Here is a 551,087-nt window from a genome sequence, read left to right on the forward strand (position 1 = left end):
AGCAAGGTGGGATCTTTGAAGGCAGTGAGGAAGCACAGATTGGGTTTTGAGGCCCAGTCCTTGTTGCTCATTCTGCACAAGGGGGAAAATAAACCCACTGCAAAACAATGAGTCCCCAGAAGGTCACCTGGTTCACATAACAGTATTAGTAGAGATAAGGCAGTCTTAAGCACCACTGCCCCAGCTCTCCTCTCACCCTGAGGCACATGGGGCCCACCCTTAACTCTTCTCCCAGTGATCTAGTCCGGCAGCTGACAGTAATCTGGCTCCACCATAACACTGCATAGATCTCGGCTTTCCCCTTTCATCTATCAAGCCCAGAAAAAGAGCAGGGCTCTCCCACATTTGTTATGACAGGCTCTCGATGCTAGATCCACAGAGTGCTTTTGGCACCTGATGGGCACCTCAAGTGGCAAAGTCCAACATTTAGGCACCTCCATGCAGCTGTTACCTCACCCTGGAGGTGCCTAAATTCCCTAGGACCCAAAGACTCCTCTGATGCCAGGAGGAAGAGTTCTAGCACAATAGATGCTTGAGTTTGGCAACAGAGCTGGCATAGAAGCAGCAGAATCACTTCCACCAGCACAGATTCTACCTACAAAGGGGAAATTCTCCAGTTCAAATCTCTAGCTACTTTAAGCTGACTTTGCACCATGTAAGTGCCATGTACGTGACATAAAACGAACTTTGTGAACTGAGAATAAATCTAACAGGTGTTGGAAATGCAGTCAGGTGCACTACAATAAATCCTTGGGGAACTGGAGTATGAAAAAATGATGTTTGGAGAGCTGTATTTCATACTTTATTACTTCTGTGGACAGCAGAAGTGCAAGCTGACCCAGAAGTTGGGTTAGTGGGGCAGGTACTGAATCAGAGAGTTTGGAGAGATGAAAATAAAGAATAAACTGCCAAAATATGAGAGAAACGGTCACAAAAAACTTGATAGTTCTGTTGAGGTTCCTATTCTTCACCAACCATTGTGGTATCTGATTTTGAAGGTATCTCTGGTATCTTACAACTCCTAGGTGCTCAGAGCATCTGAACTTGTTCTCAGTCACCGTGATATTTAGGCCCCCGTTCAGCAATGCACCTAAACACATGCTTAAGTCCCGTGGAAGTCAACAGAACTTAAGCACATGCTTAAGTGCTTTGCCGAATAGAGATGGGATTACTCATGTCCTTAAAGTAAAATATACACTTCAGTACTTTGATGAATTGAGGTTTATCGGAATAATATGTAACATTCAACAGCCTCAGCCCATCCTCAAACATTGATTCTAATGGATTCTAGTAAGCAGTATTGACCTTTTTATCATTGGCTGTATGTATTTGTAGCACAAAATGACTAGAAGATATGGATCCAATTCTGCAACATTAATTTCCATGAATAATTCTATTGACTTGAGCAGATCTGACATTCCATCCAGTAGGCAGCAGAGAAGAACAAATACATTAGCCAGTGTGTCACATATGCAAAGTTTAAATTAGCACTCACACTCTCAAAGATTTAAGAAAGGATTCAGTGCCAAAGAGAAATTCATTCCTATGCAGAGAGACTGTGTAAGTCTCACATACAACCTAAATTCCACTTAATTAATTTCTCCCCATGGGAACTGGATATAGGAAGCAGACTGATCATATCGTGTGTATAAAAGTGAATTGGGAGGTGGACAATTAGCTAATAACATGCTCACAACCAAACCAAACCTTTTATTTATGAAAACTTTCACATAATATAATATCCTAGGAATCATAATTATATTGTTATTGTCAGAGCAGCAACATTGTTATTCATAAATGCTGATAATTTCATGAGTAGATTTTTTTAAATGAATGGTGTCTAACCCCATTGGGTTACTTTTGCTTTGTTTAGTTCACACCTCTTAGCCTACTTCAGTACGTTACTTCATTGGTACAAAATACTGAGGGACTTATTGGCCCTTAAACATTGTTCTTGATAAGAGCATCTTAAACTGTGCCTGAAAGGGTAATATGAATGATTTGTTTATCTGTCATGGTTGAAGAGCAGTATTTTTATCTATGTGTAGACTGGACAATAGTAGATACAAAGCTGAAAATTTTCCTCAAGTTGGATTGCAAAATGTACTCAGTACGATCAATAGAGTCATTCTATTTGGTCCCATGTAGATGGGAGATTTCAGCCTTCATACCACCTTCAAATACTGCTGTATGTTCCTGTTATCACTTCATAATTCAAAGAGGACATCCTTTAGTCTCTTGAGACCTTCATGATGACAATAGGCGTTAGTTAGCGAGGGTTCTGTATGTTTTATTACAAAAGTCAAAAGCTGCTTTCGCCGTAATTTTCTAAGACTCATTAATGATTGTTCCGTATTCCAAATAGGATAAAGTAGCACTTTAAATTTGTAAACCTATTTCCACTGCTACATGGAATCTATTGCCATCTGTACTTACAATATATGACAAAGGAATACCTTGGGGTTGAGTCTGTTCAAATGCAGATAAGGTGTCCTGCAGTGAATCACTGTCCTTCATATGTGACTTGCTTGTTAATAAAAGGTCAAAGATCATAGCATCACTATTTCTCTAACAAAGATAGAAGCAGTTGCTGGATTCCTCTCCTTCCCCCTGCCCCCCAGTGTAAGCACTGAATTCTCAGGGGTCTACTCTTGTTCCTGCTGTATCTCATTTGTAGATGGGCACTGTGTTAGCCTTTGTTTTTTAAGCACCACAGTCACCTAGATTATTCTTAACAAACTAGGATAGCTGAAGCACTGAACTGTATAAAGTTCAGATTCTTCAGCAGAATGTGTTTCAGTTTAACTTTCATTGTTAAGAACATACATCCCGTACTTACCTGGCAACACCCTTTTAAAAATTAAGCTAATCCTGAAAGGAGCTCTGTGGAGCTCATTTCTAATCGGGAATTATCCTGCAGGCTTGGCACTAAAAGGAGGTTCATTTCTCCTAATTCCCCCTGAGTTTTCTGAATGCAAATAAAGAGAATGAAAATTTCTATATAACTTACCAGTTTATATGCGGCAATCAAAGTTATGTTTCCATTTGAAACTTTTTCCATCTTGGGCCCCAATTCAGCAGAGCACTTAAGCACACAGCTTTAAGTGCATGCATCAGTGCGATGCAAAACTGGGGCCTGGTGCGTGCATCTTGAAGCAGCAGCATTTTTAGAGGCTGAATTCACAGAGAGCATTAGTGAGAACCAGGTTTTTGCTTCCAAATAGGTTTATATTTGGGCAGAAGTCTGGGAGCTGGCTCCAAATCCCCAGATGCATTTGTATCTGGAGTACTTCACCTAATGAAGTCTGGAGTTTAAAACTCTAGGAAAGAATTTGTCCCATAACTAGATCTCAATTGGTGGGAGACTAAGGCCCCTGAATATGTTTTGTGAATTAAAAGGCCAGTCTCAGCTTAAAAACCATGGGCCCAATTCTCCATTCTTGTACAGCCACATCGCACCAATAAATCTACATTATACAAACATATACATACAAACCTCCAACCATAACTGCAGCTCCTGGGAATTCTCTGGGGAGGGGGAGATCCTGTGTGGCCTACAGCAGGCACAGTTTACTCTCCCGTTAGTCATACCTGCAAGGGGAGATTTTGGTCCCAGATATTTTAAAAACACAAACGGACATTTTCACTAATTGATCTACAAGCAACTTGTCTGTCATTCAACAGAAAGAGGGAGATCTAGAAATATTGGTATTCTGAGTAAAGCTGCTGCTCAGTGTTTAATGGATTGCATCAAGAGTGAAGGATTGGGTTTCATTAACCCACACAGAAGCAGCCAGAGCTATTTACCTGAGCACACCAATACATTTTACACTGCAACCGGGCTTGTATAATTTGTGGCTGTTTCAACAATAGCCATAGGAGTTTTGAAACGTTGCACAGATCTAGTCCACATCTGCATTTTATTGTGAAAAGGGAAGTGACAAAAGGAAAATCTTGAAAGGTCACTTCTCCCACTTGCCTTTCAGTGTCCTTGTCAGAAATTTTCATTCTATCCCCAGCTTCTCTGACCTCAGCAAATCCCCGGAGAGCTCCTTTGATTTTAAAATGTAGCTCTCTGAGATAGTCATATTTATTATGTAAGCTGAGAACATCCTCTGCATGGTATTCAACATTTTTGATGCTTAAGAACTGCTGCCACAGAAGGCCAGCTGTTCATTCAAAGGGGAATGTACAAGAAGAACTCTTATAAAAGCAGCTTTCAAACCTCCCCACCACTCAGCCTGGTGCTATGAATTGATTCTGCCAATGTGATAGTCAATGGCCCTTTTGATAGTTTTGCAGACACAAACATGCAACCATAACTGCAGCTCCGAGTGGGAAAGGATGCATTTTCTACTAGAAGAATCATCAGTACTCACGCAGACGGGGACACCAACAAAATACAAAATGTCATGACCTGCAAGGATAGATATAATTTTGGAGTTAATGAGGGATATTATTAGACTCAGTGATCAAAGTTAAGAAAATGCATTTTAAAAATTCTAAAACTTTCTATGGCTGCATCACTTTGCAAACCATTGGAACAAAATGATCAAAGCCTCCTTATCCTATGAAACAAAGGCATCTTTTGGTCTCAACATGTGAGAGCATTCTTAGAGTCATCCTGAGGTTGAGACATTCCCAGGGTTTAGCCACAAACCCTTTTGACAGAATTCCAGGGATCACAGAACTCAAGCGACAGATGACTACAGAACAGATGATTGAAGTTATGACATACAGGAACTCCTCACTTAAAGTCGTCTCAGTTAACGTTTCGTTGTTACGTTGCTCATCAGTTAGGAAACATGCTCATTTAAAGTTGTGCAATGCTCCCTTCTAACATCGTTTGGCAGCCGCCTGCTTTGTCCACTGCTTGCAGGAAGAGCAGCCTGGTGGAGCTAGCTGGTGGGGGCTTGGAACTAGGGTGGACCGCAACCCCCCCTAGCAGTTCCCCCTAAGTTCCCTGTGCAGCAGCGGCCCAGCAGGCTATCAGTTGCCAGCAGTTCAGCTGTCCCTCCCCCACTGCCATGTGCTGCTCCTGCCCTCTGCCTTGGAGCTGCTCCCCGAGCCTCCTGCTTGCTGTGCGGGGGTAAAGCAGGGGGCTAATGTCAGGGTGTCCCCCTCCCCTCTACACCCCGCTTACCCCATCTTCCAGAGAGCAGGGGGGACACACAACAGTCCCAGAGGCAGCAGCTGAGGTGGGTCTCAGCTTGCTGATCTAATTAATAAGGCAGTGTACTTAAGACAGGGATCAGCATACTTAAAGGGGAAATGCACATCTGTCTCTCTCTCTCTCTCTCTCACACACACACACACAGGTATCTCTGTCTGCTATGCTATCTCCCTTCCCTTCATTCCTTCTGCCTTGTAGAGTGTGAGGCTGCATTAACAACAATGAGTTAACCTGAGGGCTCAGCCAATTGCTAGTTCGTCATTTAGCAGTAAGGCATTGCCTGGGAAATATCCCACCCTCTGACTTCACCACCTCAACCAAGCTTCACAATCATCATTCCTGTGTCCCAGGATTGTTTGCTTAAAACTTATACTGTGTGTGTATATATATACTTTTGTCTGGTGAAAAAAATTTCCCTGGAACCTAACCCCCCACTATTTACATTTCTTATAGGGAAAGTGGATTCGCTTAACATCGTTTCGCTTGAAGTCGCATTTTTCAGGAACATAACTACAACGTTAAGTGAGGAGCTCTTGTACATGGAAGCTGTGCAAGGAAGGCCTGATTTATCAGTTTGGTGCCCAATTCTGCTCTCATTTATAATTCTTTTTAATTTCAGTGGCAATGCACAGATATAAGTGAGGGTGGATTTCTGTCTCAGATATTTTGCAAGAGGAGAAGGTTTAACTTGCCTGGTTGTGATGTTTCTTTTTGCTTACGAGCTGCTCAGTTCTTTCCAGGATCTGCGACTTTCCACTGAACTGATTTACATCTTGCATGATCCCACTGGTGTCAATGGGTCTGATTCTCCTTGAGCAGCCACTTACACACGGACCAAGTGGGTAGTATAAAATGCTAGCATTCCAATTTAGTAGTATTCCACAAAAGCTTTCACAAGTTTCTATGACTGCATGAGGTGCAAGGAAGTGGAAATAGTGTCCAATTGGTTTACGTGAGATGTAAAGCAGAACAGAATTTAACCCTACAGATCCATACATCTTCCATGGAGTTGTGAAATATCCCTTCCCCTTTCTGCTTGAAGTTTTATTATGAATTTGGAACTGAGAGGAACCTACAATTGGCTCAATATTGAGCCTGATTCTCAATTATATCAAGCCTTGTTTATTCTACTGTGCCAGCTTAAAGGGTCCTAAAAGATGGAGTAACTGCAGTTACACATACTTTAGGGCCCTGTTACTCTGCCAGCATGGTATAAGGAGGCCTTGGTATAAGTGAGAATCAGGCTTATTTATTTTTTAATACAGCAACTTTAATATGGCTGTATTTTGTCTTCACTTACATTTATGCATCTCAGGCTTTTGTGTTTTAATGTATTATTTCTATTGCTTGATACTGCACTCTTTCTTCCTGTGCAACAGCATTGTCTTTTCAATAATATATGAGAATGTAAAGGGTGAGGAGGAGCTGTTAATTCAAGTCACAGACTGAGTACAGGGTAGAAGAATGGGGGCCTGTGTGTTTTAAACATAGGCCTTTTTCATTCTTCAAATGCGTCTGTGGCTCTGCACTGACAACAGGCCTGTTTCTATGACTTTTATTCATGACCAGCTATTGCCAGCTCAGGGCAGAGCAAAACTGTTAACTTAGCCCCTGTGACTTTGTTGTTTCAGACTTATTTGGGGTTGGGTTTTTTGAGGATATTATTTTCTGCTTTCACAGCCACTAGACAAAAATCATTTCATTGACCTTACAAATAATGGGTGTCCCAGCATTTTGTCTTGCACTTTGTGAAATCTTTGCATTTGTTTAAGTTGTTATTCATTCCTCTTCACTGCATTTTTGTAGGCTTCCAAATAGGTAAGTACCTAGCTTGTCTCATCTGTTTCATTCCTTCCCAGTTACATTTTTAATTTATTACTACTAATAATTTATATTGTGGTAACACTTCTGAGCCCCAGTCGTGGCCCATTGTGCTACACCCTATACAAACATAGAACAGAAAGTCATTCCCTGCTCCAGAAAGTTGAATATTTCTCAAGCCCACTCTCCACCCCTCAGTCTTTTAACTCTGCTTCATGTCTCACAATTCTATTTCTCATATATTTTCCTGTGGAATATTCTTGTTTTATCAACAATTTCTCTAGACTATCTCATAAAAATAATTCAATAAATAACCATTTTGGAAGGGATAATAAACATCTTGCTTCAGAGCTTGAGCAAATCTTTTAGAAACCAACATGAAACTTAATGTGGGGAAGAGATTATCCCACATCTGCCTACTGTAGGATTCTTCCACCTTCCTGGCCACTGCCAGAGACAGAATACTGGAGTAGATGGACTGTGGGTCTGATTCAGTGTCCTCCATCCTATGATTCTCACTTTCTGAACGTCAGTTCTCTCTAGAAAACTCACACCTTCAGGATTCTCCTCAGTATTAGGGGTGGCTTAGGGGTACCTAATAAGTTCAGAGCTCCATCAGTTACAGCAGGGATTCTCAAACTTCCTTGTGCCACGACCCCCTCCTGACAAAAATTACTACATGACCCCAGGGTGGGGGGCAAAGCCTGAGTCTACCTGAGCCCTGCTACCCTGGGCGGGGGAGCCAAAGATGAACCCCAAGAACTGAACCCAAAGCCCAGGGGGAGGCTGTAACCTGAGCCCTACCCCCCTGGGGCTGAAGCCAAAGCCTGAACCCTGCTACCCAGGCTCAGTCTTCAGCCCAGGACCCCAGCAAGCCTAACACCAGCCTTGGCAAACCCATTAAAATGGGGTCCCAACCCAAAGGTTGAGGATTGCTAAGTTACAGGCATGGTTTCATCCCTCCATTTGGCCAGCTCCATCTCCAATATATCACTCTAAAACCCTTCTCTCAGTAACAGAGCTTCAGTGGCCACCATCATGATTTTCATAAAGCTGACAACCTTCAGACATAACATTGCTGAAAATTTGAATAGCCTCCATTATAATCTTTCAGTTGGTTTCTATTCGTTTCTACAGACCTCTTTTTTTCATTTGGGGGTCCAGCCGTCTCATGAAATGAACTCAATAACCAGTGTTGTTTGTTCCAACACCTAGTTGCTAACAAGAACTCATAGGAGTCAGCTGAAACTTTTCAACTGGAATTTCCATTAAGAAATACAAGTTTGCAAGAACAGAGAAAGTCATCATGGACAAAGTGCATGCATGTACTGGGGGCAAACACAGGCTTAAGAAGATTTTTGTTCTGTTATAACTGTCCTTTTAGGGTGTGATGGTTTTTTAAAACCTAAATAGTCATAGTGGTACAGCCCTCCTAATGTAGATAGAGTTATATCACTATAAAGGTGCCTTATACTAGTATAGCTTATTCCCCTTCTCTGTATCCACATTAGGACGACTGTACAGTATAACTATGCCTTGAATGGTTTAAACCATTCAACTTTTGCATTTAGACAAGGCCATGGGCGCTACCTAAGACCTGAAAATAAAGCTGAAGTGGGACGTGAATACATAGACCTTGTGCTGTGGGGTGAATTTCACTGCAACTCCACATCTCTGCTCAGTATAATTTTTGTTTTTCCTTCACTCATGGTTTCAGAGGTGGGGTATTCTGCCAACAAAGGCAAGATATTGTCAATGTTGGAGTTTTTGAACAACGTCAGTGTCACCCGTAATGCAACATTTGAGGGGGAGATGCTTCCTGTTCTTGACGCTAATAGGGTTACTCCCCCCAACCCCATAGGTACTGTAAAACTAAGTGTACTGGACACATACCAAGCTGCTACCTGGAGGGGAACTATCAAATACCTATTTTTTGCAAGACAGAACTAATAAATCTCTCGATATGTTCTTTTGCATGAAAAAGGAGAGAAGGGGAGCAAATCCCTTTATTTGAACAGCATTCAAGAAAACACCAGTGTACCATGATCCCTTGAAACATTTTACCAAGTGGGGGAAGTGGAATACAATTTGATATAAGTATTTCCTTTAATGTCAAGATGATTTTGCTTTGCTTTTCATAATGGCATTAATCCAGGAAGATTTTAGCCAGTTCTAAATGTACATTGGATTGCCTCAACCTGTTTAATGTGGTTGACTGTGGTGAGCACTCCTTACCATTAGCATAAATCTTCTTTATTCTGGTTCATGGGAGGATTCTTTGGAAAGTGACAGCTGGAGACATATAATGTTGATGTGCCCCACCACAGTGATAACTGTAGACATTTGTTTAAAGGGCTGGGTCCTGTGTTTGTTGAAATCTGTAGCAAAACTCCGATTGACTTAAATGGTGCAAACTGATTTTCATGACAGGCCTTCCCTGAAGAAGATCCCAAAGCACTGCATATACTTTGGAAGCCACAGACGTACTATAGGTCAGATTCTGCCCTTTGGACATGTTTGTGGAGCTCCTACTGAAGCCAGTTACGCAACCTAGGTGTTGCTGCTGGATGGGAAGAAGGGAACTGTTGAAGTTATGTGCCCACAAAGTCCCTATCTCATATTAGGTGTGGGATATAGGGAGCCTTAGCTAAGAATCACTTGGCTTTTTGGGGGAGGGATAGCTCAGTGGTTTGAGTATGGGCCTGCTAAACCCCTGGTTGTGAGTTCAATCCTTGAGGGGGCCATTTAGGGATCTAGGGCAAAAATTGGGGATTGGTCCTGCTTTGAGCAGGGGGATGACCTCCTGAGGTCCCTTCCAACCCTGATAGTCTATGATAAGGTGTGACTAGTTCTCCCACCTTTGATACAGTGACACAGCTGCTGCTGAATTTCTCCCTCCTAGAGAATGAGGGGATGTTTCCTCCCAAGTGCATGCCCTAAACCATTCTAAACTGCTGCACCCCTCCTCTAGTCTCATACTAAAGAGTTCTCCCCAATATCCACCCCCACCACATACTGAGCTGAATCCTCACTTACACTAATGCCTCTTTACATCAGTTTGTTAGTGTAAAGAAGCCTGAAAGTGGGTCTAACTATAATTTACAAAACACTTAAAGGCCCTTTCAGTCTACCAGACAGTACAAAGTGACCTTAGAGTAACTGGGAATCAGACCCAATGCCTTTATTTGTGAAAATGATAAGCAATCAGCTGTTACTACTAGCTCTATTAGATTACCTCTGCTCATAAACTCCACTGACTATCCTTTTTTTCCCCTATAAAAAGAAGACCAAGAAAAACTTCCTTAGCCATAATAACAGCTGGAGATATGTAACAGATGATCGGCCAGGCCCGTGAAACTGTGGGGCACCCCCACTCCAGGGGGCCACAGAGAAATGCTCTGGAGGTTACACAGCAGGTCCCTGGCCAGCCCAACCCTACTCCGCCCCCAACCCATCTCCAATCCCAGCCACAGCTCCGCTCCACTCCACTCCACCCCCAGCCCAGATCCAGCTCCAGTCCGCCCCATGCTCTTCCCCCGGCCGCAGCTACACACTGCTGCCTGCTCCATTCCCAGCCCAGCTCTGCCTTTATTCCCTCTCTGTCCCCAGACCAGCTCTGCCTTCATTCCCTCTCCGCCTCCAGACCCAGGTCTTCCCCATCCCCAGTTCTGTCCCCATCTCCAGCCCAAGCTCCTCTGCTGAGCCACCTGTGCAGTAAAGGAGGGGAGGTGTGGACGGATTCCATTACTGGTAAGGGGTGGGGGGGCGCGGTGCACGAGAGGAAAAGTTTGGACACCACTGCTCCAGGGTCTTCTGGAGGAGTCTACCTGCAGTTCTTTCTCACCTGTGCTGCTTTTTATCGTCGCACCCCCTTGGAAATAGCTGAAGAGTCAGAGGTGGCAGCTAAGCCCAACTCTTTAAAAGGCCAGCCTACCCTATGACAAAGTGGTTCTTAACCTTTTCCCTACTGTGCCCCCAGCACTGCAGCAGAAAGAGGGGCTAGGTTCTCCCACACCCTCTAACCCTTAGAAAATGGAGGGAATCCTTAAAAGGGAGCCTAAGAACTAAGAGACCTTTGCTGGCCAGGGACTGTTTACAATTCTATAACTTCATCTTGAGAATAAAGATTCCTCTAGAGGAACAGAGCACCACATATGACTTGTACATGTCAGGAGCCAGGTCATAGGCTGTCATGCCTAGTAGTTTAAGCAGGAGTCAGGCCTGTGGTCAGAATTTAAATACCAGCGTCAAGGGTCACAATAGCATCAGAGCCAAGGGTCAGAACCAGATTACCTGGAATCAGGGAAGGCCGATTTCAAGGCAGAAGCAAGGCTGGTACAGGACTAGAATAAGGACAGGTACAAGAAAGGGTCTAGGCTGGAGCAAGGCAAGCACAGGGAGGCAGAGAATCCACAAACACGTATATCCAGCATCCACTGATAAGCCCAGTAAAAGCAAGCCCCTGACTGCCTTAGCCCGACTACAATCAGCTGGTGGTTCTGCTGTGGTCCAGCTGTGCTCATTGGCTGTCTGACTGGGCAGGCACAGCTGCAAGTCCTCATTCCAGACAGTACATACCATACAAAACAGTCCTCTTAACTTCAACACCCCGCTTGGGAATGAATGGGTTAGAAAAACCAGTGAAATACACTGTAGTTCAGTGGGCTGGCTCAAGAATGAAGCATTTATGCAGATGTCTTAAGTAGGACTTAAAGAGTGCTTAGAGCAGTGCTCATTTCTTCATAGGGGATGGTTTTCACTCTATGTTCTCATCAGTGGGAGTCCATCCTGCAGCCCTGAAACTAGCATCTAGTGCTGTATTTGGTACTGGTACTCAAATGAACATCCCCCATATCTTTCTCTGTTTTAATCTGGTTTCTCTTTCATGCACTTTGCTCAGGTCTCAGATTGTTCCTCTTACTTTTATTTCCTATTATTAGGTTTTAGCATCCTGCCAAGAACTCCTTTTAGGAGTGGAAGGATATCTTGAAAACAACTTTTAAAATATAAGAATATTAAAAATTTACTAAGCCATCTTATAAGATCAATAACACTCTCCAGTCCACCTAGCCCAAAAGATGGAGATTTTTCTTTCGGGTAATGAAAGCACTCAGTCTTTGGCCTAATTTCTTCCAATTGATTTTAAGTTCCTTCCATTTGTGAAATAAGCAAAAAGATTAAACAGACATTGTGTTTCTGACCATAGCGTACTCTGGGGGGTAGAAGGCAGGATGCAAAAGGCCAATGGGAACATTTTCAAAGTGGTGGGCTTTGGAGTTAGATGCATGTCTCCTCTGGGTTTTAATGGGAGTAGAAGTCCCTGTGCACTGCTGAAAAAATTTGCTCAGAGTTTCTCACCTAGCCCATAAATGCAATATTCAGTTAAAAGGTATTGACTAAAGCATTTTATGCTATTGCACCATAACACTTACCCATAAAAAAAGATAGTCTGATCATGCACCACCTAGAGCGAAATTCACTCTTGTGCACAAAGTCTACACAAAGCCCATGCAGGCCGATATACCACTTAAGTTCTCAAAACAGGGCTTAAGTGGTGCATGAGCATTGTGTCGGGCTCTCTGAACATAGTGATTTTCACCCTAGTGAACGCTGTTCATGTTATGACATAACTGATAGCACAGCAGATACTTCCAGTCATGCTCAGAGTTCAACGCCATAGATATTATTTCATAAAACTTAGGGTGAGTAAGAGAACAAATAAATTTTGAAATATATTCCATATAGTGTTAAAATTTATCACAAGCAATCAAAGTTATGAACTTTTGCCAAGAATAGGTTTACCTCTTCTGTGTCTTCCATCCGTACATGGCATCATGCATCTAAAAAGGTGACAACCGTATATGTACTTTCCATTGCTCCAATCATTCCATGGACCAGATTTAAAGTGTCCCTACCCTTGAGAAAGGTAATGCCAAGTAATGCTACTACTAGCGTAGGTTTTTTTTTTTTTTAAAAAAAGTAACATTCCATGCAAGTTGGTTGCCTTCAAATATAAACCGTCACCTTTGGCTTTGATTGTCTCATACAGTATGTGCTTCCTACAACTGTTGTGATCTCATTTAGTCTGGATCTTTTTCATCATTCAGATCAAACGCATAAATCATCGAGGGCTCTTATATTTTGCCAGTTAAGAGTTGCGCTCACTGCTTGCTCTGCTGGTACCTTTGTAAGTGCTCTGTGTCAGAGAGGGGAAATGATAATATGAATGTCTGTGATCACGGAGTGAAAATGTTTGACATTTATCTAAAAACTCCAAATAATCCATTACTTCTCGGTGACTCTTTCTGATAAAAACTCTAATTACTATTTGATTACTAAATTGACTAGAAAACTTCAGATATCTATAAAAAGGTCTTTGATTCAGGACATTTTATCTAAAACACAGGGTTGCCGCTTTGGCCATTCTGACTCAGCTACTTTTAATGGAGTGCAGCATCACCGAATAGTATTTGATGTTAAATGTCCTGTTTTTCCTGCAGATTTTGTGATTACAGGCTCTCACTTCAGTGCAGTCCTATCTATACATTATACTTTTAGCCACATTTATATCTCCAAAGTCTGCATTTATTTCTTCTTCCTGCTATTCCTTCCATCTGTCTTACGACCAGCTGTGGAACATATTCAGTAAAGAAAGCAAGCTACATGCAGGATCAGAGAAGTTATTGGAAATACTGAGGCATTTAAATTGTTCAGAGATTTGGGAGGAGGCAGTCTATTTATTATAATCACAGCAGTTTATACTTCCATTGCACCTTTCAGCCAAAGATCTCAAAATGCTTTCAAAACATTATTTCATACCCCAAACACCCTGGCCTTGTCATATCTATTTTAGAGATGAGTGAACTATGACAGACGTTAAATGATTTTCTGTGGTTCACAGAGCCAAAAGTAGAGCACAGGAGTCTGAGTTCCAGTCCCCTACTCTAACCACAGACTGCAATCCCTTCCATTTAAATAGCAGCTCTCCTCATTGCTTAGGCGGTGAGCCTGGGTGCAGCTAACTTTGTGACTTCTGTCTTGTAATGTTATACTCTACTGTTTGAGTATTTTGCATACAGAGATATTAGTAATCACTACTTAATGGGTTTTAGGTCTACATTATATCATACGTATTCTATCTGGTTAAGAATTGCAGCCTGAAGAATAGTCATTCAGTTAAATATTCGTGCTCTGATTTGTGGAAGTGGCCTCCAATTTTTCAGTCACTATGGGTCAGATTTGGATACGCTCGTTGAATCATAGAATATCAGGGTTGGAAGGGACCTCAGGAGGTCATCTAGTCCAACCCCCTGCTCAAAGCAGGACCAATCCCCAATTAAATCATCCCAGCCAGGGCTTTGTCAAGCCTGACCTTAAAAACTTCTAAGGAAGGAGATTCTACCACCTCCCTAGGTAACACATTCCAGTGTTTCACCACCCTCCTAGTGAAAAAGTTTTTCCTAATATCCAACCTAAACCTCCCCCACTGCAACTTGAGACCATTACTCCTTGTCCTGTCCTCTTCTATCACTGAGGATAGCCTAGAACCATCCTCTCTGGAACCACCTCTCAGGTAGTTGAAAGCAGCTATCAAATCCCCCCTCATTCTTCTCTTCTGCAGACTAAACAATTCCAGTTCCCTCAGCCTCTCCTCAAAAGTCATGTGTTCCAGACCCCTAACCATTTTTGTTGCCCTTCGCTGGACTCTCTCCAATTTATCCACATCCTTCTTGTAGTGTGGGGCCCAAAACTGGACACAGTACTCCAAATGAGGCCTCACCAATGTCGAATAGAGGGGGACGATCACGTCCCTCGATCTGCTCGCTATGCCCCTACTTATACATCCCAAAATGCCATTGGCCTTCCTGGCAACAAGGGCACACTGCTGACTCATATCCAGCTTCTCGTCCACTGTCACCCCTAGGTCCTTTTCCGCAGAACTGCTGCCTAGCCATTCGGTCCCTAGTCTGTAGCTGTGCATTGGGTTCTTCCGTCCTAAGTGCAGGACCCTGCACTTATCCTTATTGAACCTCATCAGATTTCTTTTGGCCCAATCCTCCAATTTGTCTAGGTCCCTCTGTATCCTATCCCTGCCCTCCAGCGTATCTACCACTCCTCCCAGTTTAGCATCATCCGCAAATTTGCTCAGAGTGCAATCCACACCATCCTCCAGATCATTTATGAAGATATTGAACAAACCGGCCCCAGGACCGACCCCTGGGGCACTCCATTTGACACTGGCTGACATGGAGCCATTGATCACTACCCCTTGAGCCCGACAATCTAGCCAACTTTCTACCCACCTTATAATGCATTCATCCAACCCATACTTCTTTAACTTGCTGACAAGAATACTGTGGGAGACCGTGTCAAACGCTTTGCTAAAGTCAAGAAGCAATACATCCACTGCTTTCCCTTCATCCACAGAAGCAGTTATCTCGTCTTAGAAGGCGATTAGATTAGTCAGGCATGACCTTCCCTTGGTGAATCCATGCTGACTGTTCCTGATCACTTTCCTCTCATGTAAGTGCTTCAGGATTGAGGTTGAGTTGTACCTCACTCCTTATATATTCCCATTGAGCTCCAGCTGACTACCTGCAATGCAAGATACAACTTATTGTGAATGTGAATGGCAGAATCAGGCCCAAAATAACCAAAGCTGTAATTCTGCATACACAAATCATTGTGGGAGCACTTATTTAGTAATTTAAGGACTCATGATAAGGTCTTTGGTGAAAGCACCATCCTTTACTATAGGTTTGTACAGAATCTAGCACAATGGGGCCCTTACCTTGTTGAGAACTCTGTACAACCACAATATAAATGAGAAATAATACTAATAAACTAGGTAGACAGACATTTAACTGCTACAAAATACACTTCCATTTATTCGTGTCACCTACAGTTACCTGTGGGTGCATATTTGGAGACCAGTCTAGAAAACCTGGACGAAGAGATTCAAAATTTCCCCAAGAATCAGATTTTTGAGCTGTCAGTTGCATGCAGTGCTATTTTGCAGGGGTGGGATGAGAAGAGTGATGGTTTGGGACAGTTCCTTTCACAGTCCCACAGTCACTCAGTGAGCTATCACGCACACTGATGGGTTCTGGGAGAATCAGGGTAGCAATAAAGCAGCGGTATTAAAATTGGAAATGGGGCCTCTCAAGGTCCATTTCTAAATCTTGAGTCTTGAGCTCAAATTCAGAGGAGCTCAGATCCAGGCATTTGTGATTGATTGGGGTTGTTTGTTTTATTTTCTTCCAGTATTATAATGATATAAGTCATTTGTAACTCTGGGATTGAGACTTGAATCTAAAACTCTCCAAAGTTTCTGTCTCGTGTTTTGACTCAGGCCAATTTCAATTCTGATTCAATTCAGAAATAAGGAAGAGCTCTAGAACTGAGGAAAATCTTGGTTTGGAAGGAAAGAGGAACAAAAGAAAATGGCCATGCAGAAGAAACATCAGGACCTGGAGCAAAATTGTAGAGAATCTGCTGAGGGAGTGAACAATGAATGGAGGTATAGTGATGAAGGGAAACAGTGAGCAGGGACAGAGCTCCAGGGTTTATCCTTGGGGCTTGATGCAGAAATTATGGGGTGAGGTTCTTCAGCTGTGTTTTGTTGGAGGTCAGACTAGATGATCAAAATGGTCCCGCCTGGCCTTAAAAATCTATGACTGCAGAAGAACCTAAAAGATAGAATGACCCAGGAGGTCAGCGGATTATTTAGATCCCAGATGCTACGGTCAAATGCATGATAAAAGTACCCTCATAGTCATGTCTGTGCTGGCAATAGAAAGGAATGGATTTGAGGGTTAATCTGAAAATTCAGGCAGAAAGTCAGACATGAGTATTGCAAGTATTAGTTGGATTTCTGAAGGCCACGATGAAGATAAGCTAATGGAAACTGAACTTGTGAATAGTGTATACTGTTTAATAGGATACTATTATGTTCCATGTATATGTTTTATCTAAAGAAGTATTTTTACGTGCAGCGAAATCAGAAAGTGGACGTAAAGCATTAGGAGTGGCCTTGAGGCTTTCAAAAGTAGTGCTCAATAGTTGCTTTGTAAATATGCTTATTAGTTTGGGGGGGGTTAAGAATACTTAAATAGAACTATTTGTCTACATGTGACTTCTGATGTACATATTTCATACATACAAACAAATATAAAGAAAAAACCATCTAGCAGCTTCTCACAGGGCAAGCAGACCGATGAGGTGGGTTGGGGCTCAGCCTCACTTGTGCCAGGCTTAGACCATCTCTCCAAGGGCAGGGAATGAATACTAGGGTCAGATGATAGGAGCATGGATCTCAGACCCAGGCTTGCTGTGAGGTAAGAACAGCCTGATGTCTGTGAAGGAGAGTCTCAGGTTCAGGAGGGCAGTGAGGAGGACACCATGCAGGAGGGCTGGGTAAGTGGTGTAGTAGCCTTCTAGAATGAAAGTCTCAGCAGAGGTAAGAGAGACTGAGAACTCTGCTCCGAGAGACTGAGCCAGTTTCATGGGGCTGAGTAGAAGATTTGGGTTGTTCTGAACTTTATCTTAATAAACCTGATTCCCGGAAGGACTTCTGCACTCATCAGGAGCCCCACTGACCCCAATTTTGCTCTTTACAGGTGATTGGGTCTGCCTGTGCAGATCATCTTTTGCAAGATTGGGGCCTTTGGAGGCCCAAGGCAAAACTCCAAAGTACTGTCTATACAACCATTTTCAGAGCACTAGTATGAGCTCCACTAGCCCAGGCTTGGAGACTTGCTCCAAAATGCCATGTAGACATACCCTATGATGCTCCTGGTGAAAGGTTCCACGTAAGGAAACAGCGGGCTTGATTCTCTGTTTCCCGTCCCAGTGCCAAGTAAGCATAATGCTACCAGATCTGAAATGGAACAATTTTACACTCACTGTGCATTGGTGAAATGACCACCCAATGCGCAGGCCACCAGCGAACTAAGTTGCCTGTCTCCATTAGCTATCTGCACCAGTGCAGCTGCTAGTAAGGAAGACGTGGACCATGAAAGGGAGTGAAAGAAGAACAATATAATCAATCAAAACATCTTGTTACGCAAGTAAAAGTCTCAACATAGTACGGGGCTGGGGAGTAGAACATCCTGTCTAATGAGCCTCTGAGGGCGACAACATTTTTTCTGTTGTGATGGGTGCAGATAGCTAAAATAATTCTCAAGTGTTTTACAGTCAGAGCTCAGATTTATATCTGGAATTAATTTCTGCATTCAGTAAAGGACATTATGGGTTCTCTTCCTACCACTTTAAATAATGAATTAATATAATGCATTGTGAACGTAGCTTGGAAAGAAGAGATGCAGAGGGATCAGCTAGATCTGTTCACAAATCTTCTATGCCTTTTACTAGCTTAATTATTAACATTTATTGATACAAGACATTTTAAAAACTAAAACAAAGCTTGTATATGCCTCCAAATGCAGCCGTGGGGATTCGCCAACCCAAACTGGCAGCGATAGTATGGAAGGACCAGTGGGGCATTGTGTATTGGTGCAACTTTTGGCTGTAGGATCACCACAATTTTCAAGTGAGGATTGCACAAGCAGAGTCTACAAATAGTGTATTCTTCATGGCCCTATATTTTCCAGGTAGTGGAGAATTACAAAAAAAGAGAAACCTCTCCCACATTCCTTAGCTTGGCCATGTATCTTAGGTTATACCTTAAGGGCAAAATGCTGGGCAGAGTGACCACATTTGAACCACAGAGCAGATAAAAGGAATCAGATGTGCAACTTGAAAAGTTGCACTAAAGTGACCTATTAGTTAAAGCCTTCTTCACGTTGAGGTCAGACTCAAAGGGTGAAATTATTCAAGGGCCTGTGATGAGGAGGATGTTGGAATAGATCTAATGGTCCCTTCTGACCTTAAACTCTGGGGAAAAAACAACCCCAAAATGTTTTAGCTACAACTATGCTTCCCAGAATCCCTCTTCTTCCCTACCATAGAAGCCATTTTGCAAGGGTTCTGCCGAGTTAAAGTTTGATGGTGTGTTAACTTGGGCCATGATCCGGTCTGAACTGTGGAAACCCGCCCTTTAGAGGCAGTTCTGGATCAGTCCCAGTAGTGGAAGCCCATAGGACCACCATTCTTTTTCATCCCGTCAGCGGGAGTTAATGAGGCCAGGAGCAAAAGCAAAGTACATCTGACCAGATGCCAACTGCCACCTGCACATATCTGAGATCTCTAGTAGTTGTCAGAGACTTGCAAGCTAAAGGAGTGAAACCCTAAATTCATTGGTGGAAGTAGTATTTATTATTATTTATCAGGTTTATTATGGTACTACCTAGGGGCCAAGCAAAAGTAGGACGCTGCTGTGCTAGACACTGTACAAACAAAGTCATTCCCTGCCCTAAAGAGCTTAGGTCCAGATCCACAAAGGTATTTAGGCTCCTAACTTCCATTCAGCTCAATGAGTGTTTGGAGTCTAATTACCAGTGATGTGCCGTGTGTGTGCGCGCAACACATGCATTGCATGCCCCAGGACTGGCTGTGCCCACAAGACAATTCCATCCAGCCCCTGAACATGCATGGAGGGTGCCATTTTGTAAAACAAAATGGCGTCCTCAACACAGCAAGACCTCACACGCACCACATGCATAGGATCACACTACGCAGAGGATTCCATTTTACATGCAAGTGTAGAATTGCATGCCTGACTGAAAATATCACAGCACACTACTGCTAATTACTTTTGTGGACCTGGGCCTTACAGTCAAAACAGAGGGACAAAGGGAAGGAGAGAGGAATGTCACATACAAGCATAGTGAACAATGAGAGGGCAGTAAAAGTCAGTTTTGTGAGTACTAGGGGCAAATCCCTGTTATTCAGAGGAAACTCATTATTCCCTCTCCCTGAGGTGTTATTCCTTTTCGAGGAGAATAGGATTCTGTGCTAGAAGCCTGCTAGCAACAACCATGCTGAAATGTAACTGTAGTTAACATTTGATGCCTGTATGGGCAGGGCATGAATCAACCAAGGAAATTAATCACTAACATTTTTTATTATGTAAATACAATAGCTCCTTAAAAGCCTCACTCTCTATAGCATCTTAGGCCTCTTGTCTGACAAGTCTCTAAAGAACCAGGTAACTGTAAAATATATCTGAATGGTCCCTCTCTTTTGAAGTATCTTTACATGGGGAGTTCCAGCTTTGTACTCCTACCACTATGACAATGGTTTCCAAAATTGTAATGGAGATCCAAGCTTAAAGCCTGCGGCAAATTGCTGGCACGACTTCAATGGGTCTTGCGCTTTCTTTTCTTGGGGAGGGTTCAGGGCACCGTTTCTTGCCCCTGAACTGGGGTATTAACTGCCCCACTAGTGGCCTAGGGGAGGGGAATGGAGAGAGGGGGACCTGGGCCCACCCTCTACTCCAGGTCCCAGCCCAGGGGCCCTCAGGATAGCGGTAAACCGCTTGAACTAGCAGTTCCTTCCCCTGGGCTACTTCCCTCTCCTGCCCTTCAGCTTGTGGGGCTTCCTGCTGTCCCTCTGCACAAACCAGGTGTCCCTTTACCTAGGGTCTTGGTCTTCTTAGCCCACCGCAGCACTTCTCCAAACTCTCCTCTGCTTCCCTTCAAACTGCTCTCTGCTCCAACACCAATCCACTCTGCTTCAACTCCTTCCCTTGTCTGATTGAAGCAGGGGGGTTTTATCAGGTGACTGGCTTCAGGTGCTCTAATTGATCGATAGCAAACTTTCTTCCTCTGCAGGGAATAAGGTTTCCTTCTAACACTCTTCTGGTGCATCAAGCCTTAGGGGAAACATTTTGTTGAGGGGGGCCAGAGTTTAGAATAGTCTTCAGGGTAAACTGGAGTATAAATAGAAAGCACATAAATACTAGCACAGAGCAAATATCCTTACTGTTTCCTGGTTCACTGAGTATCCTTTTCCAAAGCTTTGCTTTTAATATTCTGCTAACAAATTTGCCCCACTCTCGTGATTTATTTCCCCTTAGATGTAGCTGCCCACACAACTATATCTAAAAAGCCAACTCACTTCACCGAGAGATTACCAGCAACCAGTAAGATATAAGATTGATGACATTTATACCATTTTAGGAGTAGAAAGATCAGACCTCAGGGTGTGCAGCCTCACAGAAATCTCTGTTTTTCAGGTGCTGGTGTTTTTTCATCCTAATTGGCCTTGTGACTCACAGTGCATTGAAAGCATCCATATGCTATAGGACTTTACATGCCAATATTCTAATAATACACCCTCCATGAAGCATGTTCAGGCAATCATCTAGTGAGGCACAATTGGCAAAAAATAAAAAAAATAAAAATAAAAAAATCTGAAAAAGAATAACTCTTCCAATTTAACTCTATTCAAGTCAGTTTCAATTTGGCCATATTTTTGAGATGAAAGAAAAGATTTATGTGAGATACATAATGGTACAGATTACCAGCCATCCTCCACTTTTGTACACCCATTTTTGTATGCCCAAGTCTTGTAGTTGTATGCGCAAAGTGAGTTATAACAACAGTGTATAATAATGGTGCTGATACAGCTACTGAAACAGCTCCTTCCAGCCAAGGACCTTAAAGTGCTTTATAAAGCTGGATATGTATTATTTTATATCTGAGTAAAATTAGGCACAAGGAGGTTAAGTGACTTGTGACTTGCCCAAGCACACAGGATGAGTCAGTGGCAGAGTGGGGAAATGCAACCCAGATCTCCTACTTCGCAGGCCCTATTCTAATTATTAGGCTGTACAGACTTCCATATGTGTCTACATTTGCGGAATCAGTTAATTACGACACAAAACTGAAGGACTGAGCTGAAAATCTTGCCTTGGGGTCTTCTGCCTACTGCATAAATATTGGCCTTTATAGTTCTTTCTTAGAGTTTCAGTAGAGGGGCAAACAGTGGATCATTATTTCCAAGTGTTTTTGATTATAATACTCTATTTTGCAACAGAAAGATGGTAGATTGCTTTTGTACAATATACTTTTATTTCTGGAAATCTGGGTTCAGCTCACAGGTCAAAAGTGGAAATTAGTTTAGTAGTTACATGGGCCTAGATCCTCAAAAGGTATTTAGGTGCCTAACTCCCTTTGAAATCAAGAGAAGTTAGGCATCAGATACCTTTGTGGATCTGGGCCATAGCACATAGAGGACATTGTCCAACTCATTAAACCACTTCTCAGCATAGAAGACTTGAAACTGACAGTGCCAAACTCCAGTGAAGTAACTTCCCAGGTAAACCTGAAATAATTTTAAGTAATATCCATCATTTTGCCAGCAGAGAAGTCTAAGATGGAAAGACATTGCAGACCAAGAAGTCCATAATCAGGACATAGGTCCCCATCTGGCATTTTTATGCCTGCAAACTCCCCCTGAAATCAATGGGAGCTTGGGCTGTGCAAACAGTACAGGGTCAAGCCCATCATTCCTAGCAAGGGAAAGAACATGAAATGTGATACTATTCGTGATCACAGACAACAGTACTATTGGGGTCTATTCCTTGTTAAGGAAAAATTCCCACTGATGCTAATGAGAATTTTGTCTGAGACTCAAGTCTTTTAATTGTAGAGTTTGTTGGTCCAAGAAAGAGGTCTGTCACCATAACCTGTCCATTTCCCGGTAAACGACTTAGCCTGTGAATCAAGGATTTTGCTATCCGAGATTTTTATGCCAGTGGTCATAAGTTCGGACGTAGTCAGAAAGAGTTGCTCTATTTGGCTCAACTCTCTAAATACAAATTTAGCAATGAAAATGTGCCACCAGTTCTCTTTTTTCAATCAAAAGAGAATAATCTGAGGATGACTCCTAGATTTACTGAGCCACTGCATCTGCTAGACGTTCAATGCCAAGAGTATAGAATGAAGATAGGACTGCTGAGTCAGAAAGAAAGGATTTGAATGCATGAATGTTATTGACAAAAATTGCTTCCATTATGGATACTAAATCCACTACCGGTTGTGATTTTGGTGTGTGTTTCCTTTTTTGAACAGGCTAAATAGAGTTAGTGTTTTAACTTACTGCAGTGCTGTTAACGTGCACAACTTGAATAGGAACATGCTATGCCTCTTCTTAGCTTCGTGTTTGTCCTTTTTCTTGCCAGTTTTTGTTATTACAGCTCAGTTCAATTTTTACAGCGCCTACCCCTGGAATATTATGATTTCAATACAATAATGTCTGACTCCAATTTTAAATTACCAAAACACTGTACCGCATGCTGCCAGATCTCAGGGGAGAATTAACTGGTGAGACTATATAATAAGGCTTTGCACATGGGAAAATGACTAAGCAAACAGAGGCAACCTAGACTTCTTGGTCAAGTCTGTTTTGTTTTCTGGGTCTGAACTGTTGAGTTCAGCTTGGGACAGCGCTCTGCAGAGAACTTTCAGAAGACTTGAACTACTGGATGTCCTTATAAATTATCTTTTCCTGCCCTTCAAGTTTTTTTTTCTTTTTTGCTTGTTTATTGATAAAGTGACTTGCCTTGGTGATTAAGAGCCTCAAATGGATAACTATTGTGCGATTTGCAAGCAGTGCAGGGTATAGTATTTCATGAAGTGATATTGCCATAAAAACATAACCTGTGTGCTGTGTCAGCTTATTGAGCACCTTGAGAGCAATATTCCTGTTCGTTTTATGGCACACTAAGTCTCTTTTTGGAATAAATTGGGTTTATACAAGTGGGACTGGTTACATCCAGATAAAAGAGTAAACAAAACTTGATAGCTGAAAAGATATAAAATGAAGAGTAGGGGATGGGAATTTAAGATTTTAAACTAATGGAGATGAGGTGACAGAACAAGAGGTGCCCTACATAAGCCAGGGAAAGTATCTGTAATAAATAAATTTAGACAGAGCACAAAATAATATTCAGCTGTACAGCAGCAAGGCTTTAAAAAAGAAAAAGGCACGAAAGAAAGGAGGGCCCCGTTCAGAAAAGCATCAATATTCAGGCTGGTACTGAAGCATGTGCTTGAATTTCACTGAAATCCATGGGACATTACCACATGTTTAAAATTAAACATGTGCTTAAGTACTGTTCTGCATAAGGAGAGTGATATATGCACATAGTTAAGTAGTTTCCTGAATAGTCTCAGGAGGAGGGAAAGAATTCCAGACAACAAAATGGTCAGTCGGAGGAAATTTCTAAAGGGCGTATAGTAAACACAAACGAGACACATGGGAAAAAACAGAGAAGTGCCAAGTATATGCAAACACAGGGTTATCACAGTGATAATGGCTTGAATAAAAAGAAAAGGAGTACTTGTGGCACCTTAGAGACTAACACATTTATTTGAGCATAAGCTTTCGTGAGCTACAGCTCACTTCATCGGATGCAAATACAGACTAACACGGCTGCTACTCTGAAATGGCTTGAATGAAATGCAAGGGAAAATGAAAATCATCAGGAGATAAAGACTGAACCTTGCAGCTGTTCAGGAGACAACTATGAGTTATAAATCAGGAAGTGGGGGAGTACCGTTATAGATAAGGGAGAGTCTGAGTCACAGCATGGATTCCAGAAGACCCACGGATGAGGGAAAGATGTTTCCTTGGACATTGTTTGAAGACACACACAAAAAAAAACAAAAAACAAGTAAGTGTGTCAGCAGCTGAATTCACCATGGGCAGAACAAGACGAAAAGATGGTAGTGGAAAGCAACAAAGGGTTATGCAGACTGGTTTTCGTAAAGAAATCGGTGATCTCCTTCCAGTTCCTACTGAACAGGCAAACTGATTTTTTTTCACACAATAAAGAAATTAAGAGATACTGCATATCATTTGAATAGAATAAAAGGTAACATCCCACTTTTTCCAAAAAACATGCTGAAAATATTTTTAAACCAACAAAATCAATTGGGCTTTCAGGAATACAAAAATAGAAGTGCAGGGTAGCAATTTAGTAATCCCAGATAAAACCAATTTTAAGACTCATTAGCTGCTGGATGGGGGGACGTTAAACTTTCAGCATTAAACTTTCAGCGTTAAACTATCAGACACCTGTTAATACAAGTTTACAAAGATAGAGCCAGCTTCTGCTGTCAGTTAATGCCAGTGTAAATCCACTGAGCATCAGTGGAGTTACATCATATCTAGCCCACCTTTTTCAGATGAGTAGCATCAGTGAAGTCCCGCTGCAGTCTTCATTAAAGCAACATTTCTAATGGGAGTTTTGCCTGAACAAGGATCGCAGGAGCCATGGATTCCCAGAACTTAATCAAAGCATTAATTCTGGGGGGGGGAGGGAAAAATCGTCATATTAAAATCTGTAATCCAAATAAATTAAAAGATCATTCAAAAATTACAGACTGGTGTGTAGCCTGACTAAATTGTTGAAGTCTAGTCTAAAAATTGCAAGTCATTAATAATTAGTATTACAGAACCTATTACAACCTAGATTGGGGGGAAATGGACTAAGGCTAGTATTATTCAGTTAAATCCAATTCCATTTGCTATATATAATACTTTATTTTAAATTTAATCAGTAAAACAATCATGGTAGGATCAGTCTAAAATGTCAGTTAATCTGTATATAGTGCAAATAGCACATGTAATGATTAATCATATGTGGTGGCTCTGCTGATTGACAGAAGTGCTGCAAGACTCACAATGGTTAATTAGATTTCTTTATGCATTGTACAGCAGTGTTACAGAGTTATGTATAGATAACATTATAAGTACCCATGACATTCATATAATGAAAGACTGTAAAACCCTGTTGCTTAAATGTATGTGTTCTCACCTTTGTATGCTTTGAGTGCATCTTCACTAAGAAAAAAGTTGTGTTCTTCAGTTAACTAACATGAGGTAAAATCCAAGAAAAGACAAAACAGTTTGTAGTTTTCACACTTGTTAGATCAAGTTTAAGGGCATGTCTACACTTTCCATTTAAAGAAGAAAAAGTCCTTTTCTTTGAGCAAAAACCATGGGAGCGTCTACACTTGCCAATGACTTAGACTTCAACCTGACTAGCTAACTGATGTAAAAAACTACAAACTGCCTTGGATTTTACTTTGTGTTATAGTTAACTTGAGTTAAGAACACATCTTTTTCCTCTTGTAAAGACAGCCATGGGGTGAGATTATCTGGTCTGCTGCACTTATGCAGTGATTTACAGCCGTGCAAATGTACAGCTTGTCTACACTTGAAAGTTAATTTGGATGAAAATGGGGTGTAAAATAGAAGCACAATAGGTATTCCTGATAAACTCCGTGTGTGGACGCTTTTATTCTGGAACAAGAATGGGTTGTTCCTGTTTATGTTAACCCACTTTCAAAGAATAGCTATAGCAATCCCAGAATAACTCCAGGTGTAGACAAGCCTTTAGTATGAAGTAGGTGGAAAACACTGCTATATTGGAATGGTGACATTTTATACCTACTTTGCACAGCTGTGCATGACTAAATGAGGTACAGGGCAATGGAGAAGCTAATTCCAAATTTTCTCTAATGAAGTAATAGCTGCCCAGTCTGTGCAAAAAAAGGTTTATAAGAAAATATTGTGGATTTACGTAATACACAAATTGATGGGGAATAGGAATAGGAATGTAGAGAAGGAAAAGGGAACTACAGAGAAATATGGGGGTAGGAGAAGAGATGCAAAGCTTCCTCCAGCAATGGTCCAGATCCTCAGCTGGTTTCAATCAACAAAGTCACAGCTACAGTGCAGCTGATTAAGAACTTGACCAGTGGAGGATAATGGTGTTATGCCAATTTACACCAGCTGAGGACCAAGTTTAGGTCCTGATCTAGTGTCTGTTTAAGTCAATGGCAAGACTCATTGATTTCAGATGGTGCTGGATAGGGACCTTTTTCCCCCCCCAAAGTCCACACACTTCTCTTTTCTTCTACTGTGAGATAGTAGGTTAGTTGTTACTCACCTGAAAAAGGTGGGCTTGATCTGATGCAACTTCACTGATGTTCAGTGGTGTTAGTCTACAGAGATAGGGCCAGATTCTGCAGTCAGTTACGCTAGTGTAAATCCAGACTAACAGATACTTGTTAATACCATGCTTAAGATTTAACGTAGCTCTAGGTACTATGCAATAGCTAATTGCTTTTAAAATTGGTTTTACTGGGGATTACTAAATTGCTATCCTGCATCTCATTTTTTCTCATTCCTGAAACCCAAAGTGATTTTTTTCTTCCTGTGTTTTTTGGGGGAAAAAATGTTATTGCATATCATTTAATAGAATAAACGCAGGTCCTACTTTCTCCAGTGTGTGGGAAAAAAATGAATTTGCACACAATATTTCTTATCACAGTTAGTACTTATTACTCAAAACATATCCTGCAAAATGTTCTCTTGCATTGGGCAAAAGTCCTGCTTGCCAGAGGCTTTTCTAAATAGTCCATTTGCTTTCCATGAATAGTTGCATTTAAAGTCATCAGGATTTGGCCTGAAACATAAACACCCTTTTTATTTTTAATGGAAAAGGCAGCATATCAAATCTTGAGATAAGGTATAATATCTGTGGGGATTTTGGTGGCAAATTTAGATTGAGCCCAAATGATAAAGCAGTCACTACACACAAAAAATTAGTTAGCCCTCAATTCAGCAAGGTATGTGTCCAGTTTAAACCACATGATTAGTCCTCTTAACTTCAGTAAACTGATCAGTTGGGTACATCCTTAACTCAGATTAAAAACATTGATCTTGGGACCATTTTTCTTCCTGTTTGGACAGCCCCTAGCACAACAGGATGCAGGTCCATGACGGAGGTTCCTAAGTTCCACTGCAAGGCAATTAACTCTCCAACAGCAGGCTCAAATCCGGTAATCAGAGTAATTACAGTCACAGATTCAAAGCCAAGAAAGGACCACTGTGATCATCTAGTCTGACCTCCTGCCCAATGCAGGCACACAGCAGGTCTCTGAATGCATTCCTGCTTCAAGTAAAATGGTTGAATTAGAGTTCATCATTCAGAAAAAAAAAATCCAATCTTTATTTTAAAATATCAAACCACGGTGAATCACCACAGCCCTTAGTAAGTTGTAGCAATGGTTGATTATCCTCACTTAAAACATTGCGCCTTATTTCTAGTATGAATTTGCCTCGTTTCAACTTCCAATCATTGGGTCTTGTCATACCTTTTGTCTACTAGATTGAGGAGCCCTCTACTACCACATTTCTGTTCCATATGTAGGTATGTATGTGTAACCAAGTTGCAGGTAAATGTTACACCCACACAAAAAGGGGAAGAAAAATCTCAACCCACTTGAAAATGTTTACCCCAATAGGTCTTCTTTTAGCCTGCTCTTGCTTCCATTGGGCTTTTTAATGATCTTGTGGATACCTACAAGGGGTGATAAGAGCAGGGGAGACAAAGAGAAAGCATTCCCAAACCATGCTACAAGATTAAGACCGTATTTAAAATAAATAAAATAAATAAATAAAGGCCCTGATCCTGCAAACACTTGTGCATGTGCTTACCTTTGCTATTACAAGTAATCCCATGGATTTTAGCAGGACTACTCCGAGTAATAGTTAAACATATCCATAAGAGTTTTCAGGATCAGGCCCTAAGCTGCCAAATCCTATCCTGATGCACATTCTATGCAAACTCACTGATTTTAACAGTGTTGCAAAAGAGCACAGCTTTTATTCAGCAGAGCGCATAGACACAAGCTTAATTTTGTCTCCAGTGGGACCTAAGCATATGCTATGGTGATGGGCTAACTATGGCTGGATTTAAGCACATGCCTAAGAGCACTCTTTGTTGAATCAGGGCCTAAACAGGGGCAGAATTTAGTCCTTGGATCTCAGTGAATTCACAACAAATAGTTTAGCACACCATTTATTTATATATTAAATATAGCTGAAGATTTCACAGCTGGTAAAATTATCTATGAAAATTATAAATGGATTGTGCAGTGTTTCAAACACCTTCTTAGTTGCGTTTGTCTCTACAGAGCATGGCTAAATTTTTAGACCCTATAGGTGACCGAATGACATTAAATGTGATTTTTGTCAGTGATTCTAGATACATGGACAGAAATCAAGCATTTGGGGCGAGTTAAAACAATCAACAGGAGTACTGAGAAAGGACAGAAAGTTGTGATCCATTACTTAGCTGTAGGTTTATGTGACATTTAAAACAACTGTGTACTTTTGAGATAGTTGACTGACATCTTTATGTCTTTGTTATCAAAGCTTCCATCTTACAACCCCCTTTAGTCCCAGGTATTGTTAACATTTGAGGGTTACAGTTTTTAAGTGGTACAATGTGCAGAGAAGAGCTAAGTTTTGATTCCTTCAAAGTATTTGAAACCAACACTAAATGACGTTTATAAAGATTTCTAAAAGTAACAGCTGAATTTTCTGCCGGAAGGTTTTGTTCACACTTTCAGTTGTGCTAGATACCAACTCCACACTCTTTTTCTAGAAAGATACATCATTTAAGTTTCACTGGTCCTGTAATTCTACTGATAACACTTACTGACTGTCTGGCACAAATTTCTTTTTTTGAGTAACAGCAATTCTTAGCAGTTAAGTAGTGCTTCATGTCTTCAGGGAACTTTGCAAACATTTACGGATTTAGTCTTCTGTCCCCATGAGAAGCAATTAGCTAAGTATTATCCCCATTTTGCAGAGGAAATCTAAGGGAAAAAGGGCCAGCGCCCATTTAAAACCCAAGCCTCCACTTTAAGTAACTCTGTGCTTGGGAAGCATGTAGGAGAAAGAAGGACAGGAATCTTTTCTCAGCTGTTGTGTGGGAGAGGAGATTCTGTGCTCCTTTGTAATTGTAAGGTTGTGATTGGATTTAGCTGGGGAAAGAAAGAATGGATCTAAGTACTCCAACAGCCACAAACAACCATGTTGCCTCTATACCATGAGTGGTACAAGATACTAAACTGCCGGTCATCTCCTGGGCCCTGATCCAGCAGAACACTTGTGAACACACTTAATGTTAAGTACGTAATTCCACTGACTTGAATAAACTTCAAGCATGTGTAATTCCAACAGGTGTATAAGTGCTCTGCTGGATAGGGACCCTATTCTATTGAAGTCAAAAGGCATAATTTCCATTGATTCAATGGTAGCAGGTTCAGGTCCCTGATCAGCACTCTATGGACTTTTTGCATGAGAAAAGTCGAAGGAAACATTTTCTAAATGCTGAGAACAAGCTCCTTAATCACGGCTAGGTTCGGATTCAGTTTCTGTGGGCTGACTTTGCCTAAATAACTGTATGAGCGAAGGATCTGCCTGGCTAAGTCACTATGGTTAAAGAAAGCCTCGAGTGCAAAATGTTTAAAAAAAAAAAACCTGAAGAAAACCAGGAATGATGCTACTCAGCAAACCAATTTCCTTCTTTTTAAATTATATTAATCACTTCAGAAAAATGGCAATAAATTCCCTAGAGAGGATGAGAGAATGTTTCATTTCAGTATTATCAAATCAATTTTACATTGTCTTTATCGTCCTAAAAAAAACAGAAATAGAAAGCATAAAGGATTGTCCTTTGCCCTACTGGTGCACATAGGGAAGTTGGAGGGCATGAGCACCTCTTTCTCCTAGATTGGCCAGGTATCTGGCAGGTCCCAGTAGAGAACTGGCAATGGCAACCTCTGAAGCAGTTACTCTCCCTATATACATGGGCATGCAGGTGTCAGGAATGGACAGACCTGGCATCCACTCCTCACCCCAACCAATGCACAGACAGTACACCATAGCCAGCACACAGGGAGGAGTAACCTGCTACTGGATACATGACTTCTCCCCTGGAGCATGGGATTACATCGCAGAGAAGTGTCAATCACAATGCTCACCCTGATCTGAAATTTAGTATATAGTCCCTAACAATCACATAAGTATAATACTAATTTCTATATCAGATTAATATTACTCTAACTGCCACAGGAAGCTATGTTAAATAGTCACCAGGTGACAACTGACAGTCAAACTGGAATAAGGAATCAGTTAGATCCCCATCAGAACCATTTTAAAGATTAGCAGCATGATCTCCTCTGCTTTTAAATATGAGATGTTAAGAAATCATTGCACTCAAAATTGTATACTGCTTTTGATCTTTAATTAATATCATCTTGGAAGGGGAAAGGATGGAGGCAGAAAAAAACAAGAGCAGCAAGTTCTGTTTTGAGTAAAAGCAGTTTCTTGGAAATGGCCAGATCCTGGGATGCAATAGGGCAGCTTCATGCCTCTCTTCATGCACAAAGTTGCTGTGAATGTAGCTAAAGCGAGGATACCTGGGTGAGTCAGAAGTGCTGAAGCGTCTCCTAGACAATCCCATTCTCCATAGCTGGCGCCAATGTGCAACGAGAGGAAAGAAGGCATGGAAGAAGCATCAGCATGCCCCATCAATCTCTGGTAGCTGAAATGTCTCCTTCCAGTCATTGGCAGCTGGTGTAACTTAGAGCAGCCCTCAGGGTGCTCTAAATTGCACAAGACGATCAGCTTTGTCTGGACTCTTGATCACAGGAATGGAAAAGTTTCATAAAGCCCTCTTTGTTTCCCCTCTCCTTACCCCAAGCACACTTCAACTCTAGCTCAGGCCAGAATATTTCAATTTTTCTTTTTACAGGAAAATTGTTGGATACATTCCCTATCTCACAGAGATGTAAATCCAAATTTATCTGGACACTGATACTAACCGCAAACCAGTTTTCCCTCTCCATATGTCCTATTCAGTAAGGTCTCCTCCCACAGTCTGTAAGCAGCCAAAACTCCATCCAAGTCAGAGAGTTTTCCCTGCATAGGGACTGCAGGACAATGAAATGCTTTAAATACATTTTGACTCTCTAATATCTCGCTTCTGGAAACGTCTAAATGACACTAGTTTACTTCTGTCTTTTTGAATTTAAGGAATGTTATTTCACAGATAAATTTGATGTCTGAACATTATTTATTGGTCTTCAGACATGAAAGAGTAAATTGGACTGACAATATATCTTTACAATAATAACTTGCAGACTAACTCACAGGGAAAACAAAAACAACATTGATTGATTGACAACTGCTAAGCTAATCAGCTTCCTTGTTCCCTTAATTTGAGCAATGTTTTAACTTGTAAATAAATTGCATTATTGTTTACCAGTAAAATATAAATTCCATCTCAGTTTTGATAAAGACCACCAACAGAGGAAGAGAATTGTCTTAACGTACTTTGTATTGATGGATTCTTAGAAGCTGCTTTTTTTATGATGTTGATTTTTTTTTAAATCAGTTATTCTCAGAAAACTGAATGGCCCATATTTACAGCCATTCAGCATTACATAACCAAACTCCAGTGGAGCTGTGCCATTTATGGCAGGAGCCAATGTGGCAGAAATGACTTCAAAACCAGCCTTTAAGGCTCAGTAGCGGTCAGCAGAGTTGTAGCAGGGTAAATAAGGGCAGATTGTGGCCCGGAACGCGTTTATCTAGATGAAATGACAACATATCCCATTTCTTTTGTCCTTTCTTGAAATCACAGAAGAGGCAACTCCCCATTTTCCTGTATATTGTCATAAATCTGCTTAAGGAATAAAATGTAGTTATCATTCTGTGTCAAATTATTTCCTTCTGGTTAGGCCACTGTGAATTAAAGCATAAAAGGTGTGCAAGGAAGGAAAACAGTTTTACGATCACGTTCCACAAAAAAAAAATGCAGGAGGAAAAATATAAATCAAATTTGGGGCATGTGGCCATATGCAGTAGCCATCTAAATTTTTCCTGTGTTGCTTAAATAAAGCAATTATTTTTCTGAAAAGGTAGAAACTTCATAATGATTTAATTTTCAGCTGGGCCTAACACATCTTCTAATTTTTAAGAAGAATAAAATTCATTATGCAAACCTTGAAATCATCAATTAGGCCTTGATTTGGCAAAGCTCTTAAGCATGCGCCTAAAATTAAACACATAATCCTACTGCCATCAATTGGATTTAAGCACGTGCTTGCTGCATTGGAGCAGATTTAAGCCCATGGTTAAATGCTTTGCTGATCTGGGGCATTTTCCCTGTCCGTTAATCCAGCAGGGAGCTGAATTAGTGACAGCACATCCTTTCAGCAACAGATTACTTCTGATAATAAAGTCAGGCTAGCCATCCGGAGGAACTCTTCCTCATATTTGCTAATAGATCCTGCAGACCTGTTACTTGAATAGTCCCTTTTCCTGCAAACACTCCCATTAATGTCATTGGGACCAGTCACTGGAGTAAGGACTACTTCTGTGAATACAAGTGGGCAGGATAAGGAATTATTTTTAATACCCTCCGTAATCTTACTCCTACCATCCTCTTGGCCCTTCTTTCCCTCCCCACTCTTTGGTCATTTTGCACTGACCTCCTCACTATCCTGTTGTACTAGTATACAAGTCTTCTCCTGTCTATTGCAGAAACATAGAAATTGCCACAGTGCATCAGAGGAACACTGATCCATCTAGTCTAGTATGCTGTGTCTGACAGAGGACAGTGCCACCTGTCATCCATAGTTGTACCTGCATGCATCTGTCTCATCTGCTCTTCATCTGAAAATCCTTGTCAAGCTTATATATGCCTCTTCATGTCTCTCTTTCTCTGCAATTATTTTTATACTTACCTTTGTAGCTCCATTTAACTCAACAATGCAGATTACATGAAAGACACTATAATAAGTAAAATTGTATTGGCCTAACTAGAAAATCCACCCTTGATGCCCTTAATCTATACATGCATACTGTCCCACTCCCATGGCTAGAGTTGGCCGGAAAATGGTTTAAACTTTTAGTGGAAAAATCAACCACCTCTATTCATAGCTTACAGTTCAGGTGGCAACGAATGATTACTAAATAACACGTATATTGTGGTAGTGCCAAAAGGCCACAAGCTAGGCTGAGTCCCTAGGCAGTCTATTAACATCTAAATTGCAATCCCTGTCCCAATGTGCATGTCCATCATCCATTGCACCATTTTGGACATTTCTGGTTCTGAGAATCATAGAATATTAGGATTGGAAGAGACCTCAGGAAGTCATCTAGTCCAATCCCCTGCTCAAAGCAGGACCATCATCAACTAAATCATCCCAGCCAAGGCTTGTCAAGCCGGGCCTTAAAACCTCTAAGGATGGAGATTCTACCACCTCTCTAGGGAACCCATTCCAGTGCTTCACCACACTCCCAGTGAAATAGTGTTTCCTGATATCCAACCTAGACCTCCCCCACTGCAACTTGAGACCATTGCTTCTTGTTCTGTCATCTGCCACCACTGAGAACAGCCAAGCTCCATCCTCTTTGGAACCCTGCTTGAGGTAGTTGAAGGCTGCTATAAAATTCCTCCTCACTCTTCTCTTCTGCAGATTAAATAACCCCAGTTCCCTCAGCCTCTCCTCGTAAGGCAGCCTTCTGCAAGAAGTCCTGCTTCCCTGCTAGCATGAAACACTATGCCCCCTGTTTCCCTTCAACTCTTCCCAGCTGGTGATCCAAACAATAAGACAAAATGATGGCTCAGTTGTTGAGCTAAGGGGATAAGGAAACTTCAGGCCATTTCTCCTAGCCCAACAATTAGCTTGATCCTGACGTTCTTACTCAGGAAAAATTCCTGAATGGATATTTTGCATGAGCATAAGGTGCAGGCTAAGGTCTTTAATATTTATATTCTAATGTGCCTTAGAAAACACATTGCAACTACTTGATATTCCAACTATAGCAACTCATGTGATTCAATTGGGCAGCAGTGACATTTTCTGTCATGGTATTGTGTTCACAAAGGGCAGTGATGGAGATTTTCTGTGGCAGCTAGGTAGAGGGAAATGGGAGGGAAGATGTTTACTGTGGGGAAAGGGAGAGGGACTGAGGAGAAATGACAACTTAGAAGATCTTTTTGTTTGACTGTTTGCTTATTTGTCATCTGCCGTCTGTGTTTGTCCTTCTTTTGTATTGTCTAGTAAGTTCTTTAGGGCAGGGAGAGTCTTCCATTTAGTTGGTTTAGTGACTAGTACAGTAGGGGCTCAAAGCTGGTTAGGGATTTGAGGCACTACTGGAATACCACCACCATTTTAAAAACAAACCCATGCAGTAAACCAAAAATTTGAGATTCCTTGCCTGGCTGCTTCAGTTAAGAAGAGACAGCTAGAGATGTTCACTCTGCAGGCTATCACTCCAATATAGGGTGACTTCCCAAATGTGGGACTCTATCCTCCCTGCACAATAGAGAAGTGCTAACATTCCCATTTTACAGTTGGGAAGCGGAGGCACAGAAAGATGAAAAGACTCACCTGAGCTCACACAGGAAGTGTGTGGCAGAGGCAGGAACTGAATCCAGCCCTACCACATCCAAAGCCTTAAACACAAGTGAATAGAAGTAGCCAATGCCTTGTTTTTGAGGGGAGTCAACAAGTGACAGTAGAGAAGAAGGATAGTGCAGTGGTCAGGGCACAAGCCTATGAAATGGGAGACCTGGATTCAAGTCCCTGCTGTTCTATAGGCTTCCTGTATAACTTTGGGCAAGTCACTTAACCACTCAGGGGCTCAGTTCCCCAATCTTTAAAAGGGGTCTTGGCTTGAGGTGGTAGGGAGTCTAAGTACCAAGCCAAGAAACTGGCTGTGCTAGACTGTCTCTGACTCCTATGCTATGCAAGTTAATGTCCTGTTTAAGGATCTTCTGATAAGTCAACCTATTGTAATCCTTGTGGATCTTCATCCACAGAAAGCTGTGACTTATTTCAGAAAGTCTGACTTTGAACACTGGGGCATGTTCCAAGCAATTATTTTGTTCTGAACTTTGATGACATTGTAAGAAATGATCCAGGAAAGCCCAAAAGGAGGTTAACGGCCAAATCTAAAGAAGATGAACATCGATCTGAATGAACCTTCATATTAGAGGACTGTGGAAACACCTCTGAACAAATGTTCATAGCAGAGACGGGAAATGTTTGCTGAGTTTCTCTTAAGGCATTCATAAACATGACCAGCATAGTAAAATAGACAGACAGAATATGGTACTTTCCCTCTACAATTCAACTTGAAGTGATTTTTTCCTGCTAGGAAAAAAAAAAAAAAACATTGAAAAACCAGAACTTTAAATAGGATGCAACATTTCCTGGTGTTCTGAAGAGAGAACACACACACACACACACCACAAAATATTTTGCAAACTCAGGTTCAAAACCCCATAATAATTCTTATTTGTTCCTGATGTGTCTTCAGCAAAGTAATACTAGAAGGATGAATCTGAAAGGCTTCTGCCTTCTTTAAAAAGGCATGAGCCATATCCAGAGTAATTGTTCTTACTCTGGAAAGAGTCTAGATCAGTTTTTTTTCCCCCAATGTTTGTGGGTATTACAAACCTCTTAACACATTAAGACATAGTGACACAAACTATTTGTGTTTTCACATGATGCCTCACTTTGCCAGATCCTGGAAATTTTCAAACTGACAAAAAAGAAAAATAATTTAATTCTTGACTTTTTTTTTTATAAGATACATGTTCAACGTACATCCAGTCTTTGTCAATCACCTTAAAGAGAAAAATGGCCCCTTTTTACACAGCTGCACCACTTCCTGAAAATCCACTACTAAGCGACTGGAATTCCTTTAAATCCACTCATGACTCTCTAATGACATGAGCAAGATCCTATGCATCCACACAGAGCAGTTTTTAAAGAACAGATGTTGGCAACTAACTTGTTGGTGTATACAGCTCATAGTTTTAACATCAGCAAAGGCTGCTGCAATCTTAGGAACAGTAAGACTCCCATAAGAACTAACAAAATGAATGCAAACAATAAAGTTGACTCCTAGACACCTGATTAATTCCTTCTAATATTTCCAATTTGTCCTATCTATTTCTTTTTGAGCAAAGAATCCAGAGAACTGCACGCAGTAAGCCAGCTTTATCGCTATTGAACGCAGACACAGTGATTCTGAATTGATCAGTCCTGTCCATGCAAATAACCACCTGTCTGAGGTTTGAAAGCTCTTACCCAAAGACTCCCTACTATCTCAGTCTGCTATCGAGACATGCTTCATTTGCTACTAAAAGGCGAGCAAAGATCCATTTAACAACGCCAGCCTATGCTTGGAGCTTTATTTATAACCCCCAACCCTATACTCAATCCATTATGCATGGCGCCTCATCTGAAATATCTGCAATATCACCTCTGCACACCTGCCCCAATTTAGGATTTCTAACTCAATGCTGCCTGTCTCTTCTCTTTCCCTCGCCCTTTGTATGATCAATTATCTCTATATAAGTATCCTCAGCTGGAGCATTTGCAATATCACCTCTGCGCACCTGCCCTGAGCTGGGATTTTCTGTTTATCACCCAAAGCCCACTTCCTTCTCTCATCCTATGGATCAATCCATCGTGCGTGCATCAAAGGTAGGCGGAAGCCTAATGCAATATCACTCCTGCACACCTGCCCTTCGTTTGCCGCTTCATCTATAACCCAAACAGCGCCTCATGCATCCTCGGTCTCCCAGAATCTGTTAAATTACTCTCCCCCCCCCGGGCTTTTTAACCTTGCCGCCATTTCCCGCCCTACCCCTCCCCAATAAAACAACACGGTGACCCTATTATTCGTGTATTTATTTATTTGGCAACACCAACTAGTCCATATTTTAAAATAAAGCGGGAAGAAGCTTTCGGACTGTGTCGTACGCAGAGCCGAGGTTACAGCAGTAGTGATGATCTCCTACCGCCTTTCTCCTCCCTCCCCTGTCCGGTCTTGCCCCCCCACCAAGGCAGCTGAGCTAGTCCAGCCCTGGCTGCTAACCTGGGGCGGCCTCTTTCGCAGCTGCGGCCGCTTTCTCGCGCGCCGCCTCCCCGGCGGAACGCTGCCTGCCTCGCCCGCCGGCTCGCGCCTGTGCGCGCGCTTGTGCCTCGCCAAGCGCCTGTGAGCTCGGCCGAGAGCGGCGCGGGCGGCGAGCACCCTGCAGCCCCCAGCGAAAAGGTTCCCTTCCGCGAGAAGGCGTCCCAGTCCTCGGCACAGCGCGGTTGTGCTGTAAGCTCTCCATAGGAGTCTGGGGGGCTGCAGCAAGCTGCGTGACCTCTGTTATGGTGGGGACTGCAGGCAGGAGTTCCCCATCCCACATGAGCTGAGTGGGGGGGAAAGGACGGACGTTTTTGCGGGGGTAAGTAAATGGTTGTATTAAAATAGTGTGTGTGTGTGTGTTTGAGGGAGGGGGCGGGCCAATTGCGTAGAAGTAATGGGGGTTCAGGAAAGCAATTATCTACCCGCTGCAATAGAACTACTTTTTGCTAACTCCTGGCCGTATTCGCCCCCCAACTTGTGCAAACTTGCTTGTTTTTGTTTTAAATAAGTTTTAAAATACAGTCGCATATTTCCCTCTGCACGTTTGCACCCCATCAACCTAACCTCATGGCGCTCAGCTGCACCCCACCGCTGCCTGCCCTTTCGCCGCGGAGACCTAAAGGGGCAGCTTTTCATTTGGGGGCGCGCCTGTGTGTTTAAAATAAAACGAACCCCCCTCCCCCGCCACGTTGTTTTTTTCGCTTGGTGCTTTGGAGGCTTTATTAACCTGAGCAAACTGGTAGATGCAAATCAGAGATTGGAGGCGAACCCCACCGGTCTGTTGTTTCTGCCCCCGGTGTGATTCCCCCTCTAACTTGGAAACAAGGCGAGGGGAAATCCGTAGACGTGGGAAGAACGACCCCTGCAGTTGCATTGCGGAAGATCTCGTTTGCTGGAAGGGGAATTACGGGAGCCAAAGCGTTTTGGAAGGAGAAGCGGGCTATGATGTTGTGTTCTCTAGTCCGTGTTATGTACGTGAAATAAAACGCATGGGGGGGGTTGTCTCATGCGTAGCAACGTGTATTAATCTCCTTCTGATCACTTTGTAGAAGCAAGAGAGGAAACCCACCTTCCTCCCCCGGCATGGGGCTTTGTGGCTTTGCCCCGGTGAGTCGTGCAGAGTTTGGGGGTAACTTGCAGCTGGCTGCCCTGGAATAGAGACTCTCCGGACCGGATCAGCTGGCGTTGGTTGTCTATGTCTTGTTGGGAGATCTGGTGGATTTTTGTCTCACTCCTGGAGGAAGAGCCCAGGGCTGGCGGTTACCTTCTTCTTGGTCTTTTTTGGAGGGCGAAGGAAGGGAAGGGATCTCACTTGAGCCGTGCAGAGAGAGAGCTCGGACATGTGTTGTCAGCACATCTGGGGAATACAGTCTGGAAGTCCGAAAGGAGATTTGCTGGGATCCTTCAAACTGCGATATTGATCTTTGTTATTTCTTTTCGCCGAGGGATGCACTTGGCATGAGAATCGGAGGATGGAAATTGTTTGGGAGGTGCTTTTTCTTCTGCAAGCCAATTTCATCGTCTGCATTTCAGGTACGCAGCGAACATGTGGGGTGAAATACCAGGCCTTGTATTCGGGTTTCATCGTCCGTAAATGTGCGAGAAATACAATTAAAAAATAGCAGCGCTAATCGTGGCTAAATTAGTTGGAGCGATTTGTTAGGTGCCTTTTGCCCCACTCTTTACTCTGATAGCAGTGCATTAATTACGGTGCATTAGTTGCAGTAATTAATTGCAGTGTTTGGTAGCACGCTGGTAGTCATTCCTAACACACAGTGATAGCAATAATTAATTGCTACATTGCAGTAATCCCAGCATGTCGTGGCTTTTACAGAGCTAAAACTCGGTTGATCTGGGGGTTTTAAAAGGATTGCAGTTCACTGGTACAGTTTTCATGTTTTGGTGTGCTACGTTTTTTAGGGGTTGCAAAAGAAGGAATGGTAGTGACCAGTGTATGTAATAAAGGTTTACAGCGTGTGTGTGTTTGTGTGTGCTGTAAAAGGATTTTAAAAAATCTCCAACAGTATGGCTGGGAATCCTGTTTCAGACTCTTTAGTTTCAAGATTGCAAAGATCTCTACCATTCTGCAGAAGTCAGGTAATTTCGGTTGTCACCAGAGCCTGTCCAATTAATGAATAGGCATGGCAGGGGATCTAGTGTTAAGGATTAGAGCAATTTATTCTTGGGGAAAACAGGCTTTTCTACTTCAGAAGTCCTGGTTAGCTCGTTAATTTGTCAGGTCAGTCATGCTGGAATAATTATATTGCAGGAGCAACTGTGGGGGAGCCAGCCAGTTTTCTAGTTTGGGATGGCACCAGGGGGATCCAAGCTGCCTGATCTGCTTCTCTTCCCTGCAGGCTGCCTCTACCCTGGAGTCATTGCATAAGCCTTTGAATGGGAACTCTGACAGCATCGGCTATTCCATTGCAGGGAGGGAGAGCCACCTGGGCCTTAGATCAGAGCCAGGAGCGCTTAGCAAAACTTGTAGCTCCTCAGCGACCATCAGCATCTGTACCAACCGGCACTCCTTGCACCAGTCCCTGGTCTAATTCAGCTTCTCAACTGCTGGATTGACATCACCTGCACTAACCTCCTTCCCTCCCCACATTGGCAAGATCTACTTTATTTTGCATGATCTGCACCTGCCTCATCTCTCATATTGCCCCTGGACTGGTAGTGCCTGCATCAGCCCCCTGAGTAATCCAGCCCCCTGAGTAATCCAGCCCCCTTTCCCTGCATTGGTACTGCTGGCATTCAGATTGGCACCCTCTGCATCTGGGTGATATGTCCTCTCATACTGGCAGCATCTCGGGTTGCCCTTGTGTTAATCCACTCTCATATGTGCCACCTGGGTAATCCACCTTCTCACTCCTTAGAATGGCATGACCCCCCACCCCCCACTGCCTCTTTCATCCCAGCCTCACACTTTGCTGTCTAACCCAGTGTGATTCGCCAGCTGTCTAGCACTTTTCAAATTAGACGTCATCCTTTAAAATAACAGCAATGGAATAATGAACTCTGTGGTGTGAGCATGGGAAAGAGGAATATTCTTGTCACTTTGAAGATTAACATCTTGAGATGGTCACAGGATAGTATCCCCTGATCTCCTCTGTGTCACCCGCTGCCACCCAAATCAAAACCCTGCTTCTGAAACGGAGTGGGATAAGTCCTGCAGGGGCTCTCTTGGCTCTCCATCTCCCTCTAGCACTGAGAACAGTCTGATATCCATCCTTTATTTTTTAAGGAATACAGTGAACTACAGGCTGCTTTTTGCTGTGTGGCCTCAGATAGTTTGCTTTAACCTCATACAGGATGTTTACATACCTTTTAGCCTTCAGTTCCATATATTTCTTCCCCCTTTCCCCCCCCCCCCCCCAGGAATCCTCCTTTTTCATGGATTCTTAGTACTTGTCATCTCAGAAAGAGGGATTAAGATCTGCAGATATCTGCTTGGCACTAATGCTTCATTTCCCCCCCCCCCCCCGCTGCCCTTTTTTGCACTATGCTCTGTAGCATATTAGGGAAACATATACAGTGATCATTTGATAATGCTTGAGGTTCAAGAAGGAAACTAACCAAGGAAAGTGCTCTAGAAATACATTTCTTGGAAATTACAAAAGTTAAATTATTTTTAAATTAACTATAGCATTTTTTCTTTGTCAATTATTTTAGTGATGGAGTATGACTGCTTTTTCTGTTGGTGCTGTATGCAGCACCATCTTTCACTTGCACTTATTGAGGGCCTGATTCAAAGTCCATTTAAGTCTGTGTGAGTCTTTCCATTAACTTCAATGAGTGTTGGATTGGTCCCTGTTTAACATAGTCCATACGTCACCAGAGAATACAATTCAAAATGACATTGTTGGTTATCAGCTGAATATGGAAAGCTAGGTTTCCTTACCCCATCTGTTGACTGGTTATATTAATAAACATAATAAAAATTTTTGGCTAGAAATATATGAAACTTTATTTCAGGCAGTCTTTTGTATGCATATCAAAATATAAATTGTACTGAATATAGCTTCTTACCCAGTTATGCACTTCTATTTCATGTATAGCATGAAGATTGCAGTCTTAACACATGCTTGCCACTTTCTGATGTCATAACCTCCTCCCTCCCATGTGACAGCTTGTGTAGATTGGGAAAGGAAGACTAATAGAAAAGATAATTTATATCTCAAATATTATGACAGGCAGCTTTAATTTTGGTAGCATGTTAGTGATGTTCCAGGTAAGGAAGCAGAGTTTTGTTTACTAAAAGAAGTACTGACACATTTTTTTAAAAGAATGAATTCATCAGTCACCTTCCACCTGATGTTCCTCTTTCATCAGTTAACTATCTGTGCCTCAATTAATGATCTGTTAGATTGGTCTGGGAGGAATGGGACTGGAATGCAGAAGTAAAACAATTGTGTATTTATATACATTTGATTTAGTGACATTTATTTCAAAACAAGTATTTTTGTTTGTATATTTGTTTGCACGTGTTCTTAAGCTAGATATCTTTTATTTTCTCTGAACACTGAATTAGGATTTTTGATGCTTGAAGATCTTTAAAAAGAGAACTGAGCTTTGATTGTGTGAATGATAAATCATTTTAATGCTATAGAAAGGAATGAAAACCCTCTTTAAAAAAATATACTGATGCATTTCTAATGCTTTTGTAAATAGTGTCTCCGTCTGATTCAGATATAGATTCATGTCCTTTAATGATGCTATAGCGTGGCATTGACAGAATATTGTGCCAATGGAGATGTCGTCCTTTAGACAGGATGTTAAAAAAAGATCCGTTCTGGCTGCTATTTCAAGGGAGTTGCAGATAATCCTGACACTGAGTAAAAGGCAAGGGGATTATGGTCTGTGCTATCACGGCCAAAATTCCTTTCCTGTGTAATACCACCATAGATTAATTAACTGCAATGTTCACAGCTATGGGTGGGATGTTGCTGCTCACATAATGGCTGCCACATTTGCTTCTACAGTCACTTACATAAACCTTGTGTAATGTTCTCATGATCTTAGACATTTGTCCACCAAGTGTAATAGAAGATGCTCTCTTCAAACCTTTGCAGTATGTTACATGTAAAAAAAATAAGTTTTCATGTGCATTCATATTCAGGTTTCTGCTTAAACAAGTGCTCTTTGGATCCATTCAATAGAAAAGTTCGTGGAACTTGGATACTCAGGTTCTTTGTGGCATACAGTAATTGTGATACAGTACTGCGTAATGTCCTTCGTCAATAAGAAGCTCATGTAAATGAAATGCGTGCAGTCCCCCAGATCTCTTATCTGAGAATAGTCTCATCCTTGCTAGGAGTTGGCTGTTGTCCAGACACGTATGGCCCCTTACCTTTGCACCAATTCAGCAGGCAGCTAAGGCTTCCCACATGGAGGAATTCCTTGGTAGTCTAAAACTGTTATAGCCTCCCCTGGTATTGAGGGTGTGGCTGGAGGTGAGAGAGGGTGTGTTGGAGCACTGCTGCATGACATCTGATCTTTAACTGGTGTTATGGTCTCTTGGGGGCGGTTACCAGCTGGCATAATGCAGAATAGCTCTTAAGGTGCTCTGAATTGTGCTGGGGGTTGAACTAGCTCCTGGATGGCCCCAGGATTTGGGAAGCACAAAGAGAACACAAAGCCTACTTGGCTCACCCCCTTTCCAGGCCTATATATGAGCACCTAAAATTGTAGGGCCTGACACTACTGTCCCACACCAGTATACTACAGAAGTAAGTCAGTTGTAGTCAGTGGAATTTCAATGTTGTAGAAGTAAGGTAGGCGAGAGTTCCATCTATTAGTTGCTATTGCTGTGCTGTACATCAGTAGTTCAGGACCAAAAACTATGGAAATTTAATTACTCAGATATTTCTACAAAAGTGGTTTTTTCTTATGATTTTGGTGAAGGTAGAAGGCTACTGATAAGTAAACAGTGTAAGCTTCCAGGGGAAAGAACTATGCATACATGGGAGTACATGCAACTGATGTGCCATCATTAGACATAATGATATATGGGAATATACAGACACTAGTTTGGTATGTTAAATGGCTTAGAGCTTCTGGCATCCTGTGTATGATGGTCTCTTGGGTCCCAGTCCTGTAAACTAAAGTGCGTGGGCAGGCCCTTAGCCTTGCATGGAGTCCATTGAAGTTAGTCGGAAATCTGCATTGACTTGGGGCCTTCAGTTCGTATCAGACCGAAGGATTGAGGCCAGATGTTTGCAGGGATTAGGAAGGACTTTCGGTTCCTAAGACTTTCAGGTTGGAACTAGTTGTATGATTTGACCGCTCTGCCTCTGGAGCTCTAAATGCTTTGAATGCCTCCTCATGTTGGAAGTACCACAGATGTTTCATCTCTTTCAAAGGGTGTTAAGTTGCTCCTGTTTTTTTTAAATGCTACTGAAATGACCTTGTAGTCTGTTATAAATATTTTCATATCCTTTTTATATTTTCAACTATCCTATTCGTTTCATTAGCTTGCCAGCTAGAACACATGACCAGATAGGCGGTAAAACTATGTACTTATTTTTTGCTGCTGTGAGTATATGGGAAAGGGAAGTTTATGAATAATCTTGCAGATGTTATAACAAACTGTTTTTTCTGTCCGACAAATAAACCTAAAGGGGGAGAGCTGTAATCTCTGCTATTGTTCTCAAACAGCTATGATTAAAATCTGCTGTTCCTAAAGCTATCTTTTGGCCTTGCTATTCAGTCTCATTGTTAATGAAACTGAACTAGACACCAAGCCTACTAGACAACATTAAAATAATAATGAGTACTTCCCAGTTGGAGGGGCTAAGAGTGATCATAGATGTAGAAGACCTTCTTGACTCTAAGATACAGTTGTTTTCAAATTCAACTAATGCTAGTTTCTCTGGTTTTGCTCTTGAGATTCCACAAGCGGTTTGTCATTATATCTTTAGCAAACAACCTAGATGTTAAATCAAGGGTTTAAATGGTGGATAGCTTTGCTTTTGCATCATGAATATTCCCTGTACACCAATGAACAAGGAGTACCTGCTTACCATAAAACTAGTGCTTTGAATGCTCCTGTATGATTGGCAAAGTGTTACTGTACATTACTGCTGCTTATAGGTTGGAGAACTGATGCTTTTTGTAGCTTAAGCTATGCATCATTGCTGACCTGTTGATGACTAACATTCTTTTGGCAGGAAGTGAACCTCTTTCATGGTGTAAATGGAAATAGCAGGCCACAGTGTTAGTTCTTGTCCAGAAAGGGAAAAAATCTACTGAAAGTCCTTTTTGTTTGTCAGGATCCTAATAATCTAAATAAATTCTTCTCTTTGGATATCACAAATTAAGCCTGCTTGGCATTTTTGTCTTGTAATCAGAGCTGTGCTTCTATTGGCTTTTTGGATCCCATGCTAATAGGTTTTTAGATGGCCTTGCAATTGCTGTAGTGTCCAGGCCTTACAGTACCTTTGAAACATGACTGCTGATAGAAAAGTTCATATATTTGTTTTATTGTATGCTTGCAACAACCTTGTGCCATGGTCAGAGCTGGGTAAGAGTCATAGTTATGGCGACCCTTTGACACATGGGGATAAATTGATTATCTTGCCCCAATCCCTTTTTTATTCTATTTATAGTCCATGTTTGGAGGAGTAGAAAGTAGAAGTAAAGGATTTAAATGGACTGTTGAGAGTCATTGTTTCTGTTTTTAGTGTGGTTATGTTTGCATTGCTTGATGGCATTACAGTGCAAACATAACCATACTAAAAAAAGTGGTTGTCAACAACTGAGAATTCCAGCTAGCAAACAAAAGTCTATTATGGTAGACGAACTGTAATGGTAACAATAAATAGGAAATAAAAAAGGAATGATGTTCCTTATAAATACTGGCAGTGGCATTTTCCAGTGGGATTTACTGTTTAGAAACCAACCCAAAGTAAGAGACCATCTAATTCAAATGTAATGACACAGATAATACCATTCTTGCTGATTTAGCCATCTTGCAGGGATGTTGTGAGATTTAATTAATGATTATGAAGTAGTTTGCGGTCCTCCAGTGGAGTGTGCTAAAGGCAGATATTAATTATTATAGGAACCGCTATATCATGTTAAACTAGTCAATCTAATCTAGTATCCTGTCTGTGACCTGTGGCCAGTACTGGATGCTTCAGAGACAAGTGTAAGTCCCCCACACTTATTAACTGGGCAGTAACATGCCCATGGGGAAAATTTCTTCTTAAATCCAGGTGCTTAATTGTTGACAGTTAGAGGAAGCTTGAGGCGATATAGAATAACATTCACACCCACTTTATAAAGCCCTTTGGCACTGCTATAATGATGGAAAGTGGTTTTGGGGTAAATGAGAATCTGGCCCTGATCTGGCAAACTGCTGTGCATGGCAGATCCCTGTGCTGCCTCTAACTTCAGTGAGGCTCCATCTAGTTATAAAGGGGTCCACCAACATATTCTTGGGGCACTACAAGACTTTGCGCTACTGGTTTAGTATTTGCCTTTTACTCAGCTTGAAAAATGGAAAGAGACTAGCAGTTTATGGTTTCCGCGCTCTAACACAATGGTTCAGTGATAGACTAAGGAGAAAGCTGCAAACAAAATTATACCAAGTACCTGTTGTCATTGGCTTCCCCCTTTAAATTCCATACAAAAATACATTTTCTGTTTATAGAGGTCTTGTAAATCTTTGTTTTTATAATAAAATAAATGTTGAACCTAAATTCCCAAGCAGTATCACTTGTTGTAACGTAAATATTTGACAGTAAAATACCATTATAGTTTTATTTTGCAAATAACTCACTAAAAGATGGTAAAACCTTTTGAGAAATAGAGGATGAAAATAGACATCATAGTGTTACATCATAGTGTAACAAATAATGTTCATACCTGTCTGACCCTGCTAGGTGGGGAGCACCCTGAACAATCATTGTCCATTTGCACTTCTTCCATGGGAGTTCAAGGTGATCAGCACTTTGCAAGAAGTGTCAGCAGATTACATGATCAGCCCTTGGTGTGCAGTATATTTATCCTGATATGAGGTCATGTTGTCAAACTTTTAGAATTGGAGTGGATGAAAAGGTGTGCAGTTATTGGCCCAAAGTGCCCATTAAGCACATGCAGGAAGAAAGAGGAAACTAATCAGCATTATTATTCCTTTCCTCTGAAGCCACCTTGTATCAGTAGCTTTTAGGAGCAGTATCTGTCCATGGGGATAGATTGAGCCACCTTATGCGACATCTTCCTCCTTGCAGATTTGCAGGCAATTTCTTGCTGAAGTTACTGCTGACCCTTCCCACTATGAACTTTCACAGTGTCCTGCTCTGCTCCAGCAAACCTTTGCTCCAGTCATGTGTTGAGAAACTAGGATAGCAGGGCTTCTGTAGCACCTGTCATACCATTGCGGGGGGAGAGGCCTAGGGAGTAGTACAGGATACCTAATGCCCTGGGTGCATGGGTGTATGGACAGCTGTGTGATTTGAAACAGAGGTGGAATGGGCATGCCTTTTGGCAAACCCTACCGCCTTCCTGCACTCCCAACAGGTTATTTAGGTGGGTAACTGCAGGAATTTCCCCACGTAGAGTCACTCCTTTGGCGAGGTGGCACGAGCTGGCCACTGGAGAGAGCATTGATCTGTGCTTGCTACACGTGGTGGCAAAAGGAAATACATTGTCCTCTGCGCGCTCTGAAGAGCAAGGGTGTGTTTACGCCCACTTGTTGAATAGGAAAAATACATTTTATCATAGAGCCACCTGAAAATGAGGTTTAGCGGACAGCGAGTCATTTGTCCTTACGTGAGAGGAAATCCGTCTCCTTTGCAGGTGAATTATATTTATTTATTACATGGGAAACTGCAGTTTTCAATTACAGAAGGGAGAAGTGTAGTTGCCGGGAGAAGTGTAGTTGCCAGGAGAAAGAGATTCTGAATGACTGAAGTCTCGAAACATATGAGTCCTAATTCTGCCTTGAATAGGGAAGTCTGAAGAACTCTCTGTGATTTCTACATGAGTTTTGTCTGAGCGAGGACCGTAGGATATGGGTCCATCAACACAGTGTTATTTTAGGTAAGTTATGAACAAAAGAAGCCTTTTATTAATAAATACTTAGCTCTCGTGTAAACTTTTCTTCTTAGATTTCACAGTACTAAACAAGGAAGGTAAGGATCAGTTTCCCCATCTGCAGAATGGGGGACAATAAGGCCCAAAGGTATAATGACTTCCCCAAGATCACCCAACAGGGATGTTAAGCGTTAATCCTTAAATGTTGTTAAACTGTTCTCCATTTTCTCTCTCCTCAGCTTCTCCCAACCCTTCCATTTATTGGGTTAGCCTCAGGCCCTGATTCTGACTGTGCACAGACATGGCCCTGTTGAATTCAGTGGTTCTTCACACAGGTGGCGCGAGTTGGCCCAGCCACTGTCAGGGTCAGAATTTGGGCCTAAGACCAAACTGATATATTAACTCTTTAAAACATCCTAATAAAAATGGCTTCGGAGAATTACAGGCCCTAGTCTTTAGTTTTGTATTTCTAATGCCCCAGTGTTGCCCTTTGTTTCTGTGAGTGGAAGGAAGTCTGCACTCCAGCAACTGATTGGCAATGGCATGGAATCTGGGAGAGCTTTACCATTGTGGGGTGAAAAGGGGCAAGGCAAGGGTGGAGGTGCAATCTGCAGGGAAAAACCATGCTAGTTACTGCAGACTGACCCTGCAGGAATTTGTGCAGCTTCCTGTTCCACTCTATGAAATAGCCCTCCACCTCCATAGCTAAAGAGCTATTCTGTCAAGAGGACTTGGAAAGCCAAGGGGCCTGGCCTGTGCTGAGGCAAAAAGCCCTCATCTTCTGGTGGATTCCCTGAAATCTGCAGGTTAGCCAACTTAATTTTGGCCTCTGTAGCATGAGGCAAACTGCATGCCCATGGTGGAAGGATTCTAGGGCCACTGCCCTGTGTAGGGACAGCTTACATAGAAGAGCAGAAGGCCCTGAGCTCCTTGGCCTTGCTGCTTGCCAAAACATGTTACCTTTAAAGCTTTCAGCACTTGAGGCCTTGCAGGGCAATTTGAATATGTGATCACATTCTCTTCTCTTGTTCTTAGCCTCTGGCCTCTCCATAGGTTTACTGGAGCTTGACTTATTACTCAAGCCTTATTACTCGCTAAATATCATTTGCTTTCTTTTATTTGTGCCTTGTGTTAAACTACAAATTCCAAAGGCTTTTGAGAACCTGGAACAGATCAAATAGAGGATAAATCTAACGCTTACTAGGTTAACCTTCAAATTGGTGCCTGTTTGCTAGAACTCATCCCTTTGTCTTGTGCACCACATAGTTGGGTTAAGCGCTCTCATTATATTGGGCTTGGTGAAGGGACAGGCTCTCTGTCTGGTGGTGAGGAGACTAACGAGCTCTTCTGGGCCAGTTCAGCACCGATGAGGCGCACCTGCAAGGCTTGTTCTGCGGGGGCAGAGCGGGGGGAGCTTAAAAAGGGAAAACCTGCCACAGGAAGGGTTCGTGAAAAGGAGCAGGACTGCTCCACCTCAGAGACTGCTGACAGCAGACACAGGTCAGCCAAGAGGAAGACCATCGCAGGCCTCACCTGCTCCTGAAGCTGCACAGACCAGCTGCAAAGCAGCACACCCCCAGAGGAGGGCCTGGAGTTAGACCCCACTAGAAGACAATGGTCCCATTGATAGACTGGGCCCAAAAGGCCGAATCCAGAAAGACTGCCTGAGACACCGGCCACCTTTGTCTTTCTTTGTTTTCGCTCTCATTTTCCACTCTCGTAAGGGGATGAGAGGATCTTTCATTTGTCTGTTTTACTCCGAGAATCCCACATATGCTAGGAACTGTGGGGGAGGACACGATAAATGACTAGAAATGGGGTCTGGAGGGGACTCGGGGAAACAGTCCTGAAGGTCGCTCTCACGTTGGGCCTGAATTTCCACTGTCTTGTACCTAGGTGGTATAGTGCCAAGTGGGTATAAAATGCTCCCAGAACAGAAGCAGGTTGCTCTGTTTTGTACAGGTGTGAATGGCTGCACAAGGTGCATGGTAATGGGGAGTGAGGGCTATTCTCTTCTATCCCAGATCTAGTTCCCATCCCCCTTCCCTTCCTCGGCACCAAAATGTACATTTTGTCTATTACAGCTGAATGGATCTGTCCATTCTGCTGGGTGAAAAGTAATACCTGAGCTTCTCGAAAACCATTTGGAAAAATTCCTGGTCAGAATGCATTATAGAAATCATGAGGGATTATGACTGTCTCTAGGCCGAGGTGGGCAAACTACGGCCCGTGGGCCACATCCAGCCCGTGGGGCTGTCCTGCCTGGCCCCTGAGCTCTCGGCCGGGGAAGCTAGCCCCGGCCCCTCCCGCGCCATTCCCCCTTCCCTGCAGTTATGCCGCTGCGTGGGCAGCACGGATTGCGCCCTCCCACCTCCCAGGTTTTCCAATAAGCCTGTCCTGCAGCTCTGAGTGGCATGGTAAGAGGGCGGGGGAGAGGGGTTGGATAAGGGGCAGGAGGTCCTGGGGGCCAGTCAGGGGAAGGTTGGATGGGGCGGAGATTCGGGAGTGTGAGTGGTCAGGAGACAGGGAGCGGGGGGATGGATAGGGGGTGGGGTTCTGGGGGAGCGGTTAGGGGTGGCGGCTCCCGGGAGGGGGCGGTCAGGGGACAAGGAGCGGTGGGGTTGAATGTGTTGGAGGTTCTTAGGGCGGCAGTCAGGGGGCGGGAAGTGGGAGGGAGCAGATAGGGGGTGGGGGCCAGGATGTTGGGGGAGACACAGCCTTCCCTACCCAGCCATCCACACCGTTTTGCAACCCCGATGAGGCCCTCGGGCCAAAAAGTTTGCCCACCCCTGCTATAGGGTATGGAAAACCCCAACAGTAAAGCAGGGCTCATATCACACAAATATAATTGCAGTCATTAGAGCTTGATTCTCTGTTACACCAGTTTATACGGACATCAATTAAGTTGTCCTAATGTAGGGCTGAAGTATCAGAATTGTGAATTAGGCCCATTAATATTTCATTACATTAGGCTTATCTTGATTTCGATTCTCCTGATTGGTGGAGGCTGTAGCTGGGGAAATCAGGCCCAGATGTATACTCATGTAGGCAGAGCTGCCCAGATGGGGGAAGGGGAGGGGGACAAAAGGTGCACTTTGCCCCCAGGTGGGCTCATAAAATGATGCTGGGGCACTGTGGGAAGCCTCAAGCTAGCTGGGTGTGGGAAGCAGCACTCGTGTTGAGAGGGAGTGCCAAGCGTGGTCAGCACCCTGGTCCTGCTCCATCTGCTGGAACCAGGGCAGCTATTCTGGGGACCACTGCAAAGCCTTGAGCCAGCAAGGAGGGGTAATGATCGGGGGTCGGGCAAGCTGGGCTGGTCTCCTCGTCCGGTGTGACGGGGCAGGGAGCTGGGGTGCGAGTGAACGGACAGGTTGAGGGGGAGCCTGTGCTGCTGGGGCGGGGCAGGGCAGCCCAGCCCGGTCTGTGTGCTCTTGCCCGCTCCAGGTTGCAATCTCCTTCCCAGGGACTCAGAGAGTGGGTGTGGGACAGAGAGGGGAGCAGGGCTGGATGTGGGATGGAGATGGAAAGACCCTAAAATCCTTTTCCCCTTCCGATAGGAAGAGGGAAAGAATGGGATGAGGGGAAGAAGTGTGGGGTCAGTGCACCCATTGAATTGGGAGGCTACATCTGCCCCTGCCCCCGATGTAGACCAAGAGCTATTAAGGTGAAATTCACTCCTGTTGGGTGGGGAGGGAGCATGTACAAAGTTTATGCATCATTTAAAATTCCATTTAAGCCATTATCATTCAGATTTGGTAGTGCTTGACTCCTCCTTTGCACTGGTGTAAATGACAGCAGAATGTACAGAATTATAGAGAATCAGGGCCTAAATTAGTCTCTTCCAGTCTTAGTTCCATTAACATTGTACTTGCTGACCAACAGATTCCCTTAGATATCAATATAATCACAGGATGTTCCATGCACATGAATGTGAATTAATATTCTGCGGTGAAATGCTTATCACCTTGAAGCCTATGGCATTTGGAGTTTTGCCCATTAACTTCATTATGGCCTGGATTTCACCCAAGATATCTCTAGTTCCTAGTAGCCAGTTTGCAGTATATTCATCTAATTTTCCCTTTGAATAACTCGTACTATAATCTTCTCACTTTTTAAGGGCAATTTCTCATTGTTTTAATGTTATCATTCCTGATGGAAAACAGAGTGATCTATAAAGACTCCATGGACTTCTCCACTCTGCTCAGATCAACCTGAGGGTGCCATGTGGCACTTAGTAATTGCAGACAGAATTTAAGTTACCTGCAGGTACATATTTTTTATCCTCAGTACCCTTCTGGCACTCGCCTTGCTAGTTGTTAGGAATACATCTTTGCCAGTCTAGACTTCTCATGTAATTGTGCCTTTGCCCTAGAGTCACAGGTATTTAACTTGGTGAAGAATGGGATGCAAAATAGAGTAATAATGTGCTTTATTTTTAATAGGTAGCCTTGAGTGAGTTTTTTATGCTAGCATCCTAAAAATAGTTATCTTCATCTACCTTTTATTGTGCCTGCACTAACTCCCAGAAACAGAAGAACACTTAAGCATATGCTTAATTCACATTGAGGTTGATGGTACTTAAGCATGTGCTTAAGTGCTGTGCTGGATCGAGGCGTAAGAAGAAACATAATTATAAATAATATAAATTCTTTTGAAGTGCTCATTCAGGGAAGACACAAGAAGTAATTCTTGCACTCTATTCCATGCTATTAAGGCCTCAGCTGGAGTATTGTGTCCAGTTCTGGGTGCCACATTTCAGGAAAGATGTGGATAAATTGGAGAAAGTCCATCAGAGAGCAATAAAAATATGACCTATGAGTAAAGATTGAAAAAACTGGCTTTGATTAAACTGGAGTAGAGAAAACGGAGGGGGGCGTTCAACAGTTTTCAAGTACATAAAAGATTGTTACAAGGAGGAGAGTGAAAACTTGTTCTCCTTAACCTCTGAGGATAGGACAAGAAGCAATGGACTTAAATTGCAGCAAGGGAAGTTTAGGCTAGACATTAGGAAAAACTTTCTAACTGTCAGGGTAGTTAAGCACTGGAACAAATTGCCTAGGGAGGTTGTGGGATCTCTGTCATTGGAAGTTTTTAAGAACAAGTTAGACAAACACCTATCAGGAATTGTCTAGTTATTACATAGTCCTACCTTGAGTGCAGGGGGTTGGACTAGATGACCTATTGAGGTCCCTTCCAGTTCTACACTTCTCTGATTTGATGTGAGAAGGAATTTGCACCATCCTTGATCAAACTACTGAAGTTCTGCAGAAACTGTACTTTGTTTAATCAAAGTAAAATCTGGATTCCATATCGGGTGAAGATCTAGACTGTTCTAGTGTCGCTAATGTGACAGGAGCAGGTGTGCATTCAAAATTTTAAAACAAATGTATTAACTGTAGTTTAACTCTGACTTGATAGAGGCCGCCAGTGAAATACGTACCATTTTTCTCTTGACTGTACCAGAAGCAAAAAATTATAATGCAGAGAAATGACCGGCAACATAGTAGTGGTTAATATGAACAAAATTGTAATCTCAATTTTTACCTTTTTTTTTTTTTAAATAAAACATTTATAGGCCAGATTGTCAAAACTGTGAGCCTGCAAAATTTGCACTTGCCTCACTTGACATTGCTGGCCAAACATGCATTTGTGCATTTAGTTACAGTTCTGTATTCTATGTGTAAAAACCACCTGCCAGTTTTATGCAAGGGTAGATTTTGCAAGCATAGTTCAGGCAGAGTTATTCTCAGCATTCCCATTTTTATCTCCCTCACGCCTTTGCTTATAACTAGGGCAATGTCTTCATGTTTGAAAAGTTAAAATAGATCTTTTTGCTTGAATATGACAAAAAAGGCATCTTTAACACTATCATTAACATCATTTGTTTGTTTTTAAAAAATGCCCCTGAGAAAATAAAACTATGGCTCAGATTTGAGACCCAAGTAACTTACAATTGAATATAGCGCCTCCGCCCCTTTAAAAGGTCTGCCGTTCAGTGATTGGTTTACCTCTTTCCAGATAATTCCATTGGGAGCCAGTGAGTGCAGTATGTCTTAGATGACCTTACATCAGTCATCAGATAAAATGAGATCACATGACTGTATCAGGAACCAGGATATCCTAAGTCTATAAGAACCTACAAGGGGAACAAACATTTGATGATGGGCTATTCACATTATAGCAGGAAAAGGTATAATGCAATCCAGTGGCTGGAATTTGAAGCTAGACAAATTCGGGCTGGAAATGAGGCTAATATTTTTAACAGTGAGGGGAAATTAACCATTGGAACGGTTTACCAAGTGGTGGCCGTGGATTCTCTATCACTGGCTATTTTTAAATCAGGATAGGATGTTTTTCTAAAAGATCTGCTCTAGGAATTATTTTGGGGAAGTTCTAGGGTCTGTGTGATATAGGAGGCCAGACTAGATGATCACAATGGTCCCTTCTGGCCTTGAAATCTGTGTCTAGAAACAGGAGAGAGATTCTTCTCTCTTCAGCTGGATACCAAGCACTTGATTCTGTTCCTGGGAGGTTCCAGGATGTAAGACCAAGGACATATGTTTAAAAAATCTTCCAGGAAAGTTTAAGGGGTTTTAAAAACATATTTTTTATTTTTTCTCTCCCTCCGTTGCCCGTGCAATGGTTTCATGGTAACAAAGGGGGCATAGCTTTCTAGATAAGGTATACGTAACACAGTATCTTTTGCTTTTTTAAAAAAACTCTACCCTATTTCGAATACATCTGTACTGCAGCTGGGAGGTTTCATTGCACCACCTGTAGACATGCTAGCCCTGCCCACCAGGGACTGAGGGTACATAGTGGAAAAGCTGCTGCCCATGTTGAGCTTTAGCTGCTACTGTTGTTCGAACTAGCTTTGATCTCGCTGCATGTGCTGCAATCACACCTTCTGACGGCAATGTAGACCTGCCCATAGCTTTTGTGTACACTGTGATATGTGCAGAATACCTGATGTTAGATTTATAGGCACTTGTTTGGAAAGACACACGTATACATTGATGTACATTTATTTCGAATCCTGTCTGCATTTTCTGTGTAACGCTATGGATTCATTTTCCCTAAATGACATGTGTGGTGGGTTTTCAGTCGGGGAAACAAAGCAAGCTTTGTGAACAGAAACTGAAATGAAATTTAAAATAACAACCCTCCAAAATCAGACCTTAGTTGACAGCGATAGGATTAAAACTAGGCAAGACAATACTCTGTCAGACCTTCTTGGCCCCAGGTTTGCTAGGTAGTAGGCAGAAAAGGAAGATGGGCTTTCTGTGAACAGTGTCACTAAACTGTGACCTCACAGCAGGGATTCAGGTAGGTTAGAGAACACTGCTTAGGAGCTTTTTCTGGTCACGTGGTTAGAATGATTTTCAATCAGTTTGCTCGTGGCTGGATTAAAATTGAGGATGCAGAGATTAATGGCCTGTTCTGACTAATCCACTAAACCACAGCTCCCAGTTCTCTGAAACTGACCGAACCTAGAGATCGTTAAGAAGCACTAGGCAAGTTGATACCACGTCTCAGTGACTTTACAATCTGTGTTAATATTTGATATGGCCAATAGCTTACTATGCACAACTCTTTTTGTACTCCTGCTCTGCTGAGACGTCTTTGTGTGCAAGTGAAACTTATTTTTACGTTTTTCCCTTTGATACTCTTCTATGGCAGAGTCAAAGTGGGTATTATTTTGAACAAACCATGGAGGGGGAAAAAAGGCATACAGCATTTTGAACCTAACAAACTGCATTTGGACACCGTGAGGAAGGGATCAGAAGCTGAGTACACCATGTTTTCTGTTGGCTTATGGCTGGGTTGAGTTGTGATGGTAGTTAACTAGTCAGAGGAGAGGGATTTATAGTAGCCAACCAAGTGTCAGAGCCGTCATATAGGTATTGCAATAGGTGCTGGTAGCATCCACTGTGTTTAAGGTTGCAAACCAGGAACCACTGCTTTTAGATGCTTATTTTGTGAAACATTTACCTTTTGGGCAGAAATTTGCCATGCTTGGTCTCTAACCTCAAGTGGTTATTTTTTTCCTTTCCAAAAGTTTGATGATCAGTTTCTCTCTACAGTTTTTTGGGTTAGAGGAGATGTTGCCAAAGCAATGTTAAACAACAGCTGAGACATGAAAGTTGCAGTTTTGATGAATATTGTTGTTAAAGGTAGGCAACTTTCTTTTCTGCTTGTGAATTCACCGTAGGAAATCCAGAACCCTTCAATGTATAGGTGAGAGGGAGCTTTCACTTTCAACTTGCTACAGTTGTCTATATGTGTGCTTTGCATTACTCTGGTCAGCAAAACGGAAACATCATTAACCTACATGTTAGTGACTCTCAAAAGAATGTCCTTAGAAAAATGCACATTCTTGAAAGCATGTCAAAATCATGCATGAAATTATAGGATTATTAGCCTAAAGCTTGTTTAATAAATACTACCCTCTTGTTTAACTTTCAGCATAGTGACAGGTTTCAAAGTAGCAGCTGTGTTAGTCTATAGCCGCAAAAAGAAAAGGAGGACTTGTGGCACCTTAGAGACTAACAAATTTATTTGAGCATAAGCTTTCGTGAGCTACAGCTCACTTCATCACATCAAACGTCAGCATAGTGACGTTTATGGGGTAACCTTATAATTTGCTGCTTATTCCATTAATGGGTTCTAGTAACATAAACCAGTAGAATAAATAAACCTTTTTTATTATGTAGCCATTTCTGTTTCTGACCTTCAGTGACTTGGCCAATTCTTTGCCTGCTGGTTATCTTAATGATAGTACGTGTGATTAACGATGCAGACAGTGTTCACAGCTCTCCTTGTTGTAGAGGTGCCTAGGCTAAACTGTTGCCAAAGATAATTTAACCTACATCTCTCATGCTGGCCAGCTATGGGCCTCCAGTTACTTGTTTCTCATGGGATTTAATTGTGCATTCCAGTGAGAACTAGGTCTCAAAAAATCTTTTTTTTTTAGGGCAAAAGCAAAGAATTTAAACAAGTTTTTCCACAATATCTCAAAACATGTTGGGGAGAACAAGAACAGTTATTTAAGACTGCAATATATGTGACCCAGTGTGGCTGAGGAAGGTAGGGTCTTGCCCTAAGGGATTATTACACTGCCAGCTCTTAGGAAATGTAATCCTCCCCCTCTGGGAAAACAGAGGTTGCTACATGGGCAGAAACAACAATTTCAGTTACTGAGGTGGGTAATTTTAAGAAGACAGTTGAGAAAAGCTGCAATCTGGGAGGAAAGTGACCGCTTTCCCCTTAAACACTGTTGATACCAGGTATCAACCGGACTGAAATCGTAGCACCACAGGGACTGTCCTGAGGCTGTTTTATACATAAAAACTTTTCTGTGAAAGCCATGGAATCATTAAAAACCTCACTCCAACGTAAGGAGTTAAGTGTGAGATTCAAGTTTCTAAAACTGCAAACATACTGCAGTTGCATGTGGCCACATTTTTGAGAGAGCACTCTTGTGGGTGCCAGCAACAGACCTTCAAGTATCTGATTTGTGTGAGTAATCAGTTCATTAGTTGTCTGAACTTGTTTATTTGCACCTACAAGCGGTTTGTGCTTGTGAAGTAGTGAGTGCATATAAACAGAGGTGTCCAGTAATTGGCATGGCTTTAGAGACCAGATCGGGTCAAATTTGACCCGATGTGGCTCAAAGTAAGGGTACGTCAGCACGGCAGTTGGGAGGTGTGATTCCCAGCGTGGTTAGACATACAGATGCTGTCTGTGCTCAAACTAGTATGCTATAAATAGCAGTGTGGATATGGTGGCACAGGCCAGCCACCCAAGTACAATTCCATCTGAGGTCCTAGCTATGTACTCTGGTAGCTAGCCCAAGCTGCTGTGAAGAACCCTTGGATAAGAGGCATTCAGTGAACAAAAATAAAAAAACAAAAACTCTAGCCATTTCACTAACTTAGATACTCTGTAGCCCCTATCACTGTGCTATCTGAGCACTTCACAGTCTTTAATGTGTTTATCTTGGCAACATGCTCATGAAGTAGGGAATTGTTGTCAATTTTACAGATTGGTAACTCAGAGAGACTAAGTGACTTGTCCATGTTCACAGAGGAAGTCTGTGGCAGAGGAGGGAATTGAACCCATGTCCTTAGCTAGCACCTTTCTAATCAGCCTGAGCCAGTGAGGCAGGGTCACATGGCATATCAACAATCCATCCATTTGATGGAGTGGTACTGAGTACTGTCTGGAGAGCTACTTCTTGGTTTGTTAGTGTTGCTAACCCTTTATCGAAGAGTTTTATTCAGTGAACATTGCTTCATCATTGCCAGCATTTTATCGCTTTTAATGCTGCCAGATTTAGAATCTTCTCTGTTTAACCAAGGGCCTGTATCTCTACTGCCCTGCATCTAGAGTAGTCATTTACACCTGTGTAATGTAAGTGAGAAATGTTGCCAGATCAGAAGGGTGATGGTTTACACCCACTTAATACAGTACTACACAAGGGCCAGATCCTCAGCTGGTGCAAATTGGCGAAGCTCCACTGAAGTCCATGGATGTAGCCCTAGGTATAATTGAATGATTAATCAGATTCTGTGATTTGTCACTTTGATGAGCCTGCCTTTCAGCACAGTGGCTTTATTAGCCCAAATGCATAAACTGGTACAACTATTCTAATTCAGTTTTAAGACTCACTTAAATATCATAATAGTTGCCAAATAAAATAGTTGCGGTGCGGAGGAAGCAGGCAACTGCCTTGATATCTGCAAAAACATTCTCTCGCTGGTCCATTTTTAAAGCGTCTGCCATCTCCTGCACTGTGGGTATTGCAGTTGTGGGTAGTTGCTCTTAAAGGCATCATTAACGGATGGTATGCACTGCTTATTAAATCCAAAACTACACCTCTCCAATGACTGTTGGGAAACCGACCTTTTCACTGCAGTAAGCACCTAGAAACACAGAGCTTATTGTGCTCTGTGTGTGTGTGTGTGTGTTTCTAGTGCCATGGGAGCAAGACTATAGACTTTTCAGTGCAATGTTTCTAATGCAGTCCATATCCAGGTACCTGCTATTTGTTAGGAAATTGCTTAAGCTGTTTTTTCACCCTCAGACTTTCTTTTCCATAGCATTAAAGTAGATAGCCCCTCATTTTAACACATCCTGATGTTAGTGCTGAGAATAATGCCATGGTTCTTTATGTAAATAACAATAAAATACCCAATACTCTCAAAAATGATAATTAGTATGTCTACACTGCAATGAAACACCCAGGGCTGGTCTGTGTCAGCTGACTCAGACTTGTAAAGCTTGGGGTGCTGGGCTATAAAATTTCAGTGAAGGTGTTTGGGCTCAGGGATCCTACGAGAGGGCAGTGTCCCAGAGCCCAGGTTCAGCCCGAGCCCAAATGTCTACACTGCAATTTTATAATCCGCAGCCTGAGCCCTGTGAGTCTGAGTTAGCTACATGGGCCGGCTGCGGATGTTTTGTTGCAGTGTAGATGTACCCTTGGAGAGCTGCCCTTTCATATCATTTATTTTCTTTGAAGGGAAATGAAAACTTTCCCAGTTTTGGCAACCTCAGTTGTGCTGCTTGGGGGTTTTTCATAGAATCATAGATAGTAAGGTCAGAAGGGACCATTATGATCATCTAGTCTGACCTCCTGCACAACACAGGCCACAGAATCTCACCCACCCACTCCTGCGAAAAACCTCTCACCTATGTCTGAGCTATTGAAGTCCTCAAATCATGGTTTAAAGATTTCAAGGAGCAGAGAATCCTCCAGCAAGTGACCCGTGCCCCATGCTACAGAGGAAGGCAAAAAATCCCCAGGGCCCCTTCCAATCTGCCCTGGAGGAAAATTCCTTCCCGACCCCAAATGTGGCAATCAGCTGAACCCTGAGCATATGGGCAAGATTCACCAGCCAGATACCCAGGAAAGAATTCTCCGTAGTAACTCAGATCCCACCCCATCGAACATCCCATCACAGGCCATTGGGCCTATTTACCATGAGTATTTAAAGATCAATTAATTGCCAAAATCATGTTATCCCATCATACCATCTCCTCCATAAACTTATCGAGTTTAATCTTGAAGCCAGATAGATCTTTTGCCCCCACTGTTTCCCTTGGAAGGCTATTCCAGGAACCTTCATCTAATTTAGAAACCTTCATCTAATTTGATAGACTTGGGCAGGTTTGTACCTTCTCTTTCCACTAAGAAGCAGCAGTATTATGCCTGTCTGGGCCATGGCTTCTTTTTCTCAGTTTCTTTTTCCTTTCCCAAGTCACAGAAGCAGCAGTTTCTCCCTCTGGTTTCATTTTTACACTGACTTTCACGGTAACCCAAATGCCTGGGAAGACTGAAAAATACCTGCAGTACAAAATGCCTGCCTGTGTCTAATGCCCCAGTCCTTCCTTGTAAAGTGCATAGGATAACTAGGTCTTCGTGGTACTAATGCAATGTAAATTAATAATAAACCTGAAGTTGCTAAATCCATTTATTTTTGAGAAACTTCAGAAAGGAGTCATCAGTCATCCATGATTCAGGTTTTTGGGCCCTTTGGATTTTATTATTAAAACTTATATTATGACAGCATGGACCAGGACCCTATAGTGTTGTACAAACACCGAACAAAAAGATGGTCCCTGCCCTAAAGAACTTAGATTCAAAGTATTTTAGTATGGCTATTGTGATATTGTGGACCTCCACAATGCCTGTTTTCGTGTGCCCATATACATGGCACCAGCAACACCTTTGTTTTTCCTTGAGACCCCTTCATCTACAGTCCTGTGCCTTTCCCTTTGCCTGACTACAATAAACCAGAGCTCCTGCACACACACACACCTCTTTAGATAGATTAGATATATAGACATTACTGCTAGGCACTCTAAACTGAATATGTTTGCCTCTGCCGATGCAGCCTTTTGACGTGTGAGTCCAAATGTCATTCTGCTAAAGTGGAATTTAGATTCTGGGTGTTTCAGATTGGTGGTGAGAGATGCAGAAATCCAACTAGTGGATAAGAATTCTCATTTCAGCTCCTTTATTACTGTGATTTGTAACTGATGGGATCTGAGTAGCAATCCCAAGCACATCAATACAACCAGATACAAGGTGCTCCTAACTTATTTCTCTTAAGTCTCTATTTTTAGTCAGCATTAGATCAGAAAGGTTTAGTTGCTGTTGGTTTTACAGTTCATGGAAGGTTTAGGATTTAACTTGCATTTCTTTTACTGACACCTGCTGGGGATACGCTGATAGGGATAAAGAGGTCACAGCAAAGATGGTACACACAGTGGGAATGATTGGTGCTCCTGCCAGTTGTGATGGAAAGTGGCATTTCAACCCTTTCCATGTTTGAGCTGCTTCAGATTGAGGTAACAAGAAATGGAAATTCAATAATTGTGCTAATATCTCACATTTATGTTTACTATTATGGATTGGCTAGAGTGCTAGGGATCTCTCACGTTCCAAGGGCTGGTCTACATGCAAAGTTGTACAAGTGCTTAGTTAAACAGGTGCAAAAGGCCATGTGGACACTCTCAATTGATGTAAATCTGGTGTATATCAATTTAGATTAAGTTGATTAGGACCAGTGTTAAACTAAACCACAATAAGCTACTCAAACTGAAATAAGTGTGTCTACACAGGCTTGTGCACCAGTTTAACTCAATATGTTTAAAAATACAGTTAAATTAAACGGGGTCTATTTACTGAAGAGTGCCACTTACCTCACTTCTACATTCTGCCCTTTTTGGTATTCTGTTTTAACATCATCTCTCCTATGTTCTCCCCATCTTCCTTCCCACTGATTGGATTTTAAGATCTAAAAAACCTCTCATCTCTCTTTTTAAATGATCATTAAGAAAAATCAACATGATTCCTGTAGGTCCTGTTTCACAGGCTTTGAAAGGCAATAGATCCCTGCTGGTGACTCATGGGAGAAAAGGATTCTTCTAGTGGATTTGCACAATGAAGGGGCCATGTAAAGTAGCATGAGCAAGGTCGGAGACTCTTGAAATCCATTGCTTGATTAAAAAGGACTGTAATGCAATAGGGTGAGTGGGACAAGATTTTTTTTCACTATGTGCAATGGATAGAACAGGGCCTCTAATGATGCAAATACTTTATTGTGTTATGTTAATTATATTGTGATAATCAGCGGCCTATGTGAGACTATTGGACCCTTAAATAATACTTCTGAAAGCACCCAGATACCACAGTGATAGGCCCTATATAAGAATAGTAGGCTAGATGAGTAGGCTAGACCATTGTAAGGGATTAGGGCAGGTGGTCTGGCCTACTGGTCACTGCTGGGCTGGTGTCAGTGAGTCAAGGATGGCCACAAGCAGGAGTCAATAGGCAAGGGTCAGGGTCAGAGCTGGGTGGGAGTCAGAGACTGGAGATCAGGAATAGTTACCCGGATGAAGTCAGGAGGGAAGAGTCAGGATCAGAGTGGGGCTGGGGTTGAAGACTAGAGATTGGAAAGCGAGGCCAGGCCTAGAGCCATGACAATCCAGAAGTCTGTGTGGTTGCCTGGTGCACCCTCCAGGGTTAAATAGTAAGTGTGAGCCAGTCAAAGGGCTGTAATGCTGTCTCTCTGGCCCCTTAGGGTGGTACTTCCTGTGGCATCTACCCTCCATAGTGCTTCTTGGAGGTTCTGCATGGCCTCCAGGTGGTGATGTGGGGACATCAGCTGCCCCAGGCACCACAACCATAAGTGTCACACACATTCATACAGCCACGGCTGATTTTTCTGAATGGAGTAAGTTTAATTGAATTAAAGGCAATTAAGCAGGAGAGACTCCTCTGTTACGAACTGCTGAGTATCTTGATCAGGTTAGCATGTCTCCCACAGATCTAAGATGCCCTTTGTGTTTTAAAATATTGCTTAAAGGGAAGATGAGGAATGTTGTTTACCAGCAGTTACTAAGGAAGTTGCATTCCCAGTATTGAATATAATTTTCTTCTTCTATAGGAAAGTGCAAAAGTGGCAAAAAATTTCTTTTTTTCTAAAACATTTGTAATAACATGGAGTTGGTAAACAAATCCCAGTGTATTTTTCATCTAAAGATTTCAGGCTAGTTTTTAAACAGTAATTTAATTTAACAAGGTGTTTTACAATGCTCACATATTCTGTAAATCTCTATCTGTAATAGTGAATCCTCTTTTGCTAGAACTCTAAAATTGCTGTTTGTGTGTTTATTTTCTATTTGCTTTTGGACTAGGAAGCAAATTCTATGGGAAGGTTTCAGAGTAGCAGCTGTGTTAGTCCTGTATTCACAGAAAGAAAAGGAGTACTTGTGGCACCTTAGAGATTAACAAATTTATTTGAGCATAAGCTTTCATGAGCTACAGCTCACTTACGAACGCTGACGCTCAAATAAATTTGTTAGTCTCTAAGGTGCCACAAGTACTCCTTTTCTTTCTATAGGAAGATAATCCTTGAGGACTGAAGCTCCCAAATTCAGAGGCAGATTCATGAGTTGCGTTTTTTCGTTCTTGGTGGGGACAGATTTTCAGAGACATATGTTCCATAGTAGTTAATCCAGTTTAGGGAAGCTTGTTGGGCTGTTGAGTAACACTGGGAAGTGAGCCACCAGCTAACAAATGGCTTGCCATTCCGCTTCCCGTATTCCTGTAAAATACATGTTTTTAAGAATTATGGACTTGTTTTTGAAGGCTGCTGAAAGATTTGCAGAGAGCCAAACACCACTTCTCTGTGCCTATGTATAGAGATTTCCGCATAGTACAGAGAAATGTGCACACAGCTCAGCAGTGTGATCAGACCTACACCATGCACTGACTTTTGTGAGCAAGGAGGTGGATATTAAAGAAGTTAGACAGGACATTGGTGCATAAATGCTATCCAGATGAATACAAACAATAGGGCAGATTCTGAACTCATTTATACTGGTGCAAAAAGTTGCAGTAACCCCATTAAGTTACTACAGATTTAGACCAGAACAAATGAGATCTATATTGACTATCCTGTGCATGGTAACGGTTTTAAAAGTAAAGGAGTATTTGTGGCACCTTAGAGACTAGCAAATTTATTTGAGCATAAGCTTTTGTGAGCTACAACTCTACTCTGAAACCTGGTTTTAAAAGTGTCTGTTATTCCTAGTTCCAGCCAGAGATCTGATCTTGTTCCCATTAAAGTCGCTGGGAATTCTGCCATTGACATCTATGGGAGCAGAATTGCATCGTAGGCTCCATGAGTGTGTTTGAGTTTTACCTAGCAAAATGTGAAAGCAGCGGTGTGTGCACCCCTCTCTCACACTCGCTCTGAAAGTCATGAAGTGTGTGTTTCGAATGGTAAAGGAGAAAAGGGTGGGAAAATGAGAGGAAGATAGTGAGTGGTGGTGAGGAAGTGATAAGGAATGCGGGGTTTGGAATGAATTAGGAGGGAGGGAATGAATGAAGGGGTTAATAGATTGAGGGGGCGGGGATAGAGGGAGGGGATGGAACTGGGCGAGACTGCTGAACTGGTTTCAAATATGGGCAGCTGGAAAAGAAACATTAGCAATAATCTCACTTCACTAATTCTCTTGGATTCACTCGTGCTCCTGTCAGGCTCGTCTACACTACCGCCGTAAATCGATCTAACTTACGCAACTTCAGTTACATGAATAACGTAACTGAAGTCGACTTAGTTAGATCCACTTACCGCAGTGGCTACACTGTGCTATGTTGACGGGAGAGCATCTCCCATTGACTTCCCTTACGCTTCTCGGGGATGGGAGTGCTCTCCCGTCGATTTAGCGTGTCTTCACCAGACCCGCTAAATCAACACTCACAGGAATTTGCAATCAGAAGGAAGAAGTCTTGAGATCCTTGTATGAACTGCTGGGGAGTCAGGGCTGTTAGAGAGTGTTATAGAGTGACAGGTCAGAATCTTAGCCCGCAAATCTCAGGTTGGCTGCAGAGGCCTTTAACCGAAAAACAAAGTTTTTTTTAATAACTAAAGTTCTTCACTACATAGTTGCTCGCCTTTGGGGAGGTCATTGTTTACTTGGATTATTGCATTTGGGTTTGCATAGTGCCTTCCTGCCAAAAAGTCAGTCAGCTTTTCCTTTGCATGGTTTTGATCGTTCTGAAAGTCTCCAGCTGTGGAATAAAATCCATTTATAGCAGGGAGTTGGTGAAGTTGGAAGCTTTCCAATCACACTCTTTCCAGATTAAACGGATGCTGAAGCATAACAATTGGCCTGCTACACCCAGGGTTGTGAGTTCAATCCTTGAGGGGGCCATTTAGGGATCTGGGGCAAAAATAGGGGGTTGGACTAGATGACCTCCTGAGGTCCCTTCCAACTCTGATATTCGAAGTGTTTTTACCCAGTCTCCTCCCCCTGTGCTTTACCTAACAAAGCTGTTCCTGAAGGAGGGGAACAAAGAGCTGTATTTTTCATGACCCTCAAAAAGTCATTGTGTGTGTTGTTTATAAGATGATGGAATTTCTACATCATTTGAACTTGGAAGCTGACTTGTCTTTCTTTGGTCACTCTTTGAATGATTTTTGTTGACACTTTTGATAGTCAGTGACCGCTTTTGTAGTGCTGAGCAGAGTTCTTACATGAAGGATGGTGCAAGTCACTGGTGCTGTTATTAAGGGCATGGGCTTTCAATGATAAGAATTCAGAAGATGAATCCATTATTGGGTAAGTGCCTCAGACTATACCAGACAGACTGGCCTGTGTGTTAAAGATCTAGGAAACCTGCAATGTTGAGATTACATCTTTCTAGCAGTGTTATGCTGTGTGTTTATTACAATAACTTGTTAATAGTGATTTGGAAGACTGTGTTTATCTGTCAAAATAGAACTTACTTTCCCTCTTCTCCCATTTATTCCTTCTGCTCTCAATTCTTTTGTATGTAATTTCTAAAGAATTGATTTATTGAGGTAATAGTGTGTTAGTTGCACTGTTCATCTTTTGTTGACAGTATTTTTCTTTGAACACTGAGGCAGGATCTGTGTTTTTTAATGTAATTTCTAGACATGAAGGGTGGCACTGTAGCAGCTTAAACGCTTGATTTCTAATTCACAGAAGACACTCAAATACTGTAGTGACGGGGCCTATCGAGAGCACAAGCAACCTGTATTCTACTATCAACAGACAAGTCAGGTGTACTCTTCTATTTAGTAACATAATGATGTAGCTTACACACACACATCTTTCTTTAGGTCTCCAGTCACATACTCTGAATTGTGTAGGACACAGTCTTTCTTAATATAAATAATAAGATTGATTTAACACCTTTTAAAAATGTTTACTCCAGAGTTAATATTTTTAAGGCATGGTGGGTAAAAGGTTCAAAAACACCAAAGTGACCTAGGAGTGTAAGTTCCATTTTCAAAAGTAAATTGGGCATTAACAATCAAAGCATCTTATGCCTGATGGGGGGGGGGGAATGAACATAATACAGAAGAAAAGCTATCTAGAACAGATACACAGCAAGATAAGCAAATCTGGCATACCAATAAGCACTAGGTCACCTGCAAAAGACTTCTCAGATGTTACTGGGAGGGGAGAGGAAGGAGAAGATAACAGATGTACAATACATCCCTGACTCTAACCCACCCCCAAAAAAGGGAGCAAAGTACGGAGGGTCTAACAAGTCATCCAAAATAGATAGATGGAGCTTGCAGCAGTTCTAAAGGCAGTGAAAGGTCCCTGTGCTCTGAAAGGGTTCGCTGAACTGAGAGAGAGATTTGCTCTGGTGGACTGCAACTGACAAGCCTATCGAGTATTTAGGGGCTAGATGATGAAGGTATGTATTATATACTAATATTTGACTTTGAATTATATCCTTTGATATATTGGCTGCTACTGCACTTCACAGGCGGTGGGAATAACTATCTCCCTTGCTCCAGACTGATGGAGCAAACAAACAGCTGCATTCTGCAAATGTTGCAGATTCTGGATCCGTTTCAAGGAAAGACCAATTAGAAGCATATGAAAGTAGCCTAGTGTGGATCTTTAGGATGGACTGCGTGACCTTAGGTGTTCATGCAGCACCTGGCAGTACAGAATTCTGATCCTAATTAGGGTTCACCGGTGCTACCATAATGTAAATATTAAATGCTATGATGACCTGACAAAGCCATGGGGTTACATCCTCAGCTGGTGTAAATCAGCATAGCTTCAATGACTTAAATAGAGTGAGATTGATTTACACTAGCTGATGATCTGGAGCCATGAGCTGTAACTTCCTCAATGGTAGGCCCAGGGCCTGATTCTTGTCTACATTTAATCACTGAGGTTACAGTAGTCTGAGTGTGTCCAGGCCCCATGTCTTGCTTCTCTCTGTAAACTACACATACCTCATTTGCACCGATGTGGCTGCAGGGACTGTGTATATATGTAGTAAAAATGGATAGTAGTGAAAGATTGGTAGAGTCAGCATTTGAGAGGACAGGCAGACTTTCTGGATAAGCTTGAAAGACTATGTCCTAATAAAGTAAAATGCTTTGGGCTGGATCCTGGTTTAGTTACGTTCGTTATAAATCCAGAGTAACTCCATTTATCTTGGAGTAATTGAGACTAGAATTTGGCCCTTGAAATTGTTCTGTCCATTGCATTCCCTTTTGCTGCAAGTTGCCTCTTGGAATGTTTCATATTGTAGGCATGGCTGCTAGCACCACCTATTGTTAAGGTTGGTTAATGGGCACTTCCCGTTGTAAGACTCCATTCCCAGTTGAGTATGAGCGTTACCTATATGGGCTGAAATCTTCCATCCTGTGCACGTGCATCAGGCTGAAATTTACTGGAAAATTTCAATGAAAACAGTTGAGTTGTTTCTGAAAATGAGGCTAAGGAAAAATGTATTGTACTCTTGGTAAAAAAAAAATATTGGTGATCTTCTATTTGAACACCCCCATATTTTGGAGCAGGGACTTAAAATTTGGCAGGGGTGAGGGAGTGGCCTGTGTCAGGAATGTACCTTTTGCCATCCCCAAGAAAATCTGCCCAAATAATGACTGAGTTATGAGGCTTTGAACAATTGTAATTTACCCATGCTCACCAGAGATGACTTAGACTTTAGCACTCAAATTTCCCAAAGATTCTGTTCCCACTGGGCATGCTCCATCCTGGGGCCGAGCAGGACTTTGCCTGCAATTGCTACTCTGACCTGCTATTGGCCATGTTGGATCTGAGTCTGGGCACATGGACTGAAAGCATAATTTTTTTTAATTGGTTTCCTCTTTCAAGATCCCCCCCTTGAAGACTTAAGTGGGTGGTTTTGCACTATTTTTAAAAAATTATTTATTGGAATAATTAGGTGTGGTCTGATGCAATGCATGTAGTAAAGAAGACAACAAACAAATCTACTTTAAATGTTTATTTTGGGAGAGGTGCAGTTGGTCAAAAATAGCCAAACAAGTCATGTCTTCTACATGACTGGTGAAACTTTTTTTTTAAGGATATTTTGACATAGTATCAAAGGTAGTCTGTGTGTAGCTACCCCACCAGATTTCTGAGCTTTGCATTGTTAGATATTTATCTACACAGACTGCTTTTTTCCTTGCGGCACACTGTTTCCAACGTTATTTATGCATATGATTCTGCAGACACTTATGCACAGGAGTAACTTTGCATACATGAGTGCTGTCCGTGAGTTCCATGGGACTACTTGCAACAGTACCCCTTGGTAGATTGCTTGCAGGAATTGACCTCTGGACCTCTGCATCTAAATGCACATGCCTCTACTGCTTGAAATAAATTGGTAGTTTTCAGGCAGGAGCAGATTCATTAGTCTCTATACAGGGTCTAGACACTAGCGGGGGGACTGAGTACAACCCATTTATAGATGCTTGAAGAATTGGGGCCTAGTTTTGTTTATAAAGTATGAACCTGATCCTCCCCTCAGAACATGTAAATCAGGAGTCATTTTGCTCAAGTCAATGAAGTTAGATTGTTGTGTATAAAAGCACAAATAGGCCCTAGATTTAAAATGCATACAGACCTTTCCCAGTGATTTCAAGTCAGTAAAGAGACAGATTTTTTTCATTTAGCTTGCTGTATGTGTAGTTAGCATGTACCTAATCTGTACAGTAGAACCACCCTTCTTAGGAACTTGTGATGTTAAAATTCCTGTTTACAGTGTCTCATCAAAAATGTATTTATAGATAAGCTAACCTGAATGACTATGGGAGAGAACATTAGGATGTACTTGCCAGATATTTGTCATCTCATTGTAGCCTTGGTAGGAAACTGGTAATGATAAAGTATATAATATACTCCCACATATTTTTTGTGTGTGTGTGTGAGAGAAAACATAAATTTCTAATTTACTATAGGATGTGTAGAACAGATGGCATTAAAGTCAGTATATGTTAACAGTAATCAGTATTTGGTGACTAATTGCATATTTGGTGGTAGTAAATTAGAGACCAGGTCTACTGGGAGTCTGTTTCAGCAGGTTGTTGAGTCATTGTCAGGTGAGCACTTGTGGCTAAATTCTGCTCCATTGAAGTCAATTTAAATTTCTCCATTAACTTCAATGGGAGCAGGACTCAGCCTTTGAAAAGCAGGTGCTTTTGATATCTGTAGAACAAGCACAGCTTTGCATCAGTAGCAGTCTTCCTGTCCTCTACGGTGTAGGATATATGATGATAATCATAGGAATGTCTATTGTGATGTATGAAGGAGTGTTATAAGAAATTATAAATTAGCTTGCAGCAAAGACACAGTTGTATAGATGCTGCAGGGAAAAGAGCTGGTGTTCTAATCCATTTTAGCAGTGTTTGCAGGTTTGATTTTAAATGCTGCTGAAACACAATAAATGAAGAAAACCACCACCACCACCAAAACATTTTTATATTTTATAGTACCTTTTTATATAAGGATCTCAGAGCATTTTACAATAATTGTTGTATAGAAGAAAAGATACTGTAGCTGCTCTACGCACACAACTCCCATCGTGTATGTGAGGAGTGCTTCTTTTTCTGTAAAGAACCCTGCCAAATCTGAATGGTAGTATTTTGTTCTCGCTTTGCACAGAGATAATAAATGACTATGCAATGTGCAAGGCAATGGATGTCTTACAGGATCCAGGTCTAAATTTCACATCATCCTTATTGGTGAGACTTCTAAGACTGCATGCATGCGATAAGGCTATTCAGGCCTGGTCTACACTCAGTTTAATCAGGATAATTTTTTTTTCTCGTGATTTGGTTAAGCCAGTGTGGACAGTTGTATCACAGTTTAAACCTGGCTTATATTGATTTAACTGGCATCTGTAAAATTATAGGTGCAAGCTAAACTGACCAGTTTTTAAACCAATACAAGAGAGTCCACACGCAAAATTGCATTGATTTAACTGAACCAGTGCAACTTCTCTGTGTGTAGACAAGCCCTCAGCTGCAGGATTAGTGTTACATCTGCAGCATCTAGTATCGAGAGAGAGAGTTATTAAAAGGTGGAGAAGCAGCCTTAACCCTGTGTCAGTAGGGGGTCGTGATTATCCCTATGCATTGGGACAGCAAAAATTCTGGTTTTCATCCTATATTCTTAGGCCCCAATTCAGCACAGCATTTAGTCACATCCTTAAGTCCCATTAACTTCAAGTACTTTGCTGAGCAGGCTTGGATTTTACCATGTGCTTAAATGCTTTGCTGAGTTGTGGTCTTAATATTACTCTAGCATACTCATTGACTTCCTTTTTGGTGTGTTTGTTTTTTCTTTTTAAAAAATGATGAAAATCTTCAGTTGAGGTCAGAGGCAGTATGACTTAAGAAATTTTATGGTTTTCTTTTGAGACTGCTAAAATTTACGAAGCCTTTGGATCACCTCGATGCTTTCTCAAAGCATAGCAGCATTATCTGTGAGTGGCTGCCATGTTTAAAAGTAACAGAGCCATTATGGTCTATCATTTTAATGTATCCTTAGCCTTTGATCTATGATGGGCCAGTTCTGTAACTGTGTTTTAAAAATGTTTTAGAAATTGATGATGAAAAGTGATTGCTGATCATACTGCAAATGTAATTTCCAAAATGAAATATGTAGCCTTCTGTTTTTTGGTTTAAATGCCAAATAATGTGATTTGATGATCCACAATGTTTACTTTTTTAAAGGTTTTTTTTTTCTTTCTTTTTAAGTTACAAGAGCTCCAAAAGCACTCGGAACCACAAAAATGTTTAAATTTTTTAAATCGTATTTAAAGTTCGTGTCGAGACTTCTGTATGTGATGAAGAGGTGATGAGCTAAGTCACCAGTCTCACAAGTACTTAAGCACATATGTAACTTAACTCACAGGAGTAGTCCCATTGATGTGTATACAGCAGCTTACATGAGTAGTGTTATGCATGTGTTTCAGTGTTTGCCGGGTTATGGCTGCAACCAGCTTCATCATAAAATCCTATTTTAGCCTCACTATAGCTTTGGCATGGAAAATAGGTGTGGCCCAAAAATGACCATATAGACGATAAAACCAAAAGAGTACAAGGCCTGCTTTCCTTAATGTCAGTGAAAGTTTTTTTGCCATTGACTTCAGTGGGAGCAAGAGCAGCTACATTGGGCTGAATTCACCACTGCCCTTGGGCTGCTTTCCAAGGACAAGAATAGTAAAATGTTTAAGACATTGTGATTATTTGAAAACTAGAAATCATTCACAGCCAATGAAAGCTGCTTGTGTCACAGTCACCCACCCAGCTGTCTGACTTGGTGTTCTCAGAACTGTGCAGTACCAGTATGTGTCCAATTCAGTGTACCTGTACAAAATAGGAGATGATTGTGCCCTCAGCCTGCAATGGGAAATCTTGATTTAAAAAAATAGAAATTCCATAAACAAACGTAAGAACAAAGGTCAGACCAAGGGTCCATTTAGCCCAGTATCTTGTCTTCTGACAGTGGCCAGTGCCAGGTGCCCCAGAGAGAATGAACAGAACAGGTAAACAGGTGATCCGTCCCCCGTCACTCATTCCCAGCTTCTGGCAAACAGAGGCTAGGGACGCCACTCCTGCCCATCCTGGCTAATAGCTATTGATGGATCTATCCTCCATGAATTTACCTAGTTCTTTTTTGAAACTTGTTATGGTCTTGGCCTTCACAACATCCTCTGGCAAGGAGTTCCACAGGTTGACCCTACATTTTGTGAAGAAATACTTTTTTATTTGTTTTAAACCTGCTGCCTGTTAATTTCATTTGGTGACCTCTAGTTCTTGTGTTATGAGGGGGAGTAAATAACACTTCCTTATTTACTTTCTCCACACCAGTCATGATTTTATAGACCTCAATCATATCTCCCCTTGGCCGTCTCTGTTCCAAGCTGAAAAGTCCCAGTCTTATCTCTCCTCATATAGAAGCTGTTCCATACCCCTAATAATTTTTGTTGCCCTTTTCTGAACCTTTTCCAATTACAATATATCTTTTTTGAGATGGGATGACCACATCTGCACACAGTATTCAAGATGTGGACGTACCATGGATTTATATAGAGGCAACATGATATTTTCTGTCCTATTATCTATCCCTTTCTTAATTATTCCCAGCATTCTGTTTGCTTTTTTGACTGCCGCTGCACATTGAGTGGATGTTTTCAGAGAACTATCAACAATGACTCCAAGATCTTTCTTGAGTGCTAACAGCTAATTTAGACCCCATCATTTTATATGTATAGTTGGGATTATGTTTTCCAATGTACGTTACTTTGCATTTATCAACATTAAATGTCATCTGCCATTTTGTTGCCCAGTCACCCAGTTTTGAGAGATCCTTTTGTCGCTCTTCACAGTCTGCCTGGGTCTTAACTATCTTTAGTAATTTTGTAACATCTGCAAATTTTGCCACCTCACTGTTTACTCCTTTTTCCAGATCATTTATGAATATGTTGAATAGGGCTGGTCCCAGAACAGATCCCTAGGGGACACTACTATTTACCTCTCTCCATTCCGAGAACTTTCTCTTTATTCCTACCCTTTGTTTCCTATCTGTTAACCAGTTACGATTCCATGAGATCACCTTCCCTCTTAACCCATGGCAGCTTACTTTGCATAAGAGCCTTTGGTGAGAGACCTGGTCAAAGGCTTTCTGAAAATCTAAGTACACTATATCCACTGGATCCCCTTGGTCCATATGCTTGTTGAGAAAATAATACATATTACATGTAGGACCTGGACAAACACAGTAGTTTGTGTTCTACGGTCTGATCCAAAGCCCATTGAGGTCAATGGAATGATTTCCATTGACTTAAAGGGGATTTGGATCATAAATCTTTATGCATAAGGAGACTGTACAGTCCTCATTGAATTCTGCATGCCTTTCATGTAGTCGTGTAAATTCCTATTAATCCTTGCTCATACAAGAAGTCTCACTAACATCAGTTGGACTGCTTGCATGGTTAAGGGTTGTAGGATCAAGCTCCTTATTGATGTTGTCAGTATACAAATAAGTAAACAAAGTCATGTTAATTTGAAAATAATTCAAGTTGTGACATGGAAATAGAAATAGACACGTTTGCGTAGGAAAGTGTTGATTTCTGAGAGGTTACTAGGGCACGTAAAATGGATGGAATGAAAAAATTTGATACAGTGTCTCTAAAAGTAACAATGATTATTGTAAACTCTTTGAGGCAGGGACCATCTGTTTGGTTTGTCTAGCATCTAGTGCAGTGGGGTTCTGGCCTATGACTGGGGCTCTTAGGTGCTACTACATTACAAATAATCATGTTGCTAACATTTATTTTTTTCAGGAACCTATTCAGATTTTCAGGGGGAATAGAGTGTGATCTAGAGTTTGTATTCATCATATAAAGAGAAACATTTTTTAAAAAAAAAACACATCTCATACCATCAGCATAAGGTTTTATGAAATTTATGCATATTCCAGGCAAGCATGGGTAGATGAAGATCAGTTTGACTAAATGTAAAATAAATAGGCATCATCATATAGTGTAAGTCCATTTACAGTGCAGCAGAAATGAAATCCCTTATTTGTTTCAATGCATTGCAATGTACCAGTTGCAATTGCAGTGAGCCTCTGCTTACCATGAAGTTGAGAGATGAACAGTGCCTCCACTTTGAGATGTTTCCCGTGTAACCAGTTTTGACCCATAATACCTGTGTAGCAAGGCTCAAAATCAAATTTACAGAATGAGTGGCCTCTGTTCACTGTATAATTATATAGCCACCCAGCCAGATATTATGAACTTACCATATATACTCTTTCATAAGTCGAATATTTTTGGTAAAAAAGTGACACATCAAAGAGTTGGGGTCGGCTTATAAACGGGTCTACAACAAAATGTGGTGTTTTTAAACTCTATGGAATCATTTAATTGAAGATCTAATACGGTGTTGTTTTGTTTACCTGTAGCATCTACAGGCATGGAGCCCCTCAGCTCCCTATGGCCGCAGTTTGCTGTTCCCAGCCAATGAGAGCTGTGGGAAGTGGCTCCACTTCTCCCAGCTCCCATGGGCTGGGAACGGCAAACCGTGGCCACTGGGAGTTGAAGGGCTCCATGTCTGTGAACGCTCCAGGTAAACAAAACGTCCAGGCCCGCCCGCTAGCGGCTTACCCTAATGGGCCAGGAGCCAAAGTTTGCCAACCCCTGAAATATAGGGTCGGCTTATGAAAGGGTCATACAGTTTTTGCTGTTTTTACCTATCCATCTTGGGGGACTGGCTTATAAATGAATGGGTTAATGAACAAGTATATACGGTAGATTCTTATTTGTTCATGAACATTTTTGATGCTTCTCTAATGGGATAGTATAGCTCTTCATGAGCAAGATATATGAATTTGCATGAAGGTGAGAACAGAAATGTGTAATATTTAATCAATTTCTACTGGTTGGTGTGGCATCTTAGCTTCAAAAATAAAAGATTCCAAGTTATTTTTCCTTTAGTCACACACTGTTAAAGATTAGTCTCATCATTTCCAATACTTTTTTAAATAAGCCTGTTATTTCCCTCATGTGTTTGAGGTTCAGGAAGTTATTTCCAGTGAGTCTGAGGTTTTGTAAATGAATGAGTGGGTGTGGTGCTATGTATAAAATTCAGTGCACTCCAGTGGATAGAGCAAAAGACTGGATGGACACCAAGGTTCTGTTCTTGTCCCTGCCGCTGACTCTTTGTGTCTGTGAGTGATTTGTGCTCAAGGGAATTTTCAAAGGGCCCCCATCTGGGTGGTCTGCAGAGGATTTGGGAACTTGGTTTTAGGCACTTGGACAACAGAATTTCCAAACCAAATGTTGGTGGTGCTTTTGGAAATTCCATTCCCGGTATTGGGTGTCCAAACATTCTGGATGTTTCCCGCTCAGAGTGCCATACACTGTGACTTTCACAAGTTCACTGTGATGTGCTGTGCTCTGCATCCCAGCTGACCTCCCCTTTTAGATATGAGTGCTTCCCTTCACTCCCCAAGGTCATTGAAAAATCTGTATTAATCCTCCCCTGTGACACCTGTAGCCTGCTTAGAGAAAAAGATGGAGGCGTGGTGGGGGGAAGATATTAAAACCGCTTTTCACAGTCTCTGCTCTGAGACCCTCTCTGAGCACATGAAGTAGAGACTATAGGCTTTGGCTGTGAGTCAGGTAAATGCTGAAGGGGTAGGGAAGAGGGGCAGTTGTAGGACATAAGGATCTTGTTACGGTTCTTGACACCACTGTTGTGAAAATCATCTGTACATCCCATACAACCATCATGTTCATGGAATAGCAGTTTCCTGTTTCTATAGGCTTCATTGTCTATCCTTGTTGCCATCAGCAAATCCCAGTACAAATGGACAGTTCAACAGGGCATTTGTTTGCGCACTAGTGCGTGTGGGGTGTGCCTGTCCTAGCATTTAGGAATTCCTACACAGTGGCCAAGGACTGATGCTGCCAGTGATCTTCCCAATAGTTCTTTGAAAGAACCCAGTGGCAAGGATGCTGAATGTAGTGATGACCGTGGTTGAGAAGGAGAGAACAAAGCTGCTCTGAGTTGGCCCAGATTTGAGGATCCTTTTTTTTAACCTCAGGCATTTGAAAAGGGGGCGGGCGGGGTTGGGAATTACATGAAGGGGATTTAAGCATGTGAGTTGTCTGTTTTACTGGCAGTAGTTTATATAGCATAGTTTTGCTACATTTCATTTGTGTTTGGGTAGTAATTTTGTTGAATGGCCAAGTTGAGAGGGCTTTAGAGTGCATGGACAGAGGTGCTGTTTGTTAGCATTTGTATAAATCTAAATACATAGGCAATAAGTATTATTTTGGCTGGACAGCGTTTTCTGTATTGGGGTCACATTCAGCAGTGCACACAACAGCTGGTACTACGACAGTCTTAAGATCTGTCCGTCACGGACTAAGCCTATGGAAAGAACCCGTCCGTTCCTTGGCAGTCAAAGTTCTTCTCCCATGGAGTGTGCAATAGGCGGGGGCTTTCAGAGCTCCTGATGTTCTGTGGAGATAATTTCCGCTTGAAGTCACTGTCTGTGGCTTCAGTGTGTAAGTACAGTCTATCGGTTGTAAGTACTATCATTTATTTGGCTTTGGGGGGGAAGTGCTTTAACAGCTTTTCAAATTTCCCTCAGTGTCTGCTCCAGTATGCTTGGCTTCTTGATTGGCAGCATCAAAAATGGCTGAAAGAGCGAAGAAAACAGGCATAAATTCAAGAGGATGTTTTACTTGACATGCTCTGCTGCCATCCCTATAGCAAAGGGGAGGAATACTTTATTTGCAGACAGGGAGATGTAGAGGCAGGTAAGCATAAATACTGCAAAATGAGACATCCGGGGAGCAGCGATGTCTAAGGCCAGGCTCCCTGTAATGGAACATTGTAACAAGGCTTCTGCCATGGCATAGAAGCAAGCACGAATAAAAGCTGGAGGTGAAGCACAGCAAGCTGTCACCTTCAATAACAAGTGCAATATGCCCTGTTCTATTTATAATCCATGTCCAGTTTTCAAAGGGGATTGAAAAGTACCATAGGTCTTTGCGATAGGTATTACCTAGCAGTTAAGAGCAAATCTGGAACATGGAAATAATATATAATACACATTTAAATTCTGCAATTGCAGTTTCCGTTCCAGAGTCAGTTTTACCCTCACTGACGGCAGTTCTTTTCTTCCCTTCATCTCCCCACAACAGCTGCAGCCTCCGATGTGAGAGCGATCTAGCTGTCCCAAAACTTCAGTGGATTTTGATATAAATGGAGCACTGGGACCACATACATAAAAGGAGGGAAAATCTTTGCAGAGGCATATTGCTTCATCTAGCTCCCTGGAGCCCACTCAAAAAAAAAAAAAAATCTAAGCAGCACAAAATAATAAAATATTCTTTTTTAAAAAAAAAAAAGGCAACGTAAAGAATTGACCTCAAAGAGAGAGCTCTGAACAATCGGGGAAGAATATCCAGGTTAGGCTTTTTCCACTGGGAAATTTTGGACCAATTATTAAGAATGCGATTAAGATCCTAGAACAGCAAATTGGAACCGTCAGAGCCAATGCAGCAAATGGTAAATACTCTCCAGCTTGTTTTTTAAAAAAAAAAAAGGAGAGAGAGAGATTGAAAAGGAGCCTGTCATTGCCTTGAATAATGGCTGCAGAAGGGGCTGTATGAGAGGAGAATGGGCACACCTTTGCAAATGCTGCAGGGAAACAGGCAAGCCAAGAAATAGAATAAGGTTCAGAAGAATAAGCTGCTCTCTATTCAATCTCCCAAGGTAGTCAGAACTGTGTCAGTTTTAGCCAAGGATGCTGTTGACCCATCAGTAGGGGATGATTTTTTTTAAATTTTGGGGTGCATGGAAAATGCCCCTCAAATAGCAGAATAGCTGCAGAGCACCAGAATAACATTGCCATCTCAGGAACTGGTCCAGATAGGGGGAAGGGTATCCATTGTTCAAGCCCAGTGGATAAACGCAACTATGGACAGATGGATGATTGAAATAATCTCTGAGGGATATTCAACAGAACTGCGGGAAGGAGGGGGGAGTGTTTTATCCCTTCGCCAACTGCACAGGAACCATGAAAGCAGAGGACTGCTACTCCCCGTCTTTTTGAGACAAATGAGATAAATCAAGAGCTCTCCCAGATCAGGAGAACTTTTAGGGAGTGCTCCCCCTTTAAAAAACAAAACAGAACAGCATTAATTTCTCTTTTATGGTATCTATATGGCCCTCATCATCACAGTATCTACACACTAATAATTAATGAATTTTATCCTCAATACACCTGTGAGACAGATAAATATTATCCCCATTTTACAGATGGGGAATTGAGGAACAGCATAAACTGGGCGAGTCACTTTAATTTAATACAGGAAGGCTGTGGCTGACTAGGAAATTTGAATCCAAGTCTCTTGAGTTGCAATTTAGCTCCCTATCCACTAGACCTTCCTTTCTATTTAGAACGAAGAACAGTTTGGCTGGCTTAGACTCATTTAGAAGAGCATCTTTTACATCAGCATCTCCTGAACTGACAATCCATCCTACAGCTGCTAATGTGACTGACCTGGAGGCAAAAGAAATTCTATCTCAGATCAGATGTTTCATGTTTTTTCATCTGACAGGCAGGCAAATGGTGGCTGATCTAGACAGAACTATTTCCCCTCTTTCTGCTGCTCCTGTCTTCCCCAGCTGTCTCCTTTCCTGAGTGTCATCCTTCCTCATTAGCTTTAGATCTGCCTTTTCTGAAGAGAGATGGGCCATCATCCCCTCCATATTTCTCCCCCCAGCTCCACTATGATTTACAGTCATTTATATAGTGGTGAAATGCATTGTTTAGTACTTGGGACTCGATCTTGCATTATTCAAGTCAGTGGGAGTTTTTCTATCAACTTGAATGGGAACAGAATCAAGCCCTTGATGGGAATATTTGCCTTGATTCTCCACTGCCCTGCTCTTTTTATCCCCGCTTACAGATAAATTACATTGATGAAAAGTGTGTGTAAACTGCTAATGAAGCAGAATGTATTCATATTTTTCATGTGGTCTGTGTAAGTTTTATGGTGTCCTTAACTATTTGCTTCCTACTACTTGGACTTAGTGATGTGACTTGTAAGTACATTGTTACTGCTTTGCAACCCTAACTCATTTTGGAGACCCAGGGCCAGAATCTTTGCTGGTTTCCGCTTCTGCTCAGGGCTGTCTGGGAGTCATTTACTCTGGAGGGTTGTTCTAACCTGCCTCAGCTGGCTGTGATCTCCATGGGGACCGTTTGCAAATCGGAGATAGTCCGAGCACAATGTACTCTGTTCACTCTTCTTCCCCACCCTCAATAATATACCTCTGTTCTCCTCAATTCTTGAAATGTTTGGAGCAAAGGAAACGAGTGTGATTTTGATAGCACCAAATTGGCCACATGGGCCTTCAGTTTGAGTCCTAGAAGAATTGTTAGCCAGGCCACCAACCACATAGTTCCATGGTCCATTTATCGCACTTAAATCCTGTAGTGCTAAAACCCAATGGGCCTCATTCTCATTTACGTTGAGGGCCCTTTATACCACACAGGCAATGTAAAGGGGGCCTTAAATTGAGTAACTATAATTTATTTCCACTTTAAGGCCCGTTCACACTACCAGAATGGTATAAAGGTCCCTCAGTCTTAGTGAGAATCCAGGACCAACATCTTGGCTTTTGAAAGGTCATCACAACATTAGAAATGTTATTTTGGCCCACTTGAGCTCTATCCTTAGTATTGAAGGTGTTTCTAGTAACAGTGGTGCTGGTTTCCTGGATAGGCTCTTTGAAAGGACCATATGGTTGATACCCTTACTCACACAGAGTAGTACTTCACTCCACAGACAGTCCGATTACACTAGTTTTTCCAGTGTATTGAAGTCACGTCCAGCAGCCCTTTCAACAAGGGAGTGATTAACACTAAAACTACAATAAGGGAGGACAAAGAGCTACTGCAGCTATGTTGATGACATTCTCTTCACAAATTTTGATGATTCTAATTTTCTGTCTCTACACCAGCACCTGAACTAATTCCATATCTTGGCTTCTTTGCTGAAATTAGGTTCCTTTATGAAGTTAGCAAGGCTGGTATTACTTGGTCAGAATAACATTTTTTTGATTTTTTGTTCTTAAAAAAAGCCAGGACATAAGGTTTAAGTGCTGGAGGATTTAGGCAGTCTGTTGGACTGTGAGATGATTTGGATTGGTGCCATGAGTGTCAGCTGTATTATGACTAAAAATCAAGGCCTATCTAACTAATTCAGTATGATCAAAGTACTTTTCCCATCTCTGCTCTTACCTTTGATGGGATTTTTGTTGTTATATGGTTTTGTTGGCATATAGTAGATGACTTTTCCTATTCTGAGACAGCACATCTTTTTGCATTAGTCACAGTTAGTAAAACATAGACAATAATTGCCCTCTGCTCTTTAAAGTTGTCAGTAGTTCGTGTATCAGGTATGCTGCTACTATTACTATTTAAAAGTGTTTCTAGTAACATTACCTAAATATTATTTTTACAGTGCTAGGTAGGTCTTTTCTGTAGAGTCAGCACATAAGTAGTTCTTAAGAATGCTTGCTTATGAGTAAAGCCCTGCAAATCTGCGGATATCTGCTTTATATCCAAAGAGTATATTTGTGGACCATGAATGGATGCGGACCCAAATTTTATATCTAGAGCCTTGCAAATCTGCGGATATCTGCATCCACGGACCACATCTGCAGATTGTGGATCAGATGTGGATACAAATTTTATATCCGTGCGGGGCTCTACTTATGAGCTAAGCTGGTCCACATGGGTGGACGTGCTATTGACCTTCTGTGGGTTTTGAGGGCACTTGGTACCTTTTGTGAGGCACTCAGCTCTTCATAGGATTGGGTGCCTAATTTTGATGCCATAGTATTGATATTAATCCTAAAACGTGTTTTTTTTTCCCCAAAATTTACCCAAGTAGCGATGGATGCATGGATTCTATGTACAAGATTATAGGACAGCTGAAGAAACCATCTGCATTCACTGTGGTTGACGAGATTGAAAAAGATGAGGGACGCTTCTGCTTGTATGGAAGGCTGCAATAGGCTGTTGATAATTTTCCCGCTGAAAAAGATATTCTCTGTCAAGGAAAGAACTAAAGCAGAGCGGAACTCTGACAAGATGTCAATAGCTCATGTGCCCTCTCAGGCAGGAATTCAAAATGGTTTCCTTGTAAAGGAAGTCCTATTAATTAGCATTAATAATTTATTGAACTATGAAGGCTCAAGGATATTGAGGCCATTTCTTTGAAGTGCTGAGTGCTCCCAGGCCTCATTGAAATGAATGAGAATTGAGGGCGCTCAGCACCCTGTAAGGTCAGGCCTGTTGCGAAGTTGATACCAAAACATGCCTGGCTTCCTTTTATAGCATCATGTTACAAAGCTTTTCAGACATTAACTCTAGGCAGGATTGAATAAATGCTCATTCGTTAGGCATTACCCCTCCTTACACAACACAGGGTGGGCTATTGTAGCGATGTATTCAGGTACTGCTACCACAGATAGGAGGGGTACAGCTATGTGTCCCGCAGAAACCTGTGGAAGTGAATCTCAGAGCCTGAATCTACCGAGTCAGGCTCACATGACTCATGCTATGGCGCTAAAAATGGCTGTATAGACGTTCAGGCTTGGGCTGAAGCTCAGGCTCTGAAGCCTAGGTTGAAGCTGGTTAAAGTACTTGGCTAAAATTTAAAAAATATCTGCAAGTGACCTTTACAAAAACACTTTTATATCATCACCATGTTACCCAAATACTATTATTTGGAGTGGAGAGAACTGCTGTTTTCTGTGCCGTCACATGTATTTGTGAACCTCGTTAAAAGGAAAGTGGCTTTATGGCAATGTTTGATGTTTTATAGATGGACTTACTAATGGTATGCAAGATTCCTTGTTAAATTGGGTGCAGTGACATAAAATAGTGCACCCCGCCATGCAATCCGTCCTTTACTTCAGTGGTATGCTTCAGTACTCGGAGAATTGAGTCCAAAGCATTTTCAGCTTTCTCCAGCTAAAAGCTTGATTTAAGAATTTTGGCTTTATTTGTTGTTAATAGTACTAACACAGAATTTACGTGATGTGGCACATACCGTATCTTTTAAACATGAGTAAAGTGCTTATTACCAGTTGTGACCGACCAGACCAAAAAAAGTATATGTGTGCAATTTCTAGTAATAAGAAGGCAGTGCTGTACAATTCTATAGAACTTTCCCTCTGAGGATCTCCAACTCTTTATTAGCATTAATGGGCATGATTTTCATTTACACTAAGGCCCATTTAACACACACTGGCAGTGTAAAGCAACCTGAAATCAGGCGCAGGTGTAATTGACACTCATTTTAAAGACCGCTTGCATTCTGCCTGGGTGGTGTAAAGGGACATGAGTGTAAATAAGAATAAGGCTCCAAAGACTAGCCTCACAGCCCCTGTGTAAGATAAAGTATGATTATGGCCATATCAGGTGGTCATGGGAAAATCTAATTTTACAAATTATAACAGGTTCACAGCTTTGGTTGAACATCTACCACAAGAGCATAGGGAGCAATTCCATTTCATCAAATCATGGGGCCAACTGATGGCCAGAACTGCTCTTCAAGCATCCTTAAATGCAGCAGACACTACTGACTGGTTCATCTGCCCGGCAGTGGTTACATGCAGGGCATCATGGCAACATCTTTTGGGATTTCGGAGAGAAGTACAGCATGCCATGGAGGACCTTCCCTTGAACAGTCGTTTACTGTTCTCGGAAACCATGGGATGAATCTTTGCACACTCTAAAGGACTCTAGGGCTACTTTATGGTCTCGGGGCATATGTACACCTACAAATGAGAAAAGGTTTAGTACGTCACAGACTGCCCAGAGATTTCATCCTGCTCAGTTTTCTGGATTCCATAGATCCACTGAACCTTCCCAGAAAGAGACATAGATTTCAGAGAAAGAAGGTTGTCCAACCATCCTCCATGATCACCCAGCCACCTTCAAAGTAACAGTTGTGATGGGTTGGTCCAGGGTTTGAATTCTGCCACATCTCTGGATTTACAGCTGTTTTCATTAGCTCTCCTATTCTCCTTGGAAAGCCACCTTGCCTATTTCCAACATTCTCAGAGATGGAGTGCTACAGACAAGTGGGTCATGGAGATGACGACATCGGGCTATGGCATCCATTTTATGTCAGTCCCTCCCTTCCACTCCCTTCCCCTATCCCTCTTCAGGGATCTCTCATATGCTTTTATTAAGAAGTGAACTCTCATTTAGTTAAAAGCTTTAGAGCCAGTTGCTCCTCCTCACAAGGGCAAGGGATTTTACTCAAAGTATTTCCTTGTCTCAAAGGAAGATGGAGGTTGGAGTTTGATCTTGGATCTAAGACTTGTAAGCAAGTTTGTAAAATCTCAAAAGTTCAGGATGCTAACTCTGGCAGCTATAATTCCTTCACTGGAGAAAGGAGGTAGAAGAGTCTGTTCTGTGAGTCTCCTCTAACACTGCTGCTGCTAAGGGTGATAACTCTGGCTCTGGCCTGTCCGATCTTTTCCTTATAGTTCTGACTTGGGTGAGACAAACTTGGTACTCTTATCTACTTCACCTCTCTGTCTAACCATCGTCCAAACACCCCACCATTCCTCATCTTCTGACACAGAATGCAGGTCATGTGCTTCATCCCAACCTAGTAGTTCTCCACCTCAGGGCATGGTTCCTCTTTGGTTCACAGGGTTAGAATCTTCCTGCTCCACAGAAGTACAAAAGGTGTTACTGAATAGTAAGGGATCAACCCGCACTACTTACCTGCAAAAATGGAAGAGATTCTTCCTTTCGTGGTGGTGGTCACTGCCTCGTGCTTGAGTCAGTGCCACTTTCAGTCATTCTGGATTATCTGTTGGACCTAAAGAAATCAGGGTTATCAGTTAGTTCAAGTAAAGTCCGTTTGGCTGCAGTAGCAGCCTTTTATATTCCGGTAGAAGGATTCTCCATATTTGATCACCTGGTATCATCTAGGTTTTTTAAAGGTTTGGGGAATCTCTATCCACAGTTCGGAAACCCATCTCTGACCTGGGACCTCAACCTGATACTCAGTTACCTTATGAGATCTCCACTCAGATGAAACCGGGAACAGGTTCCCATTGGTTTATCTATGAAGACAGCCTTTTTAGTAGCTACGACATTGGCCCATAGGGTCAGGGAGATTGAAGCCTTGAAGGCAGATTCCCCCCCATTTTATGGTGTTCTTTAAAGAAAATGGCTCTTTACATCCACACCGTAAATTCTTACCTAAGGTTCTTCTGGAGTTCCACCTCAATCAGTCCCATCATCTATCAGTGTTTTTTCTAAAACCACATAGTTCTCTACAGGAATCCTGTTTACATACTGTGTGTGTTAGAATGTTGTTGGCCTTTTACTTAGATAGGGCCAAGCCATTTAAGAAGTCGTCTAGGCTCTTCATTTCCTTCATTTCTACTCAGAAACTATCAAGATGAATATCTGGATGTATTATCAGTTGTTATAATGCTGCAGACATTCATTCTCCCCCTGCCCCCAAGGGTGATAGTACATTCAACCAGATCACAGGCTACATCTGTGGCGTTACTGAAGAATGTACCAGCGTCTGAAATATATAGGGCTGCTACGTGGGTTTCACCACGTTTTTGAAACGTTCTGCCCTGATTCATGCTGTCAGACCTGATGGAGCACTTGGTTCTGTAGTATTCAGTTCTGGACTCTATTCTGAAGCTCCCTCCTGCTTGGGTACTGCTTGGAAGTCACCTAAAGGGAATACCACAGGGACACTACTTGAAGAAGAAGAAGAAGAAGAGGAGGTTACTTTTCGCTTTGTGTGGTAGCTGCGGCTCTTTGAGATGCGTCCCCTTACGGGTGCTCCACTACCTACCCTCCTTCCCCTCTGCTTTGGACTGTTCCTTAGGGAATGTATGGGTGGAGAAGTAACTGGTGTGGGGTTGCCCATGCAACATATCTTTTTACTCCAAAATGAGATGCATCTGCAGTAGTCTGATGAATAAAAGCCACAGGTATGTCCTATCTCTTCTGTATAAATAGCCTACTTCTTCTACACTGCTATGTTGAAAGAGGTCTGATGTAATGGCAGTATACCAACACAGGTACTTACATTCAGAGACCACTATGTCAACACTGAGAAAGAGAGGGAGCTTTGTGGCAAATGGAGATCATTGCAACATTCTGTCACCCTTAAAGGGAAACAGGAATGTAGCACTTTGGATTGCGTCTGCAAATGGCATTTACAGACGACAGTAAGGATGCTAGCAGCGCTCTTGGGAAAATACTTCTGTGTGTTATCTGTTCCTAGGGGCAGACGGTCTCTCCTAATTGCCGGTAGCTTTTATGGTGGACCCACAGATTCAGTGATGCTTCCTAGGATGGGGGGGAAGTCTAAAGGTTCTGTACAATATACTGATTTAGGTATTTTGAAATTGCTCACAGATCTAATCTGATGACTCATCAGAAATGAAAACTTGTGGATTCTTAATTTTCCTCACAAATACATCATCTCCTTCTAAACTTTTTCTCCTCCATCATGTTTATAGTGTAGGTAATGCCACAAAGCAGCAGCTATTCTCAGAAGTGTGTGATACAATCCTACAACGGATAAAACCGACACCACCATTAATTACAGTAATCTGAAATTTAGTTGGGAAATAAATTTAAATATGGCTTTCATCAGTGAGCACTGAGGAGGAATTCTACAAACACCTTATGACATGGCTTCAGCTAGCTCAATATGCTACATCAAATGCACTGGGCTTCAAGCAGACAACTCAAACATGACCTCATCTAATTCTTAAATTGGGCACATGCTATGGAGTTGTCGAATGATAGGGTCTATATGGCTTGAAGAACTCAGTGTAATGAACTAATGTTGGGAAAGGGGAGTAACTTGGTCCATAATTTTAGTACTTCTATATAACTTAATAAAACGGAGCATTTATTATGTAAGTACGAGAAATGGATTGCACAAGGAATATTTTGGGTGAAGACATTATTGCTACGTTGGTGGTCACATCCATATTCCCTGCTGTTAAGATGGCTTTTTTTTTTTTTTTGAGGGGTTGGAGAGTTGATTGATGTTTTGACCAAAGTAAGACTGACTAATAATTAACAATTAGGGTGGATGGAGGAATTCCTGGAAATATAGATATGGCAGAAATATAAACTAGTGGCCAGAATTGTGCCAAGCTTTGTCATTCCAGACAGTCTCATCTTCTTTCATCTCCTTCCTTTATTCTTAAACCCATCTTGGACTTGTATGTTAATTTCATGTACCCATAATTTGAATGTGTGGATTGATTCCTTTGAACTGTGCAGTTTTGGATGTTTCCACATATTGTGTATGTATGCAGGATGTATGTGCGGTGCATGAGTGTGTGTGTGTGTGTGTGTGTGTAGATATATAAAAATTTATGTAATTGTATAGAGTCTTTCAATAAATTAAATAGTGCAAAACATTGAATGCAAGTGGGGGATGGAATCTGGGACCATCAGTGGCAAAATCTGAGCTTTAAAGGAGTGACTCGTTTAATTTTAAGTAAGTAGCAGTCCTTTATCATTTATAAGGGCCAGCCACTCGGGCGAGACATGATCATGTGCATTTAAGCAGTGTATGAAATGAAGTGTCTTAATTACCATGGCAATGGAAACCTAGAAATACCTAAATAAATAAACAAACCCAGGGGTCTCATTTATGTGACACAGCAGTGTAGGAGTTGTGATAAAGTATGGGGGGGTCATACATTTCCATTTTTCTTTCGAGTGGATTAAATGAGGCACACTGAGGGAATTATGCTATTTGCAGCATCATGTATGCTACAGATGTAAAAAGCCTCATTCCTTGGCAGTAATCCCTAAACTATAAAGTCAAATCTATTTCTGAGCGGCGCAAGGCCATCATGTCAGATGGGCATGACTATAGGTAGCATAGAGACCACATACTGGATGTGCATCAGGTGTAAGTATCACAGATAGGATTCCCAGCTTGGAGTGTCCATATGCCTGTTCATCTTTATTTTACAATGCTGTGTTTACGGCACAGTTGCATTACTAATCCAGTTTTGGGTGTGATTAAGTTTCAAAAATAAAGAACAGATTCCTCGCTTATCAAATAAGACCTTTTGCTTCATGCTAATTGGCATGTTGCGTTAGGAGGGAAGGGTTTTGGAACACTCTCACTCTTCTTTTATTTTTTTCTCCTTCACTCTGAAATGAAGGCTTCATGAGTCTGGTTTTTTCCATTCCATTGCAAGTCCCTGTAGGATCTGTCAAAACAGGTCTCTGGCACCAGGGCTTACTTCAGCTGTGCTGCGGAGTGCAAAGTCATGTTCAGTGACTCTCTGCATAATTTTTGAATGATGTTTTGCCTGAACTGGTATTAAATGTTGAGGTTTCAGGGTTCTAGGAAGAACATGGCGCTGGGGATTGTCTCTCTAGCTGCCCTCTGACAGCAGCACCACTGCCTTCCTCTTGATTTCCTTGGTGGCTACAGACTGCCATAATACAACAATGGCCCCAGCAATGCTCTTGCCTTATCTCGGATGTTTTAAATGTCTGTGATACGGTATCTCAACATACTTGCTTCCTAAATTACTTTTTATACGTGTAATTTTCATGTGTGCTGAACTGATAAAGATCTGATATCTGTGGAATGCACAGAGTGATGCCAGGTCATGCCCTTCTGCTGTAGCTGAAACAGCTGCACAGACATCCAGTTATTTAGTACAAAGCCTTGATAACCTAGTTTTCTTGTTCATTTCACACAGCTGAGAATGATGGCTTTCCATGCTAATGCAGAAAAGTTTAAAAGGAGGGCAAATATCTTACCTTTCTGGTATTAGCTTTATTAAATGGAAGGGAGGGAACGTCACAACAGAATCAGTGTGGTTTTGGTACATTAGTTTTATGGTATTGATGATTCTATTAAACAATTATTCTTTTTTTTCCCCCCCTTCTGGATGGTCTGAAATGGATCACTGCATACAACTTTAGGGTTGGCTATAAAATGGGTAAGATTGGTGGTTTCTCTGCTCTGTGTACCTATATTGGTTATAATAAAAAATTTGCATTTATATAGTGCCCTTCATCCCCAAGATCTTTATAAGGTGTGTCTGTGTATATATTACTTCATCCATTACTGAAATGCAACCTCCTATGGGAAACTGTTCAGCTGTGTATAACAATGCTATGGTGACGCTTCAGCGTAATTTTAAACTGCAGTGGGATTTTAAATAGGCGGAATAATTCCTAGATTTGGTTTGGAACTCCCTCTACTCTTGCTGAAGCATCATGGAATTTTTAATAATGGTCAATAGCGTGGTATTAGATCTTCTCTGAAAGGCATTACCAACAGCAGCTCTCAGAACCTCTTAGCACCAGTGGGGAGAACTGTTCTGTGCTGACTTGGAGGCAAGAACATCTTCTGATGGACAGTGTCTCTAGCTTCTTGTAGCTGCTGTGAATTTATGGAGGTCTTCATCCAAATAGTGACATAGCTTGACCCTACTGAGGCATCTGTCCTGCAATCTGATATACGTAGGTCGGAACCCTCTGCCTGTATGGACCGCCACTCCAGATCTTCTGGAATACACAGGCATGGGGTCTTCCTGTACATTATCTGCAGGATCGGGGATAATGTTTATGATCTGAATACTTGATATCCAGATAGTGTCTGCCCCAGTGAGCTAACAATTGTTGTACTGTCTTTGTCTATATGTTTATACAGTGCCTAACACAATGAAGCCCCACCTGGTTTGAGGTTTCTAGACTCCAATAGCAATGTTGAATGATGATGATCTATAAAATGTAAAGAGTGCACAGTGGAACAGCAATTCCAGTTAAATGTTTCCTGTCGTACTGACACAGCCCCAATACTGCAAGAACCCTGGGTACCCACACAGTTCCGATGCTATGATGGCTGTGGTTTGGTTTCTCATAACCAGAAGATTTCTGTCTTTGTCCATATCATTAACTGAGTTTGGTTTTACTCTTGTTTCTGCTGTTTGCAGTCAGTCACTCAAATTGTCAAGAGAAACCAAACAAATACCGCTTATGACTGACCGAACAGTGTGTAACGATCCTCATGTTCTATACTTTTTAGTCAGATTGTTATGACCTCTTTGTAATTTTTAATCAACAAATGTACTGTCATTAGATTCTTGGAATTTTCTCAGGGGTGATTGAGTCTCTTGTATAAAATACCTGAACTCCAGATGAAATTATAACAGAAAGCTGCTAACTCCAGCATTTCTTTGTGACTGCGTGTTTGCTTTCAGAAGTTGTCGCTCACAGTGCAAGGGCTTCAGAATAAACTATCTACAGCAAAATATAAGCTACTGGTACACTGAATAGCTGAGGTTTCCATAATACTCTGAGTCTATGAAAATACTTGAGGTCAGGAACATTTAAGTGTTAGGCTTCATCTTTCGGAATACCTATTGAAATGAAATACAGGTTTGTTTTTTGTACCTGTCCATGCAGTTTGAACATTTTCTTTTTTAGTTGACAGAGTTCACACTGTGGTGATAAACTTCAGTGCAATTCTAATTTGCTTGCTAAGAGGAGTAATGGTCTTGTGGATAAGACACTGACCTAGGACTCAGGAGGTTTCAGTTCCTGGCTTTGCTACTCATTTCCTCTGTGACTTAAGACCAGTCACTAATGCCAGAGTTTTCACACATGGGTGCCTCAATTTCAGCTCCTAAATGCATACTTTAGACAGCTAATTAGAAGTGGCCTGACTTTCAGAAGTGCCGAACATGCATAAATCCCACTGAACTCCATGGGATCGGCAAGTGTTCAGCATTTTTGAAAATCAAACCAGTTTTATTTAGGAGCATAACCTTTTGCATCCAGGTTTGAAAACTTTGGCCATTATAGCTCTGTCTTTTGGTTTAACTATGTATAAAATTAATATTGTTGTTGTCTAAGGGCTCTAGTCGTAGATCAGGGCTGCATTATGCTAGGCGCTGTACAAATGCATAGCAAAAAGACAGTCTGTGCCCCCAAAGTGCTTACAGTCTAAGTAATAGGAGTAATGAAACTCCTGTGCTGTAATTAATGTTTGTGATGCTATCAGATACCATGGTGTTGTGGGTATGTAGACATCCCTATGACGGCAGTACCTTGATTGAATTCAACGAGAGACGGGGCTGCTCCTCACCTCACAGATGAAGGCCCAGGACAATCAAACCAAAAGTTATTTGTCTTTTCCTCATGTACCTCTTACTAGTTTAACTAAATCTTATATGTTAAAATTGGTTCCAGCTAAAGAATCACATTGGTTAAAAACTGTTGCTATCTGGGTAGTATTTGTTCTCAATTTTTGATAAATAGGGTAAGTACTATCAAGCATTAAAGCAAATTAAAAACAAAGGGTGGGGGCTAGTACAAATAAGAAAACTGGAGTGCATTTGTGCATGCTGACAGAGTGCATAGTATTGAAGAGCTCGTAGGATATTGCTTTTACTGTACGACTCCTCCCTCACCTCCTTTGGCACAAAGCCATCCTCCCAGTGATACTGGATCTGTTGCAGACCTTGTCTCTACCTGATAAAGAGCTTTGAACTAGTTCTTCAGAGACCGCTTCCGTAGATAAGGATTTATGGAATCTGTTGTCCCCGCCTCATGTTCGACAGAATCTGAAGCAAACTGTGACAAGGATCTTTGCATCTATTACAGTCCCTCCCGCCCCCCAAAAAGGAGGGGCAATGCGTAGGAATCTCTTGCAACCACTGCTAACAAAGCTGAAGCAACTTGGACAAATATACATGGACTGAAATATCCAATGACTGCAGATGATGAACGATGCTCCTTTACTAATTCGATGGAGGAGATTTAGGCCCAGTCCTGCCAAAGAGTTATGCATGTTGTCATAAATATAAAGGGAAGGGTAAACCCCTTTGAAATCCCTCCTGGCCAGGGGAAAGCTCCTCTCACCTGTAAAGGGTTAAGAAGCTAAAGGTAACCTCGCTGGCACCTGACCAAAATGACCAATGAGGAGACAAGATACTTTCAAAAGCTGGGAGGAGGGAGAGAAACAAAGGGGTCTGTGTCTGTCTGTAGTCGTCTTGGCCGGGGACAGAACAGGAATGGAGTCTTAGAACTTTTAGTAAGTAATCTAGCTAGGTATGTGTTAGATTATGATTTCTTTAAATGGCTGAGAAAAGAATTGTGCTGAATAGAATAACTATTTCTGTCTGTGTATCTTTTTTGTAACTTAAGGTTTTGCCTAGAGGGGTTCTCTATGTTTTTGAATCTAATTACCCTGTAAGATATATACCATCCTGATTTTACAGGGGGGATTTCTTTATTTCTATTTACTTCTATTTTTTATTAAAAGTCTTCTTGTAAAACACTGAATGCTTTTTCATTGTTCTCAGATCCAAGGGTTTGGGTTTGTGGTCACCTATGCAAATTGGTGAGGCTTTTTATCCAACATTTCCCAGGAAAGGGGAGGGTGCAAGTGTTGGGAGGATTGTTCATTGTTCTTAAGATCCAAGGGTCTGGGTCTGTAGTCACCTAGACAAATTGGTGAGGCTTTTTACCAAACCTTGTCCAGGAAGTGGGGTGCAAGGTTTTGGGAAGTATTTTGGGGGGAAGGACGCGTCCAAACAGCTCTTCCCCAGTAACCAGTATTAGTTTGGTGGTGGTAGCGGCCTGTCCAAGGTGTAATATTTTGTACCTTGGGGAAGTTTTGACCTAAGCTGGTAAAGATAAGCTTAGGAGGTTTTTCATGCAGGTCCCCACATCTGTACCCTAGAGTTCAGAGTGGGGGAGGAACCTTGACACATGTGCTTAACTTTATTCACATAAGTAGTCCTATTGGCTTTGGTGGGTCTACTCCATATGCTTGAGTCAAGTATAGATGTAAGTGTTGGCAGGGTTGGGGCCTATGTTAGGAAGAGAGGGTGGGACACTTTAAAAAAAAATGATCATGCTTATGACTTGGTGTGGTTAATTATCTGGGTGGAGGGGGTCTGTACATTTCTAGCTATTCTAGACTGATTAATATGTTTTGAACTGTATTTTCATTTGTACGTGTGATAAGAGCCAGTGATGGGGTGCATCATTATACTTGTGTGTGACAGCCTATAGGACCAGAAGCAGCCAAAGACGGGACGGCTGCACTGGGCCAGGGTTGAGAGCGGTGTAGAGTTGGGCACAGTTGGGGCCACCCCTCCCCCCCAGCACCCAGAACTGTGTAGGGGAGACCCCTCATGCACACTCTGGCAGTACAATGACCCAGCTGCTGCCTTCCCTCCTCCCCCCCCTGTGGCTTTGTGGACCACAGCAAACAGAAGCCAGGCAGAGGCGTGAGCCAGTAGGCCCCACAAGCAGCTAAAGAAGGTACCTTGGGCCCTCAGGACATTCCAGTCAAAACAGTAAAATGTTCTCTGACTTCCTCTGCCCTGTGCTGATTGATCGTTTGCTCCAACCTTCCCTCTTCCTCTCCCTCACCTCAGTCTTTTCACTTCAGTATCACTTCACACCTGCCGCTCTTCCTCTGCCCTGTTCTTCTTACCCTTCTTCCCTTTTCTTTCCGTTTAGCTAATCTCCCCTCCCTGCCCCCAACTGGCCCCCCCACCTTGCAAAATAATGGAACAAACATGACGTTTGCTGCCATCCCATCGTTTTAAATTAAAACTGGATGTTTGATACGAATTACTTTTTGGTGCTATGAACATGTGAAAACTGTGTTTCAAATGGTATAATGCTTCTCAGAATGATTAACTGAAAAGTCCCGGAAGATTCTGAACATAACAGACATAGCTATACAGAGAAAATGGGCCATTCTTTAATAATTTTTCTTGACCCATAGTTGTCCATTGTGCAATGCAGTGTTCCGTTCCCTTCCACACGTTGCTTCCCTCCAGCCCAGAAGAGGCTGAATTTTGGTGGTTCTGTATGAAGCAATACACGTGTGTGAAGTACTTTCAAATTCTTTAAGATGTAATATTGTCATGAACTAAATACAGTAGTGTGGATGTGTGTGTATATATAAAATTCAGTCACGCCAATGTTCTCTGGTGGATGTGGATTCAGAACTGCTCAGTTGTGTCTGACAGACTCAATATTGCTAACAGAGGTCCTCTGTTAGCTGAGGCAGTAGGGATCTGCACAGGACAATCGGAGTTTCAGCTCCATTGCTGCCAGGAAGTTCTGAGTGTCCATCGTATGCAGCGTAATGACTGCTGTGACGTCTTAGGTCATGATAGATTTGTTGTTTTTTAGAGTTTTGAAATTGCTTGTATTATTGAAAACAGAAAAGGAGTACTTGTGGCACCTTAGAGACTAACTAATTAATTGATTGGCCTCTAAGGTGCCACAAGTACTCCTTTTCTTTCTGCAAATACAGACTAACACGGCTGCTACTCTGAAACCTTGTAGCATTGAGGTTTTCTTAATGTTTTATGGTTTCTTTGGTTGTTTCCTTCCAGCTCAACAGAATTCACCAAAAATCCATGAGGGCTGGTGGGCCTATAAAGAGGTGGTCCAGGGAAGCTTTGTTCCAGGTAAGTGCAGTTTTACAGTCCTAGCTTTTAATATATGGTTTTGTTTTTACATTGCACTGTGGACAAATACATCTGTACACACCAACGCATTAGAGTGAATGATGTAAAGGTTTTATTGGTGCATCTGCTGAAGAACATTGCTCTCTTCTTCAGCAGAAGATGCACAGTTACTGATGCCATTGTTATCTCTTTCTGGTGTCTGTTCTCATGTTACTGTTCCAAAACTTCACATTCAGTTACTTGTGAAGAAAAGAGGGGACTGGTAAGTCTGACTGTAAATTGGTTGAATTTAGCTTATGGATACAAGACTCTGTTAGGCAAAGCAATTTCTACACACCTAATAATAAACTAACAAAGGCAAAGTGAGGAAAACATCACCCTAACATGTAAGCGTCCAGTATTTTATTATGCAAGTGTCGTTTATTTCAGTAAAAAAAGAACAATGTGGAAAAGGAATGTGGAGCTGCAGCCCTTACTGGAGTAAGGCAGTTCTGCCAAGTGATTACATTAGTTATTAAACAATCAATGTGAGTGTAGAACAGGCTAGATGGATATAAGCAAGTAGCACCTTGGGAATATAGACAAAAGTAAAATTCAAAACAGCTGAGTCCAGGTATAAGCAAAACATAAAAGTAACCCAGAAACACAAAGGTGCAGTGTAGTCAGAATAATGGGATAAGGCTTCAGTGGAGGCTCCAGTGGTAAGATACTGTAAGTAGTTTAAGCTTAAAGATGAGAATTTTTCTTTCTCCTAACTTTGTTATATATGTAGAAATACAAATGACATGTTGTGGGCTGTTCAGTGGTTGACGTGTGCATGATAACTGGGTGGGAAGAGTGAAAATTGCAGGATTTATCTCTGTTAGCAAGTGTGACCATTTTAACCTGTATTTGATGCAACAACCTCGGGCAATGTTTACCTCGAAACAGCTAAAACTCCTTGTAATGACTGGCACTTAACTAATGATGCTACTGATGGAACAGTCTGATATATGTGCTGCTTCTGTAATTGTTAATTCAGCAGGACTGGAGACTTAATAGTAGGGTAAGATAAATGGTTCATGGAGTAGGGGTGTTCATTATGGTTCAGTTCTTTAATCTCCTGCTATCACTGTGGACGAAGGTATGAGGTAGGTGGCTAAAATGCGAGCTGTTACCATTATTGTTACTTATTTATTTTAAGTGTCGGTCTGTCTGTCTCTTTTTTTAAAATATGATTGAAATATATGTCTGCCCACATTTTTCTGACGGAATCAGGTCACAGCAGGGACAGTGTTTTATGACACCATCATAGTATCAAAACTTCCACCTACAGCTTTTTCTCAGAGAGCTAGAAAATCTCACGTAGTGCAAGGTGGGTTTTTTTTCTTTTTTTCTTCTTGATCAGGCATCAGATTTCTCCATTGTTATGGCAACAGCTATGGTTTGAGGATCAGATTAGAAATAACATCCCAAGGGTGCTAAGTTATCTTGATATAAGTGATAGTATAAATGAAACCAAACCTATTAAACCAGGGATTTCTGGTTATGAAATCCATGCACCCCACAAAGAGCAGCATCTGCGGACTTTAAACCTAATTATATACTGATGTGGTGTAAAGCAACTTCTCGGAGTTCTTGGAAGTTTTTTCTGGACTGTCAAGTACCTTGAACTATATTGTTATGCATACTCAGATGCTAAGGTCAGTAGTGGAAAACAACTTGGAAGTTATAACAACCTGTATTCAGCAGGGAATGTCAACTTGGCGTTCCCTACAATGCAGATTGCCTACCAGGTCCATAATAGATTGTAGGATGGTTCTCTTCCCAATATGTATGTGGAAATTGTTAAGAATGAGACTCTGCCATTCTGTACTTTCTAAGCATTCCAGTTTAGCTTCTCTGAGTTGAAATAGTTTAATTGCTAATAAACTAATTCATGTAAAGAAACCAGTTTGTTCTGAAGCCAAATAATGCTGTTACATACTGGTGAGGTTTCAGTCTTTAAGAGCTCAAAATATCTAATCCAGAGAGCCTTCCAAATACCCAGAGCCGAATCAGAAGGAGATGGTCATAGCTGGAGACATAAAGAGGTAAGAGCTGCCAGAACAGCATGGAGAGAGACCTCCGTCTGGAGGTCTTGGCCTATTTAACAAATCCCCTAAATATTCAAAAAATGTTGAATATTGAACTTAACCAAGAATGTGTCATCAGAAAAAATAAATGTGGCCTAGAGAGACAAATATGAACTGTTACGTTTAATGGCTCATAGAAATAGCACACGGGAAAGTAAAGCAGCACAGATCACTTAAGTGCACTGGTTATGGAAAGACTGCCAGGTTTCTTCCTGAAACTTGACACCTCAACGCTGCAAAATCTTATTGGGGGTTCCAGAAAAAATCAAAATTTCAAAAGTGTCCAAGTTCCATTTTTCCAAGTGACTCGAGAGCTTAAATCCCATGGATTTTCAGTGGGATTGAGGCTCATAAGTGTCTAAATGGCTTTTGAACATGGGGGATTTAGGCTGCTCTGTGACTTAGTATCTCTTTAAAATGTTACCATGGATCATACTTTGTCACATACTGTATTTATTATCAGCCAGCTAATGAGGACATCAGTCAGAGAGCTCCAAATAATTATGTCCATGATTTCAAATGTTGATGTCTAAAGATGGGCTTTTTAAACGCATATTTAGGTGCCTGAATTGAAATTAGAGGCCTGATTTTCAGACGTGCTCAGCACTGAAAAATTTTGCCTCTGATATCTGTTCAGGGACCTAAATGTGCGTTTAGGAGACTAACATAAAACACCCAAGTTAGAATATTCTGGTCATAAATCTTTCAGTGTGATTATTCTGTTTCAGATGTGTTAAAATAGGGCCCTGTTTTAGTACAGTAGATAGTCCGCATTCGTGCTCCAGCTCTTACGCAGTTTTATCTTTGGTGAGTACTTCTTAAAATTGAACCATATTTTATAGTCCATTTTTGGTGTTGCTTCAGAGGGTTACAGACCATCCCACAGAAAGCGCCTCTTTTTTCCTCCACCCCTTTCTAAAAACTAAAAATCTGTTATCTGTTTAAAATAAAGCAAACAAAATAGAAAGCAAGAAATGTTCTGAAATTTAACTTAATTCAAGAACGAACGTACATTCAACTTTAAAGAAGGTGCAAGAATGGAAAAGGGGAGGAAACATTTTTTCTTTATGCCTGGGGTATTTGCATCATAATCCACGTTACGCATTTTTGATTGATGTTACATGCTGGAAAGAGTCAGGAATGCAAAGAAAACTTTGTAACATAAGTTTTCTGTAAACACACACATGATAATAAATATTATTTGATGTGGACAGTTTGTTTTGGTTTTGCTGCCATTATGAACTAGTTCCACAGCACTAAAATAGCACCAGCAATTTTGGTTTAGCAGAAACTCTAATGAATATCTTTGAAGCAAATCCTGCCTCACCTCCTTCATTCCAGCTCCAGAAGGCCCTAAGCACAGCAGAACCTTTATGCTACCCTATGTGTGTGGTGTATGGGTTCTGCTCACTTTGGTCTCCACTGCAGCTTTCTCACAGCACTGTGTGAAAGGGTTTGTGGAAGGACGAGCCACAGCTTCAGTGACTATGGGTTGTGATTGTGATGATCCACTTGCCAAAATCCCTGCCTTGTGTTGCAGCTTCTATTAGATTATGAGGGCTGTACTAATAGCACTAGTGCTGTTCCTCCAGTAGGAGGATTCTCTGCAGAGTTATGTTGCATAGTGGTTAGGGAACTAGTCTAGCACAAGGGAGACCTGGGTTCAAGACCCTGCTCTGCCACAGTCTTCCTCTGTGACCTAGGGCAAGTCACTTAATCTCTCCACGCCTCAACTTCTCCATCTGTGCAATGGGGAGAATAGCACTCCTACCTCACAGAGGTGTTGTGAGGATAAATGCACTTATGACTATAAGGAACTCAGATAATACAGAAATGGGGGTCATATAAATATATTAGATATCTAGAAGACAGATGGACATGGACTTTGCTTGGGAATCCAGGATCTAGTCCCTTCTGGAAAAGAGGGTAATGCATTCAAATAAGTCAGAAAGTTTGTCAGTTTTTTTTTTCCTTTTTAAAGGACCTAGATCCATAAAAAAATATTATCTCCTTCAGTTGCCAGTTTCTCCATTGCTTCCTCTCTAGAGTTACACTCTGCTTGAACGCACTGTTCAGGACCACTGTTACCTATATATATATGTATGTATGTATATAGGGAAAAGTCCACATAACTGCCTACCAGTGAGCTTTGCTTACACTTTTCCTTTCTTATACTGTACTACAGTTTGGGGGGCAACACGGGTTTATGAATGTGTGCCATTACATTTAACACCAAACTGCGCCAAGTCTGTTGCTATTATACTGTGTGTGTCAAATGACATCTTTAGGAAAAGCTAGTTAATTTGTTTGTGTGAGTCTTGAAGACTTCACTTCAGATCACTTGGTAATGAGACACTTTTTTTCCCCCCTCTTGATTTGAAAGGAAAATTTGGTCAACAAGCAACCTTTTCAGAGAAGGGGCATCTGTAGAGGTGAGAATGAGAGTAACTGTTCTTGTGCTCATGAAAGTGCAGCTGCTCTTCAAAATATCGGTGAAAGCAAATACACTATGGGCAGATACCTGTTGCCAGTGCACACGCTTAGTCATAGTCTAGAATTATATCATCTGATTTTTTTGTTTTTTTCAGGAATAAATTCATGTTAAAGAAAAATAGCAAAACAAAAATCTGGGCATTTCTAATTGGTCCTGGTGACAGGGGATACGTTCTCTGGTTTGGAGTTGAGACGTGTAAAAATTGTGGATTTCTCCATAGTGCATTCATTTAAAAACACTATCTGTTTGAGCCAACACATATCAACAGTTGTGTCTACAACTTTAGTTGCTTCATTCATAAATTGATATTCGTTTGTAAACAGTATTTATATAACACTGGGTTAGGACTATGAGCTCACACATCTCCTTTATATGATGGTGATAGTGGGAAAACCTGAAAGCCTGTTTGTTTATAGAGCTGTTCTGATGGTTAGTTTTGAAAATTTGAGCTACAGGTCATTTACTACTCAGTAGCACCATCATTAAATAAACAGTGCTCACCATCAGCAAACAGGCCAGGTGGGATTGTAATTGGCCATGTGGGGAAACTTTAAAGTGGAATTTTGGGGTGTTACCCCTAATTTGAAAATTGGATTTGGGAGTATTCTGGATTTTACTAAGAACGGATTTCCTACATGTAACACCTCATTCAAGTGCAATGACTGCCATTAAAAAAGCCAGTGGCTGTACAGAGAGATCTGAAACACCACTGTTTTCCTCTGGAATTACAATATGGAGCAACCATCATTTCTTAGGTTCCACTTCATGGTCACTAATAAAGTGTTGACTTTTTAATAGCAACCAATATATCTGGTCTCTTTTGTGAGAATTATGCTAAATTGGGGGTAGGGGGGAATTCTGTGGGAGTTTTTGTTGTACAAGGGCTGCAAAATAAGGCCCTGGGGCTTTTTCTTTGTAATAGGGTTGATGGATGCAGTAGAGTCAGAGTGGTTTTTTGAGCCACTTCAAGATACCTTGTTCTTCATTGAATTATTGGAGAATTAATTTTCTTTATTTACAAGACAGCACAGAAGGCAGTGCAGACTGCAGTTCTTTTTTCAGACTTCTCCAAGAAGCAATCAGACCAGACTATCATTCTTGATTGGAATTTCTAGCTGCAATAACTTAAGTAGAAATATCAACCAGATATCTGTAGGTTACATGTGATTAGGATAGTCCACAAAGAGGGAAAAAGAAAAGGAGGACTTGTGGCACCTTAGAGACTAACCAATTTATTAGAGCATAAGCTTTCGTGAGCTACAGCTCACTTCTTCAGATGCATATCGTGGAAACTGCAGCAGGCTTTATATATACACAGAGAATATGAAACAATACCTATTCCCACCCCACTGTCCTGCTGGTAATAGCTTATCTAAAGTGATTTCCAGCACAAATCCAGGTTTTCTCACCCTCCACCCCCCCACACAAATTCACTCTCCTCCCTTTATTAATTATTTCTAGAGATCAGAGGCTATTTTTTTGGCTCTCTGTCTCCTGGTGCAAGCATAAAACCCAGACTGGTTCACCATTGGTTGGGATGTTAATTCAGTATACGACCTCACACAGGCTTCAGAAGGTATCCAGCTAAAGAAGGTATCCATTCATGTTGATTACTGATGGTAGAAATAACTTGAGCAAACTTACTTTTGACCTTTGCTTTACTATAGAAGGGAGTGAGGACTGCTCAAGGGTAATGCCAGCACTGGTACTAGATTCCCGAAAGGTGGTAGAACTATGGCCTGTTGCTTCTCTGCACCAGTCAGCAAAGCTACTCCCAATCCAAATGTGGAACATTGGGCATGTGTCTTGTTGGCTCTTGGTGGCATTGTGCTTGCCTGAGGTATAGTGTCCCATTGGAGCCCTTATTGGAGCGTTGGGACTCCCGACTGTTCTCTGCTATGGACTCTGGCATTGCACAACAATTGAGCCTTGCATATTCTTCTGCAAATAGAATGTTCATCAACCCTTATTCTTGAGTCATTTCTGCATAGAGCAAACATCTGGTGGTTAAAACACAAGACAGGGAGTTGGAAGGTCTGGGTCTTTCTCTTCACTGTGCCACTGACTTACTCTGTTTCTCTTGGAGAAGTTTTCTTCATGCTTCAGCTTCCCATCTGTGAAAGGGATATTGGTTACCTGTCTTGCGGTGGAAATGGTGAGATTTAAATCACTAATGTTTGTGAAGCACTTTGAGATACTCAGAGAGGACGAGGTGCATAAGCACAAAGTTGGTAGCTATTTCCCAGGAGAAGATTAAAAATGGTTAGTCCTGGGCGAAGTTTCCAAAGCCTGACCTATAACCTTCCTGGTACATCCATGTGTTCTGCGTTGAGACAGTCAGTCCAAGAGTTCCTGATTTCACCTTTGGAAACTTTATTTTATGGTATTCTTGAGTTGCCAGTGAATGTCTTTATAGAGATGTGTGAAACCCTGTATCAAAGTCTAACTTGAGGCCCATGTCACACTTAAGTCTTGTCTTCACTAATTGAACCAAAATGCTAATTGAACTAATTGAACATCCCACACACTTTCTGAAAGGGTGAACATGGTGCTTATGCCTTGTGCTGGCCTGTTCTCTGAAGGCTGCATTTCATTGCCAGAAGCAACCATTAGATCATCTAGTTTGACCACCTGCATAACGCAGGCCATAGAATTCCATCTGTTTGTCATGTGATGAGCCTGCTTGTGTTTGGCGATAGCATATCTGCCAGAAAGACATCCAGTCTTGAATTGAAGCCTTCAAGAAGTGGAGAGTGTTGCACTTTCTCATGCATTTGTTGTCAGTACAAACACGTGCTCTCTGATCAACAGTGGTGTTTGAAATAATCTGCACATGCTCTTGAGAATTAACAAGACTGAGAAGTTTGGAAGAATTAATCATCCTGACTGCTACTTTATATATATAATTCTTTAGTGGAACACTAATAGCCCTATTTTTTTAGAAGCTGGTGTAATGGAACACTGTGTGATGCAGTACAATTTCTGGAAATCATTCACTTATTGATCGGTGCTTTGGGTAATATGTATAAATAATCTTTCAGTTTTGCTTGTCGCTTAAAGGCAGTTTGGAGGAAGTGAATTTTATAGCAAAAGTTTGTGGGGTTTTTTGTAACTAATTCTTCAGACACAAACAGGACTGGGGAGGAAATCCAAGCTCATTTGTTTTAAAAAGAAAATAATTCACACAGAGATAATTGCACACTTGTAATAAGTGAAAAATCAGCCACCCATTTTCAAAAGAATTATGAGCACAATTGCTTATTTCAGAGCAATATGGAACAGGAGACTTTTGAAGGGGAATGGAAATTAGGTGTGAGGGGGCATGTTACAGGTTTAGATATGAAGGTACCTGTGTTATATCTTCCTAGAAAGCTGAACCAAAAATTCAGATCTTAATCAAGGATGCCAAAATGCAGTCCTCTTTGTGTGAGCCATCCCATTGCCCTTTGTGAGACTCAAGTGATAAGATCCTGCAGGATTGGGAACTGGGAACAAACCTTTCATAAAATGTCCAGACAGAGATTTTATTCGACCTGCACACAGATGAGGGTCCCCTACAAACGTCAGATTCACACCTAAACTTTCCCAAATTTGGGAGCTGTTTGGATCTGAGGGTTTGTTCAAGGCCTGTTTCTCATTTTAAATTCACTTTTGTACATGCATGAGAAAGTGCTGTTGTATGGGATGCATTTCGGGCCACATACATGGTTAATACATCATCTAACTAAACTGAGTTGTATGCGGGTCAGTGAACTAATTCTGAATCAGATGGTGGTATTTTTCACATAGCAAGGACTATAGGTTTTGACCTTTTCTGTCTAAGCCCCACAATACTGTTATGAGGGAGGTATACCCATTTCAGAGATGGATACCTAAGGCACAGAGAGGTTAAGTGACTTACCCAACATCACATAGCAAACTGGTGATAGACCTGGTAACCACAGTACACTGCAATACAGAGAGAAGTATATTTTAATATTAACTCTGTCCATTGCTTTCAGCACACCACATAAAGGATTTTGAACATATGTGACTATTTGAAGTTGTTTTCTATATTTATGTCTTTAAAATATAAATCTAAATGTGTGATTTAACAAACAGATGGGAATATAACTCAATAATAGGAGAACATTTTTTATAATGAGCCTGACCTTTTGAGGTATCCCCAAAGTAATCTGCTGCCTACTATTTGTGCTATCTGTGTTTTATTTCAATTGACAATGAAGTCGGACTCAGTGTTACAGTTATTAGGCAGATCTCCTACTGAAGACCATAAAGAATGCAAGATCATGTCTGGAAAAAACAGACAATTATATTGAAAAGATATATCTGTAAGTCTTATTCCTTATCAGTCCCCCCCCCCCCTTTTTAAAAGCAATCAGATACAGACAATTCTAAGTTTTAGCCTATATTCAAGCCTCTCATCAGTGTTTTAAGATTTAAAAGTGGAGCTAAATATTCATTGCTGAGAAGTGAGCCTGAAATGAGAATAATTTTACTCTGAGTTGAGTGATTTCTTAATTAAAGCCTAAAGCAATCAACATAGTGCATTTTTCTTTCTTGTAGACTGTCAACAGAAACCCACTGGGATGCTTTGCAGAGTGAAGAGGTCTGGAGGAGATTTGCTAGAAATGAACCTACAAAATGGAGTGAATATTTAAAATAAAACACGCTTAATTTTTCCTTAAAAAGTCGCAAATTCAGGCTATAGTAGACAGCTGGCAGGGGTGGGGGAGAATGAGTGCTATAACCCAGGGACCCTCATCAAGAGCCCTACTTGCTGTTGTCAAGGATTCAAATGCAGTAGAAAAGTCTCACCTGATCTGAGCAATCACAATAGTACATGGGATCAGAAAGGCAATTTCTCTGGTAGCAAGATTAGCTTCCTGACTTGCAGACAGATTCTGAGCTACTAGGGCCTGATCCTGGTAGATTAATTTAACTGGCTCGGTGGGAGTTAAAGGTGCTCAGCAGTTTGCAGATGTAAATCAGTGATTTACTTTGATGTAGTTTAATTTAGCGTTTACACAGACTTAGAATGAAGTTGCTGGTGTAAACCCAGAATGTTTGGGATCAGAATCACAATAGTTTTTTCTGCTTTAGGACTCTTCTCTGCTGAGCTAATAAAAAGAAAGTCCATGTCAAAATTTCCTCCTATTTTATTGTGACATAATGCTTTACGCCATAGTCCGCTTGATTGCTTTGTATGACTGCAAAAGTATTGATTTGGTAGGAAACCATAAATGCCATATTAAATGTTGAAAGAGTTACTGAGGATTCTCCTTTCACTTGTCTGAAAAGCTGCTTGTCCTATAGCACCTTTACCCAAAAGTGGAGTAAAGTTCAATATTTGCATAAATATAAAGGAAGCTGGCTTCTCTGGTGAGTGATTATTACATGCAAAGAACATGCTGTTGTAATGCATGATATGATCTTTGCAAGCTGTGTAGCTAGTACAGCAGACCTCCTTTACTGCGCAGGTTTGTAATCTCTTCACATGTGTTGATGTAGATCAGCTGGTAGGGGGAGCTGTGGGAAAGGAGCAGCTGCTTTTATTCCTTTAAAGACTTATTGGATCACATTTTTAGAGCACAGAGGCCTAGCTGTGGGCTTGAAAATTTTGCCTTCACTATGATGAACTTCTGTTTTGTAGCCGTAGGACAGCAACCCTTGATATTTTTTTTCTATAATATTGTCTAGCAATTACAGTAGTGGTGGAAACAGCAATGTCAGAACTGATTTTTAAAAGGGAAATCACACTTGTAAGAAATAGGATTTGTATGTTTAAAAAACCACTCAGAAGACAAAACCCGGTCTAACTGCAAGTCGCTGCCAAACACAGTAGCACTACGGGCATTTCAACCATCTCACAAGCATGTTGTCACTGACTACTGTGTAAACGAGCCCTGCATGGTAGAAGATATATTTTATATCAGACTGTAGCTGGCTGTTTGGGTTATTTTTTGCTAGTCAGCAATACTTAAAACTTCAGCAAAATTTATAATCCAGCCCTTTTTATCTTAAATGCTTGTGTAACACTCCTCACCATGGATTGTCAGCAGCACTGAACCCCCAACTTTCATGCACATTATTAAAATTTAGAAGCACAGACCACTTGGATAAAGGGATAGTCCTGTTAGCTGCCAGGATTACTCGGCTGTTTCCTTTTATATTGACTACCCACTAGAGAGAGAGGGCAGCACAGACTTTACTAGTGTGTTATATAGTGCTACTTTTTGATTCAGTGCTAGCTATTAGGATACTAATTTTTCTTCCCCTGCTTCTCTACCTCTGCAATGGCTTCCAGCTCCTCCCTTAGTACGGTGGATCTTCTTGCTCCCGCTACTCAGTGTCCAGCTAGCTTTATACTACCGTGAAAGAGTCCCCCACGCAACTTTTTCAGAGCATCAATCCCTGCATTAGCTCTGTAGTCTCCCCCCGGCCATTGTACGGAGGCGGCTGCCAATAGTGGGATGCCTATGGCAGCTGTGGCCTCCTATGCACCTGGCATCAGTTTTTAGAATAAGGCGGCTTCCTAGCTGAGCTCCCAGCTGGACTCTTTTGGGGTACACTATTATGCTGCAGTTGCTCTCGCTGCTTTAGAGTGGTGTCCTAACCCCAGAGGTGCAGGGGGTAGAGAGGAGAAAGTTTTGTATAAAAGGGGAGTAATAACAGGAAGTGTAGATGACGCACAAAAAGATTGTGTGTGTGTTCATGGGGGAATGCAGGTGCGTGGTCACATTATCTCAGTCAAATGGCTGTTACATGTTGTAAATATCTCACTATGCACCATCCTTTCAGCAGAATCTTTTGATCATTGTAAGCTTCCCCATTGTTTGGCACGTGCACCTTTGAGGATCCCGTGGTGTTCCAGGCTGAGGACTCGTATTTATAGGCAGGGTCACAGAACTGATCTTCTCTGGATGTTCTGTACTTTTTAAACAGTGTGTGTGAAATGATTATAATGGTGAATAAGGTTCATATTTAGAAAGAAGTGATTCTTACTCTTCTCACCCCACATTGCTGATAAACTAGCTCCATTTAGCACTAAAAGAGGGTATAGTGTAGCTGTAAAAGGCAAAGTTGAGGGGATGCAGCAGACCTGTGGATACCGCACCTGTGCAACAGTTCCGGAAGGGATTCTGCTTGCAGAGGGCGTCTGCAGGTACAATGCCTGCAGGGAGTGCATTGGTGACTCTGACAGGACTCGTATGTTCTGGCAGGTAACATGGTACAGAATGTTCTCCCCCATTCACTGTCTCCAAACCACTAGCTTGTGCAGGAGGGGGAGACTGAGGCTGGGGCCTCAGCCCCTTTAGGTTGTCTAATTCCATGAGTAGCAAAGGGACTGTTCGTCCATCCACTCACCACTTGATCAAGGAATGCAGGATTCTGGATGTCCCCTCTGCAGCTGCTGTGGATGGAGATGTGGGAGTGGAGCAGTTGGGATCTAACCTGCAAAGTGACCTTGCTGACTGCAAGCATTTGTTGGCCATTATGCATGTCTCAGCTCTGCCTCTGGGACAGAAGCATTTTCTTCAGTCATCCTAAACATTTCTTTCTCTAGCCGTGACCCTTTCAAATATCGTGTTCTCCAAATATAGCTACACTTTTTATTTCTTAAATGTTATGCCATCTCTGTTGGAACTCACAGGTAAGAGTAAAAGGCCAACAAGCCCTGCTGTATGGTCTTTAAAAGGGTCATCATGTCAAGACGAATGCATCCCCTTAAGTTTTCATTTAAAGGCCAGGATCACTTATACATTTCTGTGTGCAGGTAGTGACCTCATGATTATTATCACTGATATCACCTGCAACTGTAAAGGTCTGGTTTGTGTTAAAATAAATAAATTAAATAAATCTGTATTGCTGGGAATCTTTTGGTGTTTTTTTCTGTAGCCTTTATTTTAGGTTATGATGATGAAGCAGTTCTTATGCATGTAACTGGAAAAATGCAAGAAAATCTCTCTCCTGCTTCATCAGGCTATTACAGATAAAAAGAAGTTGAAATGTCGGCTCTGGATTGAGTCATTAATAATTAGGAATTGGCTAATGTATACAGTGTTGGCAGGATTACTGGGGGATCGCATATTAGGCAGACAGCATTGTTGGTGGGAGAGGGGGGGACAGGAAGTGAAATGGAACAGAATCTTCTTAGGTGGAGCAAGTCCCAGTCCATCCCTTGCTACCTCTATATTATCTGAGGACTTCACAGCAGCTCTTGAAGGTAGAGACATGTTGTTATCCATATCGTACACATATAGAACAGAAACACCGAGAAATCAAGTGATTTGCTGAGGTTAGACAAGGATGTCTGTGGTGGAGCCACAAACCGAACTCGGGTCCCCTGAGCCCCACTCCACTGTCTTAACCACCAGACCACCTCCTTCTTTGAGCTCAGTTACACCAGCATAAGTCTAGAGAGACTGCTCCAATGTATTAGCATTGTAATGATACTGATAGTATGAGATGAACAATGTGATTTGTGGAGTTACAGTGCAGAACAAATTCACCGCCTTAACAAAAGCATGAAGATTAACTGAATTTTTAAAACTTGGCCAAAGTAGATTTTGACTGGAATTTGAACACTGCTGAGCAGAGTATGCAGCTTGCCTTCTGTTATTGAGCTACTTGTACTGACAAATTACTCACGAGGGAATGCTACATAGATCGGTGTGTCTCGCTTTGATTCAGCTGTTTTGTCTCCGAGGCCCAACGAGCTTTTCTATGCTAATAACCCAAAATGAACTTCAGTCACGGCATCTGCCATAGTTCTCCATGTGGGATGGAACTTTATTGGAATATTGGCTCTTACATTAATTATCTGAGATCAGTGCTCTGCTGTGGCACCTCTATCCTTTTGATTCAGAGTTTTGTGTGGGAGATGGATGGCTGCAGTAATTGCTTCCCCAGTGCTATAACATGCTGTGCCATAAAGTGAGTTTGCATTTCAGACTGTAATTTGAGTCTCAATTCCCCCACAGTGCTGGATGAAACAATGGACAAATAGTACCAAGGACTAGCATTCTTATTTTCCAGTAACATCCTACTGCAAGGCCCATGAATTTGTGGTTTGGGTAGCTCTTAGCAACAACACCAAAAAGCCCATTCTGATTTCTACATCTAGAACAGCTTGAACAAATCAAATGGTGTTCCTATAAGATTGACGAGGATTGAGGATGCAGCCTGTTCTGAGCACTCTCCTGACCACCATTCAAGGGGTGATCTGACTGCGTAGGAAAAGGGGTACTAAGCTTCAGCTTCAATATGCTCTGATAAAATTGATGGGGCAGTCATATGTTCTTCTCCCAGAGAGAGAGGGAGCTCTTGTGCCGTGAAGTATAGGCGTGGTCTAGTGGTTGGAGCACTGATCTGGGACTCAGGGACCTAAGTTCTGTTCCCAGTTCTGCCACTGGCTTGCTGGGTAACCTTGCGCAAGTCACTTCAGTGCTCTCTGCCTCCATTTCCCTATCTATAAATAGTGACAATACTGACTTCCAGTTGGGATCTGCTGATGAAAAGCACTGTATAAGTGTTAGGGATTATTATTATGCCTGCCACATACCGTTTAATGTCATTGGAGTTGAGTTTGGTGGGGGTTATGCAGAGGAGCAGACCAAACAGAAAAGAAAATTAGACTGTTGCGTAAATGAAGACAAAATGACACATTATGCTCATACTCTTGTAAGAGCCCATTATGGTTTCTTTTGCAAATATGGAGCACTAGATTTTTTTACATATAAATATAAAACTAGCCTGAAAATGCTATTACTGAATATGTACCTTTGGAGAATGATAGATACATGTTGTGTTTATATTAAGTTAAGTATGAGATATTTTGGAGGTAAAATATGTGGATGGGAGTGAGAGAGGAGTTTGAAACCAAGGACTCCACGAGGATCCATTATGTTGCTACCCTAGAACGTTCATTTTATAGTAGTTGGAGGAGGAGGACTGCTGGAGGAGAGAGTGGAGAGTTGGTAACTATAGGTGATTTGCGCCAGGCTTGCTGCAGTGACCAAGATAGGTTCCTCTAGGAACTGGTCCATCAGCTGTGATAAAGGCCCAGGCTGCTGAGAGAGTGGTGATGAGACCAGATGGGAGAGCATCGGACTGTGTGGTTTATGAGATGGGGCTTGAAAAGGATGGTGGGCTCTTTCAGATAATCATATCAGAGTTCGTTCATGGGTTTTAATTTCAAATAGTAAATGATAAATTCAGTAATTGAGTCTGGAGTGGAGCAGCCTTTGAAGAGCATTTACCATGTCTATCTAGGGTCTCTGCTTCTGGGGTCAGGCTCCTTGTAACAAGGGATCAGACGACAGTGGGACAGGAGCTAATATTTCCAAGTGAGAAGCTTAGTGGTGGCAGCAGGTATCTGAAACCTGGCCATAGGAAAACCAGGCTTGTGACAGATTTGTGACCGTACTTAATTATGGTTTATCACCATATAGCTTACTTAGATTCCTTCATAATTGGATCTCTATTGACCTGACAGCCTGAAATTTCTCAGTGTAACTTTTGAAAATCTTCCTGTAAGAGGACGCACCTGTCTAAAAGGTCAATTTTGAATTCAAATATAATTAAATATGATGATCATTAGTTAGTTAGAAAAGCTCTGTCAAAGTTTTTTGTTGGAAGTTGCTGATTCTATAGTGCTGGTAGCTGAAAATACAGTCCAGCTTGAGAGAGTGCTTAAAGAACTGAATGCGAAAAATAGTCAAGTTGTATTAAAATGAACTGGTCGAAAATGAAATAGATGAGATCAGATATTCTGCAAAGAACCCAAATAACTCTTGGGGGAGAGCAGATCCAAGAGATTGATAAGTATGTTTATTTGGACCAGGAAGTCAACATGCACCACGATCAGAAAGGTAAACTGTCACGCAGAAAAAAAAGCTGGATGGTGCGCATTCAATGACATCAAGGACATTCTCCAAGGAAAGATCAGCAAAACAACTTGTGTGAATCTTTTTAACTTGACGGTGCTTCCAGCGATGTTACATGGCAGCGAAACATGGTCGCTGACAAAGATTGAAGAACATCAACTGTCTGTCACACAGAGGGCGATGGAACGAACGTTTTTGGGCATTTCGCTCCACGATCACATCCCCAATGAAATAATTAGACAGCAGTCTGGAGTGCGAGACGTTGTTGTTGAAAGCAGGCTCAGCAAAATGCGGTGGGTGGGACATGCGGCCCCACTCAGTGACAACAGATGGACCGCAGCTATATCTGAGTGGTATCCGCGAGAACAGAAACAGCCACACAGTCGGCCTCCAAAGAGGTGGGATAACTTCCTAACAAGCAGATATGGACAAGCATGATGAAGGATGGCCACAGCGAGAGAAGATTGGAAGACGTGTTGTGATTGGCTCAGTCTCAACTGATGAAGGACCGACAGTCTAAGCGTCTACACTGATTCTAAAACGAAACATTCCTTGGAGATGGTTCAGTTTTGATGAAGTTCCTTTTGAAAAATAGACAGGATTATGGCAGAATCAAGCCTGTCAGGCAGGTTTCAAAATCTCTCGTTTCCTACCAGCTCGCTTGCCTGGCTCTTTAGTACCTTGGGCTTCTCAAGAGTCTGGCTCCAGGGCAGCCTGCCCGGTGGACTGTCCTAGGGCTTGAGGACTCCAGGGGCTGGGGTGACCTTCCAGGTAGACTTGCCTCACAGTTGGGGACCCAAGTTGGGTCCAAGGCTCCAAGGTAGCATGCCTGGTGGGCTGATGAGGAGCCAGGTGCTTAAAGCACCAGTTATGAGGCTCCTCATTCAGTTGGGGCTTCCAGTTCCCAACTCTTCAGTCCACAAGGTGGAATTTTGGTTTGAAATGATCAAAACAAAATGTTTTTCCCCCTTAAACTCTTCTTTTTTTCCTTTTATATTTCTGTTTCACAGAGAATTTCATCATTTATATTTCTGATCGGGTACAAAAACAGATCCTCAATGAAATGGAAATTACCTTCTCCGCTCAGCTCTAATAATTGTATTGGGACAAAATGGATGCTCAGCATTTACTATGCTTCTTTATGCTTAAAAGTAAATGGAATTGTTGTTTAGGAGAAGCTTTATTGCATCTGCATACTGACCTGTGATTGAAATACTCTGGTAATTTTAGCTATCATCTCTGCCCTGTCACTGCATTATGCTACTTATGGCCACCTGCTGTTTGCAGTGATCTGGTGAGAAGAGCCAGCACAATCACAGTCCGTGAGAGATTTAATATCTCCTGCAAAGAAACCCTCACTGTTGAGTGCAGCCACCTGCTGACCTGACCAGTGGTGTAAATTACATTGCAGTCAAACTATCAACTTGACCGGAAGGGATAGCTCCCTGCATATTGGTTGTTTTTTCTAGTGACAAGAATATTTAGCTGAAATTGTCACTTTTTCGGTTTTGAATAGAGAATGTGGGTTTATTTGTTCATATTTTTCATTTTTGTATTTATAAAACCAACAGTTCCATAAGTATTTCCAAACCAAGCAGTCATCAGCTTTATAGCGAGGACAGAAAGCCCTGAAAATAACTGTGTAAAATCATAATGGGAAATGTGACAGATCGTTAACTACAGCTGTCCAAATAATTCACAAGCGCATGTACATAACACAGCCTACAAGATAGCGAGAGCCAGTGAAGAGACACAAATGTTGAAATGTGCACAAAACTGTACCAGATCGCACCGCAAGTTGTTCAATGCTGACCCAGAATGCAGAAATCTTTCTTTAGAATGACCATCTGCTGGGCCCACTGATTTGCAGAACGGCATCCCTTTGCTCTCCCTTTGTCTGCGCGAACATTTAATTTGTAGCAAGCTGGGGTGCAAATTTATCCTGTGCTAGCCCCTGCTATACACCAAGTTACCTAAGGCGCTTTTGATCTATTCCCATTTTAAAGTGGGGTACATCAAAGCATACTAGGAAACTGTTAACACAGAACACAGACCATCCCTGCCTCAAAAAGCTTATGTTCTAAGTACAAATATACACAAAGATATAGGAACACAAGGAGAAAAGGAAACAATATTGGGTGGCATGATAGGCAGTGGTCTTAGCACAACACCTGCCTCTCCGTTAAGTTCTTTTGATAGGTGTGACTGGCCCCTTCAAGTGGCAGTGGGTCCCATGCCCCGGTGTCTTGTCAGCTGCTTCCTAATTGGGTTTTAAGAGTGGGCACCCTAGGCTGTATCCATAATCAGTCGGGAGATTATTAGGTGAGACCTGCCAGAGATGAGGGGAATAGAGGAGGTCTCTGGGGGAAGCCGCTGAGAGCAGAAAGCTTTGTAGGCCTTTCCTGGGAATAGGGAGGAATTGTCAGGAAACCAGTGGAGGGGCTGACCTCCTGAGCCACAGAGCCACTGCTGGGAGACTGAGGAGGTAGCCTGCTGACATTCCTGAGCAAGAGAGCTATGGACAAGAAAAGGCTGGAGAGGGCTAAAGATAGAGAGCAGCAGTGTAGGATGGCTTCTGGCTCTTTGAGCTGGAGAGGCCTGAGAGTAGGGGGGTGAAGTGTGGTGAGACATGCTGGAGAGTTGAGCGTAGAGACATGGGGAGTCTGAGCATGGTGAGAGATACTGGTGCTGTGTCTGGTGTGTTGATGGACTTAAAGATTGAATGTACTGTTTGGACTTGTGGGGGAATTCTGCATTATGGTTGTGGGACCTTTGCTGTTTATGTGCACAGGGTTGTCTTTTGTATTAAATTGTCCCCACAAAGGAACATATATACTTGGAAAGTCTTTGTGGACTATTTTCCATGGGCCAACAGAATGGGAAACTGAGGCAGGCACCCCGATCATTCAACAGCTTGCTGTTGAAGGGTGCTCCAGGAAGGGCTGCATTGTGCCAATAGGCTTCACAGCAAAGGACTGTTTTAAATAGGGATTTGAAGCCTTGGAAAGATGCTTGTTTGAAAATGTAACATAAGGTCATGGATGTCTGTGAACTTTTTAGCTCCTTTTATACAATGTTTCATATATAGTGTGTGTTGATGTGCGTGCAGAAAAAATTAAAGTGGTGTTAAGATTCTGAGTGAAATTTCAGCATTATCCTGATAACTAGGTAATAAAAGATCAATGATATTTGAGAGGGAGGAGAGAGAGGCTGCATATCTGCAAGCCCTAAACAGACAAGTGCAAGGCACACTCCTTTGACCTTGCCTTTCTTTCATAAATCCATAGCAGCTCACAATTAAAAAAAAAACAAAACCCCAAATAACCACCCTACCAAAACAAAACATTTCACATACAGCTCTTCCTCTGGGGAGCAGATGAGAGAAATAATGAACCACACATGGCAAATATTACTCATGTTTCTTAATGTACTGCTGGAAGCCACAAAGCTACTGTGGTGAAGAGAAGAATGTATGAACCTGAATAGAACAGACAATGTTAAAAGCTTGTCTCCCAACCTTCTGGGTTGCTTTGGAAGTGATTGCTCCCAAGGGTGAACTGACTGTTGGGGGCAGGAATTACGCCCCCAAAACGAGTGTCCGTCTTCTTTCCAAAGACTTGAGTCTAGCCGTAAGGGACTGTGGTGGTGAAGGCTGCGTCCAGCTATGACACGTGACTGGGAAACGAGATTTACATCATTTTAAAATATGATGCCAAGCATGGATTTAGTCCATAAAACGTTGTGCTTTCTTCTTAGCACTGTAACTAGAATTGATACAAAGGCAGAATTCTTTTCCAAAACTAGTGAGAGACAAGGACAAACATAGTCCTTCTGGAGAATCGGCCTTCGTTTTTTGACTGTACATTCACTTCTCAAAGAAAACAAGTCCATGCAAGCTAAAATGGATGAACTTGACTGTGTAGCAAGAATGTGACAACTCAGAATTGTGGGAATATTTGAAAATGTCAGAGGGGAAATTGGATAGCTCAATAGTAAATGATTCATTAATGCAGAAGGAGAAATGGCGGAGGTCAAGCTCACTCATTTCTGATAGGTTAGCTGTATGGAGGGAAAGAAATGACTGACTCCAGTCTTTGTAGGTTGGGAATCCGTAGCAGTTTGGTGTAGTATTTTAATTGGTTAGACTGTGTCTAGATTGGACTTACCTGAATTACTCTGTAACTTTATGATGGGGCTGGCCAAGGTTTGCTGATTTAAAACAATAGTGAGATCTAAGTCTTAAATTCAGAACATTTAATCTAACAAAGGTGAGAGTTCTTTTCATCTTATAGATTTTTGTTGTCAAAGTCTGCAGGACATGGAGATCTTCATTAAGCCGAAAAAACTGAGCGTCTTACTCAGGGACTCAGAGCCAGTTCATGACAAATCCATATTGAACACACATTGACTCAGTTTTCATATATAGGAGACATTGCATAGTAGTTCTAAATGACTGTTACTGACTCTTCCGGGTATTCTGTTTAGATTTCCGATGGTTTGTTAGGTCTGTTCTTTCTCATTCATGGGGGTTATAAAAGAGAGAGGACCTTTCCTGGACATAATATGGCATGCAACTGGAGGGCCGATTAGATGCAAATGGAAAAACTCTTAGTACAGAAGAACAAAGGAGAATGTTTTCCGGTTGTTTTAAATAGACCATGCCTGAGCAAAATATTAGAAATATGTGATGAAGACCTACCACTAAAGATTGATATTTCCAGGGCAGATTGGAAGGCCCTGGAGGTTTTTCGCCTTCCTCTGTAGCATGGGGCACGGGTCACTTGCTGGAGGATTCTCTGCTCCTTGAGGTCTTCAAACTACAATTTGAGGACTTCAATAGCACAGATATAGGTGTGAGGTCTTTTTTAGGAGTGGTGGGTGAAATTCTGTGGCCTGCATTGTGCAGGAGGTCAGACTAGATGATCATAATGGTCCCTTCTGACCTAAATATCTATGAATCTATATTGATTTAGGAGATATTACAATGGAAGAAGTTAGAAAAGTCAGCAGTAAATTTAAAAAATGGGAAAGCAGCTGAAGAGGATAATGTTACTGGTGACCTGCTTAAAGCAAGTGATGAAACAGCCCTTCAGACTTCCTTTTCTTTTTGCATAGAATATGGAATGAAGAAAAGAAGTCAACCCAGTGTAAGAAAGGCCTTATAGTAAAATCACAAAAGGATGACCTTACCAACTGCAGTAAGTAGAGAGGAATCAGTGCCGGGGAAATATATGTGGAAAATCCTGGAATGTATCAAGAAACAAATAGATCTTCAATTTAGAGAGGAACAAGCAGGTTTTAGGCCACTAAGTTATGTTCAGACCATATTATTCTCAGACATCTAGAACAGACTGTGGAGTGGCAAGCACCTCTTCTGTTAACTTCTTTAGATTTCTAGAAGGCTTTTGACAGTGTGCACAGAGACCGTCTTTGGGAAATTATGGCATAGTACAGAAAGAAGCAAGAATATTTAGAGTAATCAAGGATCTGTGTTAATGCCAAATGTGCAGTCAGAGATGGTGACATCACCACCCAATGGTTTACAGAAACAATTGGAGTCAGGAAAGGGTATGTTATGTCTCCACTGTTTGCACAGGTCTTTGACTGTGTTATGAGACGACCACAGAAGGCAACTGAGGAATTTTATGGACAAATGATAAGGCACAATTGGATCACTTCATTTTTACTGGTGACATTGTGCTGTTTAGTTCACCACGTTGCTTAAAGGAAGAAAAGACTGAGCTTTTGACCGATAACAGCAAAACAGTAGGTTTGTTCATCAACAAAGGGAAGACAAAATATATGGTTGTGTCCCGAAGGTAGCCATTACAATACATGGGGTTAGTCTGAATTTACATTGGTGTAATTGAAATTTGGCCCACCAGATCCTTGTAAGAAAAGTCCAGGTTCTGCCACTCTTACACATCTGTATGTATAAGAGGATGTCGGTGGGAACAAGCCCATAAAGGGGAGGGTTTTAAATATCTGAGGAGCAGTCTTGAAATGGTTTCTGAAATCAGTGGAGAGCCAGTGGAGTTGTTTAAGGATGTGCTGTGGCTGTAATTCTTTGTACATTTGTGGTTTAAAAAAAAAAGTGCAGGAGTATTCTGTGTGTATGGTAGAGTCTGCAGAACTCGATGAGTAATTTACAGCCGCTTCAGAGCACAGGCTTTATAATGTCATGATGCAAATGGAAACCGTTAATTCAGGATCAGCTTTGTAAACAGGACTTTTTTCCTGCCTCAGCAAATTCATTTAAAGTGATTTGAGGTCAGACTTTCAAAAGTGCTCGAGTCCCATTTTCAAAACTGACTTAGGAACCTGGGTCCCATTGACTTTCAGTGAGATTTAGGAATAGATTTACAAAGGTGCCTAAATGGAGATATAGGCACTTTTGTAAATCCCAGTGAGCACCTATCTGCATGTTTAGGCACCTAAAATCCTTTGTAAATCTGGTCCTAAGTCTCGCTGAAAGTCTTCAAATATGTTAGTCTGTTATAAAGAGGAGACAGATTTCAGAGGAACAGCCGTGTTAGGTGGAGGGTGAGAAAACCTGGATTTGTGCTGGAAATGGCCCACCTGTTGATCACTTTAGATAAGCTATTACCAGCAGGACAGTGGGGTGGGAGGAGGTATTGTTTCATGATTTCTGTGTGTATATAAAGTCTGCTGCAGTTTCCACGGTAAACATCTGATGAAGTGAGCTGTAGCTCACGAAAGCTCATGCTCAAATAAATTGGTTAGTCTCTAAGGTGCCACAAGTCCTCCTTTTCTTTTTATAAAGAGGAGAGTATTCTATTGTTTTCTATATCCACTGAAGGTAGAAAAAGAAGGAATAGAGTTAATCTGCTGCATGGGAGATTTAGGTTAGATATCAGAAAGGACTTTCTAGCTATAAGGCCCTGGGAACAGAGCTGCAGCAGCCAGAGCCAGAGGGACCAGAAAAGCAGCCCAGGAAGCAGGTCAGGGCTGGGAGCAGAGTCACAGAAGCAGCCTGCAGAGCAGACCCTGTCCTGGGAGCAGAGCTGCAGCAACCAGAGCCAGAGGGGCCAGAGAAGCAGCCCAGGGAGCTGGAGGCAGAGCAGCAGCAGCAGTGCTGAGACCGAGTGGTGGAGCTGGGGCTGGAGCAGTCCAGAGCTGGGTGCGTGAGCAGCTGGGGAGAGCGAGGGGGATCCTGGGCAGCGGGCCCAGCACAGGGAGACGCCTCAGCCACGAGGCTCTGCAGGCCAGGCTTGGATCGTAATCCCGACAGGGCGGGGGCGACACTGGGAAGAAGGGTCCTACCACTTAGAGCCTGAGAGCGTGTGGCCACCACCAGAGCGAGTGTCTAGCCCACAGCATCCCTGCAGCCCAGCCAGGGCCTGAGAAGGCAGCCTGGGACTTACAAGGAACAGACTGTGAACTGCCCTCACGTTCCAGGGACACTGTGAAGTTCCCTGCCACAGAGCGGGGTGATGTTTCCTTTAACCTTTCCCATTTTTCCTTATTCTTTTTAAAAATAATGGTTGATTAAATAACTTGCATTTGCTTTAACTTGTATGTAATGGTCAGAGAAGTGCCCAGTGCAGAGAGAGTACCCCCGAGTGGGGACACCCTAGCCCCTGTCCTAGATGACCACAGCAGGGTTGGGGGTTGAGCCCCCCAGGAATCCTGGGCCCAGCCTTGTTGGGGTTACAAGGACTCTGCCAGACAGGAGTCCTCAAGGGCAGGGAGGCCACTGGGTAAAGGAAGTGGGAGCGAGGACTCGGATCCTTTCACTAGCCCACTTCACCGGGGTAGTGCAGAAGCCAGGAAAATTCCCCACAATAGCAGGACTAATCCCTCGCTTACATTAGCATGGGGGGGGGGCGGGACTTGATGACTTTTCAAGGCCCCTTCCAGCCCTACATTTCTATGATTCAATGATAGTCCATTGACCAATGTAGTTTGTGGGAGAAATACTACATTTCAGGGGAAATAGAAATATTCCTTGGGTATTTTAAAAAAGAAAATGGCAGCAGTTTCAAGTTGCGGAGAGGTTTGGTAACTTAGAATAAATCCTGGGGCAAATAGGCTGGCAGGCACAGTGCAGATAATATGTTTATAGGTTAATCATACATGCAGCTTATTACATGGCTTGGCAATTTTTGACATGAATGTTGATACCATATATAATTTGTATTTAAACATTTTGTTTTTTAATCTATAAAGCATATTTATCAGTAACTTTCATTTTGTGAAACTTGCAGCTAAGGGATAATACAGGGGAAATGATATACCTATGATTGGAATTTAGTTGTTGAAAAACAAGAGATGTAAATTATAGTACAAGAGGAAGCATAACTCAATGAATTTATATGATGTTTGGAGATGGGTATATTGCATTGTGAATGATAAATGATACGTCTGCATTTAGATGTTCAAATAAATCAACATAAGGAGATTCTCTGATTTATTTATTTAAGAAAGGAAGGGACCCTTGAAATGCACATCTTATTTCCTGCATTGTCCTGGCAAGAGACTGTCAACTTGTTTGCATTTTGTTTTATGTTTTTCCATGAGTAACTACTGTGAGTATCTTTCTTAAAGGATTTAGGCTTTCAGAAATGAGTTTCCTAGAAATAAGCGGCAGGAAAATGGAAAATAAGATAATGTGATGAGTTTATACAAGGCTATGTTAATGTCAGCCAACAAATCATCAACAAAAACGTAATGTCCTAATGTTTTTTATTTGCATTGCGGGGCAGGGATTGTACTTTGTACTTCATTTCTTCTTATGCATTTCAGAATAACTCCTTGTGTTCAAATAAATTTGTTAGTCTCTGAGGGACACAAGTACTCCTTTTCTTCTTCCTATGCCAGATTAACTCATTCTTTTCAGTTTCTTCATCCCTCAGTGTGGGGCTGTGTGAGTGGTACATGACTGGAATTAATCTATCAGTGTTTACATGGCTCATGAGATGGCCATGCAGCATCAGATACAAGGTTGCTTCTGCCTTTCTGTGCATATGCAACCCCATCCACAGTCCAAGGATGGTGCCTTAGAAACTGAATAGATCTTCCAGTTAAATATTTCCCTCATGTGGATCTTTTTGTAGGGCAGAATGATTGGGACCAGTGTGTCCAACTGAGAGAGCATTGTGTCATGCAGTTTTTTTGTGTTGATGGATACAGAAGGTCAAATTCCCCTCTCGGTTCCAGTCAGTGGAGTTACTCAACATGTGCATTCTTCTATATCAAATGGCATTTGGTCCAATAACTCCAAATTTTCATTCTTTAAGATTGAGAAACTTTTGCTGTAAGTGAGCAAAGTATTAGAGATCACTAAAATTTCATTTTTACACTCTAAATTGTGGGACTTCAGCATTTTGCCAATAATTTAAAAAAAGACTTCAAGCTGAGAACTTGTAACTCTAGAAATACATTTTAATATTACTTTTCCACATAAGCAATTGTTGTAACTGCCAATGGGATGCTATGTTATTGTGTACAGGAAGGGAAGTGGTCTATGCACATATCATTGGGATGGTGGTGGCCATGGTGTCTGTTATGGTTACATGGTTCAACTTCTACAAAAATGTGATCTAGAGTGTTGTGTTGAAATAACAAAATTTGGAATTTTTATGGTAAAACCAAGTGACATTTGAGCGTTTTGAGAATTTGTGTTAATGAGGAATTTGAAACTCAAAGCAAAACTCTGAACCCTCACAGATTGGAACCAAAGAGAAAACATTCCCATGAGTGCCTATGAACCAAAACCACCACAAGTCTAGATATGTGTGCATTCTTCTTTCCTATGGGGACTTGAAAAGCAACATTAAAGGTCAACATCCAGGTTTGTCATCTACCTTACAATGGTGGAATGATTCGCTACATGTTCGTGGTTTGGATGTCTTTTCCTTATTCACATATCAGTCTCTCCTTCATCTTCCATTCTTGTAGTAGGGAACTGCAACGTCCATGTGAGGTTCTGATGCTGTTTTCTGTGATCTGTATCTTATATGACACTGTGAAGCCAGGTGGTTGGTCCGTAGGATCTGTGATCAGGTCTTGATTCTTGATCTCGCTGTTCTACCACAGCCTCTGCCACTTGCCTTTTGGTGATGGTCCCCAGGTTTTGAGTTTTGGCTGTGAACCAGAAAGTGTTCCTGGACTTGAGGTGGTATCTTGGGATGAGGGGAGGGCTTGGAGATCTTCATTACAGGTACAGTAGAAGAAAGAGTCAGTACATTGCTAGTGAAGGAAGAGAGATCAAAGAGATGTACATGCTTGCAGTCAACTTGCTGGCTAGCTCACAGGCCATGGAGGAAGCATAATAATTCTATTCTGTAACTGAAGTAAGTTGATTAAAAATTAATACTTTTCACCTTGCTAAAATTAAATGACTCCTTATGATTTTTAAAAACAGAATGTTCCAATGGAGTGGTTTAAATAAAGGCTTATTGAAAGATATTTTATTGAGGAAATACAAATATTCTATGTAGCAAGCAAGAAGTGGCCTCAAGGAAATTCTCAGTGAAGATGATAGTGACATAGATGAAAAGATTTTAATTGATGATGAAAATAAATGGGGAAGAAGAAAAGATCACAGGAGCGAGGAAGATGGAGTATATTTTAATTTTTTAAAAGTTATCCTCTTTGAGTTTTGTGGTATAAGGAATTCACAGGGACAGACATTAAAAGAAAGTGGTGTTGAATCTACTGAAGATTATTCATTTGATAAAAGATCATAGGAAGTTGAATATTTGTATCTCTTGTTTAAAACGAAACTGGCAGTACACAGCATTCCTGTGCAGGCAGAATGAAGAGCAGTGGTGCTGATCAAAAGGAGGAGTTCGAGGTCTCAGCAGGTATAGGAGCAGCATATCCATATTGTGCAGAAGATGGCAAGGGACAGGAGAAAAGTTGCACATGTTGCACGTGCCTATCCTTAAGCATATAAGTTAGTCTCTTTTAGCTATCGCACATAAAATTAGGTGTATGCTTAATTAGTTTGCTAAATCAGAGCCTTTGTAAGGCGGGATAGTGTCCCACACAGCAGTGTAGGAAGGTCAACAGTAGAAGGATTTCCAGTTGCTGTTCATCTGGGGGCAGCGGGGAGCTTAGTCCAAGGAAAATGCAGTTTTCTGCAAACTGCTTTTTGCTTTCACAGAACTAATGGAAAATTCGTTCTGGTTAATTAAAGCAAAAACCACAGAAATCTTGAACTCTCACAAAACTAGCATATAGATCCAGGAGCATATGCCTGATTTGCTATGCAGGCAAGACATTTCTGTACATCTCTAAAAAATAAATTGTGTTGTGTATGGTTTCAGAAGGTGGAAGGAACCTTTTAGAGATATCTGAGCTTTCGGAAATATAATTCTGGAGTAGGAAATGAATCAGCTATTGCAACCTACGTTGGTCTCTAGATATTCCTTCCGCTAAATGTAGGGTCTGTGGGCCTGATTCTCCTCTCACATCAGTTTTAAAGTGGCATAACTCCAGTGCTTTCAATGGAGTTACTCCAGATTAACACGGAGGTAAATGAGAGGAGAATCAGGGCCTGTGTTTGGAAAGTCCTCAGTGTGTTTTGGATACTGCAACACTCTAAATATATTTAATAATAATAAATGCAAAGATAAAAGTGATTTCCATTGTGATCTCCCTTTCCATCAGATCCTAAATGTCTCAGAAAAAAAACAAAAACAAAAAATCACCTTTGTGACTGAAAAGGTCCACACTTTGTCTCAGCCCAAAGGTAAATTTATATTTAAACATTTGAACTAATTAGTTTCCTTTGTCTGTAACATCTTCTAATCATTTTGGTTCAATGGCTTTAGTGAAGACAAAACTTAGTACTGTAGCAATTTAAACTACCACTAACTTAAGCATGTAAGCACTTCTCCAGATAGTTGCTGGCTTAGTAATCAAGTTCACAGTAATATTACAGCACTGTCAGCAACCCTACTTCAAAAGGCATTAGAGTTCTTGACTTGTAGTTTTCCAGTGTAAAAAGAAAAGGAGTACTTGTGGCACCTTAGAGACTAACCAATTTATTTGAGCATGAGCTTTCGTGAGCTACAGCTCACTTCATCAGATGTTTACCGTGGAAACTGCAGCAGACTTTATATACACACAGAAATCATGAAACAATACCTCCTCCCACCCCACTGTCCTGCTGGTAATAGCTTATCTAAAGTGATCAACAGGTGGGACATTTCCAGCACAAATCCAGGTTTTCTCACCCTCCACCCCCCCACACAAATTCACTCTCCTGCTGGTGCTAGCCCATCCAAAGTGACAACTCTTTACATAATCAAGTCGGGCTATTTCCTGCATAGATCAAGGTTTTCTCACATCCCCCCCACCCCCATACACACACAAACTCACTCTCCTGCTGGTAATAGCTCATCTAAACTGACCATTCTCCAGGTTTAAATCCAAGTTAAACCAGAACATCTGGGGGGGGGGGGGGTAGGAAAAAACAAGAGGAAACAGGCTACCTTGCATAATGACTTAGCCACTAGTTACTATTTGTCCTTTAGACTCTTGGATAGACTATTCTAATTGATTTGCAGATAACTGCAGCTATTTAGAGGTCTGTCTGCTGCATAACTGCTTGCATCAGGGCCTTCTGCTGGTTTAGCCTAACAAATCTATTCTCTTCTAGTGCGTGTTTCTCTTCGCTGGTTCATGAGTGGAGAAGGGGGGAGAGCCAAAGTTAGTCCTGGTCAGCAGGCATCGTTTATTTCGGTGAAGATGCATCCGGTCCGAATTTGACTACAAGCCTAGATAATAAAGTGGGGTTTTATTTAATATCAAGACCATAGAGGAAGGGATTTAAAACTCAATCAAGTGTCTTAAAAAGAACAGAACATCCCTAGAACAAACCTTAAATTTTATTTTAAAGGAAAAAATTAACCACATGGAAATCAGACTCCAGAATTTGAAGTAAACACTGTGACTATATTAAGTTCAGCATCAAATACAGCAGCTATTAAATTTCATGTGTTACAGCATGGCTGTTTTGTCACTTAGATCCTCAGTTTTCTATGCATCTCCTGACCAAAGAGGCTGTCTGCTTAATACTTCACTGCACGTTTTATGATAAATATGGTAGGATTTTCTTTAAACTGTGTGACAAATTTTAGGTGCTGTGGGAAGCAGTCTAAGTCATTTCCTGTCTTTCTTTCTGAATGGTCTGTGAACACCAGGGTGGAATGCACCCCTTTGGTATCTTATTCAATGACAATAGCTGAAATGGCCCCATGCTACTTCACAAGAGTAATTGTTCTCTAGCAGACACGGATAAGGTGAGAGAGATCTGCTGATCACATGGGTTTCCAAGGAAATGTGCTGTTTTCATCTCTCTCTCACCCACCCATTCTTATGTTCCCCTAATCCGATGTGGTGTTGCTGCAGTTGGGGTAGGAGTTGGCCGCTATTTTAATGAGGTGCACAAACTATGTATTGGTTCCATTTATAATCTATTTCTGGATTGCTCTCCTGGATATGTTTTCCATTTGGTGTGCAGGAGCCAGTGTGTGTGTGCAGCTCAAACTCTATTAGCACAATATGGGATTTTTGTATGTATCTCCTGTGAATGCTTCTGGAAATGTTTTTCATTAAGCCAAAACAGGTTAGTAAGTACGTACGAGCCCATGCTGTAGCTTATTTCTTTGTTCTCTAGACACTTGTCCATCAGCCTTATATTTTTAAGTTGTAATCATCAGGGTCTATAAAAAAGTTGCTTAAAAGAAGTGTAGTACTATGGAGGGATGAGTTAAGGCCTTCCAGCTTCTGTCCCTCTGCATCCCTGTTCATGGGATATTTGTTTTAATGGTTTATGAATATTCACTATAAGTTGAAATAAGAAAAATACCGAGCATGGCATTTTCCATGTCGTATTAGGACGTGATTTAATTACTACTAATAAATAATGCTTTTATAGAGTAAAAGGTGTCATTACAGCTCAAAAAGACCGGCATATTTCCACGGTCTGGTTAGAAGACTGCAAGACCGCTCTCCTGCCCTCTCACTGACTCCTTTCAAGGCCTTAGGCAAGTCACTTACTTTCCCCACTGTAAAATGAGGAAATACTTGTCTAACTCAGGCAGGGGAGATGTAAGGAGTAATTAGTGCTTGTGAAGCAATATCAAAATGAAATAGGTTGGAATTAAAAAGGATGATAAAGTGATTTTTTTCTGATATGCTTGATTGTGAGAGTATATAGGTCACTCTTGTATTATTGCTTTCCTGAAGAGATTCCAGTAAAAATGAAATACTAAAAGGAAACTGGAAAAGCTGATTTCATGAATGCACGTGCCATTTGAGACCTAGATTTCAGTGCTAAAATAGTCTTCTCCCAATTTTGGACTGACATTTAATGTTTATTGATTAGATATGCACAATCATGTCTCTCCCTATGGTGGAAGGTGTTGCAAAAATGTATGAAAACTGTGTGGAAAATGATTAGTCTGCTATTTGTTTCTTTTGGAAGTTTTATAGTAGTTTTTAATAAGGAAATCTGTACTGGACAGTGGCTTTAGCATGCTGACCGAGTCTTACACATAGGAAAGAGTCTCTGCACTGAAGAGTTTAAGATCTAAATTGAAATGACATCCAAAATATGGAGGAGGGGGGAGGAAGAGATGAGTAATTTGCTCAAGGTCACTCAGTACATCAGTGGCAGAGCTGGGAATAGAATCCAGATCTCTGGACTCCTAGTGCAGTCCCTTATCCACTATGCTGCCTCTCTAGGATGCATGTTACTTGTGTATGGGTCATTAACTTGCCTTTCTTTTGGAACTGATCTTATTTAATATATGTTTGTCTCAAAGCAGGGTCAAAAATGCATTGTTTGGGCTCCTGCCAGTTCTCTCTCCCAAAACATTTTAATTATTAGAGCACCAAGGGAAAGACAGTGTCAACGCAATTAATAACATTCATTAAAGGTCTTTTTTTCCTCTATAACCCCAACAGTATTCTTGCTGTTTGGATTAAGAAATGTCTGATTCAACGAAATTGAACAATTGTTCAATAAATGCTTCCCTCTCTGCCTGCCAATCATAGCCCTTATTCAATTGTGTGGTTTATATAAATTACACAGGCTGGTTCTTTTGTGGGCCCAGTGTGTAATTAAAATGAAAAGAAAGTACAGATACTGGGTGTCATTGCTGTGGGTTTCCTGTTCTATAAAGTCATTGTGTAAGGACAGTGTTGCTCCTTTATCATTCTGCAGTACATGGAAGATACTATATTGTGGCGTACTCATCATACTTGATACTTTCTACCAATTTATTTATAAGCATTGTGTGCATCCTTTCTCTGTCACTTGTGCATTGCAGTGTTTAGCATATATTTGATTTCACTAGAAAAAAAAATCATATAGGCCCTAATCCTGCTTCTGCTGAAGACACTGGGAGATTTATTATTGATCACTGTAGGCAGGAGCAGACCCAAAACCAGAAAGCTCATCCCAGGAATATTCCTGTTGAACAAGAGTCAGTTATAGCAAGAACAATAAGAGGCCAATACTGCAAAGTGCTGAGTGCCCTCAATGCCCATTGAATTTGGTGTTCCCCACACACTAATGGCACGTCTACACTTACTTCCGGAGCGATCGATCCAGCGGGGGTTAATTTATCGCGTCTAGTGAGGACACGATAAATCGACCGCCAAGCGCTCTCCCGTTCTCTCCCACTGGAAAGAGAAGCGTACACGGGGTCGACAGGGGAGCGGCAGCAATTGACCTAAGGCAGTGAAGACTCCGCAGTAAGTAGCTCTAAGTACGTTGTCTTCAGCTACGCTATTTTTGTAGCTGAAGTTGCGTAACTTAGCCCGACTTAGCTTGTTCCCCGGTGTAGACCAGGCCTAACAGAAAGTGATGAAAAGGTTTGCTCAGTATTCCACCAAACAAGAGATGAGTTTGTTCAGCTCCTAGTGTAGTTTTAGCAATGGTTGTTGCTAGTCACCTTCTGCAGCTTGTATATTACCATTCATGATTCTGTAGTATGTTTGTTGTGCTATATTTTATACTAAGGATATTTCTGTTGCCATGCACCTGACTTTGACTTGTTTTAAAAATTCATAGCAACCCTTTGTGAAGGATCAAAGGCCATGTTCAATGTCCGAATCTGACCATGTGCCAGTATAGATCAGTAATATCTCCACTGAAGTCAATGGAGTTACACTGATGTAAGTAGGATCAGAATCAACCCCATGCCTTGAAATTAAGAATGTATATAACCTTTTAAAAGACAAGTTAACTTCAGGGATCAGAGTTCTTTTGAATCATTCACAAAGATCTGCCAACATAGGTTGCAGAAGATAGGTGGTCCTTCTGGTGAAGACATGGGACAAGTGTTTGAGAGATCCGGGTTTATTTTCTGTGTGTGCTACAAACTTCCTGTGTGACCTCAGATAACTGAATTCCTCTGGGCCTCAGTTTCCCAAGAATACTTCTTCCTTTCTCTCACTGTCTGTCTTGTCTGCTTAACCTGTAAGCAATCTCTTCATGGCGCCATGTGTCTGAACAACATCTAGCACAGCGAGCTGTCAAACTGTACTAAAACAAGAGTTAAAATTAACAACAAATGCATTCTCAAAGGCTGTTACACTTTATTCCTAAGATGACACCCATCCGAAATGTGCTAGTCTGTACTATTTACCTCCTCCTTTTACATCGAGTGGGAAAATGTTCTGTGTTGGAAAGTTCCATTACACATTTCTGTAAAGCGTATGCAGAATACTCTGGGGGGGGAATAAACGGTTTCCTGGCGTCGCGCGTGCGTGCGGGAGCGATAGCAGGAGTTCTCCAAAGCCAGCGAGTGCCAGCACCGCACGGCAGGAGCGACAAGTGGAACATAGGTGGCGAGGGTGGTTGAACAGACGGTAAAAATCAAAGGGCAGGGTTGAGAAAAGGTCCCTCTGACACTCCGTGTTGGGGACAACGGCGGCTGTTAATAAAGCAGAGCTAATTCTAGAGCAAGAAGTGAAAAATTATTTAATCAGCAGTACTTCATACATAATTGAATTAACTGCCTTCACTCATCAGTATTAATGAGAGCTGGAGCTTGGATTAATGTGCTAGAGCTTCGTAAAGGAGCTCCCAGCCCACAAAAATGCTGCCAAAACTTAATAAAACACTGCCAATCAAATTACAGTATCTGGGCCCAGTGCGTCAACACGCTGATGTTACAAATGACCCCATGCTCTCATCATTGTTTGCTAATTCTTTAATTATGCTGATCTCTGCACTAAATGTTAAATTAGTGTACAATGGTGCAGCAAGTAAGCTTGCCTACTGCTTTCTTGACTATCTGTATTTAGCATCAAGTAGGCAAAAGAGTTTTAGTGCAAATAATTTTAAAAGATGAATTCAGCTCTTTTTATGAATAATTTAGATCTGGACATTAATTAGAAGGTTTGCATTGAATTAGGACTGCCACAAGGGGATTTCTGTAAGTGGGGTAAGTGAGGCCGCCACATTCATTTACTTGTGTTCTCTAAGACATTTTCAGCCGGGCTTGTGCTTTCCTACTTGGATATGGCTTAATTCAGAGTGCAGGGCTCTCAGCCGCAGAAGGGGAGAGGGGATGAAAGTTCCACAGAAGGATTGCAACCTCACCACTGCCATGGGGGCATCTATGCTGTTAGTGGAATCCCACCAGTAGATGTTGCTGACCAAACAGTGGTCAAGGCTGGGGAATATGTCAGTTCAGTACATCCCCTGCTCAGCTTCCTTTGTGGGGCTTCTGTGGAGTGCAGCTACAACCTAACAGAAGTGCTAAGGGGTGACAGCTGTCTATAATGTAAAACTTGCCTGCCCTTCCTTCTACTGGAGTAAATCTTCACTGCTGTGCAGGGACATGCAAATGGTATCTCCCTTTTTAGGTTAGGGTAAATTAAGCCCAGGGATTTGAGGTGCCCTTGGCTACATTTTCCTGGAGAGTAAAATGCAGTGCTGGAAAGTCCTTTGAACAGATATTCTCTGGAAGCGTTAAGTCTGTCAAGAGACTGAGGATGATATAAACGGCTTCATAATTCCTCACGGGAAACGTAAGGAAATCGCAGAGATTGTATAGTCCTGTTTATTCCAAGGACAAGGCAAGGGGGGAAGGAGAAGTCAAAAGAATCTCCTGTTGCTACACTCAAAAGCCAGGATCCCAAATGCTGGTTTGAGGAGAAGGTATTGGAAAATGAATCCAGGACTATAGATAATTTAGTATCATGCATGTTAGGGAATGCCCTGTGTGAGGCATACTTGACTGGAGCTGAGCCTTTAGTTACTGACTACTTTTATTGGACTTGTATGCAATCCAAGGAAAGGAAGGGATGCCAAAACCCAGGACAAAGGAGCAATAGCTCCCTCATTCAGAGGAGAAAACATCAGCCGGGGCTGAATTTATACACCGATGTAACTCATCCACAACAATGGATGAGCTTGGCCTTGTTTCTGAGGAGGACAGGTGAGGATTGTGAAATACTGGACAATTTCTAAAGGCAAAGAGGCAGACAACAGAATTTTGGCTCTGCTACCATATATAGTCTCATCAAATGTCAAGAAGAATTGACAAACTTGACCTCGAAGTTATTGAATCAGAAAGAAAGGTATTTGTTCTACAGGAGGAGCAAAAGGGTGCATTTCATTATCTTGGAGCTCAGCCAGAATGTAAGGTGTGCGTAAGGCTAAATTTGATACATTTGAAAAACCAGTGAGAAGATTAAAAAGTGGTAGGACCAGATCCTTATCCGATGTAAAACAGCACAGCTCCATTAACTTCAATAGAGCCTACTACTACACTACAGCAATTTAGAATTTGGCCCACAATGTTAGTTTTCCTTCTTTACTATACTGAGTCTTGTTAAGAAATGGCTCCCTGAAGTTTGTGGAGCAGAAAATAGAACCTAAAATGAGCATAAGAATGTTCTGATTTGCTAAGAAGTACTTTTAGTTTATTTTCACTATTGAAACCCCAAAGCATTAAAAGCTTGAGTAAGCCCCTTCCTCATGTCCCATTCTCCCAAAAACCCATGAGATTTTCTTAAGAGTCATATGTTGTTTGCAATGTTGTTATAGCCATCTTGGTCCCAGGATATTAGAGAGACAAGGTGGGTCAGGTAGTATCATTTATTGGACAAACTTCTGTTGACGAAAGAGACTGGCTTTCGAGCTACACAGAACTCTTGCACCAACAGAAGTTGGTCCAAAAAAACAATATTACCTCACTCACCCTGTCCTTTAAAAGTCATAAGCATATAAATAATTATCAGTCATGCTCAGCACCCACAACTGGGGCAGATGTTTCTAAAGAGCTAAACTTCAATCTAGAGCCTCAAATGAAATTGCCAGATTTTCAAAAGCAGGTCCCACTCTTCTCAATGGGGAGTTGTTTGGTGCTAAGCTTTTTAGGAAAGGTGTCTAGGTGCTAAGCACTTTTGAAAATCTGACTCATCTTGAGTGATGTACATCTAGAGTTTGAATCTTGCTCTTTTTTGTCTTTTACATAAGATTTAAAAATCAATTAAATATAAATAAACATAAGAGAAGAAAATGTACAGTGTTGTGAATAACACTAGGCTTAGATTCATGTAAAAGGATTGTTCAAATAGGTTTTGAGTTACTTAAGCAGAGTACATTATTGAATTCAATAGAGAAAGAAGAAACCTTCCAGCAAATATAATGTATCTGGGTTTCAGAAACTTTTAATAATGTACAACATAAAAAATTGATCAACAAAATCCGCAGGCGTGGTCCAAGAGAGAGCATGTGTTAAATTTAATTCAAACTTTGCCTGATGACAGAAGGAAAAAGGTGTCAGTAGGGAAAGCAGTATTTTAGAGTGAAAACAGAAGGTTTAGCTATGGATGCCCTCATTCAGAATGCTTTCAAGAGTGGTTACGTTTGCTGTTGACATGAAAACTGGCAGCAAAGACAGATGCTCAGATTACAAATCATCTAGATAATTTTGATTTAAAAGGTGGATAAATGACTCATACAGTTCAGCATAGCAAAATAGGACATAACACTTGGAATGAAGGGGAGAATAGGAGGTTATTTCTAAAAGAGTGCAAAACACAGACAGGGAGATGAGACAATGCTACAAAAAAAAAACCCTCCAAAACATGAGCATTCTGGTTACTATCTAGAGAATAAAGGAACTGATCATACTGGGGATATTGGCACCAACCTTTCCTTTTAAAGGGGAAACAATGTGGGCCTGATACTGGAGCCTTAATCAGTCAAAACTTTTACTGCAGGTATAGAGTCAGAGATGTCAAGGCCAGACATTTAGTCTAACCTCCTGTGTCACGCAGTCCTGTATCATGCAGATTTTCACCCAGTTATCCCTGTCTTGACTAAACCCTATCTTCCAGAAAGCCATCAGGTCTTGATTTGAAGAGATCAAGAAGTGAAGAATTCACTGGTTCCTTGATAGTTTGTTCCAATGGTGAATCACTATCTCTGTTTAAAAAACAAACAAACAAAAAAACTTCATTTCTCATATGAATTTGTCTGGCTTTAACTTCCAGGCATTGACTCTAGTTACACCTTTCTCTGCTAGATTAGAGAGCCATTTAGAAACTGGTATTTTTCTCTCTGTGAAGGTACTTACTTATTACACCGTAATCAAATAATCTCTCGATCAGTGGAAGCAGAGTTTGAATGCAAGGACTGTAGGATTGGTTTGTCTGTCTGCATTTATGTTGAAATGTGTGTTGTACTCCAGTAGGATGTATATCACATTTTCCTCTAAAGTGTGAATTTTTCTAATCTCCTAATTGCTGAGAAGTTAAAATAATTTAATTGTATATTTACCTGACACTTTTCTGGATCTGAAGTAGAGCCCTGTACAGCTCAAAAGTTTGTGTCTCTCTCTCTCACCATCAGAAGCTTGTACAATAAAAGATATTACCTCACCCACCTTGTCTCTAGTTAAAGGAACAGCAGTTACAGGTTTGTGTGTTTGAGTATTATAGAATATGTTAGAAAGGGTTTTTAATAGATTAGAGCTGTGTATAAAGGAAATAACAAGCAGATGTGAATTATTGTGCTTGGAAGGGTGGGTTGGGGGATTCTGGTAATATCAGAAGCCATGTGAAGTAACTTCTAATGCTTATATAATTATCCAAGTTTAGAGATGCAGCTATATACTTCTAATTCTGTTTCATATTTTTTAAAGATTCATTTACTTTCCTCCTCTAATGAGATGAGACAGAGGAAAATCATGATGAAGTATAAAAAATAACCAATTACCAGTTCTCTGTGTATTAGGAGCCCAGTCCTGAAGTCAGCAAGTGTTTTTTGCTTTGGTAAAAACCAAGCAACCTGCTGCATTTAGCTTCAAGGAGCTTAGCTGTGTTGGTAAACGTTCAACTTTGTAATCAAAACAGAAGGTGTCTTAATTTCACGTCTATTCTAATGTTCAGTCAGAGACTGAACTGTTATCTTTACATTATAAATGAGTGAAAAGGAGATTACAGAATGCATGGTCTATTTACTGTGCCTGGTGCCACCTGCCCCCATCCATGCAGTGGCTGGAACAATAGCTGACAAATTCAGATCCCTGTGGAATTTGCCCCCAGATGCAGAATTTAAAAATAAGATTTTCTTAGATTTAAAAAAAAAATACAGTGGTTATGTAGAAATGATAACAAGAACCAGGAAAAGGACAAAATGGAGAAAGTGGGAGAAGGACGATGAAGATTTATGAAGAAACCCATTTTGGCAATCTTGAGGCATTTAGTTATTTTCATTGGTTAGATTCATTCATCACAAAATGCGGGGAGTGCGAGTAGGATGAGAAGTTAAATAAAGTCATGAATTTCAACACTTTTATCTTGAGAGAGTTTTCTTTTTGTGGTGATATTATTAAATATTATCCACAGAACAGTGTGTCCTGTACTACTTAAACTAAAGCAACACCAAAGATCAACAAAGATAATCTTGAGAGGGTGTAGATAGAACAGCTTAGAGACAGGGAAGGGAGAGTTACAAGCTATTTATCAGCATTCAGTTGCCTAATCAGTGTCATGCATCAAAAAGCTGAAATTGCCTGTTACGTTTTGATGGATCTGTCATAAGGGAAATGGGGACTTAGGGGGCCTTAGCTGTCTTAAAATAGGACTAAATATAGTTGATTCCTGGATATCATGTACTGTTATGGATTTTGTATGGACCCTGGACAGTCCCAGGGAGAGTGCTGTCCATAGTGCTGAACGGCTGCTTCATAGGTGCCTCATGAGACAGTTGTAACAGGAGGTTGTCGAAGTATCACATGCAGAGGGTAATTTCCTATCCCAGGATTCACCACTGTATGCGTACCCACTTCCCTCCTGCTGCTCTTGAAATTACCATCCATAGTTCAGTTTTGTTTGTGGCTGGCCTTGAGAGAGGTATACAAAGGAGTGGGGGTAGAGGACTTCAGGAGAACAACTCCTTTCACCTCTGCTCAGGGGCAGCAACAATGCCAGTGGAGAATACAGGCCCAGGCTAACCATCAGAGCTCATCAGGCGTGGGGGAGTAATGCACACTTGCCCCTTTCCTAGGGTGAGGGGGCTGCCTCTGCAACATGAATACAATAACCCTGTGAAGGAGTTCAGCCTCAGTCCACTGGAATTCTGCCTGTGAGCTTTCAATGTGCCATCCACACCCACTTCTAGTGTTGGCTGTGGCTTAAGTGCCGCAGTGTAACTCTTGGAGAAATTCTGTTTCTGCTGGGGACAGACTTTTCCTGTTCAGACTGATGAAAACAAGGTTAATCTTCTTAATGAAGTACAGAGTGACTGCAAGCAATATGTGGGAAATGACCTCTAAAGCATTTAAGGAAAACTTCCAGGTGTTAACATAAGAAATTACTTAATGAAACTGAACTGTCAAAACGTTGTTCTTCCTATTAGTCAGAGGAATTTTTAGAGTTAGAGATTTTGTAATCACTAGGAACTGCAGAAAATTAGAGGATGTCTAGTGGTAACTATTGTGGCCTTATACATTAGGTAATCCATGAGAACTGCTTTATCCAGAAACATTTCATAAGGACTTGTGATTTGAAATGTATCCCAAAAGCCCTAGGCCACCGATAACAGCAATAAGCAACCTCAGATCATTCCAGAGAGTAAAACATTTCTCAGAGGTTAGAGCTTGACAAGTTTTTAGGCCTCTAGTTTAAAGCATATTCTTAGGGGAGGGAAAATGCAGAAGGACAATAATTGGAAGGTGAAAGGAAAATTCCAGGAATAGTAGAAGTAACAAACTAGGAAAACTTAGCATTCCATTTACTGGCCCAGTATTTCTCAGATTTTGTTTAAATCAGAAACTTAATATAATTTATAGTATTTTTATTGCAACTTTTTTCTTGTTTTTAAAAAGTCGTGTAGAGTATGTTTACACTGCATTTATGGGAGGAGCCTCCCAGCCCAGGTCCACAAGCTTGTGTTTGTGTGGCTCACTTTAGCATGCTAAAAAAAGCTGTATAAAAGTTGCTTTGACATTGCATCTCAGGCTAGAGCTCAGGCCGCCATACCAAGCAGAGGCTAGCGTGAGTCCCACTTGCACAAATTAGTGGACCTGCGCTGGGAGGCTCACTCCCCAGTACAGTGTAGATGTACCCGTAGGTTCATAATGTTGCCTTTCGAAGTTGCTGTGTTCTTCAGTGGAAGACCAAGAAATGCTGCCATTGAAATCACAGTGGCATGACAATAGAATGAGTGTGATTCGTCCATTTAATACCCTAGCAGATCATTGGTATAACAACAATTTACTGCACTGGGCGAGTAGCCACTTTCTATGGTATTTAAGTATCTTCTCTGCTTAAATGAAAAAGGCAATAAAAGCAGTTAATCCAAATTATGGGATAAGAGTGTGAAGAAAATCACTGGGCCAAGTCCTGGAAGATGATTGGGGAGCCCATTTGCTTAAGAAATTGGCTGAAGTTATGCTACAAAAATACATTAACTGCCCTTCGTACACTTGCGATAAGTGTCCAGGAGTTGTCATTTTATCAGCTCTGCTTGCTTCCTTCAGTAGTGTAATAAGATATATCAACCACTGCAGTTGACAACTAATACTGTAGAACAAAGGAAAGACATAATTTTCAATGAAGGTGAAGCTACCCATTGACAACTCCCTAAGTAGGAGACTCAAAGGGGTGGCATGTTTCTCATGGAATGCAGTTTAAATGGCCAGATGTAAGAGTGCCAATCTTAATAGGGTAGAACAGATTTGGTTTGATTACTCTGGACAGTAAAAGTACAGAACACAGGAGATGGGGTTACTAATGATAGCCACAGGATTTTTATGGTTATGTTCTTAGCCTCATTAAACCACAAAAATTAATTTTCTTTTTTCCTTCTTTTTCACTTCATTCTCCTGTTCACTTCTGTTTAGCTTTATAAAAAAAAGTCACATGGACAGGCATGAGTTTAGCCACTGCACATGGCTGAGGTCACTAAACCACTATTGACATTTTTCCTGAAGTTAAATCTAAACTCAGTTTCAGAAACAAGTAAGGTTTTCCACACACCTGCAGTACAAACAATTTTCCATGTCTCTTTTGAACAGTAGGATAAGGACTGAATTGTTTTGATTACTGAATTGTTCTCCTTAAAGCTCAGACACACAGTTATTGCATGCATTGCTGTGATAGATCAAGATAGAACCTTTTGATTATTTTTATTAAGCTTTGTATTCACCCTTGAGTTATAAAAATTCATTCCATTCTGTGTACGTTGAAAAAAGGGAAAAAAAAGACTTATTTCTGTAAAGAGGGAATAAAACAAGATTTTTGCTGGTGTTTTCTTTCCTTTATTCAGACAATGCATATACTGCAGAAACTAATTGGGAATAAAACTTTTTAGATACTGTGAAGAGGTATTTGTAGCGATTGTTATTTTAATGGGATTTAATATGATTACTGATTTAGCTTTGACAGCTTTGTATTAAAGAAAGTTTAAATAGAGACAACACTAATCATAGCTAATCTTTACTTAATAAGCCGTCTGAAAGCTGTTTGTACAAAAGTGCTTAAGTAATACTAAGGCACGTTACCATATATCTAACAATATATTGGGCTTTTTATTCCTTTGTATAATGAATCAGTTAGTTTTAATGTGAACATTTTTTGATAAACTTTTTGTTCTGTATCGAGCACATATAAGATAGCTTTATTTAACTAATAAAAAAATTTAAAATGCTGTTTTTATGCATTTTTATTTTAATTCCAATTTCCAACCAAATGCAGCTTGACACACATTGAGTCCATTCTTTAGAAAATAAGAAATGCATCATTTGCCATTTTGGAACATAAAGTAAAAATTAAGAATCTGAATAACTGTATGTTAAGCTATATATAATTGCTTAAATAAATGTGTATAGCTAGAGTGTATCTTCCTGGTTAGCAAAAAGAAGTACCAAATTAAACCAACTAATTGGAACTATCCTTCCTTTAGGAAAATAGCTAAAAAGTACAAATGCAAAACTAGATTAAAATTGATTATTTAAATAGTGATTTAAGTAGTGATTAAAATTGCTTTGATTTCAATCAGTCCATCCTGGCACATTGTGTGTGGCCACCTCTGTTTCTCAATGGCCACTTGCTGCTTAATAGTGGTATTTTTGTGCACTAATTGTGTATTCTGGACCGGACTCACCGTATATCTCTTGTTGGAGCATAGAGCTAAATTTTTTGAATTTCTCTTTTTCATTTGATGTGGTCTGTTGCTCTCACATGGGCCTCTCCAGAAAGCAGTGAAAAGTCAAAGGTAAAATGACTTGAAGAAATTAAGGGAGCGAACTAAAAAGCCCATTGAAATTGATCAGACTCTGAAAGAAACAGTTTTTAGAAAACTGATGCTTCCCAAGGTACAAAGGACTGGTATTTAATATCTTCTTTTCTTGCTTAGATGTGCTTTTTGGTCAACACTGTCCTGTGTTTTTGATACCAATACATATTATTTTGTGTGCTTCATACTAGTTTCTTTTTATAGAAAACCCTAAGGAAATGTAATATTTTGGGGTAAATCTTCCACCAAGCACATTGGGAGAAATGCTCATAACTTCTGTTGTTGTTGTAGGGAATTGGGAGTGCAGCCTTCTATTCAGAATGTGGAGAACTGAAATCTTTTTATTTGAACTCCAGCAGTAAACAAACTCAATCGGTCATATTTTATAATTACAACATCTCTTTTCCTCCTCTGTTAAAATTGTAATTATTTAATACATTTTTTAATATTAAGTAAATATCTTTAAAAGAGGAATTATTAAATGTTTCTCCTGTAAACTGTATGTCACAAATACAGAAAAAGCATTATCAGCTGCTTGCACATCTTCCACTGTGCAGGTTATCCTTATAGGAACAACAACCGGGTTGATTTTCACAGTTATATCATGTCACCGTGCACTGGTATAAATATGCAGAGTGCGCCAAAAGATTCCCTTTACGCTGTATCTGCTGTTGTGGCTGCAGCAAGATAAACTGTATCTGTTCTTCCTAAGTTTAGTAGTTACAATATTTATTATTTTTCCAGTGCTTTCCGTCTTTTTAAAACACTTCATAAATATTAGTTTCTTAGATATCCCTTCACCGTTGAGAGTTGGACACTTTCATTCTCGTTTTACAGATAGGCAGATTGAGGCAGAGAGCTTATGTGGCCCAGACAAGGCCAGAGAGTTCCAAGTGTTAGAACCAAAAGGTGAATTGGGGAATTTCACAAATTCCACTCACGCAGCCTGGCAAACTATTAAGAAGCTGAGTGGAGATTCTAGTCAGGGCAAGAGAAAATACCTAGTCACAGCAAACTCCATCACATCTCAGTTGGTGGCTACTGGCAGAGCTCCTAATCAAGACAGAGCTTTCAGCCGAGCATTTAAAAGGGTGGTTGCTGAGAGATGACAGACTCCAAGTGTAGACACGAATCTGATTGCTGTTTTCACTAATTAAGAACTTGACCTGGCTATACATTAGCTGCAGCTTAACAGGGCTCCTGGATAATAACAAGTTCATCTTTGACTTTGGTTCAATCACCAAATACTGGATGCTTCGATCTCTGAATCATTGTAACCAGGATTGCTGCATCCCCCAAAACCTGGTGAAGAAGCAAAGTTCGTAGCTGTTAACAAGCCAGGGAAACCACTGACAGACTCAAAGAGCTACCGACAGATTTCTCTGTTACCTATAAATTGATAGACTAATTCTGAAACAGATTAATAAAACAGTTGAATCTCAGTTGCCTTGCCTTCAGGCTCAATTCAGGAGGGGATGATGTACCCAAGATCAACTTCTTCGCCTGACTCAAAACAGAGGAAACACATTTGAGTCAGGAAAGAAAATTGGCACGGTCCTTATTGATCTGATGGCAACCTCCATAATTGTGTGGCATGTTGGGGCTGACTGCCAAGTTGCTACAATTTACTTTTAGGCAGATGGTGCAGTTAGTCCAAAAAATGACCAGTCCTATGATTCTGTGATGAGAAACTAAAGTTTCATCCTGCAAGTCAGGGAGAAAATCAGTTTCTTTAAACGGCTTTGCAATGGCGTTCCACAGGTTCTCTTTTGTTTAATATATACACATACAACCTACTTGAAATGCAGGCCAAGAAATATGTGTAAGCTGATGACCTCTGTACTGGACATCTATGTCCTGGAAATGACTTCCACAGTATTGAACAGACTCTCAACCAAGACATGGAAACTTTGACTACTTCCAGGATTGGAGATGACTGCCCAATAAAACCAAGAAAGTGGCAACTATTTTCCATTTAAACAGTCATCTTGCCAATCAATCCATCTTCATCCATGTTCAAGGACGGCTACTGCTATTCCATCCAGTTGTCTCATACTTGGGAGTAAAACTCGACCAGGGAATAACATGCTGCGCCAACTCAAAGGTCTGTTCGTATTCACGGGAGGAATCCTATTCTGTGGTCCAGAATGACACACCATGGCTAATCTCTCATCACCCGTTTGCTATGACAGCTAATGCACTCTTGGAGAAGTGTGCTGCTTGTTTTTTACCACGCAGGGATGATCAGCACAACCAGGGAGCTGAAAATTATGTCCTGACAGAGTGGATGCATCAGTGAGAAAGAGGAGCCAACACACTAAGTAAATTCAGGAGTCCATCGCTGCATCTGCTGTCCGCTTGATCATAGAGCCTGGTCCCGGCTCAACAGGCTACTTTCTGGGTTGACCAGAGTTGTTGCAATCATTTACCTCATTGGCCTGGTTTTCTACCCATGCTGTGACTGCGGGGAAACATTGCAGAAAACAAATGTGGTGGAAGAGTGCCCAGCCTGACATCTGGACAGCAGTCTACAAAGTCTTGCCTCCCTTGATACAGAGTCCATCCTCTGGTTATGGAACCTGCGCATCGAGTGCTGATGTTTGCCTGCAAGAGTTTGAGTCCAGTGCTCAGACCACCTGTCTTCGTTTCTTTAGTGATGGTTAAAGGCTGTTCAGACTTGTTTCTGATTAAAAGTAAATGCAGGAAAGAGAGATTTCTCATGGGTATTTGTTTCTATTTCTTTTCTCCTTGCTTCCTGTCTGTAGCCACTGGATGGACTGAAGAGCAAGAACCTGTATTATAGTTGTCATTGAAGCTCTCCTTCGTAAACTTATCATACAGGAACATGAGCTACAGCATAAAGGAATCCATACAAGGCTAAAAGGAATGGGACATTTTTGTTAGGGTTACAGTATAAAAGACACGCCCTTTTTCTCCTGCCTTCCTCCTCCCTCCCCCCCCCCCCCAATGAGCTTACTCCCTCTTCTGACGTGCAACAGCAGCAACTTAGAAATTTATTTTGCATTATGTCAAAAATTTTGGACATTTCAGAAAGTGATTATTTTGTATGAAGAAATTAAAGAGAAAAATTCTTGAAGTCACTTTTCTTTTGCAGTTTTGTAGAAACACTGAAAATTCAGAAGTGAATTTTTATTTCTTTGTGAATTTTTTGACTGTAGAACGGTCCAGAATATAAATTTATTTGATGCCATTGTGAGTAGGACTCAGCCCATTTCTCAGTTCCTGTATTTTATATGTGATCTGTCCCTAATGCACCTAGCACTATCATACCTAAGAACAAACATTCGGTAACAAAGGCCATGCCTACACGATGACTTTTATCGGTATAACTTATGTCGCTAAGGGGTGTGAAAAAACACTCCCCTGAGCAACATAAGTTACATTGACAGAAGTGCTGGTGTGGACAGCGCTATGTTGGTGGGAGAGCTTCTCCCACCAGCATAGCTACTGCCGCTCGTGGAGGTGGTTTTATTATGCTGACAGAAAAGCTCTCTCTCTTCATCTTAGAGTGGCTACTTGAGCGATCTTATAGTGGCACAGCTGCATCAGTACAGCTGTGTCGCTGTTAGCTAGCTAGTGTAGATGTGGCCGTTCCCAGGTTACTCTTTGCTGTCATCTCCCTCCTCCCTTCCCTGCAAGTGTAAAGACAAAACCAGAGCCAGCAAGACCTCTTGAGGAGTTGGAAGCTCCTGTCTTCTGTCTTTTTTACATCCGTTCTCTCTGGATTTGGTCAGGCTCACTAACAGAGAAGAGACAGTTTGCCTCACAGTTAAAATTTCAGCTACATTAGTTGTTAAAAAGCACAAATGCCCTTCTGACCTCCACTAGATCCTGAAGAACTTCTTACTCCAGAGATGAAGACCTCCAATAGATTTTCTGTAAGGTTATACATCCGTTACAAATAAATTTTACCAAGAACAACCCACATTCAGCTAGATGTCGTATTCCACTGTCTGGAACTTGTCTCTTCCAGGAACACTTGTGGCTGTGACATCTCTTATGACAAAAGAGGTATATTGCAATTACACCTTTTTGGTTTATGGATTTATACTGCCTCCTATATTTGCTACTAGCTAGAGAGGCATGGCGAACTAAGAAAAACTATACTGAAAGCATCTTGATTGCATTATGCTGGCTTCACAAACCACAATCGTATTTGTTGGTTGTGTTTATCAGCCACCCATGGCAAATCCCCATCAAACGGGAATTTAGCTATTCAGATCTGAGTAGACCAAGATTAACTTCAATTAGGATAATTTGCTAATGTTTGCTAATGCTTTTGAACATGAAGCATGCTATGAAAGTGTCTGAGTGGTAGCAGCATTTATAAGATACATGGTGCCAGAATCAAGCTGGAGTCTATCAGTGTTTGTAGAAAACCCTGTTTCAATGGTGTAATTATTTTAACAAAGACCAGTGAAGTTTTTTCCAGATGTATTTACTTAAGACCACCTTCTTGCATAATAGACCTCATAGTCCGAGGGCACAGGTTTCTGCAGTGGATGCTTCAGCTGTCACAATTCCAGGATTTTCTAGGTTCATATCCTTCCATATCTCTCTTCCTAGAAGCAGTGACAAAGCTATGATACAGAGGGCAGTTGAAAATATTGACCACTTTTGAGACCGTTTGGCTTTTAGGTGATGTATTGCTGCATAGCTACATTATCCAGTTAATCTTTTTAATCTTCAGAATATCTGCCAAAGAATTTTTTACGAGTTAGGAGTCTGGATGCATTAGGGGAAGCTTTATTCCATTTTTCCACATTGAAGTCGTCTTGAAATCTTTTCTCTATATGTAGCCATAAATTTCCCATTCCCTCTGGACTAAATCATTTCATTCTTCCCCCCCAATCCTTTCTTTCCCAAGGAGTGTACTACATTTTTTATTCTCAGGGTATAAGGAAGGCCATCAAATGCTATATTCACAGGCTAGAATAATTCAAAAATAAGATGTATTCTGTTCTGTTTGAAGGTCACAAGTAATAAAGCCTCCCAGGCACTATCTGCTGGTGAATCTTTGCTGCCAAAAAGGTAACATACATTATCTTTTACATGTCTCCCCTGGAGGCAATTGATGTTCATTCCATCTGAGCTGTAATAGTCTCAGACAGAGAGAAATGGGCTGTCGTGAGAGTTCTTGAGCTACAAGCCCTCCGTTCACTCTGTGACAAACCACTATGAAGTAGTGACTATATGCATAGTATGGACTATATGCATGTGAGATGTTGTGAATGTGTATACTGTGCATTGCATCTTCAAATGCAAGGAGCCCCTCTGCAACTTGGCTGATGGTAGGAAGGTGTTGCTGTGTCACCATTCCAGGTGGAGCAGAGAGATCTTGCCAGGAGTGACATATACACTCTGCTTTCATTTTTTGCAGAGATAGCATATTTGTTCTCTTTTTTGTTACTTTCCTTAAACTAGAATAAGTCATTTTGCCTAGGGAACATAGTGTAGGTGTTGCCCTATCAACTTGTTTCATCCTGACTTGTTGGGTCAGACGAACTGCAGTATATATTTTGGAAATTTTGTGTTGTGCTGGGTGAAGGGGTGAGCAGTGCAGGAAATGCGAACTTATCTATAATTAAAAAATTAGTGAGCTCAGGAATACTTCTGGGTTTCATTTGATCTCATGCAACATCATCTGTTGCAGTGATTGACCCTGACACATCAGTCAGAAGAAATATGATCTTGTGATTAAGGCACTGGACTAAGACTTAAGAGATCTGGGTATGGTTGTTGGCTCTGCCACGTGCTTCCTGAGTGATCCTGGAAAGTCACCCAGTCTTTATGTGCATCTGAACTGTGCATTCAGGTACTACCAGAATACAAATAACAACAGCATGTCAGAATGACAAAAAAGAGAGACACCTGAATGCTGCTTGCATTGTTCACCTCCATAACACTACAAGCAAAATTTAAAAACATGCCATCATCTATCCCATAGTGGCTGATTTTTATATGAAGATTCAGAGTAGCTAACTTGACGGTCTTTGATTTAGTCACTAGTTCTAGTGTTGAAGGACCTTCCTCCTCTTTTTATAATAAAATGAAAAAAACATTGGCATGTAAAAGAAACAATCTAGATACATAGCCCTATATCGTTTAATACCTTGGCATCAAATTTCAGATTTTTAATTTTTTTATATTTACTTATTGTCTGTTAATGGCATTGAAAACAACAGAGGATGAAAATAACATGACAATGGAGTTCAAATTCTGTGCTCTGTGTCGCGCTCCTTCTAAAAACAGAGGTGCAGGGTTTTTCTCTGAGACTTAAAGGAGACGGAGCACTCCCGTCACTACACCCCGCCCCCAATCTATAGCTGCTATCCCAGCTTCAGAGCTGAGCTAGCACTCCTGAGTTACATGCAGTGTGAAGGGTGGACAAGAGACTCTTGTCTGCCGGCCTCCCTGTTCCGTACCCAAGCACTATACTTGCACGCTCTGCTACTGGATTGCTTTTGCGGGCTCCAGCCATTCTGTGTGCCCCTGTGCCATAAAATGCATAAGTTCTATGTCCAGCATGCTACATGCCCACCAAGGAAGTGGGGGAAGGATTCCCCACTAGGATTTTCCACAGGTTTAAGCAAGAAAAAAAAGGAATATTTGGTAGTTTGTTGGTATATTTTCTGTTTTGTTGAGCTTTGCTGTACACAGAAGAGGCAGTCTTAGAAACTTACCAATTACTCTTTCTTCCTTGAATTTCAGAGAACATATTTCAGTGTTTTGACTAGCTGCTCTGGAATCTTCAAATGAGAGAACGCTTACTCATACCATTAAACATAGCAGTAGAAGGGTATTTTAAAAATTGCACTATGGTCATGAGAGAGCCAATATATTTGCAGAATGTTTCCTTATTGGCAGAAGAACTCAGCAGTTTCTATTGCTGTTTCTCTCTCCAAAAGCAGCCTCAGCAACGTCAGCAAGGTTGTTCTGAAGCTCAGATTCACATCTGGGTACAAAACCTGCTCCTCAGAGCACAGTCCCTTTGGTGGATTGGAACAAATATAAACGTGTGAAATATAATCCTGTTAGGTGTCAGTTCTCTGGTATATTTGAGAAAGATACACATGGAAATTAAAATAGAAAAGGTCTGGAGGGGGCAGGGGAGACTTCCTTGCAGTGGCCACAATAAGTTTGATAAAGATGAGGAAAACCAAGAAACCTGCTTGACTGATGAGTAAAAACGTGTTTGTGCCAACAGGTGGCAGTTTCACTTGCATTAAAAACTATCCATATATGGTGCAAAAGTCATCAAGACTTTGGAGTATTCTGCTGAATAAGAGTCCAAGCACACAAACTGACACAGCCTTGCTTTAACCTATCCATGTGCCATATGAAAAAAACATTTTCCACAGTATGTTGCTTTTTTTTTCTTTTGAGGTTTGTTTGGGGAGTTCAGGCATAATTTGCTAATGGTGTATAATCTTATTTTCAGTACTTTTGGGATTTGCAGACTGATTTGCACCAGTTCAATTCCTCTGCATTTTGAATAGTGCATTACTGATCAATATGAATGCCATTTACGGTAGAATAGTTTATGGTTTATCGCACTTGGGCCTTTAGTCCATAATATTCAGATGAGGGTACCTGAAATGAGGCACCTACATAAATGGTCTACTCATCAGAGAAGCTGAGCTTGCGTCTCTCCCATTGTAATCTGTTGCTAATATTTCTGAAAATTGGGCCATTTATTTAAGTATGTAGCTTAACTATTCCCTCAGATACACAAAGTGGTGGACTATTCCTTGGAATATATCAGTTGATCTGAATCAGGCAGGACAAAAATACAAAGAGCAAAGTGGTCTTTTAATCATGTAGGTTTTCATAAATATCTTTAAATGTGAGCCGAACAGGAAAGGTAGCTCCTGCTACTGCAGTCTTCAGAGCACAGCTCTAAAGCATGCGCTAAGCATGAAATGTTTCCGCAATAAAGGTGGTCAGCCCTGCTCCAGACAGGAAAGGTAGCAGCCTTTTTTAAATTACAGAGCCTTCAAGCAAATGAACTGTTGCTCAGCACCTCAATATGGGACCTCTCTGAGAAGAAACCTACTCAAACAATTTTTCTCAATCCTATCAGGGTCTATGAATGAGCCAACAATACCTTTTAGTCAATTGTACTAAAAAGCTACTGATGCACTTGCAGGAATGACCTTCGTCAATCACAAGGATTTGATCACCTTCCTGGGGACACCAATGCAGGCCCTGTCCCCTACCCAACTCTAAAACCCAATGGAAAAGGGTCAAGAAAATCTGAATACTCCAGAAAATACTAGCATACAGAACTTCAGGGCTGCCATTTTGAACGGGCAGGTCCTATGATTACAGAAGCTAACATCAGTACTCAGTGATGACCTAATAGCTCTGTGTGCTCTCTTATCCGTACCTTCTAAGAGAGAGATGGCAAGTCAGCAGAGCCAGGAAACTTATGCGTTGCTTGATGTTAGTAGCCCTTAGAGTCTCTTGGGAAACTAAAATAATGTATAGCTACCAGTGATTCTCATGAGAACTCTATTGTAAATTTTTGTACAAATTGTTCTGGAGCACAAGACTGATTAACACATACTGTTTCATATAATCCTTCACTGCTATTTGGAGAGAATCCTCACCCAATTATGCTAAAACCAATGATCCAGCAGTGCCTGCCTTCTGCGTTTTGAATCCTTCTAAACTCCTACAGTTTCATAAGTGAGAGGTTCATGCTGTTAATGCGAATGGAAAGATACATCAGTAAATTCAGTTTGGGCTACGAACAGTTAATTTCCTATTTTAAACCTCTCAGGAAGGGCTTTTTATATTACTAACACAGTTGTTGCTCTGAGAAGCTTTGATATCAGAACATAGTAGTTTAATAAGTGTGTTTAGCAGAATAAATTCACTCCTTTCATTTGTATTCTTCAGCTAAAGGAACAATAGTATCCCAAATACATCAGAATAAAGCTGAACCTACAGAACACTGAATGAGCTGTCTGCCAAATGAGCAATCTTCCTCATTTCCTTAAACAACAAAAGGCTCATGTTACTCCTGTCTCTATAGCTCCTCTTTATTTATTCTTGATTTCTCTCCTCTATCCAGATTTTTTTCTGTGCACACAGCCCAGGCCTCTTTTACAAAAATTTACTCATTTACTTTGCCACATGTTTCTATTGTTGTTCCTGTTGTAGAAATGACCAGATGCCCCTACTGAGACTTCCTCCCCCCCCCCCCCAAGAATTTACAGTGTAATCAGAGAAAGGGTGAAAGGGGAAATAAAGCAGTGAAATGATTTCCTAAAACTCACATTGGAAGTCCGTGGAAGAGCTGGAAATAGAAACCAGGTCTCCTGAGTCCTAATCCAGTGCTTTATTCACCCGACCATGCTGTCTCCCCATGCCTTTTCCACGTCTTCGCCTTCCCTTCCCAATCTACTTTTTATGCCAACTACCTCTTCACACCCTCTCTCCTCCCCTCTCCTTAAATTGAATGGCAGGCAAGTGTATTCTGTGTGATTGTCAGCTTGTTGTTTGGAGATTCTGTTGATCTGCCAAATCAATTATTTGCTCATTCTGATCTCAGTCAGTGATCGATGGCGGAGTGGTTGACCATACTTGTTTAGAAACTGCTAACTGAGTGGCAAGTCATTGATCTGGCTAGTTATTAGTTCAAGCATCCTAGGCACTGGCAGACATACTAAGGGAGCCTGATGTGTGACTGGCTAGAGAATTGAGATATGGTCCAGATTTTTTTTTCTGTTGAACCTAGAGGGTTTTTCCACCAGTGATGGACTCTCTGATGAACGGTCTGTGCTAGCTGCACTGAACATCTCAGTTGCTTTTTAATTTTTAAATCAAATTCTTTCTTAATCTTTTCCCATCAAGAGCTGGCATTTTCCTACTGGGATTTCACTATCAGCAATGAGTATAAGAAGACTCCCCAAAGAGAGACTTTCATTTGCACTCCGATTAATATTTTGTTTTTAATTGGAGTGAGAGAGAAGTACATTACAAATATCAAAGCACTAGCAATGGCAGCCCTAAAAGAGAGATTCTTAGCAAAGCTATTTAAGACTGGATCTGATCATGACTCCATTCCCTCACCACCTGGCATTATCAGGCAGTAGTGTACAGAGAAAATGTATAATAGATGGCTCTTCTATGTAGCTGTTTTGACAAGCTCCTCTGAATAAAATGCAAGTAAATTTGAATCAATTGCCCTAAATTGTTGGAATTCACTAAAGTAATCTTTCTACGTTAAGGTTTGTATTTGTGTTAAATCTAATCATATTGAGGCACAGGCAATCTAATTACATGCAATTGTGTAACTGCTTTTTTTCTTCTATGATTAACACAATTTATAAAGGGGAATTAGTCTTTTTCAATCAATGTAATGGAAGAAGTGCTTCTTTCTGTGATCTACATTGGTAGTCTCAATGTGTAGATGAAAATAAACACTTTGCCAAGGCCAAAGATCACTAATTGTGATTATTAAATATTTTTCCCAGGTAATACTCTTAATTGAAAAATACTTAATTAATGCTACTATTTCTGTATAATTAAAAGTTAAAGTCAAGAGGACATTCCGTTGTGTGTGTATTCCATACACAGCAGAGAATAAGCATACTTTTTTGTGTACAACTCTAGCCTGTTGGTTGGAAAATGTTTCCCCTTTCTGTTTTCTCCACTCTTTCCCCCCCTATTTTCCCCTTTCTGATTTCCCCTCCTCTTTCTGATTTAGAGAAACATAGTCGTAGATCTATATCTTGCGCTAAGACTTCCTTGTAGTAAAGAATTGGAGAGAGTGGCTTAGAGCAGAGGACACTGAATCAGGAAACTTATGAATTGCATAAATTCTGAATTTGGATCCTGGTTTCTGTTCCTGACTTTAACACTGATCTGTTGTATGATATTGGTCAAACTCCTCCTTTCTCTGTTTACATTCATTTCTTACCTATCTCCTATAGGTATTTGTAACTTTGTAAATCTCCTCAAAATTCTTGGATAAACAGTACCATAGATTAGCAAAGTTTTATTACAATATAATATGATTAAATGGCATTTTGAATCAAACCTAGACCTCTTCTTTTCTTTACGTGCTAAGTAACTGTTCTACACAGGGATTCACATTCCTTTGCCAGTCGCCTAGCAGCACTCCCCAACACGGTTTTATCTCTGCAAGGTATTTCTCTCTCTTTCACAAACTGGCCCCACTGCCATCTCTTAAAGTGCAATGTTAATTTTGTTCCTCATATTTAAAAAAAATGATTAAAATTGTTTCTCCTCCTATTCTGCACATCTTGCCCAGCTCACCCCAAAAAAATTAAACTACTTTTTTGCACAAATTTGAACTTTAAATATTTTTACCAGGCTGATTGAAAGCAAAATCGAAACAGATAGGATTATGAAAGCAACAATATACAACGAGGTGCAGCTGTAGTGGTACGGATACTCCCCCTTTGGGTTTGTTACCAGATATACAAGTGAGAAAGGGCCAGTAGTTTTAATCACCTTTGAGTAGCGATAGTTCACGTTATTGTTATACTTTCTGGGCTGTTTCATCTTATCAGTTCTTGGACTGTTACAAAGGAATCAGAATACCTTCTCTTAGTTCTCTGATTTCCTAGTTACTGTGACTACTGTCTAGTCTTGTCGTACACTGGAGATTTCTATAACCAATTACTTCCACGAATGCCATTCCACAGTCTGTCATTTCTTTGGTGCCCCAATTTAAGGCTGTCTTGACTTTACATTTAGCTTTTATGTAAAAGCAGAGCAGGTCATGTGCTTATCCAAAGGCATTAGCATGGTAATTTTCTTCAAGTTGAGTAGGTGGAAATAATTAATGGACTGCTTTATTGATATACATACCTTCTTCTCTCTCTGGTTTCAATTCCCGGCTTCAATAAACTAGTTTGAGATTTTATCTAAGGGACCAATAATTACACCGGGCAAGAATAATTGCTGCACAAATACAATCTGATTGTGTTTTGTACCATTCCTAGGGCCAATTTTAGAGTTTAAATATACAAACAAGGATCTGCTGCATGAATAAGTTGACTGGTTTTTATTTCAAGTCATACACTCCAAAAAGGGTTACTTACCATTGGGGGGAAAAAAAGTGTTCTTGAAAGTTAAGTAACAAATTTCCATTAAGAATTATAGAATATTAGGGTTGGAAGAGAACTCAGGAGGTCATCCAGTCCAATCCCCTGCTCAAAGCAGGACCAACACCAACTAAATCATCCCAGCCAGGGCTTTGTCAAGCTGGGCCTTAAAAACCTGAAAGGATGGAGATTCCATCACCTCATAAGGTAACCCATTCCAGTGCTTCACCAGCCCTCTAGTGAAATAGTGTTTCCTAATATCCAACTTAGACCTCCTCACTGCAACTTGAGACCATTGCTTCTTGTTCTGTCATCTGCTACCACTGAGAACAGCCTAGCTCCATCTTCGTTGAACCCCACTTCAGGTAGTTGAAGGCTGCTATCAGATCCCCCTTCACTCTTCTCTTTTGCAGACTAAATAACCTCAGTTCCCTCAGCCTCGCCTCGTAAGTCACGTGCCCCAGCCCCCTAATAATTTTTGTTGCCCTCCACTGGACTCTCTCCAATTTATCCACATCCCTTCTGTAGTGGGGGGACCAAAACTGGATGCAGTACTCCAGGTGTGGCCTCACCAATGCTGAATAGAGGGGAATAATCACTTCCCTCAGTCTGCTGGCAATGCTCCTACTAAAGCAGCCCAATATGCCGTTGGCCTTCTTGGCAGCAAGGGCACACTGTGGACTCATATCCAGCTTCTCGTCCACTGTAATCCCCAGGTCCTTTTCTGCAGAACTACTGCTTAGCCAGTCGGTCCCCAGCCTGTAACGATGCATGGAATTCTTCCTTTCTAAGTGCAGGACTCTGCACTTGTCCTTGTTGAACCTCATCAGATTTCTTTTGGCCTAATCCTCCAATTTGTCTAGGTCAGTCTGCACCCTATGCCTACTCTCCAGCATATCTACCTCTCACCCCAGGTTAGTGTCATCTGCAAACTTGCTGAGGGTGCAATTCATCTCATCATCCAGATCATTAATAAAGATGCTGAACAAAACCGGTCCCAGGACTTACTCCTGGGGCACTCCGCTTGATACCGGCTGCCAACTAGACATAGAGCCGTTGAGCCCGACAATCTAGCCAGCTTTCTATCCACCTTATAGTCCATTCATCCAATCCATACTACTTTTAACTTGCTGGTAAGAATACTGTGGGAGACCATATCAAAAGCTTTGCTAAAGTCAAGATATATATGAAGTCAAGACAGATTGATAACTTCAGTGCATGTCAGTTTTGCTTTCACAAACTGTTTTATTGTTTCTGTCAGTCCTATTCTACAGTGGTCCTTATTAAAAAGTCATCAGTTAGCAACAGTTACCCCACAGTGGTAAATAAGATACTGCAGTCATTTCCTATTCTTTGTATAGTCCTAGAGCCTTAAATCCTGCATGTCTTTTCTACAGGAAGTAAATGTTGTTAAATGGAATTTCATCTGTAGGGGCAGCATGGGTGGAATGGAATGGTCTAGCGCTGTAGAGCTGAATAACGCAGTATATCAGTTATCACTGTGTAGTAACTGTTGGCAGATATTGACGACTTAATGCCAGCTATGTACTTTAAAACTTTCGATACACTAAAAAATACTAAGCCAGGAAAATACATTACTATATATTGTTCTCCAGCAAGTGCTAAATTTTGCAGTCGGATGTATGCATGTAACTCGTACAGATTTCATTGCTGGGGTCAGAATTTGGCCAATTGTAAATAAGACAGCTAAACCCCTGTGTCAGGTAGTGAAGTTATAAGCCTGTGCTCAACATTTCCCTTGAAAAAGTTAATCTCACACTTCTCCTTTCAACCTTTGCCTTACCTTCTCTTTCTGATTTCTGTTCCTTCTCTTCTCTGTGTCTCCATTCCAAGCCTCCACATAGTTTGTGCCCTGGCATTGGCACACTGCTATTACCTGTCACACTGACAGCTGCAGATCAACCTCATCAAGCTCCTATACTGAAACCATTCTGTATGTTGCAGTCCCTGGAATGTAATTAATTGTAGCCATCATGGAACCTATCTCCCTTCCCTCCCTTGAGTTGGGTCTCTCTTCTCCCTTCCCTTGCTGCAGTTTTGGTTTGTAGAATTAGGGAGAAGGGGAGAAGTTGATGCTGCATTCAAACCAGGCAGTAATTGCAGTCTGGAGAAGTCAAACTTGGAGCAAATGGCCTGATTCCAGAAGTAGGCTAGATAGTTGCTGCTGGGAGTTCACAACTGCAATAAAACATAGGTGTATGCTGCATTGGCAGCAGGGTGGGAAACACACCAAGACCTGTAGTCCAAATTCATCCCCTTTTAAGAGGGTTGCCTTTATGTAACAATGCCCAGAGGTTGGACTGTATTTATAAACACAAATCTTAGGCTGAGCTGTCTGTCCCTAGGCTTGCTCCAAACTGAGCTTTCTTGTTCATCCAGTGTCAGAGTTACTCTTGGCTGTTTATACTCCTGAGGTGTAGCTAGTGAGACCCCTTTGGTTTGCCTTCCAGGGTGAGTCAGCATAATAGTTCTGAGTCTCTCTGAAACCTATAGTTCTGAGGACCTATAGCCTGACACCTGGTCACAGATGAGGACAAATAAAATTTAGGCTGTTGATCCAAGGGGTTTCTCTAATTCAGAAAGCATCTCATCGAGGGTTTGACAGAATATCTTGTGAGATCATTAGAGGTAATAAGCCAAATCCTACCGTCTCTCACAGTGCTCTTGGTGCCTTCAGTGCATGAGTAAGAACTGCAAAATGTAGCCCAAAAATGTGCACTTGTTTATTTGAGAACAGCAAGAAACCTGAGAATACCAAGACGACAGATGAAGCCTTGGTAATGCACTATGTACATTTCCACTTTTCTACCTGGTAAGGTTGAGAGAGAGCCTGCTGTACTATCTTCCAAAAACCTCAGTCCTCCTACAGCAGCAAACTAGCAGAGACAAGAGAAGACACAACACATCACTTTGTTGAGGAATTCAATATTAGTGCTCTGTGTTCAGTTTTCGTGTTGCTTTGCTGTGCACATGGCAACACTGGTCTGTTCGTAGTAACGATGGAAGGTTCATTTATCTCACATCCGCAAGGCAGGCTAGAAGGCAGCACCTCCCACTGAAATTCAGATGCCTCTGGAGCGACATTAAGAGAAAGTTTTGGACAGGAAGAGGAAGGATGATCCAGTGTTTATGGTATTAGCCTGGGACTCAAAAGACCTGAGCTCATTTCCCTGCTGTGCCACAGATGTCCTGTGTGACATTGGGCAAGTAATTTAATCCTTCTGTGCCTTGGTTCCCCACCTGTAAAATGGGGATAATAGCACTTCCCTAACTCTCAAGAAGAATGTTACCATCTAATTATTCTTTCAAGACTCCATGCATGCGTACCAGTGCTGAGGGTGCTAGGTATTGATCCTCTGTATTCACGCTGAAGAGTGCAGTGCCACAACAGAAGCCTATCTATCAAAACAAGAATGGGTCTGTTTCAGAATAACTAGTATCCTTAAACTCTCTTTAGGCTTAGAAATTGAGAACTTGAGCCACTTGGTCCCTCCCATGAGCAGAGAGGAGCCCAGAACCACAGATCTATGTCAGAGGAGAATGGGAGAGAGACTGGTCCTACTTATGCAGTAAAACTTCACAAAATGAAAACTGGCAATTTTGTATTACTCCAATTGGAGAGCGACCTCCCATATTCTTGCTGTGAACCCCAAAATTCACTTTCTTTTTAGCACTCTGACACAGGGAGATGGAAGTGTCTGATCAATGGGTTACACAGGATTTCCGTACAGAGATGAATGACAACACAGACTCTGTCCCAACGTGGGCACTTTAGGTGCAAGGGCCTTCTCCTCTGTAGCTGTCACCGTACTGAACAGTCTTCCTGTATCTTTCCACCTTACAGAATGTTCCATCCACATCCATCTGTCTAATGGGTTGTCTTCTCTGCAGAGTAACCCTGGGGTTCTATCTTGATCGTTGTCCCTAACTTGAGTCCTGTCCACATACAAAAACCCTCAATGTGAGCATAGGGCTGCTTTTACCTCAGAGTGGCTGGCTTGTCGGGGAGTACATAGGCTGGAGTTTGAGGCAGTCTAACTAGTCAGCTACTGAATCACTCTGCTGCCCATGTGGTCACTCTGCAGCTCATGTTCTTTCACAGTGTGACCACTCTCACTGAAGCTAGGTTGATGCGAGAGGAGTCAACTGGAGTTAACTTTGCAGTGAAGACATAGCTCTAAGCGATAGCGCCTCACAATTGGCATGTACTTAACTTCACCAACACCCTTGTGAAATAGGGCAGTGCTATTATTCCAGCTTTTTTACAGGTAGGAAACAGAGGCACAGAGAAACTAAGTGACTTGCCTAGCGTCACTCAGGAAGCTTGCGGTGGAAAAGGGACTCAAAACCAGGTCTCCAAGTCCTATGCTAGCTCCTTAACGAATGGACCACCCTTCATCTCACAGCCTCATATCCTATCTCACTTCCAAGTTTCTTTTTTCTCACTATAAACTTCCCTTTCCCTGTGCTATTCTTTACCTCACTAGCTCTCTCACTGAAATCTGTAAAGCACTGTGAAAAGCAGTCTTCATGAAATATGCTATTTTATCTCACACAAAATTATGTTGAACTTTGAGTTTGGCAGCAACATTGCAAGATTTTGTGGTATTTTGTAGATATTATGTAATTGTTCTGTACTGGGAACGAGACATCATTTGCACGGCCTGCATTATTATGATTTATAATGCCTTACTGCTTCCTTGCTGGCTAATGTACCCCTCTCTTTTGCTATCACATGTACAAGATTCATCACTTCTGAAATGTTGATATTGAGAGAGTTGTGGGAGTTGTAAAAGAGGTCAGTAGCAGAGCAAGGGTGAAAGGGTTAATAAAATTGTAAACTGAAGTGGGGCTGAAAACAGGAAGGGCTGTGAATCTGTGAGCAGTGAGATGGAACATTAAGGGAGGGAACGTTAGGGTTCTTTTTAGACTTTAAACATATTAATAATGTCTCCTAAGAGGTATTAATCATGGCTGAGAACTGAGAATGGGGCCGTAAATCAGCAGATGGGAGGGGAAGAGAGATGAGATTTTAATTTTAAATAAAGACTTGTATGTTTTATGGCTCAGAAGTGAAGATTACATTGTTGGTGCAGAATCCCCGCAGAGCCGCATCTCGCCAACTGTAGGCATATTTCAAAGTAACTGCAAGTATATTTAAGCTCTCCATAGTTTGTGAAGTTGAGAGCTTTGTGTTTGCAAGGTGATGGGGTGATGCTTTCTTATCAGGTATAGTACATCCTTCCAGGCTGTCACAGCAAGTGCAGACTATGAACACGTAATAAGAAACTTTATTTTTAGGGCCTGAATATAGCAGACAGATGTAGCACTAGCAGAGTAGCAATCCATCCTTTATTTAGTATTCTGGACATTGATATATCACTCTCGATATGTTCAAATTTGGTAAAAGGCATCAGAATTCTTAATTTTATTGTGGGATGCTGATACCAAAGTGTTTCATTATATCTCATTGTAATATGTTATCCACAAATTGATCAAAAAGGCAGCTGTCGTGTGACACAGGCCACAAGTAAGTGTCTCAAGCATCTTTGCATATACCTAATAAAAATGATTCCCCCTTTCATCCAGTATTCAGATAAGGTTGTCAAAATCATCAGCAGTTGCCTTTGATGTGCCAGTGTTAAACTCTTATCTTCTCCATTTTATTCCCCTGATTCTGAGAAATGGATATACTTTGAGCTGGCTAGTGTCCTGCATTGGAAAAGTGAATAACATATTATGCATGCCTGGCATGTTTCTGTGGCAAACTGGATCCTTAGCAAAGGGAATTTACTGGGATTTATAGCTGATGGCAGGGCTGACATGACTGGTATGCTGAAACTTTTGGCAGAATGACCAGTATCTGGAAAACCTTGTTTAAATGAGATTGCAGTGTCTGTGTAGACTGCATGCAAATTAGCTTGAGAGAGTAGCTTTTGCAAAATAGGGTGGTGTGTGCTCCAAGGAGTTGAGCATAATAGATTTAAAATATTCTCATATAAAGATGGTCAAGTAAATTGGTTTACTTGGGCTATGCAATTTTTTTGTCCATTACATACTGTTGACAAACTAAGAAATTAGTTCATTAGTGAAACATGATAATTGGTTTGTGTGCAAAACCTACCTGTCTGTCAGTAATTTTATTGGCTTATGTTTTTCCATATTGTATATATCCTGATAAATCCTGTCAATCATTCTAATTTTTTTCGACTACAGTAATGTGAGTGATGGATTGATTAAAGTTTTGTTGCTACTGTAAGAATCCGATGACCACCTTGGACATTGCTGTCATGGTGCTGAATGTAGTGTGAATCAACTGCCTCTCCAGCACCTTCTTACTGCTGTATGGTATTCTGCTGTCCACAAACCTGATTCTCCTGCATCAAACCTGTAAATATTTTATGTGAGCCTAAACTGGTACGATGACTGGTACCAGCAAAGGACAGACAACCAGCCCATGCATTGTCAGTACCAACGTATGCTTCTGAGCCAACGTAGGAAGATTTACAGGAAGAAAACGCCTCATAACCCCACAAATATGCCACTTTGGAGGACATTACCATCCTGCCAGATCTGGACTCTCCCATCCTATCAGAACACATTCTTACAAAGGTGTTCAGGACTCCATGAACATTATGAAAGAAGCCAGTCTCCTATTCCCTCTACTAATCAGGTTATTTCCTCATTGACAGTTCTGACAGTTCTGAGGGCACCAACTTTGGAGAGGGAGTCCACATTTTCTTCATAGGGTGATTCTGATATGGGAGAAGGATGGTTGTCATCTCCTCCAAAAGCCATCAGTACTGATAGATGTTCTAGGATCTTCTGGGGCCTGACATGACCATGTAAGATGGGGTACCCCTCTCCCTGGGACTCGTGGTACCCTATGCCTTGGGGTCCACCTAAACCCCTACTGGACCCTTCTCACTGTTTATACTGGGCACTGTGGAACCCATACAGGCATTACCCTGAGTCTGCATGATCTCATTGAGCCGCTTACCATCCCTTTCCATTGAGGGACCAGCCTGAACTGTTTCTGGAGCCCACAGGGGAAGAAGAAAAAGAGGCAGATCTAGTGGTAAATGCTGATACCATCAAGCATATAGTCTTCCATTCCTGATAAGGCAGTTGCTACAGAATTACATTTGCTGCTGGACAATCACAAACAGTTTCAGGGGTTGTTAAGAAAGATTGTTAAAGCCCCCCAGATTCCCCTGGAAGAAATCAAAGAATTATTCCAAAAACTCCTGGACATTTTGCGGAATAAAGGGCCAACTAGAATAGTGCTCCCAGTCAACGAGGCTATCCTAGAGCGAGCCAAAGTGGTGTGGCATGCCTCAGGATCAAGTTCACCCACTCCTTACTGGGTGGAAAAAAGAACTTAGACTAATGCCTTGGGAGGAACATTCTTCACACAACTGTTCCCAACTGCCTGCTTGTTCAGGCTGCTACAGAAAGAGGTAGACAACAACATACAAGATCTACACCTTCATAGGAAGAGGCCAAATGCCTGGGCCACAGAGAGAAAAATTTTACATATTTACATGTAGCAGCCTACAATTCTGAACAGCCAGTTTATCAGGTGCTACTTGCAAAGTATGACTTCATCAGCTACTCTAAGTTTTTGGAATTTAGGGACAAACTCCCTCAGGAGGAAAGAGTACAGTTCTAAGCCCTTATCGATGAAGGTAGTCTAATAATCTCTTCAAGTTGCAGTAGACACAGAAAATACAGCCTCTAGATCAGTGGTTTTCAACCTGTGGTCTGCAGAGCCTTGGGGGTCCACAAACTAAAATTTCCAAAGGGGTCTGCACTTCCTTTCAAAAATTTTTAGCGGTCAACAAGTGAAAAACGATTGAAAACCACTACTGTAGATTGAAGGCAACTGCTGTCAGTATGTACGCGGATTCCCGGCTCCATCCTCATGTTTATCCTGTGAAGTACAGACCAGTGTGGAGGACTTGCCCTTTGAGGAGGATTACTTGTTCAATCAAAAGACTCTGTCATTGTACTCATTAAAGGACTCAAGGGTAACCCTCCATTCACTGAGAATATACATAAAGAAGACACTGCAATGGTAAATGAAATAAACAGAGGAAGCTATATACATACACCAGTGTGGCTCTTAGAAGTGAACTATCTTGGCAGTTAAAAAAAAAATATAAAAGATTGCAGGACAAATTTAATGTCATGGTGACCCACACAGTCTTTCCTGAGCACCATCCTAATGTGAAGACTAACTTCGTGAAAATCATAGTGTGCTTTTGTGACAGGCAGCATGCAAGATACAAGGTTGCCCTGTCAAAATCAGAAAGAACATAATAAAACAAGCACTTACGGCAGCCATTTTCAAAGAGCCTCCATGCTTTTTTTTCCCCCTGGATGTTCCTTGTTTCATCATTTAATTCTTGAAATAATTGGCCATCGTGAAAGTCACCACTTCTGTACTTTGCTTGGTATTCTTTACTGCATTATCCATCATCATCTGTAAAATGTATTTTTGTAAAGCTTGCAAAAAAATTGTACAGTATTCATTGTGTATTCTTTATTCCCTTTAGCAAATGCATTTCTCCCATCAGAAATCTCAGTAACTCTGAGAAGCCATTCACATAGCTACAGCCTCCTAATGAATATTCCACCTCTTCGAAGTTATAGGTCTGAAGTTCCACCATTGGCACTAGTGCGTTTTGCATTAGCACATGGTAATGCAAAAAGTCTTATTTTAGTTGCTATAGTGTTAGAATATATCAAGGAGAATTTGGCTAAACTTGAATACCTATTACCTATAACATGAAAAAGCAGGAGTTTTCTCCCAGACAACATTAAACAGAATAGTGAGGTCTTGTGGTACTAAAACGTCACTTTTTAGAAAATATGCTACAGTGCATTTAGTTGGAAATGAGGAAGTACTGCTACAATTGACAAAATACATGTGCAACAGTACATCTTGTTCCTGATGTGCTATTTTGTAAAATTCACTCATTTGCAGCAGCCCCCTCGATCATTAGTGTAATTTGGAGAAGTTCTTGGCAGTATTTGACTGTCAGTATCATGTCATTAACAAAAGCTTTTCAAGCATGATGGAAATAACATGTCAAGTGGGATATACATGTTACAGGGACTTCACCCAGTCATTTTGTTGGGGATGGAGTGAAGCATGAGGTTTATCCTGGTGTACCTGTTTGCATGGGTTACCAGGTGTTGTGTGTCAGAAGGAAGGACAGGAACTCTGCTTTTAACAGCGTCCTGCCACAAAACCTTCTGAAATCAGACTGTTTGATGGTGTCAGATGCCACAGGTCTCAAGTCCAGGCCTGTGGAGTTGCCAAGCGAGAACCTTACCCTCTGCACCACCACACCGCAAGGTCAGATGAGGGAGCTGCAGCTAACACTCCATTGCCAGAGGCTACATCCACAGACTCCGCTGCATCAGGTGGCTGGCAGCAGCCTACTGATTAGACACCACCAGGCATAAATCTTTCTGTTCCTGTCCCATCCTTTGTCAGAGCAATGAGTCATTAGATCTTCTGCTTACCAGACCAAGTTTGTCTCCCTGCTTGGCTCCTGCTCCTTGCTCCAGTTATAACGCCTTGATCCTTGTTCCCATTTCCTGCCTCTTCACCTGGTTTCCGCTCCTTGTTCCTGCTTCCTCACTCTAATTCCAGTGACTGACTCAGGCTTGACCCTTGGCATGACTTCTGACTCTGATTCCAGCTTAATTGTGGGCATGGCTACTGACTCCAACCATCCCAGTTTGGGAGATTTTAGTCAGTTAAAAGTCGAGTCACGCAGCGGGGCTAAGACAGGCTCCCTACTTGTACTGGCTCCACACCGCTCCCGGAAACTACGACATGTCTGGCAGCAGCTCCTCGGAGGAGGTGAGGCCAGGGGGTCTCCGCACACTGCCCTCACCCCCAGCTCTGATCCAGCAGCTCTCATTGGCAGGGAACGGGGAACCGCAACCAATGGGAGCTGCAGGGGCTGTTCTTGTAGGCAGGGGCAGCATGCAGAGCCGCCTGGCTGCCCATGAGCCTAGGAGCCACTGCCGGACATGCTGCTGCTTCCGGGAGTCACCCAAGGTAAGCACCGCCTGGCTGGAGCCTGAACCCGAAATCCCCTCCCACACACCAACCCCTGCCCCTGCCCCCTCCCGCACCCAAACTCCCTCCCAGAGCCCGTATCCCCTCCCACATCCCAATCCCTTGCCCCAGCCCTGATCCCCCTTCTGCACCCAAATTCCCTCCCAGAGCCTGCACCCCAAATCCTCTTCTGCACCCCAACCCCTTCCCCCAGGGTCAGCCTCTGGAGCCCCCTCCCACAGTCTGAACCCCTCTGTCCCACCCTGCAGCCCAGAGCCTACACCCCATCCTGCACCCCAACCCTCTGCCCCAGCCCAGTGAAAGTGAGTGAGGGTAGGGGAGAGCGAGTGACTGAGGGAGCGGGGCTGGAGTGAGTGCGGGCGGGGTCTCAGAAAAGGGTGAGGGCAGGGGTGTGGCCTTGGGGCAGGGCAAGGGTATTAGACAGTTGGCAACCCAACCCTGGCACTGACCCTTGGTGTGGCTTCTGACTCTAACTCTGGATTGAGCCTTCACATGGCTTTGGACTCTGACCGTTAGTGTGACTTCTGACTGCGAACCTGACTCTGCCCGATCTCTGATGACGAGGTTAGACCACCTCATTATGGGCCCGGATGGGTATCTATTAAATTGGAAATCAGTGTACTAGGAAGAGATCCATGTTCGTTACAGCTGTTCTGCTACTTCAATCTCTTCCTGATGATTTCTGAGCTCACCCACCTCTTATATCATGAGATCAAAGAGTTAACAGAAGGAGACCCTGGAAACTGAATTTTCAGTTATTGCAGGAAAAAGAGGAGCTGAGAATATCTGTGGCTGATATATTTCATCACACTGCAGAAATGAGAAAATACTCAACAGCTGTAAAACGTTTTCCCCTCATGTTCTGTGTATATTTGTTTGGTCTGTGCTGCACAAAAAAGTGAGTCATTCTAGTTTTGTATAAAGTTTTCTTAGTGAAATCAAATATTGGGGCTCAAACCAAAATCCTTCATCTAAACCACCCTAAACGTTGGAGTTGTTTGTAGCTCTGAAATAGCTGTGTAGGGTTTGTGGCTGGTATAAATATAAACGCAGTCTAGAGCAACAATGAACAGGGTAGCATTATTATCAACATCTATGAAAACTCAACATAGTATGTTATTGGCACAGAAAAAAACTCATACAAATGTTACAGTTGCATGGTTAAATGCTCTGGATATGGAGTACCACAGCTTAGGCTGGAAACACAAACTTAACTCTGTCCCTTTCCATGCATTATGATACATTCTTTAATTACGGGGGCACATACTATTTGTCAAATAAAATACAATATCATGCACGTTTTCTTTCAGCAACTGTACAGGGGCAGAGTTAAGGTCGAGCATCATCTCCCAACTTCCTTCCAATCCAGGTTAGCTACGCAGTGTGGCCCATGTGTTACATGAGGGGTATTATATATTGCTGCCCATCAGACACACTTTTCTTCCACCTCCTTATGAGGCCATACCACCCTCAAGAGTAACTCAACACCGGGTCTGAGTACTAGTCACAAATCAATGATTTCTCTTAATCCACTGAATGGAATAAAAACTCTGCCTGTCTCTCTGATAAGTCTCAAAATGTAATTGTAAGCGGGGAATTCTCATTGAGTGTGTGTGTTTCCAATGGAATTCTGCAGGGATTGGTTCTTGGCCCTTCTGCTATTTAACATTTTTATAAAGGGGGTGTGCGTGTGTGTGTATGAGAGAATTGTGTGAATCAAAAAGAGACAAATAGATCTTGTCTACGGAACATGAATATTTTGTGGAATAGTGACATATCCATGTCTTTTCTAATACATTATTCTTATTGTCAATGTGTACCAAATATTGCAACTTGTTTTAGTTTTTTTTTGAGTGGCTACATGTTGGCCTCAGTCCAAGGAATAAGTGCAGTGTATACATGTAAAATGAGCATGAGGATATGAGATATTCAAGTGCCTGTTGAGAAAAAGCAAACATTCTATACCAGTAATAGCAGATGAGCTAGTTACAGCTAAATCCGGAATGATTAAGTCCAGAGAGCTTAAGAGGGGCCAAAAAAAAAATCTCCTTTGTTGATATTAAAATATCTCATCTCAGATTTGGGTGTCTGTGTATCATGCATTAAAATTCAGTTACTTGATTAATTTTCTTGAGTTGATTATATTGTGAGCACAGACAATACAAGAAGCAGTTTAATTGTTTCCACATCTGTTTTGTGTGGATTTTTCTTCCTCCCTCCAGATTCTTCCTTAAATTTGTATCTTTTTTTTTTTCCCCACTTATAGTTCCTTCCTTTTGGGGATTGGTGAACTCAGCCTGGAATCTTTGCTCTGTTGGGAAAAGGCAATCACCTGTCAATATAGAAACCAGCCATATGATCTTTGACCCTTTCCTAACTCCACTTCGCATAAACACAGGAGGCAGAAAGGTAAGTTTTCTGACATGTCTTGGTATAAAAACCAAGAGTTAACAGATGAAAAATATGTGCCACTTTCAGTATTTATGAAGTATTTTCACCTTGTAATGCCAATAAGCTCTTAGGCAGAATAATAATAATTGTAGAGCTGTGAAAATTACACATTGTTACCTCCCCTGCAGTGATCAGAACTGTACACTTTTAGGTATCCGGAAGCACTTCTTAATTGCTATACAGTACTGGTTCCTTTAAACTCACCTGTGAGTAGAATGTGTTCATTTATAAAAACTCACAGCTAATAAGTGGTGTTTGTCCTACCAGACAAGTAGGATTGTAAAGCCTCAGGAATGCAAATATTGTCTCAGTAGGCTAGATTCTTCTCTTTTGCTGGTATAAATCAGGAGTAACCTCACTGAAATCAGTGCAGTAACATTGCTGTAAACAGAGAGGAAAGAAGATTCGGGTCCAGAATGTTATGAAATAGAGGATTTAATTGGCTCACTCTGGAAGCTGGGGAGAGAGAGGCAGGCTCATAAAAATCTGTTCAGAAAACAGTTTAGTCTCCTAATTACTCTAGAGATTATCAATACTTGTGCTCCGAAAACCAAGTTACACTGAAGCAAAGCGCCTCTGCCATGCATTAATTAGAAAGCATACAAAATATTTATAATAAATCAATATATCTTTGGGCACATTAGATCAGATAGAAATGATGGGTCAAAGACGATTTACCTTACTTCAGCTGAAGAAGACTACACTCATGAGTAAGGTGAACAAGATTTGGCCCATTGGCATATTTGCAGTGTAATTACTAGAACTGCTTGGTTTTCTAACCTAAATCTGCAAATCTCAATTAATTTAATATTTTTCTGAAAACAAAACAAAAACCAAACAATTACATGGAAAAATCAGTTGCCTTCTGAAATATTATTGTGCCAATTTGGAGGCTACATCCTATTTTACTGAAGTATGAAACAGGAGGGATTTTAGTCCTGTTTTAAGTGCATATTTCAATGTAACCTTAACTATAGCGTTTCTACCAACAATTCCATAACAAGAGCTGTGTGTTCTAGTAATGTGGGTCACCTTCTGACCTTTTTTATTGTTGCCTTTTAGTCTTCTGTATTACCTTTTGATTTATTTTGCATGATTAGATTGCATATTATGGAAAGGGCAGAGCCATGAGAAAATTCTATTTACAAATTATTTAAATGCTGTGAATTTAAGAGGATTTAAAAGGATTTACCATACTCATAAGAATATATTGTTAAAATTACTTCCCCCTCAATTTAAATATAAAAAAGTGAAGGGAAACATGTTTTGTCAGAGGCAATTGGTAAATAACAATATCAGGGTATTTCATTGTGTTTGCTAACATCTGTGAAGAGTAGTTACACACTCTATTATTCATAAACTGCCGCTTTTACGTGGCACACATTTTAAAAAGTATAGACCTTATTCTGCATTCAAACCCTATATGCTTAACTGAGAAATTGTTGAATTGTCTTTTATTATTATTAGTTTTGTTGAAAGTTATCAGATTGGTTTGTCTTTTTACCTGTGATTAACTTAATTTGGTTGAGTTTTCAATAGAACTAACAAGCGATTCTTCCTTTTCTGCTCTGGGTTTTTGTCAGTGACTGAGGTGTTAACGGACCTGTTAAGGTGTCAATTACATATACAGGTACAGAAACAAATAGTGAAGCTGTGCTGGGCAATGTTCTGCCCTCAGAAATCTTCAGTAAATTGTTCCACCATTAGGCCTTTCTTTGACTAGTATCCTTGTGGGTGCTCCACTTCAGGTGTGCATGCACCTTCAAACAGAGATTTTAGGCCGATTTGGCCCACGCATGTGCCCTACATGTCCTTGTGCACTGTGCTTAGGCTGTATAGGGCTTGTGGGCGAACCACTCTCACTCAGTTTCTTCTCAGTCACCTCTGCCTGAGATGGAGTGTTCAGCATGCCTGCTTCAATTGGTTGAGCTTGGCTGGGCTAGCATTTGGTTAGTTGTTAGAATTGAGTTGAGTTCATTGTTTAGTATAGTTCAGTTTGTTTTTCCTAAAGAGGCTCATTATTCCTTGTGCTCTTTATTCCCCTCCCCCTCACATTTGGGGAGGTTCTTCCTCCGTTGAGGAGGTATGCTAGGGTCACTGGGATTCAAAGTTGTCTCACTTGCCAAGAGGCTATTCCAATCTGCAACAGTCATTCCTGATGCACCCGTTGCCTGGGGCGCACGCACATCTCTCAGAAGTGCAGTTTTCATTCAACCCTTAAGAGCAGGGCCAGCAAGACCCAGAAGATTAGGGTCAAACACCTTATGTTGGAGAGATCTCTTTGCCAGGCCTCAGACCCAGGTCAGGAGGACTTCCTTTATACATCAATCTCTGACTGAGCATAGTGCACTGCCTACCTGGGCACTGCATTCACCCAGACTTTGAGGGAAAAGTTGGAAAGTACTCAGTCTCCAAGAAGAGGCTTTCTAGTTTTCCTCACAAAAAGCCTTTCTGGGCTTGGACTCTATATGAACTTTAAGTATGTGAGTCGTTCATTGAAGTTCCTAACTTAAGTACGTAAATTAACTTTAAACATATGCTTAAGGGCCTTGCTGAATTGAGGCCTATCTCTTCATAAAAATAAACCTGAAATTATTTAATTGTGCAGGATATTAGGAAAATATCAGGTATAGTACATAAATATTTGTGTTTTAGCAAACAAAAGATCTTATAAATACAGATCCTTAGGTTTATATATGGCCCCAAATTTGTTTTTACTGAACCAAGGATCAGTAGATATGTTTCCAGTTTCTTTAATTAAAAATTGCACTGGAAAGTTTCATGTTAAGAAATGTTTCTCTGCGTTGTTTGCAACACAAAAATGATAGCATTATACTAATGCTGTAAAACTTAAAAGTAAAATTGTCCAGAAATTATTTATGGTTTTAGTTCAGCAAAATACTTGAGCATGTATATAAGTGCTTTGCTGAGCCCAGTCCTTTAAGCAGAAATGAAACTGTTTTATATACAAAGTACAAAATGAGAGAAATGCAAAAAGTGAAAAGAAAATTATACTTCAAGCATCATTTCCAAGGACTTCTTAATTACATGATTTTAAAGTAATAGTGTTCCTTTAGTTCTAGGCAGAGCTCATTCATTATCTCATTCTTTCCATTTATAGTTGTTAAAAGAATAATAACAAATATACATGGATTTACAAAAAACAAAACAAAAAAACACCAAACCCTGCAAATGGGAACAGACACATTTAAAAATGCATAGACAAGGTCTGAGTCATATTAAACTCATTTCTAAAAATGTCATTTTATCAAAATTGCCATTCAAATGGAAGTAGTTAGTTGAAAGCATATTTCAAGCAGGAACTGGTCCTAATGATTACTTTGAATTATTGCTCCTAAGAAATGTGTATTCAACATAAAGATTTAAGAAAAACACAGGAAGTAACCAGAGGTTTCAACTGTATTTATTCAAATGCAGGCATGGTATTTTTCAACCCTAAGATTAATTTTAAAATAAAATGTATTGATCTGGTGAAACCTCTTAGAAATAATTTATTCTTTCATAACATTTTATCTGTTAACAGGGGAGTGCTTAAAATGGTATTTTAATATTTCATGACTTACATCTATATAGCAGTTCTCTTGTTTTATTCAGTCCTTTAGTGACATGGAATAATATGGATGAACAGATAATGTGAGGTAACAGGATAATTAAAATCATAGAGGACAGAGTCTCTTTTACAAAAGGTGTAGATATTCCAAAGTGATTTATCTTCACCTGTTGTCTCGAGCAATGAGCTTTCTTTTGTGCATTGCTGTTGGAAACAATATGGGACATGTGAAATTTGTCCTTAATATATTTCCATAGCAACTCTGAATGTTTATACAAACAGAATTGAGAATCGATTTAATCTGTGGCACAGAATTTGAGAAAATGCATTACTCAATTATGTTAATTCTATTAATTAGAGCTGGTCAGAAATTTCACTTTGGAACACTTTTTCCATTGAAAAATGCTGATTTAACAAAAGTGAGCGTTTCACAGAATGTATTGATTTCATCAAAATTTTCTATGGTAAATTATTTATTTTTTTCATTTGTTAGAGTGAAAACATTTCATGTTTACTTTATTGTCCTGACTTTTATAATTTGTTACAATTTGTAACATAACAGTCAAAACAATTAAGTCTAAATTAAATGGTTTGATGATGCTGAAGAAAAATATTTCATTTAACAAAACACTAAGATTTCTACTTTTCATCCTGATTCACGACAATACAAAATTTGGAAATCTCAAAAGTTCCCACAGGATGGGAATTCCATTTTTTGACCAACTCTTCTACTAAAAAACCACTGTCTGGGAAGGAGTGCTATGGAGATGTAATATCAGTGGGCCAAATCCTGCTTGACTCATGCAAACGAGAACATGTGCTCCTCCCCTGGATGAGATGATCAGCCTTTGGCCTGTGTGTGTGTGTTAGCCCCCTATACAAAAGATTTCTAAAACTGATCAATAAGGGTCAAATGATAAAGGTAGAAAAGAAACTCCAGTCTCGGGGCCAGATTGTGACTATCTGTGTGTGTGTGTGTGTGTGGCTGGCTGGCTGCCTGGGGGGAGCTGTCAAGTCCCATGGTATGGAAGTCCTCTCACATGGGGCAGGAAGGAAGTGGGGCAATAGACCCACACCCATGAACTGATCAACAGAGCAAAGCTACATATCTGGGGGAGGAAGCATGCGGCAGTGGGCACGTTTGTCTGACTCTGCATTGCCCAGCTCATTATCGTGTGAAGTGCTGAGGGCAGCTTGAGTACAAAAGGTGATTCACAGAATACATCATTTCATCTCATGACATCAGATATACCAATCCAATACAGTTTCACATTTTGGGGAACTTGATTACTTTCAAGAAGTTGCCTTGGGAATTACAGCACTTCCTTAGCGTAACTGCTACTTTAGCAGTGCTGCAGTTGATATCTAGGGAAGTAGGTCAGGCCTTTGAATTTGAGAATTAGCTCTTGAAGTATGTTAGATCAAGGGGGATTGTGGAGTTCTACTACTGAAATTCTACAAAGGGATTTGATCCTTGTCAGAAGCATTCATTTTTTTCCTGTGTATTGGCTTGGGTTACTGTTTCTGGAGCTTGGAGCGATGTCTGTTCTTAACCATTGATATGTTTTGCATTAATTGTTCTTGCTTGTGGGAACCCCGATTGATCTAAGTGTTGAGGAAGTGGAATGACAAATAGCCCTTTTTGATTCAGATATTAAGCTTGGGAAAAAATCCAGACTTTTTCCTGAACATCTCTTCACTTTGCTCACTGAATTGAGTGTCATTGCTCTAAGCTGAGTGGTGGTGGTGTATATTTCAACAGATTTTCTTACATTCTCTGTTTGTTGCTAAGCCTTGTTGGTCCTCTTACACTGAGGATTTGGTTTAGCAGGAGCTATATTTATATTTTTTTTTCATGTTGGATGTGGCTTTCATATGGGTTGAGGCACTTGGGGTTTTCAGGGATGTTAACCAATTGATATAGCAGCCAGGGAATTGCTTTGACAACACTTAACTGTGGTTATCACATTGTACAGTAAGGGATTTTTTGGAATTAATACTAAGATGATTTAGTGCAAATAACAAGAGACTGTAAATTGGTTGAAACTATAAGAAATCCTAGAGTTAAGATAAAGAAGCACAAGCCTAGATATACAATAGTGAGCCAGAAAACCTACTAGTTGTGCAGTGAAATGAAAATCTTCATTAAATACATCTTTTAAAACTGATTTGATTGCTGTACATGAGTGCAGATGGGGAGGGGAAGGTTCAGTTGAAGTTATCAATTCTTGTAACAGGAACATAGCAGGTGAACCCGGGTGTTGTGCAGATGTCCTGATTTTATAGAGACAGTCCCGATATTTGGGGCTTTTTCTTATATAGGCTCATATTACCCCCCACCCCATCCTGATTTTTCACACTTGCTGTCTGGGTACCCTATGTGCAGGTATGTAAAGGGGGAACTGATTTTCTTGTACTTCGATTTTAAAAGTAACATTTTTAATATGACCTTTTTTAATTCAGTGCAACTATCCTAGGCCTAAAAACTCTATAGGCGGGCTGTGCTGTTCAAGGGAGGTTTAAGCAGGTGACTTTCAGGAAGGGGCTGCTGCTTGGTGGTGCATATCCCCGCCATGTCATTCTGTCAGTTTTGCCCTTTTTGAGCTGGGCCTTGATCCTGCAACATGCTGAGCGCCCTCCATTTCTGCTGACTTCAGTAGGAGTTGAAGATATTCAGCACCTCATGGGTCTGAGCTTTTAGTGCCAATGTTGAATTAAAAAGCCAATTGCTTGATATCACACTGCTGAAATCAGCTGGGGATTTGCCTCAGATCCAAGTCCCACTTTTGCAGCAATACCAGTAACATATTTGACCATCCTGTTACTATTTCCTCAAGTCTTCCGTTGTTAATTGCAAATTCAGTTTGTTCATGCAGCCATCTAAACTACATGCCTGTTGATCTCTGATTCAGCAGCATGAAACCATATGGCTCTAAAATATTTCCATGAAATTCTCTTTAGGACTACAGGCTTGTTTAGATGAACAGTTAGTGCATGGCAAGCTGAGGTGTAAAGCTATAGTGTACTAGTGTGCTGCATATTAACTGTCTGTATGGCCCCTGCTACTGCACGTTAGGAAGCCTTCAGCACGCAGTAGCATGGTCCACGCAGATAATTACTGTGTGGCCTGCTAGTGCGCTGTTGTAGCTTTTACACCCCAGCTTGCCAGTCGCTAGCTGTTCATCTAGGCATGCCTAAGAAACTCGCCTTTACACAAAATAGTTCCACTCCCAGTCTTCTCCTAACAGTCTCTGTCCTTTCAATATTAATGGAAGAACTCAAGGAATTGTAGGCTTCGAAAACTTTGTTTCAGACTTTTTCAAGAACTTTTCTAGAGCTTTTGAACAAACCCATTGAGCTAAGTTCCTCCCAGGAATAACTCCCCTGAAGTCAGTGGAAGAATCTGTTCCATTGTTTGTCTGGAGTACAATACAATCACTTTTTAGCTACAATTCTGATCTATTTATTTTGTAACTGGAAAATCATTAGGAGGCTAAAAATGTTGGAGATGTGTAGCCCCTAATTGAATGTTATGAGCCAAAATGCATAAGATTTCTTGCTCCAGGACCTCCGCCTGTTACAATTTTTCTGTCCTTTCAGTGCTTTGTTGACTTAGGCTTTGTAATGGAGCTGGTCAAAATGTTTCCATATTTTTAACCAAAAAAAGTGTGAAAATATTTCTGAAACATTTCATAAAAAAATTCTCACCATTTTTCAACCCTCTCTGCTGTGTATATGTCCAGACATTTCCCTCTGCCCCGGACACACTCTGCGCTTCAGATTTTTCTCCTATCCTAGTGGGGAAAGTGGGTTGGAGGTGACATGGGGGCACAAGGGAAAGAGTTTTGGGACAAGGGCTGCAGGGGGGGGTCAGGCATGGTAGTGCTCCGCCTGCATGGCTACGAGCGTCTGGATCAAGTCCGCTTGGCGCTCCGTTATGCTTATCAGCCAATCTGTGCTTTGCTGCCAGAGCACCACGCTTTTGTGCCGGTGCTCCTCATTCTGCTGGCGGATCTTCCTTTCACTGTCCCGCCTCTTCTGCACTTCTCAATTTTCATTACTTGAATGCTGCATTACTTCATGCAACGTCTTCCTTGCTTCTATGTGGCCTCTTTCTGATTCTTTGGAGTCTTTCGGCCAGTGATAACATGGACGACTGAGGTCTCAAGGTTGCATCGGTAAAGGCAAAATGCAACACTTCACAGAGGCAATGATTCCCCATACTTAAGGGCAAGCACAGTCTACATAATGGCATAATTTGCCCATCCCAAAGTGAGCGCACATAACGCACGGGTTATGGTGAGTAAGCACAGGGTCAAGCGTGACTGATTGTTTCACTCTGTACTGTCCTCTGGGTTTCTGTGCCTTGGGGAGAGCCAACAGCGGTAGGGGGCCCTTATACTGAACACTGTCCCCACATTTTCCACAGGAGTTCGTCCTGGAAGATATCTCGCTGCTGAGGGTGACCTGGGAAGCAAGGGAGGGTCTTCTACTGCAATGCAGCTTCCACCCTGGCCCATATGCAGCTTGCCTGTGTGCACTAATGGTCCCCCCATCCCTCATGGCACAGTGGCGCTGACAAGTTAACCTTACTGGGACAAGGACCACAGTGGCTCTCCCGAGAAACCTGCGGAAGCGCATTGCCCAGCTTCTGGATGAGACCTTTAAAGAGATCACTAAGGCCGATTACCGTGATGTGAGAGCACATCAACGCCCTATTCTGCATCGAGGCATGCATTCAGCCCTAACCCTCCTCACCCCAAGAGCCCACTCCGAATAACTTACTTCCCAAAATAAAAGCCACTTATTGGGAACCTCCTCTGGTGTTTGGGGAAGGACAAACACTGGCCGCCGTGACTGGCTACCTTCCTCTTGGTTCGAGAACAGCTCCTGGCTACATGCATCTAGGGATTCCGGGGTATCTTCCTCTCCCTCAGCACCCTCCCTTCTGCTTCGCTCCTCCTCCTGCCTTGTTAAACTGGGCTCTGAAGTGTCCACGGTGGTACTCGGAGTGAAGGTGGGGTCGCCCCCAAGTATCGCGTCCAGCTCTTTGTAGAAATAGCAGGTTGCGGGGGCAGCACTGGAGTGGCTGTTTGGTTCGCGGGCTTTGCGGTAGGCATTCTGCAGCTCCTTCACTTTAATCCTGCACTGCAGCACATCCTGATCATGACCCCTTTCCATCATGTCCCTTGATATCTGCCCGAAGGTATCTTAATTCCTACGGCTGGAGCACAGCTGGGACTAGACAGCTTCCTCCCCTCAAACACTGATGAGGTCCAGCACCTCGCCATTGCTCCCTACTGGGGATCACCTGGCGCGTGGAGGCATGGTCACCTGGAAAGATTCACTTAGAGCACTCCATGCCTGGCTGAGCAAACAGGAAGGGGATTTTCAAAATTCCCAGAAAATTTAAAGGGTGGGTCTGACGGTTGGTCATCTGAGGGCAGGGTAGTAGAGTTCAAAGTGATGACCAGAGTGGCTGGAACAGGCATTGTGGGACACTTCTGGAGGCTGATCAGAGTGCACTGACAGACCAGGGCGTCCACACTGGTGCCGCGGTGCTCCAGCGGGGGCACACAAAACGTTATTCCACTCGCCAAGGTGGAGTGCCAGGAGCGCTGTAGCTGTGTAGTCAGAGCGCTCTACGTGCCTTGCCAGTGTGGATGGGTAGTGAGCTAGTGCGCCCGGGGCTGCTTTAATGTGCTGTAACTCGCAAGTGTAGCCAAGCCCACACTGTTCATGAGCCACAAAAGAACCATTATGGGGTGTCATAGAATCATAGAAGATTACGGTTGGAAGAGACCTCAGGAGGTCCTCTAGTCCAACCTCCTGCACAAAGCAGAACCAACACCAACTAAATCATCCCAGCCAGGGCTTTGTCAAGCCGAGCCTTAAAAACCTCTAAGGATGGAGATTCCACCACCTCCGTGGGTAACCCATTCCAGTGCTTCACCACCCTCCTAGTGAAATAGTGTTTCGTAATATCCAATCTAGACCCCCACCCCCCTCTGCAACTTGAGACTATTGCACCTTGTTCTGTCATCTGTCACCACTGAAAACAGCCGAGCTCCATCCGCTTTGGAACCCCCCTTCAGGTAGTTGAAGGTTGCTATCAAATCCCACCTCACTCTTCTTTTCTGCAGACTAAACAAGCCCAGTTCCCTCCATGTCCTGCCATTGCAGTGCAGTGTTGCAGGAGTCCATGAGGACACTGTTTCATGACCATGTAAGTCATGATGTGGACACCTCAAGGTGGTGTTACAGCATCACTCTTGTAGTTATTCTGTGTCTCTCTGCTGCTCCATTTCATGGCAAGGTGGGTCTCCATCTCCACAAGGCTGCATATCACTGGTACAGATAACTGGATTCCAAGATCCGGAATTTCAGCTTGAGTTGCTTAATGTGTTTACATGCGGATTAATTCCCCAGTAAGAATGCTGCTGTTGAGAACACTCCACATGATGCAATTCTTTCGCAGCCCTGGCTTTGTCTCTTGATTATCAATTTTAGTAAATTTAACAGGCAGCCCTTCGGAGGTCTAAAAAAAAAAATCAGTTTTAATAGACCATCCAAACCCTTATTAAATACACGGCACACTCCTCCCCTTGCCTGCAAACAAATATATGATTTCACTTGTTTCTCTTTGTCACTCCACATAAGCACCGCAGCAATCGGCAAAAGAACAAAATAATTTTACTGAGAGGCTAGTGTAGTGTGGTGTCACTCATGCAACAGGCACTGTGGACCCCAATCTCTAAAGCAACCACAAAATCCCATTAAAACAGAATGACACACTGTAACAGGCTGGCAGCCTGGCTGAACCACCCACTGCTGTTAACAGGAAATGAGATGGCGTAACAGTGAGTGGGAGTAGTCTGCAAGAGGGGTGACATTTTCTAATCTATGTTATGCAGCAGGTTCGACTACATAATCATAATGGTTCCTTCTGGCCTTAAAAATCCATAAATCTCAATTCTGTTGAGAGGGTTTGGTCTGTTGCTATCAGTGGAACCCTGCCAGAGGAGAAGGCATTGGGGTGCTTGGACATATTTTGTAGTGTTAAACCTGACCCTTGAGGAGCTCAGGTTTTTTGGAATGGGATGGGGAAATAGTTCTCGCTCACGCCAACTAAATCAAAAAATTTTGATCTTTCTGAAACTAGGAAGTGGTGGCCAATTTTACACCAGCAGTAGTTTTCCCTCCTTTCTTAAATGGTTTCTTAAATTGAAAATGTATTCCTTTTATTAAAAAGTGTTTCTCATAGCATTGCCCCCCAAAGTTAACAAATGGTGGAGTTCAAAAGAAAAGGCTGCTGCTGCTTATAGCAGTTTGGGAGTCAAATCTCAAAGAAGTGCCTACGAAACCTTCACACAACCATACACCATCATCTCTTTTGTTTAGCCCATTTTTAGAGAGAGGTTACTTTAGAATATTGTTCTGAGGCTTACTTGTATTTTGTCCTGCTTGTTAAATCAAAGCCATTGTTGCTCTGTATAGATCTTCAAGTGAAAGAAAAAATACTATTAGTGGAATTTCAATTATCTAGATAACTTTTCACTAAATCAGAGTTGCCTGTATTTTAAGACATAGTATCTTGCAACTTGCCAGGACTAGAAATAAGTGCACAGTTGCCCATACCAAGAGAAATGAGTCGAAAGAATAGTAAATATGGCAGGCGACCAGCTTGGCTTAATGGTGAAATCCTAGCGGATCTTAAACATAAAAAAGAAGCTTACAAGAAGTGGAAGGTTGGACATATGACCAGGGAAGAGTATAAAAATATTGCTCGGGCATGTAGGAATGTTATCAGGAGGGCCAAATCGCACCTGGAGCTGCAGCTAGCCAGAGATGTCAAGAGTAACAAGAAGGGTTTCTTCAGGTATGTTGGCAACAAGAAGAAAGCCAAGGAATGTGTGGGCCCCTTAATGAATGAGGGAGGCAACCTAGTGACAGAGGATGTGGAAAAAGCTAATGTACTCAATGCTTTTTTTGCCTCTGTTTTCACTAACAAGGTCAGCTCCCAGACTGCTGCGCTGGGCATCACAAAATGCGGAACAGATGGCCAGCCCTCTGTGGAGATAGAGGCGGTTAGGGACTATTTAGAAAAGCTGGACGTGCACAAGTCCATGGGGCCGGACGAGTTGCATCCGAGAGTGCTGAAGGAATTGGCGGCTGTGATTGCAGAGCCACTGGCCATTATCTTTGAAAACTCGTGGCGAACCGGGGAAGTCCCGGATGACTGGAAAAAGGCTAATGTAGTGCCAATCTTTAAAAAAGGGAAGAAGGAAGATCCTGGGAACTACAGGCCAGTCAGCCTCACCTCAGTCCCTGGAAAAATCATGGAGCAGGTCCTCAAAGAATCAGTCCTGAAGCACTTGCATGAGAGGAAAGTGATCAGGAACAGCCAGCATGGATTCACCAAGGGAAGGTCATGCCTGACTAATCTAATCGCCTTTTATGATGAGATTACTGGTTCTGTGGATGAAGGGAAAGCAGTGGATGTATTGTTTCTTGACTTTAGCAAAGCTTTTGACACGGTCTCCCATAGTATTCTTGTCAGCAAGTTAAAGAAGTATGGGCTGGATGAATGCACTATAAGGTGGGTAGAAAGCTGGCTAGATTGTCGGGCTCAACGGGTAGTGATCAATGGCTCCATGTCTAGTTGGCAGCCGGTATCAAGTGGAGTGCCCCAAGGGTCGGTCCTGGGGCCGGTTTTATTCAATATCTTCATAAATGATCTGGAGGATGGTGTGGATTGCACTCTCAGCAAATTTGCGGATGATACTAAACTGGGAGGAGTGGTAGATACGCTGGAGGGGAGGGATAGGATACAGAAGGACCTAGACCAATTGGAAGATTGGGCCAAAAGGAATCTGATGAGGTTCAATAAGGATAAGTGCAGGGTCCTGCACTTAGGACGGAAGAACCCAATGCACAGCTACAGACTAGGGACCGAATGGCTAGGCAGCAGTTCTGCGGAAAAGGACCTAGGGGTGACAGTGGACGAGAAGCTGGATATGAGTCAGCAGTGTGCCCTTGTTGCCAAGAAGGCCAATGGCATTTTGGGATGTATAAGTAGGGGCATAGCGAGCAGATCGAGGGACGTGATCGTTCCCCTCTATTCGACATTGGTGAGGCCTCATCTGGAGTACTGTGTCCAGTTTTGGGCCCCACACTTCAAGAAGGATGTGGATAAATTGGAGAGAGTCCAGCGAAGGGCAACAAAAATGATTAGGGGACTGGAACACATGAGTTACGAGGAGAGGCTGAGGGAGCTGGGATTGTTTAGCCTGCAGAAGAGAAGAATGAGGGGGGATTTGATAGCTGCTTTCAACTACCTGAAAGGGGGTTCCAAAGAGGATGGCTCTAGACTGTTCTCAATGGTAGCAGATGACAGAACGAGGAGTAATGGTCTCAAGTTGCAGTGGGGGAGGTTTAGATTGGATATTAGGAAAAACTTTTTCACTAAGAGGGTGGTGAAACACTGGAATGCGTTACCTAGGGAGGTGGTAGAATCTCCTTCCTTAGAGGTTTTTAAGGTCAGGCTTGACAAAGCCCTGGCTGGGATGATTTAACTGGGAATTGGTCCTGCTTTGAGCAGGGGGTTGGACTAGATGACCTTCTGGGGTCCCTTCCAACCCTGATATTCTATGATTCTATGAAATACAAACAGAGCTTGATCTGTAGCTGGTTAAACCAGCTGAGCTCTGTTGAAGCCAATGGAGCCAGATTGATTTACACCATCTGAGAATCTGGCTCCAAATGGATATCTAATCTATGTAATCTTCAAGTTAGCAGCAAATTGTTGTCATTGTGAAATGATAGACCCCAATCCTGCAAACACTTACAACATTTATCCATGTGAGTAAATTTGCACTTGCGAGTCCCTTTTTTTCAGGATCAGGGTCTTAAATAGTTTTTAAAACATGGTTTATACCACAGATTATGTCCAATGCCTTCTCAGATGCCATGGGCATGCAATTGTATAACAACAGGGTGTGTCTTATCTCTCTACTTAAGTTCTTTTCCTAGTTTGCCTTTTCCTCCTTACTAAAAGGACACCTTTATTTTAAAAAAACCATGGTTTTCTAGATCTTGTGCATTTCCATACATGAAGATAAATTTCATGTTTTATTTTGTTGGAATAATTCAAAGTTCACAATTTGAGATACTACTGCAATCACCACTTCTTAGGACTGGCGGAGGAGCCAGGTGTTGCTTAATATGGTAATAAAAAAATTCCAAAACATTTTTTGTGATATTTAAAAAAAAACAGTATGAGAATGAGATTCTCTCTCCTGTCTTTGTAAGTCTTTCTTTTGGAGATACCTGCTTGCTGCTCCGAAGTTAAATATCATAGGATTTCTGTTCTAAGAAGTCACACTGAGGGATTTAAGACACCGATTGTTTTACTAGTTTTTATTTGACTGTGTAGGTGGTTGGAACATTGATGGTAATTTGCCTCTTGTTCCCCAAATGGCATTTTGACAATAGTTTAGCAAGCCAGCATGTCAGTGTCACTCCTGAGCCATCTACACTACAATCAGTTGCAATTTGCCTTGACCTTGAATGTTAGACTTCTGAAATGGAAGTTCTGTGTTCTGCATATTGTAGTTCGTAGAGGGCTGGGTTTTCAAAAGTGCCTTCAGGATTTCGGTGCAGAGGTCCCATAGAAAATCACTGGGACTTGGGTTTCTAAATCCCTACCTAAAATCTTTAATACTTCAGCATGGATTTGGCAGCAGAAATACAGTTCTCTGCAATATGAACAAGCATGATTAAAAAGATAAAACTGCTGTACTGGTAAGGCTGGGGCAAAATCCTGACTCAGGGTTACACATGTCCCGTCCCCCCCCCCCCCCCCAAACTGTGACTGTGCTAAGTAGAACCATGGGCAAAACGGTTGCGCTCCAGTTCTGGTTCCCTGAAAAACACAGGCCATGTCCACATTAGGATAAACCATGTTAGCTTAAACATTCGAACTAATATGTAGAGCTGATTTTAAAAAATCTTTTGCTGCAAAAAATGTCAATGATTTTCATCCAAATCTTCACTCCGTTTTTAGGGGCGTGGGCTCAGAACCTGGGTTCCAGTGCAAATTCAAACATCTACAATGCTATTTTATAGCCCCACAGCCCGAGCTCTGTGAGCTTGTGTCAGCTGACCCAAGCTCTGACTCGGTGCCATGGAATTTTTATCACTGTAGATATATCCTGAGTCCACAAGCCAGTCCCACAGATACCAGTTTACAATGCAGACATACCCACTAGGATTAACATGTTTTAAAATTGTACCTTTTTTCCCCTAGTTTTTGCAGTGCCAGGCTGAGCAGCAAATGACCATTGTGTGATGGGGTTTAAGATTTATTATTATGATTGTTACTATAACACCTAGGAGCCCAAGTCATGGACCAGACCGCACTGTGCAAAGTGCTATACCAGCACAGAATAAAAAGACTGTCTCTACCCCAAGGAGATTACACTCTAAGTACAAATCGAGGTTATGGATTGTTCATCCCTGTCTGGCTGTATCTATGAGACAGTACTGGGGATAGACAGTGGTCACACTAGCAACCTAAGCATTGAGTTAGAGGGGTCCATACGTTGGTCCATACATTGTAACACACACCTTCAAAGTGCTTCTGGTCCCTATTCTCACTCCTCCACTCCAGTTTATTTCCTAGCATTTAAAATTGTGTGGGTATTTTGTCCTTCATAGTGCTAATAGTGGCCATTTTCAAGAACTCTTTGTTACCCTGATGTGCTTTTAATTTTGGATTAAATTCATAATGCTATAGAACATCAATATTGCGTTTTGCCAAGTATTGAAATTACTACTTGCCATCCTTCCTTTTTTTCCCCCTAATAAGTTAGAATAATGGTAATAACATGATAGAGTAACTGTATTTACAGTACTTTAGACACACAGTGAATCCTGACCAATTAATTAAACCTTGTGTGACAGGGTCGGGCCAGATGGCTACAGGAGCATAATAGAAGATAGATATGTTAGCCCCAGGTTAAGTAGGTCCCTTTTCCCTGGGTAAGGTAACAAGGAAGGTTGCAGAACAATCAGGAACCTTCTGGGAACAATTAAGACAGACAGGCTGATTAGAACACCTGCAGCCAATCAAGAAGCTGTTAGAATCAATTAAGGCAGGCTAATCGGGGCACCTGGATTTAAAAAGGAGCTCACTTCAGTTTGTGATGCATGTGTGAGGAGCTGGGAGCAAGAGGCACTAGGAGCTGAGAGTGAGAACACGGACTGTTGGAGGACTGAGGAGTACAAGCATTATCAGACACCAGGAGGAAGGTCCTATGGTGAGAATAAAGAAGTTGTTGGAGGAGGCCATGGGGAAGTAGCCCAGGGAGTTGTAGCTGTCGCACAGCTGTTCCAGGAGGCGCTCTAGACAGCTGCATTCCACAGGGCCTTGGGCTGGAACCCGGAGTAGAGGGCAGGCCCGGGTTGCCTCCAAACCTCCCAACTCCTGGTCAGACACAGCAGGAGTCGATCTCGACTGTGGGTTCAGAAAAACGGCCAAGCTGAGGGCTGCCGTGAAGCTCCAAGGCAAGCAAATCCACCAATAAGCACAAGACCCACCAAGGTGGAGGAGGAACTTTGTCGCACTTGTCAGTTTGGTGATGCCATATGGTAGTCATTTTAGGTCATGCTTAAAGACTTAATTTGCTTTCAAAGGCACATAACAGTCTGTTGCAAATTACCTTCTTTTTATGATCACTAAAAATGACTCTACCTGATTTTGATCTATTGGGAATGAACAAGTCAGTGTACGCTGGCCAAGGACTGTTACATAAACTCTGTAGTGGAATGTGTGCAAATGAAAATTATTTGGTTGGATCCCTTATATCTTTCCTTTCATATGGAACATTGATAAATTCATTTGTATATTATTTAAATTAATGCCTTTATAAATAATTGGTTCATTTGGCACATGCTACAAAATAACGATATTACTTAGCAGTTTTCTAACCTAAAATAGGGTGGGGAAGAGAGAGAAACTGACTAGAAATCAGTGAAATGGTTTCTCTGCCAGCTCGTTCCAATTCCATGCTGTTCAATCAATTCTGAGTATTACTAGCATTTTCCTCAAGAGTGTAATATATGGCAACTGCCAAGTTTTGCTTTGGTGATTACTAAAAGGACAGATTCTGTTGTGAACCATATTTCAGCACTGCAGAAATATAAAAAATGAACTGTTAGAAATGGTCCAGGAGGAATGAATAGCAATAAGACATCAATGTCATCTGTAAACTGATTTCTGTGAATTTTAGAGGACTTAATAATATGATGCTTTGATGTATAGTGTGATCGGAACGCTAATAAGTCTGATACAACTGTCAGAAAGTTTAATGAATAAAAAATGTAAATTATATACTATCACTAGTTAAAATAAGAATGTATCTTCCCTAATACTCCTCTGGCACTCTATGCACTCTATTAGTAAGAGAGTATAAAATGCATTTGGCAAGTTAAAATAAATTTTGCATGTCAGTCTGTCATTTGCTATTTACAGGAGAGTAAGACATTTTTAAACTCACTGCTACTTGTATATTCTGCTATTTGTAAAATATATATGAAAATGTGAAAAATGCACATTCAAGGAATATTTGTGAGCATACACTCCGGGTTCTATTTTCTTATCACTTAAATGATCCTTAACTGAGATTTAAGTGAGTTGGAGGATTTGTGTAAGTTTGCCATACACACAAACACAAATCCTTTTCTGGAAATGCCAGGAATCTCTGAGAATTTGTCAGCTTCAGGAGAATTTGTGAAACCTAGAAAAGGGAAGGTGACCTGATGAAGCCCATTTAAAAGTAAAGAAACCTGGTCCTGAGAGTTTTGCCTGCCTAAGAGCTTGCAGGATCAGGTTTCATACACATACAGGATGTTTAGATACACAGTCTTCCTTGGGATTAGTGCCTGCATAAGAAGCCGCATCATTCTCTTTGAAGTAAATACAAGGATATATATAGCATATTTACCTTATAGTGTGTAACATGCTCCAGTTACTTGTCTTATTACTCCACAATTACAGCCTCATGGCATATACACTATACCAGTTTTGCTCCCTTAACTGAATGACCTCCTAAATATAAATGAATGTATGGAAGGAAACAAGGTATACATTGCATCATGTTAAGTGGGAGAGAGGTGAAGTTCAAGAGACTCGAAGAGAGAGGGAGCTGTGTTTGGCTCCTATAGTTATCTAGTTCCTTAACCCTTCAGATCGCTGCTCCAAACCCATGATCCTCTGTGTAAATCCAGAGATACCCAGTGATGCTAAATGGCAGCTGAACAGTCTCACATTACTGTTTTGTTTTACCTTCAGATTCCACAGAAAATATTTTCTTATATGACATACTTTTAACAAGTGTCTTGGCTGCTACATTGGAGGAATTAAAAGTGCCATGAGACTTCTTGGAAAAAGTTGGTATATTCATCCTGATGCCATATTCAAAATGGAGTAATTAAAATTTCGCCTGAATAATATGCTCTGAGTTTCAATTGGAGAAAATATTTCCACATTCTTTCCTGAAACGTGCAGTGTTGCTGTGTGCAGTTAAACAGTTTATCTCACTAACTCGTTATCTCAGTGATGGAAAAAAGCTATCATCATGTCCTCACATCCAGGTTATCTCTAAATCTTGCAGATTCTTTCTGCATAACATCTCTAAAATACTGCCTTTCCTATCTATCCACACAGATAAAACTCTCTCATTCAGGCTCTCATCATCTCACGTTTTCATTACTATAACATTCTTTCTCTGACCTTGGCAAAGGCAATTTTGCCCCACTCGTATCCATTCAGAATATTGCAGCAAAGATCATTTTCCTAGCCTGTTACTTTGACCATTTCACCTTTCTTTGAATCTCTTCACTGGCTCCCTCTTCTCTGTTGTATCAGATATAAGCTACTTGTCTTAAGTTTCAAGGTCCTTCATGACCTGTCCCTGCTCTATCTTCTTTCATTCAGTATCAGAAAGTCAACTCCCATGTTGCTGGCCTCCATTGGCCACTTGTTAAATTTTGAAAAAAGCACCTTCTTGCTTTCTCCTATGCTGCCTCTTGCTCTTGAGAGAAGCTCCCCATAAACACACACAAAACTAACTCATTATCCTCCTTCAAAACTCTCCTCTACCGTGAGGTCTATTTTAAAAACACAGCTTGGCAGTACTTACACAGCTTGTGTACTGAGACCAGAGCCTATCATGGTGACCAGTACTGTCCCATTATTTCCTTATGCTCCCCTATCAGTCAGTCTGTATCTGTTGTTAATCTCTTGTCTTGCACTTAAATTGTAAATTCTTTGGGGCAGCAACTGTCTGTGTGTACAGCACCTAACACAATGGGGTCCTGGTCCATGACTGCGGCTTTTAGGTGCTATGATAATACAAATAACAAATATTAATCATTTATGTGCATGCGCCAGTTCAGGGCCAAATCTGTACTAAATGTTAAAGTCTCAGTAGCTCTATTGAAGTGACTTTTACTAGTGGGCAGAAGTTTTGCCCATATGTACTAATCAGTTTCAAAAATTCTATGAAAGTTGCAAACTGTTGGGTGAAAGCTACCTATAAAATGTCAGTCATTCGATCATTTGAAACGAGGGCGATGTGTTACTGTGTGGTTTGGGCAAGGGATCCATTGGAAGATGAGGAAGCCCATATCAACTTTAGAATATCATGTCTCCTCCTAAACTGGTGTAAATCAGCATAGCCCTATTGACTTCAATGAAGCAGTGCTGATTCACATCAGCTGTGGATCAACCCCCTTTTTTTCTGGTCCTTGGTTGTTCCTCTGTTTGTCATGATGCTGTTTTGCTGCACGTGATGAAGATGTTACTCTAGCAGTCATTCTAATACCAATGAGAGAAAATTGAGGTACAATTCCATGCCGTCATGTTTGGGTTACTTAACAAAAAAAGATCAGTGACTGCTCTCATTTCTGAGGACTGAATTGTTTGAAATATTCAGATGAGTATAAAAAAAGATCTGGTGAGTGATTTTTTTATGCCCTTTTTCTGTTTAGCAACACACATGGTGCAGTATTTTGATAATATGCTTTTTGGGTTTATTCCATCCTGCTTTAAATCTGTGCACAAATCCAGAATTTTATTTTAACACACACACTCAGATGTAAAACCTGTTTGTTTTTATTTTCATTTGATTTGGTGTGAGTGACTGTGGCTGATGACGGGAGAAGATTGAGGATTTTTTCTTTCTCATAGATTCTGATCTCACAATAAGGGTGAATAGGTCTCTAGCAGTGTATGGTTCAAATAGAATTACAATTTGTATTTCAGATTCATTAAAATACACTTCATGGGTTTCATCCCTTGATGGATATTTCATCCCTTACTCTTTCGTTACAAAGGATGAAATTATACTATGCTGTATGGGAGTATAGTAGAGCTTAGTAAAATATGATGATTTTTTTTTCGGCATGCTGATCTCTTGGGCTCAATATTGAGGAAATATTTTATATTGATGCTTGCCATAACAGATGAAAATATTCTGTCGTTTCATACAGGGCAGCAGTAGGCAAAAGGCTGACTTGAAAAGCAAATTTAAGATTTAAAACAGACTTTTTTCTGATCGTTGACTGAATTTTGGGGAAACGTTTTATTTAAAGAAGGCAAATCTCAGATAGCTATTATTTTCAAATATCCGTGACATTGCAGTGATTGGAATGAAGCAGTTGTCCTTTACAGACGATGACATATTGCGGACAGTAAATATGAAAATAGCTGACTCCATAACTGTTAGAAGCCAACCTTTTAACAGCTTCACAAACATTTAGGAATAATAATTCTTGTGTCCTTTTCACCGCAGTCTTAGTTTATTGCGATTACTCAGCTGTTTGAATTGATGTGTGCAGTGTCCTTGTTAGCAGGTGAGGGCGCAGCATACTGCCTGTAATAGTATATAGACTTGATCCACTGATGAAACTCCCATTGACTTCAGTGGTAGAGAATCAGGCCTTATGGCCCCAGTTGTGCCAACAGTTGTGCACATGCTTATCTTTACACACAGGATTAGTGGAGCTACTTGTGTGTGAAATCAAGCATGTGGAACTGGGACCTAAGAGGCGAGGTGGATATTGGGTCTCCCGCTCTACATATTGCTGTTCTCTTGGTCAGGGCTCCTACTATTATTTTTCTCTGTTTGCGACCAGAAATCACATTGTATTTGTCAGGACTCTCTGCCTGTTCTGCAACTAGAATGCTTTACTTGATAATGAGCGTGTATCAATTCTGCTAGACCTAGCTGGGGATAAATCCCACAGTTGGCAGTGTGGAATACAAATTGCTGTAGCAGTGGGATGTGCCATTCAATATTCTGAATAACATCTCGGTATTAGAAAGAACTGCAAGTCTGTTGCCTTTCTCCCTGTCCTGTTAATCACAGGTTGCAGAGTAGAGAGACAGAGCATGTTTATAGACAGAATTAAACTATGTATTTGGGATTAAAAACTAGAAAGGAGCTTAAGGATAAAACTGAAGAGGTGGTCAATGTACTGCTTCTAATAGGCAAAAACAAATCCCAGATCTGTGGATCAGCAGCTACTCATCAAGTCTGAGATCCTGGTGGCAAAATGATGCTGTATTTGAGCTCACTGTCACTCCAAAATCGAAGAGGGAACTTCAATAGATAACAAAAATGGGAAGAAAGTGAGCATAATTTGGGGATGACAAATGATCCTAGTGAGAGGGATGGTGTATCCTGCAGTAAGGCTGCAGGAGTAAGAATTACAAGGAGATCACAAGTTGAATTTCTAACCTATTCTGAAGTTTTGCTTTTTTATTGTGGGTATATTCTTGCTATACAAATAATGTAACAGAAAACCATGTATCATCCTCATATTGATTAGTTGTATGCCAGCCGTCTCTGTCAGGTGCATGAGTGCCTGATTTATAACTGTTCGTTGTGGATAACTTTCAACTGACAATTATGTTTTCAACCCCCTGCCACAATGCTTGCTGGTTTCAGTGGGGCTCCGTGTCTGTGTGTGTGTGTGCAGGAGACTGCCCGCCTGAAGCGGGTTGCAGGATCGGGACCTAATCATTTGCATCCTATAAACACAAGCAGTTCTAGGGCCCGATCTGTCACTTGCCACTTAGACAAAAACCTCTTATTGGATGTCCTGCCACAGGCTTCCTCATTGTGGCTGCTCGCTGCCTCGCCTCTCAGAAAAGCCATTGATCAGGAGTGAACATTGCATTGAACACCACTATCTTACATGGTATCATGCCACAAAACTTAGGTTAGTTTGCATGGGAGCTTGCTTCTTATAGTGACTGCTCCATACCTCTCCTTAACCCCACCCCCATAATAGATGCAATCTAAATCAGGTGAGGTTCCTGCAGAGAAGGGTCTTTTAGCTGCTAAGTGAGGTGGCTGGTGCATGGACACACTTTAAAGTCCATTTTGTAGCCTCCTGCCCAGTCCCCAATTTCAATGGGCTTCACATACATTGCTCCCCTCCATATGTGGTTGCAGAAGTGAGCGTCTAACCTTACGGCCTTTCTTTAGATGGATTCTTCTCATTAGAGTAATGGAGGCAAAAATACCGGGTGAAATATTCATCAGTTGCTAGAAAAGAGAAGTTATAGGATAGCCACCTCGGCATGTAAAGACGCACTCAGAAAGTGGGCAGCCTTATAAGGGAACCCAAGTAGTAAAAAGCTGATGCCTATGCTAACCTCAATAGCAGGATATCCAAAGAATACTTTTAGAAGCCTCCCTTTAGAAGTGTATGTTCTTTCTTGACGGTATTAGAAAATTATATGCTCCATCTCTTCTCTGCACTATAATTTTGTTCTTGCAAAAATATGTACTGTTTTTCTCCAGATTCTATTGGCTGTTGACATAAGTAGGATAAATAGACAGAAATAGTGTGCCGTCAAGCTTTCCTCCAGTTCTGATTAGAGCTCTTTATGCTTTCCCTTGCTTTCACTGAATAATCTGCCTTCAAAAATATAGTAAAAACTACATATAACGGTTGTAAATGTTGCAGATGATAAATGTGCTCTGTTGCAGATGCTTGAAAAAAGATAATTTACTGTTTTTGGTAAAACCAACTTGATCTGAATATACCAAACATGGATTAATACTTTGTGGATAAATAAATATTTAAAGAGCAAAGGAAGAAGGTTAAACATTATTTTCAAGATTTTCTTAGGCAGAAGTGAGGAATAAATACATAAAGTCACGTAAATTCAAAACTGATGCTGGGACTGCATGTGGATTATTGTTAACATGAACCAGAGATACCAAAACTATTGAATTTATATTTTATCTGAGCTGCCTGTTTGAAAATAGCTTCACGTTTATTACATATGCCCATGAGATAACAAAGCTAGCAAATAATACTGGGCCAAATAACCCTTTATCCATACCAATAGTCCCACTGAAGCATGAATAAAGATTGCAGTATTGATATTCTGTGGCGTGTAACTTAATAATGATCTCCTGTGTATAAAATGAGATAAAGCCAAGGCATTCATAGAACATACGGTTTGAGGTGAAGCCAAGACATTTATTTTGGGAAGCTAGAGAACTGTATCCAATTAAAATGTTTTATTCTAGTGAAATTAGTACAGAAAATTAACAGGATCGCAGCTTCATTCTCTCCCCTTCAGGATAAATGTCTAATACTGTATACTGTGTCAAATGATTTTTGTTAATTGACTAAGCAGGTTGATGGAAGAATGAAGCTTCCTGAATCATTATTGAAAAACAGTCTTCTGGTCAGCGTTTAAGGCCAGAATGGATGACTAGCTCAACCAGTCTGACCTCCTGTGTCAACACCACCACCACCCAGTGCCCGCACACTAAACCCAACAACCAGAATTAGACGGAAGTATTATAGCCCACAAGAGACTAGATTATATGTGCCACAGGGAGAGAACAGGAGGGGCCGAGGTGCACTAGTGCCTGAGGCCCTCTCGGTGGCAGGGAAATAAGCCCAAAGCACAGACGTAGCCCATCTGAAAAGGGCTTAATTTACAGCGTGTGGATTTAAATCCAAATGAAACTCCAAATCAGAGGATATCTCCCAGGGCTCTGGACACCCTGGACATACATTCAAAGATTGAGTAGCATAGGAACTATAATAAAGAGGGTGAAGCTCAGGAGCATGTTGAGATTGCAGCATGGCATGGGGGAAGAGATGTGATCTCAAATAGGTAAGTCCTAAGCCCTCTAGGGCTTTATTGGTCAAAACCAACACCTTAAACTCCATCCAGAAACTAAGCGACTGATGGTGCAGATCATGGAGCACCGGCAAGATGTGTTCCTACAGGGAGGCTCTGCTTAATTGTAGTAGTAGTAGTTGGGGAAAAAAAAATCAAGCTTCTTTTTTTTTTTTTTTTTTTTTAAGACCTGGCACCTCTTGGGTATTGTGCCTGCTGTCTTTTATGGATTGCCCAGCTTGCTGTACTGTACAGCGCTTACCAAACGATACAGCCTAATAATTCTGTAGCTAAGCTAGCTCTCTTTGTTGAAGTTGAGTACAAGTTTACTTAATATTATTAAGGCTTTGAATATTGCCAGCACTTTGGTCGTACTCCAGCGCAAGGGTAAGTAGAGGCTGTGAGAGAGTGCAGGTGAGCTTAAGCAAGCAGCAGAATCCTTTGCACTGAGAGTACGTCCGCACTTCGAGCAGGAGGTGTCATTTCCAGCTCGAAGAGACATACTCACGCTAGCTCTGATCAAGCTGGTACCCTAAAAATAGAAGGTGTAGCCTCTGCAGTAGGAAGGGTTACATGCCTTGGATCTCAGATGGGATCGTATTCGGAGTGGTGATCCTCTCCTGGCACTGGTGCTGCTGTGGCTCAATTTCTGTTTTTAGTGTGCTAGGTCAGTCAGAACTAGTGTGGTATGTCTACTCGAGACGGAAATTACACCTCCAACTCTAAGTGTAGACGTAAACCGAGTGGCAGTAACTCTGAAGCCCCTTGTGTGCCTACTCCTTTACTCTGAAGGTTTCAGAGGATGTGGGTGTGCGCACACACGTGTGTGTTTATATTTACATATAAAAAGGTGTGGACAGAGAAACATGGTGTTACGTTACCATAATGAAGATTGCATTTATCGTGTTAGCTGCCTTCTCCACTCTTCGGCCCCCTGCTTGATATTGAACAGAAGTAAATTTGCACTCTTACTAGGTTCTCCTGCTTTCTCTGTCCTACTCTCTAACTTTTTCCATTTCATCTCCCTGTGTGACACTCCTTCCTTCCACTGTACAAGATCAAACTGCAAATATAGGGTAGCCCTCCAGCAATCTGATAGACCAATGCCAATTCCAGGTGGTGCAATGGAAGAGAGGATTGAGAAGCGTCTGAAATACAAATGAAGGATAAGGAGAGATGACGCTTATCAGTAAGTTTCAGAGGGGACCACAAACTTCAGAACTAAATCTATTCTAGCAGCCAGGAGCTGTCAGGATGATAAATAGACTAGTCTGTAATATCAGTTTCCATACTAGGGCAGCGGAGAAAAAGAAATAATTCACACTCCAAAATCTGTTAAAATAACATTATTTGATTTAAAACCGCGACAATCTGGAGGTAAAACAGAAACACAAACCTTGATTCATCTAATATTGCAGATACTGTAGGCAAATCAATGGCTTTTCTGAAGCCCCTAAGTCAGTGCTGATACATGATAATTATCCACTTCCCTGTTAGAGCTCCTAAGCTTTTCCCCACATTTTGCTATAGCATTATTTTGTCAGACGGAAACAGTTGTCTCCATCATCTCACATTATTTCATTATAACTCCCATAATAATTATACTCTGACTAGGCGTGAAAAGCATCAAGGAAATAACTATTTAATAATATTTTGCACTTATTGTATCTTTATCTGAGCATCTCAAAGTACTTTGCAAACTGTGCATGTCCAAGAGATTTTGATATGCATCATATGTCAAATATCCATGTTGTTCAATATAAATCCTCTTGACTAGCCCACAGCCATATACTTGCAGGATGGTGTGTCCTTTATGTGTAACCTTTGGTGCTCTTATTTCAGTTCTCTCCTCTTTTGATTGTGGTACACAGAGGCCACTAGTAGCAAAGTTTCAGTCGAGGTCCAAACACACTTAAAGTTTAAGGATGTTCCTGTCCATGGGGCTTGATTCAGCCCATTATAGAGGTAAGCATCCCAAACTGCAGATTCTAGATCTGGAGTTTCACATGTGAATATCTCCAAAACTGGGGGATTTCCAGATCCAGAGTTTTGATTCAGGACCCTCTGTCAATATTAAACTTTACTTGAACACTTTTTGTGTCAAAGGTGCAGAAAGAAAGAGGGTGCATGTATAAGGATAATGCATGCCCATTTACTCCCCTTGCTTTCTCCAGGGAAGGTGGAAGGGAGGACTGGACAGAGCTTTGTGCTCCATCTCCCAGTAGTGTACCCCCCAGCACAGCAGTGCCACATACACACATGCGCGTGCACACACACACACTAGAGCAGGAATCCTGCCTCAGAGTTGCATCTGTGTGCTGGAGTCGCACAGTTTACACACAGCGCCTTGCTGAGGGCTGTGCGCCAAAGGCATCAGTTAGCCATGAATAAGAATTTTGCCCAGCATTCTGATTATTAGTGTAAATCTGTGTTTGCCCAGTGTTCTCTTTTAGTCTATCATGCAACTACTTGTTTAAACAGAATTTTAAAATGTACACTTGTCTCATCGCACAGATGTCCTGACTCCTTCAGACTCCATCACAACTCTTCTGTGTAAATATGTTTGTATCTGGTTTCTTAAGGCATATTATAGCTTTGATGGACACTAATAGCTCCTTCTGAGCCATTACAGCTTTTGATATGAATACACAGTTATGATCTTTATAAAAAATATGTATCATTAAAAATGATAGACTGTTAGGACTTGATCAGCACCATGACAGACTGTCAGGTAAATCCCCATTTAACCAGTTTAGAGCTGTCACTAGTTTTGGTGTCAGTTAGAAGTATAGAAATGTTGTTTAATGGATCTCTTGACACGATGGCACCTTATGGCTCTTGGTGCTGGGCAAAGATTTTTTCAGCACTTTATTCTTCTGATGTAATTTACCAGTTAGCTTGTAGATGGTGCCCTATTGGTCTAAGCCTTAGGTTTACAGTATCTAGACTGCCTGGAGCTGCGGGTTCAAGTGTCATAGTCAACTCAGCCCTTTATATCCTCTGTCTATATTCTGGTCAATGCAGTCTGTCCCCTGCTCATCAGCAGGATATCTGTTGCATCCTTGTCTAAGGTACATATACTGAATTCTTCTGCATGGGCATTAATAAAAAAAAACCCACAGTATATTTCTGAAAGAGCAGGAGTGTGCACCAGCATGCTTGGTCATCATTCAAACGCACCAATCCTAAAATGTTATGCAGCGTACTGTGCAAAACTCCTCCCTGTTTATCACCCAGATTTGCCTCAGTCCCAGAGGTGGCTGCATTTCAGTGGTAAGTGATTCCTTTGTGACACTTTTGAGGAACCTTTGGAATGGAAAATTCTGTATTAACAAAAGTGACTATTACTATTGTGAATGTTAATTATTTGTAGTATTTTTTATCATGGGCATCTGTTACCTCAAGTAATGAGTTCCTAGAGAAGCAGGAGCCTTAGTGGAGAGGGTTTGATGTACAGAACGTGGAATTGTATAGGTAGATATATGTTAAAGATTAAGGTTGCTATTACAGAAAGGAAATTGCTGTGCTTACAGTGCAATTGTGTCCTGTAGGTTGCAACAGTACCATGGTTCTGTATTTGAATGTTTGTCTGCGCCTTCCTCCAGCAGAAATTTACCATTTTTAGTATATTTGGGGGAGAGGAATACTGAAAATTCAATATCATAAGCAAAGAGTTCTGTAAAAACTGATAAGCATGTTAAAATGCTGTCTCAAAAACCAAACAGAATATAAAACCCGCGTGTCTGCAAATGAGATTTTTTTAGCTTGTGGAAATGCTGGCAAGATTTGAACATAAATATACTGCTATTATGTGAAATGTGTGATGAACTCAAATTGGAAAATGTGCATTGTGAAATCTCCTGATCTGCATTGCAAACTGCAGTGTGAGGACACATGTAAGGATTAATATAATATAAAGTGTAATATAGAGCCTTATTTTGAGGTAGGCTGTAGCTAAGCTTCTCTTACAACAGTGGAGTAAGTGTCCTGTATAGTCTCAGGGCATTTCAGTAGACTCATATTTTTCAAAAGCAATATTCTTTAAACTGTTTAAAGTGAGGTTTCACTTCATGCCTCTTGGAATACATCAGCTGCCATCTAGCACCTCTGTAGTCCAAGTAGATTATCACTTTCCTTTCCTACTTTACTCTGAGCAATGCAATGGAAGAGGAGAAATTACACAGCAGGCCTGTCTTGCTGCAGGTGCTCCTCACTGGACGTGAGGGCATGAATCTTGACATGGAGAAACCACCCATTTGGGTGAGGAGGGTACTTCTGTGCATTTGACACAGGGTCACCCATTTTCTAGTGCTGTGTACATTTATGGCCTTATATAAATATAAATAATCGTTCTCACTAAAGGTGGGAATATTCTAAGATACATACTGAAAGAAAGAAGGATTACGGGGGAAGAGTAAAAGGAAATTTACATTTCTTTATGCCTCTGACTGATACAATCTGTTGTCCTTAGCATGTTTGTTGTAAATAATATTGTGAATAATATTGAGGTTATTGCTGGAGAGGGGTCTGCATTTTTGAATCACATGCCAGTTCCACATTACATGAAAGTATGTGGCAGCCTTTAACTGAACACTCCATATATAAATTAGGAACAATATTATGGCATCTGTTGTATGTAATGGGGGAATATAACAGTTGTGCAATATGAAATAGTGAATCTATCAAATGATTACAACAAATTTTATAAATATTCCTGTTAGCTTGGCTGCAATCATTGTTGGATAAGATGAGAAGGTGGTGGTGGGGAGAGGTTTGGCATATCAAAAATGTTACAATAAGAAGTGTGAATTAATGCAGCCGGGTTTTGTCTAGCAGCTAGATCTCTGGAAGTAGCAGAGATTGCCCCATCCAACCAAAAGATCAGCCTAGGTGAGGTACCTTGCCTGTCAGTAATTGTAAAGCTATCAGGCACTTTACTTCTGAGATTTCTTTGATTACTCTGAATGGTGTGATGATGGATAAAGTCTTTGCAATATAAAAATCCTTCATTTTACTCTGTCATGCACACCTTACAGAGCCTTTGGTATCAGTTCTGCAAAGGTTCTTTGAGAAGGCTGGGAGAAGAGAAAATTATCTAAATGTTGGTGTAGCAAAGTGAAATATGCAATTACTGGAACATTTACATATGCGTAGAACTCAGCAATAGAATAGTAGTAGTAATAATCATAATAATACATCATGTTTATATAACAATTTTCGTCCCAAAATGCTTTACAAGATGAGAGACCAACGATACACTAGGATTACTTCTTCCATCTCTACAATATGTTTCACCCTCGAGGTGGCTGCAAGAGGTTGTAGAGAGTTTAGATTATGAGTGTTTTGGGGGGAGAGGAATACTGAAAATACCGGAGAGGGAGAGGAATTATTTAAGCTCAGTACCAATGTGGACACACAAACAAATGGATATAAGCTGGCCACCAGGAAGTTTAGACTTGAAATTAGACAAAGGTTTCTAACTATCAGAGAAGTGAAGTTCTGGAACAGCCTTCCAAGGGTAGCAGTGGGGGCAAAAGATCTATCTGGCTTTAAGATTAAACTCGATAAGTTTATGGAAGAGATGGTATGATGGAATAACATGATTTTGGTAATTAATTGATCTTTAAATATTCATGGTAAATAGGCCTGTGATGGGATGTTAGGTGGGGTGGGATCTGAGTTACCCAGGAAAGAATTTTCTGTAGTATCCGGCAGGTGAATCTTGCCCATATGCTCGGGGTTTACCTGATCACCATATTTGGGGTCGGGAAGGAATTTTCCTCCAGTGCAGATTGGAAGAGGCCTTGGAGGTTTTTCACCTTCCTCTGTAGCATGGGGCACGGGTCACTTGCTGGAGGATTCTCTACTCCTTGAAGTCTTTAAACCACGATTTGAGGACTTCAATAGCTCAGACATAGGTGAAGTTTTTCGCAGGAGTGGGTGGGTGAGATTCTGTGGCCTGCGTTGTGCAGGAGGTCAGACTAGATGATCATAATGGTCCCTTCTGACCTTAGTATCTATGTCTGTGAGACCAGAGACTTGGTGTATATATTGCTCGTGATCTCTCATTTATTTAAGAGGGGCAAGGTATAATCTTATATTTTATTCAGATATAAGAATGTCCATACACAAACTCTCCCCCCTCCCCAGTTTAACTAAATTAGTGCAGCATCGCACCTTTAGGCAACTAGTCCAATGTTGTGTGCAGACCAGGCCTTAAAGTTAAACTGAGCATGGGACTGTCCCATTCAGCTTTTACTTTACCAAGCTCCATTTGCTCTTAAGGCTTTTAGGCAGCCAATCCTTTTGAAAAGAGGACAAATCCTTTGCCCTGTTGGTCTGTATATCAGTTTAGCATTTTACATCTTCCTTTGTTTTCCAGCAACCATCCATCACCCACTCCAAGGGGCAACCTGGGGAGTGGCCCATCGGGGGCAGAAACTGCAAGGTTCTCCTTGTGCATTTCCCAAATTATCCCACTGGGGGGAAAATAGGGGGGGGTAAGTGGGTGCAGGTAGTCCCTGCAGAAAAAACAGCAGGGTTAGTTGTGGATCAGCCAAGGTCCACCAAGATGTGTCCACTGCAAGGCCCTGTTCTTCATACTTGGGGACCTGCTGTCCCCACTTCCGGTTCCCCTAACATCTTGACTCCTCTTCCCATGCTAACAACGTGTGTGTGTGTGTGTGTCTCTCTCTCTCTTCCTATGGCTGATGGGGTGGGGCGTGGGGGGTGTTGTTGTTCATCAGAGTGGAGAGGGCATTGTGCATTAACTTTCTGGAGATTTTGTAACTGACGTTGGGGGATGATACCTTCCCACCACTTCCACATGAGCCATAGGGATCACAACATGATGAAAGCAGCAAATCCTAGGGGATGATCTCCCCCTAGCTGCAGATCAACAGCTTATTTTATCAGCTTTTCTTCTTCCTTAAACTTTTAAAGGGGCACTACCAGATGTGTATTGGTAGAAACAAGCTTTTTGTTTTGTAAAATCAGAACCTGAGTAAATGGAAATATTGCTGTTAATTGTTTTTTAAACATTCCCACATTTGTGGGTTTTTTTAAACATTGCCGTGTAGTCTTTGCAACCCAGACATTACAGTATTGTACATGAGAACCAGAAAATGAGACCCAACACAAACTGAAGGTGAAACTGAAAAACAACAAACAACAACATAAAGAATGAGAAGTAGACATGGCCCCGTTCTTCCCTGCCCTCACCCCCCACCCCATGGAGATATTAAAGGCAACTGCAGAGTAGCACAAGGACTACGACTGTGTCCTGCCTTTATACTGGTGACATAAGTTCCAGGGGCAATGCTCCTTGCACTCCCACACAGCAGCTAGACATAAATCTTGTGCTTGAAATGGAATGTGTCTGTTCAGTGGAGGCAGGAGGGCTCTTGTGCCCTTGTAGGACAGAGGTTTATGTAGAGATATTTAATAAGGCATTAAGTGTTTGTTACATTTCGTTAGCTTTTTCTGATATTATTTTGATTCCAATCAATAAGTTTTTTACAACTCTATACCTCCACTGGCTCATTGCAGGTAAGTTAGCTATCTGCTCTGTGTCATGATATGCTATAGTTGGACAATTACTGTATTTAGTGACTAGAATGTGACTCCTTGTGTGAAAACTGATCCTTTTATGTGAGATGTAATTGTTTCCAGGTTATTCAGTGCCTATTGAATTAGTATTGAAAAGATAATTTCATGCTTAGTTAAATGATGAATTCAGTTCATTTCTAGTGAGGCAAAGTAACAAATGTGACTTTAACAGTATTAATTATATGCAAAGAAGAAAGTAAATACTGTACAGCTAACGAGCAAAGGTAAATTAACCAGGCATTTCTGTTTGTCAGCTGCCTATTCTTTTATCACTGCTGATGGATTTTAAAAGGGCAGGCAAAATCCCTTGAATCCAGATGAGGTCAGTTCTGATGAAGGGCTGTAGCTGGCTGGAAACTGTTCTGTGATCTGTGTGAAATGAATCTTGTGGCCAAGTCCTTATCCTAATAGACAAGATTTAGTGCCACAGAAACCACTACACAATTGGTCCAACATTTTGGCAGTCTGAGTATAGGGGCCAGGGGTCATGCAAGCCCCAGAAGACTGATTGGCCTCCCCCAAAACATGCCTCCAGTGAGGTGATCTCTCCAGCTCTTGGCTGAGGCACTCTGGCATGCAGTGTGTGAGAAACGGGGGCATTGCCACTGGTCATGCTCTGCCTGGCTTGTGGCTAATCATAGGACGTCAATCCTTAGGGCCGTCACTCTGGCACCTCACTCGAGCTTTAACTTTATGCACCTGTGTGCAATATTGTTAGAACTACAACCAAAAGGCCACATCAGTAAGGTCCTTGCTCCATCCTTAGTCAGAATGAAATCAGTGGGAGTTTGCCTGAATAAAGATGGAGTAAAGGGCAGCTGGGGCTGTTTCCCATCGCCCTCTCGCCAGGTGGTGCACAGAAACTCTGTGAGCAGCATTAAAAAATATCACTCACTCTACAGTTGCATCCTCTGCAGGGAACCAGCAGGGGGGCTGCTTTCATCAACACCCTGCCCACCTGAGGTCTCCAGGACAGAGAGAGCAGGGTTACAAGTCATGTTATGCCTCACAGTTGTGGCCAGAAATTGAGTCATTCGTTCTTCTCCCTTAGTACTCTCCATGATCATCTCTGCCTGCATTAGAAGGCATTACCTTAACTGAGCAGAATTCTGATTTTTGTTCTTTGCTGCATTCCACTCCTGACTTCTCAATTGAGATGACGTTTCTCTGCAGTCGAAACACTTCAGACCGTTGGACATATTTGAATCAGAATTAGACTGTTTCAAATAAAACTGTGTTTAAGAACAATGTACAACAGATGGAGATAAAAATTCAGTGAGTTTGATAAGATTAAGGATTCCTCCACAAAGAACAGTAGCAATTCCGGATCTGACTGGAGCTCTCCTCACCACAGAGTAGGATTTATGGAAAACCTTATTTAATCTGGAGTTACTCAGACTTTGAGTATTTCTGACACTGATAGTCAAAGGTCCATTGTTAGCTTGCTGATTGCAACTGATATTCTTGTAAACATAGCAAAACTGTATTATAGACCCTTAAAAATTGTTTTACAAAATACTTCTATTTTAACTACAACTATTAAGTATGTTTTTGTAACATCACACAAGAAAGATTCAAGGATAAGGGAGGTCTGGAAATGACCAGTTAAACCACAGCTTATTAAAAATAAACTTTCTGCTTTTCCTGGTGTCTCAAAAATAATTCATAGTTGATACAAAAAATTAACTGGTTTTAGAGTAGCAACCGTGTTGGTCTGTATCCGCAAAAAGAAAAGGAGGACTTGTGGCACCTTAGAGACTAACAAATTTGTTTGAGCATAAGCTTTTGTGAGCTACAGCTCACTTCATCGGATGCATGCAGTGGAAAATACAGTGGGAAGATTTCTGTACACAGAGAACATGAAACAATGGGTGTTACCATACACACTGTAAGGAGAGTGATCAGGTAAGGTGAGCTATTACCGGTGGGGGTGGGGGGAAGACACCTTTTGTAGTGATAATCAAGGTGAGCCATTTCCAGCAGTTGACAAGAAAGTCTGAGGAACAGCGGGGGCGGGCGGGAATAAACTTGGGGAAATAGTTTTACTTTGTGTAATGACCCATCCACTCCCAGTCTTTATTCAAGCCTAAGTTAATTGTATCCAGTTTGCAAATTAATTCCAATTCAGCAGTCTCTCATTGGAGTCTGTTTTTGAAGTTTTTTTGTTGAAGAATTGCCACTTTTAGATCTGTATCGAGTGACCAAAGAGATTGAAGTGTTCTCCGACTGGTTTTTGAACGTTATAATTCTTGATGTCTGATTTGTGTCCATTTATTCTTTTACGTAGAGACTGTCCAGTTTACCTAATGTACATGGCAGAGGGGCATTGCTGGCACATGGTGGCATATATCACATTGGTAGATATGCAGTTGAACAAGCCTCTGATAGCGTGACTGATGTGATTAGGCCCTATGATGGTGTCCCCTGAATAGATATGTGGACACAGTTGGCAACGGGCTTTGTTGCAAGGATAGGTTCCTGGGTTAGTGGTTCTGTTGTATGGTGTGTGGTTGCTGGTGAGTATTCGCTTCAAGTTGGGGGGCTGTCTGTAAGCAAGGACTGGCCTGTCTCCCAAGATCTGTGAGAGTGATGGGTCGTCCTTCAGAATAGGTTGTAGATCCTTGATGATGCGTTGGAGAGGTTTCAGTTGGGGGCTGAAGGTGATGGCTAGTGGCATTCTGCTATTTTCTTTGTTGGGCCTGTCCTGTAGTAGGTAACTTCTGGGTACTCTTGTGGCTCTGTCAATCTGTTTCTTCACTTCAGCAGGTGGGGATTGTAGTTGTAAGAACACTTGATAGAGATCTTGTAGGTGTTTGTCTCTGTCTGAGGGGTTGGAGCAAATGCAGTTGTATGGTAGAGCTTGGCTGTAGACAATGGATCATGTGGTGTGGTCTGGATGAAAGCTGGAGGCATGTAGGTAAGCATAGCGGTCAGTAGGTTTCCGGTATAGGGTGGTGTTTATGTGACCATTGCTTATTAGCACCGTAGTGTCCAGGAAGTGGATCTCTTTGTTAGTCTCTAAGGTGCCACAAGTCCTCCTTTTCTTTTTGAGAAAATTGACTGTCATCTGAATTCCATTCTCTGCATTTCTAGACTCTCTCAATATTATTTCTGGATAAATTTTGTTTAATTGAATTTTCATATTTCTATATAGAGATCTATATCATTTGTAACCTCAAAGTCCTCTGTTACTGGGATTTATTGTTTTTTACTTTTTTGTGGTGGGTTATTTTTTTAAATTTAAAAGCCTTAAGGCATTTTATGTAAATGAAGAACTGGGATCAGATGGTGAAATCCCTGTTACATCCTAGAATATCAGTAATACATTTTGATGCTTTATTTTCTTATGCCAAGACTGTCTACATTACAGTCCTCTTGATAAGCACAAGCTAAAAATATGCTCAACGCTTTTTTGACACTTAACTGTCTCTACAGGCATGTCTGCACTGCACATTTTCAGTGGCATTCCCATATAGCTCCCCTTGCATGTGAATAAATAGCATTGTAGCTGGGGAGATACAGCTTATGTGAGTAGAGTAAAACGTGCCCAAAAGGTGCAGGTACATTTGCCAGTATACACCCTATGTGTTCTCTTTTTTCCCAAGGCAAGCCTCCTTGCTTACACTGCCATTTTTAGCAGTGTAGTGTCCCACTGCGTTCCCACTGTACAGTTTTTCCCATCTGCAGGAAGACTCTGTAAGTCGGGAAAGGCTTGGGTGGGGGCAGCAAGGAAAGGCTTGGGCCACTTTCCACTGTGGAGCTTTTCCCTGCTGCCGGGAAAGGCTCTGGCAATGGGGAAAGGCTGCCAGTGTCCCCCCATCTGGAGCCCTTCCCTGGGTTCAACCTTTCCCTGCCATCTCCCCCAAGCCAGATCCTTTCCTCACTGTAGTGAAAGACTCCAGCAGCCGGGAGGTAACAGGGAAATGATGAAGCTTTTCCTTGCTGTCTCCCCCTGCCAGACTTGTCACTGACGTGTACACCTGTAGAGCAGGCTTTTCACTGCAGCGTGTAGCTACACATACCCTATGTGCTGCTGCCAGAGGAGCACAGTAGACGTAGCCTATGGTGATAACCTTTGTAGACTTTCCATTAGGACTGACTATAAACTCCTTTTTTTTTCTTCTCCGTTGGCATGGGCCCCTGGGTCCTTATTGCATCCCACTGAAGCCAATGAGTAAATCTACCATGCAGCTGGGGAGGTGCCCCTCAGTCTGAGTAGGCAGCACACGCTGTGCGAGCGAGCACACTAAAAATAGCAGTATGGGTTTCGTGGCGGGGGCTCGCCACCCAAGCTTGAACCCAAGGGGTCAGGTGGGCATGTAATTTGGCAGCTAGCCCATGCCAAATCATCCCCGCTGCTGTTTTTAGCTCACTAGCTCAAGCAGAGCTAGATATCTCTGTCTACCTGGGCTGGGAGGCATGCTCCCAGCTGCACTGTAGACATTCCCAGTGGGACTCTGACTCTATCCAGAGCCAGGAGTCTGTGTCAGCAAATTATGATGCTTGATTGAGAAGTAAGGTCAATTTGCAAGGTTTAGAGTATCCTCAACTTCTAGTGAAGTTCCATTAAATTGAGGAAGCTGAATACCTTCTAGGATGAGACCTTAATTTAGTCTCATCAGCCAAACCCTCCTTGATTTACTCTCATGTATAATCCATTGAAGTCAATGTGATTGCTATTGGAAATGAAAGGGGGGTCTGTTTGCATGAGGAAGACAGGTGCTCTTTGGCCCCAAATGAGATACAAGTTCACATAGAAAGCAGTGGAGACATCTGTGGTGAGGAAATCAGGGCTGGAAAATCCATTCTGCACAATAAGTGCCTTTGAAGAGGAAAGAGAGGGGGCTTGGTTCATGAAAGGCGAGTGTCCTGGGTGGATTTCAAAACATAAGAGGTGACATAAAACCCGTGCTACTACAGCTTTTAGCCATTGAAATTATGGTTCTGTGGCACCCTCAGCTTTAGCTCACAGCAGAGTTACGGAACAGTTGGCCAGTTAGGAAGGAAACCATGGTTTAAATAAAAATGTCTGATGATTAGCAAAAACAATGAGAACTTGAGAAGAGTAACTGGAAAGTGTGCAAATATTTATTAAATAGGGTATAGATTAGAGTTTAGGGTGTAGAGTTTCTTTGGCCTAGATGCTCTACTTGGAAGGCAGAGTGATAAATGAAAGCTACTGGTTTGATGGTGTTGTGAAGCATCTCTGCTTGGGAACTTTGCAATACGCAGGACACTAGGAAAGACCATTTGGTCCAGCAATCTTGTCCCAATCCCACCTTCCATCTTTCTCACCACACTTATTCTGTACCCTTCCTCTAAAAATATGGCCAGATCTTGACCCCAGTGAAGTCAGTCAATTTGACTAGAATTTAATAGAGCTGGGATTTAGACACATGTATGTGACTGCATGTAGATCTCAGTGGCCTTCTCTGCCATTATACTCATCACTCTTTTTATTTCTTATTTAACTGGATTATTCTAGCATTTTGGGGCCCAGTCATGCTTCCATTGAAGTCAATGACTATATTTTCATTAACTTTAGTGGGAGTCAGATCATGCTGTTAGTCAACATTCCCCTTCATTTTTCTTTTTTCTTTCTTACCCAGAGCCATCAACATTCCTTAACCAAATTAATCTGCTTTGTAACTTTGAAAACACTGAGTTGACTCCAACAATCATTTCCCTCCCCCCTCCCCTTCCACCATGAAGGGATTAAGCCCTACTTCTTTAGCCTTTACTTAGAACAGGGAACTGTCTTTTTGTTCTGTGTTTGTATAGTGTCTGACACAATAGGGTGGTGTTATCCTCCTTAGGATAGGGTTCCTATAGCTGCACACAGTACTCCTCGGTGGATCAGTGTTCTGTATAGTATCACCCTTTTAGATTTATATTCTCTCTCTCTGCTCCAGCATCTTTGTGCCACTGCGTGTGTGCATAATTAATGAGCCATGCATATTTTTAATTTTTTGCCTGGAAAAAGCTGCTGCTGAAAAGTTGCTGCAGTTTTTCCTTTTGCCCACCAGAGGGCACTGTGGTGATAGAACACAGCAGCTACTCCCAGACAGCTAGGGAAGAGAGAGAGCCTGCCTTCTTTGCAGCGTGTGTCAGGCCAGGTCAGGAGACAAGCTATGGGGAGACAGACAGCGTGGGGTGCTGGGGGAGTCAGATGGGCGCTCCATAAGGGTTAGTGGGGGAGGACAGACTGGGGCAGGCGCTGACTGTGAGTGGAGGCACAGGGCTGCAAAGGGGATGGAGATGTAGGGCCACATGGTGATGGGGGAGGGGTGTGTGGCCACATAGGGACGGGGAAGTGGCTGAGTGGGGGCACATAGACATATGGAGATGGGGGGCGAAAGGACACATGGGGATGGAGCGAGTGGGTGTCTGACTGGGGGTGGAAGGACACATGTGCCTGACTGAATGGGAGAGGCTAGGGATCAGCCAGGGTCTGCATGGGAGAAGCTCCCTAACAGTCCCTTCCCACCCCTGCAAAAAACCTGTTCCATATTTTTGCCACCAACACCCAACAACATTCCAAGTTCAGACCCAGTCTCCTTCCCAGCAATTATTCCCTCTCCCTCAGCTCCTCTGTTGCCACTGACTCCCCCAGCCTTTGCACTGCTTCTGGGAGGTGCAGGAAATATGGTTCTGTATTGTAGTTTAAATGAATTATAACCGGAATTCTGTATTAATATGCCTAGTAAGGAATCTATTTGTCAAAAAAACATTTCCTGAGTGTTTTTTGTTGTCTGTATTGTTACAGACATACTTGCTGACAGGTACTTTGAAATCAATGTCTCAAAAAAATTGAAACTGGTGTGATTATATTGCGTTATTTTGACAAATAAATATGCAGAATTTTGCAGAATTTAAAAATATTGTGCACAGAATTTTTAATTTTTGGCGCAGAATTCCCCCAGGAGTATTGTTTGCAGTTGTTGATTTAAACACTGCTGAGCTGAAGGTTTCAACCTTTTTTTCCCCTCCCCCCATGCTAACTTTTCTAGATCTATCTTTCATGAGCCTTTATGACTCTCTCCTTGAACATATACTTCCTATTTTGATTGTTTGATCTGAAGTTGTCACGGTCTTTCATCAAACAAACTGGTGTGTATTTTAATGGCTAAGCAGAATATGAGAGCAGCGTGCCTGGGAAAACACTCCATTTTATTACTGTTGCTTATCTTTCTACTTCCATGAGAAATAGGGAATGCGTTTTATGATCTGTAGTCCTAGGATAGGTATCTTACATTTGTGCTTGCACATAGATGCAGTGGTTCCTGGTACCCGTGTACATCATTTGGCCCACCTTTGCCCAGGCTTAAGGGATAATGCTCACAGTGGTGGAATACATAAGGCAGTGAACAGCTTTTGCAGGCCATTAAACACACTGAAGCAAAGCCCAGGCATTTGAGAAACCCCAAAACTGTTTGTTGTAAGTATAGCCCAGTGTCACAAAGAGAAGCCTCGGACAACAAGACCAGCATTAAATAAAAAGCTTTTCCTTTGCTTGGCCTTGCGAGGGCTGGAAAGTTCTGCAGTGCTGCCTTCTAATACATTCCTTCAATTGACTGAATACATCTTTCCTTCTTTTTTTGTAATAGAGTGGGTGTTTTACACAGTGTCACTTCTGGTGGAGCAGGAGATAGTTCCAGTGTAATTGCTCTGGATAAAAGCCGTGAAACCTCTTTCTTTACATCGATATGGAGGTTCATGACAGTCATTTTTTTCCTTCCACAAGTGGCCCCTTTATTCCCAACTTTTTTCTGTTCTTGCTACAATTCTCTCTCCTTCATACTTTTCTCTTTCTTATAGTATCTTTGCGACTACTTTTTTCAGCACTTCAAAGTTTTATTATCAAGAATGCTCGAGGCTGAGGCATTCAGATATTACATGAATAAGTTGGACACGGGAATGGTTATGAATCACAACACTTTTCTTATTGTGAGACCTTTGTTTATACAAGTTCCACTGCTTTTGTAACTTCACTCATCTCTGACCTAAGAGTAACCTTTTCTTTTTCTTCAGTTTGTCATTATGAACTGATTACTGAAATAGGATGTTTTTAAGGGCGTTGTCTTTTAAATGTGGTCATTTTTTCCTTGAATGTACAGACTAAGGATCCGTACAGACTGTTTAACTCCCAATGAAATCAGTTGATAAACTGTTGTTGATTTTCAGTGAGAGGTGGAAATGAAAAGTGGTCTCTGTGTCTATGGGTGCAGTGTTGTGCTCTCATTTGTGGGTGCAAATACTAGCACTCAGGTGTCGGCACAATTATTCCTGCAAGTCAGATAGTTCAGACACTAAAGTGATATTATCTGTGCCCACAATTAGTGGCTAGTACAAAACTGGGTCTGTAAAAATAGATACCAGATTAGGGCCCTATACAAAATCAGGTCCTAATTTTCTGTTGATGTGAATGGAAGTTTTACAACCAGGGAAAAGAGAGAATCCTTAATATTTCATAGAGCTTCAGAAATACAAAGCATTTCTGCTGCATAGCTCTTTGAACTATAGTAAAGCGCTTCTTGTTTATAGATCAGTCATTGGGATTATATCTTCTATCAAAAGCAAATACGAAAGGAGTAATAGAATTTTCTCAGCTTGAGTGGATGGATATCTTCAAACCATATGTTGTAAAACACCTTTCATCAGATCAAGTTATCGTCTGAATAAAACACTGGTTGGAGATTCAAAATGGTGTTCAGCTGAATTACTTTTTCATCTTGTCTTTTTATTTATTATTGTTGTTGTTGTTTTTATGGCAGCAATATATTTTGCATAGACTAATATACAACAATGCATATGTAAGCCTCTCTAATAGAAACACTAAAACATTGTAGGTCATTCCTGTCTCAGTTTAGCTGGTGTAAATCTGGTGCCTGGGTATGTTTATAATTATCCATTATGCCTGGTTAACCTCAGCTATTAAGCCCGATCCAGAACTGTTGGAATCAAGCTGAAAGGTGTATATACAAAGACTAAGGATATTCCTACACCTCAGCAGGAAGGTGTTATGCCCAGCTCAGGTAGACATATGAGCACTGGCTCACGCTAGGTTGCTAAAAATAGCAGTTTGGCCACTGTGGTATGGGCAGCAGCTCAAACTAGTCACCCGAGTGCGTATCTATGGGGGTCAGGCAGGGTTATACTCGGGGGCTAGTCTAAACTGCCGCCCATGCCATTGCAGCCACACTGCTAGTTTTAGGTGCTAGCTTGAACAGAGCTAACATGTATCTATCTACTTGTGCTTGGAATTACCTCACGATTGCGGTGTAGATGAACCCTGAGTTGGTAGGCCTAAGCAATGTCGGTTTATACTAGCTGAGGATCTGGCCCTCTGCTCAATGTATTTTAATTGGCTCCCTGGGTGTTGAGGACAGAAGTGTACAGCTCTCTGTGCATTTCAACAACATACTGTGCTTTTGTGGATGAAGCTGGTACTTGTACTTTTGCCCACCCTCAGCCATTTCTCACTCTCTGTTATGATCAGAGATGTTTCCCTCAAGAGGGTTGCACAGATTCTGGCGCAGAAGTTCCATTTTCATGAGTAGTTTCACCTGCTGATAGAAATGTGGGGAAAAGTCGGAAGAAAATGGCACTTTACACAAATATTTCCAGGATGATACTTTTTTCATTATATGGAACCGTGGGTTCAGCTTTGACGAAGTGATTGGCCATTGTGACCAATGCACTCTTTGGCCTGTTGTGCATTTCATTTATTCTAGAAACGACAGACAACTTGCCAACTGCACGGTTCTGTGTATCTTTATAAAAGTATGTGTTTTATGGATCTCGTGAGTAGGTAATAGAACCTGGCTTAAACATGTAGAGAGTACTCTTCTTTGTCTTCCTTGTGATCCCTTTCATTGACTATTCGGCGTGTTCGGTGGACCATCTCTAAAAGTGTGTGGAAAGGATAACCTAGCTAATATAGGTTAGGATATGTCTTTAAGAAATGTCACACTGTAGCACTCCCTACGGGTCATTTTAGGAATAACGGTGCAAGTCTATAGCCTTGCCTGCCTTTTCAGCTGCCAGGTAGCATGTGACCCAAAGGGAAGGGTAGGTATGAGATCTTATGACCCACAAAAACCTCAGCCCAGAATGTGAAGATGAAGTGAACCCTTCTAAATGTGAATTGTGCTAGCTGAAATCCCAACATTACTTTCTCTTGAGGTCATTGTTCCACTAGAGTGAGGAGAGTAGTGCTTCCTAAATACTTCCCTTTTCCTCTCCCCCACTACATAACTACAGAGTGAAAAATAAAATATGAACCAAAATGGCTTTGGGGTTTTTGTTTTGTTTTGCTGTTTCTCTGTAGTGGAGGTAAGGTTTATTTCTGGTATCACTGGAAAGTCTGATTGTGTCCCAAGATTTTATTAGGATTTTGAACAGGATTACGCATAGAAGGAAGAGTTCTTGTTATGAAAATATGGGCCTCAGCATAGCAAATTGTGTTATGCTGGCAGACAAAGGTCTTATATTAAATTCTGTTCCTTTGGTTTCTTTACCCCTGTGTTCCTAGTTTAGTAGTGACCCTCCTAGCTTAAATGCCACCTCTGACACACTTCCAGTCTTCCACATTTAACCTTTGTATAGCTATACCAGCATGGTCTAATGCATGTAGATATTGTCTGCATACTGGTAGTCCACCCTTATCTCCCTTCCTTTCTTGGCTGACACTTGTAGAGAATAGAAGATGTGAAATGCATTTTCTTGTTTAATGTCAAATAGCTGCAACATTGCTGAGGTGTTTCTTTGTTATTCCTCACCTTGCCAACAGCTGCTCTGGGAGAATGATACTGGCTGAGAGAGGTGTTTTTAATTGCAGGTACAATATTAATGTGTGGCCTGTTGCTTTTGAGTATATTCTCATGTTGTCTGCCTCTACCTCCTTCTCTCCTCCTGTCTTGGACTCTTGATCACTTGGTACAACTGACCAAAATACCGCTGCTTAGACAGCAGTGGTGATTGCAAAAAGACCTCGTCCTATTTGCTTTCTCATTGGCAGCCTCTCTTACGCTGAACTGCAAAATCATAGAACTGGAAGGGACCCTGAGAGGTCATCTAGTCTAGTCCCCTCCGTGCAAGGCAGGACTAAGTATTATCTAGACCATCCCCGACAGGTGTTTGTCCAACCTGCTCTTTAAAATCCCCAATGATGGAGATTCCACAACCTCCCTAGGCAATTTATTCCAGTGCATAACCACTCTGACAATTAGGAGGTTTTTCCTAATGTCCAACCTAAACCGCCCTTGCTGCAATTTAAGCCCATTTGGTTTTAGCTTGCCATGGACCAGTGCTGTAAAGTTTGGATCTTAATCCAAAGTTTGGTAGCATTCAGCTATGGGGGTTTGGTCTAGGCCTGTTTAGATAGAAACATAGGCTGCATAATGCTACAAGTGAGAGATCTTTTTGAAAGAAGTCCTTGTATTGTGAGAATTCTAATGTACAGGAGCCAGATGCCTATTGTCCCTTGCCCACATTTGTTGATATTTATGTGCCAAAATAAAGTGCTTGGTCCCTAGAGAGAAGGAACACATGGAGTTCTTATCAGCCTTCTGGGAAAAAAAATTAAGGACCAGGGAAGGTTGAATTGCATGTACAGACTATGATGACTCTTTGAGAAGGCAAATAAATGGCAGATAGTGGCACTGCAGGGCAGGAGCACATAGCAAAGAGCGAGATAATTTCACTTGTAGCCATTGGTACCCATTCAAAAGTAACTGCTCAGCCACGAACTCCTCAGCACCCTATCAGGATAAATTCAAGGAGACCATGCATATGTTTGTTCTGTGTATGAAGTCCTTGGACGTGTAGGATAGAGAGATTGGAGTGCAGAACAAGGAGACAAATTTAAAGTCACTGACTGTGGATGGAAGCGAACTGACAAAGAGTGGTGTGTGGGATAACGTCAGTGGGGTTGGGTTTTTACTCATACACTCTGAAACAGGAATTAATAGTAAAAGGGGAAAGTACTACTGTGGATTTTAATTAACATTTGACATACTAGTTCTCCTTTAGGAAAAAGATGGATCTTCAGTTTATTCCTGCCTCGGGTTCTAAAAGACATTCCTACAGATTGGTCTACATTTTTTCCTTTCTAAGGTTCACCTTCAGACTTTATACTGCTGCTCTGAAGTGATTTTGCTAGAGCACTGAACTGAGCATGTAACAAACACATTTAGACAGCTTTAGTAAATGTAATCCTTAAAAATCTTAAAATAATGTGGACTACTGATTTTAGGGAGTGGGGGGACTCTGTAATGTCTTGAATTATCCAGTTTTATATTATGTAAATCACTTTGTTGGTTTTATGCCAGCGATGTAGCATTTTCCATGCCTAGGTGCTGCTTTTAAGAGGTACTTTAATGCCCATCACTTTTAAGTCAGTTTGTACTGTTTTTTCTACATCATGGAATCCTACCAATGCAGAAACGATGTTAAAAGATTACTAATTAGTATATTACTATTATTATTAGAATCTTGCCACAATGGCTAGCATAGTTCTTTTTCCCTGATCTTAAATGAAAATAAAATTAACATTGTGGTAATTTTATTTTTACTAGTGAGCAATTTGGCATGGGAAGCAAAAATGCAACAAAAGAGTAACACTGTCTCCAACATACTTCATTATTAGGAGGAGGGAAACAGTAATCAGATTTATTAATAGGGGATCATATATAAAGGGCTTCAAAGAGCTGATGTGAATGGAAATAGAGTTCGGTAAGGAGATTTGATTAACAACTGCTCTAATCAGCTACACCTACCTTCTAACGTTATAATCACGAGAACAATTGTGTTCATGTAACCGCTTGAAAGAGGATTTAAATAAAAAAACAGGGGGAGAATAATTAAATTTGACAATTTCACTAAATATGCCTGCATAGATGACCCTAGAAAAAGTATTAAAGTGATGACAGCAGCAGCTGGAGACCCTGCACCAAATGTGGAAATAGAGAGTCTAACACAGTACTGAAGAGCAAAGGGAATAATTCTAAATGTCTCATCACAGTTAATCCAAAACACATTTTTATGCTTCCGGATTGATTATTAATGGAAGGCCCCTGGTACATTTATGTGGACCCTTGATTTGCTGAACTGCAATGTGTGTTTGTTCAGTTGGGTATCCGCCCAATAACTTGCTCTTTGAAGGGCTTTCCTAAAATTGTATTTACACAGACCTTACCTAAGAATGGGCATCCTGCATCAGACCACCAAAGGTCCATCTATCCCAGTATCCTGTCTTCCAATAGTAGCCAGTGCGAGATGCTTCAGAGGGAACGAATAAAACAGGCATTCATCAAGCGATCTATCTGCTGTTGTCCACTCCCAGCTTCTGGCAATCAGAGGCTACGGACACCCAGAGCATGGGGTTATATCCTGACCGTCTTGGGTAATAGCCATTGATGGACCTATGTCCCATGAACTTATCTAGTTCTTTCTTGAACCCCATTATAGTTTTGGCCTTCACAACATCTTCAATCAAAAAATGTTATATCCAAAAGCCGTGCTAGGAGCTGTGTATGCTACCCCTTCCCTTGCCCAAGCGCCACCTGTGAGTGCTTTATATACAGTACCAGTTGTTAGTGATGTCACAATGATCTCGTGATAGCCCAGAAAGGAAAATAACTATACTAAGGTTTACATGCACTCAAAATCTCTAAAGAGGGAGAAGGGGTTGGAAAACTGAAGAACCCCTTTTCAAAACATGTACTGAAGATTCCTGAATGCAGATCTCATTTTCATCTTACTCTCCCTAACACAAACTTTCACTGCCTTTATTAGTTTACTAAGAAAAATAGATAATAGAAAAATATCTATGCAAAAAGTACAGGAGATCTAGAACCCAACATATACAAAACAAATGAACTACCTTGGAGTCGAGAATACATTTCATAGCAAGCTGACAAAAAGCAGAGAAATAGTTGTGGAGCATGAGCCCAATTCTTTTCTTTTACACCAGTGTATGGAGCTAATCCAAACTTATACTGGTGCAAGTGTCTCCATAATGCCAAAGAAATGTAAAGGATCTTGTTGCCATTTTAATCACAGAGGACAAAGCAATGAAATATAGCATATGTGCAGCTGAAAATAAACTCTGCACCCAAAATAATCAAGTTGTAGACATACCATAAGATGTTGGAAAGAAGAATCCAACTTTTTTTAAAAAATGGTCTCTCGGTCCTCAGACATAGATAACAGTTTACTATGTGTCAAAATGTTTTCCAATCGCAGCAAGAAAGAACAATTTAAACAATAAAGAGGTAGAACGTTGTGTTTGAACTTTGGAAACAAAGACTTGAGTAATGGTGGTGACACAAAAATAATACTGTTCCCATGAAATTTGAGACCACCTATTCCCAGATACAAGCAAAGGTAGTGTGGATACTATCCACCTAATATGTGTGGAGTACGATATATACAGGTGACTTTTTCGAGAACTCTTGGTCTCTGAGAAGCTACTTCCAAAGTTCCACAAACTCCAGCTTGTTCAACTGAAATCCTAGACATACCTCTCACCCCTCCAAGGTTGGATGTGATATGTATCAAAGACCCAAAGTTAGGAACAGACAAAACTGCTCATGTAGGAAACTCAAAATGCTGTGAGATCAAACCTTTAGTGTAAGTAACTTTCTTTAACCTCTGGGTTTTTTTTATTTCTAGTGATTCTTTTTTTCTAATCTAAATAATTTTCAGCAGTACAAGTGTGGAACATTGGTGACTTTGGGTCTAAAATGAATAATGCCCTTTGAAATGAGAGATATTTGAGAGAGATGTCATAGGGTAATATATATCTAACAGAAAGTCTGTAATACGGGTAATTGAAAAATGCATATCAGTCTTCTACAGTTGAGGCAATCTGCCTAGTCATCTATGCATTCCTCCCACTTATACGGCCCCATCAGTTCCAGATAATGTCAGACAACATGGTGACCCGTTTCTTTTATACACAAACAAGGCAGGGTGAAATCTCTTCCTTTATGCATAGAAGTGATCAATGTATGGAACCGATGCATCAGGAACCATATCACGCTCTCAGGAATATACCTATCAGATGTACAGAACTATCTGGCAGACAATCTCAGTAGTCTCTTCTTCACAAAGTTACACAAATTTCATCCTAGTCGCCATCATAACCACCAGAAGAGTGAGTGAACTAGGAGCACTCCTGGCTGACCCACCATATACCATGTTTCATAAGGAGAAGGTTTCCCTGAGCTTCCCCTGAAATTCATCCCGAAGGTGATTTCCGAGTTTCACTTAAATCAGCCTATTCGCTTACCGGTATTCTTTCAAAAAACCTCATGCTTCCGAAGAAGAAGAGACTTAGCTCTCTTGACATCAGATGAATGGTAGCCTTCTATCTGCAAAGAACGAAATCTGTGAGGAAAAGACTTGTTTGTTACTGTGACAGGGAACAAGCATTATCTGCTCAGGGACACTCTAAGTGGCTCTCCGACTGTATCCTCCTTTGTTATCAGCTGGTGTGTATCACTTCCTTGGACAAAGTGCAGGCCCCTTCCACTAGCGCACAGGCAATCTCTCTCTAGCATCTTTGAGAATTACCTGCACTGAATATTTGTAAAGCAGCTAACTGGAACTCTAGTCATACCTTCATGAAAAATTATGCCTGGGTCCAGGGTTTTTCTGCAGATGTTGTCGGGACAGCAGTATTACAGACATCTATACCTATTACAACCTTGCCTTCCTCTCCTCCCCCACATTGAATCCTGCTTGCCAATCACCCACATGTGAAAAACACAAAGGGACCAGAAGTCAAAGAAAAAATAGACATTACTTACTTGTAACTAACTGGAGGTTCTTCAAGATGTGTGGTCCTTATCTCTATTCCATTACTCACCTTCTTCCCTTCTGCTTCAGATCTTTCTGATTTGCAGTAAGATAGAAACTGGAGAGATGTCTGTCTGTGCCACCCCATATACCTTCGGAGGGGAGCAACTGCACAAGTGCACACCAGTAGATGCTACTTGCTAGAAATCTCTGGTCTCAGGTGCATGAAGCATGTGACTACCCAGGTGTGGTATACAGATAGGGACCACACATCTCAAAGAACTTCCAGTTACAGGTAAGTAATCTCCATTTCCTGCAAAAATCATTCTTTTGGGGAAACAAGCCCATTTTCCATCAAAAATGTTTTGAAAAGAAAATTTTTCATTAGTTCTAGTCTTTTGTGAAGTAATTTATCATTGATGGCAGTTTTATCCTCTGCTAAATTATATAGCATACTTTTATTACAGTAAATATTTTCATCATTTTCTTCCCTTGTATTTTCACCTGTGCTGTACTCACCACAGTTAATATGAAATGCACAGTGGTTTGAAATTGATGCATGAAAGGAAGATTGATTTATTTCATATAGTGTACAGTCTATTTTAGTATTCACATCAAGCACTCCTCTGTTCCCTCCACATCCATATTTTACAGCATTTTAACTGATTGATTTGATTTGACCCATCACTTTGATGGAACCCTTGCCACAGAGGGCACATGTGCATACCCCACAAATCATTTACTTGATTTGTTTCAAAACTGTTTAGCTTACCCTTAGGTTATTGTTGTGAACTTCCGGCCCTTTGATTTTGATCAGATTAACCAATCACGTGTGTTGCTGTCTGAGAGTCCCAACTCCGCATAGATGAAAGCTTAGTGTACTAACTCACTGCTCCCATCTTTTTTACAGCATTTATACGGTCTGGGTCAAATCCTTCTATCCTTATTCAGGTCAAATTCATATAGAGTGAGTAAGAACTGCAGGGTTCAGTCCTATACACACACAATGAACCTTGTACAGATGCTTCTAAATCGGATGAAGTGTCATCTCCTGTGTCAATTGCAGAGGCAAATGGTGTTGATACTGGTGGGTGAGTTGGTACTGAGGCCCAGAAGGTGTCCTGTACTTGCACGGGTACCTGAGGTTGGTAAGGATGTTGAGTTGGTACTGACTGGAAGTGTATCTGTGTACCTCAAAGAGTAAAGAGGAGCAAGAGCTACCTGCAGAAGAAGAAACACCACCTTATCTTTTGCTGATGATTTCAAAGCCTTTCAGGACCTTATGAAACATACAGCTGAGACCCTGTATATTCTGCTGGAGGAGATATCAGGATGGTTAAAGTCACGCATGAGAACCAGAGTGTGCGATCTAGTAGCTTCTGCGAGTTGCCGGAAGAAAGCCTCATCCACCTCATCCCCCTGGTCCGGTGGTCTATAGCAGACTCCCACCACTACATCACTCTTGTTGCTCACACTTCTAAACTTAATCCAGAGACACTCAGGTTTTTCTGCAGTTTCATACTGGAGCTCTGAGCAGTCATACTGCTCCCTTACATACAGTGCTACTCCCCCACCTTTTCTGCCCTGCCTCTCCTTCCTGAACAGTTTATAACCATCCATGACAGTACTCCAGTCATGTGAGTTATCCCACCAAGACTCTGTTATTCCAATCACGTCATACTTCCTTGCCTTCACCAGGACCTCCAGTTCTCCCTGCTTGTTTCCAAGGCTTTGTGCATTTGTATATAGGCACTTGAGATAACCTGCTGATCGCCCCTCATTCTCAGTATGAGGTAGGAGCCCTCCCCTCACAGACGTTCCTGCCTGTGCTTCCTCCCGGTATCCTGCTTGCCCACTTACCTCAGGGCTTTGGTCTCCTTCCCCCGGTGAACCTAGTTTAAAGCCCTCCTCTCTAGGTTAGCCAGCCTGCTCGCAAAGATGCTCTTCCCTTTCTTCATTAGGTGGAGCCCGTCTCTGCCGATCACTCCTCTTTCATGGAACACCATCCCATGGTCAAAGAATCCAAAGCCTTCTCTCCGACACTACCTGCGTAGCCATTCATTGACTTCCATGATTCGACGGTTCCTACCCCGGCCTTTTCTTTCCACAGGGACGATGGACAAGAACACCACTTGCGCCTCAAACTCCTTTATCCTTCTTCCCAGAGCCACGTAGTCCGCAGTGATCCGCTCAAGGTCATTCTTGGCAGTATAATTGGTGCCCACGTGGAGAAGCAGGAAGGGGTAGCGATCCGAGGGCTTGATGAGTCTCGGCAGTCTCTCTGTCACATCGTGAATCTTAGCCCCTGGCAAGCAGCAGACTTCTCTGTTTTCCCAGTCAGGGTGGCAGATAGATGACTCAGTCCCCCTGAGGAGAGAGTCCCCGACCACCACCACCCGCCTCCGTCTCTTGGGAGTGGTGGTCGTGGAACCCCCAACCTCAGGACATCACATCTCATGCCTTCCAACCAGCGGAGTCTCCTTCTCCTTTCTCCCCCGAGACGTATCATCTGGTCCACTCTCCGCAATGGTAGCTGTGGAGAGAACATGAAAACGGTTACTTACCTGTGTCTGTGTTGCTGGTACCCGGACATTCCCCCTTCTCTTCTGGAGGTCACACGTTGCCAAGCTTCTTCGCTGGCCTCTTGGCTCTGCTGTGCAACCTGCTCTAAATCTTTAGAGCTTTGTGCCTGTAGAAGCATATCCTGACTTTTGTCCAGGAAATCCTCAGATTCTCATATGCAACGCAGGGTCGATAACTGCTCTGCTGTTCCCCACTGCTCATCCCTCCACTCACAGGAGTCTCTTGAGGCAGAAGGTACAATCCCTTCCATCAATGGAAATGATCAAATGTATCCCATCAGACTTCATTGGGAAAGGATTCTATACCAGGTATTTCCTGGTCTCAAAGAAAACCTGTAGGGGAGAGACCAATTCTGGACCTCAGGACGCTAAAAACCTTTGGCTGCATTCAGTGATTCTAAATGGTAACCCAAGCAGCTGTAATCACCCACCCAGACCTCTCAGTGCATCGCCTCAAGGTGTGGCTACTCGGTGGTTCTCTGGTATAGAACTAGACTGCTCCCTAGAGGTACAGACAGGGCTGTTGCATAGCAAGAAACCTGCAATGAGAAAAATTTACCTGCTTCCAGACTTAGTGCAGTCACTGATCTGTGCTTCCTCTCAAGTCTCACATAACACATACACCCAATTACCTATTCAGTTTTAAAAATCACAGATGATCCCTGAGTTCAGTTAAAGTTCACCTAGCTACTAGCACTGCCTTTCATTCCCACATTGAGTGGTTTTCCATCTTTACCCACCCAACTCTGACAAGGTTTCTCAAAGGCCTCTTGCCTCCAGCTAAAGAACCAGTTCCACTGTGGGACTCCAACTCGTCCTCAATGTGCTGAGAGAACCACCGTTTGAACCTATGGTGAACTGTTCCTTCCTCCATCTATCTCTTAAAACCTCATTCCTTTTAGCCATTCCCTGGGCCAGGAAGGGAGGGGAGCAGAGATTGGAGCATTGATGGCTCACCTGCCATACGGAGTGTTCTATGGTGCCGAGATGACACTTTGCCACACCCTCTCTTCCTTCCTAAGGTTTCCTCAGAATTCCCCATCAACCAAAAGAGTCACCTGCTTGTATTTTATTCCAAGCCTCACTCTTCAAGAGAAGAAAAGAGCCTTCATAGTCCATACCTGCATCAAATTTCTATTCACTTCAAAGTGTGTCTCCCCTGATACTTATTTTCCATTCTCAAGCTAGGATCTGACAAAAAGTAAACATTAGAAAAACTGTGGTGGCTACTATTATTTTTAAGTGTCTCAATTTACAACCAACTTGTCAGAGTAACTTTAGTTTTGGTGGAAAAACTGCTTCTGTTGGCAAGCCTCACTATTGTAAGAAGAGCTCTTGCCTAGGCAGAACTGGGTCCATTAAGGGCTTTACCCAAACTTTTTATTTGAATTGCAGAATGCGTACTCCACTTAGGAAGGAAGGAACAATCCGTTGCATACATACAAAATGGGAAATGACTGCTTAGGAAGCAGTATGGCTGAAAGGGATCTGGGGGGTCATAGTGGATCACAAGCTAAATATGAGTCAGGTAAGGTAGTGCAACTAACCCCACTTTACAGATGGAGAACTGAGGCACAGAGACTAATTCATTTGCCTAGGGTATCTGTGGGGGAGCAGGAATTCAACCCAGATCTTTCACCCCCCAGGGTAGTTCTGTAACCATTGGACGACCCTTGGTCTGTATGTAAATGTGAAATAAAATGTTTGATTTTTTAATTTAAAAAATGCCGGTACAAATGCAGAGGAGTGGTCACAGGGGTGGGGCTGGAAAGTAAGCCTGTCCTGCATTCACTTAGCGCAGCAGCTCCTGTGGCTCCTGTCCTGTGGGGCAGCATCCAGGTTCCAGCTCCAGGCATTATGACTTGTTGTCATGAAAGACGGGCCAAACCTGAGCGACACTGCAACCCCGTGCACCAGGTTGCAATAATACTCAAATTTGGCCTGGCTGCTCTTCCCACCCCTGGTCACAATGGAGGGAAGTTGGGTCAAACCTGAGTCGTATTGCCACCCTATGTTCCAGGTGGCGATGCCCTGACGGGGGAAGCAGGCTTGCAAGGTGGGAGCAGCTTCTGTGGGGTGAGTTTATATCAGTCAGGGACAGAGACAAGTCAGACAAACAGAAGAATCATGGTACCCAGGACTTTTTTCCCACCATGAGAAACCTGCAGCGCTACTTACAGCCATGTTATGAAGGTATACACTCCCCACTAGAGCACCTCCTTGTGGCCCAGCGTGAAGGGAGAAGTTCTCTCCCATTGGCTTAGAGCGTCTTCATTAAACTGCGTTTTAAGTGTAGACCTGCCCATCTGGCCACACTTTGGGTATTGTGTATGCTATCAACCTTAGCTTCATTTGCTTTTTGTCATCTTTGTCCCCAGTACTGCAAACCCTTTAGCGTATGAATGGAGAGTGGGAGTGTTTACATGAAAAACACTACAGGGTTTGGCCCTGGAACAGTCCCGGAGTTTTTGCTGCTTTCTAGGGTTTTAGACCTCTCCCCTAGTTGGAAGAATTGCTTCCAGAAAGCTTTTTGCATGTCAGTTAGTCTTGCTGCTGTGGGGTGGGTCTCTCTCAAACTGCATCCTAGGTGCTTCTTCCATCAGAATGGCCAACCGCTGTGCCTTCTAAGCTATTTTTACAATAACTCATGGTACAACTAACTCTGAAGTGACACTTTTGCAGGTCAGCAGAACTGTCCCATTGAGCATCAAAACCACTATTCCGTGCTCTTTCATTTTGGGGACTAACTCCCATAGTCCATACCTGCGTCAAATTTCTATTCACTTCAAAGTGTGTCTCACCTGATACTTATTTTCCATTCTCAAGCTAGGATCTGACAAAAAGTAAACATTAGAAAAACTGTGGTGGCTACTATTATTTTTAAGTGTCTCAATTTACAACCAACTTGTCAGAGTAACTTTAGTTTTGGTGGAAAAACTGCTTCTGTTGGCAAGCCTCGCTATTGATCAGATTACATGTTGAGTTCTGGCTATGCAAGGAAAGGGGCAAGAAGTTTAGTCTGTTAATAATGGAAGTTTAGTCAGTCATTTGACACTTAATATTAAACCCGCTGGAGCTGATGTTCCGTATTTACATTACTATTTAAATTCCTGATAACTTCGCATTAGAATTTAGAGTTTAATTAACTAATCTTTGATTCTGGGCATGAGATTTCAACCAGGAGAAAAGAGCAAATTAAATTTAATCTCTTTTTTTAAGAAAGTAGCAAAAAAAAAAAGTGAGCCGCCTTGAATTCTGGTGAATACCTCTAATTTTAGGGTGTCATAATTCAGAACCCCTAGTCCAAATTCATTTCAAATTTGGGAGAAAAGTTATTTCTCGGTACCAGAGCTCACTTATCAGTTTTGAGGCCAATATCCTTTGCTTTGTGGATTCTAGGATGAGGGCAAAAATTGATCTTATAATGGAAATTCAGATAAAATCTTAGTCCCTGATTCATGTAAGTACTTAAGTGTGTGTTTAAATCCATCCTTGTTCAGGACAGAATTTACGCACATGTTTAACTTCAAGTCAACAGGTACTAGTGGGAAAACTTCCCCGAATTGGAACCTTAGCTATAGAATGGGTATCATATCCCAGACTCTTACTATTTCTCTTTCTCTAAATGGAGATATATTTTTCTTTAATTTAAATATTTAAACAATTTCTCCACTCAGTTGCTATAAATCTCAAGACTCGGAAGCCATTTATAACTTTCTGACAACTTTCTGAATTCCCTTTTCATACTTCCATTTACTTTTAACATTTCATTTCACTTTGTGTTTACAGATAGACTGAAATTATTTTAAACCTCCTTAGAGGGTAATATAAAGATCTTAAATAACAGATTGCAATTTGTTCACCTTTTGTGCTGGACGTATTAATGGTTAATGACTTATTTGCTGTTTTACATGGGTGCTTCCAACTTCTTTTTCTTACAACAACAGAGGTCTTTGCTGAAATGGTCATACCTGGGTTATGATGGAAGCTATTCTGCCATTATGTTTACGGTACAGTGTATGTCAAATAGCAGTCAAAGTAATTTGGGCATCACGGGAAATAATATGAGAGATTCTAGTGCTTTCTGTAGAAACCTTCAAATTCCCATTTCATTAAAAATTCCACTCTGCAGCTGGTAGCAGAGATTACTGTGTTTCACCATCTGTGCAGATTAATGTTGACTAAAAGAGAGTGGGTGCAACAGATGAGATGGCTGGCTTTGCAGATAAAACAAAAAAACTCGAAGTAGAATATCTTTTCTCGACTTTTGCATCTTACACCTGTTTCATTTTAATCGCATGACTAAATTGTTTAAGGCAAACAATTCCAGCTTTATAAAAAGCTGATTAATTTAGAAATTTCAGATCATCAAGCTGTTTTTGGACTTGTAATTGAACACTGTTAGTAATGGGAATATTTGGACTTCATTAGGAATTAGTTGAACACCTTGCATTATACCTTCTGCTAATCTCTGAATATGATTTCTTTACCCAAGCACCCACAATGGCACCAATTCGTGATACTGGAGAATAACACCAGATGTGCTATAGACTGGATTACCAATGAACAGCTAGCATTTGGAAACTCAATTGATTAAAACCCATGCTACTGTTGTTTTTATTTCCATGCCCTTCTTCTCTGGGAGCCTTTACTAATCATTCCCGAGGGCAGCCACCTTGTTTACGGAAACTGCATTTTTAATCAATTTGATGTCACTACACATCCTACCGTGTTACAATTTTCAAATTACATTAGCCTAATTTTTATCCAAATGCATAACAGAGAACAAAGGAAATATAGTGCTGCCTTCTTGCTGCACATCAAATAATGAAACAAATTGTTGGCAATGATCATTGTACTGGGTTTCATCACTAAAATTAATGGATTTGCCAGGAAATGGGATAATAACTTTGATTATTTCTTGAGAGCAAGTGGAAAGCAAAAACGGCAATTAAGGTAACCTTGAACCTCAGCGTTGCACTGCACCTCGGACCAGATGGTCATTTTATGCTTTTATGGCATGTGGGAGGAAAAGTGCATCCATTTAGGGCTTCTCCCCACCAGGGTAAAAGGTATTTTGTTGTGTTTTTAAGCTCATTAGCGAACACATTTTAACCCTCTAGTGGAGACAGGGCAAGTTGTTTTGTAATCAGAGCTTCTGATTTTCAGTTTTACCAGATAAACACTGATAAAACACCCCCAATACAAAATAAACAAATGAAATAATAAAAAATGAAATAGGTAGTGGTCCAATAAACTCCAGAAATTGTTACTGGTAGGTAAGGGCTTGTCTACACAGAGCTGTAATGCAGACTACGAGGCTGTGATTTCTTAAGATTAAACTTCAAACTAAAATGTGGTGCATTAGTTGATCCGCGTAGACGTTGCTGGGGTACGCTAAAGGTTCCTTAATGCACATTAACATTGGGCTGTTTGAAACAGTACAATTTTAAAGCGCACTAGGTTACTCATCACAGTATATACAAAGAGAGAGCCTGGAAAACCCCCAATGTTTGGACATCTACATAAAACTCAAAAATTGATTAAAAAAACAAACAAACCCAGAAAAACTAAATTAATAAATCCGCCAAGCCAGACGACCTAATTTTAATACATGTTGGCTGGTCAAAGGTGAAACTAAAGAGGGGAGCCTAGGAATCTTTTTGTTTTCATTTCCATTCATTGCACCCCTTGGTTCAGGCTGTTATCACTGCTCTATTGTTAGCTGTAATTTGTGCAGTTCTTCCAGTAGTTTATCTTAATTATTCCTAAGGAGTAACAAACAAGCCAGCAAATAGTTTGGGGCTGTTATTTCAGTAATATGTAATAAACACACATTGCTGGGAGCTTCAAAGCTTCTGTTTCCCCTTGTGATGGAGGATGCCTCTTCAGAGTCATTACTCTCTAGATTATATTTCAGATAGTCAGTTTCAGCTGGTGCATAAGTGTAAGAAATATAAATATTGTCTCTACTTTCTCTATTGACTGCATAGTATTTTGTAATTTTACCAGCTTGAGGAGCGCATAACTCTAATTGTTCTTCTAGTCTCTTATTGTGTTTTCTCACTTCCATCTCTTGATTTATTTGAATGTTTTCCTGAAGGAAAGAAAGCTTTCACTTAGGAAGCAAAATAAAATATCTTAACTGAGAGTCAGTCCTTTTGTAGTGCATCTTGCATATTTGTGTTGCTTTTTTGTATCTTAAAATATTTGGAACGACAACACAAGTAGAATAGTCTCCATGGTTTTAGATCTGACTAATAATATTTATTAGGTTTCAGAGTAGCAGCCATCTTAGTCTGTATCCACAAAAAGAAAAGGAGGACCTTAGAGACTAACAAATTTATTTTGAGCATAAGCTTTCCTGAGCTACAGCTCACTTCGTTGGATGCATGCAGTGAAGTGAGCTGTAGCTCACGAAAGCTTATACTCCAATAAATTTGTTAGTTTGTAAGGGGCCACAAGTACTAATATTTATTAGTGTTATGATGAGTTAGATGCTCTAGAAACATTGTTAAGATAGGAACAATTTAGAATGAAAGGGATTAAAATATATTGCTGATAGAAAGGTGCAATTTGTGTAGCTGTGTGGGAATTGAATTTTCATCTCATGGAAAATTCCGATGTTTTTACTTTTATTTTCGTCCTAAAATTAAATGACCATTCAAAATAGATCAAAAAAAATTTGCAGAAAGAAAAATTCTGAAAAATTTATATTCAGAAATATATATATAAACCTGCTATTTCTAATAGAAACAAAACACTTTATTTCAAACTTTCCTATCAAAAATTTGAAAAATGTCTTTGAAAAATTCCCACAATTTTTTTTTAATTTGACCAAATTTTGGGGCAAAATTTTCAGTTTTTTGAAAATTTTCCTCCCACTCTAATGATTTGCATTTTCTTCTTAGCTGAGACATTGTATCATGCACGTTTCACTTTAAAGTGGAACAGGTGGGAGCTCAGCTAAAAGGGTTGGGGAGCAGCCCTTCACCTCCCTGCATTTGCTGAACAGCACTTCCCAATAATGCCATCTTTTGCCCGGCTGGTGTAGTGAGAGCTCCTCCTCCTCTTTCAGTCTGCTTAAACCACCGATCCTGTCCTGTGGAGATGGTTGACTGCTCTTTGGCTTTGAAGGTAACAAGTTACCTCTTGAAGATAATGGGACTTTAACCTGCAAGGACATATGTCCCATGTGTCATGAAAATGACAAGGAGGAATGTTCTTCTACAATGAAAATATTGGAGAGAAGTTTGTACTATTAGCATAATGTGTTATGAAATCCAGAGGGGTTGCATGGTCAGTAGCCATGACTGGTTGAAATTTGTTTCCTTACCTGGAAGTTACTGTATCTCTGTGTTTATCTAAGTGACACAAAACTGTAGGAAAGATTAAACTTCAAACTCCAAAAATTAATGGGACGGGGTAGTGATGGCTAGTGGATGCACGGGGAAAAAGCCATTATCCAAGAAAATAATACCCTAACTCTTAGCACAATACTTGTTTTCAAGACAGACAAATGCTCTCCAAACACCCTGTGTGGTAGGTAAATACAATATCACTATTTTACAGAACAGGTTGCTGAAAAGGAAGCTAAATGAGTTGCCCAAGGCCCCAAAGTGAGTCATTGGCAGAGTTCGGGTTATACCCCTGAGGTTCCTGATGCACAGCTCAGAGCACAATCCACTAGACCATGCTGTCTCTTAGCATGGAGTTTATAATGGAAACTCAGCACTGTGGTGCCAGCAGCCCGTTAAAATTATAGCAGGAACTTTTTGAGGAGTAGCGGGTCTGTTCAGTCTTTGCAAACCAAATTTTTTTTTTTTTGTGTAGTCCACAGTTCATTTTAATATAACTTTCTGCCAAGTAAATAATTTATGGAGCTCATTAAAGCACTTTTGAAGGAATAAAAGTCAGATTTTCATGGAAAAGCAGAAGAAAAATCAGTTCTTTTCGTAGAATCATAGAATATCAGGGTTGGAAGGGACCTCGGGAGGTCATCTAGTCCAACCCCCTGCTCAAAGCAGGACCAATCCCCAACTAAATCATCCCAGACAAGGCTTTGTCAAGCCTGACCTTAAAAATATCTAAGGAAGGAGATTCTACCACCTCCCTAGGTAATGCATTCCAGTGTTTCACCACCCTTCTAGTGAAAAAGTTTTTCCTAATATCCAACCTAAACCTCCCCCACTGCAACTTGAGACCATTACTCCTCGTTCTGTCATCAGCTACCACTGAGAACAGTCTAGATCCATCCTCTTTGGAACCCCCTTTCAGGTAGTTGAAAGCAGCTATTAAATCCCCCCTCATTCTTCTCTTCCGCAGACTAAACAATCCCAGTTCCCTCAGCCTCTCCTCATAAGTCATGTGTTCCAATCCCCTAATCATTTTTGTTTTAATGTGAAATTTTTGGTGATTGATCTTTCACTTCTTCTGTATATGACTTTGAAGTGGTTAGCAGTATACGGTATGGCTAAAAACCATAAGTAATTTTTATTCTGCTTTTTATTTTACTTGTATGTGTCCATTGTTCATTTTAAATTTGTTTTATGTAAATTGGGTCTCCTGACATGAACCAAATAAAACAAAGTTAGATTAATTGGCTAATTTTCAAAGACTCATTCTGTGTTGATGGCAATCTTTTCATGAATTTTTTATTATTCTCTTGTTTAGTGTGCCAGTGATTTTCTCTGAAAAGATGGGGAGTGAGTTTCTTATGAATATTTTGGGTGGTGGACTAAATTCAGCTTTGACATAAGCAGGCGTAACTCCCATTGATGTGAACTGGAATTTCACCTGCTTTATATATTTTTTTAACTTTAAGTGTAGTGTAATCCAGATTTTCTCCCACAATGTTTGGAAAATGGGGGCGCTAGCAAAGAACAGTGCAAGCTGCTCGGTTCTGACCACTTCTGAAAAGCTGGCTGTTTATTTAGGTAACTAGGAGATGCAGGGGCTTTTGCAAATCTGGTCAGTGATTAGTACGAAGAAGGTTGCTCCATGCTAGTGGAGTTTCTGCTGTTACTCAATATTTGTAACTGTTTTTTTTTTTTAATTTACTTCTGTGGGACTTTGTGAGCATAAAGCTTTGCACAGTTGGGCTCTCAATTAATATAAATTTGATTGATCAATTGTACCATGTATTTTCATTTGCAGAAAGTGAGTGAACATATGTTGTTAGGCCCAAATCCTGTTTGTCTTATTCATGCAAGTAGTCACACTGGCTTCAGTGGACTTCTCAAATGAGTAACCAGGTCAGAACTTGGCATTTAGTGGTACCTAAATATCTTGTAAGAAGCCATGAATAATGTTCAAGTACCCTTCTGATGCTCAATAGCATGATTTTTTGCTGTGCTACTCTCTTGGATAATCTGATTCAAATTAAGTGTCTTCACTGGATCTTGATACAAGCTGTTTCTGCAGATCATGCCCTCAGCTGTTACTATCTCTTTTTTAGTATGAGTAAAGAAATCAGTCATTGTGCTGTCAGTGGAGGGTGAATATAAATTAAATACTTGAGAAGAAATTATGGGCTACTGCTTGATGCTTCATAAATTAAAGAGCTGAGTCTTTCTTACTTGCTGATCATCTTCCAGATTCACAGTCAATTTCACGTGTCTAAAATTCAGGGAGATGGTTATTTGAAATAGGGTGCCTGTGTATTTTAGAGGAATTTGTCCCAGTACAACTACATAAATATAGTTACCCATTGTGACAAAGTTCCTCCTCTGCCTCGGTGGGTCCCGCGCTTATTGGCGGATTTGCTCGCCTCAGAGATTCCCAGCAGCCCACAGTTTGGCCACTTTTGCTAGTGGCTCAAACCTGCCGTCCACTCAGCTAACCTCATCACTAGCCAGCATGGGGGAAATGGAGAACAATGTCTCTGTGTCCCACCTAGTGGGTCGGGAACAGGCCAGATCCCTTTCCAATTTAGACCTTCCCTTCTGGTGTTTCTCACAGACCAGGTCAACTCCTCTTGTGTCCGATCAGGAGTTGGAGGGATGGGGGGAACCCAGATTCACCCTCTACACTGGGTTCCAGCCCAGGGCCCTGTGGATAGCAGCTGTCTACAACGTTCCCTGTATCAGCTGCATGACCGCTACAACTCCCTGGGCTACTTCCCCATGGCCTTCCTCCAGCACCTTCTTTATCCTCACTGTAGGATCTTCCTCCTGAAACCTGATCACGCTTGAACTCTTCAGTCCTCCTGCAACATGCCTTCTCACTCCCTGCTCCTTGCGCACCCCCCTGCTAACTGATGGGAGATCCTTTTTAAACCAGGTGTCCTGATTAGCCTGCCTGCCATAACTGATTCTAGGAAGGTCTTAATTGGCTCCAGGTGTCTTGATTAGCTTGCCTGTCTTAATTGGTTCTAGCAGGTTCCTGATTGCTCTAGGGCAGCCCCTGCTCTGGTCATTCAGGGAACAGAAAACTATTCATCCAGTGGCCAATATATTTGTCTTCTACCAGACTCCTGTACCCCACTGGTCTGGGTCTGTCACACCATGTTAAACCCCTAATGTAAGTGCACTCTCCTGATATAAAGCAGTGATTACCTGGATAAATTTTACTCTGACAACTTGCATTAGCAGTTTGTATCATTAGCTACACAGGTGCAAGTCTCAATCATTTTCCTACTATAGACAGGCTCAGAGCAGTGAGGACAGTTCTGGTGGCTCACAGTGCCGTTATTCTGGTGAATTAGCATACTCCAGCTTTTGACAAATGTTCACTAAACCAAACCTTCATTAAAGATCCTTCTTTAATACCAGAAACGCTTCCTCTTCCAATGCACTGCCGTTGAAATATTATTTCCTGTTACAATTCTGCTTCCCACTGCTTGGGTTGTCTCAGCATTTTTAGCAAATAACTCACTAACTAGCTCCCTGAATCAGAGAAATTCTTCTAACTATGGCTTCTAGAAACGGCAGGCATTAATAAAGTAGCGCATTCAGTAAAGTTTCTGGTTTAAAAAGTGCAATCCTGATAGTTGAGGTCTGTGACAGATCATCCATTAAAATTAAGCATGCTGTTTAGGAAGATGCTACCCATCCAGATGTGGAACTTCTTGGAGTGTCCAGTGGAAATACTCTAGAATAGAGGAGAAAAAGCAGAGGTGAGAGGGAGGAATCCATGGCCTAGTTTACAGCACATCTGGGCAGATTAAGGGGAAAAGGACAGAAGAAATGCAGAAAGAAAAAGGAGAGTATAGATGGTCATCAAATACAGAGAAACATGTTTTAATTTGGCACACTAACATAAAAATAATTTCTTAATGGAGCTGATCTGCTCACCTAAATGAAGAAGAATTAGGGCCATCTCTTAAGAGAGGAGATTGGCTGATAAAGGTGGTTTCTTGTATAGCTTTTATGCATATATATCTGTTCTGTCTGCCTATACTTGTATAGGTGGAACAGAATATGTATGTATTTAGCCTTTACAAGAGACCATCCTTATAAGCCAAAATCCTATTACCTTCAGTAAGTGCAAGTTTACACTAATCAAGTCAGTTGAGGCTTGGCAAATGTAACTCCATTGTAGTGAAACCACAGTTGAAGATGGCAATAAAATACATTTAATAGCTCACTGCAGGGGCCTGCTATACAACTGTGGCTTTGATTCTTTTGCCATCCTCTCCACCTTGAATCAAGGCCAGAAAAGCAATGCCACTCCATAAAAGTCATACCATTCTGTTATTGGCAATGTAATCTTTAAAACTGTTGGCTTGCAAGTAGGAAAATGTAAAGAGGATTTCTTGAAAAATGGCACACCTCTGTGAAAATACCGAGAGTTAGGAAAACCAATGAGCAAAGTTGTGTTCCCTTCCTTTCTCCCACCTCCCCCGAAACTAACACCCTTCACCCCCCTCCCGCCCCGTGAACCTCAGATACCCAGCACTTTCCGTAAAGATTAATTGGAAGAATATTTCCTGCCACTGCCTTCTGGGGGATCTCCCTCTCAAAATGTCCCAGCATTATAGTCATTGATGACAATGTCAATAGTGTTAATTTAGACTATTAGAAGATATGTACAAAATATCAGGCTCTGATGGGACCTGTTCAGTTCCAAGATTTGCAGTCCCATGCAGGCTACCTTGCCAATCCAACACTCTTTGGCACAGAAATAGGATTGTTTTTAATTCGCAGGAAAGGGCCTTCTCCCCATCTCTTGTCCTTTTCAGGGATGGGACACTCAACTGTTATCCTGTAATTAAACTATCACTACAAATAGGACTCTACTCCCAGCTGCAAAGACAGACCACCTCAGGTGCTGCTAGCTTGGAGCTGAGCTACCATGTCCTGCCTGCAAACCTTGCTGTCAGTTCTCACTCTCCAATATTATGTCTAAATAGAGGATTATTGGCTCCCACATCTGAGAAGTGGGCACCATCCAAATGAGAGTCCTCTTGTGCTACTCCTAGCTGAAAGGGTGGAAGTTCTCTTTGCTCAGATAAAGTCCTTCCATGTCCTCTCTGCTGCTGTTGGTCTGTGAGTGCTTCCCCAACCCCAACCCTAAGACCATACCAGCATGGTCAACTGAAAAAGCTGCCCTGTGGCAGCACACAATTCCTCGTGATTCAGTTGAGCAGCTCCATGCCTTTCTTCCCAACCAAACTGTTGAACCACCTCAAGATTATATCTGCGGGAAGGATGCTGTTGCCACAACACATGAATCAGAGCATCCCATGATGGCTGGGCCCCAAGAAACATACCTGATTCCACACAAAGCCTTAACGGAGATCCTTGCGGATGACTCACTGCCCCTGTGTAGGCCTGGCACATAATGAAATGGCAGGTTCCTGGATTGAGAAGGATCTGCCACTTCAGTCTTGTCCTGTCACACCCATGGGAAAAGCTATAAAATCAAAGCCATGAGGTTACATATAAACAAGTGCCCCGTCACAAGGGAGGAGGATAGGTGAGTACTGGGAAGGAAGAGAGAGCTCAGGATCATTGGATACTTTACAGAGTGCAGCGGAAAGAGGCCTGCTTCTACCAATCACCACCTTTTAGGGGTGGCACTGCAGTCCACTGGTCTTAGGGTATATCTACACCGCACCATTAAACCAGGCTCATACTCAGATTTTAACCTTAATTCTCCGGCTGTTCACACAGAAAAAACTCTAACGTGTTTGGATGTGTTTCAAGCTTTGGCTAGCTGGCCCAGCTGTGGGGGAGGAGGGTGTGCTAGACCCTGCACTCTGGTTTAACTTTGGCTAGAACCCACCCCTTTTGCAATGAGGATTCAGAAAAAATCACTCAAGTGCTAATAGCCCCCCCAGTTCTCTTACTACAGTTTCCCCTGAAGGACAGACAAGTTCTCCTGTATTTCATACAGTTGACTGGGAAAGGATCCATAAAGTGCCTGTGCACAAAACCATGGGGTAGGCCCCCAGACACATGAGCAATTGCAGAATCAGTGGGGACACAGTAGCATGGTGTGGCTTTGCAGTGGGGATGCTCACACCTGGTCTAGGCTAACCTGGTGCCAATTACCTGGATTAACTGTGTGGCATAGACATAGCCTCAGAGGCACTGGGCTACATGTATGGGGTGCTGCTATTGGCTGAGGGTCATTGCTGTGCCATCCAGAGCTTCGCCCACCCTTCTGGCCCTTCCCCCCAATCCAACAGTAGCTGAACCCTCACTTTTGTATATTTTGGGAGCTAATTCCCTCTCCCTTAATGAACAACAGAATTCATTGGATTGCTGCATGTGTTGGAAGGGAGATTGTCAACAGCCTGATTCATCCATCAGCCTGCTATACAAATCGTGGTATTTTCTGAATGAAGCAGGAGGTGTGAAATCTTTAGCTACTGCTGCCCTTGCAGTTATATCTGAAAATGTGTCAGCCCTTTCATGATGTGTTCTCCAAATATCTGAAGAGGTGTTTACAGAGGGACACTGCATTTCAAAACAGCGGTTTGAAGAGCTACTTGCCATTCCTTGCCATACCTGCGGCATCCGTTATATATTTCTTTATCACTGCATCCTCAGAAATGTAATATATTCAGCCAAAATTATTATGCAGCATATGCTTATACTGGGATGTTGTGCTCTAGGTTTGTACAGGCGGAATATTTGTGTATATTCAGAGATTAAGTATTAAATATAAAAGCCATAAAAAACCCCAACAATTATTGGTCTAAATTATTATCTTGGTTACTGCATTGCTGTAAATCCATGGTAGCTTAATTGGCAGTGATCTGATGGGTTTAAAAACAAAAAGAGAGTGGCATAGTTATGTCTCCAAAGCATTACGCGAAGGGTTAAATCCTGTTCTAATTCACATTAGTGTTAATCTGGAGTAAATCCAGTGAAAACAAAGGATTTACTCCCTGTTTTATATTGCTGTAAGTAAAAGCAGAATTTTGCCCTGTGATGAAGCCCCACAACCCAAACCCCGTGAGCCCAAGTTCGTTGACCTGGGCTCTGAGACTCAGTGCCGTGGGTTTTTCTTTGCAGTGTAGACATACCCTAAGTGGTCAGCTAAGGGTCGGGTTGCCCTGTTCTGAGCACACGTGACTGGCTAGGCGTGGTGAAGCAAGAGGAGAAGCCAGCAAAGGTTCTCTTCATGGAGTTTTCCTTGGTCCGTCTGTCATGGAATACCCAGGAGGGCTTGACCCCCAAGCTCTGTGGAATTGCAAAGGTTGGGAGTGGGTAGGTCTGAGGTTTTATTTCAGGGCCATCTGTAATGGGAACTGCATTTCCAGCCAGTTGGAATTACCTTCATGGTCTAATCATCTTCAACACGTGCCCCATGCCCCAAGTCCCTGGAATTGAAGGTGTTTCAGTTTCCTGCAAAGGTTTAAATAGAGCCAAATAATTCCCACCTTTGCCACCACCTCCTCCTCATCCCAAAAATGCAAAGCCAACCAGATGAGGAAGCCCAGCAAAGCAACAGCAGCTCTGCCTTTCCAAAATAAATAAAGCTGCATTATTTTCAGGCGGCTCTCACTCTGCTGTATTGTAAGCTCAGTGGTTTGAGCATTGGCCTGCTAAACCTTGGGTTATGAGCTCAATCCTTGAGGAGGCCATTTAGGGATCAGGGGCAAAAATTCGGGATTGGTCCTGCTTTGAGCAGGGGGTTGGACTAGATGACCTCCTGAGGTCCCTTCCAACCCTGAGATTCTGTGATGAGCATCCAAGCAGTAATACGGTCACCTTGGCTTTGCTACGGTGAACAATGCCAGTGCCTGATGCCAGCTCTTCTTGTAGCCCACAAAAGGGAGGTGGCGGGGAAAGCATATGTAAGAGTGTGTACTGAGTGTGTTTGTGGCTTGCAGACTTACTGATATACTTGGAGTCAGAATTCACTGTACAGTTTCATGGGGAGGAGAAAAACTCTAGTGTTGGGAAGTTTTGTTTGGAAATAAATTGTTGATGAGGCAGGAAAATTAATTAGTAATTAAACTAAATTAATTAGTAATTAAACTAATTACAGTTTGATAGATAGCTAAGAGCGTTTTGTCTTCCTGAATCCATCATTTTTGTCTGTGAGGCATGTACCATGGTTTAGAAAATGGCCCAAATCAAAATTCTAGATCTAAATACCCCAAAACTCTGGAGGAGTTTGGATAATAATAATAGTACCTAGTTCTTTTATATAGCACTTTTTTATCAGTAGATAAAATCTCAAAGTGCTTTTCAAAGGAGGTCAGTATTGTTATCCCCAACTTACAGATGGGGAAACCGAGGCGTAGAACAGGAAGTGACTTGGCCATGGGCCACCCAGCAAACCAGTAGCAGAGCCAGAAATGGAACCCAGGTCTCCTGAGACTTAGTCCAGTGCCCTAGGCCACAGAATTAAACTATGTAGCATTACTTAATACAAAATTTTTGTTGGCTTCTAGTTTAACAAGACTTCTTTTTCTTTCTGATGGTTGGGTTTTATTTCTTTGTTTTGCTTCATTTTCATTCTTGGGGTTTTTTCTTCAACCGTGTCCAAGTAAAGAAAGCTTGAATCCTTCAGTGGAAGGAGGTTCAAATTCAGTGAATAAAGTGCTAGAATTCCATCACAAGTTTCATACTAGATCAAAAATTTTAGGCCTGAGAACAGCAGACCAGATTTCGATTTTTATTTACTAATATAGAGATGTGCAATAATAATTAATCTAGTATTCTACTAGGAAATAATCCATTATACAAGAAAAGAATAAAAATGCGAGTGTTTTGTGAGGGTCAGTGTGACAGATGTGACACTATAAAATCGCTTTATCTACCAGTGAAACCAGCCAGTGGAAGCATGTGCCTGGCAGTGCAGAAATTCCACAGCAGTATATTAGCTTTGCAAAAGAATCTTTTCTGCCATTTGTTTATTTTTAATGCCTGACTAGTAAACCTCACTGGCAGAATGAATAATTACTACCATTCTGGTTTTGTGTTTCTTTCTTTACAATCCCAATCTATTCTGCATCATCAGTATGAGATTCAAGCACATATAATAAATTAGACTAGCTGCCACAGCAGTGTTCTTACTGCTACAGATTTGCATCAGTTGACAGTAGATAAATTGCAAAAAAAAACATGGAGGAAAAATACATACATTAAAACCATGGAGTGTTTTAAAAACTTTCTGAGGCCCAGGAGTTTGATTCAAATGCTGATTCAGACCCCAAGTCAAATTAAAATGTGAACTGTCTACATTATGCTGTCAGAATGCCTCCAAGCACCACTGTTCAGTTTCTGTGGTTCTGCCATGCTTCCCAGCAGCTCTGCAAAGGGGAGTGAGACGGGTTTGGTCACAGAGACCCCCTTGGGACTGCACCTGATGTACTGAAACTACCTCTGAGCCTGGTTTCCCTGCCAGCTTGGGACTTCAGAACCCTGTTTTGTTGAGCCAGACATGCCAGCCGGCTGCAACATAGACCCAGAGTCTGAACCATGCCCCCAAAGCTGCAGACTTAACTGAAAATGGCTTAGTAAGTACTCCTGTCTCCAGCACCTAGCTCCCAGTGGTATCCAAACCTCAAATAAATCCGTTTTACTCTGTACAGGGTAAACGTATATGGGTAAACTCATAAATTGTCCGCCTTCTATAATACTGATAGAGATGCACATGCAAAACAAAACACGCAGTTCTAAGCCTAACATGTGAAGAAACTGATGACAGATGAAATCTTACCCTCAGAGATGTTCCAATAAGCTTCTTTTACAGACTGGACTCCTTCCCAGTCTGGGCCCAATCCTTTCCCCGGTACAATCCTGATTAGTTCCAGCTCAGGTGGTAAGAAGGGGATTTCTTCATGACTGGCCCCCTTTGTTCTGTTCCACCCCCTTTTTATAGCTTTGGCACAAGGCGGGAATCATTTGTCTCTCTCTGGGTTCCCACCCCTCCTTCTAAATGGAAAAGCACCAGGTTAAAGATGGATTCCAGTTCAGGAGACATGATCACATGTCCTGTGAGCTCCCTTCTAGTCCTCCTGGACTGGTCTGTAGGTATGCAGGGGAGACTTGCAGGTAAACAGAGTAATCTACGGTCAGTTGTCCTAGACAATGGGAGCCATCAAGATTCTAAACCACCATTAATGGCCCACACTTTGCATAATTACAATAGGACCTCAGAGTTATGCTACATATTCCTAGTTTCAGATACAAGAATGATACATTCATACGGATAGGATGAACACACTCAGTAGATTATAAGCTTTGTAAGGATACCTTACAAGAGACCTTTTGCATAAAGCATATTCCAGTTACATCATATCCACACTTATAAACATATTTTTATACAGCATTATGGAATGCAACATCACAAGGAGCTGGGGTGTCATTTTGCCCTGAATGTGTGTTGCAACATAAAGTTCAAGCTACCCATGGGCAAAGTTATGGAGACAAGATGGCAGATCCTGTGCCCAGCAGTATATCCTTACTCAAAGGAGTAATATAGAAAAGGTTATCCTGCCTCACATAACAATCCCAGCAAATAGAAATGTCTTCTCTTTTTGGGTAGGCAACCTGAGTATTTCCTTGGGTGAATTCTGCAGGCTGTTAATTATGACACACAATTTTACTGCCTTAAGGGAAGACCAGAGCTATGATCCCGCATTGCACTATGGGGGTATAAGTGCCATATAACCAGAAGTTATGGGAAGATATTAAAAGAAAATTGAGGCTGAATATCTGGAAAAACTTTCTGATAGTGAGATCTACTAGACTGTGAAAGAGTTCCCCAAGGGGGAGTAGTGGAAACTCTATCACCTGATATACTTAAAACATGAGTGGACAAATCAATTGCTATAGAGTATACTAAGGAACAGCCCTGTGTTGGCTTAATCCTGATCCTGCTATCCTTGTGTATCCAAAACTCTCTTCTTCAGTGGGAGTATTAAATGTACGAAGAGTACAGGATTGGGGCCTTGATACGCGACCCCTGTTTTCCACCACCCCCTTCCCCCCCCCCCCATGAAAATATTTTACACGTTTTTAAATAAATAAAATCCTAGAGTTTGATCAATTAGAATGATTACTTGCTTTGTCCTCATGTCAGATTATTACTAATTAAAGCAAGTGCCCATAGCTAGGCTGGTACATGTGGGTGCCCTATATACAGCACATTTATTTGTCAGTCAGAAATTTCCTTTCTGCTCCTTTATTCACAGTCCATGGTAAGCAGAACATGGACCTGCTAACATATGTGATTAACTTTTGAACCCAGGATTTTTGAGTGGGTTTTAAATTAGGCAAGCTAACCCATCCCCAGTATTACTTATTATTATATTATTACATATATTTGTTTTTACTAGCAACGTTCTGAAAAGTGCATATTTCCATCCTGATGTGCATACATTTCTTTAAAGTCCATTTCTTGTAGATCTAGTCTACATATCATATGATGTGACAGTTCCTACTGTGGCTTTATTTTTATTGCCAAATACAAATGTTTGTCTGTTTGTGGGTATTACTGCTGTAGGTTTTTGGTTTGGTTTTGTTTTTATCCCACTGTCTTTTTAATGATTCCATGTATCTTTCCTCTAAATGCTGCTTCTGCTTTTTGCTAGGGCGCTCTCTCTTTCCAAGTGAAGTGCTCACTGTCTTCCTGAGTGGGGACCAGTGCATAAGGGGGAAACAAGATTTGATTATTTAAATCATATGGACATATATATGATACTATTACGCAGTCAAATCAGGAAAACATGCACAGCTAGATTCTCCCACTGGTACAAATTATAAGTAGCTCCATGGAAATCAGTGAAATTATACAAGTGCAAACCCCAGTGTAAGTGACAGCAAAATCAGATGTATTGATTCTATACTAAAAAGAGACACTGGCAATTTAAAAATCACATTCCAGTCTGAAAAATGTCTACCTATAATTGTTTCAAGTATAGCCAAAGGTAACTACAACTGAAAAAGGGATGACAATTTTTTTCTAATTTGTTTTCTTTACGCCTTTGACAACATTTTGCTTGTAATCAATTTCACTCTTTCCCCTGTACATTGTTAGCTTCCTGTTTAGTTTGTGTGGGTCTTTCCCACAGCAACAAGAGAGAAAAGCAATTGTAAAAATAGGGCAATGTGAGTATAATACTACACAATTTGGTGGGGGACTCGAGAGATGTTTCAATACCTGAAACTGTTTTAAAACTTACCTTATGAAACGTCAACTTTCAAGGTGGTGATGCTACTTTACCGACTAGACTCTGCTTTTCAAACCAGCACCAATCTGGGGTAACTCTACTGACGTTGTAGATTTACACCACTATAACTGAGATCATGATCTGACCCCTGTATCTTAAATGAACCATGAAAACAATTGAAACAGAACAAATTTTGTGAGTACTGTTTACAAGTCCATGCTTTTCTTCACCCATATTTGACTTCTAAACTTTATTATTCTGTTATTTATCTAACTCCAGAAATGTGCACAGTGCTGTTCAGTAGGATGATTGTTCCAAACAGATAACAAGCTCCTGCTTTCAGAGCTCATTGTATGCGCATGACTGGAAACAATACAGTGCAGAACGAATCCAGCATGACACGTGCTCATTTTAGCAGAGTGCTGTGCAGATAGTGTTTTTCTGAGCCTTACTTGTTGGCTGGTGGGTGCTTGTTACTATACCAATTCTATTTTTAAATCTTGACACAGAAACATCTCTGATGGCATTATGGAACCGGGTGAAAGGTGGTTGTTTTGTTCTGTTTATTAATAATTTTATGTTACTGCTGAATAATAATGCAACCCAGATGAGGATACACTGTTTCCTTTAGTTTCCTCGGGGATATCCCAAGAAAAAGGAGGTTGGCAACGGGATTCATCTGATTATATTTGTGTGGTTTAAGGGATTTTTCAATTTTATCTATTTATAAAATTACTTGGAGCTGAGGATTAAAGAGGAAGGTTTAATGCAGGAAAGCTGATTTAAGACTGAGGATCTTTCTTAGCAGCATCCATTTAAAGTTAATCTTTGATCATCTGTGAAGCTGATTACCTAACATGTAAAACCTATAAAAAAAATCCTCTTTTATTGTGCAACAGAAATATTTTTTGTTCTTCCAAGTTCCGTTGATCACACCAGCAAATTCATTAAATCTGTTAATGAAGTACAGTCCTAAATGTAACACTGAAATATTGCCAGCCTTGGGGGAAAGCAAAAAAGAGAGAGAGATTGTGGGATTGCATCATTGTTGCTTTCAATAGTGAAATAGGATCATAGGATCTTAGGGTGAGAGATGGAAGGGGAACTGTAAGATCATCTAGTCCATCCCCTTGCAACAGAGGATATATCCAACAGAGGATATATCAGTGAATACGCTTGATCTTAGCCAAAAGACTTATTTAAATGTGCTTGGAACAGAGCATGCTAGTGCTCCCCTTGGTTCCAGGCTGGCTTATATAGCACTGCCAGAGATTCATTGCTATCAGTACCGGAGCCAGCTACATTAAAGCTAGCGTGGGTATGTCTGCAGGAACTAAAGTCACACCACACGATTGCAATGCACTCTCTGTGCAATCTTTAAAAAGCACAGCTGCTATAGGTGCAGTTTGGGGTCTTTTCTGGTGTGGTTTTCTTGACCATTACTGCCACTTGGAATTGTACTCCGCTTGAGGGGTTCTGCAGCAGGCAGAGAAACCCTCACAGATTACACACTCAGACTGGATGGAAATTGAGTTAATATAATCCATGGATCTGGCAGGAAGAATTCAGGAGGCAGTGTCCCAGAGTCTCACCCTTGGTCCATCTGTCTTCTCTCCTTCATAGATCTGGATCCTCACTAGACTCCTGCACAAGGGCTTCCATGAGTTTAAGGGGGAGGGAAGGAGAGAGAGAGAGAGAGAAAATTAGGTGATGGTAGCTCTCCTGTCCACCCAGTCCTCTTGCAAGCTAGTTCTACAGGTTTTGGCTCACTTCGTCTCACACAGAGTGGGGGGGAGCACTGAGGTCCCAAATACTGTGTGGTGGAGGACAAGTTGTGACTACCTGTACACATTAGTGTTTATGGAGGAAGTACCATTGTTGCCATTTTAGAGAGGGGCACGGAGATGTTAAGAGACTTGCCCAAAGCTATGCGGCCACTCTGTAAATTAGTTGCGAGGTAGGAATAGAACCCATATCCCAAGCAATGGCCTGTACCTCTCAACTTTTAATATTCGCATACTAAAGAGAAACTACACTTCACTTCAGCTAAGCCAAGTTGTATAAAAATCCCAGAATCCTTGGCAGGGCCCCACCTGTCGCACTGCAGGAACACATTAGACAACCACCATCCTTTTTATAACAGCAGCCAACAAGCATCTCAGTCAAGTAGGTGACCTAAAGATTGTTCAGTAAAATATTAGGCTGCTTCCTTAACTTGCAGCAAACTGACACTTTCCCTGGCTAACTGGGTGGGAGGTGGGATGTTGTTCATGATCGTAACTTATTTTCCTTTGGAAAACACTCTTCTCCAAAGTAAAATGACTGATAGTTTGTAATCAGTGGAAAATAGGCCACGGGGGAACATGTTGCTTTGGTGTCAAGATGGATCTTCCTAGCACTGACCTTTTCATTTTCCACCTGATAGCAACTGTTTTTTGTGGCTGAAGGGACAAATCCTCAGCCACCCGGTAGCCCAACTGGGTTGGACACTGAGGAGCTCTGCAGGGGACAGACAAGGAGGAATCCTCACACCACCCCCAGCCCACTGAGGCTGCTGATTAGTTTTATCTGGTTTATCTCAGACTAACAGAAGCCCAAAATGCCCATAACATAGCCCTGTTGTGTGGGAAGGAGCAAAGGGTCCATAGGTACTAGTTGGCTCAAACTCTGGCCTTGTAGGCTGCCAGCAGGGTTTTGTACATGTGTACTCTTCCCCACCCACACACACACACACGCATGTACGTATGCCTAGCTCCTCCCCTTACGCAATAGAGTCACAATATTTCCACTCTCAAGGGACAATTGCCACAGCCAAAGTGGTTGGAGGTGGATTTGCCCCATAATGATTAATATGATTGGAAATTCCTCCTTACACACAGCAATCTTGCTCTTGCTTGATACCTGCAGTCAATCATGTGTTCGTGTGAGCTCATCTTGCTTATCTGCCTATGTATTCAATGCTTCCTTATGAAATACCCGCACTGTACATGGTGCTGCTATGTAAGAGAATCATGACAAAAACCTCTTTCCCTGAATAAATCTCCATTAGCGATTTGCTCTGTCAGGTTGTCATTTCACATGTCCTCATAATATCTTGGCAGGGATCCACATCAAGAATTCACTTTTGGCAGAGATTTATAATCAGACGGATTTATTTATGAAAAATGGATAGAGCTCTAAAAAGGGGAGACTGTGATGAGGGGCATGGTGCTTAGTTACAATCAAGTACTTTGCTGTTAAGAGTTACCTCTCTGGGGACAGGCAGCAGATGCAATCTGCTGTGTAGAGGAGATGTAGCGATACCAGTTGAAGAAAATGGTGATAACTTGCTGAAAGAAAACATTTTCAAAGCCTGACAAATCCATCTAGAACTTAAACAATGATTTAAAAAATCATCACCTAAAGGCAATGCCAATAGTTTACCCTTATACTGTCATGTTTCATCTGAAGGCACTTTACTAACATTAATGACACCTCCCATCATCTATGTGAAGTAGGTATTATCCCCATTTTACAGAGGAATAAACTGAGTCATGTAAAAGTTAAATGACTTGCTTGTTCCTGGATCTGAATGCTACACCAACTCTTCTTCCTGTTTTATTTACTCTGAGTTTTCCCATGGGAAAAACCATAAACACATCTTTTTAATTGAAGAGTAAAAGAAAACAGTGCTGTCCATTGTCCTTGTAATCATAGTTATTTCCAACCAGTATTCGATCTGTAGTGAGGGGCTTGATTTTTAGCAATCCTGCTGTGTCCTTCTTCAGTCAATACACATACTGTCGTCAGTGGGAATTTTGATGGGTGATGGAGCAAGGACTTAGCTTTCAGCAGGAAATGCAATTTCTGTCATGATAATGGGGAGAGACTAGTCTGTAAATTAACCCAAAGCAGATCAGCAAATTGCAATGACTCGGAGCCAGGTCCTGACATCCTTATTTCTTACATTCATTAATTTGTCTGATTAAGGACCAAACAAGAACTGGGTCCCAATGCTGCTCTCCACTTCCTGGAGTAGGAGGTAACAAAAGCCCATGGCTCTGGCAAGGGGAAGCATGGGAAGGGAAAGAACTTGTGCAACATTTCAGCACAGCCCTGCAGACACCCCTTTGCAGATATCCACATCTCCGGGTGGGGAGGAGTAGGCTAAAGGCCCAGATTATGGATGTGCAGCGTCTGCAGGAACTTGTGTATATTTTCTTCCCTTTCCATGGACCTTTTAAGCCACTCTGTTTTTTAATTCTCTTGCCATACCTTCATCCCTCCCCTCAAAAAAAAAAAAAGATTAACTGTTCAAAGTGCCATCTGGAAGTGAATTTGGAAAGGTCTTGGGTTGTTAGGAAAGCTGATGGCACGTCCTCTCTTTATACCTTCAAAGCCCTTTATCTGTGGTTTTTACATTCAAATGAGACATAATACACAAAATCCCAGGCTTATACTTACTTTAGCTGAAAAAAATCTTGCTTCTCACAAATCAAGACTTCACATTATCTAGACATGAAACCTTTTCAGCTGATTACGAGCGTATCTGTATTAAACTGTAGTAAGGGGTTTGTTATGCCTTCTGCCACACAGGCCTATTGCACATGAGATTTATGTTTCACGTCTGTACTATAAGCCCTCCTGGTTGAAATGAAGGGGCAGGTCTAGTTACTTTTATCTTGGGGGAGGCAGAGCAAACCTCACATGAAGAAAATAAAGTATTTTTGGGATATAAAAATGACCCTAGGTTTGAGGTGCTCCTGGTTAGAAATGTGTCATGGGCAGATCTGTATCACTACTGGCAAAAGGTTTTCTTGTTGTCTGTGATGTAGCTGTTCAGACAATTAAAGATTTAGAAGCACTTTGCTTACTGGGCGCATATTTGGTGGCACAGAGAATCTTTTTTAAGGACAGGGATCCACCCACACAGAGCCTTGGTGAAATTACTAGGGCTCTGTGTTGATTTAAGGTTCCAGCCAGGCCCAATCCAATCTCAGGATTGGGCCTCCGTGTGCCGTATATAGTACATAATCCATGGTAAACCCAGAAAGGAAGCAGCTTCCACATGGAAGCTTAGTGTCATATCTTCAGAACATGAATGCTTTGGTTCAGTAAGTGACTGATGCTGTTTGTTCTTTGTTTCTGTACAATTTAGGCGGCTTGACTTTGGTAAGCATTAAATTGAATTTCAGTGGCTTTGTAAGAATTATTTTTTGTCACAAAAATGCTACTGAATACACCAAGTCACTGGCACATCTGTAGCTATAATATATAGTCACTAAAAATAAGGGATTTTTATGTTTTCAAAATGATTTGGACTGTTTAAAAGCTCACATTTTAAACAGCCCAAATAATACAATTTTAGTACCTTAAAGCAATAAAATAATCTCATTTACAGTAATTAAAACACATTAGGCTGATTAAAAATGCTCCACTGTATTTTTATTTAATGGCTAGCAGCTTTATAGCTTTGTCGGTATCAGTGCAAATTGAGAAGGTTGTGCTCTGTGACAGTCAAATAGGCACATTATTTGAATAGGAAGTTGGAAATGAAAAAGGTGCATTATAATTTATTTTTATGATTGATACTTCTTTCACTGTTGTATTTGTTTGGAGAGCCAAGCAGACTTTCAAGAATGGAAGTAACATGCTCTTTTGAGCCTCAGAATACTGGCAGTGTAAGTGTCCTGTATGCCACAGCTCAAGAAAGACTCCCAACAATGGTACCTAACCTGAAACAATCTAATAAAGTACTTTAGGATCTGTCTAGAGGAAAGATGGCAAAAGTAAGGTTTTTTAATTACATAGGTGTTCGCTATTATCTGTACTATTTATTCTCTCCTGTGTCTCAAAGCCATTTATCAGATGAACAAAGTTGTTCATCATGAGTGATTTCAAAATTCATTAGTAACAACCAATATGATGTTTTCCTAGGTTTGGTGTGTAGTTGTTCTTCACTGTCACAAATACTGTCTTAAAAGCTAAACATCTTACAGTATAGGGAACTGGTTGCTTTAGGCTTGTGTTTACATTGAGGACAAAGGAAAGCACTGTATACCATTTTTTACCTTATGAATTTGAAGTATATTGAATATAAATCATTCTCATGCATCATATGCTACTTTTAAAAACCAAAATATGCATTAAAAAGATTTATTCAATCTTAAGCCTGCCTTCTAGCATCAAAGATCAATGTGTAGTCTGATTAAGTTGTGCTCTATAGATTTCTGCAGTCAAGTTCATCAAAGAACCCATTTCTCTTCCTCTAATGATGCTGAACCTAAAGTTCTTCTCTGAAGTACTTTAATTTTCACTTGGTCATTACAAGAAGACAGTGACTTAATGAACTGCAAATAGAAGAAGAAAGTAACATAAATCATTTTTGCATCTTTTTTTGTGGTATTAGCATAGCTGTTCGTTCATCATTATAATGCCTCCAGTGATTTCTTCCTATATGATAGTGAAAATTAAATTATGCTGCATTTTCTGTAATTCAGTGCACCAATAAAAATAAAAAAACATTAGAATAAATAATCAAGACAAATTAATGTCAGGAAAGTATAATACTATTTTACACTGTGCTAAAATAACTGTTGCACAGATGATTGCTTTTAGGATAATAGTCACTAGACATTTATCATAAATAATCAGTCTGAAATTTGTAAACTCTTCTCCTATGAAAGGGCTTTTTCTTGTCATTCTTTCATGGTTTTTTCCCCATCCTCCATAAAACAATTGCCTTAAAAATATAAGCTAATGGTTTCATGCTTTAAACACTTATCTGCTCCATGTAATTGAAGGTAACATTGGATACTAATTTAAGACAATTTTTCTCTAGTTATTTTTTTGCTAAGCATTATGGTTCATTTTGTATAACTATTAAAAAACATACTGTCACAGTTCAAGGCAACTGCATCTATATTTCCCCTCTATGATGCACTAAGTCTCCCCAGAGATCAACTCTTTTGGCTGAAGGCACGCATCTTTCTCCCCCTCCTGACAGGGGTATTTCCAGGCTACTCAGTTCCCTCCCTACATTGTGAATTCCCCAGCAAGTGAGACTGCCTAAGCAGGCCAGATTTTCCTTTGCCTCAGAGGCTATAATAGGGTCCTCAGTTAAGATACCACACAGCTCTTCCTAAGCAAGCACATTTATTCTTAAGATAAAAGCTTTACAGAGAAAACACATTAAAAATAATGAGAACCTATACACATGCTAATTAGCTTACCAGAGATTACCCCATCTCCACACGGGCTCTTGTTGGTATCAGTCCTTCCAACCCTTCCCTAATAATTGGGGCCGTCCCCTTGGACAGAAGGTCCTGTCCATTGTTTGGATCAGAAAGCAGGTCCTGGATCAGTTTAAACTTGGACTATGTATCCAATAGACCGTTCTTAGTCTGTTGGCCTCTGGAGAATCCAGTTGAACTTGTATAGGTGAATTTCTCCAGGTGCTGGCACCTGTTGCCTAATCACCTTTCAATTTGTGCGATCACTCCCCAATGTTCTTAGTTCCTGTAGGGGCTGTGGTCATCTTCTCCCCCTCTTCCCCCCCTTCCCCCCTGGAATTAAATACGATCACTAGCCCACAATGGTACATAAACTTAGTACAGTAAGATCTCCCAAAGATATTTTTGGACATTGCCCTACCTGTCACACATGCTACTAGTATATTTTAACCATACGTAGAATGGTAAATCAGCTGTGAGAAGAGTAAAACTCCTAAAGATTTTTTTTTAAAAAAAAAAGTACTGTACATCAAATGACTGTTGCAAAGTAAACTGATGGGGCCAAATTCATCCCTAGTATAATTGCATTGAGTTTTGTGCACTTGCATCAAATTTAGTTCATCACGTATATAATTTGAGAACAAGAAGTGAGAATAGTAAATGATTTTGTCTGTTTTTCACCATGACGAACTGTGGACAGTCTGATACGCTGTCAGAGCAGATATAGATAGATATAATGTAGGAAACAGACTTCCAGAATTAATGTTTGAACTTACTTTTCTAAATAGTTATCTATGTGACTTTGGGTGAAAAAAACAATTGAAAATTGAAATGACTTAGGAGCCCAAGTCCCATTTTCAAATGTAACTTAGGCACCTAACTCGCATTGGCCTTCAGTGAGACTTCAGACCAGATCCTCAGAGGTGTTAGGTGCCTAACTCCCATTTATTTCGATAGGAATAAGGCACCTAAATACTTATGCTCCTAAATGAGTTAGATGTAGCAACATCTCAGAATCTTTAAAAGTCGGGGCCTTAGGCACTTTTGAAAATTCTACTTGGCACCTATTTGCATCTTTAGGTGCCTAAATACCTTTAAAAATCTGACCCTACAGTGCTTTTGTAATGGGGCTTATTCTTCTAAGTCCCTGAGACGCTTCTTAAATTTTTACCCTTGAGTTTTATGGGGCTTGCTTTGCTCTTGATAAGTGCAGGCAATCCACATTAATGCAGATGCGGAAAGGAAAAAAGGTGACTATTTTACAGTTGTGCTACCATTCAAATTTACATTGCTGCCAAATAATCTTGAAGAATGCTCTCACCTAAAGGAATATTGTCGAGATTGGTACAGCAGATCTAAGTCTTGGCCTAGACATACCATGACTGTGACCTCACTTTGAAAATCTATACTTTCACCTGTACCTCTTATGATTCGGAATGGTACTGGACTTACTAAGAATAAACACACTGGTGCTTGGGCTCTCTGAAGGAGTGTGCATAAAATATAGTTTTTGTCCTACCATTGTCATACTGTATTTACTGTTTAAAATGTATGTATATACTTTAGACAGTGGTTCCCAAACTGGGGTTCGCAAAATGTTACAGGGAGTTCTCGGGGAAAAAATTCCCTAATGGTAGACAGAGCTGTCCCTAGGAACCCTGGTCAGCAGCCCGGAGCCCCTAGACTTCCAAGAGCTACGCAGATCAAAGCAAGCATATCTATCACACAGAGGAGATTTAAACTTAAAGACTCCTTATAAGAAATGGAAAGGGAGGTGGATTTTTTTTGCTGTTTTTAAAATTAAATAGGCAGCTAGTATTGTTTTTAAAATGATGACAAAGAACAAGTTTAAGCTTTGTTGTAACGCGTGTTGTTTGCCTGGACTGCTCAAGACCTGAATGCTTGAGTAGGAGGAACGATGAGTTGGTTTCTTAAATATGTTCATGCTGTTTCACATCTGATACCCCTTGATGAAACATAGAGGCCTTCTCTTATAACAGGCTTATTCAAAGTGATACAAGCTACAAAAGTGAGATCTTGGAAGAGTGTTGCTGTTTTCATAATGTAATAAAAATACTGTAATTATAAATAATAATTAATAATAGTGTGTAATAAGCATGTCATAAAAACAAATTTTATATTTCCAAGATCACTGCTTTTATAATTTATACTCAGGTAAAGGAGAAAATCCCTGGAAATATTCATTTTTAGGAGGGGGTTCGTGAGACTTGACATTTTAACGAAAGGGGTTCACAGGTTGTTAAAATTTGGGAACCACTGCTTTAGAGGGTAACAACCTCCAGATACTGCTCTATTTGTTTTTAGGTCTGCCAGTCTTAATGTCCTTTGGAATTTCCTTCTTCCTCACCTTAAAATTTGTAGTTGCAGCTTTCACTTATGCCAGCAGTTAGGGGCCAAGTCCTGTTTGCCTTACTCACATGAGTAATGCCATGTCCTGCAAGCAGAGCGGGACTTAGTTTGAGGGTTGCATTAAGAACCTAATCTAAATATACTTCTGTATTAAAAATTGTATTTGATTTTAAGAGTTATTTTTCTATTTACATATTAAGCTATATGGATGGACTGGACTCCTCACTAAGTCCTTAGTTAGGCAGAACTTTCACTGACTTTAAATGGAGCTGTGACTGAGTGACAGCTTCAAGATTTGATCCTATGAAATCATATTTTAAGAAACAAAATCTTGAGTCCCCAGGATACTTAGATTTCCAATGTCTGCTCCAACCTGCGTTGTTACTTGGAGCTTCCACTGAGCATATTTGTAGTCATTGAAAAACCCATATCTCCAATAAAGCTGCTCAGCTCAAAAACCAGGACTTGGGAAAGGAAAATGTATATTTTCTGGTCACACCCAGGTTTTGAAGAAGATGGGGTTTGGAAGACCTCAAAAAAAAAAAAAACCCTTTCGTTTATGGCTTTGAAACACAATTTGGTCTACAGAGGTGAAAAGCTGGTTCAGTTAACCCTCTGTACCAACTAGTCCTCTCAGTTTGGAACTTGATTAGTTTTGCAGCTGACGTTGGGGGAAACTGGTAGATTATCTAGGATCAGCACAGGGGATCCTTGAAAACTGATCTTGTTGAAGGCAGGACACATTTTAGACAGCGAACATCAGCAAAGTCCCTTTAATTTCCAAATGCCGACTGGAGTTTAGAGTTTCTAGCAAGAGTCACTTCTGGGATGCTCATCAAGGGTTTATTCTGCTGAGTTTGAGACCAGTAGCAAAACAACCCCTTCAATAGTGCAGGATCATGTCTCAGAACAAGGGGGGAAAAGAGAGAGAGAGGCCAATAATTACTATTTGAAAGTATGTGGTTAGTAACAGTAGAAGTTGTGACTGTATAAACTTTCCAAAAACAGTGGTTTCCAGTAATACACTGTATTTAAAAGTAATGAACAAATACAGTGGTCACCCTTTAAACTCTTCCTGTTTTGTCTTGGATAATTGGATAGTGTTACTAAATTTTAGGTCTTGTCCTTACACTGAAATCAGTAAGAGCCTTTTCTTGACTTCAAGTGTCAGGGGGAAGCTGTGTTAGTCTGTATCCACAAAAACAACAAGGAGTCTGGTGGCACCTTAAAGACTAACAGATTTATTTGAGCATAAGCTTTCGTGGGTAAAAACCTCACAGAACTGAAGAAGTGAAGTTTTTACCCACAAAAACTTATGCTCAAATAAATCTGTTAGTCTTTAAGGTGCCACCAGACTCCTTGTTGTTTTCTTGACTTCCGTGACACTGAATCAGGTCCTATTTGCAATGTTCCCTACGGTTAGGGCATGGAGTACTTGCACATTCTGAGGTAACGTTATCAAGTTATCTAAGATAATTGAAAAGTTTTTATGAGGGATCCCTGTATGCAGAAAAGAAACACAAAGTAACAGATAGCGAATTATCCCATCAAAGGAATAAACACACATTCATGGTCATTCCTGACTATAGTAGATTTTTTTTATCATTGATGATAGTGCAACACTGTAAATCTCAGCATGAAGATATAGTATATTTTCTTGTTCATATGACTGTATAATTTAACATCTATGTATTGTAACATAATAGGCCAGATTCTCAGGTCCAGTTCTATTATTCCTATTTATTAATTGCATTGTCATATAGCCTAGGGAGCCCCATTTGTGGATCAGGACTCCCTTGTGCCAGGTGAGGCACAAACACAGACAAACAAAAAAAAAAAAAAGACAGTCCCCATCCCAAAGAGTTTACAGCCTAAGTTCTGTGTCCTTCGCATTCCTTGGGCAGTGCAAAGCAGGTAGTCTGGCCACAGCTGACCAGTTGAGAATCCCATCATGGAAATGAGTTTTAATCCAGCATAAAGCTGGCAGAGTTGACTCCTTCACCAATCTCACACTGGGGTGATGGTATGACAGAAGTGGGGAGGAGGCAGAGCCAAACTTCACCCCCCTGGCACTACTCAGTTGGTCTTGGAGGGATCATGACCAGCTATTGTAAGTTAGAGCAGCCCCTAAGTTGCTCTAACTTCTGTCAGAGCCAGTGCAGCCTGAGAATCAGGGAGCTGTAACTGGCTACCTTACTCTCCTGACCTGCACCAAGTGTATCTCTTTGCAGATGAGAATCTGATCCCCTTTCCATTCTTTTTTACTCCTACATCGTCACATCCATTCACATCAAATACTTTTGTACTGGCGAATAGCTGTTAGGTTATAGAAACCCCATGAAACAGCCATCTGGCAAAATATTTAAAAGCTTCATACTCTCATTTGTAAGCTCATATTGCGTTAAACATAAAATCATTTTTATCACTGGGAGTAATATTGCCAGTTTCCTTCATTTTTTGTCCTTATTGGCTTTATTTCTATAACCTCTCCTTGAATTCATATAAAAAAAATTTAACAAGATTAAAGTATGTATTTTCTGTATCAGTGAAGTGAGTTATTGCTTGTTGCTTGTTTCCAATCTGCAATGCCACTCGCAGACAGTTGGGTCTAGATACAACTCTGTGTTCTGGAAAGGCATCTAATGTATTGCACTTATGTATAATGAATGTTTATAGCCACTGAGGGCTATAAACTTTAAAAAATAATTATTATATCCCTTAAAAAATTGAAGGGAAAAGCTGCAGGGTGTTGCAGATTAATGCTCCAAAATTGCCAAATCCATTCTTGGGCAGCACTGTTTGAATAATGTAAATATTTTCAGTGCATGCATTTTGTTACTAAAAACTGAAATCAGTGACTAAGCAAGTCTATAAAGATATTTTTGGATCCTTTCTGCAAATTAAGAGGTTTCTTAACTTGGCACAGCTATACTTCTGTTTATCAGAACAGCATATTCTTGCAGAACTAAAATTCCACTAATTCCATCAGGGGGTAAATTTCCACAGCAGTAGCTTGAAATTATGTGCATAAACCCTGCACAGTGCTTTGCAGATAGGATCCCTGGTGGTTTTAAACATTCATTATTAAACACACAGAAACACTTAAGTTACCGAGCAACTCTGAACATGAAGGGGGTAAATCTTAAATGCTTGACTGATAAGCTATACAACTTACATGCCAATTGTATATCTTAGTGTGTTTTAACCTATTTTATGTATTGATTTGCTTATTCATTTATTTTATAAAAATGATTTTATTTCAACAATAGCTCCCCTGGGAGCCATTGTATAATAATAGGTATCAGCAACACAGTCCCAGAAGTGCATCTTTAAATATAATGTAGCATTATGTAACATAAGTAAGATTACGGGACCTTCGGGTTCAGCTTCATCAAATCTCTACTGCATGCACCTTAAAGCTGCTCTTTCTTGGATTTCACAGATACAAAGGGCCAAATCCTGCTCCTCTTGAAGTCATTGGGAGTGTGGCCTGATCACTGGCTGGGAGGGAGGGAGGGAAAGAAGAATTCTACCCTCGGTTACTTACGTGCAATCCCAAGGCAATGGGGTTCCATGGTGTAGCTGAAGGCAGAATTCCGTCAAATCGATCCAACAAGAACTCGATTTTATAATTTAAAAAATCAGCATAATTTTGTTGTGAATTTAATGAAAAAGATAATAATCCTTGTAGCTACTATATCCGTGAAGGCCTCAATTCTGCAATCTCTTGCACCTATGAATAACTTTGCACATGTGCATCGATGCTCTTTGCTCAGCAAAACTGCTCATATTCTTAAAGATAAGCTCGTATGTGTTTGCTGGATGGGTGTCTAATTCCCTTGCTTCAGTCTGTGTGCTTTAAAGTGAGGTTCGTCTCTGAAAACTGACTGTAAAAATAGCACTGTAAGGTTCCAGACTTACTGTGTCTCTCTGATTCCATATCAGTTTTAATTAATTTACCAATATAAAGCTATTTTTTATTCAAACTGCCACTCCTGGAGACTTAACATGGGTTGTGACAGTCAAGCTGGTTTCTTGCCTTTTCATACATAGCGGCCAGTAATAAATATACTGCAGAACACACAGAATTACTCCTCTGCCACTGAACTGAAGGCTAACAAGGTTGTGTGGCTGTAACACAGGGTATAATTTAATAAAATGAGTTGCACATGTGTAACTGAAGATATAGTTTGTCATTCGATACCTTTAGCATTTGTAATGATGTGGAAGGAAAAAAAGAATTCAGCTGCGGTCTTGGATCCCAAGTTGGGTGTTCAGGGCTGGCACTTATTAAAAACTTTTTTATTTGCAGACTGGGTACATCTGAGGTGAAGGTAGTAAGATGCAATGAGTATGGAACTCCAAGCAGTCTAGTGTGATTTTTTGTAAATGTTAAGATTTGTAAGGGGTGCTTGTATCTTGGGGTGAGGTACTTCTCTTCTCTGTGTTGAATAAATTTAAATAAATAAAATGTACTTTTACTGTCACATTTCAGAGCACCACCTCACTTTCATCTGTGTCAATATGTGCAAAGCAGAGCTATGGGGAACTGTTCAGAAAATACCTAACTAAGAAGGGAAGGGAACAAACCTCCACTTATGCTTGTGTGTGTTCCCCAATCCCCTTCAGTATGACTCCTGTCGGAGCCAACATGCCAGACGTTCTGCATCAATGCAAAAAAACAAGCAAAAAACCACACGCACCCCCAGCCTGTAGGAGATGTGGAAACAGAGTCTGCATTAATTGCTGCTTCAGCTTAGGCATGGAAATCCTGTCTGAAATCAGACAGTAATGGAAATCTTCACCTCCAAAAAGCAACAACTGCTCTCATAAGAATTCCAGACTAAGAGGAACGAAATAGAGAAAATATGCTATGGGGTACATGCAGAATTGTTTCCAAATAAAATGTTTTTCAAAGATTTCCCACAAGGCATCAGCAGCTTCCTCATAACAGTTCACTCACAAACTCGCTCCGGGAGCACAAGAACTGAAGGCATCTGTTCCATCTCCCTGCCGTTCCATGTGAGTGAGCATGTTAAAAGGTGCTCCAGCACTGAGTGAGGTACCTGCAGGATGTAGAAAAGTTGATGAGCAGTTGACTATTGTTTCTGGTCTTATTGAGTTAGTCGGGGCAATTTCAAAGGAACCAAATGGAGTTAGGTGCCCTCTTCTTAATTGAAATTCAGTGGGAGCTGAGTACCTGGCTGCTTTGGAAATCCCAGCCTTGGTTCAATGGTGTTGAAATAAATGAATAGCAACAATTCTAAAAGCAAAACATCTGTCCATCTGTCTTATGCTGCTCTGTTCATCGTTGTAGTATCTGGGAGCCAGATTTTTGAAGGTATTTAGGCACCTAACTTCCATTGGTTTCAGTATGAAGTAGATACTTAATTACTTTTAAAAATCTACCCCTTGGTGCTTTCCATCTAAAATAAATAGCAATTGCAAAGTCCCTAGTAGACTTCATGGGGTCTCTGGCACTTCATTATGGGAGTAAAAATTCTGCTTGGGGTAGAGTCGTTTTTCTTTTTCTTTTTTAGAGCTTATTTCCTCTTTTCTTTTTGTTGGTTGGTAGGAGTTTAGGGATAGAAGGGGATGCCTGTATTGTCTGTCTTATGGTGGAAAGGCTTTTATGAAGAGGGCAATACGCACTGAGAAACATATAAGCCAAAACCAACAGTTTTGATGTGTTACTTTTAAAAGTAAAGTATGCCTGCTGTATTTTAATTATGGATGTGTAAACCTCCAGACTTATGTTCCAAGAGAGCAAAAACCTCCCCTCACCTGTCTAGAGAGAGTAATTTTACAACGATCAAGCTCTGACACTCTCTCATTTACACCTAATGTAAATAAACAATGTGTGTTATCAACAGTTCGGTTTACCTTTTATTGAATGTTAATAATGAAAACGAGTGGGTCTCCTTTCGAGAAGTTGTGTCTGCATTCACCCAGATATAAGGCTGTGCTCATGTACCAGGCGGTGTGTGCCTTCAGACTGGTAGTGTGCGTAAAGCTATATAAACGCTCTGTTCTGTGCAGGAAACTTGTCCACTGTGGTAGATTGGAGCCTCACGCAGCTTGACATTTGCTCAAACCTGAGGACATTTTTGTGCCAAAATAGGACGGCGCTGCATATTTTAGCTTCAATTGACTGCCAAAGAAACGTGTTGCATTTAAAGATGTGCAACCGCCTCCCGAGTTTGGCTTGAACAGGTTTTGCAAATAAAGATGTGAGAATCCGTTCATGTGAGTTTGGAAGACCTGGGGGTGAAACCTTGGCTTCATTGAAATCCGTAACAAAACTCTCATGGACTTCAGTATGGCCAAGATTTCACCTCTGAACTTTGAAAAGATTGAACTAACCTACTTTCCTGTTGTCAGATCTTATTGCAAACCCCGTGGATGCAGATTGGGTTTATGCCTGGTTTCAGAGGCACCCCAGAAATGGTAGAGATCAGTTCTCAACTCGGCTACAAAAGCAGAGCACTGATCTCAAGCAACCCCATTTCCCTTTGTAAAACTGGCCAATGGCAAAAAATGAGACCGTTCTCAGTACAGAGTGGTATTACAAAATGAAGCTCTACCTAGAATACTAGGCCTCACTTCTCTCAGAAAACTTATCCTGAGGAAACTTTACAGTTTAAATCTTGGATATAATTGTGTGAATCAAAAATTAGAGTAAATAATGGCAGGTTCCTATAAAGAGAGAATTTACAGCACACTCGGCCAGTGCCAGTGTCAAAGAGGTTAAGGGTGTTCATCCAATTAGCAATGAAGTCAATAGTCCACTGAATTCAGTGGGAGTAAGATCGAGTTCTTGTTGACCGAAAGACTACAGAAGGAGTTGGTAGCAAAGGCAGGATTAGAATTTGGGAGTTCCTGGTGGGCAGTCCCGTGGGCAGTTCACTAGACTACTGTGCTACTGGATAATGGCATCCACCTTCAGGCCCTTTGTCCACAGGGCAACACAGCTCTGCTCTTGGTCTGTGCTCAGTTCAGTCAGTGTCGGCTGCATTGTGCATGTGTACATTGTGTGGGTGGGTGTTCTCAGTTGTTGCTGAAGTTCCCTCAGTAAGCAACTGTGGAAGTACAAGATGAGCAGCCTCCAGATATGAAGAGCTTGAAAGACTTACCTTTAGATTAGAGCGACATCTGTTAAATATTAAGGGCAAAATCCTGCCCTCCGTATTAGTGAGGGTAGAAAGCATAAGGAGCCTCTTGTCCCCACGTACCAGCAGATGAAGACTGCAGTCTTGCACCTGAGGATACTAGGATGGGAGAACACACAACAGAGATTGTCAACAGCACAAATGTCAGTTTGGCATACAATTTCTATTGAAAGTCAACATGCCTCTTGAAAATATCCCCTTCCGTGTCCGAGGGCATGTGGTATACAGGCTTGAAGGCATGGTCAGCCTTTGGATCACTGGCATATGTGCTGAGCAGTTGGCAGTCTACCCACTGTGCTCCTCTAATGCTTGACAATCCCTGGTTGCACTCAGGCAGTCTGCTTAGGCCTGGCAGAATAACTGTCATGCAGGATGCACCATCTGTACTTGCTCACCTGTCTCTTCCGCACAAGTGAGGTCAGTAATTTTGCACTGGGTATGTTGTTATGTTAAGGCTAATGACAGTTTTATCATCTGTGATCATTTGTTACACTTTTTTTTTTTTTCAAAAAAAGATTTCAGATTTTTTTTCTTTATTACACCCAAATTCCTGCCTGAGAGAAAGAACACCCTTGAACCTGATGCTGTCTGTGCAACTGACAAACATTTAACTACAAGATCTCTCATAAGTTTAAATAGTTTGTGATTAATTTCTTTCTGCAGAGAGGCCAACGCTGTACTGAAAGGAAAATATTAAAACTACATTTTTATAATGATAATCCAAGAGATTTAAACTCTCAGTGATTTTTCCCTGATGCCATTGTTTAATCATAGGAATTGGGCACATAGCCACCACTACACTATCGGGAGCGGTTTAAAGCATAATATGGGTTTTGCTTTCTGGTGGTTCTTCATAAACAGTATATATGATGCTATTAAAGCATGTAACATGGGCTCTAAATAGAACCATCCTTTGCCACCTTAAATCCCTTGTTTATAAAGATTTTTACTATTTGATGATAATTTTCAGCACCATGTGATCTTTTTATGTGGTTGCAAGGACTAGTTCACATTGATGGCTGATACTGATTGGAGGAAGCAAATAAGCTGTCGAGACTAAAAACACTACATTGAGCAAACAGACACAGAAATGAAATTCTGTGCCTTGAAATGTTAATAGCAACCAAATGTAGCTTCTGACCCTGTTAGTTCCATGATCATTAAAGCATAGATTTGAGGTAATTTCTTATATACACTCAGGGCCTGATTTCCAGGGCACTGAGCACCCACAACTCTGCTCAACTTCAACAGGAGCTGCAAGAGTTCAGCAACCTTTGAAAATCAGGCCCAGAACTCTAACTTTAAAGTGCAAGGCTATCTTTTTCTTTTCCTTTTCTTTGCCAGTTTTGAACATGCGTCAGCTTCAGAATTTCACTGTCCAGGGGTCGGCAGCCTTTCAGAAGTGGTGTGCTGGGTCTTCACTTATTCACTCTAATTTAAGGTTTTGCATGCCAGTAATACATTTTAACGTTTTTAGAAGGTCTCTTTCTATAAGTCTAGAATATATAACTAAACTATTGTTGTATGTAAGGTAAATAAGGTTTTTAAAATGTTTAAGAAGCTTCATTTAATATTAAATTAAAATGCAGAGCCCCCCGGACCGGTAGCCAGGACCCGGGCAGCGTGAGTGCCACTGAAAATCAGCTCGCGTGCCGCCTTTGGCACGTGTGCCATAGGGTTGCCTACCCCGGTCTAATCTGTTGACCTCTCTACAGCATTCCTAGAGCAACTATTAGCTTGGTATCTAAGGCCTCAACTTCAACGTGACACTTAAGAATGTACATAACTTTAAGCAGGTGAGTGTTCCTATAGATGTCAGTGAGGCTACTTGTTTGCTTAACGTTAATCACATACTTAAATACCCTGCTGTATCAAGGTCAAAATGCAGAAGTCCTTTGTATAGCATATCTAGGCACATTCTCTCTTCTCTGGCATTCTTTGATAACATATTCCCAATGCTTAAACTCACTTAAAATAGTTATATAAATCTTGAAGGAGGAATTGCTCTCAACTGTAATTACTCTGTTTTGGGCCATCTGAGTAGAAGCCCTCAAAATGATTGATTTGAAAGACACGAAAGGATGGTATGATTTTAAAACAACAACAATAATAATGGAAACTGAGCATAGTCTACATGCATGGATTGAAAATCTGGGAATAATTAAGTGCAAATAAATTGTCCTTGTGTTGGACGTGCATTCGACTGAGTTGTGCAGAAAGAGAAGACCCATTTAAATCGCAATTCAGAATATACTGGAAGGCAGAGTAATAGAAGATCTAGTGAAATTCACCACCCCCTTTTTCAAATGTAAAACATTATTTAAGGGTACACTCTTCCCAAGTTGACATTCACCAGCTGTGTTTCAGTGTTAACCATTAGTGTAATTAGGAGCACTCTGTATAGAACTTATTGTTCCCTGTTCCCATTATAATTTTTGACAAAGTTGTTTGACTTCCATGATAAATGGAAAAGTTAAAAATATACAGACACAATAAAAAGACACAGTGGGCCCTATTAATGAATTCACTGGAGTTCAGGTAAGGATGACTTTGGCCTCTCACTGTTACTTGGGATGTGAGTTATTGTGAAAGCAGGAAGAAAGCAGTTTAAAATCCCATTTATAGGATAATCCTGCATGACTGAACGTTCTAGGGAGGCATAATGTAGGTCGGCCTTCACTGGAGCAACTGTTGACTTACAGCAATGCAACTGAGAACTGTCCAAAGTGACCAGAGAGGGGTAAAAAATGTCCGTACCAACATAGTTTTAGAATCCATAAGGCATAATTCAGCCATAATACAGTTGTGCTAATGATATGGATGCTACAAGGTGATTATAATCTAAGAAATCTTGTCACACTGTGATGCAAAGCTTGATTCTTTCGAACTGGATCTGCATAACTTCCATTTACTCTTGCAATGGGAGAATTGGCCATTGTATCCAAAGCAGAATTCACTCTCATTATCGTGGTTTCTCCACATGCATACACCATGCACAAGGCAGCACAGTTTACAACTGTCAGCAAATCATTTTTCCAGTAACTGCCACCTTGTAGTCAGAGACTGATTTGACAAGTGCTTTACGTATAAAATAATCAATTGGATGATGCATGTTAGAGCTATTCGGTAAGCCAAAATATATCTATTTGGAGAGGACAGAGCAGTTTATTTTTCCAGGCCCTCTCAGTTTTGCTTGTAACTCTTGTACAGCATCCAGCTGTTTGGTGACTGTAACAACAGTAAACTATCAACTAGAATAAGTAATTTTCTTACTACATATAGTGCCTGATCCTTCACTTCCATACACTCAAAACTCTTCTGAGTATACATGAAAGGCAGGGTTGGACTCAAAATTAGTAAATCTTTTATGTTGAATTTAAGAGGGTTCTTCCTTGGGGATGATGCTTCCTTTGTGAATATTAGGGGAGTGCCAAAATTAAAAACTGAAACTCACATTCATAATACTAGTGTACAGCAGGGCTGAAGTCTACAATTATGTCTTTCAGCGACGCGATATCAGTTATGCTAATTTACGTTAGCAATGCACACTGCAGTTGGACTACTGTCCACTAGGAGTCCATTTCACTTAGGCGTGAAGACTGGTCAGAGTTTCCAGGCCTCTACCTAGGAAAAGTGAATTATTTTCCCTATACAGGTATCCTTACTGTAGGTATTTCATTATTCTACAGCATTCGTGCTGTTTGTCATCCTTAACTTTGTGAATCTGAACAGCTAAGCATTGAGCAAAACTTGCCTATAAGTTTTTAAATTACAGAATTTTTTAAATTACAGAAATAAAATGTTATAATATTACAGCATACAATTTATATATTACTATAATTGTGTATACTGTAGTTCTTGTCAATCAGGAGCATTTTTAATTTTGCAAATGTGCAGACACTTAAATACTGATAACATTTTTCTTTAGGCTAATAGTATGCAATTCAGATGTGCTGTTACACATCTACATGTGACAATAGAAGAGGATATTAGTATACATACTTGCTGCTATTAAAAAAATTGGACATGTATTTCTGTGTCGAGAGACCCTGCAGACAGTATGTTAAAAGCAGACTGAGTCATCAAGATCAGACCTAGTGTTATCTGTATGCTGTCCATATTACTAAGAAGTATGTCATTCTTGCACCCTTTTTACTCAGGTGGGCCCATATTTTACATTACTAAGAATGCATTGGCAGCTGTTTGGAGAAATGCAAATGTCAAAGCTAAATGAATAATTTGGGTAATTGGCACTCCCTCTTTGGAGAATGAATCATTAGAATGTTCAACCACCTGAGCAAACCAGCTTGCTGTACACACCTATAGATGTGTGCTTTAAGACTGAGATTTTCAATTTGCATAAATCTCTTTAATTGTGATGGGAACTAGACTTCCAAATCACTTCAGGTGACTGAAAATCTCAGCCTCAATTATAAAAACTGGTATAACGTACCCTACTGATAAATTGTGCAATTGTATTGTTTTTGGCCTACTGCATGTGAGCATAATCTTGCAACCCTACATACGTTGATATATGTTGCCCTTACATGCACAGGTATTTACAGTAGGGTTAGAGTCTATATCTGCAATGCCTCTAGTTAGAACTGAAATTTATTGTTCACTCAACTCTTGAAAAATAATCTAATTCTTTTCAAGCCAAAACAAAATTGTGTGAATTATTCACCAGGGTCCACTATTATGAAATAGTTTATGGTGACACCAGAGAAGTCATTGTAACATATTGGATTATCTTATATCAAATGTTTGCTCTTTTATCTTTTTGTAGATGTCTTCAAACTATAATGTAAATCTTGACTCATCCATTGCAAATTGCCAAACCATGATAAATTGCCATATTATCAGTACTGTGGTGTTTCTCTCAAAACCGTGTCTTAGCTTTTATTTTAGAAGCGGTTTTTTTATATGATTTTTAAGTGCCTCACTTCATCATAAAGTTGTGTATGCTGCATAAAGTTTAGATACATGTGGAACAAAAAGTAGGACTGTAGTCTTCTGCCTTTGAAAGACAATGCGTTAAAATTAACACACCCAGTTAAAGTGGAAGGGAAGACGAATTTACTTGTCTGAAATGACGCAGCAGAGGGATTGTGTGATATATCCCTATGTCATAAATATAAAGGGAAGGGTAAACCCCTTTGAAATCCCTCCTGGCCAGGGGAAAGCTCCTCTCACCTGTAAAGGGTTAAGAAGCTAAAGGTAACCTCGCTGGCACCTGACCAAAATGACCAATGAGGAGACAAGATACTTTCAAAAGCTGGGAGGAGGGAGAGAAACAAAGGGTTTGTGTGTCTGTCTGTAGTCGTCTTGGCCAGGGACAGAACAGGAATGGAGCCTTAGAACTTTTAGTAAGTAATCTAGCTAGGTATGTGTTAGATTATGATTTCTTTAAATGGCTGAGAAAAGAATTGTGCTGAATAGAATAACTATTTCTGTCTGTGTATCTTTTTTGTAACTTAAGGTTTTGCCTAGAGGGGTTCTCTATGTTTTTGAATCTAATTACCCTGTAAGATATCTACCATCCTGATTTTACAGGGGGGATTTCTTTATTTCTATTTACTTCTATTTTTTATTAAAAGTCTTCTTGTAAAACACTGAATGCTTTTTCATTGTTCTCAGATCCAAGGGTTTGGGTCTGTGGTCACCTATGCAAATTGGTGAGGCTTTTTATCCAACATTTCCCAGGAAAGGGGGAGTGCAAGTGTTGGGAGGATTGTTCATTGTTCTTAAGATCCAAGGGTCTGGGTCTGTAGTCACCTAGGCGAATTGGTGAGGCTTTTTACCAAACCTTGTCCAGGAAGTAGGGTGCAAGGTTTTGGGAAGTATTTTGGGGGGAAGGACGCGTCCAAACAGCTCTTCCCCAGTAACCAGTATTAGTTTGGTGGTGGTAGCGGCCATTCCAAGGATAACGGGGGTAATATTTTGTACCTTGGGGAAGTTTTGACCTAAGCTGGTAAAGATAAGCTTAGGAGGTTTTTCATGCAGGTCCCCACATCTGTACCCTAGAGTTCAGAGTGGGGGAGGAACCTTGACATGGTGGCACAGTGGTGGGATTAACCTGAAATCATTTTGAGATCCAGTTGAGATTTTTTTGAACTAGAAATACAGATTTTAAAAAGGAATTTTTAGGAAGTCCAGAAGGCAGCTTTGAAACTGAAAGCAGCTTGGTTTCTCTCTGCTTTGTGGCCAAGCAGAGACAAAAGGGGATTATCTTGTGAATTGCAGGTTTCATTTGCCTGGAGGCAGGGTACTTAACTCCTGCAGGGAAATTCACAGTCTTCCAACCCAGAGGTTTGGTTTTTTTTTTTCTTTTCTTCCTAAAAGTAAATAGGGGGTGTGTGCTCTACCCATTTGCCTGGAGACAAAAGTGGCAGGGTTTTTTTTTAGGATTTTGATTTTTTTTTTTGTTTGTTTTACAAGGAGCACAGGTTTGAAAAGAAATTTTTTTTTTTTTCTTCGTTGGGCTGGGTAAGCAGGTTCCCAAGTAGTTCGAGGTTTTTTGCTTTAATTTGGGCCCAGAGCAGAGACAAGGGAATTGTCTTTTTCTGTAGGCTGACAATCACTATCAGAGAATAGGTATTCTATTCCAGCACAGCAAAAAATTACAGCCAAGTTTTGTTTGTTTATTTCTAAACCTCGGGTGTAAAGTTAGTTAAAAACAGAGAGGTTAGAATGGCCAAATCCTCGGCTCGACTACAGCTGGAATTAGCCAAATTTCAGGCTGAGGAAAAACAAAGGGAACATGAAAGACAGATAGAACTCATGCGGCTGGAGAAGGAGGTACAGGAGGCTGCCCACAAGAGGGAAATGGAGGCGAGGAAGCATGTGGAGGAGATGGAGAGAATAAAGGCCCAGCAGAACATACCAACAAACCCTAACAATCCTTCTCCAGGTACCACTTCCCATCCCAGAAAGTTCCCCACCTACAAGGCAGGTGATGATACCGAGGCCTTCTTAGAAAACTTCGAAAGGGCCTGCCTTGGGTACAACATCTCTACTGACCAATACATGGTAGAGCTGAGGCCGCAGCTCAGTGGACCCTTAGCTGAGGTGGCAGCTGAAATGCCTAGAGAACACATGAACAAGTATGAACTGTTTAAATCCAAGGCGAGAGTCAGAATGGGGATAACACCCGAGCAGTCTCGTCGGAGGTTCCGAGCCCTAAGGTGGAAACCAGACATGTCATTTACCCGACATGCCTACCACATTGTGAAACATTGGGATGCCTGGATATCAGGAGCAAGTGTTGAATCTCCAGTAAATTTGCCCTTCCTAATGCAAATGGAACAATTCTTAGAGGGTGTTCCTGAGGAAATAGAAAGATACATCCTAGATGGGAAACCCAAAACTGTAATCGAGGCAGGAGAGATTGGAGCCAGATGGGTGGAGGTGGCAGAGAAGAAGAAAACTGGTCGCAGTTGGAGCGGAGACCAGAAGGGACCACCCCAGACCACACCCTATTACCGGGGGCCGCCCAAAGCCCCACCTACCTCCCAAAGAACCCTCCAGACCCCTTATCGTCCCACCACCCCGTTCTCCAGCAACCCTCCTCGTCCCAGTGACCCGTCAGCTGGACGATGTTTTAAGTGTAACGAGCTGGGGCATGTAAAGGCCAACTGCCCCAAGAACCCCAACAGATTACAGTTCATTGCACCGGAATCACACCAGAGGTCCACAGGCCCAGATACCTCCCAGATACCCTTGGAGCGGAGGGAAACTGTGAGTGTGGGCGGGAAGAAGGTCACCGCGTGGAGGGACACCGGAGCACAAGTGTCAGCTATCCATGCTTCCTTAGTGGACCCCAATTTAATCAACCCAGAGATCCAAGTGACGATTCAACCCTTCAAGTCCAACTCTTTCAATTTGCCTACAGCCAAGTTGCCTGTCCAGTACAAGGGCTGGTCAGGAATGTGGACTTTTGCAGTCTATGATGATTATCCCATCCCCATGCTGTTGGGGGAAGACTTGGCCAATCATGTGAAGCAGGCCAAGAGGGTGGGAATGGTCACCCGCAACCAGGCTAAACAAGCCGTGAGGCCTAGCTCTGTTCCGGAAACTTCTATCAGGACCCAGTCAGAGGTGATGGACCTGGACCCCAGGCCAATGTCTGCAACAACAGTAGTGGATCCAGTCCCAGAGACCCAGACGGAACCAGTCCCAGAACCGGAACCAGCCGAACAACCAACACCAGACCCCGTGTCAGCACTGAATCCAGTACTTGCAACCTCAACACCAGAGGGCCCCACCGAACCTGAACTGGCAGCAGCCGATAACCCTACACAAGAGGCTCAGCCGGAGCCTGAATCCCAACATAGTGCACCAGCGGAGAGCGGTTCACAGTCAACAGAAACAGCTCCATCCCCTATATCGCTTCCAGAGGGACCAAGCCTATGTCTCCAATCCAATGAGGAACTGATGTCTCCAGCATCAAGGGAACAGTTCCAGACCGAACAGGAAGCAGATGAAAGCCTCCAGAGAGCGTGGACGGCGGCACGGAGCAACCCACCGCCTCTCAGCTCTTCTAATCGATCCAGGTTTGTTGTAGAAAGAGGACTTTTATACAAGGAAACTCTTTCTGGGGGACACCAGGAAGACTGGCATCCTCAGAGACAGTTGGTAGTTCCAACTAAATACCGGGCCAAGCTCTTGAGCTTAGCCCATGATCACCCTAGTGGCCATGCTGGGGTGAACAGGACCAAAGACCGTTTGGGGGGATCATTCCACTGGGAGGGAATGGGCAAGGATGTTTCTACCTATGTCCAGTCTTGTGAGGTGTGCCAAAGAGTGGGAAAACCCCAAGACCAGGTCAAAGCTCCTCTCCAGCCACTCCCCATCATTGAAGTTCCATTTCAGCGAGTAGCTGTGGATATTCTGGGTCCTTTTCCGAAAAAGACACCCAGAGGAAAGCAGTACATACTGACTTTCATGGATTTTGCCACCCGATGGCCGGAAGCAGTAGCTCTAAGCAACACCCGGGCTAAAAGTGTGTGCCAGGCACTAGCAGACATTTTTGCCAGGGTAGGTTGGCCCTCCGACATCCTCACAGATGCAGGGACTAATTTCCTGGCAGGAACTATGAAAAACCTTTGGGAAGCTCATGGGGTAAATCACTTGGTTGCCACTCCTTACCATCATCAAACAAATGGCATGGTGGAGAAGTTTAATGGAACTTTGGGGGCCATGATACGTAAATTCGTAAATGAGCACTCCAATGATTGGGACCTAGTATTGCAGCAGTTGCTCTTTGCCTACAGAGCTGTACCACATCCCAGTTTAGGGTTTTCCCCATTTGAACTTGTATATGGCCGTGAGGTTAAGGGGCCATTGCAGTTGGTGAAGCAGCAATGGGAGGGATTTACACCTTCTCCAGGAACTAACATTCTGGACTTTGTAACCAACCTACAAAACACCCTCCGAACCTCTTTAGCCCTTGCTAGAGAAAACTTACAGGATGCTCAACAAGAGCAAAAAGCCTGGTATGATAAAAATGCCAGAGAGCGTTCCTTCAAAGTAGGAGACCAGGTCATGGTCTTAAAGGCGCTCCAGGCCCATAAAATGGAAGCATCGTGGGAAGGGCCATTCGTGGTCCAGGAGCGCCTGGGAGCTGTTAATTATCTCATAGCATTCCCCACCTCCAACCGAAAGCCTAAGGTGTACCATATTAATTCTCTAAAGCCCTTTTATTCCAGAGAATTAAAGGTTTGTCAGTTTACAGCCCAGGGAGGAGACGACGCTGAGTGGCCTGAAGGTGTTTACTACGAAGGGAAATGTGCTGGTGGTGTGGAAGAGGTGAACCTCTCCATGACCCTTGGGCGTATGCAGCGACAGCAGATCCAGGAGCTGTGCACTAGCTACGCGCCAACGTTCTCAGCCACCCCAGGACTGACTGAACGGGCATACCACTCCATTGACACAGGTAATGCTCACCCAATTAGGGTCCACCCTTACCGGGTGTCTCCTCAAGCTAAAACTGCTATAGAACGGGAGATCCAGGATATGTTACATATGGGTGTAATCCGCCCCTCTGAAAGTGCATGGGCATCTCCAGTGGTTCTAGTTCCCAAACCAGATGGGGAAATACGTTTTTGCGTGGACTACCGTAAGCTAAATGCTGTAACTCGCCCAGACAACTATCCCATGCCACGCACAGATGAACTATTAGAGAAACTGGGACGGGCCCAGTTCATCTCTACCTTGGACTTAACCAAGGGGTACTGGCAGGTACCGCTAGATGAATCTGCCAAGGAAAGGTCAGCCTTCATCACCCATCTCGGGCTGTATGAATTTAATGTACTCCCTTTCGGGCTGCGAAATGCACCCGCCACTTTCCAAAGACTTGTAGATGGTCTCCTAGCGGGATTAGGAGAATATGCAGTCACCTACCTTGACGATGTGGCCATATTTTCGGATTCCTGGGCAGACCACCTGGAACATCTACAAAAAGTCCTTGAGCGCATAAGGGAGGCAGGACTAACTGTTAAGGCTAAGAAGTGTCAAATAGGCCTAAACAGAGTGACTTACCTTGGACACCAGGTGGGTCAAGGAACTATCAGCCCCCTACAGGCCAAAGTGGATGCTATCCAAAAGTGGCCTGTCCCAAAGTCAAAGAAACAGGTTCAATCCTTCTTAGGCTTGGCCGGTTATTACAGACGATTTGTACCGCACTACAGCCAAATCGCTGCCCCACTGACAGACCTAACCAAAAAGAAACAGCCAAATGCTGTTCAGTGGACCGGAAAGTGTCAGAAGGCCTTTAACAAGCTTAAAGCGACACTCATGTCTGACCCTGTACTAAGGGCCCCAGACTTTGACAAACCGTTCCTAGTAACCACAGATGCATCCGAGCGTGGTGTGGGAGCAGTTTTAATGCAGAAAGGACCTGATCAAGAATTCCACCCTGTAGTGTTTCTCAGCAAAAAACTGTCTGAGAGGGAAAGCAACTGGTCAGTCACTGAAAAAGAATGTTATGCCATTGTCTACGCTCTGGAAAAGCTACGCCCATATGTTTGGGGACGGCGTTTCCACCTGCAAACCGACCATGCTGCACTAAAGTGGCTTCACACCGTCAAAGAAACTAACAGAAAACTTCTTCGGTGGAGTTTAGCTCTCCAAGATTTTGATTTCGACATCCAACACATCTCAGGAGCTTCTAACAAAGTGGCTGATGCACTCTCCCGTGAAAGTTTCCCAGAATCAACTGGTTAAAATCGTCCTTGAGATGTGGAAAATATTGTTAGTCTTTATGTACTTGGTAGTATATTTAGAGATGCATGTGTCTTATTAACTCTGTTTTCCTAGAGCTCCAGGAAGAAATCCCAGCCAGTGTTTCACCCTAGCTGAGATTTGGGGGGCGTGTCATAAATATAAAGGGAAGGGTAAACCCCTTTGAAATCCCTCCTGGCCAGGGGAAAGCTCCTCTCACCTGTAAAGGGTTAAGAAGCTAAAGGTAACCTCGCTGGCACCTGACCAAAATGACCAATGAGGAGACAAGATACTTTCAAAAGCTGGGAGGAGGGAGAGAAACAAAGGGTTTGTGTGTCTGTCTGTAGTCGTCTTGGCCAGGGACAGAACAGGAATGGAGCCTTAGAACTTTTAGTAAGTAATCTAGCTAGGTATGTGTTAGATTATGATTTCTTTAAATGGCTGAGAAAAGAATTGTGCTGAATAGAATAACTATTTCTGTCTGTGTATCTTTTTTGTAACTTAAGGTTTTGCCTAGAGGGGTTCTCTATGTTTTTGAATCTAATTACCCTGTAAGATATCTACCATCCTGATTTTACAGGGGGGGATTTCTTTATTTCTATTTACTTCTATTTTTTATTAAAAGTCTTCTTGTAAAACACTGAATGCTTTTTCATTGTTCTCAGATCCAAGGGTTTGGGTCTGTGGTCACCTATGCAAATTGGTGAGGCTTTTTATCCAACATTTCCCAGGAAAGGGGGAGTGCAAGTGTTGGGAGGATTGTTCATTGTTCTTAAGATCCAAGGGTCTGGGTCTGTAGTCACCTAGGCGAATTGGTGAGGCTTTTTACCAAACCTTGTCCAGGAAGTAGGGTGCAAGGTTTTGGGAAGTATTTTGGGGGGAAGGACGCGTCCAAACAGCTCTTCCCCAGTAACCAGTATTAGTTTGGTGGTGGTAGCGGCCATTCCAAGGATAACGGGGGTAATATTTTGTACCTTGGGGAAGTTTTGACCTAAGCTGGTAAAGATAAGCTTAGGAGGTTTTTCATGCAGGTCCCCACATCTGTACCCTAGAGTTCAGAGTGGGGGAGGAACCTTGACACCCTATAATAAATTTATAGGTGAAATTATAACTTCACCAGTCGAACTTTGGGATGCTCGGTTTAAGGATTATGTAAGCAAGTGTTGTTTAAATACCATACCAAACTTTTGCTTCTGGAGTTGTCGCTGAACTTCAGCCAGGGACACTTAGAAACAAGTCAGGTTTCCAACTCTCTATCCACAGGAGGAATCTTTATCCTGTACATTATTACGCTTGTAAGTATTTTAGCACAGCATGTCATTCTATCCTTAGCTATAGATAGTTGTCAGTGGGTATAAAGAATGAATGATCTGGCACCACCAGAGAAGATGTTCCCATCATATCAGTCCACATTGGTACCACACATCTCTAAAGTAATAAATGCTGTGCTTTCACTCAGATCTATCGGGATTAAGAGATGACTTGGATTGGCAAGTAGCATGCACTGTAAAGAGGAGTTGCTGATTTACCATTTATAGTCGATTAGCATATAATTTTTCATTGGCCTTTTCAGGTCATGTTTATGTAGCCAAAGTTAAAACATGCATATGAATCTTATGAGTGTTAGAAAATAGCTTGCACCACAATATTCATTTCACCTGAGCAAATGTTTCTCAGCCTCTGATGAAACCCATCCTTGTGTTGGATTGGCAGATGAGTCCCCCACCAGCCCCATGTGGCCTAGAATACGGGAGGTTACTGGTTCAAATGCCATAAAAGGCCCTTTTGCTAAAGTGAAAATCTTTTCAGGTCAGAGTAGATAATCACAAGAGTCTCTGGATGAAATCCTGCCCCTATTAAAACCTATGGAGTGTGTTGCCTTTGTCTTCAGCGGAGCCAGGATTTTACCTTCAGAAGCTATGTGCCTTCATGTTATGCCCCAGTACAATTAACAGTACCCTTTTCCTGCCCTTTTCCTCCTCTCTCCTTTTCTGCCTCTTCTTTCTTTCCCCCTTTTTTCTTTCTGGATTTTGCTCTGTATTTTTTTTTAACTATCTGAACACTTTTTTTTTGTTTGAATTTTCCTTACGTGTGCTGTGGAGAGCAGGGATCTGCTCTGGCAGCTCAATGGAATTAAGTCACATACTGCACCTTAGTCGAGAGCATGGTTGGGCCTGTGGGCTGATGCCTTGAGACTAGATTGTGCTTTCTTGTACAAGAGTCTGCTGGGTGGTGTGGCACTGCACCACCCCTGAAGGAGCTGTTTGAGTGCATGAGATGCAATCAAGGTGGCATACCATGCTCCATCTCTGCCAAAGGAGGAAGGGCCCTGTCTCCAGACCCCTTAGCCAGCAGTTTGCTAGCTGGATAGAGTAATGACTGAACAGCCTCTGCTCCCTAGAACTGCTGTGATGGCTAGGTCTTGCAGGGGGAGGCAGTATTGCCAACTCAGAGCACTGAAAAATCATGAGTTAGCCCCCCATAAGTCACGGGATTTTAAAAAATAATAGATGTTGGCATTGTTTGTTTCCCCTCAGGGTTTGGAGCCTTTGGAGAGGATGTTTTCAAGCATTTTTCCACAGCTAGAAACTTACTTTGGGTTTTTTAAGGAAAGCTGAGATTCTCACATAATCACAGGTTTCAGAGTAGCAGCCGTGTTAGTCTGTACCCGCAAAAAGAAAAGGAGTACTTGAGGCACCTTAGAGACTAACAAATATATTTGAGCATAAGCTTTCGTGAGCTACAGCTCACTTCATTGGATGGCATGCATCCGATGAGGTGAGCTGTAGCTCACAAAAGCTAATGTTCTAATACATCTGTTAGTCTCTAAGGTGCCACAAGTACTCCTTTTCTTTTTGCGGATACAGACTAACACGGCTGCTACTCTGAAACCAATTAAAACACAGACGTATTTGTATTGTTCAAAAATAGGTGGTTTATTTTGTGGTGTTTTCAGACAGTACTACATAGCCCATATTGATATGTATGTTTTATACTGCAGGCTGTTGATATAGTGAAGTAGAATTCATGGGCAGTGAATGCAACTGATTGTGTGCTGAAAAAGAATAAAAAAGCATTGTGTGTCTCATGAGCATGGTGAGCCAAATGCTGTCTTCGTTTATACCTGTGCTAATTCAGAGTAGCACCATTTAAATCAATGTTGTTCTGGCTTTACACCAGTGTACTTGAGAACACAATCCGGCAAACCATCAGCCCTTCAGCTGTGTGCGAACTAAGCATTCTGAAAACAAAAGTAACAGAATGGAAATAAGAACAGAATTTGGTTAATATTAGAAAGGCAAAAGATTTTTGTGCAGTAAATTATGAGGTGATGTCTTGGTGTTTTAGTCTCTGAGGCACATTGAAATTGTAGCTTTATGTTCTGTATTGACAGGTTCATGTAAAATTCAGTACAGCCTGTTACCCCTTGGCAGCTATTCTCTGCAAGAATGGATGTGTCAGCCCTCATCAGCAGAGGTGGTGGCCAATGGAAGCCTTGCCTCAATGCGTCTGGAGTTTCCTCTTTAACAGGCTGCTGTGTGGGCGCTTTAACATCGTTGTCAGACAGACAGGCAGCTGTTCTGGGTGAAAAGGCCTTCCCATTGGTGCTAAAACTGGCAGATGTTTTCAATGATCCTCACAACATAGTGACAGTTTAACTGAAACAGGCTGCACAGTAAGCGGTGAAATGCACTCTTGAATACCTGTGCAGATAACCTTGCATGTCTTGCTTAGTTACCTTCTATCAACAGCATATTTAGGTACGGTATATTCTGTAAAATCAATACTTGTCCTGACAGAACAGAAAGGAATCTGTACAGCACAGACCAGCCTGTTTTCACAGCTGCTAACTGTATATTCTCATTTACTGATGGAACTCTGAAGTGTGAATAAGAAGAACAGCAGAACAAGACATTTAAACATTGTTTTTAAGATTTCCTCCTTGGGCACTGAAAACTCTTTAAAGGTCCATGCCCCTTACTTGTGAATTATTTTTTAAAGATGGAGTAAAAATATCTGGCTACTCTAGTTATCTTCCAGAAATCAATAGCAAGAAAGCAAACTACTGTTTCTTTCTCTTCTACCTGTGCAATTGTGGTTTCAGTGAAGTAAAATCACTCCATAGTGAATTAGATTAAAAAATACAGCATAGCTTCTGCATAATTCCCATCATATTTCTCTACCACCCAAGCATTTAAAATCCATTTCTTGGAGATGAAGCATTCATTTAGGGAGATTTACTAACCCACAGGTGAAATAGCTGATCACCTGTAACTGTCACAATGGCTTTGCACAGCTCAGTCTTTCCAAAGTAATGTAGATGCTGGCTTCATGGTGAGCAAACCCATCCCCAGAAACATCCAGCACAATATCAGATACAAAAAACCCCCAAGTTCTATTTTGTAGGGGGAAAGTTCAGATCTGCCAGTGAGAGGGGCACTTATGGTGATGAGTTACTTCATTCCAAACCTCCTGATACTTGGGATAGTGCATCTCCTTAACCGGGGTGGTGGAGTTGCCCTATAGCTGGAATTTCTCTTCTGGTTGGGACTGGTGGCTGTCAGGAAGGAAGACACAATAATCTTCTAAATGTTATGGCTCCTTATCTTGAGTCATCTTGAAATTGTTCATTGAAATTTCATCCTGCTTGCTTAAGTTTAATACATTGCCCTGAATTTTTAACTGTTACACTGTGGCCAAAATGTTCAGAATTGGCTAGTGATTTAGGGTGCTTCACTGATTGGGTACTCAACTAAAGGCATTTAATAGAGGCCTGATTTTCAGCCAGGGTTAAGCATCAGCCCTCTGAAAATCAGAGACTTTTAAGGTACCTGAAGTTGGGTATCTAATAACTGAGGTAGCTAGAATCACTTGTCACCTGTGAAAATGGTGGTATTTTCAGTTCACAGGATGGGACTGCTAATGTGTTCTTAGGAGTTTCTTTCAGGGGGATGCTGGCTAAATAGTTAGGCATATTTCCTATTTTGTTTGGGACTATAAGACCCAGGCCTCATAAATGTTTTATGAGGTTATGGGTGCTCAGCTTTTCTGAAAAACAGGCCCTAGATTGTAAAAATTAGGGATTTCACCCAATTCCAACTGGAGCCATTAAGACGGATCAGACTTTCCTGAGTGAGGTTGAAGTCTAGGGAGCAGTGAACTCTGTTAATGAAACAATTACTCTGAAAAGTACGTCAGGATTCCTGTAATGTTGCCATTCGCAGAAAGAATTCACCCTGCTACTGATGAACTCTCTTTGTGATACTGTAGGGGAGGAACATCTTACTTTTTCACTCTAGAAGCTTTGTCCTTCTTTTAGTTATATGTCAGCTGGGATCTCACTGTAGCTGTGTATGAGCCTCGGGCACAAGAGGGGATCTTTTTGAGTAGCAGTGTCTGTTGGGGCCGCACATGCCTGTGACTCCTTGCAAGGGCATAAAGGGCTGAGCAGTCATGACCCTCCCTTAGTTTCCTCCTACCACCTGTAGCAGCAAGACAGAGCCTTTCTAGTTTCTGACCTGCTCCTGATTTTTCTGTCTTACTACTTACATTTTCACTGAAGAAACTTCTGCTCATCCACCTCCTTCTCTTTAGATTTGGTCATTGTATAAAAAGAGAAAGAGAGACCCTCCTGGACAGCAGGGTAAGGCGCCTCACACCAACCAACACGCAGGACTCCAAATCCTTTGGGTTTATCCCTGCCCAACTTGTTATAGACTTGCTCCCCTGACCTATGGACATAATCATTGCTTATTCTGTCGGGGGGGGGGGAAGAGCGCCACGTCCCAGATCGGTGTTCAGTGTGTAAATCCTTCTGCCTGAGAACTCATAAATCTAGGGATGCATGACCAGCACTTGAATACAATAATGATAAAGTGTGGAGTTGGGAAGTGAAGAGCTCATAAGGGACCTTAAGAAACCTCCCTGGGAAGTTTCATCTAGGGATACTTAAACAATTGATGCCTATCACTTCAGACCGAGAGGAGGCAAACACCTCCAAAGAATGACTGAAAGGGTCATCATCAATTAGTGCTCCCTTGAACACATGCCACATCCTGGGGTCCAGCAAAAGGAAGGCAAAAAAAGACATCATCAAAATTGGCACTGGATACATCAGTGTTGAGACTGCCTCAGCGCTGGTCATGTCCGTGCTGACACCGGCAACAACAGTGTATGCATCATCCTGGGTTTGGTCCAATGTCACTTGGGTCAAATAGGTATTGGACATAGTTGCTTAAGGCTATCCCCATTCATTTCTGCACCCTCTCTCTCTACCTGCCCCCCTTCATCTTTATGCCTTGCACAGTAGAACAGGGTAGATGTGCAGCCCTGATGGACGCAGCTATTAAAAAAAAGTCCAATCTCACTTGCATGAAGCATATGCACAGCTGCAGCAGGATCCACACGGAGTACCAACATCTCGAGGAACCACAGTTATTGTAGGGTAAGAAACTGTTCTTTTCCCCTCTTCTCTTTAATCTTCTTGTCCTACCCTATGGCACTTCCCCTCTAGATAGAGGATTCATAGAATATCAGGGTTGGAAGGGACCTCAGGAGGTCATCTAGTCCAACCCCCTGCTCAAAGCAGGACCAATACCAACTAAATCATCCTGCCAGGGCTTTGTCAAGCCAGGCCTTAAAAACCTCTGAGGATGGAGATTCCACCACCTCCCTAGGTAACCCATTCCAGTGCCTCACCACCTCCTAGTGAAATAGTGTTTCCTAATATCCAGCCTAGACCTCCCCCACTGCAACTTGAGACCAGCCTCCTTGTTCTGTCATCTGCCACAACTGAGAACAGCCGAGCTCCATCCTCTTTGGAACCCCCCTTCAGGTAGTTGAAGGCTGCTATCGAATCCCCCGTCACTCTTCTCTTCTGCAGACTAAACAAGCCCAGACTGAACACCTGTATCTCTCTGAGGCTACATTCAGTGCTGTTTCATACATCAGCCGGCAGTAGGAGCTTTGGAGAGAGGATATTGTGCACCCAACACTTCCCTCTGCTCTTGAGAACTCCACTTTTGGCAGGGAATGGGGGGATCTGGAGTTTTCACCCCAGGGGTTCCTGTATTGCTAGTCTCAGTGTTGTGCTGCCAATATTTTGACAAGGGTCTCCCCAACACTTTCCCTCTTAGCTTGTGTGAAACCACTTCTAGTGGAGAGCACATGGGCTGCAGACAGAAGCGGTGAAGGACTTGGCACATACTAAGCACATTTGCTGGAAATGTTTATACGTTGTTCCACCCAAAAGACATGTAAGAAATAGCATTATTGTATTCAAGTGCAGAAGTGTGGAGTTGGGAAGTGAAGAGCTCATAAGGAGAAGTTTCCATGAATAGTTTCATTAAAATACCTGCCATTTTGTGCAGTCTAGTGCATTCCAAAGGCAGAACTTTTCCTCTTCATATGTACTTTAATCTCCAGAGAAAAGTCTTCTCTGGCAGGATTGATTGAACATCTGGAGTGGCAGTGACCCCATGAGAGTGAGGGAAATCATCCTAACCTTCCCTTCAGTTTGGTGGTAGAATTTTTACAAGGCATTTTCCTTCCAACAGATCATGGGCTGAGGTTGGCACAACTGGGAATCAAACAGATCAGTAGAAAATTTGTGCATGGTAGAGCCAGGTTCTTCTCTCAGTAAATCAAATAATTTCAGGGGGAGTTACACAGGATTTACCATAGAGTAACTGAGATCAGAGTCTCAGCTTGGATCATTGCTTTTCCAAAACAGCATGATATTTATAAACAGAAACCTAGGCAAACAACTGCTAATTGAATTTCGCTGTTTGGCTATAGGTTGTTTCCCCCTCAAAGAACCAGATGTTATCATTAATTAACACTACTTAATCAAGGTATTTTCCTTAGCAATTATTTGAATGAAAGAACGTTAGCAGTTACCTAGGATGATTTCAAAAGCCATTTCTGTATCCTCATGTTCCACTTTAAATGTAAGATATAGTCATTAGTCCATTTTCCTTCATCCTTTGGTTTGATTTCCTTCTATGGAGTGTTTCGCTTTGTTGTTTTTATTTGCTTTTTAAGTCAGAGCTGTGCATGACTATTCGAGATTTTTCCCCCACTCTGCTTTACTGCAGTGGTGGTATGAACACTGTGAATTAATTATTCCCATTTTGTACCAAATGTTTATAAAACATGATTAAATTTGTAATGAATATATTGTTCTTCATAATATTTGGATTAAAGTTTTTAATTTTTCCTGTTCCTTGGTTAGTCCTGTATTCCAAGGGCCTGATTTTCAGAGGTGCTAATTCCTGTGTTTCCAACTTTTGTGTTTTTATTAGGGCTGTCAATTAAAAAAAAAAGGCACAAGTAATCGTGAGATTAAAAAAAGTCACAATTAACTGCAGTGTTAAACAATAATAGAAAACCAATTTAAATTTATTATAAATATTTTAGATGTTTCTACATTTTCAAATATATTGAGTTCAATTACAACACAGATACAAAGTGTAGATTGTTCACTTTATATTATTATTTATATTACAAATATTTGCACTGTAAAAAGAAATAATATTTTTCAATTCTCTTTGTACAAGTACTGTAATGCAATCTCTTTGTGGTGAAAGTGCAACTTACAAATGTAGAATTATTTTTGACATAACTGCTCAAAACCAAAACAATGTAAAACTTCAGAGCCTACAAGTCCGTTCAGTCCTACTTCCTGTGCAGCGAATTGCTAAGACAAATAAGCTTGTTTACATTTGCGGGAGATGCTGCTGCTGCTATCGAAATGTTCGTTCCTCATCATACTGAGCTTGCCATGTACATTTCCATCCATTCACCTAAAGTGCTCAGTAAAGAAGTTTGCATGCATGTACAGTAGCATATTTCAACCTAGTTTATAAAACCAATCAGTTCATGCAAGTTCATCTTTCATTTTCTAAGTATAATGTCTGAATGTGGTGGGGTGATTGGCAGGTGAGAGCATGGGATACGAAGATACATACACCTCAACAGGAAATCAAGAAAATCATCATATAAAAATGGATTGTGGTTCTGACATCATTCAGATCTTTGTTTCTCTTTCATCCCATTCCTTAAGGCTCCAGCAGACTTACCAGAGCCTTTCTTCCCCCTCTCAGGAACTTCCCCACTCCCAAAGCTTTCTGTCTATACTCTGCTGTGGGTTTTGAGTGATCTCTGACTCTGATGGGCCCAGCCGAGCCCATCTGCTGAAATCATGTGCACCTCGAGACATCTTTGAGTTATACAAGCCTCAGACTTCACAGAAGAAAAGTGTATACTGCCCCTTCACCCACTCACATGCACAACTGGAAAGTTCATAGATTCCAAAGCTAGAAGAAACCACTGTGATCATGAAAATGGATGACCCAGGGCCACATCCTGTTCCCATTGACCCCACTGGGTGCAGGACTGGGTCCTGTATTTGCTTACATTTAAAAAATAAATATATAACTATCATCATGGAGTTGAGACCAAACGTGAAAAGCTTCAGCCCCAAAAGAATTTGTTTGAGAAACAAGAACGCTTGTTATGGGTGAAGGCTGTAGAATATATTGGCATAAGCTCATGCATACACATATATTTTACTCTTTCCATCACCCACCTCTCTTGTGTATAGCAGTATTGTACAAACAGTCCCATGTTTATAGGCTGCACTAATGTTATTGCTTTTCTTGTATTCCTGTGCACATAAGCCTAATTAACAGCTATCAGTCAATTTGCTCATGATTTGATCAGAATTAATGATATTCTTAAGTAATGACTTTGCATATCTCTAGCAACCAAAGCCAAACTTGCCAAACTATTGCTTCCAGTAATTCAATTCTTCCTCTTTATTTTGGGGGATTAAATTACGCTAATGCAGTTAGTCCTATAGACATTTGTTGTCGGTTTTCTTCTGGTGCCTGAATATTTCTGCACTATTGACTGGGTTAGGGTGACCAGATATCCCGATTTTTGGGTCTTTTTCTTATATAGGCTCCTATTACTCTCCACCCCCGTCCTGATTTTTCACACTTGCTGTCTGGTCACCCTAGACAGGGTTACTGTAATTCATTGTCTAGGGTGTGTGTAACCAAAGTACAATACCTTTATAATTGTTGTGAGTACATGACTGTCTTACAAAAACTCTACACCTTTAAATATATTGTCATGATTTTGGGAAAGAGATTAACAAAATCTGAACCGTTTCTTCTACAAAACCCTCTTCCTCTACAATATTTTGTTACAGATAGGAGACAACAGAAGGTCCAAATAGCCATCATCATTTGTATGGTCTTATGCTGTCTGGGCTTCCAAGGGCCAGATTCGCCCCCAGTGTCATGCCATTTCTGCCAGGATGACAAGTCCTTGGCAGAGAGAAGTCTCCAGAGGGATATTGCAATAGTAGAAAGTGGCCACAGTGTCCCACCTGCGGGGGGCAGTGCTGGCTGGGAAGAAGGCATGGCCATGGGCTGTGCTGCTTCAGTATATGCAGTCCATCAGTGATGTATCTATGGAGCCCTGACAGCAGATTAAACCTGCTATCCCCCAGCCCAAGCCCTGCAGGATGGCAGCAGCAGGAATCTTGCCTTACCCCCAAAGATGCTTTGTGTTGCTGACTGCACCTCCATGTGCCAAATGGGGCAAAATAAGCCCCAGGAGTTAAAAGGTTCATATTCCCTGATGCTACAGCATCTCAGCCACAGAAAAATACATAGCAAACGGGCACAAACTGAAGGGCTCACACTGCAGGTCTATAAATCCCTAAACAAAATGTCTACAGGAAAGACTACAGTCCATACCAGATGGTCTTGCAATAACCAGCATTATCCTATACCCTGAATCTAGGAGATCCAGCTAATCTTTGAGTGTTTGCACTGGATATCATAAGTGGTAGCATGTGGTACTATAAAGAGCCTGTGACAACACACCGTTTCTACCTAGATTTGTCAGCTGTTCGCTTCAAGTTTAATTCATGTACTGATATTACAATGTCTTATTAACATTTCATTAATTACTATTATTTATGTGTATTACCTTAGTGCTTAGAAGCACTGGTTACCACCAGGACCCCATTGTACTAAGCACTGTACAAACAGAGAACAAAAAAAGATGCTCCCTGCCCTAAGGAGCTTACAGTCTCAGGCCACGTCTACACTACAGGGCTAAGTCGGCCTAAGTTACGCAACTCTAGCTCTGCGGTGTCTACACCGTGCTGGGTCGACGGGAGAAACTCTCCCATCGACTTACTTACGCTTCTCATTCCGGTGGAATATCGGAGTCAACGGGACAGTGATCTGTGGTTGATTTAGTGGGTCTTTACTAGACCCACTAAATCAATCGCCAGTAAGTGTAGACCTACCCTCAGTATGAGACAAGAGACAACAGAGGGAGACAGGCAGACAGATGGGAGAGTACTAGGAAACAATGAGACAGTATAGGTCAGCAGTGGTCTCAGCACACCAGTGGCCTAACTGGTGTCAAATTTTTTTAGGTCTCACAGCAGAGAAGAGTTTAAAGGAGGGATCTGTAGGAGGCTGATAAAGTAGCTTTGCAAATGTTTACAGGAACCTCTGCCAAGCATGAGGGGCAGCACAGAACAAAACATGAAGGTGCTTGATTGAAAATGTAACAAGTGGGTGATGGAGAATGGAATAATGGGCCAATCGGAAGTGAGAGTCAACCTTGGCAATACTGAGTAAGAGATGATAGGTGAGGAAGTGATAGGCCATGAAGGGCCTTGAAAGTGAAGACAAGCATCATATGTGTTATGTGATAGAAAAGAGTGAACCACTGAAGGGATTCATTGAGAGGGGTGCTGTGGTCTTTGCAGCAGCATTCTGAATAGATGTGAGTGGTGCAAGATTATATTTGACAAAATCAGCACTCTCTTAGCAATGTTATTTGCAAGATTCAGACAAGGCCTGGATATGAAGACGTAGGCCTGATTATTGCCTTAAACATAGGTTGACCTACCTACATAGCTCAGGGCTGTGGAAAATTTCATGCTCTGTGCAGCATAGTTCAACCTAGCCCCCGCTGTAGACATAGCTAGGTGAATGAAAGAATTCTTCCATTGACTCAGCTGCTGCCTCTCAATGGGGTGGATTTACTACAGTGAAGGAAAACCTCCGTCCGATGCTGCAGCATGTCTACGCTACAGTGGCATCGCTGCGGCTGCGCCTCTGTAAGAGCTGTGTTGTAGACTTGTCCCTAGAGAGAGAGGTCCTGCGCAATGTGGAAAACCTTTGTATTTCATTTGATTTCCTTAGTCACTTCTCACTCATTTTTAAAACTACCGGCACAGCACCATACTAACATTTTATCAAGAAAAGCATCATGCACGGTGTTTTATTGGGCAGAAAACTGATTTGGAGGCTCACACCAGAGACTTTGGTGGGACTATATATAGTTAGATTAAAATGGCATAATCTTAACTTTCTGAACCTACATTTTCAAGAGTGGCTAGTTGTGTTGAAACACCTTAAAAAGACCCGTTTCTTTAGATGATGGGACTGCAGCATTGTCTGAAAAACAGGCCCTTTTTAAGGCACCTTAGGTGGAGCAGCCAAAGTCACTCGTCAGTTTTGAACATTTAGGTTCTTTCTAATTATAAGGGGAAAATCCATCTGCAATTTCACATCCCTACCCCAAGTTAACTGTCTGTGGGGATTGGGGTTGGGTAGGGGAGGAAGCGTATCCCCAGAGGTGGAAGAGGAGCCCCGCTGCCTGCAACAGCCTTCACCCCACTTGGGGGTGGAGTTCACTAGTAACTCTCATAGCTAAAGATCCAGTGTCCATATCTTCAAAAACCTGCCTTCTCGGGCACTGGAAACCTCCCTAGAGCTCTGGCTCCCCTTATTCTGCCCCACACAGAAGAACAGTACCATATTCAATGCATTCAGGCCCTTATTTGTCCCTTAAATGAGTAAAGCACACTTGCTTGAGTAATACCCATCATCAAAGAACCATACTCCTACTGGCATATACACATCTACAGCAACTACTTTTGAACTTTTCCGTGTATAACGACACTGCAGCAAATATCTGTACATGGACTTGTAGATAACACTGCTGCACCTAAAAACATGCATTCCTGCCTGTGTATTTTATTGTCTGTTTACCTGCGCGCTAACCTGTAAGTAGCTCTCTAAACCACAACATTTGGGTAATTTTTTAAAAACTGCTTTAAAGTAAGAATGGGTTGGAAGATTTGTTCTGGTTCCTCTTACTTGCTGCCAGCGTGATGGTGTGTATTATGTGACAGTGAAAAACTGATCTGTCCTTCATGGAAAATTTCCTATAGAATATAATAGGGATGAAACCAACAGTAATCTATAGAAATTGAAAAGGATTCTGCAGCAATTCCTCTAAAAACAATTCGATAGAGACTTATATCCTAATTGTAAAATGTTTAATCCAACCTAATAAATTCAATGGAGAATTACATCTTGCAATATAATTCTACAGGATTAGATTAAACTTTGGAGAAAGGTTCTCATTCTCTATTAAGTTCAATAGGACTTTTGAATAAGGAAATAAGATATTTCAGACAGATACGTTCAAATTCGAATACCAAATCGCTTCTTAGTACCAAAAATGTCCTGTTTTATTTCCACTCCTCCCTTACTCTAAAAGAACAGGGGAACTCAAGGATTCTGGCTATGCAACTGTTTTAAATGATCAGGCTTAATATATAGTAATTAGATTGCAAAAACATTAATGTTTAATCACTTTTCGTTATTTGTGCTCTGAAGGTTTGATATTTGTATAATTAGTATCATGATGGGTTTTCTTCCTAAGCCGGTGGGCTCCCAAGCCTACATGATTTATGGTGAATTAAAGCATAACAGTATCACCAGCCCCTAGAGCAACAGTATTGTGAAGAAAAGCATTGGCTGATCATGTAGAGTTTTTTTCAAGGAGCTATAATCTGGATGCTTTTAGGGCTAATTTGCACACCTGTCTGTTTTAGAAGTTTTCCGGTTTTACCCCTTGTGGATAAAGGTAATTTGCTAATTGGAGCTGAAAACACCTGTTTTTAAATCGGTATTAATTCATTTTGCTGTCTTAGAAATCCCAATAATTAGTTTTGCTGTGCAGTGCAAACAAAGCTACATACAATAAATACCTACTGATCTGCAGTTCTACCATCTCAGGCTGTGATCTTGATAGATCTTCGGCAATGGATATCACAGAGCTAAGCCAGGTTAAGCCTGGTTAACGCATGAAAGGGAGACCATCTAGAAGCCGGGTCCTATATAGGAAGTCGTGTTTGTGATTCAGAAGGTGAAATACTTTCCTCAACATCAGTAAAGAATCAATGTCCTGCAGGGTGTTATCATTCAAAGGTGATAAAACCAAGATCCTATCACTTTCTATCTTTAAAGTAGGATTTTTATCTTGTTATGTAGGATATCAGTCGTTTTAGTGTCTAGGCGCAGAGAAAGACTCTGAGATTGCATGCTGTACCATTTTGCAGTTGAGTAACTGATGCCCCTCAGTTGTTGGCAATATTATGTTTTTGTCCAGTTTTTCAAAATATTTCCGTCTTGTCTGGTTTAAGTTTCAGACAGCTGTTCATCTAGGTTCTGGTGTCCTTCAGGGCCCAGGAAGGATTGCCAATGACACTACCTATGTTTGTTGTAGAAGTCCAAGGCATCTCTAGAGGTTTAACATATAAATTGAATAAGGTAGAGCATTGGAAAGTACTTTGTGGGACTCCACATGCAAAAGTTCTCTCAATATGGCAGCAGTTTCTTGTCACAGGCCTCTGCCATCAGTCTGAGAGAGTGTCTTCTGGTCCACATGGGGCAAGTCCATTCACTCCCATTAGGACTCACCAGCAGCTCAGCAACAGCTTGTTTTGCTCAATAGGGAGGCAAGGGAACGGCATTTCATGAGTGGCTAAGCCTGGTAAGAACTCACATGGCAAATTAAATAACTGTGTGCATCACCACTTTTGTAAACAAACAAACAAAAAGTGAAATATTGGCACCATTAAATCAGAGATGAAACTCCCATTCATTTCAATAGTGCCCTGGAGTCTTAGTGCCTTATAGTCTTAAATCTGGCTAATACTGATTTAGCTCAAGTTGATTGCTGACCGACTTAAGATAAACCAGTATAAAATCAAACTAATTTGAGTGTCCATACACAGGTGGCTTGCATGGTTTAACTAATCAATTTAAAAACACACCTTCAGTAAAACCGAAACACCTTGTGACATAGATGAGGCCTTTGAACCTCCAAGCATTCAAAAAACCATGAGTCAGGCCCAAAAAACCATGAGATTTTTACCAAATTAAAAAATATGGGATGCATTTGGGTTTTCAAGCTGTTCTCCCCACAACTGAGGGCTAGAAACTTTTGATGTTTGTTCACTTGTTTATAAATGAAAGCTGAGACACTCAAAAATGCCCCAGTATCAGGGAGAAATACCAAATATCAGGAAACTTGGCAACAATGCATGCTATCAGTTATGTAACCAGGGACAAAATGAGAGCGGTTTGTTTTACCCATCTTTTGTATGCTGTAATCTTCTCACACGTAAGATAAACCTAGAAATGAGAACAAATACATTTATAAAGTATATTTCATTTGTTGGACTCTGGATAGTGGCATCCTGTTCCCCGGGAAACTCCCTTTCCCACTCCAGGTCTCCTGCCAAGCTGGCTCTTTGTTCTTTTCTCTACTGCACAGCAGGAAGCAGACTTCATTTCTGCTTCCCACTGATCAGTGGCTGGCGGGAGCAGCAAGTCTGTGCAGTTGGTCAACAAGGGAGGTGGAAGCTGTCAGAGATGGGAGAACAGTTTCTCCTTAAAGGGGAGAGGGGGAGAAGAAGAGGCAACTATAACTTTCATGCGTTATATTGGAAAAAAAGCTAGTTCTGTATCCTTTTGAATGAGGTTTTGAACAGAAGCAGTGTGTTTCCATTGTGAAAGGTGGAGTTTGGAAGTTTTGGTTCCTAGTCATTGTAGTTGTGTTGTAATGTACTGTAGTATTGTGCTCTAGTTGTAATGTTGCTGCTTTTACATGGATACGACTTTGATTACAGTTGAGGTCTCAGAGTGTTACTATTCAGACCATGTTTACAGCAGCAATATTACCAATATGTAAAGGAGGCTGCACTTGGGTGACCCCAGAGAACAGGTTAACTATGGGCTCTGTCAGCTGACACTGGTTGCCCCACTATTGAGTAAAACCTTCACATAGTTCTGTCTCCTGGAAAGAGTTTCAGGTGTGTCAGAAGCAGCCCTAATGCGCAGGGAGTCTTATGGATATTGGAAAGCTGAGAATTTCCTAACCCAATTGCAGTTCCCATGGAGCAGGGGTGGGAACAAACCCCAGTATCAAATTCCACCATACATAACATGTGACATTTGCAGTAGCCACATGAGGTTCCTAAACTTCATAATGTGGAACTCATCTTAATGGAGAAATTTCCTCATGGACAACTTTCCTTGTGTTTGCGATTGCATAGACAGTCTTCTCTCCCAATCAAAATTGTATAAAATGCCTTTGGGGGACCCCACTGTTTACCTCTCTGCATTGTGAAAACTGACCATTTATTCCTACCCTTTGTTTCCTGTCTTTTACGCAATTACTGATCCATGAAAGGACCTTCCTTCTTATTCCATGACTGCTCAGTTTGCTTAAGAGCTTTTAGCGAGGGACCTTGTCAACGGCTTTCTGAAAGTCCAAGTACACTGTGTTGACTGGATCATCCTTGTTCAGTGCTTATGGATACCCTCAAATAATTCTAATACAGTGGGTGACACTAAGTGTTAGATTTAGATAAATGGAGTAGGATGCATTTAACATCTAATATTCAAGGTGTCACATAGAGGTTAGGTGAAATGGTGCTACTTCCCAAGACAAAAGTTGGGGGAGGGTCTGCTTTGAGAGAGAGTGCTCAGAGATCACAGTGCTTCAGAAGTGACTGACACATACACATCCTCTTAGTGACTGCCTAAAATATGTAAGGGCTCTAGAGGAGTTGGCTGAAAGGACAGATCTCTACCTACTTCACAGGGATAAGCTTTGATTTTCTCTGCACTGTGAGTGACTATTGAACTTCTAAGAAAAAGGGAGAAGAAACAAAGGGAAAGAAGACAAAAGAATGGCATGCCAAAGAGAGAGAGAGATGGAGATGATAGCTAGAGAGGTGTTAGGAAGATAAGAAAGATGAACACTAAATGGAAAGTACATGGAGCAGAAGGAAAAAAGCCAACACAGAAAAAGTTTTGAATTAGGGAGAGATGCAGAAGACAGGAGTGTGGTAGGCTGGGGGAAATCAGACTGTTGAAGGGAACTACCTCCACTTTGGCAGTGAGTGTTGACAAGATGATACATGGTGTAGCACTAGACAGGCATTCAAGAATAAATTCACAAGGGATGGAGTAGTTTTTTTAGGAGGTACCATGAAAAGCGGTTTACTAGACCACTGCCGATACCTTCATGTTACCCACAGATTGGATGGCCCAAAACAATGTCACTGCGAGTCCATGGAGGTGGCATTTTGTTATAAAGGTGATATGATGTCACTTTAATCTATAGAAAGATGTTCTTGGGTCAAACCCGAACACGATCACTTCATTAATGTAATGTAGGTTGGACTGAGAGGTGAGGGGGTGTGTGTGGCCGCCTTTGAAAATGTTAACGTTAACTCTGTTATGGGTCAGTGGATTAGAACTTCTTGCAATCTAGACCCTTTGGGGTATAGCCAGGAAGCTCACACAACTCTTTCAGAACAGGACTCTTTTGAAGTTACACGTTAGTCCTTTTGGACAGTGTAACCTGTTATCTTTGCATTACCTCACCTGGCCCTTTGCAGTGTTTTGGATCCTCTTCCTTTTCTAGACAAATAAAAAATTCAAAAGGGGCTGGGGCCGCAGGGTTCCCCTCTCTCCATACATTTTAGAGACCTATTTCAATGGCAGTAATTGATTCCAACTAATCTCGCTCAGATTTGGAGCCCACCTATAGCTGCCAAAGGATGACATTGTAAGGAGAGTGATCACTTTAGATAAGCTATTACCAGCAGGAGAGTGGGGTGGGGGGAGAAAACCTTTTGAAGTGATAAACACCCATTTTTTCATGGTCTGTGTGTATAAAAACATTCTCACTGCATTTTCCACTTTTATGCATCAGATGAAGTGAGCTGTAGCTCACAAAAGCTTATGCTCAAATAAATTGGTTAGTCTCTAAGGTGCCACAAGTACTCCTTTTCTTTTTGCGAATACAGACTAACACGGCTGCTACTCTGAAACCTATACATTAATTAGCTCACTGCCAGCTCTCACACATTGCACAGAACTGTAAAGCCCACTGTTGTGGGAGTAATCCTTGAATCTCTGACTGATTGCATATTTGCTGGGATTCATGTTATGAGATGGAATCAGTTTGTCATTTCATCTCCTAATTTACCAAGGAATTCTGGAAAGTTTATGGAAAGCAAATCAGCATATTTTAATACAATGGATTATTATTCCTTTTGAAAAACATCTTCAGATATAGGATTGAATTTCTAAATGGCCCCCACAGTTTTCAAGTATATGCCTTTGCACACAAGCTCATTTGTGTATTTGCATATGCAAATGATAAAGTTGGGCACATGACCACCTGAGCTGTATATGTAAGTGTAGAAGTTTACTATGGTGAGAGAGAGAGAGAGATCCACAATTTCTCAGCCACGGTAGCTGAGGCAGACTGAAATTTTACCTCAAACCTGACTCTTCACATATTTTCACTTTTTTAATATTTGATAAACCTGGTTTAGACTAGCCAGCCAAAAATTATCATTGAATAAGTGTTCAAAACAGGAAACAAAGTGACATATCCTGTTCAAAAGAATGATTGCTTAGCTTTGAAAGGTGTGTTTAACTATGCATATTGAGCACTTTGTCTTTTCAACAGCCATTTGGGGATGATTTTCCTCTGACATGTAAATCAAGAGTAACTCCATTGGAGTTACACGAGTGTAAATCCAGTCTGACTGAACAATGGATCAATCTCCAGTTGACATCCAATGGGAAAAGGAACAGACTCCGGTTGTGTGCAAACAAACAGCAAAAACTTCCCGGAGTCAGTTCCACTTAGCAGAAGTTATTTGATAAATATACTTTAATGACTCCCTTTCCAGATGTCATTTTCACCTGATGTTTATATGGTAATTCCTGCAAACTCGTTTACTGCGTGAAACATGAGATTCTGTGCTATAGTCATCTGTACGTATATGTGAGAACAGGAGGTAGGGTGTACCACATAGAGCGAAAATGTACAGTTTGAGATTTCCAAATGGCATCTTTAAACATTAGCTTAAGGATTTAAACAAGTCAAGTAACTCTGATGACAAAGAAGATAAAGATAAATGAATAAGGTACATTCTTTTTATTTATACACAACACAAGTGCTACATAACTGTCAAAAGACTGCAATATGATAGCTGCTAGGCATATTTTCCATGATAAATAAGGTGGTCACAGGCATTTAAATCTTGTAGTAAAGTGATACTGGATTTGAACCACTTCTTGTATTTAAAATACATTATTTTGGATATCATTAGCCATTCCTTAAATTATCATTTTGCATATAGTTTGCCTAATAATTTTATTCCATTTAAAAAGTGTCTGGATTCTCATAGGCCTGTGAAATGGCTAAGAATGTAGATTTCTGCTTTTAAGAAAGTTAAAGCAGACAAGAATCTGGTTACTAGTTGCCCGTCCAAAGCATTGCACAGAGCCCACAAATGTTTCTGAGAATACAGTTCTCAGCAAAAAGCACTATTTAAAAACATTTTAAAGAGCAGCCTTTCTGCATGTCCACACCTTGTTATATTTTTATTTATTTTTGTATCTGACTTTAACATGCTATCTGGGCTTGGTATTTACCTGAAGCATTACTCTGCCTCCATTAATGCATCTGGAAATTTGTACCTGCAAATAAGTAGGCCTACACTTCTGCCCACAATGAATTTGTAGGTGCAAAATATTAATTAGGGGCCTGATTTTCAAAGGGGTTGCTAATCTACAGCTCCTACTGATTTCAGTAGGATTTGATGGCCCTCAGCATCTCTAGAAATCAAGTCACTGGTTGTCTGTCTAGTTGATTTGTGGGCATATAGCTGTAGCATATTGACAGTGTAATTCTTAACAGATAGAGAAGAAGATTCTAAGTAAAGTGTAGTGACCCCTTATGCATGAAACACCTGTCCCATACTAGTCTTGTCAGGTCCTTCAAATCCCTACTAAGACTCACTCCTACCATATGTTACCCAGTTGTTCATGAGTCTTCAGCATGCATGTATATAGAATGCATATAAATATTGTACCTATTTTTATATCCTTCCCCTACTTATGTCTCCTTTTCTGGGGCTAAACGGGGAAAAAAAACAGCTGGAATTACCAAAACTAATGCCTGTCATCCCCATTACCTATTGTCAGTATTTTGTATCCCATTTAGCCTCCCTTCATTTTTTTAAAAAAATCCATAGGTCTTGATCCGCGTGGCTGACCTAAGTGTGGTCGAACCACACTGAAGACAATGGGTGATGAGCAACTTGCTCAGAGCAACTTGCAGGATCAGGGTATTTGACTTTATGTTCTTCAGAGCAGGAGCAGTCTCTTCCTTTATGCAGTGCCTAGCAGAATGATCATGTTTTGAGGATCTTCATCAATACCAACAACAAAACCTTCTTCTTCAAGTAGGGTCCCTGTGGTCTAAGGCTTCAGGTACCCATGCATCCCCATGTGTCTTTGATCAGAGAATTTTGGTAGCATTCTGCTTTCAGTCCACATCTGCACCCTACACATCCTTGGGTCCCGTATGGAGCATAAATAGGGTTGCGCTGGCAAACCATTTTTAGTTACTTCTCAGCTGCCTTCATCCTGAAACAGAGCATTGAGCGTGCCTGTTTCACTTACATTTAGGCATCAGAGGGTAGCCATGTTAGTCTGGATCTGTAAAAGCAGCAAAGAGTCCTATGGCATCTTAAAGACTTATTGGAGCATGAGCTTTCGTGGGTGAATACCCATTTCATCGGATGCTCCAATACGTCTGTTAGTCTATAAGGTGCCACAGGACTCTTTGCCGCACTTACATTTAGATGTTGTTTAGATAGTTTAGCTTAGTTGTAAATACTAGTTTTGGAGTCTGTTGTTTCCTCTTAATTTGCTCTTTCCCAAGTGAGGGGTGGTTCTGGACTTTTTCATTATCTGTGGGATGCTGGGATCCCCAGGCTATAAGTGCGGTCTTTCCTTCCCAGGAAGCCATCCTGGTTAGTGACACTCTAGGTGTCTCCGTTCTTTGGGAGACCCTATATACCAGGCAAGTGTAAGATCTGCTCCTCCTTCAAGAGCAGATCTCGTAAAAACAGAAATAAAATTTCAACTGTTGATGATGGAACAAGACCTAGGACTGGCTTCCGACTCTGGCTCCAAGAACTCCCCTGTACACTGGCCTGAGAGCACATTTAGTGCCCCATGTACCACAGGATCTCAGTAACCAAAAGCCTCGTGGATTACAATGGCTGGGTCCACCTCTGGGTCTTGTTAACTGAAAACCTAGAGGGATGTGGCACCTGAATCCTTGCCCATGGTACTGAGACCTTCAAATGCTAACACTGTACCAACAAGGGAGCAGAAGTGTTCTATAAGCTGGTCTAAGGCTTCTAAGAAGTCTTGGTCACAGACAGAGAATGTCCTTAAGACCTCAGGTCCCAAAGTGGAGTTCTGTTGAGGTTCTGAGTGATTCCAATACTGTAAAGATGTCTGAGACTTTCTCTAAGAGCCACACTACCACTAACCTGGATTCAGTACCAAAGACTTCCATATCGGGTGGTCATGTATGTACAATTTAACATTCCACTTCAAAAACTTCTGCATCACCAGACTTTTCAGTATCCTTGGTACCTACACCCATGCCCCAGACCACTACATCAGTACCATCTGAGTCCGAATCTGAACGTATTTGCTAAAAGCATCCAGTATCCGTAGCACTGTTACATTCCAGACTGGTCCCTACACTGGTACTGAGACCAGCCTCCACTGGATTATACTCGCATCCCGTTTACATCACAGGAGCTTATTCAAGGTATCTCTTGGTGTCGAATGAGCCAGAGTCACCATTACTTACCGGTGCTGTACAGCTGTCCACATGAAGATCTTCACTGACCCCACGTTTTTTATTGAGACCACTTACTTCACCAGCATCAACCATCCAGGGTAAACAGGTATCACCTCACCTCCCTTGGAATATGTTGAGGATGAGTCTCCTGATTAACAGATTTTGGTTCAGGGATCTCCTGTCTACTCAGCAAGATTCCACTCCCCTACCCATACTAAGAGAACAGAGGACAGATAACCTTGACTTCCAACTGTCCAGTGTGACCAACAGTGTCTGCCTCCTCCTATGGACCCCCCCCCCGATCATTCATCTTCCAGATTTTTTCCTGAAGCCACATCAGACTAGGCAGGAAGCTGCCTTCCTTACCTTGGATCTCAGAAAGGTGTTAGCCTTCTATCTGGACAGAACCAAACCGTTCTGAAAGTCTTCCAATCGGTTTGTTTCAGTTGTGCTCCAATCCAAAGGATCCAGAGTCTCCACTCAGAGATTCTCAAGGTGTATTATTTCATGTTATGATTCTGCCAACATTCAGCCCCCTTCTAGGGAGTTAGCCCATTCTACAAGGTCGCAATCTACTTCTATAGCATTATTCAAGGATGTACCAGTTGCTGAAATTTGCAGAGCTGCAACCTCAACTTTCAATACATACCTGTCTCCAAGGTCTGTGTTTTGGTGTGTGCTTCTATATCAGATGCTGCAGTTGGCAACACAGTTCAGCCTTCAGTATTAGACTCTGCTCCAAAGCTCCTCCTCTGTATTGAGGATACTGCTCAGGAGTCGCCTAAAGTGGAGCACCCGTAGGGACGCTTCTTGATGAAGAAGAGGTTATTCACTTTATGCAGTAATTGGAGTTCTTCCAGTGTGTCCCCCTATCTGCTCTCCTTTCAGTCTGCTTCAGATTTTCCTCTGTGGGACTTTCTGGTAGAGAAGGAACTAAGGGGAATTTCTCTGCACAGCCCTATATATCCTTACCGAACATGGGGATGCACAGGGTGTATGTATGAGCCAAATGGGTGCTGCTACCACAAATCTCCTATCAAAGGCTCATGTGGACTCATGCACACATGAAGTGGAGCACTCTTCAGGGGGGACACATCTCAAAGAACTCCAGTTACTGCACAAGGTGAGTAATCTCTCCTTTACCACAAGAGGTGTGCTTTGGGGTTTTCAAAAGCACTCCTTGTTGGTCTAATTTTTCTCCCATAGAAGCTTTACTGTTTACTTAAATCAGAGCAAAGTTAAGCAGACACTGAGCATTTATGAGAATCCTGCCTGAAGGCTTCAGTGGTCTGGCACTGAGGGCGAGGCAGCAACAGCAGTCCATGTGTATCAGTGGGGGAGCGCTGAGCACGGGAAGGGAAGCAAGAATGACGGGCTGTATGGGGTTCTGAGAAGAGTCAGCATTCAGAAAAGGAAATGTGAGCCTGTAACGTTGTGAATTGTAGCGTAACACAGAAGTTGGATCGGGAAGGCTTAACATTTTTGCTGAGCCAGCCAATGGCTATCATGGAAAATGTAGTAACTTACATCTGTAAATTGGAGTTTAGACCACCTCATAAACTACTGTGGTATGTACAAGAGCTGGCAGACTATAGCTGTGAGATAGGTAGTGGAAGAGAATATGCTAGGTACCATATATCTGGGGCATGCCAATTACTTTTAGTTTCCTACTTTATTTGATAAAGCAATAATAAGAAAGTAAATACTTGATTTGGTCTGAATACTATGGAAATGCCCACTGATTCAAGTAATCTCATAAAAAAGCAGAATCCAGTATTTTTGTGTAAGATGACACACAATAATTGGTATATATAACAATACCTACCTTTTATATAAAACTTTTTATCAGTAGGTCTCGAAGCACCTTAGAAAGGAGGTCAGTATCATTATTCCCATTTTACAGATGGGGAAAGTGAGGCACAGAGAGGAGAAGTGACTTGCCTGAGGTCACCCTGCAGGCCAGAGGCCAAGCTGGGAATAGAACTCTGGTCTCCTGAGTCCTCATCCAGTGCACTATGCATTAGGCCACGCTGCCTCCCATCGATATAAGGAATATTAATATAAACAATATTAATTTTCAAATATACCATGCAAATTTATAGCAAGCCCAAGGTCACATTTGGCATTAGCCAACTTGCTTTATTTTGTTTTGTGGAATGTCAAAAGTCTGATCTGGGCAATCATTTTCTTGCTAGAATACACACATTAGCAATAAACAACCTTTTCTTTTAGCAAGTCAACAGTGATGCACCTTGCCTGACTCTGAGTTTTTAACCGAAACCAAATCATTTTATCTTTCTCAAAAAATTCTTTACCAATTCTTTGTCACTGTTGATTTTCGTAAGTGCTGCCATTGCATGTGATTCTCTGCTACTTCAAAACCTGCTCACAGCAGTATACTCCCAAAGGTGATAAAACACATTTGCTTTCCACTGAAAAAAGCTTGAGGGTCCTGCTTATTGGATCTCTTTTACAGACAGGCCATGTTGATTCTATTTGTATGCATATTAAACTATGAATTCCACACACAATATTAGTAATTCTGCCTGAACAGGGTAAAGGCTGAATTTTAGAGTGGAATTAAGTTCCAGGTACGGCAAACACAAATTTCTAACCTTCAGGGAGTAGCTAGATGGTAAACATCTAGGATTCAATTCTTCCCTGACTTACTCCCTGAACTTGCAAACTGCTCCACACAGTGCTTAAAGTGGCCTGAAAAAAACAGGATGGTCTGTCATAATCTGAGATCAACAGCTTTGGTAAGACAGTGCTTGAAAGCGCACCACTCAGCGACCTGGCTCAATTAAAAGAATTTGTTGACAGGTCTGCAACCCCTTGTGACAGCCCCTGCACACGCAATTTGAGCACTGGCTCCACCCAGGTGGACCCCTTGCAGAACAGGTTTTCCAAATGGGGCATTATGTGGGGTTGAGTGGAGTTTTCTAGAATGTAAGTGAAATTGTTTTCAAACTAATTTTTTTCCTAGGAACAAAAATGCAGAACATCTCTATATGCTGGACAGGTACCATAAGCTGCTAAATGCTCCCACAACTATCTTGAGAAGTAATCCAATTGTTCTTCGTTTATATTTATACTGTAGCTTTAGGAGATATTAAGGAACCCACATCTGCTAAAAATGTGTATTCCCCCTTCTCCAGCTGTTATGAATCAGAGAGGTGATCAGTATGGGTTCAACAGTGATTTTTGGCAACTGTCCCCCCACCCCCTGTTGAGGTTCGTATGGAGCTGCACTGGCTCAGCAGGGTGATGCCTTCTCAAGGTGGGAAGCCAACTCGCTGTTACATTCCTTAAGCAGTTCAGCACAGGCAGTCTGCCCCCTTTGGCGTGGCCAGCACAGGTAGCAATATTAGCCCCACACAGTCTTTGTCCTCTTTTGTGTGCAGGGATTCCAGTTGTTCCATTGAGTGTTACAACGCATCTGATAGATGTAGCCGTGTCAGTTCCAGGATATTAGAGAGACAAGATGGATGAAGAAATATCTTTTACTGGACCAACTTCTGCTGGAGAGAAAGACAAGCTTTCGAGCCATGCAGAACTCTTCTTCAGGTCTGGGAAAGGTAGTGCTCTGTGTAGCTCAAAAGCTTGCCTGCCTCTCTTATCAACAGAAGTCGGTCCAATAAAAGATATTACCTCACCCACCCTGTCTCTCTAACTCATCTGATAGTCAAGAACTAGAAAATACACCCCAAATATCCAACCACCAGAGTGAAAAGAGTGATAAGCCTCTATAGTGTTTGCACTTCGAAAGATCACTAACGCAACTTCATTAGTAGCGGAGACCCTGGTCACAGATCAAAAGGATATTAGGAAACATGAAGGAGCTGCTTAATTGATTTCTAATCCTTTTAATCTTCCCTTCTGCAGTAAGATCTGGCATTACATGCTCTCTGTACACGCTTTGTAAATGATGTATCTTGTGTCTTAGATCTATGACTTGTTAGAAACAGCAGTCAGTGGGTCAGCCATTATTAAAAATATAGTTGCAAATCCAATGCAAGACACAAAATTAGTGTGGTATGAAGACTATTACCATTATGTAGAAGTCCTGTAGACTTAAATAGGAAATTATAACTTTATTATGAGTGTTTTTTAAAACCATCCTATACAATTCAATATAAGGATAGAAATTTCTTTTAAATTCTCTTGGATGGTTGAAAAATACATAGGATAGACTTCTATCCCTGCTACACAATTATAAAGAAAAAATCCTGTAGAAAGGGTCTCGTCTGTTAAATTCTGTAATTGTTTACAGAAATCACTTATTCATTGAGTCTAAGGCCAGAAGGGATCGTGATGATCATCTGGTCTGACCTCCTGTACAACACAAGCCATATAACTTCCCCCACAATAATTCCTAGAGCGAATCTTTTAGAAAAATGTCCAAACTTGATTTATAAATTGCCAGTGATGGAAAATATAGCACAAAGCACAAACCTTGGTAAATTGTTCCAGCGGTTAATTATCCTCACTGTTAAAAATGTACATCTTATTTCCAGTCTGCATTTGTCTAGCTCCAACTTCCAGCCATTGGACCATGTTATACCTTTCTTTGCTAGATTGAAGAGCCCATTATCAAATATTTGTTCCCCATATAGGTACTTATAGACAGTCACCCCTTTATCTTCTCTTTGTTACACTAAATTAATACAAAGAATGCTATAGGAACCCTATTGGTTTTGTCCCTTTTAAATTCTGTATGTGTTTTCCATAGGGCATTTTATAAGCAGAAAGTATATCTAGCACTATATAGACAGCTACTACCTGATTTTGTTTCAATTAATTTCACTGGGAGCAGAATCAGGCCCAAAATTCAGTATATGTACAATGCAATATGCTCATCCTTTTAAACTCAAACAAAGCTAGCTCTACACTGACCATGCCATATATGATGTGCAGCACCATCAGATCCACATCTTTAAAAGAGAAGAATTTGTTGTCTGTTCTGCTGCTTCAATCAGCGTAGAGATTTGTTGGTGTGTTTGGCTTAAGTGCTGTCACAGCTCTGGGTGGTTAATTTAGAGCAAGTGCTCTTATCAAAATGTGTGTGTGTGTCGGCATTCAGACTGCAGGGAAACTGTTCTGGGAAATGCCTACAAATGTGTCACAAAATGCAGAAACGATTCACATAAATACAACTAAAACTGGCATGATGTAGAAGAACAGAAGACTCCATGAAATCACTAGGGACATCACTATACAAATGTAATTTACCTGGAAAGTGGATGGGCACCATGGTCCTGAGTGCAATAAAAATCACTGACATGACTCACTGATAAATATAACCGTGCTGACTGTACATCTATAGAAAACAGCAGTGAGGAAGCTGAACGAATTACAGTGACTTCAGGGTAAAGGAAAAACCACCGTACAAATCACGGAGTTAGAGATTCAAACACAAGGGCTAAAATGTTCATACCTAAGCTCCTAAAGGCAGGCATCTAGATCAGAGTGGTATGATTTTCAGAGTTGTGGCAGCTCAGCATCTCTTAAAATCAGGCCACTTCTATTAAGGTGCCTCACTGTGAAAATGTTGACCTACGCTCTCTGTCTTACAAGCTCTGGAAGGTTTTTAGGGAGGGAGTGGGCTGGGGGGTTGTGGGTTTGGATGGGATTTTTTTAAAATAAATGCTCATATTTTTATATATAAATTAAAGAAAAAACCAGACTATTTGGGTCAAAGGTGTTTTTGGACATAAGATTTTGATTCAGGCCCTTCTTTGTCTGCATTACTATTCTGTAGGAACACCCATTATTTTTAATTGCATGTCTCTTTGCTGTACAGAGTGCAACAAGTGACTTCAGCTCACTGCAGTTACACGTGCAGAGAAAGAAAAGGCAGGTGCGTGTATCCCAACCAACCATAACTTATAGGAAAACAAGTGAAAAATACAACTCCATAATGTTTAATATCAAACTCCTGGTGAATGAAGATTAATGGAATACGTTCTCACCAATCAGCTGCTTCATCCTGAGCAGCCACAACTTCCATTGACTTGAGATTTGTTTGAGTCTAAAACTGTTCTAGTTTAAAATATAGAATCATTCTGCTTAAGGAAACAAGATTGCATTTATCAGAGGGGTAGCCGTGTTAGTCTCTGATACTGGGTACCATGCAAGGCAATGAATTTAGCCATATGAAGTGGAAATCCATCAACTTCATGAAAACACTTGCAGAGATACAGACAGAAGGTGCCACCGGACTCCTCGTTGGTTTTGAAGATTGCATTTATAAATTTCTATTCAGGGTCTTATACTGCACTCATTACCATGTTGTCAAGTTGTCAGTCTCATATAAAAAGTACTTACCATTAACTTCAGTGGGAGTTATGGGTGGGTTAATCTGAAAATTCATTTCTTCAGTTTATTCTGTAAGCACAGCATTTTGCTGAGAAGCAATTAGATGGTTCCGTTATTTTAATTTTACATGCTTTATCCCATATAAAGTTAAATTGTAAGTCATTTTGTGTTGGGGGAACACTCATCAGTGGACAAAAACAAAGGGCTGAATTTCCAAGAGAGTTTGACATACATGTACGTACACCTACTTTATCACGCAAATGGACATTTGGATTATTGTTCATGTTTTGCACATACACAGTTGTCCATTTTGTATGCACATGTAGGTTTTTTGAGTACACCTGTTGCATTCATTTCTGAAACTCTAGCCCAGAAGAGCAAAAACTACCATTTTTTTCCTCAAGTTAAAGCTTTTTATTCATGTTATCATCACATGTATGGGATGATAGTCCAATAGCTGCACAGGCATCTTGCTGTTTTCAGTTTAAATGTTTACTTTACTAACACCCATGTTATCATAATATAAGCTTTCTGTCCATTTAATCAAGGAATGATCTAAATTATCATTCAAGCACTGGCTTCTCTTTGAGTCACATCAGGAAGTGTATGAACAGATGGCATTTGAAGACAATTTAGCATTCTATGAAATGTGTCAACGTTTCTTACATTCACAGAAAAACAAAATGATTTCCAGCACAGTACTTGAAAACTGTTGTTGAAATGATAAATGATTGCTTCTTAACTCTTATGTCCATATATCATCTGTTCTTTAATCAGCCTTTTTCATTTAAGTAATGTGATGAGCTATAAAAATAATTTGGAAATTTTACACATGTTCTATATCTAAATACTCTATGCCAGAGGTAAAAATATTTCTCCCTGTTACACATTATGGATGTTTCCAGTGATTCCTCCACACTGGAAGGGAACAATTGTTGGAGAATATTTGTTTGTAACTGAGGAAAATAGGATGCTCCTTCTGTTTCCACAGTTGCAAGCTCTGTGAATTGAAAGTAAATACTCTCTCCCTCCCAAATGTAAAGCACCTGTGAAAACTCACTCAGGGGCGTACTGCAAGAGTCTTACTCACTTCTTACCCTGGCAAAGCTCCCATTGCTGTCATAACAGTGTGAACCTATTGAGCAGGTTACTTAGGTGTGTGCCTACATTTAGCGTGTGACTTATTTCACAGAAATCAGTGGGACTATACAAGTGCTTAACCTCACTGACTTGGGGCCTAGCAAATAAGGAGTTGTGGGTTGGACCTTCATTCAACTGATCAATTATTTTTAGGATACTAAATCTCCTTTTTTCAATGGAGCTATCACTGTAACAATTGCCGTTGGGCTTCATTTTATAATTGAAATGATTGGGAGTTTTGCTGAATTAAGTACAACAGAATTTGGACTGTTGACCTCATTCCACAAGAATGTCAACAACCAAAGGATTACAGATTACCCTTTTAGTAAAAACTAGTCTTGTAAATTCAGCTACTTAGTCAGCGTCCTACTTTCAGGATAGTCATAGCAAACAATTCTGCATAGTCTCTGCTTATTAAAAACAGAGTGCCAAGATCAATATAGCAATATTTTGTAGGAGAAAATTCAATTTATCAAACAGGTTTGACATTTTTAAGATGATTAAATTCCTTGTTTATTGGGCATCATAGAGTCTTTGGGAATATTTGGGGTGGAAGTGATAAAACATGAAACATAACAAACTTTCAAACCTTTAAATCACATCAGAAAGTGGATACTTCCTTTAAAAAAGGGGGGACGGGACTCAAAGTCTAAATCTTGCTATCCCAAGTTATACTAAATCAGGCATTGATTAAGTTGCTGCTCCTGCTCCCATTGGCTTCAATGGTCCAGGATCAGAACGTATAATCTAAATACTCAAGAAACTGTTTCAGTTGGCAAATTGGAAGATTTGCGTGATTTCATCATTTATTTTTAAGACATACCTAGGTCTGGCCTGTATGAGCTTCTATTTCAAGGCTCTGGTGCAGGAAAGACTTAAATGCATGTATAAGTGCTGTCCTGGATAAAGAAGTTTTCCTAAATTATGCTGCAGATTGGCTCCCATTAAATAACGTTGAGTTATTGTTTTTTTAAAAAAATAGATACATACTGCCTACCTGTAGGACGGATAAAATTTTCTAGTTTCAAGACTGTACATTAAAAATAATGATATAATGCACATCTTCTAGGGCAGTGTTTCTCATCCTTTTCAGTTTGATACTTTTGTTCAAAGTCTATATGTTTTCACAATCCCCCTTACATTTATCATAAAAGTAAGAAGAGAAAATTGTATCAGTGATGACAATGTCAAATCTGCATACTCTGTGTGTGTGTGTGTGTGTGTGTTTGTGTTTCAAGTGGTTGATAGAAAATACGTGAATTTGAAAGGTACAAGAATATGGGAATAGGAGGATCTTTGCATTAGATTGTAATAAAATTTTCAGCTCCTCCGGACACCCTCCCCCTGATTGCCTTTTGTGGTTCCCTGGTTGACAAACATTTCTATAGTGTAACTTTAAAAGGATGTTTTTTCAATCCTGGTTTATCTAGCACTCACCGCAATGGGAAGGGGAGATACCTCCTCAAAAGGAGTGTTAAAAAAAAAAAAAAAAAAAAGAGGAGAAAGGAGATGCTGATTCATGACTAACTAGTATACACAACTTTAAGAGATTTCTCCTGAGAAGAGGTGGACCCTGAACTTGTCAATATTATGGTGTCAATAAGATCAAATGTTCTGCAACTTTCCTCAGTTTATATCATTAAATATTCGAGGTGGATAAACTTGCCTTTTGTCTTGGGAAACCTAAATTCATATCCGGTCTGGGTCAAGGCCCAAGTAGGAAAGGCATTTGGTCATCTCATTCTAGTTCCTAGCAGACGTACTTTTGTTGTTCAACCCTATCACACGGTGATAGCTCGCTCTTCTCGAGAGAGCGTCTTCACTGCAACAGAAGGGAAAGATAAAAAGACATGTAATAAGGAAAGCGTTGGAAGTCTGGAATGACAGATATTGTCGTGGTTGCATGGGGAAACTTGCATACCACCTCTCCAACTTTTTCCTGGTTGTAGCTAGCTCTCTTTTAGGATACTCCAATGTATTCAGAAATGGAATTCCTTCCTTCTCTATCATGCTAGTCATAGCACTTTTTAAAACTGTAAACATATCTGTGTGACAAAATGTCCACGTGACTCATGTTTTAATTCCCATATTTCCCTCTTAGTGTGGTGTAACAAAAGAGCAGTCTTTACTAAATCTGTCTGATTATACTGAGTTCCCCTTCAGGGCTCCAGAGTCCTAGAAAACCTAATGCTGTTGCAGAACGTTCTACACCAGTGGATTTGTCTTTGGGACTAGAAAAGTCTTTCCTTCACCTTGACATGGCAAATTTCAAAATCCCTCATTTACAAGTAAATGAGGCTCCATTCCTCATAACAGTTTTTTAGGCATTTCAAAATTCTGTGTCATTCAATCTGTTCCTGGGTCAGTGTAGGATTGTTTCCTACTTCTTTTTCAGTCTACGTTTAAATACCCCAGTGCTGGGGCTTTCACCAGTTTCATTGGTTTCAGAGTAACAGCCTTGTTAGTCTGTATTCGCAAAAAGAAAAGGAGTACTTGTGGCACCTTAGAGACTAACCAATTTATTAGAGCATAAGCTTTCGTGAGCTACAGCTCACTTCATCAGATGCATATCGTGGAAACTGCTGCAGACTTTATATATACACAGAGAATATGAACCAATACCTCCTCCCACCCCACTGTCCTGCTGGTAATAGCTTATCTAAAGTGATCATCAGGTGGGCCATTTCCAGCACAAATCCAGGTTTTCTCACCCTCCACCCCCCCACACAAATTCACTCTCCTGCTGGTGATAGCCCATCCAAAGTGACAACTCTTTACACAATGTGCATGACAATCAAGTTGGGCTATTTCCTGCACAAATCCAGGTTTTCTCACATCCCCCCCACCCCCATACACACACAAACTCACTCTCCTGCTGGTAATAGCTCATCCAGACTGACCACTCTTCAAGTTTAAATCCAAGTTAAACCAGAACATCTGGGGGGGGGGGTAGGAAAAAACAAGAGGAAACAGGCTACCTTGCATAATGACTTAGCCACTCCAAGTCTCTATTTAAGCCTAAATTAATAGTGTCCATTCCACAGCCTAACACATCTCTCATTTAGAAAGTGTTTTCTTATAACTTAATTTTTCCCCTTTCTTAAAATACTCCCTTGCACCACCCTAAATAACTCCTCTTCACACTTAGTGTTTATACCTTTCTATTATTAGCTGTATTCTCAGCCTCCCTCACCCCTCAATTCTTCTCTTAGCTCTTTCATATGAGTTTTTTATATATTTCCCCATATACATCCATTCCTCCAACTCTCTGCTTCATTTTTGTTGCTCTTCCCTGAACTTCCTCTTTGTTAATATCTTTCTTACAGTCTGTGGCCCATAACTGAACACAGCATTCCAGATGCAGTCTCAGAGGGTAATTACAGAGTTTCATCTAGCTGACAAAGACAGCAGCTTTTCAGGGCATTCAGCATCCTGGAGAATCTCATGACACTAAAGCCTGCACAGATGCCTGGGTATTGAGAGGCAGATGCACAGAGTCTGTGGAAAGGATATTAGTGTAGGAAACAGCAGAGTGAGTGAATGCAGAAAACTGTCAACTAAATAAAAGACACAGTAAGAGCACACGTCAGTGCTGCAGTCTTTGCTATAGTTGGGATGTTAAGCATGTGCCGCATTAACTGAGAGTTCTTTTGTGGGGATTGCTTCTTTGTTGATGAATAAGGGGGAAAGTCTGGGATGTGTTAAAAGTTGTACAATTACCTTTTACTGACTTCTTTGAAATTTATACGTTTAGACAAAGTTGATCCAACTCATTCCAAATACTCTCTGGTGCTCCATACAATGTCTTTATTTCATTGTTTCTGAATGTGGTGCGCACAATTAATGCATATGCCTTCCTGAGAATGAAAACTATCCCTGTGTAGGTGACATGCCAGTCCGTGGTTTTCTGTGTACAAGTCTGCAAATAATTCGTTTGTACCATAGATGCTTGAGTGATGCTGTATCATCCAGAGCCCCTCTAGCTGATTTGGGATCATTCAGATTTCCCTTGCTCTCTGTCCCGAAGTCCCATCTTGATCTGACTAGAAGCTGGGTTGTGTAGGTCAAAGACCTAGTCAGTTGAATCCCATCATCCCTAATGCCACTTCCATGTCCCCCAACGGACTCTAAACTTACAATACATGGCTGAATTCAAAGCTTGGTGCAAGGTCTTCTAATTCAGTTCAGTCCATATGAGACCATTTTAATCCTCAAGGTTCCTTTCCTTAAATGGTCTTAGGGTGGCTTTCTTCTTCTTTACCAGTTTTTCTTTTCATAAGAATGAAAGTTGTCCGCAATATTTTTAAGTAGCTCCATTCTTCATCTAAATATCTTGAAAAGCTTAAGGACAATATGTGTTCTAGTCAAATATGGTGACCATAAGAGAGAGATACAAATTGACGTAACATGAAAATATCTTTCCTGAGGCCTTTGTCAGATAGTTACATATGGTACCTTTGATCATCTAATTGTAAGTATCTTTAAAATATGTTCCCCAAAAAATCAGCACTTATATATTGTGTGAGCAGGTGAAAAAAGTGTCTTTGTTCCTCTGTTGGAGAGACATGCTTGGAATGGCTTAAGATAAGAAACAGCATCTTGGTATACCAGGCCTCCACTTCAGTTGATTACTTATACACTTGTTATTTACAGAGCACTGTGTATGGAGTTGTACAGTAGGTTAGGGGACAGAACAAACAAGTTCTTCCCCAAGGACCTAGCAGTCTAAAGCCGCAGTGGATAATATACAGTGGAACCAAAAACAGAATAGTGTTAAGCATGTTATAGCTGGGATGGTTCACAGAAGGGGAGTCTTCAGCAATTTTCTGTTGGAGGGAGGAGAGAACTGTGTGTATTCATTTAGTAAGAGGATACTACACATTTATGGCACCAAGTTCAAAAGGAGCAGAGGTGATAAAGGGAATGATCAGAAGAGACAGGTGGGCAGCCCAAAGGGGACACACCAAGGAAGGGAAGATGGCACTGATATATGCGCATGCATGCATGCAGAATGGCTTTGAAGAAGAGAAGCTAGCATAGAGAATGAAATAAGATGTCGTGTCGACCGGCGTTTAGTGGTGGAAAAGGGAACATAATCTAGCTGATTACATTGTGGGACTGAGGAAGGTATGGAGACCGTTACGGTGTTAGCTGCACTAGTGAAGACAAGAAATTTACAGAGAATAGACTAAAGAGAAAACAGCATACCATTTATTTCTCTAAAAGATTTCTGAATCCCAATGTGAGTCTAAAAACAGGAAAGGACTTAATGCCTATGGTATTAGAGAAAAGGAAAGAGGAGAGGGCTTGGGGGAAAGACCGATATTGTGAATTTCAGCTAAATTGAGTAGGGCTGGTCAAAAAATATTTTATTTAGTCTAAGGAAAACGGTGTTTTTATCAAAATGACTTTATCGGTGTCTGTTTTCCTTGAAAAATTGTCATTTTGGCTTGTTTTGTTTTCAACAAAAAATTTGGGGGGGGCGTATGGAACCATTTTCTAACCAGCTTGTCTACTGAGTCTGAAGTGGTTGTGAAATACCCCAGAGACGCAGGGGAAAGAATCCAGGGGCTGAGATGTATTTAGGAATTTAGTCTAAAGATATCAAAATTGAGGGGAACTGGTAAGATTGTACAGGGGGCACACGTGTGTGGATGTATAGAAGAAGCTGAAGAGAGGAACCAGGATGGTGCTGTGGAAGACTCCATGAGAGAACAGGAAAGATAGCATTAAGTGTTTGTAATCTCAGAAAGATTTGTATTTTTTTTTTTTTAGGCATCTGACTCCATGGACTATATAGTTTATGCATGCTAAATTAAACCATGTTTTAGTCTTTCCTCTTCATTTAATTTTTTTTTCTTTTGCAGTTTTTCAAAGTGATTGGAAAAGTTTTTAAATATCCCTTACACAGCCATCTAGCGTGGATGAGCTTTCCAAAGATCCACTTCAGGTGGATGAAGGCATTGGAATTTGGGGGAAAGCAAAAATAAGTTCAAAATAGGGAAATGGCTTGTTCAATCTCATGTATACTGGAATTTTTCTATTTTCTCGGCTTAAAAAGTGCAAGAATGCTTTTGGAGTAGATAAAATGAAAACAATACAACTGCACCCCAAATAGGCAGGATCTCAAATGATTGTGATTATAGGCTTTCACCTTGTTTAAAGAACTATCAAAAAGCCAGGCCATATTAAACGGCTCTCTCACAACTAAGAGAACACTGAAACTTGCTGATAGGCAGAATAGCTTGTGATTTTTGCATTCAACAAAAGCTTTGTCTTGACACAAAATGAATTTTATTGAAGTCAAATTTCAAATTATCTAAGCGCTAGTTTACCTCCAGACATAAAGGACTCAGGAAATTATTTTGAGCTAGCAATGCATTTTTGTTCCATGACAGTAGCACTGGAGCACAGCTTGATATCAGCTATGTAATTGGCACTCAACATAATATTTCACAATTTTTTCTCTGCATGGGGCAGCTTTTGTCACTGAGCAAAATTCATACCTTTACAAAAATGCTTAGCATAAATAAGAGTGACTTATAAAACATTTGACTTGTGAATAATGTATTGCGAATGGATCACTATCAGAAACTTGCAGTAGTTTTACGAGAAATATGGAAGCATTTTTGCTCCCAGACAAAATTTAGCAAGCTGAGTTTTGCAAGTTTTTCTGTTAATTCCCTCATCTATATTTTCAGGAAAGGGTTGCTATGCTTATCTTGCTGGAACTTGGATGATATGGCTCATCTTGTGGTGTATGTAGTGGGGTTTCCTGTAGGGGATTCAGTACATTTTACATGTCTGGGTCTGTTTTTGTGGCCATAGTGGTTAGGTAGTTTCAGAAAGTAGCAACCTACTAGTCACTTAATTATTTCAGAGTGCTTATGAAAACTTAATATGCATAATAAGTTAAAACATCCAGGCTGCATAATACTCTGAGAGAACAAAATAAAACACCCTGTTTTGTCACGTTTTACACAATTGTATCAGTCTTAACTATGTTAGTTTTTGATTGCATCACTAAAAGGAAGAACTTTGCATTCACTTCCCTTACCTTAGTCAGCTAGCTATACAGTATGTTCATTAATTATTCAGTCATATCTAATGCTCTAGTAGCAAAACAGCAGGATGGTTTTGCCATCTTATTATTATAGTGGGGAGGGGTGTGGACAGAAGTGTTTTTCTTCCCACAAGAGTATATTAACCTTCAACAATACTTTTTATTAAGTGGTGATCCTGTGTGTAACGTGCACTCCTATAACATTGATTACATCACTGTTTAGTGTTTAAAAGATGCTATTCTGAGTGTCTTAACAAAGCTTTTACTGTTAGCAAAGCATGAAAACAATAAGGTATAAAACGCCCTTTGATTTAAAAAAAAATCAGCTATCACCTATATTCCAAGTTGATCGTGGTTCTCAAATCTTATTCATTAGCTACAGTTCTGATGGGAGAATTATTGCAAATGTACATGTACATGTTTTATTAACAAAAATAAAATTTGACAATATAAGAAATTACAAAAAGCAAAATAGAGTGTGTTTGGAAAGTCTGAACAAATGAATTTAAGGTGGGATATTAAATTTAGCAAGAGGCAATAAGATCAGATCAATTCTCAGAGTCTTATGACAGTCTTTTTACATAGGTCAACTCATTCCATTCTGTATAATTCCCGGCAATTAATTTTGGTACCAGTACCAACAGAGAACCACTGATGTTCAGTATAAGTCCTTTTCAGTTTCCAGTTAATCTTATATTCCAGTTAAATTAGGAAAATGCCCATACAGTTCAACCAAATAGAACTTTAAAGTCAGAACTTAGTAATGAAGCAGCTCCCTAAATTCCCAAGAATGTCAATTCAGTTCACGGTCACCCTTCCAAAGGTGATCCTGTCAGAGCCTGGACACACACAAATATCATGGACATATACATGGACACACACAAATATCACTCATCACACCCCAATATAGTACAGAGATAATGATTTTAAAGCTATTTCTAGTTTCTTTGTACTTTCTCAGTATTGTATGGTTCTATGCCACTTTACCACAGTTTGGAAATATAGTTAGTCTTTAGCTTAAAATTCCAGTCTAGCTGGTCTCCCTCTTACCTGAGAAGGTGATTATTCTAAACACTGTGGGTCTCTGTGAAGGCTATTATCGCTGCAAACACCGTTTGTTACAGATTGCAAGGCTAAGTTAGCTTAATGAGTTCTTCAACCTCAGTTCTTTCAATTACTTATTGACTTAGCACTATTTCAAAACTAAGGTTAGTGAAATACAAGTATGCATCATACACATAAGTCATTTATGGTGTTTTAAGTCAGTGAGTACTTTCAGAGAAGTATTTAGATTAAAATAATCAGGTTGCCACTTGAGCAAAGGTGGGGTTTTTTTGTTTTTGTTTTTTGCAGCTTATCAGCTGAAACTAGTATGAAGGTGTATTTTTGGGCTCAAGTGGATGAGTAGTTTCTCAAGATGGATAGACCATTCAGGTAGTTAGTTTCATTCAAGGTGTTAAGACAGTTGTATTCTGGTTCTTTCTGGATTTTCACAGCTCTTGCAGTTCACTTATATTATTTATGTATAAATAAACTTAAAATTAGTGTTGTGGGCTGATAACCAATGACTTGTTTTCATCCTAAAGACGACTGTATTTTGGTTGTGGGCAAAGCAGTTTCTATATATTGTCAGTGTGCAATGTTTAAAAGTGCGTGGGGATCAGTTTGGATGCGATAGGAATATGTTCTTATGGCTTGACTTCACAAGTGTAAACTATAATACCTGGACAACAGAATGAAAGCCATACAGAGGTGAACCCAAACAACTCTCAGAATATTTTGAAATCTTATATGGCATCTAGATGCTGGTATTTTATCAAGGACAATTAGATTAGGTTAGATAGATGCAAATGGAAGAGACTGTGAGGAATTCAGACAAAATGGTTTCGGATTTGACAACATTCCAAGGAAACATAATGCAATTGACAGCTAAGGAATTTTAAAAGGTCCAGTTGGTTAACAAAAAATTAGGAATCAGGGCTTCAAGAGAAACCTTAGTATGCTAGATGATCTCATGTACAAGGAGCATAGAGGCCAGATATTTTAATTGGCATGCTGTCTTCATTAATTGAGACAAAAGAAGGGCCGTATATATTGTGAGGAAATGCCAGGCCTAAGATATGTATGACAAAAGAAACTGTTGTTTATCAGCAGATGAAGAAAACCAGCAAACACTTCTTTTTGCTGAGAAAGCTGTCACAGCATCAGCCCTATGCAACTTTTTTAGTTTGTCTGAAAATATGCGGGTTGTAAATTATAAAATACTAAACACCGCAGCAGATAAGAGATGTTCAGACCCATCCTGCCTGCTCACCATAGCAAAACTGTGTATTTTGTATGTTTTCCTTGTTTGCTCCAACACCACAGAAATAACTCAGGGTGACATTCGCCCTGGTGCACAGGGGCAGCACAGCACCAGTGTACAGTTAGTCTGAAATCCCCATCGTGCATTAATGACACACAGGACTTTTGCTGGTGATCTGTACAGGGGTCAATTTCACCCTTAATGGTCCTAATCAAACTGTGAGTATGATTTTGTCAAGTCATAGGGTATATCTGCATAGCAGAAGCTGTGCACAGGACAGCCTAGTTACCTTGAATCCAGCTAGCTGAAGTTACAATAACAGTGAAGACAGCAGAGCGTGGGCTTCAGCACATCCCGAGACAGATTCTGAGTATGAACTTGGATCACTAGCCCACTCTGAAGCCCACACTGGACTGATTTAACTGTGGTTGGTACCCACACTAGCTGTATTGAAGCTAGCTCAAGTAGGCTAGGCCAGCTGTAGTTTTGCTGCATCGGCTCATCTGTGAAAGCTAACATTCCCATTTGCGTATTGCAATACTAAGAAAAAGAAAAGTGACACTAAAATCATCAGCTATGTCTCTCGTTAACGTAATGTAAGTAGAATGCTTTAGATAGATAGAGCGTGTTTCTGCTGTCAAGGTATTATTCTTTGCAGGTTCTACTGGATCAGCTTTAGCCTTCATAGTCACTAACAAGCAAAGATTAGTGTATTAATGTGGTCAGGGAAGTATAAAAAAGAATTTTATTATCCTTGGAAGTCAGCATGTAGCTTATAAACACTATGGGGCATTACAGTGGACCAGGAACAGTTCCATACCTTTAATTCCTGTGGGATGTAATTTATCTCTTGATAAGGAAGACCTTGAGGTTCCTCTCTTTAAAATTATATTTTTGTTACCAGAATGGAATATACATCTTGAAGCACATTATTTTGATCACTGAAAATTGACAGACTGTGCTTGTTAGCCAGGAAGTTTGAATTTTTAATTTGAGATTTGTTCCAGGTTTTCTCACAGATCAATCATTTAGGGAAGTAAACAGCCAAAAGCGCGCTGTAATGAATGGGAAAGATTCTTAATGCAAACGTCGCTTTAAAAAAAAAAATACATATATGATGAAACAGGATGCATTTCATTTGGCAGGTAAATGGTTTAATTCTGCTCATTAACAGCGTTTCCTTTTTGAAAACCTTCAGACTAACCAGATGAAAAGATTATTTTAAAACTTGCACTTCTCTTCCCTATTAATTTTTCACACAGCCCTTTTTTAAATCAAATATTGATGCTGCTGCCTGTTCTTCAAAGCTAAGCAATTATACTGGCGCTCCCTCCCACTGCGCGGCAGATTTTAATGTTTGGTTGGGGGGTGGTTTTTTCCCCCTCCCAAGCACAGCATAAGATCTACTGGATTCTTGCCAGAAAAGGAACTCTGGGTATATCATTTATCTGATGGCCTTCAAGCAACCTGCTGAGGCTGCACCCTGAAAACACACAGCTGCAGGCTAGTAATGTGCGTGATGCGAGTCAGAATTCACTATGGTCTCAGCGATACCACCACCTACGAAACTGCAAGCCCCGGATACTAGTTGTGTCACTTACTCAGAAAGATCTGCTTTAATTCCTTTCTTGGCTGGGGAAGTAACAATGGTATATACATAATGGCAGTATGTAATGGGCCCACAGTGCTCTCTGCTGGATGCAATTAAAAGTTGCAGGCATCATGTCTGAACAGTGTATAATATACGGAGTGGGAAATAATTTGAATATATACATTTATTTCAGTTGCTGAGCCCAAGAAGACTGAGAGCCAAAGATCTGTAAATTATGCTTTTCAATAACTGAAGTAGATGGTGTTTGTTAGAATAAAGAAAAGGAGTACTTGTGGCACCTTAGAGACTAATAAATTGGTTAGTCTCTAAGGTGCCACAAGTACTCCTTTTCTTTTTGTTAGAATAATTTTTCTATAGCACTTTTCATACGAGTTGTATCCCAAAATGCTCATTCTTAAGGATGGTTAAGAAAATCTATAGAAAAGTTGTTATTTTCTCTGTAAATCTGCTGTTTTTTTCCGTAAGGGTTAAACGGTTAAGATTCTTAGACTTTTTTTAAAACTGTCGTTTTTTTTTTTTTAAAAATTCAGTTGTTTTCCTATAGAATTCAGAAAATTGACAAGTTCAGCCATTTATATGAACTGTGAGCCTAGCACCATGTCTCGGGCACACCATCACTAATTCATCTAGGGTTCTATTCTGAAATCCTAATTCAAGCATGGCTGCAAATGAAAGCAGTGCCTAGATCCCCAGAAACTATGCAACCTGCTTATACAGGGTCCCACCATCCCATTGGCAATGGGGAGGAGCAGATTCCCACTCTAATGATAGACAGGCACCTGGGAAGAGACTGAGGGGGTTCTGCAGCCTGGGTTAAGTCACCCTGCTGTCAAATTCAGAATGGCCAGTGTACAGTGGTTTATGCAGCCTGTTACTTCTCATAGTAGCTACTGGCCAGATGCTGCACAAGTGGCAGGGAAGAGCAGAAGGAGTTCTTTGTTCCCACTCCGGGGCTGGCCATCTTCAGTCCTTGTGCTCCCATGAGAGGAAGCACTGCTTCTGGCACTAGCCCTCCCCAAAGAGGTGAGGAGGTGGCAGGGGTCTTTGGACCCCATTCTTCTTCCACAACAGCCAGCAGAGCTGGCTACTTTGGAAGAGAGCATACTCTGCAGCCCCTTACAGTGTGTAGCAAGGGGCTTGCTCTCCCTGCTCCACGGACATTGTGCTCCTCATCACTACCAGGGGTGGTCTGTGCCTTAAAGGTACAATTAAGCCGTACTTCTAAATAGCCTGGTATCTTCTGATGGAGAACATTGAAGAACTCCATTTGTTTCCCATTTGGGTCCCCTGGTAACATGTTGGGAAACCAAGACAACAACATAAAACTCCTTCTGAGACCAACTGGATGCCGTAAGCATTGTATTAAGAAAACATATGTGCTTGTAAAAAGAAAAGGAGGACTTGTGGCACCTTAGAGACTAACCAATTTATTTGAGCATGAGCTTGTATAACCATTGCTTTGACATTAGGAAATGTTGCACAAAGCTGAGCAATGGGCATTTGTGTGTTACATTTCAGACATCAGTTGTTATGTTTAGTTGCTACTCCCAAAGTCAGATGTCAGCTGTTGTAGGCTTCCACGGAAGCCTGTATAAGGCATAAAACCTTCAGGCAGTCCACACTTTGTATATGAAAGAAGCTTTACAGTATAATTAATTCAGATTGACTAGGGTAAAAGCATTGCAATCTGGATTAAAATCTGGTTGAGGGGCTGTAAGCAAAAGGTAGTGAATTTAAAAAAATGATAAATGTGAGGAGGGATGGTCCAGGGTGCTAGACTGGAATCTGAGTTGAAGTCTCTGCTTCTCCCCAAACTTCCTGTGTGACTACGGACATGTCTCTGAGCCTTTGCTCACATCTGTAAAATGGAGATAATTCCTCCCTTGCAGGGATGCTAAGAAGATAAATACATTAGAGATTGTGAGGAACTCAGGGACTTCAGAACAGGGAGCCAAGTAAGTCCCTTAGGTGGATGGCTGGAACAACAGTCATACAGAGTTGTGAGGTGATACAGTAGGGTGCTGCAGAAATCCAGGTTAGGCATGAGTTCATTTAATGTTTCTTTTAATAAGCATTTATTCAGATTACTGTATTTTACAAATGCAAAATTTGAAGGTGATGTTCACACCAGCAAAGACAAAAAAAATACAAAAGGCATAAAGAAGCCTAGAGAAATATAAACAGGTGTTAGCACAATAAGATGCAGCTTAATATAATATAAAATAAAAATCTGATCAGGAGATACTTGGAAAGTAATATTTCTGGATAAGAAGTGAAAACGAATAGCAAACTGAATATAAGCTTCTGATGTGAACTGATGACTAAAAACAGTCAATGCAATATGTTGGCAGAGGACCCATGTCAGTCCACCTGGAAGGGGGAAATTTCTTGCTGTATTGCAGTGCATCTTGAAAACATGGTACGGATCTGGGATCTGATTCAGCAAAGTACTTAAGCGCTTTGTTGCACTGGGGCCCTGGCCAATTCAAAGAATACTCAGCTCAAAGCAGTAAAAAAAAAAATGGTTTAAACAAGTGAGAGATGGAAGAAGGATTAAAAACTGAATACTACGCAGTTTGGCTCAGAGGAGATATAACTGCTTACATGTATGTGAAGCATGTATACACCAGGGAAGAAAAGGATTGAGTTAGGGTGATCCAAGGAGTAATCAGATGAAATTTAGCACTGGACAATCTAGCCTGAATATGAGAAGAAAATTAAAAACTAATTATAATTATATTTACCTACCTTGGGGTGCAGGGGAGTGAGAGTCTTTAATTGTTTTATTCTTGCAAAGCAATTTGAGACTGCCCCTAGATGGAAGGACCTAGCTTTATATTAAATTAAAACTATAATTTTAATAGTAAAATACTATCTGAATCACCTCACAAATCCCATCAGGCGCAGTGTCAGGTCCTGCTCCATCGTCGAGTTGCAGAATGCTCTCCACCCTTACTGAAGTCAAAGGGAGTTGAGGGCACTTAGTATCTTACGCATGGTATTCAACACTTTGCCCGATCAAGTAAAGAATATGGTGGGAGCAGGGAAATAGCAATTTAAAGCGAGCCCTGGGTTTTGTTGGTTTTTGACTGGCTGAGTGCTGTGTGGTTGGAGATGCCCTGGAATGCCGTGACAGTTTCTAGGTAGTACAGCCTGGGGTGTGTTCTGTGCTTGAAAAATACCCAACTAGGTGTGATGCTGATCTGCTCCTATGGTCTACTGCAACACAGAAGAACTGAGTTCAGCTCCAGTCCTGGAACAATGTCCTCTTTTCCATGCAAAAATGTATAGGAGGGGAAAAGTCACACACACTTTTACATGGAGTTCCTGAAGAATTATCCCTGGAGGAGGAGTCAACATTTGGGTAGAGGGGCAGTAGGCATAGCCTCCAATTGCATAGAGCCCTGAAAATCCACAGGTAAGCCCATGTGCAGTACAGTGGATCTCAAGGCTTCCATGCAGAGTGCCAGCCCTTGCTGCGAGGCCCACTGCAAGAGTGGTAAATACATAAAATATTAAGGTCACTCATGATCCATGCTGCCATCAGTGGGCCAGCTGCTGCTGTTATTCCCTTCCCCCTCCTCCTCCCTCCCCCCACGGTGTACTGGCAGAAACCAAAATTAATGATACTCTAAGTATCATTAATAGTTTAACTGGTGATCAAAGACTTTTACACCCTGGACAGGCAGTGCTGGTTCCTTTTAGTACTGGAGCGTAGAAGACTGGGGAAAGAGTTAGCAACAAGGTGGCAGGAGACAGAAACGTGCATATTGCAGGATGTAAAAGTGGGGCTTTACCACACCTCCAGTGGACTTGTCAGTTCTTGGTAGTTTGCTTCCGTATGCAGCACTGGGATTTCTCTGGGTCCTTCGCATTTTCAGCCTCTAAAGGAGAAACTCATCTGATCTTGCAGATAAGATCCAAAGACATCACAGCAGGCAGGCAAACGCAATTGATTTTCCTGGTTCCTTATATTCACTACTATTTCACTGGCAGGCGTTGATACTAGATAAGAAATGCTGTTGGAAACTGATCTGGAGCCCGCTGTTTGCCGAATAAGCCCAGCATTTCGATGGAAGCACCGATGAAGTGAGCTGCAGCTCACGAAAGCTTATGCTCAATAAATTGGTTAATCTCTAAGGTGCCACAAGTCCTCCTATTCTGTCTTTTGTAAATGTTCCTGGAAAGCAGAGAGCATGTATTGCACCTTGAAGAAGGGTCACGGAGGACAACGAGACAGGGAATCTTTTTTTTTTCCTCTATTCCCCACCTCCTCTTCTTTCCTCTCACACTCCTAGCTTCAAGTTGTTCAAACTGTTCTACCTTAGAGCTGGCAGATTGTTTCTCTAGGACACTTGTGCTGCTAAGGTTTTTGAAAGCTTCCTGTTCTTTCATTGTCTAAGCGCGAGGACTCCGCTTACAGGAAAAGTTACGGGAAAAAAATCTAGTTCAGGACCGGGTAGGGAGGGGAAGAATGGCCTTACAGAGGTTTTAATCCTTTCGACAGAGGCAACTGGTAACTGCTGATAGTGGATGTGGAGGGTACAATTTAAAGGTTCTGATGATATGTAGTGAGGTTCAGGGCGGGTACTCAAGAGACAAAGGAGTTTTGATTTCTAGAGCTACCTTTGATGTCCTGTTTTATGATACCATGTAATAGCAGATGGAGACTGTTCTAAAAGAGAGCTACACATGAAGAAGCTGTATTGTATCCGTTTGAAGAACAGATATTTATTAATCAGCCCTTTCATATGATCTTTTAGAGCTCTTGTGGTGATAGCACCCAATAATTATGTCAGGAATCACTTCGTTAATATAACCGTATAAAATTATTTCCCCTCTCCATTTGAATCTGCTGTCTCTTCTGGGTTTACAGGAAAACTGGCTCTCTTGGGCATCACAAGTACCAAAAATCTCATGCTAACCATGATTGTCTCTTCTGGTATCGATAGTATCACAGAATGATGAATATGGGGCATCATTACCAAACCTGTGAAAACAGATTTCATGGCAGGAGGACAGTGGTTTGAAATAATTTTTGGAAGTAAATTAAAACAGATTCTGTGCTCAATCTCCTGTGCCCAGTCCAGTTAGCAGGGACGTTCATCTCACATTTCTGAGCTTGCCTACAATTCCATTTTCTCTTTACAGTTCACTTATAACTAGAAATGGACCCAAAGCTAGGACACAGAATCCAAACCACTCAGAAACATGAGGAAGATCAAATCTGGGTCCAGATTTCAACTTCACAGGTCCGGTTTATTTTTATGATGGGGCAGTTCAGTACTCCAGATCCCCACACTCTTGTGAAGTGGCTTGGGTTTGGATCTGAAGTTTAGGGACTTGAATTTGGATCAAAGCTTCACAACTGACCCACTTTTGCTGGTAACATTACAGAGTTGAATAGTGTGACTTTGCAGTTTTTAATTACAATTTATTATAATATATTCTGACATTAATGCCCCAATCCAGCAAACTCATAAGCCATACGCTCAATTATAAGCATGTGAGTAATCCCACTGAAATCAGTGGAACTGACCATGGGCTTGGGTTTACGCACAGTTAAGTACTCTGCTGGATTAGGGCTTTTAGAAAAAATGAAATAAAATGTCCTTGTTACAGTTTCAGGGGAACTGCACTTGTATTCCCCCCCACCGTCCCATAGACCCTAGCCCCCACTGCCTGCTCCAGTCCCCCCTTCTACCCATTGCCCCGAGCTCCTTTCAGCAGGCTCCACTGTTGAGCTGTGAAAAGAAAAGGAGTACTTGTGGCTGCTGCCAACCAGGTTTCACTTCCTTGCTCCCACCACCACCTAGTGGGGGGTTTAGCAGGAGTGCTCCATGCTGGTGCATTTCTCAGGCCCTCTGTTGTGCTTAGCCCAACTCCCATGCATCACCTATACCCCTAGAATAAGGAAGAAATGCTTTCGAAACTGCTAAATCATGGAACCATTGGGAAAAGATAAAGATAGCAAAATATTTATTGAATTTTTCTGTAATGGCCATAAAGATCTGTCAAAACTTCAGATACAACTGTGGATCAAATGCTAATCATTTACTACTCATGTATCTCCACTGACTTCATTTGTGCTGCACGTTTATAACTAAGAGCAGAATTTGGACCTTTTGTGACTACACAGATGCTGTACGTGTATTAAAGCTTTATTTACAAATGCACTATAAAATGGCAGCATGTGCTAACACTACTATGTTGTATCAAGATAAAGAGAGGTATTATGTGCACAAAGCTCCGTGAAGCAAGAATTAAATTGAATGAGATTAAAGAAAAAACAACTATCAGGAAAATGTTAATAATTGAATTAAAACTGATCAAAGCTGGGATATTCCACAATTAAGGTTGAAATCCCCTAGATATGCTCCATTGTGCCTGGGGATTTTATCACATGTAAAATTATGCCTGTAGGGAAACACTTTGCAATATCTAAATGAAATGAGGTGAATTGAAAATGTGGTTTCATCCTTAACTTTGAAGTTATTGGATTTGGATTTTTTTGCCAGCTTCCTATTGATTTTTTTATTTATTACAGACTTATCCAAAGGACATATGATAGATGCAGGTATTCATTCCATTGAGGAAGTGGTACTCTTCTTTCCTAAGGGCAATTAGTGCATATGTATTTTTATACAACTCTGTTGAAGTCAAATAGGAAAGCACAAAATAAAATAAGGTTGTTCTACAATATGTCATGAAGTAACACCAAGGTCATGACTGCAGTTGTGAGAGAGATAATGTTAACTCACATTGTACGCAGTGTTGGTCCCAAGATATTAGAGGGACAAGACGGTTGTCTTTTGTTGAACCATCTTCTGTTGGTGGGAGATGGGCTTTTGAGCTTGCAGGGAGCTTTTCTTCAGGTCTGGGAGGTGTACAAGATGGAACAGATCACAAAAAGCAGTCACTCTATATTTAACCTCTGTACCATCCTCAAAGGAAACTGCACAACATGTCCAAAAGATAAGCCTGGGAGCTTAAATTCATAATTTTGTTAGATACTAAAAATCATGGACTGAATAGAGACATGGAATTTATGGCTTATTACAACAATCTACACTCCATTAAAATCCCCTCATCTTTTTTTTTTTTTTTCTCCCTATGACGGGAGAGGTCTTAACAGGCCACTTCACCTTGAATGATCCCTTGAAATATGTGTTAACTACTTATGCTAAACAATCTGTTCCGCCTTGTATTTAGCTGTGACACTCTGACTACATTTCCCAGACCTAAAGAAGAACTCTGCGTAAGCTTGAAAGCTTGTGTCTCTCTCCAAGAGAATTTGGTCCAATAAAAGATATTACCTCACCTACCTTGTCTCTCATGCTGAGATGTCACTTTTCTCCATCCTGTTGGGGAAAAACATGTGTCTTAGTGGAACTTGGTTGTGAATTTAGTAATGCATGTGACTTTGCCTCCCACAAAACAATAGCTCAGAGTGTGAAGTGCTAAAATAAGCCAGTCAGCTTTTACAGTCACTCACTGTTAAAAGACAGTGGGGTGGGAGGAGAGAAAACCTTTTGTAGTGGTAAACACCCATTTTTTCATGATTTGTGTGTATAAAAAGATCTTCTGTATTTTCCACAGTATGCATCCGATGAAGTGAGCTGTAGCTCACGAAAGCTTATGCTCAAATAAATTGGTTAGTCTCTAAGGTGCCACAAATACTCCTTTTCTTTTTGCGAATACAGACTAACCCAGCTGCTACTCTGAAACCTGTTAAAAGACTGAGTGCATCCGATGAAGTGAGCTGTAGCTCACAAAAGCTTATGCTCAAATAAATTTGTTAGTCTCTAAGGTGCCACAAGTCCTCCTGTTCTTTTTGTTTAAAGACTGAATCTCAACAGTTGCTGAGCACCTTCATTTCCTAGACTTCAAATTCATAGTAAATGGGTTTAGAGCCTTTTTTTTAATCATAACAAAATTCTGCTGAAAACACAGCACAAACTAAGTAGATTTCCTCTTCCTTATATCTAGAGTCTTCTTTACGGACATTGCAAACCCATTACACCACAGACTATTGAGATATGAAACCTAAATTTAAAAATGAGGTTTATGCTAATGATGGTCTTTGCTTAAATTCTGTTTTAATGTACAATATAAAGTAAATTCTAATATCAATAGAACAGTATCACTTGGCAATATTCCCAATTACACTAAATACTATAATACAGACATTATTGCTCTCAAAGTACTTTTGTGTCATAGTGCATATTATGTATGTATCCTATAATATGTATATTGTATGTAACAGAGTATTACTTGTGGATAAAGGGTTTTTTTTATTTCACAGAATGATAAGCAATGAAGAAAATTATCATTTCAGTGCAAATTTAGAGTCTTTTAATCTGCAGAGGTTTTAAATGAAGCTTTTATGGTCTGTTACACATATTAATAAGAGTCTTTATAGGTTGACCATACAAGACACTATCTTTATTGGTTTCTTCAGAGTCATTATGAACTACTTTCAGAGTATTCCTCTGAAGCATCAGGCAACTGACACAAGCCCTTTTGATCCATAAGAACAGCCATAGTGGGTCAGACCAAAGGTCCATCTAGCCCAGTATCCTGTCTTCCGCAGGGGCCTGTGCCAGGTGCTTCAGGGGAAACGAACAGAACAGGTAATCATCAAATGATCCATCTCCTGTTTGCCCATTCCCAGTTTCTGACATCATATATGCAAATTATTGAGAGGATGAATTTTTTGGCCATTTTTATTTACAACCTGACTCTAGACCCTCACGTTTGAAAGATTCCTCAAAGCCCCCATCCCTTCCCTCTGTACCCCAGGATTTTCTATTCTGTGGTCTATGTGAAAATGAAATGGGCGGGGGGGCTGGATGTTCTATCCTAAGTATATTTCAAAAACCTGTCTTTAAAATGTTGTGAAAAAGGATGTCCAGACAGATGTCTCACCTGATGAAAGACCATATTTTCATTACTACCAAAATGGTAAATATACTATAAACTTTTAAAAAAAATAAATAAGATTCTTGCTCAAAATATACTCAGTCTTTGCAGCAACACTGTGTAGGCAGAATGTTGAAATGAGTTTTAAGATAAGTTTATTTTAAGCAAGCAAAATGACCCTTGTGCAAGACTATTTTACATACATCAGAACTGGAGGCTACAAATGCTCATTAACAGTTTCAAACATAACCTCAGTCCTGTTCCTGTTTATTAATTACTGATTTGATTTGTTCACCTCATACAAATGGGCCAAAATACAATAAATACATGCAACTGGTTATTGCTGACTCGTCTGCATCAGTCCTGTCCTTAACTTGCCATTTTAACAGTATGGGTTATTTTAATTGTTGTGTTTGTGTGTATATACTAGAAATCCTATCCTATATGTAGAACTCCACAGTTTATTTCTGGAGCATAAGATGGCAGATACCATCAGCCTCTCTCTCCTTGAACAGTTTCAGATTTTGCAACCAGCCACCAATTCTGTGGAGGTTTCTCTGACAAAAACACGGCCTATTGTACAGTGGTTAACTTGGGAGGGTGGGGGAGACACATGGATTTTTTTTAACCTCTCAATCACTTATTCAGATGTGTTCCAGGTCAGTGGTTGAACATAAGTTCTCTCTCTCTCTCTCTGTCCAATTGCTGGTTGGCAAGCGCCTGCATCAAACACTCACTTAGAAAGTTAAGAGTAATTGCAGCACTCTCAAGAAAGAGGACAGGGATTAAATGGGTCTGGGGACTTTTGGTTCAACCTGGTTTCGGGAGTAAATTTTTTTTTAAAAGTCTAATTGAGGAGCCTACTCCCCATTTTCAAAAGGGATTTAAGGAACCTAATTCCACTGAGACTAAGGTTCAAAAGTGCCTTAGTCACTTCTGAAAATCTGATATAGGCTCCTGCCACATAGGCGTTTTGGAAATGTTACCCACTGCCTGTAAGTGCTACCTCAGTAATAAATGCTAAACATAAAAGTATTCCATTGTAACACACTAGCTTAGTATATCACGTCTCCCTCTAGTGCAGGGGTTCTCAAACTGGGGGTCAGAACCCCTTAAGGGGTCACGAGGTTAATACATAGGGGGTCGCTAGCCATCAGCCTCCACCCCAAATCCCACTTGGCCTCCTGCGTTTATAATGGTGTTAAGCATATTTAAAAGTGTTTTTAATTTATACGGGGCGGGAGGGGTCGCACTCGGAAGCTTGCTATGTGAAAGGGGTCACCAGTACAAAAGTTTGAGAACCTCTGCTCCAGTGTGTGGGCCCAGCAAGGATAGGAGCCTGACATACATAGCAGTTCAAGTGGCAGGAGCAAGTGTATTTGGAGTTGCAGGTCTCCAATTCTATCCTTCCTGGCAACTATAATGTTTCTGTGTATGTGTCCATGCAGGAGTTTCCTTATTAAGTGTTGGTCCCTCCAAGTCGAAAGAGAGGCACACTGGAGGGTGTAATGAGAGAGGCTTGCTGTGCTACTGGTATGCTGTACCTGTTGTGTGCATAGAGGATTTCTATTCCAAGCACTCACAATGTGGCCTCCTTATAAGTGCTGCATTTTTGAAAGGAGATAGAGAGGAAAAAAGAATATTATCCCTTTTCAAGAATCTGGCCAGCTTACTTTTTTTCCACATATATACTATAGAGGGTTATTTGAGGCATCTCTACCTTGAGAAAGAGAATGGTGGCAACCTAATTTAAGATTTGTATCAAGCAGAGTAAGAGAATGGATTGTGAATATTTTGTAGTGACTAAAACTAACTGAATGTTCAATGAAGTGTGAATTTCCAAATAGAGAACCAGCAAAATGACTTTAAACAATTTTCCTCACCACTTGTATTTGAAACTACACATTACTTGTGATTAGCAATTTTATGTCATTCATAAGCAGTGTACTGTAACTGGATTCAATAAAACTGACCTGCTTGCAAATATTAAACTAAACTTGATATTTAATTACTATATGTGCTAAAGTTAAGCCAGAAAACTAGAGGGCATATATTAAAAATTCCAATCATGTTGAATATGAAACAAATAGCAGTATTCACATTTACTGCTTTACATGAGAAATGTATTTTCTTCCCCATTCTAAATTGAAATAACAGCAAATAAATGTAGAACACCTGTATCAAAATAAAAAAACAGAAGCTATTTCATCTTACCCATTTAGTTCTGTCGCACAGTTTGTAACTTTTTATAGCATACTATGCAACAAGAGGTCATTTAAACACAGTAATTAGTATTAAAGATAAAATGTCACTGCAGCTATGTGAATTACTACAGTACCAATGTACTATAGGATATAATACATAATTGTCAAGCCTTTAATTTTAAATTAAAGTGCAACAAAGCAAACTATTGCTACACTTCCTTTTGATTAATATTAATTAACGTTATTTGCATCCCTGCAGAATTTTAGGAAGTAAGCCTCAGTCCCATTCTGCACTCAAATGAATGTTTTTCCCTACAATAGCATAAATTAAAGGATGTTCTTACATTATTTTTCATATACTTAATAATTTTACAGTATATTTTTCATTATTTAAAATGAAACATTTTTCTGCATTAAATTTCTTTTCCTTCCATTGTATACTAGCTGGGTTGTTATTTTAGGATCACTTTTGTTTATATTTTATTTTACAAACAAAGCATATCTTTCCATTCTTTTTTTTTTAAAAATAAAGATTAATTTTAAAAGGAGATGGGACACAAGAACTAACAAAGGTTAATTCTGTATCAATGTAAAATGGGAGATAAAATACAGAACATTCTTGTCAAAATAGAGAGCCTTATAACCGAGATCAATGCAGGTTTTACCATTGATTCCAATGGGAGTAGAAGGCTTTTGTAGCATCTGGTTTGAGACAATTTTCTTATAAATTTTTTATAAATTTTTCAGTAAGAAAAAATGAGTTAAATTTCTGATTTGTTTAAATATACTGTGAATTATTTATACAGCAGTTGAAATGTTCCCCTTTCTCAGTGCAGAAATTCTGTAATGAAGTCATTATTCAGGTCTTGCATAAAGAATCTTTTCACATATATGCTTATTTAGAGGTATAATAATCCCATTCATTGTGTTAACCACATGCCTGTGGCTAAAATATGTACATGGGGATTGAGCAAAATATTTGAATATAAAGTATAATATTTAAAAGCAGAACTTGAAATACGTCCTTCAGTTGGGTATTTAATCTCATCTTTTTAAAGATTTATGGTTGGATTAATCTGAAGGTGTTGAAGTAGAAAAAGCTTGAAGTCTGTATCATTATTTTCTCGGACTCACCACTGGTTTAGAAAAAGTTCATTTTATATTGTTTGTTCATTTTGTTTAGGTCAGTGGGACAATGTATAATACAGGGAGACATGTTTCTCTACGATTAGACAAAGAGCATTTGGTGAACATCTCTGGAGGGCCCATGACATACAGTCACCGCCTGGAAGAGATCCGGTTACACTTTGGAAGTGAAGATAGCCAGGGATCAGAACATCTACTTAACGGACAAGCTTTTTCTGGGGAGGTATGTCAATGTACTTAAAGTTTAAAATGAACCACTATGAAATACCTGCTCTCCATTTCTGCCTAAGAGTAGTGTCAAACTAATTGCGGCTCATGAAAAATTATCTCCTTTTCTCCATTTTGAAAAGAAGGGAAATTTTTTTTTAATTGTGCATTGTAATACATGTGTATCTCATCAAACACAGCATGTTCACTGCCAGGTGTGTGGTGCAATATAGGGACTGCTGTGTTAGATACATGCTACTCACATGTTGATATAACTAAATTGCAGCTGAGGGGTTGGTTTTCCAGGCTGGGGTTTTCAAGGAGACTAAGGAAATTAGGGGTGAAATTCTGGGTTATAGAAGTCAGTGGCAAAACTCCCAACAGTTTAATAGGACCCTTAGTGCTTAAATCTCATTGAATTTCAATGGGTTTGGGGCACCTCCCTTTTTTAAGTTGGGATTTTCAAAGGAATTTGAATAGAATATTAAGTAGCTATCCAAGAACATTCTGAAATTGCAGCACAATATTTTTTATTCTTTAAAACAGAAAAATAATTTTACAGTCAACAGCATGAAGACCGTAAAAGCTTCCGGTAAATTAGACCCAGACAAAATGCAAGGTAGAACATGAAACACTCAGATTTTTACCATTCAGAGTCATAGTTTCAGTTACAGGAAAAGAATCTGAATGCAGTGCGTTCGCTATCTGTATGGTTATCCATGACAAGTATCACTGGGTTAGTCCATCATATTCCTAAGAAAACTCAAAACTAATGATCAAATTCAAAAGTTAACCAGAAAGTAATATTGAAGGTGGTAGTTGTGGCTAAAGAAAGTCTACCTTTATTGCTTATCATTGTCCAACATTTTCTACTGTACACCATAATCCTGTGAACGGCATGCAATACTTAACTTTACACATGGTGAATAGTCCCACGGAAGTCAGTGGGCCTGCTCAAGGGACAGAGAGTTAACCGCAAACGTTACATCTTTGCAGTACCAGGACCTGACTTGCGGGCAAAGGAGATACCGTAGAGTAGTGATCCTGCCATCTGATACATGGTTCTCATCAGTCTCTCAGGCTGTGCCTACACTAGAGACCTTCCAGCAGCACAGCTGTGCCTATGGGGCTGCGTTGCTGTGAGGTCTCCCGTGTAGCCGCTCTACGCCGACGGGAGAGAGCTCTCCTATCGGCGTAATTAACCCACCCCCAACAAGTGGTGGTAGCGCATCGCCCGCCGACAGTGCTGTCCGCATCGGTGTTCTGTTGGTGTAACTTATGCGGGTTGGAGGGTGGGGGTGTGTGTTACCCGCAAAAGTGCTAGTGTAGACAGTGCCTTCAGGGGCGCATGCACTGTGGTAGCAAGTTTTTCAGGATAGATACATGGTGATGCCGACAGACTATGGGCAGGACTGAGCTCAAAGGGGACAATCATTCAGTCGCTTTGCATACAGAGGGGATGCAAGGGTTTTAGTCTCCCATCCTTAGTTTGTGTTGTACCCAGGGGCGCTGGAACAGGGGGCTGTAGTCCCATCACTTTTTACCAGGCTGTAAGGGTGACAGATTGGGGAGGGGGCGGAGGTTCCCCCCTCCTTTAGGAAGCTTTCACCACTGCTAGAAATACCCATCTCCCATGAGCTTGTTTCCTGCTGGTGAAGCACTTAGCTCACTACTGGCAGTCTACAAATTCTAAGTAAATCATTAAATTAATGCTTCAAAAGAACTGCATCTCGCTATGGGTATATGAGAGTTACCTTCAAAGACATCTCGAGTACCCTGTTGTCATTCCTTTCGAAGACCAAAAGGAATAGTTTCCAGCAACAAAGCACTTATTTATTTTGCTGAAGATGAATAATCACATTACCATCTGTACCATCTATCACAAATTCTGGTGATGAGTCAATTAATGCATGGCATTTTCTTTGGCATTGTGCAACAACAGTTATCTGAAGAGCAGCAGATTAATTGCAGGCTTGTCAAATGATATTATAATTGATGGTAATCATTTGCTTTGTTTTGTATAACTCTGTGTAGATGTATAATATAGTCAGTGGCAGTGTTGTCATAAAATTATTCATGTCTTACATAACTGACTAGTGGATGCCTTGTTTAAATTCTGTGATAGATGGACACGTACATTGGATCCAGTGTTTAACTCATAAGTGAACATTGAGTGTTTTAATAAATACGACCTTGCTTTGCTAATCACATCTAAATAGTAAGAGTGATATTCAATACAAAGTAGTTTGCTTTAACAAAGAAGCAAGAAATGCGGCTGAAATATAACCCTGTATTTGATTTGGCATATCAGCATTGTTTCAGAAAGTCACAGGAGAGATTGATGGATTAGAAATATATCAGCCATAAATTTTGTGTGTGGAAGGAAAAGTCACAGAGTATAGACTGTAATGAAAGGTGAAAATGTATAGCATTGCAGCCCAATATTTAATACCATGCAGCAAAAGCAAAAAAGGGTGATTAAAAAAAAATCAACAGCATCTTTGACAAAATAAGAAAGACCTAGAGGACAGAGTACAGCTGACAGATGAGAGAGGGAAAGTAAATTAGGTGGGACTTGGGAGATGGAGCAGTTGGAGAGAGAACCAACAAATAAAGAGCACTTCTGACAGGTTAAAAAACACAACCAGCATTGAGTATGAGAACCAGAAAACAAGTGAAACGGAGGGAGGTGAACTGAAAGGGCATGGAAGGAATGGCCAAGGGTCCAGAACTTTTTTTTAAGCTTTGAAACAGGGTCATTCTGCTACGTCTGTCTTAGTACATAGGTCACCATTAAAGCCAATATTTGCCAACAGATACAGCTCCTCTTTCTCAAGTAAAAGAAGAAAACTGGTGACCACTGTCAGTCATTATGAATGACAGGAAATACAATACATGAACTAGACATGGGGCTGAACCTTTTGAGATTTGGCAGTGTTTGGAGCTGGTGCTTTGCTTGGACTTGGACCATCTCTTATGTAAAAAATCTATTACTGAATAGCTGAGTCACATTCCCACATACTATGCTGTACCCATAATACAAAACAGAGGGCCAAATGAACCCTGTTGTATAGAGTTGGTACAACTCCTCAGCAAAGAACCAGCTTTCACACCATAGCTGTATTTGCCCTCGAGAGTATAATTCCATCCAACAAGCTCCAGTTTTAACAACGGTGATTTTAGATAAGCTCTCAGGTCTGGAAAGGGTTATTTACAATGTTTACAATTCCCAGCAGTAATACTAAGGAAATGATACACTAGTTAATGGCTAGCTGACTTTATGGAGTAACATATGCTTTCGGGCCTGCTACTGCCCATAGCTGTCACTCTAGTGATAGGATAATATTGGTCAATGGAGAAAGAATAAAGAAAAATACAGTACAAGTATAAATAGAAAATGCACTGCTTAAAATATTCCCAAAACACCTCAGCTAAGAGAAAATAAATGCAAGTCTAGGACCTGATCATCAAGAGCATTTCACTGTGCCCAAATGCAATCCCACTGAAATCATCGTGACTCCTCCGAGAATCAGGGTGCAGGACTGGTGCATTTGAGCCCATATAAAGGAATTAACTATTTGCCATGAATTTCAAGTCTTTTTGCACCTAGTTTGTACTAATAATTTATGAACATCTATCCCACCATTGGTCTAGCAGTGCTGGTAGATGTGGTGGGAGTTTTAGTATAATTTGGATACAGGCATGATTCTCAAATTTACACACACCAGTGCTAGGGAAAAGTTTGAAAATCCCTAGTGTGCTAAGGAAATCTTGAAAACCTTTTCCACTATCGCTAACACTAGTACAGTTGAATCTGTGTGGCAATGGGGAGATTTTTTGGCAAAATTTCTCCAGATCTCCAGGGCTTGATTAGGGAGTTGCTGATTATTGTTGTCTGTATAGTGGAAGCACTTAAGAGCCCTAATCATGGAGCAGGGCCCCCAGCGTGCTAGGTGCTGTGCAACCACAGAACAAAGACTGACATTGTCCCAAGGAGTTTACAGACTAAGGCCTGGTTTACACTTAGATGTTTTGCTGGTGTATCTGTATTGGTTGTGTGTGTGTGTGCACCAACATACCTATGCCAGCAAGAACCCTACTGTAGATGCAGTTACACTGGCAAAAAGTCTGTTTGCCCATCTAGGCTGTTTTGCTCAGGGAACTGATAAAAGCTATACTGACAAAAGGACTCTTGCTGGTATAAACTGCATCTATGCTAGAAGCATAGACTAGCATATAATAGCAAATTTTTCAAGTCTAGATAAGGCCTAAGGCTTGGTCTGCATTAGCAATTTACAGTCAGTGTAACTACATCACTCAGCGGTGTGGAAAATCCAGTTATAGCAGCCTAACTCCCGGTGTAGACAGCGCTATGTCAACAGGAGGGCTTCTCCTGTCAACATAGCTACTGCCTCGGGGAGGTGGAGTACCCACATGAGATAGTATTCTCACTGAAGCGCTGCAGCCTTTTCAGTGTAGACAAGTCCTGAGCTGCTTGAGCTCACACTGAATGTGGTATGAGGGTGCTTTACACACTAGGGGAAAATTTGTGTTCTTACCACATGGTCCAGACCTCTATTTTTCTAGTCAAGACAACATACAAGTGGTCAAAGACATAGGGCAAGCTTGACAGCAACAGGGTAGTGGAAAATTGTGAAGACAGAACCCAGTAATGTCAAACTGTTTAAAAATGTATTAGGGTCTGAACACCACTAGGGATTTGTAATGTGTGGCCTAATTAGGTGTTAAAGGATGTCAAAGGAGATCTCTACAGTAATTGGCAAAAAGAAAAGGAGTACTTGTAGCACCTTAGAGACTAACAAATTTATTTGAACATAAGCTTATGCTCAAATAAATTTGTTAATCTCTAAGGTGCCACTAGTACTCCTTTTCTTTTTGCAGGTACAGACTAACAGGGCTGCTACTCTGAAACCATACAGTAATCTGGCTACCTTTTAGCACCTAATTATCACTTCACAGTAGACTCTGGGCAGATAATTGAGAATTGTAATGCTTAAAGGTCCTGAAAACAGCAGAAGCTTTTTAAAATATATGTAACATTCTATCAGGAATGTGTTTGACTGTTTCCAGCAACATGGAATAAGAAAGGATTTGAAATATGAGTCAGTTAAGCAGTTGATTCTTTATCTGGTGTGTAATTAAGTGGGCTCAACACACTTCTCGCAGATTAATGCATTTAATTGTACTATGAACATTAAAAGAGGTTCTCAAACTCAGGGCGTGGTGTACACTTAAAAAATTAGATTGACATAGCTACATCGCTGAGGGGTTTGAAAATTTGTGCACCCTAAGCACTGTAATTAGGTTCAGTCAAGATGCAGCTAAGTTGACACAAGAATTCTTCCATTGACCTAGCTACTGTCTCTTGGAGAGGAGGATTAACTACGGCAATGGAAAAAACCTTTTGTCAATGTAGAAAGCATCTACACTGTGGCAGTACAGACATGGCCCACGTGAAGTCCCAGGTGTGTACACTACCACTTAAGTCGGCAAAATTCATGTCACTCAGGGGTGTGGGGAAAAAAAATCATTTTTCAGGCCCTTTGATTCAATGTCACTTCCTTCTTTGAATCCCTCATCCCTGTCACCATCTACAAAGTTCTATACAGCTCTGCCATACACATGAAGAACTTGGAGCACATGTTCCTTCCTCAGGAGGGGAAAATTAAATAGTTGACAGCAGTGAGAATAGGAAAGGAAGGCCTGCCGCCTCCCATCTAAACATCTTCAGGAGACTAACATCATCTTCTTTCAGGCATAGGATCATTGTGTGAAGCAGAGAAGAATTCAAGCAATAATTAGTACAGTCTGTTTATACCATACTGGGTTAAGTATTTAGGCTTATGTAGCTAAAGAGGCAGCTTGTGCCCTCACTCCTGTAACAGCGGCTGAAGAGGGCTGCGAGAGCACGAGCAGAGGTGTTCTGAGATTTTACACCTGTACAGGGCAGAATGCCTCTGCTATGCATGTGGGATAGCACACCTGCTGGGAAACAAGGTGCAACATGCATTCCTCCAGCATCTCCTACCAGCTGCTAGTAGGCATGCAGAGGGAGAGGGGCTCTGATCCCTCTTCTTGGTTCTGTGACATCCAGTTAGGCTTGCTAGCCAGCCAACCTGCCCCTAGTAAGCAGGGAGCATTAGCATTGTGCCTGGGTCCTGCACAGCTGTATGGTAGTGGGGGAGGAGGTGTCTATGCTTTGTGCACCCATGCAGGACAATTCAGCACTTGGCCAGAAGGCTATATAGTAATATGTGTACAATACTGTTAAAAACCAAGTATAAAATATCCATAAATGTCATAACACACAACAAACTCTATCCCAGCAATGTCCAATATTAAAGCTCTAAATGGTGTGTTTTGTTTCCCAAATCTCTCTGGTTAATTTGCTTTGACATATCTATAAACCTTTTTCCTAAAAACAAAGTGAATCATCTGAGAAGCACAGATTTAATTGTTAATCTGTTGATGGATAATAAACAGGTCTGCAGATTAAAATATGAACTAATTACTGTACTCAATTCCATTTACTTGATTTCATGTTCCATTAAATGTTGGTGTCACTTGTTGTGGGAGGTTTTAGATTTATTTGCTCTGTAATGAGTTATGCTAGAGGGTTCCAGAGGGATAGATTCCTTCAAATTGGAAGGTAAAAATGAGTGGTATTCGCTGCAGTAAGTGAACTGTCTAAACATCTATCAATATGTGACAGTAATAACAATCCCAAAACAATGTGTTGAAATCTAAAAGTTCTAGAAGCAGCAAAAGGGCAAATATTTAAATAGTGCCCAGAGTCATTGTTTCTGAATAAGGAAAATTTTGCTTTTAAGCTTATTGGGTTGTATGAAGAGCTTTTATTTACTTACTTTCCTGGAAATTGGGACAGGAATATTTTGCCATAAAGCAATATGAAATATTAGACAGTACAGCAAACTTCCTATGCTGTCTGATTGTAAAGAATTGCATTTTGGTGTCCAATAATATTAGGAAGTGGGACTTTGGTTGTAATATCTTTTTTAAAATGGTATGTTTGGATCCTAACTTAAATTCCCTCTTATATTCTTTGGCTGAACAGTCGCCTTCTGTTGATGGCTGTGATAGCCTACTTAAATAACCCAACTCCAGCGATCAATAGCTATGGGAAATCATATGGTAAAAGTTAAGATGTAATCACTGCATATCACTGACTGTGTTCTCATCTTCCTCCCCCCCCCATTTATTTATAAACAACAAGTCTAAATCTTTTTTAAAACTTGTGTCTTCAGTACCTCTGAAGACAGAAGCAGGATCTCCAGGGAAGGAATGAGATGGCAGGGAAAGTTTTGTATTAGATGCAGCTGAATCCACTGGACAAAGCTTTTAGTCCTGGTGTAATTTCATTGACTTCAATGGGAGTGTGGCAAATTGCCGGCACTACTATGATGGGTCTTCCGCTTTCTCTTCTTGGGGGGGTGGTGGTCAGGGCACCGTTTCTTGCCCCTGAACTGGGGTATTAATTGCCCCACTAGCGTCCTAGAGGAGGGGAGTGGAGAGGGAGGGACCCGGGCCCGCCTTCTATTCCGGGTCCCAGCCCAGGGGCCCTAGGGATAGTGGTAAGCCACTAGAACTAGCAGTTCCTTCCCCTAGGCTACTTCCATCTCCTGCCTGTCACTTATGGGGTTTCCTGCCCTCCCTCTGCACAAACCAGGTGTCCCTTTACCTAGGGTCTTGGTATTCTTAACCCACCACAGCACTTCTCCAAACTCTCCTCTGCTTCCCTCCAAACTGCTCTTTGCTCCAATGCCAATCCACTTTGCTTCAACTCCTCCAAACTGCTCTCTGCTCCAACACCAATCCACTCTGCTTCAACTCCTCCTCTTGTCTGATTGAAGCAGGGAGTTTTTATCATGTGACTGGCTTCAGGTGCTTTAATTAATTTATAGCAAACTTTCTTCCCTCTAGAGGGAATAAGGTTCCCATCTAACACTCTCCTGCTGCCCTGTGGGCAACGCTGTATCACAGGGAGTTCTATCAAGGAATAATATGGCATAGAAATGTAGGAAGGGACCTCAAGAGGTTATCTAGTTCAGTCCCCTTAATTTAAGGCAGGACTATGTAATAACTAGGCCATTCCTGGCAGGTGTTTGTCTAACCTGTTCTTAAAAACCTCCAATGACAGAGATTCCACAACCTCCCTAGGCATTTTTTTCCAGTGCTTAAGTACCGTACTCTGACACTTAAATTTTTTCCTTTAGTTAAAACAAAACTTCCTAAGAGCCTATGGATATGCTAACATTGTCATTTTTCTACCTTTTTGGAACAACTGTTTAGTATATCATCTTGGGCTAAGAAAAAGCATCTTAAAAAAAACCCACCAGAACTACTGTAGGCTACTTGCCATGGATATTTCTGGAGCGTGTGTTACTGTAGTGTCTAGACACTTCGGATAAGATTTCCAAAAGTGACAGAGATTTTGGAGCATGAGGGAGATTTTCCAAAAGCAATATATGGCAGTTAGGCACCTAACTCCCTTTGAAAGTCCATTAGAGTTAGGAGACCAATTGCCATTTGCGTTGTTGAAAATCTTCTTACCAGTCCCATTGACACACAATAGGATTTGCACTCCTAAATCACTTAGACCTCTTCTACACATGGAGATATCCAGCTATTTCTGGATATCTCCATGTATGGCCCCTGTTATTCCAGAACAAGCGTGCTGTCCCTGAGTAACGATGTCTAAACAAACCTTAACACACCTTGGAAAACCCCACTCTTTGTATATCCTTTTATCCATACATTTGGGGGGCAAATATACACTATTCAGAAAAATACAAGGATGGACTTTACCATCTGATTACAACAAACTCTACTTTAATCCACAATTTAAAATTAATTGAAACATTCTCCAAACTCTGAAAGGGTAAGCACAGGGGTATTTTAGTTAAGAAGCAAGTGGGGGAAAATACCTAACTGATAAATATACTGGTGTTCTCTGCTGCAAAACTTTCTTCTGTGTAGACTACCCCCCCGCCGACACTCATGGGAGTATCAGGCCATCCATTAGCAGGATTGGGATTCATACACTGGAAAGCAGTACAATGATGTTAGCTACCAATGAACATAGGTCTCATGTATGAAACTGAAAAATGCCCTTGCATGGAACCACAGCTGTTGCATTTACTATTTTGAGTGAATTAGAACAATTCAGTAAAAAATATTTTTTTCTATATGTGTATTTTTCAGTAGCCAACTGTTCTTGGGGGGCGGTGGGGTTAAACAAACTGGACGGTCACAGCATATAATCTAAATCCCTTTTGGTGCCTGAATTTTAAACTCCAACATCATAAAGCAACAAGGTACAGTTTTTCTGCTCAGGGAAGTAGCTCTGTAGGATTTGCTCTTTTAAACCTTTGGGGCATTAAAACATTCAATACACTAAACCTCTAGTGTCACTTATGAAGTATTCATTTCACCCGATTTTAGATTTTAATTTGCTTAAGGGTGACTTGACTTGCTGTGGGGTGATGTCTTTAATTAAACAGCCAAGGTACCTCCACAGGCAGAAGACTTTGTTCATTTTTACAGTGGTTTTTAAATAACTGGTAATGATTTTTCCATAAGAAGTTCTATGAGTTTTAACTTTTAGCTAAGTGCCTTTAACATAACGTTCCAGGGGAAAGGAGAAATCTTTACTGAACCACTTGTACGAAAAACCTTTACAGCTAACAGAAGGTAAATAACACAGTAGTGAGCACACGCATACTTTATCATCTTTTTGCATAAACAAAAACCAAACCCTGAAGTCCTTTATCCAGGCTAACCTAGTATGAAAATCAATGGAGTTTTGACTGAGTTTGACAGTAACCTTTAACTGATTCTACACAGGGACTGTCCAGTGCAATTATGCCAAACAGACCACTGGCACAGGACTCCAGACTCAGGCAATGGCTGGTACCTGACACTTCAGAGAAAGCCCAAGCCACTTCCAGAAATCCCATTTACCCACCTCCCCGCAATGAATCTAATTAATCATGTAATTCTGCTGATGGCGCAGGAACTTCCTTAGTGACTCTCCACAAATGATTAGTTTGCACCCTGATGAATAAACTTTGATTTCCCATGTCATCTTAGCCTGAATGGCTACAAATGTTATTACCAGGCTATAGAGCTGGTCAAAATTTTTGTGCCAAAAAATGGGGCTTCACTGAAAAAAGTTTTCAAGGGGAAAATGTCTTTTAGTTTATTTTCTGTAGAAAATTACTCAACAAAACATTTCCTTTTCACATTGAAATTTTTGTTGTTAACCCTTTTCTGCCACTGAACACAAGAGAATGAATGCAGCTCAAGTTTGGGGGGGTGCAGGTGCGAGGTTACCACTTTTTCCCCACTCTAACTTTTCCAAACTTCCTCATCTTTTGAAAACTTACAGTCTGGGAAAAGGAAATACTGTACCTTTGCCCCTCTGTAACTTTGCAAAGTTTGGGGACGTTCAGAAGAGTCCCTGAATGGAAAAAGGATATATGTTGTGGGGGTGGAACTCTGGACATTATTAATTGTGTTGCACTATGGGGGGGAATGATAATTCAAAACTTTTCCAAAAAGAATTACAAAAAAATTTGAATGGAAATAACTTAGAAATGTTACACAACATTGTTGCTAGCCTGCTGTAAAGTCATAAGTTATCCTGTTGCAATATTTGTCTCAAGGACCTGCGGCAGTGAAATCTGTTGGCCGACTACATGCTGCATTGAGCAGTGTTCCCATCACCTGGGCCAAATTTTCCTCCACTCTGGATAATAACTCATTTTTGTTGCTCTGCTCTGGATAATAGCTTTCTTGCTATGAGAAAACAAAACCTAGACACTGTATTGCAGTTAAAGGACATACATTTTAATATTCTATCTAACAATGGTATTTCCCTTCATTCAAGTATCCTGTGTCTGCTTTTTGCTTTTAAACTTCTATTGTGATGCTTCATCAATGGTGAACTTCAAAGAGCAGAAAAAGCTGGGCCTGTGCCTCTTTTTTTGCTCCTTTGTGATATATGGAAAAGGCCTGAAAAGTTTTTTTTTTTAATCCCCCTCCCTCACACAGTTTGTTTTTTAGAGTAGTAATTCATGTCTTGTCTGCCTTGGAAAACTAGTGAAGGTGCCACTAGTACTCCTTTTCTTTTTGAAATGGTGATATTGCCAAGTCAAGGGAGTGGAAGTTGAGCAATTGACAGTTCAAAATTATTTTACTAACATGTATATTTCTAGTATGGTATTTTGGGTAAAGAAACCTTTGTTAAAGGCTAAAAACCCTTTCCTTGCCTCTTAATTTAAAGGTGTTACAGTCCCAAGAGATCCTCCAACAAAATCTGTCTAGCTAAGGTACTTATGACTGTCATTATCACATTGTCTGAGCATCTTGCCATCTTTAATTTCTCTGCACAACCTCCCTATGAAGTTGGAAAGGACTATTGTCCCCATTTTACAGATGGGGAACTGAGGCACTGAGAAGTTAAATAATGTGCCCAAGTCACAGAAGAAATGTATGGCAGAGCAGGGACATGAACCCAGGTGTCTCAAATGCTAGGCTGGTGCCCTAACCATCCTTCCTCTTCTGAAAAGACCAGACTTGATATTCGTGACGTTTCTAAAGTTCAACAACGGGTAGGAAAATAATCTTTGCAAATATTATACATCATAAAGTGGATATCAGAAAAGGGCACAAGCCCAATTTAAGAAAGAAAATCCCTATAGTTTTTTCCAGTGACTTATTTTTCTTGAAAAAAATAAGAAAAATTAGCATTATTTTTGCTAGTTAGTACATGCCATGTAAACTGCCCTATTCTCTAAAGTGTTTAAATCCATCCAGAATTACTAGCAAAAACTTTTTTAAATCAGTCAACTCCATGATCTCCTCATCCACTTCCTCCTCCAGATTATAATTATTTACTAATAAATAGCAGCCTAGCTTTCGACCCTTATTGCTAACTCTCTAACCTTCAGTTTATTTCAACAGCATTTCATTGGTCTCTGTCCCTTACCTTGTGCTTGATAGTTTCTTCTGCGAGATTTTATTAGCTTATTAAAAAGCCAAGTAAATCATGTCAGCTGCATCTTCCTTTTCATTACATTTGTTGGAGAACTCTCTCAGGTTGTAGAGTTACAATTTTTTCATACAGAAACCATGCTGGTTTGACCCTACTCAGGCTAGACTTATCCAACTGTTGTACTCCTCTCAATTAAAATCATACAGATACCACATACCATAAAGTCAATATACTTGTAACTTCAAGGCATTTTTATTTTACAACCCAGTTTACTTTTATTGATACTTTCTGCAAACTAAAAAGGAAAGTTTTTTTTTTTAGATGCTCAGTTTGTTTAGGCAAAAATTGTCATAAAAGATTATTGATTAAGAAATTCTTCAAACCAATAAAGAGGCGTCGACCTGAGTTTTGGCTAAAGCACAAGAATAAAATCTATCTAAAATGATTACAATAAAGGATCAGTTTTTCAAGATATTCATGCCTTAAAAGAAGCAAGCGTCACAATGATAACACTAAAAGGATTAGAGTTGACTAGGCTACAACAAATTTCTTCCAAGTCACTGTTCTGTCCATTTATCTCTTAATGTCACATCTCCTTTTGTCTGTCTACATTTTTTTCTTTCTATAAACTAGTGGGAATTAATGCACACAAATCTGCCAAGGTTTGCTGGATTAAAAGCAAAGGTAGGAAGGACTAGACGGAGTCACTCTTTAGTACATATCCTTTTTTAAAATCCCAATGACAGAAAAAAGTTCTCTGACAGATATTTTACTATGGGCACATGAAAAGGATTTTATACTTGTTACTTGGAAAGTTCTGTCAAAGGCAAATGAAGTTCTACATTTTAGCTAGAAACGGGAAACCCATCAATACCAATTTCCTTTTCTCACTCTCTATTGTTGTTTATTTTTTCTATCCAAGGCATGGAAACACCAACACTACCCCATCCTGGTAAGCCTCTCCCAATGATGGAATCAGTAACTCCTTTTTGAGCTATTCTCCTACATAGTGCTGTACAGAACAAGCTGTAATCACAGTTAGTGATATTCCTTCAGTGGTGTTGTAGCCTTGTTGGTCCCAGGATATTAGAGAGACAAGGTGGATGAGATAACTATTACTGCACCTACTTCTCTCTCACCAACAGAAATTGGTCCAATAAAAGATATTACCTCCCCCACCATACCGTCAAGTGGATATTTCTCAGGTTAGGCTTTGCTGTACCCATTTTTTAAAAAATCAGATACAGCATGATTGTTATCCACTGGGCATTCCTTTATAAGGTCAGTTTTGCCCTATTCACTCCCCAGCACTAATAGCAAGCTAAGCAGAAAATCCAAGGACTGAGGAATCACTCCTGCAAGCAGCCAAGCACTCTGTTCTCAATCCAGCAAGAATTTAAGTACATGCTTAACTTTAAACATGAGGGTAAATGTGAGTCTAGAGGTGAGGAGAGGGACAGCTCAGTCTTCATGCTTAGTCAGGACTTGATCCTGAAGCATTTAGGATCATGAAACTAAGCTAACCCTCTCCTCACCTCTAGACGTCTCTTTGCTACAGGTCAGGATTGACATACCTTGGCAGATCTCTTGTGGAAGAAGGCTTGTATGGTTGCATCGGTCTCCCAGCCAGTCACTACAGAACCTTTTCACCAGCACTAAAACTCATTATTTTAAAAAAGGAGGGGAGCAGGTTTCCAGATTCAGTTCTGATCACATGATTTGTGCCAACACGTTCTCCAGCAAAGCAAGAATCAAACTCTTATTTTTCTTTTTAAATAAGGGAGCAAATTAAAAAAAATATCCCTGGCAGTATGTATAAATGATGACTTGCTGCCTTTGTATGAAAGAATGAATTCTGATTTAGAAGACAAAAGGCTCACCAATCCCAAGAACACAGTGACTAACAAGCAGGTTCAGGAGAGACTTGTTGACATACAATTCTACTCTTTTTCTCATCAAGGAAAAGGAAGGGTCAATAAAGTTTCATTCAAAGTTTCCTATGGTACCAAAAAAGTGCAATAAAAATAATTATTGTTATTTACAGAAGTACAAAGCAACACAACATATGTGATTTATAGTTTCTCAGGTCACAGATTGCTCTACCAGGACACATCAATGCCTGAAGCTCTAAGACACATCCCAAAGTTGTACCTTTTACGGTACAGTTCCTAGATTGTCTCAATAGGTTCATTTAAACTTATTCATTTTTGTGGATAGTTTACAGGAAAGGCTTCATCTATTCTAGGATTGGTGGTGGGAGCCAGTACTGCCTACAAGAACTATAGCATTTTGTTCCACATCACGCTGATTAGCAGATTACAGATGGTTGATTTTTACTTCTTAATACTATAAAACCTGTTTTTAAGGAAGTTCTCTCACTATGTGGATTAATATTGGTTTAAAAATACTGTGGGGGGGGGGGAGAGTAGAATACATCATGTGCACACATATGGACAAAACTTTCACCCAAAAGGTCATCAGCAGGATGAACCCTGGACTTTCAGATCCATGGCATGCACCAATGAGGCTAAAGGAATAATAATTATCCTTTATGTAGACAAGTCACTAAGGGAGAATTGACAAGCTTTGCCAACATGCAACACAGCTGTTTGCCTGGAGAGCAGTAGAATGTTGCAGATCAGGAATCCTGGGTTCTCTTCATGGCTCTGGCAAGTGAGCATGCTCCACTGGTTAGCCAAACCCACAGATTTGACCTATTAATTTTGAAAGGCAATGATGAGACTTGGGTTTGCTATATGAGAGATTTAGTGTCTGTTCCCAGCTCTGCTTGAAGTGACCTTATGCATCTTCTAAGTTATTTCTAAAATAGGAGAGTGACACTTCACTGCCCTTCTAAGGCAGAGTATAAGGTCTTGCTTAGTGAGGGCTCTTTAAGTGCAGAGAAATATAAACAGATGAGTCCAGAACTTCTGGCTCCTAGTACTGTGTACTTTCCCCATGCTTCTGGGTATTTGGATTGGGAGTCTGTCTCTGCAGAATATTGCCTGACTCAGCAGTACAGCATAGCGGCCTGATTTAGCTGACTTGCAGATCATCCCACAAAACCTGGTGCACTTGAGAGCTCTGCTAGAATCACATCTACCCTAGCTCTTGCAATGTTGTTACCTCCAGAAAAACTAATCCACCAGTAGCATCAGTGAGACATTTTCAGCAAAAGAATTTGTGTAGACACCCTGGAAATTATTTTAATCTGCGTTTGGGAATTTGCATGGTAGGCTTTTTTCTGCCCTGGTGTCAGAACATCTTGTGATCCCTGCAGATCATGGTCCATGTGAAGCCCAGAAATGTGCTGAGTTAAGAAAATTTGCACCCTTTGATTTGCAATTTACAGACTGAGTGCCTCCAACTCCTGAGCTGCCCAAGGCACAGTAGAGAAACTATTCTTCCACCCAATTGGTAAAACTATTCCCCAAGGTCCCTAATTTTAAAAATCTACCCTTTGGCTCCCAGATTCTAACGAACAGCTATTCCAATCTCATAGGATTTTTAAAAAATGAAGCAAGATGATAAAAGGAAAAAATTACAGGGGGGAAAATCAATATCTAAAGTTCCAAGGATCCTTTATCCTATGGCCTATTTGAAATATATATGTGTTTGAAATATTTTAGTTCTCCAGCCCTGGGTTTATATTTAAAGAGAGAGAATTACATTGAAAGATTTCAAACTGAGCAAGTTTCCAATAAGCCAATTTAGGGATTGTTCCCACAAATCTCTACACATACTAACAGTCCTACTGAAATGAGTAAAGGTTTCCTGGAAGGAGGGGCGGCTCTACCAATTTTGCTGCCCCAAGCAGTCGCAGCCGAATTGCCGCCGCGGGACACGGACTGCTGCCCCATTCTAAATGCCGCCCCAAGCACCTGCTTGGAAAGCTGGTGCCTGAAGCCGGCCCTGGCAGGAAGAGGCCTTTTTTAGCCAACTGGTTTTCCTGCTCTCTCACGCTAATCATTTTGGAAAAGAATTGAACTGAGAGCGTCCACTGCAGCATAGCCAGACATTAATGGTGCTGGTGCAAAAACATGCTGATCCTGAACCACGTATAGATTTAGGTCAATTTTAAACAGAATTAGAGGCAGACAGACCAGAACAAACAATTTGTATCTACTATGTCACACTCATAATATGGCTGCTGCTCCCAGCGTGTCTTTCAATGATTATATCCTCTCAACACAAGATCCTAGGGATTACATTAAACCACCAGTCAGCTCTATATGCTGAATATGGCTATAAAGCACGATAATCTTATGTTGTCACAAAGTTTTCAAGCACAAACAACACATCTCATTGCAAGTTGCCGCAACCACTTGCCATTGTTTCCTATGGATAGTCATTCTCATTTACAAAGGTGATCACAAGAGCTCAGGATGATGTGATGACCATAAAACTAATGAGGGCTGTCCCTGTCTGTCTCTGACTCCAGTGCAGGCTTGATTGTTAAAGCTGCTGACTCTTATGGTTTCCCAATTTCAGGTTACTCTTTGGAAGCATAGATTATATGAAGTAAAGGAACCATGCATTCATAAAACCTAGGATTCTGGTAACAAAATCAACACAAGCTTTGCTCTTGCAAGCTCGTCAGAACATCCTAAAAGGTAGCATTCATTGTAATGCAGACAGCTTCTGCAAGCCCCTTCGCTGTACTTAAGCCTTTGGGGCAAATGTATCCCTGGTGCAAATACTCTAAGACTTTTGTCTTAAATCGTTCAAGTTGTATTAGGGATACATTTTACCATTAGCTGGATTTAAATTAAGTTTATGTGGAGTTGGCCCCTTCCCTCCATACTGGAGGGGTTATACCCAATGTGTATTCAGTGTGTAGTGAGATACATTATTTGCTGTTCTCCATTTCTGCCCTGGCTGCAGGTGAGTACTGTAATGGGATTTGCAATTACAGCAAAACTTTGTTATTCCCCAAACCCCTTAATCTTACCTCACTTCTTGGCAGAGACCAGTAGAGCATGGTAGCGAAGTCTCTTAGTACTAAGACTGATAACTTTACAGAGTGTACTAAAGCACATTTACTAGCATAATATGAATTAGTATAAATAATTCACACTGAACTACACTTGTCTAAAGGAAGTACATCTGATGATGGATGGAGTAGCCTTGATTTCTAATAGTCTTCCCCACCATTACCACTTACTACTTTTGCAGTCTGCAGGAAGTTTCCTATTCATTAGTGAATGCTTTAGAGGTTCCACTGCCTTGATGAATTTTGAGAAGATGAATTTCAGTGCGTTACTAGTAAAAACCTGGATATTTACCATCTTAAGTAGTTCAATTTATTGTGATATTTGTGTATTTCCTATTCTAAGTATAAGCAATAAAACAAATTTTGTTGTATATGGTGCTGTGAACATCCTTTTTTTTAATGAGATACAGGCTATAAAATCTGTGCTTTTACAGACAAGGAAACTGAGAGAGATTAAGTAACTTGCCTTAGAGGCACTGAGGTCTAATATATTAATCATGGGTCCTGAACTCAATAGAACTGGGTTCTAATCCTCCTCCTGATACTTATTTGTTACGTAAATTTGAGCAAATCAGTACCTCTCAGAGTCTCTGTTTTCCTCAATAAGTATCGGAAATATTACCAAATAATTGTAAAGTTCTGAGTAAGAGCAAAATATTGTAAACAGCACAGAGTGCCATAAGCTGCAGATGCCCAGTGCACTAACCCACGCTGCATCTGTGATGCACTCACACTTGTGACCCTTCGGACAAAACTAAAAATTGTATATGTTACAGAATGAAAAAATTCCATTCACCTGAAATTAAACAACGTATTTTTGGCCAGTTTTGCACAATCTAATGATGGCACATACGGAGGAGTGAAATAAAGGGCTCAAATTTACCACAATATTCCTTATTTTTGACAGGTTCCTTTGTTTAGAATGCCATAAATATCTGCTAGCACAGAAGCACGTATCAGTTGTGTGGCTTCAGTACATCTTTCAGTTGGTCTTGTAAACCCATCAATATTTCTGCTTATAATCAACAGTCTTTGGGCAGCTTGAAGTAGATTTACTAATTCTTTGCTAAATGACACTTTATTTTGTGGCTGGGGAGGCAGCTAACAGCTCAGAGTGAATCACCCAGTTATTAAATCTGAAAAGCTACATTGTAAGAGAAAAGTAGGGAAAAGGTATTTCCCCAGAACCCAGTGGAATCATTGAAGCGACACTTAATCCAGCTGAGAATTTGTTCCATAATGTTTGCAGAGGGGAGAATAAAGTGCAGTAGAAATCTGGAAGGAACTCTGTCTCCTTTTTGGTCACTGTTTTGATTAGCTATGGGCCTGAACCAACAACCCAGATCCAACACCTCCACTTTTTGCGTGAAGGCAGGTCCAGAGGATAACATTGCAGTGCAGGCATTCAGCATATACATTATAACTACTTAGATAGATGCTCACACTATAAGCATTTTTCTTCAAAGTGCTTTACAGTCAATAACAAACTCATTGTCATAACTAGCAGTTACCCTGCATGGTAATTATTACACCCATTTTCAAAATACATAGACTGAGGCACAGAAATCAGTATTATAGGCCAGATTAGAACTCATGACTTCCTGGCTTCCCTTGGTGTGCTCAGCCCAGTAGGCTTTGACCAAGTGGTTATTCCAAAACTTTTCCATGTGGATCTATAAAGGGAACTTATATGTGTAACTCTGGTCATTCCTTCTGTTGCAAAAATTATATTGTACATGCATACACACACACACACACACACACACACAGTGTAGCAGTATGTGAGCAGACACAGCTTCAAAGAAAATTTTCTTACAAGTTACACACACACAAAGACCAACATTTTTACCAATCTAGGGGAAAAAAGTTTTAAAACGAGCTTTTTAAAGTTCCAAACTTTTCACTCAAATATACCATTATTAATAGACACTAGATGCTATTAAACAGGAAAGTCTTAGCATGTCTGTGAAAATATGTTGCATATGCTAAATATGCAGAATCAAATATGTCATAACTATTACTCAAAATAAAAGTGTTTTATGTAAGTTTTAACAATATTAAATTCAATGAAGCAGCTAGAATAATTTACATGGCTACATTTCTAAGGCTCCTGGAATGCTGGTACAGTAATTACCTTTTTAAAATGTCTCTACACATCCTCTTAATATCTTGTAATTTTTTGAAAATATATTCTCAAATGTATTGAACCATTTAACGAACTTGGCAGTGTTCAAACTTTTAGAGCTGTTGACCGAGTCTTATCGGTAGATTCTGCAGCTGTAAGAGAAGACATGTGTGTCAGATCGTTGTTAAAGCAAATAAGAAAACTGTTGGCCACAGACTTTTTCAGTGCCTAAAATGGAATGTTGGATGCTGAGCTCTTTTGAAAGTCTGCCCCGATGTTAATAGCTGGCTAGGTTGCAAATATTTTTGCTTTGTTGCTTAAGGAGCTGCCAGAAATTGAAACACAGTGTTTCAACTCTCTTCAAATCCCCTAATTCTACTTATGGTCATTTTTCTCTCTAAAAATCCTGTCTAGTCTGAGCTCTCTTGAAGCACCGTCTCCCTTAGACAAAATGTGTTGGTGAAAGTATGAATTTGGCATGGCCACAGCCGTTTTTGCTCTCACTGATGCCTGTAGGCCAATCCTGAACTCCTGAACAACCTCCTCTCTCGCCCCCAGAGTGAGAAGCGATTGTATCTCCTGGAGAAGGAGTTGCTTGTGAGAAGGGTTCCTGAAGAGGGACAGGGAAGGTGGGTGGGAAGGCAGGAGGGAACAGAACTGGATAGAATATCCCACCCCTATCATGCTCAGAACCCAGCGAACTGTTGTGATCTGGGACCAAGCACGGTAGAAGTGGGATAGCCAGTTCACAAAGAGTGGGTAAGGATCCAGATTGAGTCCTAGTGCTCCACCCTTGGGCGCACCTTCAAAAATTAGGTTTCAGCCCCGGGGGCTGTTTGGACAAGCCCTGGCCTTGGCCTGAGGAGGACTGTGACCGGCGCCTCCTATTATTCCTGCCCCTTCTTCAGGCTGTGTCCTGCCTCCAGAGTCCGGAACAGAAGTGGGAAGGGGGCTGGGGTTTGAAGGGCTTCCTCTGTGGTGCTGACGTGTGGATCCCCAGGGACTTCAGTGTCGCTCTGGAGTCTTTCAGACTGTGCAAGCAGGAGTCTGTGTTCTCGGCAAACAAGCCCGCACAGTCACAGGGCAGGTCTTGAATGGTGTTCTGGAACTCTGGGGGTATGCCTGAAACCTGTAACCAGGCGCTCCGTCTCATGGTGATTGCTGTAGCCATGGTACAAGCCACAGGTCCAGCTCAGGCTAGGGGAGCCTAGAGGAAGGTCCTTGACCCCACCTTGCCCTCCTCAAGAAGCGCTGCGAACTCCGGGCATGAGTCTGACGGGAGCAATTCCTGGAACGTAGCTAGCGCTCTCCAGGAATTGAAGGCATAGCGGCTGAGCACCGTTTGCTGATTAGCAACGCGAAGCTGGAGCCCCTTCGGTCGAGTAGACTTTACGGCCGAAGACGTCCAGCTTCTTAGCGTCCCGTGACTTTGGGGCAGGACCTGGTTGACTGTGCCGCTCTTCGTGGTTCACCGCATCCACCATTAATGTTCCAGGCTGAGGGTGGGTAAAAAGATGTTTGTACCCCTTCTGCAGCACAAAATACCTCATTTCCACCCCTTTGGCCATGGGAGGTATGGAGGCCAGGGTTTGCCATAGCACCTTTGTGGTGTTTTGTATGGTCTTTATAAGGGGCAAGGCTACCCTAGAAGGACCTTCCAGAGCAAGAATGTCCACCATTGGGTCAGAGTCTTCTGGCATCTCCTCACCCTGGAGGTGTAAGTTTTGGGCCACGCTCCTAAGAAGGTCTTGGTGAGTCCTATTGTCTGTCGCAGGGAGCGTGGTGGTGGAGGTGCCAGCCAATGCCTCATCCAGAGAAGAGGATGATGAGGACCATGGGACGGGGTCCTCCTGACCCTCAGGCTCTCTGCAGGCTGGCTCGGGTATGTCTGCCCTATTTGGGGTGGACTCTGGCACTGGTACCACCTGGGGTGCTGACTTGAGAGTTGCATCTGCTTGCAAAGACCCAGGGTCCTTGTCACATGGGGGGTCTTCAGGTGCTGTGGGAGTATGGCATGGCACCGACGTGGCTGAAGGAAGAGCATGGGATGCGGACATCACAGACGTGGGCCTGGAGCCCAGCCCTTGAGCCTAATGGTAGGCCCAAGGAGTCCAAAAGGGCCACTGTACCGGCCCCCGTCACTGTGGGGGCCAGGATACCACCTACGCATCCTGCGATCTGTGGTGCCGGTACCAAGATCAGTACCGACTATGTCGAGAGGTCAACGACTCATTATCAGAGTCTGACGAATTGTCTAAACCCAGAGGGGCAGAGCCCAGCGGTGCTGGGGAACGGTTCCCTGGTGACAGGGAGCAGCGCCATTGCATCACTGGCTTGCCCCGGTGTTGAATGGGTGGCTGCAGAAGGTGTTGTAAACTGCGCAGTCCCGTCGCTGGGCCTTGTGCTGCCACCTGGATCGGTGCCAGTGGTCATGCCTGCAGGGCCAGGGACTGTGCCATCATGGCAATAAAGTCCCACACATCCTCAAAGGTATCCGGCCTGAAGGGGAGATCAGTCTCATCCTCCAACGCCTCCTGAGTCAGGGAGTCCACTAGCAGAGGACTTGAAGGAGCCCCTGGCAGGGTCGGAGTCGACAGTGCCAGGATCTGAGGGCCAGGCCATGGATGCCCTGAGTGGGATCCCTGTGCTGTTCCCTGGTGGGGACCGACCCCTGTCCGCCGCCACCTTATGCAGCACTGGGGACTGAGAGTGCTGTCGCATGCTCAAATCCGCTTTATGAGCCGGGGAGCGGTGTCCATGTTCCCTGGAGGAGTCTTTCTTCGGTGCCAAGTCATCCTGCACTGAAGCCGGTGCGCTGTGCACCAGTGTTGCCGGTGTCACTTCCAGTGCCAGCTGAGGGCAAAGAGCCACCTCCATTAAAAGGAGCTTGAGGCAATAGTCCCACTCCCTCTTCATCCTGGGTCTAAAGCTCCTGCAGATGGAGCACTTATCTGTTTGATGGCCCTCACCCATGCACTTAAGGCACGACACATGCGGATCACCCTGGGTATAGGCTTCCCACAGCGTTCGCAGAATTTAAACCCCTGAGACCGAGGCATATCCGGGTCAGGGGAGCTGGGAGGGACCCCCCCAGCAGAGGCTAACTACCACTAAACTACAACTTGCAAGAACTATTTACAACCTAACTAGACTGGCACTTGTGAAGCAAGAGACTGAAGGAAGCTCCGACTGTCGCTGGCAGTAAGAAGGAACTGAGCAGGCGGTGGGTTGGCAGTGTCCTATATACACCACCATGAGGGCACCACTGTAGGGGGCTCCACTGCCTACCTGACGGGTACCCCAGAGGAAAATCTTGTGACAATCGTGCACGCAGCACACGCACACACCCATTGGAATGGACATGAGCAAGCACTCAAAGAAGAACCATACTTACAACGCCACTGCAAAAGTCCTTGGCTGTGGCAGAATTCAGCAACACAGTTAAAGCAAGGTTCAGTCCCATCTGCACTGCAAGAATGATCTATGCTTGAACCACATCCAGAGGGACCACAGTGTTTTATCAGGATCTCCTGACACAGCAGGAATGAATTACAGTGGAACACAGGACCTAAATTAGAACTATTTTGCCAACTGTGAAATTGTTTATTCACAGGACTTTCGTTCAACTGAAAACTGTAAATATCCTGATGTGTCAATAAAACAGGTTCCCCTGCACAAAGCTGTGGGTGAGCTATAGCCGATTGTCTATGCCTACCTAATAACTTGTCACTGTTCCACACATGGAACTCTCATTAATGTCAGCAGGAGTTACGTCTGTAGATCGAAGCCAGGATATGGCACTAAGACGGTCTCTGTGCTACCAGCCCTGAACACACCATTTGTAAAGTCGACCATGAGCATGAAAAGGTGCTATAACCAACCTCTATTCCATTATATCATTCTCTGAAACTCTAGAAGTTCCAGCAAAGATAACACTGATACCAGATGATTTAAACAGAACTTCTGTGGGGTGGCCAGAGGTTGTAAAGGGTTAACAAGGAGAGGACAAAGCCCTGATGTTTGTAAAGCTAACAGGTACATCCCCAGTTTTCAGGCACATGTGGTGATCATAAACATTGCATGAAAGCATAGGATGAGTGAAGAGGATAATCATGTCTAGTTGAAACAGGGAAATTTAAGCAGAAAATTCATTATCCAAGTTAGAATTTGAACAGGGTCAACACTGCAGCTTTCAGAAAATGTGCCATGAGATCTTTAATGACCGGAAGTAGTTAGGAACACAATTTTACATCTCATCCCAGGAGACTTATAGATTCTATCTGGAGTTGTCCTAGAAATCTCATTTCTTTTGTTCAAGCTCACAATTATTTGAACAAACCAATTCCCCTGGTGACCTGCCCTCTTTTCTTCCAGGGTGATTTTCTTCTACTTGACTCCTGTTCTACACAAAATAATTCATCATAGAGATGGCATTTTTTTTCTTGCTGTAAAGTGTCAGTTTCTGAACTAGATCAAACCACCCTCCTGCTCGTCTATATTGACTCATTTTAATTATTGAACCTTTCTCCCAGAAAAACCTCTTCATGCTGCTTGCTCAGAAACTGGCACTTTTAAACGTAATTCGGAAACTTTTTCCTGGGGAGATCAGAGAACATAACAGACACAAAATTCTATCTCTAAACAGGGCTTACACTTCAGTGGAATTATTAAGAAGTGAAATGAGTTATCCTTTTATTCTGGAGTGTTCTTCTGTATCTCTCTCTCTCTTTATATCTGCAGTGATTAACTGGTATTATCAGATTGGCTACTTTAATTTTCTCTTTGTAAAGACAAGATGATGGTGACATATATTTTGTTACCCAGTAAAGGCTTAATTAAATATAATGAATGAATTACAATTAGTGAACTATATGCTTTGCATGGAAACTACACCGATTAATGTCATCACACCTCCATCAGATATCAATCTTTGGTTAGATTTCACTTCAATAACATGCTGTTCCCACTGCCATACTCTTACATAGGATTCTTTCTTCACAACAGGCTGGCAAACAGTTGCCATTGTTACAGTGTCAATTGAAGATGTAGAATGGCTCCATTCATATTATATTTCATACAATATGAGTTCTTGTTTGTATAATAGATAAGTAATTAGATATTTTATCAAAATAATGGGCATCTGCACTATTGCTCCATAACTCAAAATGTGTTGTAACAGATGACAACAGCATCGGAGTTCAAGGAATGACTAATCTAATCCAAGTTTATATACAATCATTACAACCTAGCATGTCTTAACACATGATAACAAATAGGGCAATACACCATAACAAAAGTAGATACCTATATAATAATGTACACATGATATACTAGGGGAATGTCTACACTACAAAATTAGGTCAAATTTCTAGAAGTCGGTTTTTTAGAAATCGGTTTTATATATTCGAGTGTGTGTGTCCCCACAGAAAATGCTCTAAGTGCATTAACTTGGCAGAGTGCTTCCACAGTACTGAGACAAGCGTAGACTTCCGGAGCGTTGCACTGTGGGTAGCTATCCCACAGTTCCCGCAGTCTCCGCTGCCCATTGGAATTCTGGGTTGAGATCCCAATGCCTGATGGGGCTAAAACATTGTCGCGGGTGGTTCTGGGTACATATAGTCAGGCCCCCGTTCCGTCCCTCCCTCCGTGAAAGCAGCAGCAGACAATCGTTTCACGCCTTTTTTCTTGAATTACCTGTGCAGACGCCATACCACGGCAAGCATGGAGCCCGCTCAGGTAACAGTCACCGTATGTCTCCTGGGTGCTGGCAGACATGGTACTGCATTGCTACACAGCAGCAGCAACCCCTTGCCTTGTGGCAGCAGACGGTACAATAGGACTGGTAGCCGTCATTGTCATGTCCGAGGTGCTCCTGGCCATGTCGGCCATGGAGCGCCTGGGCAGACATGGGTGCAGGGACTACATTAGAAGTGACTTGACCAGGTCATTCTCTTTAGTCCTGCAGTCAGTCCTATTGAACCATCTTATGGTGAGCAGGCAGGCGATACGGATTGGTAGAAGTCCTATTGTACCATCTTCTGCCGGGCAGGCAAGAGATGAGGATGGCTAGCAGTCCTATTGTACCATCTTCTGCCGAGCAGCCATGAGATGTGGATGGCTTGCAGTCCTTCTGCACCGTCTGCTGCCAGCCAAAGATGTAAAAGATAAATGGAGTGGATCAAAACAAGAAATAGACCAGATTTGTTTTGTACTCATTTGCTCCCCCCACCCCCCTGTCTAGGGGACTCATTCCTCTAGGTCACACTGCAGTCACTCACAGAGAAGGTGCAGCGAGGTAAATCTAGCCATGTATCAATCAGAGGCCAGACCAACCTGCTTGTTCCAATAAGAACAATTACTTAGGTGCACCATTTCTTATTGGAACCCTCCGTGAAGTCCTGCCTGAAATACTCTTTGATGTAAAGCCACCCCCTTTGTTGATTTTAATTCCCTGTAAAACCAACCCTGTAAGCCGTGTCATCAGTCGCCCCTCCCTCCGTCAGAGCAACAGCAGACAATCGTTCCGCGCCTTTTTTCTGTGCGGACGCCATACCAAGGCAAGCATGGAGGCCGCTCAGCTCACTTTGGCAATTAGGAGCACATTAAACACCACACGCATTATCCAGCAGTATATGCAGCACCGGAACCTGGCAGAGCGATACCGGGCGAGGAGGCAACGTCAGCACGGTCACGTGAGTGATCAGAACATGGACACAGATTTCTCTGAAAGCGTGGGCCCTGCCAATGCATACATCATGGTGCTAATGGGGCAGGTTCATGCTGTGGAACGCCGATTCTGGGCTCGGGAAACAAGCACAGACTGGTGGGACCGCATAGTGTTGCAGGTCTGGGACGATTCCCAGTGGCTGCGAAACTTTCGCATGCATAAGGGCACTTTCATAGAACTTTGTGACTTGCTTTCCCCTGCCCTGAAGCGCATGAATACCAAGATGAGAGCAGCCCTCACAGTTGAGAAGCGAGTGGCGATAGCCCTGTGGAAGCTTGCAATGCCAGACAGCTACCGGTCAGTTGGGAATCAATTTGGAGTGGGCAAATCTACTGTGGGGGCTGCTGTGATGCAAGTAGCCCACGCAATCAAAGATCTGCTGATATCAAGGGTAGTGACCCTGGGAAATGTGCAGGTCATAGTGGATTGCTTTGCTGCAATGGGATTCCCTAACAGTGTTGGGGCCATAGACGGAACCCATATCCCTATCTTGGCACCGGAGCACTAAGCAGGCGAGTACATAAACCGCAAGGGGTACTTTTCAATAGTGCTGCAAGCTCTGGTGGATCACAAGGGACATTTCACCAACATCAACGTGGGATGGCCGGGAAAGGTACGACGCTCGCATCTTCAGGAACTCTGGTCTGTTTCAAAAGCTGCAGGAAGGGACTTTATTCCCAGACCAGAAAATAACTGTTGGGGATGTTGAAATGCCTATAGTTATCCTTGGGGACCCAGCCTACCCATTAATGCCATGGCTCATGAAGCCGTACACAAGCAGCCTGGACAGTAGTCAGGAGCTGTTCAACTACAGGCTGAGCAAGTGCAGAATGGTGGTAGAATGTGCATTTGGACGTTTAAAGGCGCGCTGGTGCAGTTTACTGACTCGCTTAGACCTCAGCGAAACCAATATTCCCACTGTTATTACTGCTTGCTGTGTGCTCCACAATATCTGTGAGAGTAAGGGGGAGAAGTTTATGGCGGGGTGGGAGGTTGAGGCAAATCGCCTGGCTGCTGGTTACGCGCAGCCAGACACCAGGGCGGTTAGAAGAGCACAGGAGGGCGCGGTACGCATCAGAGAAGCTTTGAAAACCAGTTTCATGACTGGCCAGGCTACGGTGTGAAAGTTCTGTTTGTTTCTCCTTGATGAAACCCCCCGCCCCTTGGTTCACTCCACTTCCCTGTAAGCTAACCACCCTCCCTCCTCCCTTCGATCACCGCTTGCAGAGGCAATAAAGTCATTGTTGCTTCACATTCATGCATTCTTTATTAATTCATCACACAAATAGGGGGATGACTACCAAGGTAGCACAGGAGGGGTGGTGGAGGAGGGAAGGAAAATGCCACACAGCACTTTGAAAGTTTACAACTTTAAAATTTATTGAATGCCAGCCTTCTGTTTTTTGGGCAATCCTCTGTGGTGGAGTGGCTGGTTGGCCAGAGGCCCCCCCACCGCGTTCTTGGGCGTCTGGGTGTGGAGGCTATGGAACTTGGGGAGGAGGGCGGTTGGTTACACAGGGGCTGCAGTGGCAGTCTCTGCTCCAGCTGCCTTTGCTGCAGCTCAGCCATACACTGGAGCATACTGGTTTGATCCTCCAGCAGCCTCAGCATTGAATCCTGCCTCCTCTCATCACGCTGCCGCCACATTTGAGCTTCAGCCCTGTCTTCAGCCCGCCACTTACTCTCTTCAGCCCGCCACCTTTCCTCCCGGTCATTTTGTGCTTTCCTGCACTCTGACATTATTTGCCTCCACGCATTCATCTGTGCTCTGTCAGTGTGGGAGGACAGCATGAGCTCAGAGAACGTTTCATCATGAGTGCATTTTTTTTTCTTTCTAATCTTCACTAGCCTCTGGAAGGAGAAGATCCTGTGATTATTGAAACACATGCAGCTGGTGGAGGAAAAAAAAGGGACAGCAGTATTTAAAAAGACACATTTTATAAAACAGTGACTACACTCTTTCAGGGTAAACCTTGCTGTTAACATTACATACATAGCACATGTGCTTTCGTTACAAGGTCGCATTTTGCCTCCCCCCACCGCGTGACTACCCCCTCAATCCTCCCCCCCACCCCGTGGCTAACAGCGGGGAACATTTCTGTTTAGCCACAGGCAAACAGCCAGCAGGAACGGGCACCTCTGAGTGTCCCCTGAAGAAAAGCACCCTATTTCAACGAGGTGACCATGAATGATATCTCACTCTCCTGAGGATAACACAGAGATAGAAAGAACGGATGTTGTTTGAACGCCAGCAAACATACACTGCAATGCTTTGTTGTACGATTCCCGAGTACGTGTTACTGGCCTGGAGTGGTAAAGTGTCCTACCATGGAGGATGCAATAAGGCTGCCCTCCCCAGAAACCTTTTGCAAAGGCTTTGGGAGTACATCCAGGAGAGCCGCAAATGCCAGGGCAAATTAATCCTTTCACATGCTTGCTTTTAAACCATGTATAGTATTTTAAAAGGTACACTCACCGGAGGTCCCTTCTCCGCCTGCCAGGTCCAGGAGGCAGCCTTGGGTGAGTTCGTGGGGTACTGGCTCCAGGTCCAGGGTGAGAAACAGTTCCTGGCTGTCGGGAAAACCGGTTTCTCCGCTTGCTTGCTGTGAGCTATCTACAACCTCATCATCATCATCATCTTCATCCCCAAAACCTGTTTCCGTGTTGCCTCCATCTCCATTGAAGGAGTCAAACAACACGGCTGGGGTAGTGGTGGCTGAACCCCCTAAAATGATATGCAGCTCATCATAGAAGCGGCATGTTTGGGGCTCTGACCCGGAGCGGCCGTTCGCCTTTCTGGTTTTCTGGTAGGCTTGCCTCAGCTCCTTAAGTTTCACGTGGCACTGCTTCGGGTCCCTGTTATGGCCTCTGTCCTTCATGCCCTGGGAGATTTTGACAAAGGTTTTGGCATTTTGAAAACTGGAACGGAGTTCTGATAGCATGGATTCCTCTCCCCATACAGCAATCAGATCTCGTACCTCCCGTTCAGTCCATGCTGAAGCTCTTTTGCGATTCTGGGACTCCATCATGGTCACCTCTGCTGATGAGCTCTGCATGGTCACCTGCAGCTTGCCATGCTGGCCAAACAGGAAATGAGATTCAAAAGTTCGCGGTTCTTTTCCTGTCTACCTGGCCAGTGCATCTGAGTTGAGAGTGCTGTCCTGAACGGTCACAATGGAGCACTCTGGGATAGCTCCCGGAGGCCAATACCGTCAAATTGTGTCCACAGTACCCCAAATTCGACCCGGCAAGGCCGATTTAAGCGCTAATCCACTTGTCAGGGGTGGAGTAAGGAAATCAATTTTAAGAGCCCTTTAAGTCAAAATGGAGGGCTTCATCGTGTGGACGGGTGCAGGTTTACATCGATTTAACGCTGCTAAATTCAACCTAAAGTCCTAGTATAGACCAGGGCTAGGTAATACATACTGTCATTCTTATCTGCAATTCGGCAGTTATTATGGTTAAAGATTATTCTAAATACTACATTTCAACAATCTGGAATTTATCTGCCATAACAATCAGCTCCATTTCATCTGTGTACCAACAAGAATGTTCTCTTCCTTACCAAAGTACAGTGAAACTGAGTAAGAGAGGTGGAGACAGGTGAGGTATCAAAACTAGTGAAAGGTATTAACTATAGATGGGTCAAATAAAACATTTATTTGTGAATAACTGGATGAGGGGAAATTCCAAAATCCACAAGAGATATTGTTTGCAACTAATAATGTTTTCACTCAGCTCTAAAAAACTTATGATATCGTCATTGCTAGTGGATGAAATTGCCAGTGTACTCCAACATATTTATAAATATTTGTCCAGGGCACAGTCTCATGAAACTGGCACAAATTCAGAATTGAACTCTGGCATTAAGTCACAGCCTGGTCTACACTGGGGCGGGGTAGGGGATCGACCTAAGATACGCAACTTCAGCTACAAGAACAGCGTAGCTGAAGTCGACGTATCTGAGGTTGACTTACCTCGCGTCCTCACGGTGTGGGGTTGACTGCCGCTGCTCCCGCCTCTTGCCGCGGTGGAGTACAGGAGTCGATGGCAGAGCGATCAGGGATCGATTTATCGTGTCTATCCGGCGGGTAGTGGTAGACGTACCCTTAGGTTGTTGCAGAGGTGCACTACCCACGTGCACCGGGCAAGTGTGACCATTCCGCAATCATTAAAAGAAGTGGCGAGCACACTCCCACTGCGTTCTGGCCACCAGAGAGGGCTGGTGTGGGGCAGGAAGGGCTGGCTTGGCTTTACCTCCTCCCTGCCCCTCTTCGCCACCCTCTTTAGCATGGTTCCTGTCTCTAGTGGAATAGTCCTTGTGCTCAATAGAGTCAAAAGACTCCCTTTGTGGTTGGTTCTAGTTGCATGCCTATGCCCTCCCATATGCCCACAACAAATGAACCTGCCTCAGCATCTCAATGTCATGCAGAAAACAAAAGAGGACTCCTTGATTAGGTCTCAAAAATGTACTTATTACACATTTCAGTACAAAAATTACTGAACAATTTTTCCTGCTAATTCTGAGACAACTGTTTCCTGCGCTAACAAAACAACTCAGTCTTCTGCTTCAATTTATTTAAATCGGGATACACTTACCAACTTGTACAACAGGAACCTTCTTGAAATTGTTATTAAAACATTAAAAAATTCTGCTTTGCCTGCTTAAAAAACATCAGCATTACTCTCAGTCTCTTCTTTCCCTCAACATGCTAGATTTCATGAAAGCCAGAGAAAAGCAGAATATAAGAAAAACAACCCATACCCAGGCCTGCTTCAAGCCCAGTTGCACCATCCAGCATATTTCCGTATGACTATGTAAGCTATGCGTTTGAGAGTTGGGAATTGGCAATGAGTTACACTTATGATTTCATCAGAAAAATAAATTGTACTACCTGGCAACCTCAGTGGAGTCTTTCAAGGGTTGAATGGATATACAAGCTGTCTCTTACTTTGCAGTTCATACTGAACACAAAAAATGGAAGCAATTGGGCCTGACCCTTATTCATTCAGGACTTTCAAAATGAGGACAGCCTCCTTGAACTGGGCCTGAAATTCAACTTGGAGTTATTGCAAAGCGTAGAATGCCAGTGTGGTGCATTTTGTGCTGGTCTGCTCTCTGAAAACTAGCTTGTGTGCTAGCTCAGGTAAAGAAAGTTTCAGTAGTCTAGTCGCAATGTAAGAAATGCACAAGTTACTTTTGGTAAGTCCACATCTCCATATCCACTCAGTCATTGGTCTCTCTACTGAGATGGGCAATTAATGCTATTTGTTTTTGTGATGAGGCCTTCAGTGTAACTCATTTCCAATCCCCATCCCCTGAACTATCCAGTCCACCTCTCCCATTAATTCATAGCTCAGACCTACATATGTAAATACATCAGATAACGCAACTTTGATTGATGAAAGCCGAAGTTTTTGGTTAGTTTTACTTATTCGTTGCTGACCATCTTTCAGTGAGCTTTACATCATCGGAGCAAAAGAAGAGACAAAGTACTCCTGATTTTTTTAAAGGAGGCAAAAAAATATTTTTATCCTTCTCAGAGGATTTAGAGGATAATTTCAGGATGGTTCCTGTTTACAAGCACGTACGTATATCCTGAGCTACATAAACTCTGAAGCAGAAGGCTTTGGTGTTTGGTTAGCCAAGGAATCAGTTATCCCGGAGTCAGCAGGAAGGTTACTTTTGTACTGAAACATGTAATGAACCCGGTTTTGGAGCCATTATCAGGGGGGTTCTTTGTTATATAGATGAAACTGAGAAGTTGAGGCAGCCTCATTGTTGTGGGCATAGGGAGCAGAGTTCTGAGGGATGATATGGAACAGTCTGCAGGAGTTTGCATACAATACGGTTACTAAAAATTACAGCGACAGCTGTGAGTTTGAATCGACACAGCATCCTTGTGCTCTGACTGGCTGAGGTGATGCCACTGAAGTAGAATTAATTATATTTGGAAGCTTTTGGTAGCAAAATGACCTCCCTCCTCCCCTTTCTTTTTTTAATTAGTAAGATAAAATGTGCAGGTGTGTGCTGTGGTGAACAGTTCTTCCCACCTTCTCTCTGAGGTGGCCAAAAGGCATTTGTCCGTCCCTTTTGCAGTGAATCCTGAAGCATGTATTCTTACAATATGCAAACACTTGTGTGTGTTCAATATCGTTTTACTTCCTTTGACTGATACTGTACTGCATTCTTCCAGCAGTGGCTATCAACCTCCTACTTCCTTTCTTCACTGAAACTACCTTAAGGCTTTTAGCCTCACGTGTTTTATTTGTCCTTAAGTCCCAGTTCTCTTTCCTGATCAGTATAATGGCAACTCAGTTCATTCATGACAGGTTTCAGAGTAGCAGCCGTGTTAGTCTGTATCCGCAAAAAGAAAAGGAGTACTTGTGGCACCTTAGAGACTAACAAAGCTGTAGCTCACGAAAGCTTATGCTCAAATAAACGTGTTAGTCTCTAAGGTGCCACAAGTACTCCTTTTCTTTCAGTTCATTCAGCAACTGTCCTGTCCCGTTCCCCCCACCATCACCAGCATTCGGTTCTTTGCTGTAAGACATCTACCTTTGTCTGCCTTCATTTCTCAGGTTCTTAAATGATTCACGTCCTTTTGGTTTCATGGTGTTAATTATTTTTTGTGCCTTCACAATTATTTTCATTCTACACATTTGCAAATCTCTTTCATTCAAAACAATTTACATAAACAACAAAAGTTTGTTGTACCTGGAAACTTCTAGTAAGCTGGCAAAGATACCATTTAGGGACATCGGTTGTTTTCTGCCCTGTAGGCAGATGTAACCCACTGTGCCATCTCTCCTCTTAATTTCTGACTCTCCACCTTACACACAAAATCCCAATGTGAAATTTTCTCAAACAACTGCCAGAAATATAACCCTGTAATATATCATCTCATCTGCCACAATATTAATATCCTAAAGGAACTTTCAATAATTTAATAAAACATTCATTCCAGAACGCTGTTGGCTATTTTTAATCAAGCTGTGCTTCAAATGTTTATTCATTGTAGCTCTCAGCCTATTTTCAAAGACATGATCCTGAAGTCACCAACTTTTATATTCATCTCCTATTGTTTCCCACTTTTATTAGTCTTTTAAAGGTTTCCCTATTATCACTCTTCATCTTTTTGAGATCAGAGTGCTCTGCAATGCTGTTGCCCAAGCCATTTATCCCTGGGGGCCTTGCAAGACCTTCAAAACGGGCCTTTGCACAGCATTAGGAGACACATGCTCCATGACAGGAGTCAGACTTCGTAATAGGGTTGGGTGTGCTGTCTATCTTAGGAGCTTGTATGGATCCCCTTTGATGTAGTACCTGACCACTGCAGAAATCTTTCACGTATTCATCCTCACAACAACTCCTGTGAGGTAGGGTAGTAATATTTATCCCTATTTTACAGAAACTGAGGCACAGAAACTGAGTGACTTGCTTTTGAACATCACACGGGAAATCTGTGGCATAGCAGGGACTGCTAAGTCCTAGACTAGTGCCCTAACCACTGGACTATCTGAAGAGTAAAGCATTTAAGAGAGAGAACCATTTGTCAGTAAGCCATGCAGCAAACATCCATGTGGCTGTATTTCCTAAGTTTGCAAAGATGTTAATTTAGAAGGTACACTTTCACAATAAAAATCTGCTTTTCAAGGAAGATTTTACCTGTTATAACAACTATAGATTATTAAAATTGAAATAAATATTTTAATCTAGTATATTTTTCTTTATGCAAGTTTTCTTTTTACTAGTTTACCTAGGTTGGACAGTGAAAATAGGTCAAGCATCAGTTTCATTTTCCAGTTGTCTCATGAACTAACATTATGGTAATTTAAATTTTGAGAACCTTTGCCCATTTATTTCACCTTTCTTTTGGTCACTGGAAAATATTCTTAATTAACACACATTCTTGTCATAGGCAAAACTGTTGAATTCTTTTCTCCTTTTTTGTTTGTTCCTAATTTATAGTGTTAATGCTAATATTTTCTTTGACCATCGAGTCAACACCGAGTTTAACAACTTTTTGCAGATTGGTATAGGGGATTTTTTGTCAGCATGAAGGTTTTCACCAGCCTAAGTCAATGATTAATGTCAGTGTGAAAATCCTCCTCTCATTCTTTTATTCTTTGATCTGTGTTTGCTGTTGCACATCGCTTATACAGTACAGGAATATCTGCATATCGTACTTTTCTATTGACAGGGTAAACAGATAGCTACACTGGTGTTACACAGAGTGAGAGAGAGAGAATGGCTTCGTTAATGCAATTCCATCATACAATGGCCAAGCATCAGTCTCCTTCTGAAACAGTGTCTCATGGTAACACAGTGACCAAAAAATTAGTCCAGGCCATCACTGCATCATTTTTCTTATTTGTAGAAACCACTTAATAGATTGACCACTAGGACATGCACAATTTTTCCAGAAAATCAGAGCCCTGTAATGCAACTGGATACATAAAAGCTACATCCTATCTAGGCATGGTATCTGAGCATCTAGCATACCTGACATGAAAGAGTAGTCAAAATTACTTGCAACATTCTTTGGTCAGAAATCCCTTTACATGCTGATGGGAGATGCAGCAAGGGCAGTGGCTCAGGGAGTCCCGTAAGAAGTTTGTGGTTGATCTTTACCTAAAATACCATTCCTATTTTTTGGGAACAGATGCACCAGAAAGTTTAAGACACTCACTCACCCTTCATTTGTATGTCTCAATATAACAAGAGGAATTACCTAAACAGCAACTGTTAATTAATTGTAAAAGGTCATATGATGAGAGTAACTCATGAGGTTAGCTCCTTGCAGGGGAATCACAGACAAAGCTTGCTAGCCATTACTCTGCGGTAATATCACCATTTGGTCATAATAAAGTTTTTTACATAATCTGCAGTTTAAGTATTAATTCCCAGTGCATAACTATTTTACGTAGGTTTCACAACCAGGTACAGAGTTAACTACTGACTATTGCATTTCATATCAAATACCTTTATACAGGTGTCTTTTCACAAGCTAATAAAAGACGGAACTCCTCTTTTAACTGCATCTTCCTAGCCCTAATCTATTTGAAAGGAAAAACTAGAATCCTGTATTTTCTTATTTGTTTAGGGTAATTGGTGGCATACGGTTATGTATTTAGATGAGACGACTATTAATCCAGTGTTAATGATGCCCATAGTGTGGGTCTGCTTTTTTTTTCTCCTTTTTTAAGCTATACAATAACTGGCCAAAGCAATAAAATGCAAAAAGCAATTTGTCACCAAGAGGCTAAACAAAAGGCCAAGAGGCCTTTATTTTTAATACAGTGAGGATGTCAAAGATACTAGTGATTTATAAAATAAAATGATATGAAACAGATGTTTTTGGCATTCTGCTACTTTGCTGTATTAAATTTAATTAATCTTTTTAATTTACTTTAATCTTGAAACCACACAGCAGTGTGATAAAATGCTAAGTAAACTGCTGGAAGTCTAGGTGGTCAGGTAAAATTTATTTCACCAATATACCAACATATAAAAGCATACCACTCCTGTGATTTTAGCAAAATAAAACAACAAAAGACAAGTAGATGTATGGATTAATTAATAAGGAGTATGTGAATAATAGCATCTTGGGCAACATTAATATTTCTTGGTGGATCACCCTGTGAGAGAGAGACAAATGTTTCAGTTATGCAAAAAGACAACTAACATGCATCATAACTCTTAACTACTTAAAGTGTGTCAGCAATATTTTCTAGTACCCAATCTTCCAAACTTTAATCTCCTTGAGAGGAGTCTTTGGAGAGACTTTGCAGGATTGGACCCCCAGGGTGAAATCCTGGCTCTACTGAAGTCAGTTTGAGTTTTGCCTTTGGCCTCAATACAGCCAGGATTTCACCCAACGAGAGGATTAAAAAAAGGTGTTTGTAATTTTTGTAATTATTTATTTTACCTTTTAAAGTAATAGCAATATTTTTTCATAGCAGGATCAAGAAGGTGGCAATACAGCACAAAAATATTAGTTACTGTACAGCTGCAGGCTATAACAGACTATGACAAACTATAATCTACCTTCTCCTTTCTGAAGTAGCTCTGGAGTGACCAAAACAGTATGAAAGTATATTCATCATTTGACAAGGGCCTGCAAGTTGTTCCTTGAGAAATAATTAAGGCTGTTCATTAAGGAGGACCATGGGTCTAAGGTGGAAGAATAATCTATTGGTTAATAGGCTCAGATAATATTTTTGAGATCAGTATAAACAAATACATTTGCTTTTATGTGTTTTTAAGGATTTGTTCCAGCTCATGCCAACCAGGGCGGATTTTTTGATCTAATGGCAAACACAACTGTAATATTGTCTCGTTTGTTTTACATATCTTCAAAAAACTGGCTGTTTATGATACTCTAGAACGCAAGTTCTCTTGGGCAGGTATCTGTGCCTTATGCAATGCCAAGCATGCTGTAAGGAAGAGCTTAACAAAATAATAAATGAGAAGTTGTCCAAAGAATACAGTGCATGAAATCAACTCAAAAGACTTTTAAGACTTGGAATTTACTAATCGTGACTCTGTCTTTTATATAGTAAAAAATCAGAGATACAGACATATTCTTGTACACACATGGACATCCCTACAGGTGTCAGGAAAGCTCAGAGCATGTGTTCTAATGTAGTCTGTAGATCATTTCACCAAATTTTGTTAACAAACATACAGTGGTTGAAACCCTTTGGGGGGGGGGGGGAATTTTTAGAAACAAGCGAGAGCAGAAAAAAATACACATCGTCCCAAATACAGGACTAGCTCAGCTACTGAAACAGCATCTACTGACTTGGAGTGTTATGTTTTTAGATTTTGCAACAGAAGTGCTTTCAGATGGTCATTGTAGAACTGATCCTGAAAGAAATGAACTGTCCATCTTCACATCCCATTCAAGCCATTGAGCATTTAGGACCTTTTGTACCTTGCAGGATTAGACCCTATGTCATAGCATCAGCAAGATTGCACCTTCCACTGCATCGCTGTTTTCCACTCAATTCCTGAAGTGATGAGTGGTATTGGCAAGAAGGAAAAACAGCAAGCAAGATCAAATGTGCTAAAAACCCTGATATATCACTCACAGTGGCCAAATGCCATAACGTCTTGCAGAACACCTACTTTCTTTCACTTATTTAGACCAGGGGTTCTCAAACTGTGGGTTGGTACCCCAAAGTGGGTCATGACCCCATTTTAATGTGGTCACCAGGGCTGGTTTTAGACTTGCTAGGGCCCGGGACCAAAGCCTGAGCCCCACCACCCAGGGCCAAACCCAACAGCTTCAGCTGTGGGTGGCAGGGCTCAGATTACAGGCCCCCCTCCTGGGACGATGGGGCTCAGGCTTTGGCCCTCCCCACGAGAGTGGCGGGGCTCGGATTTTGATCCCCCCGGCCTGGGCCAGTGGGGTTCAGGCTTTGGTCCCCACTCTTGGGGTCATGTAGTAATTTTTGTTGTTAAAAGGGGGTTGTGGTGCAATGAACTTCGAGACCCCCTGCTTTAGACCATATCTAAAAATGACTTCTTTTTTTTTTTTTAAAATACAAAGTAGATGGTAATGTCTGTGTACATCACAGAAATTGCAGAATCTCTCTCACAAAGCGAGGACAATAAACTAATTTCAGATCCAGAGAATGAATGTGACAAAAGAATTCTGACCTCTCTCCTCTTCCTGAGGTCTATTTTAAAAGAACTATAGCAACATCTGTATTTTAAGATATGACAGTCAAACACTTTATTTCTTGGTTTTCATTCATTACAGTTTCATTACTGAATGGACGCCAATTACATTAAAATTAAATCTATTCCTTTAACTGTTGTTAATAAACCTTGTATATACAAAACTTTAGCTTTTTTTTTTTTCTTAATGAGATCTAAGTCACTTGCTGCAAAGACTTTGCATCCAAACACTTAACTTGTCTACCAGAGCAATTCAGTTTGCTTCTCCTTTCCTGCTGGACTGGAAATATGCTCTGTACTCAGGTGTCACAACAGTTTATTGAGCGGCATAGTATAATAAAAAATGTTACAGTTACAGATTAGCTGTTCATAGATAGATTCATAGATATTAAGGTCAGAAGGGACCATTAGGATCATCTAGTCTGACCTCCTGCACAACACAGCCCACAGAATCTCACCCACCCACTCCTGCGAAAAACCTCTCACCTATGTCTGAGCTGTTGAAGTCATCAAATTGTGGTGTAAAGACTTCAAGGAGCAGAGAATCCTCCAGCAAGTGACCTGTGCCCCATGCTACAGAGGAAGGCGAAAAACCTCCAGGGCCTCTTCCAATCTGCCCAGGAAGAAAATTGCTTCCCGACCCCAAATATGGCGATCAGCTAAACCCTGAGCATATGGGCAAGATTCACCAGCCAGATACCCAGGAAAGAATTTTCTGTAGTAACTCAGATCCCAGCCCATCTAACATCGCATCACAGGCCATTGGGCCTATTTACCATGAATATTTAAAGATCAATTAATTAACAAAATCATGTTATCCCATCATACCATCTCCTCCATAAAACTTTACCGAGTTTAATCTTAAAGCCAGATAGATCTTTTACCCCCACTGCTTCCCTTGGAAGGCTATTCCAAAAGTTCACTCCTCTGATGGTTAGAAACCTTCATCTAATTTCAAGTCTAAACTTCCCAATGACCAGTTTATATCCATTTGTTCTTGTGTCCACATTGGTATTGAGCTTAAATAATTCCTCTCCCTCTCCGGTATTTATCCCTCTGATATATTTATAGAGAGCAATCATATCTCCCCTCAACCTTCTTTTACTTAGGCTAAACAAGCCAAGCTCCTTGAGTCTCCTTTCATAAGACAGGTTTTCCATTCCTCGGATCATCCTAGTAGCCCTTCTCTGTACCTGTTCCAGTTTGAATTCATCCTTCTTAAACATGGGAGACCAGAACTGCACACAGTATTCCAGGTGAGGTCTCACCAGTGCCTTGTATAACGGTACTGTTCCCTGCTGTCATTCCCTTTGTTTGGAGTCCTTGTCATTTACAAATCAAGATGGTTATATGCTCAATTATAACACTTGCAGGTAGGACAAAGGTTATTTCCATTACTCCCAACAGCAGTAAGGAGAACATTCTGTGTAATGGACTGTGGGATTTTAAATTCCATCAGTCTAATAATTCTCCATATCTCAGTGCTAAAGAACCTTGTATTGTCCCCTTGCAGCGATCTAACGTTTAATCTAGTATGCATATGTAATCTCATGATAAACAACCATATTTCACAGGTATTTTTAAAAGATTGCTGAATAGAAGCCATAGAATTTGTGGTGCCCAGGAAAGCTAGCACGGCAGTCTCCTCTTGCTTGGCCAAATGGTTTTGATCAAATGCCACAACGAAAGCATTCCACATGACCAGCTATGCAGCATGCTTTACTGGGGTATGGGATCAAAAGAAAAGTCAAGTAGTGTATCTCTTGGCATCCAGAAAGAACTGCATCTGACATGTGAACATCGGAGCAATCTAATAAATATTTCGAGCTGGTCTCAAGCAAAATATACGTGCGTAATAATTAAGCTTTTTAATGATATACACATGCATATATACATACATACATGCTTCTTAAGGGAAGGAGTTAGACCCTTTCCCCCACATTAGCCAGAAACTGATCTATAATGTCAACAGTATGTTATTCTGCAAAGAGGAAGCCTTACCAGACTGAGCAGTGCATGTAAACAATTCAGTGCATGTGATACGGGATAGTAGACTACTCCTGATATACTGTAGTCAGCTCATACTGATACTCCCAATGCTGCCAACCTCAGATATCTAAAAACTTGTGTGTGTGCTTCTGGTCCAATGCACATTCTTGGAAGAGATGGAACAAGGACACATTTTGGATTTTCATTGACTAATATGAGAGTGATAAATCTTTATTCCCTCCCTCTCCCTGAAAAACAGAACTTCTGTTGCTCAAGGTAAACAAAGAACTATCTGTTGTTCTTTGGCAAATTAATCTTAGTGGAAGAGTCTTCCAAAGGAAATCAATAGCATATAACAAGAATGTATATTGTTTAAGAGCCCTGAAACTCAAAGCAGAACTTAAAGGGATTTTCCTCACTGTATGGACTGTGAGTTTGTTAAAGAAAAAAGAACAATGCCATCACTTGAAAGGTGAGATTTGTCTAAAGGAACAAGCTTAACTCTATAGGGTCTAAGCACCACCCTTTACGGAAAAGTCCTACTGAACATTATAGGGATTAAACCGATAGAATACAATAGGTATTTCACAAGTTTCTACAGAAGTTACTTCTGAAAATTTATAGACTTTAATAGAGAATTATATATTTTTAAACCATCCTATAGAATTCTATACTGGGACTTTTCTATATAGACCTGCTGCACAGGACACTTTGAAAATGACCATTCTGTATATAGAAACTAGAAAGAAAAGACCTGCATGCCTAACACTGAAGAACATCCTAATAAATAAAACATTAATTAGTTCAGTGAAAAATATATGAATTTCTTTTGTGGGGAAAACAAAATACCCGTGTAGCACTGCCATGCTCATTGTACTGTGACTTTAAGTGATCAACTATGCAATTCTTTAATTTATCCCCCATTTTATAATTAATACTTATATGTATTAATCATATCCCCAATCCCAAAGCACTGTACGAATATAAAACATACAACCTAAGGATAAATATCTTTAACAGAAAAAACAACAAACTAATAAGCCACCTATAGGACAACCTACAAAGCTATAAGTTCATAACACAGAGAGTTACCACAGATAATACAGTCACCTTAAATACCTCACCTCATTCTTTCTGGAAAAGTCCAAGAGTATTGATAGGCCTTCCAGGGAGCCCTAAAGCTTAAAAAAATCTGGGCTCTTTTGGACCAGTGGGGAAAAGGATCCCTCCCCAAACAGAAACCACTACCCTGCCAGAACTCTCCCCAAGGATTTCCACTGGTTACAGCTGCAGCAGTAACAATCTATGAGATAATCAATATCCAAACCTTTTATATGTGATGTGATCTAGCAGGGCAATGTCTCCAGGAGCTCCTGGCTGAATCCTTTTGAGATTCTCATTTCAACTGCTAATTTTTTTGCTGCTATGGAAACCTTTTTGAGCACTAAGACAAAACTATAAAAAGGCACAGGAGGGGCAGCTGGATCAAGAGGACAGCCAAGATAGTGGAGCCATGCAAACAGAAAGCACATACAAGAAGTTACCTTAAATCCAACTACAATACTGGATAGTGGGAGCCTGCCTACCCTGGGAATTTGGCTTGATTCCAGCCATTAGTGGCCAGCCACATATATGCGAACAAACTCCTGCTATTGAGAGAGTAAACTGAAAATTGCACTGGTGGATCTTGCCCCTACTTGAAATCAAGGCAAGCTGCACTGGTACAAACTGTGCTTTATAGCAGTTTATACGAGAAGTTTGCACTGGTACAGCTACACTGGTGGATGAGATTGGTACAAATCCCAGCCTAGACAACATCTCTGTTTCAGAACTCAAAGTATCTCTGCAATTCCTCCTCAGACTGAATAATTGAAAGGCGCAGACTACAGTATTTCAGAACCAGCTAGCAGCAATAGAACAAAGAAAGCAGCAGCGTCTGATTCAGCTCAGACTACACACCCTCATCTGCAACTGTGGGAAAACAGTTGTTTACTTAGAGGATAAAACTGAAGATTCTTGAAAATAGAAGCTGAGGACTCTGGGTCTCCCTGAATCAGATTAACAAGCACTTTGCTCTTTCAAAAAAAACTCAGAGACAGTTTAATGCTCTGTATTAAATTCTGTAGGTATTTTCCTTAAAGGCAAAACCTGCAAAATTAATGCACACTCATTCACACTCTCTCTCTCACACCCACACACACCCCATTTCTTTATGCAATTTTTATGCTTCTGCATATTTGGGGAATAGTTTTCAAAAACTAATTCCTCAACCAGTTCAGTAGCCTGTAGGTGAATACCCAGTTACTGGAGACAAGCACATTTGGGGATCTTCAGCATAAAGCTTTTTTTTTTTTTTACAAAAAAAACATTTGTAATACAATGAACTTCTTGTGCTGGAATTAAATTGAAGTAGCTGCAATTCCCCCATCTGCTCAGTTGATTTAGAGTAGTTGGCTTGTCATTATAAATGGAGTTTAAATCTAGTTGCCTTGAAAAATTAAGCCAATCTGGCTATTAAAACGTTTGATGTAGTCAATTAAGATCATGAGAACCAAGATCTATGTGTCCACTCAATACCAGTCCCATGGGAGTTTTGCCACTGTACACAATGGGAGCAGAATCAGGGCTATCTAGCAACGCATTTTAACTAAATTGCTTATCAGCTTGATTTTGATGGAGGAAATTGCTTGTTTGGAGATTGTATTTGGTGTACATTACCAATATGACTATTCAGCAATTACTAACATAAATTGATTCTTGTTGTTAATTAGCATGTTATGAACAAAGGGAATAAAATGAATGCTTTAGAAGGTTTTAATTTTTATTATATACAGTGCTGTTTGGCAGGTCAGACTCATCCAAAGGGACTTTTTGATTAACAGGTAGTTAGAAGGATTTGTTGATATGCAAATTACTTGTTTATAGAATTTGAGTTCCCGGGGGAGAGGGGAAAAGAGAAGGAGAGTTGATACAATCTGAATTTTTAACTGTTTTGATGTATTGGTGGCAGGGTTGCTGCTGCAGCAGCCAGAGTTGGTCCCAAGATACGAAAAAGATAGGGTGGATGAAGTAATATCTGCTCTTGGACCAACTTCGGTTGTTGAGAGAGATAAGCTTTTAAACTTCACAGACAAGTGGAGCTCAAAAGCTTGTCTCTCTCACCAACAGAAGCTAGTCCAATAAAAAATATTACCTTACCCACCTTGTCTCTCCCTCAATTTATTAGGTAATTTTTTCTTTTTGGCCGCATGACTAATCATGGTACCATAATGATACTAAAGCCTAAATCATTCCCACTATGGCCTCTCACTGTGTCCATTATTTTACCTCATTGGAAAGGTGGATTAATCAAGGCCCTAATTAGCAGAGCTGGTTAGAAAAAAATTGAATCTCAGTGTTTTTACTGTGGAAAAGGGGACATTTTTCGGCAACAATTTTCACAGAAAGAATTTCCCATTTTTTAACCAGCTCTTCTTAGTAAAAATAGCTCACTCCACACTACGGTAGTTAGCAAGGCTGGAAGTTGGGCCTCAACCTATGTTGAGGGGTTTTTTTTTAAACATACTATTTGGGACTAGCCCTGGAGCAATTTGAACAGTTGGGAAAGGAGGGATAGTCTGTGTGTGCAGGGCTATAGGAACAGGGAGCTGGGAAGAGGCACCAATTGGAAGCACTGGTACAGGTGAGGGGGTTTCAACCAAATAGTACAAATAGGATGACCAAATGTCCTGATACTAGGGGCTTTGTCTTATATAGGCAATTATGCACCCCACCCCAGCCCACCCGGAAAAAAGTGTCCCAATTTTTCACACTTGCTGTCTGGTCACCCTAAGTACAAATGTTCCTCTGGATCAGAGTGTGTTACAGGAAAGAGAGATTAATTATAGGACAGTGGATAAATTAACTAGTCAGCCAATTTCCCATCAGGTCAAGCCTGTTAATTCACCCACGCATAGATGCCCACTAATCACCTGCAATTTGAGCTCAGACATTTGGCATGGATTGCAGAGCCCCATTCCAGCATTATGATTTCCCTTCACTCCACCTATTAGTCTTGATCCTACAAACTCTGTCTCTGGAATGGGAACTGGGTGTTTTCTCACTGTTTCTGCATGTTGTCCTCAATGGGGATTCCCACTTACAAAAAAGAAAGATGAAGTCAGTCTCTTATCTTTACTTTACTCAGTCCGGCCAGTCTTGTACTCACAGTTTGGTTCATTAGATTAACAAAAGCTGACCTAGGTAACTCAGGGACTTACTAGACGAGAAAATCCCATCTAAAGCATATTTCATGACCTATTTCCTCACAAATTCACTGACCAGCTTGGGCTGCTGGAGTGAATGCTAGTAAATAAAATCAGAACACAGTCCCCATGGCTAAGATGTTCTAAAAATTCAGTCATATCACAAGCTGATGACTAATAAGCCTGGAACCTCTGGTTGCAGTTTAGTGAAAACTCCCACTAATTCTTTACAAGACCTTTAGAAGACATGCCACAATAGGATAGTTAATGCTTCCTCCAACTCTGCTGGCTCTCAAAGCTCAGAATATGACTTCGTGGCCTACTCTGACATTTTTTCTTCCTGCTTCCAGGTTGTTTGTTTGTCTTGCTTAAAAATTTCCTACCGTGCCAGTTGTAGGAAGGTCAACTGATAGTTCACAATCCAGCAGAGGAGAAAAATAGTAAAAAATTAATACATTGTCAACCATTTTGACCCTCACACTCAGGTTTTTTTGTTTTGTTTTGGGTAGTTAAATGAGAGTTATAAAAGATAAAGCTGTATGCCAAGGGTCCAGGCCTGCTCAACATACTAAAGCAAACAGGGAATTTATAACCTCATCCAATATCCTTGAGGCTGAGAACTATGCCTTTATTGAACATGTATGTAGGGGTTGGGTGTTTTACTTTATGTGAATCAGGGCAGCAAGATCAGGCATTTGCACATAACATGCCAGATGCATTTTGCGGTCAAGGCACCTTATAGGAAAAAGTAGTATCTGAATACTCCCAAAGTTTATAAGGCATCATTTATTCCTCTCAAGTTATGAATAATGAGGCAGTAACCATGTAGGTTATGCTTGATTTAGAAACGTATGCCATAACTTTGATTGCTGCTGGCTCACATATTAATGGACATACATATTTTGGTGGTAAACAAAGGCCTTAACATTATTATTTTTAATAAATACATCGCTAAAAAGTCAGGTAACTCTTGCTACACCAATCTTTGCTACTGTGTCCTTGCACAACTGGGGCACTAAGCATTCTATCTGTCATAGGGACAGAGTCATTGTGGTTATTAAGCCCCATTTTAGCAAGATTTTTCTCCATGAACATGATCATCTCATGTGGGGAAAGCCTTCTATGGTGCAGCTTCTTTGCTGGCTATAGAAGACTTTAGCTATTTGGAGGGTAAAAGAGAACCTTTGGTCTGATATTAATCTGATATTGTGAGCTAAGCAGAACATAAACTTTGTGAGTTCAAGAAGTATGAATGGAACAAAACTTTTCAAAGTTTCTTTAAATTCAAAATTCCAAGTTTAATTCTGCCAACAGTATTTGATATTAATATACAGAAGCCAGTTTGTGTTCTCATTTCAGCTGGTGTAACTCCTTTGACTTCATAGAATATCAGAGTTGGAAGGGACCTCAGGAGGCCATCTAGTCCAACCCCCTGCTCAAAGCAGGACCAATCCCCAACTAAATCATCCCAGCCAGGGCTTTGTCAAGCCTGATCTTAAAAACCTTGAAGAAAGGAGAGTCCACCACCTCCATAGGTAACCCATTCCAGTGTTTCACCACCCTCCTAGTGAAAATTTTTTTCCTAATATCCAACCTAAACCTCCCCCCACTGCAGCTTGAGACCATTACTCCTTGTTCTGTCATCAGCTACCACTGAGAACAGTCTAGATCCATCCTCTTTGGAACCCCCTTTCAGGTAGTTGAAAGCAGCTATCAAATCCCCCCTCATTCTTCTCTTCTGCAGACTAAATAACCCCAGTTCCTTCAGCCTCTCCTCATGAGTCATGTGTTCCAGCCCCCTAATCATTTTTGTTGCCCTTTCCAATTTTTCCACATCCTTCTTGTAGTGTGGGGCTCAAAACTGGACACACTACTCCAGATGAGGCCTCACCAATGCCGAATAGAGGGGAATGATCACGTCCCTCGATCTGCTGGCAATGCTCCTACTTATACAGCCCAAAATGCCGTTAGCCTTCTTGGCAACAAGGGCACACTGTTGACTCATATCCATCTTCTCGTCCACTGTAATCCCCAGGTCCTTTTCTGCAGAACTGCTGCTTAGCCAGTCGATCCCCAGCCTGTAGCAGTGCATGGGATTCTTCCTTCCTAAGTGCAGGACTCTGCACTTGTCCTTGTTGAACCACATCAGATTTCTTTTGGCCCAATCATCTAATTTGTCTAGGACCGTCTGTATCCTCTCTCTACCCTCCAGCGTATTTACCACTTCTCCCAGTTTAGTGTCATCTGCAAACTTGCTGAGGGTGCAATCCATACCATCCTCCAGATCATTAATGGCTCCAGTGGAGTCACTCTGGATTTTCACCAGTGTAACAGACAGCACAATGTAACAGTTTTTTTAAATTTTAAATCTGACTTTAAATCAGAATTCCCAAGTTCGGGAAATATTGTCTATTTTCTGTGCTGATCTTAGGTCCAAGTATTCAGATATTCTGAATTCAGATACTAAAATGTAAATCATTAGCTCAGTCCTTTTCTACCTGCCCATGTGGTGTGTAGCTATATGAATCTACTACCCAAAGTTCGTACTTTAAGTCAGCAGTGGCCACTATGATAGTCTGAGCTATAGAAGTGCTGTGGAGAATGCTTCATGACCAGATGTTGGGGGAGGATCATTTCTCCCAGTTGCTGGTGAGCTCCCCCTTCATAAATCCCATTTTCTATGGATTTGCAAAAGGGACAGAGATTTAGACCTTAAATGACATGTGACCATTTTCTAAAATCTATTATTATTATATAACATACATGATGCTCTGTACCTGGCATAATATTACACCAATTAGTACACAGTGAATCACTGTAAGTTCAGTCAGGGTCGTAAAAATGCTTTTTTATGCCATGAAGGTATTTTCTTTTTTTTTTCTTCCTTTGTTTGTTTGTTTTTGCCAGTGGATTTTTTTTCTCCCATTAAGTTAAGTTTTAATCATGATGACCCTCTGAAGGTCTGGAGTTTAAATTCCAAATGCCAGGCTGCTGGGCTTTTAAAAATGCTGGAACAGTGGCACTAATTTTTCAGTCTTGGTTGCCTAAAGCGAGGCATCTCGGTAAGTTGCCTGATTGTCAGAGATGCTGAATACCCACAGTTCCCTCTGACTACTTTGGGAGTAAAGGGCATTCATCACCCCTGAGAAATCAGGCTATTTATTACTATTATTTATATTGCAGTAGTATCAAAGGCCCCAATCAGATTTGAGCCCCTTGTGCTGTGTGACATACAGGAAGAGAAACAATCCCTGCTCCAAGGACCTGACCACCTAAAACACAGATTTTAAATTAAGACAAGACGCAGCCAAGTTGATGCAACAAACAAGCAGGAGGAACCAGGGAAGACAAGCGTTAATGACAGGTGCTTAACTCCGGGCAACCAATTTGGAAAATTTTGGCCAATGACATTAGTCTCTTGAATTTTAAACAGCTACAAAACGCAACAATGTTTTCTGTCTTATATGTTTGTGAAAATATTTCAACCCGACAGCTCTGAGTTTGAGCTGATGCTGAAGAGTACATATTACTTGATGCCTATGGCAACTATTGTTGCAGCAGGGAAATTATGCCAACCCCTGGAGTGCACTTCATATGTGGTAAATTCTCTTAACAGCAATTTAGAAGACGACACCCTGGTGCTGTGCCAGTTTGAGCCAGATGGTCATGGAGATTATTAAAATCATGCATGTTGCAAAAACCTCTGAAAAATTGCACTGTTAGAAAGTTTACTAGCATTGTGGGGATCCTAATAAAAACAATCAGGATATATATCAAAATAGTATTTACAGACAAATTCACGGTATGATTCTCCACTGTTTAATCATAATTTCCCCCCCTGCGTCTTTTAGGTTCAACTAATCCACTATAACCATGAGTTGTATACAAATGTCACAGAGGCTGCAAAAAGTCCCAATGGCTTGGTGGTAGTTTCTATATTTATGAAAGTAAGTATTTAAATTTCATAAATATTATCTAATGTTTAAATTACTGAGAATTTGCCATGAACAGAATTTTAGAATTAGCACTAGTCACCATCGTTTGTATTGGGTCAGCGCCTGTTGCTTCAGTCAGAAGTCAAGAGACCCCATTGCGCTATGCACTGTACACTCATAATGAAAGAGACTGTCCCTACTCCACAGAGCCTGAAGTCTAATGGGGAAACACACCGTGTGGGGGGAAAACAGTTTGGTAGGGAGGACAAGGCACAGTGAAACAAACATATTTGATACAATAAACGGCAGCTATTGCAGTTTATAGTTTCACATTAAAATGCTCAGGGAAATTATTAATTCTGCAGATTTGAGGTGTCTGAAAAGATGCAAAAGTGAATATATAATTAAAATTAACCCTTTTCTTGTGGGAGTGAGGAGTGGGGAGAGAGAACAATTGCATTTTAGAGGAGTGGTGACTGGTTATAAATCAAGAAATGAGTTTCCCTATCAATGTCATTTAAAACACCTTAGATTATCACAACTGAAAGAATGTTGAAAATCTAGTTGTCTTTTACTTTTTTTGCATTTCACACAGGTAGAAGAACATACCAGACATTCCCTCTACACTCCTCTACATCTAATGTTAATACTCAGAGCTCAGAGTTTATTCAAACACTTTAGAATCCTCTTCTCCTCTTATTACCTCCTTGCGGCAATATCCTCCACCTTGCCTTACTAAGTGTTTATTGCAAAACATTAGCTGCTCCTACAAGGGGAACAATGCTCTGATTTACTATGCACCTCAAAGTATCTAGCCCATGTTCACAGAAATTATATAGAGTCAGTCTTTAAAAAAAAGAAAAAAAGAAAAGAAAAATCCCTTTTAGTATACTCTGATCTAAATTTATAAGGATCAGACTTACTGTCAAAACACCAACCTCATAATTAAAATATCTATTTCACCAGTTATCTTGGAAAGTTGGACCTCCTTGCTGCCTTTTGTACAGCTCTAATATTTGAGGTATTTGTCAGAAAGATCTTCAGATTATCTCTTTCCTCCCTGATGTACTGTGAGGCCAGTGAGTTAACTGTAGTTTGTGCAAAGGGGTAGAATTGAAGCATCTCCTGGATACTGCCCACAATTTTCAGTTCTGTGTGAATAACTTCATCATTCCTGTGTACTACTTTAGTTGCACTCCTAATGTAATGAGTAACCCGAAGTGTAGAACCTGATTTGTTGTTTCCCTTCACACAGATACTTGGGTCTTTGCCCTCCATATATAGTGACAGTGCATGTTTTGTTTGGAATGTCTGAGTCAGTGTAAATCATTCCCTGAAATAATTGTGCATTAAAATAGACAAAGTATTTGATGGCCACTGAACAGAACTGTCCCCTACTGCCAAATATTTCAGTAGGTTTAAATGTTGAGGGGTAAAAAATATTTCACAGAGAAAAGCACTGAATGCACCAGATCCTGTTCCATATACCACTTGATCAGGCATGCCCCGGCCACCTCCTGATATTGGGGGATGAGCCGATTCGGGGGAGAATCCCCTGCTTGTTCTATGGGGAGGAGAAAAACAAACAAACAATCTGGGGAAACAACTACAAAGATTTCAGAGGTTTCCTGTTCCTCAAATGGTGAGGATTCAGAACAGAACCTTCCCAATGCTTGGGGGCAGTTTGGAGGTGGGATTCTGGTTCAGACCCATAATGGCTATATTACACATTTTAACATTACCAAGCTTCACAATAAAAGAGTTTTGAAACCTGCATGTGTCACAGCAGCATCCATCCAAATCGCTAAGAAACGTACTGTAACTCAGACAGGACAGGACAGCAGGGAGAATTGATTAGAGTGCCAGGAGGCCAGGTACAGAACCTCAACCAAGCTACATAAATGTGTTGTATAAACAGGACTTTAGAGGGCATGTACTAAGTGACAACAACACTTGTTAGCTCTGCCACTCACAGTGCAATAAAATATCCTAGGATGAATAGCAAAACTAAAATGCTAATAAATGTAATATTCTGCATACAACCTTCCACAGTATGCAATTCGCTCAGTCAGACTTCTCTTGCAGCCTGCATAGCCTGGTGCTGGGAATCTCACAGATAACATACAATTCTAAATAAAGATAAAAAGTTACAAGAAATAGAGACAACAGAGAGAGGAGGAGACCTGAAATAGGAGATACAGGAGATGTCACGTGATATGAGAGAATACCAAGTAGAGTGCTAATCACCTATAAATCCACCCAATTCAATTATGCTGTGATCTAGACCCTATTTCACATTTTTATCCATGTGTTTATTTTTCCTTCTATTTTCCATTCAATTTATTTTTAGCTGCAAACTTTCTGACCACTTCTGTTAGAGACATATCCATCTGTAGTTCATTATGCCTCTCCCCGCAAAAGTCCTGCAAAGCAATGACATAGCTATCTTTTTTTCCATACTTTTCTCTCTCTCTTTACACACACACACACACACACACAGAGCTATATTTTCCTGAAAGGTGAGGCTTGTGGTAACAAAGTTTTTGACATTCATTTTTCTCCCTTAGGTGTCTGAATCATCAAATCCATTTCTAAATCGCATGCTAAACAGAGACACCATAACAAGAATAACGTATAAAAGTAAGTTTCTTTTTATTCACCATGACTTTCAGCTGCATGTAGTTAATGTACAAGCATATATTTAGTGAACCACAGGATGTGAGGGACATCTCGTAATGGACAAAAGCTATAAGGTTTGTATTGCCAGTTATCATTTGATAAATTTGGGGACATAACAAAATCAGAAGAACCTAGTAGAGCTATCAGTCCATATAGTATGAATTTGGAAGTTCAAAGCATATGTTGGGTTTGAAAGAGCAATAAATTAAACTAAATTCTACAAATATACTGTTCTTACATGGGGGAAATGCATTTGCATTGAGCCTGAAACTCCAAGGCACTCTGAAAGATCCATTAAACCTTGACAAGTTTCATATTCGTAACAAAACTTGCCTGATCTCAGGTTTGTCTGTGAAAGGCTTGGAGAATTTCTTCTAAATAGATATTAATTATATGCATGCTCCCCTATTATGGGACGGATCATGCCCTCCTATGGAAACCCGCTTTTTCCCTCCCCCGCAGTGGTTACAACATTAAGAGGAAAAGATTAATATATTAAGTTTCAGAAAGGGACCATTATGATCATCTAATCCAGTGGTGGGCAACCAGCGGACAGCCGCTGGCGGGCTGCAAGACAGTTTGTTTACATTGACCATCCCCAGGCATGGCCGCCCGCAGCTCCCAGTGGCCACGGTTCACCTTTCCCAGCAAATAGGAGCTGTCCCTGTGGCCCACGCTGCTTCCCGCAGCTCCTTTTGGTTGGGAACGGCAAACCGCAGCCACTATGAGCTGTGGGCAACTGCGCCTGTGGATGGTCAATGTAAACAAATTGTCTTGCAGCCCACCAGCGGATTGCCCTGATGGGCTGCAGGTTGCCCACCACTGATCTAATCTGACCTCCTGCATAGCACAGGCCATAGAATTTCAACCAGTAATTCCTACATCTTAAAATAGCGTATATATTTTAGAACGACATCTAGTCTTGATGTAAAGACTTCAAGTCCTGGAGAATCCACCATATCCCTAGGTAAATTGTTCCAATAGTTAATTACATGCTATTAAAAATGTGCAACTTATTTCTTCTCCCCACACAGGTGCTTATGAAAAGGGGAAGAAAAAATTAAAGAGACAAACTTTTCCCTCAGATCTTTCCCTCACTGGGTAGGGTTTTCTCCCCACCCTTAGAGAAGTAGTAGGGGGTTAGGCCAAGTTTGTAGATGGTCTGCTTTCCTTCCCCCAAATATCCTGGCAGACAGCACAGCTTCATGGTAGCTAAAATGCTAGGGTTTCTCTCACCAGCCACTGCCCCTAGAATATTCTGAAGGGATGAATCACAGCACAGTAGTAGTTAAGGCATTAACTTTTCTGAGGATTCCCTGTGGAGCGATAGGGAAGAGATATGTGTTCCCCTTGCTGATTCTCCAAATCCTGAAGTATGGATTCCTGGCCCAGCACAGTACTCTTCAGGGGCCAGACAGACATCTGGCCTATGCCACAGAGGAAGCTCTTCCTCCTCTATCCCCCCAAACACTCCCCTCTCCCCAAAAATCTATGGGAGGGAAGCTGCTTCTGTCTAGAGTGTAGATACCATGTTCTTTAACCTTTCAGTGATTATTTTTCCTTTTCTCTGAAAACAAACTATGAAATCTGTTCCAATCACACTGAATTTAGGTCATGAGATGAGCCATGAATTTAGGCATTAAGGTGAAAATGCAATATGTAGGTAGTTTTAGATATCATAGTCAAATGTTACTGGACCCGTTTTAAAATTTTAATTATGGTTATCATTGACCCGCATAGCTGTTAAAATCAAGCCCTAAATAGATACAGTGCACAATGAGCTGCTGCAGTACACTGAGCTTACTTTCTGCAGTAACAAGTATTGATTAGAAGTGTTTTTAGTGCAAATTGGGAATGTGAAAAAGTCATTGAAAGTAATTCTGCAGTTGCCGTGCTTGACGGATTATAGTGTCATTGCTGAAAAAATGAAATTACTTCATATATTACAAGGATTTCTATACTGCATTTAACAGCTGGGATTTTTTTAACTTGTGCTTTAGGGATCCACAGTGAATACTCGGTATACTCTTAATAAAATGGCCAGTCCCAATTACTTCAGTGAGAGCCTGGCCAGAGTGACAAGTATAGATTGGGTCCAAAGTCAGGCACAGTAAGTAGGGCAGTTCAAGCAATGATTAAAAATGTAGTAAAAGATGTTTAGTCTGTTACATAATAAGCCCAAGGACAAAATGTATCAAAAGGGGAATTTGAAATGTAAGAAAATATTAATGGTTAAAATGGACGTAACTTACCCCCCCCCCTTGGCATTCAAAAGTGGATTTTAAATGCCTGTTTTAGTCTTCTTCCAGTGGCTCAGCACCAAAAATTGGATTTGAGCAGGTTGAAATGACTGTTCTTTTAAATAGACTTAGTCAGGAACTATATGAATATTTCTAAAGAAAAATTGCTTTAATATTCATGTTTAAAGTAGGGCAGCTGAGGGGCTGAAGGTGGTTTACTTTTATTTTAAGACAGCAATATTGGTTTTTAAAACTGAGATATGCCACGCTAGTTTATGCTTTTGCTGGCAGAAGAGCCCACACTTCACTTAATGTTGGATAAAACCAGCACTTTAGCTTTCAAGGAACCTGTGCAGAAATTTGGGCTTCATGTGCTGCACCAGAATTACTGCCAAGAAGCCATCTGAAAGGGAAAAGCTGTTGAATTTTGGGCTTACTTCCTTAAATTTAATGCTTAACACTTAACTGCCTCGCAGGGGAACATATGAATAAGTATCCCAATCTTAGATTCGGCCAAATTTATGGACCGAGTCTCAAATTTCAGAGGCTTCCATTTTTGGATGCCCAACTGTAGACACCAAGGACCTGACTATCAGAAGTGCTGAGCTCTCAAAGCTCCAGGCATAAGCAGTGGGAGCTATGGATGCGCGGCATCTCTGAAAATCAGGTCCTCAGTGTCTAAAGATGGGCATCCAACATTAGAGGCCTCATTTCTCAATCTGGGCAGAAGTAATTTGTCCAAGGCAACAGGTGGAGACACTCAGAGCTAGAATTAAAACTTGGGACCACTTAGTTTCCTATCCTCTTCCTATCCTAATCTCTAGACCATGCCTTTCTCCTGTTGGATTATTGTTTTTGTACTTGGTTTTATCTCAGCACGGGGAGCTGGACTAGATGACCTCTCAAAGTCCCTTCCAGCCCGACATTTCTAGATTCCATATTATGAACCTGGAAGATCCAATGTGATAGAGTAGTTTTTAAACACTATATTCTCTGTAAAATATCACTATGTATTTGAACCCTAACTATCCAGACTCAAAAGCCCAGTCTTGCTCCTATTGAAGTCAATGGGAGTTTGCCACTGAGAGCACTGGGATTAGGTTCTACCATTTTAGCATGTTGCATTTTTAATTTCGTAAAGGAAAGTACATAGCTTAAATAGTTTCTTAGAGAGAGCTAATTTTGTTGTGTGTGGTTCTTGCTATGAAGCTGGGGGGATGAGGAAAATTAACAAATGCAGAGAAAAGAATGAGAATTTCAACATCCGTAAAGAAAATTGTCAGAGTCAAGACCTTTATGTAAATTAATGTGAAAGCTAATGAAATGTAATTTGTGTAGAGAAAAGTTCATGAGTTCAGAAATTGTCCTGAGGCATAAGCAGCTCAAGATAAACAGAATGTGAGTTGCAGATAGGAATGATGCTTAGATTTTATCAAAGTCTGAAAACAGTTATTAAAGAAGGATATTGGCAAAGGATGCAGAGAAGCCTCACCCAGAATAACTTTGAACATTATGAAGTATATACCTTCAATAGAAGTCATATATTTTAAAACACATCACATGAAAGAGTGGCAGTCTATTACTACTGAAAAAGCAAGATTTCCGTGACATCTGTGACAACGTCTACTAGAAAAAAACTTGACTAAGATATGGAAAAATGGGAGTGGTGGGAAGAGAGAGTGGTGGTTCAAGGCTTTTCTCAGGCCACATTCCTAGGGGAGTCTGCATATTTTCAGTATGAGTTTGGACCAAATAAGGACTCAGTTCAATATTTGCTTTTATTGGGCTACAATATTTTCTTCCACCTCTTCATTACCCTTTTCATCCCTTTCTTGGGGCACATTAAGATGGAAAGAGAAACTCTACCTCTTCTGGCACCTTAGAGACTAACCAATTTATTTGAGCATAAGCTTTCGTGAGCTACAGCTCACTTCATTGGATGCATACTGTGGAAACTGCAGCAGACATATACACAGAGACCATGAAACAAGACCTCCTCCCACCCCACTCTCCTGCTGGTAATAGCTTATCTAAAGTGATCACTCTCCTTACAATGTGTATGATAATCAAGATGGGCCATTTCCAGCACAAATCCAGGTTTTCTCACCCACCCCTCCTCCCCCAAAACACACACACACAAACTCACTCTCCTGCTGGTAATAGCTTATCCAAAGTGACCACTCTCTTTACAATGTGTATGATAATCAAGGTGGGCCATTTCCAGCATAAATCCAAGTTTAACCAGAACGTCTGGGGGGAGGGGTAGGAAAAAACAAGGGGAAATAGGCTACCTTGCATAATGACTTAGCCACTCCCAGTCTCTATTTAAACCTAAATTAATAGGATCCAATTTGCAAATGAATTCCAATTCAGCAGTTTCTCGCTGGAGTCTGGATTTGAAGTTTTTTTGTTGTAAGATAGCGACCTTCATGTCTGTTATTGCGTGACCAAAGAGATTGAAGTGTTCTCCAACTGGTTTATGAATGTTATAATTCTTGACATCTGATTTGTGTCCATTTATTCATACCACACAACAGAACCACTAACCCAGAAACCTATCCTTGCAACAAAGCCCGTTGCCAACTGTGCTCACATATCTATTCAGGGGACACCATCACAGGGCCTAATAATATCAGCCACACTATCAGAGGCTCGTTCACCTGCACATCCACCAATGTGACATATGCCATCATGTGCCAGCAATGCCCCTCTGCCATTTACATTGGTCAAACTGGACAATCTCTACGTAAAAGAATAAATGGACACAAATCAGATGTCAAGAATTATAACATTCATAAACCAGTCAGAGAACACTTCAATCTCTCTGGTCACGCAATTACAGACATGAAGGTCGCTATCTTACAACAAAAAAACGTCAAATCCAGACTCCAGCGAGAAACTGCTGAATTGGAATTCATTTGCAAATTGGATACTATTAATTTAGACTTAAATAGAGACTGGGAGTGGCTAAATCATTATGCAAGGTAGCCTATTTCCCCTTGTTTTTTCCAATCCCACCCCCCCCCCCCCCGACATTCTGGTTAAACTTGGATTTATGCTGGAAATGGCCCACCTTGATTATCATACACATTGTAAGGAGAGTGGTCAGTTTGGATGAGCTATTACCAGCAGAAGAGTGAATTTGTGTGTGGGGGCGGGGGTGAGAAGACCTGGATTTGTGCTGGAAATGACCCACCTTGATTATCGTGCACATTGTGGGGAGAGTGATCACTTTGGATGGGCTGTTACCAGCAGGAGAGTGACTTTGTGTTTGTAGTTTTTGGAAAAGGGGGGGGGGGGTGAGAAAACCTGGATTTGTGCTGGAAATGACCCACCTTGATTATCGTGCACATTGTGGGGAGAGTGATCGCTTTGGATGGGCTGTTACCAGCAGGAGAGTGACTTTGTGTTTGTAGTTTTTGGAAAAGGGGGGGGGTGAGAAAACCTGGATTTGTGCTGGAAATGGCCCACCTTGATTATCATACACATTGTAAAGAGAGTGGTCACTTTGGATGGGCTATTACCAGCAGGAGAGTGAGTTTGTGTTTGGGGGGAGGGGGGACAGAAGGTGAGAAAACCTGGATTTGTGCTGGAAATGGCCCACCTTGATTATCATACACATTGTAAGGAGAGTGATCACTTTAGATAAGCTATTACCAGCAGGAGAGTGGGGTGGGAGGAGGTATTGTTTCATGGTCTCTGTGTATATGTCTTCTGCAGTTTTCACAGTATGCATCCGATGAAGTGAGCTGTAGCTCAGGAAAGCTTATGCTCAAATAAATTGGTTAGTCTCTAAGGTGCCACAAGTACTCCTTTTCTTTTTGCGAATACAGACTAACACGGCTGTTACTCTGAAATCTACCTCTTCTGTCATTCCCATGAATTGCTATTTAGAGGGGTCTGTAATATGCACTGTTCACTTTCTTGCCATAAACGTGCTCCAGCTGAAAACAGATGTAGTGGACCTGGTTCATCCCAGGTGTGGCTCCATTGCTCAGTTTCAAGCGGAAAAAATAGACCACAACTTAAACATAATTCAACCAAAGCATCAATGTGGGCAAATAGCTCTCAGATGAACTGAATACTGGTCAGCCCCAAAGAATCAGATTATATCTTGCGGGACCCTGAGACTCAAACAAGCTAATATGGGGCCTGATCCAGAGGCCAGTAAAGTCAGTGGGAGTCTTTCCATTGACTTCAATCAGCTTTGCATCAGACTCAAACTCCAAGGTTTTTTTCCCCCTTTGGGCCCCACAACCTGGTAGATAGCTCACTTCTAACCCTGTTTACATGAATTCAGGGTGCCACCCAGGTCAGGCTTCATCTGTGCTGGAGTGTTTAAGCTCTTACTTTCACTCTGTATAGAAACTCCATGTTCCTACCCACCTTTGTGCCTGGTTTTTGATGATCTAAACCCAACCCTCACATGCTCAGTTGGTTGCTCCTGCTAATCTCAGCCTTGTGACTTCCACTTAAAGCTCTGTCGTTTATTTCTTGGATGGGATACACAGAGCATTGTTATTTTATAACTGCAGTTCAAATCTGTGGCGTTATTTGTAACTCAAATGGTACTTACTGAGTGCATTACATCACAGTAAGCAAATAGATCTAAGAGTGGGAGAGCGGCACACCAGGAAATACGTTACAAATGATTTAGGGACTAAATGGTGTTTGTCTCCTGCATAGGTACACAAGGGAGGCAGAAAGCCCAAGGATCCCCTATTCCCCATTCAGAGGTATATCACAAAGGGAGTCCTCGCATTCAGGGCATGCGGTGACACTACAGTTACTTCTGCCATATGCAAAGGGGGCCAGGTCTAGTCCCTACAATTCTACACCAGAGACGGGAGTAACTGCTGCACTCTCCCCAAGGGTATTGCATCATCAGCCAGGCTCTTCTTGCGTTCCCAGAGGTTCTGCCAGAACCACATGGTTTCTTGGACTTCACACTAGAGTGGGGGTGCACCACAACAGCTCAGTTCAGCCCTTTGTTATATGCCTCAGTCCTGCCCTAGATCATGACAACTGTTGTCTGAGGGGACTGAACAGGGCCACTTATGCAGGTTAAAAATCCACATTAAGAATAATAGGCTAAATTCACCATTGGCATAAAACAGGGGCAATTCCACTGAAACAAGTAGAGTTTCCTGCATTTATACCAGCAATGAAGTTGACTGCATGTCTTCCCCATTTGATACCTTGCTGTATTGCTTCTAGCCTTATTCTCATAGTGCCCACCTATAGCAGAGCAGGTAAAATAAAAACGATGTGACCCAAAAATAAGCCATAAATTACTAATATCCCAGATCTTCACTAATTTCTTAGGTTGGCTCCTGGTAGAGACTTCAGGGCAAATTCTGCTCTCGTTTAAACCGTTGCAAACCCATTGAAGTTAATATGGATGTCAATAAGAGAATTTGGCCCTTGGCGTTTGAAACTATCTATTGTTACTGATTCCATGCCATTTAGAATGAACTACACCAGTCTCCCTGGTTTATAAATAATTAGAAGGATGTTCATGTGGGGGAAAGAGGCGTGTAATGACTCCTACAAAACAATCATGGGCATGAAAAAATGCATTCCATGCTCACTAATTCCAGCAAAATTATTGCTACACTGCTAAATATTTTTACTAATAGGGCTTAGTGTATTCAGTCCTCTCTAGCTGTTAAAATTTAACACCATTCTAGCTCAGTAATGCAACAGCAATGGTTTAGCACTTTCATCTGGAACATTTTTTGGCTTGGAAACACATTCAGAATCCCAGGCCTTAGGCCAATGGAGGCTGAACATGTTAACAAAGGTGATAGACTCAGTCACCTAGGTGAGAGTAATAGTGTGTTCCACTCTATTAGTAGACCCCACAATTGATATATAGAACTGCATTCATATTGACTGCAAGTACAAAAAGGGGTGGGACTTCAGATTTCTCACAGCCAAGAAAGTACACTGTGGAGACATCTTTCCTGAAATAAAGATGATTAAGTCTGAACAGATTTTAAATAGATATCAGGCCTGATCTTGTGTAACCCACAGGTGAATGTGTCCAGTCTCTACCCAATCACTGGTGTTTATGAATTATATAGTCCCAGCTAGGGAGACTTCACTGTTTAGTTCATACTGTAGCAACTCATGCATTTAGCTCCCTAAATCCCCAGTGTGTTGGTCAAGATAGCAGCCATCACATTTGCATTCCCTGGGCACTCCAACTATCTACTGCCTGAGACAGGAGTTTGTGATGCAAAAGGGTCTTTTTTCCCCCCTCACACACAACACAGAACAGGTATTTTGCCTGAGTAAGCCTTATCCTTTAGCAGCAATCTCTCAAATGGAGATGAAATATCACATTTTTTCAGTGCTTGCATGCTTCCTTGATCATTGCAACTTTTCTGCTTTCTTTTTGGAAGGTAGGAGAGGGAAATAGAGGAGGAAGGAGTGGAGGTTCTTTGTTAATTGTGCAATACCATGAATGTTGATCAAGGACATTTTATGTAAAAATTGTTGTAAATGAGGATATTGAAACAATAGGTACAGATTTTATTATACTAGTGACACAAAGTAGAGCATAAATAAAGTAAGTTGATATACTTCACGAGTGACACCTGGAGAAATGTGGCTTATATGACACCCACATACTGCAACTGAATCAAAGACTCAAGTCATTTACTTCTATTGAATCTTCACATGCTTGACCACACTTTCATGACTATTTCTGCTGCTGTCAAAGAAAAGAGTGTAACAGGTGAAATGAAGTAATTGCCTGACTTGTCAGCTGTTTAAGATGAAGCTGTCTACACCGAACACTTTGGCTAATAAAAGCTAAAATTTAGCATGAATTTCATAACTTTCTTAAAAGTGAACACAAAAATATATTTACAATTTCAAGAACTCTTTCCCTCCCCTTTTTCTTTTTTCAATAGCTTGTCTAAAAGATGTATTGATTGTAAATTAATTGCTCATTAACATGCTGTTTTTAATTCTAGTTAAGTTTACCATAAATGTTGTATGGGAAACTTCATATAAACTCAGTGGAAAGTCATGACCGTTCTGATATAGATTAGAAGTGATAGACCAAGACCTCAGTCTAAAGCACATGATCACAAATCTTGCCCTGGTCTACACTGGGGGCGGGAGGGTTGATCTAAGTTATGTAACTTCAGCTACATGAATAACGTAGCTGAAGTTGACATACTTAGACCTACAGTGAGTCAACTGCTGCCGTTTCCCCGTCGACTCTGCCTGCGCCTCTTGTGGCAGTGGAGTCCAGGAGTCAACGGGAGAGTGCTCAGGGGTCAATTTATCGCGTCTAGACTAGACGCAATAAATTGATCCCCACTGAATCAATCGCTGATCCGGTGGGTAGTGTAGACATACCCTTATCATTTGGTTTCCACTGCATTTGCTTTCATACCTCCCCATTAATGTCAATGTGAGTTCCTTTCATTTACTGAAAGGAGAAGAAATGTACTTAATCTGCAGCATGGCAGCACACCTTCCTTGCCCACATAGTATTTGCTTTACTCATGAACCATACCAAACACACTACATGCAACTGAAAGCAGCCTCTGAGATTTCACCATTACTTCATCTTACTGGCCCAGCTTCCTCAGTGATGCATCATATTGGTAGAGGAGACAGCTGACAAGTTTAAATGTAAAGTACCCCAGCATAACAACTAGTAAGGAACTGTTGAAGTCTGAAATGCTGCAGAGAATCCTGGAAAATCAGAGTTACAGCTTTGAAAGACTTGCAGAAAGCACTGTAGGGTCAGTGTTATGTAACAGCAATAAATACATACAATATAACAGGGGCTGAGCAGGTTTGAGGACTCCTAAAAGTTATATCCATTTCTAATCATATGCTATCACATGTCCACACTCTGCAGTCATTTACAAAGGGACACCTCATTAATACCACAGAGGATATGAAAAAAAGTGGGAAGGCCAGTAAGTTTCTTTACAGCATATTTTCTCACCTCTGACTTGAGCATTCTGAGTTTATACTGCATCCACTCCCAGTGTGCTCATTAAAGGACAGCAGGCTTCACTGAGCAGCTTTATCATCATACATTAACCTTAACAAGGCAGAACAATCTTTTCTCTCAAACAAGGGTAATTAAGCTTTAATGCTCTTGGTGTTCCCATGGTTTTGTTGAGCAAAAATTGTTCATCTCTCCAAAAATATGGAGAGTCGGCATTCTCCAAAGGCTGCTGCATCCAAATCAATAAATACAACTTCAACCAGCTTTAAACCCAAATACCTAAAACAGGGCCAAATTCTCACTGCAAATGCTTGTGCTAAACTCCCACTGAAGTCAACAGAAGCTGTGAGCAAGCACCTAAGGGCAAAGTTACTATATTAAAATCATAATATCTGTTTATGTCCATGTGTTGATCAATCAATTTGTGCAGAGCACAAGGTATATTTGTTTGACTTTCTAGTTCAGTAAAACTAAGGGTGAGATTCTAGAGTAAAAGACATGTGCAACAAAGTTTGTCGTGTGAAAATATTGCTTGATCTAGATCATTTTTCCCCTTTATTCTCTAGATGATGCATACTTACTACAGGGACTTAATATTGAGGAACTTTATCCCGAGACCTCTAGTTTCATTACATATGATGGGTCCATGACCATTCCACCCTGCTATGAAACAGCAAGTTGGATAATAATGAACAAACCTGTCTACATAACAAGGATGCAGGTAAACTAAAACGAACATAATGGACCTAGTAAATGTCATCAGAAGAATACATATTTTAAATGTATATCTTTGTAGCATCATATTTGAAATTACGTTTCTCTCTTTGGTTTAGTGCGATACTGTATCTTAAACTATGTTTGTTTTGTAATTTCTGCACAAGGGGGTGCTAGAATAACTGAAAAATGCGCAAGTGCAGAAACATAATTGGGACCCTCCCACACTAGGTCAGAAAAGACTAAGAACATTAGAAGAGTGAGGCTTGTGGTCTGATGAGGGATTGTGGCAGCCAGTTTATGTAGTGGGACTTGAGCTAGGACAAAGAGCCTTTGGGGAAGGCTCCAGTCTACATTTTCTGGCACAGAAAAAGGTGGCCAGATTGATGCCAGCACGTGTGTCAAAAATATGGAAGATAGGCCTTTGGTTCCAGAGTGACATATTGAAGGCTACTGTTAGGTAGCAGCAGCATAGAGCAAGCAGTAGGAGCTAGATTCATTCCATTATGTAGGCCAGCTGGGGACCACATTGGTGGAAAATCTTGGCAGCACAGTTCAGTTGCTTTCAACCCCCACTGAGCGCGCCACAAACAGCAGATCTTCAAGTGTGGGTGCCTGGGAAATGGGGGGTCAAAGAGTGGCACCCTCTGGCAGCAGGCCACAGCACCATCAGTGCACCTGCGTCACTTTCCTTTCTCAGGGTAACTGGAGAGCTCCACTTCAGGCTCCCTTGCTTAAATAATATCCCTCCTTGGGACTGGTTTGTTACCAAAGCATAGTTCCAATAGCCTGTAACAGAAGTCCCAAAACATAGTCCATATCATCCCCAGTCCACATTGTCCTTAAAACCCCATTCTTCTTAGCAGGAAAACCATCACCGCCACCCCCAGCCTCTCCGCTTGGAGTGCATCCTCATCATATTCTGGTGTCTTCCACCACACCTAGGCTCCTTGTTGGTCCACTTCTGTCCCTTTGCCAGGACAGCCACCCCAGCCTTTTCAACTCGAGTGCAACCCCTCTCTTCCCAGCGGGAACCCCCACAGCCTCTCTGCTGGGAGGACATCCTGGCCAGAGGAGCATCCCTCACTTCCCCAGCCCTCTCACTGATCCCCTGGGCCCAGCTCTCTAGTGACGTAAGTGGTTAAGCACTTATGTTGCACCCCCTGCCTTCAGACCTCTCTGGCTTAGGAGACAGCAGGCACCTCCCTCTGCTCCCTCCGCTCCCTCCTCCTCACTTTTGCCTTCCAGCCCCGGCTTTCTGGCTTGGAGAGGTCAGCCGGCGAACCCCATTTGCTGCTCTCCTGCCTTCACTCTCTCCCCACCCACTGCAGGAAACACCTTCTGGGTCTGGCAGCTCTCACTTGTGCCTTTTCCTGACTCTCACTCAGACAGCTCTGATTCACTGGGTCTCCCTCTATCAGATTCTGCCTGGTCCTTTCTATCCCCCAGGTATTGCCCTGCCCTCTTAATTGGCCAAATGGGAGCCTATTTTGGCAGAGCACTGAACCTATTTAATTTACTGGGGCCAACCACCGTGTGACAGGTGGCAATGTCAGCCAGGGGATTCTCTGATTCACCTCATCCCCAGTGTATCCTCCATTAGTGAGAATCCTGAGAGCCCTAAGCAGATCTTAAAGCTGTTTTCTCACCTGGTAGAATCCTCAAGAACTATTAGAAACACAGACTGTCCTCCCCCAGAGTACAGCAGCTCCAGCTAACACAGCAGAAGTTATCTAGTCCAAGGAATGAAATAAAGGATGAGAAATTAGGGCTCAGAAGTCACATTGGGGTTTAAAATCGTGTCATCTTTGCCAATAAGATGCTACCGAAAGCATGCAATGTATTTTAACTGCATTGTATTAATTCTGTCCAACTGTGCATGGGTTTGGGGAATACAATTTGTTGTTTCATTCTAAATGGGTAGAGTAATTTAGGGGAGGCAGTTGAGAGAAAATGGGTACATATCATACATACTAAACTTCCCAATGAACGTGCATATTTTCTACAATAAATATTTTTGTTACGTTATTACAACAATAATGAAAATTGTTTAGTAGAAAATGAAGATCAGAATGTTTCTATAGCATACACTGGTACTCAAAGGACATCATCTCATGGTAGCTGCTGCTTGTCAGGCTTTACTGGTTAGATGCATACTACAATATTAATACTGCAAATTGATTTACTGTAATACATACTAATTATACAGTATACTCAGACTAGAGAACTGATGCAAGGCGGAAGATTTCCCTTGAAGTCATTAGCACTTCTACAACATGCAAAACACACCTACCAGTGTAGTTCTCTACAAAACTCTCCAAGCTCATTAGATTCCCCCACTTTCCCACAACTCTAACTAATGAGGTAGCCACCAGGAGGAAATGGTAATGAATAAATGCCCTTTAACCTTTAGATTGCCACTTCAAAAGTCATCGTTAGATGGATAGCTGTTTGGTCTTTTGCAGTCCAGCTGCTAGTGGACATTTGCCCACCCAACAAATACCACCTTCAAAATTGGCAACTTTGTTAGTAGTCATGATAGGTAAAGACTGTCCCATAAAGGAGTCCCAGGTCAAGGCCAAACCTCATTAGGAGGGCAATGTAGGGAAGATTGCACTGGTGTTGACCAAGATAGATCTTTCAGTGAATAGAGAAGATTTCACTCTCCAAGACTGTCAAGTCCCATGCCTTCCAGAAGCACTAACTTCTTTAAAAATACAGATATGGTGCCAATCAGGCTCTGCATTCAGATTTGTGTGGCATAACCAGTACTTGGGCACTTTCACCCAAAGCTGTCTTCTCAATAGCAAGTCAGAGTAGTTACCATAACACCTTTGAGCAATTTTCTCTCATCATTCACCAAATTCCCTTTCTCTGCATCTGCTGCCACTATCTAGTACTATGGATTCCATTTACTTCCTGGTCAGCCAAAGCTCCCTCGTGCCATTTCCATTTATTCTGCACAAAACTGGAGGCTCTCTTTACAGTGGGGCTTAGAGAAACAGGATCATGACCACAAAGGAAATGGTTTTGTCTTTACTTAAGGTATCCCAGTTGCCTATGGGTCTAAAAATATGTTTAGTATAGACTGAATCTCTGTCAACCCACCCCAAATTCCAAATCACAAAAATATTGTTAGTATGCTTTGCATATGATGATTAATCTAAATAGTCTTCAATATTGTTTACTTAACTTAGAATGAAGAATAATACTATAGGACCTTGTTTTGTGTTTTGTACAGATGCATTCTTTACGACTGCTAAGCCAGAATCAGCCATCACAGATATTTCTGAGCATGAGTGACAACTTCAGACCAGTCCAGCCTCTCAACAATCGATGTATCCGAACTAATATCAATTTTAGTTTACAGGGTAAAGATTGTCCAAACAACAGAGCACAGAAACTACAGTATAGAGGTAGGTTTTACATGAGGCACTCTCCAGAACAAAAAGAAAAGGCATACTTGTGGCACCTTAGAGACTAACCAATTTATTTGAGCATAAGCTTTCGTGAGCTACAGCTCACTTCATCGGATGCACAAAAGCTTATGCTCAAATAAATTGGTTAGTCTCTAAGGTGCCACAAGTCCTCCTGTTCTTTTTGCGAATACAGACTAACACGGCTGCTACTCTGAAACCTCTCCAGAACAATCATCTCTACACCTATGTAGAGCTCCTTTCCTCGGAGGATCCTTGTTTGATTTACATAATGTTGTTTTAGTAGCGGTGTACAATGGGACATATCAAAGTGAATCAATATATAAATAGGTGGGATAGGATCTGACTATAAGTGTCAGATTTCAGCTATCAAGTTTAGAATATCTGAAATCTGAGAAGTTTTACAATGATACACAGCATCATAACACCTCACTCCAGTTTATGACAATAGGATAATTTGTAGCTGTAGGTTGTTTTTCTTGAAAAAGAGGTATGGCACGTGCAAATGAGAATCAAAACATAATTGTGCAGATTCTGATCTCAAGTGGAGTAAAATAATAGGCCATGTGACAATTGAAGGAAATGTTATAAGGAAATAAAATGTACTTCTGCTCTGAAAGGTGACTCCATAAAATTAGTAATGTAAGGTTCCACACTGATTATCTCTTAGGTATTTCCAGAACACATCATCTCACTTTATAATTATGATTTTTCCAGTTGCAAACTGACGGTCTAGCTGAGTTCGCTTTAGTTTTCACAACATCAACAACAGACGTTGTGCAATTGGAACTCAGTTTACAATTTCTGTTGATGCTGTTACCGCCAGAACAGCATCCAACTCCCTCTCCCAGGGCTGTGTTGGCTCCACGGAGATCATGGGTATAAACATTGGTAGAAATGGGATAGTATTGAAAGTGAGCAGATATGATAGACTTAAGCAGCTCAATTGAGCAGTCAGGTGCCATTGTGCAGTTGAATCACACTAAATAATTTGATAAAAACACTATGTGAAAAATATCAGGAAGGATGATAGTAGAAGTGGTCTGAAATGGGAAATTCAGGTTTCAGAAAGGAATGATTTCTCGAATATTCCAAATTTTTCAGTTCATATTCCTCCCCTTCCCGTTTTTCTCTTTTCCACTGAAAAATGAGTGAAGGGGGTGAGGAAGGGGTAGAAAGGAAAAAAAAATCTGAAAAAAGGCAAAAACATGACTAAATATTTCATTTTCCAATTTAAAAAATTATAATAATTTCCTATTGAAAAAGATATTTTTCATTCAAAATTTTTTGACCAGCTCTAGTGTAGTGGTAAGACTAAGAGCCACATTCTCAATTCATAATTTTGAAATTACTCAACAACTATTTTCTATAAAATACAAACATTGAAGGCACTTAATTTTAAAAATCAGCAATTTTATATTTGGTGTTTTGTAAAGTATAACTGTTATTACTTTTCTTTCAGTAAATGAATGGCTCCTCAAGTAATTAAGACAAACAGGAAGAACCCCTCACCTCAGTGGAATGCTACTACTGTGAATTGACATAATCTAGAATGCACCCAATCTCATTCACTCTTTGGATTCATGACAGTATGTGCAAACGTGCTGCAAGAAAAAAGCTGCCAAGATGGAAACGTAACTAAAAATTCATTCATATGATTGATCGTAATAAAAAAAAGAAAGAGACAATAACTACAGTAAATGTGATTACAATTTTGATACAGTTTTCCTGAACTAATTTAGCTTCACAAAGAAAGACTTTTCAGCCTTTGTACATATGAAATTCTTTCTTTCCTCCCCTTCAAAAAAAAAAAAAAAAATAAGAAAAAGGTGGCTCCGTACAGCATCAAAGTGGAGTTGTGTTCTGTGTGCCAAGTAATCCTTGGAAAGCTCTCATTCTATCCCTATCATTAATGGATACTGACAAGACAGAACAAGAAGATTGTAGAGGAAACTTATTTCTCGGTTATGATCCTTCTGTTTATTTAATTAAAAAAGGACAGACATTGAGAGATAAGTAGTGTAAATATATCACAGCAGAATATAAAAGAAATTGAAATATATCCCCCTTTGTCACATATCTGTAGTAGGATTTGCCAAAATCAGAAATGATCCATTTTCTGTTTCTTGTTTTACAAAGGTCATACATTGTGTTTGGTTACTGTTAACAACTCAATAAATGTGTTTAACAAATTAATTTAGTACACTCGCTTTGGTTTATTTTTCCTTTCTGAAATGATAAGCCTCTAGCACTTGAGGCAGCTTTACTTTTCTTTTTTACTTTATTTGTTTGCAGCCAGTTTAACTGAGTTAATGGCAATTAGGAATGTATTTAACAAAGCTAGTGTAACTTTAATTCCATTTTATGGTTCATCATTAAGAAGAATTAGGCTCCAGAAGCGGAAGGCAACTGAAAAATGGGTTAGTTTAAAATTACCATTTCCCGGTTTGAGTCCATTATTGAGACATACAAATTCAACCTTGTAAATTGCTGGAAGGGATATATTTTCTTTACAGATGTAGCAGGAGCTGACCAAGTTAAAGCTAATGCCTTTTTTCTTGTTTATAATGGTCATTCACTGTGTTTGGTTACTGTCAAGAACTCAATAAATGTGTTTAACAAGTTCACGTGTGCATATTTTTGATGTTCTTGTATATTACCAATCTTAAAGTTGTCTAATCAGTTGGGTCCCAACTAACCAGGAATCATCCCGCTCTCAGTGATCTACCATGACAGCTATCAAGTATCAGGGGGTAGCCTTGTTAGTCTGTGTCCAGAAAAAAAACAAGGAGTCCGGTGGCACCTTAAAGACTCACAGATTTATTTAGTCTTTAAGGTGCCAACGGACTCCTTGTTGTTTTCATGACAGCTGTGATCATAATCGGGATGTTGCATCTGATCGAGCCAAAGGTGAAACTATCAGGGGCCAAGTATTCTTAGTGGCTGAACCTGGGGTGTGGAATTCCCTGTCACCAAATATCAGGGTGAGCCCAATTTTGCAGTGTGGGCACAGTGTAGAGCCTCTCTTCACACAGACATTGTGTGTCTCAGTGACAGCAGGGGCAGAACAGCCAGCAGCATTTCTCCTGGAGACAAACAAGCAAGAAAAAAAGGCTGCTTTAAGAAAGTATTGTACATGGTTGAATGGTACTGATGTAATTCTTTATAGTGAGCACGGCCCCCAGCTGGTGAAAAGTGCATTATGAATCATAGAATATCAGAGTTGGAAGGGACCTCAGGAGGTCATCTTGTCCAACCCTCTGGTCAAAGCAGGATCAATCCTCAGTTTTTGCCCCAGATCCCTAAATGGCCCCCTCAAGGATTGAACTCACAACCCTCGGTTTAGCAGGCCAATGCTCAAACCACTGAGCTATCCCTCCCACCACAAACACATAGGCTAGATACACATTATTGCTTAGCTACACTCAATTATATGGTGGTCAACATTATTTTCTTAGCTGTAGGTTTGTGTGTATGTTCTTATCCTAAATTGAAAATATACACTACAGTGTCAAAGTTTGTGAGTACTGAAACCAGATAAAAATGTGACACCTGGCCTCAGTGCGACCAATCATCATCACTTCTGCAACCCCACTGACTCTAAACGTGAGAAATTAATCCTGAGGCGGAAAAGGGCGATGCCAATTGAAAGTGGCATTGGACAGAGAGCTACACACACCGCTGCATGGGGCACGGAGTGGCAGTTTGCCATCATTCCATAGGGTCACCTGTTGTACTGACAGCAGCAGGTTGTAACTTACATCTGTGAAATAGCTGGCAGCTGTTCATCGGGGTTTGTCTGGTGACAGAAGGTAGGAAAGATAAGCCAAGTCTCCATTCTGAAACTTTTAATAAGTAATAAAACCTTTTGGGTATTTCACCAAAAGCTAGCTGAGGGGATTTTAGAAAGAAGGAACGACATGCTAGAAAATGCTGGTCCCAGTGAGGATTCATGCTGTGGATTAAGTGAAGCTGGTATATAGAAGCCTTGCAAATAGAGAAATGCAGTAATCACACAGGGATATCGCACATGCATTTGTCAACTTTCCAAATCCATTTTGCAAACTAATGGACTCCATCTCAGCAAGATTTTTTTTTAAATGATAGAAATATTGGAGATAAGTCCAAACTACAGCACATGATCATTTGGGTACGTTCATATCTGGATTCACAAATCAGAGCAGCCCCTTATCATGGGCCAAATCGAAACTCTGAACTCCAATACCCACAAACATTGGGAACATACAGATCATGATTCCAGTTTTGCAGCTTCTCTCTCCAAAATCAAACAGAGCTGAGCATAGATACAGAATGTCATTCCAGAGGCATAACCTGGAACCCCCAATATCTATGGCCAATCAACAAGACCTGTAGATAGCAGTGCATTCTCAGGCCACAGTGATAAGAGACTGAAAGTGCTACATGAAAAACTGAAATGGCAAAGTGCTAAGCCAAAGGTCTGAGTTATATAAAAAAAACATCCTACACAGATCAGATGCAGACTTGCTGATAGAACCCACAGGGGAATGCTGAGAGAAGCAGGAATGCAACTTGGGTTGGGTTGGGAATCGTAACCATACTTTTTTTGTATGATACCACTACAGGGCAGAGTTAAGGTTGTTTAAATGTCTTAACTTTGCATTTCTTACCTTACCCTTACAATAAATCCAAACATGGTAAGGTAACTGTCATTCCGGCTTTCCTACGTTTATTTTGGTTGATTTGGGAATAATTACAACATCCCAATAATTTAGTTTTACCCATAAATAACCGATCCACTCTTTTACTTCCATCTTAATGTAGTTTTTATGGACATAGATATAAGGGCCAACGGAGACATTCAGCCTTGGATGCAGGTCCAGATTCCAAAGTGAACCAGTGTGAAAACCCGGTTTAGACATGAGGTTTTGACTCAGGCCCATCTCTATAATAAATTCAGAGTTAAGCAGCTGGTAAAGCTGAGCAAATAAATAAATAAATTGCCGTTTGTGACATTATATCAAACTGTTTTATAAATTTTAAATGCAAGAAAACTACAGAAAAAGTAAGAGCCCAACATTTAGTACAGGGAAAAGGGAGAGCAGAGAACTATATGGAAAGATTAGCAGAATAAGGATGAACTCTGGGAATTTTACATCACATTTGGTTGTACAGTGTTTGCGTCGTCATTAACAGGAGAAAGGAAAGTAATGGGAAAGATATTTAAAACTGAAGTGATATTTCCAAAGCCTAGAGAATGGAGGGGAATCAGAATCCATATGGAAATTTGCTAGTATTGATGTCTAAAGTTGGATTTAAAAATCAAAAGGCCTTAAGGAAGAAAATGAGATGGTACCATTTATGTCTCAGGTCTAAGCAAGATTTTCCTCAAGATTTCTTCATGCAGTTGGTCCATTAGAAAAGGGGAAAGATATGTCCCCCTCGCCCTTTGGCACAAATAGTTTAGATAGGTGGCTTTAAAAATCAAACTCCCCATGCTCCAAAGGCTCTTGGATAACAGACCAAATTACCCTGGAGAAATAAGCAATTGCAAACTACACATCAGAAAGAGGTGGTCCTAGGCATTATCATAACCTGGACATCTCTACTGTATAGTCCTAGATATTAGGTCAAAGTGAGAAGTTATTGGGGAAATGGCATATTAATTATTAAAATAGTTGAAAAAACCTGTTTTGAGGATATACAAAGAGGGAATGAGAAAGACAGAGACAGAAGCACAGTGGAAAAGAAATGTTTGCAATACACTAGAAAATGTGATAGGAACAAAGAGAAAGCAAAGCTCTCCCTTTCCCTCTCTCCTTTATTTCCGTTTTAATGACACAATAATACAGCAGCAAGGGAAGTTGATTTCAGGTCTTGATTCTTTTCAGGCATAATTTGAAATTTGACAGTAACGAAGAACAACAACATTTAATGCCGAAGTTTTGCCAGACGGATGGCCCCGTTCATTAAACATTTATGCTCTACGCCTGTGTTCCATGTACTGAAGACAAAGCCACAGAAATCAAATTTCATCCAAGCACCGTCCATGCTCTTCTGATGAAGACGTTCAGCTGAAATGCTTGAATTAAAAACTAAAGCACTGACATTCCGTCAACTGATTTACAAATGAACATTTCAACAGGGGTGGGTAGACAGGCAGTTCTGTGAATTCCTCTCTTTAAAGAGTGCAAAATACCATCTCTCTCACGGGTACCTTTACCAAAGGGTAAAGCAGAGTCTGAATTCTGTGGGCAAGGATTTAAAATCATTCAAATAGCAAGCTACCAGCAGAATCTTGTAATTGGCATTCAACATTGTTATGCTTTTGCACTACATTTCGCACAAGGCTCATCTGCACAGACCAGTGCCTGGGGCTTCAAGTCTGAAAGAAAACCAAGTCTCCCACGATCAGACTCTGCTTAGCCTGAGGAAACATGCCATCAAATAAAGCTAAGATAGATGGATAGGCTATTACGATACCCCATGTCACCAGACTAAAAACCAGCAAAACAACATGGGCCAGTGAGATTCAGATCTCATGCTGCTGTAAATCTGGAATAACTTGTCTGACTTCAGTGGAGTTACACTAGTCAATGAAACTAAGATTAGAATCTGAATCCACATCCTGAAGAAAATCATGGTGTCCCTGCTAGCTACCAACGTGAAAAAGGCAGTGATACCCCCCATGAAGACAACTCACAAAGGACCCACACTCTCCTTATCTTCTGCACTAAAACTTAAGACCAAACCCTAACATGAAAATGAAAGACCTGAAAAACTTTCCAAAAGTAACAAACTGAGCCCCTTAACACTGCAGTACCTCTCTGTGAGCAAAGAGAAACTTTTTGTCATGCTAAGAATTTCACCCTCAACATCTTTCCTCTTTTGTCTGGTGCCCTCATGCTCTGCCATGGCACCTGAGGCGGCTACTCTAAGCCCAACAGGCACAGCACAGAGGAGCTAAGTGAGGGCCAAACAAGTCAGGGGAAGATAGGCTGAATTTGAACTTCTTCACTGAGGGGCACTCCCAAATGAGTCATCAATTAGAAGATGAGATGGAAGAATCCGGGCAGCTAGGAGCACAAGTGGGAGTTGGTGGCCCACATAATGAGCAGTGGGTACTGGGAGCATGTTGAAAGGAAAAGGGAGGGACCAGAAGAGTGGGGAAAATGTAGGGACCTGGAGAAGAAAGAGAGTTTAAAATAATTCAAGTAAGGAGGAACAGAGCACTGGGTAGAAGGGAAGAGAGGAGGACAGAATAACCTGAATTGAGAGGTTTGATAAGACAGAACAGAGAAATCAAAAATACTGAAAAGATGAAAAAGATGTACTGAAATATATATTATAAAGAAAAAATGTGAAGGGAAAGAATGGGAAGAAGAAAGAGGAAGAATAAAAAACAGCAGATGTAGTAGTTATTTTTGTAGTGTTTAGCTGTTTCACAAAGTTTGTTTCCAGAATATTGCAAATACTACAGAAATGAGTGATTTTATGTATCCTCATATTTTAAGGCCCAATTAGACTGATGCACAAGTTTTTCCCTGCAATTGTTCGTGAGTGCAGTTCTTTGTGACATGAAGTTGTAGTTCACATTCTACACACACACACACACACACACCCTACCTCTATCTACATCGAGAGGTACAAGCGTTCTCCAAAACACTGAACGTGACTATGTAGCTAGAAGTGGCTCAGGAGACCTTGGGCCAAATTCAGGTCTGGGGTTAATATATTCAACAGCACTCAAGTCAATGGTGTTGCAACCCCTTCTAACAAGTTTGAACTTGGCCCTTAGTTGTGGCTGGGAAGTAGGCATGGAATCTAGTATCCCTTGGAAGATACTAGAACAAATTATTAAACAATCAGCTTGTTAGCACCTGGAGGATAACAAGGTTATAAGGAATAACCAGCATTGATTTGTCAAGAACAAATCATGCCAAACCAACTTAATTTCATTCTTTGATAGAGTTACTGGCCTAATGGATTGGGGGGAAGCAGTATATGTGATGTATCTTGATTTTAGCAAGACTTTTCATACAGTCCCATATGACATTTTCATAAGCAAACTAGGGAAATGTGATTTAGATGAAATTACTATAAGGTAGGTGCACAGCTGACTGAAGGATTATACTGAAAAGCAGTTATCAGTGGTTCGCTACCAAACTGGAAGGGCATATCTAGTGGGGTCCTGCAGAGGTCAGCCCTGCATATGGTACTACTCAATATTTTCATTAATGACTTTAATAATGGAGTGGAGAGTATGTCTATAAAATTTGCAGATGGTACCAGGCTGGGAGGAGTTGTAAGCACCTTGGAGGACAGGATGAGAATTCAAAGTAACTTTGACAAATTAGAGAATTGTTCTGAAATCAACAATATGAAATATAATAAAGACAAGGGCAAAGTACTTCATTAGGAAGGAAAAATCAAATGCACAACTACAAAATGGGGAATAACTGACTAGGTGGTCCTACTGCTGAAAAGAATCTGGGGGTTATAGCAGATCAGAAATTGAATGTGAGTCAACAATGCGATGCAGTTGCAAAAAAGGCTAATATCATTCTGGGGTGTATTAACAGAAATATTATATGTAAAACATGGGAGATAATTGTCCTGCCCTGCTTGGCACTGGTGAAGCCTCAGCTGGAGTACTGTGTCCAATTCTGGCACTACATTTTAGGAAAAAGTCCAGAGAAGAGTGACAAAAGTGATAAAAAGATTTAGAAAACCTGATTTACAAGGGAAGATTAAAAAAATCTGGGCATATGTTTAGTCTTGAGAAAAGACAACTGAGGGGGGCAGTCTTCAAACTGTTAAGGGCTGTTATAAAGAGGATCAATTGTTCTTCATGTCCACTGAAAGTAGGCCAAGTAGTAATGGGCTTAATCTGAAGCAAGGGGAGATTTAGGTTAGATATTAAGAAAAACTTTCTAACTATAAAGGTGGTTAAGCTCAGAAACAGGCTTCCAAGGGAGGCTGTGGAATCCCCATCATGGGAGGGTTTGGGGGTTTGTGTTTTTTTTGTTTTTTTTTAAACAAGTTGGACAAACACCTATCAGGGATGTTATAGTTACAGTTGGTCCTGCCTCAGCACAGGGGGCTGAACTTGACGATCTGTTGAGGTCCCTTTAAGCCCTACAGTTCTATAATCCCATATTTTACTTCCTTTATTTTTTTGAATTTAGTTTTTAATATGTCAGATGAAAAATACCGAAGTGCATTTTTAGAACAGCATAGAACCTGACAAATTACACCTCCTTGGGCCATCTTGGAAGAATCTGTTTAGTGGAAATTATATTAAAGTAATTCATGTGATGTAAACCTTAAGTGTTCTACCATGACAAAGGGCTTAAGAAGTAGGGTGCGTATTCAGTAAAACTTGCTTTGAGTTTCCATGGGTTGAAACTTGCACAGAGCCCTCAGAAAACTTCTCAGGGCTTTTTCACATTAGTTTTTGTTTTCTTTTAACAGAAGTAAGCCCAGGGGTGAAAGTAAGGTGTTATGGGCCAGTACAGCGTACCGGCAAAAAGTGGCCACCTGTACCGGCCTGTACCACTGACTTTAAAGCGCTGCCGTGACAAGACCCTGCTTAAAGCACTGCCACGGCAACGCTTTAACATCCATGCCTCTTTCCACCCCACCCGGGCCACCAACGGGGGGGGAGGGGAAGGAGCAGCTACCCTGGAGCCACCGATTTAAAAGGGCCTGGGGCTCCAGCCGCTGCGGTGCTGGAGCCTCAGATCCTTTAAATCGCCACTGGAGCCCCAGATGGCGCGAGCGGGCTGGCTGGGGGACGCTGACCCCCCCCCCCCCCCAGCCCCGTCCCTTCCACCCAAGGCTGTCTCCCCCATACTGGTAAGAGAGAAATTTTACTTTCACCCCTGAGTAAGCCTGAAATTATTACAAAATATAGCACAGGATTAATGTTCTTTGCAAGCAGTTTCATAAATATTGTAAAATGACTGTCACAGCTCAGGGCAACAGAACTTGTGGTCCCTCAAAGGCACCCACTCGAGGCTCCCAGCTGTTCTGTCACATGTCATGGTAGTGACTTGTTTGTGTCTCTCTCTCCTGACCATGGTTTTTCCAGGCTGCACAGTTCCCTGCCTATGCTGTGATCTCTCCAGTAAGCCAGACTGCCTAAACAGGCCAGGATCCGAGCTTTGCTTTCTCTCCAGAGATTAATTGCCAACAGTTACACAGTATCACACAGCTCTTCCTAAGCAAGCACATTTATTCTTAAGGTGAAATCAGTAAACAGAAAACATATTTTTTAAAAATAAAAAGAACCCACACGCATGCTAATAAGCTTACCAGAGATCACTCCCAACTCCAACAAGTATTATGGTCAGAGTCGGTCCTTCAAACCTAACCAATGGTTTTTTCTGTGGTAACAAGTTCATAACAGCTTTAGCTCATAACTAGCACACTCATGAATAGGTTAACTTTCCCTTTTTGCAGCTTGGGCTTTAATTTTGAGACTCTGGGAACAGGGAATCAGCAGATAATGATCCTCTCCTCGGAGAGTAGCTACAAAAGGCTTGGTTTTTGCATAAGTGTTTGTGCTGGGGGGAGGGGGGACTGCATTCACCTTCCCTTAGATATATTAATAAACCTTTAGTTTTCAGTTTACTAAAGGACTGGCTACCAGCGTGAGTTCTGGATAAGATCTGAAGTATATTTTGACCTGGGGTGTGTGTCTGGTGCTTTGGAACCAGAAGAACTGAATGTGTGTGATTCTTGGTTTTAATAATCACTTATCACAGAATTCTGGTTTGTCTGGGTGGTGCATGAGGGGCTAGAGTGCCTGAAGAAGACTGTCTGTGGCCTCATAATAACTAGTATAGTGTTTTGGAAGCACACATTTGTTATTGGCTTGGTGAAATCTTACGATAGAACATACCACCAGTTTGGGGTACATGCCCTGTTTTATGGCAGTCTGACCTACGATTGGCATTTTTAGCTGTGTCCCATACTAGGCAGTGTGACATCTGGATGGAAAAAGAGCGGGGCTAGTGGAAGCTGTCTGGGTAGATAGTGAATGAGCATGGAGTTACCTGTACTGTTCACTTATCTATTGAGTAGTCCCAGACATCTAATATTAAGGTTGTGGCCTGATTAAAACCATATCAAGTGTCTCCCGTCCTTCTTTCAGTGTAGCTGGACAATAAAGAGAGGTAAGCAATTGTGAAAGAGTTAGTGAGCTAGTAAAATAGTTTAATCATTCCATTTAGAGTGGATACCCATGTAGAAAGTATTCTAAAAATCAGAAAAGATTGACTGCTAATTGTTTTTCATATCTAAACTTTAAAGTGACAACAGTCATTTCAATGCTAATTTCAACATTATTTGGAACAAGTGGTACCTTGTACCATTCATTAGGGATGTCATAAACATCCCACAGATTATGGTGTCTCAAATCCAATTACCTTCCTATTCAAATAATGACCTTGAAGAGTTTCAAAAAACAAAAACACAAAACTCTTTTAGCTGCTTTTATGGCTATGTGGTGTATTGAAATAATGGAAAAGCTTTGTCAAAAGGTGGTCCTGGTAACACTTGTTTTATAGAGCTAAGCATTCAAATACGCTGTATCGTCAGGTGAGTAAGTATGCTCTTAAATCTTGACCAATTTCATGGTGAAATTCCCACAGTGCAAAACATCTTGTAAAATGAAGGTGCTTTAAAAAACAACAACAAACAATGCAGCGCCCAGTACTTTTCCTTAGCAACTCCCCGCATACCCAGGCAAGAGAGAACCAGAGAAGGTGCTAGTCTCCTGTAAACTACAATGCTTGATTTTGTTTTTATCTTCTGCCAGTAGCAGTGCAATGACTATTTCAGCTCATGGCTGAAATTTATGTACTACATAAGTTTGCCTACCCTGCATGTACCCAAACATAAAGTGTGGATCTGACAGCTGTGTTGTTATATTGCTTTCAATTGCATTTCACCACCCCAGAGGCAGCCGCATTTCATTCCCAAGGGGGCAATTTATCTCTATAGTTTATAAAGCATTTTGTGCTCCTTTGAAATAGAGGGTGGCATTTAAATGCCAGATATCACTGGGTGGAGAGAGACTGAGCAATTGCAACCCTGGATAGCATAATTGGGCCCAATCCTCAGGTTTTTCAAATTGAGCAGCAGCAAGTTGTGCTTAGCAGCTCTCAGGATTAGGCCCATGAAATAGACACATTACGACAGGTTTCAAAAATGAAAGGACCAGCAGAAACTGGTTACCTTGCAAAAATAGTCAAACAAAACTTCACAGGGAATGTTTTAGAGCAGCCACTAAGAGAAGGCACCTTGAGAACAATTCTAAGAGCAAGTTACATTGTATTTCCCTTTTAATAAATTCCTTAATAAGTAGAGATCCATAAGAGTTACGTATTGCTGTAATATTGAAACACACAGAGATTGCAAAGGCCAAGTGGTAACTGCCATGCTGAGCTCAAGAAGAAGTTTATGCGAGCATTACAAACAAAATCAATGATACTGTGCTGTACATACTTCTTTACACAAAACCTTACATAAAATACAGGACCAGTAGGGCTACTGCTTCAGAGAAACATAACACAAAAATCAACATGGAACTTCCTCCTTCACATCAACATAGTTAATACCACAAATCCCATCTTGCTAGGTCCTGTGAACTCTCAGCACCCATTGAGCCAAATCCTGAGCTCCTTAACCAGATGAATTCCCACTGACCTCAGCGGGATCTGAGGGATGTCCAACACAGTGCAGGATGGGGCTCAGATTTAAAAAAAAAAAATTGAAACTTAAAATTTAAAAACAAACCAGGAATGCCAGAGCAGCATTATGGTCTGACTTAAAATCCCCCAGAGCCAAGACATTTAAAGTTCAGCCTATCACTGGAGCCTAGTGAGCAGTGGTTACATTTCTGCATGTCTCTAATATTACGCTTCTTCCTGCCTTATATTCAAATTTGCTTCTCAATTACCTTGTGCTTCAGAAATTACTTTTCCATGACTTTGCATACCATGCTAATGCATAAGATAAGTAGGCTGGTAATAAGCTCGTTAAGTTATACTGTGCTTTACAGCATTATGTAGTTTCCCACGGAAAATTAACTACAAATTCCTCCTACACCTATGCCTGGGATGTTATTCACCTATGTATTTATTTGCTTGCAAACTCCCCCCCACATACACACACACCCACACCCACCATTATTATAACACTTTTCATAATGCTAATTACTGTAATGATGTTTGAAGGGAAAGCATGTGTGGCAGTCACTGATCTTCCTCGAATGGTTAGAAAGATTCATATATCACATCCCTAGCATACAGATGCTACTGTCTTCATCTTGTGTTTTCAGAGCCCTGAGGAGTTTCATTTTTTTAAACTGATACGACAATTTCTCATGCTGTCAGTTCCAAACATGTATATTGACAAGAATGTCAAGAAACTCTCTTTTGTGCATCTATTTTCTCTCCCCCACTTATTCAAAGTTTTACAAATAATGAGAAAGATGACTTACCCTTTAAGGTGAAAACAAATTCAAAGGAGGCAATGCATTTAAATTCCTGCAACAGTATGATTAGCTGATCTTCTCCACAAAGCTTATTTTTATGGCTCATTGTCATTCAACTAGTATTCAACCTTTAGTTCAGGAACTGGGGAAAGGGACCTCAATAGATCGTTTTATCTGATAGCTGGTGGTGCAGTTGCAGACCAGCATGGTGATAAAAAAAAAAAATCCAACTAGATGCTGTAAAGGGTGCTGAAATATATTTGTTTATCAATCTCAGCTTTATATTCTTCATCACAAATATCTTTCCACTATAATGAAGACGATTCCAGGTCAATTGTCAGAGAAGTCTTGAGACATTTTCATTTCTACCACCTACCTTTCAACAGCCAATAAATAAAGAGAAAAGTTTAAAAATAAAGCTTCCTACACAATAGGAGCTAGATTCACAAAGGGGACTTAAATGCCTCACTGCCGTTTTAGGTACCGTGAATCCAACATTTAGGTGCAACTGACATTCACATTGCTCTGCTGCCAGCTAACCCTGGAGGCATCTGGGTTTCCACTACTAAAATCCCTGAGGAACCTAAAATTTCTGCCGGCGGGCATACAAAAAGCCACATAAGTCCATGTCAGGCTGCTAGGTGCCTAACTCACACCTAAACCCAAGAGGATTCATGAATTAGGAGTTCCCTCCAAAGTCCCCAGCACAGCCCAATCCAGTAGGCATGCTCAAAGCATGCTTAACCTACACAAAAGATGACAAAAGGAAGAGGCGGGGCTGATGCACTCCTCCCTTTTATCCAATAGCCCAATGACTGGAGCACTCACCAGTGATGTGGAAGACGTGGATTCAAATCCGTATGCTGCCTGATTCAGCGAGATGACTTGAATTCAGGTCTTCTATTGCCCAGCTGCATGCCCTAACCATTGGGCTATAGGGTATTCTGAGATGGGTCTCTGTCAATCTCTCCAGCTGTCGCTGTTCCCTGTTGTATGAAATACTTATATAGTCACTGAGACAGAGATAGAGAGAGGATGACTCCAGGATCTCCCACATCTTGGGTGAGTTCTAATCACTGCATGATTGAGTATTAAGAAGGCACCATCTCCTCCTCTTCCATTTTTCCTGAGGAAGGACTGGCTTACTCATTAACTTCAAGAGAATGTTCATGACTTTGAATCCTGAGCAGAGGTAGGTGCCTCACTCCCTTTGAAGTGTGCGACTTCTGTCATACCACTCTGTCCACTTTTCTTACTGGTTAGCTTAAGCAGGTCCCTGCTCAATGTGCTGACTTCTATGAATCCCTTTTTTAGGCACCTAACTCTCCCCACGCTTTGTGTAGGGAACCCAGGTGCCTCATTTGGGGTTGTGAATACTACTAGTGGCAGGGCTCCCGAAAGTTAACTGCAACAAAGCTGAGCCTGGCAACATCTAAGTTCCCCTTCTGAATCTAGCCCTAGAAGCCTGAAATGTAAGAGACTTGTAATGGCATAATCAACCAGAGATGGGTCTCAGTCCATTTGATCCCAAACTGTCCCTAAGTTCAGGAGCATATGGATGCAGAGCATTCAGACAGCACAGGAATGGTATAGTGTAAGAATATGAATGGAAAAGAATATAGGCCAATATCTAATGACAACCACACACTTAGAAAATCTCATTCATGTTCAAACATGACTGGACTTGATGAAAACTAATTTCAATAGCCGAGTGCGCTTTTTTTTTTAATTTAAATTTTCATTAGCGCTTATCCTGAACCCACAGAATATTAAGATTTTTTTCCAGACTCTCGCAATGTTTCAAAAAGTAATGAACTAAATAGATTATTCAGCAGTGAAAAAATTCCACATCTGAGGTGACCCATTAAGTATAACCCAATCTTCCTGTTTCATGGAGAAAACAATAAAGGCTTTTTTTGTTTGTTTTGGGGGTTTTGTTTGTGAGTTGTTTTTGCTTGCTCAAGCAAAAAGCAATTTCCATAGGATGTTTTGCTCCAACAGCTTTGAACTAAAAATACATGTTCTGCTCAGACTGCAGATTTTACTGTAACTGCAGATTTTACTTTCATGGACAACGACCACTAATGAAAGGTCAGCTTCTGAAAACAATCACTACCTAATGGTAACTGAAATCATCATTGTTTTTCCTCTACATTTAGAATAGAAACTATCTGTGTCCCAATTGTCGATAAATGTTGACCCTTTAATGACCACTACAGACCTATACAAACATTCCTTCACAGATACTAATGCAGATGGTCATGTCTGCAACTAACATGTGCTTATATTTCTGAAGAAATTCCCAATACATCACATACCACTGGAAACAGTATTTTTTTTGAGCCACTGTAGCAAAACTTGACATATACAATATATAAGCATAATATAAGTTTTATTGTGTTAGTATCATGCACACTCACCCTCCGCCCACAAAACAAAAACATTATTGGACCCAATCCTAAAGTCTTTATTTTGTCAAAACTGAAAATATGTTTCAGGAGTGCACTACCTGAGTAAGGACTTCAGTACTAGGACACAGTAAGGACCTGTGTACTAGTATTAGTAACCTAGAGAGTATTAAAGTTGGGGGGAGGAAAAAGAGGAGAGAATGAAAGAGTTAGAAGTAAAGTCTGCAAAACACATCAATATTTAATGTGCTCATTCTCACTAGATTTCTGGAGCCTGAACACACCACCACCTTATACTTATACAGCATTTAAACCTGAAGGATCCCAATGGTCAACTACTTCATAGATCACCAAAATGAAGTCACCTCTGGGGTTGAAACAACTTCCGTTTAACAGTGCATGGCGCTGCCCTACAATTAAAAGCGAAGTATACTGTATTTCAGCTGAAACTCTGGGTGAATTTTAAGTGGGCAGGTTGGCCAGAACACCATGGCCGATACTAAAGCTGTTGCAGAACTGGCAGTTTAACTTTATTTACATGGGCTCATGCCAACATTACTTTTTGTTTCAGTTCACACAGATGCATGCAGCTCTCCAAATATTAGCGTGTTGATGATAGACTGAAATTTGACGTATCGCCTGGTTTCAAGCTCTTCACAAAACCAAGGGAAACGCAGCAGTTTTGTGTTTTACTTTTGGTTAGGGTGACCATATTTTCCTGTGCTGAATACAGGACACCTGGTAAAATTACTCAGATTCAAGCAAGTTCAACAGCAATCAATCGTACAAACGTTCAAATTAACATCAAGTTTACTGAGCCCCTGTGAAAAAGAAATACTGCCTAGTTGGATTCTTTTTATTTACCCTCTTATCTTTAAGGCTTTAGGGTTCATACGGGGAGGGGTGACACACACACACCCCTCTGTCACACAGGGGAGGTAACCGACCAACCCAACCCTCCCTGCCCAGGGCTCTCCGCCCTCCATGCCTGGCTGGGCCTCCAGGATGGACCTGCCCCTCCTGGTACCTGGTGCCACATCTTCCTGAGGCAACACATTTGGGGTGGGGGGGAAAGAACATGCAGGGTCACATGCCCCCCCCCAATTTCTGCCAGAATGTGGCCTGCAGCATCCTTTTGACATTGGGAGGGAAGGGATGGGAGCTGCTTCCAGCTGCAGGGGAGGAGAAAAGGGGGAAGGGATGACCTGGCCTGTGTCTTAGCAGAGCTCATCTCTTCCCCTCCTCACCGCTCCTGTGTGGCTGGAAGCAACTTGTCCCTTCCTGCCCTCACAGAGAGAAAAGGCAGCTAACACCTTCAGGCTGCTGTTAGCAACCAATATAGCCCAGCCTCCTCCTGTCCCTGGGCTACATCGCAGGCAGCAAGGGGTTAAGCCCTAAGGATGCATTGTGCACCAGGGCCCAAGGAACCTGACTGCAGGAACACTGACTTCAGTGAAACCGGCCAGAGAGGTGGCTCAGCAGAGGAGGGTGCCTAGGGAACGTGCTTCCTGGGGGAACGACCGAGATGGGAGGCAGGTGAAGAGGGTGCTAAGCTCCTGCCCCGGCGGCTGCTGTGGAGCCTGCAAGTTCGGGGTGCAAACAGACGGGACATTGCTCCCCTCCCCCATCACTCCAGAGCTTAGCTTCCCCATGCCAGTGCTGTGCAAAGCTCGGGGGACCGGCCCAACCAGAGGCAGTGAGGGAAGGAAAGAGCCTGCCAGCCAGGCTGTTGGTGAGCCGAGCACTCCAACCAGGGGCTGGTTCTCCACACAGCGCTGGGAGCAGGGCGCGCCCTGCTGCGGGAAATATGGAGGAACAGCAGGGCTGTGGGGTGAAGGGACAAAGCAGGGAGAGGACAGCCAGAGAGGAAGCACATAAAGGGCCGATGGGTGGGCAGCACAGGTGACATGTAACTGGTCGCTACCTGACATCTGCCCGCACTGACCAGCCACCTCAGCTTGCAGCACGCAGCCAGTGTCAGCTGGAAACAGGACAGGTGGCGGAGCCCTGCCGGCTGAGAGCTGGCATGCAGTGTGGACTGCACTGACAGACCAGCGGGGGAGCGGCCGGCCCTGTGAGCTGCGTGTTCGCCCCACCACCAGTCTTGCACACCCAGCCCCATCGCTGGCCTCTGGACCCCCCAACTCACCACTAGTGGGCGGGTGGCTGGTGAGCAGGGATCCACCAGCAGCAGGACCCGCCAGTACTGATGGAGGGGAAGACAGAAAATACGGGACAATTAGCCCATTTTTAAGAAAAAGTCAGGACACCTGAGGGCTTAAATACAGGACTGTCCCTTTAAAACCAGGATGTCTGTTCACTCTACTTTTGGTTCTAATGAATAGGTTTGAATCAAAATGTTCAAGCTGTTAGTCTAAGTCGGCCTGTGGTTTTCACTGCAAATATTTACCCATGATTCTACTTAAAACCATAAATCAACTCAGATTCGCTCATGTGACAATGCCTTTGTTTTACGTCTCAGCCAAAAAAGTGACACCTCTAGCAAGACTGTTACTCACCACAACCCCCAACAGCATTGTTATTGAACATGAAAAGCATTAATTCCATGCAGATTTAGAAGGAACAATGCCATCTACTGGCCCGGACACTAATTCCTGCAGTACACAGGTGTTTCTTTGTCGTCTCCCATCCAGGTACTGACCTGCGTGTGATCTTTGCACCCACTCTCTGATCTTTTAGTATAATTTATTGTGCCTGTATACAACATAAAAGCCTACAGCAGATGTACCATCCTTGTTAAGATAAACCATGGAGTTGCAAATAGCTAACAATGGAGTTGGAAGCGCAAACTACCCAAGGGTATTAAGACAGCAGTTACCTCCCACAGGGAGGTATTAAAACAACATTGACTCAATGGCCAACTTACCATGCATCACTTGATCCAGTGCAGACATCTGCTAATGTTCAAGCCAAATTCAAGCTACTGTGAATTCTCATTACAAAGTAAATACCTAGAACAAGAGAAAAACATGAAAAAAAAATTTACTTTGGGGTTGAGAAAAGTTCCTGCTAGTTTCCCCACATAGTGCATAGGAATTGGGAGTAACCCTTTAAATAGTTTGTGAGCCCTCTAATGGCCCTCACTGTCTCATATTTCCATTTGTAGATAGTCTTGGGCCAGGTTGGTCTTGGAGAAATTCTTGCCACGAGCTAAGGAGGCAACTATATCTTCTATTCTGGGTAAAGGATACTGATCCGGATGTAATGCTGAGTTAATGGTAACCTTGGCCAGTCACCACAGATACAGACATCCCCACTCTTTTTCATTACTGGCACTACGGCAGCATTCCATTTGCTCCAGTTAATCTTGGATATAATTCGAGTCCTTTAAGTACTGATCTTCTGCCCCCACCTTTGACTGTATCACAAAAGCTACTGGACAAGTGTTGCAAAATTTTGGAATCGTTCTGCTTTGTCCACGTGATGCAGATATGCATGCACTGAATTTTGACCAGGTTTCAGAGATGAAACATACTGCTAGGAGGAGTAATTAAAAATGTAGGATGAGCAACAGATTTGGGATTCATATTCTATTTCTCTCTTTTTAATATAAAATCAGTCCATTAAATCCTTGTCTGTACTGTCATCTTTCACCTTAGAAGGAAGGCATTAATATTTAAAGAAATTTTAAGATTCATTTTAAGGTGTGTGAAGTACTCGAGATTTTCTGGTTATCAATCTGAGCCTAATCTAAAGTATCACATAAAAACAGTGCCATCTGCAGCAATAAATATGCACTCAGAATAACTTCATTGTCACGAACAAGAAAGATATGCCTCATTCTCAGATAGTATACTATAGCTGGCTCCTTTTTTCTGATACAAATACCGTTCATTTTATGTGCTGCCTTTGCATGCTAGCATACTTCTCTTGTAAGTGAATTTCAGCTTTCATATATTATTTTGCACAACTTTCCTCTAGGGTCCCATGCCCACTGCCCGATGGCGTCAAACTTCTAATTCTGTTTTCCCCTACACGCTTTTACCATGCTATCTTGGGTCTTCCAGGATTTTCCCTTTTTTTCACATGAAGCCTATTACATTGCCTTCTAGAACGGACCATTCTTTGGTTAAATAGCATATGCAGCCAGAGTCACTTGTCTCAACACTAATAGCCTCCTCAGTAGCACCAAGTCAATGTTATTTCAGTAAACACTGTGTTCCCACAATCAATTCCAATTGTTGTCATTTGTATCAATCTTCGGATATTTATTCTCTCTTCTCTCCCTCTTAGTTCCTCAGGTGCATACTAAGTGTGAGCCTAATTGTGCAGCATACAAACTTCTAGCACAGATCATTCTATTCTGATGAACTGTATGTGAGCAGGTGACCAGACACTTTTCATCTCTCTGACCATGATTCAGATTTAGATACATCTTCTATTAATTTTAATGGAAAAATATTCTAATTAGGCTAGTCTGCTTTGAAGAAGGTCAACCCAGGGGTTTATTCTTCCATGAGAAATGCCTGTTTTCCTTAAAAGACATTTGCCCATGGAACAATCCTTCTTTCATATGCTCCATGAGTTTTACTTACAGGCTCATGCATGTGAAAGAACCATCCTCACTTTTAGCCATCCATTTAACTCCTGTCTGCTCTCACATATTTGCACTCTATTATGTACAACATGAACAACTGTATTTGGATGATTGGAGGCTTTCAGCAGCCAGATCCAAAGTCATTATAACAACAAAGAACAAATCCAGCAAGAATGAGCTCATCATCTATATATTACAACCATTTGTCAGACCTATAAATCTTACATTTGGGCAATCCTTGGCAAAGTTCTGTATTCACTTACAAAGAGCTACATGTTGACAAATTTGCCAAACAATATAACCACATTACAAAATGGTGAGGTTATGGGGCTACTGGAAATCCGAGAGAAGAGTTAGTTGAAAGCTAAGATGTACACGCGTCTCCATAGGATGTTTAAGAATGAAAATGGCTAATTATCTTTGGTGGAAATTTGCGGTTATATCCAGTGATGAGCTGCCAAAATCTGAAGAACTCGTTCCTTCAGTCGCTCCAGGTCTTCAGCGGCACTGAAGGACGTGCCGCCGAAGTGCCACTGAAGACCCAGAGCGAGTGAAGGACCCGCTGCCAAAGTGCCACCAGGTGAGTAAAAATTAAAAAGGGATTCTCAGCCAGGGGAGCCTCCCCAGCCGGGAGCTCAGGCAGGCCTGACAGGACAGTCCTGCGGGCCAAATGTGGCCCGCGGGCTGGAGTTTGCCCACCCCTTTAACAACCAGTTCTAAACCAGCTTCAAAATTTAACAACCAGTTCGCGCAAACCGGCTCCAGCTCACCACTGGTCTGGAAACTTTAAACCAACAATAGAAAGCAAAAAGCAACTTTTTAGCAACATTCATGTTAAAAACCAGGCAACTGGCAACTCTAAGTGGCAATATCACAAGGACCTGGATCAACAACCAGGTGTCCTACAATATGTCGTCATTACTAGGGCAGTAAATGAGTTTTCAAAGCTACTGGATAGCAGAAGACAATAAGCTATGAAGAGTTTTATAAACATTTTCCAACACAAAAACATTATTCTCTGTAACAGTTGAGGTTATTCATGTACCACAGCTACCAGCCCAAATAGTAAAAAAACCCAATGAAATCCAATCAAAGAACAGCTCAACAATTTATAGAAAGCATAGGATTCATCCAGCTCTATTTCAGCATGCATATCATCCAGCACAAACATATGCAACCACTTCAGATGTTAGTAACATTGTTTAATGCACTACTGAAAGGTGCTTTGATACTATGGTGAGGAAGGCAGTAGAAGGATCTACATAAAATAGAATAAAATCCCAGCATAAAGAGAAATAATCAGACCTAATTGTTAATTAAGAAATTGAAGTGGCTGCCTATAGGTCAGACCTTGCTGTGGTTAAGAAGTGTATCGATGTGTAAATTTCAAAAATCTGATTTTTTTTTAGATAGGTCAAAAACATTTTTTGTTGCAAAGAAGCCATTTTAAAATAAGTATTCTCCTCAGGCCCTATGCTACCAGCACTCCCAGCTATCTTAGAGACACCACTGACTTCTTGAGGAAACTACAATCCATCAGTGATCTTCCTGAAAACACCATCCTAGCCACTATGGATGTAGAAGCCCTCTACACCAACATTCCACACAAAGATGGACTACAGGCCATCAGGAACAGTATCCCCGATAATGTCACGGCAAACCTGGTGGCTGAACTTTGTGACTTTGTCCTCACCCATAACTATTTCAAATTTGGGGACAATGTATACCTTCAAATCAGCAGCACTGCTATGGGTACCCACATGGCCCCACAGTATGCCAACATTTTTATGGCTGACTTAGAACAACACTTCCTCAGCTCTCGTCCCCTAATGCCCCTACTCTACTTGCACTACATTGATGACATCTTCCTCATCTGGATCCACGGAAAAGAAGCCCTTGAGGAATTCCACCATGATTTCAACAATTTCCATCCCACCATCAACCTCAGCCTGGCCCAGTCCACACAAGAGATCCACTTCCTGGACACTACGGTGCTAATAAGCGATGGTCACATCAACACCAATCTATACTGGAAACCTACTGACCACTATGCTTACCTACATGCCTCCAGCTTTCATCCAGACCACGCCACACGATCCATTGTCTACAGCCAAGCTCTACGATACAACCGCATTTGCACCAACCCCTCAGACAGAGACAAACACCTACAAGATCTCTATCAAGCATTCTTACAACTACAATCCCCACCTGCTGAAGTGAAGAAACAGATTGACAGAGCCACAAGAGTAGCCAGAAGTTACCTACTACAGGACAGGCCTAACAAAGAAAATAACTGAACGCCACTAGCCGTCACCTTCAGCCCCCAACTAAAACCTCTCCAGTGCATCATCAAGGATCTACAACCTATCCTGAAGGACGACCCATCACTCTCACAGATCTTGGGAGACAGGCCAGTCCTTGCTTATAGGCAGCCCCCCAACTTGAAGCAAATACTCACCAGCAATCACACACCACACAACAGAACCACTAACCCAGGAACCGATCCTTGTAACAAAACCCGTTGCCAACTGTGTCCACATATCTATTCAGGGGACACCATCATAGGGCCTAATCACATCAGTCACGCTATCAGAGGCTCATTCACCTACGCATCTACCAATGTGATATATGCCATCATGTGCCAGCAATGCCCCTCTGCCATGTACATTGGTCAAACTGGACAATAAAAGAATAAAATAATAAATGGACACAAATCAGACATCAAGAATTATAACATTCAAAAACCAGTCGGAGAACACTTCAATCTCTTTGGTCACTCAATTACAGACCTAAAAGTGGCAATTCTTCAACAAAAAACCTTCAAAAACAGACTCCAACGAGAGACTGCTGAATTGGAATTAATTTGCAAACTGGATACAATTAACTTAGGCTTGAATAAAGACTGAGAGTGGATGTGTCATTACACAAAGTAAAACTATTTCCCCCTGTTTATCTCCCCCACACACACACACAAACACTGTTCCTCATATGTTCTTGTCAACTGCTGGAAATGGCCCAGCTTGATTATCACTACAAAAGGTCCATCTCCCCCCCCCCCCCGCTCTCCTGCTGGTAATAGCTCACCTTACGTGATCACTCTGGTTACAGTGTGTATGGTAACACCCATTGTTTCATGTTCTCTGTGTATATAAATCTCCCCACTGTATTTTCCACTACATGCATCTGATGAAGTGAGCTGTAGCTCATGAAAGCTTATGCTCAAATAAATTTGTTAGACTCTAAGGTGCCACAAGTACTCCTATTCTCCATATAGTGTAGCTGACCTTAGATTTTGTGTGCTTAATTTCAGCTGGTAGCTAAGACCTCCAAGATGAGGATGGATAAGAAATACAAGATAATCCCTGGAGTGTCTTGCACTTTGAAGGCTACATTATGCTTTGATACAGTTTTCCTCCACCTCTTTCTGACAGAGACCATGGAAATCAGAGCAGTTCTTAAGCCTTAGTTGCTGCTCTGTCTTTGCACCATGTTACTTTGTGCACTCCATAGGTCACCCCAGTGACCTCAGAAGATACTTACCAGTATACCAAACACTGCAGTTAGCATGAGGAATTGGGGAGGGTGAAAGAGATGGTACATAGTAGGACGATGATTGTTGGAAGGGATAGAAACAATGACTATATAAGAGATAGCAAACAATTAGTTACTGTATTAATCACCTAGCTGCTATAGAAGAATGTTCTTTTATTATTGTGATAAATTAGATCCAGGACTTTCTAATGTCCCATGGGTTCAGAAACCTCCCATGGCAGCCATGTGTGTAACAATTCTTTTATGACCTAATTATATATCTGCCATAGAAATATGACTTTATATTATAAAACTAAAATAATCGCAGAGTATTGCCCACAAAAGAAAAAGACACCCCCGCCCCACCATCACCATTATCTGAACACAGTACAGGAAGAAAAAATAAAAGTCACATTTGATTTTAAATAAATCACCTCCAAGTATGGGGTGTTCTTGCTTACAAAAGGCCCCTATTAATACCATTTTTAAAAAGCACAAAATTTGACCCCCATCACATTTTCCTTAGATCACTGTCCAGATTCACATCTTGTAAAGTTGTCTTTTATATTTGTATGGCCATTCCAATAAAACAGTTTTTCTAATCCATGCTTCCTGGCCAGGCCTATTTCCAGGGACCTTTGAAAGCTTAGAAAAAATAGCTGCAGAGCAGAAAAAGGTATATAATCACTCACATCTTTGAGAAATAATTGTTTTTGGGCAGGGAGATGCATTGAGAGAAGGAAGAGGAAAAGTTGTTCCCTTCACTACCTGCTTCTGATGGGGGGGTCCCTTTGAAACATGCTGCTTATTCTCTCCTCCTTGAAGGCTATTTCTGACCCCAGAGAAAGTCTTGAAATGCCATTTTGGGTTTGGAATTTTTTTAGTGCTCTCTCTATGTGTGGCAGCCATCATTATTCTCTCTCTAATCGCTACATTTAATTAACATTTTACAATCCACATTAAAAGTGCAGGAGTATTTAATTAGCTTGATGCTTATAAAAAAAAGACAGTTGAGGGGGAGGAAGTCAGTGAAACAGTCAGGGGTACATTAATGGCCTTTTATAAAAACAGAAAGGATTTTTCTCACAACCTTATTGAAAAGCAGATCCTAAAATGTCCCATACAAATCAGGTGAATAGAGCACAGAGTAAAATCAGGTTAATTTCTTTCCCCATTTGCCACAGCTGTTCCATGGTTGATATGAAGTGAGTCTCATTGGATACATAACTATATCACAAAACCTTTCCAGCGGATTCCTTTGCTGGCAGCCTCAAGCAGACATACTAAGCATTATGATACACTAATGGCCTAGGGAGAGTTAATTACTGTCTCACACCTAGAGGACTCTGTGGATCAGGCCCTAGGCACATTGATGGAACACAGAGCACATGGGGAGGAGAAGGTGGGACTTGTATACAGCACTTATTCAGTGGCAATGCATGTTCTATGCATAAATGGAGCTTTTCAAGCTGGTCCATTTTACCAGCACCTGATGCCTTATCTTGCACCACTGAAGAAAAAGTGAGTGTTGCCATTGGTTTCTATGAGAGGACTGGTCCCTAAATTAACAAACAGTAGGAGGAATGGGAGAAAATTCTCAATAGATTTTCCGAGTCTTGTTTATCTGCTGTAATATTATTTAATTAATATGATCCCTTACTAATAAACAAATTATGAGCAATCCCATTTCTTTTTCATAGTTGTTCCACAAATGATGCATCTTGCTATCTTTATGAATTAAAAATAGTAACATTTTAAAAACATTGTACACTGATATCCTCTCTTGTTTACCTTCAGCAAAAGTTTGTTTTCCTCCCCTGCTCCTCTGAGTTTTCTTTAAATTCCTTTTTAATAAAACAAAACTTCCCTTGCTACCTCTCTCCTTATCTTTCATATGATAAGCAGCAGTTCATTGCATCTCTCCTCTCATTTCCTTTCGTGTGTGTTTAACCTCCTGAGTATATACGCTCCTGTGCTTATTCTTCTCAGGTAACTTGTTCTTTCATCAATTTCCAAAAATTCCCATCTGCTCTCCTGTCTGCTTTCCACAGTTCACTATTTCATATTCTTTAACTGAATTTTGGTCATTAAGCCCGATTTCCTTTATATTTTTATGACCTATATTTTACTTGCAAAGTTTCATTCTAAACTTACTTTTGAGGTCTAACGAACAGGGCAACTTCAAAAAGAAAACAGGAAGAACTCATGAGTCAATGTTCAACAGGTGCTCAAGGTGCAAAATTCAAATCTGGAGTTTAAACATCACAAAGGCTCAGACAGAACAAATCACATTTGGCTAGGGTTCATTGCCCAAGAGCAGTAATGAATGAGCAAAGATCCTTTCAATGTTCATCTGCTCATAGCAAGTCTATGTGAGACTTGTGTGTCCCACATTGCCATAGTAATTGAGCACCTTGCAAAAATTAATGAATTTATCCTCACAACTCTACAAGATGAGGTGGTCAACTAGAGAAAAATTAAGCGACTTGCCCAAGGTCACATGGGAAGTCTGTGTCAGAGCAGGAAACTGTACTCATCTCTCTTGACTCCCAAATCCTCTGCTTTGAACAACATGACCATCCTCCTCCCCACGTTTAAGCCTTCAAAAACCAGGCGGGGAGGGCAGGGAGAAATCAAGTCTGAGATTTTCAAAAGTGATTCATGATTTTGAGAGCCCACCCTAATGTGTCTTATAGTGGCCCTATTTTCAGAGGGCAGGGGAATCCGCATTCTATGAAAAATCAGATTCTTTTAAGGTGTCAGAAGTTGGGCTTGCAAAATCACAAGTCACTTTAGAAAATCTCAGCCAAGGTCTCTGTAAATATAAAATAAACCTGCCTACTGTACCCAAATATTACTCATAACCCATAATCACTCCTTGAGAGATGATGCAGGCTGAGTGCTGCTATTAGAAGCAAAGGCTTAGATTAAATTCTGGAAAGGCATTTAGTAGGAGGAAGCAACCCTCCTGCTCTAGCCTCAAGGTCACAGACATGGAACATATCCCACTGTTCATACAGGAGTAGAGAAGCTGACACTGAACAGCAAGAATAAACTTCACCAAAAGGGAAACATGTTGGTATAACACCCTTCAGACATTGGCTCCGAAAGGCTTAAGTGAGGAGATGGATTTCCAACTAAGGCAAAATTGTTGTTTTCTCGAGCAACAAGAAAATATCCTGAAGGCTTCTGCTTTCAGTCATCTGTGATGTATATGGAGATATCTCACATCACTAGCATTAGGGAAGGTAGCAGGGTTTGGATCCTGTTATAAGGAGAAGAGGGAGAAACACTGGGCAGTTTGCCAAGTCCAGCATCTGCCAGTACTACTGTTGTTGTTTTTTTTTAAAGGAAATAAAAAGTATTCCTTAAGTTATAGCCGTTGTCATCTGAGACTCTTGCTACTGTTATGCATTTCTGTGAGAAGGATTGCCATGCTCCCAGTGTCAAGGCAAGTGCTGATGTTTCAATTAAAGCTTTTAAATCTTGTGTCTCCAGAAAAGTTCATTATTGTGGTCACTAATCTCTCTTCTCCAACATGCTCCCAGAGCTTGATAGGTCTGACCTTCAATCTTTCTTTGCTTCCCCTCACTTTCTCTCCTTATGGTTCTGTATATATTCACTTTGGCAAAAGTTCACCTCCTCAGTTTTCCCCTGAGATTTAATAGCCATAACTTTCTTCAGCATTACAACTCAGACCTCATCACTGCGATGTTTTATATTCCTGACGCTGAATCTGGAGGTTGAATAGCGTTCCCTGGTTTGTTCTGGGATAAGCATTGAACAACTTCTGTAACAAGGAAGGAGTCTGCTAAGGAAACACGTCAGTGCCACAAAACACTCAGAAAGTCAGCAGTATATATTAGGTTTCAGAGCTCATGCTCAAATAAATTGGTTAGTCTCTAAGGTGCCACAAGTACTCCTTTTCTTTTTAGTATATATTAGGTGACTCTTAGCACTCTGGAATGGTGTCAGATGATCAGAACTGGAGACTGAAGCCCTCTAACTACAAATCAGATTCACAACAAGCAAGAGAAATACAAGTTTCCTGTGCTTACTGACAGGTTTCAGAGTAGCAGCCGTGTTAGTCTGTATCCGAAAAAAAAAAAGGAGGACTTGTAGCACCTTCGAGACTAACAAATTTATTTGAGCATAAGCTTTCCTGAGCTACAGCATGCATCCAATGAAGTGAGCTGTAGCTCACAAAAGCTTATGCTCAAATAAATTTGTTAGTCTCTAAGGTGCCACAAGTCCTCCTTTTCTTCCTGTGCTTACTGTCACTCATTAACATGCCTCACCCCGATCTTGTTGAAGGTATGCAAGACCAGCTCACCATCCTGTCCAGTCAGTCTTTGGGTGTCTCTGAGGAAACTACTAAGAAAGATGTCCAGATATGATGGAGATGCAAGTCTATTGGAAACTAGACTGAAATCCTTCCACAGATTTCACATATACCTGAATCCCATTCTGGGTTTCATTTAAGTGGCAATCACCACCAAGCAAAAAAAGGCACTAATGATCTGGATTTGGAAGGATACAGTATTTGCTTTAATAAATGAACCACTTAGAGACAAGATTTATATTACACCAAATTTAAAAACAATTGAACAAAGTATTAACTTCTCCAATGGCATACAATAGAAAGAGAAGAGTCAGAGAGATCAACTAACAGAGACAGTCACTGAGATGTGAAGAGTCAAGGATATTGGTAGCACTAGTATGAAACAATGTAAAAAGGAACCTAGGGACAGCCAAAGCACCAACCAGAGTAAAGCAACAGTCAAACTAAAGGCATAGCCAGTTATATTGCTGAATTGCTCTTAAATACTAAATAGCTCTCACTTGCGTTTTATTTAATTGATTTTTGTGTCTTGAGCACAGCCACACCTGTTGTATTCTTCTAGTAACTTCTTTCCACAACATTATCTCTGTAAACAGTTAAACATGAGGAAGATACATCCTCAACACGTTTTTCTGGCAGATACATTGTGCTCAGCATTTCTGCTATAGTATGTTTATTTGTGATTCCTTGCATTAGCAAGTATGAAGTTCCCAAATCACTAATTGTCTGGTATTCGCCAGTCTAGCTGTTTGGTTTTTTTTAATATATATTTTAGAGATGAGGGAGAACAATTTGGGTTCAATATGTCTCCAGCAGAACAGTAATGGTTTATAACGAGTATCTCTGGCCAGTCTACAGTCTTTACTCATTGGAGTAGTCCAGTTGCGTAAGGATAGCAGATTTGGGCACTTAATCTGTAGAAAGAAACCCTGTTTTACAAATAAATATTTTAACTGTAGGAGAGGTAATGTAGATGTCATGTCTTACCAAATAAATTCTAATGGTGTTTATATTAGTGAAGATTAATTATTAAAGTATTAAGAACCTGAAGCAACATAGGTTATAAATAAGGTATGAGCACTGGGTATTTATTTTCACATTCTGAAGGAAGTGTCTCTGGTGGGTAAGGGACCTGAAGCATGCCATAACTTCTATGTATTTTTATTAGTACAATAAATCTATAACTATATGATATACTAAAGGTATGCCTGAGATACTGCTGAATACACAGAGTGATACACAATAACAAATTAGTACTGCAGCCAACATTTACTGGTCTCTAAAGGTTTCAGTAAATATGACTGAAGGGTAAAACATTTTAAAGAGATGCTGTAGCCAGAGTGACATGTTTAAGGCATTTTTGAAAGCCTTCTGTATTGCTGCTATTGACTACTTGAGAAAATAAACCACAATCTGGAAGGACTTGATTGTACAAGGTGCTAAACGACTGCACCTTTTAGGATCAAGCCTCAAAATTTAAAATCGTAAGTAGCAGGCTATGGTGTCCTAAAAGGCAAGCAACTGTTGTACTGTAAATATCACTCATGACCAGTATACTGCCAGCTAAAAAACACCATATTTCCTAGTGAACTTCCCTTTCAAATCAGAATATTTTGGCAACTAACATTCCACCATGTGTTAAAGGAACATGAGTGCTGAAGTGGCAGACCAAATCTGTCTGTTATGTTTGAAAACACCAGGAAGATTAAGTAAAGACTCCCATGACCTTTTGAGCTTTTAATCTCACTTTTAAATTCTTTATCTTTACCCCACGTGACACCAAACATACAAAAGCTATACATACCTGTCTTCTTAAAAACTTAAATTTAAACTTATTACAGGAGATTATATTTCTTACAAAACTCCAGCTTCCATGCAAGTGTGAAATATAAACATCTATTCTGATCCCAGACAAATGTACTGTAATCTGATGTGACAAACTGGGAAATATCTGTATTATTTATGACCATGGTACATGCCTCTGGGTATTTGTTATGACAGGTTACTTGCTATGAAGTTAGATCAAAAGGCTTTGTTAAAGGAACCAAACAGGAAAGGTAAAACAATGGCCTAGATAAAGAACATCCCATAAATACAATAACCAGGTATGGCTTTGTCTACGCTGGAACTTTGTCATCAAAACTTTTGTCATTCAGGGGTGTTAAAAAAAACAACAACTCCAAACAATAAAAGTTTTACTGACGAAAAGCGTCTGTGCACAGTGCTTTGTCTGCGTAGTGTAGACAAAGCCTATATAATAACCATGAAGAGACACTCCCTGACCCCAACTCTAGTGACATAGCTCTTATGCCAAAGCTGAGAAGTGCAAGATCAAAAAGAACACCGAAGCCTCATCTACACCTAAAACTTAGGTTGACATAGCTATGTTTTAGGGTGTGAAAAATTCACACCCCTGAGACACGTAGTTAAGCCAACCTAAGCCCTGGTATAGACCTGCTAGGTGAATGGAAGAATTCTTCTGCCAGCCTAGCTATCGCCTCTTGGGAAGAGAATTTACTACAGCAACGGAAAAACCCCTTCCATCACACTAGGAAGTGTCTACGCAACCATGGTGCCACTGTAGCGCCTGTGGTGTAGACAAGACCCTGGGCCTAGGAAAGGGAGGGGACTTGGTTGAGCTAAAAGAGATTGCTATGGGAGCATCAGCAAAAGCCGACAGGCTGGCAAAGAGACACACAGAGGCAGAAATATGCTGTGAGCAGGACAGTCTGTTTCTCCCAGCCAGAGAAAGGAGTTAGCTGGGCTGAAGCAAAATTACTTCTTAATCTTTCCTTACCAGTTTTTGTAAAACAGATTTACGTCCTTTGTTTTATGTGCTTTCTCCTTTGCGGGGAATAAATAAACAATGCTTGTTTTGAACATGCTGGTTTTGAGTCACAGCAGGACTGTGGCCCCGCCCTCCTGTTCAGCCTCTTTCCCCCAAGGCCCCGCCCGCCACTCTCATGGGGAGGACGGGGTGGAAAGGAACGAGCAACAGGCGGGCATGGGGGAGCAGGCAGAGAGGAGCAAGCGCGGGATAAGGGGAGGGGCAGAAAGGAGTGAGCTGCAGGCAGGGCGGAGCAAGGGGACATGTCCCCGGTCTGGGCACCTGGCCCCTTCTGAATGTGGGCCCAGCGCCACGTTGCCATTGGCACCATTGTAAACCCAGTACTGAATCTCAGTGGTCAACTCACTAGCTGCAGGTCCCCAAAGTGAAAGGGCTAGGCCAGCAGTGATTCTCAAACTTTTGTACTGGTGATCCCTTTCACGTAGCAAGCCTCTGAGTGCGACCCCCCCTTAAATATATTTAAAAGTGTTTGTAATTTAGAACACCATTATAAATGCTGGAGGCAAAGCAGGGTTGGGGTGGAGGGTGACAGTTCATGACCCCCCATATAACAACCTCACCACCCCAAGGGGTCCTGACGCCCAGTTTGAGAACCCCTGGACTAGGGCATGTTGCATTAGCACAATTGGGAAAGAGGGGGCTGCAGCTCAGAAATGCAAAGTGTGTTTGGACAGCCTGGTTCCATTCAGAGCTAGATGCAGGAAAAGCCTTTTACCTAGAGGGTGTACTTGAAGAAGCGGTATAAGGCATGGTTCACTCTGTAACTGTGACAAATAGTTTCAAAAATGAAACAAAGATGACATATCTAAAGGGATATCTGACATCACCTGAAAGATGTATTCAAGCCTTCCTGAAAATGGTATTTAACTCTTTGGAGACTGCTGACATAAAAGCATCCTCTTAAGCATGTGTTGGCTGCCCCCCCCCCTTTTTTTTCCCCCACTTTGGTTCCCCATCCAGATAAAATGGGAGGGAAGTGTATGAATGTACATTTTGACTATATCTCTTTACATTGTGTAAGGGCATGCCTTTATTTCAGAGGAACAAGGGGTACCCCTTAGGATAATCAGGTGGTTATCTAGAGTACCACAAAGTATGAGGACCACTTATATTATACTAGGATTCCCAGGGTCACTCACTAATAGTTTAATCTCAAACACCAGAGTTTGCAGTTATACAGCCCCTACTCCAAAAGGTGTCCCTGTGTCTTGCAGGTGCAGTGGATCGTAGGTAGAGATAGGCCTGTATCTAAACTTCTCTCCAGTGTTTGGGATTTGTGCTTACCCCTAGTTCTGGGGCACATTTGGGAACTTAAAATACTCACTGAAAGGAACTGATCAGAAATGGCTGTGCTCTTCTTAAAGGGGAAATTACACATAGACGAAAATCAGCTGGGTGGCTGAGCTAGGAGTGTTGTGATGGAAAGGGAGTGATGCAAGGGGTAGAGGAAAAGGCACTAAATCCTTTCTCCACTTAGGGAATTAGTATCATCGAGGGCCGTTCTTGTCTGATATATATCACATGTAGACCTATCCTACAACTCTTATTCACCTACATAGCTCATTGAACTCAATAGGACTGTTCAAGGACCGTCTGGGCAAGTTAGAGTTGCATGATTGGGTCCCCATGCAAGTGTCACATTCCAGAACCTGTAATTTGATTCAATGCTTGAAAAGGCCACATAACCCCAGTTGCTATGTGCATGCAATGAGGATAGCTTGAGGGTTAGATGGAGATTCTGGAGACAAATCTGTCCCATGCTTACTGCTTAAGCTAAAGCTGTCTTAAAATAATACCAATGCAAAAAACAGGGAGTTCAACTATATTTTTGCTGCAGCTGATGGTTCAATATTTTTCCACAGTTGTATGAAAACCACATAGGTCTGAATTCAAATATTTTTAGTTTGTGACAGAAAATGTTTTATAATTCTCTTTTCGTTTTAAAAAAATAGTGATGGGATTGCAGGGTGAAAGGAGATCTGGGGAATTCCTAGAATGCAGGAAGTGAGTTCACACACATAGCCCTGTTCACCGTTTGCTCCCTATGAGAAGGTTGCATTGGTGGCATTTATCATCATACATCTATCCAGCATCTAATCAATGGTAACACAAAACAATTCATTATATTTACCAATTAACTTTCATATTCTCTGCCTCCCTCAAACACTGGATGTAATCACCCTGCTGGATACCAACATGCGGTAATTTACCTGCTCAACAGGATTTATCACTTCACTTACATTAGCAAGGAAACCCACAGCAAGGCTGGCAGTACCTGCCAGAATCCCCAGCAGCCATTATATCCCATCTACACACCTGGAATGACATCCCAGCCCTATGTGCCCTGCCACCAACCATGAGGAAGTTTCACCTCAGTCACAGCAACGTGATGCTAACTGGCTGAATGCATCCCTGCAATGAAGCACTTATGTGCATTAGAGCAGTTACTCCTATGTATAATACATGAGGTAAGCAAATTACCCACTACTGGAAGAAAATCTTTCATTATAGAGAATAGCTATATTTTTGTTTTCCCAGCAGCAGCCCTAACAAGAACTGAGAACTTCTGGCTCCCAGGTAAGAAAACAGTCATGATGAAAAGCTACCATGACATATTTCCCAGGATATTTCACTCCTGCTCCCCCTGTAGTCTAGTTTTTTACTTAACACTCACGGCACTTTCTATATAAGGATCTCAAACACTTTAGAAATATCAGTGAATTAAGGCTTACCACTTCTGCAGCATCCTTATGTGCATCCTTACACAAAACAGGGGGTTGATATTACTTTAGCAAGTCACACAGATGTGAATGTATCTACATGTTATAACAACAAAAAGCCTCAGACAGCAATTATAGCAATTGGCTACATCAAGTTCTGTCTGGTTTGCTCTAATGCAATGACAACTTAGTAAATACTTGTCTGGTATTTTGCAGAATTAAGAGGTAATAAAGAAGAACCTTTTTGTAACAATCTACGTATTGTGGTCACCTTTGTATTACACATTTATACAAATTTATTGTACTTAAAAATCAGAGTCTAAATAATGGCATGAAAACAGATGTGTACCATTGTCACCACAATCAATCATTCACCTACAAAAAAGCAAAGCCTATATTCATGTGGATTTGTCAGAGTAATATTACAGGACCACAGTATATCTCGGCTGCATTGCGAACACTGAGTTGGGCGACAGAATGGTCTGTGTAAATTATGTTAGAAAGGTGATAGCATATTGTGCCTACACCTGTCTCATTAGGGCTGTAATAAAATTTCAATACAGTAACATATGACATGTCTCAGACAAAATAAATGTTGATATTTTCCACAACCTTCTTCTGCTGTTAAATGTGCATCATTCTCACTTTCTAGAAAATAAATCTTGCAAACTGATAAGTGTTATGGTTTGCTGGGATTTTTGATAGCCATCTGGCTTCAGTACAATTGCATTGGTACAGAAAGTTGCTTGCCAAACTATTTGTCTGTAATCATCATTTAAGGAACATATACTGGCAATGTAACTGACACTATTCTTTTAGAAAGCCAGTTATACATTTCTATCCTCATTTTCAGTTCATATCAAATAGCCAGAGGTTAAACTGGCACAAGCAAATCAACGGACATGAGCCATGAGAAAAACCCACAAACTCTGCATGAGATTGCGGTGGCAATGTATTCAGATAAACTGCTGTGCCTAGTATGATCCAGATGACTCTCAAAAAGCTACTTTGTTGCCATTCATACTCCCTAAGTTAACTGTAGTGTTCGTTAATGAACATGCTAGAACTATAGCTATAAAAATGCCTCATTGTTTGGGGGGAAACTCAGGTACTACAAGGAAATCAATTTGCGGAAATGAATACACTTTAATAATAATACAAGATATTCATGAGGCAGTTGATAGAACAGGAACTGGGGAAACATTTTAATGCAGAAATGAGTAAACATGTTCAGGAATAATTCACAGACTGGTTTGCTACTATATGTAGCAATAATTTTAGGAGCGGTTTTACATAGAGAATGATGAGTATGAGAATTAGATTTTGATTCAAGAAGTCATAATAAAATTGGGTAACTGAGGAATTCAGGTTATTCTTGCTATCAAGAGATAATTTTTTGCTGATCATGCTTCTCTATCCCTGTCTGTCTATGAACTCTTCTCTCTTGCATTCGAGTGTCTCGAACAGGGCATTCTACTTTTTATTTGGGAGTGTATTTTGCCCTGCTGCTGTACAAAAACAAAACAAAAAAAACTGATCAGTCACAAAGGCCCATGGCCTGATTTGCAGTCTTTCCTATGTATTTTGACTAATACTGCATGCAGGGTTTGTTACTGCAATCCTGGCTATCATGTGGTATAATAAACTGGAGCAGGTACTGATCCTGAACAGCTGTTGAGTATTCACTTCTCTTTAAAAACTGTATTTGTATTGAAATAGTGCCAAATTCTGCATAGAAAGAATTGGGAGCTTAGAAGGAAAAAAAACCAAGAAAGGCGCATGAATGTGAGCTAAAAATATGCTTAGAACTTGTAAGGAATCTCCACAGACAGCATCTTTCATATCAACACATACTAGGAAAAGACAAGGATTTTTACAAAGTCCTAATCTAGTATATTCTTAAGATTGTCATCACATTTCCTGCAGAGAATACTAAAGAATTTTCAAGTGGCATTTCAGTGCTGCTTGGCACCATGGAGTCAGTTTTGATACTGGCTGGTGACAGCATACCTAAAATAAATAAATAAATAAAATCACATGATTCTCTCTAAAGTCTTTTGCTGGCTACTGCAGACCACAGGGGGAAATATTTCTAGACCTGATTGAAAAACAAGAACAATTTCATGAAAAGCATCAAAACTTCAAAGCAATTTCCCATTTTGCAGCATTCTCTACAAACGGGCATTCAGCACTTCAGGCCCTTGGCTGCATGACCTAAGGCAAGTCACATAATTTTATTATGCCTCACAAAAGCCACCTTTTAAATGGGTGGAATAAGACATACCTGCCTCACCACGGTGGCATAAGACTTTATTAATATCTATAAAGTGCTCTGAGCTCTGCAAATGACACATGTAAGTGCAAAGTAAGCTACCTTTTTCTGGGCTTTGCTATTCGAAGTCATGACCTTTGGGGAACATTTTCAAAGCAATGCCTGAGATTTATTCATAGGATTCCCACTGAGTTTACTTCAGCCTAGGCAGCCAAAAATCCTTCCCCTTCTCTGAAAGTGTACCATCTGTGTTTTCAATACCTTTGTATTTAAATCCCCTTCCAATGTATTTGTTTAAATATGCAATATACCTAACAGGTGCAATGAACTGTTTGCTGAGCACACATTGAGATGACAGGGTGACATGGCTACTCTATTCAGCCCATTCAGAACTGTATTAGTACTGACATGGAAATGATGCAGATGTTGGATCATATTAAAGAAGTTCTGTATTAAAATCACAAATGAGTTTGATCCCCCATAGTTTAAATTCCAGGGTATTACTAATTAAGAGGTCTCTTGGTTTTTAGTACTGTTTCTCTCCCTCTATGTGTGCAAGCTCTAATTGCGTTAGTACATTCTAAGACAGTTTGTTCTCAAAGCAATTCTTTGTAACAACTATACACGCAGAGAGAGACTCAAAGCAACACACTGTAACAACAGAAACAGCACCCAAAGACTCCCCACCCTTTTGTTGTATTCATCTCGCTTTGTTAACAATTGTGATTAAAATAGAGATAGAGGATGTATGTGGATGGATGCTTGGTGTGGATAATAACTGAATGATCAGGGAGGTGCCAGCCTAAGAATCCAGTGTCCATCGGCTGAAGAAGGCGTCAAGTGGAAATAACCAGAGGACCCCCGGAGGGCAGACTGGAATCCACCCAACAGCCTCAAGAACGGGAGAACCAAAGAACAAGATAACATCTGGCAGCACGGAGCCGTCGGGAATGTGCCATCTGCTGACTGATTCAGCAACAGCATGATGAAACAATTCCCATAGACTGGCATAGAAAGAAATTCCTATAAGAATGGACTCTAGAAAGTGAGAACTTTGGGGTCTGATTCTGCAAACCAACTTCCAGGAGCATCAGATGAGCATCTGACAAGGCCCTGCTCCCTCCTCATGTCCAGGCCACCTCGCCAGTGGCTTGGCATGAGCAACTCTAAGGCTGGTAACTATGATAACAACCTTGCAGAACCTGTGTGTGTGTGTGTGTGTGTATGAATGAATGTGTGAATAAATATGAAATTGAATGGAATGTTATAGCTATAACTAACTGCTTACTATGATTCTTTCTGTATTCACAATAAATGTGGCATTTTGCCTTTTCCCCTTCAATAAGATCCTGCCGGTTTTTATTTTATTGGTATAACACAGATAGTTAGGCATTAATCCTAGGAGCAGCAAGGCCTTCAATAAACTCAAAGTGCTTTCTAGCATCTCGCCCCCTCAGTTGCAGAAACTGTTATTAACGCTGAAAAGCCCAATCAGGCCTACAATATTAAGTGCCTTTCAACACAGCTAGAATGACTCTTTTCGGACACTGTGCCCTGGATTTGGCATATTAGACTTCAATATGTTACTTCATGCCCTCTATGGGGATCTTTACAGGGTATGCCTACGCTGCTAGTGAAGGCGTGAGTGTAGGACAGGAAGGCATACCTATGCTAGCTTTAATCTAGCTAGAATGGGTGACCTTAGTAGTGCAGATTTGGCAGCACGGGATTCAGTGTGGGATGAGAACTAGACTACAAGCCTGCCAGAGAACATGGGGAGGTACTCTGGTTGGTAACCCCTGGCATCACGTCTACACTATTATTGTTACCCATATTAACTAGATTAAAATTAGTACAGGTGTGCCTACCCATGCTACAATACCATCTTCACTTGCAGGGTAGACATACCCACAGTATTGAAGTACAGTATAATAAAGGCCAAAAAGGATTTACAGTTTTAATGTAACTTTGAATTTCTTTGTTTGGAGGGTTTAAATCTAACTGATACTAGTTTCTTGTAGCTTTTTGGAATAACTTATTTATGTTTTTCTTTATCGTATTTTAAAAACACATATATTCAGAGATTTATTAAATTCCCTATACACTTCATTTAACAGGATTATCAGGTAAATACATTTTGTGCACCTTTAAAACATTACTATTGGACCTGATTATTTCAGCTGTAGGGTCCATAGGAAGATATACTTAACTAACAGCATCATGCCTGCCCTCTCACATTCACACACGTACACCAAGCATGAGAGTAATTGTCAAACCCTTCAGCACTACCTTCACTCTGTAGCATAAAATAGTTGGTCAATCTTGCTGTACAACAAACAAGTGGCATAATGGGACATCAAATGAGGGGGGCGGAAAGTTGGGCTGGTAGCTGAAAAAGAGTATGCGCTAATAAGGAAAGTGAGCACTGCCAGGGAGAAATGCACACAGCTTCTGAGATGTTTGAGATATTATTTACTGTAGCCAATAGAGGTCTTGCCACATGTACTGACAGCATTCTAACTCCAGTCTGGAAATGTACTAATTTATGGAGCTATTCAGTTCCCCCCTATAGTGAAACACAACTTTCATGAAGTCCTTGGAAGATTTGCATGAGCAAGGAGAGCCCTTAAGAGATTTGTGTGCCTCCAAATAGGGTAATATGAAGCCTACAAGGCTTGATTCATGAACTTCTCCCACACAGCCACCCCCCTTTTACTTTGCTTTTATACAAGTACAGGGCTATCCCTCCCCCACTGATGAAAATGGCCATGAGAGGGAATAAATCTACTGGAAACGCCACATGTTTCATGTTAAAGAATTGTTCCTTCTCAAACATGGAGGGATTTCAGACCTCATGGACAGGAGAGCAATGTGGCTTGCAAACCCAAAACACAGCTAGGATTCAGCAGGGAAAACAGACTGTTTAATTCCCAAGGGGATCATGGGTCTTTCCATGGTGCTGCTTCTTGTATCCACAGCTCCCTTAAAAGCCATGCTGCCATTGGCCTCTGCCCTGCATCTGTGTCCTACCCCTTTTTGGTGATGTTTAGGAGAAGATAGTGCTGTTTGAAGAATTTAATTATGTATACATGCTTCAGATAGTTAGATATTAAGTATTCAGTTTGCACACACAAAGAGTTTGATCTCACACATCTAAGTTCTTGCATATATAAAAAACTACCTATAAAAACTGTGCATGCAAATTTGCCAGTGCAGTTCTAGAGGCTATTTTACAGTTTGGCCTTAAATGTTGAGGAACTTCCAGCTTGAGAAAGTTCTTTAAAACACTATATTTTTATACAAAGTATGTACACAAGAGAAGTGCCAAAAAGGGGATAGGTATTCAGAAATTTGGTCACCCTTTCTAGCACCCAAAGAAGTCTCCCCAGCCAGCAAGCCAGAATAGTTAGCCAGTTTCTTTGAATATTAATATAACAGTGAATAAGTAATGTACAATGTAGTATGTTAACATTTTATTGTAACTTTGCTTTAATAAAAAAGTTATAAAACAAACCAACCCATTACAAGGTGGCCAACATAATTCCATTATTAACAAGAAGGTCCTGAAGACAAGCCAATGAATGGCAGCCAGCTTGGAGTGACCAGCAGAGAATATGTTGGGAATTATTCTAAGAGATCAGATTAAGAAAATGAAGTGTCTCATCTGACACTCATTATAAGACTTTCAAAAAGAATTTGAAAACAGAAATGCTACGGGCATTATAGCCTGTGTTTGAGTTGGCAAAGAATGTTTGACACAAGGAGTTACATGTAAGGTGTAAAATCACAAAAAGAAAATTGTATTGTTGGATTGGGAACGGACTGAGACCCTTGAGGAAAATAACCCAGCCACAACTGGAACTTTCCCAACATCAGAAATAGCTTAGTAGTGGAATCGTACTGACTATGGTGATTACTGCTGGAAACCAAGATTTTTGTTATTTAAAAGGCTTAGCTGTGTATGTCAACAGGAAAATATTCCTATTTTGCAAATAAGAGAGAGCCAGGCGGTGCAGGAAATAATAATGTGGGCCAGATCCTCAACTGCTATAAAACAGCACAGCTCCATTCAAGTCCATTTGCATCAGCTGAGGATCTGGCCAAATATATGAAGTGGTTGGTAAAAAAAAAAAAACGCATATGGAACTCCCCAAAAAAACAAATAAAAGGAAGCAAGGTAACATCAATAACTTTAAAGAAAAGCCTACATGACCTCAATACAAGAGGGCAAGGGAAAGACATATAGCAGGAAAAAGCAAATGGAAATGAAAAGGGGAAACAGCCACTTCTGTTGTTACTTTCAGTACAAACTGTCTCATTTTCTTGGTTTTAAATTATGTCACATAATAATTACAGTGCTACAAAATTAAAGGTAGGGAACAATACATAATTACTCCCAGGAAGAAATGAATGGGTGAAATGTTGCACTAGAAGTATAGTGAAAGGGGTTGGGATTATTACCAGTAATTTGATGAATCTCCTAAAGTAGCAGCAGAGCTATCCCTCTGTGTTCACAGTATTTACATTGGTTCTAATTTTCTAAGAATTAGAGTGTCACTACATTATGAGCCATATTTTGTAAAGATAGAGACTCTTGGGTGTGCACAGATTTGCACACCTGATTTCATGTTCCCATCAACTAATTATCATGCAAACAGATGCCAGCAGTTTATTTGCACATGCAGTTTCCCAATTTGTATGCTCAATTAGCAGAAAATGCCTGAATAATGAGTGGACATTTGTCCACATTTCTTCCCGTAAATCTTCACTCTTCATAAAAATGTGGTCCTAAAAATATTTATCTTCTACCAGTGTCAAGTACAAAAGGAGTGAAAACATAGGTAAGGTAAAAGCTTAATAAGAATTAAATGTAGAGCTTGTTCAAAATTTCAGCTAAAATCTTTTTGAAGTTTTTCACAAACAATTTTTGCTGTTTTTGAACTCTCTTATACAGTGTCTCATCACAGCTATTGTATATCAAATAAAGAACCTGATGACAATTATATTTTTAGAGAAAGGGCAGCCAGCCAACTTCTCCCTAAAATTAACAGAAAGACTCCCGTTGAATTCTATTCTATTCTTCAGCGAGTCAGTGAAGGTACAGAAAATAAAGACTGAAACAACTAAAACTAAGTTAACAACATAGTTAACCCCTGGAGAACTCTACCCCTCATAAAAACTTACTTTGTAAATAATATTTGTTTTTTGGCATAGTTGAGTAATCTAAAGAGACTGAAGAGCATAAATTATTCCACCAGACATTGACAAATGTATGCTTACTCAACTGGCTTCAGATCCGTATGTTTCAAGTGGTAGCACAGGAAGAATTTCTATGTTTGACTAAATTTTAGCCATCTGTTCATGAGCAATTTGCCAATAGGAAGAAACCAAAATTTGTTTAATAAATTACTTGTCATGAGTTGTTCACTCAACTCTGCTGTGGATTCTGCATGACGACGAGACAAATCCAGCTTGAGACCAGCCTGAAGCAAAACTGGCAAATAACAGGACTCTTTCACTTCCTATACAGAGAACTCCAAGTGAAAACAAAATATATATTAGCAATAACGCCAACCCACAGATTTTATTAAGATTCAGACAAATACTAAGGACTTGATTTGTGCAACACTCACTAACATTGTGACAAATTGTGACCCCTTAACTCACAATGGTAAGGCAAAAAGAAAAGGAGTACTTGTGGCACCTTAGAGACTAACCAATTTATTTGAGCATGAGCTTTCGTGAGCTACAGCTCACTTCATCTGATGAAGTGAGCTGTAGCTCACGAAAGCTCATGCTCAAATAAATTGGTTAGTCTCTAAGGTGCCACAAGTACTCCTTTTCTTTTTGCGAATACAGACTAACACGGCTGTTCCTCTGAAACCTGTCAAAATGGTAAGGCAGTTACTCATATGAACTACTCAAGAGAAATACTCACATGTCAGTATGAATAAGTAATAATCTGGCCCATGGAGTAGTTTTCTCACCCAAGTACTCTCATTGAACAGAATGAAGTTTTGGAAATTTTATATTATTTTTTCCACGTACAGATACAAGTGTGCCAGTACACTTTGGCTACGCCAGACTTGCATACACTCAGGGGGAAAAGGAAGGAGTAGCAATAAGAAAAAATAATTTTCAATGTACAGTACAAAAATGTCTGTTTGAAAAAAGTACTTCATTGGTCTGAAGTCTTCCTTGTTTCAGTTATTAGAAGCTGACAAGGTAGGTCAAATAAAAGTAAATAAATAAATAAAGACTCTCCAGTGTAAAACATTGTCATTGGAAACACAGTGGGTAATTTTACAGCAAATTAACATTTAATCACAACATTTTGCACTGCTGATTTGCACAATCATTCAAGTTCTTCTGAAATCCCATACAGATCTATATCCAGCCATAGACAAAATTAGCTATGTGCTGATTCAAACAGAATAAAAAAATCCTCAACATTTGCTTCACTCTTTTCTGTACCTTCAAAGTACATTCTGCTGCTTCTCTGGTACAGGCAGATAGACTTCCTGTGTTGCAGGACACTCTGAGGTTCAGCTGGTAAGAGAGAAACTAAACAAAGGTCTGGGTTCTTCTGAACACAAGGATATTGATGCCCAGGAGAAGAACATGAATTTTGTTGCCTGCACCAATACCTACCTACAGTAAGAAAGGTATATGTTGTCATCCTTCTTCCAGGACTGTCTCCCTCCTAAGTGAATGACATTGACGATAAGTGGGAAATGCACAGTGACTCTCACTAGAACATCTTTCTTGGAAAGTAATGTGGCATATCTGGATATGACATCTGTAAATGAGGCTAACAGGATGGCCATACACCCAAATTCACATCTACTACCATTCCCACCCCAAAGAGAGCTTTCCAATTAGTCTCCATTACCCCAGATACATAAGAAATCTGGATTTTCTCTCACACTCTAGTAATACTAGAAAACTGGACAGCTGGTAGGTGAACCAGTTAGACAGCACCTTTGCAAGTATCAGTGATGCAATTCATCCACACTAGCCACTCTGTTGGTTTAAGATTTGCCCTGCATACACATTTTTACTATGCCACACTAAAAATGTAAGTACCAACCTAAAATAGGTGAAAAAATCATCTTAATTTTCAGTGGGGCTTTTGGACTTGGTTTGACAAATTCAGAGCAAGGAATTTGCATAATTTCCTATTCCACCAGCCCCATACACTTTGGGCCTAGTTGGCTTTGAATTGGGCCGGATGGGCCATAGAAGTACAAAGCCAAACTTGCCCTGAGATTTACTGACAGCTGGATATGAGTGTGTCCAGTGTGAGCAGCATAGAACTGGATGATCTCCATTCTGCTCTGAATTTTAAGAAATGCCCCAATCACTAAAAAGAATTGGAACTCTGTTTTTTCTGAGAGTTTTAATAATAGAAATTCACTTTTTTGCTAGCTGGTTAATGTACCTCTTAACCTTCCAAGTAGATATAACATTTCTAACAGTTCAATATTTCTAAAATGAAACAAAACTAATTATAAAAGAGTCTTAAATCATAATTTAGCTATGGAACAAATTGTTCAATGTTACCAAAAACTGGATTTAAAAAGGTCCTTTAGGATTTTGGACTCAACAACAGACTCTCTCACTCTACTTGATGCTCCTGGTCAGAAAACAGCATAAAGAGCAGCCAGAGAGTTTAACATGTTAACATGTTTCATAAGAGAAACCAATGTGAAAAAGAGCTGGCAGATTTAATTATGTGTGCTGAAATTAAAATAATGAACACGGGTGGTAATTGCCCCCAAAATTTTAGCCATCTGATTTAAATCAAAGCTGTTTGGAGCATCCTTAATTACAACTAATATTTTCAAAACCCAGGATGAAATTAGAATGTACTATTTATTTCTTCAGATGAGGAATTCTTATCTTTTTAACATTCTGGTCAGTTTTTACTGCTGTGAATAAAAATGAAGGCACTGCAAGTAGTAAATTTTGCAACATAGAAATGGAATTCAGCTCTTGAGATCTCGGCTATGTTTGTCATTTTACTTCCACCTTATAGCAACACTACGATATTTCATTATTGTTGGACACTGAAGAAACAGAAAGCAGAGCACCTACTTTAAACTCTTTAACAAAATGCTTAACTTTCACAGAACCCAGATGAGAGCTTCCCAAATAGCAAGAGATCAAAACAGCACTCTCAACACCATAGCAAGTGCTCCTCTTTGGCAGCAGCTCTCAAAAGGCTCTACAGTTTTCTCTCCATACTAATTAATTGAAAACAGCTGCACTCTAAAACAAGTTTCAGAGTAACAGCCGTGTTAGTCTGTATTCGCAAAAAGAAAAGGAGGACTTGTGGCACCTTAGAGACTAACCAATTTATTAGAGCATAAGCTTTCGTGAGCTACAGCTCACTTCTTCTAAAACAAATCACCTTTTGTCTATCTGAAGGCACCATTAACCAACAGGAACACAGCAACTCCCATAGACATCTATTTAGCCCATATACATACACCAATAGATAATTAACCTTTTACTTACTGAATTAAAGTACTATACAATGCACATATTTAATATTTGTTTCAAAGTTGTAGTCTGAGTGTTGATCATTAAACATCTTGAAGATATAAAGCTCTATAAGTGCTTTGTATTATTCTAATTTTAAAAACAAAATCTTAACACAATGCAGAACTTCTGACCAAAAATCATTATTGTCCTGTGTAATCTGTAGGCATGATAAATTTGTAGTATCCTATACACTGCCCTCAGGGGAGGAAAAAGTTAATTCTTTGAACTGATAAAATTCAAAATCTGCTAAATCAGTTACCTTGAAATTTGGTCAAACAAACTGCACCTACATTGAGGCCCTGAAAGATTCAGACTTGGTGCTGGCTGATGCAATGCCCCATTGCCTCCATGATCCCAGGTACAACAGGACTGAACTTGGTTGATTTGTAGCTCATTGTGAATATTTATCAGTGAGCGACACACCCCTAAAAGAAGGGTTGTAATACAGCGGCTCAACTTTAATTATGTTATTTAAATATGCACTGCTATTGAAAATGTATTTACATACATGGCTCAGTTCACATCCTTGGGCTTTGGAACAAAACATGTAGTGAACATTACTAAGTATTATCCAGAGGACCTATTGTACCGTATATTCAAGAAAAGAAGCAATCCGTGACACACAGTTATTTTATATCAAATCAATATGTTTAAGCAATATGTATACACACACCATTATTTTAAATATACGTCGGCACTTGAATTCAGACAAGTCCCACCAGATGTCACTATGAAATTGCAATTTATAATAGCAGTCAATGCACCTGTCCTAGCAAGTGAGCAGTAATAGAAAAATACAAATATGTCCATATAAGGTAATGTACTACTAAAGTAAAACTGGGCATTATTTGTCTGTGCATTTTATTCCATGTAGCTGATGAGTCCAGCCATTAGCAATGTCTTAATAACTTTAGGCATCCAACTGTGTTGGACCGTGTGGAGCCAAACAACAGGAAACCCAGAGGGAGGGGAGTAAATGTAGGGAAAGCCAGGTATGAGATAGCATTTTGCCACCACATTACTGTCTTCGCCCTCTCCATAGCCACAGCTGGATCTCCACGAGATCAAGTAGGACATGGCCAGAGGTAGGAATCTAGCGAGCAGCCACCCAAGGCGGCATGTTTCTCTCAGAATAGAGCTTCCTCTGCGCTCAGTTGAAACAAATTGCACAGAGTGTGTGGGTGGCTGTGGCAGAATGGTAGGGTAAGGCAGGGTAGGGACCCAGGGGGAGGGAGAAGCCAAGATGCACGGAAAGCACTCTTATTCCCTAATATCTTGGCCATCTGTAACGACTGTGTGGGCCACTCGGATGCCAGCCCCTCTTTCCAGATCTGGAAAGTTCCCAAATAAAGGTCACGTAACTAGAATGGCTGCTCTTCTGTTCAATTCTGTGCAGGCAGGGGAACTTTGGGCCCATAGCATTGGGCGGGGGGGAAGAGGAGGGGTGCAGAATGCCTTACAACCCACAGTTCAGATCTCACATTATAAGAAAGTAACAACAGGGACAAGATTAAGTGAGAGAAAACAAGGGATGCAGTATTTCAATAATGTGGTTTCTCAGTCCAGACATGTGTTTGTCTTGGTAGTTTAATAAAGTTTGCATATTTTAATATACAAAATAAGAAAGATGAAGAGACAAGGAAAGGAATGTAATTTTATATATTGTGGGCATCACAGAAGAGAGCAGACTTTTCACTAATTTCAAGAGTAACGGAAATTACTTGATGGAATATAGTAAAGAGGGCATGCTTACGTAGAGGGCAACATGAGTATTTTTTTTTTAAAAAAAAGAAAGACTTGTCAGAGATACAAAAAGTGCATCTACACCAGGTGTCATTTGCAGAATGAAAAACACCACAACTGAAGACAGTATCACCAATTGCTGTAGTTTCAGTGTTTCCTGTAGTATTTTCTAGAAAGAACCACCTTGTTTATCAAATGTAATGGAGACCACTGCGTGATTTCAGATAATCAAGGTTTCAGGTACATCAGGGAAATTTTTTAAGTAATTAACAGAAGGGAAACACAAGACCCCTTTTAGAAAACAGGAAGTTTCTGGATAGCTGTGATTTGATTTATACATCATGAACTGTATAGACTATCTCCCACAGAGAGCTATGAGGAGTCCGGTGGCACCTTAAAAACTAACAGATTTATTTGGGCATAAGCTTCCGTGGGGGAAAACCCCCCACTTCTTTGCATCTGAAGAAGTGTGGGGGGGTTCCCCACGCAAGTTTATGCCTGGATAAATCTGTTAGTCTTTAAAATGCCACCGGACTCCTCGTTGTTTTTGTGGATACAGACTAACACAGCTACCCCTGTGATACTTGGCACAGAGAGCTAGTGATATCATACCACAGTAAAAGTTCACTACTGTCTAATGGTGCTCACTGTATATATCAATTTTCCATTAACAATAAATCAGAAACTATCATTAGAGCAAGCAGTTATTGAAAACAATTGAGTGCATCACTTATTAATGTTCTATAAACAAAGAGTATCCACGCACCATTATCTGATGCATTTATCTAATCCTCTGTTTCAGCTGTCAGATGCCCATTGGCATGTATCGAAATGTAAGTCATGTTCAACAAAATGTTAGTACTTCCTCCTCTCTCTTTTTATCTGAGTCTCATTCTCCCACAGCCAGAAGGTTGCCATAGTTGCAGAGATATTAACCAAACAACACTTTATTACTTTGACCCCAGCTGATCTAAAGAAAGAACGGACTCTTTTCAGACAGTGGCAGTGGCAATTATAGAAGAAAAGAGGAAATAAAAGAGCAGCTATTTCACACACTCTAGACTAGACTGGCATCTACTTTATTTTGATTACTGTATTTACTAGGGATGAATAAGAGGTATGACTATGGAATTATTACTTCTACTCATAACTTTCACATGACTTTAAGTCTCATGTATCTGTAACCTACATGTATAATAGCTAACAATTTATAAAATAATTATTTTAAACAGTATATGAACCATTGATGGGAAGACATTTGATGAGCTCTGGAGTGCAGGAGCTAGCATAGTGAAGCTACAACATAGGAAAAACCAAAATCAATTTAAAAATGGGAGGTTGAATTGTGTGTGCACATTGTAATTATCAAAAAGAAAAGGAGTACTTGCGGCACCTTAGAGACTAACCAATTTATTTGAGCATGAGCTTTCGTGAGCTACAGCTCACTTCACGAAAGCTCATGCTCAAATAAATTGGTTAGTCTCTAAGGTGCCACAAGTACTCCTTTTCTTTTTGCGAATACAGACTAACACGGCTGTTACTCTGAAACCTGTCATTGTAATTATCATCTACTCTGCTGATGGGGAAATTGAAAAAACCATAGGTGATAATGAGTAATGAAACTAGGAAAACAACTGGCAAGAGTTTGGAATAGAACACAGATTTCCTGATTGGCAGCCCTTCGCTCTAAGCACAATGTAATATTTCTTTCTATACTGACAAGGAAGGTTGCAGGGTATGTGACACCAAAGGGTAACTTGACAGGTTTCAGAGTAGCAGCCGTGTTAGTCTGTGTTCGCAAAAAGAAAAGGAGTACTAGTGGCACCTTAGAGACCACTAGTACTCCTTTTCTTTTTGCAAAGGGTAACTTAGCTCTCACTAGTCATTTCATTGGCTGATAGTCATGTCACTCGGTATGCTGTTTTGGAGTAGGGTTTTTTACGTGTGTTTCCCCCCTCTCCTTTGTGAGGTTTCGATGATACTCTCTTACATATATAGCTGAAGGTAGCTCTTAATAAAAGCTTTGTCTTGTATTGTGTATTCACAAACACCCTCTTAACTATTACTCCGAACAACAAGGCTAACAGACCGTTCTTTAAAGTTTCTTCCCATGTGTACAGCACAGTAAGTTTTGCATCATTGTCTGTCCTGTTACTCTCCAGAAATATGTGCAATCTAATTTTCTCCATGATAAAGTGAAAGATACATACCTAATATGATACCCCAATTTCACATATAGTGGTCGTTGTTCATTTGTACTATAATTGTTGTTTTATTATATTTTGTTTTACAAAAACAATTTTAAAAGTATATGTATTCATTAACTTCTGGTTGGTTAGTTCTAGCCATTCATGAAGTGCCAGAAATTTCAGGAACAATAAAACACACATATTTTCAGATGCCGAACAAGATTACCTTGGGCACCTGTCTTATGAGTCAGCAGAATTGCTTAACCACATTTTGCTTTAAACAAAGAAACCCCATTGCTATAGGAATTATTTTCTGCCTTCTGAAAATAATGTTTTAAGAAAAAATTTCAGCCCACATCCTGTAATTTGTACAATGCTACCTCTCTGCTTCCAAACTACTCCCTTTAATCCCTCGGGTGTTTCTGATATCCTTGCCTAACAGCTACTTAATCAATTAAACTTTGTTAAATCAGTTACAAAGCCCTCAATGCCACAATTAACTTGGCATATATGCTACATTCAATGGTTATTTTTAACCATTTATAATCACATGCTTCACAAGAAAAACACCCAAAAAGAATTTAACTTAATTACAATCAACTAAATAAAGTGACTATTACCCCCTTTAAAAACCAGTTTATCCAAAATTAATGAACTGCAGGTAACTAAGAAGAGGAGGGGATAAATGTATACAAGAATATATTCATTTTACTCTGGGAGAATTACTAAATTGCTATAAGAAAAGGAGTACTTGTGGCACCTTAGAGACTAAAAAATTTATTTGAGCATGGCTTTCGTGAGCATCCGATGAAGTGAGCTGTAGCTCACGAAAGCTTATGCGCAAATAAATTTGTTAGTCTCTAAGCTGCCACAAGTACTCCTTTTCTTTTTGCAAATACAGACTAACATGGCTGCTACTCTGAAACCTTAAATTGCTATAGTAAATAAGATAGGTTTCAGAGTAACAGCCGTGTTAGTCTGTATTCGCAAAAAGAAAAGGAGTACTTGTGGCACCTTAGAGACTAACCAATTTATTTGAGCATGAGCTTTCGTGAGCTACAGCTCACTTCATCGGATGCATGCCGTGGAAACTGCAGCAGACTTTATTTATACACAGAGAATATGAAAAAATACCTCCTCCCACCCCACTGTCCTGCTGGTAATAACTTATCTAAAGTGATCATCAGGTGGGCCATTTCCAGCACAAATCCAGGTTTTCTCACCCTCCATCCCCCCACACAAATTCACTCTCCTGCTGGTGATAGCCCATCCAAAGTGACAACTCTTTACACAATGTGCATGATAATAAAGTTCGGCCATTTCCTGCACAAATCCAGGTTCTCTCACCCCCTCACCCCCCTCCCAAAAACCACACACACAAACTCACTATCCTGCTGGTAATAGCTCATCCAAAGTGACCATTCTCCCTACAATGTGCATAATTAAGGTGGGCCATTTCCAGCACAAATCCAGGTTTTCTCACATCCCCCCCACCCCCATACACACACAAACTCACTCTCCTGCTGGTAATAGCTCATCCAAACTGACCACTCTCCAAGTTTAAATCCAAGTTAAACCAAAACATCTGGGGGGGGGGGTAGGAAAAAACAAGAGGAAATAGGCTACCTTGCATAATGACTTAGCCACTCCCAGTCTCTATTTAAGCCTAAATTAATAGTATCCAATTTGCAAGTGAATTTGTGTGGGGGGGTGGACGGTGAGAAAACCTGGATTTGTGCTGGAAATGGCCCACCTGATGATCACTTTAGATAAGCTATTACCAGCAGGACAGTGGGGTGGGAGGAGGTATTTTTTCATATTCTCTGTGTATAAATAAAGTCTGCTGCAGTTTCCACGGCATGCATCCGATGAAGTGAGCTGTAGCTCACGAAAGCTTATGCTCAAATAAATTGGTTAGTCTCTAAGGTGCCACAAGTACTCCTTTTCTTTTAGTAAATAAGATGTAACTGCAATAACATGGCTTCAGTAAATACATCTTTTAGGACTTGCATTCAACTAAAATACAAATGCAAGTTTTTACGTGAAAATGTTCCACAATCAAGTATATTATACAATACATGTAACATTTCCTTTTCATAAATTAGAATGTTCAAGTCTTAATTCTATAGAACTTTAAGGGCCACCCTTTTCTTATTGTCTCATCTATATTTTAAAGACAACCCCTCACAATTTCAGTGGCCTGGGCAGTTATGCTTAAAAACTGATGTGACTTTGTACAACAGATGTTTAAGAATCGATTTTTATGCACCACAGAAGGCAGAAATACACTATGGGAGCACAACGCAATTTCTCACGGCATTGTCACTTCATTAACACTCATGTTCTCTATTTCTGTCAAAGCAACTATTTAGGTCAGCCTTTGGAAAATTGTTTCATCAGAAATTCTTACTGTTCTTTCAACAGGCAAACTAAGCAGTTGGTACAATTGACTGAGCTTTGGAAAAGCAAAAAAGAAACAGAAGTTTTTGAGGGATGGGGTGTTTATAGTTAACCATAACTCATATATATTATACATTCATACATTCAGAGTGCTTTACATACATCAGCTAAATAGTGCTCAGACACATTTTTTGAGGTAAGTAAATATAAAATAAGGATTATCACCTCCATTTCTGAATCGGGAAACCGAGACAGAAATATGTGATGATGATGATGATGATGATGACGATGACGACGACGACGACGACGACGACGACGACGACGACGTCATTCGATCACAGGACCACAGACAGTCAGTGTCAGAGCCAAGATTAGAATCCGGGAGATCCTGATTCCAAATACAATGCTGGTTCTTCTAGTCCACATTCCCTCAAATTAACTACTGTTGAGGGGACTTGGACAGGATTCAGAAGACTAATATTTTATCAGGCAGCAAATGCAACTGGAAAATGTTTTATACTGTCACACAAGATTTGTATGTGCCTACAGCAGACAAGTTAACGAGGTTGCCAATGACTAAGGATGTATAAAGCAATCAGAAACCTCTGTTCCTGCCTGAAGTGTATAAACTGTAGCAAGGAGTAGTGAATTTGCATAACCCAGGTTAAATATTTTAAAGATTTCTTTCATCACCAAATGCATAAAATACTAAAGAAGGATTTCATTCCAGTATGGCAGTACTTTAAACAACACTCATTTATACCCCACTTGTTTCACTCCTACTATTATTTATTGGGTGCCATCAAAATGCTCAGTGCCATATGAACAGAAAGATATGGGTCTCCCTCAGGAGATCACAAAAGCCCTTAATAGTTATCAGTTTCTCTCACATGATCATAGTGAGACATATGGTTTGGGAAAGAAACACCTGGTCTGACACACCATGTTGTAATCAAACTAAGGCCTAAATTCAGGACATCTTTTTTATGACATAGAAGCCACATAACTCCTTTTGGCAACTTTTGAAAAACAAACATAGATGGCTTAAAACCTAGATTGTTACAGACCGATGCCCTAACAGCCTTTATGACAGGTTTCAGAGTAGCAGCCATGTTAGCCTGTATTCGCAAAAAGAAAAGGAGGACTTGTGGCACCTTAGGGACTAACCAATTTATTTGAGCATAAGCTTTCGTGAGCTACAGCTCACCTCATTGGATGCATTCAGTGGAAAATACAGTGGGGAGATTTATACAGATAGAGAACATGAAACAATGGGTGTTACCACACAGACTGTAATGAGAGTGATCACTTAAGGTGAGTGATTACCAGCAGGAGAGCCGGAGGAGGGACGGGACACCTTTTGTAGTGATAATCAAGGTGGGCCATTTCCAGCAGTTAACAAGACTCTCTGAGGAACAGTGGGGGGGCGGGGGGGGGGAATAAACATGGGGAAATAGTTTTACTTTGTGTAATGACCCATCCACTCTTTGGTCACTCAATTACAGACCTAAAAGTTGCAATTCTTCAACAAAAAAACTTCAAAAACAGACTCCAAGGAGTGGAGGGGGGGTGGAGGGTGAGAAAACCTGGATTTGTGCTGGAAATCACTTTAGATAAGCTATTACCAGCAGGACAGTGGGGTGGGAATAGGTATTGTTTCATATTCTCTGTGTATATATAAAGCCTGCTGCAGTTTCCACGATATGCATCTGAGGAAGTGAGCTGTAGCTCACGAAAGCTTATGCTCTAATAAATTGGTTAGTCTCTAAGGTGCCACAAGTCCTCCTTTTCTTTTTGCGAATACAGACTAACACGGCTGCTACTCTGAGACTCCAAGGAGAGACTGCTGAATTGGAATTAATTTGCAAACTGGATACAATTAACTTAGGCTTGAATAAAGTGATGGTAAAGTGCTGAATATAAACTTTTTTGTTCCTTCACATACTGCAAAACTTGTGAGGGGTCTCTTCATAGGGATCTCTTATTTTTTTAAGTCATCAATTGACACAATGTGCTTTATGATTTTAGCTATTGTGTGAAGTTATACTTGTTTTCTAGTGTCTACTGTATGTTCACTGGGAAAACAGAACATTTCTTAGAGAACTATGGGCTAAATTCTGCTCTCAGTGACCCCAGAATAAAATGTAAGTAGTTCCACTGACTGCTGTGGAATTACTTGGCATGTACACCAGTTTCAATGATGGTAGAATCAGGCCCAGTATCCACTGAAAGTCATGGTTATCCTGGAAATTGACTCAATGAATGCTCATTTTTATAGTTAAATATTTCTATTTCTAATCTATTACTATTAAAAATAAAAGGCAGTTTTTCCCAACCCCCCAGAGTTAAGTAAATATCCTGGTGCTTGCTACTGGGTTTTGAAAAGAAAAGAGTTTCTTCATTTAAAAGTAAAAGTCAACTCTAATTGTTCACCCGAAGTAGTGGTTCCCAACACTGGTATTTAATATCATTTATAGGGTGTTTGGATCTGTGGCTTTGGCTCCAGCTAGCATTGCCAAAGAGTTCAATACACCATATTATTTTCAGCTGATGTTATTAAAAGGTATTTCATGAGATGAAATGACCTCTCTGAGAAAATAAACCTCACTGCTAAAGCAAGATGATAAATTGCAATGAACCTGGTCAATAAAGAAATATTTACAAAAGGAAAGAATTGAACAGAGTCTCTTCCTCATTAGCTATCATTCTAGTAGATGAGAAATTGGCTTAGGGTTCTTATCCCCTCTTCATCTGGGCACCATTTAATGAATTCCATGTTGGATCCCTTTCTCTGTAGATCAGTGAAAGTCAGAAACATTAATCACTGCACCAGTTACACTAGTTTTCATTTATTTTACTGATCACGTTAAAACCAAAAGGTGAAAAGAACTCAGATGTCAGTTGGAGAAGGAGAAAGGTACATTTTGCTCTTCTCACTCTCTAATGAATACTTACTTTTTTCTATTGTTAATTCAATGCTTGTGGAATGTGGCTGGTCTGATCGCACCGGAGAGTTCGTTCTAGCTAAGATGAAGCTCAGACACTACCCAGCTTATGTGGCTGGTTTTTCCAAATGTCCCCATGCTTCTTTAATAAGCCTCAATCCTTACTTAGAAGGATCACTTCCAAGTACCTGTCTACACTACAAAACCACCCAACTCATGGGAACCACTTACACCACTCGTGCAAGAGTTAAAAGTTGTAGTGCTGCTGAAAACCTAATTGTGTTGCAAGTAACCAAATCCCTATGGCATGATATTTGCCATATGGGTCAGCTCCAAGGGGGAGAATAACTCATTCTCTGTACCCATTAGTCTTGCTGCCAAACAAAGGTGTCAATTTGTGTTTCTTGGAGTGGTGGCTTTTGTGAAAACAATACCTGTCCACTATGCTGAGACCCATCATTTCATTTCACACAGGCCACTGAACACATAGTAATCACAAATTTTGGTATTGACCGAGCATGGGCTTGAACTGATAGCCAAGCAGTAACATAGCCGGAACCATCACCTAGTACCTTATATTTATATAGGAAGTTAATGCTCCCTCCAGAACGTAAATATTCGGATTGCTCATCCACAGTTGAAATGTGGCTGTGTGGCATGGAGGGGGGATACATCTGCCATCCTACTCGATCAGTACTATACCGCAGGTTTCAGGAAGAAATGTGGACGAACAAGGTATATAATTTAAAATTACCAGGTTAATTTAGGAAGGCAGAATCCAATTACCCAAACTGCAATTTGACCAGGAGACTGGTATCATTTTTGCTTTTATTCTATGTACCAGCTGACCTAGGCTAAAGCAAGTTTGTGAATGAGAAAGTTTAGTATTTTGGCATCTGTTTCCGAAGTATCACTGCCTATTCTTAACTGACTGCTTGAGGTCACAGAACATGAATTTAAGGCCTGTTCCTAACAAGGTTTTGAATGCCCTTCCCTTCCAATTGTTGAAAGCATTGAGCACCTTATAGGATTGGGTTCTCTTAGACAGCTCTTCCTTCATCAATCAGATCATATTTTACATATGATAGTTTACAAATTCTGAAAGAACTAAATAAAATGTTCTGAGGTCAACACTACAGTAACAACAAAGATATAAAGCACAGAGACAAGCCAACACCTCAGCACAAAACATCCTATTATTCTGTGATGAACATAAGAAAAACAATAACCCTGGAAAAGCCTGGAAGTTCTCTAATATTTTACCCCATCAGTGTCCTTCATGAAATGTTAAAGTCATTGCCATATTGAGAAATGATGTATCGGATGGTAAATCATATTGGAAAGGAATTATAAACAACAATGTATTTGTGCAGTTGTTACAACTGTGTATTTTAGAAATGTGTCATTTTATTTCAGGGTATGTGAACAGGATATAATCAGGGAATTTAAAATATAGTGTAAAAAGAAAAGGAGTACTCCTTTTCTTTTTGCGGATACAGACTAACACGGCTGCTACTCTGAAACCTGTAAATATAGTATAGTTATTCTGCTCAATAGCAGAATGTGCTTCCAAAAGTCATGCGGTGAGCAAGCGTGTTCTTCTTCCCCCTCCCCTTTTATTTAAGGCACGGGGGAAAGAGTCATAGTTCTCCAAGCAACAGAGTTTGGGGAAACAATATTAAAGTAGCTTAAAAATTCTACAGACCCTATAGTCCACCCAGAGAAATTTAAGATGAGGAATTCGTGAAGCAGTTCAGAGAAAATAAAAAATCCTAATCCTTTACCCACAGGTTTTCTGGTATTTATTAATTGTATTATGGTGTTCCTGGAGGTCCCAACCAAGATTGGAGCCTCATTGTAGTAGGCACTGTATGGACACATTGTAATGGAGTCCATGCCCCAAACAGATTACAATCTAAACAGACAAAGGGTGAGAGAAAGGAAGTATATTTAATCTCCTCTTTATTAGTAAGGAAGTGAGTGACAGAAAAATTGTAACATGTAACCAGGGTCACACAGGGAGTCTGCAGCAGAGCTGGGGAATGAATCTACATCTCCTCAATCCCAGTCCAGTGCCTTAACCATTTTACCTTTCAAGAAATAAATGCTTCCCCACCCCCACTTTTAGAACCAAACATTTAAGGTGCTAAAATCTTTACATATCCTTTAGTTCCTGGTTTCGGCTTTTGTAGGTGTCCCTTATTAACAGGCTTCAATCCTTACGTAGGAGGACCACCAAGTGCCTACCTACACTCTAAAACCAACTAACTCATGGTGTTGTAACCAGGTGCCATTTCTCGCAATGACTATTTACAACAGTTAACATTTGTAACGCTGTGTTGCATAAGTAATGGAATCTCTTGGCATGGGGAAAGATCTGATAAACAGGCTGTCTCTGTGGCCTTTCCAGCCAAGATTGGGAGTCAGTGTTCCAGAAAACTTGTTGTAAAGCCCGATTTTGTTCGCACTTGAGGGAATATTCAAAATATACTATTTAGTATCATCAAACACTTCTCTTCAAAGCTGTTTAAGCCTCGACACTCCTGTAAGAAAACTAGATATTATTCTCAAATTGGAAATGATGACAGAAGGAGAGACTTCCCCATGGATTTAAAGTTGAGATTAAAATGAGCTCAATTTCCAAATTTCTCATATTCTCCAAATAATACATTACAACTCTAACCGCCCCCCTTCAAAAAAAATTTCTACCAGACAATTAAATGAAACGAACCCATGTTAGAAGAGACCCCATGGATAGAGACGCATTTAATTTATTTGCTTTCTACATATATTTGTGTGACTACACACTTTCAGATGCTTGGTCCTACAAGATTCAAATGGTCACGGGACAAAAACAGCAGAGTTATTAGTACTGCAACAGGATGTGCAGACAGTCTTTCCTAAAGGATATGTCTCTTTCCATAGAATGTTACTCAGGAGTCTTTGGATTATTTTATCTGACATTTTGTTTGGGGCATAATATTTTACACCTTTCTTTTTAACAAATAGAATTTAAAAAATCAGACAGATGCTGTTTTAGGAGGCCAATTTATGAAGCCCTGTCTGCCAAAATCTAACATAGTAGGAAATGTTATATTTCACTGCCATTTCCCTTATGTAAAGTGTCTTCCATTTGGCATCTTTTCTCCCAGTGATGCCATTTCCAATGTCTACAGCCAGACAATATCATGTATGGAAACTCCATTATTGCTTCAGTTAGAATCATAGCACCCCCTGATCAGGCCTCACCCCAGACTAATTATTCTTTATTAAAATTATCAGAATAAATCTTCAATATTTGGTAACCAAAATGTTCGTTACTCATCTGTTATTAAATGCAAATGAAATTAACTTGCTATACTGGTTGCCATTTTAAAAAGCTCCATACTACATCACTTGCTGTGTTTCCATAGTTTTATCATATCAAACTGTATTTTGTGGGCTCTTCTACATTTAGAGTAAGAAATATACTACAGCCAAGTCAAATATCACAGCAAATGGTGATGACCACTATACATTTCTCCCGCTAAGGAATTCCCTAAAACTCACTGAAACTTGAGCACTGGGGAGAAAGAGAGAAGGGAGAGTTGCTGATCTAACCACATATTCATATACTACTGGTTACATCTCCAGACTCCATTGCTGTATTACTAACTGACTTAAAAATCTTCTTTTCCTTTGTAAGCACATGCAGCTATTTTCATACAGCTTTCAAGCTGCTGGAAGATCCTAAAACTAACAAAAGCATGGCCTTCAGACTGAGTACATCCTTAGAGAGGGAAAATAAGATGGTGTACATGTAGAGTTATCTTTTAAAATCAATGACAAGGGCCAAATCTTCCACCAAGATTATCTGTTCCACCATTCTCCCTAAGAACTTACCATTCTGATTAACTTGCAGAGAGTGGGGGAAATAACCTAGACAGAGAAAAAAACATCCTGGATATTGGCAGCAGGGTGGAATTTGACTGTATGTTGTTGCCCCCTCCCCCCCCCATTTTTTTTTTTTTAAAAAAAAGAGGAACACCAGCTTCACTCCACTGAGCTGGATTAAATACCAGTGAGTTATTGCTTCTGTCCAAAGCCATAAATCCATCACAGAAGAAAACATTTAGGAGAGTAGTGTCCTCCCTTCAGTATCTGAGAGAATATTTGTATTCCCTGAGCCTATTTGGGTCTGCAATAAGTATGTGCGTGTGTGTGTTCTCTCTCTCTCCCTCTGCATATATATTTATAGTGTGAATCAGGTACCTTAAGTTAGGCTCTCACTCCTAAACCTTCTTGAGGATCACCTGAGTCTCATAAAACATCATTTTGTTATTTTAAAGTGTAAACAATTGAATTATATACCAGTAACCTGATTCAAAGGACTGTTAATCAGATGCAGAGTGAGAAAGTTTTAGAGGATGATCTATTCTTGCAACACTTCTGGATCCCTCACTCAAAGTTTCACAGCTTCCAGATGGCTCATCAAGAACACGCAAAATGATTGTTCAGAACATTCTGCCTTGCAGGCAGACCAGGTGAACATCAGATTAATGACCACCTATGAAGGATTGAGGCTTTAGTTTACATTTTTATTTTTAATCTCAGGACATAAGCAATTGGCAGAGATGGTGCTCAGACCGTTATTTTAAAACTGCATCAACTGGCACACTCCTTTTCAAAGAAAGCTATAGCAATAAATTTTAAGTTTTAAATACAAGACATAGTTAAAATTAAGGTTGGAAGGATTAAAAAGGTCAGTAAACATTGATTTCAGCGTACACACACGGACTAAAAATATTCCCATCGATGATAATCAAAATTTACAGATAGGCAAAGTAAGAAAAATGCTGCATAAGAACTTATTAGAGTTTGATTTAAGGATATTTTCTTTGTTTATTTTGACATGTGATATTCTTTTAATGGTTATAATTAGGGCTGTTGATTAATTGCAGTTAACTCACACGATTAACAAAAAATTAATCACAATTAAAAAAATTAATCACGATTAATCACAATTTTAATTGCGCTGTTAAACAGAATACCAATTGAAATTTATAAAATATTTTGGATTTATTTTTACATTTTCATATATATTGTATTCTGTGTTGTAATTGAAATCAAAGTGTGTACTATTTTATTACAAATATTTGCACTGTAAAAATGATAAAGAAATAGTATATTTCAATTCATCTTATACAAGTACTGTAGTGCAATCTCTTTGTTGTGAAAGTGCAACTTACAAATGTAGATTTTTTTTGTTACATAACCGCACTCAAAAACAAAATACTGTAAAATTTCAGAGCCTATAAGTCCACTCAGTCCTACTTCTTGTGCAGCCAATCGCTAAGACAAACAAGTTTGTTTACGTTTACAGGAGATAATGCTGCTCTCTTCTTATTTACAATGTCACCAGAAAGTGAAAACATGCATTTGCATAGCACTTTTGTAGCTGCCATTGCAAAGTATTTATATGCCAGATATGCTAAACATTCGTCGTATGCCTCTTCATGCTTCGGCCACCATTCCAGAGAATGTGCTTCCATGGTGATGATGATGTTCGTTAAAAAAAATAATGCATTAATTAAATTTGTGACTCAACTCTTTGGGGGAGAATTGTATGTCCCCTGCTCTGTTTTACCCATATTCTGCCATATATTTCATGTTATAGCAGTCTCAGATGATGACCCAGCACATGTTGTTCATTTTAAGAACACTTTCACTGCATATTTCACAAAACGCAAAGAAGGTACCAATGTGAGATTTCTAAGGATAGCTACAGCACCCAACCCAAGGTTTAAGAATCTGAAGTGCCTTCCAAAATCTAAGAGGGACGAGGTGTGGAGCATGGTTTCAGAAGTCTTAAAAGAGCAACACTCCCATGCAGAAACCAAAGAACCCAAACCATCAAAAAAGAAAATCAACCTTCTGCTGGTGGCATCCGACTCATATAATGAAAAGGAACATGCATTGGTTTGCACTGCTTTGGATTGTTATCGAGCAGAACCCATCATCAGCATGGACGCATGTCCCCTGGAATGGTGGTTGAAGCATGAAGGGACATTTAGTGCATCTGGTATGTAAATATCTTGTGACACCAGCTACAACAGTGCCATGAGAATGCCTGTTCTCACTTTCAGGTGACATTGTAAACGAGAAGAGGGCAGCATTATCTCTTGCACATGTAAACAAACTTGTTTATCTGAGTGATGGGCTGAACAAGAAATAGTACTGAGTGGACTTGCAGGCTGTAAAATTTTAGATTGTTTTATTATTGAATGCAGCTTTTTTGTACATAATTCTACATTTGTAAGTTCAACTTTCAAAATAAAGAGATTGCACTACAGTACCTATATTAGGTGAATTGAAAAATACTATTTCTTTTGTTTTTTTCCAGTGCAAATACTTGTAATCAAAAATAAATATAAAGTGAACACTGTACAGTTTGTATTCTGTGCTGTAACTGAAAATGTAGAAAACATCCAAAATATTTAAATAGTATTCTAATATTGTTTAACAGTGCAATTAATTGTGTGATTAATTTTTAGTAGCATGATTAATCAAGATTAATTTAATTGCTTAACCACCCTAGTTATAATACTTTAACTTTTTTGAATTGCAGCATCAACTCTCATTAAATAATTATTGTCTGACCCTCTCAGTTTCCCAATACTGTGAAAATTTAAATTGATAAAAATTGAAAAAATGCTTACAAAAATAACCTAGATGGTCTAGATAATACTTAGTCCTTGCATGAGCCCTGGAAACTGGACTAGATGACCTCTTGAGGTCCCTTCCAATCCTACGAGTCTATAATATTATCCATCAAAACGATTTTAAAAAATTGATTTCTGCCAAGCCTAGTTAAAGCCATGTTGTTGTCTTCATAAGTCAAGCATAACATAAATTGTTTGAGAAGTTGAGGGCAAAAAGGAGTATAGGACCAGGACACAGAGAAATGGTTGTGTGTGTGTTATATCCACTTCTTGAGTTCTACACTGTCTGTATTTTATTTTTGGAAAAACCATATCAAAAACTAATTAACCACACACACACGTGCGCGCACATGCACACGGATTCGTCCTGTGAAGTGCTGAAACCCTCAACTACCACTGAGGTTAATGAGCGTCAAGGTCTTCACCATTTAGCAAGAACGGGTCCAGAATGTCAGACGAAGTGTCCACGCCACGTGTCCACATGAGGCAGTTTCCTTTTTACAGCAGAATTACAAACCTATGAAAAATGGGCTGTGTAATGAAAATGCCAAAGAACTTTGACTATAGCAGCCCTAGAACATACCACTTTGATTCTGGAAATTACAACATGCACATAAAAAATGATACACTAGGGAACCGGTAAAGGTGTCTAGTAAGGCTTGGCATAGAGAATCAGGCACACACCCATACAAACTAGCCTAGAAACCAACAGATTTATTGTGACCTTAGAACAAGACTCAACTGGCATTAATTATAGTTTTAACAGCCTCACTATATTGCAATCACAGCACATTTTACCATAGTGACATCCTGAGCATGATACATCAGTCATGCCACTATGATGTCTTTCTCACAGATTACCTGTAATACCTCTACAGTCCTGGATCAAACAAATTGCCTAATATTCTCATAAGTAATCCAAAGTGTTTGCCCCGCATTTTCCTTTGCTATATACAAGAAAAACCTCATTACAAATGTAATTGAGAGCAAGAAATAATCAGTAACAGAATTAAGCTAATGGTCACTGACTGGAAGGAAAAGTGATCATTCCTCATTGATTTTATGGTTATATTAAACATAAGGCAATGAATGAGAAAGCAATGATTCTGTCTGCTGGTTATGCTCAAAGATAAAATGCAGATTTATGCTTGAAAAATACAAGATACTGGCAGAATAATAATCCACTGTTAATGACTTCACTGTTTATTCTGGAGTTACTGTGCATGATGTAGAAAAAATACCAATTCTTAACGTATGCAAAGTTTTTGGAGCCATGTTGGTCTCAGAATATTAGACAGACAAAGCAGGTGAGGTAATATCTTGTTTTGGACCAACTTCTGTTTGTGAGAAACACAAGCTTTCGAGCTTACAAAGAGCTCTTCTTCAGGTCCTGATCACTCTCACCAAAGAAGTTGGTCCAATACAAGGTATTATCTCACCCACTTTGTCTCTCAATTCTTCATCCATTTGTATTTCAATACTGTATTTACATTACTATTTCTTTACGTTGCAGCATAATTGAGATCTGAACAGCCACTGTATATTTCTTCTCATTGACTCCTTAAAAAGACTGTACCAATTTTAAAATAGTTTGGTTCTCTGACCTCCTTCTATTTTTAAAATTGACATTATGACCTTTTTATTAATTAAATATCTACCATTCATCAGGTATTTTTACTATGTCATAACCCTTATAGAAAATCCCTGTGGAATTTATGAATATATTTGGACTAGCCCATAGAATGTATTCAAAGTTAGAACCTCAAAAATATTGCGATCTGCAAATCATGAACATTGCTGTATTAGCATCTTAGAATTGGTTCCTATCAAATTCTGCTGTTTTAAACTAGTTTGCTATTTCAAAGTATTTCAACAGATTTTTCATTTAAAACAGATAGATATAGTCACCATTGCAGGGCTATCTACTCCTTTGTCCCCTTTCTGGTGTCTGAATGCTTCCTCCCCAGGTGACAGCCTCTTCCTTTTCCCGTCCTCAGGGACCGGAATTTTATGGTTCTTCCAATCCTAGCCTGGGATCAGGATACACTACCCAATCACTTACCCTACAGGCCTGACTGGGTTTCAGCCCCTGCATTTCTTCCCTTCAGAAACCTCTGACCAGTGATATTGAACAAAAGTCTTTTTAAAGAAAAAATATTTTTATTTAGTCGCTAGAACAAAGTATTAGAGAAAATGGAATTTTAAAACAGACAGCCTACACACCTATTTAGTTTCATCTAACAAGAAGCAATGGTTTCAAGTTGCAGTGGGGAAGGTCTAGGCTGGATAGTAGGAAACACTATTTCACTGGGAAGGTGGTGAAGCACTGGAATTGGTTACCTAGGGAGGTGGTGGAATCTCCATCCTTAGAGGTTTTTAAGGCCCGGCATGACAAAGCCCTGGCTGGGATGATTTAGTTGGTGTTGGTCCTGCTTTGAGCAGGGGATTGGACTAGATGACCTCCTGAAGTCTCTTCCAACCCTAATATTCTATTAATCTTACCCTTCCTTACAAGCTACATGCAATATGCTTTCCTCTTGAATTACAGGAATTGAACAGAACCAACTTACATTCTCTTAGCATGCCCAGCTCCTCTTGTTTATCTTTGGATAGGTTTTCACAAAGAAGTAAATTGGGTGATCAGCACCCAGGTTTGCCATACCTGAGATATTGTGTCCTCACTGGTGCTACCCTCATCTGTGGATCTGCTAGAGCTTCTGGGGACATATCCCTGCCTTTTTGAGAGGCAATAAACTGAGCCACTTTAGGATTTTTTCCCAGTGAGTTGTAGGGGAACTTGCCTGTCTTTCTGGGCACATGGAGGAATTGTGGAATGGCACAGGAGGGCTATCAACACCCATTTTAACCCGTGTCTTTGCTGCAAAGCGGATGGGTTACCCTTACCAGCCCAGGTAAAAGTAGTACTCAGATTTTAGCCTCTAGTCCCAGGCAATCCAGCTAACCAAGGTTGGAAGAATCACTAAACGCAGGTGAGAGGGTTGTGTGTGCACTTGTGGACAGGAGGGGGAGCAGGGGCTAGGGGCAACATCCATGTCAAAACCTGAGTAAACTTTGAATTGCAGACATCTCTTTGGGGGTCTCAATCTGGACTCCCCTTGTTCAAACTGGTTTGGCTGCTCCCCGTGAAAGCAGGCTTGAGCAATTAAGGCTAATCACTTTGGCATTGTCTCTTAAAGACCCTTAAGTCAACTTTTAGTGACTTTTAAAAAGGGCCTTCTCTTTCTTGCCATTTTTGCACTAGCCCTGTGACCCTGACAGAACTCTAGGTGAAATGTCCACCCAATTTATAGTGTACTAGTGACAGGTCCAGATACAGTATCAATAATTAAAGCACACCCCAATATTCCTCTGTCACATTTTTATATTTTATATATCAGAATCAGGCCCACCTCAATGTCAGAAGTCTATGTCAGGAGGAATAAGGCTCTTTTTGTAATTGTAAGGTGAAATCCTGGCCCAGCTGAAGTCAATGAAAACTTTGCTGCCGACATCAATGGAACCAGAATTTCACCCCTAGCGTTTAGTGATGTGTTCTTCTATTCTGAAATCCTTTTACTCCCTCCTGGGTTCATCTTTGTGATGGCCTAAACCCCCTCAATTAAGCAGTTGAGTGTATTTTCCCCAGTTTGGTTTTCTGTATATACACCTGTACCACAGCCGTCTCACAATCTCTACATTACGCCCTCTGGAGTTTATTGTCCTCAATACCTGAACTGGAAAGGGGAAAAAAAGACTCAAAATGATTAAATCTACAGTTAAAAGTTGTTGCACTGAAGGAAGCCATGAGAAAGCATCTATGGCATCCAGAACGAGATGTTAAACTCTGAGTAATGTGAAAGCAGAGGCACTGTCAGATTTTCAACAATATCTAACAAAACAGGCTGTCTGCTTGAAGATTGACTGAGAGGAATAATTCCCTCTATAGGTAGCAGAAAGTAGCAGAAAGCCAGCTAAGCAATATTGCATCAACTATTCAGGAATTATGCTATCTGCTGTGGGGAAAATATTCCAGTCAATTGTCTTGGATCAGATATTCTAGATCTTGCATTCTGAATGAAAATCCCTAGCAAAGCAAGCTTTACTAAGATACAGCATGACTAATCAAATATGTTATATCTCTCTGTTACAGAAATTGAAAGGCACTGGGATTCTAATGTGCACTATACTTTATCTGTACCTCATGGATTTCAGAGCAGATTCCAATTCCACTGACCTCAACTATCCTAGCTGCTAGTTGAAATATGCTGTTTAACTGAAGCCCAAACATTTTGCAGAGATGTATCAGTTTCCACAAAACTTTTACTGGGCAAGTTTTTGGGTCCAGAGCAGAGAGAGACTTTATAGCCCAGTGGCTAGGGTACTGGCCTGGCATATGGGAGACCCAAATTCAAATCTCTGCTCTGCTTAAGTCAGAATGATCCAGGATGAAAAACTGTGCTCTAGATCAGGCAAAATAGGGACTTGAGCCTGGGTCTCCCACACCGTAGCCCAGAACTATGCACCCACACTACAGAGTATAACATTGACACAGAAAGAAAAATACATTTCAAAATCTTGAAAGATGCTGCATGACGGAATTGTCATCTTCAGATCAGCTCTAATGACCACTGTGTAGGACCGTGAAATTGGATCATTTATGAAAAGTTTTAGGCAGCACGTACTTGATACTTGAAGTAACAGAAAATCTGAATGCAGTCCTAAGTGAGTTCTCTGATAAGACTTGTTATACTTAACCATTCCAAAATCATCTTTAGACTAGCGTGCACTTGTTCAAGGGAGAAACTTTGATTGCAATTAATTAAAATGATGCTGCACACTCAGACCTTCTTGCCCCCAAAGTAGCAACATCCATCTGTCCAACCACTGCACCAAGATTTTCCATGCTGACATGCCAAGCCTTTTCATCTGAGTTTATGTTGTGACAAATGGCAGTAAAGGTGGCAAAATATTAACAAGTACATGGGTTAAATCCTTAGGATATGTACAGTCCTACAAAAAGAGAAGATACATTATTGATAATGGCTCACAATTTAGCTCTCTCTATTTAGTGTCTGATCCAGCAAGGTGCTGTGCCCCCTTTTGGAGCACTTAACATACTGCAGAAGGCCTGCTGCAACTGACCCACATATAAAACTTTAATAGGCTTTTTAGTAGCAAATCTTACCATTGATCCTTTCAGAGAGTATGTATGTCTTTGTGTTTCAATCGGTCTACTGTCACTTTCTTTACAAGATTGTCCCCTTCTTTTGATCCCTGTTTGTTTTAGATTTCCTTGTTTGCACACATCAATTCATATTTAGTAGAATGAAACAATGAAAGCCTAAGCAGACACTGGAATCAGGACAGTTTTTTAAAAACACTGGCTTATGTGGGTATAATTTGTTTACACTTTTGGAATTTGTTATAGTGGAAAAAGAATCTCGTTGCATCCCTTTAAAGTTGGAGAATAAGCAGCTAATGGAGTTGGAGATATAACAAAACATCAAGAGCCAGAACTTTCATTTACACTTGTGTAGCCATGCTGAATTGCATGAGTGTAAATTTGAAAATGGCCTTTATGCATAAATCCTTCAGTGCTTACATGAACAATGAAATCAGTGAGAGTTTTACCTGTGTAAGAATGCAGGATTTGATTGTTAAGTTTTTAATTAATAGTTAAATTAATTATAGGTTACGCTTTCATGGTTAATAGTGATGTATTCTCAAGTAAAACTATACATTAATAAGCGTACAAGGCTCTCAGTGAAAGCATGCATCCCCCATTCCTATAGGTTCTACTCACAGAAATTATTGAAGTCAATGGGAGTTTTGCTTGAAGAAGAACTGCTGGCCTTGTTCGCTGGTAAACATATCTTACTTACAGTAGCCATCAGATCATAAACATGCCTCTATACCGGACTAAATATTAATTAATCAAGTAAAACAGTAATTTAATTACTGGAAAGCCCTTACTAACAACCATTAAAATAAGGCTTGGAGGGTTTTTTTAGTTTTGAAGCTTAGAAAATGGGCAGGTGAGAGGAGGAATTAATCTTTGAACTAGTGATGCAAATAAGTGATAGGAAACTGTACTACCACAATAGAGAAGCCACTTAGAAAACACCACCGCTTGTATTCCTCTGGTCTATCTACATTTGCATATAAAAGATAGAAAAAAAATATTGAATTGCTTTACCATACAATAGAACATGGTGCTGTGCTCAATGAACTAACTAGGTCCCATAGACTTTAACCCTGTAGCACCAGGGATTTAGAAACTAAATGATAGTGGCTCAGTTTAGATTTCCAGATACAGCATTCGCTATAGACATTAAAGACAGAAAAAAATGTACCAATTAGTTGTTCAGTGGGCAGGGGTGGCTCTACCAATTTTGCCACCCCAAGCAGTCACCGCCGAATTGCCGCCACCCCTGGAAGAACGGCGGAGCTGCCGCCCAAAAGCCTCCGCGGTGGGAAGAGTGGCGGAGATGCCACCGAATTGCCACCATGGGACACAGACTGCTGCCCCATTCTGAATGCCGCCCCAAGCCCCTGCTTGGAAAGCTGGTGCCTGGAGCCGGCCCTGTCAGTGGAAATGCGTTTTGATAAAGTATTTGAAGATGTCTGCCTGTCTTTGCAGCTGTAAACTTCTGGGAAAGCCCCAAGATGCTTTGTCATTAGCATCTCAACAGTCAGCTGCAGTGGGATTTATTTTGGAAGACATCTGCACAAAAAGTAGCACACTAATTAGAATAAAATTCTGGGTCAACACTTTGCATATGGATTAGCAATTGCAATTAGTTCACCATATATATTCTTCTTTGGTCCCTTCATTTTTGCACTTGTTATACAAGATTCTGTACTGTGCTGCCCAAAACGTTTTGCTAAAAAACAAGTGCAAATACGGATAGACAAATAAGGATAGACAAAGTGCAAGCATTAGTGTAATGCAGTTGGGTCTTTAAAGTTTTGTGTGGAGTTTAACAAAGTTGCTGCTGACACTGTAGTCTCATTGAATTACACCTGGTGTCAGAAATATTCCTGAAAAATAGATTACAGCCTCCTTTGCACATTAAACTTAATAGGAATGCTGCAGCAAAGTAAAGGAAGTTCATGCAGTAACTTTTGATTTATGTAACAACCACAGTGACTGACTAAAGTCTGAAACTTCACTGTTTGACTGGAAGGAAGCCTTAGAAGTTTATAATGCATTGACATTTACAGTAGAGGATGACTGCTACCATTGTCAGTAACTTTAATAAATATGTGAACTTTCCAACTCTTGAAATAATGAGATCTCTTCCCGTCTCTGATATTTTGTTATCAGAACTCCATTACCTGTCCTTCCCAGCCCTATATACAATAAAGCATGCACAATGAGATACCTTTTCAAAACATGATGAAAAATTTCACATTCATGGCCTGAATCTGGGCTGTTTAGGCATTTACTTCAGTGGGAATTTCTCGTGCTCTGAAGTTTCAGGCCTGTAATTCTACCCCATTCTTTACCCCACAGAAGTTGCGCTAGTTACATGGATGTAATTGAGAGCAGAGTTTTGGCCCTGTAAGAGTTTTTCCTCAGGGCTGCAGGATTTGACACTTTGTTTTGGGAGAGAGCATGGCTTAGTGGACAGAGCACTGAACTGGGACTCAGGACATCTGGGTTCTATTCCTGGCCCTGGCCCTGCCCCGCCTTACTGGGTGACCACAGGCAAGCCACTTTGCCTCTATTCTTCAGTTTTCCTTTCTGTAAAGTGGGGATAATAATACTGACCTCCTTTATAAATAATTTTTGAGATCTCCTGAAGAAAAGTACTGTGTAACAGCTAGGTATTATTATTAGAGCTGTTTGAGAAATATTGCCACCCACAATCTTTTTTAACTGATATTTTTTCTATACTTTTTTGGATTTTTGTTGAAAAATCCCCAACTTTTCATTCCACGGCTGACATTAAAAATGGAAGATGACATGGGCAATTAGAAAACTTTTTCATTGAAAAAACATTTTGACCAACCCTACCACTAGCCCATTTCCCTAATAGAAAAACTTCTCTCTGACTATGCTGTATCAACATTAATCCCATAGAACAAGGCCTGTCTGGATCACAATTACACTGAAGGCTGATGAATATAAAAAACAGTATCAGCCCGGGACAAGACTCTCCAAGACCCACCACAGATTAAAGGTACAGCAATCTTCTGCCATATATGAATCTGTAACATGGAACTTTGTAAATAATGGACAAACGAATTCATAGCTATTAACCCTACTTTCCTGATGCTTAGAACATTCTATATTGTCTTAATAGATCATAAATAGGTCCCTACCAAATTCACAGCTGAAAAACACATCACGGACCGTGAAATCTGGTCTCTCCGTGTGAAATCTGGTCTTGTGTGTGCTTTTACCCTATACTATACTGATTTCACAGGGGAGACCAGCCTCTCTCAAACTGGGGGCCCTGACCCAAAAGGAAGTTGTGGGGAGGTCACTGTTATTTTAGGGGGGTTGCAGCACCCTTACTTCTGCATTGCTGCCTTCAGAGCTGGGCGGCCAGAGAGTGGCGGCTGCTGACGGCGGGCCCAGCTCTGCAGGCAGCAGCGCAGAAGTAAAGGTGGCAATACCGTACCATGCCATCCTTACTTTTGCGCTGCTGCTGAGAGCGGCTCTGCCTTCAGATCTGAGCTCCCGGCCAGCAGCCCCTGCTCTCCAGCTGCCCAGCTCGAAAGGCAGCGCCGCCAACGCCTGCAGCAGCACAGAAGTAAGGATAGCAGTACCACAACACCCCTACAATAAATAACCTTGTGACCCCTTGACAACTCCTTTTTGGGTCAGGATCCCTACAACTACAACACTGTGAAATATCAGATAAAAATAGATGAAATCATGAAATTTACGATTTTTAAATCATATGACCATGACATTGACCAAAATGGACCATGAATTTGGTCGGGCCCTAATAATAAATTATAACTACTACTAAGCAGCAGTGTTATATAATGTGTGTGTATATACACACATTCTCTACAATTATATACTTAATTAAAGTTATATATTTAAATTTAAATTCTCAGGTTTGATTCATTTTGTATGGAAAAAAATGATACAAAAAAGCACCACACTCTACCCAAGATTCAGTTGGTTTTCTTACATGATTTTGGTGTAATTTAGATATGGAAAAACTGTGACAGGTATGATCATTTCCTGTAATATCCTAGACAAACTTTACTGAATTAAGTTAAAGCTTACGGTAGTAAACATATGTATCACTAAAAGAAAAGGAGTACTTGTGGCACCTTAGAGACTAACAAATTTATTTGAGCATCAGCTTTCGTGAGAAGCTTATGCTCAAATAAATTGGTTAGTCTCTAAGGTGCCACAAGTACTCCTTTTCTTTTTGCGAATACAGATTAACACGGCTGCTACTCTGAAACCTGTCAGTATACATCACTGTGGGACAAGGATTATATGTAATTACATGGGGTAAGGGGACCATAGCCCTTCAGGAACTATGGACAGGGCAGCATGGGAGTGTGCGATTAGGCAAATTCACTCAGGTCTAACACCTTCCAAAAGGCAATACCACCTGGAGATACTTCAGGGAATCTGGTTTGAACCAGTGTATTCAAGACCAGTAGGACTTCTGCATAAATAGCTTGAGTTTAAACTGACTCAGGGCCAGCCCATGGATAGGACCTTCTATCCAACGGAGGCCCCAATACTTAGGGAAGGGTTGGAAAGACTAATGGTGACCAGAGCCCTTGTGGTGATGGTGGGGGATGATTTCTGGTAAGCTTATTAGCACGTGTGTAGGTTATTGTTTTTAATATGTTTTCTTTGTAATGCTTTCATTTTAAGAATAAATGTGCTTGCTTAGAAAAAGCTGTGTGGTAACTTAAAACTGCGGGCAATTACCCTGTTCATAGCCTGCAAAGAGAAAACAAAGTGGAGATGCTGGCCTGTTTAGACACTGTGTCTAAACAGGCCAGCGTCTTCACTTTGCTCTCTCTTACTGTCTTGTGGGAATATCACACCATAGGCAGAGAACTGTGCAGCCTGGAAATACTCCAGTCAGGAGGGAGACAGACATATGTCTCCACCCAAGAGTGGAGATGCCTGGAGAGCCGGAAGCCTAAGAGAAGGTGCCCTTGCTTGACAACAGAGAGGAAATATAGGTGCAGTTGCTCTGAAATGTGGCAAAGGTTAACTTCTGATCCTATTCTAACCTACCATATCAGTTTTGCTACTTTAAAGAAACAACAGACTAAATCCTGTAGTCCTTCCTGTCTATGGTCTAGAAAGGAATATCTAAATTCAGCTCTTAGCAATATCTGTATATATTAAGGATTATTCCACCATGGAGAAACACTGGATGCCCACCAGTGTAACTGAGAATAAAATTTGGCTCTCAATCCCAACTCAGATTACGATGAAAATTTTTATGGCTCATTTTCAGGCACAAAAGATAAATTTCTCCTCTCAGTTACAACTGTGAATATCCATTTAATGCAAGTTACACTGGTGCAATACAGGCTAATTTTTAAATTAACGAGAGGAGGTTTTTGGATTTAAAAATTCCCCTGTAGTGTCTGCAGCTCAGACACTGCAGCACTGTAATAGCCCACAGAATTAGCAAATGAAATGATCTGTCCAATGGAAAAAAGTAAAACAACTAAGCTGTGAAAAGTTGATGAGATTTTTAAAGATCTTTCAATTGCAATAATCTCCTGTTGTTTTAGTAACAAGCAAAAAATGTAATTACTTAGGCATACTGTATATGATTTTTAACCTGATAATCTGCCACATTTTCAAAATTCCATAAGTGACTTCAGCTCCTAAATACATAGGTCACTTTTGAAAATGAGACTTAGACTCCTAAGTCACTTAGGGCAAAATTTTCAAAAGTGCCATATCCCTTGGGGCTATCTCCAAGAGTATTACCAGATTTTTGTACTTGTGGGCAAAACTGTAGATCCCATCCCTGCCATCTTTCTAGGTGCTTCAGATAGACTACCTTATTTTGTTCATGACTACAATGTAAGAACATAGTAAATAAAACAACTCCTTTGATTTTATCCTTGTATATCGAACAATAAGGATGAACACGATGAAAGGTTGAAGGTATTAAAAGGTTTTGGCATCATCAAGAAGATGGTTTCCGTTTAAATGTTAACCAACATTTTCTAGGAATTCTAAAGAATGCCATGACGGAAACAATATTAGTAAGAACAAAGAGTAGAGACTGGCCTTAGCAACTAATTCAAATTGCGAGTCTGGGTATGAACTTCCAATGCTTCACAGGTTTGGGGATTTCGATTTTTGGTTTAAGCTTTTCTTATTTAGAAGAATACAATGAAAATTTAAGAATTAAAATCAGCAGTTAATAGAATCCCTAAAGTAATTAAATTGTAACAGAGCATGCAGAAGTTCACAATGTAGCAAACAGAGCAGCACTCCAGAAAGTAATCTTCTTCCATGAAGTACTTTATGTACACATCAACTATGCTCAACTCTTGTCTACACTTCTATATAAAACTAAAAAGCACAACATTTCAGCCCAGCCACACTTTAGTCCAGGATTTTCCAGAGGTTGTAATTCTGCTCTTGGTTACGCCAATGAAAATGCAAAGTGGTTCTCATGAAGTCTACAGAATTACTCCGGATTTATACCAATGTAACCATGAGCAGAATTTGATTCACATGCTGTGTTCACATACAGTGGGGTTAGCAGTTTTTGTAAGTTATTGTTAAGGGCTTTTTCTGGTCTCCATTATTATAGTACCTGAGCACCTAGTCTGCTTATTCTTACATAGCGTGAAATCTATGCCAAATAAATTGGCTTCTTATTTTAAATTACTAGATTAGCCTAATTAGAGAGAGAGTATAACATTCTACATTTATTGAACTTACAAACAATACATATGTTAAATACATGAAGAGCCTTTGTAAGGCATGAAACAGCTTCAGGGGTTGCCTACAAAGTAGGATGTAGCTTCAATGTTTCTCCACCTGTTTATATGGATTCCTGACCCATATCCCATTTCCTGGTCTCATAACTCTTTCTTCATTATTTAAACAGAATTAATTTGTTTTCTAGTGGAATACATAGATATTCATACTACATTGTTCTCTAAAAATGTCTACAGAGATAGATTACCCTGAACAATGGGACAGTGATTTAAAAGCCTTAAGCAATGCTGCTAACAAGTCCATTAGCACATTTTTATATTTCCACTAAGGCTGTTTCTTTATAGGCTTGTAATAACATTCCCAGCTGGAAATATCTTTTTAGATTCAAATATTTAATGTGGAACCAACCAGGAGTTTGTTTTTTCTGCATTCCGTATCAAAAGGCGGCATTCTACAGCATATTAATGTGATGTGTTGTAATAATAGCATTATCTCCCCTTCAGAATGAAATTGTGTGGGGTTTTTGATCAAGTGTCTACAGGCCAACATTGGCATAGTCTCATAAATGGGGGAAATAAATATTTTTCCTCCTTAAGCCAAGACAAAGGTTGTTGCTGATGAGAAAAGAGTGTAGTGCTTGAAATAAAAAGAAAAGGAGTACTTGTGGCACCTTAGAGACTAACCAATTTATTTGAGCATAAGCTTTTGTGAGCTACAGCTCACTTCATCGGATCATGCATCTGATGCTGTAGCTCACGAAAGCTCATGCTCAAATAAATTGGTTAGTCTCTAAGGTGCCACAAGTACTCCTTTTCTTTTTGCGAATACAGACTAACACGGCTGTTACTCTGAAACCTGAAATAAAAATGTGACCATATGAAAAAAAGCCAACTTTCACTGTTGGTAGAAATACTTCTTACCATTTATGGTTTAGAAAGGGATAGAAACAGTAAGCGGTCAATACATTTCTTTTGGCAATAAACAGATCAGAGAGCAAGATGCACAAAGCAAGATGTGGAGTAAAGAGACTCTCCAATACAATAAAAAAAAAAAAACCAAGGGTCATGCGCATTAAATTGATGGTAAAGACAAAATAAACTGTGTGTGTTCTGCAAACAGTATTGCTCCAAGCAGGTGGCACCAATCACATCATGCATATAAAACTGACCATTGTTGAGAGAGAAGGGAATGCTTCCTAATTCGTATACCACAGACAAAACACAAAAGAAATCATTGAGCTACTTTAGAGTTAACAGGGAAAGATTTGAGAGGAAAAAAAAAAAAAGATAGTAGATAAATGGTTTTTCAGAGGAAGATTTGCTTTCAAGCACAAAGAAAGAGGAGATAGGCATAGAGGGCCTGATTCTCCATTGCTCTGCAACTTGTGTTTTCACACCAGTACTAAGTTAGTATAAAGTGGTTGTAAAACACTACAACCCAGGATCAGGCACATAGAATAACAGTAATAGAATCAGAAAATTCAATGCATTTCAGTACTCCTTGCCGGAGGAAATTTGTAAAAGCCATTTTTGAAATATGAAACTGCAGCCTGGAGATCTTCACAGCATTACACTCACAACCAGTGCAAAGATTCAGCCTTCAACCTCATGCCTGGGAATACTGCCAAGAAATAGAAATATTCCTCTTGTGATATTTGTTACTTAATTGGCAATCAAGTGTAGTTACCTCAGGCTGCAGCAAAGAATAGTATCATGGATTGGCCAAAAGAGCAGTATACCCAGCCTAGGACACATTTGACTACAACAAAACCCATTAAACTATAATTATCCAGTTCCATACCTAACATCTTGCACATAAAAAATATATTGCTAAATGGGAAAGTTCCATCACAGTCCCGTTACTAATGGGCTAAAGACTGAAGAAGGGTAACAAAAGCAGCTCATTTATTTAGAAAATCTCAGGATGGTGCTGAAAAAAGGTCATTTTAGAAATGAATTTAGTAACTGTCTATATAGCTACAGAATATAGTTCTGATACGAGTCATGTCTAACAATAGAAAATTGGTGCCCTCTCGGAACACAGATGAAGGGACATTTAAAAGTACAAACTTAGAGTCAGTGGAGGCCAGATATTGCACTGACCTCTGAACAGTTTTCCAATCTTCTGGCAGCTCTGAATTGGATCCAAAAGTTTTCTTATCTTCAATGGCAGAGACATGCACAATCTTAATGTGAGTTTAATTAAACACTCCAGGGAGCATATGCAACACTTTCATACAGTGCAGAGTACTGTGATGTACTGGCTTGTAGCCCTTACTTTTTACTACATGGAATATCTCAGAGCTGATTGAGTGTTTAATCAAACTCCTCTACTAGACGAGTTGTATCTTAAGGTCACTGGATAATGGCGTTCAGTTTCCTTACAATTTAAGTGTGTGTGTTTAATTCCCCCATCCCATGTATGTAGTCAGCTGACACAGGTCTGTATGGAACAAGAGTTGTGTGAATATGGGGTATACTGGGGGTGGAGTGCTCTCAACCTGTTTCATTTAGTAGAAAAATACTTGATTAATCATCGAGCCACAGAGAGACAGCAAGAATGACTCTATAGCCCGGTGACTAGGGAACTCTCCTAAGAAGGGCTAGAGACATCTAGATACTAGTCACGACTCCCGAATAAGGATTCAAACCTGGGTTTCCCACATTCCCAGGGAGTGCCCTAATCAATAGGCTCATTGGGTATAAGGGTGGAGGGAAGGAGGCTGCTGCCGCCACAACCAGCTCCTTCTCCTCCTCCTGTTTTGTGAATGAATTCCTGTCCTTTTGAATCATTTTAGCTTGAAAAATTGAATTGTTTTGGTACTGTTTGAAATGGTTCATTCTGACATTTCAGAATTTTTTTTGTTGTGTTTTGGTTGACTGAAATAATTTGTCAAAATCTACGTGAATTCGTGAAAAGTTTTGGTTGAGCTAAATTTACACGTTTCATCAAAGAAAAAAAGTTTGAAAAATTTTGCCGACCTCTATATGGAATTCAAAATATATCCACAGAATACAGTTCCATAAGCCACAGAATAGTGTCAGAAAAATTTAACAATACATGTTTTATTTTCACTTTATGACGAAGATACTTTGAGATGCTCCTGGTTGGTAACACAATATGGTCTCAAGCAGAAATATCACACACATCTACAAAGAAGTGTGCAGTTGGAATCAGAGACCAGACATTATTAGAGGGAGATGAATAATTTTAACATTATCAATAATCTGTAGTTCCCTACTTTTGTCACACCCTGTGGTAAACCAGCTTCCTCCATACCCTACTAATGCAGCCAGTGTCTTTGACTGTCATGCTGGCAGAATACTCAAGTATTTTCTCCCAGATTGCCTTTCATAAAAGGTCACAGGTTGTTTTCCCTAAAAACAAACAAAACCAACAAAACCAAAAACGAAAAACTCCAAAACAATCAAAGATGCTTATATAAAGAAATATTGAGAATAAGCCATATTAAACCAGAATATATCTTTCCACACTTGATTCTCAGCATCATTACAGTTTCAAGGTTACTTTGGCATGCCTTCCTTAATGTCATACTTAAGACAAGCTTAACTAAGGGCTGTACCAAGATATCCCAGCTGATGGTGATATTACAGTGTGTCTCATGCCATGCCCATTGAATGTTTTTCAGAGTCACTCACAATTATAATTGCTGTCTTTGGGTGAGACGGTTTGGGCTACTTTCTTCTCTGTACTCCATTTACATCTTATTTTCAAACAGACCTTGCCCCAAGTGGTTAGCTTTGTCTTAGCTTCACAACCATGCTTTTGAATGTTAATTTTCCTGGCTGGAGGTATCAACCTGACTCTAGTAAACTGTCTTAAAAGATGCAGAGATCATTTCCCTAGCATTAAATTTTAAAATTATTTCTTCACTATCTTACACAAGTGAATTACTAACAGATTAAAGCGGATATGTCAGACTAACATAAAATCAAGGAAAGTTTGACTCATCTGCACAAACATTAGCTGCTTTCCCCATTTTTTCCCCACAATCCTATTACTTCCATGTCATATCTAATACTTTCAATCCTAGAATAAGTGTGTCCATATGGGCAGTTATACTAGTATAACTATAGTAGTTGTGATGCATGACCAGAAAGGGTTATACATCCTGCAGGATGAATGACTCAAATTCAACCATTAAAGACATATGGAGAGATAACGTTTATGTTGTTGTGTATTTACATATATATTGGTAAGGATCAACAATGTAATCAACCGTTCCTGTCTATGCTGTATTCTGTTAATTCTGAGATCAAAAGAACATCCTAGCATTTAAATAAATTGTAAACATGGGATATCGCTGTATTCATCTCTCTTTGAAATGTATAGCCGATCATCTGTGAATGATGAAAAACAGGCAATTTCCTTAAGTTAATTCGTGTAGCTCAGTACCAGTGAGTACCAGTACTCAGTACCTACTTCAAAGTCACCCTGATTACCTGTTGTAAACCAAGGGACTCCAACCTGTCAAAGAAGGCTTGAAATTGTATAAAAGATGTTTGAGTCCCAATCCTTTTTATCTCAGATCTGCTTGAGGTTTCATGGAAGGGAAGTCTAAGCCATCAGGACTGAGATCCCAGTTCTGACTGGACCGCCCTGAAGATAAACATTGGACTATAACCTAAGGACTAAATTCTAAAAACTCTTTGCAACTACAAAGCTTACCGTCTCTGCTATGAATCTGAATCTCAAGATTGACTCATGTCTGTATGTATATTGATCTTTTAACCATACTTACTCTCTCTTTTTTCTTTTTAAATAAATTTTAGTTTAGTTAATAAGAATTGGCTGGAAGCGTGTATTTGGGTAAGATGTGGAATATTCATTAACCTGGGAGGTAACGTGTCTGATCCTTTGGGATTGGTAGAACCTTAGAACCTGATTTATATGGTGAATAAGATTTTCATTAATCCTCATCAAATCTGACTTGGGTAACCAGGTGGAGGCCTGAGGCTGGGTCACTTTAAGGGAACTGTGTTTTGGACTTCTGAGTAACCAGTAAGGTATAACAGAAGCTGTTTAGTGCTGGCTTGGTAAATCTAAGTATTGGAATATCCACCAGCTTTGGGGATTGTCTTCCTCTTTCTTTGCAGTTCACCCGAATTGAGTGACCTCAGCTGGCTCCCCTGGGATCCTGGTCACAGTAGTATAAATATATTGGTAAATTTTCCCAAAAAGACAAACCCTAAAGCAAACATGAATGCAGCTGTCTTCAAAGGTTAGGAGGCAAGAGTGGTAAAAGCTGACCCTGCCCATGCAAGGGAGATAAAAGTTAGATAGTGACCTAGACAAAATGTGAAGAATTGCTAGTGTGCAGGATAATATTGCTGAGCGAAATAGACTCCACACCCTTGTAAATGACAGAGTAGAAACCAACAGGACATGGTTGGGAAAGCAAGAAACTAGAACAAAAGTGCTTTCAAAAATCCCATTTCATGTGATAGGTCTGAGAAATCATTTACAAAAAGTTCCAATGAGGCAAAGCAGCATTAGTGCGCTCAGGCAACATCCACAGTCTATTAGTTTTTCCAACAAGGAAAGAATAGAGAGGTATGAAAGGTAAATAAGCCAACAGAATGCAAAATGCACAAGTATGAGCAGTCTACTGGCCTTTCCCTAGCCTGAGGATTTCTTCTGCCCTTATGAAAAATTGAAAATAAACACTGGAGACAGAAAAGCTTGGGAGTTAAGCATGCAATGAAAAACAAACAACTCCCCCACTTTATTTAATAAAAGAAGAGCTTAAAACATGAAGCCAAAACTAGGACAAACCATACAGAGAAAGATTTTCTATATTTTCAAACTTCAGGTAGAGACTGCAGGCTGACATCACCCTGTGTGTTCCTGTATTCACAACATGACTTGTTTATTTGAAATGAAAACCTCAATGACAGATTAGTTTGAAACTATTTGTGTTTCCCATTTAGGTTTAATATTCTGAAACAAAGTACAAAAACTGGGACAGAACTTGTACTGAAAAAAGTGATAGTTTCAACAAGCAGTAAGTTCCCAGCAGTCCAGGTGGAAATGAGGTTTGCATAAATTCCATTATGATTTTAATGTGTATTTTTGATTTTACTTAATGCCATGTTTTGCAGCAATATAAATTGAATTACAGCTGCGCTATTTGTGCTATTAGGTAGTAGTTTGGGTTCTCTCCTGGAGCCAGGTAAAATTATAAGTTTTATCTCACCAGGATTTTGAGAAATAGCCAATATAGTTCCTGAAATGGCAAAAAAAAAATTCACATTCAAAACCTCCTTTAATTGTCTCCTTTCCATAGGACAAAAACCACTGGAGGATGGAGGACTTAGGAGACAAATTCTAGGACCATATGATGACCTCACATCAGAGCACTACATAGCATGTAAACAGGTGAGTCTGGACTCTGAGCTCAGTCCATCAAAGCAGCTCCTCGTAAAGAGCGGGAACTGCCTTGAATAACTCCTTTGACAGACTGAAAATCAGAATGCAGGGGCGGCAATTTGCACATATACATGTATAAAAATAGATATTATTTTAATATACAAGCAGAAAAACACACACATAGTATCAACTATTCATACACCCCTTTAAATCCCCACATCTTATCTCTCCACATTAGAAGATTGCTTTCTTTTATGAGGGGATTGCTGTCGTATTCTATAGTAATGATCAAAAACACAACATCTCGTATTATTGATGCTGCAACAATACTGTAGTATAACATGGTCTTTTAAGGTCACACGCCCCTCTAGGAACAGGCTTTCTGACTGAACCTACATGACTGACAGCTTTTAAGACCCTTTTTAAACCCATTCTCTTCCTCTTGCCGTAAAGCTTATTTCAATTCCAATAAAGGAATCAGATCCCACACCTTGAGTCACTCAGTTTCCTATATGCTCTGTTCCCCAAAACACTATTTGTTTCCTATTTGTCCTCTGCCCAACATATATACTGATGTTTCCTGTATATGATACAGCCATAGTAAAAAAACAAACAAACAAACCAACCACTTGTACAGCAGTCACACTTGAGAAATTCATCAATTTTACCTTGGATATATAAAAGTCTCAGTCTTTCCTAGGTATTCCTTATTGTTAATCTCTTTCTATATCTACAGTATAAAGTTGTCTTGGTATTTAAATATAAAGGCATATATTTCTAGGCTTTATATGTTCAAGTTTCTGTACCAACATTAACAATTAAGGATCTAATACTAATGAATATATTACTATATCATCACCTACACAGTTTATTTGCATTCTGTATGTACCATACAGACCATCATCTTAAGGGAGTTGCTCATTGGTCCAATTTCCCCATGCCCCCGGTTTCCCTCAGAAGGTTGAGCCAGACCAGGCATTCCCTTGTGCACTCAGAGGAGTCTCAGGACCCAAGAAAGAAGTATATAGTGCAACAGATATGGCAACTTCCTGCAATATACTTGGAAGACCTAACTGTATTAAATTTGTGAATTATTGTGGGCCAGGATAGTATGTAACCTCTTGGGGGGTGGGGGGGGGGGGAAAGAGATGATGTGACAGATGGGTGACCTGGGAGTTCAAAAGACTATACTGAAAACGTGCCAGACCAGTATGGATTTTTAGAACAACAAAAATGGATTTCCTGGCAAATCCCTAGGGAGAGGTTAATGCAAATTCTCCAACTCCAGCTATGCAAAAATACAGACTTTTGAAGATATGCTCTGCAGAGAAGGGTATTTGTCTCCTCATTACCCACTACAGAAGGACAAGGTCAAAGGCCTGAGCTATATAAAGAAATCATTAATCTGCCCACTCTCAGTTCTAGTTCTGGATCTAAGATAGATGAACTTGTAACCATGGGGAAAACCCAGTTACGGATTTTGAAGGACTTCAGCCTACGCCTCTGGTAGGTTGTAAGTAGGGGGTGACCTCTGATAAGCTTTTCAGCATGTGTGTAGGTTCTTTATTGGTTTAAGATGTTTTCTCTGTAATGCTTTTACCTTAAGAATAAATGTGCTTGCTTAGAAGGAGCTGTCTGGTAACTTATAACTGAGGGTCATAGCCCTTAGAGAGAAAGCAAAATGCAGGAGCTGGCATTTTAGGCAGTCTGGCTTGCTGGGGATATCGGAGTGTAAGGTAGGCTACTGTGCAGCCTTAAAATTCATGGTCAGGACTGAGACAGACCAGAGTCTTCACCTAAGAGAGGTGATGACTGGGAGCCAGAAGCCTAAAGTGGCGGTCTTTGGTGGACTCACAGAGGGAGTGACATCAAGAGTAGAGGAGCACAGATGGGTAATGAGTACTAGTGGGCTAAGCTAAGGGCTCAAAGTGAAAAACTCACTGAGTTTTAAACCTTGCTCCAACACGGAGATATTGTGTAACTTTGGCAGTCATTTGACTTCTCTGAGACTCTGTTCCCTCATTCATGAAAAGGAATAACATTACCTACATACCTCATTTGGGGCTTGTGAGGGTTTGCTGATATTTATAGAATACTTTAAAAATGTAAAGTGCTAAATATTATTATTTCCTATTTCCTCTGCTCCCTTGAAGACCTTTCCCAAGAATCTATGGAAACGGGAGAGCCAGCCCCTGTTAATGTCCTGGATGGAGAAAGCATACAAGCTTGCTACCTTTTAAAGATGGTGGGAAGGCAGGTTGCAGAATACTATAGTCTTCCTGAAAGACACCAAAGGTAATTTAGTGTGTCTGTAACCCAAGAACCTTTTAATGTCAATTGGCAAGTGTGTGCAGAGGGGGTTACAGGAATTTTCTTGGATCTGCCATGTTTATTCTAGTTCCAAGAGTGTCACACAACGTCTCAAATCAGGGCCAATATCACAACAATCATCAATACCATTGAAAAATGCATGTACAGATGTTGTGTAAGGAGTTATGTATATTAACTGAAAAATATGTTCTTAAAGGTCTGCTGGGGACCAGTTCCTAGACACAAAGGTGAAAAACAGGTTTGCTGGCAGACAAGTAATGTTTATCTAGCTGGGTGTTTATGTATAAATTGAGTATTATAAAATTCACAATGGGCCTATCATCTGTCTGAACTGAATGTTAATGAAGGATTGTGGGAACTTCAAAGAAAGAAACTAACAGGAAGAGGAAAATGGGGGGGGAAGAGAACCATATCTTGAGGTGCAGTACAAAGATTTGTTCTACTATATTTAGGAGACAAAGAAGATACCCCTCATGGAGGAAGTAAATGGACAGTGAGTTTTCCTCACAAAAAAGGGTTATCAACAAGGCTTGGCTGAAAAATGCTGGAGAAAACTTTGGGTGAGATAAGCTTCCCCAGACAGAAGGGTAATGTGAATTAAGTTTAGTCTCTAAAAAGCATGTTATGGTTTTGTTTATATGTAACCATTTGTTTCCAATATTTTTACTCATTATCACTTTAATCTCTATTCTTTTTATTTTTGTTTTCACTATAAATATATCTCAGTGCTGTGGTGTTAAGCAAATTAGTGATCCTGAGTTGAATCTCACAAGCTGTTATGTACAGTTCTTTTGGGAACAGCAGGCCTGGTAATTCTGTGAGTGTTCAGGGTATAAGTGGCTGTACACTGCAGGGAATGCTCCAAGGACTCAGGCGTTGGTATGTGCCTATCGCTACCTCTACAGAGAGAGCGAGGACTGTGGAGGTCTGGAAGGCAATGCTTGTATTGCCAGATGTCAGTGGTTTCAGGGAGCTGATCCAGAGCAGGCACAGACAAGTCTTCCTCATGCTTAAGGGCAGGTGGTGGTGAGGTGCATCACAACCCCAGGTACCCCTGGGAAGCATCACAGTGTCCTGGGATTTGGTGGAAGAATGGTAAGCAGAGTTCAGTGGGAGTGAGGTTTCTGCATCTGTGAGGATGGAGAGGAACAACAGCCCCTGGTTTGCCTCAAGCTAGCTAACAGTTCTCTCTGCCATTTAAATGAGCCTCAGAGTTTGATGTGGAATTTTCACACAGCCCTACTTATTATATACTTTATCATTACCAGCATATCACAGTTGATTTCTATGAAAAACTCTTGGGAGGAGTTTTTTTTTGCCAGCAGTACTTCAAACTTGAAGATTTAAAAAACTATATTCTTCACATATCTTTAAATATGAGCCTAGTTAAAACAACGATTAGAAAATTATCCATAATACATCAGTGGCCACACTTCAGCTCTTCATTGTCCAAGTTTGTCACCCCCATATAGCCTTAGGGTGCTTTAGAGATTATAATGCAGTTTACATCTCATTGTAATACTAATTTAACAACTGGAAGAAGAATTCCAAATAACTTATCTGCAACTATTAAGAGATTATTTACACTGTTTGCTAATGCCACATTAAAATATGGTCTGAATATAACAGTGACTCTATAAAAATAAGAATTGTGTATTGCCACATCTTGTCTTTTCCATTGTTACAGGCCACATTTGCTCAGTTTACAAGTAAAAATGTGATTTCATAGAATCACAGAAGGCAGAAATGAAAGACTGATTTGATCCTCTCTGCAAAACAGGATTGTTTTCTACAGTACATTTTCTTGTGGTCTTTCTAGTTGGTTTTCAGAAGTCTCAAGTGATGGGGCCACCTGCATTTTTGACCCAATGAAGTTCTGAGGGGCTACGATGTGCAGCATGAGTGATAACTATGGAGACGTACATGGTTTTGGATTAGCTACAATATGAACTTCCAGAATGGCTTGCCAAGCAACAGAGGGCTAGGTTTATTTGACATGGCATTTGTTATGTACCTTGGCAACTAAGAGGAACACTGCCCTTACCTTTGGCAATTAAAGAAACTTTCAAAATTGCCAGGTCTCTATAACATCCTCTCAGCTCCTGCCACTCAGTAGAAATGTCAGAGCCCCATTGCCTTAGGCCCTAAATGCTCTGAAATTGGAACAGTTGCTTCTTTCATTCTGCATGGTCAACGTTTTCTAGCGTCTGGAACCATTTTTTAATGAAGAAATTTTAAGGGGATGATCCTGGCTTCTCACTTTAAATAGGAACGTTTAAAATTTCATCTGCACTTAAAATATTTTGATACTTCTCCTTTGTCTCCAGGACTCTGTAAAATTTAATAAATCATGTTAGTCTAATTTGTTTACCAGATCATTGGTTCCTGTTGGCATTTGTTTGGCATTGGTTCCTGTTCCCAGGCATTTTTAACAACATGCCAACTCAGTAGTGTATTGCTGTCTTCTAGTCACGAATAATGGGCAGCATACAGAACACTTTGAAATGAATGATTCTGCTGCCTCCTTCGTATTTAAGCATCTTTGGGAAACTCCTTTTCAGTCTTAAAAGCATTAAATACAACAGCCTCATTGCTTTTCAGTTCATGGTCTCAGTTTTGCTCCCACTGAAGTCAATGGAAAGAATCCTGCTAACTTTAACAAACACATGGTGAGCCCATTGCAATTAATAGTATAAGCCACACAATAACCTCAATTTCTGCTGGTCTTGCAATACATTTCTCAATTCATATGATGAGCATAAAGCCTTTTTTACTCTATGAATATTTTGAGTGTTTGCACTCAAGTATAGTATATCCTATGAGACTTCCCTCACTTATTAATTTACCAGTGGTTCTCCTGAACAGTCAAGAGGGAAATGAAAGTTCTATCTTCTCTGCTTGCTGCTTCTAAATCAGTCGGTTAGATGGCAATTTATTTATTTAGGCATCTCATCAGCATGCACAAAAAGGAAATGAGTTAGTGGCTGCCTTTGACATAGGATGCATCTTCAGGTAAAATGATAGTGCTGAATATTTTTACCCAATTAAAATTTCACATACTTCAGTGGTTTGCAGCAAGGAACAGAGGAGCATAGATAGTGTCTTCTGATGGACTATCTGAATATTTGATCTAACAATGCATTGCCATACCAATTTATATAATCAGACAGACACTACTTCACAGACGTATGTTTCCATAAAATTAATGCATTAGCCCAAGAGAGGACTTAATGCAAAAGTCTGAGATCACAGTGAAACACAGTACAGTTTGGGGGTCTGTCTCCCTCCCCTCCCCGGTGGGGATTTGTAGTTGGGTCCCTGGAAAAGTGGCAAATCTCTGGGTATAAGAACCTCTTGGAAACACATAGGGAAAGAACCCAGAAGTGGTGGGAGGAAATTGACTGTTCAATGAGAAAGTGACCTGCTCTGGGATGGTAAAATGGTATACAATATATTGGGGGGTGGGAGGAGGTTGAAAAGAGATGGGGATCAGAAATAGTAGGTGGGTTCCTGGGTGTTTGGGAGGCAGTTAAGGATGAAAAAGCAGGGCAGAGGTATTTCACGTCACACTTGACAAGTACAAGGAGTAGCAAAAGACTACTTTAGCCCCCCAGGTAGCTGCCCTGGACTCCTAGACTGACTGCCCCCGATACACACAGTGTGACAGTTGAGGGAGACCCACCATCACAAACAGAGAGGAGGAGAGGAATTGCATCCATGTCCTCATTGATTTGCACAGATGGTTCTTATTTAGAGAAAATGACCCAGTCACTAACTGCATCATCATACTCCTCAGCCAGCAGTACGGCATTCTCAGGTCAGGCCATGGATTTCTGGAAAGTGCTCCCTCTAGTGGTCTTCCAAAGCCAGGCTGAGTCAGGGCATGGCAAGAGGCTCATTTGGGCCAAGCTGTATTTTATTTTAAACAGAAGAGGTTAGAACTTCCTTTGTAATGTGGAGTGACAGTTCAGTCACTGGGTGGTTTTAAAGAAGAGGTCTGGATTTTGCTCTTTTGCATGAAGTAGAACAATTCCACTAAACGCTACTTAAAATGAGAAAGCCTACATTGAGAGGCATGGTCCTCTTCTGGACAGAAATGAGGATGCCCTTTATTAAACATTGCTCTGAAAGAACTGGTCTCTCATGAATAACTAGTTAACTTCAGTACAGAGACTCTTTATAAGGAGGCTGCATGGGTTGCTGCTTGGAAGGCAGAGGGTGGAGTATCCCTTTGAGAATATCAGGTATCACATGTAGAAATGTAATAGATACTACACAAATTAATTAGATGGTCCCCAGCTGATCGCAATGGAAATAGCATACATTGCTAAATAAATGCATATATCAGAGATGGGCCAGGTGAGATGTACCAACAGTACAGAGGTGGCCAGGGAGGGGAAGGGAAGAGAATAATTTTGCCACTAGATAGCTGAATGATCAAAAGAATAATTTTCAGTGAGCCAATCTGCAACAGCTGGTGCAATATGTTCATGCAATACAACACTGCCTCCTTACATTTACATACACCCAGCAAAAAGTGCTGTCCCACAAAGGTTTCTGGAAAAAAAGGAAACCTGCAAAGCAACATATTGTCTTCTATAGCGAGGGACGCTATAGTCCAGAGGGAATAAAGTGCACTTTCTACTGGACACCACCAGCATATATATAAACTTACATTTACAGCTCCAAAAGTCTGATAAGCTCTGCAGAAAGGTGTCCTCCTTGCTCACTGTCTTGACTCCAACTAACACCAGATTAAGCAAGCTCTGTCCTCCTGAACTAACCTCCCCAGTTTCTTTATCCTGGGTGGTGTTGGTTGCTAAGCAACACTTCACAGGCCACACAGCTTTCCCAGACTAATTAACAGATTTCACCTGAGCTTCCGACAGTTGCTAGGCAACAATCACTGGTATTTTTCCCTCCCAAACTACTTCCAATCCTAAAAGGACAAAAAGAAAAAAATATTTATCACTGAATAAGTGTCAATTATCCCCTTGCTTTTTTTGTCCCCCTCCCTCAAGATTAATCAGAAATAAATAGGTTTTGAATCCGAATGCTGGTCCGTAGAGCAGCTCTGTTACATAAATCAAACTCATTCCCTCTATGATGGCAGCAATTTTTCTCAGGAGGAAATGGTGACCAAATAGAAGGACAGTTACGGATAACTGGCTGTGGAGTTGGGCCAGAGATCAGGTGACTCGTGTCTGACCATCTTTAGGCTGCTAAACCTTCTTCTTTGAAAAAGCCTTTCCACTATAAGAACAAACACTCACACCACTAACACCCCTTTGTACTCCTAAACCTCTGGCAACCAACAACAAAACCCTCCAGGACCAGAAACACCTCGCTCCTATTTTTAAGTCTGAGTAAAAATTCCAAATGTGATACAGGACCTGTATAGGTCAGAGGCCAGCTTAAGTAATACAGCTGATTTCCCTCTTTTAATAGCTAGTCAAGACTGAGGAAAACTAACCATCTTTCAGTAAGTTGGCATCTAATGACTTTTACTCATATTCCATGAAGAGGAGGTGGATATAAAAGTCCAGGTAAGAATAAGAATGCTACTACTCTGGAGTTGTATAGTGACATTAATCTGAAGATTCTAAAGCACTTTACAACTGGTAGGCAAACAATTCCCTCCACGTCACATATGGGGAAACTGAGGCACGGGGGAGATTAAGTGAGTGGACCAAGGTCACCGAGTTTCTCTAGTTTCCCTTGAAAAAGCTGCCGTAGCAGTGAAACCCTCATGCAATCACACAGCCCAGGGCTTGACCTATGCTGGCCAAACCATGCAGATGATATCCTTAGTGGTGGAAAAAAGTCTGGATATGGTGTAACCTCCACAATGATGTTTTACCTTTTACATATTAGGAAATCAAGCAGCAAACATTCATATGTGTGACAGCAAACAATTCTTTGGGTAGCATATATAACTGGTAAAGGCTCTTTTCAGTAGTACTTTTCTTCCTTTCACCCCATAATGTATCTGCACATCTCTTGCTTTCTGTAACAGAGTGGCCATGCTCCTTCATTGCTTACAGTATTTGTAGCATGCATTATGAAGGTCATTTGTTCACTTTCAGACATATTTGGGTTACTCCTGTTTTGATCTTAATTATTTTGTTCAAAAACAAAACAAAAAAACACCACAGAAAAACCTCATTTCCTTTTTTAATTTTAGTTGGAGAAAGACAACAGCTCCATCTCACCAACGGAAGTTTAGTTTATTTATGTGTATGCTATATATCACAGCTTCCTTTAAGTTGAACTCAGGTGGTATTCATGCAAGAGTTCTGAAGGAACTCAAATGTGAAATTGCAGAACTATTAACTGTAGTTTGTAACCTATCATTTAAATCCACTTATGTACCAAATGACTGGAGGATAGCTAATGTGATGCCAATTTTTAAAAAGAGTTCCAGAAGCGATCCTGGCAATTACAGGCCGAAAACCCTGACTTCAGTCCCAGGCAAACTGGCTGAAACTATAGTAAAGAACAAAAATTGTCAGACACACAGATTAACATAATTTGTTGGGGAAGAGTCAACATGGTTTTTGTAAAGGGAAATCATGCCTCACCAATCTACTAGAATTCTTTGAGGGGATCAACAAGCCGGTGGACAAGGGGGATCCAATGGATATAGTGTACTTAGATTTTCAGAAAGCCTTTGACAAGACCCCTCAGCAAAGGCTCTTAAGCAACATAAGCAGTCACGGGATAAGAGGGAAGGTCCTCTCATGGATTGGAAACTGGTTAAAAGATAGGAAACAAAGGGTAGGAATAAAGGGTAAGTTCTCGGAATGGAGAGAGGTAAATAGTGGTGTCCCCTAGGGGTCTGTACTGGGACCAGTCGTATTCAACATATTCATAAATGATCTGGAAAAAGGGGTAAACAGTGAGGTGGCAAAATTTGCAGATACAAAAGTACTGAAGATAGTTAAGTCCCAGGAAGACTGCGAAGAGCTACAAAAGGATCTCTCAAAACTGGGTGACTGGGCAACAAAATGGCAGATGAAATTCAATGCTGATAAATGCAAAGTAATACACACTGGAAAACATAATCCCAACTATACATATAAAATGAGGGGGTCTAAATTAGCTGTTAGCACTCAAGAAAGATCTTGGAGTCATTGTGGGTAGTTCTCTGAAATTATCCACTCAATGTGCAGTGACAGTCAAAAAAGTGAACAGAATGTTGGGAATCATTAAGAAAGGGATAGATAATAAGACAGAAAATAGCATATTGCCTCTATATAAATCCATGTTACTCCCACATCTTGAATACTGTGTGCAGATGTGGTCACCCCATCTCAAAAAAAGATATATTGGAATTGGACAAGGTTCAGAAAAGGGCAACAATAATTATTAGGGGTATGGAACGGCTTTTGTATGAGGAGAAATTAAAATGACTGGGACTTTTCAGCTTGGAAAAAAGAGACAATTAAGGGGGGAATATGATTGAGGTCTATAAAATCATGGCGGGTGTGGAGAAAGTAAATAAGGAAGTGTTTATTTACTCCTTCTTATAACAGAAGAACTTGGGGTCACCAAATGAAATTAATAGGCAGCAGATTTAAAACAAACAAAAGGAAGTATTTCTTCACACAAAGCAGTCAACCTGTGGAACACTTTGCCAGAGGATGTTGTGAAGGCCAACACTATAACAGGGCTAAAAAAAGAACTAGATAAATTCATGGAGGAGAGGTCCATCAAAGGCTATTAGCCAGGATGGGTAGGGATGGTGTCCCTAGCCTCTGTTTGTTGGAAGCTGGGAATGGACGACGGGGAACGGATCACTTGATGATTACCTGTTCTGTTCATTCCCTCTGGGACATCCGGCATTGGCCACTGTTGGGAGAAAGGATACTGGGCTAGATGGACCTTTGGTCTGACACAATATGGCCATTCTTATGTTATCCAATGGGCTTTGGATCATGGTCTTAATCTCCTAAATGTCATATGTATTTTACAACATTTGGAAATAACAGCAGCTGAGATACTATGTAGTTTAAAGAGAAGAAATGACAGAGTCCTCACCTACCTCCTTTATATTTGTGGCTGTAAATAGCGTAAACTTGATTGGTAGGTCTGAGTGTGGAGAATCGGTTTTACAGATAATATCATGAAAGAAAGCACAAGCATGCCTTCACCATCAGTGATATTACTGCTACTCAAGATTACAGGTGCAACCAAGGCTATTACTGGGTGTATAAGAGCTTCCTGGAGTAGATAAAATAACATGTCAGGCAAACAATGTAACCCATAGTGGAGAGGGGTTAAGCGTAGGAACTGATAAGTGTTTTGTAACGAAATATCTAGAACATGAAGTAATGCATATAAGTCATTGGTAAGACAACTGCTACCGCATTCTGTTCATGACATAGTAGGTGCTAGAAAATAAGGGTGTGGTTTATGGCTGTTATCTTACAAATTTAATTTTTAATTTTTTGCTTAAGGGTCTGTAGCACCTCTTAGGCAAAGATCTCAATGTGTTTTACAAGCATGAACTGAGCCCCACAAAATCCTGTGTGGTGGATATGTTCTTCATTATACAGTTGAGGAAACTGAGGCTAAGAGAGGTTAAGACCTGGATCCACAAAGTGATTTAGGGATTATAACCTTGAGGCACTTAGGAAATCACCGGAACTCAGTGGGACCCACAAAGTCTGAGTTAGGCACTTACGCTCCGTAGACAATGAATGAGAAGAGAGAGAAACCTAAGAACGTGATCCACAGAAGCCAGTGTGCTAGGCTGGGAACTGTCTAAACTAGCCAGTGGGAGATGCCAACAAGAAGAGTGTGTCTTAAGCCTCTCCCCTCCCACAGAGTTAGGCGCTTAAGTCCAGGCTGCAGGGAGGTTCCGAGGTCCGGTGGTGATTCACTCCTGGGAGCTCCTCTCCTGGACTCAGAGCACTTGGGCCCCTGTGACGTTTCACTCCATATTCTTTATGAAAATATGCTTATTATATGAGTATGACATAACAGATGTCCTTTATTCAAGGTGGGTCTTGTAAGAGATCATTGGAAAGGTTATGATTTACTAAATGTGATTATCCAATTTGTATGCCTGCATCATTTCTGTATCTGAAGTCAGGAATATTGACTAGGTATCTGTATTTCAACTATGCTACTTCGGGTGACACCCACTGCTAACACTTCAGGTACAACCATGGAAAAGCCAGACAGGGCTGATGACCTATCAGCGAGGACAATGGACTGTGAAAAGGCTTGGCCTTCCTGTGGACCTACTGCCACTGACTCATAGATGCTCTGATACTGTAGAATCAAGTGGTTTTGCCACCTGATACTAAACATTACCTGGGACTTCTTGTAACTTTGCAGTGGAAGAGGAGGGGGGGTCAAGTTTGGGAAACAGGATTCCCAATTTATGTAAATCCTATTTAAGGGTGGAGAGGAAGGAAAATGGGACTCCTCCTCTCCATGGCTGGTCTGCCCAAGAAGAAAGACTGCTAAAGCCACTGGAAGGGAAGGCCCTGCAAGTGAGTTAGATGGAGAAGCGTCTCTTTCTCCCTGGTTTGTGGATCACACTGGGACGTACATGTAAGATAAGCATGTGGATGCCTAAAGTGAAGCAACAGTACGTGTGCCCAGAGGCAGAAACAGGGGTGAGTAGGAAACTTACCCTGAAAATTTAGGTGCTAAGTGAATTTAGGCACCTACAGGTATGTCAGCAGCCAAGCAAGGGTTTTGTGGATCACAGTGAAGTCTAAAACTGAAATTTAGGCTATGTCTACACAGCACTTTTATCGGTAAAACTTTTGTCAGTCAGGGGTATGAAAAGAACACTCCTGACTGACAAAAGTTTTACTGATGAAAAGCACCAGTGTGGACAGCACTTTGTCAGTGGGAGATGTTCTCCCGCTGACAAAGCTACCCCGCTCGTTGTGGGTGATTTTAGTTTGTTGGCAGGAAAGCTCTCTCCTGGTGACAAAGAGCAGCAACACTGCATACCTTACTGCGGCTAAGGTGCGCAGTGTAGACATAACCTCAGCTGCCTAACGCAGAGATGTAGGTGTCTAAGTACCTCTGGGGATTAGGGCCTAAGGGCTCGTCTACACTAGAAGCACTACATCTGGTGAAGACACTCTATGACGATAGTGGAGAGCTCACCCGTTGGCATACCAAATCCATCGCTGCAAGAGCTGGTAGCTACATTTGATGGGAAAAGCTCTTCCACCGACAGAGCACTGTCCACACCAGCACTTAGGTCGGAATAAGTTACGGCGCTCAGGTGGGTGGTTTATTCACAACCCTGAGCACCATAAGTTATATTGAAGTGAGTGGTAGTGTTGACCTAGCCTAAATGACTTGACCAAGGAGACACAGTGGCTCAATGGCAGAGATGGGTCTAAAACCCAAGAGTAAAGACTTAAGTCCTCTTATCTTCACCCTGCTGCCTCCCAGTTATATGGTTCTGTTTCATTGTATTTGCAAGTCACCTTCAGCCATTATGGGCTTTTTTTCAAAACTTTATTTCTAGTCTCTCATTTTCTCTTGGTTTGTTATACATTTATTAGGTGTTTACTAATGGAATAAGATGAGAGTGAGGAGAGAAAGAAAGAAAGCACATGTAAAATCATAGTGCTAAAGTCTCCAAGCATTGGTATGTCCTCAAGATTGCCATAGTATTTGAAAATCTGATCTTCAGGAACGCAATATTATATATCAATATGCTACAAAGAAAAGGGTTCAAGGTAAATTAAAATCTCCCTCTGCCATAACATGAGCATGTCTGCTCAATGAAACAATTTTAGAGAGAGAGAGAGAGAGAGAGAGAGAGTGTGTGTGTGTGTTTAGGAAAGGGGAGGAGAGAATCATTTTTCATAGAAGCATAAAGATTTTAAGCAATTCCATAGATTCAACTGGCTAATTGGTAGGGATAGGGAAACAAGTTCAAATGAGGAAAAACTGACCTGACCTGCTCCCAAAACATAAATAAACCCCAAACTGAATGCTCATTGACATATGAGAAAATACACTTCCCTTTCACCCCATTTATTCATCTCTGCATTGCTCTGCTTCAACTTAAATCAGAAGCAGAAATACCAAAATACTTTCTTAGTCTTTTTGACCCAGCCAGTACCTGGGTGGATCAGAAATCTAACAAAGCCTATTCTCATGAAATTTCCAGCCCAGTTATTGTAGATGGCCGACAAAAAAATCCTAGGTCCAAACACCCCTAAACCCCAAGGCAATTTCAGAATCTGAATTCAGACCTGAAACCAAATTTCATAACTGGCATATTGTGACGAGTTGGCCCCTCATCCAGGTTGCCACCTGATGAGCTAGTGTCCCACTGGTTTTGCCTGTTTCACCAGCCTCAGTTTTTTCACCCTGTCTTAGCTGTGCCAGGCCCTCAAGCCTTCCTTGGCACACACACACAGGTAGGGACAACCTGTAGGAGTAGAGCTCTTTGCATACTGTCTGGTGGGCATTTCCCAGATGAAAACACAGTTGTAATGGTTACATAGTTAATATTCCTAACTCCAGATACAGAAATGATAATGCATACAAGTTGGATAAACACAATCAGCAAATCATAACCTTTCCAACAATATCTCAGATGACCCATCTTGCATAAAACATATCTTAGTTATGCCATATTCATATCAATATATTTCTATAAAGACTATGGAGTGTAACGTTAGATATAGCTATTATGGAACAAACCAAACCCACTACAGGCTTAAAATGAAGCTAGAGGGGGTTGAAATTTAGGTGCAGGTCTCAGTATTCCAGCTGGGCCTCGTGTCCACCACTTTTTAGTCCCAAAGAGATCTGGGAAAATATGGTTGTTTCAGATAAGCAGCCAAAGAGAATTGAAGCTCCAAATGAGAACTGAACGAGTAACACACATGGTTTTTAAACTGTTGATCAGCCTCTCGGAAAGTAAAAACTCTGCACTTACTAAGGCAATGTTTTCCCAGCATTACACATAACGCTAAATAAAAACTTCAGCATTCAGAGATTTTAAACATATATAAATATTTTTAATGCAAAAATTAATATTTCATGTGGGTAATTCCAGTTACTCAGTTCGTTCATACCTGGATATCATTCACTAGAATTTTAAACAAATAAATTCCCCTCTTCAAATGAAGCTTTATGGCCTTGGCTAGCGTTATTGCAAAGAAAGCAAAGATGACGCAATATAGCAATCACGCAGTACCTTCACTCTCATTTAAATAAATCTGATCTGTGAAACACACTTTAAAAACCCACAGTATCTCTCTATTCTGCATGTTCTCTTCGTGATGAATGCTTTTGTTTGGTGAGCAGAGTCCTTGACTAATAAAATGTTAAGTGCTAAAGGGGTGAGGGAAAGGAGGATGTAGATGTTGATCTGTGAAAACAATTAACTATACAGAGATGCTAATAATTTGTTTTTAGTACTCCTTTTCTTTTTATAATACCACGAGACCTTTGCTCACAAAGGGGCCAGTCCTGCAAAATGCACAGTACCTCTTAGAGGTGCTGAATACCTCCCATTCCTGTTAATTTCAATGAGAGAGGAGAGAATGCAGCACCACTCAGGATTATGCTCAAAGCATTATATGCATGTTGCATAATATCTATACAGGTTTCAGAGGAACAGCCGTGTTAGTCTGTATTCGCAAAAAGAAAAGGAGTACTTGTGGCACCTTAGAGACTAACCAATTTATTTGAGCATGAGCTTTCGTGAGCTACAGCTCACTTCATCAGATGTTTACCGTGGAAACTGCAGCAGACTTTATATACACACAGAAATCATGAAACAATACCTCCTCCCACCCCACTGTCCTGCTGGTAATAGCTTATCTAAAGTGATCAACAGGTGGGCCATTTCCAGCACAAATCCAGGTTTTCTCACCCTCCACCCCCCCACACAAATTCACTCTCCTGCTGGTGCTAGCCCATCCAAAGTGACAACTCTTTACATAATCAAGTCGGGCTATTTCCTGCATAGATCAAGGTTTTCTCACATCCCCCCCACCCCCATACACACACAAACTCACTCTCCTGCTGGTAATAGCTCATCTAAACTGACCATTCTCCAGGTTTAAATCCAAGTTAAACCAGAACATCTGGGGGGGGGGGGTAGGAAAAAACAAGAGGAAACAGGCTACCTTGCATAATGACTTAGCCACTCCCAGTCTCTATTTAATATCTATACAGAGCGTGTACACCTGAATTACAAAGCACAAGGAAGACATAGGTTAGAAACTTTCCACATACTGAAGTCGAGTGCTGGAGGAAGGAGGCTGCTCAGTGATGTTTTCAATTTGTTTCCGATGAGCCTTTTTAGGGCAAATTTAAGCTACTGTTTTGCAAGTCTCACCCACTATTAGTGCTTTTCCCCTCAATTTTTAAAATTGTTTAGCCATGCATATGAGTTTTTACCAGAAAACAGAAAATTCAATCCCCAAAAGCCATTCCAAACTGTCTGTTGATTAGCTAGATACTTGCCTTGCTATCACAAACACATTAAGTTTGTTGTGTTACCTGTCAGCTCTAACAATAGGTTTCAGAGTAGCAGCCCTGTTAGTATTCACAAAAAGAACAGGAGTACTTGTGGTACCTTAGAGACTAAAAGTTATTTGAGCATAAGCTTTCGTGAGCTACAGCTCACTTCATCGGATGCATTCAGTGGAAAATACAGCCAGTGAGGAGATTTATATACATAGAGAACATGAAACAATGGGTGTTACCATACACACTGTAACCAGAATGATCACTTAAGGTGAGCTATTACCAGCAGGAGAGCGGGGGGGGGGGGGGAGAGAAGGTACCAAGGACACCTTTTGTAGTGATAATCAAGGTGGGCCATTTCCAGCAGTTGACAAGAACATGAGAGGAACAGTGGGGGGAGGGGAGAATAAACATGGGGAAATAGGTTTCAGAGTAACAGCCGTGTTAGTCTGTATTCGCAAAAAGAAAAGGAGTACTTGTGGCACCTTAGAGACTAACCAATTTATTTGAGCATAAGCTTTCGTGAGCTACAGCTCACTTATGAGCTGTAGCTCACGAAAGCTTATGCTCAAATAAATTGGTTAGTCTCTAAGGTGCCACAAATACTCCTTTTCTTCATGGGGAAATAGTTTTACTTTGTATAATGACCCATCCACTCCCAGTCTTTATTCAAGCCTAATGTAATGGTGTCCAGTTTGCAAATGAATTAAAATTCAGCAGTCTGTCGTTGGAGTCTGGTTTTGAAGTTTTTTTTGTTGAAGAATTGCCACTTTTAGGTCTGTAATCGAGTGACCAAAGACATTGAAGTGTTCTCTGACTGGTTTTTGAATGTTATAATTCTTGACATCTGATTTGTGTCCATTTATTCTTTTACTTAGAGACTGTCCAGTTTGACCAATGTACATGGCAGAGGGGCATTGCTGGCACATGATGGCATATATCACATTGGTAGATGTGCAGGTGAACGAGCCTCTGATAGTGTGGCTGATGTGATTAGGCCCTATGATGGTGTCCCCTGAACAGGTATGTGGACACAGTTGGCAATGGGCTTTGTTGCAAGGATAGGTTCCTGGGTTAGTGGTTCTGTTGTGTGGTTGCTGTGAGTATTCGCTTCAGGTTGGGGGGCTGTCTTTAAGCAAGGCCTGTCTCCCAAGATCTGTGAAAGTGATGGGTCATCCTTCAGGATAGGTGGTAGATCCTTGATGATGCACTGTAGAGGTTTTAGTTGGGGGCTGAAGGCGATGGCTAGTGGTGTTCTGTTATTTTCTCTGTTGGGCCTGTCCTGTAGTACGTAACTTCTGGGTACTCTTCTGGCTCTGTCAGTCCGTTTCTTCACTTCAGCACTTCACTCTAACAATGTGAATCTTTTGAAGAAAGGGATAACAAATCTGTACATCACAGATCTTTCAGACTTCACAGTAGGATTAACTATGACACAGCTTAAGGACTCCTATAATGTAAATCTCAGTCCCCACCTATTAAACAGAATTGACGGGTACAGTCTTGGTATGTCTGAACCTCCTAAAAAGTTTTAATCTCTTTCCAAAACACCTGCCACACACACCCTTAATTCGCTCCATCCACCTGATATCAGAGCACTGGGTTTCTTGAGACAGCTTTTGCTACTGGATGGTGTGAAGCTGGCAGGCCAGATGCCAGATCTTGCCCAGGCTGCAGGCATTAGCTAAGAACTGACAGACTCATAACTGGAGACCATACCAATTCACCTGTATGTTACCCATTTTGAGCAAAACTATTAGTCTTATAAGAATGTATTTGGTGTTCAAATTCTATGAAATGTTTGTAAGTTGTTGCATACATTAGTCTCACTTGTCAGTACTCCATGCTATCAGATTTCAGAGTAACAGCCGTGTTAGTCTGTATTCGCAAAAAGAAAAGGAGCTATTACCAGCAGGATAGTGAGTTTGTGTGGGTGGTTTTTGGGAGGGGGGTGAGGGGGTGAGAGAACCTGGATTTGTGCAGGAAATGGCCCAACTTGATTATCATGCACATTGTGTAAAGAGTTGTCACTTTGGATGGGCTATCACCAGCAGGAGAGTGAATTTGTGGGGGGGGGGGGGGTGGAGGGTGAGAAAACCTGGATTTGTGCTGGAAATGGCCCACCTGATGATCACTTTAGATAAGCTATTACCAGCTGGACAATGGGGTGGGAGGAAGTATTTTTTCATATTCTCTGTGTATATATAAAGTCTGCTGCAGTTTCCACGGCATACATCTGATGAAGTGAGCTGTAGCTCACGAAAGCTCATGCTCAAATAAATTGGTTAGTCTCCATGCTATCAGAAAATCTGTAAGTTTTGCTTTATAACTTTTGAGAATGTTTGCTCTGAACCTGTGAACCCAAACATGGGAATTGTTCCCCCCCACACACACACACACCCCCGAGCCAGAAGGACTATCAAAGTCAGATGGGCCATCAAGGAACATTGCAATACAAAGGATTGGTTAATGGCTCTGTTGCACCTTGGAAATGCTATGTGCAAGGAAGCTTATCCTGTGGACTTGGAGGCTGAATGAAGGAAATAAAACAAAAGTCACCACAAAACTGAGCAAGAAAACCCTGATCTGAAGGCCGGGTGTGAAAAAGATAGGTCAGATTCTATGATACATTCAGTTCTTGATCTCTCTGTGGTGACTGCTAAGCAGGTGGCCACTCATGGTGATGGTTTTCCTCACTGAGGAATGGACCCAAGCCAAACCCACCTCAGAAAGCCAAAGAGCTCTCACAATTTACTTTCAGAGTAACAGAGTAAATTAATAGTATCCAATTTGCAAATGAATTCCAATTCAGCAGTTTCTCGCTGGAGTCTGGATTTGAAGTTTTTTTGTTTTAAGATAGCGACCTTCATGTCTGTGATTGCGTGACCAGAGAGATTGAAGTGTGAAGTCGGAGAACACTTCAATCTCTCTGCTCACGCAATCACAGACATGAAGGTCGCTATCTTAAAACAAAAAAACTTCAAATCCAGACTCCAGCGAGAAACTGCTGAATTGGAATTCATTTGCAAATTGGATACTATTAATTTAGGCTTAAATAGAGACTGGGAGTGGCTAAGTCATTATGCAAGGTAGCCTGTTTCCTCTTGTTTTTTCCTACCCCCCCCCCCCCCCAGATGTTCTGGTTTAACTTGGATTTAAACTTGAAGAGTGGTCAGTTTGGATGAGCTATTACCAGCAGGAGAGTGAGTTTGTGTGTGTATGGGGGTGGGGGGGATGTGAGAAAACCTGGATTTGTGCAGGAAATAGCCCAACTTGATTGTCATGCACATTGTGTAAAGAGTTGTCACTTTGGATGGGCTATCACCAGCAGGAGAGTGAATTTGTGTGGGGGGGTGGAGGGTGAGAAAACCTGGATTTGTGCTGGAAATGGCCCACCTGATTATCACTTTAGATAAGCTATTACCAGCAGGACAGTGGGGTGGGAGGAGGTATTGGTTCATATTCTCTGTGTATATATAAAGTCTGCAGCAGTTTCCACGATATGCATCTGATGAAGTGAGCTGTAGCTCACGAAAGCTTATGCTCTAATAAATTGGTTAGTCTCTAAAGGTGCCACAAGTACTCCTTTTCAATTTACTTTCAGTCACTACTGACCTGAGCTGCAGTCAAACTGGTGATGAAGGGATGAAAGGTTATCATATTTACAGCATTCTTTTTTTTACAGATGCATAAAAAAGTCAAATTTTTGCCTCTCTCTCTCTCTCTATATATATATATACACACACACACACACACAAAAATAGGGATAATTTCATAAAACTTTAAAAAAATACTTTTTCAATGTTCAACTTTCAACAGAAAAATAATCAGTTTGTTTGTTCCATTAACTTTTTTTCCTCTTCAATTTCTTAGGTTTTTTTGTGTATTTTGTATTTTCTGAATGTGATTTTTGATTTCTGTGTATAACTTCTGAGACATCTTGATTTTCAAAGGGTGGGTGCTCAGCACTCTCTGAAAATCTGGCTTCTTTATGGTGTCCCAAGATGGATTCTTAAAAACTGAGTGTGATGGGGGCTCCGTGCGCCGTGCTGGGCCGGGACACCCCTGTTGGCCCAGTTCGGGGGTGGTGCACCCCGTCACCCAGTTGTCAGGATTTCCTGCTAATTCAGGGAGTTGCAGCAAGGTGGGCTCCAGTGCCCTGGCAAGGCCACACAAACAAACAGTCCATAGCCCCTGAGCCTCCGGGCTGGGACCAACAACCACAATTGGAGTTCTGGCCCCCTGGATGGGGCAGAACAATTATGAGTCTGTATCCCCTGGGCAGGGCAGAACAAACAAGCAGTCTAAGCTCCTAAGTCTCCTTGCTGGGGCAGGCAGTAGCAATTGGGGAATCGGCCCCTTGGGCAGAACAAAACAGCAGTCAGTCTGTAGCCTATGTGCGGGGCAGAACAGACAAACAGTCTATGGCCTCTAAGCCTCTGGGCTAGGATGTAGAGCAGACTGTTGCCAGGCCTGGTGGCCTGTGGGGTGTGGTAGGGGAACGCAGCCCTGCCCTTTCCATTGGGTTCTAACCCAGGGCCTAATGAAGCCAGTGAACTCCCCATTAGGGGTTCAGGCATCGGCTTCTACTACCTTCCTTGGATCACTTCCTACCACAAGTTGTGTCCTGGGCATCTCCTCAGCTGGCACCAGCGGCTTGACTTCCCCATCAGTTTCTGCAGTCAGCGAGTCGTCCACAGCATAGTCCTAGTCCTCAGGCTCTACTGGCTGGAGCATCGCCAACACCTCTACAGGAACCTGCAGTACACGTCCTTTCTCCTCCGCAGCCAGCCCCAGCTGAGCTGGGCTGTTACCTTTTATCTGGCTCTCACCTGGAGCATGCGCAGCAGGGGAAAGGAGGCGTGGCCTCCTGGGCCCACAGTGATTGGTCCATCCCCTTGGGCCAGTGCAGGGTTGGTACACCCCATCGCACGGAGGTATCCAAAATCATTCATCACTTAAAGCCTTTGGGTCAGGTGTCCATACTCATACATATGAAGTTGTCTATATTCTGTCTTTGATATCAACCATCATGTGTTGACTCATTTGTGAGCCTGCTCTTTGCTTTGAGTCCACCTCATATTATCAAAGCCTCACTAGATCAGGAACACTGGATGGGATGCCCCTTCAGTTTTATTTTATCAGCATTTATTTTCCAGCTGAATTTAATTACCATTAGTTAAATCACACTATGAAGGTGCTAGTCACAACTGGATAGTTAAAGCTGAAATGGATTTTAAATTCCTGTTTTTCTCTACCGCTCAGTTGATTTTTCCATGTGAAATTGAAATTGTACAGTGCTAATTTTTATGCCCTTTGAATATTCTGTGGCTTTTTTGTTTGGTTTCTTTTCTAAATTTTTTTAATACAAAGTTTCTGAAATCTGTCTGTGGTTGAAATTTGTCCATGACAATCCAACCTTTTTTGGTTGACTGATGTCTTTTGACCCACTTGGAGACTGACTGGATTGCAGGATCCCACTCCAAAGAGAAGTGAAGACGGGGGCCTGTCAATTGAAAGAATGTACACATACAGGACTGGGAAAGAGTCCAAAAAAGGGCAACCTAACCATGGCCCCTGGCATATGTACTGTAAGGTAGTTTAACTTTTCATTTCCTTGTTTACGTGTTGGATATATTGTGTGTACCAACATTAACTGTTTAACAGCAAAGTTTTTTGTATTAAGTCTCTTGAGTTCTGTGTAAATGACATCTAATCCTGTTTGTGGACCCAAATTTGCCCTGACCACAAGAGACTACTGGCAACCTATCTAGGAGCAATGGGCCCTTAGCAGTCTCTGTTAAATCCACCTTTCTCCCAGACTCACAGCACACAGTGAAGCTGACAGCTCATCAGGATTTGGCACAGATCACTTAGCAGACTGCTCCTGTAGTGGAAGGCAAAAAGTACAGACTCCATTTTCATGAGATTAAAGTTTTATATGTTGAAGGGAGACTTGGGCTCCTTACTAGTGTGAAGAAATAAAAAAAAAAACATGAATTACTGTTGGAGAGCATTCTGTTCTAGAATGTTGTGCAACCCTCTGGGATTTACAAGTTACGACGGATGAATAGTGAGGTATGATTGATTTGTTTTTTCCCAGGTAGCTTCAAATCATCATTATAAAAGCTCAGTAAAGGCTATTTTCTTGGGTTGACGAATCCAAGCAGAGATTTCTTATTAGGCTAACTGTGAATGAAAATCTTGCATGCTGTAGCTATTCTAGTAATTATGCAATTAAAGAAAAACATAGTCCTTTCAATTATTATGATTTTAATATTGTGCACCTGTGGATCCTCATTCTCTACTCTGAAATTCTTCGCCAGGATGTACATGATCTCAATTTTCAGTACAATACCCGGGACTGCAACCACTTACAGTTTTTAGTTGCTATTATGAAAGTTAACAGTTAAATCCTCTCCCTGCTTTAGGAAACCAGCTAACACTCCCAGCATCCCTGGCAAGGACTACATTCATTTCCCAGTTCCAGGCAGTCACTGCCACGGGGTTTGTGGAGCTAATAGAAAGTGCTGGACTAAAGATGAAGAGAAGGATTTTGGCGTCTGGGAGGAGTGAGGCCTGTAGGAACCTGTAGTGTACCTCCTCCTCGGACCAGCACTCCTAACTGAGGCCCAGTCTAAATCAAAAACTTAGGTTGACCCACCTATGTTGCTCAGGAGTGTGAAAAATCCACACTCCTGAGCAACCTAGTTAAGCTGACCTAAAGCCCAATTTAGACAGCACTAGGTTGATGGAAGGACGCTTCCATCAGCCTAGCTACTGGCTCTTGGGGAGGTGGATTACCTATGCCAATGGGAGAACCTCCCCGATCAGCATAGGTAGTATCTACGCTCAAGCACTGCAATTGCGTCACTATAGCGTTTCAAGAGTAGACAAGCCCTTAACCTGCCTCTCCCTTTGCTGATGATTTCTAAGTGGACCATGGCCATAGGAACCAGGAAAAGCCAAAAACTGAAGAAGAAGAAAAAAAGTTTTCTGGTTTTCTTGAAAACTTTTCAGATTTTGTTTCATGAAAATTTTCAAACAAAACTGGTTTTGAAAATGTTCCCAAAACAAAACGTTTTTTGAACCAGCTCTGAACAGAAGGCTTACAAGAGCTGTGCAGTTCTGGTTGAATAGTCATCAGAAGGCAATGGTACACGTATACACTAACAAGCAATAGCAGGGGTTAATAAATTATACAGCAAAGCACTTCTGAAGTATTTTGTGGTCATTTAGCCACAGGGTGGGTCACTCCCCAAAATGGTTAAAGCCAGGTGGTAGCCTCGCTTCACAGCCGTGTATCCTTTCAGTGCAGTACTAATTCCTTTCCTCACAATGGGAAGATACAGTGTAACACTAAGGCCTAGTCTACACTGGGGTAGCGAGGGGCGCACGAGCGAAGTCGGTCTAAGTAAAGCAACTTCAGCTACAAAAACAGCCTAGCTGAAGTCGACGTACTTAGAGCTACTTACCGCAGTGTCTTCACTGAGGTAGTTGACCGCTGCCACTCCCCCGTCAACTCCACCTACGCTTCTCACTCCGGTGCAGTACCAGAATTGACAGGAGAGTGCTCGGTGGTCGATTTATCGCATCTTCACTAGACACAATAAATCAACCCCCACTGGATCAATTGTTCCAGAGGTAAATGTAGACATGTTAGAGTTACACCATATCAGGTCTATTAGATTTACAATTTATTTTAATTTTGTGAGCAGATGTGTGTGTGTGTGTAGGAAAGCCCTGTAGATCTTATATTCTTAGTTTAGTCCACTTGGTTTCTGAAGCGGTAGCTCACTGGGGGTGAAGACCGGAACATATTGTTTCAAATTCCCTGAATCAAAGTTACCATATTACTATGACGCTAAAAAGCTGTTTATTAATCCCAGATTGACTTAATTTTTTAACCTCTTTCCTCTTGCACCCTCCCCCCAACTAAACACAAACAAAACCACCACCCTTTAGCAAATGACTCAGTTCTCTGGACAGTAAATTGGCTCAATTAATAAGAAAACTGGGGAGTCTGCTATGAGGTTTACCCCATTTATCCAGCTGTGGAGGGGGAAAATAGCTTTGACCATCTGGTCATACACCTTTCTCTACTTTGTAGAGACAGATGACATTCTGAGAAACTATATGCCCCATAAAATATAAAAGAATTATATCTAATATATAATATTGTGTATAATGTATAAATATCTGTGATTATTTTTAAATGACCAACACACTAGAGAAAGAAAAACCTTCAGAAGATCTTTGATTAGGTGAATGATTTTGGAAATTGTAACATCTGGACTGCAGGATTTCTGCCAACAAGTCATTTACATGTCAAGTCATTATTTTTCTGTCATCTGCATAAATGCTTCTGCTTACATTTTTTTTATTGTGTGTGTCAGAGAGAAAGCCAAAGATTAATAACTAAAATAGCATAAAGCAGTATCAAGAATATGAATGACACAGAGCAAAGGAGGCATGCTTCTGCATAAATGCATTTAATCTGAAATCCACGTTTCACATGCACTCTTGATATTGTGTTTATATAGACCAAAGCTTGTTCATTTATGCTACCAAGACATTTCACGATTGCAGATATGTTAACCATAAACGAGCTATTAGCAATCCAACCTGAATCAAAAGTCAGCTGGGACTGGTAAGAAGGAAAAATTAGACAGTCTTTAAAAAAAAAAGAAAGACAATTAAACTTTCCTAAGACCTCTTGGGGTCCTATATATTGTGTCTGAAGGAGAATTGCTGTTTAGCAATATCAAGTCATTCGTTAAACATGTCAGTGATTAATAGGAATTTATAATCACTGTTTCAGAGGAAGATTGGACAATAGCAGTCACATCATTTATGCTGAAGTGCCTTTCTATGGGTCAAACTTGTTTAAGAATGAGGTTTTCACTACAATAAGATTTAAATAAAGTCAGTTAGACTGCCATATTTAATGAGATTTTTTTTCCTCCTTATATTCATAACGATAGATAGATTAGGAGAGAAGGATAGTCCAGTGGTTAGGAGTATAATAGCCTGCTCCACCAAAGACTCTGGGCAAGTCACTTAGCCTTTCTATTCCCCATCTGTAAAATGAAGATATCGCTTCCTACCTCAGAGATATTGCTAGGAGAAATTCATTAAAGATTGTGAGCTGCTCAGATACTATGGTGGCAGGGGCCATAAATACCTAAATAGAGAACATTAGTTATCTGTCAGATGTCTATATAGCAATTAGGCCACAGACATGAAGTAATTGACACTTGCACAAAAGTAGTTACAGCTAAAAGATTTTCTCTTTTATGGATAGTCTTATGGTTACAGAACTGGACTAGGAATTATTAGATTTGGGTTCAAATCTTGTGTCCGTCACAAATTTCTTTTGTGACTTTGGACAAACACTAACTCTCAGTACCTCAATTTCCCACCTATAAAATAGGGTGATTATACTTCCTGTCTCAAGAGAGGTGTTTTGAGGATACCGTCATTGATGATTGTCAAGCACTCAGCTCTTATGCTTGCAGTCTCACAGACAAGTCTATAAACAGATAAAAATACTCTCTTCACATTCATTTGTGAGGGATATTCCATATTTTTCCATTGGAAAAAATGGCATGCTTCACAGTTCAGAAATATTTTCCATGCTACAGATTGCATGTCTCAAGAAGAGCAATGAAAAAATAAGAGGGTTTTGCTGATTTCAGAAATTTATTCTCTCAGGATTGGAATGACATTGCTAGTGAGATCATCTTCCCACAGTGCAAGGTGCATCCCAGACCAAAACAGTGCAAGTTTCAATAGGGAACTTCCCCTCTGTGAAAGGAATATAGCACTTCTGTATAAATCCAAGACCTAAAAATTTTTCACTTACCACATTTTTTACTGAGACAGAACTAGCTAAAAGAGACACTTGAGGAGACAATGAGTTTATCAGCCCAGAGTTCTCTGCCAGCTGCTAATTACTTTTTAAATGGCATTTGTACATGTGATGCATTAAGCTTCTTGAATGTTTTCTTCACTACAGCTACTGGTAAAAGTCTGGGCCCACTCCTACTTCCATTGCTATCAATGGCACAACTAAGAAGATTCAAGCCCTGGTAGTGTCATTTATACAACCGCATAGATGTACAATGCACTTTACAGACAAACAAGCGACTGTTCCTGTCCATAGGAGCTAACAGTCTAAGTCAGACTCTGTGTGTGTGAGTGAGAGAGAGCAAGAGCACGAGCTTCAAGATAAGAAGCAATGCCCAGGATGAAGTCATCTGATTTTTGTTTTTGAGTTATCATTTGCTTAGTTTTCAGTTATTGGTTGCACTGGAAAACTTTTAAACACAAAATATACTTTGAGGAGGGATTATAAGATATTCATTGGAGTTATTCTCTATTAGTAGAGCTTGTTGAAAATATTCAAACTTAAAAGGGTGGGGAGAACAAACTATCTGCAAAAACTTTCACCGAGTTCCCATTTTTGAACCCCTCCCTAAGTATAACATGCCCAAGGAATGGAATAAAATATGGAAAAATGTTTTCCCCGGGAATTGAAATTAAAGGGGGTGTTCAAATTTACACGAGGGTAGGAAAATGACTAAATTGGCAACACTGCAATGTAACTAGTTAAACTGGGCGGGAGCAGTGTAGGGAAATCCCAATGACTATATGTCTCTATATGCCCTAGGTTTGATGCGAGTCTGCAATGGATGCTGCTTTGATATGCCAGTCTCAAAATGAATATGGCCCCATCCTTCCATTTTTATTGAAATGTCTTGGCATACCTATGATTTCATTAATATCTCTAATTTTAATTACAGGGAATTCACAGGGAGAGAGCACTGTTTATTCAACAAGATGCAACTGGACTGTTTGGTCAATAAGAAAAATTAAATTATATAACTGGTACTTTATTTCAGTCATAGGAGACATTGACTTTAAAAAGCTAACCCAGCTTTCCTTATTTTTTCACATGCAAAGAAAACCTTATCCAAATCCAAATGGAACTTTAAAAAAAACCTCCTAAAATGTGCAAATGTAGACTTAAAAAGTAAAAACTGGTATTTCACTATCCTCCTTACAAAGATTTATATGCAGCTGTTAGCGACAAGTATTCTTTGTATATTGTATCTTATGGATTTTTGTAACTAATTCAGTAATAGATATCATGGCAAAAATTTTCACAGTTCAGTTTTTTCTTTCAAAACTATGTTTTTAATTAAGAAATGGATGTACAAACATGCTCTTTTTTCTTGTATTTCAGTGTTGCCCAAATGTCGCCAAAGTTATACAAAAATAAGACCATTTTTAAAATACAATTCACATTTTTGAAGGCACTTTACCATTGTAGCATGCAGTAGCTCAGTGTTTGTGGTGTTCATAACCTGTTAATATGAAGATTTTTTTTTTTAAATTAAAATGTCTTTTCCTAAAAAGCACATTTCTATTCTTGTTTTGCTGGTCAACTTTATTTTAATGAATTTTTTAGCTAAACTAAGATTAGGATAGGGTATTCTTGCTCAGATACTAGAAGTACTCTAGTGTAATTAAACAAACATACTAATCTTTTGTATTCATAACCTGCAATTGCCCTGAGGAGGAGTATTCAGCTTCGAAGCATGCTGATCTCAGACTGATTTCTTTTCAAACACAGAACTAGAAACTGACTGATAAAGCAGCACATATTGTACAATGCAGATTCCTATGAGAAGGAAGCTGCCTTTATAATGTGTCCAATAAAGCACCAGAACTGTGTTGATACAGGACTTTTAGGGGCACATTTTCAGCCTGGGAATTGCATGCACAACTCCCATTTCTGCTAACTATTGGACTGAAACTAATTTCTTGTGCTCTATCCTGAAATTTTACCGCTTCATGGCTAAGTACAGCCAAGCCACCACAATCAAGCCCTTTCTTGATACTCTCTGTGGCATTAGAGCTATAAAAGTCTAAACCTGAGGAGCAACTTCCTAATAGACATCAGTAATAGCAATAAATGCTGAGGACTGTAATGCCATTAGACAAGTAATTAAATATTTTGCACTTTATATAGTTGTTTACTATCGGGATCTCAAAGTACTTTAATTATGCTTCGCCTCACTCGGATTAAGTATTATCATCCCTGCTCTACAGGTGGGTGAATCCAAAAGTGCTTAAAAGACTTGACCAATGTTGCACAGCAAGTCCATTTGAGCCAGGACAAATCCTCAGCCATTCTGGATCACAGTGCTGTCCGCTAGTCTAAAAACCACATTTAAGTCTGGTTTGTAAAAGTGACTTTGACAAGCTATTCATTTATAGGTGTGTGGATTCCTATATGTTTGATAGCAGTGTTACTGAAGGAGATGGTCCTTTCAGACTTTAAAGTGTGTGAGTCTGAGATTATTTCTTAATTCTACTAAAATTAGAGACAGGCTGGAATAAACATTCTTTTAACCAGATTAAAGTTGTATTTTGTGAGTAGAATTCTCACAACTTACTATTGTAAAAATAATTTTTAAAGTATTTAAAAAAATCAATAGCAGGTCTAATGTGGACAAAATGAGCTTTAAAAATATGAGACCAATTTAACTTTATTAAATAAATAAAACAACAACAACAAAAAGTCCTTTTAACAAAAAGTTCAATGCAGGCACTGTTAACAGCCCAAAAACTGCAGTAGAGTGCTAGCGTAAGAGGACTTGAAAGTGAAATTGCCGAGAAAATGACAAAAACAAAACTGATTATTCAGTTGTTACTGCTCAAGCCGAAAGAAATGTAAATAGCCAACAAACAGTGTAAAGAGTGAAAAGGGAATTTGATATTTAAAACTTCTTTCTGGTGGTGATAATTCAAGGTGATGTTTGAAGTGCAGGTTAAGAAACTGTTGGGGTTTTTGGGGGAGTTCCTTTAACATTTGGAGGGGATTGCGCTGCCCAGTATCATCATTTCCTGAACATCCAGGCCAACCGCAAGTTTTGTTGTTGGCTGGCAGTTCACCGAGGCACAGATCTAGAACACTGCAGGTCATGATATACATGAGTACTGGGCACAAATGACCTGTGACTTCCCAAATGCCATGAAACCACCATGGTTCTGGGCTGCTTTAGAGCTAGGAGGACCAGGTTGCAAAGAGGCTGCCCAGGGAACATGTACAGCAGCCAGCGCAGAAGGGCTGTACACTAAGGGTCTGCCCTACTTCCAGAATGGGCAGAAGAAAGAGCCAATATAGTCTCAGATGGTTAAATAACCTCTAATATGTTCTAGGGCAGGAGTGGCAGCTGCTCATCCTGAGACTAAATACATAGACAGGAACTTCCCAAATATTGGAACTGTTAGGCAGACACACGTTCTCTGCTGGGTCCATATCTTTCACTCCCTCTCTCACTGTTGGTATATGTGGTGTTTTACACCAAATAAGTTAGACATATTCTTTCATTGTACAGTCCTGTAATACTTGGAGTCTGAGCCAGAGTACAGGTCTGATTCCTTAATTTGAGGCCAGTGACCATGCTGCTTTGAGTTGCCCAAGGAGTTTAAACATTGCAGAAAAACTGGGCAGGATCCCAGTGAACAGTACATCCCTCTTGCTGTGTGTAACTCTGGAACTCAGCCTCCCTGCTCAACTATCTAGATGATTGATTAGTGACTTGCGCATCTGCCACATGCTTCACTACAGTACTGTACTTGTAACAGCTCCCAAGAGGTATCTTGCTGGCTCCCAAATACAGGCTGTGCATGTTCAGACATGTAGGCTGATCCTCATGCTCCGAGTCTCCTCTTCATCTTATCAAATACTTGTAATGTTTTCTGCAGTGAGTTTGATGGCTCAGCAAAAAAGGAAAAGGAGGATGTGACGCTGGCAAACCAGGTGCCAGCTTTTGCCACTATTTTAGGCCTCAGCCAAGCACTGACAAATTCTTTGCTAGAAACCAGTCTGTTTCACCTGTATATTGTTATGGTTAAGATGGGTATTGAACTTAAAACAATGTGTTTAGTGTTTGAACTTTATGAAATCCTTGTAAATTGCTGCATGCATTAATCTCACTTATAATGTCTTTATCATATGCTCTAAGGTAATATTTAAGTGGTTGCTCTATAACTGTAAAAAAAAATTTGCTCTGAAACTGTGAACCCAGGATCCTCTCTTGTCCATTAAGAAGGGATATCAAAACTAAATGGGTCATTATGGAACATCACAATACAAAGACTGTAATTGCTCCCTCACAGCACAAAGAGGCTACCTACAAAAGGGTTTGTCCCATCAGCTTGAATTCTGGAAGAAGGAAAGAAAAAATGTTCTTGTCAGCTATTTTCATCTCTATTGCTGTTTGGCCTCTCACAGGGCCGAAGCTCCGAAACAGAAGCTGAACTCTCCTGAGCCAACCTGGGTTGTCCCTAAAAGACATTCAGCTAACAGATTACTACAGCTCAGTCATCTTTTGGAACCAGAGACTGCAACTCATTTCTGTATATATGCTTGCCTGCTTTAACCTTGTAATAACTCTCTCATTTATTTCTTAGTTATTAAATCCTTAGGTAGTTTACTCTAGGATTGGCTGCAAGCATTGGCTTTGATGTGGGATCTAAGGTACAAATTGACCTGGGGTAAGTGACTGGTCTCTTGGGACTGGGAGCAACCTGAATATTGTTGTGATTTTTGGTGTAGTGACACACCTATCACTAAGTCCAGCTTGCCTGGGTGGCAAGAGAGACTGGAATGCCCAAGGAGAGTGTCTGTGACTCCATGGTAAGACCGTTATTGTGCCTGAGGAGTTCACCCTTGTTACTGGGTTGGTGAAATCTAATTATAGAACATACCACCAGTTTGGGGTCTCTGCCCTAAGGCTGGCACTCATGGTCATGAGCCGCTCCAGACAGCTTGACAGAGGAGACAGATTTCTTATGTGCAGGAGTTAAAGGGCAGGGAAGGAGGAAGGAGAGCTTTAAAAACCCCTCCTCTGGGCAGGGAAAAGGGGAAGGGAGAGAGACAAGCTCCTGGGGAAATAATCTGCTCCAGGGTGAGAGGCTAGGTTCCTTCCCATAGGGGAAACAGCCAAACCTGAGTGCCTGCTAAGGGAAGGACTGACACCCCAGGGCAACTAACAGGATAACACCCTGTACCAGAGAGGAGGCAGCGAAAGTAGTCCCTGGGGTTTATCATTTATGAGACGGTTTCCTTTTTGTTTCATGGAGGATCACCCCTTAGGCCTACCTTGAAAACATGACCAAGGGAGCACAGAAGGGGAAAGGCAAACCCTGCCCTGAGTGGGGCTGATTATTCCAGGCCCACCATCACCAGATGGGGAAATGCTCAGTGTGGTAAGAAGAAGGGGGTGCCTTGCCACATTGCTTAAACTGGGAAACCTTCTAGGTTTTAATTTTGGATACTTAATCCATAGACTTTAATGAATTGCTGGTTAGTTATCCACTCTTTTACTAGACCTATTCAATTCTCTCTCATCTTAGGAGGTTGTTTCAACAGTTGTTTTTGTTTAGCTGAACTTTTATCAAAGGTCTCATTGCATAATAAACCAGTATGTCTTTCATCAGCTTTTGTAGCACTGACATGTAAATAAGTCAAGTAAGGCCTGGATGACAGGATGGATTATTGCACTAGTCCTGTCTGTAGACCTCACTGTAATTTAGGAAAGCTCACCAAAATGAGTTTAGCGGACTTAACCTGGTCAGTGTTTGTGACAAGTCTGTGATTAAAACAGCAAAATTACTTCAGGGTAGGATTGAGGTGCCTGGGTAGAGAGGTGTGGAAAGATTGCATAACATAATGGCCCGTTTTGGGCATTTGAAACCCTGTAGTTCAGTTATTTTGCTTGGACTTTTAGGGGAAGAGAAGACTTTGTTCCCACACTCCTTCTCTCTCTAAAACCACAGAGATCTAGAACAGAATTGAACCTTGAACTGAATTGAATCTAACTGTTCCAAGTTTTCGGCATTGATGCAGATGTCCTTTTTGCTTTCACAAGCTCTTAATTTTACTTTAATATCTAACAGTCAGAAATTGGAGCAATACTATTGTTGTGTCTTTTGCTCTTTACGCAACAAGAATGTGAAGAAATCACACAGGTACAGTTGGGTTCCAGATAACTGTTTCCTAACTATACACAAATATGCATCCTGCTGCACTGAGACTTATAAAACAAAGAACGTGGGGTGACCATTACTAGAGGGATCAGAAATATTTAAAGAGCTATGACACTATTCTGATACAATACAACTACATATACTGGATTTATAATATTAGGGATGAACAGATTGTTTTTTGAGATGCCTAGCTTTGCCACCTGACTTATACACAACACTAGCTTGTGGAGTGAGATATCCCTAGAGTGGAATTTTCAAAAGTGCCTTCAGAGCACAATTCCCAATAGGCTCTTTTTAAAACCCCACCTCTAAACCTTTGGTTGATAGTTTTAACTCCTCCTTCTGGCTCTCCCTTGCCAGGCATAGTTAACAGTGATGTCAGGGCTGGGTTCTTCTGCTAGTACTTCTCTTATGGTTCTCACTCACCCCAAGCACTCAACTCGGACAGCCTATGCTATTTGCTTTGCAGCAGGCTTACCATTTATTGCAACATGAGAGATACCCCAATATACTTACAGTTACACAGCTGATTTATAGGAGGGTCAGAACCTCATTTTGTTTTACTGGTCTTCGTAGTTTTGATCAAGAATTTTAGCTAAAATGAAACCTGAAGGGGTTTTTATGCTCAAATATGAGTGCAGGGAACAGAAGAAACTTCAATTAGTATAGAGCACTGAAATGCTTTGCCCAGAACTTGTCTTCTGCATTCATAACCTGTGATTACCCTAAAGGGATTTATTAAAATTCAAAGCATGCTAATCCCCGACTGTTTGATCTCAAACATAAAATTGGGAACTGACTTTGATATATATTTAAAAAAAAAAAACATGCATCACAATGCAGTTATCTTGTGAAGATGCCTTAATTTACATTGTCACGTAAAATAAGAGATTTGTGTCAATACACGGCTCTTAACTTCAGAGCACAAACAAGAATCCACCCTATATTTTTGGGTTCCATCTGCTGTTTGATTTTTGGTGGATTTAGAGCTTATGAAAAATATTAAGACCATTTTCAATAGGCATAAATAACTGTATAACCTGTGTAGCCCTTCCTCTCCCTACACCCACAAATAGACTGCCATAAATTGAGGAACACAAGCATATTAAGCCCATCTCTTCTTGATATGCGCTCAAGATGCATAACTGGAAATGGGATCCAGATTTCCAATACACTATAAAGTTTAGGAGTGTTGGTGATGGATTTGGATCATTATAGAGATACAGGTCCACTAGCAAAATTTGGATTCAGACTCCTACTGTGACTAGTCTCCCTTCATCTCTTCCTACTTACAAAGTTCAGGGATGTTCATAGCAAAGTTTTTGATGTGAAGCAGTCTCTAATTTCTAAGATATCACTTGATAACACTGATTCATACAAAATGCATCTGTTGACCATTGGAGCTGAGAATTGGGGACCATAGAATTATACAGTGACAGCCATTTTGTAACTTAACAGGAGCTATGCTGTTATTATTTACCACCACCTAATAGTGTGCCCGGCACTTTGCAGACATTATGGTTGCTGCCTGGATGAGTTCATGGACAGAGTGTGCTGTGAAACTTGGCAATAATAAAATGGGGTCTAATCACTTTCTTTCATTTGTTTACAGTTTGGTTTTCACCATGAGTTGTTCTTTTAGTTTTCTGTTTGAATAAACCTTCATTGTGTGTTTATAAATATTGAACCAGTCATCTGAATTCCTGGCCCATGAAAGACTCAGATGAAACCTCTTGTATTAGAAAAAGTGCTAACAACAGGAAAGAAGAAGGATGATTTGTTCATCTATCAGTTCGTGAGGATTTAGCTGAGGAAAATCCCATGTACGGATGATTATTGGGTATATATTTCTCTAGAGGTCTAACTTTTAAAGCTAATGAAGCATTTTCTTCTATATATGTTTGAAGTGGGGAAAGTGGTAGGCATCAAGGTTGGGGAATGGCAGAAGAATGATCATGAGTTGTTTAAAAGAATGTTCCAACTCCATGGAAGAGGTTCATGCAGTGTCCCTTGAGGCAGAGAAGAGCAGGACTCTCTTATAATAAATGTAAAGGAATTCTTAATCCAACTCTCTGGCACTTTAGATCTCAAACTCTATCGCCTATTTCGCCTTATGTCACCATATAGGTGGATCTTAAATCCTGGCGTAGAGTGAGAAGTCATGGAAGTGTCTGCAAGCTAAACTGCACTCAAAAAAACCTTCTGTGATCAAAATCAGGTGGTCTGAAGAGGGGTGCATGTGTGGTCTTTGTGTCCTTTAAGACTTACCTGGCCCTATACTTGCAAAATAGCTTTACAAATGTACAGGTCAATACAATTCTTTTGGCCTTAATATATCCTTTGTGATGGCTTTCCCTCCACCCCCTTTTTAAATTAAGCCTGTGAGGGCTCCTATGGAGAACATGTTATATAGTTCTATTTAATATTAATTGCAAAATATTAGTGAAAATACCAACTTTGTGCCTGGGAGCCTGATTCTCGAAATAGTCCATACAGATTAAAAAGGTATTTAAAAAAAAAACAACACCACCACCAATGCCTGGCTGCTGATATCCACCACCTGGAAGCAGTGATTGCAAATCTGAAATTGGATTCACCAGAGGAGGCGGCTATGTTGCTTGATGCTGAAATAGTCTTTGATAGAATGGAGATTGAGAAGAGGGTTTTCTTTATTGTAGTTTAAAAATTGGGTAAATACTTTTATAAGATGCCATTAAAATTCTGTATTTATACCACAAGGGCAGTGGCGATAATCCAGTTTTTTTCCACTATCTTTTCAAATTGCACATGGGAGGATTAGGTAAACATGCACCTCTCCTCCTCCCTTTTATCATCACTTACTCTGTTCCTTATCTGAGCTCTAACTGAATAGGTTTAGAATACCCACCAAATTCCGGGTGCTGAAATGGATTTTTCTTTGTGCATTTGATTGTTATCACTGAGCAATTCTGAAAATCAGGCCACGTAGGACTTGTCCAAGGCCACAGAAGAAATTGGTCAAAGCCAGGATTGGAACTCAAGATTTCCTGTCTCCTCATCCTGTGTTCAACCACTAGACCCAAATCTCTTTTGATTGTAGATGGATGTGCTAATCTAAACTGGTGTATTTCATGTTTTGTGAAGAAGTTGGTTTACACATGAATAACAAACAAGGAGAATCCTTAAATATTTGGCTTGTATTTATTGAGGCATGAGCTGTATTTTTAAAATATGCTCTTTTGAACTGTAGTTATTAAAGCTGGTTGGAGCATTTCAAAGCTGAAATGTTTCACAGAGACTTACTGGTCAGGAAGAGACTTCAGTTTAGACAGAGAGCGTGCACGTGTGCCCTGGACCCAAGAAACCTTTCTGAATCTAAATGCTCAGCTGACAATTCCATTCATGAAAACATTTTAAAAATGTTTTGTGTTCATTCCAGTGTGGAATGAATCTTGGGCCTCTGTCAAGATTGAGGACTTCACAACCCAGCCACTATCTTAGTCAGACCCTCACCTCATTTCTTCCAGATCCCAGGCAACAAGACAGACCAATGAACCTGTTCAACCATGAAGACTCATGGATTCTGACAAATGCCAAAACCTGCTAAAGGACCACAGTACTCCAACTCGCACCGTACACTAGTCAGGACCATTAACACACTGGCCCCAAACTGGCATTTTCCTCTGCAGCGCCAACTCAGATCTCTTTAGTTTTCTGATACGGTGCAGTAGACAAAGAGAGAGGGGTAGAAACTCAAGCGTTCATGGTGGGAAAACGAAGGCTGAACCACACAGTATGAAATACAAATTTCTGAAAGCCTATGAAGAAGCTGTATTACAGGTTAAGAGATACTTCCTTTCCCCTCTCCTTTTAGGCTGCCAAATCCCATCTCAAGATGCTATCTAGGGTGGTAAATTGTTTCATCACACCTGAGTGCCTACAGGCTGTATGAGAACTGGGAACCAAGCACTGCAAAGAATTATCATCCTATGTCAGTGAAAAGATCATGCACATTTGAGAAGCCTTTCCAAACAGCATGGATCTGCCCTGCCTGCAATGATCAACAAACAGTCCACCTGCATTCCTGGAGTTCTATACGTTCACTCTTCAAGAAGCTCAGACCACCTAAAGAAGGCTCGACCCAAGACTTGTGAATCTGACCCATGCCCTTCCTAGCTTGCGAGCATCATGAACAACTGGCTGTTTCAGTCAGGAGTGGCACCAAACACTCCTTCAGAGAAGGAATCTTCTCTTCCTCCTTCCAAGACCCAATAGTCCAATCAACACTGGAAAAAACTGGATATATTGGTTCTAATTGCAACCACTCAGTGTCAAACCTCCAATTCTGACAAAGGCATAGAGAAGCTAGCCAAAAGGTAACCACAAGCTTTTTCTAACTGAAGCTAATATTCTCTAGACCCAGCACAATCTGAATTCAGGCAAGGATATGGAACTGAAACCACTTTTCTGGCACTGATGGAAGATCTCCGGCTGTCAATGGATAGAGAGCAGACATCCATTTTCACCCTCCTGGACCTTTCTGCAGTGTTCAACACTGCTGATCGTGATCTACTGAGGTCTAACCTGAGAGGTGGCAGGGGTCTGGGGAAAATGGGCTTCATTTTAGTGCTTCTTGTAGGAATGCTCCCAAGGAGTGTGGAAACTGCTTCTCCACCACCAGACGCCTTGCTTGTGGAGTCCTACGAGGATCAGTTTTCTGTCTGGTTCTTTTTAACATCTACATGAAACCACCAGGTGAGCTGGGACTCAAGTCAGCAATATGCAGATACAGCTCTACCTAACCTTCACATACAACCACCAACACCAAAACAGCCTGCTGCTTGGACAAGATTAGCTCATGGCTGAAGCAGAATCAAAGCAAAACAGAGGTGATGCTGGTGGGCAGAGGAAAGCATTTGGAAGAGTTCACAGCCATGGTGTAGTCTCCTTTGGTTGAAGGGACACATCCACAGTTAGTCAGATCAGCCTGTAGTTTAGGAGTACTCTTAGATTCCTCACTGACACGGAGCTCTCACTTGGCAGCATTTGACTAAGAGACTCTGTTCCATCCTGGAAAATGACGACTTGGTCTCCGTTATTCACGCTGCCATCACCTCTCCGATGTACTCCACTGGGTACAATGCAGTGTACCTGGGCATGAAGCCCTTCAGCACTTTGGAAACTCCAACAACTACAGAGCACTGAAACACATTTCTTCAGCCACCACAGACTGCAACCTTATAATAATCACCTCCAGGATTGATGAGCCACTTTGCAGTCAGAGAATAGTTGCCATCCTGCCCGGAAAAATATATGGGAGCTACTGCTTGGTGTTTGACTGGACCCAATAGATCTTTTTTGTCGCTGGGCTCCCTCTCCCCACCCCCCACTTATTTTCAGCCTCACCACAAGCAGCGAATGGACATGGAAACTGAACTACATAATTGGGTTTTCTCTACAATAGAATTAAGAAATACTATATTGCCAGACCCCAGTGTTAAAGTGTCATGAGTTGGACCCCCCAAAATCATGAGATTGACTTAATTATGACTTTAAAAAAAAAACGTAGTCAATTTTGAGTTCTTTTTATTTGGCAATTTTGAAAGTTTTGAGACTTAGTTGGTTTGAACCCATATGGCTCATGTTTTCAAGCTTTTCCCCACAACCGAGGGGGCTAGAAATGTAATTTTTTGTTTAAAATATTAAGGAAGCTGAGATTCTCATAGATTCATAGGACTCCAAGAGTTGGTGTTGTAGGAAAAGCACCAAATATCAAACTTGAGATAAAAACATTAATTGGCAACATTGGGATAACAATAGCTAGCTCATAAATAGTACTTTTAATCAGTTGGTCTCAAAGCTCTTTACAAAGGAGGTCAGTGTCAGATGGGGAAACTGAGGCACAGAGTGGCAAAGTGACTTGCCCAAGGTTAGCCAGCAGCCCAATGGCAGAGCTGGGGATAGAGCCCAAGTTTGAGTCCCATTCCGGTGCTCTATCCATTGGGCCAGTCAGCCTAATATTGTTATTTTTTTTTAATCTAGTAAATATTAAGTTTGTCTGAGAAGAGTTTGAGCTGCAAATTCAGACCAAGGCATTCTCCAATGTTTAGAGTGCAGAGTCCAAAGTTTCTAGCTTGGCTCTTCTCTATATTAATTTAGACTCATTCTAATAGTTGGGTTTGCACAGACATTAAGGGCTGGATTCTCTCATCTGCTATAACTAACTACTTTGCACTGCTCAAATGGCACAAATTGGTTTTATACTTACCAGAGGTGGTCAGGTGATGGAGTCTTAGCATCAATAGTTCATAGTATAAGGTCAGGCAAATAACTTCAATCAGACGTACATTAAAATCACAAGCTTGAGACAACATGGAGATAGTCTTTAGGGGATCACATTTTCAGCTTTTCTCTACAACCGCCATGGTTAGAAACTTACTTTTTTAAAATTAAAGCAGTGTCCCACATAATCACATGAGTCCAGGAGCTGTTGCTTTAAGAAAACCACAGAATATCATGAGACTTGCAATAAAAAACAAAAATCACAAGACTTGGCAACACTGCAATCACCTTTAGTGTCTAGACATATATAATATTACAGCACCAAGCCCCATCTTACATGTACAGACTGATTCACCTGACTGCTACTTGTGTACAAGGTGACTTATTGCACCAAATCCTGGTATGGCTTCCTGCTACCTCTGTAACGGTAGCATGACAGCTTCCTAAGTACTGACAGATTTATTCTCAGAACACTTCTTGAGGAAGGCAAGTATTATACCCATTTTACAGATGAGGAGCTAAGGCACCAAAGCAATAAAATGACTTGTTCAAGGTGACAGAAATCTATGGCAAAGCCAGGATTTACAGGTCTCTTGCATCCCAGTCCAGTGCTTTAATCACAAGGTCACGACTGGGTTTTTAACATCTGTGTTAATTCCAGATTACAACATTTATAAATTTCATGTATATTCTTGCATACCTCTAGAATCTTCATTATATTCCATGCAAGTAACTACTTACTCAACTGTTTACTTTCCTATAACTATCTTTTTGAATCACAGATAAATTGGTAAAAAAAATCCAAACGAAAATAATTCACCAGTAAGATTAATTGTTTTTGAATAGAAACATCAATGTTTGTTTTACTAGAGTGAGATGTTACTGGACTCCAGTACAATATTCAGTGTCTCTGGTTATGGTTTTAAATCACTTTCACTAACAGAGCGCCATCAGTTTTGCAGCTGATGTATAGCTGTTGGAGAGTATTTGACATTTGCTGCTTCAACCTTGACTCTTTAAATAAAATAATAATTCCTTTGACACCACGAGGGTGATTCCTCCAGGTGGCATAGAAATAGATAAAGTCATCTAAATACATTTTCAAGACTTGGCATGACATGATTTAGCCACATTTATTTTTTTAAAAAGCATGAGACGCCAGATTCTTTTGCCAGGAAAAATGTGGATTTATTATATGACTGCAGGCTAAAGTCATATTAATTTTGTTCAAAATGAGGTATATGCTGGAACTAGAAGGAATTGCTACTAAAGGTTCAAATCTTAAATCAAGCGCTGCTTCAAATAAGGTCATTAGTGACAGACTGAAATGTTGCAAAGATTTGTTACCCTAAATGACATATGCTTGTAATGGCAGGGGAAAAAGTTAATGGGTTGCTGTGACCCTAGGCGCCCCTGTATTCACACCGTACACACAACTGTACCAATATGCCTTGTGAAGTATCATAAGAAAGCTAACACCACACTGGTTATTAATATCATTGTAAAATGATGTGTTAATATGTAAAGTCATTAATTCCTTGTGTATGATGTTATTAGAACACTGTAAGATCAGACAGCCTGTCCTAGACAAAGATGATAAACAGAGCTGTCCTAGAAAGGTGCGTTTATCTCAGTTTACATATTAGCAGTACTCAAAGCCACTGAGCTGAACAGTCAAGGGTTGTCTTGATCCTGAACTTGAGAGAAAGAATTAACATGGCTCCTGCACCCCAGAGGAGGACACAATCTCCAGGAGACCCTCCTGACTTAGAAGACATACCTTTGGGGATGTAAGGAACACAGAGAGAAGACTCCATCTTTATCCGTCACCTTAGGAGAAACGGAAACCAAGCTATTAGATCTCTGTGATGGGTCCTGACCAGGCTAAACAGAAAAAGGCTGGAAAGAAGGCTATGAGTGAGATAAACCATCTTGAACAGAGACTGTATCTTGCTAGATGAAATTTGACTTTTAGATGTGTGTTTTCACTTTTATTTGCTTATAATCATTTCTACCTTTATCTCTTTTACTTGGTATCACTTAATCCCTGCACCTCTGTTAATAAACTTGTTTTGCTTTCATTATGGGTCATCAGTGCTGTGTACACTCAGTAAAGTGTGTGCTGCTAGGAAGCCAACAGATCAATGTGTTTTACTGTCTTTGTAAAGGTAGCAAGCCTAACATTTTCTTTGGGAGGGTCCAGTGAGAGGGACCGGTCCCTGCAGGAGGACAATTTTGGGAGTAATTCAGGGGGAAAAAGTTAATGGGTTGCTGTGACCCTGCAAGGGTATTAAGTTCAGCCTGCGAGGAGTAACCAGGCTGGGCAGAGCCAGGGTGAGGCTTCTGGAGTCAGAGCTCTGAACCGAAGCTGCACAGCCCCAAGATACCTAGGGTTGCAAAGCAGATGGTGACCAAATGCATTACTTGCCTGAGTGAACTGCAAAACATCCCAGTTGCACATGATCTATACTAGATTAGAATCAGTTGTCAATAGTAACTAATCAGATATTGAACCAGTATCTGTACTGACAATCTCTTCTCTTTTTAATGAGGTGGCAATGAGGGTTAAGCTAAGCAGGAATTTTGCCCAAGAAGTCAGAGATGCCCTTCTGTTTTTCTCTACCTTGTTTTCTTGTATATGTTTTAGGTAAGTTTGCATTTTCTCAGTATTCTTCTATGGCCTTCTGCCACCAGTCCATCTCTAAAACACCATTTGAGTTCTGAATGTTTATTACTGAGGACTGCCATGGTAAAGTAAAGTGCTTGATCTCCCATCCTCAACATGGCTTTCAAATTCTGTTGTGCTGGACGAAGGGATTCAGGGTTAGGACTGTCTCATATGAGCTACTGAACTGGTCACTCTTTCATACTTTCATTAGACTTCATAAGGGACCGGATTCAACACCCACATATGAAATTCTACACACTTATTCCAGATTTATACTGCTATAGCAGAACAGTAACAGGCTCAATGAAGTTATTCCAAATTAATGATTGCAAGTATAATATGGCCCACAGAATACTTAACCACATCCACTCCAGATTTTAAGTTTCATGTACCACGTGCTGGGTAATAACACGAGACGACTCCATGTTTCCCAAAACTAAATGGGCTCTTCAGTAAAATAACTATTTACAGCGATGTTGCAACGGCAGCTAGTATTCAAAACATGTGGACGCAGACTTACTTCTTGGTGTCTCCTCCAGCTTCTTCTCTCCTGTAGTCTGTGTTCCTCCCTCCAAGTTCCAGGTAGATTGCCACACATAAGAACCTAAAACTAAAAAGCAACTAGCTTTTTATATAGGCAAAGATCACTTCACTTACCCCTGGAATGCAGCTTAGTCTGTTATGGAGAACTGTTCAACCGTGCACAGTAACACTGCACAATAGTTTAGGACAGTATATGAAGAATGCTGTGTTCCACTGAAATATCAAGGGTAAGTTAAATAAATTACATTTTGTCATCCTTGAGTTAAAACAGGATCAGCAGTGTAGCAGGATCAACAATCCTTCTCTGGTAAAAGTGCCATGAATATGTAATGGCAACAAATGAACAGATGATTAATTTTGATTCATTTACATTTTTAGCAATGTGCATAATGAATATTAAAGCAGGTGCCAATGCTTAGAACCAGTGCCACATTCATATATGTACTGATGTCTGTATCCTCATTTTGGACTTGAGTCCAGCAGAAGATAGCTTACTGAGCTTGTTAGAAAACAAGACAATATTTAATTACAACAAAATTTTCTTGGGCCATGAAATGAGAAAGCCTGAAGTTCATTTTTAAAAGATGAGTCCATCAAAAAGCAAAAGGGAGTATTTGTAACACTCCAGTATCGTACACTCATGTAATCTCTGCAAGTTACAGAATCTTCCACCAAGCTACCCAGAAGATCAAAATCATTATGCTGTAGCATAGAAATGAGGTGAAATTGCTAATATGAAAGAATCACTAATATTGTATTAAAGACATTTGTTTCAGCAAAAATCATTTAAAAGTCTTTGCAAACTCGAAATGTATGTAATATATTAGCACACAGTGAAGTTGCAAGTGTATTATGAAAACTGTTATTAGTAATGAACAAATTAGTAACATTATCCCTTCTTTCTTTGTGCATATATAAGATACATTACAGAACATTATGAATACCAAGACTATTGTGCATAAGGATTTGATTTCCTAACTTGAACACTTAATCAGAGTCCAAGTGGTTCTTTAACATTTGCTTGTTTGGGAGAACAAAGAGGGAATGTGATCTAGGATTAAAAGAAGGAGAGTGAGGTTCCTAGGTACAATTTATGTCTGTGCCACTTACTAAGTGAACAAGGACAAGATATTTAATCTTACACAGGTAGGATAAGAAGATTATACAGGAAAAATGTTCTCTTTCAAAGGGTTATTCCAATTTCTTGATCAAATGAGTAACTATAAACATGTTGTGCCTAAATTTGACTTTGGGTGACACTTCTCTGACTTCAATGAAGCTATACAAGTAATGAGTCCTACCCTGGTGTACTTCGTACCCCGCCCCCCAAAAAAGTCACATGGATCAACTAGGTTATTGTTGTTACCTTTGTATTAGAGGGTTCTATTCTGATCTATGCCCTTTATGCATCACTGAAGGAGTAAGCCTAGTATGATGCTGAGCTTCTGGCTTCTTCTTTGCCTCCCTGTGACTGGGGCATTTAACCGAATTGAGGGTTCTATCCATCAGATGTTTGGCTTTTTGCCACTTCTCAGGATGAACCAGCATTTAGGGCTCAGTCATCTAACTTCTACCAGCTGGAGTTGCTTCACATGGGTGATTGACTACATCTAACTTGCTTACCATAGTCCCTGCAGACACTAGTCCCCTAAACATATGTTTTCTCCCCCATTGTGTTTGCAAAGGTTTGCTAGGAATTCACTGCAAGACCAAGGTGTCCATTCCTTAACTTCAAGACCCCCACCACACACACACACACACACGCATTAATAGTTCAAGCACTATATTGCAGTACGTTTTGTAAACAGTTGTGATCAAGTGCAACAACATATGTGCTACCAAGGCAGCATCGCTATCAAAAAGGGAAAACATTCTGCAGAAAAGCTGACGCCTCTACCCATATGCAACCTGCCAACCTAAACCATCTCTACCTGGCACCTGTCCCCTAGTGAAACTGGCATACCACCTTGTGAGTCGGCTCAATGCCATTTTAACATATGAGCTTTACTGTTCACAGCCAACTGATTATGTGTGTATCCATTCTGGGATAGGAACGATTCCAAGCAGTGGAAGCCAGCACAGCTTTCTCTCCTGCACTTTCTGCACCTATGGTTTGTGGGGCGGGGGCTGCTATGCTGATTCAAAGGTAGATTAATTTGGAAAATTCAGTAATATCCTCTACAGCTGCTGCAGGGGGATAACGTGTCCAGTGAAAGGATTACTGATCCGTGAGGGAAGAGAGAGAAGTGTCTTTGCAATGTTGCCAAACTTCTGCAAACTAGGTTGTATTGTGCAGTCTTCTGGGGATCTCCCTTCCACGTTTGGAAGCACCATAATGTCTGCTGATGAGGGTAAAGTTTTTCTAACAACTTTGTATTAGTGTGGCCTGAGCCATAGCCACAGGAGAGGAGAGGTGAGATAAAAAAGAAAAATACAATACTATAACTTGTCACTTTAAGGCATATACAACTCTGCATGGAGCATTTATCCCAATAGTCTCCTTTAAGCAGCTAGTCTTTCCGTTTCCCCATTAATCCTTCCTGCCAGCTTGGGGGAGCTTTTAGTTTCTCCTCAAGGCCCCTCCTTCATTCTTCCATAACTGCTTCATCATCTCCCTGTTCCAACAAGCTTCTTGGTAATTCCTTCCCCTGCCTGCCTTAATGTGTGGTATGAACACTCCCATCGAAAATTAGAGTTATATATTTTTGTAACTCTTCCAATCCCTGCCCTCTCCCCAACTGAAAAAAGCACTCTGTATCGAGAACAAAATAAAACAACTGAAGCTGATAAACCAAACCATTTTAAGGCTATGATGAGCCAGAAGAATTTGGAAGACTCTTTAAATACTTTAAGACTCCTCTTCTAATGTTTGTCAGACATTCCAGAAATATTCGGTCTTGGCATGAGATATGGCATGCATGATTTCAGGATCATTCATTTATTTTAGGTCAAGTTAGGGGAGGGAATTGAAATTTAGGCTTTTGTTGGAACTACCTTTAAACTTTTAACTATGGAGCAGCTACTGCCATTACAGAACATAATGCAGCGGACTTGGTAAAAGAGTTAACATTTGTTTTATCTTAGAGCAGCAAAGCAAAAATCCTTGAAAAATTTCCTTTTATTAATTCAAATGCTACTGAAAGTCTAGATGCCAGATACAGTAATTAACAATTAAAAATCCTGCCTCTAAGTCTCCCTTCCTTAACTATGATTGTCTGCTATCACTTCTGTCATATTTCTGATCTAATTTAGATTGAGAGATCATTGGTGCAGGGACCGAGTCTGTTAATTTGCTTGAAAATTGCCATGCACATCACTGGTGTTATTAAACATAGACGGTTCAAACCATTCCTTCTGAGTGCATGGGCAGAGGCAACAAAACCCCCGCAGGACCCAGCCAGGACAAGTAGAAGGGAGGAACATTGCTCCTTTTGCCCAACTCAGGAGCACCTCTGTGGGCTTCAGAGTAGGAGAGTAGATAGGAGTGGGCCAAAGGCCAGAGAGAACAGGGGCAAGAGAGAAGTACATTGTTCTCTGTCAACATTGCAGGACTGCAGCAAAGTTCCTAATAATGTCAATGGTCACCTACGTGCCTTTTGCTTGCATACCTCCCCATGCTGTCCTGCCTGCTCCAGGAGCCGTAGAAGCCAGTAGAAGGTTCCCTGGCAGAGCAACTCCATTGGAGCCATATTGCTGCTACTGGGATGAAGTGAGCAAGATTTGACACTCCCTACCCTACATATCAAAGCAGATCTCATACGCTATGCCCTTTATAGCGTGTATACTTAGAACAGATTGAGAAGAGAAGGGATTATGGCAAAATTAATTTAAATTCTATGAAAAAGGTTTCTCATTATATTATTCCAGCAACTTTAATAAAGTTGAAGAAAACTTTGCATATCACGGAGAATAACATTTCTGAAGATAAACACATGGACAGCTCTGCAATTCTCCAGAATTAGATATTGTGTGCGCACGCACCTGCACAAATTTGGCATTTAGTCCAGCCCCTGCCAGTGCAGGTTTGCTCCTCACTTTGGCTGTGTAAAATATTTTGGATAAAAAGCTTCCCCCCATGAACTCATGTAAAAGAAAAAATTCCCAAATTGCAACGTTTCATTTTGACATTTTCAAAAAAGATCTGATTTTTCAATTTGAAATAAACTTCCATTTTAGAAAAGGATTAAAATACCAAACGACACATTTCATTCAACTCTAACCATTTTTTTTCCTCCCCACTTTTTTTGGTTTGAAAATCCAACTGAAAAAAAATCAGTTATTTGCACAGCTTGACTCTTTACTGTATATTTTCAGACCTGAAGCTGGGGGAGGGGAAGAGAGAGAGAAATTATTCAAACACTTTTGAACTCCTAAAATTGATACATGGCTGTATAACATTGGCTCTGGCAAGCACAGCACAGATTAAATTCAGAAATCTCTGCCCATTTCAGCCTCGCATGAATCCAGCTTGTACGGTGAACAAGAAGAACAGGTGCAACCTCAAGAGTGAGCCCAAATGATCTAGACCAGCTTCCCTCATTAAATAAGCTCCAAGTCCTTTGGGCAACTATACAATTGCTACTATAGCCAGGCAATGTTCTCCTGCAGACCTCTTGGACGAAGTTTAGGATCTGAATAAGCACAGCCTTGAACAAACAGAATGCAAAAGCACACTGAGTGGTGTTAGCCCCATACATGTCTAGATGCATATGCCCACAATATTAGTATTTCATGATACTTTCTCTCTCCACCCCAGCCCAAAAAATCCAGTCTTCAGCAGCCCCCGGACAAAGTCAAAATCAATGGAGCCAATAATCAACTGTTTTTATTATGTCCTGACAACTAACTGAAAATTTCTTCCTTATAATGTACACGGATTCCATATTTCCATTTTAGTAACCACATTTCAAACCATGATGATCAAAGGGTTTTGCAGAATGTGAAGAACTTAAGATTTCACTAGAGGTCACTTATATCTTTGGTTTCAGCCAAGTCCACTTATTTGTATCTGTTAACTTGAAAAATAATGGATCTCCAAGTCCATTGAATCAGAAGGGAAATCAAGAATAAATGATGCACCACCTCTAGGGACAGGGCTTCAATTCAAGGGACAGATGAAGCTGGCTGGCTTGTGTAGCTTAAAGGGTCAGGGATAAAATGAACTCTTGGCAGCTGTAGTAGTGTCCCACTATGGATGATGTTTTTAACCTCTACTATAAGCTTCCAGTACCGTAAATCAGGAAATGATAAAAATGAATATGTAATGAGCAAATAGCACCTTGATGGCTTAAGCTAGACTTGACACTGCCAGGACAACCATACCTGAATTTGTGCCAGCCTGAATTTGTGCCAGCTGTATTAGGGAGTACACGCACATTCCACTCAATGTCAAATATAAGACAGAAAATAGAGATGTGCTGTGATGTAGCAACTGCAGTGAAAGGTTATAAACAGAGCAGGCCCTGGGTTCAAATTTGATTCCAGCTTTTCATACTGCCTAACCTGATTAGAAGCTGGACTCAAGTCAGAGGGTTGAAAGCAAATCTAATTTGCAACATTTTAATTGAGGGGTCCTAGTTAAAAGGAGTTACAAAAATATAGACAGAGAAATTCTTAAGAACTTAAATCTTTCTGACCCTGCTATATTCCTACCATGAGAAAGTTATTTCTCTTGAGTCCTTCAAGTCTTTTAGGCCCTGATTCAGCAAGGTGTGTAAGTATGTGCCTAAAGTTAGGCACAAGTCCTTTTGAAGTCAGTGGTAATACTTAAAGCTAGACATGTGCTTAAATTAGGGCCTTACTCCTAAATTTGTTGATACATGCAGAAGAACCCTGTCAAAGAGATTAAGTCTCAGAGTTTGAAACTGTGCACACAGAAAAGAATTAGTATGAGTTTGCAGATATGTATAAGAATTGCATGTGCAAATGACCAACAAGACATCTGTATGGGCAGTTAGAGTGCCATCATAAACAATGGCTGCAAATGTGTGCACAAATTATACAAATGCTTTTTTGCATGTATAAAAATCTGGCCTCAAATATTTAATAGTTAAAAGTAATTGACTGCTTATCAATAGTACTGACAAGCGTTACATGCAAAATATTTACATACAACTGTATAGCAATATAATCACCTGTAAAAAAATATCTTCAGAATTAAACAAGTCTAAAAACCTGTAAAGCCTGATGTGTTCAGTTGAAAGGGGAATGAGGTGCTACAGTTTCACAGGCAGCACAAGAGAAGGTCTCCGTGAAAGATGGCATTTGCTGCTCTTAAAGACTAGATCCTTTTACACATGCAACAAACTTGTGCCATCTTAACACATAGGCATAAGCACAGGTGGCCAACAGTCCATGTATGTATATGAAGTCTGGTACTGGAAGCAGGATTTCCAGCGAAGAACACTGAAGCAGCTGTCCATTCAGAACTGACACACTTCTTCTTAAGAAGATATGGTCATCTGGTATGCAGCTCTAACCTTAATTCGTTTCTGCAGCCACACAAAATGAAGTTTGACCTTGTTAAAATCAAGCAGGAACATGCTGGAGAGATCTGTTTGAACACAGCCCCTATCCTAGAGCTCTGAGTGTGCCTGTAGAATGGGCTAAAACAAAAGTTGTTGCAGATATGATAGTTTGTTCAGAATTGGGTCCACACCACCACTGTGGACTTTGATAACACTTCCGTAGCCATTCACAGAGCAGGGGAAACAGGGAGAGAGATGGAGAGGGGGTTGTTTTGTTGCATGTGTAAATGGAGCCTAAGGCAAAGAAGTACTATAGACGTGGTTATTTTCGCTGTAAAAATATTTTCATACTATGCCTCTGACCCATGAAAATAGTTTAACAGAACACTCTAAGCTGATTTTTTACAGCGATTTCCCCCTGCCAGGGCTGAAGCATGAAAATAATCAGAAATGATTATGCAGTCTTCAGTAAGAGTGCTAAAATAAAAACACTATTAAACAGTTCTGAAGAATGTTGGAATTATTATACATACACTTGTATAATGAAGATAAACTGGAAAAAGTTACTGTTGGTGAATTATTCAATCAGTTAAGATTCTATATTGTCCATGTACACACACACACACACCCTTTTGTTAGAAAAGAAATAACTTCTAGGCAAATACATGCATATTTTCATTCTGTATTTCAGAGTACCCTTCCCCAGCTATTAAACCATTTTATAAGTATCTTCGCAGTTCAAGGAGCAGTGTTAATTTATGTCATGAATCCTGCAGATGAACAGAGACAGTTTGAAATTTGCTCAGTGATTGCCATCTTGTGGCTACAGCAATCTCTCTTCCATAATATTTGCTGCTCCAAAAACATTCTGGGAACTTGTGTGCTTTTACTGTTCTTTGAAGTATAAAGGATAAATCCTGGCTTTTGCTGCCAAAGTAATGCTTGGAGCAGAGATTCTCCACACCATTTTGTCCATAAAAGGGCAGTCAAAGGCAGAATGACTCCCAGAGCAGTGCACCATATGGCTGGTCCAAACAAGCAGCAGCATGAGCTACCCTCAAGTATTTCCTTTAGGCGCCAACAGATGTGTAGTGTAGGCCGGATAGTCGACCCCCCAGCCCTCCAAAGAACAAACACCACATGGGATCACATTACCAATTAGACAAGACTGCATTCCTGATCTTATTTTCAAAATTTTAGGTCAAAAACTCTTGAGGACAAATTGCAAAATACCAATGCCATTGTTCTACCTCAAACTCTTCATCTAGTCTAGATCCAACTGCCACATCATTGGACCATATCTACATACATCCTTTCATCTCAAGACACATTGGTCCAATATAGCTAGCCAGTCAAAAAGTGTGTGTGGTTTTGTTTTGTTTTTTTTAAACTATTTAGTAACTAGTCATTGGCTACAACAGAACCATGCGACTATCACAACCAGTTATATAGCATTTAGCAAGAACTGAGGCAGAGTTTAGAAAAAAGTTCTGAATAATTTAATAGCCACTAAACATTTGGAGCTATTTGTAGCAAAAGTTGGCATAACAAGGCGTGTGAAGGTGGTGGGAAAAAAATAATAATCAAACCTCCTCGCATTCAGTGCTTTAGGATGTTTTAATCTTTGTTTCCGCCCAAAAAACAACAAAAATCTAAAGTAATGTGTCCAGGCTCAAAGAGTCATGTTAATTGCATCCATCCCTCTTCTCGCTTCCCATCACTCTCTGAAGATTCTTTCCAAACAACTAAACAAACCTCCTGTAGGTATCATTCCACTCAGTGGTACCTGCAGCCATACACATGAATTAGGGTAACCATCGTCCTGAATTGGGCAGGACAGTCCCAAAATGTAGAGTTCAAGTCTCGGTCCTGGGCTGAATAAATCCAAGACAGTATTTGTACCAGATTCCCTGCAGCATCACTCCGTGCCTGCCCGAGGCTCAGGGGCAGTACCAGTCTCTTCCCGATGGGGTGGGAGCCCAAAGCTATCCAGGGAGCCCAGGCCACTGTGGATAGCCCTGGACCATCCACCTGCCATGGGCAGCATGCCCCGGAAGGGCAGTGGCATGGGCTGCTCTCAGGCACCCAGCACCCCAACCAGGGCAGGTAGAAGGTCTAGGGCTCCCCAGGCATCTCTTACCACAGTCCTGCTCCAGCTTCTGGCCTGGCCAGGGCCACAGCAGGGCAAGGGTTCCTGCATGTGTCATGCTTTTGCCTTTTGAAAAAGTGGTCACTCTACACATGATACGTATTGTTCTCTGGCTGCTGGTGACTCCTTGAGGTCATGTTGGTGAGATCCCAAGGCAGGAGGCCGCCACCCCACTACCTACTCAGGTTGGCCCTGCAGACCCTGCATCATGAGGGCTCCCTGTGCGCTAGGTCACACCACCACTCAGTTTTGGGCCCTCAACCCGTGTGTCAGGATGCTGGGCAGCAGGGCCAAAATTGAGTAGCACGGCAGCCCGCACATGCTGACGCAGCGGCTCAGTCTCCTGCTCCTCTCAGAACTGGGAAGCAGGATGGATCTGACATTTGCCAGCAAGGACGGGTAAGGCACAAAGGACCCTGGTAGGGTAGGCAGGAGCTCCCTGGACTGAGGCTCCCAGGAAGGTCAGGATGGTGTGGAGTCGCATGCATACCATGTGAAAAATTTCTGTAGGCTCCCCAATCCCACTTTACTGATGGGAAAACTGAGGCACAGTGAAATGATTCAACCAAGGTGACACAGCACAGTGATATACACGCACCTCTGTTTTGGTTCCAGTTCTGAGCAATGCTTCTTATCTGTTCATAAAAAGCTCTTCTTGTATTTTATGCTAAAAGTAAAAGGTACAAAGTGGTGCTGGTTTTTTTTAATTAAATTTTTCTAAATTGAATGCCTGTGGTTCAGAATACACTTTTTAGACCTCATACAGGGCTGTGCTACTAGAGTAGCAAATATCTTTCACTAAAGTCACTGCCATAGAATTTCACATAAGGTGCTGCAAATTTTAAACCTAATGAGACTTTTCCAGAAAATAAATGTGTATAAAAATGTATCATGCAAAACAATATCTATGCCACCCAATAAGCATTTTGATCCCTGCTCACTGACTTACTGTGTAGGTTAGCACATCTCCAGCATGAAATATGAATACATTCTAATTCTGACAACCACAAAACCCAGAGGCAGAAGCTTGGAAAGATTCCCAGCGTGAACTGTGAGGGAAGAGAAATTGCCAAATTCTGTAATGTTCATTAAAGGGACAAAAGTAATTCAAAGTCTTAAATTTCACTAACAGTTTTCGACAGAAAGGTAGCCTTAAGACTTCTCATATATGAACTGAAAGGAAATGCTGGGAAGTATTAAAAAAAAAAGCAAGTTCTCGTTCTGAAAGAGTCATTCAAGCTAAATGCAATTAGAACGTTAGTAGTTCCATCTAGATTTGCAGTAGTATCAGGCAATAGACTTACCAAGGACCACACATCTCTCCTTCGCTGCTCCACCCTCTTCCAAAATGGTCTTTCTTCCTCTGCCGTAAAGAATATTTATTTACATTTACAAAGTGCCCATCCTGTGCTCTGGGTGACTTACCAAAAAAAGGGAAAAACTAACAACTCAACAGATAGACAACAACCGCCATCTGTTAGAATAATCTAGAAGACATTCATACTTAACCTTGCCAGCGTCTACCCTACTCCAAACATTATTTTCAGTCCCATCTCCCACACAGAGTGTCTTCTGCTCACCCTCAGTTATTCTTCCTCCCTCCCAAGAAGGGACTACAAAAAACAGATTTGTCTTTCAAAGGTCACCAAAGAAAGGTTCTGATAGCTCAGGGGGGAGGTGAGGGGAAAGAATTCCAAAGCCAAATAGCCCTTCACTCAGAATATCCAGCCAACAGTCTCCCACATACACCAAGAAGGGAATGGTCACTTATACTTCTCCAAATGAGGTAGCCCTTCTGAAGTGTTATCTTAAATGCAAAGCTGGAGGAAACAGTGTAGCTTCACAGTTTGACACACCCCTGTTCTGCTCAGAACCATGTCTGCATAGAGCTGTTAACTAAGCCTTCATACAGGAATGGTAACTTACTGGTCATAATGGGTGGGATTCTCAAAGGCACTCAATATGGCCTTAACTTTGTTCCATTGACTGCAACAGGAGCACAGCAAGTCCAGCACGGTCAGTTTTGGTAAATCCCACCTCATATCTAACTTTCATGCTCATTCTATTGAGCAAAAGTTATTGACAGTCCTTTACTTAATGGTATTGGGTAAAATTTTACCCTCAGCACATAACTCACTTAGAAGCAGAAGTCTCACTGATTTAGGCTCTTAGGAACCTATGTTGTATTGAAAGTCAGTGAGATTTGGGTGCCTTTGAAAAATCTTCCCATTGCATTAAATGTTGTATTCCACATAAAAACTACAGTGTAACCTGTAGTAATGGACTGACAAACCAGTTTTCTTCAACAAATTATCTCAACAGGCTAAGATTTTTACTTGAAAAACTCAGAAGTCATGTTGAAAGTTATTTTTAATATACCTATTAAAATACATACAGCTTAGTTTTAATAAAATACTTGACAGACTTAATAGAAACAGGTTTTCATGTGTAAATGGTATTTTCCATAAAAGAACACTTAACACGTTGTTTCACATACATTTAAGGCAGACTCATCTAACATATAAAGATTATATTTAACTGTCTGGTGTTTCAGTATAAAACTAAGAGCAATAGACAGGCATATGGAAAGGGCAAAGTATCCTGTGCATAACCTGTGGTCCAGAGCCTGCAAATACTTATGGATGTGAATAACTTTATGAAGGACAAGTTGTTCCAGTGGGCCCACTCATGTGTACAAGTGCTTGCAGAATCAGAACCTGTATGTGAATCCACTGCATCAGGTATAAAGCAGCCCAGGTAACCTTCTAGGAAGGGTGTTACTGTATCTGGGTGCTACCAGTTGAGTGGTGAAGTAGTCACTTAATACAAGAAACATTACACTGTAAGACACTTGGCTATCTCGCAGTGGTCAGTTAGAAAAGGTAGGGTCCTCAACACACTGTATAGTCAAAAGTGTTTGATAATCTCATTGAGTTGTCAATTATATTTGCACCGTGCTTTGAAGAGGACAAGTGCTATAAGGATTATGTAAAGATAAAAGCGTGTATTAAAATGAATGGTAATTGAACATTTTCCATCAAAACTTTTTTGATGGAAAATTGGGTTTTCGACTGAAGGAAGAAGTTCTTTCTGTGAAAGAGGGTCTGTTTCTGCACACACACACACACACACAAAAATCATTTTTGTTAAAAAACAAAAAGCCACAAATACCCAAAACTGGAATATTTTGATTCAAATCTGTCTCTGAAGTGCCTCATGGGAAACCTAACCTGTCCAAGAAGTAAAATGGGAGCCTGGGGCACTTGATTTACAACATGAGAAATTTTCAGCTGGAACAACTTTTTCTAAACCCCCTCCCCCAAGTCAACATTTATCACAGAGGCTGGGGAAATGTTCCAACGAATTCTATTTAAAATGTTTCTTAAAGTTTGTAGAGTTTTCCCTTAATCCAATGTTAAATACATTACATTTATTTAGTGTCTTTCTACCAAAAGGATCCTGGAATATTTTACATGCTATGGTGATGAATTAGTTCATTCTCTACTGAAATTCAGACACTGCTGGAATCGAATGTAGCAACTCTTTAATATTATTAGACAATACTTTAGGACAGAAAGGGAAGTCTACCGTAACCAACTGAAAATAGTAATTCATTACCCAAAACACCAAATAGAAAGCCTTCTCTATGAACTACAGGTCTGCATCTGATGTCAACCCTCAAAATCTATTTTAGTTAATACACTGTTCTTCCAGCTCTTTATATGTGTTGTGTAGCAAGTGTCACTACAGAGAGAATTACAAAAGAAATCTGAAATTGAAGTATTTGGATGACTAATGCAATAGCTTCCAAACATGTATAACATAATACATAAATGTTTAGTCTCTCTCAAAGTGTCAGCAACTGTATCCAGGATTAACATAAAACTACTGTCAAGTGTTTGGAGGAAAGCCTTCAACCAGTGAATTGCAGTTCCCCTCAAGGAACAGATAAAAGTACAAGTAGTTTCTTGTCAAATATAAAATTCAGACTTGAATTTTAGAAATCACACGTTTCGTTTGGTTATGTGGTTAAATGAAAAAGGCAAAAATTAATGCAAATGTGGAAAAAAGAATTATTCTGCCAAGAATGCTCCACTCAGAAATCCTTTTGCTTAATAGATTTGTAGTATCCTAATAAAAAGCCTGATTCACAGACTGCTGAAATCAACAGGAGTCTTTTCATTGACTCCAGGGGGCACTGGATTAAGCTTAAAGAGAAGAAATGGGTTCAAACATAAAATTTGGATCTTGAACACCTTAAAGTTTTAGCTTTTGAAAAATCCACTCAACATTGTATTTTCTGTTCTTGCAAAAAGAACCAATAGATCCACAGGTTAGGTTTCATTATTTTTGATCAGATAAAAAATTATGTATCTAAAGCTTTACTGGCCAGGGCTCAACTTCTCTTTCAAAGTGGCAATCCCATCTTTCAATGAGACGAAGGCAGTAGGAAGATGGGGTGGGGACTTCCTGTCAGCTCTCTAACCAGTCATGGTTCTGTGGAGCAGAGTGGCCAGCTTCTCCTACCCTAAGGATAGATGAATGGGAAGAACTTCTTGGGTCACTGAGTCCAGTCCCCTGCTGTCATAGGCAACCATGTCATATCATCCTGTTCATAGACTTATCAAGCTCTATCTTAAACCCAGTTGGATTCCAGTGGTGGCTGGAGACTTTTTTGACATGCGAGATACAAATCACAAGGTTAGTTATTTCCATCCCAAGACTGTCTTGTCTCCTTCATGCAGCCCAAGTATATAGTCTGCAGACAGACTCATCCATTTGTATCCTTACTAAATGTATGAAGTCAGCAGAGTTGCATCAGGCATGAATTTGGCTGATATTGTAAAGCAATATCTATTATAAAACTAATTTAAACGCGGTTCAGTGTATTAGAGAGCGGGAGGTCAGAAAAGCTTCCTAAGAAAGTTTCCATGCTTTCCACGAAGGGCAAGTAGAAGCAGGTCAAGTCTCAGAACTCATTGTGATTCTTCACCATTTCAGTCTATGGTTACCCAAAACAACTATTCCAAGTGAACCACAATATACTGAAGAACACTGGATTTTTATTTTTTTTTTATTTATTTATTGCACAGATGAATTTATCAACAGCACTGGAGCATCAGGTTCAGAAAAGAAATACTGCACTTCCAGGCCACAGCTCCTCTGCTCCAATCAGTAGGAGACTAACTTCTAGGGCTCTATTATTGTCTCCTCCAGAAATTGCCAACAGTTCTTATTGCATTCTGGTAGCAGCTGTCAAGATCAGGGTCCCCATCATGTTAGGTGCTTTGTATGTATGCACGTATGCGCACACACAGAGAGCTGGTTGCCCCAAAGAGCTGGTGGTCAAATTATGCTAACTGCAGTAGATGATAGCTTTGTGAATGCTGACTCCCCCACATCCACTAAGAAATGAACCAAGCCAAATTCATTTCATATAGAGGTCAATCCATTACGGTGAAATAACATTGGCACTATGAAGCCCCTGAGCTGACAAAACATCAAGAAGGTTCTCTCTATTCAGGAAAGCCATGGTGTTTTAGATAGGGAGATGAAGCCAGAGTTAAAATGGGAAATTAAACTTGGATGACAACTGGAGTTCGTATTTTCTACTGCATGCATCCGATGAAGTGAGCTGTAGCTCACAAAAGCTTATGCTCAAATAAATTTGTTCATCTCTAAGGTGCCACAAGTACTCCTTTTCTTTTTGCGGATACAGACTAACACGGCTGCTACTCTGAACACTATTCAGACTCACATTCTCTTTATTCCACCTGAAAAGATATCCTGCAATTGCAGCCCAATCGTTTAGCAATGTAGCAATACAGAGATAAAAGAAAAACATTTGAGTGCAGAGACAACATGGTGAAGCAATGGCACAATTACAAAAACATACTGTGTGAAAAGTGTTCCCCTGCATGAAGTTATAAACACATTTAACAATGCTTATTGCTTGAATTGTTGTACAAGTTATCAGTAAAGTTTCCCTTTGGGGGACTGCACAAATTACAAGCTGGTCTTTCTCAAGGACATCCAAAACATAATACTACTTCCATCAAAGAAAACACACAAATAGGTTTAATAGTATCCAATAGTTTAATGCCTGCAGTTGATTTTGCATGTTCTAAAATAAACATGGGAGGTGGAAATAACGCATGACTCTTTACCACACTGAAGACCCTGTGAGTTTTGCTATTAACTTAAATGTGGACAGGATTTCAACCAATAAGTTTTTACTGTATATCCCACTTACTGTATATCCCACTTTCAAGTATGATCCCAGTGGAAGGTCATAAGGAAGGTTACTGATATACATTTCAGATCTCTTGGAAAGTGTTATTCCTCCACTCCAGCAGAGAGACCTGCGACTTCAGCCGTTGGCAACATTCTGGTCAAAGCTGGTTAAGGAAAAGGATTGCTGAATGAGACAGCCAGTTTCCATTACCAGTGGGCACACACTCCATGCTTCCACACCAACCAACAAAACCAACCAAGATGGCCTGATGTGGAAAGTCAGTGACACATTCGTGTAATAGTCATTCCAGCAAATATATTGAGAGCTTTCAAACATTAGCGTTAACAAGAGATTTCACAGGTCACACACGTTTTAGTCCAAATTCGTCCGACTTTGTTAGAGTCGCACCAGAAGTAAATCTGGTTCACTCTAACCATGCAGCTTGGCTACCCTATACTGCACTACTCCATTATCCTCCCCTTTCTGATTTCCTAAATATTCTGGTGGGAATGGAAAGATTTCATGAGACCAATGTGCACTTTATTGGGTCCTGCTGAACCAGAACAGGCTTCCCCTAAAGAACAGGCCAAATGAGAGACTGGAGAAACAAGCTACTTGCTGCCCTGTGATGAGACTGGGCTGGAGTAGGTTAGCACCAAAAATACTTTCTATCATTAGTAAGAAGCTGGGAAAGTGCCCTTCAACAAACTTCTCCAACCTCATAAGAGGCAGCATAGTCCAACAGATAGGGCCACAAAAATGGGAGTTAGGAGACAGATTCTATTCCCTGCTCTGACACGGACTCTCTCTGTGACCTTAAGCAAGTCATTTAATGTCCCTGCACCTCAGTTTCTCCATCTGTACAATGGGATAACAAAAACACAACTGCATAAAGTGTTGAGACCCATAGATGAAATAGGGATATAGAAGTTGTCAAGGCTGAATCCCAACCGTCACTCCGAGTGCAGAAGTGGGGCCTGCAAGGATTTTAAAAATTAATACTCGTCACTCCAGGCTTGTATTAAACTCCCAAGGTTACAGCTTTTCTCTGACCTTGGCAAAAGCTGCACCCAAATGCAAAAAAAAACAAAAAACAAAAACAAAACCCCTTTGAGCCCAGGAAGGAGCTCTTGGGAATTCCTCCCTGTGGGGTACCCTCAAGCCCCCCGCCTCCCCAGGGAAGAGCTGAGAAAGAAAACAAAAAGGAAATTAGCTGTGGCTATCAGCTAATCAAACAACATGCAAAAACTTCTTAGGACACCAAAAATCCAATCCTGTTCCTAAAAAAAGATAAATTTTATTAAAAATAAAAAGAAAGAAAACACATTTGGAATTTAGGTTTTTGCTAGATTTTAAAAGAGCAATTCCAAAAATCAAGCACCCAAAATAGCTTTCTTGGGGGTTCAGCTTAAAGGTTACAAACAAACAAAAGCATCTGGGATTAGCACAGAGGAATACACAGGCCAGTAAGAAATAATCCTAATCACGTCTAGCTAAACATTCTGATTTACTGATACATTTAGAGTTCAGATAAGTAGTTCTAAGCATGATCTGATCATACCTGGCTTAAGCTGCTTATAGCATGGTTGCTCTGTCCCTCCAACCCAGAGAGCAACAGACAAAGGGAACATTTCTTTCCCAATTTTAAAAAGTTCTACCTTCCCATTGGCTCTCTTGATCAGGTACCCACATTTTTTTTCCCCTTTACCTGGGGAATTTTTTAACCCTTTACAGATAAAGCAAGTAAAGAATAGCTATCAAGAGGGATTTTACAGCTAACTGCTAGGCTGGGTGTCCATCAAAGGGAGCTATCCCTCCCCCTTTATCTATCACAGAAGTGTGTTGGCTTTCAATGGCATTTGTGCTCCTAATTGAACTAGACCAAAAAAAAAAATGACCTCTCTCCCCTCCCTGAAAAATGTATTTTGGGGGCCTGAAATTATTTGCTGAATTTTGGGTCAAGTTCAATGAAAAGCTTCAGCTGGAAAAAAAATCAAAAGTCTCAAAACTTTTCATTCTACTTAGTTTCAAAACAGCATTTTTATTTCAAATATGGCAAATTAAAAAATAAGAACCACCACAAAAAGGGCAAAAAAATGCCCGACACAGCTGAATTAAAAAGAAAGATGCCCCAAAAAATTGTTAGGAGTCAGCCAAAATGTTTTGATTGCCTTGAAAAGAATTGGAAATTTTGCTTTTTGGTTGTCTCAGAACATTTCAGTCATCTCAAAAGCAATTTTATTTGTTCTTTGATTTGACAATTTTGAAAGAAAAAAAAATGTTTTACCCGAACCAGGTTTTTTTTCCCTGATTTTTCAGTTTCCCCTCAACTGAAAAACCTACTCATTAGCTCAGCTCTACTCAAAAGTCATTTAGATGCTATGGAAAATATATATATATTATATATATCACTATATGATTATTTACTCTTAGTTTGATGAGGGGCAAGGAATCAGAGCAGCTCTATTGCAACTTAAAAGGAACACAGTCAATTTAAAAATCATACTACTGTCAGAGAAGTTTATCTGTTATTGCTACAATTATGACTAGAACTGAAAAAGATTAGAGGAAAAAGTATACTCTATTTTTTAAATTTGTTTTCTTTGCTTGTTGGACTAATTAGTCAGTTTCCCTCTGTGTGTGTAGATCTAGGACACAGCACCAGAGAAGGAAAAAAAAAAAAAAAAAACACGACTTGAAATATAGGAAATTGTGATTGCAAAACTGAGTGGCTAGGGAGACTCAGGGGCAGATGTAGAGCTTGAAACTACTTAACTTTTTTTAGACTGACTGTAATTTAAGTTTGCAGTTTTGTTGTAGCCATATTGATCTCAGGATACATGACACAGACAAGGTGGATTAGGTAATATTTTGAAAGAGAGGAGCTTTCAAGCTCCACGGAATTCTTGTTCAGGTCAACACCACTCTCCCCTTTCATGACACTCTCCCCTTTCATCAGTTTATTAACTGATGTATTCAGATTAGACCACATTCATCCCTCATGTAACTCTGTTTACTTCATGAAGCTACACCAAGAATATCGTGCACTGTGGTCGAAAGTGTGTGTTACTGAATATCTTTGGGTATTACAAAATACAGATTAAAAATTAATGTCATGCCAAAGGCAGATGTTATCATCAACCTCAAGTTGCTTAGCTCAGCAGCAATTTTGAAAAAAAATCTAGAATTTTCATATCAGGTATAAATTCTTTACACAGAATGAAAAATCAGCAAAGATACAGATTAAATGTACTCAGAAACGACACTGAACCCATGTCTAATGTAGTGAGTAAGATATTGCATATATTATTCTACAGGAATTAACAGTTTAGGATACAAAACCATTAAGGCAGATAATATGATGCATCAGACAAAATGAGAAAGACCAAATACAACCATAAATGCCACCGCAAATGAGGAAGAAAGGAGAAGTGAAAAAATAGAAGAAAATTAACTGCCTCTATTATGAGTCTCCATTTACAGTTTCAACCTTTTGTTATACATTGTCTGGGAGATTAATATTTAGTATGACCGTGTTATGTGCACCATATTTGGCAACACTTCACACATTTGTCATGAAATTGTTGTCAACACATGAAGAGCGAGATTAATTTCTCATTGTGAAAGACCCAAGCTTACTGTTATTAGCATAACACGATTTGAAGTGGACTGAGTTGTCTTAAAAAAAGACTATTATTAAGTCCTGAAAACACTCATCCCATGCTAAATTCAGATTGTGAGGATTTGCAAAATTGGATTATGGATTGTTTGGGTAGTAGGGGCTGATCCTGATTGGGGCAGCTGGGACTTGTACTGCAATACAAATAATTTCCTGTAGCTGTAAGAAACTTGATAAAATGGGCCCAAACAGAACAATGGAATTATTACCCTCTCTTTGCAAGAATGTACAATTTCATAAAATTCACTTTAGCTTTTCCTATATGTCTGTATTGTATATACACCCCAGAAATCGTTTTGATTAACTGAATTGTAATTAAAATACACATTGCAATACATTTAGAATGTATTTCTTTAAAACACTGGGAGATGGCTATTAAAAATAAGCCCTGGAGGTCCTTAGAATTAGAGGTGTAGTAAACCAGATCCAAAAACCCGAGCCCAAAACTCAACTTCTCTCATTTAATTAATTCAGCCTGAACCTCTTTAAATGATTAGTACTTTACAGAAGAACAGGAGATCAAGCTGAAAATTCCAGGCTACTTTGAGATTGTTTTACATAAAATATTAGTTGTTTAAATAGATTATGTAATCCAAGCATAATTTTTTCCCAAAAAAATTATTATTGGAAGCAATAGGCCCAATATTTTGGGACAATTTATAGGCTGAAATAGGAATACTCCACAAAACACCAATGTAATCCAGTGAAAGAAAAAATCAGTGGTAACACAAATCACTGTAAAGCCAAGCCACACACGAAAAGACTTCATGTTTCCGAGGTGAAGATGTCAAAAAAAGTTGATGCCCCTAAAATACCTTACTAAAATAAGGCTGCTCGACCTTAAAGGGAAACCTAGTTCTGATTATCGACTGTCTAATATCTGATCGCAATGAGGGCTCTATGTACACTGTGACTTTCGTGTGTGACTCACGAAAGCTTATGCTCAAATATATTTGTTAGTCTCTAAGGTGCCACAAGTCCTCCTTTTCTTTTTGCAGATACAGACTAACACGGCTGCTACTCTGAAAATTGTGACTTTTAGCATCATTACAATTGGTCCTGGGAGAAACGGTGAATTCAGTCACCCCAGTCCACACACCATCATGCCAGGTTATATGCACTCATTATTGCCATTCATATTGGAAGAAACTGGCATCTACTATAAAAAGTGTGATTGTGACCGCTGTTTAGATGACCAGCTGTTTTTAATGTCTCAGACTTCAAACAAAATTCACTCACTTGCTCCTCAACATATATGCATTTTACATTTGAGCAACACCTCTCACTGTATGCTCTTGTCCAGCAGTGACAACCAGTCAGGATGGGTCTGGCTTATTATTTATCATTGGTATTATAGTAGCAACCAGGAGCACTCATCATAGCTTAGTTTGGCCAGGATCAAGCCCTTCTTGACAGACAGTCCTTTCCTGAACACTCTTCAGAAGAGGAAGTCCTCCATTTCCTACCCTTATAGCATGTTGCAAGGACCATCTGTTTCAAGCCTTGTAGTGTATGTCTACATCACAATGGAAGCCAGAGTTCAAACTCAGGCTCAAGCCAAACCCCTTTCTGTCCACACACAAATTGTGCTAACACAGGACTCACGATTTCAGAACCCCTCAGGGGTGGAAGGTCCAAACCTGAGTCAAGCCTAGACCAAGGGTTCAAGCTCTATTGTTCTGCAATGTAGACATAGTCCGACTTGACTAGTGCTCTGGGAATCCACCAAAATTAACTCAAAATCCCATGGGCTGATTTTCTTTGTCCTTTGGATAGTCAAATTCAGTGGACAGTCAAGTTTTCCAGCACCGCACCATGACCTAAGGGCTAGAGCAGCCACATTTTGGGAGGACACTAGAAAGTTTGGGATATTTATGCTTGGACTGAGGCCCATGTAGTGCAGTGTAGACCCTGAAGCCCCAGGTTGGGACTCAGGGTTCAACTATTCCTAATCTAGGGTTACAAAAAGGGTGTAGATGCTTGAGCCCTATGTTAACAAATCCAGGGTCTGTTAACATGAGTTCCGCTAACCCTGAGCTCACATTGCAGCATAGACAAGCCCTTATTGAGGATATTATTTTATTACTTGCCAGTCATATTTATTTGGGAACAGATCCCTTTCTTAACCTGGGAGAGGAGTTGGTTTCCCCATGCCAGCTGTCTGTTTGATCAAGATGAGAATTCGGCATGGCTGTTTTGTATTTACTTCATATCGTGCTTTGTGTTAGGCATCCAATAAATGAGTTAATAATAAACTTTAGCCTTGCTCTTGGTTAATATGGGTTAAAGTACAAAAAGAGGACTCATTAATAAGCTTTTTTCTGTAGTAACTAATTCATACAACCCCCGCCCCCCATAAGATAGTCACGTACACATTGTCATCCCTGTTTAACAGAGAAGCATATCGAGAGGTAACTTGCCTAAAAGAATCTGTGTGGGAGCTACAGCTCACTTTATCGGATGCATCATCATCCAAGATTGCTACAACATAAAACATATGGCAGAATGTGGGTAAAACAGAGCAGGAGACATACAATTCTCCCCCAAGAAGTTCATTAATAAACACATTTTTTTAATGAGTGTCATCACTATGAAAGCATGTCCTCTGGAACGGTGGCCAAAGCATGAAGAGGCATATGAATCTTTAGCACATGTGGCACGTAAATATCTTGCGACACTGGCTACAACAATGCCATGTGAATGCCTGTTCTCACTTTCAGGTGACATTGTAATTAGGAAGTGGGCAGCATTATCTCCCGTAAATGTAAACAAACTTGTTTCTCTTAGTGATTGGCTGAGCAAGAAGTAGGATTGAGTGGACTTTTAGGCTCTAAAGTTTGACATTGTTTTGTTTTTTAGTGCACTTATGTAACAAAAAAAGTCTATATTTGTAAGTTGCACTTTCATGATAAAGAGTTCGCACTACAGTATTTGAGAGAGGTGAACTGAAAAATACTATTTCTTTTATCATTTTTATAGTGCAAATATTTGTAATAAAAATATAAAGTGAGCACTGTACACTTTGTATTCTGTGTTGTAATTGAAATAGATATATTTGAAAATGTAGAAAATCAAAAATATGTAATAAATTTCAATTGCTATTCTGTTGTTCAACAGTGCAACTAATTGCAATTAATTTTTTTAATCACAATTAATTTTTTGAGTTAGTCATGTGAGTTAACTGCGATTAATCGACAACCCTAATTTGCTTCAACTAAAGATGAGCCTAGAAGACCTGCATGCAGCAGTTTAAAATACACAGAACTAGATTGTGAATGAATTTCCAACTGCTTTTGTAGTCAGACTCTGGAATTTGCAAGGAAACCCAAACCACATAAAATAGAGAGAGTCTTGCATAGAACAAGAATTCCTGACTTACAGTTCTTGGGTTCTAATTCTGACTGCTAAAGAATTACTTTAAACAAGTCTCCTAACCTCCTCCTCCTCCATTTCACCCTACTCACCTCAAAGAAGTGTTAAGTGTATGAAGAGCTTCAGTGATCCTATAATGAAAGGGGCTCAGAGTGCAAAATATTATAAAATATAATACAGTGCCAGTCTATTACAGGGTTCAGAACACTTCATCATCCTTGAAAGGCATAGTGTGTGATGTTTTTTAAACCTTCTAAATCCAAAGAGAATTTAATCCAAAAACTATTCTGTGTAGATGACTCTTTGGAAACTAGATAGCCTTTAAGTCTATTATGTGCACAGCTATCAATGATCTAACTTTGAAAATACTTGTAATGAAATAAAATACGGTACTGAATAAAAACAAGCATAAAAGAGACAGTGCATTTCGTCCACTTTTAATCTTTATTTGGGAACTTCTGTATTAAAAAAAACCCAAAGCTCTGAAATTCACACTGATTTAATAGCTGGTTAAACATCAATTAACACCAGCCAACAGTTTCCATTAAAGTGATTTTTTTTTTTTTTTTTTTTACTCAGACAATCCCTGTCAAACAGCAGTTGATGGCAGACCCTATAAATAAGCTAAACAGTTCCCAGGGGGTCAAGCCACTTAAGCAGCTTTCATGATTTAGTGAATATACATTTTCTACTTAAGTACTAATATGCTGCTATTACCACATGAGATGAATTTATCCACAGCTCCCTTCAAGGTCAATCTGAGGTAAAGGAAGTGCTATCATCAGAGGGAGAACTGCAGCACGAAAGAATGAAGTGGTTTTCCCAAAGGCATAGTAGTCACAACCAGAAATCAAACCCAGACTTCCAAAACCCGAAGACAGCGCTTCAGCCACAGGATCAGCCTTACATGATACCAGGTTCATCTGGATAGCAGGTGGTGGAGTGGGTTGGTTATAAGACTAACAAATCTATTAGATAAAAAAAATTACTAAAAGCCGATAACAGTTGCACTAGTGAGCATTATAGTGGATAACAAAGAAGGGTTAGAATAGAAATTGGGACTTAAGACTGATCCACACAAGTTTTTTTGAACCAGTATAACTCATTTGGATAGGGATGCGATTTTCTTAACCAAAATTGTTGCAGTGGTACACACCCCAGTGCGGACAGTTATATCAGTATAAAAGTGCTTTATACCAGTATACTTTATTTCCCTTTCCTGAGAAAAACAACTATACAAAGTAACCTTATTGTGATACAATTGCAATGTGCCACTTTAACTATATTGGAATAGTTTGAGCAGAACAATTGGTGTGAGTGGACAAGTCCTTAGTTGCTCATATCTTTCTCAAGTTTATTTTGGGATGAATTTTCCATGCTTTGCATCTCAATCTGTCCAAAGATAAACTTTCATGCGCATGAAAGTTTAAGAAAGTTCAGCTCAGTCCCTCGAGGATTAGCATTTAACTCAAAAAAATATTGCTAATGTCTGAAAGTCCAGTACATTTATGTACAGTACTTGTAAAGTACTCATGCAGTACCACCATGATCACCACTACTCTGTTTGGTTACTCACTATCAAACATCGGTGCCTTGACTGACAAAGCTCTGAGTAACCTGGATCACAACACAAAGCTTTCAAGAGCATGAGCAAAACTAGTAGATAGGGAACACGAAAGCAATATGGAAATCTATGTATGATTTTGACCTGAAAAGCATATTAATAAATGCTGTAATTCTCTTGACTGCATCATATTTATGTCTGTATTAGGTCTCCCAAGAAGGGGGAAGCCAAAACCAGACTTACGACAAAAAGTGTCCCCTTTAAGAAGGCCTCCAAACCAACCTTGGCCATCAGAGTTTCTAATTCTCTTATTGTTCTAGGAGGCAGGAAGGCATTCTCCCTTCCCCTTAGGCAGCAGGTTAAGGAAGGAATGATTTAACAAAGTTCATAAGGCCCATACCTCAGAGCCTTGAGTCAGAGCAACCAAATTTCTAGACAGAAAGAGTCTCCAAAGCTAGTATCCGAGGGCCCACAACCCATAGCAGTCAACATGGCTGCTGGTCCCATCTCTCTTTTTCTCAGCTTCCTTTTCCTGTTTATATGTTGCCTCAACCTGAGGGCAGGTTGCTCCTTGACTGCCCAGGCTGCAATTGGCTGTAAGCCCAGACTGTCTCTTAAAAGAGTAGCACACCCATCACAACGTCCCCTTCTGCGAGCACCTATCTAAGTTAGTTTTGGATAGAGTCATTCTTCCCTCCCTAGATGGGCAGAAAAGGGATTGTTTGATAACAGAGACCAAAGCATAGAGGAATCCTTTCATCAGTCCAAGACTAGCTGGGGAGACCATCCTGTAAGAATGAAAATTTGGGTGACCCTTTGAAGGTAAAAGTTGTATCATACGAGTGAGTGCTAAATGGATACACTACTGGAGATGGCTGAAGTAGGAGTCTGAGGCAATAACTAGTACATAATGATTCATCCCTCTGCTCTACAGATGAAAAAGTACAGCAATTAATTTTCATTTCAAAAAATAATTAATTGAAAACATGAGACTATTGAGATATGCATAAGTGTTCAAATGTTTATTTTATTACTCTGTTTTTCTATTATCTTGAGGAAAACTAATGAACTTCCATTTACAGTTTCCAATTTATTGATATTGACATTATATACAGTTTGTCTATGGTTTAGGATTTCTACTTTTTCCTCTGTCATGCTGCTGATTTCCAGATTTTCAGCTCAGCCCTCAATCCCAGCTCTCAGAATGGATAATACTACTCTTAGCACACAGTCATATTTGCCATTTGACTTCCAGCAACATGACTCCTGCTGGTATATAAAATAGAAAGCTTTGGAAACCATTGCTTTTGGAGAGGATTCTACCTATATGTTGTCTAAGACCTTAAATACCGTGGTATTAATGCGCCAAACAAAAATTTGATTTTATTTTATATATTTATATATATATATATATATATATATATATATATGTGTGTGTGTGTGTGTGTGTTTTCATGCAGGTCCCCACATCTGTACCCTAGAGTTCAGAGTGAGGAATGAACCTTCACAGCTGGGTAATAAAATCATCCTCTTTTTAAGCACTGAGTAAGTAGATTTTTTTTTTTAAATTGGATGATGAGTTTTCATGACAATTTTGCAAGACTAAACACAGACACAACCTGTGTTCCTGGAAAAAGCTTTCTTGAAAACATGTGTGTTTCTGGATCTCTAAGTCAGTCAGGCTTGAGCCAGACTTGATACTGTCTCTCCTGTATTTCCCTGCTCTTCATTATAAGAGACATATGAAAAAGCTCCTAAGAGATCTCACACTAAATGTATTTTGTACTTATCTTCAAAGCATCTTACAAAAGTTAATAAAGCCAGAGCTTTCATTTTCACAGTCATTTCCCTGTCAGCGCTGCCTAGTCTCTGCCTGTGGCACATAATACTCTAGTCTCCTGTGGACAGTAATACTTTGATCTAATTTCAGTTGTTGAGTGCAGTGTGTGGGTGCTGGGTGGTGTAGGTGTCCTGTGATATACAAGAGGTCAGACTAGATGATCTGTTGCTCCCTTCCGACCTTAAACTATATGACAATGACCCAGCAGGAAAAGGCAAAAAGAATTTCAGTGGGAGTTTTGCTTAAGTAAAGACTGCAGAAGTTGTCCCTAAATGGACTTCTGCACATGAACAATCCATTGCCACAAACCAGGGATCACAGTAGAAAAATTCAAAGACAGAGAACATAGTGGCTCCCATCCCAATGGTGGGAGGTGACTATAATGTTGAGATTAATGGAATTACTCAATTGGCTTAGTAGCCTGTATTTACACTGGCAATGAGAATCCATATCCTCCCAAGTGCTCTGCCCTCTGCAATGCGTACTCCATTGCCAGGCTACACACAAGTGACTGCAAAGCTCCGACTTTTCAGTTCTGTTGTATTTAATATTTTATATACTTTTTAAAAAGGAAAGCAAAGTTGATGATGGGAGTCTATACAATATTATTTACTGGGTGGGGGGTGGGGGAGTGTTACCATCTTACCTACCACACAAATACTGATGATGGTGTGTCATGGAAAGCCTTACAAAACAGCTTGTGAGAAGAGTCTGCTTCTCCAAAGCAATTTCCAGGGTTGCTTTTCTTTTTCCAAAGAGGTTTTTATTGCCTAAGTACATAAGGGAGAGAATGGCACAGGGGCCAGACTGTGGGTCTGCACGAACATACAGTATTGTAGTAAAGCCCTTACATTTAATTTCAGACTTAACCAACAGTAATAAAAGCAAAAGGAAGAGGAAAGGAAAGTTAGAATAAGATATAAGGCCCAGTCTTGTCCTCTGCTGTGTTAGTGCACACATAAGAGGAAGGGGAAGGCTATAGGGAGTTCTCTCCCCCACTCATACAAACAGAAGTAGATGTCTATTTCACACCGAGTGTTGGAAGCAATGAATTGCTAAAACACCATCCATGCACCTTTTTCCTCAAGGGATTAATCTGGATCTGAGGAAGTACACTCAGTGTGCCAGCATATGCCATCTATAAAAGATGCAAGGCAAACTAATTCTGTCTTGAGGAGTTCATTGCACGTCATCCCTGGAACACATTGTGCTGGACCTGCCATAGGACGTTTTGCTCTTCATCAACATGTCTGAAATGCCAGTCCAGTGGCTACTTACTGCACTTTCATGGGTATTTTTACCAAGGGCAAGATTTGGCCCAGAGAGCTTGATGAACTAGTGGGAGTAGGAAACCAGTTTAGGTGAATATTGTATGCAATGGCTAGCAGCCTCAATCAACCTTATAAACTCAATGAAGTCCAGGAAAACTTCCTGCATTCAGATGAAGGATGCTAGGCTTTTGCTTCTGAGGGCCAATGCTCTTTCGTATCCATAGCTTAACAAATCCATAGCCCTCTAGGGCTTCATAGTTGTCATTATGCTCAACTTAGGGGAAAGGACATGATTTATATGTTGAACTTATGCTAAGTTTTTATTAGGAGAAATAGAACTTTAGCCCTGAAGAGACTCAAATCCTGTGGCTGCTAGGAGTGTTCTTAGATTCACTGGCCGGTGAGCTAGCCCACCACTGTTCAGGCACCCACATTAGTATTTAATGAAGAGCTATGTAGAACTCAGCATTTCTCTTCCGAAGAAAATTGATGCAACCATTTTCTATCTATGGCATTTGTACACACTAGGAATCATTGTGAATCCAAGACACTAAAATTCAGTCAGAACTACATTTTGCATGATTTTGATGTGAGACAGTAAGTCAGCTCAGGTTCACTAGGCCAGCTTTGACCCACGGTAATCTTGGGTGAGGCATATAGCCTCTACGTATCTCAGGTTTTATCATCTGCACGATGGATGAGACATTGGGAAAGAGACTTCCCAACTCCACCCACAAAATGAACTACACCCAGGCAAGTTGCCAAAATGAAGCGCCACTCCCAGCAGATTGCACAGATATTCAAAATATGACTGTGTTCTGTCCTGGCTCTTTGAGCTAGACTCCCCATAGGCGGCGTCAGAAAACGTCCATGGGCTCTGCAGGTTTCAGGAATTGCACGGGTGACACACACACACACAGAGACCAGTAGGTTGTGTGTCTCTTTTCCCCCCTCTCTACTCCTCCAATGATCAATCCACCGAGAATGAAAGCTTGTTACAGCTCTCAGCTGGACAGCCTGACTCATTCTTTTAGCTATGGAAGTCCCCAGTTCAGGTCCTGGTGTCAGTCTAGAATAGCTGCTCTCAACCTTGCCCCTTTCAGCGGTCTGATTTGTCTTGCGCACCCCCACGTTACACAGTCAGGAGCTGATTTATCATGAAACAAACTGTGCGGTGGCACAAAGCCCCCAGTGACAGTGAGGCCCCCAAAATGCAGGACAAATCTCTGACAACCTGTTCCTGAGTCCTGGCCAGTGGCGCAGCAGGGCTCAGGCAGGCAGGCTGCCTGCATACCATGCCTGGTGGCCCCACACTGCTCCCAGAAGTGGCCAGCTGCTGGCATGTCTCTGTGTGCCCCTGGCGGGTACGGAGGCAGCTCTGCGTGCTGCCCCCGCCCCGGGCAGTGCACAGAGACCCCTGCTCCCCTCTCCCCAAGGGGCACGCAGGGACATGCCAGCAGCACCACAGCAGGGCTAAGGCAGCTCTCTGCCCACTCTGCCTCCTTCCCTCCACGCCGCTTCACCCACGGAAGCAGTTGGCACGTCCCTGTGGCCCCCGTGGGAGGGGGGCGGGGGGTGTTGGGTCTCCACGCGCTGCCCCCCGCCCCAAGCGCCGACTCTGCAGCTCCCGTTGGCCGGGAACTGCAGCCAATGGGAGCTGCAGGGGTGGTGCCTGTGGGCACCAGCGTGCGGAGACTCCCTGACTTTCCCACCTAGGAGCTGCTGCCAGAGGGGGGGGGTGTGCTGGTCGCTTTGGAAGCTGCCCCACTCAAGGTAAGTGCCCCCCCCGCTGCCCTCCTCCCGCACCCCAACCCCCTGCCCCAGCCCAGAGCCTGCACCTGGAGCCTGACCCTCACACCCCCTCCTATACCCCAACTCCCTGCCCCAATCAAGGTATCTCATTTTATTTTCATTTACTTCCCATTACTTATAATGTAGGAGGAGGAGGAAGAAAAAAAAGAATGAAAAACGGGAGGGTGGTGGGGAAGAGGAGGAATGGAAGAATGTTATTTTTCTTGGTTGGCTTCTGAGGGGGGCCCCCCGGAAATGAAGCTGTGCACAGGGCCCCACTAACTCTAAATCCGCCACTGTACAAAGTACTTAAAAACTACTTGCTTACAAAATCAGACATAGAAATACAAATGTGACAATGCACTATTACTGAGAAAATGCTGAATTATAAAATAAATCAATTGGAGGAATATAAATATTGTACATACATTTCAGTGTATAGTCTATAGAGCAGTATAAACAAGTCAGTGTCTGTATGAAATTTTAGTTTGTACTGACTTTGCTAGTGCTTTTTACGTAGCCTGGTATAAAATTAGGCAAATATCTAGATGAGTTGACGTACCCCCTGGAAGACCTCTGCGCACCTTCAGGCGTACACGTACCCCTGGTTGAGAACCACCAATCTAGATGGCAGCCATCACACCTACACACAAACTTACTTGTACCAATGCAAACCCCTACATTTACAGGGACAAGCTAAACCATTGTGTCCACATATGACCAGTTTAATTAAACTGGTGTAAGTTTGTGTGTTGACAAGCCCTAAACTACAAGTGGAAGCTAAACCAATATAAAGTTTAAATGAATGTCAGTGTCCACACACAAAATGGCACTCGTTTAACGTCACCCCTCTAGCTAAACCAGTGTGATCATGTGTGTGGACAAGGACGGACTTGTTTTTAAAAGAAAAGCTGAGATTCCATAGCAAAAGATAGCCACTTTGGAGGGGTGCCAGTACACCTTACCACCATGTACCACCCCATTGCAAGCACTGGGTGTGATAAAACTTACTCTACTTCACAGGAGAGTTAGATCGCTTAATTCATGTTTGCAAAGCACATTGAGATGCTCAGATGGAAGGTCCTATAGAAGGATGAAGTAGGATGTTATTGCTAATAAATTATGAATTAAACACTTCTCAGACATGGAGATTTAAGGAAGACAGATGAAGTTATTTGATCAACTTAATTCCCTTATTTAATGAGTGAAGACTCATAAGTACTGTGCATTTGAATCCAGCTCTTACACAGCTTTATCTTTAAGAAGTAAAAGGCATGACTGTAGTGGGCTAAAGTAGATTTACTTTCCTGGTGTTCTTTGGAATGGATATCTTGCATGATTGAACAGAGCTTTGTTCAATTCTCAAAGCAATTTACCAGAAGTGAGAACAGAACGCTTAGTAAAGCAAGTTGGTCAGTCCTGGATGATTACTTCTTATTCCAAAACAATTACAATAAAGGGAAAATGGGTTATGTTGCTGTAAAAATATGATTCTTTCCAAATAGTAGCAGAGTAACACATGAATACCCAACCAAAGCCACTACACAGAAAACAAAAACAGATCCATATCATGCCAGAAGATGCCTTAATTCTATTTTTTTTAAGGTACATATGGAGAAGAATACATGCCTCAGGAGACTGGCAATTATGGAGGGGAAGTTGTTCAATTCTACATTATCAGTTCAAACCCCACCAAGGTCAGCAGCGTGCAACTCATTTCAGCCTTACGGCTCTCTGGTGGCCTTTATTAAGTGAAATGGTGGTCTCAGTACTGTTCCTGGCAGAAAGATAATCACATCACAAAACCCATCACATAGCTAGCACTAGGGAGAACCATGACTGGGGGGTGAGGGGGAAGGGACTGTGCATCCTAGGCCAAAATCTCTCATCTAGACAAGACCATCTGAGTACTACCTCCAGTAGGTTGCTGGAAAAGTCAGCTGTCATTGCTTGCACAGCACCTGCTCCATAGACAAATAGATTATTTCGGTCCTCCGTTCTGGAAGGACAGACTTTTGGTTAAAACACTAGCCTGAGACTCAGAAAAATTGGGTGCAATTCCTGGTTCTGCCACATAGTTAGTCCCTCTGTGCCTCAGTTTACAAATGGGGAAATTATGGCCTCAATTTTCAAAGGATTCTGAGAACCCATGCCTCTGAGGTCACCGGAAGCTGAGGGTGCTCAGCTGAATTAGAGTCTAATATTTCCCTATTCCAGAGAGGAGATGAAGGGGTAAGTTCATTAAATGTGTGAGGAGCGCAGATAGTAGAGGTCACAGAAGGAAATAAAAAGAATGTAATACTTCACCTCCACACTAAATTTGCCCCCAAATAAATACTCTCTGAAAAGGACAGAGAGAAGTTTCAGCTGCTGAGATTTTAGAAGTGGCCTCATTTAGCTGAGTTTTAATCTTTTATACAAAAATAAAATTAAAAAACAAAATTTTTCCTTTTGAAAGTGTGTCGAGCCCACAGAATCTGTAGCCATCAACAGATCATAAATAGAGACGAAATTAGTCACATTTTCCAACATACTCAAAGCTACTCCAGCCCTGCATTGCATGGGTATGATATTATTGCATGAGGTACAGAAAGGCTCTTTGCTTCCCCAATGCATTTGCAGGGGGGATTATCATCTACATGAAGCACTCAAAAGAACAGGAGCGGGTAGGGCACCCAGCTATCACACCTGCTGATACACTTCAGACACAAAAGGGAATGGGTTGCTGGATAGGGGCTATGGCCAAGAGCATGAGCTGTGATTGGCAGCTCAGGTAGGCAAGGAATGCATACAGCTCTGTTTTAGAGAGGCGTTGAAGTGCACCCGACTCACTCTACACTTTCGAGTTCTATACTGTGCTGATTGGATGTCAAGTGCCAAACACAGCCAACATCATTCTGCTCATGCCTTTTCCTGCTCAGCCACATTTCACAAAGGCAGGTTTCCCTCCTTAGATTTTAATTAGCATGTGATGGAGGTTTTTGGCAACCCATCTTCTATACACGAAAACATATAGCATATCTGGTAATTTTTTTATAACAGTGCTCTTTGATCCAAACAAAATTGAAATATTAAAGGTAAGAAACCTTCTAAAGGCAAAGGATTATCAAATTCCTTAAAGCTTTTTTAAGTAGATTTAGTCAATTGAGAATAGCAGAGATTACATAAAATAAGGTTAAACAAAAAGATTTGCAGTAACACAGGGAGAAGTGCAACTTTGAAAAATAAAGTAGAATGTTCACTAGTTTATATTAAAGGGAGAAGAGTTTGTGTAGCTCGCAAGCTTGTCTCTTTCACCAGTAGAACCTGGCCCAATAAGAGATATTACCTCCCTCACCTTGTGTCTCCAGTATTCTGGGATCAACATATCTGCTACACCAGCCCTGCAAACAGGGGAAACTAGATATTTATCTTCAACTGTTTACGGGCAAGACTCTGCTGTTGAATCTGGATGGCAGATTCCAACTCTTACCACCTGTTTTACCTATGTGGTTGCCAAACCCTTGAGGTCCTTGAATGGAAGATGCTCCGTACATGCATATGTATAATTTTTAGTTATATACAGCTCCCCAGAAAACTAGTGATATGCTATACTGACTGCCTCTCAACGGTCTGCTGGACAATCTTCAAAAAACACAACTCTTTCATGGATTCCCCACACCCCACTACCCACCCATCATTTTCTCCTAAGCTTTTCCTGCACACAGTCAGCTTGATATCGTTTTGACCAACTACTAAACTATTCCTAGGGCTGGCACATATTTTTGTATATTTAGTGCTTGTAAAAGTTATCTTAATGGAAGCGGGGGAGGGATAGCTCAGTGGTTTGAGCATTGGCCTGCTAAACCCAGAGTTGTGAGTTCAATCCTTGAGGGGGCCATTTAGGGATCTGGTGCAAAAATTGGGGATTGGTCCTGCTTTGAGCAGGGGGTGGACTAGATGACCTCCTGAGGTCCCTTATATTCTACGATTCTAAGCAAAGGATACAGAAGCCTTTGGTTTACCCACATCACAGGTAGCATCAATGCAAATCTCACAGTGCCAGCCATTAGAGGTTGGGTCCAATCCTCTATTGCCTTACCCCTTGGGTCACTCTTCACCTCTATGTCAAAGATTGAATAAGGGTAGCAATTTACACCAATGTCAATTTGCACATGTATAAATGACAAGGTATAGATGCATCAATCTAAGGGTATAAAAGGGTATTTTAACATTTGTCTCTCACTTTTTAGTGTCTTTGCAGATATTGCCAACAAGGCTGCTAATCAGTGCTAAATCTGGAGATCATTTTATGAGAAGGACATCTGTTTACTAGGGAATCAAATGAAACCACCAACTTATTTCACATCCACTAGAATAATGAGCCGTCAGTCATCATTTTCTATCTACCAGCCTGGATTTGAAGGGGAGGATTTACACTCCCAGGAGAATTAGTCCACACCTAACTGTAGTGCAGCATTTAGGCAGACCACCTGTCCTCCCCATCACATTTAATCCACCAACAAGCTCATCACAGCGTGCTCTGCACTCTCAAGGACAAGTTGCAGATCAACATTTGAAACAATGTTTCTGCTTTATGATGGTTTAGTCTTTGGAAATATATTTTTTAATGAATTAAGTGCTGCCACCTGAATATTAAAACAAAACATCTGCTTTTGCTGCCCGTTTGCACCGAGGGGCACTTTGGAGAGCCAGGTTATTGTGATTTATATGCTACTCATGTTCAAAAACAATTACTTTCAAATGAAACTGACGTCATTTGTCCTGACATACTGTAGCTGTGCATAAAACGCTCCTGTATCACTCGATTTTTTTCTGAATTAATCTGCTGGGTTATGAAACCTGCTCATTTTACATTTTAGGAAGATTGCATCTTTTTTTTAAAAAAAGAATCCCCCTCCACACACGCTTAAAACGATACTAGAGGCTTTCATGAGTAAATGCTAGAAGCAATGCATTTGTCATCCTGTAAATGAGGAAAAAAAATATAGGTAAAACAGGAGCTAGATTAAATCTCTTATGATTTTACAAAATTAAAACTCTTTAGGTCAGGAGCCATTTGTTCTATGTTTGTACAGCACCTGGCACAATAAGATCTTGGATTCTTAGGTGCTACTGCAATACACAACAAAGAATGGGAGTGGATTCAGGTCCTGTTTGATCCAAACTCAACATTCATTTGCGTGCAAGAGTGAGACTATATTAGATTTTAAAAACCTTTGGTTTTGGCCTATCACCACAACAGGGTTATGAGCATGTTATTTTAGAGTTTTCAATGGTTAACTGTGTCCAGTCCATTGTCTCTAGCTAGTAGCAGCATGTGAGGCTAGGTTACATACAGCCCTGCTCCTTGAAGCAACACGTCCATGTTAGTATTAACAACCTGGAGTTTGGAAGCTTTTCAAACATTGTAAATGTCCCCTAGACCAGTGGTTTTCAAACTGTGGGTTGCAACGCAGTATTGGAAGGCACTGGGTCACAGTGGCTCTAGTCAACACCGCCAGCTGGGCCGTGAAAAGTCCCATCAGCAGTGCTGCCTGGCTAAGGCAGGCTAGTTCCTACCTGTTCCGACACCACACTGTGCCCCAGAAGAGGCCAGCAGCAGGTCTGGCTCCTAGGCAGGGGGCCACAGGGCTCCGCACACTGCCCCCACCCCAACCAGTGGCTCTGCATTCCCATTGGCCAGTTCCCAGCCATGGGAGCTGAGGGGGTGGTGCCTGCAAATGAGAGCCATGCAGAGCCACTTGCATACCTCCGCCTAGGAGCTGGACCTGCTGCTGGCCCCTTCTGGGGTGCAGCATGGTCTGCGGTGGCAGGAAGCCTGCCTCTGCACCCTGGCTGCACTACTGACCAGGAACCACCCCAACCTCATGCCCCAATCCCCTGCCCCAGACCTAAGCCCCCCGCAACCCAAACCCCCCTCCTGTATCCCAAACTCCTCATCCCCAGCCCCACCCTAGAGCCTACACCCCCAGCCCAGAGTCCTGACCCCTCCCACACCCCGACCCCTCCCACACCCCAACCCTCTGCCCCAGCCCAGAGTCCCTTCCCACACCCTGAACCTCTCATTCCCAGCCCCACCCCACAGCCCTCACTCCTGCACCCCAACCCTCTGTTCCAGCCCTGAGACCCTCCCACATCCCAAACCCCTCATCCCCAGCTCTGCTGGGTCCCAGGCATCAACAATTTTCTTCAGCTGGGTCACCAGAAAAAAAGTTTGAACGCCACTGCCCTAGACAGGAGTCAGCTCAGCAATCTGGTCTGTGCCTTTACCCATTTGTGTCAGTTGTATTATCAAGGACGGAATGAGATTGGAGGGAGAAGAAGGGAACAGAGTTTGCTTCACTGTTTGGGAGGGGCAAGTCCCTTAGAGTTCTATCAATTACTAGACATAAGACTGGTAGAGCCATAGCGGTGTTTATTTACAGAACAGGTTCAGGACAGACAGCAGCTGCACGTGCTTCCTAAATAATACGACTCTGGAGGAAATACCTCGGAGGACAAGGTAATTCAGTCTCCACAGCCCTTTCAGTCCTTGGACTTTGCTACAACAATCAACGAAGGTGCTAGCTGTGATATTCAAATGACAAACTGCCATTTGTCCAACAGAAGGTAGACTGAGAACACAAATATATTTCACATAGGTCATCAGCCAGGCATCAGAGGCAATGCTCTCACTTACCAACTTGACCTGGATTCAAACCAGTCTCCTAGATGTGGGAGACTCCATATCCCATTCTCAGCTACATTATGAGGGCCCAAACCAAAGAGATCCATCTATTGGCCCCAATCATCTTTCTTGGGCAAAATTCTCAACTCAGAGAGAGTTTTGCTTGAATGAGAAATGTATCTACCGAGCACAGATGAATAAAAAAATAAAAACCCTATCCTACATCACAGTTGTTTTTTTAAATGTTATTAGACAAGGAGACCATATGAGAAAATTAAATTTTGATTTGAACTTTAAAGAACCTTCAGCTCCTTTGGGTAACAGTTCAGCTGAGAGAACATTTAGCCATGTTAGCCATATTAATACGTGGTTCTTTTAAGTGCAGAAGGCTCACTTTATAAAAAGTTAATGTACTTTCTGGGGGGCAAAGTTCTCCATGAAATTTACTCAAAAACGTGAAACACTTTTGCAAACTCCAGTAAAATTTTTCCTGTTCAGAAAAGGAAAGTCCTCTTTTTATACAAATCGCACATCTTTCTTTTAACCTGAAAAGAACCATGTAGGTGAAGATACCACAGAACAAATATCCTCACAGAACCTAAGTACCAATGGTAATTCTGCTAAGAGGGATGAATGAGCACATACATAAGAGACATATCCTAATTCATGCCCCCATAGATTTTGGTTTTGGGGGCAAAGTTTCAGCATAATTCAGGGACAGGTTTATAACATGGTTAAGTGCCATCTACACAGTAAGACCTTGTTATGTTTGTCCATAAACAAAGAACAGTCTGAATGACTTTCCTTATAGGAAACAAACTACACAAGAAAGAACAAGGACAGTCTCTGAGGGCGAGTGTGAGCACACAAACGTAGGACATATGCATCTCTTCTCTACAATATGTTGCTGCAGCAACTCTGCTTCACAAAATGGCTGCCTGTCTCACACTGTTTTTAGCAATGTAAAGTTGTAGTACATGGAAAACAAGGCAAAAAGGTTACATTCCTAAGCGTACTATAGACAGGACCATGTTTTAGCCATGTTTGGGGATAGCTGTGTTGTGAACAGATTTTCCAGCAAAGTTGATTTTTATAGCTAACATGGATGTGGAGCAGGGTATGGAGCAGGCAGGTGATAACACAGTTAACAAACTTACTAAAACTTTGTAGGGCGGACACACGAACAGTTAAATGGGGTGCTTATCATAAAGGTTTCCATCACCATAGCTGTGCAATTCCTATCTGATTCTGATACATACATTTCTGACTTTACTAAGCACTAATTAACAACAAGCACACAGTCATGTTATGGAAGGCTCAATTTAACTCAGTGAGGAGGAAGATGGAGTATAGCTCCCTCTTCTGCTTGCTGGCAGTGTGTAATTAGCTCTCAGGCTAGCAGTGCAGCTGTTGCTAGTTGACTGAGAGCAGGCAGAGAGGGAGCCAGTTGACAGGAAGAAGACCAAGCAGCAGTTGGGCAATAACACCCCAGTTTCCTGTCCTTAGAGCCCTGTATGGATACAAAATTTGTATCTACATCCCATCTGCAAAAACAGTCTGCGGATATAAAGCAGATATCTATGGATTTGCAGGCTGTACCTGTCCTGCCAATATTTCCTCCTGCTCTCCAACCGGACAGTAGACTGTTTTCTGGTCAATGACCTCTTAATGGATCCTGGAATCCAAACTTTGTGGGTATCAAGCATCTCATCATCTGAGAGACTGGATCCTGCTTCAGTTAAATGTTGGACTGGTCAACCCCATGACAGAGCATTTCCCAAATAAGTGACCAATTTTAGATTTGACTGAAACATCCCTGGAATTTCCAGGCACCCTTTTCAAGTTCTCTGGAAAACTCTTATCAGGGGCAAAAAGTTACCAACAAATGTGATGACCCTAAAACCTCAAGTCTCACTGTTAAATTTACTGGCACGAGTAACTGTTTAGGGCCAAACTCTACCCTTCATTACACCAGTAAAATTTCACTATCTAAAAGTGCTCTTAGACTTAACACATCCAAGGTATTTTGTCATAGTTATCAGTAGCTAATAGGCAACTTTTCAGATAGCATGATGAAAAACCTGAGATGTAACTTGTAGTCCAAAATGGAAAAAATCTGTACTCTCTCCTATAGAGTTTAGCAGGATCAAGGTGGAACCCTATGACCAGTGCACCTACAGAAACCATTTTTTAAAAACAGTATTGTACTGAATTCCTGTTTTTACCTGATCCACATTTGAGAGACTGGTCAGGGGGTGAAAAGCTGCAGGTGAGGTTGTCATATGTGTTACATTCCAGACTATATTGTTCAATAGCTCTCAAAATAGAAGGAATGAATTCCACATTTGTCATAACACGTTATGAGCTGAGCTGTAGCTCCCATTGACTTTTGGTGGAGTGATGGCTAAAAGTCAGGCCCTATATAACCTAAGCAAAGGTCTGATCCTACAAACCCTCACGCAATGTTTTGCCTGAGTAAAGGCTGCAGAATCAGGCTCAAAGTCAGAAAGTCAAAGGAATTAGTACATTCAAAACTACTTAAGTTACATTTAAAATTCCCATCCATCCATAGCATTAACTTGGAAAAAAAATTAAATATATACAATGGACATCATTAGAGTGGTCTTGCTTCTGCTACAATACTTAATGATGCTTAGAAATCCTCTGGTATCACCCTGAGTGCAGAGAATGGCATTTGATGTTTATGAAGTCTTAAGTAGTTAATTATGCCGAACAAGAGAGCTTACAATAAAGTAGATGTTAATAGCTGGAGTACATCTATCTTTTCAACTTCATCACTTGGATCACAAACAATTTTTAACAATTACCATCAGAATTTACTAAATATACTTTTTCCATAGGTTTCCCTCTCCCCCCTTATTATACTTAATATTTACATGTATAGTAGCCAAATTCCAAAATGGGTCAGCGATTGATATTGCCTTGGGGGGCTAGCATCTCCATTCAATTCTCACTTCAGCTATCATAAGAATTCAATACGTTTCACAGAAAAGTGAACTCTGGCTATGTCTTTGAGATCAAGGGATCATTTGCTATTAAGATGTGGCAAAACTATCAGGGAGAAAACTAATGAAGCAACAATATACTCATCAAGCAGAATGTAATTTAACTGTGAAGCAGCCCCATTGGAAATGCTAGATAACTTTGCTTAGACTTACAGCAGCAGCAAATGTTAGCAGCAATTATTCTCCTCATATTTGTAGGTTAAGTGCTTAGGTCTTTTTTTTCTCTCCCCCTGTGTTTGTCAGAGTGCTAGGAAGGAAAGACTCCCAGGGAACAGCATGCCAGGGAATGGGGAATTGGACAATCTACTATGTTTGGGACCTCTGAAAGTGCCAAGCAAGAGGGAAATACTGATCTTCTTTAAGAGTAGGCATATTAAAGACAACAGCCACAACTAGAGACACAAACAGGATTCCACACATTTGGAGTACCAGCTTTGTATCGCTTGCTTACCAAGATCCACACTTGACCTGAAATTGTCTATTTCTTTCTTAACAGAGACATCTCAATCATACACTATAAATAAATATTACAGAAGAGGAAGGATGTTCCTTTTGCCTTTTGAGTGTTTTTCTTGCACTGAGAATTTCTTCTCTTGAGGTTTAAGAGTGAGAAATGGATTCAGATAATGGATGAAAAATATCTAACTTTCCCTTAAGCTGCCAGCTTAGGCTAGTTTCTTCCAGAGCAGAGGAAAACATGAACTTGGTGTTACTTTCCTACGTAACAAATTATCCAAAATACAACTTACCTCCCACTGCACCGGAACTAGTATTTCTCTGATGAAAGTAGAAGCTCCTACCTAGTTGACCCTACAAACAAACACTGAATCTCCTTGCAGCTACTTTCTGTTAATTGGACGCTGTTAGGCCCCAGCCAGTCCCACAGGTGCCTAATTTCAGACAGTCACTGGTGCAGCAATTCACAGCAGTAAGGACTGAAGCAGAGATCTACAGTAAAAACCTGCCTTTTCAGTTCAGGCAGGAATTTGGGCTCCAGTAAAATTCTCCAGAGCTGGGTTTGAATATGCTCTGGAATGTGGGGAACTAGAGCCCTGGTTTGTTTGTTTATTCATTGTAGTATGTGTGTTTTATAGTAATTTGTTCTGGTGTCCTTTCTGAGAGTTTATTCCAGTAATTCAGCTGATGATAGGGATGTATTTACCATTTTCCTCACCTCTGCTAATGTTGGGATTATTCTAGCAACTAAAATAGTAAGGCTGTTTTCAATAGGAGTTAAACACCTAAATATCTTGGGCCTAAATGCCCCCACTCATAATACACCTCCTCTCATTGTTCAAGCACTCATTTGTTCATTGTTTTATTTGGAAAATATATGCTACTCTATAAATTAAACATTCCAGAGAGTCTCTTCCCTCTAGGAAGGATCGACATATGGCAAGAACCAAGAGGTAAGCTTGAAATGCACTGAAGTGAAATTTGGTTCAGTTGTTTTAATTGCACAGAGGTGATGAAATCAATTGCTTGAGGTTTGTTCAAATGGTTGGTGAGTTGTTGCAGCTGTTTTAATTTAAAAGGTATGCTCAAGACATGCAGTTTTTACATGTATTGCAGAGTTAGCTTTTTTTCCTGGGTGGAGGTGGGGATATTTTGTGCATGCAACTGGATTTTGGATATGTTTATTGAAATACAATTAATGTAGATCACCAAAGCAATAATAAAGTAAACATGTCATGGAGAGGGGTATAATCATGTCACCACTGCCCTTAGTTGATAGTTATTGATATACTTATTCAGTATATTGGTGTAGTATGTAGGTACAGTATCTTTTGAAGTCATTCTCATGTAAAAGCACTGTAAGATCGCTCATTAGCCTTTTTGCTAAACTCAGCTGTGACTGTTGGGTAATATCCAAGATACCTAGAGCCCTGCACAGACACAAAATTTGTATCCACGTGTGATCTGCAAAAATGACCCATGGATATCTGCGGATTTGCAGGGCTCTAAAGCTATCCTCTACCTGGGAGACTATATTCTGCATCTGCTGCGCATGGGATACAACAGTACTTTTCCATCTGTAAGTTTAATTACATAACAAATTTTAAGGAAAATTATAAGGGTGGTGAAATAAATTACTTAACTGGTCTATTTCATTTTATAATTAGTATTACTTATCCTTAGTTACGTACTGTATATATTGGTGAATCCAAGGTATTAGCATAGCTTATATTTTCAATGTTCAATATGCCCATCATAACTGAGGATTTATTTATATGTATATTAAACGTGGAATGGCTTTGGGTCCAGATTTGAACTCTCACTGCATATATAGCATGGAGCCCCCAACAGCTCTCTAGGCTCCATATATGTGAATACCCCTGCAAATCTTGCAGGCAGAAACCTCCCTTACAAGTGGCAGCTGTATATCACCTATACAGCTGCCCCATCTCGCCTCATCTCCTGCAATCAAGTCTAGACATAGCAGGTGCCCTTTACTACCACGGAAGATAGGCCCAAGTTTCAAAAATGATTACAGCTGCCAGACAGCAGACTTTATAGGCATCAGGTAAAATACATTTCACAACTTCTGCCTTCAAATGACACAAGGTTTCTGCCACAAAAGATAAAGGAAATTCTACATAGGTGGTATTAGAAGCAGAACTTTTATACTCTGTGGTTTAACCCACTTGAAGGAAATAAAGTCACATACAGAATAACAGCTTTGGAAGAGTGATATGATCAGGATCTTATGACATTACCCAAAACTAATAGCAGTCCACAGTTCTAAAGCTTAGAAGAAAAGAGAATTTTAATTAGAAACCCCTTCCTGATATCATGTTTTGTCATTTAAACTAATATGAAATTAGCATTCACACAAGAAAGACTTTGAAAATAGTCCTTTAATTTACATCAGCTCAATTTTACTTAGAATGCTCATATTTTATAGTGAGGTGAGCTTTTCTTCTCTCTCACAACCAAAATACAATTTTTGTGATACCTCAATGCAGCGTGTGTGGAAAGCTCTCTCGACCTGGGTGTTGGTATTTTATTGCCTGCTGACACTGGTATTTCATTGTTTGCCATAGAAAAAGTATTGTGCTTGCACGCTGAAAATATATCAACCCTCTTTTATAAAAGTAAAACAAACAAACAAAAAAACCATGGTTAACTATTTCCATGGCTTTCTATAAGCAGTGGGAGAAAGCAGGATGGTTGGCTTTATTAGTTATTTGGAGGATTTCTTTCACAAAGTAACACAGTTCAGACAGGCTTTGGAGACTTATTCACTTTACAGTTAATCCCGATTGCCCAGCCCATAATGCATGCAGTTATATAAAAGCATGTATTATCCATTTAGCCTATTTGAAACTATTTAAACCATCCAATGGAAAAGTCAGTCATTTCATATTAAATACTAAATGATGAGGCTCAGCTTTTGTGCATGATACATTCAGGTGAATGAATTGACCAAACATGTATTCAGTACATTGATAAGTCACCTACTGGTGACATTAAACACTGTGCCAAGACGGCTCTTGTTTTGTGGTCAGAGGACTGGTTTTAACACAGCACTCTGGGACTTTGTTTGCAATGGAAGGGCCAGGCCATCGTGACAACTCCAAAACTGGAAGACAGTAGGTTTATTGCATCCTAGAAATCCAATGCACAGTACATACCGGCATGCACATCTTGGGAGAACTTTCTGCTCTTTTCAATATTGCTAAGGAGAATTCACACAGATGGCTGTAATCACTACACTTAATAATAAATGGAAGCCCAGTGTCTTTATTTCTACTCATAACATCTCATTCTCACTTCACTTTAGGTGGAATTGTCCAGGCTTGCTTTATTATCCACTAGGTCAAGCCAGACATCTAATGTAAACAGGTGTCCAAGGCATCATATATAGAGATAGCAGAATGTGACAAGTTACTGTCTCTGACATGGTGGAACAGATTACCAGAGTTGGTATATGAGCTCTCCAACACCATCACTTGTTGCTTTAAATAACATGTGAAGATAGAAGGTCCTCGAGTGCTTATGATCCGACTTGGGCAAATATAACTCATCAAGAAACATCGGCTCTCATTCTAGATTCAGGCAGGATTATTACGATTTATAGGTGATCAGTTCTTATGTGCCCATGACCACAGTCTACTGTTACATCATCTGCTTTTTCCATGTGCCTCCCCACTTCAGAGTTGCATGTCCTCTCCCTTATCTCTTTCCAGCAGGGCCAAAGAAACTTAACAGTTTACACAAAGGGCTGAATTTTCCACAAGAATCTGATGATCTGTAAGATCTCTGTCCATGTTAGCAGGAAATTGCCAGTGCTTCCCGTTTAGCTGGAAATCCTCTCTTGATAGAAGTGTCAGTTTCCAATAGAGCACTGCTCTTTACAAAATCCAAATACTCATCTTCAGAGTAATTATGGTAAGTTCCTTAGGGAAGGGAATAGATTGGAAGAGAATGAATGGAAGACATCAAATGTCATTCAGTGAACAGCAGTAGTAAAAAACGAAACACAGCATGCACCCACACAGTGTTTTAGGTGACCTAATCCTAACAAAAGTTAGGGCAGCAGGGGCCAGTGTTTTTAACAAGAGATTGGAAATCAAGAGATCCAGCTTGTATTCTGAGTTCTGACACCCTCTGTAACTCACCAAAGTGCTTTGAACCTCTTTTTCCTCTTTAAGTGAATATTTCTACTGCACTTACTTAACGACACCTTATAGATTCTCAGATAAAAGAGGCTGTAAATGCACAATTGCAACCAAAGAATATGTTAACAGCATAATAGGATGTTTTTTGAGCTAAATACAGATCTGTTCTCTGTTTGCAGTGTTGTTGTAGCCAGGCTGGTCCCAGGATAGGAGAGACAGGGTAGGTGAGGTAAGACCATCATATACAGTAAAGCGAGCACCTTTACTATTCTTTGCACTTCTGTAACATTTGTCATCCAGAGATCTCAAAGGATTTTATAAACATTAATTTTGCTTCACAACATTCCTGGGGATAAATGTGAGGCTGTAGTACCTCCTCAAGAATGAGAGACAGCAAGAACAGAGAAACTAAAAATACTTCCCCTACCTAAAAAAGAGAGATGCTCAGAATCAAAATGGCCTTCACAAAGCTACAACTGCTTGTCTTTCCCCATGTAAAGGGCCAGCATGACAGTCTGGAAATTTGTCTATGTGATATTTAGGAATTCTGGCTGATTTTGTGAAATTGCATGCACACAAAGGGGCTGTATTACAGTTGCATAGGCAACAGTCATGCTGGCATTTCCTACCTTTAGGGTTTGACTTTGCAACCTTTTATTCCTTAACTGTGTGGTGCCTCATAATTTAGTTTATTGTTGAGAGTAACCTTAACTAATGTTAAATGACATTTTTTGCACGTGAAAGTCCTGAGTTTTTAATAGAAAATATTTTCTAGATATGCTATTTAAATAACAAAGCACATACACATTTGTAGTGTGCCATGTGTTTTGTTGCCACTGTTACCTTTGTGAATATTTCACCACTCAGTCTCATGTTGGCCAATATACTGAAAATAATTAAAAGAAACTGTCTTCAAACAAAACATGTTTGTTTTTGATGTTTGTTAGTTTTTAACTTACTTCAGTTTTACTGCAATCTCAAAATGACTTTTTTATATATATAATTGTCTAACGGCAAACTGAGAGGGACTTGTATCTATCATTTCATACTTTCTTTCAAAAGGTACATATTTAGAAAGTCATAGGCCCCTAATTTGTAAGAAGCAGATAAACAATATGCATGGAAAGGACCTGGAATTTTGTATCTTATATTCATGAAACCTTTTTTTCTTGAGAAAAGTAACAAACAGTTACCCTTTGGAAAGGAACAGTGTAACTCACCCCAGTACGAACCCAGGTTTATCCAAGCCCAGTTTGCTTTCATTACAGTTCTCTCTGGGACCCTTGTTTGTAATAATGTTATGGTAATCCTGAGGCAAATCAGTTATCTACGGTGGCTATTGCCATGACAACAGAAATAGAGAAGACCAAGTATGCAAATGAACTGGAGGAAGGGAGTGCTGCTGAATGGTTGATTCTCTCTGATGTCACAACGTTACTGCTCAGGCAGCAGGAGAGGCAGCAAACATGCAGTGTGTGGGGGTAAAAAAACCCGGCTTTTGTAGTGTTTTCTCAACAGTGTAAATACACTATACACATCTGGAGATCATTCCACACACACATTGATGAGTGGCTGTTATTTGGTTCAAATTCCCCATCGCATATTGACAAAAAAGGTTCAGAACAAAGGCGAGAATCTGACCTGGCTGTTAACCAAGATGGTCAGGGATGCAACCCCAGGCTCAGGGTGTCCCTAAACCTCTGACTGCTAGAAGCTGGGACTGGGTGACAGGGGATGAATCACTTGATAAATTGCCCTGTTCTGTTCATTCACGCTGAAGAATAGGCCACGGGTGGAAGACAGGATTTTGGTCTAGATGGACCATTGGTCTGACCCAGTGTGGCCATTCTTATGAGATACAGATCCTCTAAAACAGAAAATTCAGACACAATCCTAACTATGGTCTTGCTACTCTGAGACTATAATAATATAAAAATAAATGTCAACATTGTATTTTGAAATTCTGAAATAAAATTTTTCGAAAACTGAAAATTTTCAGAAAGTCTGTATCACAGAAAATTTTGAAAATATTTGGTTTTGTTCCAATTTGGAATGAAAACAAATGTCCAAAATATTGAAAATTCCTGTGAAATGGAAATTCCAAATTTTTACAGGCTCTACTCTTAAATCAATACCCAACTTGTCTTAATGCCCAATTCCTGTTATGAATTGCTATACAACACTTTATTCTACAGCCTCAGATCAGTATGTGATGTGACATAAAGTACCAAGTATGCTAAAATACCTAGGCACAAGAGGGTGGGTTGAGAAATAAGGATCAGCCAGTGAATTTTTGTATAATTCTTTTTGTAACCTTGGGCCCTGACCCTGCTAAATAATGTATGTGAACCCTAATTTGTGTGTGTTAACATGGACAAATCTCTCTCAGCAATTAAGGGCTTTCTGTAATTTGCCAAAACAACATAAGCAGATTTCTCTTTTACTATTCTATCCATGTCATCTACATGTTGTATTTACCTTACCACTTCAGTTTATTTTCAATTAAATGTAACCTTGAATTTCCTATTACCCAAGAGCTTTCCATTCAGTTCTAAACTACAACTCCATTGTCTCATACTGTATAGCAATATTTTGTTGTTTATCCCTGTTAAACCTAGGCTCTGCTTTCTGAGTCTATCAGCCATGTCCAAGCTGCAGCAGTCATCCCACAGAGTGATACAAAGAGAGAGATTGTTTTTCATTAAAATGAAAGTACATTTATTTTTAGTTAAGTGTCATCTTTAAGAACTACAGGACTGCTTCATTTCTTTGCATGGTGAATCACAGGTAAAAGCAGGGTTGGGTCAAGGTTACATGGAGCCCTGTGGCAAGCTTTACTCTCTCCGTAACATTGTACCACATAAATCTATTTTAAATGCTGCTTAAGCTAAGGTACACTTGAGAATGCTAGACCATCTGTGGCCATAGAATCTACAGGTGCCCAGAGAATCTGAGCACTACACAGACTTCTCCCTCAATAAATGATCATCCCAAACCTACTAAGAATTAGTACTTGAGCATTTAAGAGTTATGCCTCCTTGGCAATACCAGATTGAAAGAGTGCTCTTCAGAAAACAGCAGTGAATCAACCCTTCTGAAAACTTGCACACCATTAAACTAATCCTGGTCTAGAGATATCCATGGTACTAGAAGGGGACTTGACAGCTAAAAAAAAAAATCTTTATTTTATTATACACCTGGTGCTGCACATTGCTGGGTTTTTACATGACCCATAGTAGCACAAATAACAGTCCTCCAGAAACCATTTAGGAGTCCTCATGCAACCTGTTAATAGTCCAACTAGCAACGTAAATCAGTCCTGTAATTGAGTTAATGTCCTTCAGACTGCCAAAAATTTCTGCAGGGAATTGTTGCCAGAAGGTTTGTCCATCTATGGTATTATATGGCCATACCATGGTAAACCTAATACAGTGTTAATCAGAAAAGGAGTACTTGTGGCACCTTAGAGACTAACCAATTTATTTGAGCATAAGCTTTCGTGAGCTACAGCTCACTTCATCGGATGCATACTGTGGAAGCAGCCAGTCACTTACAGAAATCAAGATAATAGATATTAAGTTAAGTGAATTTTTTGGTTTCAAGTGATAACATTTTTAACAGATTAAAAACAATATGAAAGTAGTTTGCCTGTATTTGCCAGTGCACAATCTAGCAATAGCAGGTGCTCTCAGAAAACAGCAGTTTAAGTTACATGATAGCCCTACTGTACTCCAAAAATGTATTCTAATCCTCTGGAGGGTCTGGATCTTCATTTGCACATTGTGTGTGGTAACAGCAAAGTCCTCTTCAGTACAGAAACTGTTCCTTATCACTCTCACTAGAATGTTCTTCTATTCATGTCCAAGGCAACCATAGGCCAGTCACTTAATCGCTTTGTCTCAGTTTCCCCAGCTGTAGAATGGGGGCGAAGAGCCACTGTTTCCTAGGACCTTTGTAAGGCTTGTCTCATTAATGTTTGTGGTGATGAGTTCCAGAGAGATGCCTTTGAATGAAAAACTGAATATTCTTATTCCTAAAATATTCAAAGCTCTCATCTTTTCTTCTCCAACAACCCAGGAAGATGCATCCACCCAGATAACTGACAAAAGAAAAAATTAAAGGGCAGTAAAACAACCCATCTGTGTTGGATTGTGTGTTTATTTTAGTGTGTGGTGCAGCCCCTTAGATAATATTTCTCCACATCACAGTATGCAGGCAACAAAATCAAGATTATGAGAATTTATTCAAACAAGCCTCAATCATTTTTTTTAACTTTCTTCAAAGATTCTGAATTAGAAATAGTCAAAACGGGGTGGAAGGGGGAGGAGGAGTAGTAGTAATGGAATAATTGAATAAAAATGTATCATTAAATCTAATTTCAGTAAGTAATTCAAACTCTAGCGGTAATGGAATAAAAGAACAGGAGAGTATCGACTGCACTCGTATTAGAGAGAAATGCAACTCTAACATTTACTGAAAGAGTAGAAAAAGGTGATTAGCTACATGAGAAGAAGTTCCAGGCGTGGGTTCCAGGTTCCAGGCCAAACCCCTTCATTTAACAGAAACATTCCTAGAGACACTAAACAGAAGAAATACATGTCTCTTTTAGCAAATTATCATGTGTGCAAAATGCAACACTGCAAATGCATTAATCTTCTCAGTAGCATTTTACTGGGCCTATTACGAGAATTAAGTCATATTGCAGCAACTCCAAAATGCATCAACAGGCTTTCTTTCAAGTTAGAGCATCTCAAAGTAATCTAATAAATATATAACTTTTATAGATTTGTCAGCAATAACCAGAAGATAAAATACAGATGGAAGACATCATTAATGAAACTGTCTCAGAATAGGTCAGATTGTGCATTCCTTGTTTCATCATTGTGACCCAATCACGGGACACATATTTTGTTCTGAACATACAGTTAAAGTTTTGTTCTGGGACCAAATAACGTTATGTTTCATGTGGTTTGACTAGACGATACAAAGGATAATTAGCATGTATCATCTACATAGCTTTGTGTAAATTGTCCAGCACATTACTGGCACTATACAAGCAATAAATCATGATGAGGATGATGGAGTCTCACATCGATGCTGACATACGAGGATTTAGCAAATCCTGTAGGTGAACACAGCTATGTGAGGTCTGACCACAGAACTATCCATGACCATTGCAGGTGTATCCTGGCTTTGCGTTGTTCACATTTTTCACATTAACATCTTATGTGCCTTGCTTCAAAACAGTTAATGGTGACATGACAAGTCTGTCACCGCCTTTCTTTATCATGGGCTGTTGTGTCCTAGTTGCTTGGGTCAGGCTGACTTGCTTTCAAGTTTGACTTCTTTATATCATTTGTACTGGCCACCATGAAAACAGGGGCCTTGCTTTAGCTTGGGGAATATGGCTTGGGGAATTCTTGAGTCAGCCGTATGAACAAGATGCCCAGATCAATGTAACTGAGCTTTTATGAGCATGTTTTGAATACCAAACATCCAACAATGATTAAGGATTTCTTATATTGGGACTCTTGTCCCACCATTTGATCCTGAAAATAGAATGAAGACAGATAATGACTCAAGAATAGTTGTGGTCCATGGTTGGTCCAGATGCTGGACAATGAGAACTCCATAAGATTTCTGGCCTGTACGGACCAAAAGTCTACACCCTACTCCTAGAAGGTAAGTCCCTGGCGCCTGTGAAATACCAACTGTATTCTCCTCCACTACAAGCTGAATGCCTTACGTGACAATAAGCTCATGGGAACTGCAACAGGCTGACACCTGCCTATAGGTGATAGACTCTTTTTGGGAGAGGCAGTTTCCTTCCAGTATGTACACATGCTACTAATTATAGGAGTACACAGACTGCTAGAAAGCTGCAGAACCACTTCCAAAGAGAGGACTGTAATTAGCTCTCTATGTATTCAGTGAACAGATTTGGAAAGGGTGAGTAGTAGGTACAACACTTCCTGTGTGGGTGAGGTTTATAGAACCACAAGCTTCTGCACCCTTTCTAAGGCAGCAAGCCTGGATTCTGAGTTTGTAAATTCTTTCATTCCCTGTGACAGAAAAGAGCAGCTGTGGATTTAACTGTGGACACCTGAGACACCCTTTGGGCCCTTAAAAAAAAACAAAAACACCCTAAACAGACCTGACTTTCAAAATGGAGCAGGCTCAGTCTGTAGTCCTCAGCCCCCAGAACATATTACAGCAAGATAACTAGCTTCTCCTGACCATGTTTGTTTCCATTCTTTACTATCAACCTTTGTTCTCGGTCCTTTGAGAGATACAGCACACCCTTTTGGTAAAGACAGCCCTGAACTATACATGAAATTGATATAGCGATCAATAACGCTGTCAATACCTCCAGATCTACCATCTCCTCCCTCTTAATTCTAAGGCACTGGTTCTGTAACAACTACAGAAAGAGTATTATCTTCTGACTCTCCAATACCACTCTCTGCAGCATCTGGGTTTTTACTTGGTGGTCTCCTATCTAAGTGCTAACCAAACCTAACCCTGTTTAGCTTGTACAATCAAACAAGATCATAGCCTGAGGTGGAAGGACTGCAGGGCTTAATATTTAATTAATTACATCAATAAAATTTATTTTGCAAAGGAGAATGGGAACAGAAGAAAGGGAAAAAGGAGAGAAATAATTCATTAAAAGAACTCAGGCATAGAAAGGCAAGAAAAATAAGCCATACAGGAAAAAAATTAAGCACAAAGGTTTGAAAATAGGTCAGAAATTTAAGAACTCTTAACCCATGGCAAACTGGCAGTCACAAAGAGCTGAGCCTTTCAAAATGAGAAGAGATTACACCATGATTATGTACTTTTGAAGAGTCTTAACTCCATTGCAAACAAATGTGTTGACCACATTAGCAATAGCTTCAAATGCTTGCTGTACTTAAACATCTTTCCACCTGACTTGAATGCAAAAGACATTTTGTAAATGGGGGCAGCTTTATTTCAGTACCTGAATATTAAAAATGTTATCAACATTCTATTTTTTTCCTCTGACCTAGGGAAATAATTCCAGCCTTAATCAGAATTAAATTTTTAACCTTTTAAGCAGCAGGCCTACGAGGAAAAACGGTTGTAGATCTCTCGAGATCAAAATAATACTGTTTGCACTTCTCTAGCAGCTCTCATCAAATGATCTCAAAGTGTTTTAAAAATATGAATTAAGCCTCACCACAATAGAGGGAAGTAGATCAGAATTATGTCCATTTATTAGAGGGGCAAACTGAGACACAGTGAGTTTAAGCAACTCGCTCCAAAATGCATAGCAAAAGAATTGAAAATAGAGCCCAGAAATTCTGGAGCCCAGTCTTCTGAACTAACACCCCTGGACAACTTTCCATTCCACTTGTTAGTTATGGTAAGAGATTTTCCATTATGGCACCAATGTCAAAACCCTTCTGCAGGCAAAAATTGTGAAAGTAATTACCCAGTCCTGCCAGGAAAACTGCTCTACTTGCTGAGGTTCAAATGTGGGATGTGATGTTTGACAAAGAACCAAAATAATGGACACCGCAAATGATTTGTGGAGGAAAATTAAAGGGTCATAAGATTCAATCCTTTAGTGTAAATAACTTTTTATATCCATTTCATAATTATTTTTATGTTGATATTTTTCAACATTAAAAAGAGGGGGAAACTAAATCTGTACGGAACACAGAGAATTTTGGGATTATAATAAGTGATGTGCCTGAGGTGAATTTCAGACATGCTATTACGATTTAAAGAGCAATTTGTAAAACACTAGTCCAGGATAGCATAGAGCCAGATGCTAACACATATCTTAGGGTTTATTTGTGCAGGGTATTAAGTGTAATTGGTTTTGTTAAACTGGTACAACTTTGGTATATGGACTCACACATATCAGTGTAAAACAGTTCAGTTTAGATTGGTAAAACAATATATGAATATTCAAATAAATTTAAACAATTTAATTTAATTGGAATAAAGTTGCACCTTAAGTTATACAGGTATAATTTTGTATCCAGATCAAACTTTTAAATTGTCCAAAATTCTATATTTACCATGTCAGAGAGTTGCAATGTGATACTTTAGTAAACCATTTTCATCAGATTGAATATTTTACCAGGAGATTATCTAGTCAACTACCACTCCTCAGACTGATTCTCTGTAAGCAGCAATGACATTACATAACCTTCAGCACTGGATATAGGAGTCTGAATTCCTCTCATGTTAGAAGAGGTGGAGGGGAAAGAGGCAATGGACACGTCCATCATTTTATATGATTTGGTGCATGATTCCAGCTAAAAGATACATAATTCTCAAGGTGCAGAATACTGAAAATGAATTAGATTCCAAATTAGTCACGTCTTGATAAGAAAAATATGCAAAACACCCCAACCACTTTTGCAACACTATCTTTTTAAAAATGCAACACCAGCCTATTACTAATTCATGCACATGCAGTAATTCCTTTCCCTTTTGATTAAAAAAAGCCAACATGCATCATTGTGTGATTGGGGTTTAGAAAAGCTCACAGTTAATCATAGAATTCAAATAAGACCTTGGGGTTTACCTTTTTAATAATCATTTAACGGCATGAATACAATTTCATGAGTGCATTTTGTGACTTCATTCACAGACATTGACATTTAAAGAGGCTGACTGGAATGAATCATCAAAGAGCCATGAGTGGGACAGCTGCAGCAAGGACTCCTAATGCTGCAAACTGGCCAGACTGTGAATTTGTGACAGGGTATCATTCACTTTCCCTGCAATTGCACATTCTTCTAGAAATTCTCTCTCTGGAATTAAGCACCCTCCAGTGCTAGCAATCACTTTATATTTTACGTTTATATAGCCGCTTTCCTCCTCAAGGGTCCCAAAGTGCTTTACAAGCCCTACGCTACAGCACCCATGAAACGCAGCCACTTCTGAGGACAGCAGGCAGCACACTACACAACCACAGTGGGGAAAGAAAATTTTGTCCAAGGACATGAGATCAAATTCTTGCTCTTAGGAAAGGTCAAATGGGATCTTTGAAGTCCACACAAAGTAGCCAGGATCTGATTTTAAGGTCTCATCCATAGGCTTCTCATTCAGCCCATGGTTAACAAGGTGACAGGTATTTTAAAAATGTCTAAGAGAGGTGGAATACAGCAAATGGCACATCATTATTGAGACCACTGTCACAAAAGTGATTCAGACAAACTCACCGGTCTCTGCTAGCACCCTGTTCTCCCGTCCTTCTCCCATTTGTTTTTTCATGCACCTGTCATGTTTTTGCTTAAATTTTCTGCCTGGTCCACACATACATTTTATACCAGTACAACTATTTTGGTAAAGGGGGCTTTTTTTTTTTTTTTTTTTTAAATCAAAATACTTATAGCGGTACATCCTTTAATGTGGACAGTTAGACAGATATAAAAGTGCTTATATGAGCGGAGCTTTTCCACTTCCCATACAGGTGTAAGCGATACCGATATAACTGCAGAGTCATTCACGAAGGTGACCCAGTCTAGAATTTGGGGTGGGTGGGGACAAAAATGAGGGATTTCTAGTTTGGTAGAACTATGTTTCAGCTGTCAATAACACTTAACCTCCATTTATGGACCATGACGTAGGGTCTAAAAATATTTCAGTACAAATAAGGTAGGGTTATAGGGAGGAAAAAACGTTCGTGAGGGGAGCAGAGCTGGTTGTGTGGAGAAGGCACGCACGGAACACTCAAGAGATGCAGGTTAAAACCTCAGCTCAATCATTGACTTACTGCACAAGTGTGGGCAAGGCACTGAATATCTCCCTGCCTCAGTTCCCTATCGGTTAAAAAGGGGTGCTACACGCTAAATAGACAATACAGAGAACGGAAGTAAGCTCTGTACAATGTATAGACAAACTGTACAATGGGGCCCCCACTGCTGGTGGAGATCCAGATGTACTACTGTAATAGAGATAATTGTGGCCTGGGTTCTCTGTTTAACTTCTTCCTGCCATGATTTTCCTTTCCATATTCCCCCATTTAATTATTTTTTTTTTAAATCAGCAGTTTTATATCTACTGCTCTTCTCTTTCTCCTTCTTTTAATGCTCCTTTACTACATGGAATTTGCGAAGCCAGCACTGCAAGGTATTTATGTGCCAGATATGTTAAACATTCATATGCCCCTGCATGCTTCAGCTACCATTCCAGAGGACATGCTTCCATTCTCATGGCGCTCATTAAAAAAATAAAGCAGTAATTAAATTTGTGACTGAACTCCTTAGGGGAGGATTGCAGGTCTCTGGCTCTATTTTACCTGCATTCTGCCATATATTTCATGTTACAGCAGTCTCGGATTATGACTCAGCACAAGTTCATTTTAAGAACACTTCTGCTGCAGATGTGACAAAATGCAAAGAAGGTACCAATGTGAGATTTCTAAAGACAGCTACAGCACCCGACCCAAGGTTTAAGAATCTGAAGTGCCTTCCAAAATCTGAGAGGGACGAGGTGTGGAGCCTGCTTTCAGAAGTCTTAAAAGAGCAACACTGCGATGTGGAAACTACAGAACCTGCACCACCAAAAAAGAAAATCAACCTGCTGCCGGTGGCAGCTGAAGTCAGCTTTGGCATTAGAAAACAGGAAACGTGTCAACAGAAAGATGCATGAATACTCTTCACCAAGTACAGTTAGGGGGTACTTTCATGGCTCATCAACACTTGGAATGTAGTATTTAAAATGAAATATGGGAAAAATAGAGGGACAAAGCTGGCACCAAACTAGCGGGTTAAACTTCACATGACATGCAAGGCATTTTGTAACTTGTAAAGTCATACTACAAATATACTGGCTCAAGTATGCATCTTTGAAGCACACCTCCGGAATAAGGTAAACAAGCTCCAAGGTAAGAATTGCTTCCTGGAAGGAGACTGACTCTCTCCTTTTTGTATTGTACTATTTCGCCTTTATACAATAAATTGGGCTAAATTTGGTTATTTGGAATCTTGAACATTGTAACGAATGAATGACGACTGTATTCGAACAACTGGCTACACCTCTGAGTCATTACCAGTAAGCCACTGTAGCGATTACTTTAGCTGAAATGGACAATTCTCACCTGCAATGCAAAACCACCTATCCCACCACAGACAGATTTAGCTTCCATTTAATGAACAATGGGTCACAGTCCTGCTATTGACTTTTTTGCATCTGACTCCTCTCAACTTCAAAAGGAGCTCTATGCAACAAGTAGCTATAAGAGGACTGTTTACATAAACTTTAGAATATTACTGCTCCTGCTTTTGAATACATTTGGACACACTGGTTTGTGAATCACTTACAGGAAATATAGGTTGGTAGGCATCTCTTGGTATGCAGTTCAGGCTGATGCAGCACCCCACATTATCCATTTATAGAGCATATCCTTTGCATTTTATTTTTCAAAAATTATTCTTGCTTATAGCAGGGGGTAGCTCTTAAACTGTTTACATATATTGTCCCCATCGCAATTTAAAGCTAAAAAATTTTGTAACTTCTGCACTTCAATTATTTTGACTTTAATTTGTAGCTTACCAGAAAATGTTTAGTCATATTAAGAACAAAACAGTAAATGTAAACTACCCCCATCTCAGGTTAGGACATTAGGGAGAGACAGAACAACTCTGTCAGAAGCAATGTGGCCTAGTAAACTAAATGATACTGGGACCAAGGAGCTCCCATTTCCAACCCCAGATCAGCTAACCTGACTTGCTGTGTGACTTTGAATCACTAAGATTTCTCCATCTGAAAAGCGAGGGTAGCTAAGCGGAGAAACTTACTTACCACACACTGATGTTAGAAGGATTTAACATTAAGAACATAATAATGGCCCTACTGGGTCAGACCAAAGGTCCACCTAGCCCGGTATCCTGTCTTCTGACAGTGGTCAGTGCCAGGTGCCCCAGAGAAAATTAACAGAACAGGTAATCATCAAGTGATCCATCCACTGTCACTCATTCCCAGCTTCTGGCAAACAGAGGCTAGGGACACCATCCCTGCCCATCCTGGCTAATAGCCATTGATGGACCTATCCTCCTTTAATTTAGCTTGTTCTTTTTTGAACTCTGTTATGGTCTTGGCCTTCACATCCTCTGGGAAGGAGTTCCACAGGTTGACTGTGCATTGGGTGAAGAAACCTGTTTTAAACCTTTTGTTTTAAACCTGCTGACAATTAATTTCATTTGGTGACCCCTAGTGCTTGTGTTATGAGAAGTAGGAAACACTTCCTTATCTACTTCCTCTACACCAGTCATGATTTTATAGACCTCCAGCTAAAAGCAAAGCTTTTATAAAGTTGCTTCATTCTGCAACCAAAAGGACCCACAGCACTAAATTTCTCCAATTATTATGCCTTCCTTGGAAGTAGTGTTTCGTTGCTACCAGTGCTTAGGCTTCCCCAGTACTCTGAAAACAATTTCTCATATAATTATGTGCATTTTAACATTCACATTTCCTATGCTTAATATTATCTATTTTGGTACTGAGTGCACGTACTGCCACAGAACAAGCTTGAAATATAAGCTCACATTGACTTGGACCTGCATTGCTTTGTATGATACAATACTACCCTCTAGTGAATAATTAGAGAAATCTACCTCAGTGAGACTGGCTTTGAAAGATTAAGTAAAATTTCACTCAGGGAAGATTTGGCTAGATTTCTTCAAAGCCACAGGAAGAATAATCCCTGAGCAGTCGTCTTATTTTATTTAAGTGCATATTTCAGTCCCACAGGAAGAATTAAATCAACTAGTTTTAATTTACATTTATTACAAATGTCAAACTTTGATAAGAGATTAAACATGGTTTCAGATATTCTTGATTGTACACATCGATAGCAAACTCATTCTTCCATTACTCTTGGGTTTATGCAGTCATAGGGTTTTAGACAAAAACACTAAGAAGGAGGTTTATGGACAACAGTACAATGTTTTAAAAAAATCCCTTAAATATGTATATATGAAGCAACTTCTGTTGGTCAGAGAGATAACAGAAGCTGTTTCAATAAAAGATTACCTCACCCACCTAGTCTCTAACATCCTGGGACCAACATGGCTACACCATCACAGTATATGGTATGAAGCACACTAGCTTTTCCTCCCTTAGCTTACAAAAAAGGTCGATAGCTATAACTTCAAAAGATGCTGAGAGCATTAAGACTTGAAATCTGTATTTTTCCCCTACTTCAGGGATGAAAATGCACAAAATGAATTCGTACCTTCTTTTGTACTTCCACCTTCACCGGAGGCTTAACAGTGATTCCATACTTACCAATTACTTTAGTAACTATAGCTATTCTAGGGCTAACTGATTTGTTACCGAAGTAGAGTTCTTGATCTCTAAAGTGCACTGGCTCAAAAAAGGTTAGGTGTTAATTTTTCCTTCTGTAAAGTGGACAATTGTATTTAAAAGACCTCCTTGCTCCACTTAAAATTGTTAGCTAATACTTAGTGATCACAAATCACTACAATTATGCAGTAATAGACTTCTATTAACTTTTGTCCATAGAGTCATAGACTAAAGGAAGGAGCTAGGAAACCAGTTCAGACCAAGCAAGGAGTGAAATTAGAGATGCTGTATATTTTATCTCCAATGATGAAGCATCAGCATCTATAAAATTATCCCTGCCGGTTGACTCATGTCTGAAAAGTTTCAGAATTAGAAAGTTTAAGAGTCAAACAAACTGATAGGTGGCACCTCGGGAAAGCAAAGTATCTTATGATTAGCCAGTGGTTTCTGCCAAGAATTTAAAAAAAAAAAAAAAAAAAAAAAAAATTCAGATGTACCATTAGTTTCTTATAAGATGTATTTTTAGGACCTTAAGGCCAACTTGGGTTTCAATGGCTTGGAAAACATCTTAAATGCTTA

The 551,087-nt window shown here is 40.8% G+C and overlaps 1 protein-coding gene and 2 long non-coding RNA genes across 6 annotated transcripts; 1 reads left to right on the plus strand and 2 right to left on the minus strand.

Moving 5' to 3' along the window:
- Positions 1–37,732: 37,732 nt before the first annotated feature.
- CA10 (carbonic anhydrase 10) lies at positions 37,733–376,828 on the plus strand. 3 transcript variants are annotated; one of them, XM_073310786.1, is made up of 10 exons: positions 37,737–38,027; positions 38,758–39,241; positions 93,082–93,156; positions 158,888–159,030; positions 309,244–309,429; positions 357,069–357,164; positions 359,720–359,792; positions 370,619–370,773; positions 374,008–374,182; positions 375,666–376,828. In XM_073310786.1, the coding sequence occupies exons 2-10, from the start codon at positions 39,181–39,183 to the stop codon at positions 375,686–375,688; spliced, it is 987 nt and encodes a 328-aa protein (XP_073166887.1). In that variant the 5' UTR covers positions 37,737–38,027; positions 38,758–39,180; the 3' UTR covers positions 375,689–376,828. The 3 variants fall into 3 exon arrangements, with proteins under 3 accessions (XP_073166889.1, XP_073166888.1, XP_073166887.1); XM_073310788.1 differs by lacking the exon at positions 309,244–309,429 and having other exon boundaries at positions 37,733–38,027; XM_073310787.1 differs by lacking the exon at positions 93,082–93,156 and having other exon boundaries at positions 37,735–38,027.
- Positions 219,600–221,666, minus strand: LOC140897637 (uncharacterized). Its single transcript, XR_012154772.1, has 2 exons — positions 221,568–221,666; positions 219,600–219,946 (listed from the first exon to the last, which is right to left on the minus strand). It is a non-coding gene; the product is annotated as an uncharacterized lncRNA (long non-coding RNA).
- Positions 304,260–460,278, minus strand: LOC140897767 (uncharacterized). Of its 2 annotated transcripts, none has more exons than XR_012154803.1 (3): positions 460,198–460,278; positions 392,982–393,066; positions 304,260–304,295 (listed from the first exon to the last, which is right to left on the minus strand). It is a non-coding gene; the product is annotated as an uncharacterized lncRNA (long non-coding RNA). The 2 variants fall into 2 exon arrangements; XR_012154802.1 differs by lacking the exon at positions 304,260–304,295 and adding an exon at positions 388,531–388,672.
- Between the last annotated feature and the right edge of the window lie 90,809 nt (positions 460,279–551,087).

The sequence above is a fragment of the Lepidochelys kempii genome, chromosome 14, assembly GCF_965140265.1.
Source record: "Lepidochelys kempii isolate rLepKem1 chromosome 14, rLepKem1.hap2, whole genome shotgun sequence".
Taxonomy (NCBI): domain Eukaryota; kingdom Metazoa; phylum Chordata; order Testudines; family Cheloniidae; genus Lepidochelys; species Lepidochelys kempii.

Coding starts and splice junctions, on each gene's coding strand:
- CA10 (XM_073310786.1), top strand. CDS start 39,181: ATGGAAATTGTTTGGGAGGTGCTTTTTCTTCTGCAAGCCAATTTCATC. Junction 357,165..359,719: donor TAGTTTCTATATTTATGAAA/GTAAGTATTTAA, acceptor TTTCTCCCTTAG/GTGTCTGAATCATCAAATCC. Junction 374,183..375,665: donor ACAGAAACTACAGTATAGAG/GTAGGTTTTACA, acceptor CTTTTCTTTCAG/TAAATGAATGGCTCCTCAAG.